The sequence below is a fragment of the Elephas maximus genome, chromosome 10 (genome assembly GCF_024166365.1).
Source record: "Elephas maximus indicus isolate mEleMax1 chromosome 10, mEleMax1 primary haplotype, whole genome shotgun sequence".
Taxonomy (NCBI): domain Eukaryota; kingdom Metazoa; phylum Chordata; class Mammalia; order Proboscidea; family Elephantidae; genus Elephas; species Elephas maximus.
The window spans coordinates 82,318,449-82,895,164 of NC_064828.1; the positions used below are offsets into that span (position 1 = coordinate 82,318,449).

The 576,716-nt window shown below is 43.1% G+C and overlaps 2 protein-coding genes and 1 pseudogene across 8 annotated transcripts; 1 reads left to right on the top strand and 2 right to left on the bottom strand.

The window, feature by feature from the left end:
- Nucleotides 1-62,438: 62,438 nt before the first annotated feature.
- SMOC1 (SPARC related modular calcium binding 1) lies at nucleotides 62,439-239,191 on the top strand. 7 transcript variants are annotated; one of them, XM_049898536.1, is made up of 14 exons: nucleotides 62,439-62,785; nucleotides 147,695-147,860; nucleotides 148,979-149,091; nucleotides 176,622-176,721; nucleotides 179,016-179,063; nucleotides 193,056-193,145; nucleotides 195,149-195,229; nucleotides 215,326-215,518; nucleotides 216,278-216,360; nucleotides 218,139-218,244; nucleotides 229,454-229,698; nucleotides 236,149-236,243; nucleotides 236,323-236,376; nucleotides 236,966-239,191. In XM_049898536.1, the coding sequence occupies exons 1-14, from the start codon at nucleotides 62,687-62,689 to the stop codon at nucleotides 237,167-237,169; spliced, it is 1,677 nt and encodes a 558-aa protein (XP_049754493.1). In that variant the 5' UTR covers nucleotides 62,439-62,686; the 3' UTR covers nucleotides 237,170-239,191. The 7 variants fall into 7 exon arrangements, with proteins under 7 accessions (XP_049754493.1, XP_049754494.1, XP_049754496.1 ...); XM_049898537.1 differs by having other exon boundaries at nucleotides 193,089-193,145; XM_049898539.1 differs by having other exon boundaries at nucleotides 236,963-237,041.
- Nucleotides 87,455-87,843, bottom strand: LOC126084210 (60S ribosomal protein L36a-like; annotated as a pseudogene).
- Nucleotides 239,192-255,248: 16,057 nt separating the features above from the next.
- Nucleotides 255,249-455,620, bottom strand: SLC8A3 (solute carrier family 8 member A3). The gene is made up of 8 exons (XM_049897952.1): nucleotides 455,540-455,620; nucleotides 411,420-413,265; nucleotides 276,824-276,930; nucleotides 269,379-269,396; nucleotides 265,284-265,408; nucleotides 264,626-264,725; nucleotides 257,955-258,230; nucleotides 255,249-255,637 (listed from the first exon to the last, which is right to left on the bottom strand). The coding sequence occupies exons 2-8, from the start codon at nucleotides 413,201-413,203 to the stop codon at nucleotides 255,261-255,263; spliced, it is 2,787 nt and encodes a 928-aa protein (XP_049753909.1). The 5' UTR covers nucleotides 413,204-413,265; nucleotides 455,540-455,620; the 3' UTR covers nucleotides 255,249-255,260.
- Between the last annotated feature and the right edge of the window lie 121,096 nt (nucleotides 455,621-576,716).

The following is a 576,716-nucleotide window of genomic DNA, read 5'->3' on the forward strand; positions in this document are numbered from 1 at the left end:
GCCTCCATATGGGACTGACTCAGGCTGCAAAGTTAGGGGCAGGCCTACTCTAGACCCTGGCTGCTTGTGTAACTGGTGGTAGATGTGGTCATAGGTCCCACATTTTTGACACATCAGCTTGAAGACCTTAGAATTCCCACATTTACAAACATAGAAAGGCTCTTAGGGATGCAGGCTTTCTCCTGAGTCACACCTTCTGTAGAGAAATTTTCACGGTATTTACTTCTTATGCGGTGGTCATTTCCCACAACAAGCAGTTATCGTTTTTCCCCTGGAAAAGCACAAATGAGTCAAACCAATAAAGGCATGTGGAGAAGCTGGGCTTGCCTAGGCTCCCTCAGCAGCTAAGGGACACTTTCCCACAACAGCCTCCTAGTGGGTATATTCAGTGCTGTTCAGGAGTTTGTGTTGGTTCTGGGTTCTACCAAACCAAACCAGACCAAACCAAGCCAAGCCAAGCCAAGCCAAGCCAAGCCAAACCAAACCAAACCTGTTGTCACTCAGTCAATTTGGACTCATAGTGACCCTATAGGACAGAGTAGAACTGCCCCATAGGGTTTCCAAGTCTGTAAATCTTTATGGGAGCAGACTGCCAGCAGTAGGTTTGAACCACTGACCCTTCGGTTAGCAGCCGAGTACTTAACCGCTGAACAACCAGGGGTCCTTGGTACTGGGTTAGGCATTGGATAATAAGAATATAGGCTTTGACTTGCAAACAAGTCCACAATAGAACATTAAGTTAAAAAAAAAAAAACCAGGTCATAGTATATAATATAATCATATACAGCATTCCTCACTTACTGACATGGTCAGGTTCCAAAGACCAGGTTGTTAGTACGACAACCAGAGTTACGTGAAAATGGAGGATGACTACATTAGACCACAAAATGGAGGATGACTATGTCATTATGTAAGTGCCAAATTACTTCATTGTGTAACTGCCAAACCACTGAGAATCATGGCCCAGCCAAGTTAACACATAACCTTTACCATCACAGTCAGCATTACTCACACCTTGCATCTTGCCATTTGTTACTGCCAAACGTATGTCATTAATGCGCAAAATCATTGGATAGTAGTTTTTTCATTACTGTCGTAAATGTGAGATGTTGGATTATGAGAGTTGATAATGAGGATTAAGTGCACATTGTTGTTGTTGCTGTTTGCTGTTGACTGGATCCCAACTGCTCCATAGCTTTTTTAAGGCTGTGGCCTTCCAGAAGCAGTTCTCCAGGCCTGTTTTCCAAGGTGTTTCTGGGTGAGTTCGCAATGCCAACCTTTCGGCTAGTACTCAAGTGCTTATCCCTTTGTGCCACATAGAGGCTCCATGTCATATACACACTAGCATATACCTGTTGTTGCTATTAGTTGCTGTTGAGTCGGCCCCCAGCTGATGGTGACCCCATGCACAACAGAATGTAACACTGTCTGGTCCTGCGCCATCCTCAGGACTAGTTGGAGCCCTGACTATTGTGATCCATAGGGTTTTCATTGTCTGATTTTTGGAAGTCGATTGCCAGATCTTTTCTTTCTAGTCCATCTTAGTCTGGAAGCTCCACTGAAACCTATTCAGCAGCACAGCAACATGCAAGTCTCCGCTGACAGAGGTGTGGTGGCTCTGCGTGAGGTACATTGGCCAAGGATCAAACCTCCGTCTCCTGCGTGAAAGGTGAGAATTCTACAAACCGAACCACCAATGTTTCACATCATGTATTTATATAAATGTAGTAGTAACCATTTACAGGATGATTGAATTTACTGTGCACCAAACTCTGGACTAAGCAATTAATTATACATGCTAATTTAATTTAATCCTCACATCTATGAGGTAGGTATTAATATTCTCTCCATTTTCCAAAAGACATAACTGAGACTTAGAAAGGGCAAGTAACATGGTGTATGTCACACACACAACCTGAAGCTGCAGAGTTGGGATCGACTCTAATTACAGAGCCCCAGATCTCAACCAATGTGGTTTACAGCTTTCCCAAGAATATATATACATGTGTAAGATGATAAAGTAAAACTGTTGAAAGAAGTTATCTGTGGTGCGTAGAACTATGGGCAAACGTCAAGAATTTCTCTATTTTCTGTATATTTAAGTGAAACATATAGTAAGTTTGTCAAGTTCTAGAAAAAAATTGCAATCTTTATTAAGAGCTATTGAGATTTAATTTATAGAACACTAGGGAGAATCGAAGAAACCCTGGTGGCGTGGTGGTTAAGTCCTATGGCTGCTAACCAAAGGGTCAGCAGTTTGAATCCGCCAGGTGCTCCTTGGAAACGCTGTGGGCCAGTTCTACTCTGTCCTATAGGGTCTCTATGAGTTGGAATCGACTCCACGGCACTGGGTTTGGTTTGGTGTTTTTTGGGGGGAGAGAATTGGAAACCCTGGTGGCATAGTGGTTAAGTGCTACGCTGGCTAACCAAAAGGTCAGCAGTTCGAATCCGCCAGGCACTCCTTGGAAATTCTATGGGGCAGTTCTACTCTGTCCTGTAGGGTCACTGTGAGTTGGAATCGAGTTGATGGCACTGGGTTTGGTTTTTTTTTTTTTTTTAATTTGTTTGGGGAGAATTACCATCTACATAATATTCTGAATTCCTATCTGGGAATATGGCAAATCTTCCCATATGTATTCAAGTTATTTCTGCTCTTAAGTGTGATAATTTGAAACACCTAGATCTTACACATTTCTTGTGAAGTTTAATCCTAGGTATTTCTACTTTAAAATGATCATTAAGTTAAAAAATCAAGTCGTAGTATATAATACAATCATATACACCACCCCCATCCAGTTACCTTTTCTAACTGGATATTACTGTTTTGTGTCATGGTAATTGATCTTGGCTGTTAATTTTCCATCTAGCTGCTACATTGAGCCGTCTTATTATTACTATTTTTAATTGAGGTGAAATTCACGTAATGTAAAATTAACCAGTTTGAAGTGAACAATTCGGTGGCATTTAGTACATGCACAGTGTTGTGAAATTACTACCTCTATCTTGTTCCAAAATATTTTCATCACCCCAGAATAAAACCCCATATGTCTTAAGCTGTTTTTCCCCATGAACGATGTCATTTTTTCAAGTGGTTTTTAGAAATGGGCTGTGAAGCCCATGGACATCATTGGGTCGTGTGAGGTTGCTGCTGGGTGGAGGTGGTTGTGTTAAGATGAGGCAGGCTCTAGGTCTCTTGTTTCCTAAATTGTGGGAAGCTCCACAGTTGTGAGCTTTTCCCATTATAATTCCCAACCTTTCAGTCTCACTCCTATTCCAATCTTCCTTCCTCGCAGGTAGCCCTTCCCTGTTCCAAGGTAAAACTGACCCACATCCTGGGCTCCTTGCTTCTTCTCCCTTTAGGAGCAGCTCTTTAAATTTCTCAGGGATTGCATGAAAGGGCCTGAACTTATGTTTTGGTATGAGCCAGGTAGGAAAATGAAATGGGCCTAAGGCTTCTCCAAGTCTTAGACACATCTCTACCCCCATCCTCAGTGTGTGTAGAAATAGTTTGAGAAATTCACACTGAAATGACCCTCAGACCTCCTTTGGCCAGTCACAAGCTTGGGTCTTGCTGCCAAGGGTAATTGGTGCTTCCGCACAGCTGGAGCTGAGCTACGTGCTGCCAGGGCTGGCCAAAAAGCCTTGGGGGCTTGGTGAAGGTGGAAGGGTGGGAGTGAAGGCAAAAAGCCTGGAAAGTCAGTCTTGTTTGCAATTGTCAACAAGCAGGGACTTGCATAATATCAGTATATTATTTGCACAAACAAAAATTTATTCTTAATTAATTTCACACATTCTTTAAAATTTTTATATTTAATTATATAAGTAATGCATGAAAACCTCAATGTTTTTACTGCTATTGTAAATCTGTCTTCTATTTTATTATTTTGTCTATCATTGGGTCCTGAGATGCTATTTGTGTGTGCATGTGTGTGTTGATCTGGGTGCCATGTGCTGAGTTAGGCACTAAAAGACAGTAAGACAGTGAAAACCTAGGCCTGAGTTTCAGTGAGCGCCCATTAGGGAGGGCTAGAAATCAGACTCTCTTGACTCCAAGCCATTAGCTCTCTAGCTCCACACCATTTGGCCTGTTTGCTCTCTTCCTTCATGTGTAACCATATCTGAGATTGTGCGACTGGATTGGGTAGCTTTAGCAGGGGCAAGGGTGGGGTAAATTTGAGTCATGAACGAAGAGTCCACTCCACTCCCAGTGGATCACTATGCCAGGAAACTTTCAACTTTTAGTGACTGTATCATAACCCTGTACCCTCTGAGTCCCTGCCTTGGACCTTGGTTGGGTCCCCTTAGTATCAAATGTTGATCTTCCAGGGGTGCCATGGACTTGGATCTAGGCAGCAGAGGGTTGGGGTTCCTCCTGAGTGGGGCAAGAGACTGAACCTGGAACATTTTTTGGATTATGCCTGGACTGGCTGGTTCAGTTCTCCTTTACATCCCCTTCCCTGAGCAACCTCATTAAGCTTGAAAAAATGGTTATATTCTAATTCTATCAATCTTTGTTGATTAGCTAAAGCAATTCTATAAAGAGAATTTCCCTTAATCAAGTAATTAGTTACCATAGGTACAAATGTAATAGGAAAGGTGGGACAAAAACTTTACTGTTTCCCTTTATTTTTTTGAAGATAATAAGTTGATTCTCTAGCATCTTCCAAAGGTCACCAATGATTTTTAATATCATTATGAATTAAATATGCTTCATGTGTTTCAATCCTACAGTTACTTTATTGATGGTCAAATTGTCCCATATTTGGCCAGTAGAAATTTATTCAGGTTGGCTCCTGAGTTTCTTTGACACAATCATAGTAGTCTTTGATGCTTTCCTTGCTATCTAGTATCAAAGATATTTCAGACTTATACATTTCCTGCCCCAGAACAGGTATTTCTCGAAAGAATTCTGAGTCCTTTTAATGGGAATGATATTTAGAGACCACAATCTGTGTGCTTGGGTGCCCATTACTATTGAGTTGGTCATTATTGCTAGGCCTTTTCAGTGGACAGAGCTAGAAAAGGTGAGTGTATATATGCATATATTAAAGATAAAATTAACTAAAGGTTCAAATTGATACTTCTAGTTCAAATTCAAGGTTGCAGATTTTTTCACACAATCTCATTAGTCTTACATCAATATCATCTTTTGTCCAGACCACAAATTTTGGTTTTCAGTGTCACCGATGAATTACTTATTTGATTTATTCCACATCTCTCTCTCTCTCTCACACACACATACAACAATCTCAAAATATGAATACCAAGACATATACCAACATCACGGTTAATGAAAACCGATTAAGAGAGTTTTTTGTTTTTGTTTTTATTTTTGCAGGGTGATTCTCCCACCATCTTGGGGTATATCCCACTAGGGATGTACAAATTTTTGTGTTTTACAATTCTCTGGCATAGTTCTTCTTTGTATGCTTATGCTACCAACTAAATACATAGTTGGGTTCAGTTGTTAACATTTTACTTTCAATTGCTAGGTACTGCTTTTTAAGTGCATTTTTTGTTTTATAATTACATAAGTAATTTACATAATTCCAAAGTCAAATAATATAAATTAAGGTACAGTCAAAGAAGTATTTCTTTTATCCCTGTAGTGCTCTAGCTTTGGGAATTGGAAGCTCTTTCACATACCCTGTTTGACATACTCCATTATTGTGCAGGTGTGTGTCGGGTTTTTTGTTTGCTTGTTTTGAGCACTTCCTTAATTTCTGGCACTACAAGATACTCCAGTCTAATCATGTATATTTCCCACTCCAGTCCTAGAATCAGTCATTTCCCCAAGTATCCCTGGTTCCTTTTACTGGAGAATGGTATTAGAAATCAAGGTCTTGGTGCTAGGTATGCTCTCACTCCCTTTTTACCTGTTCTTTGCTTCCTGGTGGCCTCTATTCCTGGCCCACCCCCCATTCTGTCAGTGTAGCAATTCTTTCCTACTTCTCCTTCTGCCTGGATCTCAGAGTCACGCATTTCAGATGCACCCTCTCCAGTGTCCTCAATCCTGCCATCCTGTGACCACCCAGTGCACTTGTCCTGTCAATTCACAGTCTTGGACCACTCTGACTTGCTCGGCCCCAAGGTTGCTGGGTGCTGAGAGGTCTGTTGAGCTCTCAATGTGACTAGGCAAACTTTTTCATTCTCTATGATGGCTGGTCCACACCACTACTAGGAGGAGGATTCTCTTTCCTCCCGTCTTTTCTAAAATTGTACTCCATCAAGGATCTAATTTTGTGTGTCTTTAAATGCTCCCTCACCACTAGCTTCTTCCTCTCTGCCTAAAAACATGCTTAAAGTGTCCTTTCTTTCTCTCTCTCTCACACACACCCTAATATTCTCACATGGCCACGTGTCTTCACTGTTTTATCATTTCTTCTTTCTCCACCACACTTTTTGAGAAAGCCAAATCTGATAACTGTATTTGCTGCTACCCCTTCCCTCTTCTACTCTCACAAGCTTATTTCTGCCTTCCCTGCCACATTTCTGAAATTATTCTCTTAAAGAATCACCAAATCCAGTGGTCTACTTCACCATTGTCCTATCTGACTTATCTCAGGATAGCATTTACCCTTTCGTCCTCTCTTGGTGTCCCCCTCCTCACTTTGGCTTCAAGGACAGATGCCCTTCTATCCTGGCTCCCCTTCTTCCTCTCTAACCACTCCTTCTTGTCCCCTTTCCTTGGCTCCACTTTCTTGGGCTTTCCCTGAACATCCTGTACTCCCCTCACTCTCTACTTCCTACGTGGGTGATATCATTTACTTGCAAGATTTAGCAAACACACATCAGTGATTCTCATCCCTGGCTGCACATCAGAATCACCTGTGGGGCTTTAAAAAAAATACCGACATCCAGGCCCTCCTTAGATCCATGAAATCAGATTCTCCATATGTGCAATCAAGTATCTCTATTTACAAAAGCCTCATAGGGGCTCTGGTGACCAGTTAGGATTGAGACCTCTTACCTCCATGTTAATGATGCCCAGAAGGATCTCTCTACCCTGGTTTCTCTACTGAGCTCTAAATGCATATTTCCATCTATCTTCTAAAGCTACACAGGAACCTCAGATCCACAGGTCTAAAATAAAACTCATTCCTCTCCCCGCCTCCTCTTTGCTGAATAATTTGCCCTTCTCTATTCCCCTCTCTAAGGCTATCACCCTCTGCCCACTCAGGCTTAATAGACAACCGCTCTCAGCTTTGACTGCCCCATCTTCCCCACTCCCATACCCAGTGCTGACTGTGCTGTTGACCCTGCCTCTGAAAAGTTCCTTTGCGTCCGGCCTGCCGCAGCTTTTGTTTAGGCGCTCTTCATCTGACATCTGAACTGCACAATTAGATACCTAATTGTTCTACTTGCCTTCCATTTCTCCCACTCCTTCAATTCAACCTTTCCGAATTGTCTTTCTAGAACGTAGAAAACAAACCAAATCATCTTCTTCCACTATGAAAATGTTAGGATGGCCTTCTAACACCTGGCAATGCTTCTCCAAGTTGGTTCCTCAGCCCAGTGCATTAGAATCACCAGTGTTAAAATGCAGATTCCTGGAATAACCCCACATCTACAAAATGCAGGCCCTGACACACAGTGATGTTTGAGAACTGTGGCTCCGGGATGAAGTTCAAGCCCTGCGGCTGGCATGTGAATCCTTTCACCCCTAGGCTGTGTTCCTGGACAGCTTGACCTGCATGGATCACCCCGGTCACCAGATTATCAAACCCAAGTGCCACTTAAAAAACACTAAGGAAGTAGACACCTGGTCTATTTCCTTTTCCCTGAAAACCCCTTGCCCTTCGCTGCCTGTTTCCTTGCTTATCCTGATTCCTCTGCCCAGCTCAGATAAATCAAGACTCAGGATGGTTAAACTTGAACAAGATCCCATAGTTAGAAAGTGGCAGAGTCAGGGATCAAACCCAGGTCTGTCTTTGGAGTCTGCACTCTAACCACTCTGCCATACTGATTATCCCAGAAAAAAAATTTTTTTTTTTTCTGGGATAACTGATTAATTTGGTAAATGCCCACATCCTCTTCTTTCCAGTTCTAGCACTGCATCCTCCTTCCAGAGCCTCTCTTACCAAGGGGTCACCATCCTCTAAAAATCCTCCATTGAAATGGAAGCCCTTCACTCTTCCTCCTGCCCAGAGGCCAGGCCATTTCCCCCTTTCCCACCTCCCCCCATCAAGTTGCAAAGAAACCCTGTGATGAATGGGAAGGGAAAGCGGAAGAGGAGGATGGGAGATGAAGAGGAGGAGGAGAAGGAGGAGGTAGCAGCAAGGTGCAGAGGGATGGAGTGTGAGCCAGAGCGCCAGAGCCACAAACCTTAATTTAATCACAGGGCCACATGCTCAATTTAACAGACACAAGGGCTCAGAATGGGGTCCCTCTGTGGTGGTGGGGCAATCAGCCCGCTGCAGTTCCTGGGAAAGCATTAATTGCGGATGACAATGTGTAAACAGTGGGATGAATGGAGTGTGCAGGTGTGAGCGGCTGGGGCCAGCCCAGGCCGTTTTCACACAAGCTGCGTGCCTCCTCCTCTGCTGCACTGGTCCCCAGAACAGGATTAGTGGCAGCAGTTGGGAAACCGTTGAGGGTGTTGGAGCTTGGCATAGAGTAAGTGGCTGAGGGCAGAGGGGCAATGGGAGGGACGGGAACGGGAGAGGACTGGGAGATGAATTGTGGGGTGTGTGTGTGTGTGTGCGTGTGTGTGCTGCCAGCTCCAGCCTAGCCTCCAGCCAAGCCTCTCTGGGAAACAAGGCTGGATTTACTTGTTATTTTTTATTGTCATAAAAATATCCACAAGAAAGCATACACCAGTTCAACAATTTCTACATGTATAATTCAGTGACATTGATTACATTCCTCAAGTTATGCAACCATTTTTGCTATCCTTTTCCAAATTATTCCACCATCATTAATATAAACTCACTGCCCCTAAGCAAAAGTTCCCCCTTTCCCCTTCCCTCCCACCCCTGGTAACCACTAATAATTTTTGGTTTCTATATATTTGCTTGGAAACCCTGGTGGTGTAGTGGTTAAGTGCTATGGCTGCTAACTCTATGGGGCAGTTCTACTCTGTCCTATAGGGTCGCTATGAGCTGGAATCGACTCAACGGCACTGGGTTTGGTTTTTGGTTGGTATGTATTTGCTTATTTCATATAAGTAAGGTCATACAGTATTTGTCCTTTCCAACTGACTTATTGTACTCAGCGTAATGTTTTCAAAGTTCATCCACGCTGTGGTATGCATCAAGATTTCATTTCTCTTTATGGTTGAGTAATATTCCATTACACGCATATACCACATTTTATTTATCCATTCATCTGTTGATGGACGTTTCGGTTATTTTTACCTTTTGGCTACCGTGAAAAGTGCTGCAGTGAACATTGGTGTACAGGTTTCTGTTTGTGTTCCTGCTTTTGCTTCTTCTGTGTTGTCTTAGACTAGGTTCTTTAAAGAAACAAACCAGTGACATTATATATATATAAATATATATATATAATAGAGAGAGAGAGATTTCTCAAGAAAGTGGTGGTTGTAGAGGCTGGCAAGTCCCAAGTCCATGAGCCAGGCTTCTGGCTGGAGGTTTCTCCTGACTCATGTAGCTACAGGGCCTGATGAACCCAAGATTGGCAGGTCAGATGGCAGGATGTCGGTTTATAGGCTGTGGTGGCTGATGAATCCCAAGACCAGCAGGTAAAATGGCAGACCACTGGCTCACAGGCTTCAGAGGCTGACAAATCCCGAGACCAGCAGGTAAGCTGCTAGCTCAAGTCCTAAAAACCAGAGGTCAAATGATGACAAGCCAGGTGTGGGATCCAGAGTGAGAGCTTTGCTGGAATATATACTGGAGGCAGGTCACACCCCCAAGGAAACTCCTTTTCAACTGATTTGCTGCTCATAGCAGATTTCATCACGGGGTTGATTATATCATTACATAACTGCCAAATGACATCATTATATAACTGCCAAACTATGTCATAACTGCCAGACCACTGACAATCGTGGCCCAGCCAAGTTGACACACAACCTTAACCATCACACGGGTATATACTTAGGACTGGGATTGCTGGGTCATGTGGTAGTCCATTCTATGTTCAACTTTTTGAGGAACCACCAAACTGTTTTCCACAGTGGCTGCACCATTTCACATTCCCACCAGCAGTGGATGAGGTTCCTATTTCTCCGCAATCTCACTAGCAAGACTGAATTTTAATAACAACTGAGGGTATCAAAGCCTGGGCAGCTCCGGGGCTGGGTGTGTGTCTGACTCCTGCCAAGCAAAGAAAGACAGATGGTAGGGAAGCTGGAGAGGGCCCCCAGAGGCCTTAACCTTCTCCCCTCTTCCAGCTGAGTCTGGAGATGTGCTTGGGGAAGGCCAGGTAGTGCTGAGGGTCCTGAGATGGCTGGGTCTTCCCTGAGCAAGCACAGAGGCATCCAGTGTCATGGAGTGGGAGAGATCCCAGGTTAGGGGGGTGGTGGTTGTGAGAAATTGGAATGTTGCTGAGAGACAAGCCCCTGGATACAGGAGAAATCTTCCATCTGAGGATCTCAAAGCTCCTTTCAAAAGATGTCTCCACTTGTTTTTATTGTTAGTTGCTGTTGAAAAGGCTCTAGCTCATCGTGACCTTATGCATAAGAGAAAGAAATGTCCTGTTTTGCACAATCTTCAGGATCTTTGCTATGTTTGAGCCCATTGTTTTGGCCACTGTGTCAATCCATCTCATCGAGGGCCTTCCTCGCCTTTGCTGACCCTCAACTTTACCAATCGTGAGGTCCTTTTCTAGTGATTGGTCTTTCCTGATAAGGTGTCCAAAGCAATCGAGCCGAAGTGTCACTATTCTAGCTTTTAAGGAGCATTCTGGTTGTATTTCTTCTAAGGCTTACCTTTTCTTTCTTCTGGCAGATCGTGGTATGTTCCATATTCTTTGCCAACACCATAATTCAAAGGCATCAATTCTTCATCATGGCATTTGAAAAGACCATGGCTTGGGTCAGGTGCACCGTAGTCATCAAAGTGACGTTTCTGGTTTTTAGAACTTTAAAGAGGTCTTTTGTAGCGAATTTGCCCAGTGCAATGTGTTGTTTGATTTTTTTTCTCTTTTTATTGTACTTTAAATGGTTTACAGAGCAAACTAGCTTCTCATTAAACAATTAATATACATATTGCTTTATGACATTGGTTACCAACCCCATGACATGTCAACACTCTCCCCTTCTTGACCTTAGGTTCCCCATTATCAGCTTTCCTGTCCCCTCCTGCCGTCTCGTCCTTGCCCCTGGGCTGGTGTGCCCGTTTAGTCTTATTTTGTTTTATGGGCCTGTATAGTCTTTGGCTGAAGGATGAACCTCAGGAGTGACTTCATTACTGAGCTAAAAGGTTGTCCAGGGGCCATGCCCTTGGGGTTTCTCCAGTCTCTGTCAGACTAGTGTGGCCTTTTTTTTTTGAGTTAGAATTTTGTTCTCTATTTTTCTCCAGCTCTGTCTGGGACCCTCTGTTATGATCTCTGTCAGAGCAGTCAATGGTGGTAGCCAGGTACCATCTAGCTGTGCTGGACTCAGTCTGGTAGAGGCTGTGGTAGTTGTGATCCATAGTCCTTTGGACTAATCTTTCCCTTGTGTCTTTGGTTTTCTTTATTCTCCCTTGCTCCAGACAGGGTGAGACAAGTGGAGAATCTTAGATTGCCACTCACAAGCTTTTTTTTTTTTTGAATTTTTTAAATTTATTGTGCTTAAGTGAAAGTTTACAAATCAAGTCTCATACAAAAGCTTATACACACCTTGCTACGTACTCCTAGCTGCTCTCCCCCAATAAGGCAGCACATCCCTCCTCTCTGCCCTGTATTCCCTGTGTCCATTCACCAAGCTCCTGTCCCCCTCTGCCTTCTCATCTTGCCTCCAAACAGGAGCTGCCCACGTAGTCTCATGTGTCTACTTGAGCCAAGAAGCTCACTCCTCACCAGTATCATTTTCTGTCTTATAAGCCAGTCCAATCCCTGTCTGAAGAGTTGGCTTTGGGAAAGGTTCCAGTCTTGGGCTAACAGAGGGTTCAAGGACCATGGAATCTGAGGTCCCTCAAGTCTCAGTCAGACCATTAAGTCTTGTATTTTTACAAGAATTTGAGGTCTGTATCCCACTGCTCTCCTGCTCCATCAGGGATTCTTTGTTGTGTTCCCTGTCAGGGCAGTCATTGATGGTAGCTGGGCATCATCTAGTACTTCCAGTCTCAGGCTGATGGTAGTTTCTGGTTTATGTGGCCCTTTCTGTCTCTTGGGCCCATATTTACCATATGCCTTTGGTGTTCTTCATTCTCCTTTGCTCCAGGTGGGTTGAGACCAATTGATGCATCTTAGATGCCCACTTGCTAGCATTTAAGACCCGATATGCCACTCACCAAAGTGGGATACAGAATGTTTTCTTAATACATTTTGTTTTGCCAGTTGACCTAGATGTTCCCTGAAACATGGTCCCCAGACTCCCATCTCTGCTACTCTGGCCTCAGAAGCATTCTGTTGTATTCAGGAACCTTCTTTGCTTTTGGTTTAGCCCAGTTGTGCTGACCTCTCCTGTATTCGCTCATAAGCTTTTAAGACCCCAGACGCTACTCACCAAAGTAGAGTGTAGAACATTTTCTTTGTTGTTGTTTGATGTTTTGACTGCTTAGCACACTTATCCAAAATAAACCCACTGCGATAGAGTTGACTCCAACTCATAGTGACTCTATAGGGCAGAGCAAAACTGCCCAATAAGGTTTCCAAGGCTGTAATCTTTATGGAAGCAGACTGCCACATCTTTCTTTCCTAGAGAGGCTGGTGGGTTCAAACTGCTGGCCTTTTGGTTAGCAGCCAAGTGCTTAACCACTGGGCCACCAGAGCTTCCCTAGCAAACTTAGCACATGTAAAAGCTGAGGCACAGAGTGCATAAGGATGGATCCTCTGCTAGGCCACAGTTGGCTCTTGGATTCTGCCTGACCCCCTTACAGCATGTCACACAATTTTGGCATATAATACCTTATACTAACGATAACGATTATTATTATTTCTATACTGTTGTTGTGTGCCATTGAGTTGATTCCAATTCATAGCGATCCTATAGGACAAAGTAAGTTTCCTAGGCTGTGAGTTTCCAGGAGCACTGGTGGTGTAGTGGTTAAGTGCACAGCTGCTATCCGCAAAGGTCAGTGGTTTGAACCCACCAGCCACTCCTCAGGAGAAAGATGTGGCAGTCTGCTTCCGTAAAGATTATAGCCTTGGAAACCCTATGGTGCAGTCTACTCTGTCCTATAGGGTTGCTATGAGCTGGAATCAATTCAACAGCAATGAGTTTGTTTTTTTAATTTTTACAGGAGCAGATTGTCAGGTCTTTCTCCCAGAGAGCTGCTGGGTGGGTTTGAACCGCAGACCTTTCATTTAACAGATGAGTGCTTAACTGTTGCACCACTAGGGCTCCTTATTACTATACCAGAACACACCTGTTGCCGTCAAGTCAATTCTGACTCACAGCACTTACCAAGTGCCAGGCACTCTGCTAAACATTGTACTGTCTTATCTAAACCTCTGGGTCTGCTTCATGTGTGGCTCTTGACTTCTGAGTTCCATTGTGATTCTCTGGAGCAAAGACAATGTTTCCTTTCCTCTCCTCTTTTCCTCAATCTCTGGAGCAGTGCTGAACTCTCAGGTGTTCTAGGAGTTCAGACTTTATCCCGTGGGCAGGAGGGGTCCGCGGACTGTTTTAGGTAGTCAACTGTCATTGTGTTTCAGAAAATAATACTTGCCACAAAACACCGGGGAGGTACCTTGGAGGTGAAAGGGTTCGAAGGAGTTGCAACAAACCAGGTGAGGAGAGAGGAAAGTCTGATCCTTTGGACTGCAGTGGAGTTGGAGAGGAGGAGACAGATTCGAGAGACTTAGAGGCAATGAATTCCTAGGACTCTGGGCCTGGTTGGCTATGGGGTGTGAATTCCCAGGTTTCTGGCTGGCTGGTGGCAGCAGCATCTGTGTTCCTGGCAGGGAGCACAGACTGAGGAGCAGGTTTATTAGAGAAGATAATGAGCTGGATTTGGAATGCCTTTCTCTCTGATGATTACTATGCACTCAAGGTTGTAATAGTGAGGAACTGAGGGCCAAAGAAGTGCCCCATGGGGATTTCTGGAAAGATGGTCAGAATGCTAGATCTTCTCGTCTACTTTCAGCTGGGCTGCTTGGCCGGGCTGAGTCTCCCAATGGGAAGTACTCCTGCCTGGCAATGCCAAGCTGACATGGCTTCTTTTCTAAATGTCTGCTGGGTGCTGGGCTCTGAGCTGGGGAGCAGTCAGGGGAAATTGGTTGTGCAAACTGGCCATAGGCTCAGAAAAGGAAAAAATCAAGTTGAGTTGAACTATCTCAGGCATAAGCCAAGAGATGAAAAATGAACTCGTAACTTTGAACCTGTAATTCCTACCTTGCTCAGCCCCCTCCCCCTGCTTGTTTTTATTTTCATTTTTAGGCAGAGATTTTTATTTTTCCTGCAAATTCTAGGCACCAGAAGTGAGGTAAAAAACTTGTGACTTTCCAATCAAAGGAGGGTAAGCAGTAACCAGGATTAAAAAACTGATTAAAATACAGGTAGTATCCAATATCAAGCTTCTCATCCTTGACATTGAATATTATCTGCGTTTTTCTGGGTAATTTTCCTATTTTAGTTTTTTTAAATTATGTTTTATTGCACTTAAGGTAAAAGTTTACACAGCTGATTTGGTTTCCATTCAACAATTTCTACACAAATTATTCAGTGATATTGGTTGCATTTTTCACCATATGTCATGCTTATTCATTCCATTCTGGTTGCATCATTTCTAGTTTCCCTGCCCCCTTATCTTCTCATCTTTGCTTTAATTTTTGACCATTTGGTCTGATACAGATGATTTTTTAAAGGAACTCATTACTCATGGATAATATTCTTCATTTTATGAGCCAATCTGTTATTTAGCTAAAAGATGACCTCAGGGATAATTTCCGTTTTAGTTTTTAAATAACAGTTTCCAGTGTAGTGGTTTTAGAGCCTGAGCCGAGGGTCAGATCCCAGTTCTATCACTTGCCAGCTTCATGACTTTCGGAAAATTTCCTTCAGCTCTCTTTGCCTCAGTTTCCCCACCTAAATATGAGGATATTAATACCATATAGCACTGGGAGTCCCTGGGTGGTACAAATGGTTCACACACTCAGCTGCTAACCAAATGGATGGAGGTTCGAGTCTCCCCAGAGAGATCTCGGAAAAAGGCCTGATGATCTGAAAAATCAGCCATGGAAAACCCTATGGAGCATAGTCCTACTGTGACACACACAGGGTCACCATGAGTCAGTAGACTCAACTGCGGCAACTGGTTTCTGGGATAGCACTACCATGAGGATCAGATGAGTTAATACATGCATGTGCTTAGGAGAGTGTCTGGCTCATAGTGAGAAAAACTAAATGTTATTATCAGAATTGGGGGTGTCTCAATCTTTCCTATTTCAGTTTTTGAAAACCTCTGGGTTTTCTGCTCCACTGGTATTGTATAGGCCAGGGGATCAGTTTCCTGAATCCTCAAGATGAAAGTTGAAGAAGTCAGAACGGTCAGTTAATTGTTCCCACTCTTCCATCTGAGATGCTTTAGCTCTGTGGACCAGGCTTGAACAGTAGTAGGGATTTCTTTTTTAAAATAGTATTTTACTGTGTTTTCAGTGAAAACTTGCACAGCAAATTAGGTTCCCATTTAACAAGTACTACACAAATTGTTCAGAGACATTGGTTATATTTTTCACAATGTTTTAACTTTCTCATTCCCTTCTGGATATTTCACTTTCAGTAACCTGGTTTCCCTGTCCCCTTACATCTTCATCTTTGCTTTAAAGTAATTGTTTACCATTTGGTTGCATATAGATGATTTTTTAAATGTGCACAGTACTTACGGGTAATATTCTTTATTTTATGAGCCAACGTGCTATTTAGCTAAAAGGTGCCCTCAGGGCCCTTTTGGTTCAAGGTTTATAGAGTACCTCAGGGCCATCTCTTGGGGAGTCCTCTAATCTCAACCGGTCCAGTAAGTCTGGACTTTTAAAGAATTTTAGCTGTTACACATTTTTTTCTCCTCTTCTATCAGGATCCATCTATTGTGGCTCTTGCCAGAATGGTTGTTAGTGGTAGCTGGGCACCATCTAGTTCTTCTGGTCTCAGGGTAGATGAGGCCATGGTTCATGTAGATTATTAGTCCTGTAGGCTAGTTTCTTCTCTGGGTCTTTGGTTTCCTTGTTTCTCTTTTGCTCTGGATGAGGTGAGACAGACAGTTGTATCTTAGATGGACAGTAGTAGGAATTTTTTCAATCAGTTTTAAAAAACTGATGGATGGATATGGAGTAGCTGACTATTTTCAGAAGGATGGAAGTCAAAGAAAGAATAATGATCATTATTTCATACAGGGACATTTTAGCACCAAAAATGGGGCATTAGGCATTGATTACTTTTGGCCACCAACTATCCATATCACTTGCTTCAGGTAACAGCCCCAGTTTCTTGAGGAGTGTCTATCGCTCCCGCTCAATCAGCCTCTGACTCAGAAATGAAGCATGTCACAGGTATAGGCCAATTGGGGCCTCTGGTTCCTCTATTCCTAGCACCTGAGCGTGTGGCTCACCAGAAGCTGTGAAACACGCAGAGAGTTACTGGGAGTGCTGGGAAGCAGCAGCTGCTCCTTTCTGCTGAACGCTAACCTGAGAAGATATAGTGGTGATAGATTATTATTAAATAAAGTCCATATTTTATTCAGGCTTCCTTGGTTTTTCCCTAATGTCTTTTTTCTATTCTAGGATCCCAACCAGGACACCCTATTATATTTAGTCGTCATGTCTCCTTGGCTTCTCTTGGCTGTGACAGTTTGTCAGACTTTCCTTGTTTTTCGTTACCATCATAGTTTTGAGGACTACTGGTCAGGTATTTTGTAGACTGTCCCTCAAGTGGGATTTTCCTGATGTTTTTCCCATGATTAGAGTGGGCTTTTTTAGTGAGGAAGTGCACAGAGGTAAAGTGCCATTCTCATCACATCATATCAAGGGTATATACTATCAACATGACTTATCACTGTTGATTTTAACCTTGATCACCCAGCTGAGGTAGTGTTGTCAGATTTCTCCACTTGTAAAGTTACTCTTTTTATCCTCTTTTCCTTACTGTAGTCTTTGGAAGGAAGTCACCATGCCCAGCCTACACTTAAGAGTACGGAGTTATGTTCCATCCCCTTGAGGGCAGAGTTATCTACATAAATTATCTGGAATTCTTCTGAATGGGATCTTTGTCTCTTCTCATTCATTTATCCCTTCCTTCCTCTATTCCTTCTTTCTTTTTTTTTTCTATTAGTATGGCCTCATTTATGTTATACCTTGGGTTATTACCTAATACCACCTCATTTATTTTGCTGCTCAAATTGTTCCAGCTTTGGGCATTGGGAGCACTTTCATTTGCTCCCTTGTCCCTTTAACGTACCACCATCATTTTTTGTTCCCCTGGACTTTTCAGTGGCATGCACCATGAAGGCACTCTTATTCTAAGTCCGTTTAAGTCAGGATTTCTGTTACTAGTAACCAAAAAATTCCTAATAAATACTGAACACAGCTTTAGAGTCTTTACATTGCATAGCTTACTGAAAATTTCATGTTGCCGTTATTTTCCTCATGTCCCTGCAGATGAATGACAATCTTGTACTGGAAAGCACAGATTCTCCCTTGGGTTGTGGTGACCACTTTATTGGGCACTATAGTAATACCAGGAGAGTCAGGAGATTGGGACTTTGTGTGGCTCAAGTTCCAGCCTTGTGATCTTAGACAAGTCACTTAACCTCCGAGCTGTAAAAGGGGCAAAGTGGTCACAGTGTCTGCACAGAGACAAGAGGGGATTAAGTGAAAGCTCATCATTGCAATGTGATCCAGAGGCCAAGACTGAGCCTCTCATCCGCTGCCCTGGCTGCTGGAGAACGAGAATGAAGTCCCCTAATGAGAGTTGTCAGAGAGAACACAGAATGCCCATTAACTTTGAATTTCAGATAAGCAATGAGTGATTTTTAGCATATGTCCCAAATATTGCATGGAGCACACTTATACTAAAACAATTACTCCTTGTTTACCTGAAATTCCAAGTTAACTGCACAGTCTGTAATTTTTCTTCAGGAACCCTAGCAACCCTCCCTCAAATGCCCTCCCACTTTTAGGTTCCTCAGGGCATACATACACTCCAGGCAAGATGACTCTGGAACTTCAACTTCACTGATAAAGAAACCCGGGCCAAGTGGTGTCCCGGAAAGAGCAGGTCTTTGTGGTCAGACTGTCTTCCATTTCTCACTCCACCACTTTGGGCAAGTTGTTCAACCGTTTTGAGCTCGGTTTCCATACTCTGTTGTGCAGTGGGGGTGATAATCCCCAGATGTCATTGTAACACTTTACAGGGTTTTGGTCTACAGTCTAGCGGGTACTCTGTCAATGGGGGTCACTACTGATATTACCCTTATCTGGACAAATGAGCAGAAAGCCCTGAGAAGGCAAGCGAGAGAGAAGGCAAGGCAAGAGGAGCTCACGGCAAGGCCGTGTCCTCTCTCTCACCCTAGCCCCTTCTCTGCACCAGCAGAAATGCCAAATCCCAGTAGCAGAGGCTGGAAGTGTGATGGTGGGTGTGGGGTGCTCTCTAAAGGTCTCTCTGGGCCTTGGGCTCTTTGCTGGAGCTCAGCACCTCATCCTGCTTTCTGTGGGCTTGGGATCCTTCAGTTGGAGTGTGCCAGAGGTTGAAAGAAACAAAAGAGAAAAATAGCTCTGGGGAAGGCTGACCTTGCCCCTCACAAGCAGGGTAAGGTAGACAATGACAGCTAAATTTATTAATCACCTAGTATGTGCCAGGCACTGTTTTATGTACATTTAATTATCATAGCTCCCCATTTTATAGGTTGAGAAACTAAGGCACAGAGGGGTTAGGAAACTTGCCCAAGGCCACACAGTAAATGGCAGAACCAGGAGGCTGTGTCTTACCCACCTGCTCCTCTATAGTGTGCAAGCTTTGAGAGCTCTGAGAAAGCCCCCTTCCCATATTCCCCTTATGCCCACAGCACAGCAGGGTGCCTGAAATTCATCTTGAAGATTGGGTTCAGTTAACAAGGAGGGCCTTTTAGGTGCCAGACATGGAGTGAAGCATGCTGCATATGTTTCATTTAATCCTCACAACAGCTCTCTGAGGTCCAGAGGATCGTATCTTCATTGTGCAGCGGAAGGCGCTGAGGTTTATAGAACTTGTTTAAGGCCATAATTTACAAAGGCCGTGATTCAAATTTGAATTCCCAGCTTGCAGGTGCCTGGAGGTGTCAGGCAGGGGAGGAGGGGGCGAAGGATGACCTTTCCCCTCCACGGCAGCCCTAAGAAGAGGTGGAAGTGGCTGCCTTGTGCTTCTGATTTATAGTGGGGCAGGGGGAACCTTCTTTTAGTCCCAGCAGTCAACTTAGGAAGTCGCTTGAGGATTTTATTTTGTTTTTTAAAATCACCTTATAATTTATAATAGTGAAAGAAAAGAAATCAAACAACCAGGCAAACAAGAAATAACCTAAGTGTCCCAGTTAAGTCAATTATGATACAAGCCCATGATAGGATATATTTTACAGCTGTTTAAAAATTTCACATTTTCTGTTGAAATGGAAAATGTTTTGTTACCTACATATTTACCACAATAAAAAAAATGAATAAAAATAAAAATGTAAAACATATCACATTTTCAAAGACTATTAACACAGGAGACTGTTCTAGATAGATGAAACCGCATGCATGACCTGATCCTGATTAAACAAAGATACCTTTATATATGACTTATAACTTTATATTAGACTGATTAAAAACCTGGAAGAAAATACGATGAGATGTTGATGTTGGTCATCTCTAGACTATGAAGTTTAAGGTAATTTAATTTTTCTTAATTATACTACAGGCAATCCCTGGGTTACCAGCCTCCCTCTTACTGACATCTGGTACTTAAGCACAGACTGCCATAAAGCCTATTCTATTAAAAATTTGAGTTAAATACAATGGCTTGTAATAACGATCACACATAATACGTCGTGATGCTCATGGAAACATTGCATGGTTTGGAAGGGTTTCTTAGGTGTTTTTTAAAAGTGTTTTATATGCATAGAAAAGTAAAATATATACTATATACTAAGACAAACAGTTGACTAACTGACGCTAAACAAAACAGTATGTACCTGTTCCAACTTACCTACAAATTCCACTCAAAGACAGATCTCCACGTAACCTGGGGACTGCCTTTATTTTGTATTTCCACATGTTTTATGAATCAGTTCCCTGACTTGCAGACCATTGAAGTTGAACGGCATCAAGGTGGCATCCAACCATGACGTTTTAAAGATGGGGGAACTGAGGCCCAGGCCTTTGAAGGTGGTTGACGATGGTCAGAAAGCTGGGCGTGTTTGCCCAGCTTGTCCTGGGTGCCAACCTCCCACCCTGCACGGAGTGGGTGGGATGCGCACGTCCCCAACATTCATGGGTGACCACAGGGGCAACGTGCAGCGCCCTTCCTAAACGGCACAACTAGAGCAAAGTGGGGAGAGGAGAGAAGTGGCGAGTGAAGGTGGGGTGGGGGATGGGTGGAAGCGAAGATTGGGGACCTTTCAGAAATGGAAACCAGATGAGCCGTTCAAAGGGGAGCAAATTCTCCACGGCGCGCTCCTTTGTTGCGAGCGTGTGAGGCGGCGGCAGCTGCGCTCCTCGCCCCCAGCCCACGGCCCGATGGGGCGGACACGGATAACTGCATTAGATGCACTCAGCTCTTTTCAATAAAACGTCCTTGTTGGAGGCACAATAGCGGGGACGGGGCAGCCACCCTAGGCCGGGCCGGGGGCGCCCTGCCCTGCCCCCGGAGAGCAGAGAGCGCACTCATTTTTCAGGGCTCAGCTAATTGACGTTTGGCTGCTGTGCGGTTCAAAAGAAAAGGCCGAGCTCCTCAAGTCCACTTCCACAGGAAATGAGGCCGCCCTCCCCACCCCTCCCGTGGTCGGTCTCTGGGGGCGCAGCCAGGGACCACAGCGCAGCTGGCCGCAGGCGGCAAGTGGCCACAGCCCCGCAGAATCCTCTCCTGTGTTGCTTTAACTCGCAATATTAAGGTGTCCTGAAGGTGTCTCCCGAGAGGGTCAGCGCCCAGCCCAGTAGTTTCTATGTGAGAACTGTACCTCGGGAAGGGAGCAGGTGACAGCTGTGAGTATAAAAGGAAATTTCAAGGCTGGAAGATTTAGCAGAGTAAATCGTTTTTATTTGTGATTGCCCGAGCGCTACATACTTTTAGTGATTCTAATAAAGGTAAGACAGAACACTTTTTTATACATTAAAACAAACAAACAAAAAAAGAGATGCAAGAATATTTCTTGAACTGCTACAATGAAGGTGCTTTATCTGTGAATGAGATATTTGCCATCCCTGTTTCACAGATGTGAAAACCAAGACTTAGAGAAGTCACTGCTTGCTAAAACCACACAGCCTGTAGGTGGTACAGCTGGAATTTGAACCCAGGTCTGTTTGACTTCAAAGGAGCGTTTCCCAACCTCAGCACTGTTGACATTTTGGCCTGATAATTGTTGTGAGGACCTGTCCTGTGTAGTGCAGGTTGTTTGGCAGCTTCCCTGGCCTCTACCCACTAGATGCCAGTAGCACTCTCCCTACCAATTGTGACAACCAAAAATGTCTCTAAACCAAGACAAACCGGTTGCTGGGGAGTCGATTCTCACTCCTGGCGATCCTACATGTGTCAGGGTCCGACTGTGCTCTCCAGAGTGTCCAGGGGCTGATTTCTGGGGAGTCGATTCTCACTCCTGGCGATCCTATGTGTGTCAGGGTCCGACTGTGCTCTCCGGGATGTCCAGGGGCTGATTTCTCTGATGTAGATCGCCAGGACCTTCTTCTGAGGCACCTCTGGGGGGACTCCAACATTTAACCTCTTGGTTAGCAGCTGAGTGCTTAACCATTTGCACCACCTAGGGACTCCAAAAATGTCTCTAGACATTGCCAAATGTCGCCTGGGGGCAAAACTGCCTCTGGTTGAGAACCCCTGTTTTAAAGCAACCCTGGCATGCTGTGGGTACTGGCATGCAAGTTTGCCTTGGGGTTAGTATTTTGTCTTTTGGGGAAACCAATTTGACTAGCCATGTGGGATTCACTGTCAGCCCTGTGGTTCGTGACTGAATTAGACAAGACCAGACTCTCTGGACACGAGAACCAGAAGGTATGTTGGGTGGTGGAGGCATTTTGAATTGAGTGTGTTGTCTGTCCACATTTCTCGGGCCCCATGGGATCAAGAGTGACCCCCCCCAGCCCCATTCAGCTGCTCTCCCAACTTCTCTATGCCAAGACTATTCCCCAAAGGGTGAGTACGCCTTCCTCCTCAAGTCACCGTGTGGAATATCAAGAGTAGCCTTGGCCACTGAAGAGCTAAAATGTTAGGAAAAGCAGCCAGCAAAGGCAGCCTGAAGGAAGAAGATGTCATCCATGCAAAATGGAGCCTGAACCTTAATGCGAGATATGTAGGGGGAGGACCTTCTTGCAGCCAGCCAGGCCCACCGGCCTGGGAAGGGGGTTTGTCTTAGTTTCCTAGTGCTGCTATAACAGAAATACCACGAGTGGGTGCCTTTAAAAAACAGAAATTTATATTCTCACAGTTCAGGAGGCTAGAAGTTGGAAAACAGGGTGTGACTCTAGGGAGAAGTCCTTGTCTATATCACCTACTGTTGTTTGTGTGCTGTCGAGTTGATTCCAACTCACAGCGACCTTATAGGGCAGAGTAGGACTGCCCCACAGGGTTTCTAGGCTGTAATCTTTTTTTTTTTTTTTTTTTATAATAACTTTTATTAAGCTTCAAATGAACGTTTACAAATCCAATCAGTCTGTCACATATAAGTTTACATACATCTCACTCCCTACTCCCACTTACTCTCCCCGTCTTGAGTCAGCCCTTTCAGTCTCTCCTTTCTTGACAATTTTGCCGGCTTCCCTCTCTCTCTATCCTCCCATCCCCCCTCCAGGCAAGAGTTGCCAACACAATCTCAAGTGTCCACCTGATATAATTAGCTCACTCTTCATTAGCATCTCTCTCCCACCCGCTGACCAGTCCCTTTCATTTCTGATGAGTTGTCTTCGGGGATGGTTCCTGTCCTGTGTCAGCTGAAGGTCTGGGGAGCATGGCCGCCGGGATTCCTCCAGTCTCAGTCAGACCATTAAGTTTGGTCTTGTTATGAGAATTTGGGGTCTGCATCCCACTGATCTCCTGCTCCCTCAGGGGTCCTCTGCTGAGCTCCCTGTCAGGGCAGTCATCGATTGTGGCCGGGCACCAACTAGTTCTTCTGGTCTCAGGATGATGTAGGTCTCTGGTTCATGTGGCCCTTTCTGTCTCTTGGGCTCTTAGTTGTCATGTGGGCTTGGTGTTCTTCATTTTCCTTTGCTCCAGGTGGGTTGAGACCAATTGCTGCATCTTAGATGGCTGCTTGTTAGCATTTAAGACCCCAGACGCCACATTTCGAAGTGGGATGCAGAATGATTTCATAATAGAATTATTTTGCCAATTGACTTAGAAGTCCCCGCAAACCATGTTCCCCAGACCCCCGCGCTTGCTCCGCTGACCTTTGAAGCATTCATTTTATCCCGGAAACTTCTTTGCTTTTGGTCCAGTCCAATTGAGCTGACCTTCCATGTATTGAGTGTTGTCTTTCCCTTCACCTAAAGCAGTTCTTATCTACTGATTAATCAATAAAAAACCCTCTCCCACCCTCCCTCCCTCCCCCCCTCGTAACCACAAAAGTATGTGTTCTTCTCAGGTTTACTATTTCTCAAGATCTTATAATAGTGGTCTTATACAATATTTGTCCTTTTGCCTCTGACTAATTTTGCTCAGCATAATGCCTTCCAGGTTCCTCCATGTTATGAAATGTTTCAGAGATTCGTCACTGTTCTTTATCGATGCGTAGTATTCCATTGTGTGAATATACCACAATTTATTTACCCATTCATCCGTTGATGGACACCTTGGTTGCTTCCAACTTTTTGCTATTGTAAACAGAGCTGCAATAAACATGGGTGTGCATATATCTGTTTGTATGAAGGCTCTTGTATCTCTAGGGTATATTCCTAGGAGTGGGATTTCTGGGTTGTATGGTAGTTCTATTTCTAACTGTTTAAGATAACGCCAGATAGATTTCCAAAGTGGTTGTACCATTTTACATTCCCACCAGCAGTGTATGAGAGTTCCAATCTCTCCGCAGCCTCTCCAACATTTATTATTTTGTGTTTTTTGGATTAATGCCAGCCTTGCTGGTGTGAGATGGAATCTCATCGTAGTTTTAATTTGCATTTCTCTAATGGCTAATGATCGAGAGCATTTTCTCATGTATCTGTTGGCTGCCTGAATATCTTCTTTAGTGAAATGTGTGTTCATATCCTTTGCCCACTTCTTGATTGGGTTGTTTGTCTTTTTGTGGTTGAGTTTTGACAGAATCATGTAGATTTTAGAGATCAGGCGCTGGTCGGAGATGTCATAGCTGAAAATTCTTTCCCAATCTGTAGGTGGTCTTTTTACTCTTTTGGTGAAGTCTTTAGATGAGCATAGGTGTTTGATTTTTAGGAGCTCCCAGTTATCGGGTTTCTCTTCATCATTTTTGGTAATGTTTTGTATTCTGTTTATACCTTGTATTAGGGCTCCTAGGGTTGTCCCAATTTTTTCTTCCATGATCTTTATCGTTTTAGTCTTTATGTTTAGGTCTTTGATCCACTTGGAGTTAGTTTTTGTGCATGGTGTGAGGTATGGGTCCTGTTTCATTTTTTTGCAAATGGATATCCAGTTATGCCAGCACCATTTGTTAAAAAGGCTATCTTTTCCCCAGTTAATTGACACTGGTCCTTTGTCAAATATCAGCTGCTCATACGTGGATGGATCTATGTCTGGGTTCTCAATTCTGTTCCATTGGTCTATGTGTCTGTTGTTGTACCAATACCAGGCTGTTTTGACTACTGTGGCTGTATAATAGTTTCTGAAGTCAGGTAAGGTGAGGCCTCCCACTTTCTTCTTCTTTTTCAGTAGTGCTTTGCTTATCCGGGGCTTCTTTCCCTTCCATATGAAATTGGTGATTTGTTTCTCTATCCCCTTAAAATATGACATTGGAATTTGGATCGGAAGTGCGTTAAATGTATAGATGGCTTTTGGTAGAATAGACATTTTTACTATGTTAAGTCTTCCTATCCATGAGCAAGGTATGTTTTTCCACTTAAGTATGTCCTTTTGAATTTCTTGTAGTAGAGCTTTGTAGTTTTCTTTGTATAGGTCTTTTACATCCTTGGTAAGATTTATTCCTAAGTATCTTATCTTCTTGGGGGCTATTGTGAATGGTATTGATTTGGTTATTTCCTCTTCGGTGTTCTTTTTGTTGATGTAGAGGAATCCAAGTGATTTTTGTATGTTTGTTTTATAACCTGAGACTCTGCCAAACTCTTCTATTAGTTTCAGTAGTTTTCTGGAGGATTCCTTAGGGTTTTCTGTGTATATAATCATGTCATCTGCAAATAGTGATAACTTTACTTCCTCCTTGCCAATCCGGATACCTTTTATTTCTTTGTCTAGCCTGATTGCCCTGGCTAAGACTTCCAACACGATGTTGAATAAGAGCGGTGATAAAGGGCATCCTTGTCTGGTTCCCGTTCTCAAGGGAAATGCTTTCAGGTTCTCTCCATTTAGAGTGACATTGGCTGTTGGCTTTGCATAGATGCCCTTTATTATGTTGAGGAATTTTCCTTCAATTCCTATTTTGGTAAGAGTTTTTATCATGAATGGGTGTTGGACTTTGTCAAATGCCTTTTCTGCATCAATTGATAAGATCATGTGGTTTTTGTCTTTTGTTTTATTTATGTGATGGATTACATTAATGGTTTTTCTGATATTAAACCAGCCTTGCATACCTGGTATAAATCCCACTTGATCAGGGTGAATTATTTTTTTGATGTGTTGTTGGATTCTATTGGCTAGAATTTTGTTGAGGATTTTTGCATCAATGTTCATGAGGGATATAGGTCTATAATTTTCTTTTTTTGTAATGTCTTTACCTGGTTTTGGTATCAGGGAGATGGTGGCTTCATAGAATGAGTTGGGTAGTATTCCGTCATTTTCTATGCTTTGGAATACCTTTAGTAGTAGTGGTGTTAACTCTTCTCTGAAAATTTGGTAGAACTCTGCAGTGAAGCCGTCCGGGCCGGGACTTTTTTTTGTTGGGAGTTTTTTGATTACCGTTTCAATCTCTTTTTTTGTTATGGGTCTATTTAGTTGTTCTGCTTCTGAATGTGTTAGTTTAGGTAGGTAGTGTTTTTCAAGGAATTCATCCATTTCTTCTAGGTTTTCAAATTTGTTAGAGTACAATTTTTCATAATAATCTGAAATGATTCTTTTAATTTCATTTGGTTCTGTTGTGATGTGGTCCTTCTCATTTCTTATTCGGGTTATTTGTTTCCTTTCCTGTATTTCTTTAGTCAGTCTAGCCAATGGTTTATCAATTTTGTTAATTTTTTCAAAGAACCAGCTTTTGGCTTTGTTAATTCTTTCAATTGTTTTTCTGTTCTCTAATTCATTTAGTTCAGCTCTAATTTTTATTATTTGTTTTCTTCTGGTGCCTGATGGATTCTTTTGTTGCTCACTTTCTATTTGTTCAAGTTGTAGGGACAGTTCTCTGATTTTGGCTCTTTCTTCTTTTTGTATGTGTGCATTTATTGATATAAATTGGCCTCTGAGCACTGCTTTTGCTGTGTCCCAGAGGTTTTGATAGGAAGTATTTTCATTCTCGTTGCTTTCTATGAATTTCCTTATTCCCTCCTTGATGTCTTCTATAACCCAGTCTTTTTTCAGGAGGGTATTGTTCATTTTCCAAGTATTTGATTTCTTTTCCCTCGTTTTTCTGTTATTGATCTCTAGTTTTATTGCCTTGTGATCTGAGAAGATGCTTTGTAATATTTCGATGTTTTGGACTCTGCAAAGGTTTGTTTTATGTCCTAATATGTGGTCTATTCTAGAGAATGTTCCATGTGTGCTGGAAAAAAAAGTATATTTTGCAGCAGTTGGGTGGAGAGTTCTGTATAAGTCAATGAGGTCAAGTTGGTTGATTGTTGTAATTAGATCTTCCGTGTCTCTGTTGAGCTTCTTGCTGGATGTCCTGTCCTTCTCCGAAAGTGGTGTGTTGAAGTCTCCTACTATAATTGTGGAGGTATCTATCTCGCTTTTCAGTTCTGTTAAAATTTGATTTATGTATCTTGCAGCCCTGTCATTGGGTGCGTAAATATTTAATATGGTTATGTCTTCCTGATCAATTGTCCCTTTTATCATTATATAGTGTCCTTCTTTATCCTTTGTGGTGGATTTAAGTCTAAAGTCTATTTTGTCAGAAATTAATATTGCTACTCCTCTTCTTTTTTGCTTATTGTTTGCTTGATATACTTTTTTCCATCCTTTGAGTTTTAGTTTATTTGAGTCTCTAAGTCTAAGGTGTGTCTCTTGTAGGCAGCATATAGATGGATCGTGTTTCTTTATCCAGTCTGTGACTCTCTGTCTCTTTATTGGTGCATTTAGTCCATTTACATTCAGGGTAATTATAGATAAATAAGTTTTTAGTGCTGTCATTTTGATGCCTTTTTATGTGTGTTGTTGACAATTTCATTTTTCCACATACTTTTTTGTGCTGAGGCGTTTTTCTTAGTAAATTGTGAGATCCTCATTTTCATAGTGTTTGACTTTATGTTAGTTGAGTCGTTACGTTTTTCTTGGTTTTTGTCTTGAGTTATAGAGTTGTTATACCTTTTTGTGGTTACCTCATTATATACCCCTATTTTTCTAAGTAAAAACCTAACTTGTATTGTTCTATATCGCCTTGTATCACTCTCCATATGGCAGTTCAATGCCTCCTGTATTTAGTCCCTCTTTTTGATTATTGTGATCTTTTACCTATTGACTTCCATGATTCCCTGTTATGTGTATTTTTTTTTTTTTTAATTAATCTTAATTTGTTTGTTTTTGTGATTTCCCTATTTGAGTTGATATCAGGACGTTCTGTTTTGTGACCTTGTGTTGTGCTGATATCTGATATTATTGGTTCTCTGACCAAACAATATCCTTTAGTATTTCTTGTAGCTTTGGTTTGGTTTTTGCAAATTCTCTAAACTTGTGTTTGTCTGTAAATATCTTAATTTCGCCTTCATATTTCAGAGAGAGTTTTGCTGGATATATGATCCTTGGCTGGCAGTTTTTCTCCTTCAGTGTTCTGTATATGTCGTCCCATTCCCTTCTTGCCTGCATGGTTTCTGCTGAGTAGTCAGAACATATTCTTATTGATTCTCCCTTGAAGGAAACCTTTCTTTTCTCCCTGGCTGCTTTTAAAATTTTCTGTTTATCTTTGGTTTTGGTGAGTTTGATGATAATATGTCTTGGTGTTTTTCTTTTTGGATCAATCTTAAATGGGGTTCGATGAGCATCTTGGATAGATATCCTTTCGTCTTTCATGATGTCAGGGAAGTTTTCTGTCAGAAGTTCTTCAACTATTTTCTCTGTGTTTTCTGTCCCTCCTCCCTGTTCTGGGACTCCAATCACCCGCAGGTTATCCTTCTTGATAGAGTCCCACATAATTCTTAGGGTTTCTTCATTTTTTTTAATTCTTTTATCTGATTTTTTTTCAGCTATGTTGGTGTTAATTCCCTGGTCCTCCAGATGTCCCAGTCTGCATTCTAATTGCTCGAGTCTGCTCCTCTGACTTCCTATTACGTTGTCTAATTCTGTTATTTTATTGTTAATCTTTTGGATTTCTACATGTTGTCTCTCTATGGATTCTTGCAACTTATTAATTTTTCCAGTATGTTCTTGAATAATCTTTTTGAGTTCTTCAACAGTTTTATCAGTGTGTTCCTTGGCTTTTTCTGCAGATATCCTAATTTCATTTGTGATATCATTAAGCATTCTGTAAATTAGTTTTTTATATTCTGTATCTGATAATTCCAAAATTGTATCTTCATTTGGGAAAGATTTTGATTCTTTTGTTTGGGGGGTTGGAGAAGCTGTCCCGGTCTGCTTCTTTAAGTGGTTTGATATGGATTGTTGTCTCCGAGCCATCACTGGGAAACTAGTTTTTCCAGAAAATCCGCTAAAAAAAAAACTGCAGTCAGATCCCTATCAGAGTTCTCCCTTTGGCTCAGGCTATTCAGATGTTAATGAAGCCGCCTGGGAAGGGTGGGGGAGGGAACAGAGAGATAGGAGAGTAACACCTCAGAATATAGCCAGAGTTGCTTGTCTTGCTTGGAATGACTGTTATATCTGAGATTCCCGCGGGCGCGTCGTCTATGTGTGCTGGCTGTGTGGAGATTGCCCCCGGGGGGTCTGGCCCGCTGGAGTCACGGTCAGATCCTCCGCTTCCAGCCCCACGCCCAGCGTCAAGGCTCCCCTACTGGGACGGTGCACTCTCAACTCCAAAATCAGTCGCTGCCTCCCGGGGACTTCTCGTCTCTCCAGCCGCGTGGCCGTGCCGCCCCCGTGAACTAGGTGGGCCCCCTCCCGGGGTTAGTTCAGATGGGTGGAGTAGCTCCCTGTGCTTGTGCCGCGACCGAGTGTCCTGGCTGGAACGCTGTTCTCCCCACTCCAATACCAGTCGCTGCCTCCCGGGGACTTCTCCTACCGGCTGCGTCCCACGCCACCCGCGCGACCCGGCTGGTCCCCTTCCCGGGGTTAGTTCAGGGGGTGGAGCAACTCTCCGTGTTTATGGCGTACCTGCGTGCAGTCCTAATCCCTGCGGGACGGTTCCCCGGCTCGGATGCTGCTCTTTCTGCTCCAAGATCAGTCACTGCCTCCCGGGGACTTCTCCTACCGGCTGCGTCCCACGCCGCCCGTGGAACCAGCTGGTCCCCCTCCCGGGGTTAGTTCAAGGGGGTGGAGCAGGTCTCTGTGCTTGTGCCGTACCTGACTGGTACGCTGGCTCCAGGCTCTGGAAACAATCGCTGCTTCCCCGTATTAGTTCGTTCTCCGTCTCTAAATCTGTGTTTGTTGTTCAGGGTTCGTAGATTGTTATGTATGTGATCGATTCACTTGTTTTTCCGTGTCTTTGTTGTAAGAGGGATCCGAGGTAGCGTCTGCCTAGTCCGCCATCTTGGCTCCGCCTCTAGGCTGTAATCTTTATGGGAGCAGACTGCCAGGTCTTTTCTCTGGCAGAGTTACTTGTGGGTTTGAGCCACCAGCCTTTCGGTTAGCAGCCAAATGCTTATTCGTTGTGCCACCAAGGCTCTTTCGGCTGCTAACCCATAACATAACATAACCCATTGCCATCAAGTTGATTCGACTCATAGCAACCCTATAGGACAGAGTAGAACTGCCCCATAGAGTTTCCAAGGAGTGCCTGGCAGATTCAAACTGCTGACCCTTTGGTTAACAGCTGTAGCACTTAACCACTACGCCACCAGGGTTTCCTTTGGCTATTAGCAGGCAATCCTTGGATTTCCTGGATTTGTAGACGCATCTGCCTTGGATGTCATCACAGTGTCTGGCTTCCCGGTATGTGCTCACTCAATCTGTGTCTACACTGCTGCTTACCACTCAGAGGTGACTAGGTTTGGGACAGGCCTACACTGACATGGTCTCATTAACCCAGCAAAGAAAACCCTATTTCCAAACAGGATTACTTCCACAGGTGTAGAGATTGGGATTCCAACACATATTTTGGGAGGACACAATTCAATCCATAACGGGGTTTAATCTGGTTTTCATAAGTGCCCACAACATTTTTAGTTGGAACTTGTGCATGACTGTTCCTCTACCTCCTCACTCCACTCTGGCCTGCTGCTGCTCCTGCAGCTTACTGAACAGCTCTACTTCCCAGTCCCCAAAGCTACTCAGGCCACCCAAAAGTCAACCCCACCTTCTGGGGCCACACTGACCTGAGAAGCCTGTTTCAGTACAACTGTCTCCTTCTCACTTAGTTATCTATGATGACGGGGCTCCATCATATTTGTTTTTCCAATTCCAGCCTTCCTGCTGCTGAAATGGCCTGTGTTGAATGTTTACTGGAAATGACATTTACAAAAGGCACCCCTGGGAAGAGTGTCAGGTGGACAGGGAAGTTAGAGGCATGGGGTCCACCAGGCTTCTATCTTGTCCCAGCACCCTCCAGGGCTATCACTTAATTGTGTTCGTGGATGGGAGGCTCAGAAGCTTGGGCGTGGGGGCTTTTTTGATTGAGCCTTATAGAGAGAGCATAGGGGATCAGGGCTCAACGAGTTCAAAGACAGGAACAGATACCAGGAAAGGAAGGAAATAGGACATTGGGATAGTAAAGAATGATCAACATTTCAGATAATGAAGATTTTGAACTTTTAACAATTGAGGTTGTCTTTTTTTTTTTTATATCTCCCTCTTCCTCTAGTCTACCCATATGCATTTTGTTGTTGTCGTTAGGTGCTGTTGAGTCAATTCCGACTCAAAGCCACCCCATGTGACAGAGTAGAACTGCCCAGTAGGGTTTTCTAGGCTGTAATCTTTATATGGGGGGACCCTGGTGGAGCAGTGGTTAAGCGTTTGGGGCTAACCAAAAGGTCAGCAATTGAAATCCGCCAGCTGCTCCTTGGAAACCCTATGGGGTAGTTCTACCCTGCCCTATACAGTCCCTATGAGTCGAAATCCACTAGAGGGCAATGAGTTTTTTGTTTGTTTTTTTTATGGTTTTAATCTTTATGAGAGCAGATAGCCGCCACCAGGTCATTCTCCTAAGGAGCTGCTGGATGAGCTCGAACCGCCAACCTCCCAGTTAGCAGCCAGTTAACCGTTAAGCCACCAGGGCTCTCTGTAATCACCTTAGGTAAATGTAAAAGCATATATATGCACAACACACAAACGTCCTTTAGTTTAGTTTGGTTTCGTATACACATGTCTTCTGTTTTCCTGCTTAGCTACCGATAATTTCTTATTTGGTGGCTACATCTCCCTTCTAAAAGGACTACTTTAAAAAAGGGAAGACATGAAAATAAGTGTGTGAGAATGTGTGTGTGTCTCCACCATATGTAACTGCTTTCTTTTCTTTGCTTGTCTCCCCCTCCTGAGTCCTGTGGGTGGGTTACACTTGCCCTCCTTTGCTGAGATAATTTGCACTCTCCAATTTCATTAGCTGCAACCCCCTCCTGCCCTGGAACAAAAAATAGGGCCAAAATGTTCAAAAGAACACATGGAGACCCCATTAATGTGGGCCCTAATTGTGCCAATTCAACCCCCTCAATAACTCTAATTAAAACCTGTCTTGTGTGGGGCGCTGAATGGCAACACAGCTGTCATTCCAAACAATCACATAACAGAACCAAGGGGAAAAAGGTCTCTATATGCAATTTTTGGTGATGGTTGTTATGGAGAGGGTCGATGGAAGAGGATTAAGACAGGGGTGCAGTCAGAATGGAGAACCTTGAAAGAGTCTTCGATGTCAGGTCACAGTTTGAAATCTGAAGACCTTTAGCTTTTTCCCTCTAGCTCCCCCTCCTTTTCCTGCCCCCAGGCAGGAACACCTGCAAACAGACTGGAAGGGGCCATGACCACCAGACACATGGATACCACAAGTTGTCTGAAACATCTGAAAGGGCGGGGGGCGGGGGAACCAACCAACAAAACCACACACCAAAAACTGAGAAAGATTTTTTTTCTCTGCTTCCAACCTTGTCTTTTAGGATCCAGCTGCACTTTGCTGGGCACCATAAATAACTCCGCAATTACATTAATTGGTTGCATATTTGTTGACACTGAAGGAGAAGCCCTTGAGGTTGGGGGAGGTGGATTTTAGCTGCAGTTTAACACTCTTCCTCTCTGCCATCCCTCCATATCTGACTTCCAACCACCCTGCTTAGTTTTTCTGGATGGGGGGAAGTGGTGGGTTGACTGGCCCATTTCTGAATAAGGTTTGACAGCCCCCAACTTGACTCAAGTCTGCTCTGTTGGTCATCCCTGGGCCTGTTGAGCTGCTGGATTTAGAAGTTATATCCCACCACAGGAAAGCTTCAGAGGCTGGTTCCTGGCAACTTGATTTGATGGAGTTTAATTCCCACTGGAGGCAGGGGGTATGATGGGCTTCTTGTCAGGCATATTGTTTGGATCAAAGGAGAACTTGCTAGACCTTTGCCAGAATCCCCCAGATCTTGGACTCTTCCAAAGGCTTGGCCCACCCTATGCAGTCTCTCAAATTCCCTTCCTTAGGAAGCAACAGTATCTTAGTTACCTTGTGCACTCTACCTCAGTCAGTGGGCAACACCTGGGGAGAGCTCAGCTTGAAAACTAGCTGTCAGCCAGGATGACTTCACAGAACAGGGTGGAGGGTAAGTGGGGAGGGGGTAGGGAGCAGAAACTGAGCCCTGGCTGGCAGCTCAGAGTTGGCTGCAGATCAGAGACTCAGGACTTGCTTTCCCTGTAGCGCTGAAGGGTGGGAGAGAGAGGGTGTGAAACACTGAAGACATGAGTCTTGGAATCTATACCCATACATGGCCCTGCTGAGTGGTGGGAGCGGTTCTTGACGGGAAGGGCTATGTTTATCTTGCCCATCACTACATTTTGGTAGTGCCCAGCAGGAAGGCTCTTACATAGAAGGTTCTCAGTTAATGTCTGGTCAGTGCATGGATGGATGGATGGATGGACGGACGGACGGACGGACGGACAGACGGACGGGTGGGTGGGTGGGTGGCTGGCTGGTTGGATGAAGACCTTAAGTTCTAGTTTCCAAGTGCTCTGAGCTCTTAAGAAGGAAAAGATTCTATCAGTCTGAGGTCATACAGTTCTCTCTAACATGGTATGGTGGAAAGAGCATAGGCTTTGAAGTCAGCCCCACCCCATTGCCATTGAGTTGATTCTAACTCATGGTGGCACTATAAGACAGAGTAGGACTGCCCTATAGGGTTTCCAAGAGCAGCTGGTGAATTTGAACTGCTGACCTTTTGGTTAGCAGTCAAACACTTAACCACTGCCTCTCCAGGGCTCCTTGGAGTCAGTAGACCATGACCTTAATATATCTACTTTTCAGAGCCTTTATAATGATAAATAGGAGTCCTGGTAGTGCAGTGGTTACGTGCTTGGCTACTACTAACTGAAAGGTTGGTGGTTCAAACCCACCAGCTGCTCCAAGGGAGAAAGATATGGCAGTCTGCTTCTGTGAATATTACAACCTTGAAACCCTATGGGGCAGTTCTACTCTGTCCTATAGGGTCATGACTTGTGGCAATGGCTTTTTTTTTTTTTTCAATAACAATGCATAAGCTCCTGCAAGTAAATACAACAAAAGTCACTTTCTTTTCCTTTGTCTGTGAAACCAGTGAGGAGGATAACTTTCTGAATCTAGGGTTCTGATTTCCTTGTTAAAAAATAAAGATTAGTCCTGTAAACTAGCAAACAGGAAAGCAGACTTGAGAACCTAAAGCTTAGGCAAAACTGGCCTCCTTGCTGTTACACAAGCATGCTAGGCCTGCTCTCAAGTTAGCTCTTTTATGTTTGTTGTTCCTTCTACCTGGAAGCTCTTCTCCCAGATATCTGCATGTCTCCCCCACTCATATCTTCCAAGTCCCTGCTCAAATGTCACCTTATCAGATTGCTCTTCCTTAACCACCGTATTCGAAATAGCAACTACCACCCCTCCACCCCCCATCACTCTCTATCTTCCTTACCTGCTTTATTTTTCTTTATGGTGCTTATTACACCCTGACATATTATGTACTAGTTGATTCATTTGTTGTCCATCTTCCCTTATTACATTATGAGTTTTTATGAGAACAGAGACTTGTTTCTTTTGTTCATTCCTATATCCATAGCACTACGTATCACATAGTAAATTTTACCCATTGCCATTGAGTTGATTCTGACTCATAATGACCCTACAGGACAGAGTAGAACTGCCCCAGAGGATTTCCAAGGAGCAGCTGGTGGATTCAAACTGCCGACCTTTTGGTTTGCAGCTGTAGCTCTTAACCACTGCACCACCAGGGCTCCAAGTAGTAAATACTCAACTAGTATTTGAAGTCCCTGGCTGGTGCAAATGGAAACCCTGGTGGCATAGTGGTTAAGAGCTACAAATGCTGACCCAAATGTCGGCAGTTCAAATTCACCAGGCCCTCGCTGGAAATTCTATGGGGCAGTTCTACTCTGTCTTATTAAAAAAAAAAAAAAAAAAAAAAAAACCCAGTGCTGCCAAGTCAATTCCAACTCATAGTGACCCTATAGGAAAGAGTAGAACTGCCTCATAGAGCTTCCAAGGAGCACCTGGCAGATTCGATCTGCCAACCCTTTGGTTAGCAGCCATAGTAGCACTTAACCACTATGCCACTAGGGTTTCCACTAGGGTCACTAAAAGTCAGAATTGACTCAACAGCAATGGGTTTGGTGTTTTGGTTTTTGGGTGGTGTAAACGGTGAACACGCTTGCCTGCTAACCCAAAAGTGGTTCAAGTCTACCCAGAGATGCCTCAAAAGAAAGGCCTGGTGGTCTACTGCCAAAAAATCAGTCTTTGAAAAACCCTATGGAGCACAGTTCTGCTCTGACATACACAGGGTCGCCATGAGTTGGAACTGACTCCACGGCAGCTGGTTTGGCTTATTTGTTGAAGGAATGGATGAGGGATTGTGATATTTTCTGATCACCTAACAGGAAGAGAATGCCTAGCCCTAAATAATTTTTGGGTCAAGTTGCTTCATGATGAACGTGTTGTAAGAAAAAAAAAAAGCCCTTATCTCCTTGGTTCCTAACCTGGGGGTCCTAGAGTAGTGGTTAAGAGGATGGCCTTTGGAGTCAGATAGATCTGGATTCAAATCTAGGCTCCACCCAGCAGTAGCAATGCAAATGTAGACCAATTACTGAGACTTTCTGAGCTTCGGTTTCTTTTTCTGAAGATAACAATAATTGCTACCTCATAGGACTGTTGTAAAGGAGCCCTGGTGGCTCAATGGTTAAGCACTTGGCTGCTAATCAAAAGGTTAGCAGTTTGAACGCACCAGCCACTTCATGGGAGAAAAGACCTGGCAATATGCTCCCATAAAGATTACAGCCTAGGAAACCCTATGGGGGCAGTTCTACTCTGTTCTATAGGGCCGCTATGAGTCGAAATGGACTCGACAGCATACAACAACAAGAAGGACTGTTGTGAGAATTGAGATAATGTTTGAAAAGTGTTTATGACAGTTCTTATCACAGGGCGTATATACAATGAATGCTAGATGCCATTGCCATTGTGGTCAGTCTCATCTCCATTATCTTGAGGTGGAGACCACCCCATAACTAACAGTGAGGTGGGTGTGAGGCCTGACAATGCTGTTGGTGGAGTGATAAAGGGCTTTTATTTTGAAATACTTTCCCTCAACTAATCATTCTTGAGGGGAGAGATAAGCTCTATTTTGCAGCTTCTTATTCCTCAGTTCTTTTTATTTTTAAAACTTGCACTTGGCTGCCAATCACATAGTCAAGTAGATATAGAAAGACCATAAATTCCTCGCTGAGTTTGTTCCTTTGAGCTTGGACAGCTGGTGGAGAAGTTCTCCAAATGAAATTTGGGTCATTGTCACCTTGACAAGGAGTCTGATTCCTCTTCAAACCAGGGCAGGATTCTGTCCAAGGCCAGAGTAGATGCCATACTGTCCAAGAGGCCAGACAGATGACTCAGGTGCAGAGACAAATCTGAGTCTTACTTTTCATTTTCACTAGGATGACATGAGTGGGCACACCCTCATTCTCTTACCAGCCTCCCAGCACTGGTCTTAGAGGTGGGCAATGGAGACTGCCTGTCCCAGGGATCCATGGGCCTGCCAGTCTAGGTTTGGACCTGTGGCTTTTCTAGGACATGTCAACCTTACCCTACCGTAGTTGTATATCTACTCATCCTTCCTGTATTCAACTACATTGTAAAATGTGTGTGTATAGTTCTGGGGCACGGAGCAGGCATCAGGCCTCAGATCTCTTAACTGCCTGTTCAGAACTTTTTAACTGCCCAAGATTTTGTTGTTGTTATTGTTAAGGATATAGCATATTCCATCCCCAAACCATTGACTGTGGACTATAGAAACAGTTTACAGTATTTTTTTCCCTCTGTATTTTAGCTATATCTATGGCAGTGCCACCGCCCAGATTGTTGTTGTTGTTAGGTGCCGTGGAGTCAGCTCCAACTCATAGCAACATGAGTGGCCCGGTCATGTGCCATTCTCATAGGAGCCCACTGTTGCAGCCACTGTGTCAATCCATCTCATTGAGAACTGTCTTGTTTATATAGGGCTGCTATAACAGAAGTACCACAAGTGGATGGCTTTAAAAAACAGAAATTTATTCTCTCATAGGGTAGGAGGCCAGAAGTCCAAATTCAGTGTGTCAACTCCAGGGGAAAGCTTTCTTTCTCTGTCAGTTCTGGGGGAAGGTCTTTGTCATCAATCTTAACCCTGGCCTAGTTGCTTCTCAGCACTGGGACCCTGGGTCCAAAGGATGTGCTCTGCTCCCAGCTCTTTTTTCTTGGTGGCATAAAGTCCCTCTCTCTCAGCTCACTTCTCCTTTTATGTTTTAAAAGATAAAAGGTGATGCAAGCCACACCCCAGGAAAACTCCCCTTACATTGAATCCGGGCTGTGGCCTGAGTGAGGAGGGTGTTTTATCTCTCTCTAATCCTCTTTAATATCACCTAATCTTGCCTCATTATCCATGGGCAGAGATTAACATTTACGACACACAAGAAAATTACATCAGATCACAAATGGAGGAAACTGCACAATACTAGCCCAATTGACACACATTTCTGGGGGATACAATTCAATCCCTAAAAAGGGTCTTCCTTCTTTTCCACTGGCCCTCTACTTTACAGCCCAGATTATGTCTGGGAAATGTTAGTCACTTCAAGAATGAGGGCTTGTATGGCAACATTTGCATGCTACTAACCAATATGCTCGTTGTTGTTAAGTGCCATCGAATCAGTTTTGACTCATAGCAACCTTATGGATGTTGCTGTGTGCCATTGAGTCAATTCTGACTCATACCAAATGTATAGGAAAGAGTAGTACTGCCCCATAGGGCTTCGTAGGCTGTAATCTTTATGGGAACAGATCACCAGAACTTTTCTACCGTGGGATGGCTGTTGGGTTAAAACCACTGACCTTTCGGTTAGCAGCTGAGTGCTTAACCATTGTGCCAGCAGGGCTCCTTGAACTTATGGATAACAAAATAAAGTGCTGCCTGGTCCTGCACCATCTTCATGATTGTTGCTATTTATGAATCCATCGCTTTGGCTGTTGTGTCAATCCATCTCATTGAGGATTTTCCTTGTTTTCACTGACCCCCTACTTTACCAACCACAATATCTTTTTCTGGTGATTGGTCTTGTCTGATGATGTACCCAAAGTAAGCAAGCTGAAGTCTTACCATTCTCGTCTCTGAGGAGTATTCTGGTTGTTTTTCTTCTAAAAGTGATTTCTTCATTCTTCTGGTATATTCGATATTCTTCACCAACATACCATTCAAATGTATCAACCAATATACTAATTATATTTAATTCATATCTGGTAAGTATTTTTAGAGCTATTATTTTGCAATTCTCTCAGTAGGTAATATATATTCTAGAACCAAATAAAACTGAATTTCTTTAGAAATATTCCATTCATCAGGTCTTTAAGAAATTGGACTGCTCTTCCTTCAATTAGGGAAGAAAGAGAAAATTTTTCTGAAGACCAGAAAATACTGGGAACAGAGAGGAGGAGGCTGCTGGGAGTGAGCAAGAAGGTAAGAAAGAGAGATACAGCTGGGAGAAGAGCATGGAGAGAGAAGGAAGGAAGTGGCAAAAAGAGAGTTAAACCTGGAAAAGGATCAAGTAGAGGAAAGGGTGTGTGGAAGTGGTGGGAGGGAGATCCCGGAGAGGAAGGGCTGTGGGCTCACTACACTCCCTGCTTTTATTAATCCAATTAAAGTGTTGAAAATCAGATCACATGTGAAACTTTTAACATGAATTTTTCATTACAGCATTGGGGAATGGGAGGATGGGAGATGGGGGGGGATGGTAGAGGGGTAGGAAAGAGTGGGGAAAGCATCAAATGGTCATGATGTGGAGAGAGAAAGACCTCTCAGTCTTACCAGGACAGACTTGCCCACGTGACCATTGGCTTAGGCCTGTTCTTCTGGGGCCCACCAGAATCTCTGACTTCGCCCTCCAGTGCCTTCTGCCTTATTTTTATGCCCTTTAACCCCTGACAATCCAATCTGTTGGTAGGGTCCTTGGCAGGTGGGGCTGGAAAGAGAGTTCCCTTGAAGATCCCTGCTGCAGCCTCAGAAAGGAACTCCATACCATGTCCCCCAGCCTCTCCCTCAGCATTGCTGATGAGGACACTGGGTTTCAAAGGCAAAGGAGAAGGGAGTAAGATAGTAAAGCCCAGTAACATACATTTAGCCTCCATGTACTTCAAAACGTGATGTAAGAAAAATAGCTGAGAAATCTCAAGCACTCAAAAATATCCCCTGTGATCTTGAGAACATGGGTGGCAGGGAAGGAAAAAGGTTTGCTTAGGTGGAAAGGTCTGCTCTCATGCTCAGCACTCCCTTTCTTCATCAGTACACCTTCTATACTCTATTCAGTCTGTTAAAAAATATTTGTGGAGCCCCAACTTGATGCTTGGCATTGTGCTAGCCACCGCAATTCTGGAAAATTGGGAAAACAGTTTGGGCTTTGGAATTATCTAGACCTCAACTCCAAATTCTGGCTTTGCCCCTGGGTCTTCAATGCTGAGTGACACAGCAGAAAAAAAAGTCCCTGACATTCTGATCTAGCAAGACGAATGATAAGCAAGTAAGCAAACACACAAGCTCACTTCAGACTGTATGAAGGAAAAAAACTCAGTCACACACCTTAGTTGGGGTTCAGAGCCTCCCTGGTGGAAAGTAAGGCCAAGCTGAGGCTCAGCAGAGTTGTCCAAGAATGCCCAATAAGTTGATGGAGCTGGGTTTGAAACCCACACTATGCCTCTTTTTTTTAGCTGCCTGGATTTCCCTCAAATTAAGTTTGTTATGTGATAAATAAATATAATTAAAAAAAATCAAAGATGTAGAAAGGGAAGGCATGTTTCACCACATCCAATTTGGTGGACTGCCCTTTTCTCTGTGGACTTGCCTTTGACCCTCCCTTGGGCTGACTGAAGAACAGGCAAGAGGTGGGGGACCAGGGTCAGCATGGAGGATTCTCTCCTTGAACTCCCCTCTCCCTGCTCAGTTCCTTTTCACATGGGGATTTCCTGGGCTGCCCACTCCCAGGAGGGAGGCCTCTGCTGCTGCCTGCCCACCAGGGTTTAATCTCCTCCAGGCACCACTGGGCCTGCTGGTGTGTGGTCTTTCACACTGATGTGCTTCAGCAGCTGGAAATAGTGAGAAGGAAAGGGGGGGACCTGGAGCATAAATCCCTGGCACTTCTCAAAACAAAGCTGAATGACTCCAGCTTTTAATCAGTTTCGGGCTGAGGCGGGAGAATCGTGTTTAGTTTTACATAGACAAAGCCCTCTTTAGGTCTCTGCTTTCAGGGCATTCCAGGACTGGCCTTTATGTAAATGGCGGCAGCAGCCTGGGCAGGAGGTACAGAGACTGTTCCACAGCTGGGGCCTGTGGGAAGAAGATGAGCCCTCTGGGCGCAGGATGGTGATTTCGTTTTTATCACCGAGACCCCTCTGTAGTGGACATTGGTATTGCTTACCCACCTCTTCGGCTCTTGGAAGCCAGAGTAACCACAGCTTTAGGGACTGCTGTCCGCCCTTCCTTAAGCTTTGACAGGCGGGCTCCTTCAAAAGTGGGTGTGCGAAGTTAAGTTTAAAAAATTCATTTCCACGTTAAGATTAAGAGAGCTTACTATTTATAAGACCTCAACTGTGAAAGAATACATTTGCAAAGCGAAGAATCCTGTTCTATCCGCTGCACTACCAACTGCTGCCCTGCCCAGATATGTAGGTATCAGGTTATTCTAGAATCAGTGACATCACAAAGAGATTTCTATAAAGGCGTGAAGTAGGAGCCACGTCTCTGACCTAAGGTTGCCAGAGTTAGCAAATAAAAATACAGGATTCCCAATTACATTCGAATTTCAGATAAACAACGAATACTTTTTAGTATAAGTATGTTCCATGCAATAGGCTATGCAATATGTGGGATGTACTGACACTAAAGAATTACTTATTGTATATCTGAAATGCAAACTTAACTGGATGTCCTGGCAACCCTACTCTACGTATCTGACAATGCTACACTGGCCCTCTTTTTTTACACGAGTCCTCCTTCAGGTCTTTTTCTCTCTTGGTCTTCCTAGGTCCCCCTCTCTTCTTCCTGGGGTACTTTTTGAACTTAGGTCTCCCTGGGTCCTGTCCTTCCTCTACCTTTCTGTCTAGTTATAACCCCCTCGCTTCTCAGTGTGGGGTGTCTCTACTCATCTGCTTTTCCTTTTCTCCTTCTTTAATCCTACTTAAAGGCCATGAGTGGATCAAGACTCACCCATTGCTGCTGAGGACTAAAGACAACAATGTGATATTAACTCAGTGACCCAGAGCTGTCGAGTCGATTCCGACTCATAGCGCGACCCTATAGGACAGAGTAGAACTGCCCCATAGAGTTTCCAAGGAGTGCCTTGCGGATCCAAACTGCTGATATTATCTACTATTTATTAAACCCCTACTATACGCCCTGATGGCCCACTGGTTAAGCACTCAACTGCTAACCAAAATGTCAGCGGTTCAAACCCAAACAAGTCTTGTCAGGGAAGAGACTTGTTGATCTACTCCCATGAAGATTACAGCCTAGGAAACCCTATGGGGCAGTTCTACCCTTACACGGGGCTGCTGTGAGTCAGAATTGTGCCAGGCAGAGTCCCTGGGTGCTGCAAATGGCTGGTGGTTCTAGCCCACTTAGAGATGCCTGGGAAGAAAGACCTGGTGATCTACTTTGGAAAAATCGGACATTGAGAATCCTGTGGAGCACAGTTCCACTCTGACCCACATGGGCTGGAATTAACTGGACAGCAACTGGTTGGTTTTTGGTATGTGCCAGGCACTGTTAGTTGCTTTACCAATGTTAATACATTTAACCCTCACAACAACACCATAGGGAATGTTTAATTCTCATTGGATAAATGAGAAAATTGAAGCTCTAAGAAGGGGAGTGACTTGCCCGTGGTCAACTAGCAAGTCACAGAGACGGAATTTGAACCAAACTCTGTTAACTTCCAAAATGGGACTCTTAACTATTATGTGCTTTTTTCCTGCCTCTATTACAAGCATCCAAATTCAAGTTTTTCTGTCTTTGGACCGATGTCTAATTGTGCAAGACGTCTGGTTAAGGCACAGATGTAGTAATGAAATATATCCAAGGAATTTTTTCCATGTTCTTATTGCAAATACACCTCTCACATGGGAAAACAGCAATAACAAATAATCTCTTCTTAATCTGCATTTCATCTTAGTCAATTTTAAGGTCACTTATTCAATTTGGCCACTTCAATATCCTTTACCTTGGTATCATCTGACTATTTTAGTTGCCTAGCTAAGGAGTGTGATCGAGCATGGGTTTTGATTTTATTGAGGACAGGAAGCCCAAATAGCAGATACAAGCTCCAACCTCCAGATGTTTGTGGTCTAACTGGCCAGAGAGGAGTGGCCCTGAGAGGCCAATAGCACGGACACAGCAGCAGCTGGCTGGGAGGATGACCGTGGAAGGGCTGAGGTCCAGGGGCATAAAGGAGTGATTGCAGTGCACCTGTGACCTGCCAGGGAGTGTTTCCTGGCTGAGGGCAAGGCTGCCTCCTTGGCTGGTTGCAAAGCCTGGAGTGGCTCCAAGCAGTGCATCCTGGAGAGTGGAAGTTGCAGATGGTGTTGCCCAGCCTTCCAGACTCCAGCTCCTTAGTAAGTGCTGCTGTGTCTGGAGGCCGTGACCCTTGGATTGCTCATGGAACTCATGGAAAAAAACCATTAGATTTACATTTATTTCTCCTGGTTGTTGAACAGTTTTACCCTTCATGTTCAACCTCTGTGGAAGGAGGTCAGTTGACCTGTTGAACAGGAGAGAAAGATAGTCTAGGTAAAGATGGAGGCTGAATCTTGCAAGGCCTTGCCCAGAGTAGGTGTTCACCAAATGTTTGAAGAATAAATAGAACACTTGGGATGGGGAGCTCCTGATGGGGAGCCATGGAGTCAGGGGTATGAAAATTTATGGTGAATGTGCAGTGGGTAGGCAGAGGGAGCAGGGTTTGACCTTTCCTTTTTATATTTTAAATAGCACTTTTCCTTTTATCACAAATATAATGCATGTTCCTTTAGAATAAGTAAAAAAACAACATAAAACCCAGATAACTAGAGATCCTTGAACAGAAGGATGATATGATGGCGATAGTATATGATGCCCTTTTCTCAGGAAATCCATTAGAACTTGGGGGAAACCCCTGACAGAGCGGGAGACCACAGAAATGGTGACTGCACATTTGAGGGAAAGTGGCAGGATTTGGAAGTAGGGTGGGGTGGGGGGGGCCTTGAACCTGGAGTACCAGCTGTCTGGAGGTGCTACGGGTAGTGGCCAAAGTGAGACTTTGGTGGTGGTGAGGAGGAGATCATGAGCTCTGTTTATGTGCAATCTGAAACAAAGGACGGACATACAAAAGGAGAAGTAGGGTTGAAGAGTAGATGAGGCATACGGCTGAAGGTATCAGTTTGAGAGTCACCAAAACACACATCATTACTGAGGCTGTGACAGCAAAAAAGACCCCATGACTGAAGCTAAAGGAGAAAGACAGGAAGTGAGTTAGAGGGGGAAATCAGGCGCAGGAGAGGGAGAGCTACACATACTGAACCCTGACCAGGTATCGTGTGAGGACCTTGCTAGGTCACTGAGTCTTCGTACAGTTTGGGGTATGGATGGCATGCTTGAGTCTGTGATGCACAAGCCCTCACCTGCTGAAGGTTCACCCCCTCCCCCCCATTATGCATCCAGGGATACCTTGGTGCTTGTGGCTTCCTGTGGGGGAGGGTCCTAATTGCCTCATGCTTTTTTTTTTTCTCCATGGCTATCAGTGATCAGCTGTGTCTGAAGTAGGGATGTAAGCAGCATCCTGGTCTCCTGAGGCACAGGTGGCTGCCAGGTGGTTAGTATTATCCGTGGTGAAGGGGATGACCTCATCGTCATGTTCTGGAATGCCACCTTGGAAGGTTGGGTGGGTCAACTGCCTGCCCATGGTTTGGACTGCAGAGCACCAGGTGGCACACAGATGAGGCAGTGGCTGAGTCTTTGGAAGCCACAGTGAGGGGACACACCAGCTAAGCTGTTGAAGGAATCCTCTGAGGTGAAAAGCAGAACTTGGGGTCAGACAGAAACTCCTCATCTTGTTTCTCCAGGAGGTATGGCATTGCTTCCTCAAGGAACCATGCCCTCCTCCCCTTTCATCCACACACGATCAAGAGGGCCTCCCTTAGACCTGAGCCCCAATGTTACTGCTCTCCACAGTCTGTCCTAGCACACCATTACCAGGAGGCAAGCAGCTCCATGAAGGCTTCAAGTCAGAAAGGCCCCTGCTGCCAGCGGATGCAACCAGAGTCCCTCTTCCTCCTTCAGTAACCAAGTTCCTGGAAAGGAGCTGGGCAGTTTTTAAAAACTGCTTACTATTTTTTTTTTTTACTACACAAAAGGCCTTGTGATACCCTTCTCCCAGGACTCTGAGACCTACCGCTCCTTCATTTGCATAACTAAAGCAGACCACTCAAGTGATTCTTCAAAAACAATGAAGAACTGCTTTGAGGTGATTTTCTGCCTCTGCCAACACTCCAAAGTCTCTGGCATATTATCTTGGTAAAGAAGATTAAAAACACAAATTTAATCTCTGACAGGGCATTCTACCAGAACACATTATTTCATTTATTACTCCCAACAACTTTGTGAAGAAGACATTATTACCCCTTTTGGTAGAAGAGGTAATTGAAGCCAGAGATACCCTGGGTTGGAATCCAAGTCCTCTATCTCCACACCCAGTGCCATTCCACTGCACCAGGCTGTTTCTTAAATAAGATCAGCCTGTTCTTTTTCCCTATCCTCAGGGCCCATTCCAACATTTTGTCAAATGGATAAGGCATTTTTAATGGTTTTAAATAGCTACATATTTATTTATTTTGGTGGTTGTTGGAACATACACCAGTTCAACAATTTCTACAGGTACAATTCAGTGATACTGATTACATCGTTGAAGTTAGGAGGCTGTTGGGAAACTCAGTGAGCTGAGGTGACATGGGTGAGGCATGAATAGTGTCTGCTTCAGGCCATGTCAGTGGTGCCAACCAAAACCAAACCAAACCCATTGACACTCACAGTGCCCCTACAGGACAGAGTAGAACTGCTCCATAGGGTTTCCAAGGACCAGCTGGTGAATTCCAACTGGGAACCTTTTGGTTAGCAGCCGAACTCTTAACCGATGCGCCACCAGGGCTCTGTCAGTGGTGCCACTGCTCCCAAATCCATTACATCTAGTACCATCAGGGCCCATCTGACTCAAGTTTAGTTGAAACATTTTTAGCACTTTTAACTATTTGTAAAGATTGATATTTCTTGGCTTTTATTCTTTCTTAGATGTCTTCCAAAGCAAAAAGATAAATTTTACTTAAAAATAGAATGAAGTCGGTCTATTTTGTAATTATGATATAGGGACATTGGACCCTTTTGTAAATGTAGATACATTATGAGATCTTAGTGATCTTAATTTTTCCTGTATCTTGAAATATTTTGCTATTTTGTCATCCTAGAAATTGTTTTATCATTGCTCATCAATCATTCCCAACTATGCTGAAAAAGACTAAAACAATAAGAAAACTGAAAAATGATGGGATAACCTAGAAAGATGATGCAATTGTGTAATAAATTTTATCAGTTCTGAGTTGGCATTGAATCAACAGCAGTGGGTTCAGTTTTCTTACTGAACTGCCTATAATATTACTTCATTCTTCAAGAAGATGTAAAAGATTGGAGATACCATTTTTGTTACCAGCTTTTAGCTTTCACTGAACACAGTTGAGAATTCTGAATTTTTCTTTTTCTGCCTATAATTATTACCCAAAGTGGGTCCTGCTCGGTCTGGCTTCTTGTCAACAAAGACACCTAGATGAGGAGGGAGGAAGAGTATTGATTGCAAGCACGAAGGCAAGGAGCACGGACGTAGCTACCTCAAATCAAGCTCCCCCAACAAAGGGAGGCAGAACTTTTTATACTGTCTTTCACAAGGAAGTACAAACAAACATTATGGACTACATAGGTTATCATGGTGCACAGGCACAACAAGACAAATTGCATTTTCTTTCGCACATAGGCTGGTAAACTGGGTTTGACTGGCTTGAGTCACACCCAGTGCTTTGAGGACAATGGACAGGAGGGGCTGGTTCTGCTTGGTTTGAGCAGCTCCCAGTTGGGCCACACCCAATGCTATCACTTAAGTCTTTGTCTGATAATGGCTAAGCAGCTCCTGGCTGGGTTGGCTATCATAACGGCAAAGAGAAGATTGAGAGAAGAGGTTTCATTAATTTTTCAATAACAGAAAATAAATGCCAAGAGACAGTAGCATGCTACAGTTTGGACAAATAATGATGACAAAATTGATTGTGTAAGACAAATCTTAGCCTATAAGTCTTCAGATGACAATATTCTACATTATTTTTCCTAGACTCAAAGAATCAATGAACTAAGAATGTATGTATTTTTTGTTTTAATAATTTTTATTGAGCTTTAAGTGAACGTTTACAAATCATAGTCAGTCTGTCACATATAAGCTTATATACACCTTACTCCATACTCCCACTTACTCTCCCCCTAATGAGTCAGCCCTTCCAGTCTCTCCTTTCGTGACAATTTTGCCAGTTTCTAACCCTCTCTACCCTCCTATCTCCCCTCCAGACAGGAGATGCCAAGAATATATTTTTAAGGTCAAAAAGGAAATATGGTGTTTTCATTCACTTAGTCACTCAGCGAGATGGACTTTATTACATAATATTTTACAACCAGAACGTGGACCTTCCTATTTTGCTAAAAGGACATGACAATATTCCTTCATTTTCTAGATTTTTGCATCAAAATTTACATGAAATGATTTATAAATGGACAAATGCTTAAGGCAGATGTGTACACTAGGAAACAGATAATGTAGAAATGAAAATACTAATTGAAGATTTTAAATTGTGTTTTTAAATCTAAATTAAAAATGTGTTTCAGTTACAAGCAAAGGAGGTAGATGGCCATTCTCTCTTCAACCAAATTATGAACCATTAAAGTTTTTAAAAGTGTTGTGTTTTAATGATGCAAGTGCAAACAGAAGAACCATAAGGAACGATAAGCTAGGACCAATTAGAAATACATCTAAAATCTGGAATCAGTATTTACAAGATGAATATATGCCAGGTTCATGACCGCTGATGAGCAGATGGTTTCAGTCAAAGGTTGTTGTCTATCAGGTATGTTCCTTTAAAACTAGGAAAATATGGAATAAACATTTGGGTTTATTATATTTACATTTGTGCCGCTAATTGCACTACTAAAGGGACAAGGTGGGCAAACCCCACATTTATCATTTCCTCCTTGCCAGCCACTTCCTTGGCACTCCCTCTCTCTGATCCTAACTACCCAGAGTTAGGTTGGACTTCTTCCCCGCCCCCTTTGAGTGAGCTCAAAACATTTGTAGTCACCCAGGGCCAACTGTAGGCTCAGGAGTCTGCACAATTCCATATACTTCACACCAGCCAGCCCCTCTCTCTAACTCCTCTGGGGCTTGGTCACAAGCTAAAAGGACTCTTCCCTTTGTCATCAGGTGCCTGGAGTGCATTGCCCTGACCACAAGTCACCTAAAGCTGGAATCTTCACAAATCGACTGCTAATTCTCTGAATTAGCCACCCTGAGTTAAGCCAGAGTCTTATTGCCCCTTGTGGGTTTGTTAGTTTCCTAGAATGGCTCACAAAATTCACCTATAGAGCCCTAGTGGCTAAGTCGTTAAGAGCTTGGCTGCTAGCCAAAACTTTGTCAGTTTGAACCCACCGGCTGCTTCCTGGAACCCTATAGGGCAGTTCTACTCTGTCCTGCAGGGTTGCTGGGAGTCGGAATCGACTTGACGACAACAGTTTTATTTTATTAAAATATTTACATTTATTATAACCAGAAAGAATAAAAGTGAACAGATGCATCAGGCAGGTCTGGGAGAGTTCACAGCAAAGAGACTTCCACTGTCCCCAGGGATGTGCCTTGCTCTACCATGCATAGATGTTCTCACCACTTCTAGAAGCCTAAAAAGAGGAAGCTCCAAGGTTCAGGGTTGCTTAGTCATTAGGGCCTAATGCATATGCATGACCTAGTGAATATGTATGATTGTATCATGCCCCCTTCCTTTCTAAGTTCTGTTGCCAGGGTGGGATTGGAGATTCAGAAACAAAGAGGCCAAATTAAGTTCTTTGTCCCGTACACAATCTTATTAACATTTCTAGTGAAGTTGTTTTTCACTCTCTGTGGTAGTCAGGCTCCAAAATGGCCCCTAATGATCCCAGCTTTCTAGTACTCATGCCTTTGTATAGTCTTCTCCAACATTGTACTGGGGTTGGTCTTTGTGATCAATAGAATATAGCAGAAGTGATGGTATGCCACTCATGAGATTAGGTTATAAAAGACCACAGCTTCCATCTTGGTCTCTCTGATCACTTACTATTGGGGTAAGCTGCTACCATGTTGTAAGGACCGATGCAGAGAGGAACGGAGGTACTGGCTAATAGCCATCCAGGACCCGAGGCCTACCAACAACCAAGTGAGTGACCTTGGACGTAGAACCCTCAGCTCCACATGATTGTAGCCCTGGCTGAGAGCTTGACTGCAACCAGGACTAGCTGTGGGGCCCAGTGAAATATTAAAACGTAAGACCTCTTGTTCAAAAATTATTAAGGATTTCAAGACCATGACAAAACCCTCCCAAAATAGTTGCCGTCGAGTTGATTCTGATTCATGTCACCTCATGTGTGTCAGAGTAGAACTGGTCTCCATAGGGTTTTCTTTTTTTCTTTATGTTTGTAGCAGCTTTATTCATAATTTCCAAAACTTGGAAGCAATCAAGATATCCTTCAATAGGTTAATGCTAAACAAACTGTTGTACATCCATAAAATGGGATATTATTGAGTGATAAAAAGAAATGAGCTATCGAGCTATGAAGAGACGTGGAAGAACTCTAAATGCATATTGCTAAGTGAAAGAAGTCAGTCTGAAAAGGCTACATGCTATATGATTTCAACTATATGACATTCTAGAAAAGGTAAAACTATAGCAACAATAAAACAAATCAGTAGTTTCCAGGATTCCAGGGGAGGGAGGAAAGGATGAATAGGTGGAGCACAGGGGATTTTTAGGTCAGTGAAACTATTTTGTATGACACTGTAATGGTGGACACATGACATTATACATTTGTTGAAACCCATAGAACTGTACAACAGGAAGAGGAGTCCTAATGCAATCTATGTTGCTGTTGTTAGGTGCCATCGAATCAGTTCCAACTCATAGTGACCCTATGTACCACAGAACAAAACACTGCCTGATCCTGCACCATCCTTACAATTGTTGCTATGCTTGAGCTCATTGTTGCAGTCACTGTGTCAATCCATCTCGTTGAGGGTCTTCCTCTTTTCCGCTGACCCTGTACTTTACCAAACATGATGTCCTTCTCCAGAGACTGATCCCTCCTGACAACATGTCCAAAGTAGGTAAGATGCAGTCTCACCATCCTTACTTCTAAGCACCATTTTGGTTGTACCTCTTCCAAGACAGGTTTGTTCGTTCTTTTGGTAAAAACCAAAATCCGCTGCCGTCAAGTTGACCCGACTCATGGCTTTTGGCAGTCCATGGTATATTCAATATTTTTTGCCAGCATCATAATTCAAAGGCGTCAATTCTTCTGTCTTCCTTATTCATTGTCCAGCTTTCACAAGCATATGATGCGATTGAAAATACCATGGTTTGGGTCAGGAGCACCTTAGTCTTCAAGGTGACAACTTTGGTCTTCAGCACTTTAAAGAGGTCCTTTGCAGCAGATTTGCCCAATGCAATAAGTCTTTTGATTTCTTGACTGCTGCTTCCATGGGTGTTGATTGTGGATCCAAGTAAAATGAAATCCTTGACAATTTCAATCTGTTCTCCATTTATCATGATGTCGCTTATTTGTCCAATTGTAAGGATTTTTGTTTTCTTTATGTTGAGGTGTAATCCATACTGAAGGCTGTGGTCTTAGATCTTCATCAGTAAGTGCTTCAAGGCCTCTGTTTGTCGTGCTGTGGGGCTTGCATGTTGCTGTGATGCTGGAATGTAAACTATAGATTTTAGTTTATAATAATCAATATTCTTTTATGAATTATGACAAATGTACCATACTAATACAAGATGTTTATAACAAGGAAAAAAAGGTACATGGGAGTTCTCTGTACTCCCTGCTCAATTTTTCTGTAAACCTAAAATTGCTCTAAAAAATAAAGTATATTAATTAAAAAATGCATAGAACAATGCTTAACACATAGTGTTAAAATATTCGATATTATTATTATTAACATTATCATAATTATTCTTATTACCTTCATCTGATTTTTTCAGCCTTGAATGACTTGACTCCTGAACTAACTATAATTTCTGAGAGACTAGCTTTCTTTTGTTACTTTTTCATATGCGGCAGCTTTAAGACCCCCTACTGCAGAGAAATAAAACTCAGGATCTTCAACTACTCTAGGGCTTCCCTAGCTCTTGCTGTTATGCCGCATGTACTTACTGTTTTCTCGGAACTTTCCTTTTTTTTTTGTTTTTATTATTTTTTAAAATAAAAAAAAATTTTTAAGTATATGTATATATACACAAAACTTTTGCCTTGTTGACATTTTTTACATGTATAATTCAGTGACATTAATTATGTTTATCATATTGCACAACCATCACCACTATATATTTTCAAATTTTATCACTAACAGAAACTCAGTGCCCCTTTATCCAATTTTTACAGATGGGCATTTAGGAGGTTTCCAATTTTTCGATATTTCAATATTACAATCCATGCTATTCTGAACATTATTACTCATGCCTACTTGGACACTTGTATATTTCACTAGGATGTGACTGAGATGGGGACCTGCTAAATGGTAGAGAAAACCAGTTGCTGTCAAGTCAATTCTGACTCATGATGACCCCATGTGTATCAGAAGAGAACTGTGTTCCACAGGGTTTTCTTTTTTTAAAAAAACATTTTATTTATTTTTGTTGTTTAGACCGTACACAGCAGAACATACGCCAATTCAACTATTTCTACATATATAATTCAGTGACATTGATTACATACTGATCTGTGCAACCATTCTTACCCTCCTTCTCTGAGTTGTTCCCCCCATTAGCATAAACCCACTGCCCCCATGGTTCCTATCTAATCTTTCAAGTTGTTGTCAGTTTGATCCCATATCCAAAAACCGAAAACCAAACCCCGTGCTGTTGAGTCGATTCCCACTCATAGCGACCCTATAGGACAGAGTAGAACTGCCCCATAGAGTTTCCCAGGAGCACCTGGCATATTTGAACTGCCATCTCTTTGGTTAGCAGCTGTAGCACTTAACCACTATGCTACCAGGGTTTCCCATATAGATAGACCTTAAAAAGAGCACAATGCTCAAGGCAGACATTCTTTATTAAACTACTGGCTGGTTTTAAGAAGACTTCAGGGGATATTTTTGTTTTAAGGTTTAAAGATTATCTCAGGTCAATAGTTTCAGGGGTTCATCCAACCTTCATGGCTCCAGAAAGTCTGGAATCCATGATAATTTTCAATTCTGCATTTTCCCCCCTTTGACCAGGATCCTTCTATAGAATCTTTGATCAAAATGTTCAGTAATGGTAGCTGGGCACCATCCAGTTGTTCTGGTCTCATGGCCAAGGAGGCAGTCGTTCTTGGAAGCAATTAGCCACACATTCCATATCCTCCTCCTATTCCTGACTCTCTTTCTTCCTGTGTTATTCCAGGGGAATAGAAACAAATTGGATGGCTGCTTGCAAACTTTTGAGACCCCAGGCACTATGCAATGAACTAGGAGTTAGAATAAAAAAAAAAAAAACGAGTTAGAATAGAAGTACTAAATATGTTATTAGGCCAATTAACTAGGCTGTCCCATGAAATCATGACCCTAAACCTCCAAACCAAGTGTTTTGGTCATCTAGGGCTGCCATAACAGAAACACCACAAGTAGGTGGCTTTAACAAAGAGAAATTTATTTTCTCACAGTCTAGTAGGTTACAAGTCCAAATTCAGAGCATCAGCTTCAGGAGAAGGCTTTCCTTCTCTGTGGGCTCTGGAGGGAGGTCCTTGTCCTCAATCCTCCCCTGGTCAAGGAGCTTCTCAGGCTCAGGGACCCTGTGTCCAGAGGATGTGCTCTGCTTCTGGTGCTGCTTTCTTGGTGGTATGAGGTCCCCCAACTTGCTGCTTTTATCTCTTGAGATAAAAGGTGGTGCAGGCCTCACCCCAGGGAAACTCCCTTTACCTTGGATCAAGGAGGAGACCTGGGTAAGGGTGGTATTACAATCCCACCCTAATCGTCTCAACATAAAATTACAATCACAAAATGGAGGACAACCACTCAATACTGGGAAGCATGGTCTAACCAAGTTGATACACACATTTTGGGGGGACATAGTTCAATCCATGACACCAAGAAACCAAATCTCATGAGGTTTTTGGTTGTACATAATCAGCTTCATCAGCCACTCCTTTTTTTTTTGTCATTGTAAATATATAGCTCACACATTTTTGCCAACTCAACTTTTTACAGGTTTACAACTTATTGACAGCAGTTACAATAATTGCCTGTGCAACCCTAACCTGAATCAATGTGGTTTTTGTATCACCATTAACCACCCCTTTCCCTCTCCCTCCCACCCCTGGTAACCACTAATAAACTTTCTCCTCTTTATATTTGTCTTGTCTGGTCCTTTTTATAAGTGAGGTCATACAATATTTGTCCTTTAGTGATTGACTTGTTTTACTCAGCATCATGTCTTCCAGCTCCCTCCATAATTTATTATATATCAAGACTTCCTTTCTCCTACAGGCTGAGTAGCGTTCCATTGTATGTATGTGTCTTAGGCTGGGTTCTCTAGAGATGCAAAACCAGTAAAGCCTCCCTCCGTCCCTCTGTCCCTCTGTCCATCCATCCATCTGTCCATCCATCCATCTAATCTATCTACGTATCTAAAGAGGTTATATCAAGGAAATGGCTCACGGGGTTTTAGAGGCTGGAATGTCCCAAGTCCGTGGAGCAGGATAGAGGGTTCTCCCGATTCATGTAGCCACAGGTGCTGGTGAACCCAAGATCAGCAGGTCAGAGAGCAGGGCTCTTGCTCACAGGCTGTGATGATCGAAGAATTCCAAGATCAGATCACAGGTAAGCTGCTAGCTCAAGTCCCAAGAACCGGAGGTCAGATGAACAGGAACCAGTTGCAGCATCCAGAATGAGCAAAAGCCCCCACGCCTTGCCAGAACGTCTGCTTATATTTGAACCCAGGCCACACACTGAAGGAAAGTCCCTTCAAGTGATTGGCTACTCACAGCAGATCCCATCATGGGGGTGATCACATATGAAATCTCAACAGGGAAGTGATTACAAAATTATACAACTACCAAAACACTGTGATCATGGCACAGATAAGGTGACATACAACCTTAACCATCATAGTGTAGATCACATTTTGTTTATCCATTCATCTGTTGATGGGCATTTAAACTGTTTTTACCTTTTGGCTACTGTGAATAGTGCTGCAATGAACATTGGTGTATAAGTCTGTTCGAGTTTTTGCTTTCAACTCTTCAGGGCATATACCTAGAAGTGGAATTGCTAGGTCATATAGGGTCGTTATGAGTAGGAATTGACTTGAAGGCAGTGGGATGGTAGTTCTATTTTAGTTTTTTTGAGGAACCATCACACTGTTTTCCACAACAGCTGTACCATTTTGCGTTCCCACCAGCAATGGGTAAGCATTTCAGTTTCCTCCCACATCTTTGCCAACATTTGTTGTTCTGTATTTTTTTTAGTCTTAGCCATTCGAGTGGGAATGAAGTGGTGTTTCATGGTAGTTTTGATTTGTATCTCTCTGATGGCTAATGATGCTGAGCATCTTTTCATGTGTTTGGTGGCCATTCGAATGTCCTCTTTGGTGAAAAGTCTATATAAGTCCTTTGCCCATATTATGATTATTTGTCTTTTTGTTGTTCAGTTGTCCATAGAGTTTTCAGTGACTGATTTTTTGGAAGTAGACCATCAGGCCTTTCTTCTGAAGTGCCTGTGTGTAGCCTCAAACCTCCAATCTTTCTGTTAGCAGCTGAGAGCATCAACTGTTTGCACCACCTAGAGGCTCCCCAAAGGACAATAGCAGAACATTAAACCAAGCATGGGGTCCTTCCTGATTGCACAGGTTACATGCCCATGAAGCTGGCCCTAACTGCAACCTCATGAGAGGCCCTGGTCAGAGTCACCCAGTTTAGTCACTCTCAGATTCCTGACTTACAGAAACTGCGACATAATAAACGTTTGTTATTTTAAGCTGCTAAATTTTATCAGTAATTTGTTGCATAGCAATAGATAACTAATTAACTATTCTTTTTGTTCTCTTGTAAATTATTTATAGAATGACTTAAAAATATAAAAACACAAAATACGTTCATTGGACCCAGATTATGGTAACAATTTTTTCTGGGCTACTGAAGGTTAGGAGGATAGGAGTGGTATAGTCACAATGTAGTTCTCTCTCACCTCAGTGCCTTTGCACATGCTGTTTTCTACACCCAGAATGCTCTTCCTCCCATGCGTTGTCCAGGTAACATCCACCCGTCTTTCAGGTCTCAACTTAATCATTATTTCCTCAGGAAAGCTGTCATTGATCCTCCCGACTGAGTTTCTCCCCTTTTTAATATGGTCCCAGGACACCCTGTACATCTTTGAAGTGCTGCGATCACTTGTAATTAGTGAATTAATTATTGATAATTGGTTGCTTAATGTCTGTATTCTTGCTAGATTGTAAGCTCCTTGAGGTCAGTCACCTCTTTTTGTTCAGTGGAGTCTTTAATCCCAGTCTGAATGAGGTCCTTGTAATAATGTTTTCTCTGGAGCCCCCAAGCTTGGACCTGGTTATAGGCCTGAAGACCTGGGAAAGGCCCTGTGCCTCTATATAAACAAATAAGCCAATAATGCAGACAAATGAAAAATAAAGCAGGTGAGTGGGAACATTTTATATAAATGGTTCTTACTTTCCTAGGGACATCATAACAAATTACCACAAAGTGGGTGACTTTAAAGTACAGGAATTTATTTTTTCATGGTTCTGGAAAGTAGAAGTCCAAATCAGGAGGTCGGTCATGTTGATTCTTTTTGGAGGCTTTGAGAGAGGAAATACTCCATGCCGCTCTCCTGGTTTCTGGTGGCTGCCAGCAATTCTTGGTGTTCCTTTGTTTCTTATGGACGCATTTGCTTCCGTTGTCACATGGAATCTGTCTTCCCCCTGTGTGTGTCTCTATTTCCATGTCTGTCCTTCTCTTTTATAAAATGCCACTCAGAAGGGACTGGGATTAGGGCCCACCCTACTCTGGTATGACTTCGTTTATTTAACAGATAACACCTGCAAAGAAAAACCCTATTTCCCCAAACAAGGTCACATTCCCTAGGTCAACATACCTTTTCTGGGAGACATAATTCAATCCATAGCACATTGTAAATAGGAGTAAACCTTTATTAATGCACAAATATAGCAACTTTCTGAGTCTTATGTATAGATTTAAGAGAATGCCAACAATTTGCATGCACATGCAAAATTTAAGGACTGTTCTTGTTAAGGTTAACGTCTGTGGTTAAGCCTCAGTTACTTATTTACAAAATGGCACCAATAACGCTGACCCCATAGATTGGCTCATAGGCTCATGGTAGCCTAAGGCAGATAAGGTTCAAGTTCCAATTCTGCTATTCCTTTTGGCTATGTGAATATTTAACCTCCCTAAGTCTCAGTTTCTTTGTTGGTGAAATGGGGAAAATAATGATACCTACATCAAGGTGCAGGGCAATGGATTTCTCTTTATATTTTGCCTTTTTGGCACTGGGTTTATCGTTCTGCCAAGGTGATTTGCTAGGCCACAATCTGGCAAAGGGTTGGGCAGTTTACTATGCAAATAAGATATGTAAAATCCTTGCAGGGATTGGTCAATTACAATGCAAGCAATTAAGAAGAAGAACCGGGACTAGAGTGTATCCTTTGGACCCAGGGTCACTGTGCTGAGAATCTCCTAGACCCGAGAGAGAGAGCTGTAACACTGGAGATGGCATGAGACAGTGCAAAATGACACGAGATGGCATAGGACAGCACGAGTGGGGAGACCCAGGAGACTGGCGCTAGATGGCTGTGGTGGACATCCTGGCCCACAGAGTGAGGTGGCTGTGGTGGGCTCACCAACCCATGGAACTAGATTGCTGAGTGCCTTTGGACAGGAGGCTTGCTGGTAGATGGGAGGTGGGGGGTGAGGGTGGGGAGTGCCTCTGGGCACTTGATGGCAGAGCCATAACACTTGCTGCAGCAGGGCTCAGAGGCAGAGTCCAGGCCCAAGTGGGGGCCAGTGGCTGAGGCCAGGCTGAGTGGCGCCAGGTGGCAGAGGCCCAAGTGTGGCCTGCTGGCTAGCATGGTCAAAAAGGAGCTGAGAGCTGTCTTGATTGGAAGCTGTCCTGATTGATGAACTGCCTCCTGAGTTGTTCCTGTTACTTCCAAGTTGATCCTGACCCTGAGTTGTAGCCTGTTACTTCCCTAATAAACCACATAATCCGCAGAATGGTCTGTGAGTTCTGTGTGGCCATTGCAACAAATTACTGAACCCAGCAGAGAAGTAGAGAGTGCCATGGGGAGGGTGGCTGGTGTCAGAAGTGGTTCAACAGGCTGGAGACTGAAGGTATGTTTGACCTCCACTTTGTAGGAATCAGCTTTGTGCTAATGATAGCGATTTTCATTCTCCTTTCTGAAGTTAGACGTGGTCTGACGCTACTACCACCAACAGCTTTCGATAAAGTAATGTGAGAGTGTGTATTAGGGTCTTTGTATTTGGTGTTTGCTAAGCACTTACCATACCAAACCCATTGCCATCAAGTCGATTCCAACTCATAGCAACCCTATAGGACAGAGTAGAACTGCCTCCTAGGGTTTCCAAGAGCGCCATGGTGGGCAGTGGTTAAAGGTCAGCAGTTCGAGCCTATCAGAAGCTCCAAGTGAGAAAGGTACAGCGATCTGCTTCTGTAAAGATTATAGCCTTGGAAGCCCTACGGTGCAGTTCTACTCTGTCCTATAGGGTCACTATGAGTCAGAATTGACTTGACAGCTGCAGGGGTTTTTTTGGTTTAAGTCTTTACGGAAGCGGACTGCCCCTTCTTTCTCCAGTGGAGCGTCTCGTGGGTTTGAACCACCAATCTTTCAGTTAGCAGCTGAGTGCTTTAACCACTGTGCCATCGGTTAACTATTATTATTACTTTTAAAACCAAGTCACAGAGAAGTAACCAGGTGAAAAAAGAGATTCAATTATAGGTGGAATACGGAAGGAAAGAAATAGAAGAATACAGATGGATTGCCGAGAATATTTTCACAAGGATGCATATTATTTGCAGTGATTATTGGCCACTGGTCTCTTAGGGGGGTTCTTTCTTGTGATTCTTGACACCAAATGGTTTGAGCTTCATCCCAGTATGTTCTCAAATCCTCCCACTTGAAGGTACCTAAGAGAGAGAAATAATAGAAGTAAATTTTTCTGGCATCAAGAATCTGGGTGTCTGGCCCTTAGGCCATTAATGTTTGTGAGCACAAATGAGCTGGACTTGCAGAGGTAGAGGGAAGCCACCACTGAACATTTGGACACCATTACCTTGTCCATGGTTCTTTCTTTTGGCAACTCAAGGCATGGTAATGACGGTAGCCTCTACTTTTAGTTGTCTCCCAATATTTTTTTATTCTTCCTTGGCAACATACACCCTGGACACATGTAGCCTCCTGGAGTTGAAACTACATTTTTTTTTTCAGCTTTCTTTGCAGCTGGATAGTGTCATATGATTAAGTTCTAGACAATGAGATAAAATGGAATGTGACTTCTTGGAGATGTCCTTAAAGAAAGGAAGTATACTCTTCTTTTCCCCTTCTTCACACCCACTGACTGGAAAACAGATGTGATGGCTAGAGCCTGAGCAGCCATCTTGGACCATGAAATGAAAGCTTCTTATAAGAATGGTAGAATGATAATAAAAGAAGCCTGGATTCTTGACAATTGTGGGGCTGCCCTGGACTTTCAATGAAGTTTGTGTACAAAAGAGAGAAATAAGCTTCTGAATTGTCACTGTAATTTTTTTTTTGGTCACATATATTTAAAATTTCAGGACTGATCTTGGTAAGGTTAACTTCTGTGGGTAAGCCTCAGTTACTCATCTGCATAATGGGACCTGTGCCAGACTAATGCTGTTACGGCTAGTTAGTTATAAATCCAGAAACAGTACGCAGGATTCTTGGTGTCCTGGGCTCAGTAGTGTATTTGAAAACGGTCCTGGACCTTTGATACAACTCACCATTCTCAGTTGGTAGCGGTTCTCATGAGTGAAAATCCAAAAACTAAACCTATTATCGTCAAGTCTCTTCTGACTTATAGCAACCTTATAGGACAGAGTTGAACTGACCCATAGGGTTTCCAAGGAGCGGCTGATGGATTCAAACTGCCAGCCTTTTGGTTAGCAACTGAGCTCTCAACCACTGTGAAGCAAACATAAATTGGAGTATGTTTATATTATAAAAGCGCTTTGCTTGAAAGTTCCATTTAAGGCCTACCTCCTTTATGAAGCCTTCACTGTCCATTAGGTCTATGGTGAGCCCCTGCTCTCTATGTCCCCAAAACATACTCCTAGATATGGTCTCCAGGTGTTTGTCTGTTCCGTGCCTTCAATTAGATTTTAATCTCTCAGAGGACAGCGTGTGTGCATTCTAAACATCCCTCATAATAGCGAGTATTGTGCTGGGCACAGAAAGGAAAGGCACGGAAAGTGCTTGTTAAAATGAACAGAGATGTTCTGTTCTGAATACACAACAAGGCGATAGAGACTCTCCTGGGTTTTACAGAAACACAGATATATTTGGAACTGGCGTTCCTTGCTAGTACTAAATATTTGAGGCCCTCAGTCCTCAAAATTTGATAGAAAGTATTCTTTTTACTTCTATTGATATACCCCCTTGCAAATAGGAGTCCCACAGGACAAGGAATATGGCCAAAACTGGACAGACCAGATGCCAGCATAGCTAGATTTATTTTTGGACCATAAGCCTGGCCTCCAGGGAAAGAAGGAACTTGTCAATTTCAGTTTTTGCTTGGATCAGAAGAGCGAGCCTGGCAGAGAGACGCTGTTTGGGACTAGGAATTCTCTGGAATGTCTAACCTTCTCTGGGCTTGGGAGGAATCAGGAGAAGAACATGCATAATTTGAATAATTTGAATAATGGCCATGGTTACGACAGGCCCCACATGCCAACCAGAGGGAAAGAAAACAGTAGCCAGTGAAGTAACTGGAAAGCAATTAAACTAAGCTACCTGGTTGCAATCCAGAATAATACACTTTTGGACCAGTGATCACTAGGAAATAAACTTTCTGGCTGGAAGGCAGCGTTTGGTATTACGGATGGAATGGACTAATGCAACGCTTTCTCCCTGGACGCTTTCTCCTGCCAGATACTGGGGGACCATCTCACATATTTACTTACTCCAACAGATTTTTCAAAACTTTCAGCAGCAGAAAGAAGTTGAGTAGCTTGATAGGGTTCGTGTGGCCAGGTGATAGAGTCAGGAAAAAGCTGTCAGGCTGCTGAGCCTGATGGTAAGGTTTTCGTCCTGCCAAGCCCCTGGTGGGTGACACTTAGCAAGCACGCGGAAATTGGTGTAAGTATTGCATTAGGCACAGTGCTGGACAAATGTCACAAGGCCAGCTGGGCAAATTCCCAGGATGCCAGATCACAAGGGCTGTTTCCAGGAAGGGCTGACCCTGGCTCTTTCTACCCTCTTCCCCCAAAGCTTAGAAGTCTCAGTTACCTTGTAGGCCACTGAAGTTCCCACTGAGCACACAGGAAACAGCTCACCCTACTGCATTTGAGGCTGGGTATTGAAGCTATCACACGACAGAGGCAGAATTAGACTCTGAAAACCTGGGCTTGGATATTGGCTCTGCCATTTTCCAGCCAAACATGGCCAGGCAAGTCACAATCTCATGGAGTATCCACTTACCTACCTGTAAAGTAGGGTTATATAGGTCCAAGAGCTCAAACGGTTTGAGCTCAACTACTAACTGAAAGGTTGGCAATTCAAACCCACCCAGCAGTGCCACAGAAGAAAGGTCTGGCTATCTGCTTCTGTAAAGGTTACAGCCAAGAAAACCTCATGGAGCAGTTCTACTGTGTAACACATGGGGTCACCATGAGTTGGAATCAACTTGACTGCCACAGGTAGAGTGGGGCTGTCTGACCCAGCTTCACAGGATCATTGTGAGGATAAAATGAGATGAGGCATTTGTCCTGCCCTCTTCAAATGCCAGAGAGTGATATTTCTAACTTATTTAACCATTCTAAGGGCTTTATATGCTCCATCTCCTTTAATTCTGACAATTCACCCGTGGATACTATTTTTGTCCACATTTACAGAGAGGGAAGGAAACTGGACCCCAGACAAGTCACTTGTTCAAGGTTATACCACTAGGTGGCAGACCCGGGGTTTGAACCCATGCTGCCCAGCTCCACAGAGTCTGCCTGACCGTTTCAGAATTTCCCAGTAGGGGAAAAGACAGACAGTTCTCCTAGAGAGGCTCTTCATTTTTGTCTGGACAACCACAAATATTTCACTATTATTCCAGGGAGAGGTTTGGGCTTTCTGGTCTGAGGGCTCTGGGGAGAGTTGAAGCGTTCTAAAACAGAGGTGGTGCATTCAGGTTTGCTTTTTAGGAGGATGACTGGGTGCAGTGTGGAGGCTGGAGAGGGCAGTCTGGGGAGTTGGCAGGTCTGAATGCAGGAGTATGGTGGGAAGCTTGTACGTTTAATCCTGGAGAGGAGCGGTAAGGGAGCAGAGCGAACCCATACACATGGGCTCTCAGGCCCAGGCCGGGAGGAGTTATTAAACCCTGGGTTGCTTAGAATCTGGTTGGAGAAAAGGAGGCTTTCCCCTGAAGTGGGTGGCCCATACCAGTCCTGAAGGAAGTAAACACAAAAGGGGTCCTGCTCTGCATAAGAAGACAAACCATGTGCTCTTGGGTTGAGTGCAGCCTACCGTGGTCCTTGGTTGAAGCAGCTGAAACCAGCTCCAAGGTGTTCCTGAGGAGACAGCCCTGGACAGAGCACTCCAATATCTGACTGGACGTTTTGCTGGGCTGTTGTCTCCAAGTGGTCAGGACACCCAGGGCTCCCAGGCCACAGAAGGACACCCTGTTGGCCATCCAGCTCCAGAGCCACCACGGGTTACGGGTGGGCACTACCTTTTACCCACGCCTAGCGCCTGCTCCCCCTTCTTCCTTTGTGACTTCTGCCTGGTCAGCCTCTGTAGGACTTAGGGTCTGTCACCCCTAGGGAGCTTCTTCGAAAGAAGTGAACATGCCCATCCCCACTCCTAAGGCTGATCATGGGCCACCCATTGCGGGGGTCGCCTAGCAAGTTCCCAGTTGTTCTCGGGCCTCTGCTCCCTAGCATCTTCACCTGAAAAGTGGGGCTAGGAGCATTTTCCCCCGCCTGCTTCACGGGGCTGTTGTGACAACGCATGTGGTTGTGCTATAACATGCTCAAACCCATTACAATCCTTTGTCGTCGAGTTGATTCCGACTCATAGCGACCTTACAGGACAGAGTAGAACTGCCCCTAGCGTTGCCAAGGAGAGGCTGATGGATTCAAGCTGCTGACCTTTTGGTTAGTAGCCGAGCCCATAACGACTGCACCGCCAGTGCTTAAAGCATTATTTATTGTTAGCCGGTCGATGTTCTAGTAGGTTAAGGCTGCAGGAGCTCTCTTAGGCTTCTTGTAACAGAAGGGCCAAGAGAAAGTTACTTTTCATCCCGGTTCCTCCGAGAATCCGCTACAGCGGAACAATCGGGGTTCGCTACTAGGTGGAGGTAGTGTGGGGGGGAAGGGTGGACCCCGAACCACCACTCTTTCCTCTCTCCCATTGGCTGTCACCTGCCAGAGGGTCAGCTGCTACAGGCCTGTCGGGGCGTCAATCACGCCCTCCTGGCTCCGCCCCGCCCCACCGGGGGTTTATAACGGGAATTCCCATGGCTCGGGCTCTGCGTCCAACCTGCTGCCGCCGCAGTCCGGCCGAGCGCAGTAGGCACCGCGCGCAGAGCACACGCTCGCGCTTCAGCTCTGCTTCTGGGCAGTTCATGACGGTGTCCTCTGACCGCAGCCTCCGCCAGCAGCCGCCGCAGGACCGCTGCCTGCTCCCTGACGCCGCCAGGGCCCGCGAGGGAAGGAAGAAAGGCAGGCAGGCGCTGGTGTGCTCCCCGCGGAGCCCGCGACTCCAGCCCGCTGCCCTGCCCGGCTGGCACCATGCTGCCCGCGCGCTGTGCCCGTCTGCTCATGCCCCACTTGCTGCTCGTGTTGGTGCAGCTGTCCCCGGCTCCCGGCCACCGCACCACCGGCCCCAGGGTAAGTGCGCCGGGAGCTGCGTGCCGGTGGATTCCCCAGAGCGGGGCGCGCGCCCTGCGTCCCCAGTTGCGCGTTCACCTGAGCAGGGAGACTGCGGCCGCTTTGCTCCTCACCCTCCCGGGCGGGGGAGGGAAGAGGGACGTGCCAGAACTTACTGTCCCCCACCTACTACCCAGTCCCTTGCGGGTTTCTTGGCGAAATTGCTGCAATGAATTTTTCTCCCATTGCCCCCTTTCCTTTCTTGCAGCACCGCCCCCGCCCCGACCCCGAACTGTCACGAGTGAGTTTTCTTTCCTAACCTCTCTCCCACGGCATTTTGCTCCAAGACCCTCAGAGGTGCCTCCTGCGTCCGAGAGAGCACGCTCTCCGCTCCAGTAGGGCTTCCCTGTGCTCTCCCGCTGCGCCCTGGCGGTCCCCGAGCGCTGGCGTTCTTGGGAGGCGGCGGGGGGGAAGCGCTGCTTGGGGAGTTTTAGATTACCCGCGAGCCACACAAGGACCTTGTGTTGTTGTTTTAAAAAGCGATCGCTGCTCATAAAACCCACAGCAGATAATTTTAATGCGCCCTTGTGCTGGGCACGGCCCTGAAGGAGGGGTAGAGGTGGGGGACTGTGGTGAGGTGGTGGAGAGGGAAGCGCTGTGCTGCCTGCGTTCAAGAGTCTCTTCTCCCGGGGTTCGGTGCTGGGAGGTTGAACTGCGTGTTGAACCTTGGTCTGACTGGCGTTTTTGAACGATCTGAAATGTGCCAATTCTGTGCACAGGACGGGCTGTCCAGGGCGTTGTAGACTCTCCTGGAACCGACAAGCATTGTGTTCATTTCGTTTCTCGATTACTGCTCCCTCTCCTTCCCCCAATTGATCTAAGAAAGAATTTCACTGCCTTAAAAAATGTACTTTTAAACCACCTAGTGGATCATTTGCCCAAACAGCAACCCTAATCTCTAGCCAAGAATCAGTTTATGTCAGAGCAGCCGTCCCTCAAGATAGCTGCTTGCCTCAGCAGGCAGTGTGCAAGACCCTGTGAAGGTAGCTAGGATTTTTGTGAAAAGAAGGTTGGCTCCTCTGCCAATTTGTGCTTTCCTGGATATTCTCCTGCCTTGCCCGATTACCACCTGTTAAGATGGCAGGTTCTTTCTTCAGAGCTTTTGCTCTCTGAGAGTCATCTTTATAGCAGTCGTGTGTGGAGGAAAAGCCTGGCGAAGCTTGCGGAGCCTTAATGACTGCCCAGATGCCGGGCTGATTACCCTCAAGCTCGGCTATCATTGTGAGATCAGTGTTGCAGCCACTTAGGAAAGAAAAGTGTTTGTCCCGTGTTGGGCTGGCTCTTGCTTTTATGACCAGATGTACAACAGCGGCAGTTCAAGTGTGGCAGATTAGATCCAGGGCGTGTCATAAATCCTCGACAGCAGGCATTCCCAAAGCTGGGGCAGGGAGGGCTCAGGGGAGTGACTTTTATGAATGCAGATGAGGATGCCTTTTAAACGAAGCTGCTTGGTTTGATATTAGGGCTCGCAGCTCTTAAACTCTGAGGTCAGGCGAGCCACGGTGTTCCCTCCAATAATTAGGAACAGTCAAGACAGAGACGCAGACCAGAGCGCCCCAACTGAAATCTGGATGTCCGCCCACATGAGGGTCGAAAGGAGAGAGGCCCGGAGACAAATGGTGGGGGGCTCATTTGCTGCTGGCCATGGCTAGTGTCTCAAGCCATATGGCTCTCTTGCCCTGCCTCCTGGACAAGAGGAAGTAGTGTTCGGGGCAAAGCTAGCGGCTCTCAGGAAAACCGAGACATTAGTTAGATTTCTCTCCAGCTTCTTTGAATTTATCAATTTGATAGAAGTGATGGGGCATAAACAGGAACTGTACATGGGCTTGTGTGTGGCCCAGCAGCTCGCGAACTCTCTCTTGCTTGCTCTCTCTTTCTCTGTCACGCACACACAGACACACAAGTGTGTTTAGAAAGTACCAAGGGGGAAGCTGCTGTCCTGAGCATGTGGTTACCTGGTTACATTTATAGGAGACAATTTATGAACATCTGGACTAGGCACTTTACATGATCTCTTCTGTTTCCAAGAACCGTGCAAGGTGGGTCATCCTGTCTTAGTGCCAGTTTGCTGATGAGGATGTGAGACTCAGAGGCCCAGCAACTTGCCTGAGTCACTTGTGGTGCATGTGTAGCTCTGGGATCCGGATTCCGGTTTGTCTGGATTTAAAGGCTGTGTGCTTTCCACACCACTGAGCAGCTGCAGGGAGTGCTCATCCAACCAGTGATACCGTCCCCGCTCTAAAGAAGAGATGGCTCCATGAGAAAATGCTGAACCCAGAGGAACCAGGCAAGTCTGCTTGGAAGAGAGCGTGATGAACAACACTTTTTGGCGTCTTGTCACTAAAAGGTGATGTGTTTGAGTTTCAGCATATCCCCGAAGACTCCAGTTTTCTTCTATGGTTTCTTGGTGGCCCCAGATGTGTGGCTCTGGGTTGTGAGTGGTGGTATCATAGGAGGAGCAGACACATCTGGCTGGTTTCAGAATTCCCTTTGGGCACCCCGAGGTCTCTTCTGTTAATCTTTTGAGTGACAGAGGCTTACGGATTGGCATCTTTTCCAGCTGGCTTCTAGGAAACTGAGAACATGCCCTTTTGGTTTAACTTTATCTGGCTCACTAATTGAGCTCCCCTGAGGCCTAGACCCCAATCCTTGCTCCCTTATTTGCTTCCGGCCTTCATAAAGTCCCTGACATTTGTTTGACTCTGGAAGCCAGCAGCTATCAGGTATCAGACTGGAGGCTATTATGTAGGAAGCACCTGATTTTTTTGGTCTCTCAGCTCTGAACGCTGTGCTACCTGGGATGCTGGTCAGGATTCTTTTAATTACGAAGGAGGCAGTCATTTCTTTAATCCTGCACAATTTACTGAAAATGTTTCAGGGGAGAATGGGATGGGGGAAGGGCTGTCCCAGGCTGAGAATCCGGCTGATGGTTAGGTCTTTGTTTAATCCCCCGTCTGCCCTTGGAGACAGGGAGCTGGGTGAGGGCAGGAACCGTGCTCACCTTGCCCAGTGGTGTATCCCCAGAGCTCAGCACAGTGTAGACTCCCAGTGGGGATTTACTTTGTTGGAGTTTGTGGGATGAGCAAATAAATAAATGTAGATAATGCGTGCATAACAGTGATTGAGAAGCTCCACTTTTCGGTGCTTGCTTTAGCATGGCTGGGGGTGAGGAGGGGCAGGAAAGAGATTGAAGAAGTTTGAGAATTAGGAGAAAATGGGAAGGTCAAGAAGTTAGAGTCAGAGATTTAATTCTTTTAAGTATATTCTTGATTTGTTTTCTCTCCTCCTTAGTCAATTCATCCTGCAAAACCCAGCTTCAACATCACTGTCCGGGGATTTTCCCCCAGAACACCCTTTTGCTTATAAGGGATCACTTCTCATCTTTGATAACTTCTGTGTCTGGTCCACTTGTGTTCTTAACTTTTACTTAATCCTGCCACCATGTGGACCTTGAGACCAAGCCAGCATCCTTATCTTAGCATTAACCTGCCACTCTGTCACCTATGCATGATCCTGTCTTGTTAAGTGAACAAACTTCAAGCCCCTTGAGGGCACGTGAGAGAGGTCTTATTCATCAGTGTGCTTGTCGCATTGTAAAGTACATGGTAAATAATTCATTGACCTGAACTGGACTGTTCAGTGATGTCCAGCTTGGACTCCTGCTTTCACTGAAATTTGTTAATTACAAACTGTTTCCCCTCTCCCATTTTTAGGCTTCTGCTTTTTTTTTTTTAATTAAAGATGTGTGTGCATGTGTGTGTGTGTAGGGTACAGGGGTGTGGGGTCTGGGGTATGGAGGTATGTGTGTGTGGAATATGGGGTGTGTGAGGGTGCATGTATGTGTGATGTGTGTGTGGGGTGTGGTGTGTGTGTGGGGTGTGGGGGTGTGGTATGTGGTATGGGTGTGAAGTGTGAGGTGTGGAGGTGTGCGTGTATAGGGTATGTAATGTGGGGTATGTAAGGGGTGCATGTGTGGGCTGTGGAGGCATGGTATGTGGGGTGTAGAGATGTGCGTGTGGGGGTGTGGAATATGGGGTGTGTGAGGGGTGCATGTGCGTGGTGTGTGTGTGGGATGTGAGGATGTGGGGGTGTGGTGTGTGTGTGGGGTGTGGGGGTGTGGTGTGTGGAGGTGTGTGTGTATGGGGTGTATAATGTGGGCTATGAGGGGGGGCTGCATGTATGGGGTGTGGGGGTGTGGTGTGTGTGGGGTTTGAGGATGTGATGCGTGTGTGGGGTGTGGTGTGTGTGTGGGTTGTGGGGGTGCGGTGTGTGTGGGGTGTGGGGGTGCAGTGTGTGTATGAGGTGTGGGGGTGTGGTGTGTGGGGGGTATGGGGTGTGGTGCGTGTGTATGTGGGTATGTGAAGTGGCGATGGGAGGCTTAGGGGAGAAGACACTGAACAAGGAAACTTGGACGGGGAATCTGTAGCTCTATTCTAATCCCTTTATATACTTTTCATATCTGTCAAATGTGAAATAGCTTCTAGACTGTCAGCTTGCATTTCACTAGCCTGCCTCAGTGTCTGCACCAGGGTGGGTGCTTGTGTCTGCATAGATGCCCTCCTTATGGTCTGTGTGCCTGACAAGATGCCCTTCTCTTCCATGTGGGTGATTTACCTGAGATGCTACTCAGGCATTAGGCTAAAAACCTGATTTAAACATTTTTATACAGTTGCTTTTATGCCTATTCCCAAGAAAGGTGATCCAACCCCGAATGTGGAAATTATAGAACAATACCATTAATATCACATGCAAGCAAAATTTTGCTGAAGATCATTCAAAAACGGCTGCAGCAGTATATCGACAGGGAACTGCCAGAAATTCAGGCTGGTTTCAGAAGAGGACATGCAACCAGGGATATCATTGCTGATGTCAGATGGATCCTGGCTGAAAGCAGAGAATACCAGAAGGATGTTTACCTGTGTTTTATTGATTATGCAAAGGCATCTGACTGTGTGGATCATAATAAACTATGGGTAACACTGGGAAGAATGGGAATTCCAGAACACTTAATTGTGCTGGTGAGGAACCTTTACATAGATCAAGAGGCAGTTGTTCAGACAGAACAAGGGGATACTGATTGGTTTAAAGTCAAGAAAGGTGTGCGTCAGGGTTGTATTCTTTCACCATACCTGTTTAATCTGTATGCTAAACAAATAATACGAGAAGCTAGACTCTATGAAGAAGAAGGGGGCATCAGGATTGTAGGAAGACTCATTAACAACCTGCATTATGCAGATGACAACCTTGCTTGCTGAAAGTGAAGAGGCCTTGAAGCACTTACTAATGAAGATCAAAGACCACAGCCTTCAGTATGGATTACACCTCAACATAAAGAAAACAAAAATCCTCACAACTGGACTAATGAGCAACACCATGATAAATGGAGAAAAGGTTGGAGTTGTCAAGGATTTCATTTTACTTGGATCCACAATCAACAGCCATGGAAGCAGCAGTCAAGAAATCAAAAGATGCATTGCATTGGGTAAATCTGCTGCAAAGGACCTCTTCAAAGTTTTGAAGAGCAAAGATGTCACCCTGAAGAATAAGGTGTGCCTGACCCAAGCCATGGTATTTTCAATCACATCATATGCATGTGAAAGCTGGACAATGAATAAGGAAGACCGAAGAAGAGTTGACACCTTTGAATTGTGGTGTTGATGAAGAATATTGAATATACCATGGACTGCCAAAAGAACAAACAAATCTGTCCTGTAAGAAGTGTGGCTAGAATGCTCCTTAGAGGCAAGGATGGCGAGACTGCATCTTACATACTTTGGACATGTTGTCAGGAGGGATCAGTCCTTTGGAGAGGGACATTATGCTTGGCAGAGTACAGGGTCAGCGGAAAAGAGGAAGACTCTCAACGAGGTGGATTGATACAGTGGCTGCATCAATGAGCTCAAGCATAACAACGATTGTAAGGATGGCTCAGGACTGGGCAGTGTTTCGTTCTGTTGTGCATAGGGTCGCTATGAGTCGGAACTGACTCGACGGCACCTAACAACAACAACAACATAGAGTTGCTATATCTCTGCGAACATGGGGTATGTTAAAAATAAAATTGAAGGGGACAGGAAGAGGAAACAACTATCTTAGAGACTCCAGGAAATGAAAGCAAAATGAAAAACATTTTGATATTATGTCCTAAATGTGAACATTCACATTTCGTATGACCCAGCAATTCCACTCCTGGGTTTATGTCCCTGGAGAAACTCATGTCTAGCAAGGAGACATGTGCAACTCTGTTCACAATACCACAGCCTGGAAAGAGCCCAGATGCCCACCAGTGGGAGGGTGATGAATAAACTGTGATGTATTCACACAGTTGGAAATTATACTCAGTCAAAACAAATGAACAACAATGACATGCAAGAACGCGAATGAATCTTAGCAATAAGGTATTAAGTAGAGGAAATGCATCTTTCTAAGCCAAAAATAATGAAAATTAAAAATTTAGAGACACATATGGCTGCAGCAAAACAGCATAAAAAGAAAAGCAAGGTAGTAATGGACCTAAGATTCAAGGCAATGGTTACCAGGGTAGGGCAAGGCAGGGGGTGGATTGGTGGGGAAACCAGATGGTTAGTGTAAGTTAGGGTCTATCTTAGCTTTTTTTTTGAGGGGGGAGGAGCAGATGGGATTAAAGGTATTCGCCCACTATTAAAGATCTAAGAAATGATTAAATGAAAAACAAAAGTGGGCCTTGCATGGACCAGTGTTGAGTGTATCCTGAAGCTAAGATGACTAATTCAGTCTTTGCACCTGAGGCCTTGCCTCCTTCTGTCTTCCCCTTTCCAGGTGTGCATGTGGCCCTATCTAAAACACCACACTGGGGAGTGAATATTGGCTTTTGTTTATTGGCAGGTTAGACCCAGAGCAGGCCTGAGGCCCTGGCGGAAATCTCCACATCGGCTGGCCAAAGGGATCATTTGTAAAGCCGAGCGGGCAGCGGGCAGCCCTCCCTCTCCCTTGCTCTGGAGGTTCCTCTCTGCACCTGAATGCTGAGCCCTGCGGAGTAGAAAAATTCACTGGCTGAAGGCTGGGTCAGAAGCCTTATTTGCCAGCAGGGGTGGGGTGGGTGTAGAGTGTGGGGAGGCCTGTTTTCTGATTTGATGCCTGTCTCTATTCCAACTTCTTCCCCTCACCGCCTTTGCAGGCCCTGGGGGAGGGGTAGCTTGGCCCTGTTAGCAGGTACAGGGCACCCTTTCTCTGCAGATCACATAGAGATTTATTGTTCAGGCAGCCAAGTTGCTGGCATTGCTGGTGGTTGGGGGGGGTGGTGTGTCAGTGCGGGGGGCCCCCTCCTTCCACGTTTGTCACTGCAGCGCTGTTTGGGAGAGGACAAGGGTTGAGTTGCTGATGAGAAATTGATTGGAGCTGCTTGTGAGGCCTGCCAAACAGGGTTAGCATTGTACAGTACGTGCTCTGCAAGGATCATGAGTCAACGAGGGGATAAGAGAATTGGATCTCAAGGAACACTCCCAGCCAGCCCATGAAGACCCCAAGGCAACATAAGCCATTATACCAATGAAATGGGCTTCCCTTTGCATCTGACATCATTCCAAACTCAGTTGTTAGATCTCAGAATAATCTTACCTTTGGCAGACATTAATCTTGTTAGGTGTGGAGCTCTGTGTACTTTCCAGATGTTGCCTCAGTCAATTTTAGCCTCCCTTTTTTTGAGCCAAAGTAGGGCAGCCTGCACAAAGCAGGTCTGGCCCGTGCGGGAGGCAGCACACAGTTGCTCTGTCTCAGTAGAGCCCATGCTACCAAGAGGAGGACCAGGATAGAGCACTCTGTGTAAGATGTGTTTCAGGCGCTTTGAAACCTGTCAAATACCCTGCAAGTATGAGCTAGTATACCACCACCCATTCTTTAAAAATCATTTTGAACTACAGCATTGATCTGATTCTATAATATAAGGCTTTACTGTTGTCGTTAGCTGCCACTGAGTCAGCCCCTGACTCATGATGACCCCATGCACCACGGAACAAAATTCTGCTCTGTCCTGCACTATCTCCATGAAAAAAAAATGGGTTGGGAATTGGACGCTTGCGATCCACAGGGTTTTCATTGGCTGATTTTTGAAAGAGGATTGCCAAACCTTTCTTCCTAGTCTGTTTTAGTCTGGAAGCTCCGCTGAAAACATGTTCAGCATCAAAGCAACACACAACTCCACTGACAGACAGTGGTAGCTATGCATGAAGTGCACTGGCTGGAAATTGGACTCAGGTCTCTCCCATGGAAGGTCAGAGTTCTACCACTTAACCGCAAGGGAGAGATGTGGCAGTCTGCTTCCGTAAAGATTTCCAGCCTTGGAAGCCCTATGGGGGCGCTCTACACCGTCCTAGAGGGTCTCTATGAGTTGATGGTAACAGGTTAAGCATTTCCAGGACAGTGCTGTGGAGTTTTAAATTATTTTTGTGATGCTTATTATGCATCTAAGGAGCCCTGGTGGAGCAGTGGTTCAGTGCATGGATGCTAACTAAAAGATTGGCGGTTCGAACCCACCAGCCACTCCATGGGAGAAAGATGTGGCAGTCTGCTTCTGTAAAGGTTGCAGCCTTGGAAACCCTATGGAGCAGTTCTACTCTGTCCTGTATGGTCAGTGTGAGTTGGAATTGACTCAATGGCAAGGTTTTTTTTTTTTTTTTTTTGGTATTGTGCACCTGTCATGGAAAAGTTCTGCAAAGCCCCTGGGGAGAGGAAACAAAAGTGGATAATACCTAAGGGGGTAGGGTGGGGAGTGTTGTAAAAGAACGTGAACCACTCCTTCAGGTACCTAGTGCCACTGCCCTGCTCAAAACTCCAGTGAATTCCCTTTATCTGCAGTGCTGTCCAATAGAACTTTTCACGATGATGGAAATGTTTATATCTGCATTGTCCAGTATGTTAGTCACTAAACACATGTGGCTGTTGAATGCTTGAAATGTGATCCATGTCACTGAGGAACTGAAGTTTTTATTTAATTTTAATTAATTTAAGTTTAAATATGAAGAACCATCTGTGGCTAGGGGCTATTGTATTGGACAGTGTCGGTCACTAACCAAGATGTCTAGCTTTACCTCTCATTAGATACTCCCACATGCCCAGGCTTCAAGGGCACTAAATCACTTTGCATTTCCTGACCCCTCTTCCTTTCTCTTCCCCTCCCTATCTCCGTCTGTGAGAATCCTACCCATCATTGGAAAGGCTCAAATGCTATTTCCACAGAGGCCCCCAGACTCACCCCAGGCAGTGTTTTCTCCACTGCTGTGTATTGCTTGCCCTGTGATGGCGTGTGTTCCTGTCTGCCCTGCATTCCACCTGACTGTAGGAAGTAGGGTAGTGGGGCGGCTACAACACAGGCTTTGGAGGCAGACAGACTCGAGTTTGTATGTGGCTCTGCCACTTGGAGTCTGGGCTAGTAATTTAACTTCTTAGATCCTTAGCTCCCCACTTTCTTCGTTATAACAGAAATACCACAAGTGGATGGCTTTAACAAAGAGAAGTTTATTTTTTCACAGTAAAGTAGGCTAAAAGTCCAAATTCAGGGTGTCAGCTCCAGGGGGAGGCTTTCTCTCTCCGTTGGCCTTCTCATCTATCTTCCCCCAGACTAGGAGCTTTTCGTGCAGGGACCCCGGGTGCAAAGGACACACTGCTTTCTTGGTGGTATGAGGTCTCCCTGTCTCTCTGCTCACTTCTTTCTTTTATATCTCAAGAGATTGCCTCAAGACACACTCCAGTCTTGTAGACTGAGTCCTGCCTCACTACCACAACTGCCGCCCATCCTCTCTCATTAACATCATAGAGGCAGGATTTACAATATATAGGAACAATCACAGGATACCAGGAATTATGGCCCAGCCAAACTGATACACACATTTTTGGGGGACATAATTCAATCCATGACATTCTACCCCTTGGCCCTCCACAAAATCACATCCTTGTGACATGCAAAACATTCACCTCATCATATCATAGGCAGAGCTTCGAACAGTGCAGCTCATTGTTCACTTTGCTTGGAAGGAGAAAATGGCCAGATGTGCAATTGTATACTGATTCATGGGCTGTGGCCAATGGTTTGGCTGGATGGTCAGGGACTTGGAAGGAACATGATTGGAAAATTGGAGACAAGGATTTATGGGGAAGAGGTACGTGGATAGACCTCTCTGCATGGGCCAAAGAAATGAAGATATTTGTGTCTCATGTGAGTGCTCACCAAAGGGTGATCTCAGCAGAGGATGATTTTAACAATCAAGTGGATAAGAAGACTCATTCTGTGGAAACCAGTCATCTTCTTTCCTCATCTACTCCCTCCCGAACAAAGTGGCCATGGTGGCAGGTATGGAGGTTATGCATGGGCCCAGCAACATGGAATTCTACTCACCAAGACTGACTTGACTACAGCCACTGCTGAGTGCCCAATCTGCCAGCAGCAGAGACCAGCATTGAGTCCCTGATATGGCACCATCCCTTGAGGTGATTACATTGGACCACTTCCATCATGGAAAAGGCAGCATTTTGTTCTTACTGGAATAGACACTTACTCAGGATATGGATTTGCCTTTCCTGCATGCCATGCTTCTGCCAGAACAACCATCTGTGGACTTAAAGAATCCCTTATCCCCCATCATGGTATCCACACAGCATTGCCTCTGATGAAGGGACTCACTTCACAGCAAATGAAGTGTGGCAGTGGGCCTATGCTCATGGAATTCGCTAGTCTTACCATGTTTCCCATCATCCTGAAGCAGCTGACTTGATAGAACAATGGAATGGCCTTTTAAAGACACAATTACAGTGCCAGCTAGGTGGCAGTACCTTGCAGAGTTGGGACAGTATTCTCTAGGAGGCTGTATATACTCTAAACCAGTGTTCAATATATGGTGCTGTTTCTCCCATAGCCAGGATTCATGGGTCCAGTAATCAAGGGATGAAGTAGGAGTGGCATCACTTGCAGGATTTTTGCTCCCTGTCCCTGAAACATTATGCTCTGCAGGCCTAGAGGTCTTAGTTCCAAAGGGAGGAATGCTCCCACCTGGAGACACATCACTGATTCCATTGAACTGGAAGCTACGAATGCCACCTGGCCACTTTGGGCTCTTTATGCCTCTGGATCAACAGACAAAGAAGGGAGTTACCATATTGGCTGGTTTGATTGATCTTGATTTCCAAGAGGAAATTGGACGTATATTACATAATGGAGGTAAAGTCTGGAATACAGGATATCCCTTAGGGCGTATCTTAGTACTACCATGTCCTGTGATTAAAGTCAGTGAAAAACTACAGCAACTCAATTCTGACAAGACTGCTAATGGCCCAGACCTTTCAGGAATGAAGGTTTGGGTCACCCCACCAGGCAAAGAACCATGACCAGCTGAGGTGCTTGCTGAGGGCAAAGGGAATATGGAATGGGTGGTGGAAGAAGGTAGTTCTAAATACCAGTTATGGCCAGGTGACTAGTTGCAGTAATGAGGACTGTAATTGTTATATTTCTGCTTTGTATATGTGCATCAGATATTTTTGTTTTCTTTGGCTTCTCACTTATAAAATATAAGATGTAAGTGGGGCTACTGTGTTTCTGGTTGTATATGTGTTAGTTGTATCATTGTTAGGCAAAAGTATGACTTCATAATTGTATTTATTCAGAGATTATGTATGGTTTGGAGAGATGGGTACAGATGCCAAGTTGACAAGGGGTGGACTGTGATGGTTAAGACTGTGTGTCAACTTGCCTGGGCCATGATTCTCAGTGTTTTGGCAGTTGTATAATGTTGTGATCACTTCTCTGTTGAAATTTGATATGTAATCACCCCCATGATGAAATCTGCTGAGTGGTACTGGTTGGGGTGGGGCCTGTGGTGGCTCACTGCCCCCTCAGCCTTCATCTCTCCACCTTCCACCACCTGCTTACTTCCTGCTTACCTTGCCAAGGTTGTTGGCTTGTTCTGGATCCAGCAGCTGTCTCTTGTCTGACCTCCGGTTCTTGGGACTTGAGCTAGCAGCTTATCCGTCGATCTTGGAATTGATCAATCTTCACAGCCTGCAAGAGTCCTGCTCCCCAACCTGCCGATCTTGTGTTTGCCAGCCCTTGCAGCTACGTGAATCAGGAGAAACCTTGCAGTCTTGCCTGCCAACCTAGGGAATTCCTCGACCTTCACAGCCTGTGAGCGGGTGACCTGCTCTCTGACCTGCTGAAGTTGGGTTCACCAGCTTCTGTGGCTCCGTCAATTGGGACAGGCCTCTATCCTGATCTGAGGACTTGGGTCGTCCCAACCTCTACAGTTGCGTGAGCTGTTTACTTGATATAAATCTCTAGCTATACATTTATAAGCTTTACTGGTTTTGCTTCTCTAGAGAACCCAGCCTAAGACACCCACTTTGTCCAATAGAGATCACAGCATCTATGTTGTGGGGTGTGGTGAGGAAGAAATGCAATATCGTTAATTGTATTAGTTTCCTATAGCTGATGTAACAAATTAGCAGAAATTTACTGCTTAAAACAACACACATTTATTATCATACAGTACCGGAGGTTAGAAATCTGACATGGAGCCCCCTGGGCTAAAACCAAGGTGTCAGCAGGGCTGTATTTCTTCCTGGAGATTCTAAAGGAGTATCCATTTTCTTGCCTTTTCCAGCTTCTGGAGGTTGCCTGCATTCCTTAGCTAATGGCCTTCTTCCATCTTCAAAGCCAGTAATGGCCGTTTGAGTCTTTCTAATAACACTGCCTCTCTGGTTCTAACTCTTCTGCTTCCTTCTTCCCCGTATAGGGTTGCTATGAGTCAAAATCGGCTTGATGGCAACGGGTTTGGTTTTTTTGGTTTGATGATTACATTGGAGCCACCTGGATAATCCAAGATAATCTCTTTATATTAAGGTTATTGATTAGCAAGCTTAACTCCATCAGTAGCCTTAATTCCCCCCTTGCCATGTAACATAACATGCAGGTTCTGGGGATTAGGGTCTAGGCATCTTTTGGGGGCCTTATTTTGCCTGCCACGTTCATTAAGGGTATCTACTACAGTACCAAGGAGCTGTGGTGATGCAGTGGTTAAATGCTCACTGCTAACTAAAAATCGGTGGCTGGAATTAACCAGCCACTTTGCAGGAGAAAGATGTGGCAGTCTGCTCCATCAAGTCTGAAAAACCAAAAGCCAAACCTGTCGGCTGTCGGGTTGATTCCTACTCAAAGAACTCTATAGGACAGAGTAGAACTGCAACAAAGGATTTCCGAGGAGCGGCTGGTGGATTTGAACTGCCAACCATTTGGTTAGCAGCTGAGCTCTTAACCACTGTGCCACCAGTGCTTCTCCATAAAGATTAAAAACCCACTTCCATAGAGATTATGGAGCAGAACTGCCCCACAGGTTTGCAACCTTGGAAATCCTGTGGGGCAGTTCTGCTCCATCCTATAGGGTTGCTATGAGTCAGAATTGACTCAATGGCATTTTTTTTTTTTTTAGTACAGAGCCTGGCATGTAGAAGGTGCCTGATAAATGGGGGCCATTATTATTACCTGTGTCTGTTAGTTTCTTTCCTTTGAAGTGTGAATCTTAATGGTGGAGTTGCTTAATTTTCTTTATGGAGTCTGTTCTACCCAAGAGCAGGTGCTTAGTAAACGTTTATTGAATAATTGAATTTTCAATAAAGATAGATCGTTTCTTTCCTTGTGAAGATTTATTGGACAGTAAAAAGAAGTAAAATGCAAACCAGAATGTATGGTCCCTTTGTGCAAAAAAAAAAAGTTGGTTTATGTATAGAAGAGTTGGGTGAATTATATGTCATGCTGTTAATGGCAGTTATCATGGGAATGTTCCCTTTCTGTGAGCTGCATATTAGTAATCAATAAAATAATTTTGTTTACAATGAGCATCTTTTAGTCTTAGAGGACAGTCATAAAGATTAGAACAGGCATGATTCAAAAACAACCCTGAAACCTGCCTCCTTCCAACCTGATACCAAGTCACCCTTGGATTCAGTTCACATCTGACACAGTCGGCCTCTCCTCATATTGGGGCGATTTTTGGGCTAGTAACTATTTGTACCAGGCCTTCTGCTCATTTCCGACATGGTTTGAACTGAGTCTGCTTTCAAAGGAGAGCTTTCAATTAACCTCAGCAGGACATAACTGTAAAAAATGTATTCTTTTTTTTTTTTGCTGCTGCTGGGAATATAAATTAGTACAATCACTTTGTAGAATTACAGTAGAAGTTGCACACATTCTTTGACCTTGGAATTCCACTTCAGTATATATCCTAGAGAAATGCACTTAACTTTTATACAAAGAGATGTGTTCAAGAATGTTCACAGCACCATTTTACGTGTTAGTAAAAAACTGAAAACTACCTAAATGTTCATCAACAAGAGAAGAGAAAAATAAATTTTGTTATATCCTAATAATGAACTCCCTCGGTGGCACTCCAATGTTTGCTGAAAAGTTGACAGCTTGAATCCACCCAGAGGTGCCTTGGAAGACAGGTCTGAAAATAAAGGCCACAACCTTGAAAACCCTATGGAGCAGTTTTACTGTGCACACATGGGATTGGCATGAGTTGGAACCAACTGGACAGCAACTAACAACAACACAACACTGAAAATGACTAATCTAGAGTCATACTCATTATCATGGATCAACTTCATAATCAAAATATTGAGTGAAAAAAGGCAAAGTGCAGAAGAATACATAAATTATGTTACTATTTATATAAAGGCTAAAAACATGCAAAAATGATATACAAGTATGCTTCGCTTAATGTCTGCCCATACATTCTGTAAAGTAGCATGTTATGTGATTTGGACATCGTGTGAACACCATATTATATTCAGAAGAGTGGTGCACAGGACGATCACTGAGCAGGCCCGAGACCCACACCACTGCTGCTGCACTGAGGGACTGCTCTGAAGGACTCTGGGAAAACTTTGGCTCCACTACCGCGACTGGGCCTGAGTAGTTGCCCTCAGGTCTCTGAGAGGTGCGGTGCGCCCACTGTGGCTCCCGGTCCAGCTGCCTCCAGGCATACCATTGGCTCCCTCCCCTTCCTTCCTCGCTGTCTACCTTCCCTGCCCCTTAGTGGGCTTTAAAGTCTTCCAGCCCTGCCCACTCCTCCTCTGCCTCCTCCCCAGCGGCCTTTCCTGCTCCTCCTCCCACCACCACCGCAGCCCTGACTGCTTGGCAGCCATCCGTGGACTTTGCATGATGCACAGGGCACCCTGGCTGAGTGGGGCAGCATCCAGTGGCATCTGCGTGGTCTCTGCCCGAGGTCAATGCTGTGGGACAGGCAGCCTTGGATAGGCACTGAGATCTTCTCCCCCTGCTGCCCCATGGGACCAGATGACTAGTGAGAGACAGGTACGGTCTACAGTACATCCGCTAAGTACATCTGCTACGTACTGTTCTTTGATCAGGATTTCTGGACTCTATTATAACCTTATGGCAGCATGGACTTATATGAGGTAGGACATTGCCCAAATGGACATGATGCAGCACATATCTGTACTGTTTAGGGGTGCATACATGTTTAAAATGTATGAAAAAATTAAGGGTAATGATAGATACAAAATTCAGGTTAGTGATTATCTAGGGTGTGGGGGCAAGGAGGGAGAGGAATGTGTTGGAGGGGGCACACAGAGGGCTTGGATTGAGATAGTAATGTTTTATGTTTTTTAAATTGGGTGGTGAGTACATGGATTTTTAAATTCCTTTTTGTACATATTAAAAAAAGTAATACATAATAAAGTTTTTGGAGCCCTGGTGGCGCAGTGGTTAATAGCTGTGGCTGCTAACCAAGAGGCTGGCAGTTTAAATACACCAGCTGCTCCTCAGAAACCCTGTGGGTCATTTCTACTCTGTCCTCCAGGGTGGCTATGGGTTGGAGTCGACTCGACGGTGATGGGTTTGTTTTTGGTTTTTCTAATAAGTTTTTATAAAAGATAAAAAATATATTTAAATAGATCACAAAATTTTAATAACAAATAATAAAAGCCATACTTCTTCAAGGGTTCCTCCCTACCTTTTGTATTTGCTGGCCGTCCTCCTCCTGTCCTCCTGAAAGCCTGAGATCATGCCTCCTTCCTGGAGGCCACACCTCTTCCCCTGTGGTGGTGCTTCTTCCCCCGAGGCCACACCTCCTCCTCCGAGGCCAAAACTTCTCTCCCAGAGGCACACCTCCTTCCCCAAGGACAAGCCTCTCCCCGAGGCCATGCCTCCAGGGGGTGGGGAAGGGGGCCCCCCCAGCCCAGGGCCAGCTGCAGGCCCTTCCTTCTTCCTTCTCTTTGCCTGTGCCTCACAGTGTTGGTGCTTCTCTCTGCTTGTCCTGGGTCTCTGCTCTTTCCATTGTACTTTTTCTCCCCAGATGATTGTGAATGAGGTTGATCATTTTCTCAGATTTCTTGGCTATTGGTTAAGGGTTGCCAGAATTGGCAAAGAAAAACACAGATGCCCAATTAAATTTGGATTTTAGATAAGGAACATATAATATTTTAGTATAATTATGTCTCAAATAAAAAAAAATTCGTTGTTCATCTGAGATTCAAATGTAACTTGGCATTTTGTATTTTATCTGGCAACCCTATGCTATGTGATTTGTGAATATCTCTCCAGATTTTAATGCCAATTTTTTTTGTACGGGTGCTAGTTTCTTTTTTTACTCACTGACTTGGAAGAGGTTTATATATATATATATATATATATATATATACTGTTTTTCTGTCATATATGGCAAATGCCTTCCTCAGTGTGTTATATAAGAAAAGGCAATGGCTTCAATCTACTAAAATTTTGCTCTTTACGTAGCTAAATCTTTCGTTATGGTTTGGTGTTGGGCTGAGAATGGTCTTTTCCTACTAAGATGATAGAAATTACAGTTAAGTTTCTAAAGACTTAGATTCCAGCAGCAGCAATAAATACATTACACATTTGTTATTAGCTGCTGTTGAGTCGATTCTGACTCATGGCGACCCCATGTGTGCAGAGTAGAATTGCTCCATAGGGTTTTCAAAGCTGTGACCTTTTGGAAATAGATTGTCGGGCTTGTATTCTGAGATGCCTCTGAGTGGGTTTGAACAGCCAACCTTTCGGGTAGTAGATGAGTGCTTAGCAATTTAAGCCACCCGGGAACTCCTATATTATGCATAGCCCATCCATTTAATATTTGATATGAGTTTATCTAGCATTTTTCTGTGAATTAAACTTCTTAATGTAGCCCTGTGGAAAGAGCACTTGTCCTGTGTTTCAGAAATTCCTAGTAACATTTGGAAAGAAAATGAGTCAACTGGAAGTATTCCATAAAGGTAATTACTTGGGGAAATTTATGTAAAAAGTGTCATTTTGGGTAAGCAGGCTATCCTGGAAATTACACTAGGACTTTGGCAAATAATTTAGACTCTTCTTTATCTTTGAGCTCTTTCCATCCATTAAAAAAAAAAAAAAAAAAAACCCAAAAACCCTATTATTATGAAACTTCCAAATATACACAAAAATAGAATAGTATAATGAGTTCCCATAGATCCCTCACCCAGCCTCAGCAATGAATAGCTTTTGGCCTCTCTTGTGCCATCCACCCATTCCCCTAGTCCCCTGCTCAGATTATTTTAAAGGAAATCGAGACATTATGTCTTATCTGTAAATATTTTCATATGTATCTCTAGAAGATAAGGATTTACTAAAAACATAACCACAATACCCTTATCACAACTAAAAATATTAATAATAATTCATATAAAAAATCCATACCCATTGCTGTTGAGTCATTCTGACTCATAGCAACCCTATAGGACAGAGTAGAACTGCCCTATAGGGTTTCCAAGGCTGTAATCTATGAAAGCAGACTGCCACGTCTTTGTCTTTCTCTCACAGAGCAGACGACCTTTCAATTAGCAGCTGAGCACTTAACCACTTAATCACTGTACCACCAGGGCTCCTTCCTTAATATAATACCAGCAAGTATTCTGCCAGTATTCAAATTTCCCTGATTATCTCTTAAATATATTTTGCTATTTATTTGACTCAAATGAATATATATATATATACACACACACACACCAGTTGTCGTTGAATCGACTTCAACTCATGGCGACCCCATCTGTGTGTCTGAGTAGAACTGTGCTCCATGTAGGGTTTTCAATGACTCATTTTTCTTGGAAGTAGATCTTCAGGCCTTTCTTCTGAGGCACCCTCTGAGTGGACTTGAACCTCCAATCTTTTGGTTAGTAATCGAGTGCGTTAACTATTTTCACCACCCAGGTAGATATATATGTATGTGCATATACATACATAGAGCCCCGTGGCACAGTGGTTAAGAGCTACGGTGAGTCACAGCTGCTAGCCAAAATGTTGGCAGTTTGAAACTACCAGCCGCTCCTTGGAAACCCTATGGAGCAATTCTACTCTGTCCTGTAGGGTCGGTATGATTCAGAATCGACTCGACAGCAATGGGTATGTATGTGTGTATATATGTATTCTCTATCTTTATTTATTTATTTATTCTCAGTTGGAAATTTAAGTAACAGATTACTATTGTGAACTGGCTTACACAATGAAGGGGATTCATTGACTCAAGTAATAGAAGGTAGAGATGTAAGGTGAGTTTCAAGATTGGTTTGATTCAGTGGCTCAGCAGTGTCATCAAACACTCAGTGCCTTTATGTCTCTCCCCTGCCTTTTGTGGTATCTGCTTTATCCCTAGCTTAGCTTTCCTCATGGTGGCAAAATGGCTGTAGCGTTTCCATGGTTTATATCTAAACATTACACATTTTGGAAAGAATAGATATTTGGGCTCTAGTAGCCCTCTCAAGAGGGAGAATTTTCATTCCTAGATGCCCTCAAAAAACATTGGCTCTTAGCTTATTCATCTAAAACCAGTAAAAATTCCATTCTTTAGCCCATCCATTTGGCCAGGAGAATGCCATGCTCTGAGTGACTTAGGCCAAGGCTCCTTGGCAGGGTAGGAGATAGAATTGCTGACTTCTGGAGCCATGAGCCAGGTGAATCCTCCCCTCCTCCTGAAACCCAGCTGTTAAGAATCTTAGTACATGACTGTTACACGAGATGAGGGAAAGGAAGGGATGTTGGGGCCACAAGCACAGTGTCCATTATGGGATCTGCAGCATTTTAGAACAGCAAAGTGGTGGGGTGGGGTAAGGGGTGAGAAGTGTGCTGGATACTGAAGGTCAGAGCCTAGAGAAGCAGGTCTCCTGTTATTATGGGACTAGCTCCTTCATCTATTAAAAGGAGATTAAATGATCTCCAAGATTACTTCCAGCACAGACATTCCAAGATTAGAAGGTGATAGGAGAGTTTGGAAACTTTCAGAGTAGATTAAAGAGGCCAAATGAAGGTGATTCTTCCTGGCCCCTGAAATGAGGAGAGCATGGTCGTATAACCCCACATTGGAAGAAATCTCAGAGACACCCTCATTTCCCACATGAGGTTACAGACTGCTGGCTGGTGGCAGAGCCAGGGTCACAATCTTTCCTTCCATTGCTCTGTCCATGACTTTCCCTTCAAAGATGCCGTGGAAAACTTGGAAAAGTGACAGAAATCCAGCTGAGGGGAGGGAATAACTTGAATTTTCATGGAGGATTGTGTTTCTGAGTTGCATCTGGTCAGTTCCCCAACTTACAGTGGTTGGACCATGTGAACAAAAACCCTAGATATATAGAATCATCACTGTCCTTGCCACCTGACTATTGGAATTGTTATAGCTTCTAGTTCACAGCATTCTCTTTTGAGTCCCTAAAAGGAGTGATTTCCTGGTTTTGCAAATGCTGAAGGTTTCAGTTAGGAAATGTAAAGTAGAACAGATAGAACAGGTAGCAAGTGATGTAGTTGGAAGAAGTAAAGGTGGATCTTGGTGTAAGACTCTTAATACTTGTTAATAGCATTTGAGATCAGTGCAGAGGTACCCCAAACCAAATGATCAAAAAGTCCTCACTGTCAGCATAACTTCCTGGAGGAATATCTCCAGATGAGTGCACTCTGTGCTGGGTTGTGGAAAACTGCCCCCCATTTACTGTTCAGGTGACTGTGCTTTGCAAAGGTTGTCAATGTGAAGGAAGGCCTTGGAAGAGAGGAGAAACGGCCAGCTGTGCCTCCTCCTAGAGCCAGCTGTGTGGGAGACAGCCATCTAAATACCTAGTCTTCATGGCTGAAGGTAGAGACCAGGTTCCATTTATTTTCCACACTGAAGCACCTAGTGAAGAACCTGGCACAGAATTGTTTTTTTCTACTATTCAAATCAACACATTTTATTGAGCACCTGCTATGTGCCAGACACTGTTCTAGGCACTAGAAGTGGTGGAACAAAACAGGGAACAGGAGAGATAGACCCTGCATGTGTGGTATATTACATGATAGCCAACACTTACACCTCTTACCCTGTGCCAGGCACTCTTCTAAGCATGTACACATGCAACCCATTTCAATCTCTGACAACCTTATAAGGAAGATATCATTCTTCCCATTTTATAAATGAGTAAACTGAGGCAAGAGAGGTTCATTGACCTGCCAAAGTTACTAACCTAGGCTGCCAGGCTCCAGATCCAGGCTCTTAACCACCATGTTGTAGGCCAGGTGAAGTGCTGGGCGCTAGGGATGCAATCAGGAGCAGGGCAGGATTCATGCGCTTGGCGAGAAAACCAGGCCCTTTTCAATGGCATGCAAGACTAATGATCTGACGTTTGCCTACTTCACCTACCTCACCTCTTGTCAGCTATGTACTGACTACACTTGACTCCCATCCATCTGTCTGTCCACCCATCCATCCATCCATCCAACAATCATTTTTACGGCAACTACTATGTGCCACCCCCACATGTCTGTCAGTTTGTCGTACTGTGGGGGCTTGTGCGGTGCTGTGATGTAGGAAGCTATGCCACCAGTATTCAGATACCAGCAGGGTCACTCATGACAGACAGGTTTCAGCTGAGCTTCCAGACTAAAACAGACTAGGAAGAAGGACCAGTCAGCCTACTTCTGAAAAGCATTAGCCAGTGAAATCCTTATGAAGAGCAGCAGAACATTGTCTGATATAGTGCCGGAAGATGAGCCCCTCAGGTTGGAAGGCACTCAAAAGATGACTGGGGAAGAGCTGCCTCCTCAAAATAGAGTCGACCTTAATAAAGTGGATGGAGTCAAGCTTTCGGGACCTTCATTTGCTGATGTGACGTGACTCAAAATGAGAAGAAACAGCTGCAAACATCCATTAATAGTAGGAACATGGAATCCATGAAGTATGAATCTGGGAAAATTGGAAATCATCAAAAACGAAATGGAACACGTAAACATCGATATCCTAGGCATTAGTGAACTAAAATGGACCGGTATTGGCCATTTTGAATGGGACAATCATATGGTCTACTATGCCAGGAATGAAGAGGAATGGCGTTGAATTCATCATCAAAAACGACATTTCAAGATCTTTCCTGAAGTACAGTGCTGTCAGTGATAGGAAAATATCCATATGCCTACAAGGAAGACCATTCAATACGACTATTACTCAGATTTACACACCAACTGCTAAAGCCAAAGATGAAGAAATTGAAGATTTTTATCAGCTTCTGCAGTCTGAAATTGATCAAATATGCAATCAGTATGCATTGATAATTACTGGTGGTTGAAATGTGAAAGTTGGAAACAAAGAAGGATCAGTAGTTGGAGAATATGGCCTTGATGATAGAAACGACGCTGGAGATCAAATGATAGAATTTTGCAAGACCAACGACTTCTTCATTGCAAATACCTTTTTTTTACCAACATGAGTGATGACTATACACACGGACCTCACCAGATGAGATGCATAGGTGTCAAATCGACTACATCTGTGGGAAGAGATGATGGAAAAGCTTAATATCATCAGTCAGAACAAGGCCAGGGTCTGACTGGGAATCATACCATCAATTGCTCATATGCAAGTTCAAGTCGAAACTGAAGAAAATTAGAACAAGTCCATGAAAGCCAAAGTATGACTTTGAGTATATCCCACCTGAATTTAGAGACCACCTCAGGAATAGATTTGACGCGTTGAACACTAATGACTGAAGACTAGATGAGTTATGGAATGACATCAAGGACATCATACATGAAGAAAGAAAAAGGTCATTAAAAAGACAAGAAAGTAAAGACCAAAATGCATGTCAGAAGAGATTCTGAAACTTGCTTTTGAACGTTGAGTAGCTAAAGCAAAAGGAAGAAATGATGAAGTAAAAGTATTTCAAAGGGTGGCTTGCAAAGACAAAGTAGAGTATTATAATGACATGTGCAAAGAACTGTGGATAGAAAACCAAAAGGGAAGAACATGCTCCGCATTTCTCAAGTTGAAAGAACTGAAGAGAAAATTCAAGCTTCGAGTTGCAGTATTGAAGGATTCTACAGGAAAAATATTAAACAACGCAGGAAGCATCAAAAGAAGATGGAAGAAATACACAGAGTCACCATACCAAAAAGAACTGGTCAACATTCAACCATTTCAGGAGGCAGCATATATATCATCAGGAACTGATGGTACCGAAGGAAGAGGTCCAAGCTGCCCCGAAGGCATTGGCGAGAAACGAGGCCCCAGGAATTGAGAAATTTCAACAAGTGGATGCAGTGCTGGAAGTGCTCACTTGTGTATGCCAAGAAATTTGGAAGACAGCTACCTGGCCAACTGACTGGAAGAGATCCATATTTATGCCTATTCACAAAAAAGGTGATACAACTGAATGTGGAAATCATTGAACAATATCATTAATATCACACGCAAGTATAATTTTGCTGAAGATCTTTCAAAAGCAACTGCTGCAGTATATTGATAGGGAACTGCCAGAAATTCAGGCTGGATTCAGAAGAGAACCTGGAACCAGGAATATCATTGCTGATGTCAGATGGATACTGGCTGAAAGCAGAGAATACTGGAAAGATGTTTACCTCTGTTTTATTGACTATGCAAAGGCACTCGACTGTGTGGATCGTAACAAATTATGGATAGCATTTCGAAGAATGGGAATTCCAGAACACTTAATTGTGCTCATGAGAAACCTGTAAATAGATCAAGGGGCAGTCATTGGAACAGAACAAGGAGATACTGTGTGGTTTAAAGTCAAGAAAGGTGTGCGTCACGGTTGTGTCATTCCACCATGCCTATTCAGTCTGTATGCTGAGCAAATAATCCAAGAAGCTGGAATCTATGAAGAAGAACAGGGCATCAAGGTTGGATGAAGACTCATTAACAACCTATGTTACGAAGATGACACAACCTTGTTTGCTGAAAGTGAGGAGGACTTGAAGCACTTACCAATGAAGATCAAAGACCACAGCATTCAGTATGGATTATATCTCAACATAAAGAAAACAAAAATCCTCACAACTGGACCAATAAGCAACATCATGATAAACGGAGAAAAGATTGAAGTTGCCAAGCATTTCATTTTACTTGGATCTGCAATCAACACCCATGGAAGCATCAGTCAAGAAATCAAAAGATGCATTGCATTGGACAAATCGGCTGCAAAAGACCTCTTTAAAGTGTTGAAAAGCAAGGATACCACCTTGAAGACTAAGGTGCGCCTGACCCAAGCCATGGTATTTTCAATTTCCTCATATGCATGTGAAAGCTGGACAATGAACAAGGAAGAATGAAGAAGAATTGACGCCTTCAAATTGTGGTGTTGGTGAAGAATATTGAATATGCCACGGACTGCCAAAAGAACGAACAAATCTGTCTTGGAAGAAGTACAACCAGAAGGGTACTTGGAAGCAAGGATGGCAAGACTATATCTTACATACTTTGGACATGTTGTCAGGAGGGATCGGTCCCTGGACAAGGGCATCATGCTTGGTAAAGTACAGGGTCAGCGAAAAAGAGGAAGATCCACAATGAGATGGATTGACACAGTGGCTGCAACAATGGGCTCAAGCATAACGATTATAAGCATGGCGTGGGACTGGTGGTGTTTTGTTCTGTAGTACATAGGGTTGCTATGAGTTGGAACCGACTTAAGGGCACCTGACAACAACAACTACACTAAGTGCCACGTACTGTTCAAAGTATTAGGGATGTGGCAGTGGTAAGATAAAGTTCCTGTCCTCGTGGAACTTACTATTCTAATGGAGAAACAGATGAAATGTGTGTGTGTATGTATGTGAGTACATGCAGATACACACAATTATACATATATTTGCCAATATGTGGAGCCCTGGTGGCAGAGTTGTTAAAAGCTCAGCGGCTAATCAAAAGATCGAATCTTACCAGCCGCTCCTCAGAAACCCTACGGGCAGTTCTACACTGTCTTGTAGGATCGCTAATGGGTTTGGGTTTTTTTGGGGTATGCCAATAGATAAAATTATATGTGAAAAACGTATGTGCAAGCACGTATATTAGCCACGTAGAGTTAAGTGCTATGAAGAAAAATAAAGCAGGGTAAAGGGCTGGACTTCTCTCTGTTCGTGAATAATGATGGGCTGTCCGCTCTGCCTAGAATGATCTCCTTGCAGCTCTTCAGGTGACGGGCCCCTTCTCATCCGCAGGTTTTCTCTTGTCTTCCCCTTTGATAGGATAGTTGGGGAAAACCTATCTAAGCAAGTGTGGCCCATCCCTCCCCAGTTCATCCTTTGTCACTCCATCCCAATTTCTGCTGTCAATAGCCTATCTCTACAACCAGGAATTACCTAGTTAGCTTGTTTTTTTTTTTTGAACATAACCTCCAGATTTTATTGTCTTGATGATAAAACAAGATGAAGTTTAGAACTGGATCACTTGGCCCTTTCTGTTCTTATCTCCTTCTAGTTCAAAACGTTTGCATCTTGTAAAAGCCAGCATTCTCTTAGACCTGCAGTTGAGCTGAACACATTCAAACTTCAACACTATCTTCTTTGTAGTTTTAGCCTTCCTCCAAAAAATCGCCTTAGTCTGCTCACCATATCCACTCTACTTCGTGTCATAACGCTAGTTTCCCTGGGCATATAGAGAATCTTTGCCCTTCTACTGTGTCACTTTGTGGGGTTGGTGCTAGCCACACTTCTTACAGAAAGTCTGGCAGGTTTTAGGACTGTTCACCATGTTTGCAGGAGCACTATCGGCACGAAAACCTAGTTAGCTTGTTTTCTTTTACTTGTCAGCCTCCCCCCTCTAGAATGGAACCTTGTCTGTCTCGCTCACCTCTCTATCTCCGCGCCTAGAACAAAGAAGGTATGGAATTCATATGTAATAGAATGAAAGAGACATTTACAGCGGTCTAAATAACAGACACGGAAACAAGCAGTTTTCAATTTATGAGACACATGCCCTGATGCAAGCATGTGCAAAGTGCTCTGGGATACAGTGTTGGCTGGAATCACCCTCCTTTGTTAGAAGATGCTATGGACAATGAATAATGACAGGGTAGGGTAGGAGTGTGTGTGTGTGTGTGTGTGTGTGTGTGTGTGTGTGTTCTCAGCTGCAGGAATGGATGTCTTCTCTCTGCATGTGCAGACTGGTTGGCCATTGACAATACAGCAGGCTAAGAGATGATGGGATCTTCAAAGCTCTTGCTGGATCCTGAATTGAGAAAAGACCCCAGATGGGGCTGATGGAGGAGCAAATCTGCCATTCCCAAATCTACTTGCCAAACCACAAATATGAACTTAAGGAAACAGAAAATAGCTCAGTATTGCAATAAACCTGAGATACTCATGTTGAGTAGCAGACTGTTTAGTCATAACTTAATTATCTGATGGAAGGTGTCAAGAAAACAAGCATGTTCTTGCCTATTTCCCATACACAAATGCTCTCCCCTTGTGTTAATTATGAAAAATCCAATAACCAGGTGCCCCTAGTGCTGAAGCACAGTAAGTTGTGTATCTCAGTGAAGACTGAGCCTCCGTCCCTGTGCCCACCACAGCTGATTGGGCTCATGACCATGTACCACCATGGCCTGGTACAGCCTATGGAATTTTTAGCTGTGCCAGCTTGTAACTGTATGTCATTAGCAAAATGTTGGCCTTTTTTATGAGGACCTGAAACCCAGCCATTAAGAATCTTATTACATTCTGTAGACCTTTATTTCTGCAGGAGTGCATTTCCTAAAGTACAGTCAGTCTGTAGCTCATCTCAGATGCTATAGGATTCAGGAATCTGTATTTCCAAAATGGACTTCTGGTTATTATTAAGCACACTCTAGATTGAGGACACTTCTTTAGGCTAAAGTTGTGGAAGAGAAAGATAATATGGACTGGAAGGACTGGAACCCATGGCCTATGCAACCTGTGTAAATTCTCCTTGCTTTTTCTAGTAGCTACTTACATATGACAAGACAAGCTCCTTTGGAAGGAAGAGAGACTCTTGAAGTCTCTGCCATCTGGCTATCTCAGGTATTACTCTTCATGTTTGAGGACAGAGGAGCATCTTGCTTATGGGTTAGAGCTGTTCCTACCGCTGATATGAAATTGGGAATCTTAGTCTGGCAGCTGCAGTTCTGAAAGGGTGATGTCCAATTCTGTGGACGACCAACTCTTAGGGCCACATGCAACTATTTTATTGTGTGATTAAATTTGAAGTGCGATTTCTTTTCTCAGGCCCTTGTCCCATACTCCGGATATGTCCTGGGACATGAAAAGAAGTGCTACAGTGTAAATTACTAACAGTCCTGGAAGTTCCAAAGAGATGGATTGGTTGGATTGCTGAGGTACATTTGCTTCACTGACCATCTTTGTCTCCTATACCTGAGGGCTTAGGACTTGAAACATGGCTCTTGTTAGGGAGGAGGATTTTGACTCATTTACTCATTCATTCATTCCTTCATTCATTCATTGATGGATGGATGGATTGATTCATTTATTGTTGAGGTTCTGCAGGTTCTGTAGTAAATATACTTAGAATGGAAATACCTGAGGTGGTTTGGGAAATATTAATTTACTAATGGCACAGATCTTCACTGTGGTCCCTAAACCTGCATGCAGTGTTGGCCCAGTTGTTTCCAAGACTTTATGAGTTGGCCTTTGATGGGGCTTGGGAGGCAAGGAGGAAGTTGTGTTTGCATCTGATCCAGAAAAACCACTGAGTTAAAAGACAAAGCATTCTGATTCCTATTGGATGGGGTGTCTTAGGGAACAATTTGACAAATGCCTGAGAAAGGACATTTTTCACCAGACTGAAGAATTGTGCAAGTGTGTGTTGCAAAAGGCTTTGTCCTGTGTCTTTGTTTTTTAAGCACACAACAAGCTACTCAATGGTGCACACACCACCCTGATGGGAAATTGGGACTTGACAACTGGCAAAGTTGCATCATACATTGGAAAAGAGAAGTTCAGTGCATTCTGTGGTGGCAGTGTGCCCTGTCACCACTTTAAGAAGCCTATTGTAGTAAACATCTGTTGTTTTGGTCTGCTTAGCATCCATTCTCTCTTTTCTGGTAAGGGCATTTCTACTTTTCTTTGGGGAACATTCTTCCTCCACTGTTAGTCCCCGTAATTTAAGTGGACTGATCCTACCTCACAGTTCCAGGGTGAGTGTGTGACCCAGGCTTGGTCAATCAGTGAATTCCGTCCTGTGGCTCAGAGATGGTTATGTGACTCAAGCCGCACCAATAGATTCAATTCTAGGACTTTTGGGGACAACTATTGGGAAAAAGAAGCTCAGGGGTAGGTATACTGTGAGGATGTAGGCCTGAGATGGTTGGTGGTTCTTTGATCACTATGAAGGAAAAGTTTGCCTGAGAATAAAGCCACACAGAGCAAAGCAAAGCAAAGCTGCGAGAGGAAAGAGACAGGTTTCTGATAATATATTTTAAGCACTTGGAGCCAGCTATGCTTAAAGCTCCCTTGTACCTACCATTTTTGTGATACATTCCTGTGGTAAATTCTTGTAAATGCTAGTAAATTCTTGTGATAGATTAAATGTGGCTACAGTTTCTTTGTAGTACCTTCCATTAAGAAGTGGAGTCTATTTTCCCATTTCTTGAATCTGAATTGGCCTGTGACTCGCTTTGACTCTGAATGTGGTGGAAGTAACATTGTGTGAGCTCTAGAGACTAGGCCTCAAGGGGCCTTGCAGCTTCTGCCTTCACCTTCTTAGAATACTGCCATGGGATCAAACCATGTAAGGAAGTCAGTCTAGCCTAGTTGAGGATGAGAAGTCATGTGGAGGAGAACTGAGGTGCCTCAGCCAACTGCCAGCACCAACTGCTGAACATGTCAATGAGGCTGTCTTAGACCTTCCAGCCTAATTTGACCCTCCAGCTGAATGTAGCTGCATGAGTGAGCTTAGGGAAAACCAGCAGATTAACTGCCTGGTTAACCCACAGAGTCATAAATTGTTTACTTCAATTCACTAAATTTGGGGGTGGTTGTTACACATCTAGAGAGAGCTGCCACACTTCTCTTTTTTGGCTTAAGTCAGTTTGAATTTGTTTTCAGTCATTAGCAACAGATAAGAGTTCTGACAGATACAGTTATGAGCCTTACCAGAAACATACTTTTGGAGAATTTCTTCCCATTTCTGAATGAAATCGCTGCCTTGATCTATACCTTCACTCGTGGAGTATCTGCATGGGCTTTCTTTAGTGGATCTAATTCTTGCTCATGGCCGTGTAACTTATCTGCACAATAGTGCTACTGTCTCCAAAAGATTGGGGTTTTCTAAGACATAGACTTGAGAGGAGATCATTCAGCAACTCTTTCTTTACTGGTTGTTTTTAGGTGCCATTGAGTCAGTTCCGACTCATAGCGACCCTATGTACAACAGAATGAAACACTGCCCAGTCCTGTGCCATTCTCACAATCATTGCTGTGTTTGAGCCCATTTTTACTGGTAATTTATACGAATTAAGAAAGACTTGATATTCCTCTATTTATTGGAGAAAGTTCCCATTAAGAAGACTGCTTAAAGGAGTTGGAAGCTCTCTTTTATCAACTTGTCTACATTTGCCTTTGGGGATTCTTAATCTGTCCTGAAAATGCCTAGGAGAAATGGAACGTCAGCTAACTAAAAAAAAAAAAAAAAAGGAAGGTAGAAGAGGCAATGAAAAAACATGGGCCCTGGAGTTAGACATAGGTGGGCTCAACAAATGGCTCTGCTGCCTGCTAGCTGAGGTCCTTGTGCACGTCACCTACCTGTTCGTGACTTGGTTTCCTCATATGTAAAATGTGAGATAATAATACCTACTTCTTGGGGTTGGTGTGACCATTAAATGAGATAATTCATAGGGAGGGTCTGGCTTGAACAGTTGGCAGCCTAGATTTAGCAGTGACCCTTCAACATTGTTCATCTTGTAGGAAGCAGAGCATCACAGAACATCATTTTTTCTCCCTTTATCTCATTTTTAACACTAGAAGAAATCATGCCTTGTTTGGTTTGGAATCAAGATTGTAATAGGTTACCTATGATGAAGGGAATCTTTTTTGATAGTACAAACTCATAGTCATGATGATCAGTATGGTGATAATAATTAAACAAGTTATAACATCTTGTGATAATGCTGTATGTCATATGATGGTGAGAAAGGGTGCTATGGCAAACATAAGACCCACCAACTGCTGTCAAGTTGATTCCTACTCATAGCGACCCTATAGGACAGAGTAGAACTGCCCCAAAGGATTTCCAAGCCTGTAAATCTTTATGGAAGCAGACCACCACATCTTTCTCCTATGGAGAGGCTGGTGGGTTTGAACTGTTGACTTTTTGGTTAGCAGCCAAGTGCTCGAAACACTGCTCCACTAGAGCTTCTTAAACGTAGGACAGCATGGCTAATATTCTTATTGGAGCAAAATCAAAGAAGCATCACCTGACCTAGGTACTTAACACTGAATAGGAGTTTCAAAGGCAGAAGTTAGACAGGAATTTCCAGGTAAAGGAAATAGCATGTGCAAAGGCATGGAAAAATGAAAGACAATGGTATGTTCTAGAGACTGTAAGAAGTTCAGTATAATGTGATGTAGGGTGACTGTGGGGAATAGAAGGAGTGAGGGGTGACCATCATGAGGGACCACACAACTACATGCTAAGGAGTTTGGACTTGGTGCTTTAATTAGGGGAGCATCATTGAAGAATTTTAGGCAGAAGAATGACATGATTAATGTTTTAGAAAGATCAGGCAGTGAGAGATTTGGAGAGGTCCAAGACTGGATGTTTGGGGACCAGTTAAGAACTAATTGTAAAAGTCCATCTAGAGATGATGATAAGCTAATTTAAAATAATTGCAATGATACTGGGGTTGGAGAGAAGTACTAAAAGTATTGAACAGGCAGCATTGCTAGGAGTTCGTGGCCATTTGGATGCGGAAGGATGAGGCCGAAATCAGTAACCAGTTGCTGTCGAATTCACGCTGACTTATGGAAACCCACGTGTATCAGAGTAAAACTGTGCTCCACAGGGTTTTCATTGGCTGATTGACATCATGCTTGGCAAAGTACAGAGTCAGTGGAAAAGAGGAAGATCCTCAATGAGGTGGATTGACACAGTGCCTGCAACAATGAACTCAAGCATAACAATGATTGTAATGATAGCTCAGGACTGGGCAGTGTTTCGTTCTGTTGTGCATAGGGTCGCTATGAGTCAGAACTAACTCGATGGCACCTAACAACAACAGCAATAACAACAACAACAACAATTTTTTGGAAGTAGATCATCTTCCTAGTTCATCTTACTGGAAGCTTGCTGAAACCTGTTCAGCATCATAGCAACATACAAGTCTCCACTGACAGACTCGTGGTGGCTGTGCTTGAGGTGCACTGGCCAGGAATTGAGCCTGGGTCTCCCACATGGGAGGCAAGAATTCTACCACTGGGAGTGGTAATATGTGGAGATGGTGAGACCAGCAGCTACTCAGATGTCCTAGGCAACTGGACTAGGGCTTTACATGTTGTTGGCAGGAGTAAACTGGCAGCAAACACAGTTCTTAGGCATTAATAATACTATTTCAGAAACTCAATGGAACAACCCCATTTTCTCTTGTAATTGACCATGGGTCAAGAGATCCTTCTCTCTTGGGTTAAGAGCCCAGATTTTGAGTTGACTCTGGTCTAAAGGCAGGATGCCTCTCATTTGGTGATATTCAGTGAAAATGGATTGGATAAGATGGAAAACAGAAGACAGGAGTTAAAACTGAACCATAAGTACAGTAGGTGAGTGATGGCATGGTCAGTAAAAATGGTATTGTGTTCTTGACGTGGTTAAGTTCACAGTGGATTCCATGTCAGAAAAAATAGGTTACAAGTAGGTTAGTATGTATGGTAGGGTCTCATTCTGTAAATACTAAATATGCATAGAAAAGGGGTGCATACCAAAATGTTAATAATTTCCTCTGGCTGGGAGGGTTATGGAAATTTTTATTTTCCTTGTTTAAAAGGAAGATGTGTTCCTTGTGTGTATCAATAAAATTAGCAAAAATGAAGCAGCCACCAAATCTGCTCATTTCAAACATGAAAGTTGCCCCATAAATATTGCACAGTTATCTATCAAGTAGGCAAGTCTGTGGCCAGCACCTTTTCCGAGGTTTCACACCCTTGGATGAGGCCATTTTGTGATGACTGCTGCTTTACAGGGTGGTGTGAACAAGGACAGGGCTTCACGGGATTTCAGCAGACTCTGGCCACTGGATAAGCTGTGCTTAAATGCAGTTAGACCCTGTGAAGCTGCTAGCCAGGATGAGGAGAGCCTGGGCCTCCGCATCCACTTTGCCTTCCTTCTCATTTGGCTTCTGTCCTGTTTTTGTGAAAAATATGTATATCTTGGACGCGTCTCTAATTCTGACCGTGCCTTGGGTTCTGCGGGTGCCATGCTGGCCTTCTGGTGCCCTCTGAGGTTCTTCCTGTTAGGAGGCTAGAAAAGGAGACCATGCTGGGTTATTGTGGTAACCTTCTCAGGTACAATTAGGACTTAAGGTGGTATGGGCTAGAAAAGGTGCCGGGAAGTTGTTTCTCTGTTTTATCTTTCCTTCTCCTTTTCTTTTAATGCTACAGTGTGCATATGTGTCTGTGCGTGCACGCATTTGTGCATATGCGCTTTGTATGGTGATGGATTGGGTTGCTCACTGTACAAGTTTATCTCTTTGTCTTCCTAGACTCTGGTCTCCCTGAGGGCGGGGACTCTCTATTACTAACTACCTCAAAAGAACTCAGAAGGCAGTGACCTGCCTTAAATCTCTATATTTCCAGGGCCCAGCACAGTATCACATACTGAATAATTATCTGTTGATAATGATACCCATCAGCATTTCATTATAAATATGTGAATTTTCTGTGTCCCTTAATCATTAAAGCACCATGATTCCAACTCATGGTGACTTCATGTGTGTCAGAATGGAACTGTGCTCCACAGGGTTTTTAACGGCTGTTTTTTCAGAAGTAGATTGCCAAGTCTTTCTTCCAAGGCACCTCTGGGTGGACTCAAACCTCAGCATTTCAGTTAGCAGCCAAGCACGTTAACCTGTTTGTACCATCCAGTGACTTCTCCTGAGTCATAGTGCATGTTTACTCTATCTACTCCTTAATTTTACTTTGACTTGTTTGTGAAATATTGCCTTATGGCCTGAGTATGCAACAAACTGTATCTGAGAGCAGGGGTTGGCTGAGCTCTTCCCTAGTAGTGGTAAACTTCTCTAACTAAATACATTCCCTCTGATGGACTTGACTTTGACTTTACAGAGTGATACACTGAATGCTGACTTAGGAAGTTCACACTGTAGTGCCTAGGTATTGGAAAACTTGGCCGGAAGGGAGACGGCTTTCAGTTTAGAGTGTAGCATTGGGAAAGTACGATTTCTGGCAAGGACTTATAAAAAGCTTTTCAAAACTCTGACTGTATCTTTAATGAATGTCTAGTCTCTTATTTTTTGAAGAGCTGTTTTCCATTGGAAAACAATCTTAGGTTTTAAGTTATCCTGTATAAAGTTTCCAGAAAGTGTCAGGTTATTTTCCAAGGGCACCCTAGGAGGGAGGAGCAATTAAAGCACTGAAAACACTTTTTAAAAATCTGTATTCTGATGGACATTGATCATTTCATTTGTTTTTCATCGATTCTTGGGCCCCAAAAGAATCTCAACTGGGTGTGAATGAAGACTGAGGGAATGAGAGAGCAGAGGTTATAAATCTAATGCTGCCTCTGAACAAGACTCCACTTGATCATTAGTCAAAGTGACACAACTGGAAACCAAATTTCTTTTTCTTTACTCATATCATTCACGCCTCTGAATCAGGCTTCCTAGCCTGGGAGCAGATGGTTTCTCCTGGCCTCTGGTCATTTGCCTGTGCTTCCTGTGTTGGCTTAGATTTTCAGATTTATGTGGGGTAATTCCAGATACTGGACATTACCTAGGGGAAAGAAAGGCTAGAATTTAAGCACATTTTATGAGTCAAGCCCTGTGTTAGGGTCTCTTACCTCTGTCCATAGATCTGCAAAGGGTACCAATTATTCCCCATTATAAATGAGCAAACTGAAGTATGCAGAATTTAAGAAATGTGTGTTCTTGGCCCCGGGAGAGTTTGGATTTGAATCTAAGTCTGTGTAGTGCCAAAGTCCTTGTGCTTGCCAATAAGCCACGCTGCCTTGATAGCACATTAGAGCAAGATTCAAGCCACCAGCCCAGGTGGGTGGAAATACACAGTTAGGAAGAAACATTTCTGTGGAGATTTTTGTTATATTTCGAGCATCTGGCGTGGAGTTTGCGATGGCCAAGAAGGAGGCTGGAAGCTGGCAGAGCCACTCTGGCACCTTCTGTCCACAAGACAGGCTCTGTTTATGTCATGCCAGCAAATGTGGAGGACAGCTCACATGATTTATGTTTAAAGAATTTTTTGGTTGACAAAAATGCCCCTATTGCAGTAAGCCTTAGATGCTCCATTTTTAATAAACCAAGCTGAGCAGCTGCATAAGGTCAAGAGAGACAGACTGTTTCTGCAAGAAGGTGTCAAGTCAAATGTACCCCTGGTCAGCATCACTCCTGAACAGATGGATTTTTCCCTGGCCCGAGCCTCAGGGATTAGCCCTGAACATTCAAAACCTTACAGTACGGTGACTTCTGGGAGGTCATCAAGGATAGCTGTTAGGAAGCCTGAAACTGGGGGCTTTGGTGGGAGTGGGCCAGTCGTCTGTATGATTACCAGAAAGTTTCCAAGGACTGAGACCGTTACGAGCTATAGATTTAAGACTGACACATTGAACTGTATCCAGACTCCATGTTACCCTGGGCAGATCCTCAAGCCCTGGGAGCTGGGCAGCTGCAAAGGCCAGTGGCAGGGAGTCACCATGGAACTTGTTGCTAATGTTTACGCAGTGGCCTGTATGGAGCTGCATACAATATGGCTATTGTTCCACATTTCAGGGGTGCCAGTTGGTGGCTGGTGTTAAATGTGTCCAGGCTCTGGGTGGAGAATCCTCTCTGCCCGCCATTGTACTATATTCTGGAGGGATGACCAGATAGTGCTCTGGGGGCTGGGGCAGGAATGGAATAGAGTAGGGGTGGATGCTGAAACTGGGTCCCAAGTGGACATCCCATGTGGCCCAGGCCTGTTTTCCTGAAGGGCCTTTCATATAAACTAAAAAAAAAAAAAAAGTTTTGTTTTTCTTCCCTTAAATTTATGTGTAGTAAATGAAACATTCACTCTTTTGGGTGTACAGTTCAACAGGCTTTGAGAAATTCACAGAGTTGTGTAACCAGCCCCACAATCAAGGTATGGAACAGTTCCGTCACCCCCACCCCCTATTCCCTCATGTTGCTCCTTTTAATTAACTCACCCCTGCTTAGCCCCTGGCATCCACCGATCTGCTCTCCATCGCTATGATTTTGCCTTTTCCAGAATGTCATATAAATGAAATTACGTAGTCTTTTGAGCCTGGTTTCTTTCAGGAAGAGTGATGCATTTGGGATTCGTCTGTTATTGCATTTATCAATTGTTTGTTCCTTTTTATTGCTGAGTAGTATTTCATGATATGATGTATCACAGTTTGTTTTTCCATTTGCTAACTGAAGACATTTGGGATGTTTGCAATTTTGGGCAGCTATGAATAAAGCTCCTATAAGCATTCATGTACAAGTTTTTGTATGAACATAAGTGTTATGGATCAAATTGTATCCCCCCAAAATGTGTGCCAACTTGGCTAGGCCATGATTCCCATCATTGTGTGGTTGTCCTCCATTTTGTGATCTGATAATTCTTTGTGTTGTAAATCCTAACCTTATGATGTTAATAAGACATGATACAGTCTACAGGATTAGGTTGTATCTTGAGTAGTGAATCTCTTTTGTACAACAGACAGAAGTGAGCAGAGAGGAGAGGGACCTCCTACCACCAAGAAAGAAGAGCCAGGAGCAGAGCACATCCTTTGGACCCAGGGTCCCCGTGCTGAGAAGCTCTTAGACCCAGGGGAAGATTGATGGCCAGGACCTTCCCCCAGAGCTGACAGAGAGAGAAAGCCTTCCTCTGGAGCTGGTGCCCTAAATTCAGACTTCTAGCCTCCCGGACTGTGAGAGAATAAATTTCTGTCCGTTAAAGCCATCCACTTGTGGAATTTCTATTGTAGCAGCACTAGAAAACTGAGACAGTAAGTTTTTGTTTCTCTTGGGTAAGTACCTAGGTGTGGGATTGCTAGGTGCATGTTTAACTCTGAAAAACTACCAAACTGTTTCCAGAGTGGCTGTACCATGTTGTATTCCTGCCAGCAATGTATGAGGGTTCTAGTTGCTCTGCATCCTCGCCAGTGCTTGGTATTGTCATTGGTTCTCATTTATTTATTTTTATATTTAGCAGACTAATGGGCATGTGGTATCTCATTGTGATTTTAATATGTATTTCCTTTTAAATATTTTGGATAGTGTTTCCAAATGAGGTTACATGTACAGTCACAATTTTCAAAATTGAAATAAATAGCAAATTACATTGAATTTATAGTTTTGTATGTTTGTATGTGTTTTTATGTGTAAAAGCATTCATTTGCCAAGTGTATATATTTAAAATTTACCACAGTTTTGGCAACTGTGTTTTGATGTTTCTTTATATTTCAATATACTCTGAGCCTGTATCATTTAGGAGTGGTGTCTGGCTGCTAGTAACAGTGGCTTAATTATATGTAGGTTTGTTCTTTTATATATAGGAATTCAGGAAGCAGGCTGTCCAGCGCTAGTATGATGGCTCCACAAATCATCAGAAATCTAGGCTCTTCCATATTTCTGTCCAACCATCCTTAGACTGTGGCTTCCTTTCTCAAGGTCACAAGGTGGCTTCTAGAAATCCGTCCATCACATTTGCTTTCCATGCAGGAGAGAGTGAGTGGGAAAGGCCTTTCAGCTTTGCATCTCTTCACCTCCTGGCCGTATCCCTGCTCATGCTCCAGTTTGTCTTATCCTTCAGTATATGTGACTGCTTTATGCCCAGAGAAATATCCAGGCTTTCACTCAGGGCCTGTTTATTCTCAGTTTAAACCCAATTTGAGTAGGTCCATTACTTTAAGTTCACTTGAAAATTGGAAGCATCACATTAGAAAGCTGGAGGAGGGATGGCTAAGGCTGCCATATAGAGACAGTGATCGTTGACATTTAGCCTGAGGCCATTAGTGCAGGGGCAAACAACTCCGAGTGGTTTCAAAGCCTTAATTATATCATTTCACCTGTGGGATTCATTTGCTGGGTATGAGGGTTAAGGTTGCGTGTCAACTAGGCTGAGCCATGATTCTCAGTGGTTTGGCAGTTATACAATTATGTAGTCACCTTGCACGATGTGATCTGACGTGATCAGCCAATCAGTTGTAAGGAGAATTTCCTCAGGGGTGTGGTCTGCATCCAGTACACACACACACACACATGCTCACACACATCCTGGCAAAGCTCACCTGCTTGCTCTGGATCCTGCATCTGGCTCATCATCATCTGACCACTCATTCTTGGGAGTTGAGCCAGCAGCCTGCCATATTGCCTACTGATCTTAGGATTTGTCAGTCTCCACAGCCTATGGGCCAGTAGCCTGCTGTCTGACCTGCCAGTCTTGAGTTCATCAGCCCCTGCAGCTCTGTGAATCAAGAAAGCCTCCAGCCTGATGCCTGACCCATGGACTTGGAACTTGCCAGTCTCTACAGCTGCATGAGCCATTTCCTTGAGATAAATCACTCTCTCTCTATGTATATGGTTCACTGGTTTCATTCCTCTAGAGAGAACCCAGCCTAAGACACTGGGTAACAATAATTTCTTCATCTCTTTCCTTACTATTAGGTTGTATCCTCCTGAGGACAGGAACATGGTGGATTTTCCACCTATGCTCTGTGTTCTGTGTACCTATACATGTGAGTTGTGTGTTCCTCACCAGCTTCCTAAGAAGACCAAGGAAGGTGAAATATGAGAAATGTGAGTGGATGCTTTGGAGGAACCTTAGAGTTAGGGCTGTCAGATAAAATACAGGATACTTAATAAATTTGAATTTCAGATAAAAAGTGACTTAAAAAATATATAAGCATATCTCAAATAGTGTATGGGACATGTTGTTCTTAGGGGCTGTGGAGTTGATTCTGACTTAAAGGGACCCCATGATAGAGCAGAACTGTCCCATAGGGTTTCCTAGGCTGTAATCTTTGCTGGAGCAGATTACCAGGTCTTTCAACAGCAGAGCTGCTGGGTGGGTTTGAACCGCCAACCTTTCGGTTAGCAGCGGAGCCCTTAATCATTGCACCACTAGTGCTCTTTACATGGGACATACTAATACTAAAAAAAGAAAGAGATTGTTTATCTGAAATTCAAACTAACTAGGCATTCTTATTTTTATTTGCTAAACCTGGCAAACCTACTTGGGGTTCATGAACATCAGAAGAAGGCCCTGGTTATGTTTCAGCCTGATGTAGCTAGCTAGCAGAGTAGGAGCAGTTTTAATGAAGCATCCTCAGCCTTGGCACCATGGTGGGACCATTTGTTGATCTGATTTTGCTCTGAGTGTGCTACTTCTGATGCTCTGCTCAAGCAAGGGAAAACAAGTTTCCCTTTTCCTAGCTGCTAATAAACTAACTCAGTATAGCAGTGCTTAGAGAAATCCTCTCGCTCTTTGTTTTAGGAGAAATCCTAAAGAGCCTGGGTTGTGCAGTAGTTAAGCGCTTGGCTGCTAACTGAAAAGTCAGTGGTTTGAACCCACTACCCGCTCTGTGGGAGAACGATGTGGCAGTGTACTTTTGTAAAGATTACAGCCTTGGAAACTCTATAGGGGCAGTCTACTCTGTCCTGTAGGGTCGCTATGAGCTGGAATCGACTTCACAGCAAAGTGTTAGAGAAAGTCTGGCTAGCATTTTGAGAGACCTGGGGACAACATCAGGTTTATGTTCCCTCAGCTCCTTGGCTCATCCTTTGCCTGTTTAGGGAACATTTTTTTTTTTTTTTTGAGTTGTATGTCTTTTTTTTTTTTATTTTTTATGTCTTATCCTTGAATATCTGTTTATGCATGTGGACCTAGAATTAGAACGGAAAAGCTCAAGTTCACTACAGAGTCATGAAAACGATTTTCACCATGTGAGCAAAACAGGCCAAAGTCACATATTAAGAACTTTCTCTAAGCCAGTGGTTCTTTATGTGTGGTCCTGGACCAGCAACATCAGCATCACCTGAGAACTTGGTAGAAATGTAAATTTGGGCTCTACCCTAGACCTAGTGAATCAAAACTGGTGGTGGGGCCCAGCAGCTTATTTTTAACAAACTAAAGTTTCAGAACCACTGCTAGATTAGAAATTAAGAATCCACAACCTTTTCTTGTACACAATCAGATAATAAATATTTTAGGCTTTGTAGGCAAAAAAAAAAAAAAAAAAAAATTTTTTTTTTTTTAGGCCATATGGTTTTTGTTGCATCTGCTCAACTCTGCCATTATAGTATGAAAGCACTCACAGACAATATGCATATGAATGGGTTTGACTGTGTTATAAAGTAAATACAATTTCATTTACAAACACAGCAGCTTGCCAGGTTTGGCTTGCCTGCATAGTTTGCTGACCCCTACAGCACTAGAGAGCCCTGGTGGTGCAGTAGTTAAGAGTTTGGCTGCTAACCAAAAGGTCAGCAGTTAATATCAACTAGCTTCTTCTTGGAAAATGTATGGGGCAGTTCTACTGTCTTATAGGGTTGCTATGAGTCAGAATCGACTTGATGGCAACAGGTTTGTTTGTTTGTTTTTTTGACACCACCAGAAGATACCTTCAAAGTAGTCAGACTTGCTTCTTACTTGGCTCTCTTATTCATTGATAGATGTGAAATGCTCCTAAACCATCAAACTATCAGAAGTGGGAGATACAAGAGGAAGAAGAAAACAGAGCTCCCTAGTCTGGCGAAGTAGCTGCTATTATCAGAGAAGGCAAATGGCCCATGACTAGATGTTTCTTTGTCCATCTGTATTACCCTATGTCCAACTCTAATGCTCGTTAATGAGACTGTTCTGACTGCTCTCACTGGTAATTAGCTCCCACTCACCTCAAGAGTGACTGGAAATCTCTTTCTGTTTCTTTAATGCATTCACTAGTTCACACATTCTTTTCTCTTCTCAAACATCCAACACTTCTTCCCCCCGCCACCTCAGTTGATGAACTTGCTTCCTCTTTCATTGAGAAAATATGGGCAATGAGAAGAGAATGTCTATGGGCTGCCATTAGCCCATTATGTACCCAGATATGTACACATGTCTGGACCCAAATGCTCCCTCTCCTTCTGTCAGTGCAGGTGAACTGCCATTGCATCTATCCAAGGCTGCTGCCTCCACTCATCCCCTATCACTATCCTCTTTCTCCTGGATAATTTATTCAATGTCAAACCTGCTGTAATTTCTCCCATATCACCTTTTTCCTATCACCCCATTTTTCTACTGCCTTTGACAGCAAAACTCTCTGGAAGAGTGGTCTATACATGCTCTTCCCAATTCCTTGCCTGCATCTTCTCTTGAACCCACACCAATCAAGCTTTCATCTCCACCCCTTCTCTGAAACAGCTTGTCAATGTCACCAGTGACCTCTAGGGTGATTAATTCAATGGTGAATGTTCAGTTCTCATCTTACTAGGCTGTCAGCAGCACTTGACACAGCTGATCACTCCCCTCTTCATGAGACACTCTCCTCAGTCTCCTACTTTCCTGGTTGCTCCCAGTCAGTCTCATTTCCTGGCTGCCCCTCATCAATCCCAACTCTAAATGTTGGAGTTTTTCAGGGCTCAGTCCTTGGGACTCTTCTCTATCTGTACTCATTTCTTTGGTGATCTCATCTAAGTTATGGTTTAAACAGGATTTTTTTTTTTATATGCAGAGGTATCAAATCCATGTAACTAGCCTGAATACACCCATGCTGAGATATTCAACTTCCCACTCAACATCTCTACTTGGATGTCTAATAAACCAAAAAAAGAACAACAACAACAAAAAACAAACTTGTTGCTGTCGAGTAGAATCTGATTCATAGTGACCCTATTGGACAGAGCAGAACTGCCCCATAGGGTTTCCAAGGAGCAGCTGGTGGATTCGAACTGTCAGCCTTTTTGGTTAGCAGGCAAGCTCTTAACCACTGTGCCGATAGCTATCTGAAACTAAAAATGACCAAAAACAAACTTCAGGTTTTGCCCACCAACCCCAGCAAACCCATTCACTCTGTAGTCTTCCCCAACTCAATAAATGGCAACTCAATCTTTACAATTGTGACAAAATCTTTGGGGTCGTCCTTGACCCCTCTCTTTCTCTCACATTCTGAGTCCTATTCATCAGCAAATCCTATTGGTTCTACCTTCAGAATGTATCCAGAATCCATCTACTTCTTGCCACCTGGTCCAAACCATTATTAGCTCTTATTGGGATTACTATAATAGCCACTACACTGGTCTCCTTCCTTCAGCCTTTGCCTCCCTACACTCTATTATCAACACAGCAGCCAGAGTAAGCCTTTCATAATGTAGGTCACATCAATCACTCTTCTGCTTCCCGTCTTAAAGTGACTTCCAAGACCCACATGAATTACTCCTCTCCTAACTCTCTTACCTGACCTCCTGGTCTCCTTGCTGTTCCCTGAGCATTCCAGGTAGATTTCCTCCTTAGGGCCTTTGCCCTTCATAAAAACAGCATGATGGTGGCATCTGACCTCCTCGTCTGACTTCACAAGGGGGAGGAGAGAGAATCAAGATCATCAGCCCAAGGCTGACTCCTATGAGGTCAAGGGCAGACATACCTCCACTCTCCAACCTTTTCAACAATCTGACACCAGCTGTCTCTCCCACAGCACTCTCTACTTCTCTGCCAGGTTTGATAATTCATTGCAATGACTACACAGATCTCACAGACATACTCACAGTTATGAGGTTTATTAGGGAAGTAACAGGTTACAAGTCAGGATCAGGAATGACTCAGGATACAGTTCATCAGTCAGGACAGCTTCTCAGCCCTGTCCACAGGCAGGCCTCTTTCTTGGCCCCTGGCTCCAGGGCCTGGCCTCTGCCCTGCTCAGGCAAGTGTTACAAAGCTCTTTAGCTCTGCCAACAAGTGCCATGAGGCACTCCACTCCACCAGTAAGCCTTGGCCCAGGGCGCTCAGCTCTCACTCCATGAGTCAGTGCATTAACTGTAACCTCCTTGCTCTGTGGGCCAGGAAGCCCGCTGCACCATCTCGAGCCCGTCTCCTGGTTCTGCTGCTGCTGTTTCTCTGCTGCTGCTTTTCACCATCTCTGGTGTTACAGTTCTCTCTATCTCTTGGCTCTAGCTGGTTCTCAGTGCAGGGACACTGTGTCCAAAGAACTCACTTTGCTCCTGGCTCTTCTTCTTATGGTAGTGAGGTACCCTTTGCTCTGGAATTGGCTCTCTTTTTAAGCCTAGTAGCATGGCACAATTGACCAATCCACTTGTTAGGGTTCCATATACCTTATTTGCATGATCCTACCCCCACAAGAGTTCCATGCACCTTATTTACATTGTTAGCAAGCTGTCTAATCCTCTTGGTGGACCACAAGCACCTTATTTGCATAGTCTCACCCAGTCATTACATGGGAACTACAAGACCATGCATTCTAAAAATGGCCATACTAAGTAATTCACTGCACTGCACCCTTGCTGTTCCCTCTCTATGGAGTGTTCTCTCCCCAGATAACTTCACGGCTCAAACTCCCTCACTTCCTTCAGGCCGCTGCTCAAATGTTGTCTTCGCAGAGGCTTTTCCTTGACTACGCTCTGGATAAGAACTGCCATCCACTAACCTCCTTACACCCTCTACCGCTCTTGTTTTGCTTTTCTCCGTAGCAGATATCACCTTCTGCTAGATTACATACTGACATGTTAATTGACTGTGTCCTTCTACTAGAATGAAAGCTCCATGAGGGCAGGGACCTAGTATATCGAGCAATGCCTAGAATATAGAACATGCTCCAAGCATGTTGAATGAGTGAATTCTCACTTCTCAGACTCACTTAAAGAGCATTTTAAGAGGGTCATGGATTTCAAACTTTTGAAAAGCAGAATAACTTTTTCCAAACAAATTTATAAGGAACTTCAGTTTATTGGACAGATACCAATGATATTCTGTCAGTTTGAATATATCTGATTTTTTATTTTGTTGCCTTTTTGTGAAGTGTCAAGAAAGCCCTGATTTACATTAACAAGTGGTTACAAGTACTAACAGCGCTCTTTGCAATAACAGCATTCTCTTCAATTAAGCTGAAGTTTGAAGGAAGGATAGTTAGAGAATTTCACTTAAAAATTGAATATTAACAGTATCTAATAACAATTCATAAATTATCATATATAGGAATCAGGCAGGAAGGACCCAAATTTACAGTAAGCTCTGAACTGGGCAGTAAGCTACGTATTTATGGGTTATTAAACAATTGATGGCAATGCTTGCTGGACATGTGTGCCTGTGGGGCACTCATACTATTGGAGTAAACTTTAGTTCTAGAATTTCACATGAACAGACGTGTGCAGACTGAATTAAAAAAAGAAAGTGTAGACCTACAGCTTCCCTATCAATGAATGATAGGTTTATAAAACATTTAAGTAAATACACAGAGAGGTGGCACAGCAGAAGTTTTGTTACTGAGTGTTTTGTAAAAACCTTGGGAACATGAGACAACATGTTGGCAATCTTCAGTGTGTTAAAATTTAGACTATAACACATCAAAAAACCAAAACCACTGCCGTCGAGTCAATTCGGACTTATGGCGACCCTACAGGAGAGAGTAGAACTGCCCCATAGAGTTTCCAAGGAGCGCCTGGCAGATTCAAACTGCCGACCTTTTTGGTTAGCAGCCGTAGCACTTAACCACTACGCCACCAGGGTTCCCGTAACGCATCAGTTGTTTGTTAAAAAACTGGTTTTAAAAACAGTTAACACTGTTCTGACTTATTCTCTTAACCCTCTTTTTAAAAATGGCAAACATTAGTTTCTGGGTTTCTATGGGAGCAAAGTCTACAGAGAAGTGAGGAGTAGGTCAGTGATCTTGGAGTCTTTTTCAAAGGGCCGTTAGGGATGATTCCAAAGGCAGCCTCTAGCCGTAAAACAGACATTCATCTAAGGAATGTTGGGCATCGAATGAACATAGCAGAGGCCAGCAAGGGGAGGCAACATGCAGTCTTCTCACCTCCCTTCCTGCCTGTAGTGATGGTTTTGGCCATAGACCCTGGAATCAACTGGCTGGATTCCATCCCTGGCCCCCTCATTTAACGCTGGTGACCTTGGTCAAGTAACAGAACTTCCCTGTGCCTCAGTCTCCTCTATTGTAAAATCTGTAAAAAGTACCTACCTTGCAGGACTGTCTTGAGGATTAAATAAATCAACATATTAAACACATAGAACAGTGCCTGATAACGAAAGCTGCTTGCTATTATTGTTGGTATTATTCTGAGAGGTAACACTTTTCATAGCTGCTCAGTCTGCAAAGGCCACAGGATACTGAGCTGGGAACAAAGCTTCTCTGTCCTTTTAGAATTGCAGCATTTTGAAGTTCTTCAGGTAATTCTCAGGGCATCAGACACACCCAGTCAAAGGATAGGGGCCTAAAGAAACGTTTTCTTTCTGTTAACGGGATCTCAAGGAGGTGATTACTGTGGGTGGTGGTTTCTGCTTCTCCAGAATTTAAGCTGTGTGTTTTCTTTGTTCTTGTCTCTGGGGGCATACATACTTGGGCTGGAGTGGGGGAGTGCTGACTTATGGTTATTTTTTATAGAAGGGGGTAGAATCTTCTTTCCCATTAGAAATCCCTCTTGTTACCTCGTATTGCCAGGTTGGACTATGGAAAGAGCTGAGCTAAACAACCTTGTCATGTACTGGGCTAGAGAGGATGCTCAGAAACTCAGATGTTCCCTATAAGAAAAAACCAAAATCCAAACCCAGTGCCGTCAAGTCAATTCTGACTCATAGCAACACTATAGGACAGAGTAGAACTGCCCCATAGAGTTTCCAAGGAGCACCTGGTGGATTTGAACTGCCTACCCTTTGGTTCACAGCCATAGCACTTAACCACTACGCCACTAGGGTTCCCTATAAGAGTGAAAAATAAAGCCCAGGCCCCTTGGCAAGCTCTCATGCCCCACCCACGATTTGGCCTCTAGGGCTCTGGTCCTGAGTCTCCCCCTTGTATTCCCTCCAAGGAGAAAGTTACTCTCCTCCCCAGACATACCTGAACTTTTTGCTTTCTGTGTATTAAAAAAAATAATGATCGTCGCTTTAACCACAACAATTATTATTTCTAATATTTAACGAGACCTAGCATGTTCTATAGGGTTGCTATAAGTCAGAATCGGTTCAGTGGCAGTGGGTTTGGTTTTTTGGTTTAGAGTGTTCTAGGCACATGTAATGTAATGTCACAACACACCTGTGATCATTTACATTTTGCAGACGTGCAGGAGACATGGGCATTAAACTTGACCTAAGCTGAAGATCACTTGGCTCTTGAATGTTAAGGCGAGCCTCAAGCTCTAACCAGTTTGACTCCAAAGCTCATTTTCTTACTTCACAGTTGTTAAAGTTACAGTGGGAGTGGGGTGGATCTGAAGACATACAGGGAATCATACTTGATTCTCTCTCCTGGCTTTGATGAAATCAGTGGAAATGTACCAGAAGTAGCCTTTTCAAAAAACTTCCTTTCTTAGTTATCTAGTGCTACTATAACAGAAATACCATAAGTGGATGGCTTTAACAAACAGAAATTTATTTTCTCACAGTTTAGGAGGCTAGAAGTCCGAATTCAGAGCCCAGGCTGTAGGTGGAGGCTTTCTCTCTCTGTTGGCTCTGGAGGAAGGTCCTTGTCTCTTCAGCTTTTGCTCCTGGGCAAACTTCATGTAGCTTGGCATCTCTCTTCCCCTATCTCTGCCCTGCTCGGTTGTTAAATCTCTTTTATATCTCAAAAGAGATTGACTCAAGATACGTCCTACACTAATCCTGCGTCAATAACATAACAAAGACAGCCCATTCCCAAATGGGCTTATAACCACAGGCATAGAGGTTAGGATTTGCGACACATATTTTGGGGGGGACACATTTCAATTCAAAACACATTTATTATAGAATTATTCAACTTGACGTAGGATTTGCGACACATATTTTGAGGGGACACAATTCAATTCAAAACACATTTATTATAGAATTATTCAACTTGACATAGGATTATCCAATATAGAATTAACATAACCATCTGAACTAAGTCATCCTATACACACACGCACACGTGTACACACACACACACACACCCGTTTGGACAGGGATACAGATACACACTGTACCTTAACCCTAGGTGGTTGTAATCCCTTAGTCTCCTGGCGGGGGGGGGGGGGTGGGGGGAGTGCGCGCCCTTCCTGGTGGCTGCCTAAGTTGTCACTGTGGTCAGATTCAGTTTAAGGGACCTCATCAGAGCGAGCTATAGAGCCTCTAGCCAGCACTCATCCTGCAGGGGAAGCTAGCCTGTGGCCCTGCAGTTGGCTCATGTGACAGTGAGCAGGGAGAGTTCGTACGGTGCCAGTTGCCCCTGATTGGTTCTGTGTGGCCGAGTCGACCTGTGCACTGTAGGGTTTTCAGTGACTGATTTTTTGGAAGTAAATCACCAGGACTTTCTTCCAAGGTACCTCTCGATGGACTTGAACCTCCAACCTTTCAGTTAGCAGCTGAGTGCATTAACGATTTGTGCCACCCAAGGACTCCTAGTGAAAGCCCAGGAACCCCTGTATTCTGAGGTGGGAATCTCCTGTGACTGGCTTCCTGAGGGCTATTGCTGTTTATCCGCTTGCTATGATTGACCTCTAATGTGTTGATCCTAGGTAGGATTAATACCCGTGCTGGCCCTGTTCCTGTGCCTACCTAGCTATAGGTTTTATGGATATGATGGTGCTTTGCTCCCCCAAGTGTTGTTCCTCTGCCTTCTCAACCCGATTCTAATGTTCATCCAGCACATTTGTACAGAGCTGCTGCTTTGTGCTGGACACAGCACCAGGGATGAGAGCACAGTGAGGAAACATGGTCAGACAACGCTGCTGCCATCATGGAGTTTATAGCCTAGTCAGGGAGGCAATGAAATCATCATGCAAATAAAATAGAACTTCAGTGGGGAGGAGCCTACGAAAGCCTTGCCTTGCCCTGGGGGCATTGACCAGAAGACAGGTGGGTGCTAGCTTCCCACAGGAGGTTGATTGAGGTGAGGTGTGGAGAAGGGGAGGGAGGAGCTCAAGGTAGACCGTACAGCTCAGGGAAACTGCCGGTTGAAAGTCAACCCCTGCTTTCCGCCAGTTCCCAGTCACCATTCAGATCCTCCTCAGCTGAAGCTCCCAGGCAGCCCTGCTCTGGGTGCCTAGCCCTGGATTTCTTAGGGTTAGTGTGTTTGACATCCTGGCTCCTATAAGACTAAGGACAAGGGCCCACACTTAGTCTTCCGGAATCTGCTGTCCTCCTGGGGGGTTCGAGGGATCTTACATTGCACCTGGGCCCTGAACTAGCCTCTTACACACCCACTTCCTGCGGCAGAACTGGCCAGATGCCTCCCGAACCAGCCTCCCTGCAAGTCATAACCGGGGAGCCGGAGCCGAGCTTGACTCTGCAGCCCCCAGCTCTGTGACCCCCACCTTGGCCATTACGTCATGGACAAGATCTTGCAGGCAGGGGAAGAGGAATGGCTGGCCTGACCAACCCCCCATGTCTCACTCTGTTTGCAAGGACATACCCAGCCTAGGCATCAGGTACAGGCCTTAGAGCCGGCACCGTTTTCACTTTCACCCTCTCACTGCAAAATTTAGAGGGCTGAGTCCTCTGTTCTCGGCCAAGGTTCCCAGGAGAGCAGAAGGGAACATCAATTCATTCAACAAACATGTATTGCATGCCCTTGATGTGTCAGGGGCCAAGTCCCCAGGCTCCAGGTCCCCTGTTCATAGGAAGTTCCCAACCTGTGGACACTGCCAGTCTTCTCCCCATCTCTGGACTAATCTGCACGAGGGGTGAATGGAACCCCACATCTGTACAGGGCTTTGTATTCTGGGGAGGGAGGAGGCTGATACAGCCCCAGGAGAATCTGAGTCTTCTGTTTCCAACAAAAGAACATTCCCGGGGGCTGGGCTGGGCTGGGGCCCTAACTTGGGTGGTCTCACTATACTATCCAGCTGGAAGACAATGGGATGCTTCCCTTGTGTTTCTCTCCTTTTGTAAAATGGTTCAGAGGGCTAGATCTTCAAGGTGGGAACCAGAAGCAGCAGGTTTGGAATCAAGAGGGGGAAGGAGTATGAGAGCCAGGCGGGGGCCCAAGAGAAGGAGCCCCCTCTCGGTCCCAGGGCTCCTGACGTGCTGGATGTGAATTTGGCAGGTTGGGGTCCTGGGATGCCAGACACAGGCACATTGCTCTGTCTGTTCTGATCTCCTCCCTCTCCTGACCCAGTGATCGGTGTAGAGCTAGGCGATGCCACAGCTTGGAGGGACTGGGCTTCATACTCCATTAGCTCATTGAAGAGGCAGCTTGGTTGTCATGGCACCAAGCATGGGCTTTAGAGTCCACCCGTCTGGGTCCTGCTGTGTAGTCCTGGTCTAGTAATGCAACCCCTGGAGCTTTGAGCTTTCTTGTTGGTAAAATATAAGTGCAAACACTGCAAGTAGTGAGGCTAGGCTGAAAAAATGTACATCATGTCCTTAGCCCCTAGCACAGTGCCTGGCATAAAGTCAACAAGCTCAATAAGTGGTGGTGGGTGGTGTTATCTTACTTTCCCCATCATGCTTCAGGCTGTGAAGACTTTCGGCATCATTATATGCCCAGGCCTGGTACCTGCTGCTGCTTGAAAGTGTTGGAAAGTGGCCCAGGGTTAGCTGAACCCTTCCTGCTACAGGGAACAGCTTTCCTAGGGAAAGTCATGGCTCAGGTTGACATCCTGCTGTTGCCCTTGACTATTGCTGTTAGGCGTTATATGCTCTCTACACCCTTAATGCGCAAAGTGTGTGCGCCCGCCACATTGACATCGCCTAGAAGCTTATTAGAAATGCAGCATTCCGGACCCCTGTGGATCCACTGAATTAAAACCTGCATGGTAACAAGATCCCCAGGTGATTCCTATGCACAAGAAAGTTTGAGAAACTGCTCAACCTTGTATCAGCTTATGGGGATAAAGCCTTCTCTCTCTCCTTTTTTTTTTTTGGTGTGGTGGGGAGAGGGTACGTATGGGAAGGGGTGGTGAGGACGGCGAACAGGTGAGATAACAGAAAATCAACAGAACTTGACCTGTGACTTGGTGTGTCCCTTCAGGGTCACCTGTTGACTCTGCCTCCTCTCCTAGGTGACCTCCTGGGCAGGGTCTGTGCCATCTGTACCAGGCATTTCCTCCACCGGCTTACTACCTGGCTTAGAGTTCTTGTTGTTAAGTGCTGTGGAGTCGATTTCGACTCATAGTGACCCTATATGAGAAAGTAGAACTGCCCCATACGGTTTCCTAGGCTGTAATATTTACGGGAGCAGGTCACCAGGTCTTTCTCCTGTAGAGTGGTTGGGTGGATTCAAACCGCTGACCTTAACCAAGTGCTTAACAATTGTGCCACCAGGACTCCTGTGGCTCAGAGTCAAAAAAACAAACAACAAACAAACCTGTTGCCATCGAGTTGATTCTGACTCATAGCAACCCTATAGGAGAGAGTAGAATTGCCCCATAGGGTTTCCAAGGAAGCGGCTGGTGGATTCGAACTGCTTGGTTAGCAGTGGAGCTGTTAACCACTGTGCCATCAGGGCTTCTGGTTCAGAGTAGGCTTCCATAAATGTTTGAATAAATGTAGGAAAATTATGAGTTCTCTCTTCTTGGTTCTGAAACCCAGGCTTGTATAGGGATTGGGATAGGGAAGTCCATGGGGAGATTTGGTGTGAGGTAGAAGCAGAGGCTTGCTTGGCTCTCCTGTGATCTCCCTGACTTCTCGTTCTCCTTTGCTGCCTCCTCCTGCTCTGCCCCTCTCAATGGGCCCATGGCTTGGTCCTGGGCCCTCCGTCTCTAGCTATACATCTTCCTCCAAGTGACTTCATCAAGTCCCATGGCTTTAAATCCATGTCCTGATGACTCACAAACTTATATCTGTAGCCCCTACCTCTAGATGCATGTGACCAGCTGCTTCCTTGACATATGCATTTAGGTGTTGTCTTATCGTGTTCCCTAGTTTCAGACAGAGCCTGAGGCAGGGGTTTGGGTGCATGAGGTTTATTGAGGGTGTGCTTTCAGGAGAAAGGAGGGGAGGGAGGCTGGATAGGTCAGGGAAAGAGGCTGAGCAAGGGTGTGGTGTCAGGTATGTCTGGCTTAGCCTCATCCACTGGGTCGGAGTGAGGGGAAGGCAGAGAGTACAAGCTGGTGGCTGCCTTCACCAAGGTAATTCTGTCCGGCAGATTCTCAGCTCTTGCAGCAGTTGGCAGTGGGTAGGTGGGATACTAATCAGAAAAGGGGTGGGATGGCAACAGCATCTACTACTGGTGTCCAGTAAACATCTAAAACTTCACATGCCTGTAACTGGTCATCCCTTGCAAACTTAGTCCTTCCACAGGCTTTCCTATTGCAGCAAATGGCATCACCATTCACCCGTTTGCTCAAGCCCAAAACTAGAGATCTCTCTTGGTCCATCAGCAAATCCTATTGAGCCTGCCTCCAAAATATATCCTGTCTGCATTCTGTCTTCTCTCCTTCCGCTTATGCCATGCTACTCTAAACCGTTTCATCATCTCTTGGGCCTGTATAACCTCACTGACCTCACTGTCAATCTTCCCTGCGTCTTCTCTTACTCTTCATTTAACATCTGGGGTGATCTTTTAAAAATGAAAAGCAGATCATGTCACCCCCTTGTTTAAAGTCCTCCAATGCCTTCTCATGGTGCTTAGGATGAAATTGGGTCCAACATAATCTGACTTCTGTCCCTCTCTCTCCCCAACCAGCCTCCCTCCAATCTCCTGTGTAACGAGGTAAGTGGAGTGTGACTCTCATGTTTCTGCATCTTTTCTTCTCTACTAAACTGGGAGCCTCTTGAGGAGAGGAGGCAGGATGTTGCCCAGATGGTGTAGTGAGCAGCACATTTGTGACGTTCAAGGCTGTGCTCAAATGTCATCCCTGCCCCAGGAATCCTTCCCCAAGCACACAATCTACAATAGCCCTCCCTACGTCAGTCACTCTGGGGGCAGTGGTTGTTCAGTGGTAGAATTTTCGCCTTTCATGCTTGAGACCCAGGTTTGATTCTTGCCCAGTGTACCTCATGTGCAGCCATCACCCCTCTGTCAGTGGAGGCCTGTGTGTTGCTGTGATGCTGAACAGGTTTCAGTGGAGCTTTCAGACTAAAATGGACTAGGAAGAAAGGCCTGGAGATCTACTTCTGAAAATTAACCAAGGAAAACCCTATGGGTTACAATGGTCTGCTCTGCAACACATCATGGGGATGGTGTGGGACTGGGCAGCATTTTGTTCTGTTGTGCATTGAGTTGTCACGAGTAGGGAGTCGACTCCACAGCACCTAACGGCAGCAACACATCTGTTCCCTCGCTGTGCCATCACCCTGTTTTATTTTCTTCAGAGAGTAAATTACTGCCTAAAATTCTTTTGCTCATTTATTTGTTTATTTGTCTGTTTTTCCCAAGCCCCCTAAGATATAAAGTCCGTGAGAGCAGGGACCTTGTGTATCTTGCTCACCACTGTATCCTCAGCACTAGGCACATAGTAGGTGTTCAAATATTTGTTAACCAAATGACTGAACACTGGGAGAGTGAATAAAGAGACAGGAAGGCTCTCTGGAATCTTGAAGGGCCCATTTAAGCTCTAGAAAGTTGTTCTTTTTCCAGCTTTTTTCTTATCAAAATGACGAGGGAAGTCACTGACACCCAGTTTCCTGCTCATACTTCAGACCACCAGGCAAGACAGATAAATCTGGACAAATCAGGCTGCACATTGAAGAGGAGTCCTGGCTCTTCCCCACTGAGAACTCACCTCCCTGGGGACTTGCTCAGCTCCCCATGAGAGGCTCCTCTCAGGAACCTTCTGGCGCCAAGGCCCAAGTAGCTGGTTAATATCACAAGCCTTTTTTTTTTTTTTTTTATCTCCTGAATTGGCTCCTGACTTGGTATTACCCAAACCCTGACAAAGTCTGGGAGGTGCATGTCCAGGGAATAAGCAGGAGTTAACTATGTTTTCCTGGGTGTCAGCTTTGTTTGAAGAAAAAGAAGTAGGATTTTCCTGGTAGGAGGTTCTTAGGGCAGTAATGAAGTGAAGCCGTTCAGGCCTCTGAAGGGAGGGGAGTGGTGGCAGGAGAAGGCTAAGCACCAGGACCAACCATCCCCCTGAAGACAGCGAGGTTGGATCTTTGTGTTTGATTTTGTATGAGGGAGGCAAGCGGGACTGAGACACCCTCTCTGCTTCAGGCTTCCAGTTAGGCCATGGGGCAGGTCAGAGTGCTGGGCCTGTTAACTTTCAGAGCAGGAAGAAAAAAGCGGAAATAAACAGGGCTTGAGGGGCCAGGCAGCAGACGTAGGAAGAATTGGATTTGTTCTCCTCGTATCTCTTTCTCATGGCCTTGAATCCCAGAGGCTCTCTAGAAGATTAGATGGCCAGGGGCAGCTGAGCCCTGCTTCTGTCCTGTGGCCAGCACCTCTGGCTGATCCTGTCAAGTTACTCAGAAACCAACTTCCTCTCCTCACACTTTCTGCCCCCACTGGGGCACAGAGAGCAACCATGCTTGCCTTGCTTACCATTGCAGCCCCTTGAACAGAATGGCACATTGTAGGTACCCAATAGCCATTCTTGAAAGTTCAATGGTGGAAAGTATGTTGGAGTCAGAAGACCTAACTGAAAGTCATGTTCTCATACTTCTTTACATGGTGACCTTGGGGAAGTTGCTTAATGTCTCTGAACCTCAGTTAATCTCTGCCTAGCATTGCTTATTTGGATTTGGTTGTTGTGAGAACCCAAACACGGTGATGATGATGGTGATGACAACAATGGCTACAGTTTATCGGTACTTAATCTGTGCCAGGCAAGATTCTAAACTCGTTACATGTCTTCACTTGCCCTTTACTTGACTTACAACACATACATGCAATGGGTCCATTATCATGTCCACTTTACAGATGTGGAAACTGAGGCACAGATAAGTTAAACAACATATCCAAGGCCAAAACCTAGAGCTAGGGATTGGGTCCATGGATTTTTTTCACATGACCAACTGTGTATCTCCATAATATATGCAGAACATGCCTTGTAAAGTGCTGACCAACTTCCAATTGTTCCAGTATTACACTCCCAAGTAGGATTGAAAAGGTCCAGGCTTTAGGTTTGGTTTTGGAAGTCATCACATCTGAGCATTCACTGTGTGTCTGTGCTTGGACCCATGAACACTGGACAGGAGGGCTTTGCAATTGGTTGAGAATGTGAGGGGACCGGCAGGATAGAGAGGTTTGCTCAATAAAACAGTAAGAGGAGACCACTTAGCCATGCCAGAAGGCCACAGAGGAGGTACAGGATAGCTTGGGGCTGAGGATACTCCTCTAGCAATCACTCTGGTCTTCTGATGGCAGGCTGAAAGGGCCTGGTCCTCCTTCCCTGTTCACATCTGAACCAAGTTCTTGGCAGGACTGAACATCCAGCAGGGACTTCCAAGCCACCTCAGCCAGGGGAAATGGAGCAGAGTTCCCTTCTGTCCCATAATGTGAGGCTAAGAGGGAGCCCTTGAGGAAACGAGGAGGGGAATAAACAGAAGGGGGTCAGTGTGGGGAAGCGAAGGCAGTGGGGAACTGGGCAAGGAGGGAAAGCGGGGATGCTGGCTTGATGCAGTGGGACTCCTGCCAAAGGAGAGGGATGCTGGGAATGAAATCCAGGAAGCTTCAAGACCGAGGCCCAGAAAGAAGGGACTTGCCCAAGGCTAGGTCTACAGGAGGGACTAGGGCTGTGTGAATGTTTGGGGCGGGCACCCAGGTGGCTGGTGCCGGTCCCTGGCTGCCAGGGTGGGAAGCAGGAGGTTGGGCTGATCTCAAGTCAGCCCTGCTCTTCCGGGAAGCGGGCAGGCTTCCTTGGCTGCGCTGAGTCTGTGTGCAGCTCTGATTTATTTCAAGATTTTTCTCGTCTGTATCAGAGATGGTTTTTCTTGGCAAATCTCAACTTTTTCAGAAAGCAAAAATGCAGTCTCCTCGTAGTCTGGGTCAGCGTAATCCCCTGTTTGTTTATGCAGGCTCAGCGTGTTTGAGGCCAGAGCCAGGGCCAGCCGGTGATGAGGGTCCGGCCTGGGCCAGACAGCTTTATAGCTGGATTTGCAAACTCCAGCGTGGCTCCAGCCCTGGATCAGTCTCTCGGTGTAGTGCGGCTGTGTGCCTTGGACTCCGCGTGTGCTCTACTTTTGAGGTGTTCCTCTGTGAGCCCCTTTTCTGCTTCGTAGGACTTTTACTTCAGAGTGCAAGTGAAATAAGAACCCTCCTCAAATAACAGTTTGGGAGACAACCTAGATTAATTCAGAATTCTTCCAACTCCATTAATCCCAATTAATGTGCCCATCTGGGTAGAGTTATTAATATCATGTATCTATGGAACCCAAAGTCTGGGCAGCATTTTGCTCCGTCGTGCATGGGGTCACGATGAGTCAGTGACAGACTCAAAAGCAACTAACGACATGGAGCTCAAATACTTAAATCATGTATATATATGCTTCTGCTGTTTATGTTTGTTTTTATGTTCCATCTTTATCATAAATGATCCAGATGAAGAAGCTGAGGTTCACTGAGGTTAAGTGACATGCCCAAGGTCACACAGCAAGTAAGTGGCAGAGCTGGGATTTGAAATCCTGTTCTGTCTAATTTTAAAGGCCGTGCTCTTAAATATCACGCTCCATTGGCCATGGAGATGCCTGAGAAACTGAGTGCTTTCCAGGATGTTGGGGGTGTGTGTGCAGGAGAAATTTTCTGGAAGCCGTGTGAAGTCAGGCCTGGGATACAGAGAAGCCAGAACATTGAATCTTGGAGGCTTCTTCAGGATCTGAGCCCCCAGGAAGGGAGGGACATGATTTCCAGGGGAGAAGTACAAGTCAATAAATAGCTTCTTGGGTCTGGATTAAATACAGGTAGAACTTCTTTTTGTAGTAACTGGGAGTTTGGCCAGACTCCAGGGGCTTGTTTCTTGGTGTGAACAAGGAAGGAGGCAGGTCCAGGGGAGCTGGTCTGACAAGGGAGGAGATAAGCTTTTTTTCTTTTTTATAACCTATTGTAAGTATGCAGGTACAGAGCATTTGCCATTTCTACAATCTTCACACGTGGAGTTCAATAACATTAATTATGTTCATCATGTTGTTCAACCATCACCATGAACTGTCCCCCAATTTTTCCATCACCCTTGACAGAAGCTCAGTGTCCCCTTCCCCCTTCCCTCCCACCCACCCCTGATGACCACTAATAAACTTTGGTCTCTGTACATTTGCCTATCCAGGTATTTCATATAAGTGGGATCATACAGTACAGTTCCTTTGCGACCGACTTATTTTACTTGGCATTATGTCTTCAAGGTTCATCCATGTTCTAGCATGTATCTAGACTTCATTTCTCTTTATGGCTGAGTAATATCCCATTGGAGAGAAGGCTTTTTAAAAGGAAAATCTCCCTGGTGTCTGGGCCAGGCTGGGGGCCAGTCTCTTTTCTGGATATTCACGCAGGGTCTGGTGCAAAGCACAACGTGGACCTACTGAGCAACACACTTATGGCAACCCTCCCCTGAGGAGGTAGAGGGGCTGGCCAGGGGGTGGCGTACCTTCTGCTAGAGCAGCCCCAAAGCCCAAATTCACCTAGGAGGCTGGGCTGCAAAATCCATACATGCCTCTGCTGCTTTGCTTCTGGATCATACCTGATTCTGTTCCATCCTCTGCCTCCCTCATCCCTTGGTGACTGTTTGCATGCTCATCCTCCGTGACAGGCATGACAGTGCCATCCCCACCTCTGCAAGTTCCAACCAGGCTTGCTGAGTGACCCACTGTTGACCCTGTGATTCAACCACTGGGTCACCCTATGTTGCAGGTCTGCATAGCACTTGCTTTGTGCCAAAGACATTTCTGGGGATGGAAGGATGTGCACTTAGGATAAGGGTGAGGGGATACCAAGTCCTCTTTTATGGAACAGTATGTTTAAATTGTATGAACCAAACTGTGGCTTTGGGGAAGGTCTCTTTCTCCCCCCCTGGCAGCGAACGGGGAATAATACCACCCAGTCACTTTCAGTCACCCAACATCAGCGGGTCCCTGGGCTGGACTTTTGAGGAAAAGAGGCCTGAGGAAGGGCCCCTGGGGGCACTAGAGAATGGGTTGGGGAGCTGTAGTTGCTGGTCCTATAGGCTTGTGCCTTGGGAAGGCTCTCAGTGAGACCTGGAGAGACCTACCCAAGAGGAGCCTGGCATCAGCCAGAGGGCAGTTTCTGAAGTTGCTCCCCCTGCTAGGACGCTCATTCTGTCTGGTGCCTGAGGCAGCTTGTGGCCTGGAGCAGGAATGCTGGACGTGACCTAATTACATCACTTACCGAAGTGGGCTGGAACCATAAGATGGTGACAACCATTTCCAGAACCTTCTTCTAAACCATCTCCTGTACTGACTCTTTCTTTCCATCTCCACTGCCACTGGGCTAGCCCAGGCCCTTTTCAACACCTCGTGTCTGAAATTCTGCCAGTGCCTTTGACCGTCCATGCCGCATTTATTCTCTTTCCTTCCAGTCAGTTCTACCCACTGTGGTCAGAGTACCCATCCAAACCCACTGCCGTCGAGTCGATTCCGACTCCTAATGACCCTGTAGGACAGAGTAGAATTGCCCCTTAGGGTTTCTTTACGGAAGCAGACTGCCACATCTTTCTTCCAGTGGTCAATCAGCTGAAAAAGCCAGTTTTTTATTGTGAGACTTTCCTACTCAAGCCTCCACAGGTTCTTCCTGGCCCACAGGCTGGGACCCTGTTTCCTGGAGGAGCCTGCCCCATCTTCACACAGAATCCCGCTGCAGCCACATTGGCTTCTTCTCTGCACTTTGTACCTGCACAGCCATTTCACACTCCCCTTCCCCATTACCCTTCTTCCTCGCAACCATGAGCATAAATCGTATGTATCCTTCAAGGTACATCCTGTGAAGTCAACTCACCCTTCTCCAGGAACCTACAACCCCTTTTGCTAAGCACCGCATTTGAAAATTAGATGATGAGGTAGACAGCTTATTTACTGGTCTTTTCTCCCCAACCAGAGTGTTGGCTTCTGGAAGGAAGGAGCCAGGTTGTGTTCTTTTGTAGCCCAGGGCAGGCCATGGGTTAGGTCTCTAAAGGAAAAAAAGGCAGTTGCTGCGTAGCCAGTTCCCACTCGTGGCCATCCCATGTGTGTCAGAGTAGAACTGTGCTCCATAGGATTTTCAATGGCTGATTTTTTGGAAGTAGATCGTCAAGGTTTCTGAGGTGTCTCTGGGTGGACTTGAACCGCCAATTTTTCAATTAGCAGCCGAGTGCCTTAGCCATTTGCACCACCCAGGGACTCTTAGGGCTCTGGTAGGTACTTAATAAACAATTACTAAGCTGACCAACAGAAAATAAGCTTACATTGCAGCATGAGGGATTTAGATTAAAGGAAGGATTTTTAGAGAGTGGTTAGATGTTTACAAAAGGATGGTCAAAGAAGGATATAGCCATTTATTTCTTGTAATGCTTATGAAATATATGAGAAAATTCTCTTGAGAAATGTTTTCAGGCTATGTGGTGGTAGTGGTGGCAGTGGTAAAGAGTTACATGGGGAAAGGTGGGGAAGGAGAGGAATGACCAAGTTTTAACGTCCAGGTTATAGGCTTCAGATTTTTGGCTGCAATCTGCCTTTTACTTCTTCTTTTTTCAGTTTAACCTCAAGGGAATTTTTTTTTCTCATACAAAAATTTATACACACATTGTTATACGACCCTAGTTGCTCTCCCTGTAATGCGACAGCACACTCCTCTTCCACCCCAGATTTCCTGTGTCCATTCAACCAGCTCCTGTCCCTTTCTGCCTTTTCATCTTGCCTCCGGACAGAAGTTGTCCATTTAATCTCATGTTTTTTTTTTATCTACTTGAGCTAAGAAGCACACTCTTCACGAGTGTCATTTTATGTCTTATAGTCCAGTCTAATACTTGTCTAAAGAGTTGGCTTCGGGAATGGTTTCAGTTTTGGGCTAACAGAGACTCTGGGGACCATGTCTTCCGGGGTCCCTCCAGTCTCAGTCAGACCATTAAGTCTGGTCTTTTTATTAGACGTTAAGTTCTGCACCCCACTTTTCTCCTGCTCCATCAGGGACTCTCCATTGTGTTCCCTGTCAGGGTGATCATTGGTGGTAGCCGTGTATCCTCTAGTTCTTTTGGTCTTGGGCTGATGGAGTCTCTGGTTTATGTGGCCCTTTGTATCTCTTGGGCTAATATTTTCCTTGTGTCTTTGGTGTTTTTCATTATCCTTTACTCCAGGTGAATTGGGACCAACTGATGCATCTTAGATGGCCTCTTGCTAGCTTTTAAGACCCCAGACGCCACTCACCAAAATGGGATGAAGAATATTTTCTTAATAAACTTTGTTATGCCAGTTGACCTAGATGTCCCCTGAAACGATGGTCCCCAGGCCCCTGCCCCTGCCCTTGTTTGGTTGTATTTAGGAAACTTCTTAGCTTGGTTTACCTTTTACTTCTCACCTTGTCATTGGCTTCACTTTTCCCTCCCTTTTTTTACCTAGCATGGAAACCCTGGTGGCACAGTGGTTAAGTGCTACAGCTGTTAACCAGGAGGTTGGCAGTTCAAATCCACCAGGAGCTCCTCGGAAACTCTCTGGGGCAGTTCTACTCTGTCCTATAGGGTCGCTATGAGTCGGAATCGACTCGATGGCAGTGGGTTTACCTAGCTTAAAGGGGCCCTGGTGGTGCAATGGTTAAGTGTTCTGCTGCTCACTGAAACGCTGGCTGTTTGAACTCACCCAGCACCTCCGCAAGAGAAAAGCCTGGCGATCTAAGCCCATAAAAATTACAGCCCTAGGACACCCCTATGGGGCAGTTCTACTCTGTTACATGGGGTTGCTATGAGTTGGAATCAACTTGACTGCACCCAAAAACAACAACAACAACAAGGTAGCTTAAGTCAGGTCATACGTAACAGAACTGGCTACAAGGGGTGGGAAGAGGAGAGGAGCAGGAGGCATGAAGGTAACTGAGGGGGCACCAACCTTGTTAGGGCCAAAGAGCTATTCACCTGGTCCGGAAGTCCCAAACCTAAGAGTGGCTATGCTATCCTGTTGTCTGAAACCATGAACTGTTCCTCAACCAGTAACCAGCTGTACCATTGGTTGTATGGTGCTGGCATGCTCAGAGGAAGGCGGTACCTTCTTCACCTCTATCACTGCATTTCTCAGAACACAAGTTTGCCAGCCAAGGGTATGCACGGGTTTACCTGGAGATGAGTGGAGCCACAGGGCCCATTTGGGAAGGAGATGGGGTGTTGGTTTTACATTAAACATGGGTATAGTTACATTAAACATGCCCTGCAGTGGGATGCATGAATGGGAAGCTTGAACACCAGCTGTAATATAGGTGATGACCTTCCTCTGCTGTTGTTGGTGCTTCAGTGGAGGATACTCCCAGACTTTGCTACAAAGCTTCCTCAGCCTTGCCTGCCTCCTGTCTCCCTGGGGGTGGGGATGCGCTGAGTGAAAGGAGAGGCGGAAGTGGGAGACAAAGGGCAACCACAAAGGAGCCTGGAGGGTTGGGGGCAGTGGGAGCCAGAGGGACCGTTGGGTGCCCGTTTGGGCTTCAGATGCAGCATTGTTCATACAGGTGCAGCCCTCTCCTCCCGGCTCTCAATGGCCGGATTAGGCACGTTCAGTCTTTGTTCTGACACCGCAGCCGGCCCTCTGCTCTATTCATTAAAAGGCGGCTTTGTGAGCCCGGGACGACCCTTGGGCTTTGGGAGCCCCTGTGTCGGAAGGTGGAGAGACACTGGCAGGGCAACAGTGGCCCTCTCCTAGTGGCCACTCGGGAGAGGCTCACAGGAGCTGTAACGGCATGAGGATGGGGGGCTGAGGAGCCAAGGCTGCTCTGTAGGAGCTGAAAGAATTTGGGGGTTGGTGGCAGCCTGTTCTTCTCTAGTCACACTCCCTCCGCCCCAGGAGTTCTGAGCAATTCTGAGATACAGAGTACAGGGCCAGGCCAGCCTAGGGCAGCAGTTTTCAAGTTTTTAAAGGCATTAGGTCAAACCATATTCTCAGCGGCTAGACGACTGGGCCTGTTTTAATGATTAGCGTGCATAGGGTGACATGCATTATTATGGTGTGCAAAGCAAAACTTCAAAACTGATATGGTTCGCTGAGTTTTACCCATAGGACAGCACAGTCAAAAAAGGTAGAGTTTTGCTGCAAAATAAATCTTTGAGAGAAAGTAAAAAAGTGTAAAAATTTACTCCTTTACTGCAAGCCAGTGATCTTTATTGGAAAAAATAGGGCCTGAAATAATAAGTGAATGTTTCAGGTATTATATTTACTTATTGTAAGGTTTAAGGTGGCAATTGTGGGGTTGCAGTAGCATTGTTCTTCCATTTACAGAATTCATTTTTGCTGTCTCTAGAAAACAAATAAAATACATGTTTGGCCATTGTTAACTAAGAGTTGTACTATTTTTAATACAATGTTTTTGAAATTAAAATATTTTTCAATTGTTTTTCCCATGGTTCTTGATGACCCTGCTGTGGGTTAAAGATCACTTTGACATGAAATTAGAAAGAAATGCACTCACACAAATAAATGTAAAATGCAGAGAAAGTTAGCAATTTCACAAAAAAGCCAAAGTTTAACTTCATTTGCAAACCAATCCCTAGAATATTTACTAGTTTCAGTGAGAACTATGGAACACAGCTTGACAAACCCTAATTTAGTTGATAGTAGAAGTAATAATAACATAACACCTAAGATTTATCAAGCACTTTTTATGTGCCGACCTACTCTTCTATTCTCAGAACAACCTTTAATACTAGAAGTATGATATTTCCTGCCTTAACAGATGAGGAGCTCAAGGTTCACAGAGGTAAATATCTTGACCAAGGTCCACAGTTCAAGGACTGGATCTCAGGCCTGTCTGCTCCAAGTCCATGCTTCTAACGCCCGCCCTGCATTTTTTGCCCAGAACAGAGGACCTTCCTAAGCCCCACATTCTTTGCTGTGCTCTGTCGAAGACGCAGATCTGGTTTCTGTTAAAAACAACACAGCTGATTGACAGTTGGGGTATTGAGTTAGTCTGGCATTCATCACCCCCCTTTCCCGCCTTGTAAATGAGGACAGTCCTTTTCCTTGCATCAGAAATAGAATGGCATTGAGTCTGAATTTTGTCCTTTGTCCTTTCACCCATGAACAGCTCCACAGAGAGAGGTAGAAGGACTCCCAATCCAGCCAGGTGGTCACCAGGGGTGGGCAGTATGGTGTTTCAGGCAAAATACTGCTGGAGTCCAAATGCTGTGGCCCCTGAAGGATCCAGAATCTTTGTTTACTCCTACTCTTCCTCCCGTCTCATCTGCTTTAAGGGGATGGTGGGTAGAGATTTGAAGTCTTTAACATTTCTTAATTCAGTTGTGCAAGAACATAACCACGTCAGACTGAATGTTTTTAAATTGCTGAACTTTTATGTAGTCCAAGGCTGGGCCGGGGTTTAACCCCTTAGGTTCTTCACACAGCTCTGTGGTCCTTGTTGGCTGTGATATAATGGAGTCCTAGGTCTGGGTTTGATTTCTGACTTTGTGGCCTTGAGCAATTGCTTAACTTTTCTGAGCCTCAGTTTTCTCATATGTAAAATGGGATGAAAATACCGCCTCTTGGGTTGTTGTCAGGATCAAGTAAAACACCCAGAATAGAGCCTGGCACATAGAAGCCATGTAATATATGGGAATTCCCCAGAAAAGTTATTTCTGCTATGGTCTTTTCACCTCCAACTCTCTCTTAGAATGCTTCGAAATTTTAGCTGTGCGATTAGGTGTTTTATAGTGTAAGTTAGATAGATCCAGTCTCCTTTCTTGAAATTTCTGCACTGAAGCATAGTGTTTTAAGGCAGTTTTCTGGTGGTCTCTGGTGTTTAGAGACTCCAACACATTTCAATCCTAATGGAGAATCTATATTTTAAAGCCAATGCTTCTATTTTAAGCATCTTCTTCAGAGATTCTTTAAAACACATCAGTACTTGGGAAAATACACTCTATCAAGATAAAAAAGGGTGATTTTAAAATCGTCTTTTTCTGCTTTCCCTAGAAGAATTAATTTCTTAGACCAGACCAAGTGCTCCAGCTTATTACCTTTAGCCCCATCCCCTCGGAGGCCAGGCTGGGAGGCCCTCAACCCCGTGTCTTGACGTGGCCTGAGAACTCTGTTCAGCTTCAACAACTTCTGGAGTTGGTCTTGAGCCTCCTGAGCCCCTCTTCCAGCTAGTTGTCTGGGCTCTCTTTAGAATCAACCTGTTCCTCTGGATTAGTTCAGGAAGAGTTGTCTTCTGTGGGGGCACCTGTGCTGTACCCTCCTCAGGGAGTTTGCTCCATGTGAGTGGGCCCTCCTGCCCTGGTTCATCCCCACTCTAAGGTCTATGCCTGGCACCAAACTCTGTAGCTTGATGGTACCAAAGATCAGGAATGGCATCATCTGTATCTGAAATATGAACAGTGGGTTTGGTGGAGACAAATACAGCACCGTGAGGGAAGGGACTATGCCAGCATATGCCTCTCTGTACACCCATGGCCCTGCACAGTGCCTGGCCCCATAAAAAAAAAATTTTTATTTTGGGGTTTAATACATGTTTTTTGAATGAGTGAAGGTAGCAAGTTATGGAGCTAGGATACAGAACTACCTTGCAGGTGGTAGATAGTCAAGTTTAGTTTTGAATTATTATGTAAGGAAGTAAATGCAAGAACATTTCTGTTCTAAAGGCATCTTTCAGGAATGATGGGAGAACAGCTGGCCCTCTGCTGCCCTCCTGTACCTGAAGGTCTTGCTTTTAGCCACGTGATTTTGACTCCTCCCCACCCCCCCAGCTGACAACATATTCGCCACCCATCACCCATTAGCCTCTATTCTGATGGCCAATACAAGGTGCATGACTGCCTTTGAAAGGCTGCTGAATGCTGCTGGCAAACCCTATCACAACACTGCTTTTGACCGAGAGATTGGATTTCCTTGTGTTTGGTGCAATTCCTTCTGTAGAGAAGACAAGAGATTGCCTGGCTGTGCCACCAGAACAGAACAGGGAGACTGAGTGATGGTGACAAGGCTGCTACCTGCATATGCTGCCCGAGAGATCATTGGGTCCAGTGAAGCTAATGACAGCGTGTAAAAAGGATGCTAAATTGTGCTTTGCCTATCTTATGAGGTGTGTGTGTGTGCGTGTGTGTGATGCAGAAGAACAGGAAACCGTGTCAGATGCCAGGAGATGAACCAGTCAAGAAGAAGGCATCTTTCCCCTCCCACTTCAATCTAGGGTAAGCTTCTTCCAGTTTCCAGCCTTGGGTGGGCCATGGGCCCTCAGACTTTGATGTACCTGAGGGACACCAGGGACTGGGTAGAGCTCTAGATACAACTGTGCTTAAGAGGCAGGTCTGGGCCAATCTATTTGGAGCTTTGTGTGTGCTTCACCCTCATCCTCTTTAAAACACGCCTATTTTAGTTAACTTGGAAAATAAAGAAAACTGTAAAGACAAAAACAAAAACCCAAACCCATCTGTATTTCTATCACTTAGAGATAACAACTGTTAACATTTTGGTGTATTTCCTTCTGTTTTTTTGTCTTCTCTCTTTCAGTGTCTATTTCTCTATCTCTTTCTTTCTGTATTTATTTGTGGGATAGAAGGAAGATATACATGTGTGTATATATATATATAAAATATATATAAAGGAGTCCTGGTGTAACAGTGGTTAAGTGCTCGGCTGCTAACTCAAAGGTCAGCAGTTTAAATCCACCAGCTGCTCCATGGGAGAAAGATTGGCAGTCTGCATAAAGACACAGCCTTGGAAACCCTATGGGGCAGTTCTGCTCTGTCCTACACGGTTGCTTTGAGTCGGAATTGACTTGATGGCAGTGGGTTTGGTTTTTGATTTTATGTATATGTATGTGTGTGTGTGTATGTGAGTGTATGTGTATATATATTTGGCATCCTGCTTTGTTTTTAATCTAACTTTATATTATGAGCATTCCCCTCTTGAGGACCCCTTTGGAGGCTGGGTTGAAAGCCTTCAGTACTGAGTTTTTGTGGTTACATACCTCGTGTCAGAAAGCCTGATAAGTCCCCATTCCTTGGAGTGAGCACGCTTGCTTGGAGTGCCCCGCAGGCTCTCTTGAGCGGGTTCAGTGCGTCGCTTGCAACCTCGTTTTCATAGGATTGCTTAACAGACAGGCTCTGCCGAGTGCAAAGGTAATGTCGTCTCAACCAGCTTGGCTAGCCCATGTCTGAGGGAAAGCGGGACTTTAGGTTTATAAATTTATGGACTAAAAGAAAAAGATCCTCAAAAGTCGAATACGGGGCTTTAACCTTAAAAGCAAGGCTTTCTTTTTGCTCAGGAACAAAAAGAGTGAGCAAACGGAAGAGTCATTCTTTCTCTCTCTCAGGAGTGGGTTTGCTTTGGTTTTCCACTAATCTCCCATTCCTGCCTGTAGAATTTGACATGGTTTTATTTACTTTTCCATGGCCCAGTTTGGGTCAACAGGATTTCTGCCCTACTCAGAACAGCCTCACACTTGTGTGAAGTAAGATGTGAGCCTGCGCCCTGGACAGCGGTCATCAATCCTTGTCTGAGTGATGCAGCAGGGATTTTCAGCTTGAGAGGGTCTCACAGCCCCAGGTCTTACGTGGCATGTGGCAGTTGCACGTGGGCCAAGTGATTTCTTCTTGTCTTTTGTAGGTGTGTGCATGTGCATGCCTGTGTTGTATGTGCGTACATGTGTGTGAGTGCGTGTGTGCATTGTGCGTGGATGCCTGTGTACGTGTGCATGCATGTGTGTGCACACGTGTGTGCATGTGTGTGTATGTGCACTTGTGTTTCTGTGCTAGCATGTGTGCATGTATATGCTTGTGTGTTTGGTGATCTGAAGCTCAGCACCAGTACAGTAGCATCTCAAGATGACAGTGTAAGTAACAATCAAAGGAAACACACCATTTAAACCACACACAGCACCAGCATAATTTGATGAGATAGCAAGACTTGGGATTTCCTCTTCTGTTTGTTTTAGCCTGCACTTGCTCAGCTTTCATCCCCAAAGCTTAGTGCTGTAAAAGAGTGGATTTCCTCAAGTGCTATGGATAAAGCATTTCTTCTTCTGCTGCCTCCTTTGCCAATGTAAATTGCTCCATGGTGTAGGTGGGTATGAAGATGAGCCTATATGGATGCCATAGTATCTTGCCCAAATGAAATGGGCATTAAAATGACATTTTCCTTTCTTATAATCCCACAACATTGCAAGTAGACCCTGCTTCTCTTTTTAATTATTATGGAGCCATGAAATAATTCCCAGGGGCCAGGAGGGTGTAATATTTCTGCCTCCCACTCTGTTTAGACTCTGAAGTGTTTTATCGTGAGTGGGGTGTGGAGAGGCTGTTTTGAGCCCTTTTCTGTTGATAAGGGGAACAGTAGAAACCCTGGTGGCGTAGTGGTTAAGTGCTATGGCTGCTAACCAAGAGTTCAACAGTTTGAATCTGCCAGGCGCTCCTTGGAAACTCTATGGGGCAGTTCTACTCTGTTCTATAGGGTCACTATGAGTCGGAATCGATTCTACGGCAGTGGGTTTGGTTTTGGTTTTTAAGGGGAACAGTAACGGTAAAAGCAGGAGGACTCACTGCAAAATACATGAGTGGACAAATAGTTTCTAAGGTCGGAAAACTAAAACGAGCAACACCAAGAACCCCAAACTGTGTATGTGAGAGGGCTAAAGGCAGCCCTCTAGCAGGATGAGAAAGGAGATTTGGCAACGATGAGAATCTGTTTTTCAGGTTAAGCAGCTCAGTCCTGAAGGGGGTTTTGGACCCCTCTACCACTCAGAATAGGAGTTCCTGGGTGATGCAAACAGTTAATGAACTCAGCTGCTACTAAAAGGTTGGCAGTTCTGATCCGCCGAGAGGTGCCTTGGAAGAAAGACCTGGTGGCCTACTGAAAAATCAGCCATTGGAAACCCCGAGGAACACAGTTTTACTCTGACACACATGGGGTTGCCATGAGGTGGGGATGACTCAAAGGTACCTGGTTAGACCACCCAGGATGTTGTTGGGCTGTTGGTGTGCTGGGGGTGGGGGGCAGGAAACACCTTGGGTGGGGACTCACTTGACACACCTGGCTTATTGTAGGAGGGACTAGGAGGGTCTGTTCATGACTCATGTGGGTGGCGTGAGTGTTCACTAAACAGTCTCCATTCACTGCCTTTGGGGAAATATTGGGGTGCCGAAGGGCACATATCTCATAGGTCAGCACAGATCCATGAGGAGAGAATAACAAAGACTTTCAGGGCTTTTGTTTTTTGCAAGTGAATGAGCTAGCAGTTGTCTCCTTCAACATTCTTGCTCTTGGATTCTTGAACAAACCAAACCCGTAACCGGTGAGTTGATTTCTACTCATAGTGACATAGGAGAGAGTAGAACTGCCCCATAAGGTTTCCAAGGAGCGGCTGGTGGATTTGAACTGCGACCTTTTGGTTAGCAGCGGAGCTCTTAACCACTGAGCAACCCAGGCTCCTCAGTAATTCTTTGCTGAATGGATGCCTCTTTTTCCTTTCCTTTCCTTTCCTTCCTTCCCTTTTCTTCTTGTCCCTTCCTTTCCTTTTTTTTTTGGGGGGGGGGAGTTAGCTGTGCCCACCTCACATCTTGGACTTCCTCAGCATCCCATTTTCAATTATTCTCTCCTTTTGTCTCTTCCTCCAAGAGAGGACTTCCTCAGTGCTCTTCTGAGTCTGTGTGTGTGCGTGTGTGCATCTATGTCTGGGTGTCCGTATCATGGACACACACTTGTTTCGGGTAGTGAATAGGGTCAGCTGATCAGTCCTTTTATTTTGGGTGCCAAGTCCCACCCTCTCAGACTCTCCATCCTGCTCAGGGCCAAGAGTTATTAGCTTTATTTCGGCCTCATTAGGGGTTACTGACTCAGCCTGGGAGTCTGACAACCATTTCCAGCATAGCCTTTACGGAAAATAGGTCTCTGCATCCACAACTGGCCTTTGGAAATTCTTCCTAAGAATTTGGGGCTGCCTCTTCTGCCAGCCACCGCCTGCTAAGGGAACCTGCACTGCCATTAGTGTCTGTTCTTGTAACTGGTATCCCCAGGCCTCTCCTGCTCGTGATTACGAAATGGCCACACATTGACATTTTCTCCCAAATGTCAAAGCCTCCACGCCTCTTGTCTACTTAAACAGTAACTCCCCTTAGTCCCTACTTTGGGGTGCTTTAAGTATTTCCATAAACTAGTTGTAATTTTCCCCTTTGCCCAAAGGAACCTCATTGCTGGCAGTGTCCATCATGAGAACACGCAAGTCTGTGCCAGTGGAACTATCTCCAGCTGCTGCCAAGGCTGTCTACTCTGTTGCCAGAGCAGGGCTGGGATCCATGCTGAGGTGGGGAAAAGGACCTGCCTCGTTTCTGTGTCTCTTTGTCTCCCAGGCCCTGAAATAGCCCTGCGTGTGGCCAGAATCTCTCAAAGTGTTCTCGATCCCTTAAACACTCCTTTCAGCTTCTGCACCTCTCACCTTGCTCAGAATCTCACCAAGTCCCCCGTGAAAACAATTCTGTCTGTTTCAGGATCTTGGCCTTCCAACCAGAGGGACTCAGTCCCTGCCCAGCACCCAGCTGGATTGGGGCTAACCCCAGGTCGTCCCCTCTATAGTCTTAATCCTACCCCCAGTGTGGCTCCTCCCTCATCCCCCTGTTGTAAAACACATGTCACAGATCACTGGTCACAAAATGCTGCTAGTGATGGTGGGACTGGTTATGGCAGAATGGGGCAGGCTCTGTGGAGTAGTGTCTGGGCCCAGTGCAGCTGGCCAAGAGGCTCAATGACGTGTTTGGTATTTCTGTTCTTAGTAATGCCCAGTGAAAACCTTGAGCGTGTTGGAGTGCTCAGGATAACCTTGTAAGGAGCCACTAGCCTTGCTTGAGAAAATTGCTCCTGGCAGGTGGAGCTATCGTGTTAAGTTAACAAGCCCCTGCTCCCAGACCTGTGTGTCACGGTGGTGAAGGGAAGGGAACTTAGAACAAAACAGACTGGTGACTAAAGGAGATCCCCCCGTTCTCTTTGTCCTTGCTACCCCCACGAGTCTGTGCCCTCTTTTGTAAACACAGTCCCTTGGATGCACCCGAGTACAAGACCACTTCCTTGCACCCTGTTAATACAATCAATCTAACCTTTATTTTGTCCCAGTGTTAGTGAGCTGAGAGGATGGAAAACTCTGGGTCCTGGAGTGGGCTCTGTTTATTTGACTTGGAGCAAGAGAAGTTTTTATTTACACTGGTGGCAGAGTTTGAGGGATGAGGAGTGGTGAGATGAGCAAGTGGCTTGTCCAAGCCCTTGCTTCGGGAGTTCTCTTTAGCTAGTATTTAGTGAGTAGGGGGTGCCAAGCAAGAAACAAAAATAAATGCCTTCCTCTTAGGGTGGAAAGTCTTGATTCCCTATAGGTGATCAAGGGGGAAAAACCTACTGGGTATTTAAGCTGAAGGACTCCAGTCATTCAGAGAAACAGCTATGTCTCCTCTTGCCCTCATTTCTTCTTACCCTCCAAGATGCATGCTCATGGCACCCCACCTTCCTCTTCCTATCCTTGTGGAAGTTCTATAGGGCTGTGATGGAGTGGAAGTTCTATAGGGCTGTGATGGAGTGCATGGGTCATCTTCCATGAGCATCAGTCCCAGTTCCTACACCCAGCTGTTTGATTCTTGGTGCTCCTATTACATCCAGTTGCCTACAATTCTACCTGGTGCGTTTGCTTTTCTGCCTGGGATACCCAGCTCCTAGGGAGAAGGCAGGAGTCCCTGGGTGGTACAAATGTTTAATGTTCTTGGTTGGTAACCAAAAAGTTGGAGGTTCAAGTCCACCCAGAGGCACCTTGGAAGAAAGGCCTGGCAATCTACTGCCAAAAAAACCAGACATTGAAAACTCTATGGAGCACAGTTCTACCCTGACACACATGAGGTCACCATGAGTCAGAGTCAACTGGATGGCAATTGGTTTGGTTTTTTGGAGGAAGAAGGCAAAGTTGAGATGTCTAGTGCTGGGCTCGGAAGCTCAAGACTGAGCCTCTTGTCATCACTAGCCTCTGCTAAGGCTGCAGTTCTTGGGGGCTGCTAATGGGTTTGCTTGCTAATAAGCTCATCCACTACAATGTGGCCAAGCGGATCACCCAGGACACCCAACCACTGCCTTGGCTCAGATATGCCCTTTTAGTTCCATTCCCCCTGCTGCTACATTCCAGTATAGCAGCCTCCTAGTTGGTCTCTCTGTTGTCTTTCATATTCCTGCCAGAGATTTCTAAAGCTCTGTTCTGATCTTGTCTTTTACATTCTTCCTTAGCTTCCAATTCTTAAAAAAAAAAAAAAGACAGCTGGGTGTTTTCAAGACCCTCCATGATCTTGCCCCCAACCTGGCCCTAGAGCCTTATTTCTCCCATAAGTTGTCATTTTTCTAAAACTCTGCTTTGAAATAAGTTTGCTTCTCTACTTGTATACCTGTTGCTGTTTCTTAGCATGCTCTTTAGACATCCCTTCCTGCTTGTTCAAACTCTTTATGACCCAGTTTATGGCCCCTTTTCTGAAAAATTCTCCCAGATCTTTCTAGTCAGAATTAATTGTGGTGTAGTGGTTAAGAGCTATGGGTGCTAACCAAAAGGTCTGCAGTTCGAATCCACCAGGCACTCCTTGGAAACTCTATGGGGCCAGTTCTACTCTGTCAAGTTGCTATGAGTTGGAATCGACGACAGCAGTGGGTCCTGACCCCTCAGAGCCCTGGTGGTTGTAGTGGTTAAGAGCTCAGCTGCTAACCCAAAAGTTCGGCAATTCTAATCCACCAGCCACTCCTTGGAAACCCTGTGAGGCAGTCCTGCTCTGTCCCATAGGGTCACTATGAATCGGAATCAACTCGATGGCAATAGGTTTTTTTTTCCTGACCCCACAGAACATGGGGCATACAATGCTGAGTTGCCTCTCACAGCTCCGGTTCATCTGCTCTGGCCCCAGCAGCCAGCGTAGCCCTGGGACATAATAAACCCAACCCAACCCAACACCACCCAAGACAACCCAAGCCAACCCAACCCAAGCCAACCCAACCCAACCCAAGCCAATCCAACCCAAGCCAACCCAACCCAACCCAAGCCAACCCAACCCAACCCAACCCAACCCAACCCAACCCAACCCATTGCCATCAAGTCAATTCTGACTCATAGCGACCCTATAGGACAGGGTAGAACTGCCCCATAGAGTTTCCAAGGAGTGCTTGGTGGATTCAAACTGCCAACCTTTTGGTCAGCAGCCATAGCTCTTAACCACGATGCCACCAGGGTTTCAAAAAATAGGTGCTCAGTAATTTTTTGCTGAGTGGATGGCTCTTTTTCCTTCCCTTCCCTTCCCTTCCCATTTGTGTTTTTTTAAGAGTTACCTGTGGCCATCTCACACCTTGGACTTACCCTAGCATCCGATTTTCAAGTACGCTCTCCTTTTGTCTGCTTGTGACTTCGGCTTTGCTTCCTGGTTGCTGGTTCCGAAAATGCAATTCCTATGGAATTAGCTGTACGCATGCCAGTCTTTGCAACTAGCTCAGCTTTTGGGGGCAGGGCCTGTGTTCTTGTTTATTTTTATAACCCCCAATGTACCTAATACAATGTCTGGTCATTGAAGGGAGCAGGCAGAGAAATCTCCAGAAATCTAAGTGTCTGAAGTGTTCTTCAAAGTAGACAGTCTTTGGAGTTATTTTTTTTTTAGGTTTGAATTTTATGTTTTTCTCCTGCATATGGAAGTATACTTTATATGAGGCATAATTCACCCTTTTTAGAGTGCATACTTTCATGAATTTTAGCAAATTTATACAACTTTGTAACCACCGCTGCAACCAAGATACAGATTATTTCTGTCACCACCACAAAGTCTTCTCATGCTGTGTCTCCTCCTACCCCCAGTCTCTGGCAACCATTGATCTGATTTCCATCCCTATAGCTTTGCCTTTTCCAGACCATCATGTAAACAGAACCATACAGTGTGCAGTTTTTGGAATCTGGCTTCTTTCACTCAGCATAATGGTTCAATTTTTGGAAATTTGATTACCTGGGCCCTGTCCCACGTTTGAGCTGCGTGGACCACCATGGGACATGGATTTGCGGGTGTGATTGGGCCGTTTGTGAGTTGGAAGCACCCAAGTAAACTCTACCTTTGCATCCCTGTTAGGGCCTTCTTAGACCCAGGGTCCAGCTGCTTTGCCAAACCCACTGACCCTCCCCCGCTCCCCACAGTGGCACCTGGTATAAGACAACCTTCTCCCCTGGGTCTTGACTGGTCATCCATATGGCCGTGGGGGGCACAGTGGAGGGGGGACGGGTAAATGGGGTGGAGTGACCACTGAATTCCTCCCCTGGGGAGGGGGTGGGAGTGGGGTGATGAAGGTCAGGCCTCTCCTGGCTAAAACAACAGAAGTGGTTCCAGCTGCCGAACAGCTGGAGGGAGGCGTCTGCTTTCCCTCATCGGCGTGAAAAGCCCTTTAATCGGCGCATGCCGTTGTCAGGCCCCACAGTGGAGGTGTGCAGAAGAAGAGCAGACGCCGCTATGTGGCAAACCTTCCCTTCCCTTTGACCCTTCTTATCTCCCCTCCTCCGTCTTCCCAGTCCCACTCCGAAGCGGCAGGATGGGCCCTCCTTTGCACCTGTGTAAATGCAGTGGTCCTGGGGTCAGGGAAGGGTGAGAGCAAGCTGGCTGAAAAGGGGATGTGGATTTTCAGTGCAGATGACGGATTAGATAGTGGGTGGGTGAGTGATGTTTTAATGTGATCACTCCTCATCTCCAAAGATGTTGGCTCCCAAGAGAAGGCCAAAGTCCAGGTTTGCAGATGGGAAAGCTAGTGGTGACGGGAGGCTGGTCCCTGGGTTAGAGTGTTAAGAGGTTGAGCTGCAGCTAGACATCTGGAATGCCATTCCCTGCTTCTTGTTCCAGGCGTTGGGTCCAGGCATGGCTTTTTTCACCCTTTCAATAGCAGATTTACCTCCCAGAAGTGCTTTTTAGTGCTTGAGTTCTAAAAACTTGGGCTGGACTTTGACTTACAAACATGACAGGAAAAACTATCCCCCCTTAGAGAAGCTCTTTTTGCCTCTGGAGCCCTTCTCTTCTGTCCACCAGAGGGGCCACTGCCAGAGGACTACCCCCACCAGCTCCCACCATTGCTTCCAGAGCTAACCACAGTGGAGCCCCCTCTGCCCCTTGACCAGGAGCTGGGAGCTGAAAACTTAATATCCTTACATTGAAACAGATAGTGTGATGTAGTAGAAAGAATATGGATCTTTAAGTCAGACTTAAAAGAGGACACATTGGTGGTTGAGTGGCAGAATTCTCCCCTTCCATGCAGGAGGCCAGGTTCCAGTCCTGGCCAATGCACCTCACGCATAGCCACCACCTGTCTGTCAGTGGAGGCTTGTGTGTTGCTATGATGCTGACCAGGTTTCAGTGGAGATTCCAGGCTCAGGATAACTAGGAAGAAAGACCTGGTGATCTGCTTCTGAAAATCAGCCTATAGATCACAATGGTCCAATTCACAACTGACCATGGAGATGGCGCAGGGCCAGTTGTACATAGGTTGACACCTAAGGCAGCTCACCACAGCTACCACTTGCTAGCTTAACCTTGTTGGGCCTCAGTTTCCTCATCCTTAAATCAGTAAATATTTATTGAGTACCTGCTTTGGACAAGGCTCAATGTTGGGCATGGGGATCTAGCAGTGTTTCACCCAGATCTCGTCTTGACTGCAGGGAACTTACAGTCTAGTGGAGGAAGATGGGCAAGAAACAGATAATTAAAGAATTGGTTATTCAATTATAATTGTGACACAGGCCCCAGCGGAGAAGTAGTGGGTATTATGGAGGTTCATCAAAAGGGTCTCTATCTACTTTGGAATCAAATGCCCCAAGGAAGTGGCATTTACACTGAGATGGAAGGATAAACCTGAGTTTCTGAGGCCCATTCTAAGGGGAGGGGCTACGACATGCAAAGTCCTGAGGTGGGAAGGAGCATCAGAACAGGGCTAACAATTTCTTTCTGGCTGGGGCCTGGGCATTAAGGGCCTTCAGTGTGACTGTTACCTGCCTAGCAGGCACACAGGTAGGAAGCATTCCCTTCCTTTCCTGCTAAGTAGGCATTTACATGTTGGGCTGGAAAACTCAACATTATTTATAATATTAATTCTATGGAAAAATGATTTCAGGGTGCCAAAGAAGAACTTATAAAGGAATCCATTTTATATCTGGCTGTTGTTCTTACGTAAGTGTATGCATATGGTAGCTGCTGGAAAGACTAGCGGGCTAATCACATTGACTGTTAACTTGTCAAGAGTTTTCTGCCTTGACATACATTTATTTCAGGCTCAGCAACCCAAGATGTCTCAGATTACTGACTGACTTATGGGTAAGATGACTTATCTCCAAGCTGGCGGAAAGGCTTTCTGGGGGGCTGTGTGAGGAGAATTCTGAGGCTAAGGCCAGGTTCATTGGGAAGGAATTCCATGAACAATTAGTGATATCTGCCCTGGGCATGTGGATACTGTCTTAGCCATTCTGGTATATCTCTTCAACAACTTAGGGATTTTTTCCCTTTAATTAAAGGAAAAACCAAAACCAAAAACCAAACCCAGTGCTGTCGAGTCGATTCCGAGTCATAGTGACCCTAAAAGACAGAGTAAAACTGCCCCATAGAGTTTCCAAGGAGTGCCTGGCAGATTCGAACTGCCAACCCTTTGGTTAGCAGCCGTAGCACTTAACCACTATGCCACCAGGGTTTCCAAATACTGTGCTTAATGTATAACTTTACTTATCTAGTAGATGCTCCTTAAAAAAAAAGGAACAAACAACTTCTATTACTGTGCACATTTGAGAGCTTTAAGCTTTCGGTAGTTGTTGGACAAAGTCACAGTGATAGAAAAAGGAGGGTCTTATCCTGAATGTATGATTTATTTTAGGTAAGGCTTGATACGCATCCACTCGTTCCTCAAAGATTTTTTGAACAAATGCTTTGGGACAGGCACTGCGTTAGGCCCTGTGTATTAAAAAAAACCTGTTGCCGTCAATATATAAAAAGGAATAAAATACAGTCATTTATAGACATGTAAGCAGATAAATGATAATACAATGTATTGAGTATTTTGATAGAAGTATGAACAAAATGCAGTAGGAACTTCAAGAAAGATAATGATGGTGTTTAAAACATGAAAACATTTGCTTTTTAGGCTAATAAAACTCAGTGCAGTGTGAAACTTGAACTTGAATGGGGGGAAAGGTTGGTGGTGAAGAGTCAAACAAGAGATGATAAAGGACTGAACGAAGTCAGTGCCCATAAGGGAGGGAAGTGTTTTGGAGAGAGAGGCCCAGCTAGCCTCGAACCATTGCAGCTACCCCAACTGAGGCACCAGTGAATGAAGCCAGACTGGATGCTCAGCCCTAGCCAAGTTCCCAGCTGAATGCAGGCAAATGTGATAGATACCTCAGTTGACACCGCATGGAGCAGAGGAACCTCCCAGCTGAGCCTAGCCAATCCACAGAATTGTAAGAAAAGATGAATTGTTGTTTGAAGCCACTGAGTTTGGGGTGGTGTGTTTTGCAGCCATAGATAAATGAAACAAAAATGTTAAAAGTGAGTGCCTGACATTTGGATCAAAGATTCTGTAGAAGAATCCTGATCAAAAGGGGGAAAATGTAGAACCGAATTTCAAATTCTCATAGACTACAGACTTCCTAGAGCCATGAAGTTTGGGTGAACCCCCGAAACTATTGCCCTGAGATAATCTTTAAACCTTAAACCAAAAATATCCCCTGAAGTCTTTTTAGAACCAAACTATAGTTTAGCTTAACTAGTAAAAAATGTCTGCCTTGACCATTATGCTCTTTTAAGAACTATCTATATGGGATCAAAGTGATAACAGCAACTTGAAAGATTAGATAGGAACCTTAGGGGCAGTGAGTTTATGTTAATGGGGGAGAAACAACTCAGAAAAGAAGGGTGAGAATGGTTGTACAACTCAAAGAATGTAATCAGTGTCACTAAATGGTACATGTAGAAACTGTAGAATTGGTGTATGTTTTGCTGTGTATATTCTCAACAATAACAACAAAATTAAAAAAAAAGAAAAAGTGAGTGCCTGAGTTGTGCGTATTAGATTCCTAGGGCTGCTGTAACAAAATACTACAAACTGGGTGGCTTAAAAGAGCAGAAATTTATTGTCTCACAGTTCTGGAGGCTAGAAGTTCAAATCAGGCTATCAGCCACATTGATTCCTTCTGAACACTCTGAGAGAGAAACCATACCATGCCTTTCTCCCAGCTTCTAGTGGTTCCTGGCCATCCTTGGTGTTCCTTGTCTTGCTGTTGTACCTGCCTCTGTTGTCACATGGCTATCCTTCCTTTGTCTCTCTATCTCTGTGTATCTATCTCCTCTTTTGCAAGAGCACCAATCATCACAGGACACCATTGTATACACAGGGCCTAACACAGTGCCCAACCCAAAGAAGTTGTTCAGTAAATGTTTGAGGAATGAATGAGTGAATATCCAGCCTTACCTAAAATGTATCGTCACCACCCTACTCTAGTATGATCTTACATTAACTGATAATATCTTCAAAGACCAAACAAGGTCAGTTTCAGAGGTATAGGACTTCAACACATCTTTTTGGGGGACAAATTTGATCCATAACACTGTGTCATATGTAAATTTATTCAAGAAAATCCTCAAATTAGTTTGAGGTTGGTCTGTGACTTTTTAGTAGGATATCATAAAGGGGAATGCCACTTCCTGCTCCAAATTGTGAACTCCACTCTCCCAAGTCCAATAGGTGGGTCACTGACCTGATTGTGTCATATGACTCTTGCCCCTAGTTTATACCTGGGGAAGATATAGAGATACGCATGTTGCTAGAAAAGCCTGTTCAGACTTTTAGATGCTGGTTATATAGGCATGGTACTAGCAGGTGGGGGTTAAGACGGAGACCATCTCCATATTATAAAGAATTGAACTCTTCTTCTGTATAGAACTTAGGCTACTTACATTGTGCATACGTTGTCACGGAAACTTGGCAGCCAGTCAAACCTAACATAGCTTGTTGTATTGGGGTGGTCTCCCTGAGCAAGGGCTGCAGCAGGGTTTCCATTCGACTCTGATGGAGGCTGAAGGGCAAGGATCAGCCTGTGTGCATTTCAGATAGAAGGGATTGTTGGTCTAACATTGATTTCATCTACCCCAATAAAAGGAGCCCTGGCGGTGCAACGGTTAAGTGCTCAGCTGCTAACTGAAAGGTTGGCAGTTTGAACTACCAGCGGCTCTGAGAGAGAAAAGATCTGGCGATCTGCCGCTGTAAAGATTACAGCTTAGGAAAAACCCTATGGGAAGTTCTTCTCCACCCGACAGGGTTACTATGAGTCGGAATCTACTTGACAGCACCGACCCTCCATGGCAAAAGCAGCCGATCAGTCCCTTACATTTCCAACAGGAAAGACGGATTGTTTATACGTATATCAAGTGCCTGCTCTACTTTACAAATGTGAGCAGCACACACAATATTGTGTGTTTTCTTTGGAGTCATTCACTCCCGAAGGAGGGAGGGTGGCAGTGGGGGAACAATTGCAGATGCACAATTGTCCTAGTCCCTTTTGTTTGGCTTCCATGTTAAACAGTCATATTTAACATTATTATTTTGTTTTCGTGGTCTTTTGCTTAGGAAAAAGGAAGGAACTCTATATGAGGATTTTTATAAAAATACAATTTCCCCCCTAGAGGGAAAGGGCTCAGTGTTTGGCTGGATAGAGGGAGAGACAGTGTGCCTTTGCCCAACACCAAAAATTTCCACCAACCGTGGCTGTTCTTGAGGCCACAACAGACTTCTGTGACCTGGGGTTCATGTCTCTGCAGGATGACTCAGATTCTTTGACTTTTGTTTGTGTGCTGAGTCAAGCAACACAGGCCACAGGCTGGGGCTGGGGATTTCTAGCCTGTACCTTCTGTCCCTTGCAACAAGAGAGGAAAAGCTGCCTTCGTTAGTTCAAACAAACTATGATGCACTCCTGGGATATCCTGGCTGTTGACATCATAAGTAATGAACTGATATCATGTCCAGCGTCAAAATGTGGAATTATTCTCACAGTCCAATTCAGTATTAGCCTGGCTCAACTAGGGAAACACTTGATTGAGGCCCATCCTTCCTCCCCTGACCTCTTGGTATGTTGTCTCTATAGCTGTGCTATGGAATACCAGAGCCACTAGCTATGTGTGGATATTAAAATCAGTTAAAATTGTTGTTGTTGGTAGTTGCCTCTGACTCATGGCGACCTCATGTACACCAGAATGAAATGTTGCCTGGTCCTGTGTCATCTTTACGATTGTTGATATGCTCCAGGCCATCGTTCTAGTCACTCTGTATTTTGTGTCGTTCCAACTTGGGGGCTCATCTTTCAGCACTACAGTGGATAATATTCTGTTGTGATCCATAGGGTTTTCATTGGCTAATTTTCTAAAGTAGATCAACAGGCCTTTCTTCTTAGTCTCTCTTAGTCTGGAAGCTCTACTGAAACCTGTTCACCATTGGTGACCCTGCTGGTATTTGAAATACCGACAACACAGCTTCCAGCATCATAGCAACATGCAAGCCACCACCATATGACAAAGTGGCAGATGAGTGGTGGGAATTAAAACTAAACACCACTAGAAATTTAGTTCCTCACTTGCATTAGCTACATTTCAGTGCTTAATAGCCACATATGGCTTGTGGCTATTGGATTAGAACATTTCCAGCATTGCAGAAAATTCTCCTGGACTGTGTGGCTCTGTGGCATTCTAGAGTCCCTAGCATTAAGTCCTCTCTTGGTCCTGTGGTATCCTGTTCACCTGCTGTATGGGAATTGCCTGCTTGCCTGTTGTCCCCACCCTAGAGTGTCAGATCAATGAGGGCAGGGACAATGTTGGTCGTGTTTGGTTTCCTATGCTGGGCGCAGTGCCAGGCTCATCATCCACGCTGGCTTGTTGAGTCCATGAGCAGATGAACAGATGAACCTGCAAGCTGGAGGAGTACCTCATCCTCGGTGTTTGTGGACCTGAAGTAATCTCTGTAGCTTCACTAGGATTGGTGTCACCCGCTGTGGTAACTCATGGTGTCACCCCCCCCCCATGCTAATGACCACGATATCGTAGCTAAAACACCAGAAGATTTGACGAAATCAGTGAGCACAGAAACACTGGCAGCAACGAAAACCACAGCGGGTGCTCGTAGTGCATGCAGACGAAACCACGTGATTTGAAGCGTCATTGTAACTGGGCAATAATGACAGCTCTGGCGGGAGTACATTAGAAGGTTCAAAAGTGAATTACATAAAGTTTTCACCTTGAAGGTATATTGATACATGTAAGCTGGGCTTTGGAAAAAAAAATTTTGTTGTTATGACTGACTACAGGGTTATTTTTATAGAAAATAAGAAATTTCTGCTGCAACACTGTACAAACATTTTATAGACAGCCATTTTTGGTGTCACTTCCCCTGACAGTGTCACCTGGTGTGGTCTGAAACACTGCCCACCCAGCGATGCGACTGAATAATCCCCTGGGGCCCTGGAGGTTTGGGTGATCCTATTCATCCTGTTAAATCTCCGTTTTATGGAACCCATTGCCTTTTTTGAAAACCATCAGAAACACACACCCTTTGTAAACCAGATGAGGATGCAACACCAAAGACAATTAAAGGCTTTATAATTTGGACTTCAGCAATGGCCCCGTGCTGTCTCTGAATTTTTTACGTTGCCTCAGGGATCAGTAATTTCTGGACAGGAATCTTTGGGGAGCTGTTCTGAAGCCAGGAAAGGGTCTTGGTGCGTGCAGACAGCACTCTCCCCTTGTAATTAAGCTGCTGTCTGGCACAAGCTGCTGTGCGCTGCTGTTGGTGCAGAGGAAGCCAGTTCCAAACTGAATTTATGGCCCGTAGTTCAACTGTGGAGCTCTGGTGGTACAGTGGTTAAGCACTGGGCTGTTAACCAAAAGGTCGGCTGGTCTAACCCACCAGCAGCTCCTCGGGAGAAAGATGTGGCAGTCTGTTTCCATAAAGATGACAGCCTTGGAAACACTAAGGGTGCAGTTCTATTCTGTACTATAGGGTCGCTATGAGTTGGAACTGACTAGGCGGCAACGGGTTTAGTTCAACCCCACGGTGACACCGCAGCCTTCCTCTCGTGAGCTGCAGAGCGAGCAGACAACACGGCAACCTCCCTGAGTTTGACAAGCAACTTTGTCTTTCTCTCACCTTCATTTTTGGTATGTTCTTAAAATTTTTTTTTTTCCCCTGCAGTGATAAAAGAGTATTGGAATATTGTATGGGGCGGGAATGTCTGCTTTGATTTTAATTCCAAAGAAAGAAGGTGAACAAAAACTATTGTCAGAGCATCTCTCACTTTCTGCTCAAAGTGCCTGGAGGGCAGGACTGTTGTATTTGGATTTTAAATCTTTAGCATTTAGGGGTCTGGTACGATGGTGCAAATGCTTACAAGCTTGGCCACTAACGAAAAGGTTGGCAGTTCGATGGGGCTTTCTTCCAAGGTGCCTCTGGGTGGGTTCAAACTGCCAACCTTTTGGCTAGTAGTGGAGTGCTTGAACATTTACACCACCCAGGGACTCCTCCATAACTTCTGTTACTTACTAATCTGTCCTCTATTTCTATGACTTTGTCTTTTCAAGACTGTCTTAGGATAAAATGTTAAGTATAAAAAACAAAACAAAACAAAAAGTTGGCAGTTCAAGACCACCCAGAGACACTTCAGAAGAAAGGCCTGGTAATCTACTTCCAAAAAAATCAGCCATTGAAAACCTTATGGAGCACAGTTCTACTCTGACACACATGGGGTCGCCACGAGTGGGAATCGACTTGATGGCAACTGGGTTTGGAACTGGACACAGTAGGCTTTTAGTAAACGGTTTTTGACTTTGTGAGTCTATTTTTGCCACTAGGTCAGTGTGTCTGTTTGCAGTGTTCCTCTGTAACAATGAAAGGCAGTACAGTGTAGTGGTTAGAAGCATAGCCCTGGAGCTAGGCCATCTAGGTAAGCCTGCCAGATACTTACATGTTGTTTAATCTAGGGCAAGTTGCCTAACTTCTCTGTGCTTTGGTTTCCTCATTTGTAAAATACCCTGCCTCATAGGGTTATTGTGAAGATTAAATTAGTTAATATATCGCAAATGATATGTAATTATCGGCTGTCCCTGGTGGTGCAGTGGTGTGGGGCTTGCCTGCTAATCAAAAGGTCAGCGATTTGAAACCACAAGCCACTCTGCAGCGGAAAGATGTGGTAGTCTGCTCCCGTAAAGATTACAGCTTTGGAAACCCTATGGGGCAGTTCTACTCTGTCCTATAGGGTGGCTGTGAGTCAGAATCAACTCAATGGCAATGGGCTTATTATTATTATTCTACAAAGTAATTGTTGTTATTGGGTGCCATCAAGTCAATTCTGATTCATGGTGACCCTGTGTGACAGAAAAGAATTGCCCCACAGGGTTTCTTGGCTTTAAGTTTTACGGAAGCAGATCCCAAGGACTTTCTCCCTCGGAGCTGCTGGGCGGGTTCAAATTGCCAGCTTTTCTGTTAGCAGCCGAGCGTTTAACCGTTGCTCCACCAGGGCTCCTTACAGAATAATTACTCTGTTATTATTACACGACAGAATCCCTCTGAGAGCAGGGACAAGTTCTTTGGTTTTCCCAGAAGTTAGAAGGTGCAGATATTTCTGACACTGTCTGATCATGAGAATAAAGAACATGCTGCTCCTGAGGTCCTACCGATCCACATGGCAAAGGAACCGATTAAAGTAGGTGATAAAAGGGCTTACTTCATGCAGGGAGCACAGATGTCCACTCCCAACGAGAGCATAGCCTTAGCACAGCAGTGCCTTGACTTGCTCTTGGACAGCCTTGAGGCCGCTGGTTGGCCCAGAAGCCAGGGTGCAAGGGCACCAGTGCTGCCCCCTGGCCTGGCATCTGCTGCTCACCAGGGAGAAATACAGATCCAGGCTTCAGCTGCACATCCAGGCTGCAGACGGATCAGGAGGAGATCTGAGGAAACTATACATAGGGCAGAAGAGAGACTTTGAGGCTAGCTTTGCAACCAGCAACCTGAGTCCTGCCCCATCCAGGAACCTGGGGCCAGGACTTCCCAAGCCTGTGTTATTCAGTTCAACATTTGGCTTCCAAATTTTCTGTAGTGCACAGAGGGTCATGGGCTAGGCAAGGTATAGTAACAGGGTAACAGAGGGACTCAGGGTGAGAGAGAGGAGAGCCCCACCTCAGCTTCAGAGCTGACTTAAGTTCTGAGGTGGAGCTAGGACAGTAAGCTGCGGACCACCTATACCCACAGTGTAATGTCCGTATGGAGGGTGAAGGGAAGAACACGGCTTGAGAAAGGGAAAGGCCAGAGCATGGGGGTGGGGAGAGTGGCCCCAGGGATCCTCTTGGGTGACAGGAGCCTGGGGAACCAGGCCTATCACGTCATGCCAGCTGGTTTTGAGCTAATTCTGTGTGGGAAATGCCACTACAGGGATGCATCCATCCAGCAAGTAATCAAGTGCCCTGATATATGCTGGGTATGTGTTCACAGGCAAAATAGACATTATCCTTGTCTAGAGTTGGGTATTCCTTTAGTATTCAAATCATACAAATAAATTCATCATCACAACACATGTCAAGAACCCTGAAGGGCAAGTGAGGTGTCAGGGGGACCCGCCCTCATCTGTGAGAGTTCGGGAATGCTGCCTGGAAGCAATGACGTGAGCCGAGATCAGAAGTAGGGGTGGGAGGGAAGGAAGAAGGAACAGCGTGTACAAAGGCCTGGAGGTAGGACAAAATGCAGCTCATGAAAAGTGGAAACAGGCCAAAAGGCCTGACCAGGAATGAGCAAGGGGGAGAACAGGGCAGTAGGGGCTGAGGCCAGAGTGGGGCTTGGGGTTAAATTCTGCCAGGCCTGGGAGACTACATGAAGCAAGTTGTGTTTTTCCTGATGGGCAGAGGCACACCACTCAAGGATTTTGAGCAGGGGAGCTGCCCTGTGCAGGGTTTGGGTTGTGGATGACACTACCTCCTCCTGCTGCCCTGGTCAGCTCATCCGCCCACAGTGTGGCAGGCTGGCAGGGGGTGGGCATCCCCAATGTGACTTTGTGTATTATTTTATCCTGAACACTGCACTCAGGAGACACATTCAGGTCACTTCCCTTTGGCTTTGGCCAGGTCTCAGGTTTAATGTATGAATGTGGGAGCCCAGGAATCTGAAGAGAGGGCCAAGTTAACCGTTCATCTTGAAAAGGCCCAGGTAGTGGTTTCAGTCCTCTGCTGTACCGTCCCTGTGCTGACCAGCCAGCACCCAGACAGGAGGTCAAGGTAGCAGAAGGGACAGGCATTATACCTGAGATGTGATCTGTGTATTAATGGACAGGTGTGGACTCTCTTAGAATCTGGCCAATGTACAGTGTGTATTTCCAATGCTCCCTTGCTGTTCTGGAAAAAGGTGAGCCATTTCTCATCTGTTTGCTTCACAAAAAAAGGCCCTCAAATGCATCTGAAACAGAGGAACATGTTTGCTGAGGTTGTAGTCGCACTTTCCCTAAGTCTCTATGAGCTTGGTGTGAGGGTTCAGTCAACTCTAGCATTACCAGCTGCCTGATGTTTGCTTATGCCATTGCTGTGTATCATTACTGTGGGATATTCATGTCCTCAACCAAACAGTATAGATGAAGAGCCTTCAGTGTGCCCAGGGCTCTCCTGTAAGGAGGTAGATAAGAGTAGACCCAATTCTCAAGGCCCATGCAGTCTAATCATGGGTTATTAAACAGAAGCTCATGGATCATATGTCCCAATTATTATTTTCCAAAGGCATTCGACTGTGTGGATCATAACAAACTATGGATAACACTGTGAAGAATGGGAATTCCAGAACACCTAATTGTGCTCATGAGGAACCTTCACATAGACCAAGAGGCAGTTGTTCAGACAGAACAAGGGGATACTGACTGGTTTAAAGTCAGGAAAGGTGTGTGGCAGGGTTGTATTCTTTCACCATACCTATTTAATCTGTATGCTGAACAAATAATACGAGAAGCTGGACTATATGAAGAAGAACGGGGCCTCAGGATTGGAGGAAGACTCATTAACAACCTGCGTTAAGCAGATGACACAACCTTGCTTGCTGGAAGTGAAGAGGTCTTGAAGCGCTTACTCATGAAGATCAAAGACCAGAGCCTTCAGTATGGATTACACCTCAACATAAAGAAAACAAAAATCCTCACAACTGGACCAATGAGCAACATCATGATAAACGGAGAAAAGATTGAAGTTGTCAAGGATTTCATTTTACTTGGATCCACAATCAACAGCCATGGAAGCAGCAGTCAAGAAATCAAATGATGCATTGCAGTGGGCAAATCTGCTGCAAAGGACCTCTTCAAAGTGTTGAAGAGCAAAGATGTCACCCTGAAGACTAAGGCGTGCCTGACCCAAGCCATGGTATTTTCAATGGCATCATATGCATGTGAAAGCTGGAAAATGAATAAGGAAGACCGAAGAAGAGTTGACGCCTTTGAATTGTGGTGTTGGCGAAGAATATTGAAATATACCATGGATTGCCAAAAGAATGAACAAATCTGTCTTAGAAGAAGTACAACCAGAATACTCTTTAAAAGCAAGGATGGCGAGACTGGGTCTTACATACTTTGGACATGTTGTCAGGAGGGATCAGTCCCTGGAGAAGGACATCATGCTTGGCAGAGTACAGGGTCAGCGGAAAAGAGGAAGACCTTCAACGAGGTGGATTGACACGGTGGCTGCAATGATGGGCTCAAACATAACAACGATTGTGAGGATGGTGCAGGACCGGGCAGTGTTTCGTTCTGTTGTGCATAGGGTCACTATGAGTTGGAACCGACTCGACGGCACCTAACAATAACAACTGCATTCTATAGTTGTTACCAGCAGTTCATTGATAAAGGGGTTCATGTCAAATAAATTTGAAGATGCTTCATAGTATATGCCTCTTGATCTGGTTATCTATAGCTGTGTAACAAACTACCACAAAAGTCAGTGGCTTAAAACAACAGTTTATTATTATATCTCACAGTTTTGTGCGTTGATTGGGCTCAGTTGACTGGTTCTCACTTGGGGTCTGTCACACAGTTATTGACTTTCATCATGGTAAGCTGCAGTCAGGTGGCAGTTGGACTCATCTGAAGGCTTCTTCCTTCACATGTCTTTGTGCCTGGGTTGGTTGAACATTTCTCCCTCCACATGGTTTCTCCAAATGGCTAGCTTGGGCTTCCTCATAGCATGGTGGTTTCAGAGTTGTTAGGCTTCCTACATGGTGGCTGGATTCCCCCAGAGTGAGTGTTGCAAGGTCTCAGAGGAAGCTACAGGGCTTCTTATGACTTAGCTCAGAAGCCCCAGAACATCACTTCAATAACGTGTTTATTGGTCAAGCAAGTTACTGAGACCGGTGGAGATTCACGAGGAGGGAATTAGACCTCCCTGCTCAATGGGAGAAGTAGTGCATAATTTGCTAGACCTCTCATAGATTCACAGTGCCTATGAATGTATCAAAAGTGTCTGAGAAGTCCTGCAGTAAAGAAACTTGTATAACCCAGCATTTCCCAAGCTGGTTATTACTGGTTTGGTTTTATTTAAATCATTAAATCCCTTTTTCCCAGAAAATCCCATCCCTAGTATTCTGCCAGAGAGCAGTGACTGGAAATTGCATAGGCATAGATTTGGGCTCAATACTACTTTTAAACAAATAAGTCTTCCCCCAAATAGAATTTGATATTGATAGTGAGTTCTTAATCTGGGGAAATACCCAAATAGGGCTCCCATAGACAAAGAGGCAGAATGCCTGAGTGATTAAGGCTCTGAGTTTTACCTCCAACAAATCTAGGTTTAAATCCAGCCTCCACTTATTTAGTAGCTATGTAACAATGAGCAAGTTACCTCTCCATGTGTTTCAGTTTCCTTGTCTACAAGATTGTTTCTGTTTCATAGGGTTGATGTGAGCACTAGTGAGATCCTGCATGTGAATTACTTAGCACAGCGAATTAGCATGTTCAGTCAATGTCAGACACCATTATTGTTCTTACGGTGCGGAGAGGATGCCCTCTTTGGTTAGACTTTGTGGTCGTTCAATTCCTTTCCACGTCTAGATTCTTATACCTTTGGGTCTATTCAGGACTTGCTTTCTGGGAGCAAGCCAGCATTGTCAGTCATGGACTCACCCTCAACGTTTCTTGCAAAAGTAACCTTTATCCCTTTCATTTTTTTCTAACCTAGTTCCTAATAAGTGACCGTGACCCTCAGTGCAACCTCCACTGCTCCCGGACTCAACCCAAACCCATCTGTGCCTCCGATGGCAGGTCCTACGAGTCCATGTGTGAGTACCAGCGAGCCAAGTGCCGAGACTCGACCCTGGGTGTGGTCCATCGGGGTAGATGCAAAGGTGAGTGCAGGTACTTTCGTCCCAACTAGAAGAGGCTCCTGGGCACCCAGCTCCCTGCTCTGTGCATTTCCCGTGGGCCCTCAGAATGAGTTTCTCCATTTGGTTTGCTACCTTATCCCCTGACCCTTTCCATCAGGGAACAAGGAAAGGAAGATTGGTCTGCCTGAAGGAGTGAGCACTTTGAACCACTGCCATCAAGCTACGGCTTAGAGACATGTGCTGCTATCTGGCTAGTGACTTTTGGGTGGCAAGGCGCTGTTGCTGGCTCCTGTATAGCGATCCCAAATTGTCGACCCACAGATGTGTTTTGTTTGGTCTGCTCACATGTTTAAAAACATTAAAAATAATTGAGGCAACACTTAGAAATTGGGAGATTAAATATAAAAATCTTTTTTTTGTGTGTGCTTCTCTTGAAAAATGGGAAGTTCTGGTAATGTTAGGCCTGTGTTGCTGAAAGGCAACAAATGGCGAGAGCTGAGTAGCAGGCACCTGCTTTGGCAGGAAATGTATTCTTTAGTTTGCCACAGTCCTCACCACTCCCTAAGGTCTCTCAGAACCAGGTTCCATTCTTCCCATACCCAGCCCACTTCTCTAATGTGTAGTACCTTCCTGAGCCCTGCAGATGTTTGAGTTTGTGACACTGGACTGCTTAGGAATTATGGGATGCTTAGTAGGCTGCCTGCGCTAGGGTGTTTGATTTCTCAAAGAAAATACTTGCAATTATTGAACTATAAAACATCTGTGGGATCTCATGGGCTTACTAGTTTTTTTTTTGTTGTTGTTGTTGTTTTTAATAAGTCCAGTGAAAAATTCTGGAAGTGGAATTTTTTTCCCCCTGGTTGGGGGGTGGGAGTACTTGGTAGAAAAAATAGGCAAAGCCTGGTATAAATATGAACCCCCCCACATACAGACTTTTCTAACATTGGAAGGGATATGACACTGAGCATCAGTCACGAGCCAATGCCCCTTTATAGTTAGAAAGGCCCGTGGATTGCCTGTGGGCTCACCACAGGTGGAGTGGTTTCTCTCAGCATTCCTAGAACTGGACAACCATTTTGTCACATGGCTCCAGTGTGGAATCCAAGTGAAAAATGAAATATGCTCCTCTCCCCTTTTAGATGCTGGCCAGAGCAAGTGTCGCCTGGAGCGGGCTCAAGCCCTAGAGCAAGCCAAGAAGCCCCAGGAGGCCGTGTTTGTGCCAGAGTGTGGTGAGGACGGCTCCTTTACCCAGGTGAGGCCTTGGCCAGTCCCCTCAGGGTTGGTTCCTGGATTGAGGTGGGAGGAGAAGGGAGGATGTCCTGAGGGCGTGAGGGCTGCTTCACATTCTGGGAAACAGCTAAGTCAGTGGCTCTTCGGCTCCCCTCTGTGCTAACTTCTAGTGCCTGCCTCCCTCCTTCCTGGTCCTCCACGCAATCCCTTGCCAACTGGCAGTGTATCCTGCAAAGATGCGTGGAACTCTGAGCCAGGAAACTGGCATGGCTTGTCCCCATCCTCCCTGCTGGCTGTCTCCTCCAAGGGCCAGGCCTGCGCTTTTCTCTTCTGTTAAATGCGGGCTGATTATTTTTTCGTATCCCTGCCAGTTTCCATGGGCAACCTCGTTATTCCCTTCACTGTTTATGGCTACCCCTCTGTACTTCTCTCCTTCCTACCCCCAGTCCTTAATGAAGCAATGTCGTTTTTGAGTACAACTTGCACCATTATTCTTGCAGTGTGCATATTTGTGTGTGTGTGTCCGTGTGTGTACACATTTATATGTGTGCATGTGTGTATACATACATGTACATATGTGTATGTGAGCATGTGCTTGTGCATGCACACGCATGTGTATGCGAGCTCTCGGATTTTAAAATTTCTTTTCAGGCATTCCCATCTTTCTTCCTCCATGGCCTTCTGGTTGGTTAGTGCTTTGTGTAAAAATAAGGCCGATGACGTTGATGTTGGCACAGATTATTTCTAAAACACAGGCAGCAGTGGGACAATAAGGTGCTCCTTGTAACAGGTTGCTTCCTCCTACACCAGTCATGTGTGCCTGCAGGTGGAGGTGTAGCCTGGGAGGTGGGAGCCTTCCTCCAGAGCCAGGACTTTGTGCTGGCTGGATGGAGGCTCTGTCTTGATGCAAGTGGGGAAGGTCACTAGACAAGAATGAGCTTAGCCAAGCGGTTGGGGATAGTCCTGGTGCCAACAACTCCCTTTGTGAGTTGGATAGAGTGGTATTTGAGGGAATCCCACCATCTCAGAGCCAGAGGTAGAGCTTCAAGGTTTTAAAGCTTCCTTGTAAGTCAGAATCAATGGGGCAAAGGGTATAGGCTGGTCTTCGTCTGACAGGTTTCAGGTTTCATTCTGTGCTGGGCCAAGGAGATTGTTGATTTCCAGCTGAATGCCTGTTGGGGCAGAAATGTGGAAGGGTGGTAGGGTAGGGATTGGGTGTCCGTATTTTTAAAAGTTTCACTGCTGATTAAAATATGAAATAAGAATTGAGATCCACTGGGTTAAACTAACCTTGGTGCTGACTCTACAAGAGGTGCTTTTTATTCATTTTCTCACTGAAACCTCACTATAAGCCTGGAAGGTAGGTGTTACTATCCTCATTTTATAGATAATGGGACAATAGTGGGGCACTGACTGACAAAGGTGGGATTCAAGCCTAGATCCCTCTAACTACAAAGCCCTCCAAAACCCTCCATATTCTGCCACTCTCTGAACCCGTGGGTTTAAAGGAGGCTTTGAAGTGTGGTCTAAAAGAAGGCAGTGTAGTGCCATGGTCAACGTGCAGATCCTGGAGCCAACTGCTTGGGCGTGAATCCCAGCCTCATCACCTTCAGCAAGTCACTGGACTTCTCTGGATCTCATTTTCCTTATCTGAAAAGTGGAGGTAACAGTAGCTGGCCTCATAAGGTTGGGATGAGGATTAAATGAATTGAAACATTGGAAACACTTAGGACAGTGCCTGATTCAAATAAATGCTGTATAAATATTGTCATTATCATGATCATTACTCCTGTCTCTACTGTGATTCTACAACTCAGATCTTTCCAAGATTTTATGGATGATGTCCCTTAAGGAAAAAAAAAATGTCTTTTTCTTTTTGTTATTTGTATTGTTGTAAAACATATATATAACACAGCATTTGCCAAGTCAACATTTTTCACTTGTGCAATTTAATGATATCAATTACATTAATCATGCTGCGCAATGGAAAAGCTCTTTGTTGAAACTTCCGAAGTTTGAAGATTGATGAGCTCTCTCAGTTTATTATTTATTCTAGTCAAAAGAGCGCGGGTGATCTTTGCACACCTACTTGAACCCGCACTTTTGAGAATTCCCGGATGCAAGAAGAAAATAAGACCTCTCTTGGCTTAGTCTGGGGCTGAGACGGGGTAAAGGTAATAGAGAGGAGGGCAGAGTCTCTGGCAGTCATTTTTTCCTTTCTTGAGGCTTGTGTAATCCTGAGTGTGTTGCTTATGAAAATGGTTGACCCCTGCCCTCCCAATTCTGAAGCGTCTGCTGCCTCGTGACACACAGCTTTTGTTTTGGCCAGGCAAGGGTGGCCAGGTGTTATTTGCTGGGGGAAAGGAACTTCCAAATTAGTCCAGGCTGAATTGCTAAATGAGGGGGGCCTTCAAAGTTCAGCAAAGGTTGTATAGACAGTCAAGGACTGCCTGGTTTGTTTGACATCCTAAGCACTGCCATGTGTCTGCAGGCTTGATGCAGGCTCACCCCAGTGGGCAGCCAGAAGCCAGAGCCTTAGCCCATCTCGATGAAAATGATTGAAATGGATGTGCCTTTTTCCTTGATCAAAGACACTGCAATAACTTCACAAAACGAGGCTGCCTCTTTGAGTGTGCTTCAGTCCCACTGACAGGCTGCCAAAACGCCAGGAGACAAATGCTCTTTCCCTTTCCTAGCTGCCACCGTCACTTAGCTGGGCCTTTTTTTTTTTAAAGACCAAAACCCAGAGAGAAGCTAGGTTGCTTTACCATTCTTTAGAATATCCACATACACACAATAGTATATTTTAGCCCTGTGAATTATTTCCCAGGAACCCGCTCTTGAAGTTTATGGAGGGAGTGATGGGATCTTAATGGGGTTGGATTTGTCTGGGATGAGACACAGCTTGGGACCACATGACTGAGTTGCCTTTAATGGGGTTCATGTGGGACTCAATGGTGTCTGTTCTTTTCCTTTGTCCTCTTCCCTCCCAACCCCATCATTTATGGATGATGCTACTTAAAGGAAAAAAATGCTCTTTGTTGAAACTCCCCATGTTTGACAATTGATGAGCACTCTCAGTTTATTAGTTTTTCTAGTAAAAAGAATACAGGCCATCTTTGTGTATGTATATATATACATATATATATGTATTTGAAACTGTACTTTGAGGATTCATGTATGGGGGAAGAAAATAAGGCCTAGTGGCTCAGTGGCTAAGTGATCGGGTGCCACCCAAAAGGCTGGCAGTTTGAACACATCCAGTGACTCTGTGGGAGACAGACCTGGTGATCTGTTTCTGTAAAGATTACAGCCTGGAGAACCCTAGGAGACAATTCTACTCTGTCACATGGGTTACTATGAGCTGGCAACTACTCGATGGCATGCAACAACAACAAAAACTTAGCTTAGGTTGAGGTTGAGACAGGGGTAAAAGTAATAAGGGGGAGGGCAAAGTCTGTGGCAACCCCACCCCAGCTCACACAGGAGCGTGACTTCTTCCTGGTAAAGCAGTGATTCTAAACCTGTGCATTAGATTTCATCAGATTTTTAAAAGCCTTGATACCTAGGCCACCTCCCAGACTATTTAATCAAATTCCGGGAGTGGGACCAGACATCTTATATGTTAAGGCTCCCAGGTGATTCTAATGTTTGGTCAAAGTTGCGAACCATTTATAAGGGCTTCATCATTCTTGTTTCTCGATTATATCACTGGAATGTGGAGTTGAGGCTCTTTGGTAATCTGTTGAGGAAGATCAGGCACCATGGGTTTTCACCTTTGCAGTGGCTTTATCTGTTTTTCCTTCTGGGTATCAGGAACATACATGGCGACATCTGTTCCAACAAGTCCTCTGCCATGCGGTTGTCTAGTGCCCAGGCTGGTTAACTGAAATCTCAGCCACAGTGGCAGGATGTTGGATGCCACCACCAGGAAATGGTGGCTGGAACTTGTCAAGGCATATGCATTGCTGAATAATGATGGGCACTCTTTACTGTTTACACCTCAACATAAAGAAAAAAGAAAAAATCCTTACAGCTGGACCAATAAGCAACATCATGATAAATGGAGAAAAGATCAAAGTTGCCAAAGATTTCATTTTACTTGTGTCCATGATCAACACCCATGGAAGCAGCAGTCAAGAAATCAAACGATGTATTGAATTGGGCAAATCTGCTGCAAAAGACTTATTTAAAGTGTTAAAGAGTGAAGACGTCACTTTGAGGACTAAAGTGTGCCTGATACAAGCCATAGTATTTTCAGTCGCCTCATATGCATGGGAAAGCTGGACAATGAATAAGGAAGACTGAAGAAGAATTGATGCCTTGGAATTATGGTGTTGGCCAAGAATATTGAATATACTGTGGTGTGCCTGAAGAACAAACAAATCTGTCTTGGAAGAAGTACAGCCAGAAGTTCTAAGTACCTTAGAAGTGAGAATGGCAAAACTTTGTCTCATGAAATTTGGACATATTGTCATGAGAGACCAGTCCCTGAAGAAGGACATCATGCTTGGTAGAGGGTCAACAAAAAAGAGGAAGACCCTCAATGAGATGGATTGACACAGGGGCTGCAACAGTGGGCTCAAACATAGCAACGGATGTGAGGATGGTGCAGGACCAGGTGGTGTTTCCTTCTGTTGTACATAGGGTCACTATGAGTCTGAATTGACTTGACAGCACCTAACAACAACAACAGCCCTTTACTGAGGACTCCCTAGGTGCCAGGCGCTAAGTTTTACATCCATTAATCTTCACTATAGCCTTTTCAGGAAACCCTGGTGGTGTAGTGGTTAAGTGCTACAGCTGCTAAATGAAGGGCTGGCAATTTAAATCCACCAGGCACTCCTTGGAAACTCTATGGGGCTGTTCTACTCTGTCCTATAGGAATTGACTTGACCACAATGGGTTTTTTACAGCCTTTTGAGTAGTTACTATAAATATTAGTAAATATTCCTTATTTACAAAGGAAAACTGAGTTTCAGAGGGGTTCATTAACTGGTTCAAGGTCACTCAGCTAGAGAGAATTTGTACCAGGCCTGCCTAATTTCAAAGCCTGAGCTGGCAACCTTTTTGCTCTACAAAAGTGGCCTTGATGCATGTGTAATTAATTTAGTCAGCATTGTTTTTCTGGAAATCCCCTCTCTCGGCTGGTGACCAATCAATCAAACAAACATTGGGGAGGGGGGAAGTCCTTTTTATTATGGAAATTTTCAAATACACAAAAAAGTAGAAATAATAGCATAATGAGCTCCATGTACCCATCACCCAGCTTCAGCAATGATTAACATGTGGCCAATTCTATTTCATCTTTTCTCCTTTTCATCTCCCATCTCCAACTGGGTTACTCTATAGCAAATCCCAAACACAATATCTTTTTATCCCAAGGAAATATTTTTGAGTCCCACTATGTTCTGGGCTATGTGCTGATTGTTCTAGGGAGCCGAGAAATACTGTGACTTCTTCCTCAGGGAGCTTATATGTAGAAAAGGTACTGAAACATGTGATAAAGTAACTAGAATGCAAGTCCATACATGTACAACCGATTATACTTCAAAAGGGCATTTACAAGTCTGCTATTTGGAATTCTGAATGCATTTCACCATAGAGAAAAATGCATACAAATTCAAAGTTTCTGAACATAAAGACACCTAAAAAATCAAAAGGCAGATAACACACTTTAGCCCGAATGACAAAGGGCTATTTACTTAATATAGAAAGACACTTTACAAATCAGTAAGAAAAAGATCCTAGTAGAAAGGTGGCCAAGAGATGTCAACAAACAGGTCACACAGTAACATTAGTCAATAAGCGAATATGGATGATGGTGCTCTACATTCATAATTAAAGAAACACAAATTAAAACAATGATGTACCATTTTGCTTACCAAATTGGTAAAAACTGGAAAAAGAGAATAATATTCAGGGTTGGGTGAGGGAAAAGGCTACCCCTACGTGGCAGTTGGGAGAGTAAATTGGCACCGACTTTTTAATGGGATAATTTTGCAATATGGGTCAAAAGGTCTTTCATTGTGTCCACATTTTGAGCCTGCAACCACACTTCTAGGAATTTATTCTAAGGAAATAATTAAAAATGTGTGAAAATATTTAGCCACAAGGATTTCCACCTAAGTTCTGTATGTAATAGCAAAAATTTGGAAACAACCTAAATATTTAACAAATAGAGAATTGCTGAAACAAATTATGACATAGCCGTATTATGCAGCTAGTAAAATGGTGTTGAAGAGACTTATTTTATGTATGTGTGTGTGTATGTTAGGGACTTAATTAATCAAATAGTTAAAATAGAAAAGTTACGCACACTCTGTTAAAAAAAAAATATTCTGACAATACAGAACCATGTAAGGATGAAAGTGCAAGTCACTCAGTGATTTCACCACCCCATAATAGTGACAATTAAGCCTATAGCCATCTAGGTTTTTTTTTCTTCATGTACATTTATTATCATTATTTAAGACAAAAATGGTATAATGTTTTATACTATTTTATAACATTATTCTTGATCTAATTATACCAAAACCAAACCCATTGCTGTTGAGTCAATTCTGACTCATAGCGACCCTATAGGACAGAGTAGAACTGCCCTGTAGGGTTTCCGAGGAGCACCTGGTGGATTCAAACTGCTGACCTTTTGGTTAGCAGCCATAGCACTTAACCGCTATGCCACCAGGGTTTCCAATCTAATTATATTGTGGACTTATTCCCAGGTTAATTACATATAACTCCACCTTTCTCTCTTGTTTTTAAATGGCTACACAGCATTCCATTGTATGGATGTTGTCACGGATTGAATTATGTCCCCCGCCCCAAATATATGTCAACTTGGTTAGGCCATGGTTCCCGGTATTCTGTGGGTGTCCTCCATTTTGTGATTGTAATTTTATGTTAAAAAGAATTAGGGCGGGGTCGTAACACCACCCTTACCCAGGTCACATCCCTGATCCAAAGTAAAGGGAGTTTCCCTGGGGTGTGGCCTGCACCACCTTTTATCTCAAGAGATAAAAGGAAAGGGAAGCAAGCAGAGAGTTGGGGACCTCATACCACCAAGAAAGCGATACCAAGAGCAGAGCGCGTCCTTTGGACACTGGGTCCCTGCGCCTGAGAAGCTCCTTGACCAGGGGAAGATTGAGGACAAGGACCTTCCTCCAGAGGCGACAAAGAGAGAAAGCCTTCCCCTGGAGCTGATGCCCTGAATTTGGACTTGTAACCTACTAGACTGTGAGAAAATAAATTTCTCTTTGTTAAAGCAATCCACTTGTGGTATTTCTGTTTGGGCAGCACTAGATGACTAAAAGAGATGTATTGTGAATTCTGGCAATTTGGGGGTTAAATTTTCAGAAGTTGAATATTGGGTCAGAAAGACATGTACTTTTTAAAGGCATTTGATGCTGACTGCCAAATTGCTCTCCGTAAGTGCTGAGCAACAAACAAGGTGGTTGATTAGTGGTTGTTATCAGACACATTTCCAAGCCATTTTAATTTTTTTGTGTGTAGATGAATTGCAGTACTAATGGTACTGTAGAACACAAAATATCATTCATAATGCTACCTCTATGTGAAAAATGTATTGTGTTTCCCGTCTTTCAGCTGCACATGCCAGGAACAACAATCTTTCTTGATATAGCTCTGTCTGGCACTAACGCCTTTCTCATTTTCACTTGTTCTAATCTCTGTTCCCCAACCAATGCACACATATACATACTTTTAAAAGATTTCCTGAGGTAATCTTCTTGCATATAAAAACTCTAATGCCTTTTTGATTATGTTTTATTCTGAAATTGGAAGCCCCCCCCCCAAAAAAACTTTGTGACTTTTTGGCAAAGACAGTGGGAACTCTTGTCAACGTTTCTACAGTTCTTATTTCTGTATTTCCTCATTTCCTAAGTGCCTGGGGTTGAACTATGAGTCAGGTCTTGATGTTCCTTTTTAGTAATTCCTCTCCCCTCTGTCTCCAGCCTTCTCAGTATAGAGTTGCTTTTTCCTGAAGCCACCTCTGTAGGCTGGAGTTGTGTGACTAACTTGCCTTGGGAACACCTTGGCTTATTGTCTGTACTCCCTCTTCAGAATCTCAGCAGGTTCCTGAAGGTATCAATGCTTTGCATGGACTGTGAGCCTTTGTTGACCTGGGCTGATTAAACGCTGGTGGGCTGGAGAGCTGCACATTCTCACAGGGCGGAAAGGATTTGTTTCATACTTGATGAGTCTAGACATCTAAAAAGAGTCCAGGGCTATGGTCCTTCTTGTCTTAATGTGGAGAAATCTTACTTGGAGCAACAGGTAACAGGTAGAGCAACTGGCTGAGGACTCTGTGGGTAAACTACTGAGACCCTGGGTATATCGCAAACTGGAGTGTTCCTGAGCTTCTCCAGCCTAGATGGTCCCTTTGGATGCCCCCAAACAAAGTCAGCTCTGTACCAGTCAGTGGATGATGCCGCTGCTTTAGGCCCCCTCAGCCTTCTGTGGCATGGATAATGCCAACTTTTTTTTTTTTTTAAAGCAGTCACACTGTTAAAAATTCAAGCCCATCCTTTATGTATAGACAGCATGAACAAATGGTAAATGGATCCACTGTTGGTCAAGTTGTTACTCCCCCCCCCTTTTTTTTAAAGTGCTAAATAAATTTGGTTAGGTCCTGGTGGCACAGTGGTTAAGTATTTGGCTGCTAACCAAAAGGTTGGCAGTTAGAATCTAGCAGCCGCTCAGTTCTACTCTGTCCTGTAGGGTCGCTTTCTGCTGTGTCCAGAGTATCTTACTAAGTGCCTTACACATGTTTTTCATTGAATTGCTTTTGTTCCAGACAACTAGATATTGCTCGTGATAATTTATAATAATACCCACTATTTAGAACATAGTTGCAGCTTAGCAAATGCTAGTTTTCTTTCTTTTTAGGTCTCAATTTGCTTAACTGTAAAATGGGAGAGTTGAACTAGTTCAGGGGTCAGGAAACTATGGCCTGTGGGCCAGCCATATGTTTTTATATATTTTTTAACAGCTTTATTGAGATATAATTTATATAGCATAAAATTCACCCATTTAAAGTATACAGTTCAGTGATTTTTAATATATTCTCAACATGCAATCATCATTGCTATCTAATTTCAGAACATTTTCATCACCCCAAAAAGAAACCCTATGTAGTTGGCTCTCCATATCCACGGATTCCACATCAATGGATTCAACCAAAACATGTGTTAAAAAAAAAAAAAAAGCTCCAAAAAGCAAAACTTGAATTTGCCATGCTAGCACTAAGCTGAATCCACATGAATGAAGTGATGTGTAGGCACCCCCTGCTATAGCCTCCCGCCATTTTACAGGTCCTCAGTCTCTCTCCAGTGCTCGTTGTATGAGCATTGTTTGCCTTTCATCTCGTTCATTCGCTACTTGAGTTGCGTGCACTCTTTGTTTCTCTGAAAAAATGGCTCCTAAAAAGCAATCCCTCAAAGGCTAAGTGTGAGGGAGTCGAGGAAAGCGAGGGGAAGGACTTTAAGGGGAGTAAGGAATGGCTGGAGCCCTGGTAGCACAGTGGTTAAGAACTATGGCTGCTAACCAAAACGTTGGCAGTTCGAATCCACCAGACGCTCCTTGGAAACCCTGTGGGGCAGTTCTACTCTGTCCTTAGAGTTACTGTACCACTACAGCCTCAAGAACTTCAAGAGCACAGGAGAATCGGCATCAGCTCCAGAAGAAAGAGGTCCGGAAACTCATAGAAGACAAAGACTACATTCCAGAGCAAGTCTTCAATTGTATATAACATTTACATTGTATTAGGTATGATAGGCAATCTAGAGATGATTTAAAGTGTATGGAAGATGTGTGTAGGTTATATGCAAAAATGATGCCATTTTATATATGGGACTTGAACATTCGGGGGTTTTGGTATCCGTATTCATTAGTTTGAGTCGGAATCCACTCGATGGCAGTGCGTTTGGTTTTTGGTGGGGTATTCATTAGTTGAGAGACATTTGAGTTATTTTCTTTTTTTGCTATTATGAATAATATGAACACTTATGAACAAGTTTTTGCGTGGATATATGGTTTCAACTCTCTCCGTGTATAGCTGGAGTGGAATTACTGGTTCATATGGTAACTATAAATTTAACCTTACGAGGAACTGCTGAACCGTTTTCTACAGTGGCTGTAGAACAATGTGCAATGTACACGTGTCCCAGTTTCTCCAGATCCTCACCAGTACTTATCATTGTCTGTCTTTTTCGTCCTAGCTGTCCTAGTGGATGTGATATAGCAGTATCTCATTGTGCTTTTGATTTGCACTTCCCAGTGGCTAATGATGTTGGACATCTTTTCATGTGCTTCTTAGCCATTTGTATACCTTCTTTGGAGAAATGTCTATTCAGATTCTTTGCCCATTTTTAAATTCAGTTGTTTTTATATTCTTGAGTTGTGGGAGTTCTTTATGTATTCTAGATTAAAGTCCCTTATCAAATATGATTTAAAAATGTTTTCCCCCATTCTGTGGATTGTTTTTCCACTTTCTTATGGTGTCTTTTGAAGGAAAAACATTTTTTAATTTTGATGAAGTCCAGTTTATCTATTTTTTCTTTTGTTGCTTGTGCTTTTAGTGTCATATCTGAGAAATCACTCCTGAATCCAAGGTATCAAAAATTTAATGTATGTTTTCTTCTGAGAGTTTTATGGCTTTAGCTCTTACATTTAGGGCGATGATCCATTTCGTGTTGATTTTTGGGCATAGTGTGATCCAACTGATACCTGGGCTTCAGTGTCCTTGGTTTGCTATTTGCAAAGGAAAGGAAAAGAAGGGTGGAGAGAGAAAGAGCGCAAAGTAAAAACCGAAACCAAACTCATTGCCATTGAGTTGATTCCGACTCACGGCAACCCCATCTGTAACAGAGTAGAACTGAGCTCCGTAGGGCTTTCTTGGCTGTAATGTTTATGGAAGTCTTTCTTCCACTGTGCCGCTGCGTGGCTTCAAATTGCCAATCTTTAGGTTAGCGGTCAAGCACAAGTCATTGGCACCGCCCAGGGACTGGACCCTTTTAGAATGCAAATTAGGGGTGGGAAACTCTCTAATCACCAAAGGTGAGGCTTATATATGCTTGAAAGCTCTCAATCTTTGGCAAGCTAAAACATCTTTGCATCTGCAACCAGATAAGAAATTTCTTTAACAAATTAGAAACTGTAGGTTTTGAGCATGCTGGAGCCTCCAAGGAGTCGTGTTGCCGACTGTCTGAGTCAGGCATTTTGCTTGTGCTTGCTCCTCTCCCCACACTGACGTATCCACTGTGGTCACTGAAGTTTTCAGCACATCAAGTTCTGGGAAGATGCAGAAGATGGAGACCTGGTAAGCAGCAGCCAGCAGCCGGCTTCCAGAGGGGGCTCCACTTCATGCCTTCCTTTGGATGGTCTAGGTGGCATATAATTTGTAATGAGTAAGCATTTTGCAGCCATGAAAGTAAATTTATCAATGATGGCAGGGGCGGAGCTTGACCCATTCATGTGCAGGAAGGACTTGTCTAACAAGTAACTTGTCTAATTGCTCATCCATGGTGGGACCCACCACTCGCATCTTTTCAGTGGGAGAACAGATGGCCTGTGGGTCACCCATCAGGTGCAGGGAAGTGCAGTAAGATGAGGGAGTATGGAGCATACTTTGTGCTCAGAACACTGTATCCGTTGTGTTGTTTGGGATCTGACTACCCCAACCACTTCTCTGTCTGACTCTTCAGTGGCTTTTCTCCAGCCGAAGGGCCACTGGGCATCCTCTCCTGGATTGGCTGGCATCATCTGCTGCGGAGCAAGCACACAGGGTCTGGGTGCTTCCAGCTGGGCGTCAGAGCTCCCTGCAGCCCTTGCGATTCTGTCCCTACATTTTGTCTATTGTGGAAATGAAAGGAGTGAGCACTGGGTGGTATCTGCAGCTGCTCTTCTGTAAGGGAGTGTGGATGGGGGTGGGGGGAGGTGGAAGACCTACTTCTGTGGTCTTCCTGCTGCCTTTGGCAAAGGAGAGGCTCAGTCATGGGAGGCTTCACCCAGTGTCTCTGCTATTCTTTTGTTTGCTGGAGAATATAATAATAACAGCAGCAGCAGCTAATCCTTAAATAGCACTTTCTATGTGCCAGGCTGTTTATAAGTGCCTAGAAACAAACAAACAGAAAAGCAAAACAAAACCCATTGCCGTCGATTCTGACTCGTAGCGACCCTATAGGACAGAATAGAACTGCCCCATAGGGTTTCCAAGGAATGGCTGGTCCTTCATAGGAACTTTTATTCCCATTTTATAGATGAGAAAACTGAACCACAGAGAAGCTGAGTCACTTGCCCAGGGCCCTGTGGCTTGCAAGTGGTAGAGTCAGGATTCAAACCCAAGAAGCCTGGCTCCAGAGTTCTGGCTCTAACCACTACTCTACATTGCCTCCCTAAAGACATGTGCTTTCATTTAAAGGGACACTGCCAAACTAGAGCATATCCAGGAGAATGACTCAGATGGAGTAAGGTCTGAAAATTATGTCACATGAAGAGTATTTAAAGGAGCCAAAGAAGTTTGGTTTGGAGATAAGAGCCAAAGGATGTAGGAAAAAGAGATGACCAAAGGGGTTCAGGAGAGCCTCCTCGACTTTTTGTCAGTGGTTGATGATAGCTTTTTACTGTGTAGTCCTACAGAGCTGACCCGGGGCAGTGAGTAAAATACATACTCCGATTTTGACTCGAAGTACGAAAGAACTTTTGACAAGTAGAGCAATTCACGGATGAACTGTCTGACTCAGAGAAGACTTAGTTCCCCATCCCAGCAAGTGGGCCAGCAGGGGCTCAATGGCCATCCTGCACCTGGCACCTGGCAGGGCTGGTTTTGCATTGGGAAGGAGGTAGAATGGTTGTCCCCCGAGGAGGTAACTTCCGTGCTGTTTAGGATTTTATGAGACAGTAGCTAACCTTCAGTCGGTGACTCAGCACACAGCAGGCCCAAACCAAACTGTTATCCAGGAAACTTCCAGGCAGAGTCATTAAGACACATACATTTAACACTATTGCCACTCCATTGTGGGTGCATATAACATGCCAGGAGATGACCCTGCAGGTCTGCCAACTAAACTATTCTATAAAATTAAAGGGATCAGATCCACCCCGTCCCCCCCCTCCACCCCACCCATGTCAGAGTAGGAACACAGGAAGAGGTATGAAGACAGAAAAGTTTAATTGAAAGCGAACTCAGACATGGAAAGTGAGAAGAAGTTACCCCTTCTGCAGACCAAGTATGTCCCTCCACCAGTCAGGCTTTCACAGTTCTGATCTGCACAAAGCTCCTACACACGAGGGACGTTCTTACTGTGCGTTTTTTAAACAAAATTTCATACTTGTTCTCCCCCCCCCACAGAGGATCCCTGGGTGGTGCAAATGGCTAAGAGCTGGACTTATAGCCAAAAGGTTGGCTGTTGGAACCCACCCAGAGGCTCCTTGGAAGAAAGGCCTGGTGACCTGCATCTGAAAAGTCACAGCCTTGAAAACACTCTGAAGCACATGGGGTCGTCATGAGTCAGAACTGACACAACTAACAACAACAGCAGCCCTTCTCCCCCAAGATGGAAATAAAAGGAAATGGAGAAGAAGAGCCATATTTGCTGTTAGACAAGCCCCAACCATTTTAGGCAGTGAACAGAGGGGCAGGAGGCAAGAAAATTACGATTTGGGCCCCTGGCAGGTCTACCGAAGCCCTAATACTGAGGTTTTAAAAATATAATTTTGTATGTGTTGGGGGGGCGGGGAAGGGGTGTTCAAATTTTTTGGAAGATACAAGAAAATGTCCTTCATCGTATGTCTAGAATAGTGGTCTTAACACTGATAATGAGGTACTAGTTTATAAATTGCCACCTTAGTCCTAAGCAACAAGCATTCAACTTAGAAGAGGGTCGTGGAATCACAGGCCTTCATGGGTTGAAAAGGGGATTATAGAGGTTTCTGACTCATCTCCTCCTTCTTCTTACCATACTCCAATCCAGTGCTTAGTTTCTACTTACAATCCCTCACCATGTAGTCATCCACCTTCTGCTTGATTGCCACTAAAGACAGGAAGCTTACTCCTGTCAATGACAACATACGTAATATATTCTGGGACAACTTAGTTGGAAAGTCATTCTTTACATTGACTTGAGAGCTGTCTCTCTGTAGTTTCCTACAGATGACACTGCTTCTATCCATGGGGTTTACAGAATTCACAGAAATCCTACTTTCCTTTCGAGATGAGGACAGACACCTCTAAAGACAGACACTATTATTTCCTTGTGAAATCCCCTCTTTTAGTCAACAAAAATTTCTGTTTGCCCTGGCAAAAATCCTTAGTTCTACCACTCATGCCGATATCATAGAGATTTATGCCTTTCCAACACCCTGGCCTCTTTCCTATCATCTGAATCCAATTTGCCAAGGCCACTCTAATAAAAGGAAAATTCTTTATTTCCCCAACAGACAATCCTTCCTAGACCTGGCATAGAGTAGCAGACAATGTCTACAGCCAGCAAGAATAGCAGCACTTTGAAGCTCCGGCCTACATCCTCCCTGCAAAAGGGAAAGGAGATAAGGACAAACCCAGCACACGCTGAGCACATAGTCTATGCCAGACACTGCTTTAGACGCTTTACATATCTTGTTTCACTTTGTCTTCGCAATAACCTTTAAGGTGGGTACCATTAGCCCTATTTCACAGATAGGCTCAGAGAGGTTAAGTGACTTTACGAAAGTCACATAGCTAGTGGTGATGAAGATGGTATTTAAATCCAGGCTTTTTTGGCTCCAAAGCTGTGTTTTCCCTGCTACATCTTGTTGACTCTCAGCCAAACCTGACTCAAGATGAGGGGGCAATTTGTGGGAAAACCTTTTCCAAACCTGGGAAAGAACAGCTCATGCTAGACAAACCATAAGGATTTCACCATCCGTTCCTTCTTCTCTTTCCCATGGCTGCTGAACTCTCATCTGTGTATGAAATCACCCAGAAAATTTAAGTCTGCAATTATTAGATTCAGGGATAAAAAGGCTACACATCATCAAAACAACTGGAATACAAAACCTTGGAAAGAAGTATGGTCACAAGGTCCCTTGTCCGCAGTTTCCCACCTAGAAAAGTACTTGTTTCTTGAGTGTTTATTTCATAGTCAGTGTTAGAAAGGGTAGAGTGAGTGGGGAGTTCCCTTTAAAATAAACCAAAACCACTTGTCATGAGTCAATTCTGACTCATGGCGATCCCATGTGTGTCAGAGTAGAACTGTGCTCCATAGGGTTTTTAATGGCTGGTTTTTGGGAAGTATATTTCCAGGCCTTTCTTCCAAGGCGCTTCTGGTTGGACTGGAGTCTCCAACTTTTTGGTCAGTAGCAGAGTATGTTAACCACTTGTACTACCTAGGGACTCCTCCTTTAGAACAGTCCTCTCAAAGTGTGATCCCCAGACCAGCAGGGACAACATCACCTGGGAACTTGTTAGAGATGCAAAGTCACCACCTGACCTCAGAGGACTGAATCCAGAAACTCTTCGGGTGAGGCCCAGCGATCTGCTTTAATAAGCCATATAGGTCAGTCTGAGGAGCCCTGGTGGCCCAGTGGTTAAGAGTTCGGTTGCTAACCAAAAGATCAGCAGTTCGAATCCACCAGCCACTCCTCGAAAACCCTACAGGGCAGTTCTACTCTGTCTTATAGGCTCACTATGAGTTGGAATTGACTCGATGGCAGCAGGTTCGGTTGGTTTTTGGTTAGGTGGGTCCAATGCACGCTCCAGTTTGAGAATCACTGCTTGAAACCCAAGAGGCAATGTTCTCCTGCAGCTTCTGGTGGAGAGAGATGTTCTGAGAAACAAGCAGCTACCTCAGACGTCCTGGAGACTCAGTCTCCCTGCCAGGGCCCATGCCACCGATGGAAAAAGACAAATTTTCAGAAGTCCCATAGGGACTTCAAGGAGCCCTGGCGGTGCAATGTTTATGTGTTCGATTGCTAACCAAAAGGTTGGCAGTTTGAAGCCATTCAGCGTCTCCACAGGAGAAAGACCTGGTAATGGCTTCCATTAAGATTACAACCTAGGAAACCCTCTGGAGAAGTTCTATTCTGCCACATAAGGTTGCTGTGAGTCAGAATGGACTTGATGGCACTTAACAACAACAACCACAACATGGGAAATGCAGCCCAAAGGAAAACGGACAGCTGAAAATACCGCCCTGAAAAAAAGTCATCAGTAGGGCCAATAGGAAGATCTTTACCTTCACTATGCATGCGCTTAATCCAAAGAACCTGCTAAGTGATTTGGAGCAACTGGCAGGTTTAAAAAAAAGTCTCATACTCCCACTTCCAATAGAGAATTAGAAAAATATCTCCACGTCTCTGCCTTTAGTTTAATTTGTTCCCGCTAGGAAACACTCATGCGCGTGACAGTAGTCATTTCATTACAAGCTTGGTAGTTGCTACTAAGCATGCCGAATCAGGCCTGTCGCTCTGCATCTGGTTCACGTTTTAAAAAAGAGGCACAGAGAACTAGATGGAAGGAAATTAAGCCATGGGACGGGAAGGTGCTGCACCTTGGAGGGAATCCCAGTTGTCACTGAAGACTTGTGGCAATTCAAGACGGACTTCCTAGAACGTATGCAGCTAGAGAAAGCATTAAAAAAGGGAAGGAGCGTTGCTGGAGGGAAATGATTTCAAGCATAGGGAACTAAAATGAGAGCCTGATACCTGCACTGGGTGGAGCAAAGGAACAGGGCAATGCCCTGCAGTTCATTCTTGTTGTTAGCTGCAGTCAAGCTGGCTCCGACTTATGGTGTCCCATGCACAATAGAGTGTGATGGTGCTGATCCTGTGCCATCCCCATGAGCAGTTGCAGACTGGGTGGTTGTGATCCCTAGGGCTTTTCATTGGTTGATTTTCAGAAGTAGATCCCCAGGCCTTTCTTCCTAGTTCATTTTAATCTGGAAATTCTGCTTAAACCTGCCCAGCATCATAGCAACACACAAGCCACCACAGGCAGACTGAGGGTGGCTGCACGTGAGGTACATTGGGCTAGGAATCAAACCCGTCTCCCACGTGGAAGGTAGGAGTTCTACCGTTGAACCACCAATGTCTCATGCAGTTCATTGTACTGCCTACTTTACAAAGCGTGCTTCAGAGAACACTAGTACCATGAAATGCTCCCCTCCCCGCTAAAAAAAAAAATTAAGAGAGGGTCCCACAGTTAAATGTGCTTAGGCTATGCTGCAAATGCTATCTTCCTCTTAGCGTGAAATCATTAATTGATTGAAGGCTCTGAAGTTCTACAGTAAAGAAATCTTTTTAACTTTATTTAACCCAGTATTTCCAAAGCTATTTTCCCAAAGCTATATATCGCCCTCGCCCCCATAATTCCTGCTGACATCCTATAGAATGCTGGCTGTATTCATCACTCTATTAATATGGCAGAAGAAGTAAAGGCGGTGAGAGCAGCAGCTTCGCCTTCCTGGAGAAAAGAGAAGAAAGTGGGCACACACAGAGGAGCTTAGTGTCCCCACTGGTATCCCAGGGAAGCACGGGGTGCCTTGTAGGAAGGAGAGCAAAAGTCCAGCAATGAGGAAGCTAGTCTGGGAGAGGCAGGTCTGCCCCTCTCCTAGGAGCCCCTAAAGAATAGACGAAAGAAGGAGCACAGGCAAGCAAGCAGGCAGGCAGGCAGGCAAGGAGTTGGCGTGTGGTAGTTGCCCTAATGGCCTCTTGCTTAAAGAGGATTAAGAGACTTTCCAGCTGCCTCCTTGATTAGAATATTTGTACTCTCCTCCCTCCCCCCCAAAAAAGAGTTCCATGTATCAGAGAATTACAAGGCACAAAAAGACCCAGTCAGTTCCCTCAGACACCAGCACTTGTAAGCACTTCCTTTCTTTGTCTGCCTTCTCCTTCTGAGGGATTTCCATCTGCCAGGACTAGGCAAAAGGAACCAGCTACCTGCCTGTCTCTAGAACTCAGTCCTTCATTTGTAAAACGTTTGGGTTAAACTGGAGCTTACTAAAGTGTTTTCCAGCTCTGTGAATTCTGTCATTTTATGAGAGTTTGGAGACCGGGATTCTAGTTTCTGTGCTGTTATTAACCAGCTGTGACATTTGCACAAATACCCCATGCTGTCTGTGGCTCTCCTGTAAACGACTTGCACGCAGGGTAACTCTGAGACTCAAATGATCATGGAAGGTGACTGAAAAGTCAATATAAAAGCATAAGGTGGTGTGTTGGTCATCTCGGGCTGCTACAACAGAAATACCCCAAGTGGATGGCTTTAACAAAGAGAAGTTTATTCCCTCACAGTCCACTAGGCTACAAGTCCGAATTCAGGACATCAGCTCCAGGGGAAGGCTTTCTCTCTCTATCGGCCCTGGAGGAAGATCCTTGTCATCAGTCTTCTCTTGGTCTGGGAGCATCTCGGCGCAGGAACCTCAGGTCCAAAGGACGCGCTCTATCTACTCCTGGCACTGCTTTCTTGGTGGTGTGAAGTCCTCGTGTCTCTCTGCTCGCTTCTCTCTTTTATATCTCAAAGAGATTGACTTAAGACACTATCTAATCTTATAAAAGACCTCATTAATATAAAATAATATAACTGCCACTAATTCGTCTTATTACATCATAGTGATGGGATTTACAACATTTAGGGAAATCACATCAGATGATAAAATGTTGGACAATCATATAATCATACAAGGGAATCATGACCTAGCCAAGTTGACAGATATTTTGGGGGGACACAATTCAATCCATGACAGGTGGTGTCTTCCATTTTGGGCACACTTGGGTGATAGCTGTCTATACAATAGCCCATTTGTCTCCTCATTTTCTCGGTGCCCTCCTCTGCTTTTCCCTGGGATCTAGTGTTTTCTGTGCTCATCACTCAGCGTTTGTTGCAAGTGCCATCCTCCCACATTCTTCCCGGTGTCTAGTTGGGCTGTGTTGGAGATAATTTCAAATTTGTCTTAATTTGGACTGAAGTTGACCTGAAATATACCTCTGGGCTGTTTATGCAAAGGGCTTCTTGCCAAAAATATTAATGTTGGTGAGTCAGAAAGGAATTTTTTTTTTTTTTTGGTACTTTAGAGGAAGGTTTACAGAACAAACTAGCTTCTCATTAAACAATTAGTACACATATTGTTTTGTGACATTGGTTGCCAGCCCCACAACACGTCAATACTTTTTCCCCTTCTCAACCTTGGGTTCCCTACTACCAGCTTTCCTTTCTCCTCTTGCCTTCTCGTCCTTGCCCTCAGGGTAGTGTGCCTATTTAGTCTTGTTTTGTTTTATGGGCCCGTCTAGTCTTTGGCTGAGGGGTGAACCTCAGGAGTGACTTCATTACTGAGCTAAAAGTGTGTCTGGGGGCTATACTCTTGGGGTTTTTTCAGTCTCTGTCAGGCCAGTAAGTCTGGTCTTTTTTTTTTTTTTGAGTTAGAATTTTGTTCTCCATTTTTCTCCAGCTCTGTTCGGGAACCTCTATTGTGATCCCTGTCAGAGCAGTCAGTGGCGGTAGCCAGGCACCATCTAGTTGTGCTGGACTCAGTCTGATGGAGGCTGTGGTAGTTGTTGTCCATTAGTCCTTTGGACTAATCATTTCCTTGTGTCTTTGGTTTTCTTCATTCCCCCTTGCTCCAGACAGGTGAGACCAGTGGAATATCTTAGATGGCCACTCACAAGCTTTTAAGACCCCAGATGCTGCTCACCAGAGTAGAATGTAGAACATTTTCTTCATAAACTATGTCATGCCAGTTGAGCTAGATGCTCCCTGAGACCATGGTCCGCACAGCCCTCAGCCCAGAAGTTCAGTCCCTCAGGGAGTTTGGATGTATCTATGGAGCGTCCCTGACCTTGCTTGGACAAATCGTGCTGGCTTCCCCAGTATTGTGCCCTGTTTTACCTTTCACTAAAGTTACTACTTATCTATTGTCAGAAATGAATTTTACTTTAAAAAAAAAAAATTTTTTTTTTTTTTAAGAACACATCATCTTAAAGTACCTTTAGGGATACCAGTTATATCCAAACAATGTAATTACAATATAAACAGAGTATAACCTTACTATACGGAAACCCTGGTGGCGTAGTGGTTAAGTGATATAGCTGCTAACCAAAAGGTCGGCAGTTTGAATCTGCCAGGCGCTCCTTACTTGGGTTGGCTTACAAAGGTTTTTTTTCTCTCTTAAGGAAGACCCATCAGTTGACAACTTCAGCCTTGCTAGGATGCTCCATAGCAGAATAGGAGCAAATTCCATGGTTTGTAACCGTACCTTTGGGACTAGAACAACCCTGAGTTTTGAGAATTGCACAGCAGATTATCAGAAATGCCAAGTGACTTTCCAGTTCCTCTTGATCTAGGGTTTTCTCTTAGATTAAATCTCATAGATTAAATTCGAGAGTTTGTTGATTTGAAGCAAGTCATAGTTTATCAATGTTTGCTCTTTCTGGGAAATAAGGGGGATTACTTACTAAGTTAAAAGAGCAAGTAAGTTTATAAGGGAGAATACTAAACTAGCTGGGATTTGCATCTTGATCATTCATACTACGAAGCATAAATTCTATAGAATTACATCCTGATTGCTTTTCTGCAAGAAGCCTTACTCCTCTTACTTTGAGGGTAATATTACCATTTCTGTATGAAAACAAAGAGTCCCTGGATGGCTCAAACCCAGTCCCTGGGTTAAGTGCTTGACTACTAGCCAAAACGTTGGCAGTTAAAACACACCCAGAGGTGCATCAGAAGAAGACGGTCACAGCCATAAAAAACTCTATGGAGCACAGTTCTACTCAGCAACACATGGGGCCGCCATGAGTCAGAATCGACACAGTGACAACTGGTTTTTTGTTTATATGAAAAGAAACTTCCCCTTCCTCCACCCAAACTTTTAAAAGCTTTTGCTGATTTCAAACTGCATGTCACCTGCCCCTAGGCTGTTCAGAATTGGATGTTCTTTGGTACCCATCAAAAAAGTCTGGCTCTGCCGTTTTGGAGTGTACACATAGTTGCTAAAAACCAACGCACTCATAATAAAAATAAATAAGGTTATCTGTGCACTTACCACGTGCCAGGCACTGAACTGAGTGCTTTACTTGCATTATCTAATGTAATCCTCCTGACAACTCTGTGAGGTCGGTATTATTACTATCTGCCCTTTTTAAGTAGACGTGAGAGATCTGAGGCTTGGCTTAAGAACTTTTCCAAGACAGCAGAGTACGTTAAGCGACGGAACTGTGATACTTGTGAAGGTGGGCTGCAACCTTACCTCGTGGCCACTATTTTATGTCTTGATGTAACTTCTTTTTTTTTTTTTTTTTGCAAGAAGACGTCTTGAAAACTCCCCAAGACAGCTTAAAAACAATCTCTCGATTTAGTGTCATAAACTGATTCACTCAGGGCTCCTTCCACAAAGGGAATTGATTTTGCCTGGCTACTTCCCTCAGTTCCTGACATCTGAGACCTTGCTGGGGTCCTCTACACCTTCTTTTGCTCACAACTTCACCCCAACCCCCAGCACACCTGGGACCAGGGTACCTATTCCTGTGCACCCCAGCCCTGAGAAGAACATGGCAAGCAATTCCTCTTTCAATTTCAGTTTTATAGGACTTGGAAGCGGCTCCCAGCCCGAGGATTCTGTAATCTGGAGTCTGCTCCTTGGAGCCTGGTCTGAGGAAAATGCTGAGGGCCCTGGAGAGAAAGGAGCTGTGTTTGGACCTATGGGCTTGGCTGGAGGCTGGGAGGCATTGTACCTGTGCCCATGGGGATACAATGGCACGCTCAGTGCGAATGTGGCTCTTGGGATAGGCTGAGCCCAGAGGTCAGATTGTATCCCCTGAAAAAAGCTTTGGGTTTAGCATCTGACTTACGTGTGTAGTTCTGTCCCCAGTACCCTGGGCTGGGACTCTGTGCATATCTGGGAGGAGGGGGCTGCAATTCAGCCTGCTCATTCTGTGGTCTGCTTGACCTGAGCGCTGGCTCTAGCAGAGCAGCCGTGAGGCAGAGGCACAGTCTCGGGCCTGGGCTTAGTGAGCACAGTCCTCATGCGGAGGAATGCCCACCTTGGCTGTGGAGTGCCTGGGGTTATGTTAGTGCAGCTGCCCAGCCCCTGGGGCAGGTTTCTCCAGAGGTGATTGTTGGCTAAGAAGGAGAAAGCAGCCAGCCATCGTTGAGGAATTGTTGTCTAGGATGTATTCTCTATAGGGCTGACAGAATCCAAAGCTGTCAGCTCCAAGTTTCCAGCAGCGTTTCCCACCCAAGCTTCTGGAGGTTACTAGAGGAGCTCTGGCCAACGGGGAGACAGCTGGCCAGGTGTGTCTTACACAGCTGAGAGCAATCATTCCAGCAGCCAGCAGGTATGCAGCCCTCACCACGGCCAGGCACTAGGCTCACGTCTGTTTTCCTCACGACAGCCCTCCAGGTTTAGCACTGCTGTCCCTATTTTATAGACAGGGCTCAAAGAAGCTGAGAAAGTGCCTCATTTATAACAGGCTGGACCAGGGTTCAAGCCCAGGTCTGCCTGGGTTCTTTCTGTTCCACCATTAGGCCTCCTCAGAAGGTAGCTCTGACTCAGTCTTCCAGGTCCCTGGGGCTCTGAGTTCAGTTGGGAATGTTGGGGCTCTTCTTTGAAGCTGCTATTTGGTATTAGAAGAATTGTATTAGCCAGAAGGATTATGTTCTTATCCTGACTGAGCCACGTGTTTCCAATGTTCCCTTGTTCGGGGCCTCAGTCTTCTCCTCTTGTCATCTGTGACTCCATCGTCCCATGAAGAACCCTGGAAGTATTCGAGATATTTATCTTGGGTGAGCATCCAGAGTAGCAAGCATAGCCATGGGGTATATAGATTGTCTCCATGAGATAAGATGGGAGTGGAATATAGTCCTGGGGCAAAGACGTAGTATTAGAATGAATGTGATTCCCTTGCATAGACAGTAGAGGTGAACGTGTCATTGGCACAGCAGTCATCATACTGGTGAGAACGGATGCCCTCCATCTTGTTCTTATCCTGATTTCTGTGAGTAGGTCTGTAGTGAAACAACTTGTGTTGTGTGTTTCATACCCACACCAGAGCAGAAGCCTTTCTGTAGCCTGTCTGCCTTACTGATTGATCACTTCTGGATTTCACCCAGGCTGCCAGATCACTGTTTGACTGTGTACCCCTCTATATCTCACCTCTTGTATGCTGTTACTGCCCCTCCTCAATTCCACTGTGCTCTTTTTTTATTTTTAAATAATTTTTATTGTGCTTTAAGTGAAAGTTTACAAATCAAATCAGTCTGTCACACATAAGCCTATATACACCTTACTACATACTCCCATTTACTCTCCCTCTAATGTGTCAGCCCGCTCCCTCCCTCCAGTCTCTCCTTTTGTGACCATTTTGCCAGTTTCTAGCCCTCTCTACCCTCCCATCTCCCCTCCAGACAGGAGATGCCAACACAGTCTCAAGTGTCCACCTGATACAAGTAGCTCACTCTTCCTCAGCATCTCTTTCCAACGCATTGTCCAGTCCCTTCCATGTCTGATGAGTTATCTTCGGGAATGGTTCCTGTCCTGGGCCAACAGAAGGTTTGGGGACCATGACCGCCGGGATTCTTCTAGTCTCAGTCAGACCGTTAAGTCTGGTCTTTTTATAAGAATTTGGGGTCTGCATCCCACTGTTCTCCTGTTCCCTCAGGGGTTCTCTGTTGTGCTCCCTGTCAGGGCAGTCATCGGTTGTGGCACCATCTAGTTCTTCTGGTCTCAGGATGATGTAAGTCTCTAGTTCATGTGGCCCTTTCTATCTCTTGGGCTCATAGTTATTATGTGACCTTGGTATTCTTCATTCTCCTTTGCTCCAGATGGGTTGAGACCAATTGATGCATCTTAGATGGCCGCTTGTTAGCATTTAAGACCCCAGACGCCACATTTCAAAGTGGGATGCAGAATGTTTTCATAATAGAATTATTTTGCCAATTGACTTAGAAGTCCCTTCAAACCATGGTCCCCAGACCTCCGCCCTTGCTCCGCTGACCTTTGAAGCATTCATTTTATCCCGGAAACTTCTTTGCTTTTGGTCCAGTCCAACTGAGCTGACCTTCCATGTATTGAGTGTTGTCTTTCCCTTCACCTAAAGCAGTTCTTATCTATTGATTAATCAATAAAAAACCCTCTCCCTCCCTCCCCCTTCGTAACCACAAAAGTATGTGTTCTTCTCAGTTTTTACTATTTCTCAAGATCTTATAATAGTGGTCTTATACAATATTTGTCCTTTTGCCTCTGACTCATTTCGCTCAGCATAATGCCTTCCAGGTTCCTCCATGTTATGAAATGTTTCACAGATTCGTCACTGTTCTTTATCGATGCGTAGTATTCCATTGTGTGAATATACCACAATTTATTTGCCCATTCATCCGTTGATGGACACCTTGGTTGCTTCCAGCTTTTTGCTATTGTGAACAGAGCTGCAATAAACATGGGTGTGCATATATCTGTTTGTGTGAAGGCTCTTGTATCTCTAGGGTATATTCCCAGGAGTGGGATTTCAGGGCTGTATGGTAGTTCTATTTCTAACTGTTTAAGATAACGCCAGATAGATTTCCAAAGTGGTTGTACTATTTTACATTCCCACCAGCAGTGTATAAGAGTTCCAATCTCTCCACAGCCTCTCCAACATTTATTATTTTGTGTTTTTTGGATTAATGCCAGCCTCGTTGGTGTGAGATGGAATCTCATCGTAGTTTTAATTTGCATCTCTCTAATGGCTAATGATTGAGAGCATTTTCTCATGTATCTGTTGGCTGCCTGAATATCTTTAGTGAAATGTGTGTTCATATCCTTTGCCCACTTCTTGATTGGGTTGTTTGTCTTTTTGTGGTTGAGTTTTGACAGAATCATGTAGATTTTAGAGATCAGGCGCTGGTCGGAGATGTCATAGCTGAAAATTCTTTCCCAGTCTGTAGGTGGTCTTTTTACTCTTTTGGTGAAGTCTTTAGATGAGCATAGGTGTTTGATTTTTAGGAGCTCCCAGTTATCTGGTTTTTCTCCGTGATTTTTAGTAATGTTTTGTATTCTGTTTATGCCTTGTATTAGGGCTCCTAAGGTTGTCCCTATTTTTTCTTCCATGATCTTTATCATTTTAGTCTTTATGTTTAGGTCTTTGATCCACTTGGAGTTAGTTTTTGTGCATGGTGTGAGGTATGGGTCCTGTTTCATTTTTTTGCAAATGGATATCCAGTTATGCCAGCACCATTTGTTAAAAAGACTATCTTTTCCCCAATTAACTGTCACTGGACCTTTGTCAAATATCAGCTGCTCATATGTGTATGGATTTATATCTGGGTTCTCAATTCTGTTCCATTGGTCTATGTGCCTGTTGTTGTACCAGTACCAGGCTGTTTTGACTACTGTGGCTGTATAATATGTTCTACAATCAGGTAGAGTGAGGCCTCCCACTTTCTTCTTCTTTTTCAGTAATGCTTTACTTATCCGGGGCTTCTTTCCCTTCCATATGAAATTGGTGATTTGTTTCTCCATCACATTAAAAAATGTCATTGGATTTTGGATTGGAAGTGCGTTATATGTGTAGATGGCTTTTGGTAGAATAGACATTTTTACCATGTTAAGTCTTCCTATCCATGAGCAAGGTATGTTTTTCCACTTATGTAGGTCCCTTTTAGTTTCTTGCGGTAGTACTTTGTAGTTTTCTTTGTATAGGTCTTTTACATCTTTGGTAAGATTTATCCACTGTGTTCTTGATTCATAAAGGCACATTTTTTTCACACTTTAATATCTTTATAATTGACAAATATCTTGTAATTGAGGTCTACATTTAATGTGGTGGGGCTGTTTACATTGATATTGCCTTTTAGAATTGATGGAGGCCACGAAATGAAGAAATATTATAATTCATACATTTGTTCAATCCATCAATTGCCTACAGTAAACATCAGCCATTATGTTAGATGCTGGTAATACAGAAATAATTAGTGTGCAGTCCTTTCTTTGGGGAGGTCACAGCCTAGAGGGGGGAGATGGACTAGAAAAATCAACAGTTATAGCTCCCTGTGATAAGGGCTTTGAGACTGGGCTGGATTCACATATGAACAGTGGAGAAAACTAGGGCCTGGACAAGGAAACATTGGAGACTTGAGTGGAGGGTCAGAGACAGGAGGTAGTTGGGGCAGGGAGGCTGGGACTACCTTAAAGAAAAGGTATATCACAAAGGAGAGTGGGAATACAAGAGATGAGGAATGGATTGGGGGTGGGTTGGAGAATATTATTCCAGACAAATTGAATAGTAGGAGCAAACAAAGATTCAAAATTATAAGAACCTAAGGTTAACGCACTCAGCTGCTAACTGAAAGGTTGGAAGTTCAAGTCCACCCAGCAGTGCCTTGGAAGAAAGGCTTTGCAATCTACTTCTGAAAAATCAGCCCTTGAGAACCCTATGAAGTGCAGTTCCTCTCTAACATACGTGGGGTAGCCATGAGTTGGAATCACCCCTATGACAACTGGTTAAAAAAAAAAAAAGGGTGTGTCTGGGAGTTTCAAATAGCTCGCTGTGGCTGGAGTGGAGGGTGTGTGTGGAGACAAGGGTATAAAATGAGGCTGTGAGAATAGACAGGCTTCCGATAACGGGAGGCATCACACATCATGCAAATGAGTTAAACACTATCCTGAACCTGATGGTGAATCACTGAGGGATTTTAAGAGAGGTGTAATGCCCTGATTTGTGTTTAGGAACTCTATGTAACCACAGGGTAGAGGGCAGATTGGCAGAGGATGGTGGAGTGAAGTGGGAAAGGGCAGGGTGACAGCATTGGAAGAAGAAGAAAGAGTTACCTTGAATGATGCAGAAAGTCTCATTTTCACTAATGTTCCTCGGCACGGAGGACCTGATCAGGGAGGCATTGGTTTGAGGAAGATCACACCGTGGTGCAGTGGGGTGTCTGGAAATAGAATCTACAGGAGCAAGTGACCTTGCCCTTCCTTGCCTTGACCCCATCTTGTGTGCCCTTGTCTCAGGAGAGCCATGAGGTCAATAGGCATCCTGACTATATGAATGGATGCTGGGAAAAGCTAGAAAAAAAGAAAATATTATCACTTTTCTCTACTTGTTAAAAAATTCATTGATGATATAATACTTTTTGTGTGACAAGGTCATATCCACCTACGATGGTGCAATTGTAGTTTGTACTTGCCAAATTAGTTAAGCAATCAGAACTATTTACAATTGGTAAAAACTGCTTGCCAGTGTATGCCAGTGCTTGGGAAAAAATGTGCTGGTATTGGTGAGAACCATCACAGAGTAAATATACAGTGGATGCGTCTAAGTAAGATATAAGATATTAAGTGTTAAGAGTCTCAAGAAAGAAGCAAATAAATTGCTATGGTTGTTTACAGGAGTCGCCCAGCAAACAAGTAATAAGTGTTGTTGGCTGGCCCACCTGCAGGAGGTTCTCTGAAGACAGATGCTGGGGTGAGAGGTGGAAGGAGCTCTTCCACCACATTGGTGATGCTTTGAAATGGGTGGGAAATGGCTCTTAATATTGTGACTCAAGACTTACAGTTCTCTTCCCCTTCCTGCTTCCCTGAACAGGTGCAGTGCCATACTTACACAGGGTACTGCTGGTGTGTCACCCCCGATGGGAAACCAATCAGTGGCTCTTCTGTGCAGAATAAAACTCCTGTGTGTTCAGGTACCGTAAAGAATAGTGGGAAGAATGAAAAGGATTTGTGAGAGACCCCTTGGCTGGTCTCCTGCATCTTGTGGTGGTGGTGGTGGGGGGTGGGGGGAACCTTTAAAAGGCTTGTGGGAGTTGTGAGCCCTTTTCCAGGTCAGAAAGGATTCCACTCAAGCACACTTGCTCTGCAATGGACTGGGGGTGAGCGTCAGGATATGCCTAGGTATATATATTTACTTATTTTGGGTTTAGGTTTCTGGTTACATGCTGTTTTCCCAAGCACTGGCAACAACCCTGAGAGCAGGGATAGAATACAGATTTTTAGCTTATGTGCTGATTCTGATTGCTAGTGGCCCTTGGAGTGTTTTATTGAGATAGGTTTAAAGACGTCATCGGAGTTAAGCGTCAAAGGCTGTGGTGATCAATTAGTGATGGCTATCATGGCCACAGGAGAGGAGAATGGTGGCATATGTGCCATGTATTTGCCATCCCTGGGCAATGTAGTACAGGGTAACAGAAACTTTTTATAAAAGTGGCCCTTATATATGACTAATTATTAGCAGTTTCTGGGGAACGAAAAAGAACCTAAATGTTGAGGCTCCCCTTCCCCACTCTGTGTATTCTGATCTAGTAGGTCTGGAGTGAGAGATGTGGAGTGCCTGTTTTTATAAGGGTGGTTCTGATGATTAAACAAGTTAAGAAACCACTGCTTTATGGTGATCCATTGGGTTGGTCCAGAGCAAAAATTAAGTCCTTTCTATTCCCAGGAGCCCTGGTGGTGCAGTGGTTAAGAGCTATGGCTGCTAACCAAAAGGTTGGCAGTTCGAATTCATCAGCGGCTCCTTGGAAACTCTATGGGGCAGCTATGCTCTGTCCTGTAGGGTTTCTATGCCAGAATTGGCTCAACGGCAATGGGTTTCTGTTCCTAACTTTACAAGCACTGAGAAATTTTGCTCTTGGGTCAGTTTTATGAGATTGTGGATTATTGATTTACACAAGCCCCACACTTTTCAAGTCCTTTCAGATGGTAAGGCACTCATGAATAACTCCCTTAATTCACCATGTGGCTCAGCCTTTATTCAAAAAAAGATTATCCCACCCATCAGCTGCTTCATATTTCTCTATATTGGTGTGTATGATTTTTATTTATTTACTTATTTTTAATTTTTAAGTGCAAAATGTAAAATAATGTGCTAAAGCCTATGGGAAATTCCAAAGACAGGTAATCTTGCTATGCTAACTTTTTCTTTCTTTTTACAAAATTTATTCATTTCCCTACTGGCCCTGGTATATAAAGGGAAAAGTCAGTGGAGAGGACCGTAGGTATCTGCGTTAGGAAACCAAGATTTACAGGCCAAAAGGAAAGTTTACTTCATTTGTGGTTTACATGAAAACTAGAAACCTTAATTGAGGTTAGGGTGGGGAGGGGAAGGAATCAGCCCTCCTTGCAAATGACCTGGGAAGTTTCATTTAAAGCAAATAAATACATGAGAAACAAGTCACATAGGGCAATATAATTGAGTTTTTACAAAAGTAGTATGTGGAGAAGGAGTGTGACATGGACTAGGAAAATATGGATTCTTTCTTTTGTTGGTGGGCCCTGCACAGATGACCTTATGTAGATGCGGTGCGAAGCCCTGCACACTGGGGGTTGGCTTCATGGAGAATACAGGTGCCACAGAGTCAGGACTGTAGGGCGGGGTGCCCATGGCATCCCAGCATATGCAAGGAGAGCGTTTGGCCAAACACACACGATACCCCTCCTGGAGGAACAGGCTGTGCCTAGAAAATTGTTTCCAGGCCTCAGATGATTTTGGCCCATTCAGTTCAATTGGGCCAATGATTTTCTACTTAATGCAGATGGAAAATCGCCCATTTCCTGCCCTCACCAGCAAGGGATGTCAGTCATTGTATTTGCAGCAAGAGGTGGTTTCTGCTCAGCTGGCCCTGTTGACTGGGATGTGGCGCACAACATGTAGTTGGTGGGAAGTGGGGAAGATGGGGGAGTGGAGGCAAGGGGCAGGTATTGGAATGCGGAATTTTGTAACAATTTGGTCAAGACCATTGCCAGGGAACCTGGAAACTGTGGTTCATTTCAACAGTGCTGGGATATCAGTGACATTGATGTTAAGCAAACCCCGCTCAACATGCATGTATGTACTAACTTTGTATATAATGTCCCTAGATGTGTATACAATGCATATATACATAACCATATGCTCATAACATCAGGCTTTGCCAACTCTTTGAAAGAAACCAACCATAATGCACTCTGAATGTCTATGTTTTTGTTTCCTCTCTCGCCCAAGGTTCTGTCACTGACAAGCCTTCGAGCCAGGGTAACTCAGGAAGGAAAGGTGAGTAGAGTTCTATGCTTTATCTAAATGTTTGCTTCTAGGGCCCATCCAAGCAGGAGTTCTTAGACAAAATAGAAGGAGCAAGGGTGAAAGGTAAAAGTGCCCCACAGAAAGGCTTCTCCATTCTTATTCTACGTTTCCTCCCAGAAGCCCTGGAGATACGTATGTCTCCTATAGTGGTGGGACCAAGCTCTCAGAATTCCTGAGAACAGGGAGCGTGTGCAGTGGTCACAGCTGGCAGGGACCTTTAAGGTATGAACCTTGAGAATCGTGATACCTTGGGAATTTCAGTTAATCAACTACCAGTGTTGCCAGCATTGAACCAAAACAATGATGAAAGTAGGAAATCATGTCCAAGTCTGCCTCTGGCTCACTTGATTTGGAAACCCATTTGAGCTTTTTATTTTCCCACTTATTCTCCTTTATACATGTCCCAGCACATCTAGACTGTCTTCACTAAGGCTGAGTCAGCTTCATGGGTGGGCAACCTGTGCTGTCACAAAGGGCCCCACACTCAGAAGGGCCCTGTGCTTGGTTTAATGCTCTGCTGTCCCTATCTTGTACTTCTTAATAATTTTGTCTTGAACTTGCATTTTGTAAGTTAAGTCTGGTGGGACAATGGAGCACCTAGGTGAGCAGAAGTGTTGCCAATGCTTGTCGCACCATTCACATGTAGTGTTTTGATGTCTGCGACACGACTTCCATAACACACTTAAAATTTTAATTTTTCTTTATGTAGTGGTGTAGTGGTTAAGTGCTACGGCTGCTAACCAAGAGGTTGGCAGTTCAAATCCGCCAGGCGCTCCTTGGAAACTCTATGGGGCAGTTCTACTCTGTCCTGTAGGGTCACTATGAGTTGGAATCGACTCGACGGCAGTGGGTTTGGTTTCTTTTTGGTTTAGTGCAATATTAAAGAGCAACGAAAAAACACCATGACAAGTCAAGAGATAGAGACCATGGAAGAAAGGAAAAATCTTTGTATTTTAGTGATTTTAATGGTACTTTTTCCTGCTTTTTGAACAAGGGCCTCACATTTTCATTTTACCCTGGGCACCACAAATGTAGCTGGCCCTGTCTAAGTGCTGTTTAGCAGGGAAGTCAACATGTGGAATAGGTCCCTGGCTTCTGCTGACCATAATTTTCAGTGTGGAAGACAGTTTGAGGCCTAAGATTCACCACTTAGATTCACCACTATTTACCTCCAGGCCACCATACATACAGAGAACTAGTAGTTGAATGAAAAATAAGTACCAATTCCATTGCACTGAACAAGCACTCTAAAACAGTACAGGACACAGGGGACCGTGGCTGAGTCTAAGGCTTTCCACCTGAATCTAGGCCTTGAAAACTGCATGTGCACAAGGGTCCAAGTGAGGAATTGAGCCTCCTGAGGGTCAGCATGAAGTTCACAGGCTTGTCCTACACACCCCGTCACCTGGCCCCTGCCCCAGGTGCCTATTGCATAGGAACAGGAGGCAGAGGCAAAGTCATTAAGCAGTAGATAGAGTCCAGGACCTCCTGCCCCTACTGCCAGTGCTCCAAGAAGACAAGGAATTAGAATGTGCTGATACCATTGCCCACTAGAAAACATGGACCATTGGGCCAGATGGGCACCCTGTCTTTCTGCAGGCAGGAGTGTGTTAAGTGGGTGAAAAGAAGGGAGTAATTGCCTTTCCAGATCATTCCCAAAACAGTGAGAGACAGCTAAGTATTGGTGGTTCTTTCCCGGGTGAGAAAGTGGGGAGAGGGTCGTAAAAGTCTCCTGCAAAGACCTGAGGTCCTCAACACTGTGAATGGAGTATGTCTGTGTACAATATATTTGTTCTGCTTGCTGCAGCTGAAGTCTTCAGGACCATCCCCTTTGTTCCTGGTTATGACGTCCCGGTGGTGAAAAAAAAACAAATCAGAAATCATGCAAAACTTGGTCACCTGAATTTTTCTCACCAAAGGGGACTGAGTGCATGATGCTAAAAAAACCCACACTCACAAAGGCCTTCCACAGGATTTTCGTTCTTACACTGGACAATGAGTTAATTTCCAGGATGATGTGGCCTTGTGCCTGCTTGTGGGGAACAATGAGAGAAATGTGGTCATCTTGGTCGCTCATTGATCCAGCTGGAAGAAGGTAGGTGGGCTGTGGAAGCCAGTTTACAATAAATGGGAATGACTACTCTTTGCTCCTATTCAGCTCCAGAGTCAAATTCCAGAGTCCAAGGAGGGTGGAGAGAGGCTGATTCCTCCAGGGGTGATAGAGGGAACAGGGGGTGAAGGGGGCATGGGGAGCTAGAATCTGAAGCCTTATCTCAGGGGGATAAATTGTTGTCAGTTCCCAGCAATTTGTTGCCCTACCCTGGATGGGTTCCTCTTTTCCAGATGATTCTGTGGAGGCTTTGTCTTTGATGCAAAGGTCAGGACAAGGCCTGGGTGGGGGGATGTTAGGGCTCACTCTGCCCTGGAAACTGACTTCTGCCCATTGGTCTCTGATTTTCTTTACTCTGGAGGATCAAGGCAGGCACTACAACCTCTTTTCTTTGTCACCTTGGGCAATGGCAGCAAAGAGCAGGCTCAGGCCACCTGTAGGAAGGACCACCTGAAGCCACACCTGTCCAGGAAGCTGGGGTTTGAATGGAGATAGCATGCGAAAGGGCATTTGTAATATCCTGTATCCACTTGCCGAGGTTCCTCTTTCAGCTGCCACTTAAGAATGGAATGTGTTCTGGAGGGCAGCAGGTGGGGAAGACACAAAAGGCCCTTGTCTGAGTTTGCGCCTACATGTGGGGTCTCCTAGAAGGCATCTCCTGTGAGCGGGAGCTCAGCCCTTTAGCCTGCCACAGAGCCACAGAGAGATGCTGGACCTGCCCCTTGTGAAGGGTATGGCCAGAGGGAGGTGAGGCCAGAGGTCTGTGTGTGTGAGGGGTAAAGGTGGCAGGGGGAGAACTGGATCCAGTCTTTTCTTTCCCTTTTTGAGTATGCTCTACTGATAGGGCTGGGAGGGATCAGTTCACTTTGCCTGGAGGGAATGAAAAGGCGTATTGTGCTGTAGAGAGAGTGATTGCCAGCCAGGAATTAGTTCTCTGAAGGAAAGGAGAAGGAAGACAGAAAGGAGTCTGGGGGAGGAGCCCTGGCGAGATAGCAGGAGGAAGAATGGAGGGAGAGAGACAAGGCAGTGGCAGGTCATAGCTGCTTTGCACAGGACAGGAGGCCTGGGCTGCTGTGGCTCCTGGGTCCCCAGGTGTGGGGCCTGAGGGAAGAAGTGGGGGAAGGAGGGAGGGAGGCCCTGTTATCTTACCCAGATGCACGTGCTATAGAGGGGAGGAGGGTCAGAACTTCAGACTATTTACTTAATCCCTTGAAATGGCCTTTCCTCGCTCTGTTCTTTGGGTCCCTTGTGTTTAGCCCACTCCTTTATGGGCACATGTGTGGTAATTAACACGTGCGATGGAGGGCCAGGGCCATGTGTTTGAGTTTCAAATATCCATTGATCTGGAGCAATCCCGTCCTGGCTGGCCCCTCCCCTTCTTCTCCTTTTGCCCTGGCCCTTGAAGAAAGATGTAAGGCTTTGTGCACGCGCATGTGTGTGTTGCTCATGGATTTATATGTGTTTCATTGATGCTACAGAGGAGATTCTGAATAGAGGAAAGTGGGTCCAAGTAGTCCCTTCTGCTCTGACAATCTGCAGCTGAAGCCATTGTAGGCTGCAGAAGGGGAAAGATACAGATTCCCTTCTGGTTTTAACTGAAGTTGTCACAATGGAAGTGGGTCCCAAGGTAAATATATTTAGAGATCATGAATTGACACTGACCAGCTTTTTCTGGCTGTGCCACGGCCTGTGAGTTTTTCTGAGGGGCCCCTTTTTGGGGTCTTGATGCTAATTAATGTGGGTGATTGGGGGAGCTTCCAGGATAACTGACCACAAAGTCGTGGGCTAGGCTTGGGCATTGTTGCTTTTGAGGTGCAGGAGGGAAGTACCAAAGCCTCCGGTGGAATGATGGTTGAGGAAAAATGTTTCAGTAAAAGACTATGGGAGAGCATCTGAGAGGTGATCTGCGAGCTCATTTTCTGAGTGACCAGGACGTCAGAGGCTTGGTGGTGATGCTGTGTGTGATAAATGGCAAGTGAAAGTGAAGGGCCCTTAGTTTTCTCCAGTTTGTTTTGGTCTGGGAGTAAGTGGTAAGGAAAGTCAGCAAAAAATAAAGACATTAGCAAGTTGTGCTTAAATTTTTTTTTTTTTTTTTTGGGCATGGGCATCTCTATTTGACAAGCCAGTCTTGGAGAAGAGCTAACCTTCCAAAACTCAACTCACCTTTAATTTAAGGAGACATTTTTATTCCCCCCACTGGCTACTCCATAAGTATGTGCTCCAAGTGGAGAGTGAGCCACGTTCATTTCCCCAAGGTCTCGTTCCTTGTCTCTTTCTGGTGCTTTGAGCCTCCCTGGCCAAGCCTGGCAGGTGCCTGTACCTGCTTTGCAGAGATCAGTTCTGGGAGCATGGTTCATGAGTGTGTTTGTGTGCTCATGGGTACACAGTGCCTCCCCAGTTTCCTACTTCCCCAGCCTGGCTTCATCCCACTCACCCCTGCCCTCTGTCTTGGCCCATATTCTGGGATCTCAGAAGAGAAGTTTATGCCTAAAGAGTATTCGATTAAGAGTTTGAATCCCTGCCACATCTCTACCTCCAAGGATTGGGAAGGAAATGGGGTCTAGGAATCTGGAAAAGCCTCTAAGTCATAGCTTCTTTTGAGCCCCTGGTAGTATTAGTAAGGAGCCCTGGGGGTGCAGTGGTTAAATACTTGGCAGTTAACCAAAGGGTTAGCAGTTCTAACCCACCAGCCACTCCACGGGATAAAGATGTGGCAATCTGCTTCTGTAAAGATTACAGCCTTGGAAACCCTATGGGGGCAGTTCTGCTCTGTCCTATAGGATCACCTATGGGTCAGAATCGACTCAACAGCAGTGAGTTTGGTATGGTTTTTGACAGTATTAATAGCCTGAGGTATTTAATACTTGATTCTTTTAGTCAACAAATGTAATTTGAAAACTTACTGAGTACCAGACATTTTATGGTCATTGAGGATCCAGTGATGAATAAAACCATAAGAGCCCTGGCCTCCTGGAGCTCACATTAGAATGGTTCTTAGCCTCTTATTATGGAGGTTATCTTCAGGTGGACATAAAGCCTCCCAAGGAAGCAACAGGCTTCTAGATGCTCAGAAGCTGTCACCTCTGCAGGGAGTTGTGGGGAGGATGGTGGCTCCTCTATGAACAGCCCTGCCTGGTAGCTTCCATGTCCAGAGCAAAGATCCCTTGAAAGGGCTGCCAGGGATAAACATGGCCCACCGGCAAGTTCTTGAATCCTCTGCCTGATACCTTTTGTGAGGTCACTAAAGTCCAGGTGAGGGAGCTCTGAGCTGGTCAGGCCAATGAAAATATGTTCATTTACTCATTGCTCCCTGTCTGAGTTCAGTTCCAGGTGCGGCAAATCAAGTTGGAGGGAGGCAGGATATCAGCGTGTGGGTGGAAGGGTCTCAGGGTTAATTCTGAGCCCTTCGTCCCCAACTCCGAGGTCTATGTGGCTCTTGACGTAGAGGCTGAGGAATTGTCAGTCTCAGGACCTTTTGCACAGATTCTGTGACTGCTGAAAGAAAGCTTTGAGATTCAAGGGCTGCTTATTCTCAAATTTATGTGGAGAGGCAGCAGAATTAGAATAGCTAAAACAGCTTTTGAAAAGAAAAAATAAAATGAGAGGAATCACTCTATCTGATTTTTAAGAGTTTATTATATAGCTACGGAAATCAAGACAGGGTGATATTGATTTATAAACATATAAATCAATGGACTAGAATAGTGAACCCAGAAATAGCCCACACAAATATGGACAACTGAATTTTGATAAAGATGCGAAGCAATTAAGTGGAAGAAGGACAGTTTTTTCAACAAATGGTGCTGGAGCAGTTGGACATCCATGGGTTGGGGGAAAGAACCTTTACCCAAACCTCTCATCTTATAAAAAAATTAATTCAAAATGGACTTTGGAATTAAATGTAAAACTGTAAAACTTTTAGAAGAAAATCTTTGGAACCTAGTACAAGGTGAACCTAGAGTTTTGGTGTCTTAGCACACCAGAAGCAGACCTGTAAAAAAAAAAAATTGGTAACTTTGACTTGGTGAAAATTAAACACTTGCTCTATGAAAGGCCCTGTTAAGAGAATGAAAAGAACTATAGACTGGAAGAAAATAATTTGCAAACTACGTATCTGACAAAAGACTTGTATTTAGAATATATGAAGAACTCTCAAAACTTAACAGTAAAAAGGCAATTCAGTTAGAAAATGGGCAAAAAGACATGAGGCATTTCACTAAAGAGGGACACACAGATAGTAAGTAAGCACGTGAAAAGATGCTCAACATCATTAGCTATACCCAGTCATTAGCTATAGGAAATGCAAATTAAGACCATGATGAGATATCATTACATGCCTATTAGAATAGCTAGAAGAAAAACAGTGGCAATACGAAATGTTGATGAGGATGCAGAGAAACTGGATCTCTCACACCTTCTTGGTGGTAAAGTAAAATGGTCCAGCCACTCTGGAGAACAGCTTGGAACTTTCTTTAAAAACTAAACATATACTTACTACATGATGCAGCAATCACACTCTGAGCATTTATTCCAGAGAAATGAAAACTTATGTCGCATAAAAACATGTACACAGATGTTCATAGCAGCTTTCTTTGTAATAGCCAAAAATGTAAACAACGCAAATGTTCTTCAGTGGGCGAATGGTTAAACAAGCTGTGGTATATCCATACCTTGGAGCATTACTCACCAATAAAAAGGAACAAACTGTTGCTACACAACAACTTGAGTGGGTATAATGCAGAGTGAAAAAAAAAATAAAAAAAGTCACAGACTTCATGACTCCATGATTCGAGAACAAAATTGTAGAGATAGAAAACAAATTAGTGGTTGCCAGGTGTGAGGGATGGGTCAGGAAGAGGGAGGTGGCCTGATTACAAAGGGATGGCATGAGGGAGATATTTGTGGTGATGGAAAAGTTCAGTATCTTGATTATAGTGCTGGTTACCTGAGTCTATTCATGGTATAACGTCACATGAACTATGCACACACACAAATGCACTCAGAAATGAGTGCATGTAAAGCTGGTGGATTCTGAATAAGGTCTGTGAATTACATCAATGTCAGTTTCCTGACTTTGATATTGCACTGCAATTATGTCAGATGCTACCATGGGGGGAAACTGGGCAAAGGGTACATGGGAACTCTCTTGACCATTTTTTGCAACTTCCTATGAATCAATAATCATTTCAAAATAAAAAGCTAAAAATAAATTAACACAGTCTTCTGTGTGAACACAGCCCTGAACTGCCTTGCTGTTGCAGGTGTCTCCTCCTTCTTCTCCATCCCTGATCTGTTTTTCACTAGCTTTGTGTTTTTGCTCTTATTCAGGGCATTGCAGACCTTGAGGATGTGGGAACTGCTTGCAAAAAGACAGCTTTAAGCTTACTTTCACTCTTTTTGGGAGGGAGTGTGCAGGTGGGTATGTACAGAATGTACAAAATCGATCTCTTGCTCCGGAAAAGACCTCAAGTACCCAGATTTTTGCTGTCAGTGGTCAGAGTCAGGACAGCTCACTCTACATTTCTGGGTCTTGTTGGTCATGGGCTATCCACCCCAGGAAACGTTGAGGTTGACCAACATTCCATCCTCCTCCTGGTATGATGCAGGCCAGGCTCTTAAGGGGCTGTTGCAAATAGGCACAGTTGTCTCCCTATGATGGCCAGAATAAGTCATCTTGATTTCCACACTGGGCCCATGAGTCAGATGCTGAGTCTAGCGTAAAAGTGGTCCCTTCAAAGACAAGAACCTTCCAGCACTTCTGCCAGGCTAAAGTTTACCTCCATGTCTTTTAAAAGATAGGCGATGGCAGCCTTAATGAAAACAAGAGGGAGGGTGACCAGTGATGGATATATCTTGGGAAGAGCCCAGGACTTGAAGGGGACTTGGAATCTCTGAGAGACCTTCTGAATCTCAGGATGGGGGTGGTGGTTTCTTTTTTTCCTCATTCTCCAAGGCTCAGCCTCAGAGACCCCAAGAGATGCCATCAATACAGATTCCTACTCTGGCCCCTTTGACACATTTGCTTTTGAAGGACCTGGAAGAGAAAGCTCTTTGTAAGTGGTCAGAATAAACTCTTTGTACACCCAAACAATTAACTTCTCAATGGACTTGCCAGTCCCTTGAAAGGCCCAGCCCTGCTTCCCTGGACCTCTTGGGCTCTATTCAGTTCCTTAAGCACACCAATGTTTTTTGGGTTTTGTTTTGTTTTGTTTGTTATTCTAAAAAGTCTTTCTCTGAGAATAGTCCGAGCGGATCAACATTGTCCTCAGCCTGGCATTTATCTCCACTTGCCAGTGAGTGTCAATCAGGAATCAAAAAGCCAAACAGAGGAGGCTTTGAATGATGTCATCGGGGGTCGCAATGACTTCCAGCTGTCTGTGAGTGGGCCAGGCCTTCTTGCAGGTCAAGGAATTGTGCTGTCACACAAACTCACTGTCTGTAGAGGCTCACTGAGCCTGTGTGGGGGCTGTGGCTTTCTGGGGCTGCACCTGCAAAGACCATGCAGGTTTGGGGGTTGGGCAGTCTTAGAAGGCCCCATGCCATGACTCTGAGCCTGGGCAGTTTCCAAAGCTGCTCACTGCCTCTGGGACCTTGAGCAAATCAGTTGCTTGCTCTGCCTGGTTTATTAGTTGCTTTATCTGCCTGGTGGCTTCCTCTGCCCTGGGTGGTGGTGAAAATAGGTGAAGAAAACCATCTGCCAGAAATAGTTTTGAGTGTTGCTAAACATGGCAATAGTATTATTATGGTTGTACTTGACATTGTCCTTGAGAAATCCTTATTTATTACCTTTTTCATTTATTTTTTAATGTTTCCAAATTTTTCTCCCTGTTAGAAAAATGATAGTCTTTGTATTGCCATTTTTCAGTGTTCCATTCTCTTCTCTTTGATCTGGAGGAGTATTGTGGTATTAAAGAGAAATAAAGTCTTCCTGTTTGAGGTTCAAAAGACTAAGAATAAGCATGAGGGGTCAAATCATCACGTGCTTATACGTAAATTGAGATGAAGATGGAGTCCCGGGTGGTACAAATGGGGAATACCCTAGGCTGCTAACTGAAAGCTTGGAGGTTCATGTCCACCCAGAGTCACCTTGGAAGAAAGACCTGGCAATCTACTTCTGAAAAACCAGCCACTGAAAACTCTATGGAGTACAGGTCTACTCTGACACACATGGGATCGCCATGAGTTGGAATGGACTCTGTGGCAACTCGTGGTGGTGTTGAAATTCAGATATATTTTTCTTTAAAACCTATGGAAGTGCCCCTCCCCAACCCCAGTTAAGGATGGCTCAAATAATCTAGCTGCTACTGCCTGATGATTTATCTGTGATGACTTGAGCACTTTCCCCCTTTTGTTTTAAGAGCTTTGTTGAGGTATAATTTACATACCATAAAATTCATCCATTGTAAGTGTACAATTCAATGAGTGTAATAAACTTCCAGAGTTGTGTAACCATTACCAGAATTCAATTTTAACACATTTCCATCATCCCCCAAAAGAGACCTTGTGCCCATTTACGGTTAAACCCGACTTCTATCCCAAGCCCCAGAAAACCACAAATAATCTTGCTATCTTTGTAGATTCACCTTTTCTAGACATCTGGCTTCTTTCACTTAACACAATGTTTTTTGAGGTTCATCTGTGTTGACACATGTATTAGTAATTCATTCATTTAAATTGCTGAATTGTATTCCATTATATGGATATACCACTATTTGTTTATCCATTCATCAGTGGACTGGCATTTGCATTGTTTCCAGTTCGGGGCTATTATGCATAATGCTGCTGTTGTTATACATATATATGTCTTTGTGTGGATATGTTTTCATTTCTCTTGAGTAGATTCCTAGGAGTGGAATTTCTGGGTTGGATGGTAAGTTTATGTTTATTTTTTTTAAAGAAACTGCCAAACTAATTTCCAAAGTGGCTGCACAATCTTACGTTCCCATTAGCAATTCATGAATGTTTCTGTTTCTCCATGTCTTTGCCAACACTTGGTTTTGTCTGTCTTTTTGATTTTAGCCATTCTTTTGGGTCTGTAGCGGCCTCTCATTGTGGTTTTAATTTGCATTTTCCCAATGAGCTTCTTCTCATGCATTTATTTGCCATTCATATATCTTTGGTAAAATATCTTTTAAAATACTGTGCCCATTTTTTAACTGGATTGTTTGTCTACTTATTGAGTTGTAAAGTTCACCTTATTTTAAAAAAAATTGATAGGATTTTAATTTTGCAAATCCAATTTTAAAAGTAAACAATTGGATGAGATGATTTAACACTTGGGTATTATAACTCCTTTCATAGACCTTGAAAGTTTTTTCCATCTATGCAGGGTCCTGAGGCTGTCTCCCAAGCAGGTGTCTCTCATTTTAGAAGAGGGCATTGCTGCCCAGAGAAGTAAAGTTAGGAGTTCAGGTCACCCCACTTGTTGGATATAGAGCCTACATCTGAACTGTGACCCCAACTTGAAACTGGGTGGCCAGGGACTTTTGTATATGCTTTATTCTCTCCCCAGGGCCCAGTGTGGGGCCTGGTGTCGCGCCAAGGCTGGCACAGAAGCAGAATTGATGTGGACGTTGGACCCAAGCCTTGGACCTCTGCTTGGTAGAAGGGTGCGCTTATTTGCCGGGTCAGAAACCAGGTGCCCAGGTGCCCGGAGATGATGGTCAGAGGGTACTGTTGGCTTTGGCTTGCCTTCCCAGCCTTTGGGCATGCTAGGTCTTGCAGGTGGCTCTCCTGGCAGCAGGCGCCTTGTCTTTTCTCACTTCATAAAGATTCTCAGCTGGAGCCTCCCTCATGGAAGTGCAGCTGTATCTCCTCACCCTCAGTGACCCTACCCTGCAGGGAGAATCACTATCTGTACTTGGCTTCATGCTCTGTGCTGGCATCTGGGCAATCCATGGAGGTCCACGATCTGCAGACGTGCAAAACTTCCACACCCTCCTGCTCTCCTTGAGCCTAGACCTTCTTTACTGATCGCTGGACCAGATGGGCAGTTGGACTCTCATCTGGATGACAGGAGAAAGAAACAGAATGTTTTCAGTTATCCTGCTCCAGAGAGAGAGATACAGCACTTATAAAATGGGAGGGCTTTAATGTATACAATGAATATTAAAATATTACTTAAGCCATTTTGTACTTGGATTCTCACCTTTGTCACTCTGGGAATGCTTGATTTCTCACTTTCCCTTTGTTAGTACATAAGGCTCCTAAAATGAAGCTACCCTGGGTGGAGGGACTGAGTACACAGTGCTGGGCTATTTAGACTGTGAACCCTGCATCTGGCAGGAGCAACCAAATGTGCATAGCAGCTGCCAAAAGACTTCATTCAGTGGCTCGCTGAATTCAATGGAAAGAGGTGTTAATAGGGTCAGGGGAAGTGATGCTATTTAAAAAAATGACATTGTGTGCCTCTGTTCTGTGTTTATACTTCCTCAATGACTTCCAGATCAAACTTACACAGTTTGGCATCCAACGATTCCTGTTTTGGACTCCAGTTTGAGGCAAATAAGATATCCAGCATAGCTGCTCATCTCTTCCTGCTGGATGTCACTCCTCAGCATTCGGTGTCTGCCTATTGTGAAATGGCTCGGGATTGCTGTGGCCCCTGTGGGAGTTTGGTCTTGGTGTTGCAATGAGGATAATAACAGGGTCAGGTGTCACACAACTGTCAGGTTGCTGGCTTCAGCCTACAGCAAGTGTTTAAGGTCTACATAGCCCTTCAATCTTAAGATCCCAGGGCTGGGATGTTGGTGTAAGAGAGGAATTGGGAACCTGTATTCTTTCTCCCTCCACCATAAGAAGTTGGCCAACGATAGTGGGAGCTCCAAACGGTGGAGTGTTATTATTGGTGACGATCCGACAGTCATCTAAGAGACTATCTGAGAACTTGGGTTCCCTATAAACAATGACTGCTTGGAGAATGTAGTGTTCAGTTCTGACAGACCTCTGGAGTCTGGGGAAGAGAGGGAAGGTGTAATCATCAAAACATCTGAACCATTATGCTTCCTTCCCCTACCTGACCCGAGGGAGAGAACAGAGAGAAATCTCTAACCACGCATTTTCAGTGCAGATGAAGAGACCTGCTTCCAGCTTTCACCAAGTGGGCGAAAATAAGTCTTTTTACATATAGAGCAAGATAATAAATACAGTAAGTACATAAACATATACAGTCTGTGTTATTAAAGTTTCATTAGCCTTTCAAAAAGGCTTTTTAGGGGACAATTGGAAAAAAGCTGAGGGACGCTGATTGAAGCTAAGGTTTTGGGAGCTTTGATGAAAATAACTCAGAGTCCTGGCAGGTAGATAAACAAAGCCTGCACTAACTCCTGACCTTTGCAGGTTCTCGCTGTACAGAGAGAGCTGCCAGCGCCACTAGAATGATAAGCATTAGGACTACGTTACTGGGAACTCTGTTCCCATCACCTGTGTTAGAGGTTTCCAAGCAAATCCAGGGTGATTTCTGCAGTTTCCCATGTCCCCTCCAATTTTGTTTACCGCCACCTCTTACTGGGAGCTGGGTGCATGCTATTTCACAGTTAAAAATATTGTAAGGATTTCCTAATTCTTTTGATTTCAGTGTGGTGGTAAATGTATAATTTCTTTTATAAGGATCAGCACAGAGCTGGTTCTTATGAGGCAGAGGTTAAAGATATCCCAAATGTCTAACTTTTCCAAGCCACTGTACCACTCCATCATCTCTAACATCAGCTACTCCCCCAACCCTCAGTACTCTTCCTCCAGTCTTTAGGTTCCGTAATTTGCTGCAACGTCTCACAAATTCATGAACTGTACTTACAGTTAAGTGGTTTATTAGGGAAGTAACAGGGTAGAACTCGGAATCAGGAACTACTCAGAAGTAACAGGAACAACTCAGGATATAGTTCTTGATCAGGACACCTCCTTCTCCCCTCTGTCGCTAGGCCCTGCTTGGGGCCTTCTCAGGCAAGTGTTACAGCTCCTAGCTCCATGGGACCCACTGCAGCCCTCTGGCGCTGGTCTCCTGGTTCCTGCTGTCTCATGCCACTATCCCTTTTGCTATTGCAGCACTGCTGTCTCTCTCTGTCTTTGTGTTAGAGCTCCTCCTTCTCTCTCTGTGTGTCTCCCTTTAAGCCGAGCAGGATGGCAAAACTGACCAATCCCTTTGTTAGGGTTCCATACACCTTATTTGCATTAGCAACAAGTTGTCCAATGCCCTTGATGGGCCATGAGCACTTTATTTGCATTGTCCCACCCAATCATTGTACGTGAGTCACAGACTCTGGCTAGAAGGGCCATGTTAAGTAATTCACTGCACTGCAGCTGGAGAGAAAATGTTCCTTCCTGCTGCCTTCTCATCCCCCTTCAATGAGGATGAAGAAATAACTAAGAGTTTGGAAGGGAATAGTGCCAAGGTCTCTTGTTCTCTTCAAGCTTTTAACTCAGGACCTCTGAGATAGGTTCTGAGCTAGTGCCTGTCAGAAGAGGCCAGGAAGAATCAGAGAATACCAGAACTAGATGCCATAAGGTGTGCTGTCTTTGCCCTATCATGCCTGGCCAAATGCAGGGCTGCTCAGGAAGGTAGCTGCCCAGCTTTGCTATGGGAGGAACAGGGATGGCAGCGCCATGTGTCATACTCAGATTCACAAGAAAGAGTCCCTGCCTGGGGATGGCCAGCACACACCTGGATGTGTCTCCCTATTGCTGTCTCTCTGAGGGCATCCTTTCCTTCTTGTGCGTGGTTTTGTTTTTTTTTTTTCTTCTTCCTTTTTTTTTTTTTTCTTTGCTCTCTTCATTGGGACTTGGCCGGGCCATGTGCAAACCCCAACCATTCAACAGTGCTGGAGAGTAGATAGTATTTACCTCAATAATGGTAGTCTCTTTTCGATTCTTTCTAACCCTCAATTCAGATGATGGATCTAAGCCGACACCCACAATGGAAACTCAGCCGGTCTTCGATGGAGATGGTAAGCTCTTGGGTTACTCCTGACTCTTATTCTCCCACCCATTTTCAGATTTGGAAAAGGTCTTTCCTTTGGATGTTTGTTTAAGCTTTCTTATTTTTTCTTTTTTAATTTCAATTTTTCCCAGTTTCAGCTGGGTTGTTTTAACTTTTTTTCTTTAATAAAAAGCAAATCCTCCAAGGAACTGGTACACTCTCCACTTCTGGAAAGGTCTTCTGTTCTCCCCAGGCTTCCTGGTGTCCAACAATAACATAGGTCTTCTGTTCTCCCCTGTCTCCTGATGTCCAATAATAACATAGCCTGGACAGATACTTTGAGTTGACAAGACCAAGGAGTCATGGCTGAGAGAGGAAGTCAGGCAAGCAGTGTCCCTGCAGCAAATACGTCAGCACTTCTGAGTACCTTCTTGGTGGCTAGCAGTATGCTGGGGGATGACAGAAATAGAAGAAATGTAAGCCTTTGCGCTCAAGACAGATGCAACTATTAGAGAGCTTTATGGGTTAAATTATGTGGTCTCAATTTTTAGTATAATGGACATTTATGGAAGAAAGGTGTCAGAGTGGTCTGGGAAAAGATTGTGTGAAGAGATGGCACTGCACTGGATCTTGAAAGTGGAGGGGTAGAATCAGGGTGTTCCAGGTAGAGCAACTAGTGTGACCGAAGGAGGGAAGGTGGTGGGTATGTGATACAGTTAGGAAAGTAGCAAGGAAAGAGATTGGCCGGTGGGGCTGGTTTGGCTAGGTTACAGGGACCTGGAGAGTTGAGTCAAGACATTTGGGAGAGGTGAAATTCCAGGCCAAGAGAAGTAAAGTGGTCTGGTGGCAAGACAGAATCTGTATGTCCATGTCCGGCGAGGTATGGGGAGCAGAGAGGAGGAGCATGGTGTGTAGAAGTTGGCCTCCATTCCATGTGTGAGCTACTCAGGCCCTATATTCCTCAGTGTACTTTGCTGAGTACTGCAGGCTCCTGTGAGGAGGAGAAGGAAGCTTAGCACAGCACAGTTTCTAGAAAGTCTGAGAATGAGATTCAGTTCTCAGTGCAACATGCAAGAAAAGTTTAGCAGCTGTCAGCTGAGTATATACAGGCCTGGCCCATCTCCTGGACAGTGAGACAGAGGAATTAAAAGGGATCACACCATTGGTTGGCACTGTGGCTAGGGATGTCTCTAGCATGGGCTCAGCTCTGGAAGAAGGATTTAAATGTGGCTCGTTTGGTGGAACGTATGTGTGTTTATGCATAGGCGTTCAAATGTTTCCATGATTCTTAAAGGTCCTGGATTGATGGCAAGTCCAGGGCCCTGGGAATCATGTGGGGAGTCAAATGGGGCCTTCCTAGCACCCCCATTGAAGATCTTGTCATTTTACGGTGTATTCAGGGTAATCTGGGATTCCCACACTACTTGTCCACTGAGTGAGCCACACCTTGGAGAGACCTGGAGGCTCCCTGGAGCTCTCTGGATGGAAGAGTTCAGCCTTTGTTCAATGAGGAACCATTAGAAAGGGAAACAAACAATGGATTAGACCCATTACTTTTTTTCTCTTGTGGAGCAGAGTCTCAGTGAGCTGAAATCTGCTGTGGCTCAGCCATTTCCTTTAAAATGGTCTCTGTGGTTTGTTTGGCGCTCGTTTGTTGATTTATCCCCTTTAAATCTTCTCCCAGGGAAGCAGCTGAGAGAGACTTGGCATGGTCCGTGTTCCTCACCTCCTGGGATAATATTTTTATTCCTGGATGGAGTGGCTCAGTGCCTCTGGACTCTGACCACTCGGCATCCTGGCCTAGGAGGAGCTAGTTGGCTCCTATGAGTTGAAACGGAAAGGAGCTTCCATTGTAAGGAAGGGAGAGGATGTTGGGACAAGGTGGGTATGGAATGAGGGAGGAAGCTGAATTCTCAGGATTTAGATGCCCCAGGCTTTTAGAAAAGCTATTAAAAAAAGACCTAGAGGTTACACTCCAAGTCGCGTCCTCTCTTTGCCCAGACTTTATTTTCTCTTTCTTTTTCTCTTCAGAAATCACAGCCCCAACTCTCTGGATTAAGCACTTGGTAATCAAGGACTCTAAGCTGAACAACACCAATGTAAGAAGTTCAGGTAAATAATCTTCCTTGGATTATATACGTACCTGATCCATCCATGGCTGCTCTAGGGTTGCTCCAGGACTCCCCCTGTCTGGGCTGGGGCAAGTCATGTGATGTATCTGGTTCTCAATTTCTACAGCTGCAAAAAGAAGTTATGTGAATTAATCCCTTCCACCTTTAATTTTCTTGAATTGTTATCTTAGGGATCATATTTCATGAGTAGTTGATCCTTTTAGCTAACAATATTTTTGACGGTATGTTTTAATATTTTAATTTACTTTCTACATGCCACGTAGAAGAATTTAAAAGAATGAATGGCATAGAGAAATTGGACTTCAGACTTGATGAGACTTTGTTCTATGTGCTTTAAAAGCTGTAAATAAGTGCTTGGTTATGTTTTTTTCCTGCTCTGTTTTTTTGGAGGCTACTAACTAAAATGTTGAAGGTTCGAGTCCTTTCAGAGGCACTTGGAAAAAAGGCCTGCCAATCTATTTCTGAAAAATCAACCATTGAAAACCGTATGGAGCATGCACAGTTTTATTCTGACACTCAGGGGGTTGCAATGAATCAGAATTGACTCATAGGCAACTGGTTTTGGTTGTGAGTGGTCAGGTTTTGGCATTGGCTGAATCCATTGTAGAAATGGGATAATTTTTGAAGGGTGATCAGATTTGTAGGATTTATTTGTAGAGTTCATTTATCATTAGTAAGACCAAAGTTCATGTCCATCAACAGGAAAATGTTTTACAAACTCAATCTGTATCTCTATCCGGAAGGATCATCCTTCTTTCAGCATAAGACTTTATTGTGAGAAGAGTTACTCTGTATAATTTATGCCTGGTTGTTGAATTTAGCCGTATCTTTCCTTTATAGGTAAAAAGGGCTATAAAAAAAGGTACATGGTCATTAATTGATGAATGTGCTATACTCGGACCTCTTTATATTTATCTGTATGGTAATACTGTCCTAAAGGTGGTAGTATGGGGCTAGAGTACACAGAGTGATTTATACCAAGAGGTGACTCCATCCAGCATCTGTTGAGTTTCTCTGTGGCTTGGGCTGGTCAGTACCTCTCCGTGTGTTTTGGTTCCCTGTTTGATAAAAGCTGAAAGTATGGGATGGTGAGGTGGAAAGGAGACCATATGAACTCCCTTGTGCCAGAGCTTTGATGGCACAGTGCAATGGTTAAAGCACACACTTTAGAATTAGAGAAATCTGGGTTCACATCTTGGCTCCTACAATTAGTAAGTGACCCTAATCAAGTTGAACAATCTCCCTGAGCTTCAATTCTCATTTGTAAAATGGGATCGTGAACTCTCCCTCAAAGGGTTGTGATTTAAAGGTTAACTGATTTAATGTCTGCATGGCACTTAATCAATGCCTGGCTAATGATAAATAGTAAATGCATGATAAGTTGTAAGTACATGTGTTTATTATTGGTAGAAACAATAGAAATATTAATTATACTGCTTATAGTGAGAATTCTTCAATTAGGAAAGAATTTATGATTGTCACCATAAGCAAAAACATCAATTGGGCAAGATTTCTCTTAGGACCTCCCCTCACTGGTAGACAAACATGATAACTAGTTTTGGTACCTGTAGCACTGGCGCTGGAAGTGACATCTGGAAATAGTCTCCCTATTCCTTGAGTTCCTGGCAGGTCTGCAAGGTCCCAATGAAAGGGTTAATTCTCATTCTGTGCCCAAGTGGTAGGTGTGAGGTAATCTTTCTCTGAAATTCTACAGTACCTTTTGTCTAAATTGGCATTTAGCATTTACTTCCTTGAATTTCTTTTTCGCCTACCAGTGCCTAATTTCTCTACCTAGATTATAAATTCTGTGAGGGTGAAGGCGTTATTGCTAGTCTTTTACTGCAGGGGCATTATAGCTCAATGTGATTGATTGTTTTGGGGAAGGAAGAGAAGTCATCATCATCACCATCATCATTGTCATAGATTGAATTGTGTCCCCCCAGAATATCTGTCAACTTGGCTAGGTTATGATTCCCAGTATTGTATGCTGGTCTACCATTTTGTCATCTGGTGTGATTTCACTGTGTGTTGTAAATCCCATCATATGATGTAATGAGGTGGATTAGTGGCAGCTATATTGGTGAGATCTACAAGATTAGATAGTGTCTTAAGCCAATCTCTTTTGAGATATAAAAGAGAAAAGTGAGCAGAGAGACATGGGAACCTCATACTACCAAGAAATCAGTGCTGGGTGCAGAGCATGTCCTTTGGACCTGAGGTTCCTGCTCAGAGAAGCTTCTAGACCAAAGGAAGACTGATGACATGGATCTTCCTCTAGAGCTGACAGAGAAAGCCTTCCGCTGGAGCTGATGCCCTGAATTTGGACTTGTAGCCAGCTAGACTGTGAGAGAATTAATTTCTCTTTGTTAAAGCCATCTACTTGTGGTATTTCTGTTAGAGCAGTACTAGATGACTAAGACAGAATTTGGTACCAGGAGTGGGGTGCTGCTCTAAAAGTTACCTAAAATGTGGAAACAGTTTTGAAACTGTGAAGGATAAAGGACTCAGAAGGAAATGAAGAAACCTGTTATGCTGGAGATGACACAGATGGTGAGAAGCAGCAGCAGAGGTTCAATAATGACAGAGAACCAGAAGTGGCAGAGAAATGGCAGTGGCAGAACCAAGAGACCAGCACGAGACAGCATTGGAGCCGACCCATGGAGTGAGAGAGCTGAGTGCCTGTGTGCAGGAGGCTTCCTGGTAGAGTGGGGTACCTCTGAGTACTTATCGGTAGAGCTAGGCTTGCTAACCCATGGAGCAAGAGAGCTGAGTGTCTCCCAGTTGAAGTTTACTGGCAGAGTATGGTGCCTGATGGCACTTATCGGTGGAGCTACAGAGCTTTGAAACACTTGCCCCAGCAGGGTAAATGTGGGCAGTGAAGCCTGAGAGGCCGAGAGGCCAAGGAACCAGGAAGCAGACACTGAACAGACAAGGAACACAGGAAGCTGAGCTGCCTCAGTCTCAAAAGGTATGGTCATGACCTCTGGGGTTTGAAAGGGTGGAGCCATGGCCTCCGGTGTTTCTAAGGGTGGAGTCGCCACTCGGATGGACTAGGAAAATGGTGCATCTAAAGCCAAGGACTAAGACAATCATCATTATCAGAAGTAAAATAAGAATTATCATTGTCATAACAGCTAGTCTGTGTCAGGTCCTGTACATGTGTTATCTCATTTCAAATTTATCAGAACCCTATGGGATAAGTATTATCATTAGTGTCCCATCCTACAGATGAAGAAAGCAAGACATACAGAGAGGACATAACGTGTCCTGGGTTGTACAGCTAGTAAGTGGCGGGGCTGGAGAAAACCAGTTATCCTTGAGGGTAGAATGCCTGTCTTTTGGGGCTATAATCTGTGAGTGTAATAGAGAGCTGATGTCAAGTCAGGTGATGGCCTTTGCTTCCACTCTAGTTCTTCTGCTTTCCCTTCCCACTTTTCTTATATGGTTTCTAATAGAATGAGTATAGGATCATGTTGAGAAATGGTTTCTGGCAGGTCCAACCACCTTCCTTTAGTTGGAGTGACCAAGATACCTTTATTCTGCTGTGGTTGGCCCCAGTCATGTCTGTAAAGTTAGTGTATAGGACAGGATAGTTAGGGGAGAGCTAAAGGATCCCTTAGAGAAACTGAGGCCTGGGATAATGGTCAGGAATTGGCACCTTAGGAATTTCCTTATGAACTAGGACTTTCTCTATCAGGATCTACCAATAATTCTGGCAGAGTGTCTATTAATCTTCTTGGTGGTTATGTGTTGAGGACACAGTGCCACAAAAACGTATAACAGGGTTGACAAATTATGACTCACCAGCCAAATCTGGCCAGCCACCTGCTTTTGTAAATAAAGCTTTATTGGAACACAGCCATCCCATTCATTTACGTATGACCAATGGATGCTTCCACACGACACTAGTAGAGTTGAATAGCTATGACAGAGACCATCTAGCCTGCAAAGCCTAAGTTATCTGGCCAGGAAAATACCTAGTCTACGAGAGGGTCAAAAAACATGAGCAACAATTGGACTAAACCAAAGGCAAAGAAGTTTCCTGAATAAACTGAATGCTTCGAAGGCCAGTGTAGCAGGGGTAGGGGTCTGGGGACCATGGTTTCAGGGGACATCTAAGTCAACTGGCATAATAAAATCTATTAACAAAACATTCTGCATCCCACTTTGAAGAGTGGCGCCTGGGGTCTTAAACGCTAGCAAGCGTCCATCTAAGATGAATCAATTGGTCTCAGCCCACCTGGATCAAAGAATGAAGAACACCAAGGACACAAGGCAATTATGAGCCCAAGAGACAGAAAGGGCCACACGAACCAGAGTCTACATCATCCTGAGACCAGAAGAACTAGATGGTGCCAGGCTACAACCGATGACTGCCCTGACAGGGAACACAACAGAGAACCCCTGAGGGAGCAGGAGAGCAGTGGGATGCAGACCCCAAATTCTCATAAGACCAGACTTAATGGTCTGACTGAGACTAGAAGGACCCCAGTGGTCATGGCCCCCAGACCTTCTGTTGGCCCAGAACAGGAACCATTCCCGAAGCTAACTCTTCAGACATGGATTGGACTGGATAATGGGTTGGAGAGGGATGCTGGTGAGGAGTGAGCTTCTTGGATCAGGTGGACACTTGAGACTATGTTGGCATCTCCTGCCTGGAGGGGAGATGAGTAGTGGAGGGGGTTAGAAGCTGGCGAAAAGGACGCGAAAAGAGAGAGTGGAGGGAGAGAGCAGGCTGTCTCATTAGGGGGAGAGTAATTGGGAGTGTGTAGCAAGGTGTATATGGGTTTTTGTGTGAGAGACTGACTTGATTTGTAAACTTTCACTTAAAGCACAATAAAAATTATATATAAAAAAAAAACATGAGCAAGACCCCCCCCCCCCCCCCACTACAACAGTGCAATCTGCAGCCAATTATGGGGATAGTACAGAACTGGGCAGTGTTTCATTCCATTGTACATGGGGTTACCATGAGATGGGGCCAACTCCATAGCAGCTAACAACTCCTCATAGTCCAAGCAGAAACAGGGGCTGTGCCTCCTGAGATGTTTTGTGACGTGCCCAGGTAAGTCTGCATCAGTCTAAGAAGTCTTTAGGCAGCCTCACATAGTTCTTCATCATTTCACATGAACACAGTACTTTGCCCACCTTTAATGTCCTGTTCTAGTGCTTACTTTTTAAATGGGTTGCAAAGGAAGCATCCTGAGATTTGGCTTTCATAGGCAGAAAGATAAGGAATCTTTTGGATAAAGAAAACATAAACCATGTAATAGCAAAAGCATGAGTTTTGGTATCGGACAAGCTCATAGAACTAGCTTCCAATGTTAGCTTCTCACTGAGAGGCTGGATGACCTTTAGAAAGTTATTTAGCTTCCTTATTATTATTGGTGTCTTGCATGATTTTTGTGAGGATTCAACGATGTATATAAAATGTCACCTGCTATGTACCTTAAACGATTGCAAAACAATGACTACCTTTTTTTTCTTTTCATCACTTTTTTTTTATTTCTTGTACTTTAGATGAAAGTTTACAGAATAAACTATTTTCTCACTACACAGTATACATATTGTTTTATATCATTGGTCAGCAACCCCACAACATATCAACACCTCCCTTCCCAACCTCGGATTCCCTTTTACCAGCTTTGTTGTCTCCTCCTGCCATCTAGTTCTTGCCCCTGGGCTGGTGTGCCCCTTTAGTCTTGTTTTGTTTTATGGGCCTGTCTAATCTTTGGCTGAAGGGTGAACCTCAGGAATGGCTTCATTACTGAGCTAAGAGGGTGTCTGGGGGCCATATTCTAAGGGTTTCTCCAGTCTCTGTCAGGCCAGCAAATCTGGTCTTTTTTTTGTGAGTTAGAATTTTGTTCTACATTTTCCTCCAGCCCTGTCTGGGACCCTCTATTGTGATCCCTGAACAATGGCTACTCTTTTTTTTATTATTATTTCTTTTTAAAAATAATTTTTATTGTGCTTTAAGTGAAAGTTTACAAATCAAGTCAGTGTCTCACACAAAAACCCATATGCACCTTGCTACACACTCCCAATTACTCTCCCCCTAATGAGACAGCCTGCTCTCTCCCTCCACTCTGTCTTTCCGTGTCCATTTCGCCAGCTTCTAACCCCCTCCACCCTCATACTCCCCTCCAGGCAGGAGATGCCAACCTAGTCTCAAGTGTCCACCTGATCCAAGAAGCTCACTCCTCACCAGCATCCCTCTCCAACCCATTGTCCAGCCCAATCCAACAATGGCTACTCTTGATGGACTATCTTCATGTATTGTGCTAGGCACTTGTATGAGGCACTTATCACATGTCATCTCCTTTGCTGTAATGAGAAGTCAAACTTTAATGATAACTGAGGTCTGTGCAGCTCGCTCTGGTACCGGTAGGCCCCTCTGTGTCAAGCACCTGGGATAGTTTCCCATTAGAGTTTGACTAGAGATCCTGGGCTCAGGTGAGGTTCAGGCCACATCTCTGGAAAGGCTGAAGTGGACTCTGAGAAGCTTTTCTGGGTGAGAGGTCTTCTTCTCAGCTGTCTCTGAGAGAGGCTGAAATCCCGTCCCAGTTTCTTTTACACCCCAAACATCCTTCTTTCACACTCAGACCCTGTGACGCCAGGTTTGTTTTCTGGCCTGGGGACTGTTGTTGTTGGAAAGGTTCCACTGGGCAGCTGAAGTTTTGCAATAACATGACACATATGCCTGCAGACTTATCCTGTCTCCTACTCTCCTCCTGGAGGGTCTGTTCCTTGTTTTTAAGGCTTTGTCATGTGTTCACCATAGTCAGTGTTGCCTTTGAGTACGTGGCAGGTTCAGCATCGACAGGCTTGCTTTTTTGGTCTTCTCTTTGATTCTCTGCTTCATTACACCTGGTTGGGTGGAGGGATTCTTTTTACATTCTGGCAGATGGTGTACCTGGCCAGCTAACACCCTAGAGCTTGAGAGCAGACATCTTCTCATAGATGAGTGTTGACCAGAGACTCTGTTCTGCTTTTATAAGGAACTGGGAACTCTTGCTGAGCATTTTGTATCAGGGACTAACTACCAAGACATTTCTTAACATTTCCTAGAGTTAATTTTTTTTTAATCATCTACATTTTCTAGAAGAGGAAAGTAGAGGGTAAAGAGATTAAATAAAGACAAGAATTCAGCTTCATCTACTCTGTCCCATTCCATCACAAACAAAAGAAACCAAACCCGTTGCCATCGAGTTGATTCCGACTCATAGCGACCCTATAGGCTTGAGTAGAACTGCTCCACAGGGTTTCTAAGGAGCGGTTGGTAAATTTGAACTGTCGACCTTTAGGTTAGTAGCCGAACTCTTAACCACTGCACCACCAGGGCTCCCCCATTCCCCTATTCCCTTAGGACTTCTAAATTTAGTGTATAGAGACTTTTTCTACACCTGTGATTTCTAAAAGTCTTTTTTTGTTTTCTGTATGACAAAATTCTGTGCTTTCTTTATGGGGAAACACTATCTCTCAGGAAAGATGGTCTAGGGAGCCTTAACTCTTTTCTAATACTCCCAAGGTCCAAAGCCCCGTTTTCTTCTGCTTCAGGGTGGCTAAGTTAACTCTAGTAGCCTTTTGTGGAGTAGTTTGACTTCCCTTCCTTCTCCATCTCCTTCTTTCTTTTATCTTCATTTTTTCTAGTTAACTTCTTTCATAATCTGATCAGGGACTTCAAGAAGGCTCTAGAACCAGGCCCTGTGGGTTCAGTCTAGAAGGATCTTGCCTTTGCTCCTTTGCCTCTTTGACCGGCACCAATGATGGAGCAATCCCTGAGTAACTCTGATCCACTGTAGATAGAGCTACCAGCATGGACATAAGTGGAAATGCATTTCTTATAAGTTTTACCATGAAAACGCCCCCGTCTCTTTGTGCATGAGGGTGCTTGTTTGCCCAAGTCACTGTACTTGTCAGAGGTAACTGTTCAAAGCATCCTTACCCAACCTTACCTGCCAGTGTCAGAGTGTTGCTCTTCCAGGCCTACTTTGGACCCCTTGGCTGCATTTTGGATTGCTCCTGACTCATCTGGTAATTCCTGTTGGGGATAGCTGCTGCAGTTGAGATTTGGGGTCACTGAGGTAACAGTACCTCTTGGTTGGGTCCCCTGTCCCCCAAACCAGCACTCTTGGCCTGCCTAGAAACCACGGGGTGATGTAATGACCTGAGGCCTGGAAAAATAAACAGCTCTCAGGGAAACCAGCGGTAGCCGTTGTAAGCAAATACTCCACAGCCACCTGGAACCTCGCACATGACGCGATTGGAAGGAAGAATGAGTAATCCACTAACGTTAGCAGCGGAGGATGGGTCTGGGCTTCTGTGCGTTTAAAATATCTATATAAAAATAAACACTCGATGTTTATTTCTATAACTGGCCTTCTGGGTGACTTTCCGTCTGTCATATGCAGGTGCCATGGTCAGTCATGGCCAGTGAGAAGAGAGAGCTGGGGACGGGGATTGGTGGTCAGCTCAATGGCTTTCTCCATAGTGACAAAGGCCTTGCTCTTTGTCAAGTTTTCTCTTTGATGAAAGGAGCAGTAAACACTCTTGGAGGCACCAGAGAGCCTAGCCCAACAGTCCATTTTTACCTCGCTTTAAAAATAGCCTTCCTGGTTAATCTGCTCCTTCATCCCACGTAGTCTGCTTGGAAGACGGAGGGCTGGTGGTGGTGTGGGGGGTGTGGCTGTATGATCCAGCCTCTGGGACTTGCAAGACTTGCTAGACCAGCAAAGGTTTTGTTTTTCTAGGTGAGTTTATATGCTTTTTGTTGTTTGATGACAAAACCTAGTGTCCTAATATTTTCCTTTAGGCCCATGCTGCTAAAAAACTGAAATCAAATGCCCTGCCAAGGTCTTGTAATTGGCTCATCCCAATTTGCTGGAAGTTAGGTATGGCCTCTGTTTGCACTGAAGGTCCTCACTCTGTGTTTATTTGTAAAGTGACTTTGGAAGTAGGCAGGGCCTACAGCTTATAAACACACTCAAACATGCGGTATTAGGCTTTGCTGGGAGAAAGAGTGAGGTCCTGATATTTTATTTTGACAAATTTTAAAACATGTCTTCCACATTCCTCCCTTGCCTGTGCCCTATCTCTCATCTTTCCTGAATTTTGATTTACTAGCTTTTGCTCTTTAAGGTCCAAAGTCTGTCAGATCAAGGTCAACAAATTTACTGAGAAAAAGGAGAAAAGAGGTAGCTTATCACCTCTCAATATTTGTCCCTGCAAAAATAGTGTGAAACATTTCATATTCTTTTTGGTGGGAGGGTTGTATCAGCTCATTTAACAGCATGAGTCAATTGAGATGGGACCTTTTCTAAAATCTGAGTGGATGTGAGTCAGTGATACTTTGGGGAAAAAGTTTTTAAAAAGCGCCCACATGCTATATTGAGACAATCCATCATAGAAGAAATGTCCTCTGTAGAATTTATATCTTGTTCTCCTCCACCCTGTTGGAACTGGGTCCATTTGTCTGTGTGAGACAGGACGTGGTCACCACTGCAGACCATGGTGAACCATGAATGGTCATTTTAGGTTCTGCAGAGGGAAGCTATTTAGGAAGGCTGCTTGGTTTGTCATTTTCCCTTACACCTCCTCACTGTGACACTTCATTCCAGCAACATGTCCTATTTACAGGCCTCTTGAAAACATTCCTGGGAGTCGCTGCTGTCAGCCAGTGTCAAGGGTGTGGGATAGGCATCGGCAGTTTTGCAGTGAAGATGAGGCCTCTGAGACATGGCAGGCTGGGTGTGACTCACAGGCCATACAGCAGCACCGTGGAATGTCAGAAGGGAGAACCTGGAAGCATGAGCAGCCTTGCCTTTGGCTTTGCCCCTTCCGGGGTGCCTGGGTTCGGGTCAGGCCTCTGAGCTGGGGAGTGGACCTGAGCCTGTCTACCTGTAAGATGGTGGCCTGTCAGAAGGGAAGAATGGGAGATCATCCAGTACCACCTTTCATTTTAAATGACAAAACAGAAGGACCGGGTAGTTAAGGGCCTGTCCAGGGTCACAGGCCCATTAACAACTATTATGTGCTAAGATCTCTACTTGGTGCTACGGGGGCCAAGGGAAGATGTACCAGGAAAATCTAAGGAAGTAGCTGATTGGCAGTGTTGTACCAAAGAGAGGGGGCAGTGGGTGTGATCGGCCCCAATAGGGTGGACTATTTCAGCACCAACGTTGTTTTCAATTATTGGTATGGTGATCATAAAAAGCTGGCTGACTCTTATGATATTATCTCTTAATTTAAACCCTTGTCTCCTATATTGAGGGCAGACTGTTTCCGTTACCCTGCCTTTGGGCAGCCACTGCAGTCCAGCTGAGGAGATTAGTCATTCACGGGGATAGGTCAGGGAGACCATATTTACTCCATGTTTGTGGAAGACACTTGACCTTAGACTAAAAAAAAAAAAAAAAAAAACTAGTGCCATCGAGTCGTTTCAATAATAATAGCAGTTACCATTGACCAAACCCTTACTATAGGCCAGGCACTGCATTAAACTCTTTACATATACTATTGCATTTAATTGTCATAATGACTCTATGAAGTATGCACTATTGTTAATCCTATGTCTTAATCTCTTAGTGCTGCTGTAGCAGAAATACCACAAGTGGGTGGTTTTAATGAACGTAAACGTATTTTCTCACAGTTCAAGAGGCTAGAAGTCCAAATCCAGGGTACTGGCTTTAGGAGAAACCCTTTTCTCTCTGTCAGCTCTGGGGGAAGATCCTTGTCTCTTTTCAGCTTTTGTTATTTGGTTCCTTGGCAGCCTTCATGTGGCATAGCATCTATCTTCCCTTATCTGTGTTTCCTTGCATGTGTACTTAATCTGATCTTTTCTATATCTCAAAAGTGATTGCCTTAAGATACACCCTACACTGATAATGTCCTCATTAACGTAACAAAGAAAACTCTATTCTTAAATCGGATTATATCCACAGGCAAAGGGGTCAGTATTTACAACACATATTTTGGGGGGACACAATTCAATGCATAGCACCCTACTTTCACAGGTAAGGAACCTGGGGCTTAGAGAGCTTAAGTAAACTTCCCAAGGTCACAGAGCTAAATCTTGGTAGAGCCTGATCCATCTGACTCCAAAGCCCGCGTTCCTGATCACCGTGCTCTACTGTTTCCAACTATTGTTGACTTCCATGAGACTAATGGCTAGAATGTACAGGAGCACGAGTGATAGATGCTTACTGTCACCTTCAGCCTTCCCAAGGAAGCCCAGGTATCCCTATCCTTCCACCCCCCCCACCACCATCCATCCTCCACTCCAGTTCCTGGGACATCTTCCTTCTGACTGCCCTAAACTCCTGGGATTTGGGAACAGCCATCCAACTGAGCTTTTATACCATTCTTACTCTGTCTGGGACTGGAAATAAGGAGCAACATTTTCTCTCAGTCAGTTGGTAATCAGAGAGGTGCCCCCCTCCAGAGAAGTGGACCAAGGTAGTCAGTCCCCTTGCAGGTTAAGATTGGTTGATGATGTATCTTTTTCCACTTCATGTTGATGCCTATTCTGTGGAGGCAAGGGGGAATCCCATTCCAATGGAAGAGGTGATCAATTTAAAATTGTGTAAATTCTGCTTCTATTCTTCCCACCCCACCTCTAACCAGGTATACACCTGAGCACAATTTCAGGGGTTGAATTTGTTCTATTTGGCAGTGAGTTTTGTTTCTTCCCCACCCTGGAAGGGCTTTTCCTCTGGTATTCCTCTTTTCTGGGCCTGTTGTCTGCCATCTGTTCTTAAAGGAACCCTGAGTCCTGGTTCTGTGGGTTCCTCTCCTCTTCAGGTGTCCTTGGAGCCCTTGGATGGCTTTCAGTCACATGGATGTTGAGATTTGGGAACTGCCAATGGGCAAATGGCAGCTCAATGATGGGCATGATGGGCAGAGTCAGCTCAGCAAATGGTGCTTGGAAAATGATCCTCTAGGGGCCACTTAGCCCCTCCTGTGAAAAAGTGCAAAGTACACAAGGAAGAAAAATAATCTATTCACATAGCTGGCTTGAAACCATAGGTGCTAAGACCCCATGTGGCTAAATAAACAAAAAGGGCCTGCTCGGTGATATACCATAAATCACTCCTTAAGACTCTGGTCTCCAGCAGAACCCCGTCCCCTGCAGCTCCACATCTCCAGGCCTCGTGCTGGGCCTTCACAAACACTAAAGTCAGTTACTTAAAACTTGGTCCTACCTTTCCTCACTTTTGCTTCTGCAGCTCTTTCCCCGGCCAGATTCCCAGCCACCCAGGCGTTCTGGAACCATCCTGATACCACACGCTCACACTGACCCAGCCAACACTGAGATGGGAGCCATGCGATTTCTTACGCCTCTGGAATTTCATGTTGTGATTTAGAAAGGTTGTTTTTAACACATGCTTTGTTGTTTTGGGTTATCTTTTAGCGTTTCATTCATTTTTGATAAGGGGCTAGGTGGGTGTGAGGTATCTGAAGGGGTTTCAGTGTGATTATAGGTGACACAGTGTGAGTATTTTCCTTAATATTCTTGGCTCAGAGGGATGATTCCTTTGCAGTGGAACATAAATAAACTCCTCCTTTTTCAGGCTGAGTAACTTTTTATTGATTTTCCCCTAAGAAAATCCAATGCTTGATAGTCTGAGGGTTGAGTGTAGCTCTTTCCCAGGACGAGTCAAGGGAACAGATCTTTTTTCGGCCTCTGTGGTCTCATATCCTCAGTGTGGCATTTACTCAGCTGTGGGCAGCCCCATCTCTGGAGTGTCAGGCTTCAACGGCACGAGGTGGTGTGTGAGGATTCAAGCAATAGAGAGGTTTTTGAACTAGTTACTCTTTGTTGTTGTTAGCTGCCATTGAGTTGGCCCCCAACTTCTGGTGACCTCATGCACAACAGAACAAAAACTGCCCAGTCCTGTGCCACCTCCATAAATGGTGGCAAATTAGACCACTGTGATCCATGGAGGTTTCATTGGCTGATTTTTGGTAGTAGATCAGGCATTTCTTTCTAGTCTGTCTTAGTCTGGAAGCTCTGCTGAAAACCACTGAGCATCATAGCAACACGCAAGCCTCCACTGACAGATAGATGGGCAGTGGCTATACATGAGGTGCATTGGCTAGGAATTGAACCTCGGTCTCCCATGTGGGAGGTGAGAATTCTACCACTGAACTACCAATACCCACTTAAATGCTCTTTATGGATCCCTTAAACTTGAGATTCTATGGCTCTCCTATGAATAAGGAGCTAGGGGCCAGGGATGAGTGTGGTGAAGGATCAGAAAGAATATGACAAAGTCCTTGTTCTCAAGGAGCTTAAGTTAGAGTACCAAGCGGTCCATAAGGGGAACAGATACCGAGTTTTAGATTCAGCAGAGCAACACTTCACTGTGGGTTGGAGCCCCCAGGGAAAGCTTCGGGGGTTGAGAAAGGGCTTCAATGAGAGCAGGTTCATATCTCGTTGCTAGTTTGTCCTGCTTGCTACATCTCAGAACTTTTTTGGCCTCTCCAGTGCCTGACACGGTGCTAGCACACAGCACCCAGTCAGGAACAGTCTGTGCAAGAGCTGGGTCCATAAAAGTTCTTGACCTTCTTTGCATCCTCTTCGTGAATCCTAACATCATGTGTTATTCCTGTTCCTTCTTCAGGTGCAACTCTCCAGGAACACCCTCCACTCTCAGAATATTGTTCTTAGCCTTGCTGGCTCCCACTCCCTTGTTCTGTAGTATAAGAAACTGTCAGAACGTCCTGAGTAAAAAAAGAGTAGCTGCCCTTAATTACCAGCTGAGCCCCCACTAGAGAGCTTCTGGTTTCTTCTCTGGGGAGGTTGTGTCATTCATTGAGGCATATTCCCAATACACATTGTTTTTGACCAGTGACTCTTCTCAGTTCTTCTGTGTGTTCTTCTCTGTTAGACTGGGCTTTTTTCGTGATTCACTTTTCATATGGCCCTTCTCTGACTGCTGCTTCTCTCCCTCATATCCCCTCCTGCCTCCACAACTGTGAGGTTCCCATGCTCTTTCTCCAGAAAGTTCATGGCATGTCTGGCCCATTGGTACCTCCTGACAACGTTTTCAGAAGGTGCTTAGGTGTTAGGTTATCCAGGGTTTTTGCTTTTCTATTTGTTCCTTCCTTAGTAGTTTTTCCTCTGGAAGTCTGCAACCACAAAGAAAACCCAGCCCAAGGAGCTGAAACTCAAATCTTCTAATGTTTATGTTTTTTGGCCATTTTTGTTAAAAAAGAAGAAAGAAAAAGATGATGGAGAAGTAAAGGTTGGCAGGATAAAAGGATAAACTCTGGGCTAAAATCAAGATTGGGGATTAGCTGAGAATTTAAGTTATCCATGGTCTCCTTTGCTCCTAGTTACCACAAGTAACTGAGATGGAAGGAGGCATGGGTTAGTCATAGCAGACAGAGCTGCTCTCCACGCTGTGCCTGTCTTGGCTGAATGCATAAGAACCCGTGCCCTGGGCCTGAAGACAGCTTATGTTTGTCTGGTTCTGCCTAGTCTTTCTCCTGTCTCCCTTCCTGCCCTCTCCCAAGTTCACGTCAGTCATGCTTTGCTCTGGGACTACAGGAATTTGGTGGTAGAGAGGGCTGTGTGTTTCCTGGTGGCAAGGGATGGACTGTGGTCTCATTTCTTCCAGATGGCACTTTTTTGTTTTGTTTCTTAGTCAGTTAGAGCATTGTGAGTGAAACTTAAACTATTCATTGCCCAGTAGGGAGTGGCCTGGCTCTCACTTCTCTGTACCATCCAGTGCTAGGACTATAGGCTGTGGGTATGCATGAGTGTGTAAGTATGTGTGGTTATTTGTTCACACACCCCCTTGGACAGCCCTGGTTATTCCTTCTTCCCTGCTGTTTACAGATGGTCCTGGCCCATTCTCATAGTTATCAGGCCAAACCTTCTAATCTTGCCGTTCTTCCCTGAACTTTCCTAAGCAGAGATTGAGTGTTTTACAACAGTGAGTGCCCACTTCTGGTGAGCTCCCTCTTTGAGCTCATGGCCGCAGAAAGGCCCTTAAAATAGACCACCCACCCCGTCTTACATTCTGGAAGGCGACTTCTTGGTACCTGGGAAAACTGGTAGCCAAGTATTTTAGAATTCATTTGAGGGGTGACCAAAAAGGGGAGTGACAATGGTCCCAAGGATGGGGCTGACTTTTGGATCCTCAGATACACAATGAGCTTATGCCCCCGGACTCAAACATACCAATGATCGTGAAGATGGTACAAGACCAGACAAGGTTTCGTTCTGTTGTACGTAAGGTCACCATGAGTTGGAGCCAACTTGATGGCAACCAGTAACAGCAACACTTACTGATTAGCATTTGCCTGACGTCTGGAGAAGCACTGCAGGAGTAGCAATTGATTGATTGAAGGGTTTGAGAGGGCAACAAAAACAATTATGGGGTAAATTGTTAAACACAGTTGAACCAGTCTAGATGTTTCACCTCTCTACTGCTGTGTAACAAGCCAGACCAAAACTATTATGTCTCATGTTTCTGTGGGTTGACTGGGTGGTTCCTGACTGGTTTTACCTGAACACGCTTCTGGACTTAACCAGCTAGAGGGTCAGCTGGGCTGGAATGTCCAAAATGATCTTACTCACAGGTCTGGCTGTTGTGCTGGCTATGGGCTGAGGCTCCTGGGTTTCCCTCTAAGTGACCGCTTATCCTTCAGTAGGCTGACCTGGCTTCCTTATGTGGTGGTCTCAGGGTGATTTTCCAAAAAAGTGAAAGAAGAAGCTTCTAGGCCTTTGCCTGTGAAGTCAGGTTCATCGTCACGCTGCCCCTGGGCAGAGGTGTAGCTAGGGTAAAGAGCACCCAGGAGTAATCTCTAAGTTTGCAGCCACGACTGGAGGGATGTGTGAATCGCTGGCAGGCCTCATCTGGCGCCCCCTTGGACTTCTGCCTGGGGGCAAATGGACTGCTGTAACTCCCCCTTGCTATGCCTCTGTCCCTGGGGAAAGTTCCTCCTTCCACCCTTTGTGTCTCATTTGCAGCCTGATTTATGGCTTTAGAATGTTAGCCTTGGAGAGTCTTCATTTAAAGCCTCTGTCAGAGGTTGGTCAAAGCAAGTTAGGATCACTGTGGAGGGATCTACACAATGCACGCGTACAAGGAGGCATACTTTGCTAGGCCCCATTTTGTAATGATCTGCTACACTGAGTAAAAGAACAGTATAGGTTAGAGTAAAAATCCATAACCTATGGCAGCGAGAAGGTTCCTGGGTGACACAAACAGTTTGCATTCCACTACTAACTGAAAAAGGTTTTTACTATGGAAGGTTACATAAGATTACAGCCGTTGAAGCCCTATGAAGCAGTTCTACTCTGACACACGTGGGGTCCCCATGAATCAGAATCCACTCGATGGCAATGAGTTTTTTTATGGCAATGAGAGACAATATTGCAAAGAGGTGAAGGGAGCAGACTGCCTGGGCTGGAATCCCATCTCAGCTGCTTCCTTGTTGTATGACCTTCAGCAAATTACTCTACTTGTCTGTTTCTGTGTCCCCAACTTGTAATAAGTTAGAAGTGAGTTATTGCAAGTAAAGCATCTAGTACAGAGCCTGGCACATGGTAAGCACACAGATGTTCACTGTTGTTAATTGTTTTACAGTTCTGTCGTAGTGGGTGAGTTACAAATTTAGCTTTAAGTTTCCCGGCTCAGAGGTGAAGGGAGGATAATGCTGAGGTACAAGACTTGTGGTGCGCTTAGGTTCAGAAGAAGCTGTGCTGTGTTGAACAGGCAAGCATGTTTTTTAACCCACTTGGTTTTGAATGCAGCAGATTTGGAGTGGTTTGCAAAGCACCTGACCTGGAAGAACTTCACATTAGAAAAATTAATTAATTTTTCCCCAAGAGCAAATAGAGGCAGTAATGTCTAGGGGTTAGCAAAGTCAGGCTTGACTGTTAGAAGCTCTTGACTGAAGTCCCAGCTCTCTTCTCGCACCGTTGAGTGAACTTGGGAAATGCATGAGTCTCTCCGAACTTCAAGATCCACATCTGCAAAATGGGTATAATAATAGTGTTTGCCTCACAGGGGCAAAAAGATTAGGAAGTAAAGCCCTTAGTATAGTGCCTGACACACATTACTCAATGAATACTTATTTTATTATTATTTGTGTAAAGATGATTTTAAGGGAGATTTCCTTTTTTTGAGAAAACAAGCTGTCTGTGTACTCTTTGCAAATGGTTAATGTTGTTATTACAAACCCTGTCTTTCTTTGAGGGGCCCTTGGACTTGTAAGAACTGTGTGCATTTAGCCTTCACTCTAATTTCCTGCCTGACCCTTCTCCTATTTTTCCCAACTTTATCATTTATATGAGTTTATTCCCCATAGAACTTCACACAGCCCCTATGGAAGCTGACTTGAAAGCATTTCAGAACAGCCTTCAAGGGTTTCCAGAAACTCATCAGCCAGGTCTAATCCAGGGGTCTTCCCCTATCCTTCGGTGGCTCCTCCCACATTCTGCAGATTTCAGGATCCCCAGTGGTGTGAAGTCAGGTCCGTCATTGCTCTGCTCCTGGGGAATTTCCTCCTCCTGCCCTTTGTGCCTTGCTTCCAGTCTGATTTATAGCATGAGAATGTTAGCCTGCAGAGTCTTAATTTAAAGCCTCTGTCAGAGGTTGTTACATCAGTGTGGTGCCAGTAAAAAGCTGTTTTCCTTTGGTTTGCTCCTCTGTCTCCTTTTTCATGGCGTGAAATATGAGGTAGGAAAATAAGGCTCCCAAGCTGGGGTTGGGGGAGCTACTGGAAAACTCGTGCGTAATCTCCTTGAAGTTACCGTGTTACAACTCCAAGCAGGGGCTGAAGTAAAAAATCTGGTCTTCAAGCCAGGTCTCACCAAGGCCTGCCTCTGCCCCTTCAGTTTATGTCCCTTTCCCACAGTGCCTCTAGATGCTGTTCTGGTGGTAGTTAACCACTGGGTTCAGAATGTCTAGTCTGATGTTGGTCAACTGTTCTCAACTCCTGTGGCTTCAGCCAGGAATCCCTGGTGGTGCAAGCAGTTAATGTGCTTGGCTGCTAACTGAAAAGCTGGCAGTTCGATTCTACCCAGTGGTCCTCGGAAGAAATGCCGGGCAATCTACTTCCAAAAAATCAGCCGTTAAAAACCCTACAGAGCACAGTTCTACTCTGACACTCTGAGTCAGAATCAAGTTTCTGGCAACTGGATGCTATACATACCTGCCTCCTGGTCCTCAGATATTTTTATTCCCTTAGGGAATATTCCTGGGCTATTGTTGATCATTTTTCCTAGGAGCGAGACAAACTAAGAATTATTTTCCCATCATTTGACTTCTCTGGAAGACAGGGGTTGAGCTACGTAGTGTCTCTGTGTACACTTACATCTGGTTTAAACATAAATACTTGATATATGTATTTGCAAAACTGTTATTTCAGAGTTTGGCTCCTTGAGAGCAGAGCTGTTTCTGTTAGCTGGATCATTTTTACTGTCATTCAGTGAGCAGCATGTTCTCCCTGCTGCTGATAGCAACTTCCGGCTCTAAGAATGATATTTTTTATGACACGCTGTGAAAATTTCATGGGATGCCCATGACTGTATTCCTGTCAGCATCTCCAAGAGGAAAGTTGTGGAATAACGTTACAGTAAATGATACAGTGAATGAAAAGAATCATGATACAGTATAAGTTTATGGTATGATTTTTTTGTTGTTTATTTTTTTGTTAAAAAAAAGGAGTGTGTTCATATATTTTTGCATGTGATTACGTGTATAATGGAAGTCCCTCAGTCCACCCAGAGGCACCTCAGAAGAAAGGCCTGGCGATCTACTTCTGAACAATCGGCCACTGAAAATCCTATGGAGCACAGTTCTACTCTGACACTCATGGGGTCAGCATGGGTCAGAACTGACCTGTCGGCAACTGGTAACGGGTGGTATGTGTATAACAAAAGGTCTGGGGAAAATATAATATATAACTTTAGTGGGCTTTTGGGTTTTTCTCCTTTTTCTCTTGACTGAAGTCCCAGCTCTCTCACCATTGAGTGAACTTGGGAAATGCATGAATCTCTCCAAACTTCAGCATCCACATCTGCAAAATGGGTATAATAATAGTGTCTGCCTCACATGGGCAAAAAGATTAGGAAGTAAAGCCCTTAGTATAGTGCCTGACACACATTACTCAATACTTATTTTATTATTATTTGTGTAAAGATGATTTTAAGGGAGATTTCCTTTTTTTTTTTTTTTTTTGAGAAGACAAGCTGTCTGTGTACTCTGTAATAAGAAAGGAGCCCTAAAGAAAGCCAGTGCTATTTATTTTGAATAATTAAAAAAAAGAAAGGCAGGCTGACTGGTTGACTGGTAGAACTTTCAGGTAAGGCATGGGGGAGGATTGAGGCCCTCCTGAGCTGGCCTTGCATTGGCACAGGGCACCATGCACTGTCCCAGCCTGGGCCTGGCTCCTGGGAAGCCCGGCTTGGCTGTTCAGACACATTCACATGTGAGTCCGCCGAGTGCAGACACAGTCCTGCTGGGCCCATTTCTCCCTCCCATCGAATGGAAGCAGTGTGTGTAATCAGCTCCAGTCCATGTCTACTTTGTTCAGCGTGCTGGAGGAGGGAAAGGATCCTGGGTGGACCTGGTTTTTGCTCCTCTTGGGCAGTGAGCACCGCTCCACCTGAGGCTGGCTGCTCGTGGCTCTGTCCCCCTGTGTCTGGGCTTAAGGGGAGTATCCACAGAGACAGATGTTCCTGAGTCAGCTCACAGGGCAGCTAGACTCCCAGTCCAGCCTCTCCAAGAGCCAGTAGCCACCACATCAGCTGGAACTACTCTGAAAACAGTCAGAAAACCCCGGGGCGAACGGGGGCTCTGATAAGGAGCAGGCCTGGAGTCCCTGGTCGGGAACTTATTTGGTGTGAATGCTGATGAACCCTAGTGGTGGAGTCGGCCACGGGACCTTCAGTCTTCCTCCCCCGCACTGCTCTGGGCTAGTGGGAGACACAGCTCTGGTGGCAATTCATCGGTGAAGCCATCAGTGAAGCCATCGATTCCTTGGGGCCAGGCCTGGCCTGCACTCCAGGCACAGAAGACAAGAGTGATAAGTCACCGCAGGCTGTATCTTCTCTTACAGACAAAGTCCACTCGTGTGACCAGGAGAGGCAGAGCGCCCTGGAAGAGGCCCAACAGAATCCCCGTGAGGGCATTGTCATCCCCGAGTGTGCCCCTGGGGGCCTCTATAAACCAGTGCAGTGCCACCAATCTACGGGCTATTGCTGGTGTGTGCTGGTGGACACGGGGCGCCCGCTGCCCGGGACCTCCACACGGTAAGGCCACCCACAGCCTGCCATGCACCTTGGGCTGGACATGGGGGCTTGAGGACCAGCTTCCTGTTATGTTGGCATCTCCTGGCCTTAGGCCCTGATTTGGTGCCAGTCAATCACTAGGAGAACAACCTTTCCATTTATGAGCAGACGATGCAGTTTTTGTAGACAGACCCTGGGATTTGGACTCTGGTCACAGGCCTGTCTTTTCCTAGCTGAGCAACCTCCGTAAAGTACGTAACCTCAGTTTTGGATGAGAATATTATCACCCTGCCTGAGTCACCAGGTTCTACGGATCAGACATTTCCTGTGTGTAGATAAATAGGGTAACATCATTATCATGCTTGAGTGATTAAAACAACATGTCTGAGTATGTCTGAATGGGGTCATGTATTCTGGGATTTCCTTGTGGCTGCTGGACAGTGCAAGTGATACCTTGCTGCCAGCCCAGGAGCTCCTAGGCTTGGTGACAACATAGGTAATTGTTGGGCAGTAGTGGCTGAAGTAGGAGTCCCCGAGTGGTGCAAATGGTTTACACACTTGGCTGCTAACCAAAAGGTTGGAGGTCTGAGCCTACCCAGAGGCACCTCAGAAGAAAGGCCTGACAATCTACTTCCAAATAATCAGCAATTAAAAACCCGATGGGGCACAGTTTTACTCTGACATGCATTGGGTCACCATGAGTCAGAATTGCCTTGACAGCGACGGGTAGTGGCTGAAGTAGGCTCGGCCTCTCTCCAGCCCTGATCCCTCTCTTCCCAGCTATGTGATGCCCAGCTGTGAGAGCGACGCCAGGGCCAAGAGTGCGGAGGTGGAGGACCCCTTCAAGGACAGAGAGCTGCCAGGTGGGAGATGATGCTTTCCCTTGCTGACTCCTTTCTCTTTCTGACCCTCCATCTCCTCGTTATCCAGAAGCAGCTCCTTGTTCTGGGTCTGTCTCGCCATTTGTAGGATGGACTACAGGTGCTGGGCAGGGACATCACAGGCGTGGGTGCCAGGAACCCTTGGATCTGCATTCCAGGCTGGGGTTTGTCCCTAATTAGCCCTGCATCCTATCACATTGCTTCTCTCCTTTCTTTTTTATCTTTGTCTTAAAATGTAGTCCCTGGGATAAAATCCTATACCTAAAATTCTATAGTTCTTTCTCTATCCTGAGGAGATTGGGACAATGCTTTGGGATCACCCCTTTCTTCCAGGGCTGCAAAGACAAGAAGACTTGCAGCAGGGCTCTCTGTCAGCCTGCCTTGCAGAGCGCCCTCGCGATGATCCCTGGTGGCACAGGATGGTGTCACACACTGAGGGTGTGACACCAGACACACAGGCAGAGGCACCAGGACCCATTTTTATAGTCATCTCTGTCTGCAAGTTACAATAAGATTACTAAATGCCTGTGATTTAGAGCACTGAAGAAAATAGTCATTACTCAACATAAATTCCATCAGTCCCATTACCCATCAGGACTCCAAAGTGAGAACTGAAAGCAGAGGGCCCTGAAAGTCAGGGGGTTTCCATGTGAGGCTTTTAGAAGTCATTCAGTCACAAGGATAGAGTTGTGAAGACCAAGGTACCCCCTTTTAGCCATCCCCTCCACAAGTGTGAATTGAGCCTCTACTATATACCAGGGACTGGGCCAGGCAGTGTGTATAATTTAGTGATTGAAACTGACATGAACGTTTCATAGTGGGGGAGACAAATAATGTACAATAAATGGATACATACATGCCATGTAGATACTCTGATGGAAAAAAGCAAGGTGCCATGAGAATGACAGGGAGAACGGACGGTGGATTTGATGGTGTCTCTGGGTGATAATGTTTAACCTGAGACCTGGGGGATTTGGGGAGAAAACAGAATGAAATAGTTGTTGGAGAAAGGAGCATTATGGGTAATGTTGAGGGCCCACTGGTGTTGGTGATCATGACTTTGTCGGGACACCCATTTCTCCATTGTGTGGTGTTTTTTCCCCTAAATACTCAGCTCCATAGAGGTAGACATGGAAAAGTCATATCTATGAGAATGTTCATTATGTTTGGGGTTTTGCTGGAATACTACAGTGGAGGAAAAGAGGAACAAAGGGCTTGAGGGCATTTATGACGGCGATTCTATAATTATAATCTAAGCTGCATGAGGAAAAGAGTCAAAAGAGGAGGAGGTTCTTGAACAGATAAAGTGGTAGGTCTACTTGAAGTCTGCTGATCATTCGGGTTCTCTCCCTCCCCTGTGCTCCATAGCACCTTGTCCTTACCCCGAGAGTAGCACTTTTTACACTGTAGTATGGCCACCTGGCCGTTAGCTTGAGTTCCCCAGTATACTGTGGACTTCACAAGGATGAGGACCTTATATATATTTCACTGTTGTACCCCTAGCATTTAATATGGTGCCCGAGTTGGTACTCAGTGAAAGTTTGAGGAATGGAGGAAAATTGCACGTTTATTAGCCATTTGGTCTATTACCCATTGATCCCTTGCGGGCTGAGGGTAGAGGTTTATGAGAATCATCTGAGCAGTAAACAAATCCCAAAAGTGAATTTGGCTGGACAAGAAAGAGGTTTGGGAAAAGGTGGTCGTTGAAGAAGTGGTTTATTTATCTGGCATCTGCCTTCAAGTCTCACTTTATCTTTCAGGCTGCCCAGAAGGAAAGAAAATGGAATTTATCACCAGCTTACTGGATGCTCTCACCACTGACATGGTTGAGGCCATTAATTCAGCAGCGCCCACTGGAGGTGGGAGGTGAGAATGTGAGCAGGATTCTGGCCCAATAGGGAATGTGGGGCTCTTGGCTTTTCAGGGAGCCCTTGGGTGGTACAAATGGTTAACACACTTGGCTGCTAACAGAAAGGTTGGAGGTTCAAGTCCACTCAGAGGAGCCTCAGAAGAAAGGCCTGGTGACCTACTTCCAAAATATCCACCGATGAAAACCCTGTGGAGCTCAGGTCTACTCCGATACACGTGGGGTTACCAGGAGCCAGAGTCAGCTCAACAGCAGCTGGGTTTTGACTTTTCTGGTGCTGAAGGAGGCCGGGAGAGCGGAGAGGATCTGGGCAAGGCAAAGGCTGGAAACTGGTCTTTTTCCTGGAACCATGTAGCCATGGCCCTGTCCCCCCTTCCATCACACATCTTCCTGCCCCTCTACACCCTGCTCCCCGTTCTTTGGAAGCTGCTTGTCTCTCGCTTTTAGGTTCCTGATTTGCAGGCAGCTCTAGTGCATCTGGAGACTTCCAGCTCTGTAATCGCAGAAGGGAATGCCTTGGAGTGAGAGTCCTGAATGGCAGGAAGGAGTCCTGGATGTGCCAGGGATAGGGGGAGGAACAAAGAACTTTGTGAGTTCCTGCTCTTCTGAGGAGGCAGGGGCCAGGTACCAAGGAGCTTGGCATGGTGGGATCGGACACTCCCATAGCTAAATCTGACTTAGTTCAGGAGTTGGTAGAGTAGCTGAGGCAGTACTGACATGAGGCTGAAATGCAAGCTCTCCTGGTGACCAACATCACTAGTGCTCACTAGTTAGGGCTGACTAGCTCAGTGGATTGGAGCAGGCATCCACCATCAATTTACTCCATACTTACCGAGCACGTAGGAGGTACCAAGCACTGGGCTAAGGACTAGTTATTCTGGATAACCAGTGAATATCTGAATATTCTGATATCTAAATGTGATATGAGACACATTCTTGCCCTCAAAGAATGCAAGCTAGTGGTGGGTACTAGACTGTAGACAGACAATTACAAACTAGGTGGCAAATGCGGGGACAGGGGTAGAAGAGAGAAGGGTTATCTAACTAAGTCTGGAGGAGTCAGAGAAGGCTTTCTGGAGGAGGTGATATCTGAGCTGAATTTTGAAGGATAGGTAGGACTTAGCCAGCCGAAGAAGGGAGAAAGCCATTCCACATGGAAGAAAAGAACATCATGACTCCAAGCAAGTGCACGTACACAGCTCAGTATGACTGGCTGGGGTGGATGAGGTGAGGAGGAGGAGGTAGGAGTGGTAATAGGTGAGGCAGACAGGTACCCCAAGGACCTGCATCATGCTAAGTAAGCCAGAGGGGAAATGTCTTAGTTTCTTACTGCTGCTGTAACAGAAATACAGGCGGGTAGCTTTAAAGAACATAAAGTTATTTTCTCACAGTTTAGGAGGCTAAAAGTCCAAATCAGGGTCTCTGGCTGTGTCGATTCCTTCCTTGTTAGTAGCCTGGGCGTTCCTTGGTGATCTTCGCATGGCATCTGTCTCTCCCAGTTTGTGCTCTCTTCTGTGTCTATTCTTCTCTTTTTATAACTCAGAACTGATTAAGTTTGGGACACACCCTACACTGATATGGCCTCATCATCATGATAAAGAAAACCCTGTTTCCAAAGGGGATTACATCCATAGGCGTAGGGGTTAAGATTCCAACATATAGTCTTGGAGGGCACAATTCAATCATAACAAGGCTGCAGAGCAGGGCCCAGGGAGAGGCCTGTTCAGGTTCCTTCCACAAGGCAAGGAGTGCCCCTCCAAAGACAGGCCCAGGCCCCCAGGCTCCTAGAAGGGCCCAAGCCTGGCCATCTCAGTGGGGATCAGCAGGACCACATAACCAGGGCAGGAGACAGGGCTCCAAGCATAGCTGTCAGTGGTTCTGCATCCTGAGGCAGACGAAGGCAACAGTCTTGAAAACCCAGTTTTAAGTCTCATGAAAGTGAGTGCAGTGGTTTTCTTGTGTGCTATCACTTTTTTTTTTTTTTTTTTTTAATCACTTTTGAAGACTGCTTGTCTGGGATCTTGCTCTCAGTACCCCTGTGGTCCTATGAGCTCTGGGGCTGGTTTTTGGCCGTGGTGGTTTCCTCTCACCCAGGGGGTGGGGGCAGGCCTCCCTCCAGGAGGAGAACAGCACCAAGTCTCCTGAGAAAGACAAGACAGGGTCTGACCGGCCGGCCACAGGGAACTGCTCAGTATCTAAAATAGAGAGGGCTATGTCAGTGTCTCCAAGAGGAAGGGAGCAGGTGGGGTTTGAAAAGACACATTCGGCATTATATGTCTTTATGTTATTTATGGAGCCCACAGGCAGTGCAAACTCTGCTCGGCTGCTAACTGAAAGGTTAGAGGTTTGAGTCCACCTAGAGGCACCTTGGAGAAAGGCCTGCAATCTATTTCCGAAAAAAGCAGCCATTAAAAACTCTATGGAGCACGGTTCTGCTCTGATATACATGGGGTCACCGTGAGTCAGAATTGACCCGATGGCTACTGGTTTTTATGCTATTTATGTTTAGAATATGAAAAAAGAAAAAAAAAAACCCAAAACCCTGTTGTTTCACGGAAAACCGGGTGTGAGATATCTATGTATATTAGATGAATGGAAAAAGAAGAAAAAGAGAAAGCATGAGTTTAAAAATCCTGGTCTGGATGCTTCGCCAGCATAATCCCCCGAGGCTGCTGGCCCTGACCACCAGGTGAGGTGTCCTGAGGGAGCCTGCCCAGTGGTTATGCCTTTGTCCTAAGGGAATAAGACTCAAGCTCCACCCTCTTTGCTCCCACTGGAGCCACAGCCCTGAAGCACTGTGTGGCCTTGGCTCCCCTGAGGATGCAGGGAAAGGGCACAGCTCACTGAGCCCTGGGACATCAGGTAGGGGGCCGCAGGGGTCGGGAATCCTGATCTGCCTGAGGCCAGGAGGAGTTTTAGGAGAGATGCTATGCCCTTGAATCACAGGCTGAAAGGGTTTTACAGAAAATTAAAAATTAAAAAGTTTATGAATTTTTTAATATCAGTGTGTCCTTAGGTGGATTTGAACTGCCAACATTTTGGTTAGCAGTTGTAGCTCTTAACCACTATGCCACCAGGGTTTCCCCATAAAGATTATGGCCTTGGAAACCCTATGGGCAGCTCTACTTTGTCCTGTAGTGTCACTATGATTTGGAATCGACTCGACAGCAGTGGGTTTTACCTAAGCTGGTCCAGCAAGATGACTGACCTGGCCTATCGCCCATATCTCCTATTCCTCTCCTTCTCACCCTTTTGCTCCAGCTAGCCAACCCTCCTGGGTCCTCAAACAGACCAAGCACTTGCTGGCCCCGAGGCCTCCATGTTGACTGCTCCTTCAGCCTGGATGCTGTCCTCCATCTCCCCATGACTAGCTCCTCCTTGTCTGTGTAAATGTCACATGCTCAGAGAGGCTGTCCACAGTCACCCAACATAAAGGAGCCACCCAGCCAACCTCTACTGCAACAGTGCCCCTTTTGATTCTTGACCTAGCACTTATCACTATCTGATATTTTGCTGGTTTACTTGTTTATTGTCTGCCTCACCCCACCCAGCAGGAATTTAAGTTCTGTAAGAGAAGGGGCACTTTCTATCTTCTTCTCCACTGTAGTCCAGAGCTTAGAATAGTGCCTGGCACACAGTGGGTGCTCAATAAGCATTCGTTAGGTGAATAGAAAGCTGAAAGGATGGATTGGTAGATGGACCTGGTCTGACATAGACAGGCATGTCTTGATAAGTCTTCTTTATCTTGGCGATGTCAAAGGGGCCCGCTGACTACTGCAGGACTAAGTATGAGGGTGACCCAGCTGTCAGGCTTGCAGTGGGGCTTCTTTGTGTTCAGGGCCCTGAAGCACCCTGGCTGGGCCCAGGGACTTAGGGCACTGTGGGGACAGGTCCTGGTGGGTCACTCCTACTGACAGAGGAGCTGAGGCCTGGGTAGCACATCTGGAACAGGGCTGATGTAGGGAATTAGGAAATCCAGGCTTCCTGGGGTTTGGCCTTGGCCCTAGAATTCAGGCGGAGTTGAAGTTGCAGGCATGAGGTAGAGAAGCCACATCCGGTCCCTCCGGCATCCTCTCAGGGTCTGGCAGCTAGAGCTGGGCATCAGCTGAGGCCACTGGGAAACAGTCCCACTCAGGGACAGTGGGAAGTAGCGTGAGGGAGAGTGCTTGGGCAGTGCAGAGAAGAGAGTGTCTTCCCCTCTGACCTACCTACCATCCGTCAGGCAGGGGGCTGTCAGCTTCACACAAACCCTTACTCCTGTGGGAAAGGACTCAGTCCCTAGCCTGGAGGAGCAATGGTCTGATTGGGAGGAGAGAACAGCCACATGATGACACCACAAAGTCAGAGTGATAGTAAACCAAAAAAAACCCATTGCCTTCAAGCCGATTCCGACTCGTAGTGGCCTTGTAGGTCAAAGTAGAACTGCCCCCATAGAGTTTCCAAGGAGTGCCTGGTGGATTCGAACTGTCAACTTTTTGGTTAACAGCTGTAGCACTTAAGCACTACACCACCAGGATTTCCAGAATGATAATAGGGGTGGATAAAAGTGCTGCAGGCACTCCATGGAGGGAAAGAGTGTCAAGGAAGGCTCTACATAGGAGGCAACGTTTGAGCTGCATCTTTGCTTGTAAACGGGAAAATGTCTCAATTTAGGAACCCTGATGGTGTGGTGGTTAAGAGTTCAGCTGCTGACCAAAAGGTTGGCAGTCGGAATCCACCACACGCTCCTGGGAAACCCTCTAGGGGGCAGTTCTACTTTGACTGACAGGGTCACTATGAGTCTACTCTGTCCTATAGGGTCACTATGAATTGGAATCGACTCCATGGCAATGTGTTTGGTTTGTTTTGGTTAGTGGGATCAGGGATATGGACATCCTAGCAGAGGGAGCCATGGGGTAGTGAGGGCTGAACGATGGATGGAATGTGAAAGGAACTGAACAAAGTAGTTTGGGGGCATAATACAGACAGGCAGAAGACGAAGCTGTGGGAATGGACAGGGCCCATGAGTTATACCAAAGAGCATGGATCTGACCTGGGGCAGCAGGAGCCATGTGATCACGTGATTGGACAGGCTTGTTTGAAGAATCGTCATAATGGCAGTATGGAAGCCAATTGTAGGGGGCAAGACAGGAGTTGGGAAGGTTACAGTGTTGTCAATTCATAGTGACCCTATAGGACAGAGTAGACTCATAGTGACCCTGTCAGTCAAAGTAGAACTGCCCCCTAGAGGGTTTCCCAGGAGCGTGTGGTGGATTCAGACTGCCAACCTTTTGGTCAGCAGCTGAACTCTTAACCACCACACCATCAGGGTTCCTAAATTGAGACATTTTCCCGTTTACAAGCAAAGATGCAGAGGTGATGAGCTCATGAGCTAAAGCTGTGGGGGAAGGGGTGATTTACTGAAACCTTAATAATGAAATCAGTAGGATTTGAAGGCTTGTTACATGTAGGGAATGGAAGAGAGGGAAATGCCTACTCCCTTTTTCTGGCCTTCTAGCCTGATTGGGAGTCTCTGGGTGGTGCAAACAGCTAAGCGCTTGGCTAGTAACTGAAGGGTTGGTAGTTCAAATGTACCCAGAGGTGCCTCGGAAGAAAGGGCTCATGATTTGCTTCTGAAAGGTCACAGCCTTGAAAACCCTATGGAGCACAGTTCTACTCTCACACACGGTTGGGGTTGACATGAATCAGAATTGACTTGATGGCAACTGAATTGTTTTTTTTAAGCCTGATTTAGTGGCAAAAAGCAGTGCTGCCCATCTAACTAAGTGAAGTAGAATGCGGGTGCCCATGGCAACATCTGAGCCTGGATTCATGAGAGGGCTGTCCTGCAGATATAACTGAATGACAGTCATTCTCAATGAACATTGTTGGGTGATGGCACTTTCCCCTGGGGCCTTCCCCCCAGAGCTCCAGGAGATAGCACTCACCCTTAGATCAGCCCTCCCATGGCACCTGTTAGCTTTGGTCAGTACTTTATCAATCCCAAAGGAAGGTTTCTGTGATCCTAGCTTGCAGGGCCTTCTAGAGAACCCTCTTCTCTTCCTAACCTACTTTCGGGAAAGTCAGCTTGGAGGGGAGACCTGTGGTCAGTGTGGTGGAAGGAGGTAGGATGAGCTGTGTGAGCCTCGTGGTCACTTATGTGGTCCCCCCTACCTCTCCCCCACCGACAGAATTGTGGCTTCATCCTTCCTGCCCAGTGTGGTTGCCCCTTGATAGCTTTGCAAGGAAAAACCTGGAATGTGGCTGACTTGGCGTTTCCTAGCACCCACCTCCCCCCCGCCCAACTATGGGGTCTCTGCCATACAGCTGGTGAGGCCTGGACCTGGCTCCAGACGGGGCTTGGTTGGTCTGCTTGTCTTGGCTAGTGCATCCAGGTCAGCTTGCCTCCCCTTCTCTAAAACTGCTTGGGACAGCAGAACTGGGCCCAAGATCTTGGCCAGAGCAGGTTTCCTTGTGGTAAATGGGGCTGGCTCTCCAGCTGTGCGTCGCAGCCAAGGCCTGGTGGGCTGAGGCTTCAGAAGCAAAACTGAAAGTGCTGGAGGAGAAGGGCAGCACCTGCCACCTCTGAATCTGGGAGAAGGCCTAGTGGAGCCAGTTCAGGTAGGGGCCTGGCTCTCTAGGGCTTCCTCATCCCTGGAGCCGGAAGGCAGCAGGGCAGCCACCAAAAAGGCCCAGAGGCAGGGCAGACACCAGGATTTTACTAAACCTCAATCTTCCAAAATCTGAAATTTGGTATCATTTGAGTGTGTCTTTGTTGTTAGATGCCGTCGAGTCAATTCAGACTCATAGTGACCCCATAGGACAGAGAACTGACCCACATGGAGTTTCTAAGGAGTGCCTGGTGGATTCGAACTGCTGACATTTTGGGTGTGTCTTTAGGAGTCCCTATAGGGTCACTATGAGTTGGAATCGACTCAATGGCAATGGGTTTTTGGTTTTGGGTGTCCTTGGGTGGTGCAAGTGGTTAAGAGCTCAACTACTAACCAAAAGGTGCTTCAAACCCACCCAGAGATACTTTGGAAGACAGTCCTGGTGATCTGCTTCCAAAAGCCTTGAAAACCATATGGAGCAGTTCTACTCTGTACTTGTGGGGATGCCATGAGTCAGAATTGACTTGATGGCAACTGGTTTGGTTTTGGTCTGGTTTCTACACTCTATGTAAGGAAACCTGAATTTTCTACATGGCCAGTGAGCCCTTTTAGTAAGAGTGGAGCTTCAGCTGTAGGGAGGCCCGTCATATAGACCAGTGAATGCTATAATTGTGATCTTAGGGAGCAATTGCGCCCTCTAACTTAGGGTCCCTGATGAGCAGCTTTAGATATCAGCAGTCCTGATCTCCAACTGGTGTGTATGTGTGCATGTGATAGAGAAAGGTGGGAGTCTGATGCCAGTGTAAGCCTTGAGCTGGGAGTGCAAGTTGTGGATATTTTCCAAGGATGCTTCCAGGAAGGTGCAAGAGCTGGAAGGATCCATGGGGTATGGCTTGGAGGGCAGGTAAGTGGTGGGGAGTCTAACTATGATGGGAAGCACTCCAGCAAAATTACCTCAGAGATTTCTGGAAGACTGGGGAGGCCTTCCTGCCTTGCCCCTATTCAGCATTTCCTGGGAAAATCTCAGCTTCTCTTTATTTAACAGAGGTTCTCTTGTGTGTTTTTTTGCACATGCCCACTGCTGGTCTGGTCTGAGAGTGCTGTACTAGGACTCCCGATAGATCCCACTTTTGACCAGATCTTTTGTAAAGCGTCGTAGAAACCCTGCTATCAAGCCCTTGGTCTGGGACTCAAGGCTGTTGCCAAGCCAGAAATCTGATTTACAGAGTTTTCAACCAATACCTTTAGGAGCTTTCTTTTTTCTTGTTTATATTTTGTTGGAGAATAGAAACTAACCCAAAACTTCTGCCAGCTGCTGTCTTGTCTTAACTTCTTCAAGAAGCTTCATGCTTAAATGTTCTTCTGGCACCATCACTGCAATCTCCTTCCTTCTAGGTCAAGGATTCTTTACCTGAGTCCCTGGGCCTTGGATTGAACTTAGGGAGGCCATTAACCCTCTAAAATCTGCAGTCTTCTGTGTATATGTGTGTTTTTCTAAAGAGAGGGACTGTAGCTTTGTTTAGGTTCTCAGAAGGGTTCATGATCCCCTAAAGCTAAGAAATTCTTGCTTTAAATGTACCTGTAACTTGGGTTAGCAAAAGTGTTGAGTTCCAAAGCAGGAGCCTAGTCCTCACCAGGTTCACCTGTTACTTGGAGAGGCTTTCTTGAGGCCACGGGAGTCCACACTGCCTGGAAGGGGAAATGGGAGATAGGGCCCTCAGCCTCCACTTGCTCAGGAGCCTGGCCCAGCCCTAGAGCAGACTGTCAGTTTTGGAGGTGTCCAAAGGGAGCCCAGAGGCACTGCTTGGAGAGGACTCAGACATGTTCTCTGAAAATCTCAGCCCAGGATGCTCAATCTAGGGGCTGGGTCAGGAGGCAGGACATGCAGGCCAGAAGTTAGAAGTAGTGGCTGCTCAGTGCTGGGGTCCTGATGGGGGCGAGGAGGGGAGCAACATAGTCCTCTTACAAGGGAGACCGGACAGGAAGGGAGAGGTGGAATAAAAGGAGGGAAAAGGGAGCAGGAGCCAAATGATGATTGGTCGCTGGCATGAAGGAAACTTTTAGTGGTTGTAAAGTGGGGAGAAGAACTGCCTCTTGCTGAGAAATAGCCCAGAGGAAGGTGGGGAGAGCTCTAGGCACAGAGCTGCTGAAAGCTGGACAGGCGGCAGCAGGAACACATGTTGGAGGGAGCGTGCCTCCCCTGGCAGGGCGTCCGGGAGGGATGACCTCATCCCTTCCGTCTGACTAAGGCTTTATTATTCCAGGCTCTAGGTAGACATTACGCTATGCTGAGCCTAAAGGTGAAAGGAAGAGCTGCTTTCTTGTGCCTCGGGGTTCTCGTGGCCCCCTGGCGGGAGAGGCAGGCTGCTGATCGCCTGCCCAGTTGCCTGCCTTAGAAATGCTCCAGTGGGCGCAATGGGAGATGCCTTCCTTGGGACTCCTGCCTCTTCTCCACAGCCAGTACCCTCCTCACGTTGAGGGGAAGGCAGAGGCAGGCAGGGCGCTCGGAGAGGGGACTGGCCACTCCCCGACTGTGCGGCCAACGTCCTGTTAGGGCAGCTTTCTGCCCGCCCACCTGGCGTACACTGCAGGGCAGGCTGTGAGAGTGGGTAATGCAGGTGAAAGAAACCGCCCAAACCAGCTGCAGTCAAGTTGATGCTGGCTCATAGCGACTCCCTGAGGAGGACTGTGCTCCACAGTGTCTTCAACCAGGTCTTTCTTTCAAGGTGGCTCTGGGTGAACTCAAACCTACAAACTCTTGGTTAACAGCCAGACATGTTAACCATTTGCACCACCCAGGGACTATAGAAGAAAATAAAAAACACCAAATACCATGCACTGGTGGAGAAAAATCTGAGCTCCACATCAAAAAATGTCATGCCTGTTTCAGAGAGCCCTAAGCCCTGTTCCCATGACAGATGAAACAGATTCCCAAAGAGCCAGAAGCAGACAGCAGACCCCACAGACCCTCCCTCACATCTTCCCTCAGGTCTTCCCTGGGCTGAGCTTGTCAGGATGGGGTCCCACTGGCAGATGCAATAATTGCACCTCCCTTGGAATCAGTTCAGGATACTGATGGGAACATGCCCAAGGCTGAAATCCATGTAATAGGGATGCCTGGCCTTTTTTTTTTTTTTTTTTTAATATAACGAAACTTCTTTTCCCCTAAACTTTGAGACCATATGGGGATAAAGAGGGGGTGGGGGAGCTTGCTGGCTCCTTCATAGGGGAGACTTCAGAGGTGGTAGCTTCCCTGATAGGAAACAGCAAACATTGGAGAAAAGAAGGTGGCATTGGCAAGTGCCTTGAATATTCTTCTTACCAGATTCAGCATCGGAGTATACGGACAGGCCCTGAAACCCTGGTTTGGGACCCCTGTGTGACAGTGAGACCATCCTTCCCCCAATCCCTGCTTTATCTGTGGTGGTCCACATATACACCAGTGCTCTGCAGACCAAGCATTTGAATGCATGAGACTCCCGACCTCAACCTATTCCCCTTCCCCAGGGAAACTTGCCCAGGAACTTTAGCACAAGTGTCTCAACCATGTTTACTCAGTGCCAAGCCCTGGGGCCCTGGGGTTCATGGGACTCTGTCCTTCCGGTCAGAGGCCGCAGTCATCTGTCTGAAATAGACCCATCATTGGATTTTAAGTTTTCAAATGTCAGTTATCACCCTGAACCCTTTGGGGACAAGTTGGGGGATAAATAAGAAAATAAAATGGAGGTCAGGCCATTGTGTACAGTTGTAGATGTGGACATTGATCTTGGAACCTCTGGTTACCACATGTGTGTGGTTGTGTTAAACATGGCCACTGCTATGCAGCTGTAGACTGGGAAGCTTTCCTGGTTACTTGAGTCCAGTGTTTCTCAGCAGAAACACCCCAGCCCTCCTGAGTTAAAACCTCTGGGTGGGCAGACTTACCCTCCATAGGTCTGAGGCTTTCTAGTTTTTGAACCTTTGTGTGCATCCCAATTGCTTCCTTCTCTCAATTCCTATTGCATTTGGTACCCAACAGTGATAGACCATGGGCACTTCACAATTTATATTTGTCACTGCCTGTTTTCACGTGTTTTGGCTCTGCCTCATGGAGATATTGAACATCATGAGGACAGGGGCTACTCCTGCTTTAGAAGCCCTCCCAGGACCTTTCCTCGCACTGGGTATGTGTGGAGGGTATGGGAAAGGGCTTCTACATGTGTTCCTACAATGCTCTGCATGGAGCACACTTTCCCATATTCATGTGCATTATGTTCATATATGAAGAGCAGCTTGCCTAGAAATGGACAGTAGACCAGGAGAAGGACAATTTGGATTCCAGCTACGGTTTTCTCAGGTGAATTAAGTCCAGCCAATATGTCTTGAGCACCTATCTTATGGTTGAGGATAAGGCAGTTTCATGTAATAAAGGGTCACCCACTTTGGGACCCTCAAGAAATGGATCATCCAGTCTTAAAACTCAAGTTGGAGAGGGTGGCTTGACTCTGTCACACACTGAACAGACCTGGGAGAACTTTGACATGCATACCCTGGCATCTGTTTTGGGGGAGAATCATGGTAGGTTCCTGCAAGATCCTAAGCCGCATTCTCTGGGATGGGGTGCCTATCTGTGGGCCAGGTTCACTGAGCCAGACCCCAGCCACACCCTGGAGGAGCGCGTGGTGCACTGGTACTTCAGCCAGCTGGACAGCAACAGCAGCAATGACATTAATAAGAGGGAGATGAAGCCCTTCAAGCGCTACGTGAAGAAGAAAGCCAAGCCCAAGAAATGCGCACGGCGTTTCACTGACTACTGTGACCTAAACAAGGACAAGGTCATCTCTCTGCCTGAGCTGAAGGGCTGTCTGGGTGTTAGCAAGGAAGGTGAGTACTCTCTCCTATGCTCCTGACCCCACCCAGACACAGGGACCAAGGGCTCCCCCAATAAATGAGGTCCCAGATACTCATTTCTTCAGCTATTTCCTGGGGATGTGTTATGGTTTATGCTAGATGCCTGATGCAATGGTGAAATTGACTGATAAGTTCCCTATCCTTACCCAGTCTACTGAGGAGACAGATATTAAGCAAGTAACTACATTAATTGTGATAAGTGTTATTAGAATGTATTAGTTAGAGTAGGCCAGGCTGCCATAACAAATAGACCCACACATGTAATGGGTCAACACAGTCGAAATTTTCTGTCTTGTCCATATTATAGTTAAGTGTGGTTCCAGGTTATGGTATTTTTTTTAGGCCAGGCTGCCATAACAAATAGACCCACACATGTAATGGGTCAACACAGTCGAAATTTTCTGTCTTGTCCATATTATAGTTAAGTGTGGTTCCACGTTATGGTATGTGTGTGGGGAAGGGGTGGGCCGTAGGAGTGGGGATTACTCCACGTAGTCACTCAGGGATCCAGGCTGACAGTGGCTCTGCCATCTTCATTGTGTGGCTTCCAATGCCACCTTGGAGATCATCTTCATTCCCAGTCAGCCAGAAGGAGCAAAGCACAGGGAAGTGCATGTGGGAGAGTTCCATGGGTCAGTCCTGGAAGTGACACACAGTACCTCTCATATTCTCTTCCTGGACCTTGGTCACTAGACCACACCCAACAGTAAGGAGCCTAGCAGGAGGAGAACATGGATTTTGGTGAATACCTAATAAACTCTGCTACAGTAGAACAAATGCAGAGTATTGTAGGAACACATGTAAAAAAAAAAAAAATTTTTTTTTTTTTTTTTTTAGAAACCCTTAAATCAGCTAAGAGGGCAGGCAGTCTTGGAAAACTTTGTGAAGGAAGTGATGTATAAACCGGCGGTCAGCAAACCACAGCCTGCAGGCCCAACCTAGTCCATAGCCTGTTTTTATATGGTCAATTAGCTAGGCATAGTTTTTGCATTTTTAAAGGGTTGTAGTTAAAAGAAGAAGAAGAATGTACAACAGGGACCATATGACCCACAAAGCCTAAAATATTTACTATCTAGTCCTTTATAGAAAAAGTTTGCCAACACCTGGTCTCAACTAACACCTGAGGAATAAGTAGGAGTTGGCCAAGCAGAGAGGTTAGAGGAGGGAAGAGGGCTCTAAGCTGAGGCAAGTGAGGTGTGAAGGTCTACAGGTGAGAAAACAGATTTTTAGAAGAACTTGAAAGATATTAATGTGACTGAAATGCATATTTGAGGGGAGGAGGCAGGAGACAAGGTGAGGTTGGAAAGCTTTTTAATCCTTGTGAAAAAGCTTAGACTTTGTAAGGGCAGTGACACGTGTAGAAGGAATTCAACCAGAGAAATAGTAGGATCAGTTTTGCTTAAATTATGCTGGCTACAGTGTGAAAGTGGATTGGAGATGATCAAAGCAGGGTCATCAAATAGGACTGTGGCATAGTCCAGGCAAGGGGTGATGGTGGCCTAAGTTATGAAAAAGAAAGTGAGGAATGAAGGGAAGTGAGTCGAGTGAAGAGACATGTAGAAAGTACAACTGCAGGGCTTGGTGACTGAGTGGATTTAGGGACTGAGGATTGGTTTGGGCAGGCGAAGGGTGGATCCAGCTACTGAGGTGGGCAACATGGAGGGAAGAGTAGAGTAGGTGTAGAAGGATGAGGAAACGTAGAGTGCAGTTTAGACGTGTTGAGTTGGATGCACCCAGAGAATAAGTGGGTCTGCAGCACAGGTGAAGGGTCTGGTCTGAAGATGAAAATTTGGGTGACACTGGCTTATTTGAGATGGACGCTTTAGAAGATGCTGAGATTGCCTAGGGAAGGAGTTTAGTATAAAAGACAGAAAGGATTTTCCTTCTTCTAACCCTTAGTTGTCAGTGTAAATCCAAAGAGAAGCATGGAAGGTAGATGAGTTATCACAGGTACCCAGCCTTAGGACCTGTCCTCTTCCATAGCTGGGCTCTGGCCCTGGTTTGATGCTAACTGGCATGTGACCAGGGCGAGTTACTTCATCACTCTGGGCTCCCTATCAGATGAGCATGCCTGACCTTACTTTTAAGTTAATGAACATTTATGGAGAAAGATTCCAGTCTACTTCAAAATATTTATTTAATAGATAGGCTTCTGGGCATGGTCATTCTTCTGACAAATGAGAGATTCTGAAATCCCATAGTACTGAGTCACCAGGACACAGTGCCATGTCATAGTTCAAGCCCAGGCTGTGCCACTGGCTAGCTCTTTCACCATATGTAAATTACTTAACCGTTCTGTGTTTCAGTTTTTTTTATCTGTGAAATGGGAATAACAATAGTACCTACCTCATAGGGAGGTTGTGTTGATGAAGTGGAACAACGAATTAAGTTAAACATTTATCATAGTGCTTGTGACATTGAACGACTTCAATAGAAGTTCGCTATTGCCATTATTATCCCTGCCAGTAGCACTTATCACACTGTATTGCACTTTACTTTCCTAATTTCCACTTGAAGCCACGAACCATATCTTGTCTTTTCAATTTCTAAAGTCGAGCACAGTACACTCCACCTAGTAACAGCTCATTAAATTCTTGTCAAATGAGTGAATGAAGGGGTTGCCCCTGGTGGCAACATCATGCTTTGACACACTTGACTCTGTGTTCATTTAGCAGAGCACAGGCAGAGGGCCAACACTGGGAGAGACCATTCGGTGTTAGTGAGACCCCAGCCCTAACCAGGGCACTTCTTGGCTGAGTGGGGACGGGATCACAGAGGGCTGCCCTGACCCTGACCTCAGCACCCCTTCCTTTGGTGGTAGTTCTGGTCTGCACAGCTCACAGATGCCAAGGGAAGGCTGAGTGTGATGGCCTCAGGGCCACAGAGCCCAGGGAGGCCTACAAGCCTTCATCTGAAGCCTTGCCAGGCACAGAGCCTGAAGGGGGCATCGGGAAAACTATGAACTGGAATGCAGTATTTAGGGAGCACTGCTTGTCCAGACATTCCTGCTCAGCTCAGTTCAGCTGGGGAAAGGTTTTAGTTCCAGGTCACCATGACAGCTTTGCCAAGAGAGATCCCTTGGTGCTTCAGAATGCAATTGTCATCTTTCTTGGCCAATGCCTTCAACCTACCATTCTGACCTCCTCTGCCCCAAAGATGGGACTGGAGGAACCAGAGAGCTTTGGGACCAGTGTTGACCCCTGAAAGAAAAGTATCACTAGGGTGCATGGTTAAAAAGTATGGCTAGGGTATATGTGTTGGGGTATTTGTGTATGTGCGCAAATGTGTGTACGTGTGTGTGTGCACATGTCTGTATGTGTATCTGTGTGTGCACATGTCTGTGACTGTCTCTGTGAGCACTGTGTGTGCATGTGTCTGTGCACATGTCTGAGTGTGCAACTGTGTATGCGTCTGTATGTATGCTCATGTGTGCATAATCTGCACATGTGTGCGTGCGTGTGTGAATGTGTCTGTGTGTGATGGGCTGAGAGAGTGAAGCATCGAGGTAAGGGGAAGAAGGGTGTGTAGGATTAAACACCCGGGAGATGGGAGGAGACCACACAGATCGAAGGTCTATGGAGGAGAGCAGAGTTAGTCTCTTTCCACTCCCTGTTTCCATATATACCACAGGATACACTGCTTTAGGCCCCTAGAATCTTAGAGATGGAAGGTTCCTTAGATCCTCTAGTCCATTTTGCAGTTGAGGAGACTAGGCTAGGCTACAGAGGGGTAGCAGGGTCACACATGAGGTAGCATCATTGCTGGTGCTTGGAGCCAGTCTTAGGATTCCTAGGCCAGACTGCCATCCCGTCCATGAGGAAGACTTGAGAGTGTTGGAAGATGGTCCCTTGTGTGAGCAGGTCAGTCTTGTTTGCTTGAGGAAGACCAAGGGAGACCAGGACCAGCGGTGACTCCCGAGAGGCAGACCGGCCTTGGGGTGGTGTGAGCAGGTAACTTGGAACTAAAAGCTTTCCCCAGCTGAACTGAGCTGAGGAGGAACATCTGGATGAGCACTGCTCCCTAAATACCACATTCCAGTTTGTAGAAGCTGCTGGGAGGAGGGAGTCACTAGCAGCCAGAGTGGGGAAGCCCAGGTTTCCAGACAGGTGGTGCCTGCAGGAGAATGGACTGCTACTGGAGGCACAGCAGAGGTAAAGGCAGGGAACCCATGATCTGTCTTCCTCTAGGCACAGAGGGGACTGTAGGTAAGAGCAGAGGTCCTCAACTCAAACTAGCCTAGCTTTTAATCTCAGCTCTGCCACTTACTAGCTCTAAAATCTTTGGGAAGCTCCCTAAACTCTCTGAGCCTCAGTTTCCTCATCTGCAAAATAGAGATGATAGTATCTACCTCATAGATTGGATGTGAAGATTTAACAAGGTAATGCACGTGAAGAATTTAGCACCCGGCTCATGTGAAATGCACAAAAGAAATTACCATTAGCGGAGAAACACACCCATGGGCCGAAGACATGACTGGAAACTTCCCTCGGCCCTCGCTCTGGGGAGGAGCAGAAAAACCACTTGAATAGATGCTTTGTAGCAGCCCAAGGAATGGAACCATGTGTTGGTCATCTGGTATCATGCGGTGCCCTCTGGTGGGCTGAGAGGGGCTTGCACACTGGGGGGGGGGGGCAGGACAGAGTGGAGAGGGGGCAGGGAGCTTGGGGACGAGTGTAGCTTGGGTTTCAGACCCTGAATTTCTGAAAATGCTGCATGAGCACAGCTGCTTTTACCAGTGGGCTCCTCGCTGGGGAGCTGAATTCCCTGCGTGGCATGAAAAGAGCAGACACTCTGAGGGCTGGGGCTTCTCCTGAGTGAAGGAAGAGTCTCTTTCTTAACTGGTCGCAGTTCCCCCATGTTTGAGAAGTGCCGACTCTTTAAATTGCCCCAGGCTGCCACTTGCCCTGGGGGTGGCTTTTTCTCACCCTACACTCCCAGGTGCTGAAGACCAGGTGTTCCGGAGGCAGATAGTCTAGTTCTAAATTTGTTTCACCACATAATAACTATGCCATCTGGGCAAGTTACTTAACATCTCCAAGCCTCAGTTTCATCGTTAAAAAAGGGCATAATTGTATAACTGTCATATGAAGTTGCTATAAGGATGAGGGAAACGGTGGTGGTGTAGTGGTTAAGCGCTACGGCTGCCAACCCCAAAGTCGGCAGTTTGAATCCACCAGGCGCTCCTTGGAAACTATGAGGCAGTTCTACTCTGTTCTATAGGGTGGCTATGAGTCAGAATCGACTCAATGGCAATGGGTTTTTTGGCTTAAGGCTGAAGCTACGTGATACAGGTAAGGGAATTCGCATAGTGAAACTTCTCAGATGAGAGCTGGGTACTTGGCTGCGCATTTTGTCTCTGAAGTCTCAGCTTGGTGGCGGGGGCTGCTGTGGGCCTTCTCTTTACAGACGTAGATCTTTCTGCCCGCTGCTCAGAGAAGCAGCTGCTGGGAAGAGCAGAAGAAAGACGGGATTTGGAGCCAAGCAATCAGGCAACCTGGCCTAGCCACTGCCCAGCTGCCTGGCCTTTGACCTGCCACTCTCCCTTTCCAAGTTGTTTCCTCATCTGTAGAACTGGATATAGCGGTTTAACGATGTGATCCATAGCTGATGGTGGAGATGGTGCAGGACCAGGCAGTGTCTCCTTCCTCTGCGCATGGGATTGCCATGAGTCGGGGACTGACTCAACGGCACCTAACAGCAATATCTCCCTGCCAACCATGCTCTGCTTCTCTCTTTCTCAAGTTTAAAGGAATGTTGGCATGACTGGGTGGCTAGGGGGGAGACTTTGGACCTTGAGCTGTGGATTTCCATGATCCCTGGATGGGCTTCGGTCTCACAGCCCTTTATACTCCCTCAGAGCCTTTTCTCCACCTCTGTGAATCCAGTCGATCCTCACAGCACTCCTGTGAGGGAGGCAGAGCAAAATCAGCATAGCCATGGTCTTAATTCTCCTTCTGTAGATGGACCAGAGAGGTTAAGGGGCATGCATAAGTCACACAGCCTTCGAGGGCTCCATGGTGCAGGCCCAGCCCTTGCCTCCCCAGCACCCTGTTCCACCTGCAGGACACCCCAGCTCTGCAGGAGCTGGCACAGCCAGTCTACAGGACAGCTCAGTACCCTCTGGGGAGGGATAGGTGTTAGCAACAGGCCTTGGACCTTATGCAGGTAAGTTGACTGCTCTGGGCCTCTGTTTCTGGATCTGTAAAGTGAAGGGGCTGGACCAGCTGATTGCCAAGATTTCTTCCAGCTCTGACCCTCTGCGACTCGGGATACAGGACCCAAGAAGGTTATGCAAATGTCCATCAGCACCAAAGCCCTTTGTAGCTAATAGCTGAGAATCCCAAAGGGGAATCCCAGCAGGAATCTGGCATTAAGGAAAGAGGACTTTGTTTAAAGATGTTGGCTAACAATGGGCTCTCCCAGGTGGACCAGGACCACGAACACTCATAGGACAGGAAGCATGGCCACAAGCTTCTGACTCTTTCCCAAGTCCAGTCTTCACTCCAGGGGCCGGAGAGGTAGGAACCCTGGTAAAGAAAAAGCTCTATCAGCTCTCTGGGTCAAGGCCACCCAAGTAACATCTGTTCTTTGTCGCAGGTGGTAGCCTTGGCAGCGTCCCTCAGGGAAAACGAGCAGGCACAAACACATTCAGTAAGTTGCCTTCTTTCTCAGGCTCTCACCTTCCTCTGCAGAGCCCTAAAGTAGCTTTGTTAGTGCAGCGGGGCAGGAGTGGGGGTGAAGAGGGTGTGGGGAGCTGGCCAAATTACTTAGACTCTTGTTTCCATTCTGCGCTAAGGATGCAAGAGAAAAGTTAGGTTAGTGCTAAGAGAACCCTGCTGTCCTCACCTATAAACAAGCCCCTGCCATTTCTGCCCCTGGTTGAAAAGCTAACATCTCAGTGTGTATGATTAATACAAAGTGCACAGTGCCCAGCCTGTGCTGACTGGGCAAAGCCTAGTTCTCCAGAATGCCCAGCTTATTTCCGTTGCCATTGTGATGCATCAGGGTGACAAAGGACAGGCCGGTGAAATGTGGGTTTATTCGTAAGTCACAGAGAAAAAAAAAAAAATTTTTTTTCTCTAGGCCACTTGTTCTCCACCCCAGCCCTTATCTAACAGCAGGTAGGAAAGGTTGCTGTTATGGGGAAATGGATGTATATAGCTCGATTTCTCATGAACCCAGTTCTAACTTCTTATCTACACCCCCCCTTCTTTCTGCACCCTCCTCCCCCTCTCAGTAGGACGCCTTGTCTGAGGAGCAGAAGACCAATGGCAGGTGGAGAGTCCAGGGAGACAGCATGGGTCATCAGAAACCTAACCTTGGACGTTGCTCATGGCCCAGCTGCATCCCATGTAACATAAGTGGTGCCCACCATGTTCGCACTTTTAATAACTCTCGTTTGCGTGTTTTATTTTTGGCTTCATTTTTAAACACCATTATCTAATGCCGCAGTGGGAAAAAGGAAAGGAAGAAAGACTGTGTAGTCTCTTATTTTACGTTTTTTGGATCTGCTACTGACAACTTTAGTTTATTGGTGTGGGGGAGCATGGTTGGGATTGAGAAGAAAGAGATTTATATGCTGTATATAAATATATATGTAAATTGTATAGTTCTTTTGTACAGGCATTGGCAATTGCTGTTTGGTTATTCCCATCCCTCTCCCTGCTATGGGTGGTAGGGGCTCTGGACACATGTTCCAGCTTTCTAAAACCCAAGACTCTATCCCCAGCCCACCTGTATTCTTCTTAGAGACTGACATTCGTGTTCATGCAGATGTGGGCCCTGCAGTTATACTGCAGATTCCATTGGTTCTTTCCAGGTGGAGGGAGAGTACCACCCCAGGCCATTAGCTGTCAAAGCTGGCAGGTCACGTGGTATTTGGCCTTCTCCAAGGGAGGCTGGCCTGGGGAGAAGTAGGACTTGCCGCCAGAAGGGAAGGCATTCCAGATCCTAAGAGTAGCCAGCACGGGTACGAGTACTCCCACACCCTGTGCATTCCTGCTTTCCAGACCCCCAGGTGGCCTGGAATCAGTGGGCACACAGTATCTTAGTGACCCACTGAGCAAATTATCCTCAAACAATTTATAGTAGATCAATTTAAAGATTTTCATCCATATTTACCATCTACTCTGTATAAAGCATCCTGGTAGGCATTAGAGGGAAGGCAAAGACGAAAAGGACACACAGAAGGGCCTTTAATTTAGTAGATGTTTAATAATTAGGCAGCAGGGGAAGAGGACAGAAAGCTTACATTGGTGTGTGCAGTGTCAACAGGACAGCAGATGAGCTGAGCAAACTTCTCACTTCCCTGCAAGTCTACAAATGAGACTTCACAACTGGGGCCAGACTGGGTTTTACCTCTTACTCTTCTGTATCCCCCACTGCCACCCTCAGTAGTCATTACAAGCCTGAGGGAACCGTTGGGTCAGCCAGCTGTTGGTAACTCAACAGTTATTTTTTTTAAAACCCAATACTGAGGTTCTTGCTGCTCCTCGAATTTCCTCATGGGTGCCCAAGCTATAGGCCAACTCCAGAAGTAAAACTGATCTTGAGCCTCCCTACTTTTGCCACCCCTAGAAGTACAAGGATAATAACCCAGCTATGGGGAAATCCGGAGCCCTGGTGGCACAGTGGTTAAGAACTCAGCTGCTAACCAAAAGATTGGCAGTTCAAATCTACCAGCCCTTCCTTGGAAGCCTGTGGGGCAGTTCTATTCTGTCCTATAGGGTCGCTATGAGTCGGAATCGACTGAACGGCTTTGTTTTTTGTTTTTAATGGGGAAATCCAGGCCTAGCTTTGCACAGATGTTTTATGAGGCACCAGGGTAGGCTGCCCAGCTTTTTGGTTAGCTGTACATCTTCCTCTGCCCAGGTGATGGGTGCCCCTTTAGACAGCGTTCAGACTGAGGGCAATAAGTGATACTAGTGCCTCTTCCTATGAGCAGCCATGGGTGGCGAGGGAGGTCTGGTAGCCCAGGAACGGTGCCCTCACAGGATTGCTCTCAGAACCTGGCCTCATCTTGTATTCCATTTCAGTGTTCCCATAAGGGCATCCACCTTGGGTGACTGTTTATCATGTTGGGGATCTGGAAAGGCTTTGGCACTGCAAGCACCGGCCCAGTCAATGTCCCAGTGGACCTGATGGGACCTCAGGTTAGAGAAGGTTCTGGCTGTCCTGGTGAAAGCCCTAGAGGTTTCTCAGGGGTGACTGGTGGCCCCATCTGACATGATAAGGTGAAAAGGGCACCCTCGCCTGTTAGCTGGACCAGAAAACTTAGCATGCTGACCTGAATGGGCCTTGCAAGAAACCTGGCCTGGTCTTCTGGCCCGGAGGCTCCTCCTTGCAGAATTTCAGAATCTTCCCCAGGCATTTTCTCTCTCACACATGTGTGTGTACGTTGTTTTGTGGTTTTCCTTTGTGAGGGAGGGAGGAAAAACCATTTGTAGCTTGTTTTATAAAAAATAAAGGTGGGTAAACCTGGGTGGCTCTTGCCTCTTTCTTCGGGTGGCTTCCTCTAATCGAAGGACTTTATTTCCTAGAAGGTTTAGTCATTTTCTCTGGCCTGGACACCCTCCGCTCTGACCCTAGGAAGTCAGAGTTGCTGTTAATGATGTACCTAGAAGGGAACCTAGAGTCCTGGTGGCATAGTGGATAAGAGTTCAGCTGCTAGCCAAAATGTCAGCAGTTCAAATCCACCAGCTGCTCTTTGGAAACCCTATGGGGCAATTCTACTCTGTGGTACAGGGTTGACTATGAGTCAGAACTGACTCAACAGCAGTGGGTTTGGTTTCTAGGTGGAAACCCATAAGTGGCCACAAGGTGGCACTGAACTTTGCCGTGAGGACACTGATCCTCTAGGCTCTCTCCCAGTGTTTGTGCACTGGCTGTAAATCCTCCTCTTACCACCACCCTTACAGCTGCCCCAGAGGATCCCCTCCCTGAATTCCACATCACTGGAATGTAGGGAATATTGCTGGCAGCACTTTGGGGGCAAGACTGCAGGGTAGCCCATTCCATGGCTACTGGTTGGTGGGACAGGTTGGCCATAATCCAAATTACAAAACCCTAGGCTGGGATATAGCCATGGGCAGGGTGCAGACTCCCACTGGGGCTCCTGAAACCTGTGGCCCACTTTTGTAGGTAACATACTCAGGCTGAGGCTGCTGGTCTCCTTTGGATAGCTAGAGGACTTGAGGGTGGGGATTGGCAGCACGGGTGGGGGATCTCAATTTTCTCCAGTGTTCCTGGAATCTTTTCTGCTTGCTCTCTCTGCGTAAAATGTCCCCGGAAGTGGTCACACTCAACTACTCCCTTCAGAACCCCCTCCAGCTTCCTTTTGCCACACTCTGTTCCCCTGCCCTTTCCAGGTAAACAGAAGATAATTCCTCTTGAGAAATTCTCCCTCAGCCGTTTTTCCACCTAAGCTTTCCCGGGAAAGGGGGCTAGGGCCTGGAATGTGGTCACACAGGTCCCTCGTCGTCCAGGCTCTCTTTAGCCTCAGAATATTGTCTGATATAGTGCTGGAAGATGAGGCCCCTTGGTTGGAAGGCACTCGAAATACATAAAGGCTGTAACAATGGACTCCATCATACCAGTGATCATGATGATGGCTCAGGACCAGGCAACATAACATGGGGTCGCCAAGAGTTGGCGCTGACTTGACAACAACTAACAACACCACCGTTTTCAGGAATTTGGGGTAGAGAAATCAGGAGGGCAGTTGCCCCTACCAGACCTTACTGGGAGACCTGGGATGAACCTAGTCTCCAGCAGAGCCCAGCCTGGTATAGGAAATGGCAGATCTCAGCTCACATTTCACTGCAGGCTAGTCCTTCCTCTGCTTTCTCCGATGATAGCAAGACTAAGAGTCAAGGAGAAGTGGAGGTAGATCCATCCTATTTCTTCCTTTGCCAAGAAGCTCCTGAGCCATGCAGGCTGTGGACATTTTCTGTCGGATGTTAGGGATGACAGCTACTGGGGCCAGGGTTCTTTTCAGAGCCCCTGTGATGCTGAAGGAAGAGGGCCCCCTAGTAGTCTAGTAGTCATTCCTGAGGCTCAAGGGGAACTACGGGTATGGGAAGCTGGCAACACCAGTCCCCTTGTAGAAAAAGCTTCCTGAGATAGCCAGGCTGGTTGTCTGGCCATTTACTCCCAAGTTCCTGAATGACCACAAGGCTACAGGTGTGCCCACCAAGGAGGTCAAAGACTTTCCCAGGCACCCTGGGTCTTCTGGCTGTGGCACTTGGTTTTTTTTGTTGTTGTACATGTGGATACAGGTGAAACTAGCCCTTTTTCATTCAATCTTCCAGAATCAGGCTTTCATACCCAGGGCCTGGAGCACTAGTATCCTTGTGTGACCTTCATAGATTGATAAAGAGAAGGGCCATGACCTTGGTTATATGTCTGCCTACAAAATACGTTTGGCACAGGTATCTCTTATCATTTCTTGACCAATTCTGGGTAGAGCACTCTGACCAACTGCTTGTACTCTTCAATGTCACCCTCAGCCAGCACCTGCACCACCCTTTTTTTTCCTCTAACATAGTACACTCTTATAAGGACCCCTTTGTCTGGTGTCTTCCTAGTCATAGCTTCAGAGCTAGCTAATAGTCCACTATCCTGTATGTGGCACCTACAGCCAGGGCTCTACAAGTCCAGGGCAATCCTGATATCTAATGGTGGAGGGGAGCTTGATGGTGGAGGGGAGCACGGGATACTTGGACATAGTTGCTCCACAAGATGACAGGCACATCACTCAACTACTCATACGTATCAGTCAAGAGACTAGAAAAGGCTGTGGTAACACCCTACCCCCCAAGCCTCAGTGACTTAAAACACAAGGGTTGTCTTCTCACTCCTGCAGCATATCCATTACTGGTCAGCTAGGGGGCTTCTCTATGTTGTCCTCACTTAGGGACCAAGCTGAGGGACCAAGCTCCCTCTCCAGGCTTCCTTGATTGTGGAGGCAGGAAAATGGAGCCTGGTGAATCCCACACTAGTTCTTCAAGCTTCTGTCTGGAAGGGGCATATATCATTTTGTGCCCCATACATTTCAATGGCTAAAACAAATCACAAGGCCCCACCTAACTTGAATTTAACTGGCAACTATCTGGAGAAGAACTAGAAATTTTGGTGAACAACCTTGATGACAATTGCAGCATAGATTACCTTTGTGTTTTCTATCTAGATAAAATAATTGCAATTTCTACATTGTCTTAAAACAAAGAGACTTGCTTTTCACAGTTTTCACAGTGCATTTCATGTATACTACTCTGGCTTGTCTATCATTTTTCTGATAATTACCCTTTCCCTCCTGCCCCTGGGGGCAGTGGTGGTTCAGTGGTAGTATTGTTACCTTCCGTGTGGGAGACCCAAGTTTGATTTCTGGCCGATGCATTTCATGTACAGCCATCTCCAGTCAGTCAGTGGAGGCTTATGCATTGCTATGTATGATGCTAAACAGGTTTCAATGGAATTTCCAGGCTCAGATAGACTAGAAAGAAAGGCCTGGTGGTCTACTTCCAAAAATCAGCCAAAGAAAACCCTATTGAATATAGCAATATATGACTGTGGGAATCATGGGGATGGTGCAGGGCCAGACAGCATTTCCTTCTGCTGTGCATGGAATCGCCATGAGTTGGGGGTGACTCACAGCTACAACAATGACACTGACAGTTGCATCGCATTCTGTTAATCACCCTTCCCCCTCAGTAAAGTGGGAGAGACTGCTCCTTCCCTCCTACGAATTCCCTGCCCCCACCAGGAAGCTGCATCTCTGCTGAGGCTCTGCAGCAATTCTGCCATCCCACCAGTGCTGGAGAGCTTGGGGAGAGGCAGGGAGGCCCCCGTAACTCTGGATGAAAATGGTTGAGGACTCATAATGTCCTAGGGTAGAAATGTGGAACTTTTGTTGCCACTGAGGGCATTACTTCCGGCTGTGCTCTGTTGAATCTTCCTTCCACTGTCATTAGTGGATCCTTTAATGACAACTTGGATAGTTCCCATATCATCCTGGTCACTTTGGTTATTTACAAACTAAGCTCTGGCCAATTACAAAACTTCAGCCTCCAACTTGATTTAAATCTTCCCCCCAGCCTTGCCCTGCACAACCCTGAGCTGGATCCTTGACTGCTTGAGGAGAGCAGGGTTGCTGTGGTCAGACTCTGAGACAAGGCCTCCTCCACTTTATCAGGACTGAGCACTGCTGCTCTGATGGAGAAAGGAGGTGGGAAAAGAAGAGCATGAGGGTCTCTTAACAGGCAACAGACACTTCTCCAGTCCTTGTGGCAGCTTCTCGGATTCCCACTGGCTTGCCCACTGTATGGCAGGTCTCCAAACACTCTCCCATATGGGGCACATTTAGGGTTCTAGGGTGAACCTCCACAATGCACTGACTCGACCTCTTCCAGACTTCCCTGCACAAATACACCCTGTACCAATACAACTTTGTTCTCAGGACTCTGCCTTGGGTTTTGCACCTATAACATGGCACCAGTGTGGCTCCTGTCTAGGAAGTCCATTCATACATGGAATAACTCAGACATACTTGCCATACCAAATGGTGGGAGTGAAGGTTGATCTTCAACTGCTTCCTTTCTTGGCTTTGCCCTTTCTCTCCACTTATACTCTCCCTTCCTTACATGGATTGAGAAGGCAGATTAGCAGGTCTGCATAAGCAGATGTCCAATTGGGAAATGAGATGCCAGGCTTGCAGTCAACCTTAATCTCTAGGAGGAATTCTCTGGGTTTCTCCCCACTTTTTAGGTCTTATGGCAGAGGGGAGGAAACAATCTAGTGATTCTTGGCTTTCTCCCTCCTCTCTCTTCCCCAACCTTCTTTTATAAATTGGGTTTTGGGGGTGGGGGGCATGGCTAGTTGCAGAGCTAGTTCAATATCATGTTAGTAATCCTTAGGGAGGGTGTCAGGCCTCAATTGTTGCTGTGTAGAATATGAGGTGATTTAACACCCCACTTACATGGTTTTGGGCACTAGTTACCAATTCTGGGGAAACAAAATGTCCTGCTGAAAGTCTTGTTATGGTAGGTTTAGTGATAGGAGCATGATAGTTGATCTCAGAAAGAATCTCTCCACCTATCACGGAGGATGAAAGACACCAGTGTGGGAGGAAGGGTCACTGTCTTTGGCCAACCTTCTCTGACCTACTGGAGTCCCTGGGTGGTGCAAATGGTTAAGAGCTTGACAACTAGTTGAAAGGTTGGCAGTTTGAACCCACCCAGAGGTACCTCAGAAGACAGGCCTAGCAATTTACTCCCAAAAGGTCAGAGCCTTGAAAACTCTTCAGAGCAATTCTCAGCTCTACTGTATACACATGGGGTTGCCATAAGTAGGGACTAGACTTGAATGCAACTAACAACAACTCTTGCCTATTGGTCTACTTGCTCTGCATTGGAAGTGCAGACCTTTCTGAAGTTGGCCTGCATTGGTTCAGCCGCAGTGTCCAGCGGTGCCCCAAAGCTTCCTCTCCCCTGAGGCAGGGCAGGTACAGAGCACCCCTGGGTTCTGAGCATATAGAACTTCATATGCTCACTATATGCCAGGCACTTTGCTAAGCCTGTTGACTCATTAAATCATTGTAATGACTTTATATGGTGTGTTGGAATCTTCTACTTGCCTCTTTAAATCCATTCTTCACCCTTCTCAACCTGCTGCCTGCTCTGCCATGGGAAGCCGGCTTGTATAAACTGCATTAATGGAGCTCCTGGGTCTTCTGAATAATGAGGATCCCAACAGGAGATGGGGGCAGGGGAGGAGAGGGAAGACAGGGAATTTATTCCCCTGGTTCTTTACTGTGAGGTTGTCTTGGCCTGGCTGTGTGTTTCAGCTGAAATTTATTTCTTCTCTCTAGGAGGCCTATCTACAGGACTCTCTCTCCTTCAGTTTCCACTAACTTCATCTCTCCTGCAACTCTGGCCTAGTGGTGGTAACAGCTCCACTGCTGCTATCCTTGGATTTCCAATACTTTGTCCCATACCTTTGGAAATCCTTAATTTGATTGTACCATTTGTTTCTATTGGGATTCTGACTAATTCAGAACTGATGCTAAAAGTGACCCCAGGAAATAAACTATTAAAATGGGACTTTGGGTTTGGGTTTGTTGTTTATTTAAGCAGCCCAAAGATAACTTTCTTAATGAGGTAAATGGAGCACTGGGAGCCCATGGTAGACAGTGTCATTGCAATTCCTCAAATTGTCACTGAAGGTAGCATGGGATAAAGTGGAGAGCAAGGTGTTGGACGATCACGTGGTTCCTAGCACTCAGGGCGAAGACAGTGATTATTGTGGAGACACCTGGATTCTTCATATGACCTTAGAGATCATACATGGAGAAAAACTAAAAATTAAAAGCTGTGAATATGCAAAAGAAGACTCATAAGTCTTCCTAGGAAACTTCAAAGGAGTCCCTCCCTTCCTGAGAGACAGGGCTATAGACCAAGCCCAGGTTGCAACACCAATTAAATTCTCAGCCTCATTAGGCCTCTTAAGGACACTGGTGGGAAGGGTTGAAAGGATGAGACCTAAATCACCCATGTAAATCTGGGTGCCTTACCCAACAAACAATAAAATTGGATTTTCACAGCAGCATTCTATTATACAATGTGAGTGGCATATATGGGACCCAGCTAAATCAGATCTAGAAGGCATCAGTAAGCTGCTGAACAGGTAGCTTAGACTCCCATGGTGACTGTCCCTACAGCGTTGCTGCCTTTTTCTCAACCACATATATGGCTTCACAGGAACTCCCTATGACAATTGGTGAATAAGGGAAAAGTATGAATCTAATTGAGGGATAGGTCTGTACAGTATGCCAGCATCAGTCAGAAGCAGATAGCACCACAGTATAGCCCCACTTGGGTGTTCCTGAAAGACTGTGGTAGATAGAAATCTCCCAGTGGGCAGAACTTCAGGCAGTACATCTGATTGTCCATTTTGGTCTAGGTTATGAGTCTATATTGACTCATATACAGTGGATAATGGGTGAGTGGCTGATTGAAGACTTGAGGGAAGCTAACTGGAGACAGGGAAGTTTGGGGAAGATAGATATGTGAGTGGCATACATGGCCTCTTGAATGAGGCCCAATGTGTGAAGAAATTTGTGCCTCACATAAATGCTTGCCAGAAGGCAACCATAGTGGTGGAGGCTCTCAATAATAAGATGGACAAGATGACTTCTTGTGGATATTAGTTGGCATATCTTTAGCCACCTGATACTTGCTTAATGGGTCCATGTATGAAATGGCCATGGTAACAGGGATGGTGGCTGTGCTTGGGCTCAACAACAGGGATGTCCCCTCACCAAGGCTCATCTGGCTACTGCCACTGATATGTTTACAACCTGCTAACAGCAGAGGCAACTGATGAGCTCCTTAATATGGAAATATCTCCCAGGAAGACCAGCTGGTTACATTGTGTTAGATGGATTACACTGGACTATTTCCATCAAGGAGGAGGTAGCAATTAGTCTTCCTGGGGAGAGACACACATTCTGAGCATGGATTTGCTTTATCGACCATAGTGTTTCTGCTAGCATCTCCATTCATGGACTTCAGAGTGTCTTATCCATTGCCATGGTATCTTACACAAGATTGCCTCTGACCAGGGGACACTGGTCTTACCACATAATGGTGGAATGGCCTGATGCAGACTCAATGAGAGCACCAGCTAAGAGATAAAACCTTATGAGGTTGGGATGCTATCCTATTAAATCCAGCATATGCTTTAAATTAGGGACCAATATATAGTGCTGTCTGCCCTTGACAGAATGCATAGATCTGTGGATGAAACGGTGGAAGTGGAGTGGTCCTTCTCATTATTATGCCTTATAATTCTTACAACTCTGGGCTCCATAAGTTTAAATGTCCTAGTTCTCAAGGGGGAAATGTTTCAATCAAGGGACACGGTTATGGTTCTAATGATTAGAAGCTGAGCCTACCCCCTAGTCATTTGGGCTCTTTATGACAATAGGCAGAGGATGAGACCACGGAACTGGGTGGGGTGATTAACATATTTAGGGAAAATTGGGTTGGTGTTATACAATGAGAGTAAGAAGGATTGTGCTTGGAACCTAGGGATTCATTGGGGTGTTTTTTGCACTCCCTTGCCTGAAAGTACTGGTCAATGAAAATCTGTAGCAACACACCAAGAATTCAAATTCTGTGGGAATGAAGGCTTGGCTTAACCTACCAGGTGAAGAACCTCATTCAGCTGAGGTTCTGGCTAAGAGTAAGGGGCCCATGGAATGGTAGATTCATGATATCTGGGTTGAAGTATAGAGTCTACCACTTACTAGCTATGTAAGATCGTCACAATATTTAAGGGTGCCCAACCATCCTGGTTTGCCTAGGACTGAGTGGTTTCCTGGAACATGGGGCTTTCAGTGCTAAAACCAGCACCATCCTGGGCAAACTAGGATGAATCATACTATTTATGATCTTCAGTTTCCTCATCAATACTATCAAAGTAAATAATGCCTGTCTTATATAACCAACAGGTGCATACAAGGATAATAAACAGTTACTTTGGAATATGATAGACCTAGGTTTTAGGTCCAGCCCTCTCAGTCACTTGTGAGTGATCATGAGCATGTTACTTAACTTCTCCCAACTTCTTAAAGCCCACTAGCTGTTTCTGCCCACCATCACCCACCTTACTTATTATCATGGAAGACCCTATCTAGCCTGCTGTCCAACATATGGAGGGGTGTCAAGTTGGATGTGTTGGCCTGAGGTCATCGGTCTCCCCTGCTTAGTGCTGCTGGGCTTTCTGGAACATTTCAGAGCCTGACAGCATGAGTGTAGTAGCTATTCTAGGAGATTTTAACACATGCCATTTTTGTGGAAAGAAAGGAAACGAACATGTTCAGGGTGCATGCTAGGTGCTGAGCACTGTGATAATTGCTTTTAAAAGCGGTCAATTTAACTTTGCAGCAACTGTATTTTTAGGTTTGGGGAAACTGAGGCTCGGGGAAGTAGAATTCCTTGTTTAAAATCACACGACAAGTAAAAATGGTAGAACTGAGATTCAGGCTCCACAGAGTGCTTGGCACCAGCATGTGAAAGGCCAAAATGCAATACTTTGAGCCTTTACGCCTTAGCAGATGGCACACACACAGATGTCTACAGGGGCCAGGCAGGTCATGTGAATGAGATAGGTGGCCAGGTAGGGACTCTGGTGAACTGAGAACTTAAATCCTAGTAACCACACTGGGCAGCCATTTATCAGCTCCATTGGGTTGTTACCATATGGGTATGCCCACCCTGTGTGCCCAGAGATGCCCAAATCCAGATTTTTACACAGTTTTGAAATGCTGACAACTATTTTTTGAAAAGTGTTTACATGAATTTAATATGCTATACCCGTCACCAGGTTTGAACCTGTGACCAGAGAAAGAGAAATTGATTGAATAAGGATCAATCCAGAGGTGCTGATGATCATAGTAAAAGAATGAATAGTTATTGTGCATGATAGAAACAACCCCATTCATGTAATATACAGTTGTAATAAAGACAACTGTGAGAGCAACAAGAGTGCCACCAGCTTCTATTGTGTCTCCACTGTGGCTGAAGTGAAAAGGACTGGAGATACCTTAGAAAGGACAGATTAGAAATCAGAACCTAAGGATTTTGAGGCAATAGCATATTTTACCTTGGGTCTCCTCTGTTCCATATTTTTAAGAAAGAATGATGAATTCCCTTCAAGTTATGAGTAAAGGCTAATCACATTTCTTCTAAAGCCAGGTTGATTCCCCACACCCTGAAGATTTCATAAATGCCAAATGGCATACCTACCATGGAAGTTTCCCAGGAGTCTCTTTTTGACACCTATCAAGGATTGAATTTTGTCCTCCCAAAAATATGTGTCAACTTGGTTAGGCCATGATTCCCAGTACTGTGTGGTTGTCCTCCATTTTGTAACTGTAATTTTATGTTGAGAGGATTCGGGTGGGATTGTAACACCACCCTTACTCAAGTCACCTCCCTGATCCAAGGTAAAGGGAGTTTCCCTGGGGTGTGGCCTGTACCACCTTTTATCTCTCAAGAGATAAAAGGAAAGGGAAGTAAGCAGAGAGTTGGGGGCCTCATACCACCAGGAAAGCAGCACCAGGAGCAGAGCACGTCCTTTGGACCTGGGGTCCCTGTGCCTGAGAAGCTCCTCTACCAGGGAAAAATTGAAGACAAGGACCTTCCTCCACAGCGGACAGGGAGAGAAAGCCTTCCCCTGGAGCCTAGGCCCTGAATTTAGGCTTATAATCTACTAGACTATGAGAAAATAAATTTCACTTTGTTAAAGTCATCCACTTGTGGTATTTTTGTTATGACAGCACTAGATAACTAAGGCAGTACTCTTTCCCAAGAAAATGGCTTTTGAGTCACCTGTCCTGGAGCCAGGTAGCTCCATTGTTAATTGTCGGTAATAAGGTCTTCAACCCAAATCACGTTATGGGAATCTCACCGTGAGATTTCCCTTTAAGGAATGTCTATCAGCCTGCCCTTGGCTCTTCCCTGGAACATCAGTCCACTCAGCTGCCCCTGGGGGAAGCTCCCTGCTCAATAAGGAAGGCGGTAAAGGAGAGGAGAAGGGGATTAAAGGAAGAAGAGAGAGCCAGCTACCAGCTGGTTTCTCCCACCTGCCCTCCCTGGGCCCTGGCTGACGACGCTCTGTAGAGCCATTTCACTGGATAGAGAGATCCCAGCTTCCCGTAAGTCTGATTTTTTTGTGCTGGTGTTTGCCAAGGGAGGCTATGATATTCTGGGTAGATTTTGGATTTGGAATCAGAAAGCCTATGCTTGAGCCTTGCCTCTTACTATCTGTATGCTCCCAGACAACAGTCTAACATCTTGGAATTTCACTGATAAAATGAATATAATAATATCTACCTTTTGTGGTTCTTATCAGATTCAAATTAAATAAGCATATATAAAAGCTTTTTTGTAAACCATAAAACTCTGTGTAGACATAAGGCTTGCGTATGTCAGTGTGAGACTAGAAATTGCTCTTGGCCATTGATAATAAAATGTATCTATCTTTTATCACAGAGGCTTGTGAAAGAGACAGCTAACTTTCATCAAAATTTCATACTTCTGTAGTATAGCATTGTCTTTGGGATATGGCTGCTCAGCCAAGGATGATATTTCCCAGTCTTTTTTGCATTTGGATTTGTTAAAGTTTTTATTAATGGAATAAGAGCAAAAATGATGAGTACCACTTCGAAGTCAAGGTGGAAGAAGAGTGTGTGCCTTCTCTAATTTTCTTCTCATCTGCCAGCTGGATGAAGAGGACTCCAAGCCCCAGGGGATGGCAGAGTTACAACATGCAGGAAAGCAGAGTCCCTGAAACGCCAAGAGGGAGAAAATCACCTGCTGACCAGGAGCCTCCTCACTGGGCAAACAACCCCATGTGAGTGAGAAATGAACTTTGAATTTTCCAAGCCACCAAAATAATGGGTTTTATTTATTACAGCAGCTAGCATGACCCTGTCCCAGGGTGGTACAAAAGTTAGTGTATTCTGCTGCTAACTGAAAAGCTGGAGGTTGGAGTCTACCCAGAGCCACCTCAGAAGCAAGGCATAGTGATCTACTTCCTAAAAATTAGCTATTGAAAACCTTGTGGAGCATGGTTTCACTCTAACACACATGAGGCTGCCTTGAGTCGGGATTGACTCGACAGCAATTGAAAAAAAAAAAAAATCCACATTGCCTAAGTAAATAAATGAGTCAGGTGATGGGTATGCTGTGTCTCGGTCAATATAAAGCACTGAGAATGGTGCACAATGGCTGGTGATGCCGTTTCACAATGACTGACATACAGGCAACAGGGCCAAGGCATTGGTTTCTATTCTTAGCTGCTGCAGTATGCTGAGCACACCCCAAACTCCTTCTCCTTTTTCATCATCTGTGACACAAGGATAATCATGATTCTCCTTGCCCCTCTCACGAGATTTTTATTGCAATAATATTTGTAAATCACTTTGGATTCTTCAATAAAAGAAAATTCTGACCAATGTTTCCTTGAAGAAGAAAGAGAGATGGCATCTTAAAAGTCAGTGAGGCTGCCAGGGCTCATTCTTATCAGCTATTATAAAGATGTGTTACCACTGGTGGACAAAGATCAGTCACTAAAGTGGCTCAGAAAGGCTGATGCTCTAAATGAGTGGATATCCCTGAACATGATGCAGGAAAGTGCAGGCTGCCACAGAACCTGGGGGCTTGGCAACGTGTTATAGAGCATGCTGTGAGCTTTGGGAGCTTACACAAGTCAGGCGAAACTACTCAGAATTTCTTATTGAATCATTAGATTGATAGATTAGGAGACTTGTAAATTTTTAGTAATCTCACGATATTACCGTGGACAAAAACGTGACTGGATCAGAGTCCAGCTTTCAAACATATTTAAAACCAATTAAGGATTTCGGCATCTTAAGCTGATCAAGGGGCTTTATGAATTGCAAAGGGTGGTGTAAACGCTAAGTAAGACAAAGTTGACACACAACTATACACACTACTTTTGTACATACTCTAGAATCCCAATGTTAAAGCTAGAAGCAATGGACTTCAGAGGCCATCTATTAAAACCTCACTTGTTGTTCAGGAAACTCGGATCCAGAGAGGAGAAGTGGCTGGCTCAAGACCCCAGAACTAATTGATGGTGGCATCCAGACTAATACCCCAGTCTTCAGATTCCCAGTCTGCTCTCCTCAACCGTCCTCCCCATTCTCTATAGTTTATCCCAGCTTCTCTCTTGGCAAAGCCTAACATCTGGATAACCCAGATACGACTCATAGAAGGGGAAAGATGGGCCCAAATGGCTTTCAAGATTTTGCATCTACCATTTAATCAGCTAAAGGGCATTTTTTCTTTTGCAGCTTAGTAGCTGACAAAACATGGACCAACCCTTCTAGCTAAGCGCTTCACCCAGCCTGCTTTTTCCAGTCATTTTGTTTTTACCTACAAATCTTATTGCTATCCAGTTGTCATCTTCCATAGCAGGACTTGTATTCCTGATGCTGCTTTCTCAGCCCCATTGTTTGCCTAAAGTTTAGGCCCAGGAAAGGGCTGAAAACCAACATTCCAGAAAGAGAGAAAGGAGAAACAAGCCTTCAATGTGATCTGATAACATCACTCCATAGCCTAAAGCTTTCTTAAGAGCCCACTGCAGAGAGTTTTGAATCCTCAGCAAAGCACACAAGGGGGGCTACAGTTATGATCTGCCGACCTCTATCATAACCTACTTGAACTTTATAGTTGGCCGTTACCAACTACCACCACTCCATGACTTTGCCATTTCCTGCGCTCCCCTGGGCCTTTGAGTGTACTGTTCCTTTTGCCTATCCTGTGCTCAACTCCTCCATCAAGGCAAATCACTATTTACCCTTCCTTCAACATCCTACTTAAATGTTACATTCTCTGTGAAGTCTGTCTGGACTCTTCCAGGCTGAGTCAGTGTTTCTTCCCCTTGTCTTCCCTCCGTACTCTCTTTATGCTTCTGTTAGAGCACTCCTGACACAGAACTGTAATTTTTATTTGCACCTCGGTGGTTGATATGCTTCATAGGCTGCTTCTCATCACTTAGCTTTTGGAAAGGACAATAACACATACAATGTGATTGCCACCCCCCTCTCTTTACCTGAGTTATTTGGACCAGAAAAGGACACCTGACACAAAACCAAAAGGTTCTCCCTGTATCTGATCCTCTCCCCACTTCTCCAGGCACCACAGCAACCATAACACAGCCTTTTAGAAAGCATTCTCCTTTTGTGAATTGGCCCTTTGGGAATGGGGAATTGGCCATATTCTCTCGATTGGGAATTTGAACTTAGTTGCGGGGAGTGGAGCAGTGAAGTCATTCTATAGGTCACGGCTGGTGGCTGTGCTGGGTTGGGTGTAAGATAAGCAAAGCAGAGGAAGTGGAGAGGCCTAGCAGCAGAAAGCAGCAATGATGAGAGAGCCTATGTGATTTTGGGGAAGTGGACAGAGTGGCCTTGGTTCCTGAGGGCCTTCAGGTTCCTGTGGCCTGTCTGTACTTTCTGACTAGGGTTCCACAAGATTCTTCCCACCAGATCATCACAGTATCACCCCCTTCATTTCTTTGAACTAGTTTAATGGGTTTCTGTTTCTTATAAACCAAAGAGCATTGATTAAAACAGTGTTTATCCCCCACTTTAGACTGTAAGTTTCTTGAGGTTGGTGACTATTGGCTCTTATCTGTATCACCAGCATGTTGTTCAATGCATATAAGGCACTTAAAATATGCTTGTTGAGTGAATGATGGAGTCCCTGGGTGCAAAGGGTTAAGCACTTGACTAAAACATAAAGGTTGGCAGTTCGAACCCACTCAGAGGGACCTTGGAAGAAAAACCTGGAAATCTGCTTCTGAAAGGTCACAGCCTTGAAAACCCTATAGAATATAGCTCTAGTCTGCAACACATGGGGTTGCAAGTAGTTGGGTACTTTGTTCTATTGTAATAAATACAGGGTGATGCTTTCCTAGCTTGAATCCTCCCTCACTGTGCCTTTCTAAGACAAACACTCCTTCCCTTTTAATCATCACAACCCCACTACCCACGTCCTCCATTTTCTTAAAGTCCAGGTTTTGACAGGTGGCATGTCCCTGGAAGTGATGAAGTATTTTTGCTTAAAAATAAAACAAAAAACCAGGTTTGGCACACTGGCATCTGAGTGTAATAAGTGACGACACCTTCATCTCAATCACATTTGCTCAAGAAGAAATCAAGGGTGGCCTTCTGGACCTTTCACTGAAGAGACATGGGGAGAAGCAAGCTTTATATTTAGAGAGATATAAGTATAGCTTTTATTTTTTTTTTAAACCAACCCAACATTTCCACTGGCAACTGTCAACATAACTTATGACATGAGCACTGTTTCTTTTTTAGTTATTTTTTTTCTTAAAAAAATGTGTTTAAAATTAAACAGGTTCCCCCCCCCCCCCTTAAAAAATGTATTCATGTCAATGCATAAAGCCTAAAGACCTGTGGGCAGTTCTGTGGTAATTTTGATTCTGTATCTGTGTTTATTTGTGTGTGTGTGTGTGTTTTAAAGCCAGGTCCTCTCAAAATTCATTGACAAAAGGTCTGTAGGGCATGGGAATCCTTTTCCTGTAAACCTGGGCTCCATGTTATTATGGCAACCAACACTCCTCTTACTGGGTCAAGAAAAACCCCACAGGCTGGAAAACAAGCTTCAGGAGATTTAAAAACCAGCAGGAACGTGGGCAAAATGAGGAATTCCAGTTCCTATCCTGTGAAAACGCTTTTCAAAATGACCTGAGGGTTCAAGAGAGATGGAAGAGCCCCTTGTTTTCTCCTAAGCTTTTAAGTTTTTGAATTACTTCAAGAAATGTAGTCAGCCCTCTCAATACAAAGCATTATTAGGAAGTGAGGGAGTAGTGAAGCTGACATTTCTCTGAAGCACTGACATTTTAAATATAATCTTTCCCCTTAAAGAACTTATTAGTCAGACACCTCTTCTCTTTTGCCTCAGACACAAAGCCAAAAATACTCAAGAAGGCATAGATCCCCGTTGTTCTCCCAGCTGCCCTTGATCATCACATACCATCCCTATTTCTGCCCCACATTTTCCACTTGCTGGGTCTTCCTACAGATAAACATAGAGTACATGGACACAATGAGGCACACAGAATTTGCAATGCTTGGGCAGAGAAGAGAACAACACTTTGTGTTTGTTGACTTGATTTCAGCATAGGCATATAAAGCTCTCCTGCTCCCGCCATTCTTCATGGCTGTGCAAACTTCCTTCCACCCAAATGTCATCAGTCCTCCAAGGGAGTCAGAGAAAAGAGGACCTGGGAGCAGGACCTTAATGGAGTCGAGAGACAGCTGTTACCCAGTGAGAGTGAGAGGGTGTGTGTCTGAAACTTCCTGCCTCTATCTGTCAGCTCAGATCTTACCTTTCTCCATGCCACCTTTGTCATTAACTTCAGAAAGAAAAGACAAGACAGGTGAAAACAAAGCAAAACAAAATGGCAATAAACAAGACTTGCTGGAAGCAGCCACAATAATGATTATAAAACAAACAGAACCCCAAGCCAGCCACGTGGCCATGCCTCGTTTCCACACCTTGCCAGGTGAGTGACAGAAGGGTGGTGTAATGAATTGGACGGACAGGAGAAACCCTGTACCCAAGGAAACTAGAAGCAAAGGAAGAACCAGAATAAAGTGGAATAGAAGGTGGTGAAAGGGCCTGACCTTTGCTATGGGCTGGGGACATGGGTGGGAAGGTAGGGTGGGGGTGGATTTGTTGTATTGTTGGTTTGTACTTCATTAAATACTTTGTAAAGTGGGTGTTTCCTCCACTCCATTTGCTTAATTAAGACTTTGCCCTTTCAGTTCACTGCCAGGGCCTAGGTCGGGTGAAGCTCCGGGGCACAGGTCCTGATGCTGCCTCTCCAGGGTGCTCGCCCTGAAGAGGTCACTGATGGGAAGGTGCCCTTCTCTTAGGAGAAGTCCTAGGCCTACCCTGCTCAAGGCCTTGTTCTGTGGCTCAGAACCCCTTGATGTAGCAATAGGCCTCCAGCGTGGCAAAGAGTATATAGAGGAGCCACAGGCTCACAAAGAGCCAAGTTGTGGCCAGCTTGCAGCTGCGAGGGCCACCCAGCTCCCCGCCCAGGTGGGGCCGCCGCCGGTACAAGAGCACGCTGATGCAGACAAACGCAAAGATGGTGAAGAGGGTAACAGAGAAGGCCAGTGTGCCTGCTGACACGTGGAACTCCTGTCCCTGCAGGGCCCAGTAGATGGCAGCCACAGACCAGGCCAGGCCAATGCCCAGGAAGACGTTGACTGCGTTGCTGCCTGTGACGTTGCCAATGGAGGCATCTGCATACACGTCCTGGATGGCGGCTGCTTTGCTAGCAAATGTATCTGGAAAAGGGCAGAGACAAATGGGAGCTGGTGAGAGGGTGAGAGGTGGGCCACGCCCAGGGAGGGCCCATCCTTGAGTATGCTCGAGAAGCAGCTTGGGCCAGTGGGTAGGGACCAGGAATGAGGGGCAGGGGCTTCGGGGTCAGTGGCCTTAGGCAAGTCACTTCACTGCTCTGGGCTTCCCATTTCTTATCTGCAGGAGACTAGAAGATTCCTAAGGGCTCTTCCAGTTCTGATAGTTACCCTAGTAGGCTTATCATTATCCTTTGACTGTTATTTTAGTAAGGGAGTTTGCGAACCCATAATATCTCCCCTGGGAGCCTTGACCCCCTGGGAAGATGCCTGATGGTGACTGCCATATGGGGCGTTCACTCATGTAACACTGATGGTGATTGAGCAATGCTGTGCTAGGTGCTGAATTTATGGGGACAGAGGACATGCTGGGGAGCCCAGGATTTCTGCTAGGGTGGACTATGCACTGAAGGAAGGTGGGGCTCTGCCTTTGCAGTTCTTGTATGGATCGCAGGGCCTTGTAGGATGTTTGACTCTAGATGTTGGCACAAATTTAAGGTAAAGACTATAATGGCCAAAGAATATACCCAAGGTCACATAGGAAGTTAACCAGAGACTTGGCCCTACAATCTCATGTAAAGGCCCTTTCCATACCATTAGCCTATACCCAAAGAGCTTTATTCCAAGCCTCTAAACCAGTTGAGTGGACCACAGCACAACCTTCCTACTGCTGTCAGCTGTTCTCTGGACCAAGTGCAAGGACTTGGAAGTGCCCCAAGTTATCTCGCTGCCGGGCTTGTCCTGGCTTTCCTCATTGTTGCCAATTTTCTTAGCTCTCCCAGAGAAAACCTCTCCCCTTCTTGCAATGACTTCTTTGCCTCTGATCCTCTGCTGTTTCTCCCCGTGTCAGCTCCTTTTTCCCAATCCACTCGTTCCCCTCTTCTAGTTCAATTCCCTCAAAGCCTAGAGAGCAGAGATCACAGGCATCAACTCTGCAAAGCCTTCCCCGATTCACCCATCTAATATCCTCCCACCCAATACATTTCTGTGATAGACAAACCGCTTGCATCACTGGTATACAAATAATCTCACTGATTTGTGATGGGGTTTTAGAAGGAAGTTTTCCTAGAGTGTGATGTAGATTGTTACTCTCCAGAGGAGATGTTTTCTTGGTACAGCACGGGTTCCCCTTGGTCCAGGCTATGTGAGCCTTGTCTGATGAGATTCAGCCTAATCTCCCTGTGAGGATGCCCTTTTATTCTTTCTAGGGCAATTGGGATGTCAGTTCCCTGGCAAGAACTCAAAGTGCAGAGACCCTGAGTGAGTTAAGCAAGTGCCTGAGGTCATGCAGCTCCTCTTCACCTGCTAACTCCTACTCATCTTCAGGCCCAACTTAAAGGTATCTTTCCTTGGAAGCCATTCCTGGCCCCAGACTAGCCCATGCCCCTCTGTGTTATATTTGCCCAGCACCTGCAATTTTTCCTTCAGAGATTTATCGAGATAATTTTAACTACAATGGTTGTGTGTAGTCTCCTCCACTAGATTACGAACTCTGTGTGGAGAGGGAAGCATGTCTGTCTGTCTCCCATTACGTCCCCAGCAGCTAGCACAATACTGTATCGGGCATAAGAGGTACTTAATCAATATACGTCTAATGAATGAATAAATGAATGCTTACTCCTATTTGTCTCTCGGTGTTTATAAGAAAAAAGAAAAGAGTATGTAATCCATCATATGGAAGGACAAGGGCTCGCTAAGCTTCCTTTGTTCTGCTAGGAGACACTTTGTACTTAGAGGTGTCCTTCCAAACAGAGGAGGCCAAGAATCCTTTTGGGCACTTCTATTGTGATATCTTCAGCCTAGTCTTCAGTCTCTCAGAGACTGACTGCCAGGGGAAAAGGAGGGAGAATGACATGTATGTTCTTTGAATTCCATTATTTCTGGCCTATTCCCATAATGTAGAGGTTATCAAAGTGGGCCACTTCTGTGAGTCTCAGTTTCCCCATATGTCAAATGGGGACAACAATTATCCATATTTAATAGGGTTTTGGTGAGAATTTAAATGGGATAAAACATGTAAATTGCTTAGCATACATAGTGCCTGGCACATAGAAAATAATCAGCAAGTGCTGGTTATTATTATTAGCATTATCATTAACCTTTTTGATAGACTGTTGTGCACCTTAAAGGCAGAGGCTTTGTTAAGCTCAGATCTGAGATGGTGAGGAAGATAATGAGGCAGAGTGTAGGGATCATTTGAACCAGGTAATATCCTCTTTACAAACCCAACTCCCCTCACTCTCACCTGGCACAGAGGTGCCAAATGCCACAAAAACAACAGCCGTGACGGAATCCTTGAGGCCAATGGTGCAGCCAAAGTGAGAGGCCAGGTCCCCGATTATGGCGGTGAGCATGCCGATGATGAGGATGGAGACAACAAAGCAGGCCCAGCCGTGGCAGTACTCTGTGGGAGGCACACAGGCAAACAGCACCTTCCAGAAGACCGTCAAGAAGTGCATGACATAGTCAAAGCACGACGGCAGTCTCTCTTCGCCTGACTCATCCTCATCTTCGTCCCCTGCTGGAGGCAAGACAAATAGGCCCAGGACAGGGCATCGAGGTCAGATCTGAGAGTAGTCATGTCCAACCTACACCACAGGCATCATCAGATGGAAGGGTACTTCAGCTTTCTTTTGGACAGTTGGTGAGGCCCAGGGTGTGAGCACCAGAAAATAGATGGGAAATGGGAATGAATTGGGTTGGCCTTCTTGGTCAGTTTGAATTCAGGGCACTGATGGAGAACGGGAGAGAAAGGATAGACAGAATAAGGAAGGAAAGAGATTAAGAGAGTGGGAAAGAACTCCTACAACTTAACAACAAAAAGTTAAACAACCCAATTAAAATATGAGCAGAGGACTTGAATAAACATTTCTCCAAAAAAGATACACAAATGGTCAATAAGCACATTAAGAGATGCTCAAGGTCAGTCATTAGTCATCAGACCACAACGAGATACCACTTCACACCCACTAGGATGGTTATTACTAAAAAAAAGGAAGATACCAAGTATTGGTGAGGATACGGAGAAATTGGAACTCTCACCCATTGTTGGTGGGAATGCAAAATGGTACAACCACTGTAGGAAACAGTTCCATAGTTCCTCAAAAAAGTTAAACATAGAATTACCATACCTGTTATATACACCCATTGCTGTCAAGTCGACTTCGACTTATAGCGACCCTATAGGACAGAGTAGAAGTGCCCCTTAGGGCTTCCAAGGAGCAGCTGGTGGATTTGAACTGCTGACATTTTGGTTAGCAGCTGAACACTTAACTACTGTGCCACCAGGGCTCTAAAAACCAAACCCATTGCTGTTGAGTCAATTCTGACTCATAGAGACCCTATAGGACAGAGTAGAACTGCCCCATAGGGTTTCCAAGGAGCGGCTGGTGGATTCAAATTGCTGGCTTTTTGGTTAGCAGCCATAGTTCTTAACCACTGTGCCACGAGGGCTCCCTAGAATTACCCTATGACCCAGCAATTCCACTCCTAAGTTTATACCCCAAAGCTTTGAAAGCAGGGACTCAAACAGATACATGTACACCAATGTTCATTGTAGCATTATTCATGATAGCTGAAAGGTAGAGACCCTCCAAGTGTCCATCAGCAGGTGGATGTATAAACAAAACGTGGTATACACATACAATGGAATATCATTCAGTCACAAAGGGAAAGGAAGTTCGTATACATGCTACGATCTGGATGAACTTTGAAAACATTATAATAAGTAAAATAAGTCAGACACGAAAAGACAAATATCGTATCATCCCATTTATACGAAACACCTTAACCCCTAAAAAATTCACTGCTGCTGAGCTGATTCCAACTCATAACGACCCAATAGGAGAGAGGAGAACTGCCTCATAGGGTTTCCATGACTGTCATCTTTACAAAAGCAGACTGCCACACCTTTCTTCTGGTGGGTTCGAACTGCCGAGCTTTCGGTTAGCAGCCGAGCACTTAAACACTGCACCACCAGAAATTCTGTATGAAACATCTGAAGAGAAAGGCTTATTAGTGGTTACCCAGGGCTAGAGAAAAGGGGAATAGGGAGTTATTGCTGAAGGGGTACTGCGTTTCTCTTTGGGGTGATGAAAATTTGGGGAAATAGATAGTGGTGATGGTTGCACAACATGATGAATGTAATTAATACCATTGAATTGTATATTTAAAAATGGCTAAAATGACAAATTTTATGCTATATATATTTTACCACAATAAAATTAAAAAGAAATAGGGTGGGAAAGTTTAGAGGGACAGGGAGTGGTGAAGAAAGGAAGTGGGAGCAGGTAGCACCTGGTTGCCTAGGTAAAGGAAAGCACAACCAGCTCTGCATGCTCACTCTTCCCTGGGCACCAACCGGGCTTTTCTCTGGTTTTCCAGCCTGACTGCTGCAGTATCCACCTTGGTTCTGGTGGATTCTCCATCCCCAGAGGGACAGCTGTCACTCAGATCATGCAGGCACACCAGGGAGACAGTGTCATCCCCCAAATATCCCATGGGACAGAGCGGGAATAGTCCCTGGTAGCCCTTGCCAGGAAATTTGGGCAGAGTTGCCTGGTCAGAAGTCCAGGGGGAGGCCTGCTGTGCTGAGGCCTGCTGGTGCGTTGTCAAGGGCAACCTCTGTAATATTTGGGCATCATCGGTGGAAGCTGGGTTTCCAAAGAGCAGGAGTCAGGACACTTGGGTTCTAACTCCAGCTTTGCCATGAAGAAAATCTGTACCCTGGAGTAAATTACGTCTTGTTTCTGAACCTCAGTTCCCTCTTTTGTAAAAGGAGGGGGTAGATTATCTGGCCTACATTCCATTTACTGTGTCTTTAGGGGCAAAGTAAGGTTATCAGAGGGAAAAGCTGTGAGGATCCAAAGCAAACAACGTGAAAAGTGGGGCATTAGCAGGAGCAGCAGCTGCAAACCTCTCTTCCTGGCTGTACCTTGGCTCTGGCTCCAGTGCCTCAGGGATATGACCCTGTGGGTTGCTATGACAACAAAGTCTTATGCAAAAGACAAAGCCAGTAGCACTCTCTGTTTGCCCTTTGCTGAGGCAGGACAAGGTGGGTTGGTAGTGCAGAAAGGCAATACTGGTGGTGGGAGACACTTTCCATCCCCATTCCTACACATCTGTAGGCCTCAGGGGCTCCCGGCTGTGCTGTGGGTCACCACAGAGGGGACCTATCACATGCCAAAGGAGAGGTTTGGAATCATCCAGGGAAGGGTTTCTCAGAGAGTCAGCTCCAAGCATTTTAGAAATTCCTGATCCCTACAGCTCTAAATCAGCATTGCCCTCATTTTACAGAACAGGGGGAATAAATTAAGGAGAGAAAGGAGTGATGGAAACCAAAATTTACTGAGTATTTATTTGGTACCTGTTATGGATTGAATTCCACCACACATGTCTGTCAGTTTATGGTACTGTGGTGGCTTGTGTGTTGCTGTGAAGCTGAAAGCTATGCCACCAGTATTTCAAATACCCGCAGGTCACCCATGGAGGACAGGCTTCAGCAGAGCTTCCAGACTAAGACAGCCTAGAAGAAGGACCTGGAGATCTACTTCTAAAAATTTGTACAGTGAAAACCTTATGAATAGCAGTGGAACATTGTCTGATATAATGCTGGAAAATGAGGCCCTCAAGTTGGAAGGCATTCAAAGTAGAGTTGACCTTAATTACAAGGATGGAGTAAAGTTTTTGGGACCTTCATTTGCTGATGTGGAATGACTCAAAATGAGAAGAAACAGCTGCAAACATCCATCAATAATCAGAACATGGAATGTATGATGTATGAATCTAGGGAAATTGTCAAAAATGAAATGGAACGCTTGAAGATCGATATCCTAGGCATTAAAAAAAAAGTGAGCTGAAATGGATTGCTTTGGTCATTGTGAATCGGACAATCATATGGTATACTCTGCTGGGAGTGACAAATTGAAAAGGAACAGCGTCACATTCATTGTCAAAAAGAAAATTCCAAGATCTATCCTGAAGTGCAACACTGTCAGTGATAGGATAATATCCATATGCCTACAAAGAAGACCAGTTAATACAACTAGTATTCAAATTTATGCACCAACCACTAATGCTAAAGATGAATAAATCGATTTTTAACAACTTCTGCAGTCTGAAATTGATCAAACATGCAATCAAGAAGCATTGAAAATTGCTGGTGATTGGAATGCAAAAGTAGGAAACAAAGAAGGATCAGATATGGCCTTGGTAATAGAAACGACAGCAGAGACTGCATAATAGAATTTTTCAAGACCACAGATATATTAATTGGAAATACCTTTTTTCAACAACATAAGTGGCGACTATACACATCGCCCTCGCCAGATGCAATACACAGGAATCAAATCAACCACATCTGTGGAAAGAGACAACAGAGAAGCTCAATATCATCAATCAGAACAAGGCCAGGGGCTGACTGCGGAACAGTCCATCAACTCCTCGCATGCAAGTTCAAGTTGAAGCTGAAGAAAATTAAAACAAGTTCACAAGAGCTGAATAATGACCTTGAGTATATCCCACCTGAATTCAGAGACCATCTCAAGAATACATTTGATGCATTGAACACTAATGACTGAAGATCAGACGAGTTGTGGAACATCATCAAGGACATCATACATGAAGAAAGCAAAAGGTCATTAAAAAGAGAAGAAAGAAAAGACCAAAATGGATGTCAGAAGAGACTCTGAAACTTGCTCTTTAACATCCAGCAGTTAAAGCAAATGAAAGTAATGATGAAGTAAAAGAGCTGAACAGAATTTTTCAAAGGGTAGCTTGAGAAGACAAAGTAAAGTATTATAATGAAATGGGCAAACACCTGGAGATAGAAAACCAAAAGGGAAGAACATGCTTGGCATTTCCGAAGCTGGAAAAATTGAAGAAAAAAATTCAAGCCTGAAGTTGCAATACTGAAGGATTGTATGTGCAAAATATTGAATGACACAGGAATCATCAAAAGAAGACAGAAGGAATACACAGAATCACTGCACCAAAAACAACTGGTTGGTGTTCAACCACTTCGGAAGGTAGCATATGATCAAAAACTGATGGTATTGAAGGAAGAAGTCCAAGCTGCACAGAAAGCATTGGCAAAAAACAAGGCTCCAAGAATTGACAGAATACCAGTTGAGATGTTTCAACAAACAGATGCAGTGCTGGAAGTACTCACTTGTCTATGCCAAGAAATTTGGAAGGCAGCTACCTGGCCAATTGCGGTGTTGGTGAAGAATATTGAATATACCATAGACTGCTAAAAGAATGAACAAATCCGTCCTGGAAGAAGCACAACCAGAATGCTCCTTAGAATCAAGAATGGCGAGACTATGTCTCACATACTTTGGACATGTTATCAGGAGGGACCAGTCCCTGGAGAAGGACTTCAAGTTCGGTAAAACAGAAGGCCAATGAAAAAGAGAAAGACCTTCAAGGAGATAGACTGACACAGTGGCTGCAACAATGGGCTCTAGCATGACAAGGATTGTGAGGATGGTGTAGGACCAGGTAGTCTTTTGTTGTGTTGTACATAAGGTCGCTATGAATTGGAATTGACTCCACAGCACCTAAAAACAACAACAATCCATGCCCATGGAAGCACCAGACAAGAAATCAATCAACATATTGCACTGGGCAAATCTGCTGCAAGAGACCTCTTTAACGTGTTAAAAAGCAAAGATGTCACTTTGAGGACTAAGTGACCCAAGCCATGGTATTTTCAATTGTCTCAACTGAATGCAAAAGCTGGACAATGAATAAGGAAGGCCGAAGAATTGATGCCTTTAAAATACGGTGTTGGTGAAGAATATTGAATATACCATGAACTGCCAGAAGAACAAACGAATCTGTCTTGGAAGAAGTACAGTCAGAATGCTCCTTAGAGGCAAGGGTGGCAAAACTTCGTCTTATGTACTTTGGACCTGTTGTCAGGAGGGACCAGTTCCTGGAGAAGGATATCATGTTTGGTAAAGCAGAGGGCAAATGAAAAAGAAGAAGAACCTCAAAGAGGTGGATTGACACAGTGGCTGCAAATGGGCTCAAACATAGCAACAATTGTGAGGTTAGTGCAGGACCAGGCAGTGTTTCATTTTGTTGTACATAGGGTAGCTATGAGTCGGAACTGACTTGATGATACCTAACAACAACAACATGGAATGAATTGTGTCCCCTCGAAATATGTGTTGGAATCCTAACCCCTATGCCTATGGATATAATCCCATTTGGGAACAGGGCTTTCTTTGTTATGTTAATGACAGTGCAGGGTGTGTCTTAAACCTAATAACTTTTGAGATATAAAAAGAGCATATTAGACACAGAGTGAAGAAAACACAAATGGGGCAAGATAGATGCCACATGGAGACCAATAATGAACAGAAGAACGCCAGGGTTATAGAAGCTGAGATTCTTCCCCTAGAGCCCACAGAGAGCCTTCCCCTAGAGCGGATGCCCCGAATTTGGACTGCTAGCCTCCTGAACTATGAGAATATTAACTTCTATTCTCTAAAACTACCCACCGTGGCACTTCTTTTATAGCAGGATTAAGAAACCAAGACAGTACCAGATTCTGTTTAACATAATACCTTTCTGAGAAGAGTAGTAATAGTCCACTTTTTGGTTGAAGAAATTGAGACTCGGGGATGTTAAATAACTTTTACAAGTTCACATGAAAGAACCAGAATTTGAAACCAGAGATAGACATCAACTCTAAAATCCACACTCTTTTAGTTATACCATGATTCTTTTCCAAGGTGACCCAGTGAAAGAGGTAAACATCTAGGACTAGACCTAGGAAGACTGTATACATAGGCCTTCCCCAAAACTGCACTTCGCTATTTTTTTTATTGATGTGGGCTGTACTCTTCCTTCTCAGGTGTTGCCTGCTTCTCTCAGCAAAGTCTGTACTCATCTTGAGACCTTTCTTACCTGCACTGACAGTGATGGCTTCCATGAACTGGTCCCTCCAGGAATGGGTTCCCACAACCAAAGCTAGATTTGTCTTCTTAATCAGTTTGTCCACCGTACACTGCGAGGGAGAGAAAACTTGGAACAATGAGGTTAGAATGTTCAAAACCATTGAGGAATGTTGTGCTTCATGGGAATAAACGACACCCTGCATTCCAGAGGCTCCACATGGGTTCTGCACAGAATGATCTTGGGTAATATTTTATGAGACAATATTTCTATTTCACTTTTCTTTGGTTTTAATTTTTCACATTGTATTATTTGGAGTAATACAATAGAGAATAACAATAATGATGTCAATAAATCTTGCTCTCTAGTAGTGGGTTTTAGTATCTTTGTTTTTAAAATATATCTAAACAATAGTGATGATACAGCTAGGGGTTTTAGAGCCCATTTGTTCCATATTCTATATTATGTTTCCTTCCAACATTCCTAGTAGGCACCAATAGCCAGTGCTATTCATTCCATGTTACAAACGAGAAACTGAGGCCCAGGGTAGGTAAGTGGTTTGTTCAGTTTCAAATTCACATATTCAGTAGTGAAAATGGAACAAAACCCCAGGTCATCTGCCTCTCTCCCATTACTCTACTCTTCAATTAGATTTCACTGATGGCCTGACCTTGAACTCATAAGACTCTTCAATGATGACCTCTAGTTTGGGGTGTTCACCCAATATTGGCTTTCCCATCTCTGCTATTCTCTTGGCCTCCTCTTCATCCACAGTCAGCTTCCTGTCTGTCACCTCTGCAACAAAACAAAATCAGACTATCTTTAGTATACTCTCCATTCCCTAGAAGTCTATAGCTCAAAGTATTGAGTGTGGGCAGTAGGTACAAAGTAAATAGCACTTGGGAATGGAAAATTTGTGTATTTTTTAGTGCATCTTTCCATGAACTGCTGAGACCTTTATAACTATCAAACCGTAAGAGGGTTCCTTATAGGTCTGGGATAAGCATTCCTCTTTCTGTTTTATAATTAGGTGGGCAACTTGACTCAAAGGTCTTTCAATAAATAGTAACAAATGAAGTCCCCAAGTCATTTGGTGTGATGTTGGGGAAGTTGGAGACAAGAGTAAAATATCTTTGCCTTCCACTATTTTGAACCATTGGGCTTGTCTGTCTGTTCAACTACTTAATGTAACAGTTCTTGGTAGGAAGTAGAGAAGCACATTTAATCCAAACAGAATATTTACTGATTCTTATTAACATCTGTTTCCAACACTGTTGGCACAATCCCATCTATGAAGGAGAAAGAGAAGGGATGTTTCCAGAAATATCTACATTTCATACATGTGAGTATTATCCTCACAATGAGAAACTTGGAAAGATTCCCAAAAAACTTCATGGTTCTCCAGCGAAAGATCCACAGAATTTATAAAGGAATCAGGCACATTTCCTCTGGAAGACAAATACTTGTTCAAAAACAAAGCAGAATAAAGTTCTTCTTTTACTTTCTTTTGAGATATTCTCTGTGTCCCTCAGCATCTTGATTCATTTACCAGTGGTGCCTTCTCATATTGAATAGTTACAGAAATGTTCTACTTCAGCTGGTGAGTCCATTTTAAGCCACTTCACCATGAAGACATGTTTTCCGGATTAGAATGAAATAGAGATTGAATCTTTTTATTCCCCTTTGATTAGAAAATTGCTTTTGGCAGCCTGTTTCTTTCAGAGCTCATTTAAATGTCTTTCCATCCAAGTCCACATTCTCACATGCAATTAATTCTTTTATTCAGCTCCTTAATTGCTTTCATTCCACACAGTGAATCTCTCAGGGGATTCCTCTATTCCTTGGATAATCTCAAGGACAAAATGGATCAGAGCTTGGGAATTGGCAAGGCAAGAGGAGGGGTGAGACTTGGGTACTTGAAGTTGCAAGGGAAAGAATTCACTGAAAAGACTAAGCCAAGGGTTTAAGCTGCCAATCAGAGTACCTTATATTTAACATAAGAATTTTCTCAGTTGGTATGAATGAAGATGGTAAGACAGTGGGTGGAGGAATGCCAAGCTGGCTGTTTTACTCAGTGTTTCTAGCACCAAACAGAAAAAAGGCAATTCAAAAATTCTTGGGAGCTGTCCATGGTGCTGTCCTCCCTTTAGTGCTGGCAACCACTTTCCAGAAATAATACCTTCTTTCTCAAGGATCTATGTCCTTTCTCAAGGATCTATGTCCTTCTGTATATTTCCAAGTCAGAAGACACACTCTATCAGCCTGAATTCACTTCATGGAATCTGAGTGTCTGATTAGTTAATTATGAAGATAAGTCCGGATGTAGCCAGGGTTTGGCTATGACACCAGGTATCCTAGAAGCCAGGCTGTAAGCCACTCTGAGAAAAAGCATTTGGGAATAACATACATGTTCCTTAAAAGCATGAGAACTCTTGTCCTCTCATTGCAGGTTTGGCATCATCTCACAATGCCTATCCTCACAGTGACAGTATTGTTCCATTTCTCCCTCATTAATTCCCCCATGTGATACTTTACATGTGCCACAAGAACCTTATATCACCATAATGTGCTCTCCAGTGACATATAAATGTACCTGTCTAACCCCTTGTATAGCTATCAATCTAGCACTATATCCATCTGGCAAGACATTGATCTACTTATTGACCTGTCCACCTCTGTGTCGACAGTCAGTTTTTCCAACTTTCTGCAAAAATCTCTTAGACAAATAGCCAACCCTATATTTTTAGACCTCCCACAGCCCCACAGAGGTACTCCATATGTATTCATTAATTGATTCATTCACATGCCTTTAAAGCAACTCTGATTTAGTGTCTTGGTTTGGGAATAATTTCTTCCTCTTTTCTATTTTTGTAGTGATCATTCCTTTAAATTCAAATTTAGTTTGTTGAGAGAATGACAAGTGTCAAGCCCATAAAGACAATAGTGATACTTATCACTAGTTTAGGTGACTCTTCAGAATTTCCAGTAAAGAGGATAAATGACAGATCTCAGGTGATTTAGATAGTCAGATTGATGTCGGACAGCACTAAGCAAGCTCTCAGATAAAGGAATAAGGGGAGGAGAGAGAGAAAGAAGAAATTCAGAATATAAACTAATTAATAGGATGGCAGATTGAACAAATGTTGGAAGAACAAAGAGCTTGCTAGGCCAGACTAGAACAGGTTGTCATGAATGCTCCACAGATGTCCTCAGAGAGAAGCTGTATGACGCAGCCAGTGTCCTCATTCCAAAGCCCCTGAGCTTGGTAGTGTAGCTTGTAATGAACATATTTACTCTCCACCTCTTACTGCCAGGCATTGTTCATCATGTTTGCTTGTCCACCCAGGAAAATTAGAACAAGGCTCTGAGATGTCCAATGGATTTAAAGCCTAATCAAGGTCTTCTAAATTAAAGGATTAAGATTGAAAGATCTAGGAAAACATACGCTCTTATCTCATTTTAGTTTACACTGGTATTTGTGCAAATATTAAAAGTATAAACAAGCTTAAATTAAATCAGAATCTTTGTTTCAGGTGTATGTGTGTGGTTGGTGGAGGACAGAGGTAAGAATTGGAACAAAGAAGCCTAAATGCTTTCTCAGGCAAGAAGATGGCTCAAGTGCAGAGGGAAGACTCAATACTATTAAAGCAAGACACTAGGGGAATCATGGAATACATGGGGTTGCAGGTAGCCCTTATCCCATTGGTTTAAAAGGGAAGCAAGGGGCCAAGGAAGCTGGAGTAATTTTTTTTTTTCCAAAAAGGGAAATGTAAGGTTACCTACATTTTTTAAAATTTAAGGCTGTAAGGAGGCAAGTGTACTTACTACGTACCCTGCCCCTCCCTAAACCCAGGATGTAATCTGTAGGTGACTTTGAATACCAATGAACTCTGTAAGATGTTTGGCCTCTTAAATGTCCTTGATATTTTTCTATTTTCAAAGAATATTGAAATATAAGACATTATTTTAAAATGTATTGAAAAGCCTTGGACAGTCCACTCTGCTATAGTTATAGTATTGCTGGACATGCTGGCAATAATTTCCTTTCTGGTCACAAAGTTGGATGTTGTTTATGATTGGACTCAACTCATGCAAGTGCACTCCCAAAGTAGGTGCATGCCCTACACAGGATCTAGATTATGCATAAGGATTTATTTAAAATAAATTCCCTAGAATTTCTATTTCCAGTCAGAACACTGTCTCTCCCAACATAACATCCCAATTCTTCTTACTGTTCATGGCACAAGTGGCTTCAAAGGTCAATGATAAATGAACCAAAACTCTAGCAATTTAGCTTTTAGCTGCCGTAAGATGGAAGATCTCTGGGATCAGTAAAATTCCAAATTCTTTGAAAATTGCTTTTCAAGTTCTCACGGCAGCTCTTTGATCTCTTGGGATCAAAGTATTTTCTTCCAGATCCCAGCACAATCCTATTAGGAGATTCTGGCTCTCTCATCCTCTTTTCCTCCACAACATTAGATGATGGATGAATACTTTCTCCATCAGGAGAAGTCTGTGATCACCATCTCTTTGATAAATTTAATTTTTCTTCCGTTTCCCAGAGAGAACCAGCTATGCCTTTACCACTTCTATTGACAGAAACAGTGTTCAAGGAATCGTCTACTTCTCACGATTACTTAAAAGTGGGGAAATCGTCAGGTTTACTTCAGCCTGCAGTCCCTATTAAATCAGTCAAAGGACATTGGTCTTAAACCAAATAATGGCACTGGCAAGAAGTGGAAAAGAGGGACAAGACACCTCTTACCTGGAGACAACAGGAGCGCTGTTTGCAAATGGATACCAGGCAAGGGGAAGAAAGAAAAGGAAAGAGCATTAAGGTCCCATCTTAAAAGTGTCCCCAGGTGTTGTGGTTGCTGGCAACATAAAGAAAGCAGTGAGCTTAGTAGTTGAGAGCTCTGCAGCCGCATGCAAAAGGCAGCATTCGGAGCATTCACAGCAGCAGCAGCAAGAAGTGCAAATTGCTGAAGAGGCTGCCATGCACCAGGGCCCTGCAATTATAAGAGTTTTCTCCATGCTCTCCCTGTGATCCTAGGTTTAGGGATGGAGGACTGAGGATAGGGGAATCAAGTGGGTAGGGACTTTGTGATCTTCTAGGGGATCAGGTCAACACATCTATTCTGTAAAGAAGTAGTGAAAACCCAGTTACCATGACAACTGTATAGGTTGCCATCCTGCCATAGTAGCTAGCTTGTCAGCTTGACCTTGGGGCTTGAACGGAACTCATAGCACTGGGTGGTCATGTGCAAGAGTGGAACAGTGCCCAGTTTCATGTCTTCTATTTCTAAACTCATAGTCAGATCATGTCAGCTACGCAGTGCCCATAAGGTTTCCATGGCCACAACTGGCTTCCAAGCTACCATGTTGGCCAGAACTTCTATTTCCTCTAAAAAAATGACCTAGTGAAAAGGTAACCCCTATAGAATTTTTTCCATGAATGGTTTATCTTTTTATAGATATATCCTGGAGTTTAGGAACCATGGATTCATACAATTTTGTATCACCAATGTTTAACAAAGTGCCTGCACTTAGCAGGTGTTCAATAAAGATATGTTGTTTGTTGTCTATTTTGGCAATTGTCTTTTCCATACATCTTATGATGCTGCATCTCTGAATGGTAGTCTTTTTGTTCCAAAAAGGGCAGAATAAATCAAAGTCCAGAGAGACTGTCATACTGAAAGCTATACATAGATGGGAGATGACAAATGCAAGATCCCTATATGGACTGGGAAGTTGAGTTAAAGAAGTACCTGGCACATTTTTCCCCTAACTCCTGCATTTGTACTTACAATAAACTCTTTTAGACTTCATGATCCAAAAATTAAAATTTCTTGTGACATATCACATTATCACTTTGATGGTGGCTTATATAGCCCCTCACTTCTTGGCTCATATCAGACAAAGGTCTGAGAACATGCTGTCATACGCTACTGGTGCAGCTGGTGACTGACAGAGATTGCTGAGGAAGGCGGGGTGTGTGTGAATGGCTTCTTCTAAGATTCTCTAGGAATGCAATTCAGGTCTGTGAATATGGCCCATAGCCTCATATTCACAGCCACTGAAGATACATGTGGATCTAGCATTTGTGTAGTTTATAAGCAGGGTGAACAGAGGGTTGGCTTTTTCTGGTATCTCCCATCTAGATTTCCAAGGGGGGTAATGGAGCAATGGATCTCCTTACCTCACTGAGACAGATAGATAGTGAGAAAGAGAGCTTGTTCATTCTGCTCCTTCTTTAAGTCTACATGGAAGAGCTTCCCTGGCCCCCAAGGTCCAGAGATCCCAACATATCAGTGTGCCCAGGTAGGCCACACAGGGCAGCTCTTCCCCCAAAGGTCCCTGCTGCTGCCCTGTTTTTACACTCAGAACACCCAGCTCATTCCTAGTGCAGAGAGAGGGCTTGTAGTCAGATGCAATTGCATAATGCTGTGGTTGTCATCTCCATGAATCCAAGACTTTCTACTCAGCAGTTAAAGATGGGTCAGCAAGATCCAGGTAGGCCAACTTTGAGTGACACAGTACCTCAAGGGTGTGTTTTCTGCTGCTGCTGCTGAGAGAAGCTGGAGCTGAACTTTCCCTTGTATTGATTGCCAGGGTCAGGTGGGAGTCATTTATCCCTGCTCAGGCATACCAGGGACAAGTAGGAAATCGCAGAGGCTCTGAAAGTAATTGGAAGCTTGTCAGGGTGAGCCTGTGCATGTGGAAATAGGAGCAACACACAGGTCTCTCCTGGGAGAGAGAGTTTGCCTTTCCCACCTGAGGCTTCCAACGCCCCAGCCCAGGTTCCAACAGCCCTAACTCTGCTGCTCAGTGTTGGTCTCAGAAGTTCACTTCTAGACTCTAGGGCTCTTTTCACTCCAGGGCAACTGTCTTTCCTATTTCATCCTCCTTTTCCCCTCCCTGTGCCTGTCCAGGGCTTTTAACAACTTTGAAGTCTGTTTTGTTTGCCAAGTCTAGAATCTTCTATTCCAAATTCATTTTTTTTTCTTTAATGCAATTGCCATTTTGACTGTGCAGAGACTGTGCCATTCTGAAAGCCTGAGACTTTCCCATGCAGCAGTGATAATGAAAAGCAATTTCCACTGCACTGTCTCTCACTCTGAGAACAGCAGGGAACTCTGGAAATCAGAATGGGTTTCCATTTGATTCTGAGTCTAGACAATCAGGCTGTATGTTCTTTCACCTTATGGTCTAATGCCAGAATATAGGAAGAAGTAAAGAAACTGGAAATTGACCCCACAGATAATAGAACAGGGGCCAGGAAACTGACAAATTCTTGTTGGTACCTTCTACCTTGGTCGCTGAGCAGATCTGACGCCCTGTCACACAGACAGTTTGCTGAAATCCTTGTCTGCTCACTCACTCCCTCCTCCAGGTCTAGATTCTACCAAGGCTTTGATGACACCTCCTTGGACAAGAATACAATGCAGAAATAATTGTGTCCTCAAGTGGGAAGCAGCCATAGATATTTGCTTCTGGCCAGGTATCTTGAAGAGCACAAGGCTTATTTTAGGCCACTCTCTGTCCTGCTGTTGGTAGGGGTTTGTTGATCAGGCAGAAAAGAAGAGCTCCCTTATTGGTGGAATAAAGGCATAGATGGACCCCCAATCCTTTTCTTTTGGTCTGGAGCCACCGTCTTCCTTTCAGATACCCTACATGATTCTCTGTGCTGCTTTTATTTGCACCTAAGTATCTAGGACAGTGGAAATTGACAAAGCTGGCTTATAATGGCCTTGGGTGTCTGTGGCATTCAACCAATCATGAAGACACTGAGTAAATGCACAGGGGAGGTGGGAATGAGACAATTCTGAGACTACTCTTGGTGACAGGAACAAGAGAATTGGCAGGAATACAATATGGGAAGCAATGGAATCAGGGGCTTTCTCTTTCTTCCAGTACTCCTTGGCAGTCAGGTTGATGGCACGTTCTATAAGGTGACCATGGAGATGAGCAATGGAAGATGGAGAGGGCTTCTGCTTTCACTGCACCAAGATGTCCAAACCAGTGAGGACCCAGAACTGGTCAGCTCTGCAGAAAATCCTCAGCAGCCAAGGATATCTGATCAATCATCTGGGATAGAGCAGAAAACCCGTAGATGAACCTTTGGGAGTATAGTTTATGAATCTCTTAGATCTACCCTCAAGAAAAAGGCTTTATGCTGCTCCTTGTTATATGAGCATCAAGTAGTTGCAGAGTAATCATCCCTTGTAGACAAACAGGTGGGTTTCACTGCTCCATTTTCCATGATGTTCTGAAGGAGAGTATGAGTGCCCTCCTTTGGTATTTCCCAGGAGCACCCTTTCCCATTCCCACATCTATTCTTCCCACACTTCCCAAGTAGTAGCTTTCTACCATTTTCTTCAGGGGAAGAAACTCTTTCCTACATTTACCCTGATTGCAACACAATCAGCCCCTTAGAGATGAAGCCCTGGCAGGTCTTCCAAGATGCATGTCCTGGGAAAGGAGGCGATGTGGTCACTTCTTTGGTGTGGGATGAGAATTATCTTGGGATCTGGGCAATATGCTCACTTGCAGATGCCAACACAGGCAGGCTTCAGTGAGCCATTCAACATCTGTGTCTCTCAGGGAATAGCACCAACTAGACTGTTTAGAGGCCCTTCTCCTGTTGGAAAACCCACAAATAAAACTCTGGGCCTTCCCAATGTCAGTCCTTTTCCACAGCCCATTGGCTAAGGAAATATCCATACCTGGAATACTTCCTTCCTTCTGCAAACTCTCAATTTTCTGATTTAGAGGTTGTATTATCCCAAAGTAGCCTGAGTAAGGTACCACACCTTGGAGGCTCAAACAAGGGTAAAATGGGATGTGGTGAAACGCCAGGGGGTGGCAGAATAGCTCATTATTCCAAATTGCATGTTTATCTCAGAAGTCAGTTCTTTCCATGGCCTCTGACAACTGGTATACCTTCCCATGCCATGGTCTACCCAGTCATGAAATAACCAGATAATACACTTACCTCCATAAAGGGCAGAGAGGCCTGTAAGCCACTCTGCAAGTGAATAACCTGCCAAGCGCTCAGCGGAGGTTGGGGAACACAGCAGAAAACTGTCAAAGCATCATTGCAACATGGGCTCCAACTCCCAGCCCAGACCCACCCACATTGAATCCAGGCTAGAGAGTGAGGGGCTGGGAAGGGAAGAAGGCAGAGAAGGTGCACAGGCATGCATCGCATCACATTCCTTTCTTTTTCTTCTTCTCCCCACCCACCGAGGAGTTTTCATATTTATAGGTTACAGTATGTGTGGGAGGAGTGCAGGGGACAATGGTAATTAGATAATTGGAGCAAAACACGGGAAGTAACTCATTAGGGTAATGAGGAGTTGAGGCTGCAATGCTGCCCAGAAAGTGGGAAAGGAGGACTGGAAATAAGCTAAGGCTAAGAAGGCAGAGATGATACCGAAACAGGGTGAGAGCGAGAATACAGGAGGGAAAAGAATAAAAAAAAGTATGTTGGTCAAAAGGAGAAAGGAGGAGAAGGGAGAAAAAGGGGGCAGAAAAAATGTAGTTGCTTTTTCTTTTTTGTTGTTTTCCAGTTTGTTTAACTTTTTTCTTTCTTAATATTATTTTTTTTTTTTAAAGAATCTCACACCTGATATTCCACGTTCCATCCATTTCGGTTCACCAAGGGCAATGAAGAAATTCTCTTGCCTTTCGTATTCCTCCTCATCTACTATTTTAACCCTTACGGTTTTCCTGTAGGGACAACAAGAGAAAGAGTGTGTCGACTGAGTCGGTTGGTTGGTTGGTCACCTGGAGCACAGCCTTTAAAACCATTCCCCATCACTCTTGGCACATGCACTCCAGTCCCGCTGTGGTGGCTTTTCACAGGACTATGGTGGATTGTGTTGTTCTTACATAAAAAATGGTCTTAGCTGTTCTCATCTCCTTGGTAATAGTTGTTCTTATGACCAGGAAAGGGAGCCAGGAGGCAAGGAAAGGTGCGCAAAGGAAGGGAGCCAGGAAGACAGGAAGGGAATGGGCAGGAAGGAAGAAGGGGGTAGGTGAAAGTGGGAAGGAGTCGTTTTAGATCCTGTTGATGGTTAGTAGGAAATGGATCGGGCAGCACATTCCATTTGGTGTCACATGGTAGCAGTGGCATTTCTTTGGGCAGTGGGTAAACTACTGGTCCACTGGGAAGTACCCGGGAGCCTTCCACAGCAGAAAATATGGCCAACAGAACCTACGGTCTGTTTCCCTTCCTTGTGTCTATATCCCCTTCTCACATGAATCTCATGAAAAAATTTTAAAAGTATTTATGATGAAGGGAAACCAGAGAGAGGGAGAGAGAAAAGGAGGCAGAATTCTATTATCTTTCTCTTCCTTTATCTCATAGGGTATCAGTGGTGGGAACTAAAATAAATACGTAAAAACCACAATATGATATAGGTGTCCTTTAATATTTGCAGCTGATGCACACCTGGAAAAATGTGAAGCAAATGATGGAAATCAAATTCAAAATCTCTTTTTGACTTTTATGAAATAGGTGCATTGTGTCCCAAGGCTGGCTTCTTTAAATGCTGATTATTATGGGTCTGAGGGACAAGGTGATGGAGGTTTCTGTTTATCATTGGGAGCCTTCACAAAGCATAGTGTCTTTTAAAACCAAATCATGCAGGGAAGCAAAGTTTCCTTGAAAATCACTTTTCTCCAAAGGCTAGCATGTAGCTGGCTCAGGTCATCACCACGTGGAAAAGCTGCTATCTGGACCTGACTCTCTCTGTGTGGCTTCTCCTGATACTTCACAGCACATAATGATGGTCAGCGGGTCCCACCAGTGAGCTGTGATTGTATTTCAGGCATGCTTTTTTGGCTTCAGAGCTAACTGGGCAAAGAGGTGCTAACAGGTGATAGCCTAGAATATCTGCTCAGATTCTATGATCTTCCTCTTACGTTCTGAAGGTGTGCTTGGCTTTGCTATCTGTAAAGTGGTAGATTGATCTGAGATGATTCACTGGGCACAGGACTTGCTGTGCACATGGTGTGTGTGTGAGTGTGTGCATGTGATGTGTGTGTGTATTTTACAACTACAGTTTTTGTTACTTTTTGGCCCCTTCTTCCTATTTTTTTTTTTGGTTGTCTTTTCATGCTTTACTCAGCGGACAAAAGACAAAATTCACTGACTGTCAAGAAGCATATTCCAGGATTTTTTTCTCTAGGACCTGAACATGGCACTGTGGGACTATGTAGGAGATGTGAGCCTGGACTATTTTCCTGTTGCAAGGACAGTGGGATGGGAATGGGGTGCCTGTGACTATGGCAATGGCCTAAAGGAGCATGACTGATAGGTAGGACAGGGAAAGAATGCTGCCCCTCCCACAGTATGGCCTGTCCTGAAGTAGAGTTCTTTGACTTGCCATTTAGTTGAAGGTAAAAGCTCTGTCTACTCTTAGAATTCCCAAGGACTTCTTGGGGAAGCTCCTACCCAGTTCAGAGTTCTTTTTCCCACTAGTCTTACTTTCTGCCTCCATACCTAGGTGTTCTTAGTGTGAAGGGGGGGAGGGGGACAAGGCAGGTAAGTCTTTACCTAGTCTTGGAACTCATACCTGTGTTTTCAACTCCATAATGTTCGGAGGAGGATTGTGCCTTGTTAATAGGTATATGACAGATGAAATGGCTCCCGAGGCCTGTTTTGGGGAGTGGGATGAACCATAAATAGAGCCAAAACCCGAATACATTGATTCTCAACTTCCAAGAACTATAAATTAGCCCTGAGTATAACTGCCTCTGGAAATCTGTGCTAGAGCCGGGGTCAGTTTCCCAGTACCGTCCTTCTCCCTGGTTCTGTGCTATCTGTCTTTTTTCTTTCCTGAATACTAAGCCATTCAGGAGACACAGAGAGCCTCATATGTGATACTCTCAGGGCTCTGGCTGGCCTCTCTCTCTCTCTCTATATATACCCATTTCTTCATCCCATAAAATTTACCATTGACTCTTGAGCATCTCTCTTATTGGTACCATGTGACAGGCTGGTGGGTGTTAGGATAGATCAGGGAGCAGAGAGAGGAAAGGGAGAGATGAAAAAAGAGAAAGAGAATAAGAGAGGAAACAAGAGAAAGGGAACGAGAGAGGTGGAAGAAAAGAGGAAGAGTCGGAGTAAACAGATGGGAGAAAGAAAGAAACAGAAGAGCAGAGAAGAAGGTTAACGTTAATGTGGAGGACAGGGTACTACACCTTTCTGAAAACTCATATCCACCATGCGGGGGCCCATCATCTCAATGAAGTAATTCTTGTTTTTCTCATACGCCTCATCATCAATTACCTTGATGTGAATTGTTTTGCTGTGAATGGAAAAATAAGTATCATAAGCACAGAGCAGACTGAGGGCAAGCCAGCCAGGTGAAGACACAGGAAAAGAAGGAAACAGTGAAAAGATCCAAAAAGGTCAAAGTTTGCCACACCACACGGGCACGGAGGGGCATGGCTGCCCCAACCTCCCTCCAGCCTCAATGGGCTCCTCTGGGGCTGTGTGTGGTTTCATGGTGTGATCTTACTCAAAAACATGGGAAGAGCTCAGCTTTGCAGTCAAAGGCTCTGGATTCTAATCCTCAATCTTCTGTGTGACCTTGGAGAAATAATTGAACTGATATACAAAAGGGACAAATAATGCTTACACCATCACAGGACGGTTATGAGAGCCATGAAATAATACACATATAAAGGGTCAGGCATTATGGTTTCTCACGTTTGTTTCTTTATCCTTCTTGTTTTGAGGGCAAGGGAGAATTTTTTGACTTTTGAAATCAGCTGATGTTGATCTGGAAGGTTTATTTTATAGACAGGGCAGAAGGGTAGGGGGGCTGCAAGCCGGCCTGTGGGAAATAGAACTTCCCTTCTCCATGGCAGTGACTATCACAGGGGAGCCAGGAGGCCATTTGGCTCAAGTCACACATTCAGGTAGCTCACAGTAGGCCTCTGAAACTACTGAGGATGCACCCTCCAATCTAGTGTCTGCAATCCCAGGGATATAATTGACTGGACCACATTAATTCTAGGAAGCTCTGAATTATGGTTAGCTTATAAGTCATACAATTATCTTGCAAATAGCACAATTATATTTTTTGTAATTAAAAAGTGTTATTTTGTTAATGTAAACATTTAAAATATAAAATCATTTTAGTAACCCTGTTTTGCATTTCTCTCCCTCTCTTTTAATATTACGAAGAGTTTTAAAAACAGAAGTGGGCCTGGGTGTCTCCCAACCCCAGGCCATAACAAAGGAGACATTTTGGACCAGATGCTCAGGTCTTTCCTGGGAGGCTGTGAGACACTGCTCAGGGGGTGGATGTGGGGATGTTTCCCCTGGCATTAAGAAAGAAGGAGCCTATGCTGGTGTCCTGTTCAGCTGCCATGGGCATGTATCCTTTCCAACCCTGGTGTCTTAATGTCTCCCCTTTGCTGAGGAGATCGAGGCCTTCAGATCCTCCCTTTATTCTTTTTTCTAAAGTAGGGATATCTTTACATTCTGACGTGATACAATCTCTCTGCTTTCCTGAGCTTTCTGAGGTCAGCTTCTGCAGAGCTTCCATGGTCCACACTGTCGCTCCTGTAGTATCAGATGTAGGCCCACTGTTCCTGAAGTGAATGCCATAGCAGTTACTAATAAACCCCTGCCCCTGCCACCCCACCACCTACAAAAACAAAGACTTCAAACCTTCATCACTTGCTACACCCTCCCCAGCTGCAGAAAAGCCTGGCGAGCCACCATAGAAAGCCTGATTGTTCAACCTGTGAAAGGGCCATAATCCTTGGATCTTCCTTCTTCCACAGCAGAGGCATTGGCAGAGTGGGTGCACTGGTGATGGAGACTGATGACCTGGGTTCAAATCCCACCTCCACTGCTCACTAGCTGTGTGAACTTGGGCAACTTGCTAAAGCTCTCCAAGTCTCAATTAAAAAATGGAATTAATAATGTCTATATCCTTTTTTTTTTTTATATTCTAGTGTTCTTGAATGAGATAATGCATGTAAAGCATTTGGCAGGGTACATGTCGCCTAGTCAGTGTTTAATAAACAGCAATTTTCTTACTTACATTAATGTAAAGGAGCCCTGGTTAGAGCTTGGCTGCTAAACAAAAGGTTGGTGGTTCAAACCCACTCAGCGGCTCTGTGGGAGAAAGACTTAGTGATCTGCTTCGGTAAAGATTACAGCCAAGAAAATGCTATGGGGCAGTTCTACGCTGTCACATGGGGTTGCTGTGAGTCAGCATCAACGTGACAGCACCCGAAAACAACAACAACATAATAATGTAAGTAAGTAATAACAATCCGAGCTTGGTAGTTTGAGAGTAAAATACATATGGAAATCTTATCATCTACAGTCACTTAGTCAGAAAATAAGAGAAACTCAACAAAAAGAGCTGGTGACCCAAGAGATGATACCGACTGGAAATAGAAGTCAGGGCAGGAAAGGTTTAGAGAAAACAGGATGATAGATTCCAAGAGGGGCTTGGAATGTTAAGGGGTAACATGGAGAACAACTCTCAAATTCTCTAAAAATCTGGTCTTGTGCCCCCATCAGCAACAAGCTCTAGGCTCTGTATGAGACCTTGTATCTCATACAACATGGCATTGCTTGTGCTCAATACATTTAACGAAGAGATAAACAGAAAAAGAGAAGCCACCGACATCTTTGGCAGAGAAATGAGGACAGACATGAAGTAGCAGCAAGAAAAACTTAGATTTGCCAGCTGGAACAACAGTTGGAGGGTGGAATGAGTGGAGATGGTGGGTTGTAGGCTTCCTCCACTGAGACCTTTTATGTGGAAGGCATAGAGAGCATCTGTTTGGATTTAGGTGCTTCCTTGCCTAGAGGCTAGAGAAATCCCTTCCAGCTCTTGAAAACTGAAGAAGTTCTCACTACCACTCAAGCCACAAATGAGGCCACAAGAACATTTAACTTTAGTAGGAGGCACCCAGCCAGGTCTTAAATTCTGTTTCTAAACCTGTTCTTCTCCATCTCAGTCAATGGTGCCATCATCTAACAAATTGCCCCAAACCTGGAATCAACCTTTATTCCTTTCTTTTCTTCACACTCCTTCTTACCTGAACCCCCCCACCCTGTACCACATCTAATCCACCACCACCTTTCCCAGTCCTATCAAGACCTTGGTCAAAACACCACAACCTCTTCTTTGGACTTTGCAATAGTCTCCTAATTGGTTTTCCTGATGCTGCCTTTGCCCTCCTTCTCCAATACCTTCCTCATATAATAGCTGGAGTTAAAAGTTACCTATTAAAAATGCAATTCAGGTCCTATTAAAACCCCCATAACTGGAATAGATTTGACTCATTGAACATTAATGATTGAAGACCAGATGAGTTGTGGGATTTCATCAAGGACAGCATACATGAAGAAAGCAAAAGGCCATTAAAAAGAAAGAAAAGACCAAAATGGATGTCAGAAAAAGGCTCTGACACTTGCTCTTGAACTTACAGTAGCTAAATGATGAAGTAAAAGAGATGAACAGACTATTTCAAAGGGTAGCTCGAGAAGACAAAGTAACGTATTATAACGAAATGTGCAAACACCTGGAGGTAGAAAACCAAAAGGGAAGAACATTTCTGAAGCTGAAAAAACTGAAGAAAAAATTCAAGCCTCAAGTTGCAATATTGAAAGATTGTATGAGCAAAATATTGAATGACACAGAAAATATCAAAAGAAGATGGAAGGAATACACACAGTCACTGTACCAAAAAGAATTGTTTGACATTCAACCACTTCAGAAGGCAGCATATTATCAAGCATTGATGGTATTAAAGGAAGAAGTCTAAGCTTCCCTGAAGGCACTGGCAAATAACAAGGTTCCAGGAATTGACAGAATACCAATTGAGATGTTTCAACAAAAGGATGTAGCACCAGAGGTGCTCATTCATCTATGCCAAGAAATTTGGAAGACAGCTACCTGGTCAACCAACTTGAAGAGATCTACATTTGTGCCCATTCCAAAGAAAGGTGACCCAACTGAATGTGGAAACTATCAAGAAATATCATTAATATCACACACAACTAAAATTTTGTTGAAGATAATTCAAAAATGGTTGAAACAATATATCAATACAGGGAACTTCCAGAAATTCAAGCCAGATTCACAAGATGACACGGAATGGGGGATATCATTGCTAATGTCGGATGGATCTTGGCTGAAAGCACAGAATACCAGAAGGGTCCTTACTTGTTGTTTCATTGACTGTGGAAAGGCATTCGATCATGTGGATCCTAACAAATTATGGATAACATTGTGAAAATGGGAATTCCAGAACATTTAATTGTGCTTGTGTGGAACCTGTACATAGACAAAGAGGCAGTTGTTTGAACAAAACAAGGGGATACTGCATGGTTTAAAACCAGGAAAGGTGTGTGTCAGTATTTTATCCTTTCACTGTACTTGTTTGGTGCCAACTAGTCAGTTCCGACTCATAGTACTCTTATGTACAACAGAATGAAACTCTGGCCGGTCCTGCACCATCCTCACAATCATTGCTATGTTTAAGCCCATTGTTGCAGTCACTGTGTCAGTCCATCTAGTTGAGGGTCTTCCTCTCTTTCCCTGACCTTCCACCCTACCAAGCATGATGTCCTTCTCCAGGGACTGGTCCCTCCTGATAACATATGCAAACTACATGAGATGAAGTCTCGCCAACCTCACTTCCAAGGAGCGTCCTGGCTGTACCTCTTCCAAAACAGACTCGTTCATTCTTCTGGTAGTCCATGGTGAAAATGGTATATTCAATATTCTTTGTCAACATCATAATTCAAAAGCATCAATTTGTCTTCTGTCTTCCTTATTCATTGTACAGCTTTCTCATGCATATGAGGCGATTGAAAACACCATGGCTTGGGTCAGGCACAGCTTATTTCTCAAAGAGACATCTTTGCTTTTAACACTTTAAAGAAATCTCTTTGCAGCAGATTTGCCCAATGCAATACAGCATTTGATTTCTTTACTGCTGCTTCCATGGGCACCGATTGTGGATCCAAGTAAAATGAAATCCTTGACATCAATATTTTCTCCATCTATCATGATGCTACTTATTGGTCCAGTTGTGAGGATTTTTGTCTTCTTTATGTTAAGGGGAAACCCTGGTGGCATAGTGGTTAAGTGCTACAGCTGCTAACCAAAGGGTCAGCAGTTCGAATCCTCCAGGCACTCCTTGGAAACTCTTTGGGGCAGTTCTACTCTGTTCCATAGGGTAACTATGAGTTGGAATCGACTCTACGGTGCTGGGTTTGGTTTTTGGTTTGGTTTTATGTTAAAGTGTAATTTATATGCTGAGTAAGTAATCCAAGAAGTTGGACTACAAGGAGAATGCAGCATCAGGACTGGAGGAAGTCTTATTAACAACCTGCAAAATGCAGGTGACACAACCTTGCTTGCTGAAAGCAATGAGGACTTGAATCACTTACTGATGAAGATCAAAGACTACAGCCTTCAGTATGGATGACACTGCAGCATAAAGGAAACAAAAATTCTCACAACTGTACTGATAAGTAACATCACGACAAGCCAAAACCAAAAAATATCAAACTCGTTGCTGGTGAGTTGATTCTGACTCATACCGATCATATAGGACAGAGTAGAACTGCCCCATATAGGGTTTCCAAGGAGCAGTTGGTGGTTTTGAACTACTGACCTTTTGTTTAGCAGTAAAGCTCTTAACCACTGCAGCATCAGGGCTCCAACATCATGATAAATGTAGAAAATATTGAAATTGTCAAGGATTTCGTTTTACTTGTATCCACAATCAATGCCCATGGAAGTAGCAGTCAAGAAATTAAAGAACGTATTGCATTGGGCAAATCTGCTGCACAGGACCTCTTCGAAGTGTTAAAAAGCAAAGATATTACACTGAGGGCTAAGGTGTGCTTGACCCAAGCCATGATATTTTCAATCGCCTCATATACATGCGAAAGCTGTATGAATGAAGAAGACCGAAGAAGAATTGATGCATTTGAATCACAGTGTTGGTGAAGAATAAGGACTATACCATGGACTGCCAGAAGAATGAACAAATCTGTCTTGGAAGAGGTACGGCCAGAATGCTCCTTAGAAAGGAGGATGATGAGACTTCGTCTCAGGTAGTTTGGGCATGTTATCAGGAGGGACCAGTCGCTGGAGAAGGACATCATGTTCGGTAAAGTAGAGGGTCAGTAAAAGAGAGGAAGGCCCTCAACGAGATAGATTGACATATTGGCTGCAACAACAGACTCAAACATAGCAACAATTGTGAGGATGGTGCAGAACTGGGCGGCATTTCATTTTGTTGTACATAGGGTTGGTATGAGTCAGATCTGACTGGACCACACCTAATAACAACAACAACATAATTTTTTTTTTATTAACTTTTATTGAGCTTCAAGTGAACGTTTACAAATCAAGTCAGACTGTCACATATAAGTTTATATACACCTTACTCCGTACTCCCACTTGCTCTCCCCCTAATGAGTCAGCCCTTCCAGTCTCTCATTTCGTGACAATTTTGCCAGCTTCCAACTCACTCTATCCTCCCATCCCCCCTCCAGACAGGAAATGCCAACACAGTCTCAAGTGTCCACCTGATATAATTAGCTCACTCTTCATCAGCATCTCTCTCCTACCCACTGTCCGGTCCCTTTCATGTCTGATGAGTTGTCTTCGGGAATGGTTCCTGTCCTGTGCCAACAGAAGGTTTGGGGACCATGACCGCCGGGATTCCTCTAGTCTCAGTCAGACCATTAAGTATGGTCTTTTTAACAACAACATAATTTGAATAAATACAAAGTCTTTACCATGCCTAGAGGATCCTACATGAGTCAGTTCCTGTCAGTCTCTCTGGCCTCATTCAGAATGTCCTCCCCTTGCTGGTGAGTTCCAGATACACTGGTCTTTCTATTCCTCAACTCAAGTCCTTTCTGACTTGGTGTATCATCCTTGCTCTTCCCTTTTCCTCTGCCTGGGATGCTCTTCACCCAGGTCTTTGCTTGTCCTTATCCAGTGGGTCTAGGTATAAACACCACTTCCTTATACAGGCCTTCCTTGGCCACCCTACCAAAAGGGACTCCTCCCACCACTGGGATTTTCCATGAGGGTACTCTGCTCATTTGCTTCAGTGCACATCACAGCCTGAAATCAGCTTGTTTATTCATTTCCTTGTTTGTAGTCTGTTCACAGTAGAATGTAAGCTCCATAAATACAGGGAACTCATCTTCTACTTCCTGCTGTTGTCCCAGTGACTGGCATGGAGATAACCCTCAATCAGGATTTGCTGAGTGACTAAAAGTGAATTTCTAACACGTCATAATGAGCCTGGGGTTTTAAGGCATGAATCTACTCTGTCTTTTGCAGTAAAAATATAACTCATCAGGAACAAAAAAAAAATGGTTTTGAAGGCTACTTTGATGAAATGACTAAGAATTCTCAGTGGACAGAGAGAGCAGAAGCCCAATATAAATAAGTCCTCTGCTTACTTAAACCACTGCATTTGTCCAGGAGCCCTGTTGGTGCAATGGTTAAAGAGCTTGGCTGCTAACTGAAAGGTTGGTGGTTAGAACCCGCCCACTGTTCTATGGCAGAAAGATGTCACAGTCTGCTTCTGTAAGGATTTATAGGCTTGGAAATCCTATGGGGGCAGTTCTACTCTGTCCTGTTGGGTCACTATGGGTTGGAATTGATTCAGTGGCAGTGGGTGTATTTGTCCAATCTAAAGGAGATCTCTCCAACAACCCGAATCTAAGTCCTTGGTTTGTGTTAGGCCTTTGAATGTCTCCCCTATTCCCAATTCCTCCTTCTGTCTCAGTGGGAGTTACTGAAAGGTCCTAGGGTCAGATAGTCCAAGCAGCTGCTCCTAGAACCAATAATGCTCTCAGAGGCTCCAGAACCTGCACCTACTCTCCTCTGAGCCCTCCGCAGAGGGAGATGCCAAAGGGCACAGGGTTTCAAGCCACTACCCAAAGGAGATGCTCCCAGGAGGCCTCCCACCAACAACTCAGAAGGGATTAGGAAACATACATTTTTGGGTTTCCTGGCTGGCTCCTCAGAACATTTGTTTGCATTAAAGACACCCAATTCCAGGTCATGCCACTTGTCCTCAGGGTGCTGCAAAAGGAAGCATACTCTTTCACCATTGATCTCCTTAAGGGTGAAAGGGTGAGGAAACAGCAGTTATTTGCTGAATGGATGAATACTACATTGGAGAAGAACCCTATGAATTTCACTTTATACAAGGAAGGGAGAAATCTAAGATAATATATACTTTTATTTTGTGTCCAACACCAGGAGAAAAACTCTCTTATTTCATTCTTACTTGAGTTGTGAAACACAGATATTATTACTTCCATTTTAAAGGTGAAAAGAACTGATGCTCAGAAGGTTTAAGTAACTTGTGCAGGGTCACACAGCTAGTAAGCAGCAGATCTGGGACTTTAGTAAATGTCCTTTATTACTCCTATAGCTTCTTTCCTACAAGCAGGTGGATAAGTTCTCAGTGCCATTCCCAAGATGCAACCACAGAGGGGAACCACAGATTTCTCCCCTTTAAATTCAGGTAGCACAAGCAGGTAATAAGTAGATCTGTCTTCTGCATCATGTTGTGAGTAGGTGGTTTCTTAACCCTTTGGCCCTTTCACGTTAGAAATAATCTCTAAGTAACAGGCTGGGCTTCTAACTTAGTGACCTCCTTCCTCTTCTTTCCTACTAAATGGCTCTTCACTATATCACAAAGGGTTCCCTTTCATCACTTCTAAATGTATCCTCATTGCTCCAGGCCAACTAATACTCACAAAGCTTCTTTGACATGGAGCCTCAGGAGCCTTTTCCTGGGGGCTTTCTGAAGTCTCACATCTGTGTGAGGCTTCTTTTAGTCCCTTTTATCTTCCTAGTTGGATGCCAGAAGCCCTTATCTCTTTCCCTGCTAGGTTTTGGGCTCTATGAGCCTGGGCAGAAAAGCTCCACAAAACCACATCCTGACTCACGCTTGTCCCCACCCCTCCCCACCCAAGATCTGATGGAAAAATGTCCTTGTCTCTTGAGAAGGCTTAGGAGGCTTGAATTGATTTTTCTCTTGAAAGTATTTTTTTTTTAGGGGCCCTAACAGCAGTGCTTCTCAAACTTTAACGTGCATAGGAATCACCTGTAGAGCTTGTTAAAGTGTGGGTTCTGATTCAGGAGGCCTGAGGTTCTGCATTTCCAACAAGCTCCCATGGGATGCCAATGCTACTGGCACATTGACCACACTTTGAGTAGCAGGACCCAAGACTCCATGGAGCAGTCCCTCTGACTCTATTAAATACTTACAGCAGACTCTTGCCTGGTTTACTATGCCACATAAATGCCTGCTGAATCAACAGAAATATGGGACAGGCTGAGGCAAAGAGATGGATTTCACTGAAGACTTTTTTGCAATTTGGGGGAATGGTCAGGTGAATGGGAATATAAGCAGGTAGGGAGGTATAAAGTGGGAGAAAAGGGTGTTTGGGTGTATATGTGTGTGGGAGGACCATACATAGGATCCTTGCGGTTTTGGTGTCTATATTGGACCCGTCTGATGAGCCTTCTGTTGATAGCAGCTTCTCCATTCTTATGACTAGCTGAGCTGATCAGACAAAACCCATGTGGATATGGCTTCCTTTAGGCAAAACGTAGGATCATTTTGTCTCCACTGACAATTAAGATCTGACTGTTGGGCATACCCATGGGTGCACACCCACGTTTGAGGACTTGGTGTACTCATTGTGTTCATTCTGGAATGGCTGGGCTCATAACTGGGTGCTGCAGCTCATGATCAACTCCATTGCTCCTCCAAATCTCCACTTTCCCAGTGCTTGAAGAGCTTCTTACCTGCAGCTAAAGGGAAAGGGCAACTGGAGATAACTGCATGATTATGGACCTAGGCTTCAGGATACAGGCAGAGGCAAGGTGGTGACAAAAACCTGAGCAGGGCCACTCATTCTGTTTCCCAAAGTTCAGGAGAAAGTGGGGGAATTTCCTATTTCTAGAAAAGCAGTCTTCTAAAGTAGGCACTCTTCCTTTTCAAGGCTGTCATACCTTGCAGGACAACTCTATAGAATAGAAGAGAATTTTAAATTGCAAAATTTTAGCCTCTCCACCTTTTCTTAGAGAATAAAGACTAAGCCCTTCATCACAGGAATTGGAAGTTCTCTTTAATGTCTGCCCATCCATCTCCACAACCTTACCTTTTCAATTGCCCACATGAACTTTGCACTTCAACTCTCCTCATTATGCCCAAAACATGCCATACCTCTGCTCATCCTAGGCAGGAATCCTCCTTTCTTTCTTTCCATCCATCCATCCATCCAGCTATTTTCAAAGGGGAATTAAATTTCCAATTCCCACAGTGTTGGGCCTGTACATATTTTAGAACCTATACATGACTAGTTGGTCCCTAGTTGGGCCCAAGTTTGCCCTGCCTCACTTCAAGGGAGGAGGGGAGAGGAAGATTCACAGATCAAATTCTCTCTCCTCTCCATTTTCTATATCAAGAGGGGAAGTAAAAAACATCAATAATCTGGGAATAAATTGTTGCTGTGCCCTGAAGGGTCGCTATGAGTTGGAATCAACTCAATGGCACTGGGTGGGTGCCCTGAAGTTGATAAATCCCCTTGCAGATCTATAAGATCATTTTATTTAACAGCGTGTCTGCTCCAAGCACTGAAAAGAACAAGTGGCTAGTTATCTGATTCATGGCTTTGGAGAGGTTCTGTCTCTCTGTCTTGCTTTGTCTCTCTGCTGGGGACCTCAGTTTTTAAGAATGATTTTAATCCAAGCAGAAAGAAGAGAGATTTGTATTGTGGACATGAAACCTCAAGTCCAAGAAAAACCTTCTAATGACTAAGAAGAGAGGGACTGGTTTCTAAGGATCTGAGTTATACGCAGGCAAAGCTACTTGCATTCCATCTAATTCCCCACCCGATAAAACACTTACTAAGCCCACTCCTATTTCTGGTGGATAATTTTTAAAGATCCCAGTGAACAGCAAACCCAGGAAAGCTGTGCTGTACCTTGGCTGGGTAGAGAAAATCCTTCATTTAGAGACGTAACTCTATGGAAGATTAGATGACTGTATACATATTTTCTTGATTGAATCAATCAGGGACTGAACTAAAGCAGAGCTGCAACACTGCAACAACTGAGTGAGTTCCATTCACACGCAAGTCAATAGGAATGCTGACTCCTGGAGTTGCGTGATGCAGCGGCCCTGGAAAAGAGAACAGAATGCTGGCTGTGTGTCAGCTATTGTGACTGGCACCGCTTTGGATGTGGTGTGTTGTGAGTCACAAGCGTTGTCAGAAATTTCTGCCTATGAGATTTTTAAATGGCTTGTTTTCTACTTCAGGGTTCTTCCCTTCTGCCAGCCAAATGGTAAATTCTTGTTTTGCACCACCTAGAGACAAAGTCTCATAGGGTTGCTATCAGTTGGAGTGGACTTGACGGCAACAGGCTTTTTTGTTTTTAGAGACAAAGTCCACTGTATCTCGTACTGTGGTGGCTTGTGTGTTGCTGTGATGCCGGAAGCTATGCTATCAGTATTTCAAACACCAGAAGGGTCACCCATGGTGGACAGGATTCAGTGGAGCTTCCGGACTAACACAATTAGGAAGAAAGACCTGGTGTTCTACTTTTGAGAAAATTAGCCAAAGAAAACCCTATGGATCACAATAGAATATTGTCCTATCAAGGACTGGGAAACATGGGGTTGCTATGAATTGGAGCCAACTCGACAGCAACTAATAACAATAACAACAGCAGAGACAAAATGGGGCCCAAGCTGTCAAAGAGCTGGAGCCAGGCGGCCAAGTCCTAGTCTCAGCTCAGCTGCAGGACTTCAATGAGGCGTATGTTTTGCTCTAATGTGAGAATCTAGCCTATTGCTAGTTTCACAGAGCTTGGAGATTTTAGGAAGAACACAGTATGCAAACTTATTAAGAATTAAAAAAAAAAAAAAAAACCCGTTGCCATTGAGTCGATTCCAACTCATGGCAAACCTTTAGGATACAGTAGAACTGCCTCACAGAGTTTCCAGGGAGTGCCTGGGGGATTCAAACTGCCAACATTTTGGTTAGCAGCCACAGCACTTAACTACTACGTCGCCAGTGTTTCCTCTTGAGAAGTGGAGTCTAAAAAGCAGAAGCCAAGAATTTCATAAAGGTGTTGTTGTTGTTAGGTGCCATTCAGTCGGTTCTGATCTGTAGCGACCCTACGCACAACAGAACGAAACACTGCCCAGTCCTGCGCCATCCTTACAATCGTTGTTATGCTTGAGCTCATTGTTGCAGCCACTGTGTCAATCCACCTCGTTGAGGATCTTCCTCTTTTCTGCTGATCCTGTACTCTGCCAAGCATGATGTCCTTCTCCAGGGACTAATCCCTCCTGACGACATGCCCAAAGTATGTAAGATGCAGTCTCACCATCCTTGCCTCTCAGGAGCATTCTGGCCATACTTCTTCCAAGACAGATTTGTTCGTTCTTCTGGCGGTTCATGGTATGTTCAATATCCTTCGCCAACACCACAATTCAAAGCCGTCAATTCTTCTTCGGTCTTCCTTATTCATTTTCCAGCTTTCACATGCATATGATGTGATTGAAAATACCATGGCTTGAGCCAGGCCCACCTTAGTCTTCAGGGTGACATCTTTGCTCTTCGACACATTGAAGAGGTCCTTTGCAGCAGATTTACCCTATGCAACGCGTCTTTTGATTTCTTGACTGCTGCTTCCATGGCTGTTGATTGTGGATCCAAGTAATATGAAATCCTTGACAACTTCAATCTTTTCTCCGTTTATCATGATGTTGCTCATTGGTCCGGTTGTGAGGATTTTTGCTTTCTTTATGTTGATATGCAGCCCATACTGAAGGCTATGTCTTTGATCTTCATTAGTAAGTGCTTCAAATCCTCTTCACTTTCAGCAAGCAAGGTTGTGTCATCTGCATAACACAGGTTGTTAATGAGTCTTCCTCCAATCCTGAGGCCCCGTTCTTCTTCATATAGTCCAGCTTCTCGTATTATTTGCTCAGCATACAGATTAAATAGGTATGGTGAAAGAGTACAACTCTGACGCACACCTTTCTTGACTTTAAACCAATCAGTATCCCCTTGTTCTGTCAGAACAACTGCCTCTTGATCTATGTAAAGGGTCCTCATGAGCACAATTAAGTGTTCTGGAATTCCCATTCTTCCCAATGTTATCCACAGTTTGTTATGATCCACACAGTCGAATGCCTTTGCATAGTCAATAAAACACAGGTAAACATCCTTATCGTACTCTCTGCTTTCAGCCAGGATCCATCTGACATCAGCAATGATATCCCTGGTTCCACGTCCTCTTCTGAAACCGGCCTGAATTTCTGGCAGTTTCCTGTTGATATACTGCTGCAGCCGTTTTTGAATGATCTTCAGCAAAATTATACTTGCGTGTGATATTAATGATATTGTTCTATAATTTCCACATTAGGTTGGATCACCTTTCTTGGGAATAGGCATAAATATGGATCTCTTCCAGTCAGTTGGCCAGGAAGCTGTCTTCTATATTTCTTGGCATAGAAGAGTGAGCACCTCCAGCACTGCATCTGTTTGTTGAAACATCTCAATTGATATTGCATCAATTCCTGGAGTCTTGTTTTTCACCAATGCCCTCAGAGCAGCTTGGACTTCTTCCTTCAGCACCATCGGTTCCTGATCATATGCCACCTCTTGAAATGGTTGAACATCGGCTAACTCTTTTTGGTATAATGACTCTGTGTATTCCTTCCATCTTCTTTTGATGCTTCCTGCGTCATTTAATATTTTCCCTGTAGAATCCTTCACTATTGCAACTTGAGGCTTGAATTTTTTCTTTAGTTCTTTCAGCTTTAGAAATACGGAGTGTGTTCTTCCTTTTGGTTTTTCATCTCCAGCTCTTTGCACATGTCATTATAATACTTTATTTTGTCTTCTCGAGCCACCCTTTGAAATCTTCTGTTCAGTTCTTTTACTTCATCAATTCTTCCTTTTGCCTTAGCTGCTCGATGCTCAACAGCAAGTTTCAGAGTCTCCTCTGACATCCATCTTGGTCTTTTTTTCTTTCCTGTCTTTTCAGTGACCTCTTACTTTCTTCATGGATGATGTCCTTGATGTCATTCCACAACTCTTCTGGTCTTCAGTCACTAGTGTTTGATGCATCAAATCTATTCTTGTGATGGTCTCTAAATTCAGGTGGGATATACTCAAGGTCCTATTTTGGCTCTCATGGACTTGCTCTGATTTTCTTCAGTTTCAGCTTGAACTTGCATATGAGCAATTGATGGTGTGTTCCACGGTCAGCCCCTGGCTTTGTTCTGACTGATGATATTGAGCTTTTCCATCGTCTCTTTCCACAGATGTAGTCAATTTGATTTCTGTGTGTTCCATCTGGCGAGATCCATGTATATAGTTGCCGTTTATGTTGGTGATAGAAGGTATTTGCAATGAAGAAGTCGTTGGTCTTGCAAAATTCTATCATTCGATCTCCGGCATTGTTTCTATCACCAAGGCCATATTTTCCAACTACTGATCCTTCTTCTTTGTTTCCAACTTTTGCATTCCAATCGCCAGTAATTATCAATGCATCTTGATTGCATGTTCAATCAATTTCAGACTGCAGCAGCTGATAAAAAATCTTCTATTTCTTCATCTTTAGCCCTAGTGGTTGGTGCATAAATTTGAATAATAGTCGTATTAACTGGTCTTCCTTGTAGGGGTATGGATATTATCCTATCACTGACAGCGTTGTACTTCAGGATAGATCTTGGAACGTTCTTTTTGACAATGAATGCAACACCATTCCTCTTTGAGTTGTCATTCCCAGCATAGTAGACTATATGATTGTCTGATTCAAAATGGCCAATACCAGTCCATTTCAGCTCACTAATGCCTAGGATATTGATGTTTATGCATTCCATTTCATTTTTGACGATTTCCAATTTTCCTAGATTCATACTTCGTACATTCCAGGTTCCAATTATTAATGGATGTTTGCAGCTGTTTCTTCTCATTTTGAGTCATGCCACATCAGCAAATGAAGGTCCCGAAAGCTTTCCTCCATCCATGTCATTAAGGTCGACTCTACTTTGAGGAGGCAGTTTTTCCCCAGTCATCTTTTGAGTGCCTTCCAACCTGGGAGACTCACCTTCCAGCACTGTACCAGACAATGTTCTGCTGCTATTCATAAGGTTTTCACTGGCTAATGCTTCTCAGAAGTAGACTCCCAGGTCCTTCTTCCTAGTCTGTCTTAGTCTGGAAGCTCAGCTGAAACCTGTGCTTCATGGGAGACCCTGCTGGTATCTGAATACCAGTGGAATAGCTTTCAGCATCACAGCAACACGCAAGCCCCCACAGTACTACAAACTGACAGACACGCGGGGGTTCATAAAGGTAGGAATGGAAATTCTATTTCCTTTGTGTTTAGATATCTGAAGTTCTTCTGACAGTGAAAGAAAGAGGCTGATGTAGAATAGAGTAATAGATCCAGTGCCAGGATTAGGGTGAGGTGAGCAAGGCACAGATGAGAAATTTAAGGGTACACCAAAAAACTCAGCAAGCAAGGTAAATAATACTTTAATACAACATTTTTAAAAATCAGAATTAATACAAAAAATTCATGATGAATGAAACAATATTTTAAATAAAGACATGATCCAACTCTACACTTTCATGACTCACCTCACTTGCCTCACCCTAAACCTGGGTGTAGTTAGAGCACTTCAGTGGTCATTTGATGCCTTGTGGTATAATGGAGAGAATCTTAGACTAGGAGGCAAAAGACCTGAGTGTGAGTTTCACTGCTGCTACTTACTGTGTTCTCCTAAACCCCTGACCCTCTCTGAGCCTATAGAAGGAGGACAAAAGCCCTATTTATATCTTGGGATTTTTGTGGGTAATTATATGAGTAAAAAAAATCACAACCCCTGTTGTTGAGCTGCAGGCCTGATTCAATGGTGTGTGTATGTGTGAGTGTGTGCGTGTGTAATGTAAATATGGTTTCTAGTTCACCTTCCAGAGCTAATGTCTTAGGCCTTTCAGGAAGCCAGTCAACTTTCTCAGCCTTTCAGAGTCCATCCCTTCATCACTGCCCCTCACTCTTTACCTGCTCCTCTTCTTCCCCAGGATACTTGGCTCTGGTGTGTCTGCCCAGCATTTGCCACAGGCAGGGTCTCCACAGTGCTCCCTATTTTTAGACAGGTGAGATGGGGGGAGGATGGAATGACTTTTCTGAGGACATTGCCTTTGAACTGCACTGTGGACGATGGAGGCCAGTTCTCTGGGGTCTTAGCTTCTATTTCCCTTGCCTCTGTCAGGCTTGTGTGTGCTGAGCACACCTGAATCCTCTACATGGAATCTCCTTGATTGTCTCGAAAGGCCACAGCTGTGTGCTCTCCAAGGAGCAGGGTCATGGCCTCTTCCCAGGCAGTGCACCCATGTGGACACAGTCTTATATAGACCCTCACAAGTACCAGGCTGCACTTCCGTTCACCATGTACACATGGTAGCATTCCACACATGTAGCAGGCAGGGGTGGGAGGAGGTAGGGCTGGGATAGGACCAGGAAGAAGACAGGAATTATACAGCTACTTGCTGTGGAGTTGATTCCAACTCATGGCGACCCCATGTGCATCAGAGTACAACTGTGCTCCATAAGATTTTCAATGGCAGATGTTTCAGAAGTAGACACCAGGCCTTTCTTCCAAGGTACCTTTGAGTGGACTCAAACCTCCAACCTTTTGGTTGGCAGCCGAGCACATTAACTGCTTGTACCACCAAGGGACTGCAGACAGGAAGCAGCAGAGAGGAAAAGCAAAGGATGGAAGAAACCCCATGAGTTACCAGCCCTGTGTTTTTTTTCCCCTGCACATTTCTTTCCCTTCACACACAATGCAGAAACCACGTACAGTACTACCATTCAGTATTTCAACTAATCCTCACCATTTCCCTACAAGGTAGGCATCATTATCCACATTTTACAGATGAGGAAACAGAAACATTGAGGGGTTAAAAGACTTTCCCAAGAGCACACAATCCAGCCATAGCTCCCGCTAACTCAATCTCCAAAACATTTCTTCAGCCAGTTCACTTCTCCTATCTGTACACACCACCCTACTCAAACCATTGCCATCTCTTGCCTGATTTTCTGCAGCGGTCATCCAATTTGTCCCCTTGTTTCTACTCCTCTTGTCTGGTTACAGACCATTTTCCTCTCGGCCAACGGTTTTTTTATTTAAAAGATACTCACGACATGTTATTCCCCTATTTAAACCTTCCAGTAGGTTCCTTCTGCACCTAGAATATAATTAAAACAGCATAGTCTAGCCTGTGGTTGCTGTTCGGCGCCTTTGAGTTGATTTCGACCCATAGTGACCCCATGTGACAGCGTAGAACTGCCCCATAGGGTTTTCTTGGCTATAATACTCAGAATCATCCGGGGGGTGGGGTGGGGTGGTGGTTGATAAAACACAGAATGTTGGGCCCCACCCCTAGATTCCAAATGTCTGGGGTGTAGCATTTCTATCTAGAATTTGCATTTCTAACAAGTTCCCATATCCTGCTCCTGGTGGTTCTAGGACCACACTGAGAACCACTGATCATGCTGACAAAGCTCGACCTTGTTTACCCCTAACTCACCTTCTACCACTCTTATCCTCATCCACTCTGCCCCAGCCATATTTGCTTTCCTTCTGTTTTCTCAAAAGCAGCAACCTTGTTCCTGCCTCAGGGCCTTTGCACCAGATGTTTCCTTTCCTGGAACTTTCCTCCTCCAGATAGTCTCATGAATCAGTCCTTTTAAATATCTCAACTTAAATGTTACTTCCTTGTTAACCCAATCTGATTGGTCCTCTAGCTGTTGTTGTTTTTGTTAGGTGCCATCAAGTCAGTTCTGACTCATAGCAAACCAATGTACAACAGAATGAAACAATGCCCAGTCCTGTGCCATCCTCACAATCATTGCTATGTGGGAGCCCATTGTCGCAGCCACTGTGTAAGTCCATATCATTGAGAGTCTTCCTCTTTTTCACTGACCATCTAGTTTACCAAGTATGATGTTCTTCTCCAAGGACTGGTTCCTCCTAATAAGATGCCTAAAGTATGTGAGACCAAGTCTCACCATCCTCACTTCTAAGGAGCATCTGGTTGCACTTCTTCCGAGACAGATTTGTTCATTCTCCTGGCAGTCCATGGCATATTCAACATTCTTTTAACACCATAATTCAAATGCGTCAATTCTGCTTTGATCTTCCTTATTCATTGTCCACTTTTCACATGCATATGAGAAGACTGAAAATAACATGGCTTGGGTCAGGCACGATTTTGTCCTCAAAGTGACATCTTTGCTTTTTAACACTTTAAAGAAGTCTTCTGCAGCAGATTTGCCCAATGCAGCACGGCATTTGATTTCTTGACTGCTGGTTCCATGAGCATTGATTGTGGATCCAAGTAAAATGAAATCTTTGACAACTTCAATCTTTTCTGTTCATCACAATGTTGCGTATTAGTCGAGTAGTGAGGTTTTTTTGTTCTCTTTTTGTTGAGGTGTAATCCATACAGAAGGCTGTAGTCTTTGATATTCATCTGGAAATGCTTCAACTCCTCTTCTTTCAGCCAGCAAGGTTGTGTCATCTGCATATGACAGGTTTTTAATGAGGCTTCCTCCATCCTGATACCCCATTCTTTTTCATATAGTCAAGGATACAACCCTGAAGCACACCGTTCCTGACTTTAGACCACGTAGTATCTCCTTGTTCTGTTCGAAGGACTGCCTCTTGGTCTAAGTACAGGTTCCACATGAGCACAATTAAGTGTTCTGGAATTCTCATTCTTTGCAATGTTATTCATAATTTGTTATGATCCACACAGTTGAATGCTTTTGCATACTAAATAAAACACAGGTAAAGATCTTCCTGGTATTCTCTGCTTTCAGCCAAGATCCATCTGATGTCAGGAATGATATCCCTTCTTTCACATCCTCTTCTGAATTCAGCTTGAATTTCTGGTAGTTCCCATTGATGTACTGCTGAAACCATTTTTTGAATTATCTTCAGCAAAATTTTACTTGTGTGTGATATTAATAATGTTGTCTAATAATTTCTGCATTCTGTTGGATCACTTTTCTTTGGAATGGGCACAAATAGGGATCTCTTCCAGTTGGTTGGCTAGCTAGCTGTCTTCCAAATTTCTTGGCATAGATGAGTGAGCACCTCCAGTGCTGCATCTGTTTGTTGAAACATCTCAATCGGGATTCTGTCAATTCCTGGAGGCTTATATTTTGACAATGCCTTCAGCGCGGCTTGGGCTTCTTCCTTAAGTACCATGGGTTCTTCGTCATCTGCTACCTACTGAAATGGCTGAAGGTCAACCAATTCTATTTGGTACTGGGACTCTGTGTATTCCTTCCATCTTCTTTTGATGCTTCCTGCGTTATTTTCCAGCTACTCTCCATCAATCACCCTGTTTTGTTTCTTTCTTGTTTATTTATTTATTTGTGTACAATCTTTTTCCCTCACCAGATTATAAGTCTCATGAGAGCAGGAACCTTGTCTGTCTCATTCACTAGCACCTGGAACAGTCTCCGGCATATATTCAGTACCCAATAAATGTTTGTTGAGCAAATGAATGATCAATGAATACTAGTAAATGGTGGAGCCAGAATTTGAGCTCAAGGCTGTCTGACTCCAGAGCCTATGCTTAGCATATGGTGATTATACTGAAAGAGATATGTGAGATTCTTGGCTAGATTCCCTGATCCATTCTTGCTCATACTACTTCCTTCTCAATGCTGTTATTGGGCTACTCTTACAAAAGGGTCACTTTAATGACTCTCCTCTTCCTCCCCAAGCAACTCTAAGCATGGTCTTCAAAAACTTCTCAACATGCATGAATGGAGTCACCTTGATTAGCATCCTGCGTCTGCTGCCACTAGCTGAGCCTCAGTTTCCCAATCTGTAAACCCTCATAGGATTGTTCTGAGAGCAAAATGGACCAGTGAATATGAAATTATTGACCTAGTGCTTGGCACAAGTCAGGTTTGGAGCCAATGTGAACTCCCTGCCTCTCCTATCTTGCTTACATGCCCTCTCCACTTCCCTCTGCTATTCTGCCTGGTCTACTTCTGTGTGTGCCATTGGCAAACCTGTTTGATGTCTGAGTGATGCTGTTCCATGTCTGATTCATGCTGTTCCCTTAACTTGGAATGCTTATCCTTCTGGATAAGGGCTGTGAGCTTGTCTCATGTCTCCTAGTATTGCCAGAGTCTGACACGGGGCAGACTCAGAGTAGTTCCCAGATAAAGAATGAAGTCTCAACCACAATCCCTCCTCGTCTAAGAAGTTGTCTGGTATTGTGCTCACTCCAGTGCCCACTCTGATGACTTCAGTGCCCATTGAGCACCCCTTCCCAGGGGTTGTGTTTATCACAACCTGTCCCTGTTATTCCCTAATTGTTTCACGTGTGTTCATAATGACACCATATTTAAGAGTGAGCTCCCTATGGAGAAAAATCCTGGCTTAGCCTGGTTCTCCTCTCCAGTAGTGGATGCTGGGCACAGAAGTCAAGCTTCACATCCCTGTTGACAGTGATGGGAGAAAAACTGAAGAAAAGCTGGGGTTGAGGAGCAGAAGCTGCCATATAACACTGTATCTCAGTGTGTTCAGATCATATCTGATTTTGAGATATTTTGCTAGAGGGGCCTCCCAAGCCCCCACATGGGTGTGATGTAGAGGAAAAAAGAAAAAGGTCTACCTCTTGTCAGATATCGGAACTTGGGCAAGTTTCTTAACCTTGAGCTCCAGTTTCTTTATTAAATGGTGACCACAATACCTATCTCACTGGGTTTCTGTGAGGGTTAAGTGAAACAATACATAACAAAGCTAGTGTGGTGCCTGATACATCACGTATTCCAGTTGCATCATCTGTATGATGGGTATCTATAATATCTCTCTCAGCACTAATATTCTGTGATTTTATAATCCCTGGCAAATACATGCCACCGTTTCCTCCTCCTGTAGCCACGGCAGACATGACACTTTCCTGCTAAGCTCAGGTACAACCTCAAAATCTTTCTCAAAACAGTGCTCTAGCTAGTCCCTATTAAGGGAATTGGATTTGGAACTCAGTATGGCAAGTACGTATTTGCCATGTAGTCATTCACTCAAATATTCATTTATTCTTTCTTTCTGCACTTGCAGGGCCATTTGTAATCCCTACTGCACAAAATGTTAGTTGCATGGCCTTTCTGAGAAGTTTTCCAGTTGCTGTTGAATCAACACCAACTTGTGGCACCCCATGTGTGTCAAAATAGAATTGTGATTCATAGAGTTTTCAGTGGCTGGTTTTTTGGAAGTAGAACACCAGGCCTATCTTCTGAGGTGCCTCTAGGTGGACTCCAACCACCAAACTTTTTGTTAGCAGCCAAGCACATTAACTATTTGCACCACCCGGTGACTCCATCAGAGGGGCCAAACCAAACCAAACCCATTGTGGTTGAGTCGATTCCAACTCATATCGACACTATAGGACAAAGCAGAGCTGCCCCATAGGGTTTCCAAGGAGCGGCTGACACATTTGAACGGCCAACTTTTTGGATAGCAGCCGTAGCACTTAACCACTGTGCCACAACACCACACTGTTCTTCCTTCCCTCCTAGGCACGAACTCACAAGGTGATTGCAAAGGCCATTTACTTGCAAACTTTAATCCTATTGGTTCAAGACAGACAGGTCTTCAGGGTTCCATTCTAAGCTTTATGCCCTTCAGGGTACATGTGGAAGAACCAGTGGCACCAATTTATTCTACTGAAGGCTCCTCATTTGACAATCCTGGGTTAGAAGTTCTCCATGAAAAGTCAACTGGATAGGGGCAGCAACTGAACTCACTTCCTTCTAGCCTGATCCTGATCCTGGCTGCTCTTGCTGACATATTAGCCTTTTTTAAATTTTTTAATTAATCTTTTTTCTTTTCCCAGAGATGCAAGAATCTGATTTTGGAGTCCCAGTGCCAATTTCTCAAGCTCCTTTTCTGCCGTGCCTCCACTTTAACAAATTCTCATTTCTGCTCCCTTACTCTTTTGGCCACGTTGGATGAGGTGTTGGAAGAGAGATTTGATTCCCTTTCAGAACACACCTGCCCTTCCTGCAATTTCCATCTCTCAGCTTTGACCAGGGGCAGGTTTGCAGTCAATACTCATTCCAAGTAGTATATTTGCATATTCCTGTCCTATTGGTGGAAATAAAACCAGTTTGGGGAAGCCTAGGTTCATAGAGTGACTAGGACCAGCTGACAGGAGCCAGACCAGAAAGTCTCTGGGTCCCTCAGTTAAAAACATGTTTATACTGCAGTTCTGTGAGTTGTTGCCTTTCCCTTGACATTCAGGCCATGGAACAGTCAGCCAGAGTCACTCACCTGAAACCAAAGGTGGTGACACTCCAGGGTGATAAAAGAAAGTGTAATGACAGTAACAGTAGTACAGTACACTTAAAATCCACATTTGCCTAAAAACCCAGTGCCGTTGAGTCGATTCCGACTCATAGTGACCCTATAGGACAGAGTAGAACTGCCCCATTGAGCTTCCAAGGAGCACCTGGTGGATTCGAACTGGTGGCCCTTTGGTTAGCAGCCGTAGCACTTACCCACTACGCCACCAGGGTTTCCTACATTTGTTTTTTTTTTTTTTTTTAAAAAAATTTGCCTAGAGGGTCTTTAATCAAGGATTTCAAAGCACTTTCCCCAGATCTTACCCATTCATTTTTTTCACATCTCTGGGAAATTTAGCTGGCAAGTAGGTAGCAGAGCACTATAAATAGAGTACTGTATCATTATCTTTGATGCGAACAGTAGGTATTTAGACAGCATTTTCTCTGAAGAGCTAAAGGGCTCCACACACATTATATTATCTAATTCTAATTCATTCATACAACATCCCCCATATTTGCTGCCTTGCAGGTAAGTTTTGAAGAGCTTTGGATCTGCAGAAATTCACAACTTTAATGCTTACCCCCTCCCTCCCACCTCTGCCTAATTCACAGGCACTTCCCAGGGCTGCTGTTGCTCACCTTAAGTAGTCAGTGCCACAGCTTGACTCACCTTGTCTAGACATCACTAGGACACACTACCCCTCAGCACACACACTCAGTTTTATGTCAGTAATGCTGAGGGCTGTAGGAAGAAGACATAGTAAGTTTTCCTACTGTCAGATTTCATTTGGGTCTAGTTTGTTGGTTTTTTTAAAGCCTCATTTGCACAGCTTAGTGGTTCCAGCAAAATCTCTCACTGTAGCTGTGTATGTGATATGGTGGTAAAAACACATAAATACAGGAGTCACAGAGACTTGAGTTAAAATCTCAGCTCTGATGCTTACAGCCGTGTGACCTTGGCCAAGTTCCTAACCTCTTTGAGCTTCTGTTTCTTCAGCAGTAGCATGGAAATAGTGACATCCACATCCGGTGGTTGTGGGGTTAAATAAGAAAACACAAGCAGCAGGCTCAGTAAATGACTGTTCCCTTCCCCTCTCTTCTATCCTTGACCCTGTCCTTTGACTTATCCTCCTGCCTACTGGTTATCCTTTGGATGCTTCTAGCTGTCACCCCTAGGATTTAGGCTCCATGCTAGAAGTGTTCAGACTCATACTATATTTAGATGCCTTAGTGCTTTTATTTTTCTTACACCACTGTGTTGCTATGGTGATGGTAAAGAGGGAGGGGGAAGACACCTTGAAAGGAGGGATGAAGCTCAGCCATGAAGCTGGTGGCTCTGGCTGCAGACTATTCCTAGTGAGCCGGTGTTTTCTGATGACCCTTACCTCCATATTCCATCAGGAGATGTTGCAAGGAGATAGAAGATGGCACTGCCTGGCAAAGGTCCTTAAGAAAGGGGAAGATAAGAGCACTGACCACTGAAAACTGGTTACCCCACTGACCCAGACATATCTTAACTCCTGGAGCCTTCCCAAATGACTTCTTTATCAGTCAAGAGAGATAACAAATGCGGTTGGGTGAAGGAAGGACATTAGTGAGGTAGGAGTTTGGAAGACTCTCTGACCAGGCCCTTCCCAGGAATATAGTCGCCTAGGATTTCTTCTTGCTGAAACTGAGGGAATCTCTTGCCCCAGTCAGAGGTGAGGGGTTGGGGGAAGAAACTGCTAAGCACAATAGTGCCATTCAATGGCCTGGGTTTATAATGGATTCAGGCCACCAGGGAAACCAGAGTTGCAGAAGGGTAGAGAGGAACAAAAGGCTCCCGTTATTCATGTATAGAACTCCATACACTGGATTTGACATGGGCATAGCAGGCTCCAAGTTGATGATAAAAACTCACATTGTAGAATTATCAAATATTCCTAAAGCCATTACTCAACATATCATTTCATTTGATCCTCAAAATGGCCTGGTGAAATATCATTACCTTTGTGTGAAGAAATGGCACAGAGAGACGTTGGCAACTTGCACAAGGTCACACAACTGGTAAGTGGAAGAGCAGAGATTTGAACCCAGGCCACCCAAACTCCAAATCTAATGTTTTTTACAGTCTACCAATGGCTACCAAAAACATTTTTTTAAAGCTGAAGAATATTTTTGTGAACAAAAACATTTATATTTAGGTATAACCAAACAGATAAAAATAAAATGGCTTCGGTTGAAGTGGAGGGTCTCTCTTGGACAGTCACTCCTTCCAAACATGTCTTCAGGAAGAGGGAATTCTAGACAGCATTTCTCAGAGTACTGTCATTGAAGCAACCACAATAGAAACACCTGGGGTAACTATAAAAGTGCTGAGTCCCAGGTCCCAGTCTCAGTCTAGGGCAAGGCCTAAGAAATTGAATTTGGACAAGTACTCCAGTAGAGTCTAATAAATATTAGTTTAATTGGAGGTAAACTAGCAGCCCTTGAGTTGGAAAAATGGGAGATGGGACATAATTGAATCGCCTGTCTCTTTTTTCCTATCTGATTCCTCCATCTCGTTTTCAGTAGCCTGAAGTCAAGAATCTCAAAGTATTAAGGATGGCTTGTTTGGTGACGTTTTCCAGCTCCCCTCTGGGCCTCAGTTAGTTGATGAGCTCTGAGCTCTAGCCTATGAACTGGTCAGTAAAAAAAAAAAAAAAAAAAAATCAGTAGGTCTTGGTAAAATGACTGCCATTGTCTGACCTTGGTGGGGTCATCTCTGTGCCTAACAGAGCAGGATGTCCAACCAGGGAGGCTCTGAGTAGGAGGTAGGGAGGAAGGGATTTGTACTCAAGATTATAGGAGGGATATTATCAATGAGCTTTCTGCCAGGTAAAAAGGCCCAAAGGAGCATGTGAGATTTGCACTGAAAATGTATTTCTTGGCCAAGCACAATGACTGAAAAATCACTCAGGGAAATGAATGCTTGATTTCTCACTCATCGAAGAGTTGAAAGAACCACGGGACAAGGGAAGGAGGTCCTGGTGGTTCTGTTGAAGGAGAAGGTCAGGGCTGGATTAAGACCTAAAGTTCCCTAAACTATGAAGACCTTATGATGACGTCCTTCCCCATAAACAATAGCTTGCTATGAGTGAGACGCCATGCTTCACACAAATATCTCATTTACTCTTCCCCAGAACTCTATGAAGTACTATTAGCATGCATATTTTGTAGGTAAGGAAACTGCAACTGTGAGTGGTTAAGTAACTTTACCCAAGGTCACCCAGGTAGTATGTGATAGAACCACGATTTGATCCTAGTAGTCTGATTCCAAGGCCCATGCATGCTGTTACCCCAAATTAACCCTTACAATTAAGTTCCCATGGTAAGTTTCTTTAAATATCAAATTATTGCATTTTTTTCCTCTTTTTTTGAGTGGGGGAGACTACCCTACTTAGCTGAGGTTTTGGGGTAATCCAGCACTGGGCAGGTGGAGGAATGTCTCCAGGAGAGATATTTTCCTAATTTTCTCCCTTACTGCTTCCTGCTTTTTCAGTGGTTTGCATTTTTGTCTTTACCAAAATTCCTTTTTTTTTTTTTTTTAAACAACAAAGAATTGTAATACACTAATTATATAAGTTCTGCCTTCAAGGCAGAACCCAGGTCCCCTCTCCTCCAGAGAACCACCCCAGTGACTGGGGCCCACAGACTCTCTCCTTTCTCAAATTCTGGTCCTTTTTCCAATCTATAACCATCATTTGGCACTTGTATCTTCTCTCACACTCATTGTCCTGTGTGTCCCATGGAGGCATGGCCATGTCATAAACCTCTGTTTCTCCAGGACTTGGATGCTTAAGCCATTGAGCATTCTATACAGGAACAGAAATTTCAATCACAGGGAAAATGAAATTGAAGGAGGCAGAGGGATTGAGGGTCACAAAGGGAGGTCGGAATGGGTAGCTCAAAATCCCAGCGTGCTGTTTCAATCTTGGTATGGGTGGAAATGCTCTTGAATGCATTTCTTTATTTCCCGCTTGTACTGATTCTCTTGGATCATAATCTGCTCTACTTCCATATTCCAGCACTCTTTGTTCTGTGGATCAAGAAGGGTTAAGTGGGGGGGGGGAGAGAGGACAGGGATGGGAAGGAGGCATGACCTTACCACAACTTGTGATCCAAACTCATGGCCCAAAGAAAATTGGCTGATTCTGGTTCTAAAGCCTTCCTAAATTCAATTTCTACATGATTAGTTTATACTGTTCCATTTTGGAGAATGATCTGGTTCATCTCCCCAGCATTTTCCTCAGATACTGGCCACATATGTAAAGTGCTCAGTTCTCCAAGAAACATTCCTCATGCATGGAGCCCTTTGACTGAGATCTCTTCTCTCTGGAGAGCCTTTTACAGTTTATGAAATGCTCTCTTATGCATGATGTCCCAAGAGCTTCCCAATTACTATGTGGAGTGGGCAGGTCAGATATCAGGGACCTCACTTCGTTTATTGATAAAAATAAAATCATGGAGTTAGTTTTTGGACATCTTGGTCTATTTTCCTCTGTCTCAAAGGGAAAATAAAATCTTGTTGGAGAAGAAGTTGGCAAATGTCTTAAGACCTGGAGTAGGGTGAGAAAAAGAGAATGCCTTTTTCCACAATGCCAAAATTAACTGTGGCACTAATCAGCAGACAATGGACTACTTTTGTTGTTCCCAGTTGCCTAGTATCAACTTCTAATACCTAAAGGTAGAAAGGAGTGTCAATAGTCCTTTGCATTTACATCGGGCATTTCTTTTCATAGAGTTATGGCATTTCATCCTGACCCAGTGAGGTCGTGCTGTTACTATCACTCCCATTTGACTGTGTAACATTTGAGACCTAGAGATGTTATGTGATCTACTCAAGGTCACACAGCTGGTAAGTGGTAAAATCTGGATTAGGCTCACATCTTCATATAACTGGGCATCTTTTCAATCCTCTAATCTTCCTTCCTGCCTACAACAAGCTTTACTGAATTTATACCTAGGCATTCTGAAGGCAACAGAAGAAGTGTACAAAGATGGTCCTTTTCAATCTGCACTGATCTAGAAGCCCCTGGTGTTTACCAATATAGGAGAAAGGTTAAGAGCAGAGACCTTGCAGTCAGACTGGCCTATGCTTGAGTCATGGTTCTGTCACATATATCAGATAACACTGGATAAATCCCCTCTTTAAGTCTCAGTTTTCTCATTTGTAAAATGGGGATAACAAAAGTGTTAAGTGAGACACCCTCCAGAAAATTGCTAGCACAAATTACTCAATATATGCTAGCTGCTTATTGTGATTGTTGGCAACAATACAATAACTGAACCCATTTTAATTAAGGATCCTGAATAAGAGTGTATCATCTTGGTTATTTTCTAATCACTGGTAAAGATGGCAGTTGTATCCCACATGCTTAGGCATCTTCTCTATTTCACCAATTTTCCTACTCTGTTTATTAAAAGTGGCTGTAAAAGTAGTTTCAATGCTTGTTGTTGTCAACCTTCTGGGGCTTGCGGATAAAAATCCTGTGGGTGGGTGGTTATCTTATCTTTTCACCCTGCAGGTCATTATTCAGCCAAGCTTAACACATTTCTGTCTTTTCATTTTTCCTCACACTGTGTCTAGTCAAGTCTCTAAAGAAGAAAACTTGTCATCGAAGCGATCAGACAGAACACTTAGCATTTTTCTCACATGCGTACACTTTCAAAGTACTTTTCCATCTCCCTCCAGTGTTCACTCTCTAGAGGAAATATATTGTCCAGGAGTTTGGTATTAAGAGAGGGGAAAATGGAATGTTTTTTGGAATTGCTATATGCATAATGGGTGGTCAGAAAATATTCACTGAGGAAGAGGAGAAATGGAGTTGGGGAGAGAAATTAAGGACCTGTCTCAGGTCAGAGATCCAAATTGCAGAGTTTGAGAAGCTGTACATCTCCAAATCTCTAGAATTCTGCTTTCCAGATGCAACTTGCAATTTTTGACATGCAAGACAAAGAGTGGTGGGGGTGGCAAGAACCATGATGGAGGAGGAAGATGCTTGGGGAATGTTTATACGCTATTTATAAGATAGATGAGGAAAGAGAAGACATGGCTGGACAAACTGTGTATTAGGGGAAGGATGGGAAAAGGTGAAGGCCTTGCTGGGTTTCAGAAATTCAATTCCATTTATAAATGGTTATTGAGCTTTTTTGGTCAAAGAATGTGATATATGTCAGGGCTGATGGAGTTACAAAGATGAGTAAGACATTGTCCTTTATTTCAAGGAGGTTGGCATGACCTGGTGTTATGGATTGAACTGTGTCCCACTAAACAAATGCGTTGAAATCCTAATCCCTGAACCTATAAATATGACCCTGTTTGGAAATAGGATTTGTCTTTCGTTATGCTCATGAGGCCATACTAGTGTAGGGTGGATACTAAACCTAATCACTTCCGAGTTACAAAAAGACTAGAATAACATAGAGATGCACACAGGGAAAGACAGATGCTAAAGAACACCAAGGAACTCCAAGGTACTCCAAGGAACACCTGGGACTAATGACAAGGAAAAATCCTTTGTTAAAGCTGATGCCCTGAATTTGGACTTCTAGCCTCCTGAACTGTAAGGAAATAAATTTCTGTTCTTGAAAGCCACCCACTTGTGGTGTTTCTGTTATGGCAACACTAGGTAACTAAGACACATATGTTACAAATGTTGAGAAATAGTGATCTAGAACTCCTCATGTCCAAATTCATAGCCTACAAACCCCTATCTGTGGCATTTTCTCCTGAGCTCTAGTCTTGGCAATGGTAGTAGATTGGCACCCCATTTCCCATACACACCAAAACAAAACACAGAAACATACACATAAAACCATACAATAGTAAGAACAACAGCACATATAAGAAGATTGTCATTTTCTCTTCCCTCCCACACATCTTCCTCAGGCTCTTTTGGTGCTGACACTGAAGGTGAAATGTTAACCTGATTTATCCTGGATAACACTGTTTGTAGTTTGTGTCAGTAACTATTTAGTGTGATGCTCCTCAGTCCCTTCTCTTGCCTTTAACCTGACCTACGTCCTCACCTGCATTGACCCACACTGATTGAATCTCTACAATATGTCTAGTACCTTTTGGTATCAAGTAAATGTTAGGTACAGTAGTTGGACACCATGCTGCACAAAGGTGAATAAGACATTTTCCTCTTCCTCAAGAATTCACAGAATGGGGAAGGTAAACATGTAAGCAGATAATTACAGTGTAAATTCAGTCTGATCTATGACACTTGAGAAGGACCTCAAGAACTTTGAAGTTTCTGTACTTCCTAAGACACACATCATTTAATAATAATAACAGCTAATACCTGTATATCATTTAATATGTTCCAGGCACTGTTACAAGTGCTTTACATGTATTAACTCATCAAATTTCCATGACTCAAAGGGCAGAAACTATAATAATAATAATTAGCTAATAACGTACAGATAATTTGAACTGAGGTGGCCTAGCTCCATAGTTCATGCCCTTAACCATCATACTATACTGCCTTTCAAACAAGTTAATAAAGAAATTGATTTTCAATGAAATAGAAGGGAGGTTGTGGCCTTTGTCATCCACTGTCACCTTTGTATCTCCCTGGTTTCTTTGCCAGCATTTATTACACGTTCCTTAAAAAAAAAAAAATTTTTTTTTTAAGTGCCAGACACTGTGCTAAATACTTTAAACACATCTCATTTAACCCTCATTATGACCTGATAAGTCAATAAGGCAACTACTAACATGACCCCTTTTACAGATTAGGGGAACTGAGAATCAAAGATTCTGTAAATTGTGCCAAGTCACACAGAGAAATAAGATGAAGCCAAGATTTCAGCCCAGCTTTTTCAGACTCCAAACCCAGAGTCCTTTCTTTCATCTGCATTTCTTCTTCCTGTGTAACGGGTTATTTTAGCTGAAGTTTTGAGAACAGTAAGACAAATTTTTCTGATTCTCTTAGTTTAAGACCAGACACGCCAAACCCTTTGCACTGGGATGTGTTCGCATCCTCCTCTTCCTGATACTGGATCAGATCCCATAAGCCATATCCCCCACTCCAACAGGCCAGTGTTGAAGTAGGGGTGCCTATGGGAAGAGGATGGGAACAACAGTAGAAGAGACCCCTTGCAGTTCCAAGGGCCCTGACTGACTGGCCTGGGGCCACTGATGATGTCACCTTCCACAGGTACCACTATCCAAAGCACAAGAGGTCTCAATGTCTTTGACAATCACTCAAGAAAACAGAAGAAGCCGTGGTGGCACAATGGTTAAACACTCAGCTGCTAACCAAAAAGTGGGTGCTTCAAACCCATGAGAGGCTCCACAGGGGAAAAGATTTGGTGATTTGCTCCCATAATAATGACAATCTAGGAAACCCTAAGAGGGCAGTTCTGCTCTGTCATATGGGGTCATTATGACTGAACAGCACATGACAACAACAACTAGCCATCTAAGACAATTTAAAAATTGCCTCAATTTCCCCAAGGGAAAAATAATTCAGGATCATTTCTATCTCCGGATGTCCTGGCCAAAGTTCAGGCTAGAGGGTCCTTAGGACAACCATCATAAAAGTGAGAAAAGGAAGACAGTTTAATGTGAAGAATAAAGAATAGGCAGACAGGCAGATGGTGCTCTGAGAAGGAGCGTTGCCTTCCTCAGGAGGGTCTTGGTTGGTTGTGCAATTTCCATACATCTCCTTAAACTTCCTGGAACGTTGGCTGCTGACACATATTATCTAAATATGGATTGGCCCAGCCGTCATATAAACATTGTCCATCACTGGCTACAGGATCTTGTATTCAACAGATGCAGACAAGTGTTACTCGATCTCATTTATCATCATTTTTTTTTATTGCTCTACTATAAAAAAAATCTCGAGAGCTACAATCTCCTCTTCTGCTTGTCTTAAGCAGTTACTCTATCAAATACTCAATTCCATTTTCTAAATGTAAAGAAAAATTACTTGAGCTGCCACTCACAATTTCAGCTTTTAAGCAAATCAAACAAATTGAGAACAATTGTTATAAGAGCTGAAAGAAAAAATTCAAGGCCATTCCTCACATGCTTTTTCATTATAAAATTTGAGCTCCACATACGGTCTGTCATTCTTACTTTATGAAAGAAACATGGACCAGAACTTTGCAGCTTATGTCAAGTAGGAAGTTAACTAACCAGTCTTCCAGATGTTCATGGTGCATCTACAGTCTGCAAGGAAATGTGCTAGAAACTGACAAAGTATTAATCAGATTCTGTCCATGGAAAGATTGCAATATATATGCATATAAAGCAAAACCAGTTGTCATCAAGTCAATTCTTACTCAAGGCGACCTCATCTGTGTCAGAGTAGAACTGCGTGCAATAGGGTTTTCAATCGTTGATTTTTCAGAAGTAGTTTTTTAGATCTCCAGGCCTTTCTTCTGAGGCTCTTCTGAGTGGACTCAAACCTCCTTCATTTGGTTAGCAGTACAGCATTTGAATCGCCCAGGGACTCCATGTGCATAATAGGTAGTACTTATTATTATTATTTTTTAATAGCTATATAATAAGTGCTACAGAAAGTACATGATGACTAAGGTGCACCTGACCTAAGCCATGGTCTTTTCAATCACCTCATATGCATGCAAAAGCTGGACAATGAGAAAGGAAGACAGGAGAATTGATGCATTGGAATTGTGGTGTTGGCAAAGAATATTTACTATTCTGTGGACTGCCAGAAGAACAAACAAATCAGTCTCAGAAGAAGTACAACGAGATTGTTCCTTAGAAGTGGGGATGGTGAGACTTCAGCTCGCTTACTTTGGACACATGATCGGGAAAGACCAATCCCTAGAAAAGGACATCACAGTTGGTAAAGTAGAGGGTAGCAAAAATGAGGGAAACCTCCAAAGGACTCAAACATACCAAGGAGGCAGTGTTTTGTTCTGTTGTATTTAAGGTTTCCATGGGTCAGAGCAGCCTCGATGGCACCTGACAATAACAACACTGGCAGTGTGTAGTCAGTGGAGGGAATGATCACTAGGTAGGTATTAAAGCGTTCCTAGAAGAGCTAGGGTGGAGCTGATCATTAAGAACACTTAAGGTTCAGGTAGATGAGATGAAGAGTAAGGGAGAAGTCTACAAATAGCAAGGTGTTGAGGCAGAAAATGCAAAGTGCATTCAGCAGACAATGGATATGCCCACGTGACCAGAGCAAAAGAGTTGTAGGGGCTAGTAATGAGATTGGCATCTGGTTGGTGATGTTCTGTGAACTAACAAAACTCTTAATCTGGATAGGAAACCCTTGGGAATAGAAGCCATCTAGGCAGGTTATCTGAGGAGCCAGTGCCCACTTACATCCTATGGATACTGCTGTTTCTTTCCTAAGGATTGCCTTAGACGCACAATCGTTCAGAGCTGGGGCAGCTGGCAATAATTCTGCCCTCCATTTTAATATATGAGCAGCCCATGCTGTAACGCACTTCCTCTTATCTGACACAAACTCCCATGCTTTCTTTCCCTCCAAACTTCCTTGGTATACCTTCTGGAATCTTGTTACAGGAGAAACAAACTTCCTTCAGTCCTGAATGTCTTCACAGACCACTTTTACCTTCTCTACTCTCCAGTGCTCTTTTGGAGAGATTACTCATTCTCTCTCACCTTGGTCTCCACTGCAGCTTCCACACTCCTCCACCCTCAGGCAATGGCTCCTTTTCTGTCTGGCTACAATCCCTTCCCCGCTCCTTTCTGTCGCTGTCTTCTGATATCTGAGTCACTTGCCTCAACATTAAAAGAATTTGGGACCTGGCTCAGAGTCTTCCTTTCTACCCCTAATTCTGCCAGCATCCTGGGTGATAGCCCACCCCAGACCCAATGCTGACTCATAGCGGTGTCGTCAAAATGATTAATTCAAACCCTTTTTGCTCCTCAGTCCTTTCCTATCATTTAATGACCTTCGCTTCCACTTCAGCAATCTACTCTGAAGTCCACAACCTGAGCCTCATCATGACCCAGAACTTCTCCACTTCTGAGATGTCAAATTCAAGCATCCCAAAGCTGCCCTTATTTTCTTTACCTAAACTGCTTCTTTTCCCTTTTATCCCCATGCCACTGGATCATACCACTAACCATTCATTCCTGCACGCTGCTCCCTCTCCAGTCAATCCCTACTGCCAATCAGGCACCAGATTCTGTTATACCCACCTACATACATCTTATGAATATATTTTCTCCTTTCCATTCCACCTAAAACTCTTATTCATTTTCCACCATGTCCTTGGGCCTGGTTTCTGGCAATAGTCTCCTAACTCATCTTCCTGACTCAATTCGTGCCTACCCAAATTCAGTCTCCCCACAGGCTTGTAGTTAATCAGTGCAAGATGCAAATCTCAGTCTGTCCCTCCGTTCTTCCAAAGTTTTTCATGATTTTCCAAACTTCTTAGCATGCCATAACAGGCTTTTTTTCTAGATTGCCCTTTCCTGTCCTCTTTTTTTCCCCAGTTCCCATACATCCTCTAGATCTTAGATACCACCTTCTCTGGGAAGCTCTTCACAGCTTTGCTGGACTGGTATGGTAAGCCTCCTGTGTCCTCTGAAGTGTCCTGTGCTTACCTCTGGGATGGCACACAGCGGGAGTTCGTAAACATTCATTTCCAAAGGGGCTTCCAGAGGGAGAGGAGCTGGATGAAAATGATAATTCTAATTTGGGCACGCTGACCAGGAGATAACAGCTAAATGTGAGGAAACATTGCTCGGGAGACACAGATTTGGGCCTTATACACAAGGAGCATATCTTTGAAGTCATTTGCATTGAAGATGTCTTCAACGCAGAATTTATAGAAAGAAGGGTAAAGAACTGAGGCTCCTACATGTAGAAAGCTTTATCAGTTATCTAGATAGTAATTCAGATCCAAGTGAGATTTTTTTCTTTAATTTTCTGAATAACTGTCTCCACTGTTAATTTTGAAGATCTGCTGGTTTTTTTGTTTGTTTGTTTGTTTGTTTTTTAATTGTGCTTTAGGTAAAAGTTTACAGCTCAAGTTAATTTCTCATTCAAAAATTTATACATATATTGTTTTGTGACATTAGTTGCAATCCCCACAGTATGACAGGACACTTCCCCTTTCTACCTCAGATTCCCTGCATCCATTTGACGAGTTCCTGTCCCTTCCTGCCTTCTCATCCTGGTTTTGGACAGGACATGCCAACTCGGTCTCGTATATCTGATTGTCCTGAGAAGCACATTCCTCAGGTGTATTATTTTTTATTTTATGTTGTTGTTTGGTGCCATCAAGCCGGTTCCAACTCATAGCGACCCTATGTACAACAGAATGAAAGACTATCCTGTCTAATCTTTGTCTGAAGAGTGGGCTTTGGGAACGGTTTTAGTTCTGCATTAACTGGATTAATGTGTCTGGGGGCCATAGTTTCCAGAGTTCCTCCAGTCTCTATCAGACCACTAAGGCTGGTCTTTTTACATGAATTTGAGTTCTGTTCTCCATTTTTCTTTTTGCTCTGTCCAGGACTCTCTGTTGTGTTCCCTGTCAGGGCAGTCATTGGTGGTAGCTGTCCACCCTCTAGTTCTGGTCTCGGGCTGGTGGAGTCTCTGGCTCATGTGGTCCTTTAGTCCTATTTTCCTTGTATCTTTGGTTTCTTCATTCTCCTTTGCTCCAAGTGGGATGGAACTAATTGATGCATCTTAGAAGGTGACTCACAAGCTTTTAAGACCCCAGACACCACTCACCAAAGTGGGAGGTAGAACATTTTCTTAATAATCTTAGCTATGCCAATTGACCTGGATGTCCCTTGAAACTATGGTCCCCAGGCCCCAGCCTCAGTTACTCTGTTCCGCAAAGTGTTTGAATGTGTTCAGGAAACTTCTTAATTTTTGCTTTAGTCCAGTTGTGCTGACTTCCCCTGTATTGTGCATTGTCCTTCTCTTCACTGAAGTTGATCCTGTCTACTACCTAGTTAGTGGTTTCCCCTCCCTACCCTCGTAACCATCAAAGAAGGTTTTTCTGTGTTTAAACTTTTTCTAGAGTTCTTATACTAGTGGTCTCCTACAATATTTGTCATTTTGTGATTGACTACTTTCACTCAGTGTAATGCCCTCCAGATTTATCCATGTTGTGAGATGTGTTGTGGATTCATCTTTGTTCTTTATCATTACGTAGTACTGCATTGTGTGTATGTACCATAATTTGTTTATCCATTCATCTGTTGATGGGCATTTAGGTTGTTTCCATCTTTTTGCTATTGTGAATAGTGCTAACAAATATTCACTTGGAAGGGAGGAGAAGAAAATTTACAATATAGAATTTCTCAGGGAAAATCAACTTAGAGGAGGCAGCAGGGGGAGAGAGAATAAGAACATTTCTGGTAAAACATGGATGAATCAATAGCCAGCCAAAATCAAAGAAAATATTTTTTTTTTGGAAAACAGTAGAGGCCAATTGAAAAATAAGTATCATGCTGCATAAAAACTGCAATCAGAATTCAAAATGGCCTGATTGTCTGAAGAGGTAATTAACAGCTGGAGTTAGCAAAATATGCTCAAAAAAAGAGAGTAGTTAGGGGAAGAAAAAAGCTACAAAACCAGCAGATCTACCAAAGAAGACATTCAAGTGGCTAACAGACACATGAGAAGACGCTCATGACCTTTAGCCATTAGAGAAATGTAAATCAAAACGACAATGAGATAACATCTCACCCCAACAAGGCTGTCACTAATCCAAAAAACACAAAATAATAAATGTTAGAGAGGTTGTGGAGAGATTGGAACTCCTATGCACTGCTGGTGGGAATGTAAAATGGTACAACCATTTTGGAAATCAATTTGGCACTGCCTTAAAAAGCTAGAAATAGAAATACCATACAACCCAGCAATCCCATTCCAAGTGAATATTTGTCAGTCCTTAAACATATCGCATAATATGTGCACATCCTCTGCCTACCTGTCAATTTTGAAAGCTCAGTGTCCGTTAGTAACTTAAAACGCAGTACATTGGGACTTCATAATATATTTTACCCCTAGGAGCCAAAATCAGCCAATATCATCCTATTCGAGATATAAACGTTGTCTTTAGATAAATCAGTTATCCTTCAGGATTGAAATATAAACACAAAGGCACTTCATGGATCTGATGGTGTTCTTCTAGTCTTAGAGAATTACTACAATATGTGCTTGATGAGTCTGTAGAGCTGGAAGTAGACCTGCTGTTGAAGTGTGAAACTTCATCCCAGTTGTGTGAGCTACCCTGGTCAAATCTGGAAACCTCTGTTGTGAGATGCCGTCAAGTTGGTCCCAACTAATAGTGACCCTATGTACAACAGAATGAAACACTACCCAGTCTTGCACCATCCTCACAATTGTTGCTATGTTTAAGCCCCTTGTTGCAGCCACTGGGTCAACCCATCCCATTGAGAGTGCTCTTCTTTTTTGCAACCCTCTACTTTAGCAAGTATGATGTCCTCCAGGAACTGGTCCCCCCGATAACATGCCCAAAGTACATAAGACAAAGTCTCACCATCCTTGTTTCTAAGGAGCATTCTGGCTGTACTTCTTCCAAGACAGATTTGTTCGTTCTTCTGGCAGTTCATGGTATATTCAATACTCTTCACCACCACCATAATTCAAAGGCATCAATTCTTTTTAGGTCTTCCTTATTTGTTGTCCAGTTTTCACATGCATATAAGGTGACTAAAAATACTATGGCTTGGGTCAGGTGCAATTTAGTCCTCGAAGTGACATCTTTGTTTTTTTTAACACTTTAAAGAAGTCTTTTGCAGCTGATTTGCCTAATGCAATACGGCATTTGATTTTTTGGCTGCTGTTTCCATGGACATTGACTGTGGATCCAAGTAAAATGGAATTTTTTACAACTTCAATATTTTCTCCATTTATCATGATTTTGCTTATTGATCCAGTTGTGAGGATTTTTGTTTTTTTTTTTATGTTGAGGTATAAACTATACTGGAGGGTGTAGTATTTGATCTTCCTCAGTAACTGTTTCAATTCCTCTTTGCTTTCAGCAAGCAAGGTTTTGTCATCTGCATATCACAAGTTGTTAACGAGACTTCCTCCAATCCTCGTTTGGCATTCTTCATGCAGTCCACCTTCAGCATATTGATTACTTGAGTAAGTGTGGTGAAAAGATACAAACCTGACGCACACTTTTCCTGATTTTAAACCACAGTATCCTCTTGTTCTGTTTGAAAAAATGCCCCTTGGACTATGTACAGGTTCTACATGAGCACAATTAAGTGTCCTGGAATCCCATTCTTTGCAGTGTTAGCCATAATGTGTCATGATTCACAAAGTCAAATGCTTTTGCATAGACAATAATACACAGGTAAACATCTTTCTTTCTGGTATCCTCTGCTTTCAGCCAAGATCCATCTGACATCAGCAATGATATCCCCCATTCCACATCCTCTTCTGAATCCAGCTTGAACTCCTGGCTGTTCCCTGTCGATGTACTGCTGCAATTGTTTTTTTTGAGTTATTTTCAGCAAAATTTTGCTTGTGTGTAATATTAATGATATTGTTGAATAATTTCTGCATTCTGTTGGATCACCTTTCTTTGGAATGGGCACAAATATGTATCTCTTCCAGTTGGTTGGCAGGTAGCTGTCTTCCAAATTTCTTGGCACAGATGAGTGAGCACCTCCAGTGCTGTATCCATTTGTTGAAACATCTCAAAGCCTTTTTTTTCAGCAATGCCTTCAGTGCAGCTTGAACTTCTTCCTTTAATACTATTGGTGGCTGACCATACAGTACCTCCTGAAATGTTTGAACCTCAACCAATTCTTTTTGGCACAGTGACTCTGTGTATTCTTTCCATCTTATTTTGAAGCTTCTTTGTGTCATTCAATATTTTGCCCATAGAATTCTTCCATATTGCAACTATGGCTTGAATTTTTTCTTCAGCTTGAGAAATGCCAAACATGTTCTTTCCTTTTGGTTTTATATCTCCAGGTGTTTGCACATTTCATTATAATACTTTGTCTTCTTGAGCTGCCCTTTGAAATATTCTGTTCCGCTCTTTTACTTCATCATTTCTTCCATTTGCTTTAGCTACTCTAAGTTTAAGAGCAAGATTCAGAGTCCCTTCTGATAGCCACTTTTTTTTTTCTGTCTCTCCTGTCTTCTTAATGGCCTTTTGCTTTCTTCATGTATGATGTCCTTGATGACAACGCGCAACTGGTCTGATCTTCGCTCATTAGTGTTCAATGTGTCAAATCTATTCTTGAGATGGTCTCTAAATTCAGGTGGAATATTCTCAAGGAAATCTCTAGGTGTAGCAAAACCCCTTTTGTTCTAGGGAGTGGTTCTTAGCCTTTTTTAGGGGTCATGAACTGCTTTGATAATTCAGGTTCCACTTACCCAAAAAATGCACACACTCACAGGTGATATTTTGTATATGATTTCGGGGGGGGCCAGAGGACCTATCCACCACCTGCCTGTCTGTTTGTTGTACTGTGGTGGCTTATATGTTGCTGTGATGCTAAAGCTATACCACTGGTATGTCAAATACCATTAGGGTCACCCATGCTGAACAGGTTTCAGTGGAGATTACAGAGTGAGACATACTAGGAAGAAAGGCCTGGTGATCTACTTTTGATAATTAGCCAAGGAAAACCTTATGGATTATAACAGAACACTGCCTGACTCACTTGCTTTGGACAAATCATCAAGAGGAACCAATCACTGGAGAAGGACATCATGTTGGTAAAGTAGAGGGCCAACGAGGGTGTGAAAGACCCTCAGTGACACAGATTGGCACAATAGTCCCAAGAATAGACTCACACATGCTGGGTATGGTGAGGATGATATGGGGCCAGGCAACATTTTGTTCTGTTGTACACATATTCACCATGAGTCAAAGTCAACTCAACGGCAGGTAATGACAACAACACATGCCCTATGAAAACTCAGGTATGGATTCTTTAAAGGTTCATGGAACCCAGGTTAAGAACCCCTGGACTAAGGGCTAAAGATCAGTTGTCAACGGGTGAGAGATTTCACTAACCTCAGAATGTGTAGAAAACAGCTGCAATGAAAATGTGAACCGCTGGGCAGTAGCTACAGCTCCCAGCAGGAGATGCCTAGCTCATGTGCAATCATGCCCAGCATGGTGCTGAACAGGCTGCCATCTTTCTTTCTGCAGGATATCAAGTTTTCTACTCATTCTATTACGAGGTTTTATTTTATGGCAGCAGAGCTCTGATTTTATGATGGAAATCAGAACAAAATAGCTCAATTCTTTTTTTTAAAACAAAAATTTGCCCTACAACTATTTCAGCTAAAATGGACAAATATTTTTAGCAGAGAAAGGGGGTAGGAGGAGGAGTCTCTTGTGTTAAAAGGACTTCTCTTTTTGCTTCTCCTCCCTTCCTTCCCACAAAACCCCAGGTCTTCACTTTCTCTAATATCTAATAGTCCCTTGACTCCTAGTGTCCTCTGTTGGGTCTCACTTCATTTTCTTGAAGCTGTTGCCTGAAAATTCTGTATCAGTTCCAATCTTTTGAATGTCGGGCATTTATCTCATGCCATATTGCTTTGCACATATCTGATTTCTGAGTTGCATACCATTCCCTTGAATCCTAACAGGCAGCTTGGTACTTTTGATCACCATCTCCTATGTTCTTTTTTAACTTGAGTCACCATCTCCTATGTTCTTTTTTAACTTGAGGCAACATAATCTCCCTTCTTCAATACTCTTTTCAAGTTTAACTGACCTTTGATTTTTCAAAGTCATGTTTAAAAGCTTGACCTAAGAACAAGCCAACTTAGTAACTATTAATTACAAACTGCACCGTGATCTCTTTTGCCTATCTCATCATCATAACTCATAGCAATATTTATTAAGATTTTATCTGTACAGGGAAACTCATTAGCCTTTGGGAGTTTCTGGCACAATGTGAGATTTTTCCTTCCCTTTACAAAGAAAAATCCTCTAAAGCATCCTCATATTATAGACACATAATTTTCAAGCCAACATTTCTCATCATGTTACTTGATATCCAAGGATTTCACAGTCCTTACACTTTGTGCTTTGTGCAGATTTTTCTTTGATTCTATTCTAAACAAATCTTTTCAGGGGTCCTGAAATCTTCACTCCACAAATATTTTCAAAGGCTTTATTTTTCTGTCCTTAACATCAAGGCCTTATCACTCTCCCTTTTGTACCTTGGCCTTCAACAATACTGAGCTACTTGCCTTTCCCAGGAGTTCACACTCTTCTATATCTTTGCTAATGTGATCCTTTCTGTCTGGAATGCTCTTCCTTCCTTGTACCAGCAGATAAGTCCCAACCACCCTTTGGGATTATCTTTGAGTGCCACTTGCCTCCCCTTTAATGCTGCCCTGATGCTCCCTCACTCCAATCCAGCCCCACGTGGATACCTCTCCTCTGGGCACTCAGGGCTCTTGCGTTATAGAGCCCATGACAATGTATTACTGCTGTTGATTTACTTGTCTGCCCCCACATCCCCTACTAAACTGAAAGCTCCTTAAAGTCAGCAACTGGGTATCATTTGTCACCTAGAACATCAGCCTCCTTCCTTTACCCCCTTGCTTTGGGAATGCTCATTCCTCTAACCCTAACCATGTGGTTCAAATGAGAGCTGCCATATTCTTACTTATTCTACCTCCTTGGCAGAGTGGATGGGCATCTGACTGGAAGTGGTCCCTGGCAGAAGACAATTGCTTTCCAGTGTTTAAGCTGAAGATGTGGGCCTGATGTCCGCTTGCAGCTATGTTTTCAACTCTGTGGAGGGCGCCAGTCTGACAGAGGAAAGCTGACGTGAAAGCAGAAAGAAAGACAGACTCCTGAAACATCTGAATCTGGTTTTGGTCATCCCTGAGACTGGCCTTCTCATGCTTGCTTATGCAAGCCAATGGCTCCACCTTTCTCCAATGTAAATTCAACTTGAGTTTCTGCCCCTTGCCCACCAAAGAATCCTCTTAAGATATATTGACTGTCTTATTCTTGTCTTATACCTCCAGCTGCTGACTCAGGGTTTGACACTCAATAACCAGTTGCTATCGAGTCATGTGTGTCATAGTAGAACTGTGCTCTAGAGGGTTTTCAGTGGCTGATTTTTCAAAACTAGATCACCAGGCTTTTCTTCTGAGGTGCCTCTGGGTAGATTTAAGTCTTCAACCTTTCAGTTAGCAGTGAGTGTGTTAAGCATTTGCACCACACAGGGACTCACACATTTATCTGTGTTTAGTTCAAAAGTTGAAATTTTGTTTGCTGTGTGCAGAATCAGGGATCGAAGTAATGAATGGACACATGCCATACTGTGATAGACGTATGTGGGTCACACCTTAGAACTGTACAGTGAAATGGTGACTACACACACATTCTGAACATCTACCTGATTCTGAATTTGTTCTATTGGAATTTGGTCAACCATCCTGCAGCAGTGCTGGCTAACTATTTCTTGTCTAACCATGAATGATTAGCTCTTAAAGGGTATAGCTCTGAAGGACAGTGAGCGAGACCATAGCACTCATACTTGAGGGGGGCTGTTGGGCTGCCTGGTTGTCTTCCTTTCTGCATGGTGCACAGAGCACTGAATGTGGGAGAGGGGACAGCTGGCATGGTTACTGTTTGTCAACTGTGTGGCCCTGGAAAAGCATCTTAACTTCTATGGGCCCCTCTTTCCTCTATTGCTAACTGGGAAGAGTAACACCTGCCCCACATACTCACAAGACAATTGAGAAGACGGGGTGAGACCACAGATGGTAGCACTTTGTTTTTGTTGTCAAATCCTTTCTCAAGGAGTCACGTTAGGCCCTTCTCTAAACACAGAGGCCACTGCAGGTCTGACAGGTCTGCCTTGATGAGCTTGTGGCCTAAGGCAGGTCCATTGATTCAAGAGATGGCCAGATGTACCTTTGTCAAGGAGCTGAGGTGAGCTCTCCCAATCCAACATGAGCTTTATTCTTCTCTCTCCTCCTGGCTCAATTGTCAAACACAATGTCTGGACCCTTCCCACTCAGTCACTGCTCAGACAGCCTCTCAGTTCAGCCTTTGGCCAGGAAAATGGATCCTGAGTCTCCCACGTACCTGTTCCATCCCTTGTGACATGTCCCCCCTTCCACCCCCCTGTCCACCCTGGGTTCCTGCCCTAGCTAACTACTTAGGCGGAACCTCAGTAAAACTTGTCTGTTCCTTCATAGGCTCCTGCCAGCTTGTGCAGCATCTAGGATGCCTCTGCAGAACATAGCCAGCCCTGTACAAGACCCAGTGGTGACAGCTGCCAGACAGTGTGGGCAGCATGGTCAAGTTACCTGGGGGCCCTTCCAGTTCGGGTTGTCTGCTTCTTTCCTTGCTAGCCTTTGCATAGGTAGCTTCCAGCAGCTTCCCAGTCTCCTTGACAGGAAAGGGATACCTCTGACACCCATTCCATGGCCTCTCCTCTCCAATGGAAGGCAGTGGTAGAAAGAATGGAGGCTTTGGAGACCTGGGTTCAAATCCCAGCCCTGCCACCACCTAGCTGTGGGAACTCACACATGGAGCACAATCTTGCTGGGCCAGATTTCCAGTCTGCGAAATGGGGATCATAAAGCCCACTTTACATGGCAAGAATGACCAACAATCACGTGGCTGCCCAGTATACAGTAGGTGCTCAATAAATGTCAGTTTCTTTTTCCATCCCTTAATTATAAAACAAACCATCACCATCACTGGGATATTTTATATCTCTGGCAGAAACTTGTACACAAACCTGAATCTACTAATAAAAAATATTTCAAAAAAAGAAACGGTGGTAGAAAAAATTCCATGTCCTTATTTCCCCAACCAGCGGAGACCCAAATTCTGGGCTCTGTGTTCCCCTGACAACAAGGGAGGACACAGCAGGTCCTACCCTCCTTCCTCGGCATGTAAGGAGTGGTAGGAGAGCAATGGGGCTCAGTTTGTCAGCCCAGCTCAGGAGGAAGGCAGACTGGCCCCCCCGCTGAGGGTGGGGAGGAGGAGTCTCTAGAGCTTGGAGCTGGTATAGCTGTGCAAAACCCTGGGGGCTGGCAGGGTGTGACAGCAACAAAAATAATTCCTATCTGCAGGGGCTGCTCATGTTTACAAAGTACTTTCTCCTCTTTTATCTGTCTTCCCCCTGTAATATCCATGTGAGATGGTATTATCATTCCTATCTGACAGCTGAGGAAATTAAGCAGAGAGCGGGTGGTTAAAGAATGAGCTTTTAGGACTCAGACAGAACTGTGTTCACTTCTGGGCTCAGCTGTGTGACCTCAAGCAAGCTGCTTATCCTCTGAGCCCCAATTTGCTCGCCTGTAACATGGATCTGAAAGCATCACCCTTATAGGGTTGTTGTAAGATTTGCATGAGGGCTCTGGCCAGTGTTTGTCATGATGTGGTGAGCCCGCACCAGATGTTTGCACGGGGAGCTGCCATACAACTAAGGAAGGGCCAGCCCAGGGTCCAGATGTCCTTATTCCAGAGCCTGAGCTCTCTCTAGAACTTCATTTTGGATGCTCTTTTCCTAAGACTCTTGACCTGAATCTTTCCTGAGAGGTTCCCAAGGCCTCCTGGGCAGTGAATAGAGCCAAGGGTGCCTGGTAGCGTGTGGGCCCATGCTCTGTGGGGGGCTGGGGACATAGCAGAGAAACCACCCTTCCTGTGGGGATCAGACACCATGCCAATGAACCTAGCACTGATGTAAAGGCCAGAGATTGGATCCCCAGTCAGGCTCTTTCCATGCCTCAGTTTCTCCATCTGTCCTTTAAACTGTTCCATGGACCATGACAACAGCTTCCTGGCCAACCTCATTGCTGTCTATGGAGCCAGCAGCCACATCTTTTCTCTGTTTCTCTTGTCCTTGGGTAGGGCCCCTTACTTAAGCTTTCTCCCTGAAATTTGAAATTTTAAAGATATTATGGCTGCCTGAAATGAGGATATGTAAACTTGAGGGTGTTGGTGCAAATTTTTCCACGTGCATGACAAGGCAATAAAAGACAGTCTGAAGAGAGAGAGAAAGAAAAAAATAACAATGAGGTAGCCATGCAGACAGCAGATGAGAAACCACGTGGTTCCAGGGATAAAGACAGGAGACACTGGCAACTTCCCAGTTCCTGTTTTCAGCACCTCCTAAGGCTTGTTTGCTCTTCCCTGAATACTGCAAGATACTTAGTGTGTTATACAGTTCAACTTTTTTTTTTCTTCCAGATACAAGCTAGCCTTAGTAGGTTCCTGCTTCTTGTAACCAAAAGAGAGTGATGAGGATAGTATATACGTGCTCCTCCTTCCCTGCCCTTGGGTGGACTACATTGTTGATGAAATCACAGTCATCTGTTGTTCCCGTTGGTGCCCAGTTATTACAGCACCCAGACAGATTCTTGGACTTCAGACGCTATTGCTGAACACAAGCAATCAAGGACAATGAACAATAAGGCCAGTGTACCTCCAAGGTAGTTGGCCTCTGTTTTACTGTGCAGGAAGACTACAGTTGATATACCTAAAACTCTTCCTTGGGTGCCTTCAAGTGGGAGGCAATATAGTGCTGATTGAGGGCACAGATCCTGGAGTCAGACTGCCCACTATTACTGTGCAAGAAGGTAGCAGTCGATGTACCTAAAACAGTTCCAATCTCTTACTACCTGTGTGACCTTGAGAAAGTTATTTGGTGTCTCTGTGCTTCAGCTTACTCATCTTTAAAATGGCAGTGGTTTTGGTATTTAGCTCATAGCAATACTGTAAAGATTAGAGTATATAGGATAGTAAGCATATAGTAAATCCTCTATGTGTCCTCTATGATTTTCATGTCTACACAGGACAGAGAAAGCATTTAGAGGAGAGATTGTGGCTGATGGGGCTGGTTTCATCTTTTCCACTAAGGCTTCTAGGGGGGTGAGTAGGAGAGCTGGTAACTTCAGAGAAAGTAAAGCTTTAAAGAGGGGCAGATTGAAAACAAGATAATCAAAGGGATTGAATGGCAAAGAAGAGAAGCTGCCTGCCAAGCTCAAGTAAGGCACCTATTGCTAGCCCTTGGGGAAGTAGCCAGACAGAAATGTGGGAAATGGAAAGACCCTAGTCCTGACCAAGGAGTAGCAGGGATGTGGGCACGGAGGACACTGCCTGAGAATATGAAGGTAAGACATAGTCCCGCTAGTAACGTTGGAGAGGCAACAGGGACTCAAGAAGGAGATGAAACAATAAAAGCCACTTGGAAAGGTGGAAGGGTGACAATGCAGGAGTATCCGAATGAAGCTCATGGAAATCTTCTTGATTGTAAAGATTTTTATGAATTTGGATACCGCCCTCAGGAAAAAAAAAAAAAAAGTACTTCTTTGAGGATGAATGAAATCCCAGCAGCTCATCTGCAAACTACTTTCAGCTCATCAATACGAAGTTACTATAAATGGTTCTGTGCACAGAAAATTGTTTAAAATGTATGACAGGCCAATGATATGTTAAGATCTAGAACTGCAGATGCTCAAGTCAGGTTGCTTGGGTACAAAACCTGACTCCACTACTGATTAGCCGGGTGACCTTGAGTACATTTCTCAACTTCTCTGTGCCTCAGTTTCCTTGTCTGTAGAATGGGAAGAATGTTTAGTCCATAGAATTATGGAAAGAAAAAATGAGTTAACACATAAAACACTTTGTGGACATTGTAAGGGCTCAGTAAATGTTAGCTGTTTGGTAAACCAAAGGGTCAGCAAAAATGAGGGAAACCCTCAATGAGACGGATTGACACAATAGCAGCAACAATAGACTCAGACATACCAACGGTCATGACGATGGTGCAGGGCTGGGGAAATGCTTTTTTCTGTTATACGTAAGGTCACCACGAATCAGAGCCAACTAACAACAACAATTATCTCTGCCTGTGGTTCTTATCTATTTCTGTGTTGTTATATATGTGGACACAAACATATACTCCAACAACTAGAGTGTTAACAACTACCCAGCTATCAAGAGCCCTCTAAAGTGCAGGGGCAGGGTGAAGGCATTTTCTGGCTGAATAGCAGGAGGGACAATTCTAAAAATCTAAGCAGCCAAAGGATGGACTTGACGTTAGGTTTCAGCACCTGTCGCACTGTATGCCCTTTCTGACACCCCAACTCTTATCTTGGGGCATCACCTTCCAACTCTGCTATAACTCTGCCACCATTACACACTGAAGATCCAAGAGTACCAGCTATATATCTGCCATTTCCTAATAGCCCTGCACTCTGCCACCGCTCCTTCCCCGTTCCCTGAGCCCCTGAGAGGGGAAACCCATAAGGATCATCATCAAACTCCCTGGCTTAAGTGACACCCTGGCTGGGGCTGACTGAGATCATGGAAAAGGAGATCAGAGGTTCCCCTGACATGTGACCAGGACAGTTGTCATGGCAAGCATCCACGGGCTTCCAGTAGGACAGAACTAGCCAGAGGGCTGCTCCATTCTTTCCCTCCTTTCATGGAACTCTCTCCTCCTGAGGTTCTCCTTCCCTTCCTCCCTCCCTCCTCTCCCTCTTTTAATCTTTCTCTCCGTCCACACTGCACCTGCCCCCAATCCCTATCTCATTATGCAACTGCATGGGCTAAAAATACTTCTGGCAGCTGTGATCAAACCCAAACTGAGCAAGATGCAGATTTAATGAGGCTTCCATGGAAACAAGACTCCTTTTGCCAGGCAGAAGAATGTGTTTATACCAGGGAAAGGGAGAGGGCAGAGAAGCATATGGAGAGGAGACCAAGGTGTTGGTTAGATGTGGGCAGTGGGAAATCACAGGCAAATTCTTGGCCCATCAGCCTTTTCTGTAAGGGGTTCAGTCTGCAGCTGGGGACAGTCACCACTTCTGGTCACCAGTATTCCAAGTGCCACACTATGTGAGTGCGGCAAAGGGAACTACAGTCTCTTCCAGGCTGGAGATAAATATTTACCACTTGAGTCCCTTAAACAGTTAAAACACTTGGCAGTTGGAAAGAAAAAAAAATAAAATATATTTTTAAAAGCTGCTGACTCTAGGGTTCCTGGTAGAGCTTTGATTATAACCAAGGAAGTGCAGAGGAGAAAAGTTGAGACGGTCAGGCAAATGTGAAGATGATTTCTGCCCTGAAGGTTTCATACTTCCATGAGGAGGCATTCCCCTCCAGCCCTCGGCCCTGTGGCTAGCTGGGCTGCTGGATCCACGAAGTTCCTCAACAGATCGCAAAGGGAAAGCTGAATCCTTCCACCACACAGCTGCTAGGGGGTTAAATGACTCTTGGTTTCATCTCGGAGTCCTCAGGGAGTGCAAATGGTTAGTGTGCTCACCTCTAACTGAAAGGTTGAAGGTTTGAGTGCCCCCAAAGGCACCTTGGAAGAAAGGCCTGGTGATCCACTTTGAAAAATTTGGTCACTGAAACCCCTATGGTGCACAGTTCTACTCTGACACACATGGGGTTGCCATGAGCTGGTAATGACTTGACAGCAACTGGTTTGGTTTTTTGGTTTTGGTATCTCCTCAGAGCAGGGACGGCACTTACTGTAATCCTGCTACCCCTCCCAGGGTCTTACTACTTTCTTGCCATTTTCCACTGGAAACACATTCTTTCATGTCCTGAGTACTGTGTGTACTGGTTAAAAGCAGGGGTCAACGAACTATGGCCTTTGGGCCGAATCCAAACAAAACTTGGTCCATGGCCTGTTCTCGTACAGCCTATGTGCTAAATCTAGTTTTTACAGTTATAAAGGGCTGTAAAAGGAAAGAAGAATACATGACAGAGACTCTAAATTGCCCCCAAATACTAACACAGTCACTATCTGCCCTTTAGGGAAAAAGTTTTCTGGTCCCTAGTTAAGAGCATAGACTGTAGAGTCAAGTAAACAGATTTAGGTTCAAATCCCAGCTCCTCTATGGACTAGCTCAATGATCATGGATTTACTTAATCTCTTAGAGTCCCAGTTTTCCCAGTTGTGAAAGTAGGCTAATAGTACTTACCTCATAGTGAATGAAGGTTAACAACTTAGCACGGCATTGGTAGCATAAAAACTCTCTTAATGGTAGTTAGCACTACCATTGAGAAGGATGGGAAAGTAGATTTGAAGTATTGCAGGAAAGTGACCTGGGTTTTTTTCCAGGATTACCCCATTTGTAAATATTCTGTCCCATGGTTCGGGCTAAGTGTCAGATGTGGGTCCTCATGACTGTTTCAGAAATTAGAATTCCCAGAACTCTAAGTCCACAATGTATTCAATGGGTACAGGGATTCTGGGCCATAAGGAGTTTGATATCAGCTCTGCTGGTAAATACCTAAAAGGCAGAATCAGCTGCTCACTCAAATTACCACCTTACAGCACTGTGTTCTAAGCCTGGTCCCTTAGTGCACAAGACTTACTAAAACCAAACATTATTACATTAAAAGCACTGTGCTGACTTATTGATGGTCTTTGGAATTGTGCAAAAGCAGAAAAGTGTCAAAGAACGTGCAGTTATAAACCAGATACCCTTTGACTCTACAACACTGTATGGCGTACCTTTTTCTCCTCTTCGCCTTTTATAAATGACTGAACTAGATACATAAGTGCGTTAAAAAGTCTGAAAGATACACTAACACTGCATTCTATCATTCCCTGGAAAAAAAGCTGGATCACTGAGCCAAAGTGGTAGTGAGAAGGTAGTCCTGATGAGGTCGAGTTTAAACCTGGATCAGCCACTCAGCTTTGTGTGGCCAAATATTCACATAGTGCTCCCAGCCTATGCCAGTTGCCCTGTGAATATGCATGCTGGTCACAGAAAGGAGCTAGATGTACAGTGTGGAGCTTAGCACATTCACTTCTACTAAGGGCAATAGCACACAAATAGCTGCAGGTCATTCTGGACTGACAGCTAATTTTTTGGTACAGTCTTTATTGACTTAAGAAAAGACAGGGATAGAAATATTAGGATGTCTGAGATACATTTTTGCAAGAAAAAAGCCCAAATGACCTTTAGAGAAAATTTTAAATTGCAGTAGGGTGGCAAAGAGCTCCCAAGGCCAAGGATGAATATGGGGAAACTCTGCCCAGTGTCTGAATTAATAGGAGCAAAATGATTGTAAATCCACACATCAGAGTTTCCTCTGTGCTCACTGATATTTTTTAAGGGCCCAAAAAGCCAATATGATCCCAACCTGAAAAACTAAAAAGGATTATACTGACAAATTTTTCCATATAAAGTGAAAGTAGAAAGATCCCAAGACAATGTGAGACCAAGGGTCTTCTGGAAAGAACTCTTGATTAGATGCCAGGACACTGTCTTAGCCATGTTTCTGCCTCTGTTATTATGAGCTTTGGCAAATCATCTGGCTTTTTTGTGTCTCAAAATCTTTATCTGATAATATTCACAAACATTCCTTGCAGGGTTTTTGAGGCTTAGAGGAGCTATGCAAGAAATTCCTCTTTCAAAAGTAAAAGGGACTATACAAATGTAAAGTATACATTTATTATCAATGATAAAATGAGTTTAGAAGATCCAAACTCAGAAGTGGATTCATTTGTTCAACAAATAGATATTCAATACCTACTGAATGCCAGCCGTAATTGGGGGTATAGTTATAAAAGAGAAAGGATCTTTGTTCTTCTCAGTTGTGCATTCTAGAAGACATCAAACAAATAATCAAACAATTGCAATTTTAATAGGTGTTTTGAAGGAAAAATACAGGATGAAACAAGAGTGTGTAACAGGGGGAGGTAATCTAGATTGGCTGGGTCAGGGATGACCATATTCAGAAAATGGCATTTCAGTTGAAACCTGAGTATGAGTAGGTGTGAACTATACACTTATACAGTGAACTACACAATTCAACAGCAAAGTGTTTTTAAGGCAGAAGGAACAACATGTGAAAAGACCCTGTGGGAAGGAAAGAGAGAAAACCAATATTGCTGGAATGTAGTGTGTGAGGAAAAGGGTGATACGATAAGAAACTGGAGAAGTAGGCAGGGTTCATGCCATGCAGGGCTTTGCAGACCATATTATAGATCACACCATATTAAGATCACAAACTTACCCTAAGAACAATGGAAAGCTACTTAAGGGTTTTGGGCAGAAAGTACCATGATCTGATTTGTATTTTTTAAAAGATCCAATTTGGATTTCTTCTTCTGGCCATGACAGAGTAACTGATACAAGAATTAACCTCCAACTGAGAATCACTATAGAACTGAAGAAAAACATTTGAGGACATTGTTTTGGGTATTGAACAATAAGTTATGCATAACTATGATCCTTGAGAGAAAGGAAACACATGAAGCAAGTTCCACAGTCATGCCACAATTGCCCAACCTTTCTTCATGGAGATGATTTCCTGCTTTGGAGTGGGAAGATGGAGCCCAAATAGAGTAATAGTTCAGCTGAGTTGGTGAGGCAGAGATCAGGGTTCTGTGTTGCTGAAGTGGCTAAAATTTCCAAGGTATCTGAAAAGAGGAAGCTATATAAAAGGGGAAGGCTCAGAAGTCTGCAAGTGGGTTCCCTGAAGGTCTGTGGCTGAGGGCTCAGCTACTCAACTGTAGGCAAGATTCCACAAGGCCCAAAAGAGATCTACTCCTGCAGGCCTGAGAGTTGAAATGATAAAACCAGAGGTCAGACAAAGCTGGAAAACTTTGCATTTTTAGCCCAGGCCAGAGTGGTGAGACCTCAGTGAGCATCTGCAGCAATAGGAATAAGTGTGGCAGAAGTAAGGACTATACTAAGGAGTAAGGGCTATGCCCTATGCCTAAGTTTAAAACTGAAACAGACCCAGCTAGACAGAAATAAAAAAAGATGCACCAGTAATTTAACTACATGCCAGAATAAAACTCAACACCTTCTCAAGGAAGATGACATAATTGAGACCCTTTAGAATACTTATCTCAATATCTAACATGCAATATATAATTACTAGATATGTTAAGAAACAGGGAAATGTGACCAACAGACAAGAGAAAAATCACTCAATAGAAAATGGCCCCAAAATGAACCATACGTTGGAATTGGCTATGAAAATTTTATAACAGCAATTATAAATATGCTCAAAAGCTTAAAGGAAAAAATGTGGTCATAACAAATGAACAGATGGAGAATCTTAGCAAGGAAATAGAATCTATAAAGAGAACCTAAAGGAAATTCTGGATGGGCTTAACAGCAGATCAGAAATAGCATGGGAAAGGATAAGTGAACTTAAACTTTAAACCAAAAATATCCCCTGAAGTCTTCATTAAACCAAACAACCGTTTCGTTTAATTAGAAAACAATGTGTGTCTTGAGGATTGTGCTTTTTTAAGGAACTATGTATATGGAATCAAATTGACAGCCACAACTTGAAAGGTTAGACAGGAAGCTTAGGGAGCAGTGAGTTTGTCAATGGGGGAGCAACAATTCAGAAAAGGAGGGTGAGAGTGGCTGCACAACTGGAAGAATGTAATCAACATAACTGAATTGTACATGTAGAAACTGTTAAATTGGTGTATGTTTTGCTGTGTATATTTTCAACAACAATAAAAAAAAAGATAGACCAAGAGAAATTGTGCAATCTGAAGAACAGAGAGAAAAAATGAAAAAACAAAATGAACAGAGCTCAGAGACCTGTGGGACAACATCAAGCACTCCAACCTATGTATAAGTGGAGGCTCAGGAAGAGAATAAAGAGAATGAGGAAGGAAAAAAAAATGGTTTAAAATTTATCAAATTTGCTGAAAAAATTAACTTAGTCAATAGGCTCAGGGAACATGAAGTAGGATGAATATAAACACTGCCACCACCACTTAGCATATCATATTCAAAGTATTGATAATCACAGAAAAAGAGAAAAATATTGAAAGTAGCCAAAGAAAAATGACACATTGCATGCACAATGGCTGACTTCTCTTCATAAACAACAGGGGCCAAAAGAAAGTGGAAACCAAGAGAAAAAAACCAGAACAAAATGAAAATGTTAAACTAGACTTCTATATTCAGTAAGAATACATGTCAAAAATGAAGGTAAAATAAGACATTTTAAGATAAACAAAAACAGAGATTATGATTTCAGCAGTCCTGTCCTTTTTTTTTTGCTTTGTCCTAGAAACATTAATGGAAGTTTTTCAGACTGAAAGGAAATGACCACAGATGGAAACTCAGATCTACAGGTAAAGATAAAAAACATTAGAAATGGTAGACACGTGGGTAAAAGCAAAATACTACATTTTTTTCTACTCCTGAAACTTATAAAACTCACATGAGGGTTTAAAACAAAAACCATAACATTCTATTGTGGGTTTTATAATGCATGTAGCTGTAATATATATAACAAAAATAGTACAAAGGACTGGACAAGGAGTGGAAAGGGATATAGACTGTTACAAGGTTCTTATATTTTATGTGAAGTAGTATAATATTAGCTCTAAACTGATTATGATAAGTTAAGAACAAATATTGTTATCCCTAGAGTGACAAATAGAAATAATGTAAAAAGGTTTATAAAGCCAACAGAAGAATTAAAATGGAATACTGAACAACATTTAATTAACCCAAAAGAAGGCAAGAAATCAACAAAAGATTGGAGATGGAACAAGTAGAAAACAAATGGCAAAATTGTAGACTTCAATGCAGCTATATTAATAAGTATATCAAATTCAAAGTCAGAAGTTGTCAGATGGGAATAAAAATAATCAGCACATAGTGGAAAAATATATACTATGCAAACAGCATAAGAAAGATACAGTGGCCATAATAACATCAGAAAAAAATAGTCTTCAAGACAAAGAATATTACCAGAGGTAAAGACGGATGTTTCATAAATAATAGAAGAGTCAATTCATCTAGAAGATACACCAATGGTAAATGAATGTGTTTAATAAGAGGGTTTTAAATTACATGAAGCAAAAGATGACAAAACTAAAGTGAGAAATGGACAATTCCACAATCATAGTTGTGGATTTTTAAGTGTCTCTCAGTAATACCTGGAATAATTTACAAAATTCAGTAAAGTTATAATGATCTATACAACACTGTCAACTACTTTTACCTAATGGTCTTTTATATAATCTCACAACCAGCAACTACAGAATATACTTTCTTTTGAAGTACACTTGGAATGTTCACCTAGAAAAACCATCTACGAAGTCAGAAAACAATTCTTAGTAAGTTTCAAAAGGCCAAAAACTTAAAGTAAGCCTGTATTCTGTCTGCAACAGAATTAAATTAGCCATCAGTAACAATAAAAAAAAACAATAAGATGTCTATAAAAGTCCCAAATAGTTGGAAACTAACCTTTAAGTAGCCCATGAGTCAATAAGAAATCACAGAAAATTAGAATATTTTCAACTTAATGAAAACTCAACATTAAGATTTACGAGATAACAGCTAAAGCAGTGTTTAAAGAAAATTTTATAAGTTTAAATGTATGTTTAGAAAAGACAAGCTCAAGATCAATGATCTAAGCTTGCACTTCAAGAAGTTAGAAAAAGACAAACCCAAAGTAGAAGGAAGAAAATAATAATGATAAAAACAGAAATTAGTGTAATGGAAAATAAACAAACAATAGAGAAAATAAACAGAGCCAAAAGGTAGTTCTTTGAATAGATCAATAAAATTGATAAATCTCTAGGAAGACTTCACCAAAAAAGAAAGAAGAGAAAAGAAAATCAGAGAGGGGACATTCTCCTAGATCCTGCAAACATTCAAAAGATAATATAGGAAAATCATGAACAACTTTATGCCAATAAATTCAACAACTTAGATGACATGGACAAATTCCTTGAAAAACACGACTTACCAAAACTGTCACAAGATGATATAGAAAATATAAATAATACGTATTAAAGAAATTAAATTCTTTATCAATAACTTTTCCTCAAGGAAACTCTAGGTCCAAATAGTTTCATTGGTATAGCCTATCAGCCATCTAAGGAAAAAATAATTTCAATGTTAGGCAAACTGTTTCAGAAAATAAAGGGGAGAATACTCCCTGACTCATTTTATGAGGCCTGCATAACCTTGATATCTCAAGCCCTTGCAAAGACTTTACAAGAAAGTAACACTATAGGGCAACACCCTTCATGAAAACAACACAAAAACAAAACAGTATCAGATTGAATCCAGCAGCATTTAAGAGGGATAATATATCAATGACCAAGTAAGGTTTATCCCAGGAATGTAAGGTTGGTTTATATTTGAAAAATTGATTAGTACAATTACTGTGTTTTTAGGCAAATAACTCTTGCTTTTTTTTTTTCTATGCTTGTTTGCCAACCACACCCTTCCCTCCCCAACCCCCAGATATTTTGTAAGTGTGCTATGGTAATTTTTTTTCTTTTTTTTACAGCAACATGTGAAAAAAATTGACTTGGCAGAGTTTACAAAAAATAACTCAGGGGTAGGGAGCAGTTGGCAAACAAACGTACAAAGCATGTGGTATTTTTCTAAAAATACAGTAAACCATATTAACATAAAAACTAACACTATATCATCATCTCAATGTATACAGAAAAAACATTTGATAAAATTCAACACCCATTCATAATTTTAAAAGTTATCAGAAAACAGGAACAGAGAGGAACTTCTTTAATCTAATAAAGGGTATCTATGAAAAACTTACAGCAAACATCACACTAAGACTGGAAACAAGGTAAGGATGTCTGTTCTCACCACTTATATTCACCATTGTACTGGAGGTCCTACACAGGTCAATAAAGCAAGAAAAAAGAAATAAAAAGCATATAGGTAGGAAAGAAAGACGTGAAACAATTTTATTCACAGGCAACATGATTGTTTACATAGGACATCCTTAGGAAAATATAAAGCAACTACTAGAACCGATAAGAAAGTTTAACAAGGTCACAAGATACAAGGCCAATAAACCAAGCTCAACTGTATTGCTATATACTAATAAAAAAAAAAAAAATAGTAGGCATTAAAATAAAACTTTTCATTTAACATGGTATCAAAAAGATAAAATATTCTGAAATAAGTTTAACAAAATATGTGCAAGGAGACCTGGTGAAGTAGTAGTTAAGTGCTATGGCTGCTAACCAAAAGGTCAGCAATTTAAATCCACCAGGCACTCCTTGAAAACTCTATGGGGGCAGTTCTACTCTGTCCTGTAGGATCACTATGAGTCAGAATTGACTTGACAGCAATGGGTTTGGTTTTTTTTTTTAATAGGAAGCCTCAATACTGTTAAGATTTCAATTCTCCCCAAATTGACCTATATATTCAACAACACATTCCCAATCATAATCATAACTGATTTTTTAAATAAAAACTGACATTATGATTCTAAAATGTATACAGACATAAAAAGGACCTAGAAGAAGTAGAAGAAGGGGACACTATTTTTTAAAAAGCCAAGTAACCAGGCCAGTGAGTTTTGTCTTTACTTATGAGATTATACCTAAAATTTTTCTAAGAAAATTAGATCACCCAGTGTGCAAGAGGAAATCCTGGTGGCATAGTGGTTAAGTTCTACAGCTACTGAGAAAAAGGTTGCTGTTCAAAACCACGAGGCACTCCTTGAAAGCTCTGTGGGGCAGTTCTACTCTGTCCTGTAGGATCACTATGAGTCGGAATTGACTTGATGGCAATGGGTTTGGTTTTTTTTGAAGGGGGGAAAAAAAACCTCTAATAGGACATGTGAACAGTTGGTATTTTGTGCAATAATTGTGACCCTTAATACTACAAAGAACAGGAACATTGACTATAGGTATATATATCGATGCTATGAATATGACAATGGCCGTCACTGTGTCCTTCTGTAATGCATCTGCACATTATTTCACACCTGACTAAATAAAATTTATACCCTCATACCCTCACATGCATTTAAAAAACAGACTATACTGAAGTTCTGTACATTGAATCCAAGTTTTACATATCAGGGATTCTTAGTACTAAAGATGCCTTTAGAAAATGAAGAATCATCTTTATAATATGAACACTCATTCCGTACATGATTGATTTGGAAAGTTCACACATTGTTAACTCTATTTTACTTGCTTCAGGATGATGACAGTTGTAATGGGAATGGTGAGAACATTTATTTAAATAGGAAGGATGGTAATGTGTCTAGAAGGGGATCGTGATGTTGCTAGAGCAAACTGGGACCTTCATAGTGATGTAAGATCTCAGAGTTGAGATCCATGTTTGATTTTATTTTATTCAAGTCTATTCTTCATTTCACATCTCTTTTTATGCGTCTGTTGCAGGAAGTCACACATGGATTATTTACTTGTGTCTACCCCTCTACTAGACTGTAAGAAATTTGAGGACATAGTATGTTACTTGCTTTTCTGTCCCCAGGTACAGAATCTGACCTATGGGAACCCAGAAGAAAGAAACTTTTCAGAAGAGCAGGAAGAATTTACCCAAGCATTGAGATTTCAACTGGGTCACAAAGGACGAGAGGAAACTTTAGTGTTGGAGAAGGACATTCCCGGTAGAAGGAACAGTCTGAGCAAAGGTGACAAGTCCAGCATCCAATAAGTGGTCTGGAGGAACAAGAGTAAAAAATAGGTAGTAGCTGAGGCTGGAAAGGAAGGTTGGGGCTAGATTGTGGGCCCTTTGGTTCTGATAACAGCACTGTTTTATATCTCTTCCTATGGAAGACAAAATAAACATACCCTGAGAAGGAACAGTATTTGGCAAGCAGCTTCCTGCTTGCTCCCCAGGCTAAAGGTAGTATAGAAATAGGAAACCAGATAACTCTAGTCAGTCTCAGCGAGACAAGGTTCCTTATACATCTACTGTGGCTGATAAATCTTATCAGAATCCTTGAACTGAAAGCACATTTCATAGTTGGGTTGTAATAAGTGTTGCCAGCAGCCAGTGTGTGCTTGTAGATGTGTATCTATATGTCTGATCTTATCGGCAAGGGCACTCAAGGCATTTTCAGTAGGAAGACTTTGGCTTTCTCTGTGCAGAAATTCTTGGGACACTTCCAGTAGAAGCCAGCCTCTTGATTTATAGAGATGCTGCAGCAGATTAATTCAAGCCAATAGCATCCAAGCCCCCCAAAACCAAACTCATTGCCATTGTGTTGATTTTGACTCACAGAGACCCTGTAGGACAGAGTAGAACTGCCCCATAGGGTTTCCTAGGCTGTATCTTTGCAGAAGCAAACTGCCATAGCTTTCCCTGTGGAGCAGCTGGTGAGTTCAAACTGTCAACATTTCAGTTAGCAACTGCACTCTTTAATGACTGTGCTACCAGGGCACCTATCCAGTGGGGTCCAAACACAATCTCAGCAGCTCAAGGACCACAGCACATCTTTCCCCAAAGCGATCTTTCTACAATAGAGACGGGGAAGTCTGCAACTCAGTACAGAAGTCTTCATTTTCACATATTCACTTACGCCAGAAATGACTCCAGCAGAAGCTCCCCGCAATCTTTTCAAATTTGGGGCTGGGGTGGGAAAGAATTGGAGAGAGAGTAATAGCAGATGAATATTGCCACCTGGGTAATTTCCTTGTCCTTTCTCTCTATTTTCCTTTCCAAAAAACCTCCTTTCATCATTCAGGTCAGGTCTTAAAACTCCTCTTTCCCTTGTCTCTGATAGATGTTTGGCATCAATTGATGTGTTTGCCTTTACCTTTTCTTCTCTTGGATGTATTTGCAATGATTTCCTATCAGGGTTGCTTTCTACCCCCTCATGACCACTGCCATGTAAGCTCCATGATGGCAAGGGCTTTGCCTGTCTGGTTCACTGACATATCCCCAGTGCCTGGTAAAACCTGGCACACAGTGGAGGCTCAACAAATATTCACTGAATGACTGGATGAGCAGCCCAAGTTATTTCTGGGATTTTTTTCCTAAGTTCTCTCCAGCCACTGAGATAGTGAAGACACAGGCTCCTCTGTGTAACCCCTCTGAAGATTGTAAATTAGGGAGAAGAGCTCAGCACCCCCTTTTGTCTTTTCATCCTTACAATCTCACTATCCTACCAGGCTGACTTCTCTTGTTCCTTGTCTCTTCCTAGACCAAAGTACTTCTCCAGACAGAACACTGGAGTCCTCCCAGAGAAAATGCGCCTTGATGAATCGAGCTCTGTACCGCTCAGAGTTTGGCAGGAGGGCCCATTCTAAATTAGAGCAGCTGCTGCTTACGGTGGTACGGTCCAAACACACAAGAGTTTATTTAAGAAGCTTCCATGCTTAAACAAATTAGCTTTTAAATAGTAATCCTATTATTTTAGAATGCAAAACTACCTTACAATCTCCCATGGCTTCCTATTGCAATGAGAAGAAAGTCTAAACTACTGACTGTGGCCTAGAAGGCCTTGCATGGTGTGGGCCCTGCTACCTCTCCACCTGTACCATCATCCTGCCATCGTGGCCTTCCTTCATTTCCATTTTTTCACCAGGCTCTGGACCACTTAGGGGCCTTTGCTTTCAATGTTCCTTCTGCCTGTATTTCCCTTTCCTCAGTACCTGCCCATTTAACTTCGACTACTCCTGCTCCTGCGGGTTTTTACCTTAAATGTTGCTTTCTCAAGAGGTCATCCCAATCTGAAGTACATTCATTATTTTCTACCTCAACACCCTTTTATTTTCTTTATATAGCACTTTTCACAAATTGTAATTGATGTATTTATTTATTATTTAAACCGGTTTCCCCACTAGGCTAAAAATTCCTCAAGGGGAGGGACTTTGTTTTTATTACTATTGTACACTGTATGCTCACTACCCAGAACAGTTACTAACACATTTTAAAAAAAACAAAACCGTTGCTGCCGAGTCATTTCTGACTCATAGAACTGCCCCATATGGTTTCCAAGGAGTGCCTGGTGGATTCGAACTGCAGACCTTTTGGTTAGCAGCCGTAGCTCTTAACAACTATGCCACCAGGGTTTCCAATTACTAACACATAGAAGGTTCTTAATGAATTTTTTTAAATAAAGAAATAAATAATGAATGTATCCTACCTGCTCACCCTCCCCCCCCACTCCTCCTCAATGCGGAAATGACCTCAATAACATCCCTGACACCGAAATAAAGAGTTCACTACGTCTTGAGCCAGTTCTAGTGTTAGGCTGTTCTAAGTGTTATAAAATTCTTTTTACAGGAAGTCCACAATTCCCTTACTCTGAAGTCCACTCACTAGTTTCCTAGTTTTACAACATGGAGACACATAGACTGAGTCTACTCTCGCTCTTCCATTTGTCATATTTTCAAGTACTATATTTTCAAGCTGCCATGACAGCCCATAAATACTGCGTTCATCCTGTGGGTGAGTCCCTGTTCCAATTGTAACAAGAAAATTCAGTCCAAGTAAGATGGCAGGGGTGGTTCAGTGGTAGAACTCTTGCCTTCCACGTGGGAGACCCAGGTGTGATTCTAAGCCAATGCACCTCGTGCGTGGCCACCCCCTGTTTGTCAGTGGAGGCTTGTGTGTTGTTATGATGCTGAACAGATTTCAGCAGAGCTCCTGGGCTAAGATGGACTAGGAGGAAATGCCTGCCTATATACTTCTGAAAATCAGCCTATGAGAACCCTATGGATGTTAAAATGGGATGTTTTTGTTGTTAAGTGCCATCGAGTTGATTCCAACTCAGGAATTTGGAAACCCTATAGGACAGAGTAGAACTGCCCCATAGGGTTTCCAAAGAGCAGCTGGTGGATTTGAACTGCTGACCTTTCAGTTAGCAGCCAAGATCTTAACCACTATCCCACCAGGGCTCCCCAAAAATGGGATAGTCACCATTAACTGATGAATATTTTGAGAATTATGGACTATATTTAATTTGACAGCATTCTGTAAACCATTAAGCACTACAAATGTAAACGATTATTACTGTCACTATCATAAATAAGGCACAATACAGAAGGAAAGATAGGACCAGTATAAAACTAATCATAACAGAAAGCAGAATATGATGGGAGACAACAGAAATACGAAGACGAATCCAAAGGCAGTGACATTACTGTTTGTGAAATACTGGCCAGCCATTTATGTTTTCTGATCTCAGTATCCACATTTGTCAAATGATTAATAATAGTTGCCCTTCCCAGTTTATAAGGTTTTTGTGAGGCTCAATTGAGAAAGTCAATGTGAAAACATTTTGAAAACTGTGAAACACTGTTCAAACGTAAGATGAGGTTACAGTGTCAATGACAACAATGATGATTTCGGGTAAATCTTAAAGTATGTACTGAATTTTAACAAGTAGTGCTAAATGGTGGGGGCCGGGAGAGAGGGGCAGAGCATCATGTGGAGAGGGTGGCTAGAGCCAAGGAACAAAAGCTGAAAAGCAGCAGGAATATCAGGGAATCCTGAACAAGAGAGTAAGCCCAGGACAGCAGTGGGAGATAGAACTCAGATCGTGGATACATAGAGGGCTTCTGAGGTGGGGAGAAAAGTTACGAGTGCTTTCACCAGGTGTTTCAGATTAAATCATCTATTGGTGAGCCAGAAGGGGTAGGGTTTGGGGCATGAGAAAGGTGAGAAAGTTTTGGAATAGGTATGAGGGGATGGGCTAGGAAGTCAACAAGGGAAGAGTGAAAGATGGTCTGGTGGGACTAGGGACCAGGGCTCACAGCACAGACAATCATAGGTTCATAACTTTTTGTCGTTTCAAAGCCAGAATGAGAGGATGAAGAAAATGGGCCATGGGCAAGCCAAGCTGGGAGTTTCCAGCTCTTTCAGTTTGTTCTCATGTGGCTCCCAGATGCCTCTCCATCCTGTTTTTCGTGCCCAGAGGAGACTCAAGCATGGGAATAGTCTTGAAATATAATGTCCAGACTGGACACAATGCCACAACTGGCCTGACCAGGGCACAACAGAGAAAGCTTATGATGTTTGCCAACTGTAGTAGAGCTAAGAACTCTTCCTACTTCTTTCTTTGAGCTTCCTTTACTTATAAAGTCATTTGTATTCTAGAAAGGACTGTTATTTAGCCATTCTTATCTCATTGTTAATCCCTTAACACAGAGAAAATGATCCTGCTAAAATAAAGGGAGATTAAAAATGAGGAGAATTACACAAAATTGTTAACACTATAACCACAGGCTAAATCAACATCCATAGACAGAGCCCAAATTGCTTAAAATTGGGTCAGAAACAGCGCCTGATCTCTAAAATCTACATGATTCTGTCAAAACTCAACCACAAAAAGACAAACAACCCAATCAAGAAGTGGGCAAAGGATACGAACACACATTTCACTAAAGAAGATATTCAGGCAGCCAACAGATACATGAGAAAATGCTCTCGATCATGAGCCATTAGAGAAAAGCAAGTTAAAACTACGATGAGATTCCATCTCACACCAACAAGGCTGGCATTAATCCAAAAAACACAAAATAATAAATGTTGGAGAGGCTGCGGAGAGATTGGAACTCTCATACACTGCTGGTGGGAATGTAAAATGGTACAACCACTTTGGAAATCTATCTGGCGTTGTCTTAAACAGTTAGAAATAGAACTACCATACAACCCAGAAATCCCACTCCTGGGAATATACCCTAGAGATACAAGAGCCTTCACACAGATATATGCACACCCATGTTTATTGCAGCTCTGTTTACAATAGCAAAAAGCTGGAAGCAACCAAGGTGTCCATCAACAGATGAATGGGCAAATAAATCGTGGTATATTCACACAATGGAATACTACACATTGATAAAGAACAGTGACGAATCTGTGAAACATTTCATAACATGGAGGAACCTGGAAGGCATTATGCTGAGCGAAATTAGTCAGAGGCAAAAGGACAAATATTGTATAAGACCACTATTATAAGATCTTGAGAAATAGTAAAAACTGAGAAGAACACATACTTCTGTGGTTACGAAGGGGGGAGGGAGGGAGGGAGGGAGAGGGTTTTTTATTGATTAATCAGTAGATAAGAACTGCTTTGGGTGAAGGGAAAGACAACACTCAATACATGGAAGGTCAGCTCAATTGGACTGGACCAAAAGCAAAGAAGTTTCCGGGATAAAACGAATACTTCAAAGGTCAGCGGAGCAGGGGCGGGGGTCTGGGGAACATAGTTTGAGGGGACTTCTAAGTCAATTGGCAAAATAATTCTATTATGAAAACATTCTGCATCCCACTTGGAAATGTGGTGTCTGGGGTCTTAAATGCTAACAAGCGGCCATCTAAGATGCATCAATTGGTCTCAACCCACCTGGATCAAAGGAAAATGAAGAACACCAAGGTCACACGACAACTAAGAGCAAAAGAGACAGAAAGGGCCACATGAACCAGAGACCTACATCATCCTGAGACCAGAAGAACTAGTTGGTGCCTGGCCACAATCGATGACTGCCCAGACAGGGAGCACAACAGAGAACCCCTGAGGGAACAGGAGATCAGTGGGATGCAGACCCCAAATTCTCATAAAAAGACCATACTTAATGGTCTGACTGAGACTAGAGGAATTCCGGCAGCCATCCTCCCCAGACCTTCTGTCGGCACAGGACAGGAACCATCCCCGAAGACAACTCATCAGACATGAAAGGGACCGGACAGTGGGTAGGAGAGAGATGCTGATGAAGAGTGAGCTAATTATATCAGGTGGACACTTGAGACTGTGTTGGCAGCTCTTGTCTGGAGGGGGGATGGGAGGATAGAGAGAGAGGGAAGCTGGCAAAATTGTCACGAAATGAGAGACTGGAAGGGCTGACTCAATAGGGGAAGAGCAAGTGGGAGTACGGAGAAAGATGTATGTAAACTTATATGTGACAGACTGATTGGATTTGTAAACGTTCACTTGAAGCTTAATAAAAGTTAATAAACAAAAAAATTGGGTCAGAAAGCTAGCTCTGTGTGGAAGGAAGCAACACGTTTGAAAGCATTTCATTAGTTCACTTGTCTATTTTGCCCTGTTATAGCAAGTTCAAGGTCAAATCAGAATTCAGCACCCTAACCTGATCAGCAGCCAGAGGATACTTTTTTTTTTCTTTCTGTTGTTGCCAGGTGTTGGTGGAATTCTATTCTCTGAAGATCTGAGATTAAGACTCACGAACTTTCAGCACTAGGAATAACTCAAACCACGTCTTTTCAGAAGGTAGTTGCATTTTACCTTCTTCTCCAAGAAAGTATGTAAAATAAAGACCTAGTTTCTTTGACATTTAGAAGGACAGGCAAGGCTGTATCAACAAAAGTAACTGAGAAGTCTTGGGTGCTAGAAGGAATTTAAACAGGCAAAGCCTAACCCTTTGTGGATCACATGACACTTCACAGTTCTGGAGCTTTAGCACTGTTGACATCTGAGGATCATGCAGGATTTTGGAGAGGGAAAGGGCATTGGGGTCATTTGGTTCACCCTTGTCACTTTACAGTGGAAGAAACTGAGAGGGGAAATCACTTGCTAATGGACACACTAAGGGCTTTTAGCTGAGCTGGGAATGGACTCAGGCCTCTTGACTCTCAGCCCTGTCATCTTCTTGCTATTTGAAGCAGCATCCAAAAGAAAAACATAGGTGCAGGACTGTGAAGCCAGCTCTCACATCTACCTTCTAAAATTTAATTGGAATTCTCTAATCTCCCCCAGAAAATTCAGGTTCAGAAATGCAAAGGCTAAAATATTTCTTTCCTCCCTGCCCCCATCCCTACTACCCTTTGGCAATTCCATTAAAACTAGCTTTGACTTGAAACTGGCCTGAGGATCATCATCAACTCTGCAGTCATATAAGCCCTCAATGGAATGCATTATCATACCAAGCAAAACCCAAATGACTAAGTATGTTGGGGCTGTGCTGCCTGAGAGAAGAGCCAGATCCTTGCTGGGAGGCTGCAGATGCTGGGAGGAGAGCTCTGACTCCAAAGAATTCCTCACCTGAACTGGACTGTAGGGGGTGAAGGAGTCCCTGTGTGGTGCAAACAGTTAATGCACTCGGCTGCTAACCAAAAGATTGGAAGTTTGAGTCCACCCAGAGGCACCGGGGGAAAAAGGCCTGGTGATCTACTTCTAAAAAATCAGCCATTGAAAACTCTGTGGAGCACACTTCTACTCTAACACACAAAAGAGTTGACTCAATGGCAACTGGGTTTTACTAATCAGGTTGGGGGAGAATGTCAAGGATGCTCCAAAGAGTCCAAGAGGCAGTGCTTCCTTGTCTCAGCCTCTCCCTGTGCGTGGCCAGGCAAGGCAAATATGAATGGACTTTGCGGCTCCTAGGCGGGACTGATGGATGAATGTCTGAGTCCTGTAAGATATACCCGGGAAATCCCTGCACAGAGATGACTTGAAGGATATAGAATCATAGATTCTGAGAATGCTTCTGCTCTAAGGACACTTAAAGATCATCTTGTCTGTAGCCCTCCCTCAGCACCTCCCTTTTTTTTTCCTCAGGTGAAGAACCTGGGGGCCCCTGAGGAAAAGTGTTATATAGGAGACAGTAAGACAGCAAAAGAGCCTGACTAAACACCAGAGGTCTTAACTCTGAGTCCAACGTGTTTGCCTTACACCAAGCTTCAGGTTAAGTCATCTCTTTTTCCCCCTCCAAAATTTGAGAAAAGGGCTCCTTCCTCTGATAGGGTGCAAAGAAGAATCCAGATACCGCTATTTTCATTGCTAGCTACTTGCCCAGGGAAGTGTGCTACTTAAAAACAAGGATTCCTTTGGTTCGAATGCAGTCCTTGGTGTTCCCTTTGGCAAAATGGGTTTCCTTCTTTATAAAGTTTTCATAAGGAATAAATGAATTAATTCATGTGAAGCACTTAACATAGCTCCTGGCACAGTAAGTATGATCGAAATAAAACTAAACCAAACCCACTGCTGTCGAGTTGATTCTGACTCATAGGGACCCTATAGGACAGAGTAGAACTGCCCCAATAGGGTTTCCAAGGAACAGCTGATGGATTCGAACTGCCAACCTTAAGTGGCTATTATTATTACTAAGTTTGTATGTGAGGAAAAGGGAGATTGGAGAGCAGCAGTTAGGAACTCCAGCAGGAGTGGAAGGGCACTATAAAGGATATAAAAATGAAAGAGGGATGGGGGGTGGGGGCCAAGATGGCGGACTAGGTGGACGCTCCCGCGGATCCCTCTTGCAACAAAGACTCGGAAAAACAAGGGAATCGATCACATACATAACAATCTACGAACTCTGAACAACAAGCACAGACTTAGAGACGGAGGACGAACAAATACGGGCAGACAGCAACTGTTTTCAGAACTAGGAGCCAGCGCACCAGGCAGGTGACCTTCGGAGCTCGATCTGGGGCAGAGCCCAGGGGGGCAGATGGCACAGAAAGGGGGCCCACCCCTTCCCCCCCGAACCCATCCCGGGAGGAAGCCTAGCAGGTTGGCGCGGGTGGCGTAGGGGCACAGCCGGAGGGAGAAGCACCCGGGAGGCAGTGACTGATCTGGGAGGGGGGAGAACAGCGTCCCAGCTGGGGTGCCGTCCCGCCGGGAGTTAGGCGAGAAGCCGACGGGGCGCGAGCGGGGGGGGGGTCAGCTGTGTTTCCCTGGAGTGACCCCAGGGCGGGGCCCACGCGTTCGTGCGGGAGGACGCGCACCCAGTCCGCGCGTGTGGCACGGCACACCAGAGGGAGAAATCCCCGGAGGTGTCTGGTCTCAAAACAGGGAAAGCAGCATCCCAGACGGGGAGCCATTCCGCTGGGATCTGGGCACGCGCGCGGGCGGGGCATGAGCGCGGGGTCCATTTTTATTACCCTGAATTGACCCGGGGGCGGGACCACCTGGTCGTGCGAGTGACGCCCTCCCAGTTTGCGCGAGAGGTGTGGCACACCAGAAGGAGAAGTCCCCGGGAGGAACTGATTGGTCCCGAAGCGCAGAAAGTAGCGTCCCAGACAGGGTGCCGTCTTGCCGGGGCTTGGGCGCGCGCACGAGCGGGGCGTGAGCGCGGAGTCCATTTTTATTGCCCTGAATTGACCCAGGGGGCGGGCCCACCTGGCCGTGCAGAGGAACTGATTGGTCCCGAAGCGCAGAAAGTAGCGTCCCAGACAGGGTGCCGTCCTGCCGGGGCTTGGGCGCGTGCACGAGCGGGGCGTGAGCGCGGAGTCCATTTTTATTGCCCTGAATTGACCCAGGGGGCGGGCCCACCTGGCCGTGCAGAGGAACTGATTGGTCCCGAAGCGCAGAAAGTAGCGTCCCAGACGGGGTGCCGTCCTGCCGGGGCTTGGGCGCGCGCACGAACGGGGAGTGAGCACGGAGTCCATTTTTATTGCCCTGAATTGACCCAGGGGGCGGGCCCACCTGGCCGTGCAGGTGACGCCAAACCAGTTCGCGCGAGAGGTGTGGCGCTCCGGAAGGAGAAGTCCCGGGGAGGAAGTGACTGGTTCCCGAACAGGGAAAGCAGCGTCTCAACCCGGAAGTCATCCCGCTGGGATTTGGGCGCGCGCACAGGCGGGGCGTGACCGCGGGACCTAATTATAATCGCCTGAATAGACCCTGGGGGCGGGCCCACCCGTTCGTGCGGGAAACGCCCACCCAGTGCCCACGAGCGGTGCCGCGCACCGGAGGAAGTCCCCAGGAGGAAGTGACTGGTTTCCGAGCAAGGAAAGCAGTGTCCTAGCCAGGGACCCGTCCAGCCCGGATTTTGGCGAACAGGGGCAGAGCGTGAACGTGGTGTTCAGCTCTATATTCTGTGGTGCTACACTCCTAGCTCTCAGATCCCTACCCCACCCTCCCCAGGCGACCCCATTAACATCCGAATACCCGGAGCCAGAGAGAGAATTCAGATAGGGATCTGACTGCATTTTTTTTTAGCTGACTATTTGGAAAATCTAGTTTCCCAGTGATGGCTTGGAGACAGCAGTCCATATCAAACCACATAAAGAAACAGACCATGACAGCTTCTCCAACCCCCCAAACAAAAGAATCAAAATCTTTCCCAAATGAAGATACAATCCTGGAATTATCAGATACAGAATATAAAAAACTAATTTACAGAATGCTTAAAGATATCACAAATGAAATTAGGATAAATGCAGAAAAAGCCAAGGAACACACTGATAAAACTGTTGAAGAACTCAAAAAGATTATTCAAGAACATAGTGGAAAAATTAACAAGTTGCAAGAATCCATAGAGAGACAGCATGTAGAAATCCAAAAGATTAACAATAAAATTACAGAATTTGACAACGCAATAGAAAGTCAGAGGAGCAGACTTGAGCAATTAGAATGTAGACTGGGACTTCTGGAGGACCAGGGAAACAACACCAACATAGCTGAAAAAAAATCAGATAAAAGAATTAAAAAAAATGAAGAAACCCTAAGAATCATGTGGGACTCTATCAAGAAGGATAACTTACGAGTAATTGGAGTCCCAGAACAGGGAGGGGGGACAGAAAACACAGAGAAAATAGTTGAAGAACTCCTGACACAAAACTTCCCTGACATCATGAAAGAAGAAAGGATATCTATCCAAGATGCTCATCGAACCCCATTTAAGATTGATCCAAAAAGAAAAACACCAAGACATATCATCATCAAACTTGCCAAAACCAAAGACAAACAGAAAATTTTAAAAGCAGCCAGGGAGAAAAGAAAGGTTTCCTTCAAGGGAGAATCAATAAGAATAAGTTCAGACTACTCAGCAGAAACCATGCAGGCAAGGAGGGAATGGGACGACATATACAGAGCACTAAACGAGAAAAACTGCCAACCAAGGATCCTATATCCAGCAAAACTCTCTCTGAAATATGAAGGAGAAATTAAGATATTTACAGATAAACACAAGTTTAGAGAATTTGCAAAAACTAAACCAAGACTGCAAGAAATGCTAAAGGAGATTGTTTGGCCGGATGACCAATAATATCAGGTACCAGCACAATACAAGGTCACAAAACAGAACGTCCTGATATCAACGCAACTCAAACAGGGAAAGCACAAAAACAAACAAATTAAGACTAATTCTAAAAAATAAATAAATAAACAAAATAATACACACAACAGGAAATCATGGAAATCAATAGATAAACGATCAAAATAATCAAAAAGAGGGACTAAATATAGGAGGCATTGAACTGCCAGATGGAGAGTGATACAAGGCGAAATAGAAGGATACAAGTTAGGTTTTTACTTAGAAAAATAGGGGTAAATAAAAAGGTAACCACAAAAAGGAATATCAATTCCATAACTCAAGAAAAAAGCCAAGAAAAACGTAACGACTCAATAAACACAAAGTTAAACATTATGAAAATGAGGATCTCACAAGCTACTAAGAAAAACGTCTCAGCACAAAAAAGCATGTGGAAAAATGAAATGGCCAACAACACACATGAAAAGGCATCAAAATGACAGCACTAAAAACTTACTTATCTATAATTACGCTGAATGTAAATGGACTAAATGCACCAATAAAGAGACAGAGAGTCACGGACTGGATAAAAAAACACGATCCATCTATATGCTGCCTACAAGAGACACACCTTAGACTTAGAGACACAAACAAACTAAAACTCAAAGGATGGAAAAAAATATATCAAGCAAACAATAAGCAAAAAAGAAGAGGAGTAGCAATATTAATTTCTGACAAAATAGACTTTAGACTTAAATCCGCCACAAAGGATAAAGAAGGACACTATATAATGATAAAAGGGACAATTGATCAGGAAGACATAACCATATTAAATATTCACGCACCTAATGACAGAGCTGCAAGATACATAAATCAAATTTTAACAGAATTGAAAAGCGAGATAGACACCTCCACATATATAGTAGGAGACTTCAACACACCACTTTCGGAGAAGGACAGGACATCCAGTAAGAAGCTCAATAGAGACACGGAAGACCTACTTACAACAATCAACCAACTTGACCTCATTGACTTATACAGAACTCTCCACCCAACTGCTGCAAAATATACTTTTTTTTCTAGCGCACATGGAACATTCTCTAGAATAGACCACATATTAGGGCATAAAACAAATCTTTGCAGAATCCAAAACATCGAAATATTACAAAGCATCTTCTCAGACCACAAGGCAATGAAGCTAGAAATCAATAACAGAAAAACTAGGGAAAAGAAATCAAATACTTGGAAAATGAACAATACCCTCCTGAAAAAAGACTGGGTTATAGAAGACATCAAGGAGGGAATAAGGAAATTCTTAGAAAGCAACGAGAATGAAAATACTTCCTATCAAAACCTCTGGGACACAGCAAAAGCAGTGCTCAGAGGCCAATTTATATCGATAAATGCACACATACAAAAAGAAGAAAGAGCCAAAATCAGAGAACTGTCCCGACAACTTGAGCAAATAGAAAGTGAGCAACAAAAGAATCCATCAGGCACCCGAAGAAAACAAATAATAAAAATTAGAGCTGAACTAAATGAATTAGAGAACAGAAAAACAATTGAAAGAATTAACAAAGCCAAAAGCTGGTTCTTTGAAAAAATTAACAAAATTGATAAACCATTGGCTAGACTGACTAAAGAAAAACAGGAAAGGAAACAAATAACCCGAATAAGAAACGAGAAGGACCACATCACAACAGAACCAAATGAAATCAAAAGAATCATATCAGATTACTACATAAAATTGTACTCTAACAAATTTGAAAACCTAGAAGAAATGGATAAATTCTTGGAACAATACTACTTACCTAAACTAACACATTCAGAAGTAGAACAACTAAATAGACCCATAACAAAAAAAGAGATTGAAATGGTAATCAAAAAACTCCCAACAAAAAAAAGTCCTGGCCCAGATGGCTTCACTGCAGAGTTCTACCAAACCTTCAGAGAAGACTTAACACCATTACTATTGAAGGTATTTCAAAGTATAGAAAAAGACGGAATACTACCCAACTCATTCTATGAAGCTACCATCTCCCTGATACCAAAACCAGGTAAAGACATTACAAAAAAAGAAAATTTTAGACCTATATCCCTCATGAACATAGATGCAAAAATCCTTAATAAAATTCTAGCCAATAGAATCCAACAACACATCAAAAAAATAATTCACCCTGATCAAGTGGGATTTATACCAGGTATGCAAGGCTGGTTTAATATCAGAAAAACCATTAATGTAATCCATCACATAAATAAAACAAAAGACAAAAACCACATGATCTTATCAATTGATGCAGAAAAGGCATTTGACAAAGTCCAACACCCATTTATGATAAAAACTCTCACCAAAATAGGAATTGAAGGAAAATTCCTCAACATAATAAAGGGCATATATGCAAAGCCAACGGCCAATATCACTCTAAATGGAGAGAACCTGAAAGCATTTCCCTTGAGAACGGGAACCAGACAAGGATGCCCTTTATCACCGCTCTTATTCAACATCGTACTTGAAGTCCTAGCCAGGGCAATTAGGCTAGACAAAGAAATAAAGGGTATCCAGATTGGTAAGGAGGAAGTAAAGCTATCACTATTTGCAGATGACATGATCGTATACATGGAAAACCCTAAGAAATCCTCCAGAAAACTACTGAAACTAATAGAAGAGTTTGGAAGAGTCTCAGGATATAAAATAAACATACAAAAATCACTTGGATTCCTCTACATCAACAAAAAGAACACCGAAGAGGAAATAACCAAATCAATACCATTCACAGTAGCCCCCAAGAAGATAAAATACTTAGGAATAAATCTTACCAAGGATGTAAAAGACCTATACAAAGAAAACTATAAAACTCTGCTACAAGAAATTCAAAAGGACACACTTAAATGGAAAAACATACCCTGCTCATGGATAGGAAGACTTAACATAGTAAAAATGTCTATTCTACCAAAAGCCATTTATACATACAACGCACTTCCAATCCAGATACCAATGTCATACTTTAAGGGAATAGAGGAACAAATCACTAATTTCATATGGAAAGGAAAGAACCCCCGGATAAGCAAAACATTACTGAAAAAGAAGAAGAAAGTGGGAGGCCTCACCCTACCTGATTTCAGAACCTATTATATAGCTACAGTAGTCAAAACAGCCTGGTACTGGTACAACAACAGGCACATAGACCAATGGAACAGAATTGAGAATCCAGATATAAATCCATCCACGTATGAGCAGCTGATATTTGACAAAGGACCAGTGTCAGTCAATTGGGGAAATAATAGTCTTTTTAACAAATGGTGCTGGCATACCTGGATATCCATTTGCAAAAGAATGAAACAGGACCCATACCTCACACCATGCACAAAAACTAACTCCAAGTGGATCAAAGACCTAAACAAAAAGACTAAAACGATAAAAATCATGGAAGAAAAAATAGGATCTACCCTAGGAGCCCTAATACAGGGCATAAACAGAATACAAAACATTACCAAAAATGATGAAGAGAAACCAGATAACTGGGAGCTCCTAAAAATCAAACACCTATGCTCATCTAAAGACTTCACCAAAAGAGTAAAAAGACCACCTACAGACTGGGAAAGAATATTCAGCTATGACATCTCAGACCAATGCCTGATCTCTAAAATCTACATGATTCTGTCAAAACTCAACCACAAAAAGACAAACAACCCAATCAAGAAGTGGGCAAAGGATATGAACACACATTTCACTAAGGAAGATATTCAGGCAGCCAACAGATACATGAGAAAATGCTCTCGATCATTAGTCATTAGAGAAATGCAAATTAAAACTACGATGAGATTCCATCTGACACCAACTAGACTGGCATTAATTCAAAAATCACAAAATAATAAATGTTGGAGAGGCTGCGGAGAGACTGGAACTCTCATACACTGCTGGTGGGATTGTAAAATGGTACAACCACTTTGGAAATCCATCTGGCGTTATCTTAAACAGTTAGAAATAGAACTACCATACAACCCAGAAATCCCACTCCTCGGAATATACCCTAAAAATACAAGACCCTTCACACAAACAGATATATGCACACCCATGTTTATTGCAGCTCTGTTTACAATAGCAAAAAGCTGGAAGCAACCAAGATGTCCATCAACGGACGAATGGGTAAATAAATTGTGGTATATTCACACAATGGAATACTACGCATCGATAAAGAACAGTGACGAATCTCTGAAACATTTCATAACATGGAGGAATCTGGAAGGCATTATGCTGAGCGAAATGAGTCAGTTGCAAAAGGACAAATATTGTATAAGACCACTATTATAAGATCTTGAGAAATAGAAAAAACGGAAAAGAACACATACTTTTGTGGTTACAAAGGGGGGAGGGAGGGAGGGAGGGAGGGAGAGGGCTTTTTATTGATCAATCTGTAGATGGGAACTGCTTTGGGTGAAGGGAAAGACAACACTCAAAACAAGGAAGGTCAGCCTAATTGGACAGGATTAAAAGTAAAGAGGTTTCCGAGATAAAATGAAAGCTTCAAAGGATAGCGAAGCAGGGGCTGGGGTCTGGGGAACTTGGTTTGAGAGGACTTCTAAGTCAATGGGCAAAACAATTCTATTATGAAAACACTCTGCATCCCACTTTGAATTGTGGCACCTGGGGTCCTAAATGCCAACAAGCAGCCATCTAAAATACATTAATTGGTCTCAACCCACCGGGAGCAAAGGCAAAGGAAGAACACCAAGGTCACACGACAACTAAGAACCCAAGAGACAGAAAGGGCCACTTGAACCAGAGACCTACAATATCCTGAGACCAGAAGAACTAGTTGGTGCCCGGCCACAATCGATGTCTGCCCTGTCAGGGAACACAACAGACAACTCCTGAGGGAGCGGGAGACCAATGGGATGCAGACCCCAAATTCTCATTAAAAGACCACACCTAATGGTATGATTGCGACTAGAGGAATCCCAGAGACAATGCTCCCCAGAACTTCTGATGGCACAGGACAGGAACCATCCCCGAAGACAAATCATCAGGCATGAAAAGGACTGGTCAGTGGGGGGGAGAGAGATACTGATGAAGAGTGAGCTAATTAAATCAGGTAGACACGGGAGAGTGTGTTGGCAACTCTTGACTGGAGGGGGGATGGGAACATAGAGAGAGAGGGAAGAAGGTAAAATTGGCACGAAACAAGAGACTGTAAGGGCTGACTCAATAGGGGGAGAGCAAGTGGGAGAAGCGAGTAAGATGTATGTAAACCTACATGTGACAGACTGATTGGAATGGTAAATGTTCACTTGAAGCTTAATAAAAATTTAAAAAAAAAAATGAAAGAGGTAAGCGTGACTCAATTGCTGAGCACAAGGCTGATCATCAAAAGGGCTTGGGTATTTTACTCCTGGCTCTTTCATTTAGCAACTCTGTGAACTGGGAAAGTCACCTAACCTCTCTGGGCCTCAGCTCTGCAGAATGAGGAGGGTAAACCAGGCGACACCTAAGCACATTCCAAGCCTAAATTGTGGGATCCTACAAAGATCTCCCTTCCCACGGTTAAAAGGGAAAGAGAGGAAGATCTATGCCACCTGAAGAAGCAGTTCCCAGGCCCTTTGGCCCTCCACCCATTTAACGAAGTACATGTCTGAGGCTTTCAGCATCAGGCCAAAGCTTCTCAAAAGAATGTCTAGGTTTATGTTTATTTTACAGAAGGGGATGTCGAGAGAAAAGGAAGGTAGGAAGACAGCCTGGGTGGTGGGAGCTTAGGGATTATAAACATGGTACTTGGGTCTTCTGGGCCCTCCTCTAACCTTCCAAAAGGGATTTGCTGAGAGGCCAGGAGTGGAACCTGATGAAACACAGCATTTGGTCCATACTTGATAGTGAGCATTTCCGTGTGTGTGTGTGTGTGTGTGTATGTGTGAGCACGCTAACACGTGGGTGTGTGTGAGTGTGTGTGCGTGCATGAGTGTGAGTGTGTATGTGAGTGTGTATGTGAGTGTGTGTGTGTGTGAAAGCGAGCAACAGTGTGTGAGTGTGCATATGTGTGTGTGAGAGACAGAGCATGCGTGTGCGTGCACGTGCATGTGTACGGGAATGGTGGAATGGGAGGGATCCGTGGAGCTCAGCAAGAAGGACAGGGTGAGAACTTCGACTCTAGGAAGCGTAGCGCTTCTCAGATCCAGTGGAAACTCATTAGGAGCTAGGCTGTGGGTCACCTTTCTATGAAGACCAGCTGACCCAGGTCTTTGCCGGTGGACAGACACATCTCCTACTTCCTCCCTGATTCTCAGGTACCCAGGTAAGGCTGTAATTTATAGGGGCTGGAAGGCAAAGAAAATCACACTGTGCCTTTATCTGTGACTCTTGAAACAAATCATTTCCACAAGGTTTCATCCCCTCAGAAAAGGGGAAACTCCAGTCATCCTTTCTGGCAGGGCTGGTCCTCTCCACTTTAAAGAGGAAGGTAACGCTTTCATACAAGATCAAGAAGGAGCACCAGGTGAACCTCTGCCTTAAAAGCAAATCCAAGAGAAAGAAAATGCCTTTTGATTGGATTCTCCTCATGCAATTTTTAGTGACCGTACTACTGTATCACAAGCATATCAACAGATAAGTTTTATCTAAACAGAATCATGAACAAAATTAAATACAATTCTCAGAGTTCTCAACACAAATAAGCCAATTTGGTCTGGTGAATTTTCCTTAGCAGCAAATTGGGATGTCTCAACACATAGGTTCAGCCACACAGCTTGATAAGGAAGTGGCCCTTGTCCTCTAAGGGCTCCTGGCCCAACAGCCCTTAGCCTATTTCTGAGACTGATTCGCTGCCCCAACTCTAGTGAATGCTGAGGTGTACCATCCAGATCCCCCTCAGGACTGAAGCACTTGTTCCTCCAGCAGCTGAAGGTGTTGGCAACCAACACAACTGAGTCTTCCCCTCTTGAGAGTGCTCTTGTCTAAAGCGAGTTAAGGTCACACCCCCTCCTGAACTGGGGTAGGGGAGCCTGCCTTCAGTGACTGATCTGGCCCCTTGCACAATTTGGGGCATCACTGAAGGGCCCTCGATGCTCCAGGAATCCCCGTGGACCAGGATCTGCATGGGCCTTTGTGTGACTGGCATCGCAGTCCAACTTCTCCTCTGCTTCCCTTGTTTCCTCCACAGGCATGGAGCTTTACAGCTGTCCCCATCAAACTCCCTTCACACGCATCTCATCTCAGGGTCTGATTTCTGAGGAATCTGACCTGTAACACCAACTATCAGCTCCCTTAGGCTGTTCTTAACTACAGAAAAAGTAGGCCTTTGCAGGTATTAAAAAGAAGCTTCTCCAAGCCAAGAAAATGTCTGAGTCCCTACACATATCCTGCTCTTTAAGATGGAGTCCCTGGGTAGTACAAAGGGTTAAGCAATTGGCTACTAACCAAAAGGTTGGCAATCAGAATCCACCCAAAGGTGCCTCATAAAAAATTTCTGGTGATCTACGGAAAGATTACAGCCACTGAAAACTCTGTGAAGCACAGCTCTACTCTGAGCGCACATGGGAGTTGCTCTGAGTCAGCATCAACTCGCTGGCAACCAGCTTGTTTGTCTGCTTTTTAAAGATGGAATAGCCATGGGAAGACATCGGTGTTAGCATTCCCTTGCAGGCTGCTAGATGCTCTCCAGACTGGGCTACAACAGGCAGGTTCTAAAAACTTCATACTTCCTACCCTGTTCCCACTCACCCTGTGATTCCTCACATCGTATCTTATTCTGGAAAAAGCATGAACAAGAATAGTTTACCCCCAAAAAGCTCTGGGTCTTCTGAAGCTATTCTCAAATTTCTGTCTAGGATTTGGTCTTCTTAGCTCTGGCCACGTGGTAGGTCTAAGCCCAAGTATTTATTTCCCCTCCCTAGCTTCTTGGAGGAATATTCTGCTTCTATAGGGGTCATTCATTCCCTAGAAGGGATGCCTTTGCTAATGTGTAATATAAAAAAAAAAAAACCCAAAAAACAACCCATTGCTGTCAAGTCAATTCTGACTCATAGTGATCCTATAGTGTATGTATGTCCGCACATAAGAGATCTTTTCAGTCATGTTCGCTTTGTTTTTCTTAACCACCTGTCCAACTTGTCACAATATAAATAAAGCTTCCAAATCACATTAATGATAAGAGGCCTTTGGAGATTCTCCTGCTCCTATGTTTGGGAATCTCAAGAGGAACCAGTGTTGGGGCTTGCAGATGTTGTGGGTGGAGGCATCAGGAGGACATAGGTGGAAAGGATACACACACACACAGACACACACACAACTAATCTCCTCTGTGCACCATGAAATACAATTTTAATAGAAAGGTCATTTGAGGATTGTCCTTTCGTTAAAGATTTGGACCTAGGATGGCTCATTTGAAGTTCACTATGCTGCAACCTGAAATCTCTGAGGAGAAGCAATGCTGGGAATTTACATGTCTTAGGGCCTTAAGGGCATGTCAACGCAGGGATCTGGAGACCTACTGCTCATTAAAGCCCTGTGATCTGCTCTTTCATTTAAATGCCAGCATTTTTGTTGGTGATGTTGGGAAGAGTTTATTTCTGTTTGACAGCCTTTTCTTTCAGGAAACCAGCATTTTGGCAGCAGAAGTGTGTGTCCCTGCTCATCCTCCTCCCTACCCCCAACTAGACAGAGAGTCCTGTTTCCAGAGCTATTCCAACTCACTCTGAGGCCTCGGGGGGCAAAACACACACACACATACATATATATATTTCTTTTTTAGGCAAATGGAGCTAATTTGACCTTTTTTTGCCCTACATAGACACTGTGAGACTTCCTATTTCTATAGGACATTATAAAATCTTTGGTAGGCCTTGCTGTGGTCAAGCACCCCCCTGGGGACCTCAACCCATCTGATCTGTTCACTCTGAGAATCATAGGATGTCCCAGCTAGAAGGTTACCTCGTATCTCACCCAGTTTAACACCCACATTTTACAAAGGATGAAACCAAGGTCCAGAGGGGAAGAGTAAATTTCTGAAGACCACACAGGCTACTTAGGGCTGATGTAATTTCTCAGGCCAGAAGCTTAAAACAGTAGAATGTAGCAGTTAAAAGCCTAGGCTCTGGAGTTATGGCTTGAATTTGGGACTTACCACTCATGCAACCTGGAGTTAGTTACTTTATCTCTCTATCATCAGTTTTCTCATCTGTAAATTGGGAATGATAATAACCTCCTGGGGTAGTTGTGATGATTAAATGAAATAATAATTCTCACATTGCCTGGCAAGTAATAAAATAGAACAAAACAAAAACAACAAACCCACTGTCATTGAGTCAATTCCAACTCATAGCGACCCTATAAGACAGAGTCAAACTGCCCTATAGAGTTTCCAAGGAGCCGCTGGTAGATTCAAACTGTCAACCTTATGGTTAGCAGCCATAGCTCTTAACCGCTGTACCACCAGGGCTCTGGCAAATAATAAGTGTTGTATAAATTCTAGCTGTTTGTAGGGGAGATCAGTAAAGATTCAGGCTCCCCTCCATAGCACAGAGTTGTTGCTGCGAGGTGGCTGGCCAGCCAGGGACTACATTTCCCAGGCTCCCTTCCATCTAGGTCGGACCACGTGACTCAGTTATCACCAGAGGAGTAGAAGTAGAAGTGATGTATGTTATTTGTTGGGCCAGGTGGTTCAATGACAGGTGCACTGTCTTCCCTCATTATTACCTGGATTATGCTGGCACAACTCTACAGCTTCAAAATGGTGAAGCCACAAGATAGAAGCAGCCTGCAGCCCTGAGTTATGACTCAGAGGAGAACTGCCTAACCAGGGCATCAGCTTTTGCATCATTAAAATAAGGCATTTGCCAAGAAAATGAAAGGAAAAATTGGGGTGTTTACCCAGTATGACTCTTGGCTACAAATTCTGGGTTTGGAGGTAAGGAAAGTGGTGCATTTGCACTAGCCCTAAACCAAAAACACCATTGCCGTTGAGTCGATTCAAACTCAAAGCAACCTTACAGGACAGAGTAGTACTGCCCCACAGGGTTTCCAAGGCCATAATCTTTACGGAAGCCGACTGCTCCATCTCTCTCACAGAGCAGCCTGTGGGTTTGAACCAACAACCTTTCAGTTAGCAGCTGAACATTTAACCACTGTGTCACCAGTGTTCCTTGTACCACTCCTAGTTACATGAATTCTCAGCCCTGAAGGCCTACATTCTCCTGCTATTAAACAGCAGAGGACAAAGAGGTAGAGTCCAGGCTAGCTCTGTCCTCCCCAGGGGCTGACAGAGCTTTCTTGAGGATTCTAAATGATTTCAGTCCTGGCAGTGCGCACCTATAAAATCCCTCTGGAGAATGGTGAAGAAATTAGAAAATGCAGGAAGGGTGGCAGCAGGGGGAGTTGAGACTGCAGAGCCCTCGTCCTCCTTCTGCCTTTAGCTTGCTGTATGACCTTTGCTGAGCCATGCAATGTCTTAATCCTTTCTGCATCTGTAAAGTGAGGGAATAGAGGATCTTCAAGGATCCTTTCGGCTCTAATGATTTGGGACTTTTATGGGTTCATTCATTCAACATTTATTGAGCACTGTGTTGGGTGCTGGAGGTACAAAGATCATTAAAATATGGTCTCTGGCCTCAAGATGCTGCCGTTATAAATGGGATTTGCCTGCCTTGGAGTCAGGCATGATGGAGGTGGTCTTTGTGTGGTGTTCTCTGCCTATCATTAACCTTGATGTAAAATAGAGGAGGAAGGGAGGAAGGGTTACTTCTTAAGGCCAAGTACTCTAAAAAAGCTGTTCATTCTGAAACAGCGCAGACTGCAACCTGGCAACATTTCAGAAAAGTCTATTTGTTTTCCCCTAGCAACTCAAAAACACTGTAGTTTTAGACCTGAAAAGGAGTCTATTATCTCATACTCTCTCATTTTACAAGCAAAACTACAGCCCAGAGAGAATTAACTAGCTCATCCAACATCACTCACTTGGAGATGAGATCAGATCCTGCTTCTCTATGCCAGTCATTCTGAGACATGGCCTTAGAACGGAAGGGAACTCTGAAAAAGCATCCGTAATCTAGGAGTCCCTGACTGGTGCAAAGGTTAACTTGCTGAGCTGATAACTAAAAGGCTGGAGGTTCAAGTCCACCCAGAGGTACCTCGAAAGAAAGGCCTGGCAATCTATTTCTGAAAAATCAGCCATTGAAGGCTTTATGGAGCACAGGTCTAGTCTGACATACACAGGGTCATCGTGAGTAGAAACTGACTTGACGCTATCTGTGTTCCGTGGAGGGGCCAGGTGAATGTTTCCCACGGCGACATCACCCTGACTTCTGACTTCAAAAGTGTCTGGACTTCTTCTGTAGACATTATTGAGGTGGAAGCCTCTAGATGCTCCCCCTACAGATTCTGATGAGTCTTGTTCTAATCAAGTCTAACCTCTACAACTCTGACATGTTGTTGCTGAGAAACCTCTGGATCAGTTGTCTCCTTACCTTAAGTCTCAGTTTAGTTAACCTTCACTTCTGCCTCAGTTTCCATATATTATACTTGTTTTATTTGTGTTTAAAAACCCATAACTGCAAAATTGGCCGTGAAGTGAGGTAAGGGGGGCGGGTGGAGTGTGGGTTGTAGGGAAGAGCCAACCTTCTGGGTGAAAGGATTCAACCTTCTGAGAAAAACAAAAAGCCCCTTACTCTGTTGCCATGGGGACAACTAAGCGAGGCTGCGGATGCTCTGCAGGAGGCTGCCTAGGAGCAGAGCTGGAAAGAAGGCTTTCTTTCCAATAAGGCAGAAAGGCTGTTTGTGGAAAAGCAACCCCATTAGCTCTCCTGATTCCTGCAGGAGCTGGGAGCATTCCCTCAACCTCTGACCCTAGGGCTTTTTTTTTTTTTTTTTTCATAGCTTTGCCCAGCTGTCAAGAAAAGGGGCCATGGCCCAAGTCTCACTCCGAATGATTATGGAATAGGGTTCTCTGTTTGAGGACTCAAACTCACTGAGGAGGGAAAGTTTCCTCATCTCCACTAATTCAGCTAATCCCTGTCCCACCAGGGCAAGACAACTGGGTACTCCTTGCCTGAAGAAGGCAGAGATATAACCAGAAAGAGGGCTATGTCAGAGAAGATTTGGGGGGATGAGTGGTTGGAGACAGTGGGCAGCCACAAGTCTCTTCTATGTGATTTTGAAAGTCTTCATCGCCCCACTCTTGCACACATACACACAAAGATTGACAATGATTTTTTTTATTGACAATGATTATTGTCTCATGACCCATTTTTTTCTCTTACTCTGTTTCAAAAAAGACTCAATTCTCAGCCTACTCCCAGCTGTTTCTGACTCAGACACACCCCCGGGGGCCACATCCCCACACGTCCCTTGTGAAGAGCTCCAGCTTTACTGTGCCAAGGAAAGTGGGGAGGGCTCAGGTGGCACTTATTTAATCTGCGATATGACAATATCATAATCCCCATTTTACAGATGGGACAACTGAGAAAAATTAAAAGGTTTGCCTATTCCATTTCCATTTTAGCCAGTACATAAAAAAGTAGAACTAGGACTTGAACCCAGGTATGCAGATGCTGGAGTCCCTGGATGGCACAAATGGTTAAGTGATCGACTACTAAATGAAAGGTTGGAGGTTCAAACCTCCTTGGTGCCTTGGAAGAAAGGCCTGGCAATCTACTTCTGAAAGGTCACAGTCATTGAAAACCCTATGGAGCACAGTTCTACTCTAATACACATGGGGGTCATCATGAGTTGGAATTGACATGACAACAACTTTTTGTTCTGTTTTGTTTATGCTGATGCCACTTCAGAAAAGGTTTCCCCAAGGTTAAAATATCTGGACACTGAAACTCATCTCTCCACTAAGTCTAGTTGCTTCCCGTGCCTCTCTCTTTTCAGCCATGGCATCACCAAGTCCTCACTCACCAAGTCCCAAAGGCTGGTAGTCATCAACTTCTGTTATTTCTTTCTCCACCACTTTACACAATCAATCATGAAGTCCAGGCAATTCCTCTTTCAATATCTCTCAAATTCACCCTTTTCCTCCATTCTCACTGTGGTCCCTAATGTTCAGGCCCTTGCGGCTTCATATCCTGATGACTCAACTATGCAACAGCCTTCCAACTGGTCTCATTAATTCTGATAGCTTTGTCCTTCACAGTAACCAGGTTCATCTGATTTATAGTCTCTTGTGCAAAAATTGCAATGACTCTTGCTTGCCATTTAAATAAAGTTCAAAATCATGGCCTGAGAGACAAGACCCTCCTCTACCTCCTGCCAACCTATCTTTCTTGCTTTAACTCTTATTGGTCCTCTGCTCAGTCGTTCAACTCCAGCCTTATACAGTCTGTTCAAGAACAGCAAATGGATTCCTTCTCAGACCAAGGGATCAGAAGATGATGTCTGCCTAGAGACCCGGTTGAAGGCTTATGAGACCATGTTTGGAATCAGAGGGAAAGGGTGCCAAAATCAGTTAGCAATATCTGCTGTTGGCAAAAGGATGGAGGCAGGGTGGCAGAAGCTGGCATTCCTTTCTTATCCTTTGTTGTTGTTGTTGTTAGGTGCCATCAAGTCGGCTCTGACTCATAGTGGCCCTATGTACAACGGAACCAAACACTGCCTGGTCCTGCACCATCCTCACAGTTGTTGCTATGTTTGAGCCTGTTGTTGCAGCCACCGTGCCAATCCATTGTGTTGAGGGTCTTCCTCTTTTTCACTGACCCTCTACTTTACCAAGCATGATGTCCTTCTCCAGGGACTGGTCCCTGCTGATAACATGTCCAAAGTATATGAGATGAAGTCTCATCATCCTCGCTTCTAAAAAGCATTCTGACCGTACTTCTTCTGAGACAGATCTGTTCATTCTTTTGGTAGTCCATGGTATATTCAATATTCTTCGCCAACACCTCAACTCAAAAATGTCAATTTTTTTTTTCCTGTCTTCCTTATTCATTATCCAGCTTTCGCATGCATATGAGGCAATTGAAAACACCATGGCTTGGGTTAGGGACACCTTGGTCCTCAAAGCACTAAGTTTTAATAAAGTTTCTATTAATTTGAAAGCTCATCTAATCCATGACCTTGCCTTTTTTTCCGCAATTAATTTCCCTACAGCCACTTAACACAGTGCCTTGCACACAGTAGATACTTGGTAAATATTTTTAAATTGATCCATAAATTTTTCTAAGCTTATTTTGAGCTTAATAAAAGAGACCCGATAGGACAGAGCAGTCATTCTCAACCCCAGGGAGCTTTTAAAAAATACTGATGTCTGGGCCTCATCTCCATAGGTTTTGAATTAATTAGTCTGGAATGGATCCAGCACTAACAGTTTTTTAAAAGCTCCCTAAGGTCGAGAACCAGTGGTTTAAGGAAAGGGCGGTAGATCTCAAAAGTCCTGGTTTTACTGAGTCACTTTGTGATCATGAGCAAATCACTTTACTTCTCTGGGTCTCCGTTTCACCTTTTCGAAAAGCAAGTGGTTCTATTATATTACTTCTAATATGTATTCAAGCTCTAACAATTTTCTTTTCCATTTCCTAATGAGTTTCTATACCAGCAAAGTCCGGCTCTTAGGTTGAGGGATTTAAAGGCTTTCATGAGATACTCCCAGAATTAGAAAAAATGGAAAGCCTGATGTCTGTTCTCCTTCCCTCCGCCCCAGCCTGCTCTAGCCATTGAAAACACTGCTTCTCAAAACAATCAGTCAATCAGTTGATCAACTGATGGTAACAAGGGGTAGCTTGAGGTACCATTAAGCCCTCCATTCTTAGATATTATCTCATATTTTCAAAACGTGGTTTAAGACAAGTCCCTAAACTGCCCTTCTTCCAACCAGATTGTTGCCTCTAAGGTTCCTCTTACGTAGAAAATTTGGAGCTTCCTGAAAGAAAAGACTTATTGAAACCCTATTAGTGCTTAGAACTATGCAAGGGGATGTGTGGAGAACACAAAAAACACAAAATCTTGTCCTGAGGAGCTTAAAATCTAACTGAGAAAATTAAATTAATACAAAGAAAACAACTTAGAACTAAATACAGAATCCTGGAGTGCCCAGGTAGTACCATGGTGCAATGGTGGAAGGATTCATATTCCACCACCATTTTCAGATAGGCCTCTCTGACCTTAGACTGCTGCTATCACCCCAAGTCCACTATCAATTTTATTCACACCATGACCAATTCCTGGTCACTGGGAGGGGCTTCCAGGATGCTTCCTAATTGCTGAGCACAGATGGAAGTAGCAAGAAACATTCCACCTTTCCCATCATGTCTGCCTTCCATTCCCCCAGTAATGGCTCCCAAATTCATTCCCAAGTAATTTAAATACAAATTAAACTAGAAACAGAAAGGATTGGGGTGTAAGAGTAGGAGAAGGTAAGTTGTATCCCAGATACCTCCAATTGTGGACCAAATGTTCTGTTCCTTGCAGAGTCTGGGTGACCCAGAGACTAGACCCATAGAGGATGTGCTAAGGGTAAAAGGTAAAAGTCAGATATCTGGGTCTGTGTGCTGAGCAGGCAGGCTTTTCACACCTCCCCAGGCATCTGACTTAGTACCTTATTGAAAGCCTTATAGACCAGTGTTCTTTGGCCATGTCCAAAGGGTTAACTCACAATTTTAATTATTTTTCTGAGCATGATCAGTAGTAGCTGAAGGCTAAGTGATAGTGATGGTGATGGGTTAAGCTGAGTCCTGCCTACTTGGAAATGGCACCAGAAACTGCCCTCCCTGTGCTAGGCTTTCTTTGCTTAGTTCTGCTTTAGAAGGTCCTCTCCTGATAGAAGCTAGTTTGGTACATTCTTTCCAAACATAGTTCCACAGTATATGCCCACCCCCTGATTTTACAAATGAGGAAACCAGGGCCTTCTAGAGAAGGGACTTTCCCGTGGTTACACACTAGGTGGTATTAGCGTTATAAGGTGATGATGGTTTGTGCCCACGTCTGGAGGGCACAGGTTCAACTTTTACCCTCCTTTCTTTTCTCTGAATTCTCTCTTATTGGTGGTCTTGCCTACCCCCATGTCTCCAATATCCCCTCCATTCTGGTGACCCTCAAATCTGTCTCCCTTGCCCTTATCCTATCCTGGCTCCAGATCCATATTTACAATTGCCTAGAAACATTTTCACATGGATGTCCCATTGTTGTTTCAAAGCAATATGTCCCAAGTGGAATTCATCATTGATGCCAAATACCTCACAAACTTGCTCCCCACTTGGATTCTTCATCTTACTTACTAGAAATCCTATCCATTCTGTCACGATGGATTGAAATCAGGCAGTCATCTTTGAGTTTTCATTCTTATTTCCCTTCCATTTGGTCATTCAGTCTCTAAAGCATGCAATGCCTTCTTATCCATTTCCTGTCCATTTCAATGGACACAACCCAGCCTCCATCATTCTTCACCTCGATTACTGTGACAGTTCCCTAATTGATGGCCCTCTTTTTGGATCCTTCCGACACACCCACCATCCATCCTTTGTATTAGAAAAAATAACCTTTCTAAAACACAGACATGCCGTGTCATTCTCTTGCTCAATAACTTCTGTTGTCGCTTTATTGCCTATAGAGTAACGTCCAAACAGTTAGCCCGCAAGTCAAGGATCTCTATAATTCGGTTATACTCTGCTCCAGCCACATTTTACCTCTCACTCCTTCCTCAACAGGCCCCACACTTCCTTCTCTTGCCCAGAAATGTCTTCCTTTCCATTTCACCTTGACAAAGTCCTAATTTTTCTTCAACATCCACTTCTTCATGAAGCCTTCTCCCTATCATGCATATTCTCCTAAAGAGGTGCCTTTTTTTTTTTACATTTTAAAATTAATTTGATGTCATGATGGTTATTAAAACTATGATAAGAAGAAGTTAGAAGAAGTACAAAAGCGAAACCATGAAAAACCATGAAAAGGTGATTATAGGGTGGACACTTTTAATATGTTTTCTTTCCATCAGTCAAAAGGCCAGATCACAGGATGTTAAAACCCTTCTATTTTTTCATTGTACTTTATACCTCCATTTTAGCTCTTACTGTCTGCCTTCCATGATAGGTGTGGGTATAAAAGTTTTCTTTCCTTACAAGACTAAAAGCGCCTACAGAACACAACAGGTGTTTGAACCTAGGATGCCTTGATAATTGTTGTCAAACTGTCAATGTCCAAATGCCAACAAAAGACATGAATTACACACAGTCAGTCCATGGAACAATGCTTTACTCACACAGAGAAGAGAGAGAACAAGGTCAGCTTCACTAGCAGATGCTGGTCCCCCATGGGCAGTGACTTGCTCCCTGTAGCCGATGCACAGATGTTCTGTGCACACTCCTCTTGTGCTGCAGGTGAAGGACTCCATTCCCTCCCCACTGGAACAGATATAGAAATGGTGTCGGCCAGGTGCCATATGGCACCCGCGCATTAGCAGAACAGAGAAAGTCACTGTGTATCCAGAATAGGAAGGGAGGCTTCCATGGTAAGAAAAAAAGTGGGAAATAGAATCTTACTTCCCAGCCTCCACTATTGGAGATTGTTCCAGGCTCAAGGCTTCTGATTAGGCTGCCTGGATTGGGAGGCACAGGAGCCATGGCAGACCATCCTTCCAACAATTGCCAATGTTATCACCATGTTCATTAGCCTTTCTTGCAGTCATGGACATGGAAGTTGTCATGGTGATAGTAGGACTGCATGTATGAAGGGGTCTCATTATTAGCTTGAGCTCTGGGCATAAATACTAATGTATAACTCCTTTATACTAGGGCAGGCAGACCTTGGCTCATTTTCCTATGTAGGGTAGGCCTAAATATAATTTTCTTCTACACTTAACCCCATCTCAGGTCACATCCTTCTCAAGCCTGGAAAAGCCACACTCATTGTATGTTGGACCCCTCACGGCTCAGTGGTTAAGAGCTTGCCTGTAAGCCAAAAGGTGAGCAGTTCGAATCCATCAGCCCCCAGAGCATGGGGTGAACGAGAATAACTTTGTTTACACTCCTAAGGGAGCACTCAGAGAAAACATGCTATTCTGGAATCTGACCATTCTGACCTGGACTCCTGGATGTAGAGTAAAGGAGGGGTAAATAATGTGGGGAAAACTTCGCCTAGAGGCTACCATTACAGTAGTAGCTGCTACCGCTGTAAGCAAGTGCTTGTGCTAACAACTTTATATACATTATCTCACTTAATCCTTATGACTAAGCCTATGTGGACATTATCATTATCCTTATTTTACACAGAAGACAACATTTAGAGAACCTTGGGTTTTGTGACTCACAAAGCAGAGCACTTAGTAAGCTTTATTAATGCTTCAGTAGATTTATCGAGCATTTTACACCAGGCACTGTGCTAGTCACTTGGAGACATTACAAGGATAAGTCAGACATGCTCCCTAACTCCAGAAATTCACAGGCCAGTGGGGGAGACACTTAAGTAAATCAGATTTTGTTAAGGAGAGGGAAAGGTTGGCAGTGACTCCTGGCCTTACTTAGAAGAAAGGATTTGGGCCAATGGCCTTCCAAGAGAAGTCAGAGGTCAAAAGGCAGAGATAGAAGGGCATTATGTTTGCTGTGAAACTAAACTGTAAACTCTTTAAGGGCAGAATCACATCTTTTATGTACAGTTCAGTTCAAGAGATGTTTATCAAGCACCTTTTACATACCCATGCTGGGTCATCTGCATGCTAGAAGAAAACCCATTTCCATCAAGTTGATTCTGACCCATAGCGACCCTATACGGAGTGTGCTAGAAGAGGGGTGGGATATAAAGATAAATAAGCCAAAGCTTTTGCCCTCAGGCCACAAGGCAAAATTCTTCCTTATTCACTAGGAGTATTTCCTGCTCTAGGAAATATCTCTGGCTCTCCTTCCCTCAACGAATACTTGACTGGCTTGTTTATGTTACTACACTCTGCTTCCTCTGGGTCAGATAACCCAGGACAGCTCAAGGTGCTAGAATTCTGAGATCTGAAAGATTATGAGAAAAGTCTTCACACCCTTAAAACATGTGAATGCCACTTACTGAGCCTGTATGTACATACTTCAGAAGAGATTTAATAACCCTCCTTAATGATTCTCACCTGAAGTTCACCTGCTAATCTACATTTACCCATCAGTAACAGAGATGCAACAATGCTGATGGCTGGGAAGGCAGAGACAATGGGTTCTCACTGTGTTTGTATATATCAGCTCGTGTGTGTGTGTGCGTGCGTGCGTGCGTGCGTGTGTGTGTGTGACAGCACATGCAGCCACAAGTAATACTTCTCAGGATCACAAATTTTCAGCATCCACACTGGGGAAACCCTGGAATCCTCTGTAAAGGCAATGCCAACAGCGAGAAAACCACCCTCAAGCAGGGCTAATTGACCTGAAAGGCAAGGCACCTCTGCTGGGAATCCCCAGGGGCTGTGTCTGAGAGGAGCCATGAACATTCATAATACAAAGGCAGAAGAAATAACAACAGTCCATCTTGGCGCCCTGGCTGTAAATGGCTCATTTACTCTGGCAAGAGGAATAGAGTTTTAACGACAAATTGTAATGCTGCACAGCAGGTTTGGTTGTGTGCTGTAAATTATTTTGAAAAGAGGCACTATGCCGTAATAAAAAGAGGGCTGCTCTCTGCTGCAGAGTCTAGACTTAGCTGCAGAGTGGGGGCCACTGGAGTCTCTTCATTCTCTTTTCCACCCCCTTTCAAAGGTGTCCCATTCCAACTTCAGGCCTCTCCTTTCTGCCTCTTGGTCAGTGAAAAGATGACTAGGTGGGTTTGTGGCAGTGTATTTTCTCCCCTGGGAGGGCAAAGGGATAAAGTTGAGTTTCACAAATTCCAGGGCCAGAGAACACAGAGTTCAAACAAAGGCATCTGTTAACTTGCCCTGATGAAAACTTCCTCGTCTCTCCTTTATATAGAATTCACCATCAAAGAGGGGGAGGGAGCTATGAGGACTACGTCAACAAGATTTGGAGGGGTGCCATGAGGAGATCTCTAAGCTCACTCTGTCAACATCTTTTAACAAAGCAATATACATGAATAGACATTCCTTTTGGTGAGAGGTGGATGCCACTGAAGCACTAAGGCAGAGATGCTGCTCCCTGAATATCCATGCCCTCTGCTAAATTTCCCAGCCTCCCTTGCAGCTGGATGAGCCATGTGACCAGTTTTGGCCAATGGACTATAAATGAAGTGAGATGTGTCATTTCAAGGTCAAGGCAGTTAAGAGTCTGTGTGGCTCCTCTATCTCTCTCTACCTCATCCGTGGTGATCTTGGAGGCCATAAGTTCCAGGTGGTGCGCCATGAGATGAAGGAGGACAATGTAACCTATATGGGGCTTCTTATGAACAAGAAATAAACCTTTATGGCATTAAGCCAGTGAGATTTCAGGGTTTATTTGTTGCTGCAGTACAATCAGGCCTATCCTGGCCTATAGAATCACCATCTCTAGGCCTTGTACTTAGAATTGCGTTTCCTGGTACTAGGTAGCACGTTCCCTGTCCTGTTTCCAGGCATTAGCCCTCTTTGCCTTGAGACCTGACTGTGTGGAACAATGACAATGCAATCAGACAGACCCGCATTACCATTTACTACGCAATCTCGGACAGGTTACCTAGCCTCATTGTCTTCATCTGTAAAAGAATAGCTATTTTGTCAGGCTGTTTTGACAATTAAATAATGCAATCTTTGCAAAACATATAAGGTAGTTCTTGATACCTAATATATACTAAAAAAAATACCAACTCTGCTCTTTCCCTTCCTTCCCTCTCAAGATTCAATGTGTTTCTGAATGAGAACCCAGCCTGCAGAGCTAATCTCTTCAGCACTTTATGCTGTCTAAATATTTGACTATCTATGCATGCCACTTACTGATTATGTTTCTTTGGACCCCTTACATAAAGTTTCTGTGCCTCAGTTTCCTCATCTGTAAAATGGGGGAGTAAAAGGACCTCACTTCTTGTGTTGTTCTAGGGATTAAACATGTTAATATATGTAAAACACTTATAACAGTACCTGGCACATAGTAATCACTAAATACAAAGGTTATCTATTGGGTTTTGGATTATTATTATTACAGGAGTATAGTGGTAGTTCAGGAATCCTGGTGGCCCAGTGGTTAAGTGCTTGGCTGCTAACTGAAAAATCAGTGGTTCAAACCCACCAGGTGCTCCATGGCAGAAAGATGTGGCAGTCTGCTTCCACAAAGATTGCAGCCTTGGAAACCCCATGGGGCGGTTCTACTCTGTCCTAAAGAGTTGCTATGAGTCGGAATTGACTTGATGGCAACGGGAGTGGTGGTTCAGTGGTAGAATTCTCGCTTTCCATGAGAAGACCTGAGTTCAATTCCCGGCCAATGCACCTCAGCATAGTTACCATCTGTCTGTCAGTGGAGGTTTGCATGTTGCTATGATGCTGAGCAGGCTTCAGTGGAGCTTCCAGACTAAGACAGACTGGGCAGAAAGGCCTGAAGATCTACTTCCAAAAAATTAGCCAAAGAAAACTCTGTGGATCACAACAATCTGATCCCATTGTACATGAGGTCATTATGAGTCAGAGGCCAACTCGATGGCAGCTAAAAACAATGCTACCACATGTAGTTAACACAGAGCCCGGATCCCTTGGATCTTTCCATGGCATCTGTTTTATTGAAATGAATTAAAAATGAAATAAATAGCTTGTCCTCCTTTGGTGAGTTTCCCTGTTGGTGATCACTTCTTGCTGGATTGAAATAGGAGAGGAAACCAAACTGAGAAATGAAAACATCATCAGAGAAAGCAGCAAAGTTGGGAAATGCTGCAGGCTTCACTGTAATATTTGGGGGCCCACCCCATGCACTATATAGTAGTTGAGTTTATTACTGAGAATCCTAGTACATTAGTGGCAAAAGAAAGTTATAGAACAGCCCACTCATTTTACCGATGAAGAGATCAATCTGCCAAGCACACAGGGGATGTGAGGCCAAGCAGGGGGTGAGAACTGAGGTGTTCTGACTGCCAGCTACACGAATATTATTGTGTGTATGCAGTGTGGGCACCCAGGCAGGCACGGCTGCTTTCTCTTGCTGCTCTAAGTAGCTCAGAAGGCAAACATGGAGGAGAGAGAAAACCCTTTGTCCTGTTCTCCAACTGCATGTCAGAGCAGTCCTTTGGGACAAGGACCCTGGCAAGCTGGTGTTCGAAGAGGGATATCTAGATTAACCGAATAAATCCAGCTCTTTGTTTTGTGAGCAAATGTGTGTTGTTTGTCAGTCCCAAGGGATGTGAGGCAACACAGTGGATGCAGGAGCTCACGTAATCACAGCCCACCCTCAGGCATCTGGGGATTCACTAAGCGACAGAATAAGACCTTCAAATGCCCAAGGGGGAGGGGGGCAGCCAGCAATTCACCCCTCTCTGCTGCCTGCCCCTGGCAACACCCTCTGTCTCTCTGCTTATCGCTGACTATTGTCTTCCAATTCTAATTTACAGCCAGGTTTGACACTCAATAAAAGCCAAGAAAACTTTTGTTAGAAAACCTTTCCTTCCTCCACCTACAGCCCCCTCTTGCAATCTCCCAAACTAAAATGATGTCTCTTGAAGTTATACACAGGAAAGAGTAGCTTCCTTCCCCCTAGTGTAGCAATGAGACCAAGGCAAGGTTGGCTTAGAACCGTTAATACAATGGCATCTACTGTTTGTTCAAGCCCATAATGGGGCCTTGGAGGAAAAAAGAAGAGAAGCAATAAAATAGGATGCAAATGTTCCTTAAAGATCTCTGATGCTCCCAGCAAAGGCAGAATAACCTCCACTCAGCAGACTGGACGACTGGTTCTAATGCCAGCCAGAATCAAAGGTGGTCTGTCCAAAATGGTAGACCACTGTGGCCACTCCTTCCTTCACTAAGCCAGTCTGAAGAAGCTACAAGAGAGCTGAGGATAACTTCTGTCACTGGCAAATGCCCTACACTCTTGGGTGGTGATATTCTATTCAGAACAAGGTGCATTGAGGCTGGAGGGGAGATGATACTAGGCATGTATTTTGGTAAAGTCCATGTATGGGAAGGAGAACCCAGAATGGGGCAACAGCACATCAACATGGTGTAAAGAGACCAGCGGGGTCACACCATACCAGTACTAAAGCCAGGTGCCGTTCTTGATGGTTACCATCTCAAATGCCCAAATTCAGCTGATATGACAGAAATTCAAACACCCAAAAAAGGGGAGCGTGGCAATGGAGATACAAGTTGATGGGGATGCTGTGATGAAAACTCAGTTCTGTGATGAAAATTCTGGGGCTTGAAAGAGCTCTTAACACTTTTCTCATCTTCACTGCTACCACTTTAGTTCATGCTATCATCAAAGAAGGAAACCCTGGTGGCGTAGTAGTTAAGTGCTACAGCTGTTAACCAAGAGGTCAGCAGTTCGAATCCGCCAGGTGCTCCTTGGAAATTCTACAGGGCAGTTCTACTCTATCCTATAGGGTCACTATAAGTCGGAAACAACTCGACAGCAGTGGATGGGTTATCATCAAAGATAGGGTATCAGAGATGATCAAATCAACTTGTACGTCAACGTTCATTGCAACATTATTCATGATAGCCAGAAGGTGGAAGGAACCCCAGTGTCCATCAAGAGATAAATAGCTAAGCAAAATGTGGTATATACAAATACGGCTCTCCACCCCAAAATACCCATTGCCATTGAGTCGATTCCAACTCATAGCGACCCTATAGGACAGAGTAGAACTGCCCCATAGAGTTTCCAAAGAGCACCTGGTGGATTCGAACTGCCGACCTTTTGGTTAGCAACTGTAGCTCTTAACCACTAGGCCATCAGGGTTTCCTGTACACATACAGTGGAATATTATTCAGCCATAAAGAGAAATGAAATTATGATACATGCTGTGACAGGGATAAACCTTGAAAACATTATACTAAGGGAAAGAAGTCAGACAAAAGGGCAAATACTATGTTTTCCCAGTTACATGAAATATCTAGAATAGGCAAAAGCATAGAGACCAAAGTTTATTAGTGGTTACAAGGGGTAGCTCGTAGGAGGAAATGGGGAGTTATTGCCTAAGGGGTGCTGAGTTTCTGTTTGGGGTGATGAGACACTTTTGGAAATAGGTAGTGGTGGTGGTTGTACAACATGGTGAAATGTAAATAATGTCACTAAATTGCATGCTTAAAAATGGTTAAAATGGCAATTTTTTTGTTGCATATATTTTACCACAATAGAATTAAAAAAAAAAAAAAAAAAGATCCTGTCAAGAAAAAGCCATGGTGATGGTGGGTCAAGTTCAAGGAGCTTTTTCCTGTTCAAAATCTCAGCTTTTAGCCCATGTTTTACTCCAAGCCTGGTACATCAGTTTTAAGTGCTTCTCTCACATTCCCAAGAGTTTCTCAGTCTTACTTTCCTCTGATCCCTATAAGGAGGAGCTTGTTACCCTCTAATCCCATTAGGCTGGCATTTTTTGGCTATTTGCTTTTGGGCTGGGTTCTGCTCCAGCATGGAAATGAAATAAAATTAAGCACATATACCCACAGCCAGCCTAAGGGAAAACTGTGAAGTCAGGAAACTTTACCTTGGACCTTCATTGCTGGCTCTTTTCTGAGTGTATTTTCTCTGGGGTCTTGTTTGCTGCCTTGTCTCGTCTCCCAGTCAATAGTCGCTTTGGGGAAAGGTGTTTACATGCACCTGGCTCTGACTGTGTTTCCTCTCCCAGAGATGTTTGCATTTTTTAACAGGGGATTAAGCTTTCTACAAAAGGAATTTTACATATCTACAGATAGATAGATAGATAGATAGATAGATAGATAGATAGATAGATAGATAGATAGATAGATAGATAGATAGATAGATAGATAGATAGATAGATAGATAGATAGATAGATAGATAGATGATAGATAGATATTTCTATAGATATGTGTTTATATACTTTTTTTTTTTTAACTTATGATGCTTCAGACAAAAGCAAGATGGTGGTGACTTGGCATGGGAGGTCTTTCTGGTTTTTACCCCTGCCTTTTTCCCATTCCTTGATTCCTTAGCCATACTACTCCCAGCCCTAAACCTGGTCCTCTTCAGGTTTCTCCCAACAAGGTAAATGGCACAATCATCCTCCCACGTTAAAGTAAAAAACCTAGATGCCATCCCTGAGTCCTTCCTTTGTGTGTCATGTCTTTCTTCCTATAAAATCAAACTAAACTGCATCAACTTTTCTCATCTCCATCGCTGCCACTTTAGTCCATGCCTTTGTCTCTTACCCAGCCCATCACTAATCATTTACTAGTCACCAACATCCATCCTCACCACCCTAAGTCCAGCCTCACACAGCAGCCAGTGTGAGACTTTAAAACGTAAACCACGTCATGCTTAAGACCATTCAGGACTTGTAGTTAGAAAAAAGTTTGCACTTCTTACCATTGCTTCTAAGTGCCTGTGGCGTGAGGTTCTTGCCCAGCTCATCGAGTTCCTTTTATGCCTTCTCACCCTTACCCTAGCCACACTGACTTTTTCTTCAGGTCCTGTAACACAAGCTTATATCCCCTTTGGGGCTTTTTCTTTTCTATAGGACATTGTTCTTCCATCTCATGTAATTGGCATTCTCTTATCCTTTTGGTTTTGCTTTAAATGTCACCACCTCTGAGAGACCTTTCCAGACCATTCTGCCTATATAGGTTCAAATCTCCTTGTTTAGTTCCTCAAAACAACCATCTCAATCTAAAATTATTTAATTTTTAGCTATGTGTTTACTCTTCCACCAGAATATCATTTGCACAAGAGCACAGACCACTAAATGGGATTGTTCTAAGCCAAGCTCATAGTCATTGTCCTGATTTGTTCACCAATGGGTCTTTGGTACTTCACATAGTACCTGGTATACAGAAAGAACTCAATAAATATGTTTTGAATGAGTGAATGAATGAATGCTATGTTTAAGGTATATCCTGGACCAGAGCCCTTTATTGAAGGAAAGAAGCTAACAGTTTTGAAGCATCTACTATGTGCAAGGAGTACCTGGGTGGTATAAATAGTTAAGTGCTTGGCTGCTAATAGAAAGGTTGGAAGTTCAAGTCCATCCAGAGATGTCTTGGAAGAAAGGCCTGGTGATCTATTTTCAGAAAAATCAGCCACTGAGAGCCCTGGTGAGCACAGTTCTACCCTGACACACATGGAGTCACCATGAGTCTGAATCAACTTGACAGCAACTAGTTTAGTTTACTATGTGTGAGCTTCATAACTTGCATTTAAAAGATGAAGCACAAAAGGGCTAATTGATGTAAGTAATAGCACAGCTTGTTGGAATCAGAGTTAGAATTTGAAACCAGGTCTGCAAGACTTAAATTTCATGCAGTCCCTGCAGGGGATATCATGAAAATTTGTTTATATATCAAGATTTTATAAATCAAGGCATATTTTAAAAAGTACTGGGGGAGCTGGCCACTTAAAAGGAATCCTGAGGTAAACCAATTTGCAAAATGAGCAACAATTTCCTAACTCATAATTTGTGAAAATTCAGCTTTGTAGTTATTGAGGTAGTTGCTATTGAGGCATAACTATGATTTCTAGTTCTGTAAACACAAAGATGCTTATTTGTACCACCAGCTGGAGGTGATGAATTTTCAATATAAACTGTGCCACACTTGCTATTCAGGTTAGATGCCAAATACAATGATCCGCTCCAAAAAACAACCCACCAGTCTGTCTAATTTGAGAGCTGGTGGTGACTTTTTTTTTTTTGCCAATTTGGAAATCTCCCAGCACCTTGTTCATTTGACTCACTAGGAAAAAGGGATCTTCAGCTCACCTTTGCAGGGGAGACAATGGATGACTGAACCTGGCCTGTCCTTCAAGCGAGCCTCATCCTTCTCCATGTTGGACAATGATTCACTCCCAGCGCCCCAAGCCATCACTCCTCTCGGTCCCCTCCACACATCTTTCTTGTCACTGCTGAAGGAGGGGAAATGGATGGCAGCTCTTCCCTGAGACCTTGCTTTCAGGAAGGGGAGGTCCTGTTCCTGCTGCCGGCACCCACAGCTCCTGGCCTTGAGGGAATGGGCAACTGGTAGTATCTTGTTGGCTTGTGTGATTCTGTGGTGTCTCATATAAAAGAGCGCATCCACTGAGAAAGTGACTTCCAATCACTAGAATGTAAGCTCCCTGGGACAGGAATTTTATCTGCTTTGTTCACTGTTGCAGGATTCCCTGGGTGATGCAAATGTTTAAATGCTGGGCTACCAACCAAAAGGTTGGCAATTCAGGTCTATCCAGAGGCACCTTGGAAGAAGGGCCTGGAGATCCACCTCTGAAAGATCACAGCCATTGTAAACCCTGTGGTGTTCTGCTCTGAGACACATGGGCGCACCATGAGTCACAGTCAACTCCACGGCAATGGGTTTGGCTTGGTTTTGGTTCACATCTTCAGTACCTAGAATAGTACCTGGCACACAGTAGGGACGATGACTAAGAGAAAGAATGAATGAATGATCATACATGTGTCCAGTCAGGCACTCAAAGCAGTTAGATCTGATGGCTCCTTCTTTGAACCAGTGGTTCTGTCCTACTCTGAGCTCTCCCAACTGCACCACCTACCTGCATCAAGCAGACCGAAGCCTGGTTCAAATCTCTCCCATCACTGCATGACTGTAAGCTCCAGGAGGGTGATGACTAGGAGCTGTGTTTAAAACAACCATTATTTTCCTTGGTCCCTGAACTTAAAGTTATCCAATCACCTGCCCTGATCTAAGTTGAGAAAAGATGGTCTCCATGGCCTGGGAGAGTCTTTGCATAGAGCAGGGTTCAATAAACATTTGTGTAATGACTGCATCTAGGTTTTGGCTTCCAGACACTGGGTGGAATAAGGACATGGAGCAGAGTCTCACAGTCTCAGGACTCTGTTTATCTTGCTGTGTTGGGACAAACAAATGGTCTTAGCTTCCTCAGAGGTTAAGCAAAGAGGAAAATAATATAGTAGGCCTCCTACTGGCTACCCCTTAGAAAAACCTACCAAGTGCCAGGCACTGTGCTAAGCATATTCCACAGGATGTTGAATGGAACTTTTCCTGCTATACCAATATTGGCAATTGGAATTCAGGGCTGAGGCAAGGAGGCCTTAAGTCTTCCCATACTCAAAACAGCAGCCAACAGTTGAAGCCAGACACCTCCCTCAGGACTTATAAATAAAAGGCAGCAGAACTGGCTCTGCCACCCCTGACCATCACTCCAGCGACCCCCTTCCCAGCCTATAAAATAGAACTGGGAAGCAGGGGAGTGTTGCCTGAGCAGTTGACTAGTGGGGGGCTCTCTGGCTTCTTCCTTTCCTTTCATGAACGAGAAGAGAGGAGTGTTTCCTCTCACTGCTGCCAAGCCAAGTGAGGGGATGCCAGGAAAATTATTCAGAAACATTAGTGGGGCCTCCAAGAAGGGGACACTGACGACTCACTCCCAGTTGGGAACTGGCATGCCCTCTTTGGTGCTGACTTCAAACTGAGCAGAGCAGAGTTTTGAGAACGTTCTTAAAAGAGCTGGTGTGTGATCCCAAGCATTGAGGGGCATATGGGAGCATGGCGATTTGTGCCTGCTGCTTCTTGCCCAGCTGGAGACTTGCTGCAGTGGTCAAGTCAGCCAGGTGAGGAGGAACAGTACCATAATGTACCTGCAGAGAAGGGATGAAGACCTTTCCCTTCCCCCCATTATCTCTGGATCACAAAGATGAAATGGGAAGCCAGGGGTTCCCATGGCTCCACAAAGCAGAGCATAAAGGTGAGAAGGTGAATAGGAGACTTGAACCTGCCCAGGTAGCCGCTGGATCTAGCAAGGTGATAGCCCATGGGAGAGGGTTGGAGGAATGGTCTGGCCTGAAAGAAGTACGGTAGTCCCTCTCTGAGAAGGTCCACAGGGACTGAAGGGCTGTGGTGGAGCTGAACCAAACCCACTGCCGAGTCTATCTCATTGTGACCCCATGTGTTACAGAGGAGAACTGCTCTATAGGGTTTTCTTGGCTGTAATCTTTATGGAAGCAGACCCCCAGGGCTTTCTTCCATGATGTCTTTAAGTGGGTTCAAACTCCAACCTTTAGGTTAGCAGTCAAGCACAAGCTGTTTGCACTACCCAAAGACTTTGTTGTTGTTAAGTGCCAACTCATAGCGACCTTAGGTACAACAGAATGAAACATTGCCTGGTCCTGTGCTTCCTCACAATCATTGCTATGCTCGAGCTCATTGCTGCAGCCATGGTGTCAGTCCATTTCATTGAGGGGCTTCCTCTTTTTCACTGACCCTCTACTTTACCAAGCATGATGTCCTTCTCCAGGAATTGATCCCTCCTGATAACACGCCCAAAGTATGTGAGACATAGTCTCGCCATCTTTGCTTCTAAGCAGCATTCTGCTCGTACTTCTTCCAAGACAGATTTGTTCGTTCTTTTGGCAGTCCATGGTATGTTCAATATTCTTCACCAACACCACAATTCAAAGGTGTCAATTCTTCTACAGTCTTCCTTATTCACCATCCAGCTTTCGCATGCCTATGAGGCGATTGAAAACACCATGGCTTGGGTCAGGTGGACCTTAGTCTTCAAGATGATATCTTTACTTTTCAACACTTTAAAGAGGCCTTTTGCAGCAGACTTTAGGTGAAGTTGAACACCATTTCCAAATAACCAACATGTCTTAGAAGGTGGAAGCCAGAGTGAGTGACAATCCAGGCATTTCTCTTACTCCTTCTCCCTGATGCAAAATGCCAGAGGTGTTAGAGCCTAGAAGGGGGTCAGGTGGATGTGTTCCAGAGGCAGACCATGCATCCCCAATGCTGCTCCAAGGACTGGGGTGCAGGGGAGGAGGAACAAAGCAGTAGAACATGCTAGAAGTCCCCTTTCCAACTTCAAGTCCCTTGAGTCATGAACCTGGCTAACACTGGAGAAGAGAGGTCCGGATTAGATTTCAGATTGGTGCTTTAAACTAGATGGATGGAATAATTTTAATAACCAAAAGTTGCTAGGATATTGTGGATTCTGCCCAAGGTGCTGTTAAGGTATTAGCTACCTGGAGAGGGAGGGCAATTCGAAATAAGACTTTGGAGACAGGGAGTGGAAAAAAAATAAAACTGCTCTGTGTCACACCTTCTGTGCTCAGACTTTCTCATGAACCAATTACATATACACTGTATCACTGAAAACTTACAACAGCCCTATAAAGTGTGTATATATAATCTTCATTGAACAGATGAGGAAACTGAGGGTTAAGGAGGTAAAATACCTTGCGAAAAGCCACACAGGAGTAGGTAGGTATCAGTGCTCTTAACTTCTACAGAACACTGCCTTCCCCAATCATTTCTATGTACTGAACTCCAGATGTGTTCACAAGCAGATGTTATGGGGGATTTAGAGCATGGATTAGGGGCAAGGCAACAATGGATCTGTGTCCTGGCTCCACCTCACAACTGGGATCCTCGATAAATTATTTAACGTTTCTGAGCCTCACTCTCTTCCCCTATAAAATGGGAATAACACCTATGGACAAGGTGTCATGAGGATTAGATGAAAACACTTGTGCATAGGGCCTGCAGGTAATGTACATCTGGTTGTTGTTGCTAGTTGCTTTTGAGTTAGCTCCAACTCATGGTGATCCCACACATAATAGAAGGAAATGTTGCCTGGTCCTGCACCATCTCCATAATCATTGATACGCTTGCGTCCATTGTTGCAGCCACTGTGTATTTTGAGTGCCTTCCAATCTAGGGAGCTCATATTCCAGCACTACATAAAAAAATATTCTGTTGTGATCCATAGGGTTTTCATCAGCTAATTTTTGGAAATATATCACTTTGCCTTTCTTCCTAGTCTGTCTTAGTCCAGAAGTTCTGCTGAAACCTGTCCATCATGGGTGACCCTGCTGGTATTTGAAATACCTTTGGCATAGCTTCCAACATCATAGCAACATGGAAGCCAATTCAATGCAACAGACAGATGGATGGTATGCATATCTAGTAGGTATTCATTAATTACTAATTCTTAATGACTTCTTCAAACCCTAGCTTAAGACCCACCCTTCTCTTTTGATCTCCTATAGCATTAGTAAGATCTTCTCTTTATCTGTTGTGCTCACCTGGCACTTACCACTGACTGTTTTGTATATTGTTCATTTCCCTTCCATCTGCTTACAACTCCCCAATTAGACTATAAGCTACTAAAGAGGGAGGCCAAATTCACCCTTCTCTGTATGCTCTATAGCATCTAACCAAACACACACTTGGGGTTCAGTTAAGTCAATCCTTCTATTGAAACGATGCTCTGTTAAACAGCTTGGATAACACACTTGGCTGCTAAGTGAAAGACTGGACATTCAAGGCTACCTAGAGGCACCTCAGAAAAAAGACCTGGTGATCTACTTCCAAAAAAGCCGGCCATTGAAAACCCTGTGGAGCACAGTTCTACTCTGACACATGTAGGGTTACCATGAGTCAGAATCAATTTGATAGCAACTAGAACGAAGGAGAAAGAGGGTGATAATAATGATACTGACAGCAACAAAAACTAACATTTGCTGAGCACTTACTCTGTCAGGCATGGTGCTATTACATGTTTTACATACATTCTCTCATGGTCTCCTTCCATAATCCCTGGTTAAGTGGTTGTTTGTTGATCGGTTAGTTGGATGGTTTTAACAAACATTTATCAAGACTTTGCCATGCACACAGACACTGTTCAAAATGTATTCAACAGGTATTATCTCATTTAGACCTTACCGAAAAGCTATGTGGTAGATACTAATACCCCCAAAAGAGAAACAGAGGCATAAAGAGTTAAATAGATTACCCAGCATCACAAATCCTAGCAATTTGTCTCCAAAGCACAGGTCTTAGCCCCTGTGCTCTAGTGCTAACAGATTAAGTAACTTGCCAAGGTGTACACAGCTAATAAATGACAGTTTGGAGCTAAGAACCCCATGGTTCCAGAGCTGTCAGTTCCAATGAGTGGTAGCAGAGGTAGGACCCTAAAAACAGCAGTTAATACATGTAGTGTTTGCTTCAGACTGTGGGCCTCTTCAACACCTGCTGTGTTGACATCTTAGGGTCCCTCTTCTAAACCCTCATACTTATCAACCAAACAAGCTCTCCCTACACTTAGTGGGAAGAGTGGTGAGGCTTTGGATGAGACCCCAAAGAAATACTTTCTACTTTCAATGCATACCACAAATCAATTCATATATACCACCAGAAATTAAAAATACTCCCGAGTTTCAGTGCATATCATAAATCAATTAATGTACACTGCCCTGCCGGTGGTTAAGTACTAGGCTGCTAATTGTAAGGTTGGCTGTTTGAACTCACCCAGCAGATTTGCAGGAGAAAGACCTGACAATCTGCTTTGATAAAGATTACAGCCAAGAAAACCCCATGGAGCAGTTCTACTCTGTCACATGGGGTCACTATGAGTCAGAATCAACTCGATGGTATAGAACAACAAAAATGAGAAATTAAATGCTATCATTTAAGAATATTACCATTCAAAGAGGCCCCAGATAAGTAAAGCATTACTGAAGAAGAACAAAGTGGGAGGCCTCACACTACCAGATTTTAGAACCTATTATACCGTCGCAGTAGTCAAAATAGCCTTGTACTGGTACAACAACAGATACATAGGCCAATGGAAGAGAATTGAGAATCCAGATGTAAATTCATCCACCTACGAGCAACTGATATTTGACAAAGGCCCAGAGTCCATCAAATCGGGAAAAGACAGTCTTTTTAACAAATAGAGATGGCACAACTGGATATCCATCCACAAAAAAATGAAACAAGACCCATATCTCACACCATGTACAAAAACTGACTCAAAATAGGTCAAAGACCTAAAATAGGGATAATGCTAGGAGCCCTAATACATGGCATGAACAGAATACAAAACATAACAAACAATTCACAAACACCAGAATAGAAATTAGATGATCAAACACTTACGCTCATCACAAGGCTTCACAAAAAGAATTAAAAGACAACCTACTGACTGGGAAAAAATTTTTGGCTACAACATATCCAGTTGGGGTCTAATCTCTAAAATCTACAAGATGCTACAAAACCTCAACAACAAAAAGATAAATAATCTAATTAAAAAATGGGCAAAGGATATGAATAGGCACTTCACCAAAGAAGACATTCAGACAGCTAACATACACAAGAGGAAATGCTCACAATCATTAGCCATTAGAGAAATGCAAATCAAAACTACAATGAGATACCATTTCACCCTACAAGGCTAGCATTAATCCAAAAAACACAAAATAATAAATGTTGGAGAAGTTGTGGAGAGATGGGAACACTTATACACCGCTGGTGAGAATGTAAAATGGTACAACCACTTTGGAAATTGATTTGGTGATTTCTTAAAAAGCTAGAACTAGAAGTAGCATATGCTCCAGCAATCCCACTCCCTGAAATATGTCCTAGAGAAATAAGAGCCATCACACAAGTAGATATACACACATGCATGTTCACTGCAGCATTGTTCTCAACGGCAAAAGATGGAAATAACTTAGGTACCCATTAACAGACAAATGGATAAACCAATTATGGTGTAGTCACACAACGGAATACTATGCAATGATAAAGAACAGTGATGAATCTGTGAAAAACTTCTCATAACATGGAGGTATCTGGGAAGGCATTATGCTGAGTGAAATCGATCAGTTGCAAAAGAACACATATAGTATGAGACCACTATTATAAGAACTCAAGAAAAGGTTTAAACACAGAAGAAAATATTCTTTGATGGTTATAAGGGTGGGGAAGAAGAGAGAGGAATTCACAAACTAGGTAGTAGACAAGAATCATCTTAGGTGAAGGAAATAACAACACACAATACAGGGAAGTCAGCAAACCAAAAGCTAAGAAGTTTCCTGAACACAATCAAACACTACTGAAACAGGCTTCTCAGCCCTATCTTGAACAGTACCTGAGCCAATTTTTTTTCCTTCTTCTTTCTTCTTTCTCTCCCCTACCCCATCCCTGCCTCCAAGTAAGATCCTGATGTTATCTCCCCAAATGGTTAAGTGTTAACCAATGTTTCCCTCTAAGACTGTGGAAAACAAGTGATATTAATCTAAGCCTGTCAAATAAGATGAAGGATGGTGCCAGCTACTTCCTGAGCTGATGGGATAATGGCAGGAAAAGATCAACATGTTTGAGATACAACCACCAAAACCAAACAGAAGAAAGAGAGCACACATTCCACAAGTCCCTAAAACTTATGGCCCCTTTTCCCTTAAAAACCTGAACCTATCGGTAGTCTGGTGAGATGGACGATTTTAGGAGGAGATCATTCCCCTCTGTCTCCATATACCGGTATATCTAATAAAGCTCTTGCTACCCACCTCACCCCTGTCTCAAGAATTGGCTATTTGTGGCAGGTGGCTCTAGCTCGCGAAATTGCAGTAACACTACCAGGGACAGAGTAGCAGGGACGGGGTTCTGGGGGCCATGGCTTTGAGGGACATCTAGGTCAATTGGCATAATAAAGTTTATTAGGGAATTGTTCTGTATCCCACTTTGGTGAGTGGTGTCTTGGGTCTTAAAAGCTTGCGAGTGGCTATCTAAGATGCATCAATTGGTCCCAACTCACCTGGAGCAAATGAGAATGAAGAACACCAAAGACACAAGGAAAATATTAGCCCGAGAGGCAAAAGGGTCACATAAACCAGAGACTTCATCAGCCTGAGACCAGAAGAACTAGATGGTGCCCAGCTACCACCGATGACCACTCTGACAGGGAACATAACAGGAGCAGGAGAAAAGTGTGGTGTAGAACTCAAATTCGTGTAAAAAGCCTAGACTTAATGGTCTGACTGAGCCTAGAGGAACCCCAAAAGACATGGCCCCCAGACTCTCTGTTAATTGAGAACCGAGGCCATTCCAAAGCCAACTCTTCAGACAAAGATTAGACTGGACTATAAAACATAAAATAATACTCCTAAGGACTGTGCTTCTAGTTCAAGTAGATACATGAGACTAAATGAGTGACTCCTGTCTGGAGGTAGGATAGGAGTGCAGAAAGGGTTAGGAGCTGGTTCAGTAGATATGGGAAACCTAGGGTGGAAAGGGGGAGTGTGCTGTCACATTGTGGAGGTTGCAACTAGGGTCACATAAAAATGTGTGTACAAATTTTTGTATGAGAAATTAACTTGAGCTGTAAACTTTCACCTAAAGCACAATTAAAAACAACAAAAAACGGACTATTACCATTCTAGAGACAACAGGTCCATGATACCCTTCTTTTACCAGGGCCAGTTTAAGTGATGCGAGGGCCCTAAACATTGATAATCTGTGGTGTCCCCTCCTCTGCTTACACACGTATTTGAACAGGATATGTGAGTTATATATATACATGTATATATGTGTGTGTGTGTGTCTTAGTTATCCATGATGCAACTTCTTTTTAAGTGTGACTTTTTTTTTTTATAATATTAGTGATTGAATGCAAAAGTGGTTTATACCATGTTAGCTGAATGAGATGAACTGGATTATAAAAGTTTTAGTGGAGGCAGGGTGCTAAGATTTTTACTGTATACCACATTTTCAACAAAAAGAACATTTCACATATTCTATGACAAAGAAAATTAGTCAATGAGCTTAGTTGTTCCAACATTCAGTGTAAAATTCTATTGATCTCCCACGACAAAAAACTGACTTTCGCCAATTTTGCTTTAGATGGCTCATACTTCAATTTTCATGCTTGTTTCATAATAAATGCTATAATTGTAAATGAAGAAATGAAAAGATGTCATAAAAGAAAATTTAATTATCAGAAAACAAATATTACAAAAAATATTTTATTTTTAGACATATCTTTCATCTCTAACATGTTATTATTAAAAACATTTCTTTCTGTTCTTTCCTCTTACAAATTCTTCAATGACTTCATCACAATTAAGCTGCCCAACAATATCTACTTTCATACCTAATAAGGATAATGAATCAAGTCTTTCTTGAGCCCCTGTTGTACAATGAGGGTTTTGAGTCTCTTTAGGGATGAAAACGAGCATTCTGTTGTGCAGTTTGTGATCATTAAAGTTAGGAATATGCCTAAAGCAACTTCAACATTGGGAAACACACACTGTATTTTATCGTCTATGCCTATATGAGTAAAATTTGTCTTTCCTGAATCTGTAAACTTAATTCTCATGTAAGAATGAAATTATTGCATTTCTCCATTAAGGTTTGTGTTTAAGTCATCGGGAGAAGCCTCACTAATTTCTTGGATGGCTTCATGCATTCTTCATCAAGTATATCCACATTGTTTAAAAAGGAAAATCTATTGAAAGAACTTTATACACTTTTGCCCTTCTTTTCGTGGAAGATTCAAGTGTGGCAAGGATGCTGTAGTATGTGGTTACGTGAAATTGGCACTCAGTGATACTTCTGCAGCACATCCATCATTTACTTGCTTCTTTCTAATACTTCTGCAATGGTGAACTGCTTGATAATCAGTATTCAGCAGTATTTGTTTTGTTGAGTTTTCAAAATCTCTTAAATTATGTAAATACACACTGTTAATGACTAGTAGAGATCTGTGCATGCCTTTAAATTTACTTCTAAATCTTGGAGAGCCTGACTTGTCTGATGAAAATGCTGCAGTGTATTAAACCACATAACCAACATAAATCATATCCTAGTGTTTGCATTTTGCTGGTGATGTCTTCAGCTTCTTTTTTGGTTTCTCCTTTTGTGTCTGGTCTTCAGCAATATTTTCTAAGGCATCTGGAATCCGAGCATATGATTTCAGGACTGCACTCACTGTCACAGCATGCACGTCCCACATATATTAGAAAGATATTTTAATACTTGATCATTCACTAAATACATTTTAAAAACTGCCCATCAGTGAGTAGAAGTAGCAAAAAACATATAGAGTAACTGAACAGCAGAAAAAATGTCAACGGCTTCCAGACAACAATCTACTGTGCTACATCCAACAAGTCCATGAGAGCCAAAGTATGAACTTGAGTATATCCCACTTGAATCTAAAGACCATCTCAAGAACAGATCTGACACATTGAACACTGAGGACCAAAGACCAGACAAGTTGTAGGAAGTCATCAGGGACACCATACATGAAGAAAGCAAAAAGATGAGAAAGAAAGGAAAGACCAAAATGCATGTCAGGAGAGACCCTGAAACTTGCTCTTGAACAAAGAGTACCTAAAGCGAATGGAAGAAATGTTGAAGTAAAAGAGCTGAACAGAAGATTTCAAAGGGCAACTCAAGAAGACAAAGGAAAGTATTGCAATGAAATGTGCAAAGACCTGGAGTTAGAAAACCAAAAGGGAAGAACACCCTTGGCATTTCTCAAGCTGCAAGAACTGAAGAAAAAGTTCAGTCCTCGAGTTGCAATATTGAAGGATTCTATGGGCAAAATATTGAATGACACAGGGAGCTTCAAAAGAAGATGGAAGGAATACACAGAGTCATTGTACCAGAAAGAATTGGTCAACATTCAACCATTTCAGGAGGTAGCATATGATCAAGAACCAATGGTATTTAAAGAAGAAGTCCAAGCTGCACTGAAGGCACTGGTGAAAAACAAGGCTCCAGGTATTGACAGATTACTAGTTGAGATGTTTCAACAAACGGATGCAATGCTGGAAGCTACCCTTGTCTATGTCAAGAAATTTGGAAGACAGCTATTTGGCCAACCAAGTAGAAGAGATCCATATTTGTGCCCATTCCAAGGAAAGTTGATCCAACAGAATGTAGAAATTATCGAACAACATCATTAATATAAATAAATTTAATTAATTATAAATAATATAATAAATATAGTATGATATAAATAATAATTATAAAGACTTAATATACATTAAATTAATATAAGTAAAATTTTGTTGTAGATGATTCAAAAACAGCTGCACTAGTACATTGACAGGGAACCACCAGAAATTCAAGGCACATTCAGAAGATGATCTGGAACCAGGGATATCGTTGCTGATGTCAGATGGATCCTGGCTGAAAGCAGAGAATATCAGAAGGATGTTTACCTGTGTTTTATTGACTATGCAAAAGCATTTGACTGTGTGGGTCATGAAAATTGTGGATAACATTGAGAAGAATAGGAATTCCAGAACTCTTAATTGTGTTCATGCGGAGCCTGTACACAGACCTAGAGGCAGATGTGCAAACAAAATAAGGGGATACTGCATGGTTTAAAATCAGGAAAGGTGTCTGTCAGGGTTGTATCCTTTCACAGCATACTTATTCAATCGGTATGCTGAGAAAATAATCTAAGAAGCTGGACTATATGAAGAAAAACAGGGCATCAGGATTGGAGGAAGACTCATTAACAACCTATGTTATCCAAATGACACAACCTTGCTTGCTGAAAGTGAAGAGGACTTGAAGTACTTACTGATGAAGATCAAAGACCACAGCCTTCAGTATGGATTATACCTCAACATGAAGAAAACAAAAATCCTCACAACTGGACCAATAAGCAACATCATGATAAATGGAGAAAAGATTGAAGTTGTCATGGATTTCATTTTACTTGGATCCACTATCAATACCCATGGAAGCAGCAGTCAAGAAATCAAAAGACAGATTGCATTGGGCAAATCTACTGCAAAAGACCTCTTTAAAGTGTTAAAAAGCAAAGATGTCACTTTGAGGACTAAAGTGAACCTGACCCAAGCCATGGTGTTTTCATTCACCTCAATAAAGCACAGTCAGAATGCTCCTTAGAACCGAGGACAGCAAGACCTCCCCTCACATACTTTGGACATGTTATCAGGAGGGACAGGTCCCTGGAGAAGGACATCATGCTTGGTAAATTAAAGGGTAAGCGAAAGAGAGGGAGACCCTCAATGAGATCAATTGACACAGTGGCTGCAACAATGGGTTCAAACATACCAATGATTGTGAGAATAACGCAGGACCAAGTAGTGTTCTGTTCTGTTGTACGCATTGTTGGTATGAGTCAGAACCGACTTAGTATCACCTAACAACAACAACAACACGAACTACAAGATAGTGAATGCAAAGCACGTGGTATGCAAATGGCATATTCATCATGTTCTAAAATTTTCTGTTGCATGCCTTTATAATGCTGTGACATATTGGCAGCATTGTCATAGGACTGACATCTGCGCTTAGAAAAATCAATTTTCCAAACTTCACATAAATAATGAAGTATTTGATTTGCAATTTCTTCACCGGTATGACTTTTTCAGCTAGTAAATGTGATAAATCGCTTGACAGGTTTTCCATGTGTTGGAGATACGTATCTTAAAACAATACTTGGCTGATCTGTGTGAGAAAACAGGAGTGGGATCTACAGACAAAGTGAAATATCAAGATATACTTATTTCACTGAAAATATTTGATGGAACTTTTTCACTTATTAAGTTTATTAATTCTTCTCACGTTGTTTTAGACATATACAACAGGCTGCTCCTTCCCGTGTTACCATATTTTGAGACACGGCATGTTATAAAAATGGATCAAACTGAGCAACAAGTTCAAGTAAACCTAAAATATTTCCATTTTGGGGGGACCCAAACACTTCATTTCTTCCTCGAAAAGACAGTACACATTCTCCGATTGCTATGACAGCAACCACGCATTGCAAAATGGCTTTCCAACACTGAACCTCTTCATTAATTTGTGTTTCCAGTTCATGAGCTAATTAAGCCAAAACCATGTCTTTGGTTTAAATATGACAACATACGATCTCTGCGAACTGAACTGTTTTCATGTTTATCAATCATATTTGAGTTATGCCAATCACTAAATCCATCCATAGCAAATTGAGAATTAAAGGATTTAGGACTGAATAGTTTGCAAACAAAACAATATACAGAGCTAACTGATGGAGAATTCAGTAGCCACTCTCTCTTATAATTTTTACCATTAGCTTTGCACCGTAGAAGTATATTTTGGCTACAGAACCTTGTTTGTTTGTTATACAGAAATTTTCGACATGAATTTTCAAATGGTCCACTTTGATGCTGACAATCACTTGGCCCTCTTTCCATCCAATGATTTACATCATTAGAAGAAAATTATTCCACAAAGCAGGATCTGTAGTTCTGTTATTTATGGGGTCTGCAGATGTGGCAATTTCAGATTCTAAAATTGTTTCCCTTTTTACTACAGCAATGACTAGATGCAGAATTTGTAACAAATTCTGTTATACTCGTGTTGTTATTGGTAATTGCAGCACTAGTGGTACTAGTACAGTGACTTGCACACATTAAACCCGACAGGGTGAGAGTGATCACAAAGAACATGACATAAATACAACGGTATGCTCAGTCTGAAGCACATTTTGGTTTGCTTTGTGCACAACCAGATACATCACGAATCACGTGATTATAGTGCCACTGGTGCGTTCCTATGTGGTTAGCAAGAGAGAACTGAATGTGAGGTTGTGCCCAATTGGTCCAAAATGAAAAGGAAACTGTAATTATCACACACAAAATTTATAAAATGGTATCAATTTCTTTTGGTGCTCTGCCAGTTTCCTTCCACTGTGGCACTCACTTTTCCTTGTGTCTTGTCTGCTTGGCATCTATAAGTCTTTGCTTTTGACAGCTGGTGCCCCTGTTTTGTTGATGCCCTAAGCATGTGCTTACCTTGCTTATTGGGTGATCCTTTCCTGCCTCTTACACCCCTAGGGACTCGGCACCTTTTTCGGATCAGCTCTCTTTCTGCTGACCTCACGGTGAGACTTTCATTCATCATATAATCTTATTTTCCCCTCTAAAAATGGTACCTACCCAGCTGCTATCCCAGGGATTTGCATCTCCATCCCAGTGGCCTTAATGGCCTCCTTCTCATCAGTGACAAAAGTCCTGCCATCAGAACCTAGCTGCACAAAGCCCAGTCCAATCACCTAATGGCCAGCGCAGCCTGGCATGAGGCAGGAGAGAGAAATCGTTAGAGACAGTAACTAGAGTTTGGTTGACTCAGAAGCACCATGGGAGAAGCAGAACTGGTGTGTAGGGTGAGATTTTAACAGACTCACATTACTGCCATGATTAGACAGGTTTTCAATCTCTCCTGGACAATCGATCTGGGGCTCTCTTGGGGATGCTGTACCTTTTCCTCGCAGGGCTCAGAAAAGGAGCTCCATGCCTTACAGAAACCCAGACTAAGGTTATTGAGATTCATGTAAAAGTGGGGTGGGGTGGTGAAGGAGATCTGTCAGGTGATCGTTAGTTTATTTGAAGGATTATTCATTTGACCATTGGGCTCCCTGAAATGTGATTTAACTTCCTTACAACTATTTGCAAATTTATGTAAAATAAAGCATTCAAGTAATTCTTTGCTAAAATTTGTTTTAGGCTGCATTTGTTAGCTGCCATTGAGTTGGGTCCAGTTCTGCATCATCCCCATGATTGGGTGCAGATCAAACTACTGTGACCCATAGCATTTTCATTGGCCGATTTTTCAAAAGTAAATCACCAAGCCTTTCTTCTTGATCCATTTTAGTCTGAAACTTCTTCAGCATCATAGCAACACATAAGCGTCAAGTGACAGGTGATGACTGCACATCGAACTGGGGCTCCCTCATGGAAGGTGAGCATTCTACCACTGAACCACCACTTCCCTCATACTAACCCTGATAAAACTCATTGCTGTCGAGTCAATTCCATAGCACTTAACCACTGTGTCAGCAGGGCTCCTCTAACCCTGGTACCAAAAACCAAACCAAACTGGTTGCCATGAAGTCAATTCCAACTCACAGCAACCCTATAGGGCAAGAGTAGAACTGCCCTGTGGAGTTTCCAAGGAGCACCTGGTAGATTTGAACTGCCAACCTTTTGGTTAGCAGCCATCACACTTAACAACTACACCACCAGAGTTTCCCTAACCCTGGCAGGGGAACCAAAATGTGTCTAATTCAACCCTAGGCTGGTTGATTTCTCTCAAAGGCAAACAGAAATGACATTGAATCTTCTCTTGGGAAGTCCATGTACTACCTTCTGGTGATTGGACTAGAAAGAAATCTATTCATTTACGAGGGAAACCTACTTTCCAGGAGACTTAACATTCAGGTATCTGAATGTTAGCATTTTGGTGAAGGGCTCATGTGTTGACTTAGACCAAATATAATGTAGAGCCTTCTGCTGCCTTAAAAAAGAAGTCATAGTTCTAAAGTTTCCTTAAGGGATGCAGAATTAATTCATCGTCTTTGCCTCACCAACCAAGCTCTGGACTAGAGGTTGTACTTGTTTCATTATGTTATTATTGGGCACAGATATGACCGATATTCATGTTTTTCTGGGCTTCATTCTGTTCCCAGCTACCCCCAGGGAACCCCACGGTGCGCATCTTCTCTCTGTAGCTCGCAGGTCCCCTATATGAGAATTTTTGAAGACAGGTGTTTACTTCTGAGCAGTGATCACAGACTTTTGACTAACCCGCTGCTGTTGAGTTGATTCTGACTCATAGCGACCCTATGACTCACAGTGTCCCTATAGGACAGAGTAGAACTGCCCCACAGGGTTTCCAAGGCTGTAAATCTTTACAGAAGCAAACTGCCACATCTTTCTCCCATGGAGCAGCTGGTGGGTTCAAATTGCAGATCTTTTGATCAGTAGCCAAGTGCTTTAATCACTGCACCACAAGGGCTCCTTTTAACCCTGATACCAAAAACCAAAACTCGTTGCCATCAAGTCAATTCCGACTCATAATGGCCCTACAGGACAGAGTAGAACTTCCCCATGGGGTTTCCAAGAAATGGCTGATGGATTTGAACTGCCGACCTTTTGGTTAGCAGCCGAATGCTTAACCACTATGCCACCAGGGCTCGTATTTTTGACTGGGAGGCATAAAATTCTTTATTTCTGGTCTATTTAGTTCTCTGTGGTTTGAAACATTCCATTTGAGTGCTTAGCCCACGGAACTTGTGTGTTTATTATGAGCTGGTATTATTCCAGGTAAACCTCACAATAATCCTATGAGGAAGTGCTATGATTGCCCCCAATTTACCAATGAAGGATCTGAAGTTGAAACAGGTTAATAACTTGTCCAAGGCCACAGATACTAAGCAGTGGCATCAGGTCTTAAGCTCAGGTGAAGTTGGTTCCAAAGCCTGGCACAGAATTCTTGCCATTTACCGCTGCAAGAAGCCTATCCATTCACAAACGGATGGGCCTGAAAGTGCCTCTGGAATGCACATAGGTAATCTAGAGCCACCCTAATCTGGAGTCAACCCTGGTTACATATTAAACTCACCTGGGATACTTTTAAAAATACTAATTGCTGGTTACCTCCTCAGCTTAATTAAATCAGAACCTCTTGAGGTGGGACCCAGGCGTCAGAATTTTTTTAAGCTAATGAATGGCCAGACTAAGAATCACTCATCTACAGGAAAGAACTGAAAAGGCCCCCTTGGGCGGCGTTCAGGTTCTACATCTCAGAGCTGATCTGACCTGTAACAGCTCCAATTGCTTACTGGTTTCATTGTTGCTGTTCTAGTATCCCACATCTCCCTCTGCCTCCGGAGAACCTGGGCTAGAATTTCTTCCCTTCTATCTGGAAACATAACATGGCTTTTAGATGTATACACATTTCAAAGCATCTAGTTGCTTACTGGAGTCCCCGGGTGGCACAAATTGTTAAGTGTTTGGCTGCTAACCAAAAGGTTGGCAGTTCAAGCCCACCCAGAGATGCTTTAGGAGAAAGGCTGTGATCTGCTTCCAAAAGGTCATAAACATGAAAACCCTGTGGAGCACAGTTCTACTCTAACACACATGGAGTCGCCATGAGTCAGAATCGACTCCATGGCAACTCGTTAGTTGCTTACTTATCCTCTGTGGATCCTTCCCTGCACACATACCCCCTCTTACTTCCCTCCTCCATGGTTAGTCGTTCCCGCTTGTGAGCGCCCACGACACCATGATCCTCGGCCTAGAATAGTACTTCACACTGTACTGCCATTAGCTGCTTACCCATCTGTCTCCCCTACTGGGCTGTGAGCTGCACAGGGATGGGGGATGTGTCTGCATCACCTCCTATCCCCACTATGTGGCAGATCTCTGGGCACATAGGACAGACTCAAAAAACGTCAGCTGAAAAAATGAATACAGGCCTGAAGAGCTGGATTTTGAGATCCAATACTCTTCAGAGGAATCTTTCTCTGTCTGTTGCTACGGCCTGTCCTTCCATTCACCTGACACACAGACTTTTATAGGAAGTCAAACACAAAAGGAATTCACCCTTCAAAATTTGGCTTGAAACCCACCTCCAAAAGGAAGACTCTTGGATTCCCCACTTCCCCCTCCCTCACCCCGCCCCCCGGCTGATAGTGATCTCTTTTCATGCTTTTGTAAAATAATTACAGTCTGTATAATTCAGTTTTCAGCTGCATTCTTCTGGAACTGTCTTCGATTTTTTTTTTTTAATGCTTATAGGCTTATATGTTATCCTCCTAATACAACTATAAACTCCTTGAATTTAGGGACTGTCTAAGATGGTAGCATCATTTTGTTGACTCACTTGTTTGATCTCTCCTAACAGTAAGCTGTTTGAGGCCCGACACTCTCTTATATTAATCTTCGTATGCCAGCACCAGGCACAGCACTAGCACAAGGTAGGTGCTCAGCTGGACTTTGTTAAATAAAGGCGTTTGGTAACGCCTTCAGCTCAGCCCCCTGAACTTACTAAAAAAAAAAAAATACTAGGTCCTGACAAATCATATTTGCTGATGTGGTATGAAATGAGAAAGCATAATTCGTATTACAAGATGTGGTTCATAGGAGGCATGGAAATTCTCAGATTAAACCCTATTTCAATTTCTTTCTCACTTTTTATAAATGCTTGATAATTTGACTCCAAAAATGAATGAGGGGAAGTATTGAGGGAAAAAAGGCCCAAAATTAAAGAATCTCTCATCCACTCCCAAATGCTTTACATATCAGTTTTACACAAAGCCCCTAAACCTTCATTTCATATCACTCTAGATTTCACACACCCCTATTATTAAGTCCAATATGTCACCGCAGAGAATAGACAGTGGTGCCTGCCTGGGTTTGGTGAGTGCCTGCATACCCACATTTGCACCGATGTGTGATTTCCAAATATAGGCTCAGATCTACTATTTAATTTTTTAATGAAGGAAAGAGATGCACCAGCCCCCTCACTAGAGAAGCTGCTCTGTATCCGCTACAAAAACACAGGGTTCTGCTGTTTCGCTGACTGATTATACAGGAGGGTTCCCTACAGATGGCAGGCTTGGTACCCAAAGATAGCCACATTGACAAATAGATCATTATTTTCTGTTTTCCTTTGGTGCAGTAAAAGTGGGGGGTTGGAGGGCACTAAAAGAAGCAAATGAACTCACCTACCCTAGAATACCATTCCAGCACCCAGTCCCTTAACACAAATCCCCAGCGCCATTGTTGGCCCCACAGCTGCACCTTCCCAGCACACGCAGCTGTTGCCCTTGAGTTCTAATGAGCTGCAGTTAGCAGGGTTGGAAGAAGGGATGGATTCCGATGTCACTAATGAGGAGGCGCAAAGACAGGAGCTCAAGGAAGCTGGTTTTAAAGCAGATGAGTGGAAGGAAGGAAGGCTAGCAGAGCCGGAAGACCTCTTGTCCCAAACTGTCAGAATTAGAGGCTCAGTATAAGATGTCCTTTGGAACACTGTTTGTGTGTGTTTCAAAGCCACCCCAGCTGGGAGGGACTAGCTGGAATCCTTCACCACAGACAGAGGAGAGTGAGGGAAAGGCATCTTGCTCACCATACCCACACCAAACTAAAAAAAAAAAAATTGCTGTCGAGTTGATTCTAACTCATAGTGACCCTATTAGGGCAGAGTAGAGCTGCCCTGTAGGTTTTCCAAGGAAGGGCTTGTGGATTTGAACTGCAGACCTTTTGGTTAACAGCCAAGCTCTTAATTACTGCTGCACCAGGACTCCCCACCAAACCCTATTCACTTGTGAATTACCTATTCAGCGTGTCTACTAAATAGAATGACTGCTGTAGGTGTCTTCCCACTAAGGGCAGTAAGAGGTCTATGATATCAACAATTCCATGACAAGGAAGTTTAAGCCAAACTGCCTTTGGATCTTGAAGCCCTTCAAGAGCACTGAGTGACAGGCACACTTGAGCTTTTTATCAGCAATGACTTAATTTCCCTCTTTTAACAGTGCCTAGATTTTTTTAGAAGAATTGTCACAGCCAAGCTCTTAAGCACTGCACCACCAGGGCTCGAAGAAGAGTTGTAGGGAGTGGTGGTAGTTCAGTGGCGGAATTCTCGCCTTCCATGAGGGAGGCCCGGCTTTGATTCCTGGCCAATACACCTCATGCTTAGCCACCATTCATCTGTCAGTGGAGGCTTGTATGTTGCTGTGATGTTGAACAGGTTTCAGCAGAACTTCCACACTAAGATGGACTCGGAAGAAAGGGCTGGTGATCTACTTCTAAAAATCAGCCAATGGAACACAATAGTTCATTCACAAGCAATCATGGGGATGGCATAGGACCAGGAAGTATTTCATTCTGTTGTGCATGGGGTCACCATGAGTCGGAAGCCTACTTTACAGCAGTGAACGACAACAACAAAAGAGTTGTAAAATATATTGAGGGGATGCATGTTCTTCCAGCAAGGAAAAGGGGGTAAGGGCCCTTGCTTCTGACCTTTGCTCTAGCTTATCTATCTAGTCATTGAACAAGTGCTAAAAAAGATTCAGGGAAAAAAATAACCTACTTGCTTTCTCAGGGCCCCAAAGAGTTCAGAGGCCCTAACTCACACAATTAGAGGTGAACAGGAAGGGAAACCAGACTCCCTGATGGGTTGACTGACCTAGGTTGATGTACAGCATGGTCTGAAAACTACGGCCCTCAGGCCAAATCTAGCCTACCACCTGTTCTTGTGCAACCTGAGTGCTAAAAATGTTTTTTACATTCTTAAATGGTTAGGAAAAAAATCAATAGAATAACATTTAGTAACATGTAAAAATTAAACAGAATTCAAACTTCAGCGACCACAAAAAAAGGTTTATTGGAACACAGCCCTGCTCATTTTTTACAAATGGTCCATCGCTGCTTTCACCCTACAATAAGAGACTTGAGAAGTTATAGCAACAGCCATATGGCCCTCAGTTTTAAAAAAATTTACACTCTGGCCCTTTTCAGAAAAATCCTGCAGACTCCTGGTTTAGAGCATTGTTCTCAAAGTGTGGCCTATGGTCTAGCCACATCAGCATCACCTGAAACTTTTTGGAAATGCAGAATCTCAGCTCTTACCCCAAAAAACCCAAGCTCGTTGCCGTTGAGTTGATTCCGAGTCATAGCGACTCTGTAGGACAGAGAAGAACTGCTCCACAGGGCTTCCAAGGAGCACCTGGTGGATTTGAACTGCCAACCTTTTGGTTAGCAGCCGTAGCACTTAACCACTACACCACCAGGGTTTCCTACATGCGATAGTGCACAAAAAAAAATTTCTGCAATCATAGGCTGCTAGGAAATTGTTATATACTTTGACTGCTATCCTCTAGGCTTTATCAACATATGATACCTCAGTTAGTCTTTGTAATAACCCTATACGTATGGCCCATTTTATCCAGGAAGGAAATTGAGCTTTGAAGAGACTAGGTAACTTACCTGAGGTCACATAGCAGGGTAGGTAGAATTCTAATGTGGCCCTAAGATTAGTGCCCCTGCCCCACGTACACTCTCTGTATAATCCCCTCCCTTGGCAGTGAGTGGGACCTGGGCATATAATATGTCACAATTATGCTACATGGAAAGGTAAAGAGGTTTTGTAGATCTAATTAAGGTCCCTAATTAGTTGATACTATTGTCAGTTCTATTTGACTTCAACTCATAGTGACCCCATGCGACAGAGTAGAACTTCCTCATAGGGTTTTCTAGGCTGTAATCTTTACAGGAGTAGATCACCTGGTCTTTGTCTTGTGGAGCTGCTGGGTGGGTTCAAACCAACAACCTTTCAGTTAGCAGCCGAGCACTTAACCATTGCTCCACCAGGGCTCCCTTAATAAGCTAATCAAAAAGATTATCCTTGGTGGGGCCGACCTACTCAGATGAGCCCTTTAAAAGAGGTAATAGATTCTTTTTCCTGCTGGCCTTGAAGAAGCAAGTCTTGAGTGCCACAGCTACAAGGAAATTAATTCTGTCAACAAGTACCTAAGTTCGGACAACGATGCTGAGCCTCAGATGAAACTGCCATCCCAACTGACACGTTGACAGCAGCTAAGCTCTGCCTAGGCCCTTAGTATATAGAAATGTTGTTTGTGGTAATTAGTTACACAGCAAATAAAGAGCACAGTTAAGGCAAGGGAGAGCCAAGGTTCAAACAGAGGTCCACCTGCCTCTAAAGCTGAAGCTCTTTCCCTGTTGGCCACGTAACAACGACATTTTGTTTGACGGTTTTTTTGTTTGCTTGCTTGCTTGCGTTCTTGACATGGAGAAGGGGTAGTGGGAGAGGTAGTGGGAGGGGTTCCCCCCCCCCGCCCAGGAAGAATATATGGAAGACATTTAGATATAATGGTTAAGGTCTTAGCCCTGACACAAACGGAATCTCTTAAGCCTTGTGTGGTGGCAGTAACTGTGACTAGCAAAAAACCAGGGTGCCTCTCAATGTTGGGAGACGAGGGATGAGGGTGGGCAAGCACTGTATCTCCTCTTCCTCAGGAAGTAGATAGGTGGCAATGTGGAGGCAGCAGCATTCACATAGGGACGAGATAAGATCACTGGGTCCCTAGTGTTGGATGAACCATATGAAATTGCCAATATGTGGTTGTTTCTGACCTACACAAATGGCAACTCCATGTGATTCAGCCAGTCTTTGTGAAGAGAGGCTTAATTGGTGGTTAGGCGAGGCCCAGGTCAACGGCCAGAAGCAGGGCAGAAGCCAAGGATTCTGTATGGGATAATATCTTGAGTGGGACGAGATGTGAACGGGAACACTGGCAAGGCAGATGTCCAGAGGCAGGAGGAACAGTGTCAGTGATCACATTCATGCCCCAACCATGGGAAATGTTAGTGAAGTGCTCTGCACAACTGTGGGAAGGAGAAACCAAGGCTAATCTTCACATTTCTGAGTTTGGCTTAGTGACAATCTATGTCGTGAAAAGGGACCCACAGGGCAGAGTGGTCAGAGGGCCTGTAATAAGGGAGCACAGAGAAGTCAGAGTTGGGATGCAGGAGTACTGTGAAGATCATAAATAATATACATCACGTACCTGATATAGTACCTGGCACATGGTAAGAGCTAAATAAATGACAATGTTATTGTTATTTGGCACTTTATTTAAAAAAAAAATCTTTGCCATCGAGTCACCTCTGACTCACAGTAATTCCATGTGTGTCAGAGTAGAACTATACTCCACAGGGTTTTCAGTGGCTGATTTTTCAGAACTATTTCACCAGCCATTTCTTCCAAAGATCTTCTGGGTGGATTTGAATCTCCAAACTTTCAGTTAGCAGCCCAGTGCTTAACCATTTGCAACACCGAAGAACTGACACTTTATTAAAAAAGAAAAACCAAACCTGTTGCCATTGAGTCAGTTTCGACTCATCATAACCCTGCAGCACAGAGCACAACTATCCCACAGGATTTCCAAGGCTGTAATCTTTATGGAAGCCCGCTGCCACATCTTTTCCCCACAGAGACACTCTATTCGATGGCATAAAACTGCCTTGCATAGGTAAAATGCAAGCAAGGGTGAGTCATCTCCAAATAAAAGAATAAAAAAGAAACATATAAGTACCTGATTGAGAAAACAAGAATCAGGCTGGAAAATATTTAATTCTTTAGTCACTGAACACCTCTTTGGGGGTGGGGGGGGTGGAGGTGTGGGGGTGTGAGGGGATGGGCAGCACCTTCAAAAGAGAACTGTGGAGGAGTTGTCTTACTTGGGAGCACTTGGCCATCAAGAGTAGAGCTCTCCATCTGAAGGGGTCTGCGCCCACCAGGCTTGTGGTTTTTACGACATGAGCTCAATATGACTCCACTCTGAAACCATAATCATTCTGTTAAGGCTTTCTGATCAGCAACAGGCCCAGGGTGAATGGAGTACCAGGGGCTGGAGACAGGTTGAGTGAGAGAGGCCTCAACACTGCCTACATGCTGCTCAGAGATATGCCCGAGAGCTTTCTGGAGTCTCTACTGTTGTTACTATAGTTGTTCCCGTCTTAGAGTCCCACTGGCAATGATTTCACATGTAATTATCCTCAAAACAAAGACTTTGCCCATCCTCCTTCCTCCCTCTCCTTTTATTCTCCTTCTTTCTATACTTCCCTCCTTTCTTTCCCTCCATTTTCCAAACACATCCCACGGAGTCCACATTAGGATGCAGAAGAGCCATTCCCAAGGTCACGTTCTACTCTGGCCTGGGGCTGCTCTCTCTGCAGCCTGTCATGTTCCTTGACATCATCAAAGAAAGCACAGATAAAGATATTTCCCTCCACCTTCCTCCAGACAATGCTCTTTAACTTTCTATCTTTAGATCAACTCTCTTCCTAAAAGCTCACCTTGGGCACAGGGAAGGAATATAATTACTGGGGGAGAAACTAAGCAAAATGCTGGTCCAGATTGGTCAGAATTGTTATGTCCTGGTCAAGATTCTACTCGTTATCTAACTAATAACTAGCACATAATACACGCGCTGAGTAATTTGCACAAGGTGCTATGCTAAGGATTTTATATTGCATTTTCACATTTAATCTTCACAGCAATCTTATGAGGTAGATATTATTGTTATCTCCATTTTATTGAGGAGAAAGTGAAGGTTAGGTAATTTTCCCTAGATCACATTACCAATAAGTAGCCAAGCTGGAACTCTAACTCAGTCTGTCTTACACCAGGTCCACACATTTAATCTTGATGCTATATTGCCTGCCTGTATGTATATGTTATTCATAAGGTTTTCACTGGCTAATTTTTTCAGAAGTAGGCTGCCAGGCCCTTCTTCCTAGTCTGTCTTAGTCTGGAAGCTCAGCTGAAACCTGTCCACCATGAGTGACCATGCTGGTATATGAAATACTGGTAGCATAGTTTCCAACATCATATCAACACGCAAGACACCACAGGACAAACTAACAGATGCATGCAGTTGTAGCAGTATATCAATAGGGAACTGCCAGAAATTCAAGTCGGATTCTGTGGAATGAGGGATATTATTGCTGATGTCAGATGGATGTTAGCTGAAAGCAGAGACTACCAGAAAGGCATTTACCTATGTTGTATTGACTACGCAAAGGCATTCAAGTGTGGATCATAACCAATTATGGATAACATTGTGAAGAATGGGAATTCCAGAATATTTAATTGTAATCACAAGGAACCTGTACACAGACAAAGAGGCAGTCTTCTGAACAGAAGAAGGGGATACTACATAGTTTAAAATCAGGAAAGGTGTGTGTCAGGTTTGTATCCTTTCACCATACTTATTCAATCTGTATGCTGAGCAAATAATCGGAGAAGTTGGACTATATGAAGAAGGACGGGGCATGAGGATTTGAGGAAGACTCATTAACAACCTGCAATATGCAGATGATACAATCTTGCTTGCTGAAAGCGAAGAGGACCTGAAGCACTTACTGATGAAAATCACAGACTACAGCCTTCAGTATGGCTTATATCTCAACATAAAGAGAACAAAAATCTTCACAACTGAACCGATAAGGAACATCACGATAAACAGAGAAAATACTGAAGTTGTCAAGGATTTCATTTTACTTGGGTCCACAAGCAACACCCATGGAAGCAGCAGTCAAGAAATCAAATGACACATTGCATTGGACAAATTTGCTGCAAAAGACCTTTTCAAAGTATTAAAAAGCAAAGATGTCACTTTAAGGACTAAGGTGCACCTGACCCATGCCATGGTGTTTTCAATTGCCTCATATGCACGTGAAAGCTGGACCATGAATAAGGAAGACCTAAGAAGAATTGCTGCCTTTGAATTATGGTATTGGTGAAGAATACTGAACATACCATGAACTGCCAAACAAATCTGTTTTGGAAGAAGTACAGCCAGAATGCTCCTTAGAAGTGAGGATGGAGAGACTTCATCTCAGGTACTTTGGACATGTTATCAGCTAGAGAAGGACATCATGCTTGGTAAAATAGAGGATCAGTAAAAAAGAGGAAGACCCTCAGGGAGATGGATTGATACAGTGGCTGCAACAATGGGCTCAAGCATAACAATGACTGTGAGGATGCTGCAGGACTGGGCAGTGCTTTGTTCTGCTGTACATAGGGTCGTTATGAGTTGGAACCAACTCAACAACATCTAACAACAACAACATATGTATATGAACTTCTACCCACACAGTTGCTCTTACATTTCTGTTATTGGCAATTTCATTGTGGCTGTGACAAAGTAAAATTCTTTCTCTCAGTTCCCCGACCTTCATGCAGTGCTCCCTACCCACCCATCAGGGCTATCCTTTAATCACAGACATTCATGGCCTTGGTTGCCTAGCTTCCTATGGCATTTTCAGCTGTGCCCCAGCCAGGCGTGCCACCCTTTGCAGAAGAAACCAGGTAACATACCTGCATTTCAAGACACCAGGGAACTCTAAAGGGAGAGAGGATTTGGACAATAGACCTTTCTTTGCTTTCCCACTCACAAGATGAAACACCCTTAACTATACAGCAGGCATTGTTATCAATGGCCAAGAGTTTAGCCACTGGCAGAGTAGAAAAGGAGAAACAGGCATACACATTACATGGAACATCAGCTGGAGCCTCTGGGCAATTGTTTAAGAACTCTCAAGGGACGCGGGCTAAGGAAATTGGAAGGTGGAGGAGGAGGCTGTTATAACAGCTGTAATAAAGTAAGTGAACTGACTTGGGTATGTGGCCTAGAGAAAGTGGTCATGTTTGTTTTCTACATCTCATCCACTGGATCTAAAATGGCCTTTATTATGTAGACCCCCATATACTTCCAAACAATGAGCCCTGATGGCACGACAGTTATGCGCTCATCTGGGCGTTTGGAATCCACGTAGCAGCTTCATGGGAGAAAGACCTGGTGGTCTGGTTCCATAAAGATTACAGCCTAGAAAACCCTGTGGGGCAGTTCCACTCTGTCCAATGGGATCACTGTGAGTCAAAATCGACTTGACGGCATCTAACAACAACATACTTCAAACAGGAATTGAGGAGCTTTACAATAAGAGCCCAAATAAAATAAATAAATAAATAAAAGAAAGAAGGCTGTAAATGAGCCATGGCCTTCTCCTCCTGGGAGCTGTGTGCCGTCTTCCCATGGGACATTGAACCCCACAGGCAGGGCTATTCTCTGACCACAGGAAGGTGGTTCCTAATTCACTGCAGTCTGGAGCAGGCTTTGTGTAGGGCTTGCCCTTCCTTGCATTTGGGGCAGATTCCATGTAACAGCAACGTAAGGATTTGAGTTCCTCAGACAGAGGGCTCAATTAAGCTTTGATGCCAGCTGGGGCTACTGGTTCCCTTGTAGGGGAAAGGGTCACTCTGAGTGGTGTCCAGGTCAGACTGAAGAACCGCCCCATGCAGCAAACATGTTTCAAAGAAACCAAGCCAAATGGAGCAAAGTGAAGCAGAGAAGTAAGGCAACTTTACCCACAGCTCAAGACAGAACAAGCCCTTTCCCCCGTCCAAACAGTCAGCATTTGAATTATCGAAGAAAAATGTCCAAGGTAACTCAGACAATCAACAACCCTCCAAGCACACGCGCATGTGCGCGCGTACACACACACACACACGGAAAACAAGCAAATGCCGCCAATCTTCTTTCACCTTCCTTCCAACACCTAGGGGTGCTGCTCATGAGAAGAGGATAGTCCTCTCAGGCCTTCCAGGCATTCAAGAACAGTCCTGGGGGGCTCATGGCAAAGAGCAGGGCTGGCCAGGGTGACCCCCAGGTTCCCCTGAGGCAGGCCTGTCCTCTCCCCTCACCCCAGGCAGCCCTGACCTGCCAGCTAGGACTCATTCTGAGGCATTCGGGGAAGTGCTGCACAGAACTGCGACCATCTGGGCTAAGCAGATTAGTTCCCTCCCAGGGAAAGGTTCTGGGCAGCTGAGCAGGGCACCTCCCTGTGCAATGGCAGGGGGCTGTCATTACAAAGCCCAGATAGGAAGTAATTACACGCTCCCTGGAGGGGACTTCTAATTGAATTACAGGGTGTCTCCTGCGTATCAAAGGCAGCGCATGCCCCAAGGTGGCTGAGAAACACAGGAGCACACTCTGAGCAGTGGATGCTGGCGGGGGGAGGGGTTAGGCTGGGGGGCAGGCAGCGGTGCTTAGGGTGCCAGTGCCCAGAGGGCTCTGCGGATCTCACTGAAAAAGAGAGGAGCAGAGGAAGGGATGGAAAGCAGGCAATCGTGGCTTTTCCTGGTCCTCATGCCTCAGAGGCATGTTCCCATCCCATGTCTCCCTGGGCTGCTGCAGACTACAAGTGGTCAGAACTGCAGAATGCCAGATCTTTGTTCATTTGTTCCTTCCTTCATTCAGCAGACACTTACTGTGTACCTCCAATGTGTGAGACACTCTGCTAGTCATGAGAGAAGAACCAGGTACTACCCTGGTCTGCGAACAAGAGATCATTTACTCCTGAGGCAGACTTAGTCATCATATCGGTGTGTGCCCCATAAGCCAAAATCATATCTTCTTAACAACACCAAAAAAAAACCATGCCATCCAGTTGATTCTGACTCATGGCAACCCCATGTGTTACAGAATAGAACTCCCAGAATAGAACTGCCCCATCGAGTTTTCTTGGCTGTCATCTTTAAGAAAGCAGGTCATCAGGCCTTTCTTCTGAGCTGCTGCTGGGTAGTTTTGAAAGGCCAACCTTTAGGTTAGTAGCCGAGAGCAAACCATTTGTGCCACCCAGGGATCTTGTTTTAACAAAGTGCTTCCGAATTTTCTAGTAACCTTGATTAGAGGAGGCAGCGGGGGTGTAAAAGCCGCCTTGAATGCCCCAATCCAAATCCTGACCAAAAGCAGGAAGGAGTGCCCCTGTGTGGCCACAGCCTCTGCTATAGCATATCTTCTTTCCCACCAGGCTGTGAGCTCCCTGAGGACAGGGGCTATGTCTTTTCTCCTGTGCTCAGCCCACAGTATGAGCTGATATACACTGGGTGACTGACGCCCTCTCACCACTGCCACTGTCCCGTTGCTTCTGGCTTCGTTGATTTGGGGGCTATCAAAGGCTCTGTGGGGACTGCAGTGAGACCCACCTGCTCTCCCTTACCATCCAATTCCTCTAATCCTTGGTCTTGGCTGCTATTGGACACCATAGACACAAGATCAAAGGAAGCCCCTGGACCTGGGCCAGCACTGCCCAGACAGCAGGCCAAAGCATCATCTGTCAGTAGTCTCTAATGGCGAAGTGACACAAAGAAGACTCCTTTGTGGACCAGCTTGGACAAGGATAGGTCTGAGCCAGCAGTCCAGGGTGATGAATCCAGACTTCTTAGCTGGGCATTAAAGGCATTTACTTGGCCCTGGGCTGCAGGCAGGCCCAGCTGCCCCTAAATTGATAGGAAAGAAACAAACTCATGCTGTTAAGAGGTGTGGGCTATACTCTTAGATCCTCCGTATGAGAAGAAGGCCTGTGCTTCAGCCTTATGACCTTACTCTGATGCTAAAATACATAATATAGTAAAAAAAAAAAAAAAAAAAAAAGAACAGTTGCCATTGAGTCAGTTCATGTCAGAGTAGAACTGTATAGGATTTTTAATGGCTGATTTTTCAGAAACAGATCTCCAGGCCTTTCTTCCAAGGTGCCTCCAGGTGGGCTCAAACCTCCAACATTTTGGCTGGTAGCAAAGCGCGTTAAACATTTGCACTACCCAGGGACTCCATCGTAGTAAAAAGAATATGTAGTTTAAAATAAGAAGATCTAGCTTTTGATTCATTCACTTAGAACCTCCATGATCTTGGGTAAATTATGTAGTAATTCTTGGGTTCAATTAACTAATCTAAGCAAAAGTGATAATATTAACCCTAAAGGCATGATAAAATCTTTAGGCCTTTAAAAGTGGAATTTCATGTTTTCATACAAATATTAGAAGCTTTATTACATAAGAAAAATAACAACAATAATAGTAATGTTCCCTCAAGGTTTGAACCACAAAGTTAAAGCCCAGGCAACCAATAATTTGCCCATCCTCTCCAGAACAGTCTGATCTCCCCGCTGAGTTACCCCATCAAAACAACTTTAAACAATTAGTGCCTAATATTTCCAAAGCATTTTACATCAGTTAGTGCCTTTGACAGTCAGCTCTATTCCACTCTCATCCAAAATAGAAAGGATATACTATATTCTTCCAACAGTCTTCACAGGTTAATTAAAATGTCACACTGTCTGCTTTGGCTAGAATTTATCAAATCAGTGTAGTAACATTAGTTACCTTTTGCTATCTTTTATGAAAAAAAAAAAAAGAAACCTAAGTAATTATTGTCTAAAAGTCTTCTAAAACATGGGTTCCATGAGGAAAGGCAGATAATTAAAATGCCTGTGGTGGGTTGCTGGTTGGAAAGCACTAGTCTGGTTCATGAAATCCATCAGGCTAGCAGGGGTTCTGGAAGATTCTGGTCTGATAGGGAAATTATCCACTTCAAACGCACAATGGGAATTTCTGTCCCTTTGAATTTATCCAGGAAATAGAAGAAGGTTCTGTGTTACTTAAGATAAAGAAGAGAGTGATTCAGGTAGGATTCACTAGGATTGGCCCAGACTTGGAGAGAGAGTGGAAACGCCACACTAACCTCAGTGAAATGGAGACTCCTAGTTTGCTTATTCCATGAGGTGCTTTCCATCTCCAGCCCCAAGACTAGGGTTGGCAGATATTTGGCACTGTCCTCCCACATCCACAGCTGAGCTTAGATACAGCTTCAAAAATCCTTTCCAAAATGGCTCCCTGAACAGACAGCCACAACTAAGTGACTAGTGCTGACATAAAACGACAGTCTACTTTTTCACCCTAGTCCTGTGTCCTGGGATCTGTGCACCTAACAGAGTCACACACTGTGCCACCTACAGATGAGGATACTCTCGCTTCCGGGGAGTTCCTGAAAAGGCATCAAGTTACAGCTCCTAGAATAAAGAAGAGGTGCCTACTGGCTCCAGCTAAGTCCAGTTGACCAGCTGGCAAAAGGGGAGGGAGTGGCTCAAGGAGAGCTGTCATTCTATCCCTGGTAGGCATGACTGGTAGGGAAGCTTTCTGTCCTGCTCTGGAAATCCAAGCTCAGGAAGAAGCTTTGAAAATGACTCACTACCCAAATAGTGCACCCAAAAATGACAGCAGATTATCTTCTGACACTAGTCTCCTGGAGAGGACAGACCAGAAAAGGGTAAAGGGGGAGAAATGGTCCTGTAGCCTTGGAATTTGTGCCACAAAGCATCACCTACCAGGAATGTTTTCTGTTGATCTGGGAAGAGGCCAGTTTAATCTTGGCTGCTGAGTTGATGGTCAGCTTGATGCATGTAATAGAGCTGGGGGCATCAGAGGTGGCTATTTCTCCCATTCTCCAGCCTACTGCCCCAGCACAGACCACTGTAAAATCAGTGCTCTCTCTGAGGCACTGCAAACCTTACATCCTGTGCCAGTTCTGAGGTAACAGGTGACTGTCTCACCTGGGACTCCTTTCTAAGTGACACTGCCCACCACCTATAGACCCAACTCTTTAGGGAGCCATGCTATTACCATGGGATCTCCACAACAACTTCATTTTCCCACACCACCACCCAGTTATAGCAGATTCACTGGGGGGAGGGGAATGCTTGGCACAGAATAACCAACACATTACCTGGCCAAGTTGGAAACAAAGAAGAAAGAAAGAAGGGGCCAAGCAGACTCCCTCTCTTGACAATTTGAGTTAGGAGCCTAGCAAGAGCTTGTCAGGTAGGAGCTGAAAATGTATATGGTGAGAGGAACCATTGGGTAGACCTGTCAGTCTGTGAAGAATCATTCCAAGCTGGCAGTCATGGGAAGAAGGCCACCGAGAGAAATAGAGATTCCAGGGGGTAGAGACCATGCAGCCCACGAGGGAGAGCATCAGAAAGAGAGGTTGGTCCCCAGAGCCACCTCAGTCTCTGATGGCTTTCTGATTCTCGCCTCAGTTTACTCTGTATCCTTACAATTAAACCTGCTTCTCCTAACATACAGCCAGGAGAACACTTTATGGTGAAGGGAAAAAGAGCATCACAGTGAGTAGTTTGTTTCCTGGGAAATATCTGTCTTCTTGGTGCTATTGTGAAACTAGCTCTTCTGTCCAAGGCTTTCTTAAGGGATACTTTCATGGACCCTTCCTGATCATGGAAAGAAAGCATAGATCAGACAGTAGACAGAAGGTAATCCAAGTATACATGCCAACAGTGTGAAGGAAGGGAATGTAGGGCATAAGATAGGATTCAAAAGAAGATAGGGCAAAGGGAATTTGAGGAGGAAGTCACTGGGTACAAAGAAGAGCAGAAACCACACTAGTGGTGTCTGCAGTACCTGGAGCAGAAACAGAGAAAGGAAGGATGCAGCAGAGAATGACTAGAAGAGAGAGCTGTTGTTGTTGCTGGTTGCCGCTGAGCAGATTCCGACTCGTGGCAGCCCTATATGTGCAAGGTAGAACTGAGCTCCATAGGATTTTCAAGGCTATGACCTTTCAGAAGCAGATGGCCAGGCCTTACTTCTGAGGTGTCTCTGGGTAGGTTTGAACACCAACCTTTCCATTAGTAATCAAGTGTTGAACCATTTGGGTCACCCAGGGACTCCAGAAGAGAGAGCAAGTGTAATAAAATAGTATAAAAACAGAAAGGAAGGCAGAAACAGGGAAAGAAGTGGACATATATGAGGATTTACAGCCAGGGCCATGGTTCGGCCTAGTAATGGTATACCCTGCATCACCATGACTCAGAAAGAGATGGTCAGAGACAGTAGTGGGGTCAGTGAAGATCATGTGGGATACACAAGAAGAAAGCCAAAAGGTTACAAATCAAGATCAAAAGGACTGGAAAAAGATGGACTACTAGAAAGAGAAGGCAGCATTTATCATCCATAAACTATAATTTTGTGGCCATATTCTGTCATATTCTTCTTATTAAATTACTACCATTATCGTATGTCACTTATTTTGCATCAAAGAACCTACTACAAGGTGTTGACTGGGTCATAAATAAATGGTTCTTCATGAACCTTACCCATCAGATGGTAACTGAACTGGGCTCAGGCAGGGACGGGCTAAGCTAGATTGTGTCTATGCATGCAGACCCTTAGGCAGAGAGGGCAGGAATGGTGCAAAATGAACAGCTAACATTAAATATATATATATGTACCTAGTGGTCACTAATGGAGCCCTTCTAGCACAACGGTTAAGTGCTCGACAGCAAACTGAAAAGTTGGCAGTTTGAACTCACCCAGTAGTTCTGCTGAAGAAAGATCTGGCAGTCTGGTCCTGTAAAGGTTACAGCTTAGAAAATCCTATGGGGTACACCTTCCTGTCACTTATCAACTATCTCGTTATCTGATATTTCACATTTACGACAATAGTAAAAATTCTACTGGCCAACTATTTTGCACATTAACAACATACATCTGTCAGTGACGAACACCGAGGTGCAAGGTGAGAGTAACACTGGCTTCGATAGCTAAGGTTATATGTCACCTTGGCTGGGCCATGATTTTCGGTGGTTTGGCAGTTATGTAATGATGCAATCTGGCCATTATGTAATATTGTAGTCATCCTCCATTTTGTGATCTGATGTAGTCATCTTCCATTTTTGCATAACACAATTTTATATAACAACCTGGTCTTTGGAACCTAACCATGTTGATAAGTGAGGAGAAGGTGTAGTTCTACTCTGTCACATGGGGTCGCAATGAGTTGAAACTGACTTGATGGCACATAACAACCAGTGGTCACTAAAGAGTCCCTGGGTGGTGCAAAGGATAATGTGCTTGGGTGCTAACTGAAAGCTTGGCAGTTCAGGTTCATCTAGAGATTTCTCAGAAGAAGAAACCTACTTCCAAAAAATCAGCCATGGAAAACCCTGCTGAACATGGTTCTACTTTGTCACACATGGGGTTGCCAGGAGTTGGAATTGACTCAATGGCAACTGGTTAGTGATCACTAACTTTTCACAAAAACAAATTTTCCTGTAATAAATAAGTTTCACTTTCAACCTCAACAACTTCTCTACTTATTCAAATAATTTCCCACTTGGGTACCTGGTAGATGAGAGAGGTGGGGATATAGTTCTTATAGCTGATAACTATATTACCACCTGAAAATATTTACCTAGTGATTTCCTTCCTGGTCATTTAACAAAATCCTCAAAGTATCTGCTTCCTGCTGAATGCTTCTGGCTGTTCAGAATATAAATGTGGGGACTTTGCTCTGTTTGGAGATTAAGGAGTTCTCTCTTCCAACTATCAATTATATGCTATTTGCCCTATGCCATGACCCCAAGTTGGGTTCTAAAAACATAGCTCAGTTTCTCTTTAAAAACAAGAAGAAGAAGTAAACAATCCTGAACAAGCTAAAGACCACGGCTCTGATGGCTACTGTCTTCCTCAAGGCGCTGCTGAGGGCAGAGCCAAACGGTGGGAAAGGAATGGGTCACCGTGCACCATCTAAATACACCTGGGAACTTGAAGGATTTTACACGAGAAAGAGTCCTCCTCCTCACCCTCTCACTTTGCCCAAATATCCATTGCCTTCATTCTTGTGAGTGAATGAGGAAACTTTGACCTTAAGAGCTGGAAAAGTCAGGACAAAACAAGCAAGGCCCATGGCAGGATCCCCACCTGCATTCCTTTATTATTGCCTGAAGCCCCAACTAACTCCCCTCTTTGCAGTGCACAGGAGAGCCTGCTTTGAGCATGAGATGATCCGTTTTCTGATGGGCCAGTCATGTGATCATCTCCAACCACAGTGTATCTTTCTCCTCAACCTGACATCCCAACCTGACATTCCCCCTGGTGGAGTCTCCAACCCTATGCCCCTGAGTTTTCTCACACCAGAGGACAGACTCATGTGAGCAGACCAAGGATGAGCACAATGGACACTATGCTCCCTGTGACACTTGAGGAAGCCAGAAAGTGAGGGTGTTGCCTGCTCTTATCTTGCCAAGGGACACTTCCCTCTTAGGCCCTAAAGCAAATTAGTCGGGAAGACTTTGCACTTCCTGTAATTTTTGCAAACGCATGAGGTTCTTAGATGACTTGGGATGCTTTATGGGCTACAGAGTTGAAATAGGTCATTTTTTAAGATCTTTGAAGGTCTAAGTCACTAGGAAAGTAAACAAGAAAGAATTAAAAAAGAAAAATATATATATGTATATCAGGACCTAGGGCCCTTCTGCTAAAATATCCATGTAGCCTTTAATCACTCCTTCAGCCCAGAAGGGGTGAATGATGTTTAAACAATCCTACCTGAAATACTCCCCTGTACTGCTAAGTATCCCATCCGGTAACTGGCTTAGATATGGATTCCCTTCTTCAGGACAAATCAGGCCAAGCACATAGCTCCACAGTGGGTTCCATGAAGTCATGACTGTCTACCTAAACCTGGAGGGATCTTGTTACTGGAAGTCAGGCACTGAAGACAAAAGAAAAGAAAAAGGGAGGGATATGAGCTAAGAGGAGAACTACCACCACCTCCATCTCACTCCCCCTCACCAAGTTTATAGCTTGTAACTCTCCTCCAGTACAGAAAAGGCATTCTAGGAGAAAATAATCTCCCCTTGTGGCTGGAAGGAGACTATCCTAACACCTTGCTGAGCCAAAGAAAAAGAAAAAAGCCTACTGTATTGTCATCAAATTGTAGACTATGCAAACTGTGTCATGGAGTACTGCAGATTCTAAAAGGTTTTGATGAAAAGATTCCTTTGGGGGTAAAACTTTATAGAGAAAGCACCCCAGGAAGAGAATGGCCTATATCACTTTAGAAAAATTTCATTATTTCATGGAACAGGATCTAGTCTGCAGTTCAATAGGACTGCCCAGAAGATGACCCAACTACGCTTGCCACCTATTCTCAATAAGAAATCACTAGGCTAGGGAAGAATTTCCCCTACCCCATGAGCTCAATATTTCTCCTCCTGAATAGTTTCAGGATGAACTCAATTCTAATTTTCTATCATATCTAGCCATGTGACCTTGGGCAAGTTACTTTCCCTCACTGAATCTCAGTTTCCTAGCTTGTAAAAGCAGGAGGTCAGTTAGGTTCCAGCTTTGACATTCTGGTTCAGGTGGGAAATGTAACGCACAGCCAGAACTCTGTTCTTCCTTAGAGGCAGGCCCTGTGCTATTTAATTATAGTTTTAGTACTTGACATTTGCATATTTGACTTTCGCACCTTTGACTATTCCCAGAGACCTCAGAGGTCCATGAGCTGCAATAATCTGTTATTTTGCAGAGGCGTGCTGTGAGCCTGGGATGTAGGAGTCTGCCACTTGTTTAGTGAGGGAGCCTACTGTCAGGAGCCTTATCTCAATGAGGTTTTGTTATTGTAACCAGTAGGCAAAGCCATAATTATCATGCAATACTGTAAGGCTAGTCACAAAGGTAGGGATTCTTCTGGATACCTCAAGAGTATCCCTCTCAAATGTAAAGGGTTTATTGTAATGCGGGTGTAAACCAATCATGTACCCACTTCCTCCCCAGGACTGTCACTACTGCATCCTTAGTGAAGGTTACTTTAAAAAGTTTAATGGTGTGACACACAGAGGAGGGAACTGTAACTCTTCTTGTGTTGAACCTATCTCAACCATAGCACTTTTCCCCTGTGTTTTGACTCTACGTCTCATATGCCTCTCCACTGAAGGGTAAGATCCTTGAGAGCAGAAATGCCAGCTTGTCCTATCCATTTATTTATCCCCAGCATCTAGGAATGTACCTAGTACACAGCAGATATTTAATCAATGTTTGTTGAATGAGCAGGCACCTTCTATGAGCAGCCACTGCGTTCCAGGTATATTTTCTTCATATTGGTATTTAGTGCTTATCAGTATAGATATTATTCTTATCTTTCCAAAAAAAAAAAAAAAAAAACTGGGACTCAGGCATATGAAGTGACTTGTCCAAAGCTACAGCCAGCGAGAGATGGATTCACATCTGTTCGTCAGGCCCCAAAGTTCATGATTTTCCATCCTGCCATGCTGCTGCAGGCACCCTTAAAGAAGTAAAGCATAAGAACCAACTCGTGGGCCCTAAAATGTTGATACGGCATAGGCCCCATCTCAACCTGATTAAATTTAGAGGAGTGTGGTGATGGCAAAACTGACAGTGCTACCGTCTTGGTAGGCAAACAAAGCCACTCAAAGATGAGGGGATTAGAAAACTGAATTGTTCAGACATCACACAGCTCCAAGGACCTGGAAGGTTTCAGTTCCAGTTTCTAAATTGGTATTGCAATAACAGGGCTTTAAGGAAGGAGTTCATTTAGGACTATACAGCTTCAGAAGATGGGTTCTAGCTAAGCTGGGGTTGAAACTTGAAATTGAAAAGCAAGCATTCATGATTCAACTAAACAAGTCACTTGAAAAGCTACTTTCCTTTCGGGGTCTTGTGGTTTGGTCAAGAGCTTTTGGAGTCTTTCTACTCTAAGTCTGGATCAGCAGCATCAGGAGCTTGTTAGAAATGCAGAATCTCAAGCACTATGCTAGACCTATAGAATCATATTCTGCATTTTACCGAGACCCCTGGGTGATTCATATGCACATTAAACTTGAGAAGCTCTGCTCTAATAGTCTAAGGCCCTTTCTGGCTCTAATATTTTGTATTTAGGTTAGGACCCTTCACAGTAACAAAACAAAAACTAGTATTTTCATTACTTAGGGTCAAATAGAGATCTCTCTTTTCAATGTAAATAAGATGATCGCTTTGGAAGAATATTGTTAATTCATCAATATTACTATTAAAGGCTGTCATTTACTGAGCACATACCATGTATCAGGTACTAGCACACAGTATTTCAAATCATCGTAACAGCCCATCAAGAGAGAGATTATTATCCCCAATTTACTGATGAGGAAGTGATCTCATAGGTTAAGAAATTTTCCCCAAATCACAGGGCTAGATCAGCAGTAGAGCTAGAATTTTAACCCAGTGTGTTTAGAGCCCCTGGTTTTTCTGCTAGATCATTCTGCCTCTAGTTGTAAAGCTACAGTTTAAAATATCAAGGGTAGGACTGCTATCTCAGGATAGACCAGCATGTTTTGGACTCACTATTCTGCAATGATGAAGACCAAAAATGTAGATCTATACTGAAGTCTCTGAAAATAACACAAAGGAAGAGAAGGGAACTTAGACTTGTTCTTCAAGGTCCTAGATACCTTAGAATCTCAAATTTCTGGAGACTGACATCCATTTAGAACCAGTATCACCCAGGAGTGATCATTCCTGAAGCTCATTTACATCAAGATATTATGCCAGCTGAAAACACGAATGAGTTTGAGAAAGGGTTAGTCATATTCAGAGATTATAGGTGCACAATTGATTATTAATGGGATGAAAAATTCAGGAGCCAAGCCTCTGATTTCTCAAAAACCACCCTTCCATGCCATTGGTTGATAGGACACTGGACTGGAGAAACCACCAAAATAAAAATCCAAACCTTGCCCTTTGAGCCAATTCCAACTCATAGGGACCCTATAGGACAGAGTAGAATTGCTCCATAACGTTTCCAAGGAATGGCTGGTGGATTCAAACTGCCGACCTTTCGGTTAGCAGCCAAGTTCTTAACCACTGTACCAGCAAGGCTCTGGAGGAACCACAAGTCTGTCCAATTATGGCTAATGCTGTAGTCTTGATGCCATTTAATAACTGACAATAACCTCTTATATACTGACATGTGTGAAATTTCCCAGAGCTTGTGTTCCCAGCCAGGGCCTTTTCTTCATTTGTACGTATAAATACTCTACCCAGAGCACATATATTCTCTGGAAGGCACAGGTTTTTACTTATGCTAACAAATTATTATCCTTCCCAGCAAAATGACTAAACATAGTCTTAATAAATCAATTTGTCAATGGGTATTTCACTTTCTGGAGATAATGTCCCTTGTTCCATTTTTGGCTAGTACAATTATAGCTTACACTGAGCTCCTGCATCTGTGGTTCAGAAAATCTTTGAGCTAGAAGGAACTACCAAAGATCTGACCCTGCCTCCAAGCAAGAAAAGTACTTTTAGTCCCACTTTGCAGATGAGACAGTTTAGTCCCAGAGGCACAAAATGACTTGCCCAAGGTCACATTATTAGGAAGAAACTGAGTGAGGACAAGAGCAGAGGACCCTGGGTCACTTATCTCTGCTGCCAACAGAACCCAACCTTCTTTGAGTTTTGTCCCACAGCTGGACATGATAAGAAGTACTTCTGTGACATGTCTTCCTAGATTCTGGGCCTCCCTTCTCCATGTGTTCCTTCCCTCACACTTCTAGTAGTGGTACATTTTCATTTCTCACTGAAAAAAATGTTATTAGCAGATTCTTAGAATAGTTTGACATCACCTCTTCTACATTATAAAAACAAAACAAAACCATTGCCATTGAGTCAATTCCAACTCATGGTGACCCCATGTGTTACAAAGCAGAACTGCCCCATAGGGTTTTCTTGTCTGTTATCTTTACAGAAGCAGTTCACCAGGCCTTTCTTCTGAGACACTACTGGGTGGGTTCTAACTGCCAACCTTTAGGTTAGTAGTCAAGTGCAAACCGTCTGTGCCACCCAGGGACCTTTCCTCCTTCACATCTTCTCCTGTAACTGCTTATTGCTTGTGGACATGAGCAAGGAATTCAGAGGCAAGGTTCCTCTTTCTCATCTCTGTCCTTTTTGGCCACCCCAGTAGAGCCTTATAACTCCCTTCATAAACTGTAAATCATGGAGAAAGTCACTCTGCTTTTTTCTCCAAAGCTATCCATCTGGGAAAAGAACAGAGCACCCAATTAGCAAGGAGATTCAATGGCGAGAGGCCTTAAGGAGATAGAGGCAATAGAAGTGTAATATGCACAGTTTCTGAAGGACTAAATGGGGCAGTGACCTGAGAAGAAGTATTTCAGGAGAATCCTGGACTGTGAAAAAAGATGACCACACAGAGACACATGCTATCCCACAATTCCTAAGAGGCTTCTCCTTCACTGCTTAGTCAGATCTGGGAGTTTAAACAGTGACTAAACACAGGTGGCAACTGTCCTGGGAGCTCTGCTTCTCCAAGATACTTCTAGGACCCAAGTTGTATTGACTCATCTCACCTAAGCTGGGCAAGTTTCATGCCATAAAATAGCCTATGGACATTTAAAGAGATTGCCAAGTTTTAACCAATTTTGCAATTTCCAAATTGAAGGAGTTGTACCTGAAATCTGGTTATACAATACAACTGCAGTACAGTACCAGGGGGAAAAAAGGCCAGTGCCATTTGCTTTCTTGAGGATGACCTGATTGGACCAGAATGGTAAGGGTTGACTTCAAAGCTCATGTAAGCCCTTGGCATGAGGACAGAAGGAAGGAGAGCCCCAAGCAGTCTCCTATTTTGTGCTTAGTCACAAGTATTCCCCAAAACCTGATATCATATAACTTCTGTCACCCCCCACCACCCACCTCCATCAGCCATCATTTTGGGTTTCAGTGGACAAAATGTTCTGTCTCCTTAGATCCTGCCACAGAATTCCTTGCCCAGAAACAATTTAACATGAGGAAACTGAAGGAAAGTTTGCAAGCAGAACCTGCCCAGTAATGTCTGCTGATCCTGCATACCTGTGATGGAACCAAAATTTAACATAAACACAAACACAAGGAAGACTTTTAAAGAGTGATATAGGATGATAGAAGGAAATGGCAAGGGATGCGGAGGGGGCGGTTAGAATAAGGAAAAGTTACTTACACAGTTTCATCATTCTTGAATTCCAACTCTCCATATGTGTCTTCGAAGTCCTCACCACCACCCTTGGCTGTCCCTTCTACTGTCCTAAAGGGGACGATGACTGTGCCCCGGGCACCTGATGTCCGCAGAACCTTGACCTCCATGACACCAATACTCTCACTGACATGAATAGTATCACATTCAAAAGTGAAGATGCCTGCATGGTCATCATCCAAGATGGTGACTGTGGCCACACAAGGGGATGCTAGGACAGCCCGAGGCAAGGGAAGACTGTTGAATATTGCTGGAGGCATGCCCTCCTCCTGCTGATCTTCCTCCATGCGTACATTGCTCAGCCTCACAAAGAAGTGTTCATCCTCCTCAAAGATGTCATCATCTATGATACCAACAGAGAACTCCTTCTGGGTCTCTCCTGGCTTCAGAACGACAGTGCCCTCTGTGAACTCATAGTCAGCCCCTGCATTAGCAGAACCATCTTCTGTTTTGTAGTCCACATACATGGTCTTGGACGTGTCCCCGCCTTTCCTTACCACTGTCAGGAGTACAGCCCCACAGTTCTCCAGGCACTGGTAGGAACATGGATCAAAGAAGACCTTGGAGACAAAGTCCTCAGGCTCATCGGTATGCACCTCACTCATGCTGGAGGTCTTCTTGGCTTGTTCTGCTGCATGTTTCTTTAGGATATTACCTGCACCAGTCATCATACGAGTGGCTTGGATCCGGTAGAAGGCGCGGCTCTTCTGTTGGTGGGAAAGGGCATAGTAATTGGCCATCTCCACCAGCTGATCTAAGTCCTTCTCTGGGTGTTTTTGCTTCAGATCCTTGAGAATCCGGATCATCTCCCTACGGGACTCATCAACTTCCTTCCCTTCCAGGGCCACCAGGTTTCCATCTAGAAAGTGGGAATTCATCATTTTGCCATCCATCTCAATTCCCTTGGGGTGTTCACCTTCTGTCTCTATGATTATTCCTCGGTGTTTATCTGTACGGTACTTTTTATGCATGTATTTGTAGAAGAGCATTCGCCTATCTGCCACCCAGGCTAGAAGGACACACACTGGAAAGAAAAAGAGAGTGAGGAGGCCTTCCCAAACCTGGACCACACCAGGAGAAAAGACTGCCAGGATCATATAGAGCCAGATGTAGGCAAAGATGCTCCAAGCGGCAGTAACAAAGAAGACTCGTAGGTGCTTGATCTTTCGAGTCTCTCCATCAGGGATCACATAGACACAGATGCCAATGATGATGAACATGTTGAAGGCTGCACTGCCTACGATGGTTGAAGGTCCCAGATCACCAGCAATGAACCCATGACCACATACCTCAATTAAAGAGAGGAGGATCTCAGGAGCAGAGGAGCCCAATGCCATAAGGGTCAGGTTAGAGACAGTTTCATTCCAGACCCGAATCGTGGTTGTGCTGGTCTCTCCATTGGGCTTTTTGATAGTCACCTCCCTTTCTTGAGAGGTAATGACTTCAATAGATGCCATGAAGCGATCAGCAATGATGGACACTCCAAGGAACATGTATATCAGGGCCACAAAATAGACAATGACCCTGGCGATCTTGTCCCCAAGGGAAGGGTTCTCCGGGTACCAGATTGGTAAGATGACACCCTCCTTGCACTCCGATGACCCTGAACAGGACTCATTGTTCTGCCCTGTGCTGGGCACATCCCCTGAGCCACCAGCCTCTGCACGGAGACCATTCAGGAAGAGCACAAAAGTAACCAGCCCAAAATGGAGGAAGGCAGAGGTGAGAGGCTGCAACCGTAACCACGCCATACACGAGACTTAGCCACTGGCTTCCACCGCAGCACCAATGGTCCTCCTGACAGGCCAGAGACCTGGAAAAGACCAGAGAGGCAGTAAAAGGCACGAGGCAGGAAGAGAGCAAACAGGAGGTTCCCACCCATACAAACTGATGCTCCACCTCAAGCAACGTATTGTATTAACATATGGGGCAGTCTCTTCACTTGGGAAAATAGATGTCAATGGGAGGCACAAATAGCTGCTCTGTCCTTAGGACCATCTGGTGGAGACTGAGTTGAAGAATGGCTTAAAATAGTTGGGAATACTGGTAAGGAAACATAAGCAATACCCTTCTAGTCCTGTCTCCTAACTCCACTGTTAACCGGGAGTTCTCAAGAATAACCTTAAAATTGGCTGAATATGACCTGAATTTTTGTCTCCACTTATACATTTTCCAGGGTTTTCAGCCTTCCTTACCGTACTGTCATCATATTCAAGAATCTAGCATAACATAGAAGTTCAAGAATGCATATTGAATGAAATTGTATCATGGGCTAGTCCTCTAGATAGAACATGCTGCTCTGTGTGTAACTGAAACCCACTTGGGAAAAACCTCTTCCCCAAACCTGAAACTTCTAGGGGCAATCTATACTTCTGAGATTGCTTGGGAAGTAAAGTGAATTGATTCCATGGTGAATGCTACCTGCACTGCACCTAAATTGAGGCCCAGTAAGCTGTGCCCAACACTCAGTCCATAGCCCTCAATCCTCCTGTTGAATATATTTATGAAACAATTTAGGCAGCCAGTTACAGAAAGATAATCAATCAGCCACTCAAATTCCAAATCTCAACAATGAAAGGGCCAAGTGTAGAAATCACTGCTAATAAAACATGCAAGCGGCTGTACAAATTAGTTTCTTTTTAATTGTGCTTTAAGTGAAAGTTTACAATTCAAGTCAATTTCTCATACAAAAAATTATACATACCTTGCTATGTAACCCTAGCTGTTCTCCCCCTCTCCTCCTGCATACTCCTCCTCTCCACCCTGTATTCCCCGGGTCCATTCAACCAGCTCCTGCCCCTTTCTGCCTTCTCATCTTGCCTCCAGACAGAAGCTACCCACATAGTCTCACATGTCTACTTGAGCTAAGAAGCACAGTCCTCACAAGCATCATTTTGTGTCTTATAGTTCAGTCTAATCTTTGTCTGAAGAGTTGGCTTCGGGAATGGTTTTAGTTTTGGGCTAACAGAGAATCCGAGGGCCATGACCTCTGGGGTCCCTGCAGGCTCAGTCAGACCATTAAGTCTGGTCTTTTTCCTAGACTTTGAGGTCTGTATCTCACTTTTCCCCTGCTCCATCAGGGATTATCTGTAGTGTTCCCTGTCAGGGAAGTCATTGGTGGTAGCTGGGCACCATCTAGTTCGTCCAGTCTCAGGCTGATGGAGTTTCTGGTTTATGTGGCCCTTTTTTTCTCTTGGGTTACTATTTCCTTGTGTCTTTGGTGTTCTTCATTCTCCTTTACTCTAAGTGAGTTGAGACCAATTGATGCATCCTAGATGGCCACTTGCCAACCTTTAAGACCCCAGATGCCACTCACCAAAGTGGGATGTAGAACGTTTTCTTAATAAACTTTGTTATGACAGTTGACCTAGATGTCTCTCCAAAACATGGTCCCCAGACCCCTGTCCCTACTGCTCTGTTCCTCGAAGTGTTTTGTAGTATTCAGGAAACGTCTTAGCTTTTGGATTAGTTCAGTTGTGCCGACTTCCCCCGTATTGTGTGTTGTCCTTCCCTGCACCTAAAATAATTCTTGTCTACTATTTAATTAGTGAATATCCCTCTCCCTCCCCCCACACCCTCATAACCATCAAAGAATGTTTTCCTCTTTGTTCGAACCTTTTCTTGAGTTCTTGTGATAGTGGTCTCATACAATATTTGCCCTTTTGCCACTGACTAATTTCACTCAGCATAATGCCCTCCAGATTCCTCCATGTTATGAGATGTTTCACAGATCCATCCTTGTTCTTATTCCATTGTGTGATTATACCATAATTTGTTTAGCCATTTGTATGTATTAGTTTTTTGTTTTTTAACTGTTGACATGATTTCAGATGAAATGTGGTCTTGTCTCCTGGTCTCAAACCACAAAAAGGTCAGCATGAGTTCAAAAGAATAGGAAGCAACTCAACTGAAACTACAGACTCATCTTTAGATAGGTGGAAGAGGAATGCAGATAACCATGCAATAGCTAAAGAAATGCAACTTGCCCATTTTTCCCTCTCTGATTCAACCATATGGGGTACTTTTAGTAATACAGAAATTCTGATTGGTATTTGTATAGCACTTTAGAGGATTCACTATGAGTCGGAATCGACTCGACGGCAGTGGGCTTGGTTTAGTTTTTTAGAGGAGTCAGTCCTTGTCCTCCATACCTGGTCCTCCTTCTCCACTGTTTCCCACCTCAGAAAGTATCACCTCCATCCAACCAGTTACTCATGCTAGAAAATGGGTGTTAATCTGCAAGCTTCCCTCTCCCTGCTGCCCCTTAACTGATCAGCACTAAATCCTACAAACTCTACCTCCATCTTACCACTACCCACTACCCTCACAGTCCAAGCCTACACTATGCCTCACTTGATAAATCTATTGCAGTAGCCTCCTATCTGAACTCATCGCTCCAACTCTTGTCACGCTCAACTCCGCTTTCTTCATACAGGCACCAAAAAAATAAATAAATAACAAACCCATTCCGACTTATGACCACCCAATGTATTAGAGTAGAACTGCTCCATAGGGTTTTCTTGGCTGTAATCATTATGGGAGCAGATCACCAGGCCCCTCTTACGAAGCACTGCTGGGTGCGTTCAAACCACCAATCTTTAGGTTAGCAGTCTAACATAAACCCAGTCATCTTTTAAAAAATCAAACCTAAATATATCACTTTCCTATTTGAAGCCCTTCAGTAGTTTCCCTTGCTCGTAACATAAAGACCAGATTTCTCGACATGACCAACAAAAACTTGCAAGAGTTACTCACTGCATTTTTTATCATTCTCCCTCTTACTACACTTTAGTAACACTGGTCTTCATTTCAGCTCCTGCTTTACACCAAGTTATTTTCTGCCCCAGGATCTTTGCACATGCCATTATCTATATCTGAAATGGCTGTTTTTTCTTTGCACCCTACTCTTATAAATGCTTTAGTTCTCAGCTTAAGTGTCGCTGTCTCAGAAAAGCTTTTCCTCATCCCTAAAAATGTCCCTTTGTTATATTCTCTCATCACACCTTTAGTTTTCATTCATGGTATTTATGAAATTTTGAAATTACATGTTGTCTTGGAATTATGTCCCCCCCAAAATATGTGCATCAATTTGGCTGGGCCATGATTCCCAGTATTGTGTGGTTGTTCTCCATTTTGTGATTATAATTTTATGTTAAAGAGGATTAGGGTGGGATTATAACACCCTTACTAAGGTCACATCCCTGATCCAATGCAAAGGGAGTTTCCTTAGGGTGTGGCCTGCACTACTTTTTATCTTACAAGAGATAAAAGGAAAGGGAAGCAAGCAGAGAGATGGGGGACCTCATATCACCAAGAAAGCAGTGCTGGGAGCAGAGTGCATCCTTTGGACCTGGGATCCCTGCTTGGAGAAGCTCCTTGACCATGGGAAGACTGAGGACAAGGACCTTCCTCCAGAGCTGACAGAGAGAAAGCCTTCCCCCAGAGCTAACACTCTGAATCTGGGCTTTTAGCTTACTTTACTGTGAAGAAATAAATTTCTCTTTGTTAAAGCCATCCACTTGTGGTACTTCTGTTATAGCAGCACTAGATGAGTAAGTCACAAGTTTTTTGTGGGGTGATATGATCAATATCTAGATCATCCATTAAACTATAAATGACCTATTCTGTTTGCTGTGGTATCCCAAGTAGTTCATAGTAGGTGCTCAGTAATTGTAAGTTTTTGAGTGAATAAATGTAGCCACAAAGGAAGCATCCTCAGACACCAGTCTTCTTAAAGCCATTTTATGGTCTGAATTATAATAATTTATTTTGAAAAAATATAGAGCTCTCATAGACAAATATTGACTTGATTTTAGAGGCTGTGTTAAAAACTCATTGCCGTTAAGTTGATTCCAACTCATGGTGACCTCATGTGTTACACGTTAGAACTGTGTTCCATAGGGCTTTCTTTGCTGCAAATTTTTTTTTTAATTGTACTTTAGATGAAGGTTTACAGATCAAGTTAGTTTCTCATTAAATAGTTAATACACATATGCACGTCAACACTCCCCTCTTCTCAACTTTGGGATCCTATTACTAGCTTTCCTCTCCCCTCCTGCCCTCTCATCCTTGCCTCTGAGCTGGTGTGCCCATTTAGTCTCATTTTGTTTTGTTTTATGGGCCTGCCTAGCCTTCGGCTGAAGGGTGAAGGTCAGGAGTGACTTCAGTCCTGAGTTAAAAGGGTGTCCAGGGTCCATAATCTTGGGGTTTCTCCAGTCTCTCAGACCAGTAAGTCTGGTCAGATGTAATCTTTATGGGAGCAAATCAACAGACCTTTCTACTGTGGCACTGCTGGGTGGGCTCGAACCACCAAACTTTAGGTAAGCAGTTGAGTTCAAACCATGTGCTCCACTTAGGGACTTTAGAGGCTATGTAGGACCCTTTTATGAGGGCAGTGGTGGTTCAGTGGTAGAATTCTCACCTTCTATGCAGGAGACCAGGGTTGATTCCCTGCCAATGCGCATCATGTGCAGCCACCACCCGTCTATCAATAGTGTCTTTGTGTGTTGCCATGATGCTGAACAGGTTTCAGCAGCTATCATTTTTTTATCAGACTAAGATAGACTAGGAAGAAAAGCCTAATGATCTACTTCCAAAAATCAGCCAGTGAAAACCCTATGTCAAAAGAGTAAAAAGAAACCCTGACCTCTGGGAAAAAAAATTTTGGTTACAACATATTCGACAAGGGTCTAATCTCTAAAATTTATAAAATACTTCAACACCTCAACACTGAAAAAGACAAATAATCCAATTTAAAAAATGGGCAAAGGATTTGAACAGACATCTCACCAAACAAGACATTCAGGTGGCTAACATACACATGAATACTCACAATCATTAGCCATTAGAAAAATGCAAATTAAAACTACAATGAGATACCATCTGTCTTAGGCTGGGTTTTCTAGAGGAGCAAAACCAGTGAAGTGTATATATACATATATATGTACATATATGTAGAGAGAGAGATTTATTTCAAGGAAATGGCTCACACCATTGTAGAAGCTGGCAAGTCCCAAGTCTGTGGGTCAGGCATCAGGCTGGAGGCTTCTCCTGATTCACGTAGCTGCAGGGGCTGACAAACCCAAGATCAGAAGGTCAGATAGCAGGCCACTGGCTCACAGGCTGCAGAGACTGAAGAATCTCGAGATCAGCAGGTAAGCTGCTAGCTCAAGTCCCAAGAACCAGAGGTCAGATGATGATGAGCTGGATGCAGGATCCAGAACAACAGCCTTGAGTTAGGCCACATCTCCAAGGAAACTCCCTTTCAACTGACTGGCTGCTCATAGTAGATCTCATCATGAAATCGATTACATCATAACATAACTGACAATTTACATCATTAAATAACTGGCAAGCCACTAAGAATCATGGCCCAGCCAAGTTGATACCATAACCATCACACTCCACCCATTGTCAATGCAGCATCTGCACACATCTCCTTGAACCATTCATATCTCTACATCAGTACATTTATAGTCATATTTGCACCTAACAGGATACAACGAACACTGAAAACATACTAGCCCCATTTATATCTTAATATTTTATTAGTGAAGAAAACAAAAATATTTTATGTATGTATATAAGGAAAAAATACTCATAACAACTACTGTCTTTGTATCTGCAACTGATCACGTGGTCATAGCTGGTATTTAAAACTATCTTCTTCCACCACCCATTCTGTGTTTCCTTTACCCTCAGTAAGCACTTCTGCTGGTTGTGGTCTTTTGCCTAGTAAAAAAAAAAAAAAAAAAAAAGTTTTTTTTTTTTAGTAGAGGGACCCAAATCATCATTCCTGAAGGATCTGGGCCATTAGTAGTTATGTCAGACTTGGGTGGCTGTAGATTTCCATTGAGTTTTATCACAGGGCAGGGTAGTACTAAGAGATACCCTAAGGGATCTCCTGTATTCCAGACATACTCTTCTTTACCTCCATTAGGCAATATCAATCTGATTTCCCCTTGATAATCAGGATCAATCACACCAGCCAGTATGGTAACTCCCTTCTTTGCCTGTTGATCCAGAGGCATGAGGAATCCAAGGTGGCTGGGTGGCATTCTTAACTTCCATTTCACTGGAATCACTGTTCTGTCTCCAGGTGGGAGTATTCTTCCCTTTGGAACTAAGACTTCTAGACCCTCAGAGCACAGGGTCACAGGGACAGGGAGTGAAAATTTTGTGAGTGGTTCACTAGGAGTAATAGTGAGTGCTGCCACTCCCATTTCTACCCCTTGATTCCTGGACCCATGAATCCTGGCTATAGGAAAAATGGCACCATATATAGGATGCTGGTTTAGAGCATATACAGCCTCCTAGAGAACACTGTCCCAACCCTGCAAGGTATTGCCACCTAGCTGGTGCTGTAATTGTGTCTTTAAAAGGCCATTCCATTGTTCTATCAAGCCAGCTGCTTCAGGATGGTAAGACCAGTGAATTCCATGAGCATGGGCCCATTGCCTCATTTCATTTGCTGTAAAGTGAGACCCTTGATCCAAGGCGATGCTGTGTGGGATACCATAATGGTGGATAAGGCATTCTATAAGTCCACAGATGGTAGTTTCGGCAGAAGGACTGCATGCAGGGAAGATAAATCCGTATCCAGAGTGTCTGTTCTAGTCAGAACAAAACACTGCCCTTTCCATGATGGAAGTGGTCCAATATAACCAACCAGTATTAATTTGTTCAAGCAATGAAACCACATCTGGAATAGCAGCTGCAAGTGGAGTCATCACCTGGTTAAGTTTTTGATAATCTTCTGTCATTCTCCAAGGTCTACCTGTTTTTTGCACAGGCCAAATAGGCAAGTTGAATGGGGATGTGGTGGGAATCAACACCCCTGCATCCTTAAAGTCCTTGATGTTGGCAGTAATCTCTGCCATCCCTCCAGGAATGTAATATTGCTTTGGGTTTACTATTTTCCTAAGTAGGGGCAGTGCTAATGACTTCCATTTAGTCTTTCCTACCATAATAGCCCTTAATCCACTTGTCAGAATTTAATGTGGGGGCTCTGCCAAGTATGTGTATTCCAATTATGCATTCTGGAACTGAGGGAATCACTACAGGATGGGTTTGGGGCCCCGCTGGACCCACTGTAACACAGACATGAGTTAAGACTTGATAAATAACCTGACTTCCATATGCCCCCACTCTGACTGGTGGGCCACAGTGACATTTTGGGTCTCCTGGAATTACTGTTACTATGGAGCCAGTGCCCAGTAATTCCTAAAAAGTCTGATTATTTCCTTTTCTCCAGTGAACAGTCACTCTTTTAAAAAGCCATACATACCTTTGGGGAAGGCTGGGAGAGAGATTAACAGTATAAATTTTTGGCAGCATATTGGAGTCCTTTCTCATGGTGACCTCACCTCCCCTTCATTCAAAGGGTTGTGGGTATTAAAACTCACTCAATCTGGGAATTGATTGAGGGGCTGTGACTCTCTATTCTGGCAATTCGAGTTAGACTGCTATTTAGCTGACCTAAAATTCATCTGTTTGTACAGATCAAGCAAATATTTAGTAGATTTCCTACCTGTTTTACTCCTAGGGACACCACGACTAAGTAGCCAATGCCATAAATCCATATGAGTCAGACTATTCTAGTTACTGCTTTGACTCTGCTATTACAGTAACCATGCCCGTCTTTCCCCACATGTCTGTCAGTTTCTTGTACTATGGGGGCTTGCGCGTTGCTGTGATGCTGGAAGCTATGCCACAGGTATTCCGATACCAGCAGGCTCACCCACAGAGGACAGGATTCAGGTGAGCTTCCACATTAAGACAGACTAGGAAGAAGGACCTGGCAATCTACTTCTGAAAAGCATTAGCCAGTGAAAACCTTATGAATAGCAGCGGAACATTATCTGATATAGTACTGGAAGATGAGCCCCCCAGGTCAGAAGGCGCTCAAAAGATGACCGGGGAAGAGCTGCCTCCTCAAAGTGAGTCGACCTTAATGACGTGGATGGAGTAAAGCTTCCGGGACCTTCATTTGCTGATATGGCACGAATCAAAATGAGAAGAAACAGCTGCAAACATCCATTAGTAATCGGAAGCTGGAATCTACGACGTATGACTCTAGGAAAATTGGAAATCATCAAAAATGAAATGGAACACATAAACATCAATATCCTAGGCATTAGTGAGCTGAAATGGACTGGTATTGGCCATTTTGAATCAGACAATCATATAGTCTACTATGCTGGAAATGACAACTTGAAGAGGAATGGTGTTGCATTCATCTTCAAAAAGAACGTTTCAAGATCTATCCTGAAGTACAACGCTGTCAGTGATAGGATAATATCCATACGCCTACAAGGAAGACCAGTTAATACGAGTATTATTCAAATTTACGCACCAACCACTAGGGCCAAAGATGAAGAAATAGAAGATTTTTATCAGCTGCTGCAGTCTGAAACTGATCGAACATGCAATCAAGATGCATTGATAATTACTGGTGATTGGAATGCGAAAGTTGGAAACAAAGAAGAAGGATCAGTAGTAGGAAAATATGGCCTTGGTGATAGAATCAATGCCAAATATCAAATGATAGAATTTTGCAAGACCAACGACTTCATTGCAAATACCTTCTTTCACCAACATACACGGCGACTATACACATGAACCTCACCAGATGGAACACACAGAAATCAAATTGACTACATCTGTGGAAAGAGACAATGGAAAAGCTCAATATCATCAGTCAGGACAAGGTCAGGGGCTGACTGTGGAACACACCATCAATTGCTCATATGCAAGTTCAAGCTGAAACTGAAGAAAATCAGAGCAAGTCCACAAGAGCCAAAATATGACCTTGAGTATTACCACCTGAATTTTGAGACCATCTCAAGAATAGATTCGGTGCATTGAACTCTAGTGACCAAACACCAGACGAGTTGTGGAATGACATCAAGGACATCATCTATGAAGAAAGCAAGAGGTCACTGAAAAGAAAGAAAAGACCAAGACGGGTGTCAGAGGAGACTCTGAAGCTTGCTCTTAAGTGTCGAGCAGCTAAAGCAAAAGGAAGAATTGATGAAGTAAAAGAACTGAACAGAGATTTCAAAGGGCCTCTCGAGAAGACAAAGCAAATTATTATACTGACATGTGAAAAGAGCTGGAGATGGAAAACCAAAAGGGAAGAACACGCTCAGCATTTCTCAAGCTGAAAGAACTGAAGAAAAAATTCAGGCCTTGAGTTGCAATAGTGAAGGATTCCATGGGGAAAATATTAAACGATGTAGGAAGCATCAGAAGAAGATGGAAGGAATACACAGAGTCATTATACCAAAAAGAGTTAGCCAATGTTCAACCATTTCAAGAGGTGGCATATGATCAGGAACCGATGGTGCTGAAGGAAGAAGTCCAAGCTGCTCTGAAGGCATTGGCGAAAAACAAGGCTCCAGGAATTGATGGAATATCAATTGAGATGTTTCAACAAACAGATGCAGTGCTGGAGGTGCTCACTTGTCTATGCCAAGAAATATGGAACATTGAAAGCTGGAAAATGAATAAGGAAGACTGAGGAAGAATTGACGCCTTTGAATTGTGGTGTTGGCGAAGAATATTGAATATACCGTGGACTGCCAAAAGAATGAATAAATCTGTCTTGGAAGAAGTACAACCAGAATGCTCCTTAGGAGCAAGGAAGGCGAGACTGTGTCTTACATACTTTGGACATGTTGTCAGGAGGGATCAGTCCCTGGAGAAGGATATCATGTTGGCAGAGTACAGGGTCAGTGGAAAAGAAGAAGACCCTCAACGAGGTGGATTGACACGGTAGCTGCAACAATGAGCCCAAGCACGTTATGACTGTAAGGATGGCTCAGGACCGGGCAGTGTTTCGTTCTGTTGTGCATAGGGTTGCTATGAGTCGGAACCGACTCAACGGCACCTAACAACAACAACATGCCCATCTTGTCTTTGTCAATTGAGTGCCACCACTTGGCCCCTACTACCACAGGCTCCAAACAGCCCTGTTATAGTTACCCATTGTGTCTTAATTCAGTTAGGGCAATTCCCACGGTCAGATCTGACTTACATAAAATAGCAATCACAGCAGTCTTCAGGGAGGCTGAAGTTCCCTTCACAAATTTGTTCCTCACAGTTATGGTAAAAGGTATGTCCTCTGGGCACTCCATGTATGGGTCTGTTGGTCTAACCTGATAAATCCACTTTAGCATGCCAATTTCCCTAAACCTTTGGATACCTTCTTCTATAGTATACCAAGGCAGGTCTGGTACTTCAACTTGATTTAGTGTAGGCCACCACATAATCCATGCTTCAGTGAACCAGCCAAATGAACTATTAGATTCTTTCCTAACCTCTTGCAGTTCTTTTGGAGTGTATCATACCTCCTCCTGGCTCATACTTTGTACTTCATCTTTTGGGGCTCACTGGGACTTAAGACTAGTTACACATCTTGAAAGAAAAATAAGTGGTGGGTATGTGTTCCGAGAACATTCGGCAATATCCTCTAAGGCATCTGCCTCAGGTGATGCTCCAGGCAATGACTCAGATGCTTCCCCTGGGGATGGCTCAGACAAAGCCTCTTCAGACACAGCTGGGTTAATCTCATCAGATAGGGTGAAGGGGCTAATGGTTTTACTGGCAAGGGTTACCTGGCAAACAAAGATGGAGTAATCTCTTCAGAAGGGAGTGAGAGGGCTGGTTCTGTTGGTCGGAGTGATTCAATGGAATTTAGGGGCTCAGGGTCCCCAGCTTCCTGATTATCTTCTCATATGTCTCCATTCCAAGTTTCAGGTCCCATTTCTTTTCAATCAATGCCCTCACTTTAACCTCAGATACCATCGGAAGTTGGGAATTCAACTGACCTTGTAATTCAGCCATTCTTATGATAAGACTCTGGGTTTGGTTTTTGGCAATATCAGCTGTTACTACAAGAAATAAGGGCACGAGTTGCAACTTTCGGGTCATTTATGCAGCACTTGAGCTGTAACTCTGAAGCCCTGAGCTCATCTCTTTCTTTCACCACTTTGTCTAGCAAAAGTAGGACCAACCAAACAGCTTCCTTATACTTCTCATTCTGAAAAAGTTGTAGAAAAGTATCAAACATGCAATCACCCAGAGCCTTGCCTCTCACCAGTACTTGATTTATTGGTGGTGATGATATTTTGTGTACTTCTGTTGCCACCTCAAGCCATGGATTAGCAGTGCCCTCTTTACTGCTGGAAGCAGAATATCAACATCTTTAAGACTAATTAGGCTTGAGAACCAATTTAGAAAACTCATCCTTACAATTTTCTTTCTCTAGAACCACAGTTGGTAGCAAATGTCTTAGTCTAGGTTCTCTAGAGAAGCAAAACCAGTGAAGCGTGTATATATCTAGAGAGAGAGAGATTTATCTCAAGGAAATGTCTCATGCAGTTGTAGAGGCTGGCAAGTTTCAAGTCCATGGGTAAAGCATCAGGCTGGAAGCTTCTGTGTCAGATAGCTCCACGGGCTGACAAATTCAAGATCAGAAGGTGAGATGGTGGGCCGCTGGCTCACAGGCTGCAGAGATTGACGAATTCCAAGAATGGCAGGTGAGCTGCTAGCTCAAGTCCCAAGAGCCAGAAATCAGATGATCAAGAGCTGGATGTAGGATCCAGAGTGAGAGCCTTGCTGAAACATCCATTTATATACTGGAGACAGACCACACCCCCAAGGAAGCTCCCTTTCAACTGTTCAGCTGCTCATAACAGATCTCATCATGGAGTTGGTTACATCATAACATAACAGACAAATTACATCACTGTGTAACTGCCAAACTATATCACAACTGCCAAACCACTGAGAATCACAGCCCAGATAAGTTGACACACAGCCTCAACCATCAGACCATCTCATCTCGACAACATTGGCACTAATCCATAAAATACAAAATAGCAAATGTTGGAGAGGTTTTGGGGAGATTGGAACTCTTAGGCATGGCTGGTGGGAATGCAAGATGCTACATCCACTATGGAAAATGATATGACGCTTCCTCAAAAAACTAGAAATAGAAATACTGTATGATCCAGCAATCCCACTCCTAGTAATATATCCTAGAAAAATAAGAGCTGTCACACAAACAGACATGCACACCAACGTTCATTGCAACATTATTCACAACAACAAGACAGAAACAACCTAAGTGGCCATCAACGGCTGAATGGATAAGCAATTTATGCTGCATACGTACAATGGCTGTGTCATCTGCATAACGCAGGTTGTTAATGAGTCTTCCTCCAATCCTGATGCCTAGTTCTTCTTCATATAGTCCAGCTTCTCATATTATTTGTTCAGCATACAGATTAAATAGGTATGGTGAAAGAATACAACCCTGACGCACACCTTTCATGACTTTAAACCAATCAGTATCCCCTCGTTCTCTCTAAACAACTGCCTCTTGATCTATGTGAAGGTTCCTCATGAGCACAATTAAGTGTTCTGGAATTCCCATTCTTCGCAATGTTGTCCATAGTTTGTTATGATCCACACAGTCGAATGCCTTTGCATAGTCAATAAAACACAGGTAAACATCCTTCTGGTATTCTCTGCTTTCAGCCAGGATCCATCTGACATCAGCAATGATATCCCTGGTTCCACATCCTCTTCTGAAACCAGCCTGAATTTCTGGCAGTTTCCTGTTGATATACTGCTGCAGCCCTTTTTGAATGATGATCTTCAGCAAAATTTTGCTTGCATTTAATATTAGTATATTGTTCTACAATTTCCACGTTCGGTTGGATCACCTTTCTTGGGAATAGGCATAAATATGGATCTCTTCCAGTCAGTTGGCCAGGAAGCTGTCTTCCATATTTCTTGGCATAGACAAGTGAGCACCTCCAGCGCTGCATCTGTTTGTTGAAACATCTCAATTGATATTCCATCAATTCCTGGAGCCTTGTTTTTCACCAATGTCTCCAGGGCAGCTTAGACTTTCTCCTTCAGTACCATCAGTTCCTGATCATATGCCACCTCTTGAAATGGTTGAACATCGGCTAATTCTTTTTGGTATAATGACTCTGTGTATTCCTTCCATCTTCTTCTGATGCTTCCTACATCGTTTAATATTTTCCCCATGGAATCCTTCACTATTGCAACTCGAGGCTTGAATTTTTTCTTCAGTTCTTTCAGCTTGAGAAATGCCGAGCATGTTCTTCCCCTTTGGTTTTCCATCTCCAGCTCTTTTCACATGTCAGTATAATAATTTGCTTTGTCTTCTCGAGAGGCCCTTTGAAATCTCTGTTCAGTTCTTTTACTTCATCAATTCTTCCTTTTGCTTTAGCTGCTCGACGCTTAAGAGCAAGCTTCAGAGTCTCCTCTGACATCCATCTTGGTCTTTTCTTTCTTTCCTGTCTTTTCAGTGACCTCTTGCTTTCTTCATGGATGATGTCCTTGATGTCATTCCACAGCTCGTCTGGTGTTCGGTCACTAGCATTCAATGCACCAAATCTGTTCTTGAGATGGTCTCAAAATTCAGGTGGTAATACTCAAGGTCATATTTTGGCTCTTGTGGACTTGCTCTGATTTTCTTCAGTTTCAGCTTGAACTTGCATATGAGCAATTGATGGTGTGTTCCACAGTCAGCCCCTGACCTTGTCCTGACTGATGATATTGAGCTTTTCCATTGTCTCTTTCCACAGATGTAGTCAATTTGATTTCTGTGTGTTCCATCTGGCGAGGTCCATGTGTGTAGTCCCTGTTTACATTGGTGAAAGAAGGTATTTGCAATGAAGTCGTTGGTCTTGCAAAATTCTATCAATCGATCTCCGGCATTGATTCTATCACCAAGGCCATATTTTCCTACTACTGATCCTTCTTCTTTGTTTCCAACTTTCGCATTCCAATCACCAGTAATTATCAATGCATTTTGATTGCATGTTCGATCAGTTTCAGACTGCAGCAGCTGATAAAAATCTTCTATTTCTTCATCTTTGGCCCTAGCGGTTGGTGCATAAATTTGAATAATAGTCATATTAACTGGTCTTCCTTGTAGGCGTATGGATATTATCCTATCACTGACAGCGTTGTACTTCAGGATAGATCTGGAAACATTCTTTTTGACAATGAATGCAACACTATTCCTCTTCAAGTTGTCATTCCCAGCGTAGTAGACAATATGATTGTCTGATTCAAAATGGCCAATACCAGTCCATTTCAGCTCACTAATGCCTAGGATATCGATGTTTATGTGTTCCATTTCACTTCATTAACAACCTGCATTACGCAGATGACACAACATTCCTTGCTGAAAGTGAAGAGGCCTTGAAGCACTTACTAATTCAAAGACCACAGCCTTCAGTATGGATTACACCTCAACATAAAGAAAACAATAATCCTCACAACTGGACCAATGAGCAACACCATGATAAAAGGAGAAAAGATTGAAGTTGTCAAGAATTTCATTTTACTTGGATCCACAATCAACAGCCATGGAAGCAGGAGTCAAGAAATCAAAAGATGCATTGCATTGGGTAAATCTGCTGCAAAGGACCTCTTCAGAGTGTTGAAGAGCAAAGATGTCACCTTGAAGACTAAGGCGTGCCTGACCCAAGCCAAGGGATTTTCAATCCAATCATACGCATGTGAAAGCTGGAAAATGAATAAGGAAGACTGAAGAAGAATTGACACCTTTGAATTGTGGTGTTGGCGAAGAATATTGAATATACCATGGACTCGCAAAAGAATGAACAAATCTATCTTGGAAGAAGTGTGGCCAGGATGCTCCTTAGAGGCAAGGATGACGAGACTGCATCTTACATACTTTGGACATGTTGTCAGGAGGGATCAGTCCCTGGAGAAGGATATGCTTGGCAGAGTACAGGGTCAGCAGAAAAGAGGAAGACCCTCAACAAGGTGGATTGACACAGTGGCTGCAACAATGAGTTCAAGCATTAACAACGATTGTAAAGATAGCACAGGACTGGGCAGTGTTTCGTTCTGTTGTGCATAGGGTCACTATGAGTCAGAACTGGCTCAACTGCACCTAACAACAACAACAACACATACAATGGAAAACTATGCAATGATAAAGAATAATGATGAATCCATGAAACACACTGCAACATGGATGAACCTGGAGGGCATTATGCTGAGTGAAATAAGTCAATAAAAAAGGACAAATATTGTATTAGGCCTCTATCATAAAAATTCAAGGAAAGGTTTATAAATGGAAGAAAAAAAGCTTCGATGGAGGGAGGGGAGAGATGGGAAGGGGGAAATCGCTAGGTAGTAGATAAGTGTTAACTTTGGTGAAGGGAACAACACACAATATAGAGGAAGTGCGTACAACTTGATGGAGGCAATGTCACAGAAGCTTCTTAGACACAGCCACACACCTTGAGAGATCGAGTCAATGGGGCTGCAGGCTAGGGGCCATGGTCTTGGGGGACATCTAGGTCAACTGGCATAACATGGTTCATAAAAAAAAAGGTTCTACATCCTACTTTGGTGTGAGTAGCTAGTGTCTGGGGTCTTAAAAGCTTGAGAGCAGCCATCTAAGATACATCTATTGGTCTTATCCCATCCAGAGCAAAGGAGAATGAAAAAAAGACACAAGGAAAATATTAGCCCAAAGGACTAACGGACCACATAACCACAACTTCTATCACCTGAGCTCAGAAGAACTAGATGGTGCCTGGCTACCTCAACTGACCGCTCTGACAGGGATCACGATAGAGGGTCTCGGACAGAGTGGGGAAAAAAAATGTAGAACAAAACTCAAATTCATTTTTAAAAAAAGACCAAACTTACTGACAGAGACTGGAGGAACCTCCAAGACAGTGGCCCCTGGACACCTTGCTAACTCAGAACTGAAGCCACTCCAGAACTCCAAAGATTAGACAAGCCTATAAAACAAACAATAACACATGTGAGGAATGTGGTTCTTAGTTCAATCAAGTATACAAGACCAAATGGGCAACACCTGCCCAAAGCAAAGACAAGAAGGCAGGAAGGGACAGGAAAACTGCAAATGGATATGGGGAACCTGGGGTGGAGAGAGTGCTGCCACATTGCGGGGATTGCAATCAATGTCACAAAAAAAATTTGTGTATAAATTTTTGAATAAGAAACCAATTTGTCTTGCAAATTTTCACCTAAAGCAGAATAAAATAAAAAAACAAAATCCTGTGGATCACAAAGGTCTGATCCACAACCAATCATGGATGGTACAGGACTGGTCAGCATTTGGATCCATTGTGTATGGAGTCACATCAAGCTGGGGGTAGACTCGATGGCAGCTATCTACAACAACAACAATATCAGGACCCCTTTAAATTCCCAAGGCTTGTACCCAAAGAGACATTCCCTTCAGGACACAGTATGCCAGGATGCATCCTGTAACATGAAGGCCATCCTCCCAAAGGGCCCTGTGGATTAACTAGGTTTCGCATTCCCCAGAATGGCAGCCAAATGCTGAGGCTCACATTCCCCACCAGTCCAGGCACTGGGGTCCCCACAACAGGTGCTTGGGGCCTCTGGCTTTGACCTCACTCAGAGGACAAGAGGTTATAAGGATGACAATGAAGATCAGGGTTGTTGAAGACTCCCAGCATCCACATTCAGAGGCTCAGAACACTGTCATAATCCGTAATGTGCACAGAGATGCTCTTCACAGGCTTGCCACACACCCACCCTGGAGAAATGTGGATAGAGAAGGATCTTGGTTCCTTGCCTTGGCCTCTGAAAATGCTGACACTCTGTGGATTCTGACAAGCCTCACGCAGGAGGAGACAGAAGGTGGGCACAGCTGGGGCAGCTCTTTAATCAAGAGCCAACATGGTGAGACAGGAGGTGGCAGCTGCATGGGCCAGCAAACCACAAGGGGCTGAGATGTCTACAGAGTTTGAGGAGAGGGCTGGCCTTCTGCAGTAAAAGAACATGGAACACTGAGGTGGTAGAGTTACCCTGATGAGTGGAGCACAATGACTCCCATTTATCTTTCCTGCCGGGAGAATTAAGGAGGGTCAGGGTCTTTGTTCTTCTTCCATCCTGCAGAAACCATGCTGTGACAGGTTTTTATGAGAAGCATGCTATCATCATGTGGCCAAAATCAGAGGCCAGTTTAGAAAGAATGTACCCTGAAAAAACAAATGAACTAAAAGAAAGGATCAAAAAAAACAAGGCAAGAAGGCGCCTGTACTAAGTTTCTGGAGTTAAAGGTGAAAAATGGCCTGTGATTTCTCAGTTATTCTTTCCAGTCCCGCCAGGAAATGCTTTCTGGATGAAGTGTTAGAAGAAACGGGAATACCGCTAATGATCAAGTCAATGGTTTTTGTTTTTGTTTTTTTTCCCATCATCCCAGACCCAGACATCAATTGGGATAGATCCCAGTCTCCTGGGGTCTAACCCAGGCTCTTAGAGACCCAAATGATCTTTGTGGTTCCAGAAGGCTCTTAATCAGCCCCAATACGTACTCAGAAAAATGACTCAGTTTAAGAACCCCAGAACCACCCAATACAGATATTAATAATAGTTTACACTTACAAGTGCTTATTGCATACATAGGATTCCCTGGGTGGTGCAAATGTTTAACATGCTCGGCTACTATCCAAAAGGTTAGAGGTTGGAGTCCACCCAGAGGCACCTCAGAAGAAAGGTCTGGTAATCTACTTCTGAAAAATCAAGCACTGAAAACCCTAGGGAGGGTTTTCTGACACACATGGGGTCTCCATGAGTCTGAATCAACATGATGGCAACTAGTTTGGTATTGTGTGTCTAATGCCAAGCACTTTCTCATTTAATCTTCTCAGCAACCCAATGAAATATGCAGTATTATCTCTATATTACATTTTGAGAAACTAAGAGTTAAGTCATTTATTCAAAGTATTAGGCAAAGAAGTAGCAGAGCCAAATGGGATAAAATTTACAGTTTTATCCACTCCATTTTACTAAAAGGTCCCACTTTGTTATAGAGCCTTCACAGTCCCTAATCAGCCCCCAGTCTGATCTGGTCTTAGGAGCAATGTGACTGCCCCACTCATCCCCATTGGAGAGATTAGCCATTTGGTAAAGCTGCCTAGTCCCCAGGTTTACCAGGGTGTCCTGGATGCCTGCTGCGGTCTCCCACTTGAATATTCTCCTTTCTATCAGTTCAGTTTGACAAACATTAACAATAGTTTGTGATTTGCCAGGCCTGGTACTAGATGCTGCTGGGTAAAATGAAAAATAAGATACAAGGTTTGCCCTCAAAGGTATGATCTAGCAGGGTAGACAGATGCACAAACAGACAATTTGACCATAATAAGTGGAGGCAAGGGCAGAATGCCATGGTCACATGAAGAGGGCAGAGAGCCAGCCTGGGGATTCAGGAGGGCGTTCTGAAGGAGGTGATCTCTGAAATGAGTCTTCAAGCCCAAGTGAGCTTTGTTCAAAAGAAGAAAAGTGGGAAGGGCATTCAAGTCAAAGAGAACAGCCCAAGCAAAGCCATGAAGACATGAAAAAGCCTGGTGTGTGGATAGGATTACAAGGAATTCAGTGTGAAGCAGGAGGGTTAGCATATGAGGCTACAGACACAGGGAGGACTCGATTCATGGGGAGTCTTATATGCCAGGCTGAGAAGATGGGATTTTATCCTAGGGGCAGTGAAAAGCCAATGATAAGATTTTAAACTGGAGAATGACACGGTCAGATTCTATTTCAGAAAAGCCTGTTTGGCTAAAGGGTTTAGGATGGCTGCAAGGGGAACAAGACTGGAGCAGGCAGATCAGTGACAAATCGACTGGAAACAGAGCAGATAAAGATAATGTGGAGGGCTAGGGTATATTCGAGGAGCCCTGGTGGCACAGTGGTTAAACACTCAGCTGCTAACTGAAAGGTCAGTGGTTCAAACCCACCAGTGGCTCTGTGAAAGAAAAGACCTGGCAATCTGCTCCAGTAAAGATTACAGCCTAGGAAACTTTATGGGGCAGTTTGACTCTGTCCTATAGGATCACCATGAGCTGAAACTGACTCGACAGCACACAACAGGGTATGTTCTGCAGACAATGGCCCTCCTCCCCCATGTCACACTCCTCTCCCTAGTGAAACGGATGCCCTGGCTCAGCCTCTGGCCTCTCATTCCTTTCCCAGCTTATTTTCCTAACGCCCCCAGGGCCATCTGCAAGGTGTCTGTGTCCTCAGCAGTGGCTCCTGACATCTTTTAATATCACTGGCAAATTTAATTAAAGTCACTGTTCCTCTGCTCTTCCAGAACATTAATAAAACAGTGCCACCAGGCCAGACCAAGCAAAGTCTCCCTCCGCTACACCCTCCACTTTCTCCAATGGGAACACTCCTCCGGGCCTGTCACCAGCTTGGGTAGAGTCGTCCTGCTCTGCTTCTAAATCTGGGCCCCTGCACAGGCGTCACAGCCAATTTACATTAAAATTTTAGGTGCAGACAGGCAAGGCGCTGGCTCTAGTATGTCACCCGAGTCCAAGTGCATTGCATCTCCGCCTGTGCCTCTTCTGCCTATAAGCGGTGAAAGTCAGTGTGAGTCCTTCTCTCCATGGCAATGCTCCCCCTGAAACACGGGAGCTAAACTCCCCACTCTGTCAAGAGTAGGCAAGATGTGACCTCTGCTGCTTAGGCAGTTTGACTGTCCCAAGTGGAACTCGGGTCCAAGGAGGAAAACACGATGCTAAATGCTTTTCATCCTTCATGACCTCTTTAAATCTTCACAGTGAAGGAGGTACTATTATCATCATACCCATTTTGCAGATGGGAAATTAAGGGTCAGAGAGGTTAAGTAATTCTCCCAAGATCACAGCCAGTAAGTAGAAATGTAAGGATTTGAACTCTGGAAGTCTAATTTCAGAGTACTGTGTGTTAACCACTGTGTTTGGTAAGTGCCCTGGGGTTTGGGGACCCTGTTGAGCAAGAGCCCAGGGAGAGCAGGGGGTGTCTTTCTGGATGTGAAGGCCTCATTACAAGTTTGGAGGCTCTACATGACATATTGCACTGGGCAAATCTGCTGCAAAAGACTTCTTTAAAGTGTTAAAAAGCAAAGATGTCACTCTGAGGACTAAGGTGTTCCTGACCCAAGCCATGGTATTTTCAATCACCTCATATGCATGCAAAATCTGGACAGAGAATAAAGAAAACCAAAGAATTGATGCCTTTGAATTATGGTGTTGGTGAAGAATATTGAATATACCATAGACTTCCAGAAGAATGAACAAATCTGTCTTAGAAGAAGTGTAGCAAGGATGCACCTTAGAAACGAGGATGGCAAGACTTCATCTCAGGTACTTTGGACATTTTTCAGGAGGGACCAGTCCTTGGAGAAGGACATCATGCTAGTATAGTTGAGGGTCAGCGAAAAAGAGGAAGACCCTCAATGAGATGGACTAACACAGCAGCTGCAACAACGGGCTCAAACATAGCAATGTCTGTGATGGTTGCACAGGGTTGGACAGTGTTTCATTTTGTTGTGCCCAGGGTCACTATGAGTCAGAACTGACTTGATGGCACCTAACAACAAAAACAATACACTCCAAGTGGTAGAACCCCAAATTTGAAAGCAGGAGGCAGGACTTTCTTCCTGGCTCTGCCTCCAGGAGCTACAAGACCTTGGAGAGTCAGCAAACCTCTCAGGGTATCAGCTTCCTCACCCATAAAATTCTGGTTGGATTAGACAATCTCTGTAGTTCCTTCAAGTTAAAGAAGCTTTGATTGTAGACAGGCCCATCCCTCAAAAATCAGAGAAGTGAAGGGACCCATTGGAGTTTATGTTGGCCCAGAGCAGTGTAACAGCCGGGCATGAACTTTAGTCTCCCAGAGATATCAGTACCTGTCATGAAAAGGTAACTGAGGGACGACAGTGGCGAAGGGTATCCAAGAAGTAGTTGAGGAGAGCCTGCATTCTGCACCATAAAATTTGACCCAAGATGCATTCTGCATCTTGGATCAAATTCATTTTTTAAACAACTTCCTTTTCAGTGGGAGTCCTTGGTTGGCATAAACAGTTAAGCACTAGCCTACTAACCTTAAAGGTTAGCAGTTCAAACTTACTCAAAGGTGACTCAGAACAAAGGCCTGGCAATCTGCTCCTGAAAGACCACAGCCGTGAAAACCTTATGGACTGCAGTTTTACTTTGCAACGTACGGGGTTGCCATGAATTGGAATTGACGCAACAGCAACTGGTATTTTTGTTTCTGGCCCTTCAAATAACCATTCTGGGTCAAGTACTGTGATTGAAACTTGTTCCATGAACAAGCTCCACCACCTCCCCAGCCTTAAAGACTTTATAGTAAAAGGAATAATTGATTACAATTATGTCCTGGGAAGTAATATCTTTTTCTTTGTTTGCTTTAAACTATCAGGTTGGTCTCTGTACAGCTGCCTCAAGCCGTGTAGGCAGTGGCCGCAATGCAGCACGGTTTTATGAATCTTGCAGTCGTACGTGATAAGATACAATATTGCTCTTGCTTCTCTGATCCCATGCAATTGTCATATTTTGTCTTCCCTGAAACCCCTCAAACCCTTAATGACATCCAAATCACATGATAGCTTCACAGAACCCTGCTGACATTCTCCCAGCCACCACCACACAAGGAGAGAAAGCCTCCTAAGAGTACAGGGCTCCAGCAGGCATCAGTATCTTCATACTTTATATAAATCAAAACCAAAAAACCAAACCAAACCCAGCGCTGTCGAGTCGATTCCGACTCATAGCGACCCTGTAGGACAGAGTAGAACTGCCCCATAGAGTTTCCAAGGAGCACCTGGAGGATTTGAACTGCCGACTCTTTGGTTAGCAGCCGTAACACTTAACCACTACGCCACCAGGGTTTCCATATAAACCAAAGCTTTTAAAAAATAACAAGAACAACAATAATCATACCTATTCATTGAGTACCTACTTGATGGCTGTCACTTCACTAGGAACTTTTATATCTGCTATTTGATACCTCACAATCCCACAATAAGACAGGATTTTGAATTAAGAGTCTGAGACTCAAAGATTAACAATTTACCCATGATCTACCATCTGAGCAAGTGACACAGCTGGGCTGTGAAACTTGATATGTCGAATGCTAAACTAGGGATCTGCAGCTGTTTGGTCAAGAACCTATGGCTCCAGAAAGTTGAAAGTCTTCTGGGAAGCTTTCCTAGACAACAGGGCCAGATTACCCAATAAGCAAGGTAAGCATAGTCTTACTTGTGCTTACTTGCTAATCTGTAGTGAACAATTTCACAAGGGTTTCACCACATCTTTGGATGGTGAAAAACATGTGAAATTATTCACTACAGATTAGTAAGTAAGCACAAGTAAGTGCCTGCTTATTATGCTTTACTGTGTCATCCACTCCTGTCAGGGGTTGTAAATTTGAAGAGGCTTTGATACTGTAGGAAGGTGCTGTGGGATTGTGGGAGAGACAGATGCCAGTCATAGCTAGAAGCAGAATATTTAATGTGAAAAATCTGAAATCGTTCGCTACAGATGATCTGGTAAGCAAGGTAAGCAACATGTTTACCTTGCCTATTGGATAATTCCCCCCTCCCCCCCCACCCCCACCTGACAATGTCCTCTTCCTCCAAATCCTTCAAAATAAATCATTTACACCTCTGGTTTCCTCTAACACTTCTTCTGTATCACTAGTGAAGCACTTGTCACACTGTACTGAGCTTATCTGTTTACATGTCTGTCTTCCACACTTTTGTGGAAGCTCCATAAGGTTTCAATTAAATACGGGAAAGTTTTGTTGTTGTTGTTGTTTTTGTAACAGAGTTTGTTACACTTGGTGGAACTCTATTGATATAGACGAGGTTAAGCCTGACCTCTGATATCTTTTCTGCCTCTAAAATTCTATGATTCATAGATTCCTACAGCTTACCAGACTCTGTGGAAGCCAAAAGTCTTTGCCCTCTGCAAGCCCTTGACAAGACTGAGAAGTCACAAACACAAAATAGGTGGGAAAGGTAAGAAGAGGAAGGACTTTAGCCAGCTTAATGTAAGCTCCTTTTCTCCCAATGCTGGATCTACATTGCCATTTTAAGTCTTTCCCAAGTTGGAGCCGGTGATGGAACAAGGACCACATTCTAGAGATGGTTGTGCATCTGGATTCTGTCGCAGATGTCAGTTTTGGAATATCTGGGAGTGAAGCTGAGATATCTAGATTTTTAAGAAGCTCCCCAACTGATTTTAAGGTACAATCAAGGTTGAGAACCCTGAGAGAAAAGACAAGGAACACAGCCTGACTGTGACACCTGGACCTCCAGAATTTCAGCCACTGGGGGCACTCTCTCGACCAGGAGAAAGACTCTTCGTGCACCATGAGTTGACTCACAAATGGGTAACACATGGCCTTTCTATACACTGGACAAACATCCCATTCTTTTGGACTCTAACTGACTTTGCCAAGGATCCCCAACCCACTGCCGTCGAGTGGATTCTGACTCATAGCAACCATATAGGACAGAGTAGAATTGCTCCATATGGTTTCCAAGGCTGTAATGTTTAAGTTCAAAATCATCAGTTGGAACAAGGTCAGGGATCAACTGCAGAACAGACCATCAATTGCTCATATGCAAGTTCAAGTTGAAGCTGAAGAAAATTAAAACAATGTCCATAAGAACCAAAATATGACCTTGAGTATATCACACCTGAATTTGGAGACCATCTCAAGAACAGATTTGACACACTAAACACTAATGACTGAAGACTAGACAAGCTGTGGAATGACATCATGGACATCATACATGAACAAAGAAAAATCTCATTTAAAAAAGTCAGGAAAGAAAGAAAAGACCAAAATGGATGTCGAAAGAGACTCTGAAACTTGCTGTTGTACGTAGAGTAACTTTTAAAGCTAATGGAAGAAATGGTGAAGTAAAACAGTTGAACAGAAGATTTCAAAAGGCGGCTCTAGAAGATAAAAGAAAGTATTATAATGAAATGTGCAAAGACCTGGACATAGAAAACCAAAAGAGAAGAACACACTTAGCATTTCTCAAACAGAAAAAACCTGTCTTAGGGTGGGTTCTCTAGAGGAGCAAAACCAGTAAAGCGTATAAAAATATAGAGAGAGGCATTTAAAAAAAAAATTTTTTTTTATTGTACTTTAGATGGAGGTTTACAGAACAAACTAGTTTTTCATTAAACAGTACACATATTGTTTTGCGACATTGGTTACCAACACCACGATGTGTCAACACTCTCCCTTCTCGACCTTGGGTTCCTTATTACCAGCTTTCCTGTTCCCTCCTGCCTTCTAGTCTTTGCCCCTGGGCTGGTGTGCCCTTTTAGTCTTGTTTTGTTTTATGGGCCTATCTGATCTTTGGCTGAAGGGTGAACCTTGGGAGTGACTTCATTACTGAGCTAAAAGGGTGTCTGGGGGCCGTACTCTCAGGTTTTCTCTAGTCTCTGTCAGGCCAGTAAGCCTGGTTTTTTTTTATGAGTTAGAATTTTGTTCTACATTTTTCTCCAGCTCTGCCTGGGACCCTCTATCATGATCCCTATAGAGCAATCATTGGCGGTACCCAGGCACCATCAAATTGTACTGGACTCAGTCTGGTGGAGGCCATGGTAGATGTGGTCCATTAGTCCTTTGGGCTAACCTTTCCCTTGTATCTTTAGTTTTCTTCATTTTCCCTTGCTCCTGAAGGGGTGAGACCAGTGGAGTATATAGAGAGAGATGTATATCAAGGAAACAGCTCACACTATTATAAAGACTGGAACATCCCAAGTCCATGGATCAGGATAGAGGCTTCTCCTGATTCACGTAGCTGTAGGGGCTGGCGAACCCAAGATTGGCAGGTTGGAGAGCAGAGCTCTTGCTCACAGGATGTGAAGATTGATGAATCCTAAGACTGGCAGGCAAGTCTGCAAAGCTTCTCCTGATTCACATAGCTACAGAGGCTGGTGAACCCTAGATCAGCAGGTTGGAGAGCAGGACTCTTGCTCATAGGCTGTGAAGATCAACAAATCCCAAGACTGGCAGGTAAGCTTCTAGCTCAAGTCCCAAGAATAGGAGGTCAGATGAACAAGAGGCAGCTGCAGGATCCAGTGCAGGCAAATACCAGAACATCCACTTATATTCAGATGCAGGCTACACGCCCAAGGAAACTCTCTTTCAACTGATTGCCAACTCACATCATGGGGGTGGTCACCTGGGGGTGATCACATATAAACACTGATAATCATGACCCAGCCAAGTTGACAATCTTACCCATCACAGCCCAACTCCTGTCAATTTGGCACCTGTACACATCTCCCAAAACATACATAATCTCTGAATGAAGACAATTACAAAGTCATACTTACATCCAACATGATACAACTAAAACATGCCCAAATGAAAATGGGGCACTAGCTCCGTTTACATCTTATATTTTATAAGTGAAGAAAACAAAAACATTTGGTGCACACATACAAAGCAGAAATACTCAGAACATTTATAGTCCTTGTTTCTGCAACTGGTCATATGGCCGTAACTGGTATTTAGAACTACCTCCTTCCACCACCCATTCCATATTCCCTTTGCCCTCAGAAAGCACCTCAGCCAGTCGTGGTTCTTTACCTGGTGGGGTGACCCAAACTTTTATTCCCAAAGGGTCTGGGCCATTACTAGTCATGTTGGAATTGGGTTGCTATAGTTTTCCATTGACTTTATTCGCAGGGCATGATAGTACTAGAGGACGCCCTAAGGGATCTCCTGCACTCCAGACATGCTTTTCTTTACCTCCGTTATATAATATCAATCTGATTTCCTCTTGGTAATCAGGATCAATCACACCAGCCAGTATGGTAACTCCCTTCTTTGCCTGTTGATTTGGAGGCATAAGAAGCCCAACATGGCCAGAGGGCATTCTTAGCTTCCACTTCAGTGGAATCAGTGTTGTGTCTCCAGGTGGGAGCATTCCTCCCTTTGGAACTAAGACCTCTAGACCTGCAGAGCATAAGGACTCGGGGACAGGGAGCAAAAATCTTGCGAATGACTCACTAGGGGTAATAATGAGTGCTGCCACTCCTATTTCCACCCGTTGATTCCTGGAGCCATGAATTCTGGCTATGGGAGAAATGGCATCATATATTGGATGCTGGTTTAGAGCATATACAGCCTCCTGGGAAACACTTCCCCAACCCTGAAAGATATCGCCAACTAGCTGGTGCCTCAACTGTGTATTTAGGAGGCAATTCCATCATTCTATCAAGTCAGCTGTTTCAGGATGAATGGAAACACGGTTAGACCAGTGGATTCCATGAGCATGGGCCTACTGCCACACTTCATTTGCTGTGCAGTAAGTCTCTTAATCAGAGGTAATGCTGTGAGGGATACCATGATGGTTGGTAAGACTTTCTTTAAATCCACAGATGGTAGTTTTGGCAGAAGCATTGAGTGAAGGGAAGGCAAATCCATATCCAGAGTAACTGTCTATTCCAGTAAGGACAAAATGCTGCCCTTTTCATGATAGAAGTGGGCCAATATAATCAACTTGCCATCTGGTTGTTGGTTGATCACCTCGCGGGATGGTGCCACATTGGAAGCTCAGTGTTGGTCTCTGTGGCTGGCAGATTGGGCAGTGAGCAATGGCTGTAGCCAATTCAGCCCTGGTGTGTGGAACTCCGTGTTGCAGGGCCCATGCATAACCTCCATCCCTACCACCATGGCCACTTTGTTCATGAGCCCATTGAGCAATGACAGAAGTAGCTGGGGAAAGAGGATGACTTGTTTCCACAAAACTTGTCATCGTATCCACTTGATTGTTAAAATCATACTCTGCTGAGGTCACACTTTGGTGAACATTCACATGAAACACAAATATCTTCACTTCTTTGGCCTATTCAGAGAGGTTTATCCACATATCTCTTCCCCATACATCCTTGTCTCCAATTTTCCGATCATGTTCCTTCCAAATCCCTGACCATCCAGCCAAACCATTGGCCACAGCCCATGAGTCAGTATACAACCATACATTTGGCCACTTGTCCTTTTAAGCAAAGTGAACAACCAGGTGCATTGCTCAAAGTTCTGCCCACTGGGAAGATTTCCCTTCACCACAGTCCTTCAGAAAGTTTCCAGAAAGGGGCTGTAGTGCTGCTGCTGTCCACTTTCAAGTGGTACCTGCATATTAGGTAGAACCATCTGTAAACCAGGTGGGATTTTTCTCTCCTTCTGTCAACTGATCATAAGGAACTCCCCGTGAGGCCATACGTACAGACTGGGAGATGGAAGGAAATGTGACAGGAGTGGAGACCATGGGCATTTGGGCCACTTCCTCATGCAACTTACTTGTGCTTTGAGGTCCTGCTGGGACCTGGTCTTGTATATACCACTTCCATTTAATGATGGAGTGCTGCTGTGCAAATCCAACTTTATGACTTTATGACTGTTGGTCAGACAACACCCAGTTCACGATGGGCAGTTCAGGCTGCATGGTGACTTGGTGGCCCATGGTTCAGCATTCAGTCTTTACTAAGGCCCAGTAACAAGCCAAAAGCTCTCTCTCAAAAGGAATGTAGTTATTTGCAGAGGATGGCAGGGCTTTGCTCCAAAATCCTACGGGTCTGCACTGTGATTCACCAATAGGGGCCTGCCAAAGACTCCAAACAGCATCTCTATCTGCCATGGACACTTGAAGCCCCATTGGATCAGGTGGATCATATGGCCCAAGTGGCAGAGTGACTTGCACAGCAGCCTGAACCTGTTGCAGAGCCTTCTCTTGTTCTGGGCCCCACTCAAAACTTGAAGCTTTTCGAGTCACTTGGTAAATAAGCCAGAGTTGTACACCCAAATGAGGAATATGTTGCCTCCAAAATCCAGAGAGGCCCACTAGTGCCTCCTTTTTAGTTACCTGTGGGAGCAGCCAGATGCAATAACTTATCCTTCACTTTAGAAGGAATATCTCAACATGCCCACGTCACTAGACCCCTAGAAATTTCACTGAGGTGGAAGGTGCCTGAATTTTTGTGGATTAATTTCCCACACTCCAGACACAAATCGTAAACCCTGGTGGCGTAGTGGTTAAGTGCTACAGCTGCTAACCAAAGGGTTGGTAGTTTGAATCCACCAGGCGCTCCTTGGAAACTCTATGGGGCAGTTCTACTCTGTCCTATAGGGTCACTAGGAGTCGGAATCAACTCTATCGCACTGGGTTTGGTTTTTTTTGGTTTAGACACAAATATTTTACCAATAAGTCCAGAGTCATTGACACTTCTTCCTTACTAGGTTCAATCAGCATAATGTCATCAATGTAATGGAACAGTGTGATGTCTTGTGGAAAGGAAGGACAATCAAGGGTCCTGTAGACTAAATTATGACATATGGCTGGAGAGTTCATGTAGCCCGGCAACTGTAGGTGTATTACTGGCCTTGCTAGCTGAAGGGAAACTCCTTCTGGTGTTCCTTTGAAACAGGAATGGAGAAATAGGCTTTAGCCAGATCAATAGTGTCATATCAGGTACCAGGAGAAGTATTAATTTGCTCAAGCAATGAAAGTACATCTGGAACAGCAGCTGCAAGTGGAGTCACCACCTGGTTAAGTTTTTGATAATCCACTGTCATTCTCCAAGATTCATCAGTTTTTTGCACAGGCCAAACAGGCGAGTTCAATGTGGATGTGATGGGAATCATTACTCCTGCATCCTTCAAGTCCTCGATTGTGGCAGTAATCTGTGCAATCCCTCCAGGAATGTAGTATTGGTTTTGGTTTACTATTTTTCTAGGTAGAGGCAGTTCTAATGGCTTCCACTTGGCTTTTTTTACCATAATAACTTTTACTCCATTTGTCAGGGATCCATTGTGAGGGTTCTGCCAGTTGCTGAGTGTACCTATTCAAATTATGCATTCTGGAACTGGGAAAATCACTACAGGATGGGTTCGGGGACCCGCTGAACCTTGTATGAGATGGACATCAGCCAGAACTCCATTAATAACCTCCATAATGACCTCCTTATGCCACCACTCTGACTGGTGGGCCACGGTGACATTTTGGGTCTCCTGGAATTAGTGTCAGTTTAGAGCTAGTATCCAGTAATTCCCAAAAAGTCGATTATTTCCTTATGAACAGTCACTCTCACTCCTTTGGGGAAGGCTGCCAGAGAGATTAACCATATAAATTTCTGGTAGTGTATTGGAGTCTTTTCTCAAAGAGACCTGGCCTCCCCTTCATTCAAGGGGTTGTGGGTCTTTAAGCTCGCTCAAGTCTGAGAATTGGTTGAGAGACCATGACTCTCTATTCTAGCAATTCGAGTTAGACTGCTGTTCACCTGACCTAGAATTCAATCATTTGTACAGATCAAGTAAATATTTAGTAGATTTCCTATCTTTCACTCCTCGGGACACCATGCATGACTAAGTAGCCAATGCCATAAGTCCATATGAGTCAGACTATTCTGATTACTGCATTGACTCCGCTGTTCATTATGGTAACTAATGCTTAGCATGTCTTTGTTGACTGAGTGCTGCCTCTTGGCCTCTACTACCACAGGCTCTGGTCAGCCACATTATAGTTAGGTGTCTAAATTCATTTAGGGCAATTCCCACTCTCAAATCTGATTTACATAAAATAGTTATCACAGCAGTCTTCAAGGATGCTGGAGCTCCCTTCACAAATTTGTTCCTCACCGCTGTGGTAAAAGGTGTGTCCTCTGGGCATTCTGTGTATGGGTTCGTGAGTCTAGCTTGATAAACCCACTCTAGCATGCCAATTTCCCTAAGCCTTTGGATATCTTCTTCTACAGTATACCAAGGCAAGTCTGGCACTTCAACTTGACTTACTGTAGGCCACCACATAATCCATGCTCCAGCAACCCAACCAAATAAACTATTAGATCCTTTCCTAACTTCTCAAGCTGAAACATTGAATGAAGAATCTGTGCTTAGTGGACCCATATCAATAAACTCAGATTGATCCATCTTTATGTTCCTTGCACCATTATCCCACACTCTTAATAACTATTCCCACACATATTCTCCAGTTTTCTGTTTGTACATATTAGAAAAGTCAAGCAGTTCTTTTGAAGTGTAGTATACCTCCTCTGGGTCACAGTTTGTACTTAGCCTTTTGGGGCTTGCTGGGACTTAAGTCTACTTATCGGTCTAGAATCCAGAGTCGGTAGGGTGGAATTGTTTTGAGAACATCCAACATCATCTTGTAAAGCATCTGCCTCAGTGATGCCCCAGGCAATGACTCAGGCAAGGGCTCTTTAGAGGCAGCTGGGCTGGGGCTAATCTGGTTAGATGGGAGTGGAGGGGCTAATGGTTTTTCTGGGCAGGGTGGTGTAGCAGACAAACATAAGTAATCTCTTCAGATCGGAGTGGTTCTCTTGGCAGGAGTGATTGAATGGAATTTAGGGGCTCAGTGTCTCCAGCTTCCTGATTAACTGCCCATATGTCCCCTTCCCAAGTTTCAGGGTCCCATTTCTTCCCAAACAATGCCCTCACTTTAATTTCAGACACCTCTCGAGGTTGGCAATTGAGCTGGCATTGTAATTCAGCCACTCTTACAATAAGACTCTGGGTTTGGTTTTCAGCAATATCAGCTCTGTTACTACAAACAATAAGGCTTTCTTTCAAAGCACAAGTGGAGACCTTTTGAGGTCATTTATGTGGCACTTGAGCTTTGACTCTGAAGCCCTGGGCACATCCCTTTCTTTCACCAGTTTGTCTAGCAAAAGTAGGACCAACCAACCAGCTTCCTTATACTTCTCATTCTGACAAAACTGTAGAAAGATATGATACATGTATTCACCTAGAGCCTTGCCTGTTGGCAATACCTGATCTATTGGTAGTAATATTTTGCATTTTTGTATTGCCACCTCATGCCATGGATTAGCAGTGCCCCCTTTACTGCTGGAAGCAGAGTCATCAACATTTTAAGACTAACCAGACTTGAGAACCAATTTAGGAAACTCATTCTTACAATTTTGTTTCTCTAGAATCACTTTTAGTATCAAATGTCTTAGGTTGGGTTCTCTAGAGAAGCAAAACCAGTAAAGTGTATAAATATATAGAGAAATTTATATCAAGGAGATGGCTTATGCAACTGTAGAGGCTAGAATGCCCCAAGTCTGTGGATCAGGATAGACGCTTTCCCTTATTCATGTAGCTGTGGGAGCTGGTGAACCCAAGATCGGCAAGTCAGAGAGCATGGCTCTTGCTCATAGGCTGTGAAGATCAACAAATTCCAAGATGAGCAAATAAGCTGATAGCTCAAGTCCCAAGAACCAGGGCTTAAATGAACAGAAGGCTGCTGCGGGATCCAGAGCAGGCAACAGGCAAACGTCCACATATTTGGATGCAGGCTACGTGCCCAAGAAAACTCCCTTTCAACTGATTGGCTACTCACAGCAGATCCCATCATGGGGGTGATCACGTATAAACACTGAGAATTATGGCCCAGCCAAGTTGACATACAATCTTAACCATCACACCTCATATGCATGCAAAAGCTGGACAATGAATAAGGAAGACTGAAGAAAAATTGATGCCTTTGAATCATGAATATTTAATATTCCATGGACTGCTAGAATAACAAACAAGTTTGTCTTGAAAGAAATATAGCCAGAGTGCCCTTGAAAGTGGGGATGGTGAGCCTTCGCCTCATGTACTTTGGACATGTTATCAGGAGGGACCAGTCCCTGGAGAAGGGCATCAGGTAAGACGGAGGGTCAGCAAAAAAGAGGAAGATTCTCAATGAGATGGATTGATGCAGTGGCTGCAACAATGGGCTTAAACAAAGCAATGATTGTGAGGATGGCAGAGGACCAGGCAGCGTTTTGTTTTGTTTTACATAGGGTCTCTATGACGGCACGTAACAACAACTACAATAATCTTTAAGGAAGCTCACTGCCACATTTTTCTTCCACAGAGCAGCCAATGGGTTTGAATTGCTGACCTTTCAGTTAGCAGCCAAGTACTTTAGCCACTGCACCACCAGGGGTCCTTCTTGTAAAGGATAGTCAGCATCAACTCCCTCCCCACCTAAGCAGATTTTCTCCTTGTCAGTTCCTAAACTTGCTATCTGTTTGGTTTATACCTTTTCTGAGGAAATAAATAAGTTCCAAAGTTCCCACATCTTCATTGAAAATAATACTACCCATCGATTTTTACCAAAACATTTTTAGTTTTCCTTTCAGTGATGATAACTTAGGTTGATTTATCCATACTTGTTCATTCATTCATTCGTTTGTTTGTTCATCCATTCATTGTGCATTTGTATAAATCCAGCCAATGTGTCACAAGTTAACTTTCACTGAATTTTGTTGAGAAGACTACTCTGATTTGCATCCAATTCATTTTTTTCACACACTCAAAAAAAAAAGACAAGTTCCCAGAAGGCAGGAATTTTTGTCTGTTATTTCTGCATCCCCGGTGCCTAAATCAGTGCCTGGTACCTGTAGATGCTCAGTAAATATGTACTGAATGAATGGATACATCGAATGAATGTGCAATAATAGAAGGGATAATATTCAGTGATTTCTCCCACCCTTGGCAGTGTTCCAATGGAGGTTGAGGAACCATCTGTCAGTGATGCTATGAGTGAGGTTTTCCAGATTTGAGTGATGTGAACAAAATATAAGCCCCCTTGAGGAGCACCCAGTTCACTGGAGAGCAGTGACAGAAACCCAAATACTTACAGTACAACCACACAAATGCTACATTTGGAAGCATATGCAATGTGTCAAGCAAGAAAGCACAGAGGAAGAAGGGTCTAATGTTGCATAGGATTGCCAGGGCCAGATTCATGAACCAGGCAACACCGAAGATTTGAAATATGAATAGGATATAACTGAATGGAAGCCAGTGCATTTCAAACAAAGGAAATAGAATGGCCTTGCTAAAGAAAAAAGGCATGAACAAGCACTGTACATTTAGGGGAGAGTGAGCAGTATGGCTGAAGGGCAGAGCACCTGAAAGTGAATGTGGATATTAAGTTAGAAACAGTTGGTAAAAAGGCCTTGGGTGCCACGCTAAGAAATTTGGGCATTGTTTTGGAGACAGTAAGGAACTAGTGAAAAAAAATTTTTTTTTTTTTATCATAGGCAGAATAAGATCAACTTTTTCCTTTTTGACAGAAGGACTAGAGAGATGACCATGGAAACTGGCTCAGCAAATAAATGTAGGGCAAGACTGGAGGCAGGAAGACAAGTTCATGGATGATCACAATATTTGAGTGAGAGGCAATGAGTGCAGTGATGCAGAAGGTGTATTTGGAAACTATCTCAAAAGTAGAATTAATACAAACTGGAGACAACCTGAAAACAGAAGATGATGGCCAAAGAAGAATTAAGAGGTATAGCAAGGACCAAACCATACCAGGCACTTTCTTCATCTCACTGGCCCTGAAAAGTTCCCCCTGATTCAGAAATCTCCAGGCAGCCAGGATCCAAAGAAACAGAAGCTGAAGGAAATCAGCCAACTTAGACACCTGATCACCTTGGGGACCTTCCTATAACTGTGAGACCAATGGACCAGTGAGCATTCTGGGCTCTTCAGGAGGAGAGCAAGAAGCCCCTGTAATTCAACCAAGGCATCACAGTGCTCCTCATTCTAATCAGGTAAAAATCATTTGTTGATTCAATAGTTCATGCTGCAATACATTCTGGGGATGCATTGATGAAGTTCCCTGCAGGAGCTCACAGAAAAGTACACAAGATTAGTACATAAAAAGGGTTTGGAAAATTATGAGCACTGGCTGAAAGCACCATGGAGGCCTTAGAGTTGGACATCTCAAGTCTATTTCAAATAAGAATACAGTTTCACACGAAAGTAAATGAACTCAAGGAACTCGTTACTCCCAAGAAAGAGTGCTAGCTGGAAAATAAAAATTATTTTCAAAAGATCCAAAATATTGAGATGAATGCAAAGCCCAGAGTGACTATAAGGAAGCCTGATTCTGCTCATTGATTCATGAAAAAAAAAAAAAAAAAAACCTGTCAAACACTCACTATTGTGCCAATCAGAGTTGTTGGTTCTTTGAAAATAACTTCTGCATGGATATGTTCTCAAAATTTATTGAGTGCCAAATATGTGTCATGCTCTGTTCTAGCTATTGGCAATTCAATATTATATCTCTTGCCTGGACTATTGCAATAGCTGCCAATCTTACCCTACCCCTTACAGTCTACTCTCCACAAAACAGCTGTAAATATCTTTTTAAAATGTAAGTCAGATTGATTATGTCATTCTTTGCACCCCTTCTCTTCCTGCACATACACTGCCCCCCCTCCACATATATCCTCTACTGGCTTCCCTTCTAACTTACTGATCTTACCTCCTACTACTTTGTTTTGCTCCCTCTACACTCCACTCCAAGGAGCCCAGGTAGCACAAATAATTAAGCTTTCAGCTGCTAACTGAAAGGCTGGTGGTTTGAACCTACCCACTGGCTCCACAGGAGAAAGACCTGGTGATCTGCTACTACAAAGATTACAGCCGAGAAAACCCTATGGGACAGTTCTACTCTGTTACATGGAGCCACTATGAGTCGGAATCAACTCAACAGCACCAAACAACAACACACTCCATTCCAGCTAAGGTGGACTTTCTGGAGTCCCTGGAATTTACCAACCATCAGACTGCCCCAGGGCCTTTGCATTCCCTGTTCCCTCTACTTGGAATGCCCTCACCCAAAATATCCACATTGCTCACTTTTTCATTTCATTGAAGTCTCAGATGCCACCTTCTCAAAGAGGCTTTCCCCACCCACTTTATATAAACGTGATCCCACCCACACCCTCAGCACTTTCTGTCTCATCACTTTTCATTTTCTTTATAGTACATGTCACTTGCTGAAATCACCATTGTTTTTGTTTTGTTTGCTTACTGGTTTGCTCTATGTTCCCCCTTATAGAATATAAAATCCACAGTGGCAGGACACTTGTCGTTTTTGTTGCCGACAGTATTCTCAGTGCTTAACTGGAGTCTGGCATAGTGAGTGTTCAGGAAATACGTGTTGAATGAATGAATGTTAACCTTGCAGTATTGAGTGATTTTACAAAGGTCCACCTGTGGAAGGAGATTTCAAACTTCCTGCAAAGCCTTAGGGTGGAGAGGTAAATGGCTTAAGCCTTGACCTCAGAGAGCAGGTAGTTTTGTTCATTCACAAGAATCAACAGGGCCATATAGTGCCTGGACAGCAGTTGTGAGCCTCTCTCTAAACACAATTCCTTCTCTGCACATACCCTTCTTATCTACCCCTTATGTTCCCTCTACTGTGTATGGAATAATGATAACCAGAAGTTACAGTGCATCATTCATTCAACAAACATAAGTGACATTATGTGCCCACAATTTACAAAGCCCTGTTCTCTCGTATGATTTCATTTAATCCTTCTTGTGAGGATGCTTACACAGATGAAGAAACTGAGGCTCAGTGCATTGCCAAGAGTTTCTATGCCAATAAATATAGAGCCAGAGCCAAACCGTGGTCCTCTGGCTGCTAGGAGGTCTCTTTCCACCAGGTCTGAAGGAATGTGTCATGCCAAGAAGGATCAAGAGAAAATATCCCCAGCCACTGGAAGGAACTCAGGCCTGGGGTAAGGGGAGTGAGAAATCCAGGGCAGCCTGAGAGAGACACTGTCCCTGCTCCACAATGAGGAAGGGCTGACATCCCTCTGCCCTGTTGCCTACCTCTCAGGAGAAAGCTGGTGATCAGCTTGCCTTTTGGTGCATTTTTCTCAGATCATCCCCTAGAAGGAGCCTGAGTTATTTTAATGCCATTTATTTTCTCTTAATTTTTTCAAGTGTTGAAATATGAAATTAAGTCATATCACTGCTGAATTAAAAACCAGTGGAATCTGGTAAGCAAAGTCATCTCTCTGAGACAGTGCTAGGGATTCTCTTGCACAATCAACTGTAGAGGTGCTCTGGACCCTCCTTTCACTAACAGGTGCTGGGGAGTTCCACAACTACCAGCCGCTTTGAGTCAGCTTCAATTCATGACAACCCCACATGTGTCAGAGTAGAACTGTGCTCCACAGAGTTTTCAATGGCCCATGTTTCAGAAGTAGATCATTAGGCCTTTCTCCCAAGGTGCCTCTGGGTAGACTCAAACTTTCAGTTAGCAGCCGAGCTTGTTAACCATTTGCACTAGGAAGGAACTCCTGGGGAGCTCTAGCTACTGTCTTTGCAGCTGTGCCCTCTCCCCATTCCCCTAACTCCCCTTTAAGTTGATTCTGCCATGAGTTCCTTTGAGGGGATGAAAAAGAACAGACTAAAGAAAAGCCTACTTGTCTTTCTGGACAGGAAGACAGTGAGTGGTATGTTAGGAGGCGAGTAGAGTGGTTTCAAATAGATTCTCAATAGAAAGTGTAAAAAACCAAACTCCATGTAAGGCAGTTGGTCTAGTAGCGAAGGTAGGCCACATGCAAAAAACATAAAATCTGCATTTCAAAAAGTATAAGGGCTCCACAAAAAACTGAAAACTCAGAGGTGGAAGGGACTACTCCTCCATCAAGCTTTCCCATCAGGAAGAGGCAGTTGAATTGAACCTTGAAGGACAATTAGGAGTCTTAGTGGAAGGTAAACCATGAAGAAAGGTCCAGAAGAGGAAAGGGAAAGTTTACTCAGGTGCCTACATGGGAACTGTAAAAAATGAGACTAGACACAGAGTTGGGAACCAGGACACAGGGGGCTTTGAATACAAGGAGTTGGACTGCTGTAAAAAAAAAAGGGGGGGTACTTCAAGATTTTTTGTGTAGGAAAATGATAAGCCTAGTAGGGTATTTTGGGAAGTGAATCTCGCAGCAGTAGTTGAAATGAATTGAAGGTGGGAAATGTTGAAGCTGGGAAGATGTTAAAAAGCTATTTTTTATAGGGTAATAATTACTACTACATACAGTTAGTAAGGACTGAATGGGAAAATCAGCATAAAATATTTTGCAACAGAGTGGGTAATAGGTGATAAACGCTCATATGTTGGCTGCTATGATAATAATCATTATTGTGCAGCAGGTTATAAAAATCTGCACTTCGTGGTAGTAGGAATGGAGAAGTGGGGAATGGGCTCAAAAGACAAAAGCAATACTTGGGAACAAGAGGGATAAGTCAAAGATAAATTTAGGGGGTTTGAGCCAGAGTGGCTGGAAGTTTGTTGGTGCCATCAAAAGAAAGTGGGAAGTCAGGAGCTCCTAGGATCAATGATGATGTCAATTTAGTAAAAAATCCAATTTGAGGAGCTGATGGGACATCCTTTGGAGATATTTTGCAAGTGGCTGGAAATGAAACCCCGGCTTAGAGAGTTAGAGATACAGACTATGTCACTAGCCACACTGGAATATTAACAGAAGCCATAGAGGGAGACTGCTAAGAGATAATGGAGAAAGGGAAAACAGGGAGGAAGGAGAGAATCTTGGAAGGAAAGTGGAAGAGGGACCATCTAGAGAATTAGTGGACCCTGGAGGGTTGGTGTGACAGAAGCCAAGAAAGGAAGGTTTTAAGAAACTAATCGTCAATGTTATCTGGGTTGAAGTGAGAGAAAAGAGAGGAAGAGATCATTATATCTTGAGGAATGGGAAGTCCTTGGTTGATGAGAGTTAAACAGAGGGGAATAGTGGGAACACAAAAGGCTAAAAGAGTGATGAGGAAATACAGACAGATGGTTAGCCTAAAGTTTTAAGGATTTATTGAAGGCAAGAAGGAGAGAGAGAGAGTGATGGGGAAGAGGAATTAGCCAGAGGATTGTTGAACACATTTAAAATTGGAGGAAGAGGAGTCAGTGTAGAAGGAGAAAGACTTCAGACAAGATAAAGAGCCTGTGGGACAAATTCCTGGAGGTGGACAGGAGTGGCTCCTGGGCACCATGCAGGAGGGGAAGAGGGATTTTTTTTTTTACTGTAAGATTAGTGTCAGAAAAGAATGAGGAATGAAGCAGAGAGATCAGGGTATAAAGGATGAATGTTGACCAAGCTCACACTGGCTTCATTCTCAAGGACCACACACAGCAGTGCACAGTTTTGAAGTCCTCTCTCCGAAGTGATTTGGAAATTATCACATGGGAGCCAGGGCATGATCATAGTTTCCAGTCTCACTTCCGGATCCAGTCCCCACATGACCTAGCATTCCTGCACACAACCAGGAAAGCCCTATTTGTCATTTCAAATATCAAGGCAGTAAATGCTACTTGTCTCATTCCAAATTATAGCCAGGATTAAGTACTGCTTTATTCTTAGTAGATGTGACTCTGTACACCGCATCTGAGTACACTCGATTCTTTAGTCAGTCTCCATACACAAGTGATTCTTCCTATCCAGATGCCTTACTCTATAGTTTCTATGGATCTAAATCCTTCTTACTCTTCCAGAACCCTTCCTGGGGCCTTCCCCCGCCCCTAGAGATCTCTCTGTCTCAGATCTTTGAGAGTGTGCCTTGCTCTGCAAGCTCCGTGGGTCACAAAATGTGTCCTACACCTTCTCGAGCCTCTTTTTCTTTCCTCTAAGGCGCCCTTGCCCAGAGTGCATACTCAAAACACAAATGAACAAGCGAACATAATTCAATCTCATGAAAGAAAAATCAGGGGAACTTCTTCCTAGAAAAGTAGCTCTGGTTTGGACACTAAAACACAAAGAGGAAGCCCCACCTTCACAGGCTGCTAGAATCATACACTTAGGTTTCTACAACAACCTCCTAACTCTCTGCCTCCCACTCTCTCCGCACCTCCCAGTTTCAACATACTATATAAAGTGCAAATCTGACCACACGCTTCAATACTTCAAACCTTCCTGACCCCTACACTGGAAATTCAGGTTAAAGTGGAAATCCTTAGCATGGAGTACAAGCCCTTCAAGATTTGCATCCTATGGCTTTTCCAAACTCATCGCCCCCTGCATTTTCTCATCTGTCTCCAGCCACTTAGAAGAACTCTTACCCACTTTAGGTCTTTGTGTACTGATTTCTTCATTCGTAACACTTTCTCTCCCACCTCTTCCCTCCCTGCTTCATTCTCTTTCACCGACCTATATCCTTCCTTTCTGGGCTTAGCTGCCTTGAAAGTCCTCCTTAACCCCTATGAGGAGGCATTCTTCCTGTATGCTGCCATTGCCATTGCACCTGGGACTTAACTTCCGCTGGCAGGAATCATTTTATATGGTAACTGCCTGCTTACTATTTGGTTACCCCTACTGGAATGAGGGACTCCTGATGGTGCAGTGATTAAAAGCTCGGCTGCTAACCAAAAGATCAGCAGTTCAAATCCACCAAAAGCTCCGTGAAAACCAAATGGGGCAGTTCTACTCTGTCCTGTAAGGATGCTATGAGTCAGAATCGACTCCATGACAACAGGTTTGGTTCTTTTTATTACTGGAATGAGAGTTTATGAGGGAAGTCATCATGTCTATTTTATTTGTCTTTGTACTTAGCGCATGCCTGGCAGAATAGGCTGTTGGTGAATACTTGTTGAATAAATGACCGACTGCTTTCTCTTTTGGGGTACAATATGTTTCTGAACCTCACCAAATATTTAAACCTGTAGGTAAAGCAACCAGGCTTGAGTGAAGGGGGAGTGATTCTTCTCCTCCTATCCAAACTTGGTGGCTTGAAGAGAAGCCAAGATGTCTGACACATTCCCAAAATTCATTGTCCAGATTCTGGCAATGACCGGATCATGCAGGCTGGGGAACAATGCCCACAATCACTACCCATGGACAATACAAACAACTGTGCCCAGAGACTGTACAAGGAACTGCCTTGCACAGGCACAAGGCAGGGTTGGGGCAAGAGGACATGTGATCAGCTCCAGGCCCCAGTCCAGGACAGCACAGGGGAAAGGAATAATTGTACAGGGTTAGTTTGATAACCCTATTCCTCTTTCTCTGACCAGGAGGCTAGAGGGCAGCATAAGAGATGCCAAAGTAGAGGTCAGAGGAGCCAGAGCAGAGAGGGGATGATACGTAACTTGTCCCTCTAAGGGCATACATTCATCCAGTAATTACTGAGTGCCTAATCTATGACAGGCAAAGTGCTAGGACCTGGGGACACTATGTGAATAAACACCTGCCACCTTTCCTGCCTTCATGGCACTCACTGTCTAGAGGTATGACAGGCATTAATTACCCAATCACATCAATAAATATAATTTGCATCTTTAAATTACTTCAGAATGACAGGTTCAGGCGATAGGTGTATAAGATAAGGAGTCCCAGCCTAGTCAAGGAAGGTACAGAAGGCTTCCCTGAGGAAGTAACAAATGAGCTGAGAGCCAAAGGGTGAATAGGAGTAGATTAGGCAAGGATGGGGTGGAAATTTAGAGGTGAGGGAAGAACAATAAAGCACTCCAGGTTCAGGAAACTGCATAAACAATGGTCTTCCCATCTTCATTAAGTTAAAGAAAGAATCACTTCAGCCAAGTTCAGTTCCATAGGTTCCATTCATTTCTTCCCAACCCAATACCTGTATTTTATTTAAAGAAAAAGGAACTATGGAGTGGGCCTGTGGGGGGGGGGGGTACTGCTGATGGGAACTATGTATGGATTTGGACAGCTCCACCTATTATGAGAGGTCAGAGGTGATGGTCTGGTCCCTAGTCACCCTGAGCTCTGACTGTTAACCATGCTCATTTGGAGAACCGCAAGGCATGAAGGGGCAGTTTCCTCTCAAACTTGGATTCAGTGAAGCTGACAAAAAGAAGCGCCAGCCGGAGGGCAAGCTGGCATACACGGTGAACTGATTCCTCTATTTCAGGAAGAGCATGGCGCAGCAGCTATATTTGAAAACCGAGATAAACAAGAGCTCAGCTCAAGTGGATGGGGCACAACAGCTGCGGAAGATTAATCACAAGCGGCTGCAAGTCACTCGGCTGCCAGAGGCCCTGAGACTTCCCTCTTGGTGCCCCACCAGAAGGCCGGATGTATTTGTATCACGTACCCACAACCCCCTCCGCTTCGGGTGTTTCTTGACCACCCAGGAGCTCCGCATCTTGCTTCCAGCTGCAGTCTGCGTTTCCGAGAAATTGCGTCCCGTCAATTCCAATGCTTCTGAGCTAGAGACCGAACCATCAACCGTTTAGGGTTTTTTTTTTTGTTTTTTGTTTAATTCTCCAGAAGACAGTGTGTGTGTGTGTGTGTGTGTGTGTGTGTGTGTGTGTGTGTGTGTGTGTGTGTGTGTGTGTTTCCTAGGGAGGGGGAAGATGGGCAGCGAGCGGATAAATTTATGGCACTGCATTACCAGCGTTTGTTCTATTTAACCACCATCACCACCACCCCCCGTTTAAAAATAAAACACTAGGTATAAAGGCAAAAAAACTGCTTTTTCCACTCCCGGAGCAAACCGCTTTCTTCACCTGCCCGGATAGCTCGGGTCCTCTAGGCAGGTCAGGCAGGGCGGCCTGCAGGAGGAGCGCTAGCCTCTGAAGGAGGGCCTGTGGCTGTGTGTGTGCGTGTGTGTGTGTGTGTGTGTGTGTGTCTTTGTGTCTATGTGCGTGTGTGTGTGTGTGTGTGGCTCTGTGTGTGTTTGTGTGTGACAGTGGTGGTGGCGGAGCGGGGTGGGGGGGTGCTGAGTTGTATACAGTACTTCGCTTCTCAGCACCCGGCCTGGGACCGCCCAGACCACCGCGGTCTGGAGAGCGCAGGACTCCAGAACCCTCCTTCTCCCCGCCCCTTGGCCCGCCGGCGGCCGGTGCGCTGAGGCTGCAGCTCCCAACCCGCGCGGCGTCCGAGTCCAGAGGTTGGGGTGCGCGCGTGCGTGTGTGCATGCGGACGCGCGCCGAGTGTGGAACGCGCCCTCCTCAGAGCCCCCCAAACCCGGCAGGCACTTACAGCCCAGGAGCACAACACACCCTGGCACCGCCAGCACACACATGCACACATGCATCCACGCACCACAGCATTCAGCCCTCTCAATGCGCACCCGTCACTAAGCCAACAACCCCACAACCCGACTGCACACATATTCCCAGGCGCCCCCCTGCACCCTCCCATAGACACACTACCAGACACCACCCCCCCCCCGCCCCCAGCACTGCATACACGATATACACTTTCTGGGGCACCCTCCCCCCACTTTTTCTGGCACTAAGCCCACAGGAAGGCAGCTCATTGGAATGATATTGAGAAATAACTTAATATCATTATTCACAACCAGGGACCCTCCGGGGGTCATCCCAAGCCCCCCACCCTCTGCCTCCCCTGCCTCAGCAGCTGGCTGAGGGGGCAGGGCAGGAGACTCACCCCCTTACTCACCGTTTCCTCTCGGCCTTCCAAGCTGAGTGGGAAGCGAGGGGAGTAAGGTGCGCGATGCCCCGCCGCCGGGCCTCCTCACCGGCCGCAGCGGCTCATCGCCCCCGCGGGCTGCCCGCCGGCCGGAGCCGCGTCCGGGGCATGTCAGGCCGCCGCCGCCGCCCGCCCGCTGGGGCTCGCTGGCTCGTAGCAGTCAGGGAGCTGCGGGGCAGCGCATCTGGAGCGCGAGGTCCCGGCTTGAGGGGGACTAGGTCCAGGGCGAGGGGGCCTGGGGAGGGCTACCTCCGCGCCGCTTGAAGGAATAAGGAAAACCCCACCACCGACCCCTAGGAAACCTCGCCCCGGGGCTCTGGCTCAGAAGACGCCGGGAGAGGACGGGAGTCCCGGCCACGGGCAGCGGGGGGATCCCTCCCGGAAGGAGGAGCAAAGCTAGGAGCCCGGCGCGCCCCGGTGGCTCTGAGGGACCCCGGCTTGCAGCCGCTGCGCCGGGGCTTTCCCGGGGCTGGGAGCGTGCGGGCTCTCCGCCTCGCGCGCCGTCACCGCGAGAGACGTCTGGGCTTCGCAGCGAGCGAAGGGGACGCGCGGAGGGGCTGGTTTCTGGGCGAGCCGAGAGCTTTGCCCATTAAGCTGCAGGAGAAAGCCAAATCAAAAAGCCAATCTCCAAGCCTCCAAATCGCACGTCACCCTATCAGCTGGGCGACAGCGCTGCACGGAATGACAAGCCGCGCATATTTATCCTCCGGAGCCGAGGGGGATTTTCAGATAGCTTCCCGACCCGCCGCGGGGAAGCCGAGCCTGCCCTTGCGAACGGAGAGCCCCCCACGAGCGAATTCAGACAGAACACCTAGCCTGTGGCCACCCACCCACTCACTGGAGCCTGGCAGCCGGCACTTCGTGGCCGGCGGCAGCTCCGAGACGGCGGCGCGTCCTGACCTGGATTCTGCAGTTCTTCGGGGCTCCGGGCGGCAGGCGGGAAGGGCGAGCAGGCGGGCGCGGCACCGGCTTTCCCCTTGTCCTCAGGAGTCGCCGCCTGCAATTCCGAAATTAAGTCTCCACGAAACACATCTGTGGTTTTTAAATATAGCAGAGCACGATTACCCAGGCAGGGTCCACCCAGGACTAGGGGAGGAGTTGAGAGGGATGGGGGATAGCAATGGAGGGAAAATAAAACTCCTTTTTTTTCTTCTCTTTTTGGTGCAGAACCCAGCCTGTCATTTTCTCAACCCAAATCAAACAACAGCCTGTGAGAGACGCTTGGGTGAGCGCTGGTATGTTGGCTTTTGGGATTTTAAGGCTAAAAATAAGAGGGGGTTGCCTCCCAAATTGCTGCTTACTCTGGGCCTGGAGCCTGGAAGAGAGATGGTCCTTTGATGCAGCAGCAGAACTCGGGTTTGGGGCTTGGCTCTGGCGAAGTGTACACATGTAGCCTTAAATCAGATGCCTGTAATTTCTGCTATATTTGTCAGGCGTGGTCCTGGGGGCATGAGAGGTAGGTAGGCCTCTCCTAGGAATGGGGTTTCATGTCCCTAGTTCATCAGTAGCATTAGGCAGATCCCAAAGGAACATGGTGGCTGGCTGCTGGCAGAGACTCCATTGCGGATGCCAGGACAAAAGTTGTTGCTCTTAGGCCTCTGCTCCCTGAAGCCAAGTATGAGGGGGCCAGCAGACAAAAACGTTAGTAATCTTTAACAAGTATCAAGCACCTCCTTAGGGCCAGGCATGGTGCTGATGAATTTGGTTGCATTATCTATGTCGTCCTCATAAAACTCTACGAGATAGGTAAGATTATTAACTCTATTTCTCTCTTACGGAAAATGAGCTTTAGAATGGTTAAATAACCATCCATATGCAGCTGAACCAAGTATTGGTGTAAGGTGGAACCAACTCCAAAGTCATCCTGATAACCGCAACAGTATGTGCAATCTCTGGGACCCCTGGGTTCCCTGCAGGCCTGCTCTGGAGCAAGGCTTGGTCCAAAGAGATTAAGTGGCCATAGGGATTAGAGCATCTGAACCTGGAGTGATGTGAGTTCTTTCCTGGCCCCTTGACTCAGTGCTCCTTTAACAAGTCACGTGGCAATTTCAGCCCTGAATTTGGGTCCTGGGTGTGCTCCTAACTGAGCCTGTGCTCTTAGGCACGAACCTTATGGACCTGTAATTCAGTAATGTTAGGGTCAGTATACCTACTGACCCTAGGATTTCGATGACTCCAAAAGTGAAGGATCTTCAAAAATTTGAAATGGTGAGATTTACCTGGTGTCTTTTTTCCATGGAGAGCCACAATGCCAGTGAGTCTACTGTCAAGACCAAAGATGTCCTCGGAAGCACTGTCAGACATGCCGATGTATATATAAAATGGTATAGATTTTAGGGAGGGCAATGTTAAAAGATATTCAAGTTCCTTTAAAAATGTGAACACTTTTTAGTAGTAGAAATTTATTCTATGGCAGTAATTAAGGATGTGCTTAAATACTTCATTTCAAGGATACTCATGGAGATGTTTATAATAGTGAAAAATTAGAAAATCTTGATTTTTCAGCAGAAAGAATGGGTTGAGTAAATCATGTTACGTTTACATAATGGTGTATTCTAGCCCCATAAAAATGCTGTTGACATGGAAAGGTTTTCATGATATTTTATTAAGAAAGAAGTGGGCAGTACGATACAGTTTTTGTTTTATATATATACATATATATATATTTCCATAGAAAAAGTCCTGACAATATAAAAACACCAAAATGGTAATAGTGGCTATTTCTGAGTGGTGGGATTACTGAATTTTTTTTAGATCAACTTTATTGAGGTATAATTTACATACAATAAAATTTACCTGTTTTAAATGTACAGGTCAAAGAGGTTTTTTTTTTTTTAAGCTTATTGTTGTAAAAATATAGATAAAACATTTGTTGATTCAACATTTTTCATGTATGCAATTCAGTGAGATCAGTGACATCAGTCATGTTGCGCAACCATCACCAATATCCTTTGTCAAATTTTCCATTCCCCAGGTTAATAAGGGAAACCCTGGTGGTGTAGCTGTTAAGTGCTACGGCTGCTAACCAATAGGTGAGCGGTTCGAATCCACCAGGCACTCCTTGGAAACTCTATGGGGCAGTTCTACCCTGTCCTGTAGGGTCGCTATGAGTAGGAATCAGCTCGACGGCAGCAGGGTTTTTTTTTTTTTTTTTTTTTAGGTTATTGAGTTTTGATAAACTACATACAAGTATAATGACAACAGAAATCAAGATATGGAACATTTTCATCTCCCCTCCCCTCGAGCAACCCCTGATCTGCTTTCTGTCACTACAGATAATTTTGCTTATTCTAGAATTTTCTTCTCTTTGCTTATTTATATCTTTTGATTTTTCTTCAGTGAACATTACCCATTCACTAAAACAACAATAGCAACAAGAAGAAGAACAGAATTGGACTTGGCATTTTTTAAAAGAACTACCAAAAAAAAAAAAAAAAACCAGGAGCCTCATCTTCCTCTTCTTCCTTGTAGGAGGGCATTGCTGGGGAGGTGAGACAGGTGCCAAAGCATGTTCAATCATTGCTATAGGCAGAGTTTACCTATGTGGGTTCTGAGTTCCAGATACACGAAATAATAAAGCCCAACTCTGCATTTGGGGCCTCACTGTGCTCACCTGTAAAGAGGAAATAACACTAATAATAATAACAATGCCCACCTCATGGGGTTGTTATGAGAACTCAATAAGACTATAGTTTCTGGTACAGAGCAATTCCCAAATATGTCTCTTCCTTTCTCCCCAGCTCCTTTCTTCTCTCCACCCCTGCTTTTCTCTCACTGTAAGTTCTACAATCAACTTTCATGTCCCCTTTTAACTCTGCACAGTCTCACTTTTCTCTCTCTCTGCTACATGCATAAAATCAAACTAAACCAGTTCCTGTCAAGTCAATTCTGACTCATGGCAACCCCAATTGTTGCAGAGTAAGTAGAACTGGTTTCCATTGAGTTTTCAAGGCTGTGACTTTTTGGAAGCAGGCTTTTTTTCCGAGGTGACTCTGGGTGGATTTGAACTGCCAGTTGTTTGGTTAGTAGTCAAGCACTTATCCTTTTGCATCATGTTGTGCAACCATCACCAATATCCTTTGTCAAAGAGGTTTCCAGAGCAGCAAATGCCAAGGCCCTGGGATAGGAGTGTATTAGACCTGTTAAGGAAAAAAAAAAAAAAAAAAGTTTCATTTAGACCTCACTTCCACATTGAGGTTCTTGGGTAGTGCAAATGGTTAAAGTGTTCAGCTCTTAACTGAAAGATTGGCAGTTTGGGTCCACCCAGAGGTGCCTTAGAAAAGATGGCTGGCAATCTACTGCTGAAAAATCAGCCACTGAAAACCCTAGAGGACAGTTACACTCTGACACTTGTGGGGTCACTGTGAGTTGGAATCAACTCTATGTCAGCTGGTTTGGTACACATTGAGAGGTAATACTATCCTTTATCTATAGAAGAAGAAATCTCAAATAGGTGGAGTGGCCCCCACTAAGGTAACTCAGACAGAAAGAGGTAACACCATTATTTCTCCAGAGGCTGGGCAGCACAAGGGGGCTGATGGATGGATTGTGGGAAAAGGCCAACAAGGCTTCCCAGTGATGCCTCATTATTAACCATTTTGTCCCAGGGCTCCCTCTATGAGTCAATGCCTCGCCAAATGTGGGGCTTTAGGGACTTGCCAAGGAGCAGACCCACCAGCCCTTGCTGCTACTAGATCATAGTGCTGCTTCTCACATCCTCTGCTGTGCCCAGGAGCAGCATTCCATGGGCCCTTGGACTGTACAATCTGACAGCAGCTAAGAAGGGTCAGGAGCAGACAGTCAAGTTGAAGCTTAAAGGAAGTTCAGGAGCAGCTCTACAAGTGAGGTAAAAGTTTAATAAACACTGCTTGATAATAGAGAAGCTTAAAAAAATCTTCCCTATGGGTTATAGATATATATATAGTTTTTACCTTGTTCTAACTTGCATCTCAAAAAGTCACTTAATTATTTTTTCTATCTTTTTTCCTTTAATAATATTGTTTAGTGAAGCAGACAACATACACACAGAAAAGTACACAAATCATAAGTGTAAGTTCAAAGAATTTTCATGAAGTAAATGCATTTCATTTAATTACCACCCAAAACAATGAATAGTACCAGCACTCAGATGCTCCTCTCTGGCTCCCTCCCAGTCATACTTCCTCTCCAAGGTAATGACTGCTCTCCTGACCTCTAGAACTTCTTGGATGGTCAGCTTTTCATCCTTCATGATATTAGGGACATTTTCTTTAAGCAAATCTTCAATGATCCTCTCTGTGTTTTCTTTGTCTCCCCCTGTTCTGGAACTCCAGTCACAAGCAAGTTTTTGCTTTTAATTGTATCCCACATCGTTCTCAGAGTTTCTTCATTTTCCATTGTTCTTTTCCCTGATTTTTCCTCAAAGTGATAGCCAAGGATTTGCCTTCAATTTTGCTGATTCTGTCTTCCATTGTTTCAGATTTGCTCCTAAAACCTTGTATGGCACTATCCATTTCTGAAATCTTCTTTATCTTTTGGATTTCTAATTGCTCTTTTTTACGATTTTTAGTTGTTTGGGTTTTTTTTTTTTTTTTTGACATTTTGTTCCTGTATTATTTTCCTGAATTCTTCCTTTGTTTTGTCTGTCTTTTCCATGATTACGTCTATTTTTTCCTTATTTTTGTCTGCATTTTCCTTCATCTCTTGAAGAGCCCTGAATATTAGAGTTTTGAATTCCCTATCAGGTAGTTCCAGTGCCTTTTCTTCCGCCAGAAGGGCATCGGGCATTTTATTCTGGACACTTTCTGGAACCATTCTGTCCTGTTTTTTCATATGTTTTGACATTTTCTGCTGTCTTCAGAACATTCAGGAGCTATTTTCTTCACTAATTGAATATAGATTTGCTTGTTTCATCCAGCTTTTTTGTTTTATTTGGTTATATCTGGGAGGTCAAGTTGGGTGTGCTTTGTTGCTTGCTTGTCTGTGGGCATGATGATTCTCACTACCTTGTTCAGGTAAGTAGGGCTGGCTGCTCAGCTATGAGGCAGCAAGACTGGTCCAGCAGGGGGGAGGGGCAGGGCTGGTTTGTTTGTGGAACATACTGGGGCTGTCAGTGCAGGGCCAGGGGGCAGTGCAGGGTGGGGTCCAGTGGCCCAAGCCATGCTGCTTGGGGGTGTGGTGCTTGGTGTGCAGTGCAGATAGACAGGAGAGAAGGGATAGTATGTGATGTATGGAGCTAAGTAGGTGACAGAAAGAAGAGAGAGAAACAGAAGCAAAAAAAGTAAAATGAGTGCAGTAGGATTCAGTGAGTGGGGGCGAGCAGATGCAGCAATGTCCTGTGCCAGTAAGTCTGTAGCTGAGCCCTCAATTTGGCCTTTTGAGAAGCAGCATGGGCAGGGCACTGGGCTAGGTGAGCAGGAAGAACAAAAGGAAAGAAAAGAAAGAGAGAGAAGAAAAAACGAAAATCAAACAAATGAAACAAAAAACAATAACAACAAAAATATGATGCTGGGGGAGCTGGCCATTGAAGGTGGGACAGAATTGGCTGCAAGCTGATGTCTCTTTTGCCAGGCAGTGCTGCATGGCCCATCAGAAAGGGCTGGAGGCAGCATAGGGCCTAGACGGAAGGGAGAAGGGGAAAGGTAAAGAAAAATTAAAAAAAAAAAAAATAAGGCTCTGATGGAGCTGGCCTGTGGAGGCGGTGCAACCCCGGTGAGGCCATGTGCTAGAGGCTGTCTAGCTGAGAGGTACAGCACAGCCCTTCAAGAAGGGGGGTGTGGCACACGGGGCTAGGTGGGTGGGAGAAAGGAAAGGAAAAGAAAGAGAAGAAACAACAATAGCAACAAAAATAAAAATAAAAAACAAACAAAATTGGCACTGACGGAGCTTCCCAGTAGGGGCGACATGGATCCAGGAAGGCTGTGTGCTGGTGGCTCTATAGCCAAGAAGTATGGCACAGCCCATCAAGAAAGGGTAGGGATGACACATGGTGCTAGCTGGGCAGAATAAAGGAAAGGAAGGGAGCAAGAGAGAAGAAACCAAGAAAGAAAAAATATGGCTTTGAGGGAGCCTGTCAGTGGGGTGGTACAGAACTGGGGAGGCTGAGTACTGATGACTTTCTAGCTGAGCAGTGTGGCACAGCCTGTCAAGAAGGGGTAGGGATGACACATGGTGCTAACTGGGCTGGAGAAAGGAAAAGAAGGAAGGGAGAGAGAAAGAAAGAAAGCAAGAAAAATGATGCTGACAGAGCCTTCCAAAGGAGGTGCCAAAGGACTCTGGGAGGCTGTGTGCCAGTGGTCCTCTAGCTGAGAGGTGTGGCACAGCCGATTGAGAAAGGGCAGGGAGGCAGATGGGTCTAGCTGGACAGAAGAAAGGAAAGGAAGGGAGAGAGAAGAAACTGAAAAAAAAGAAGAAAATGGTGCTGAGGGAGCCTGCAGGTGGGGTGAGGTGGACCCAGGGAGACCATATGCCAGCAGCTCTCTAGCCAAGCTGTGTGTCACAGCCCATCAAGAAGGGGCAGGGATGGCACACAGGGCTAGGTGGGCTAGAGAAAGGAAAGAAAGGAAGGGAGAGACAGATAAAAATGGGGGGGGAGGGAACAATAACAAAAAAATGGTGCTGAAAGAGCAGGCTGGTGGGGGTGGAGCAGACCCAAGCAGCAGTGAGCTGGTGTCTCTCTGGGTGAGCGACCATGGCCCATTGGAAAACAGCAGGGGCTGCACAGAAGGAAGAAGTGGTGGGTGGGGAAAATGTGTATCCCTGGTTATCAGATGTTCTCTCTCCTGTTGGGAGCTCTGTGAAGTTGCCTTCCTGTACTCCCTGTCACCATTCTTGGCCACTTGGTCCAAGATGGCGAATCCATGCCTCATTAGCTGGTAGGGGACTGCTACTCCATAGCTCTCCTTATTCTCTGTTCCCTGTCAATTTCTTATTCCATTGGTGCTTGATCGAGTTTTTTATCCCTTCACTTGATGCATAGGGCTCCAGGATTGGCATTTGTATCTGTTTTACTTAATTTTTCAGGTCTTTCCTTTAGAGGGATGACATGGTGCTTCTGTCTATAGCACCATGTTGTTTTTTCAGTTTTAATATTAGAGGATTGCTTTCCTAGGAAGATCAAGAAACTCTACCTTAGGTGTCAGGTTCTTCACGTAAAGAAATGATATAATAGTATCTGCCTTATAGTAACATTGTAAATATTAAATGAGTTAATACATGTAAAACACCTGGAAGAGTGCCTAGGACATTGTTAATTCATCATAATCAGTAGAAATTATTATTATTAAAGGAATTTTATAAGATAACTGGATACAAAATTCATATGCAAAAATTAATTGTTTTAATTTTAATAAGCAGAAATCTTAATGGTGGAAGAGAAATTCCATTTTAATAAAGACTAAAACTATAAAATACATAGAAATAAAATTCACAAGAAAAGTAAAAGACCTAAATAAGTAAAACTTTAAAATTTTATTAAAATATGAAAAGAAGAAAAAAAAAAACCTAAATGGATAGTCAAGTTTCTTGGATGAAGTGACGTAGTAGTATAAAAATATCTACTCTTTCCAAATTAATTTATATGTTTTTTAATGCAATTCCAACTAGAATTCCAGTTTGGAGTTTTTTAAAATTGGGTATAATGATTTTGAAAATCTTTGCAGGAATGGCTGAGAATAGTTGAGTAAATTTTTACAGAGGATGAAAAGATGATAACTTGAGAGAACTATCCTATAGAGTTTCCAAAGTGGTAAATATTTACGGAAGCAGACTGTCACATCTTTCCTCACGAAGCAGCTGGAGGCTTGTAGCCTCCAACCTTTTGGTTGGAAGCCAAGTGCTTAACCACTGTGCCACCAGGGTTCCTTCTTGACTTACTATATATTACAATTTACTTCAAATTTAATGTAATAAAAATATAGACTTGTCACAAAAATAGATAAATAGATCAATGAAACAGTCCAAAACTGATTCAAGTAGATATAAATCTTAACATTTGACAAGGTGGGAATGGATGGTTTAATCAGTAAATTATGCTGACAGAATTGGCATCTGGAGAAACACAGGTTAGACCCCTTCATCATAACATGTACAAAAGAATTATAGATAAGTTAACAATCTAAATATAAAATAATAGAAGCAATTTTAGGAAAACATTTATATAAGCTTGAAGTGGAAAAGACCTTAAACGAAACAGAAAAATCCAGAATCATAACGGAAAAAAATGGACATTTTCCCTTGTAAAAAATAAAATTTAAATATGAAAAATGATACCCAAATAACATTTTAAAAAGAAAAATTGACTTGGAGAAAGTATTTGCAACACATGTGGAAATATATGAAGAATTGTACATATATATGAATTATATTAAGAACTCCCACAAACTGATAAGATTAGAAATAGTACAAAAATAGACAAAGGATATAAAAAAGGATTTTCAAAGGAATATATGCAAATGGCCAATAAGCATATGAAAAAAATGCTTTCAATATTTTGAAGTAAAATTAGATACCATTTTCACCTGTAAGATTGGCAAAAATTGAGAAGTAGTAAAATACTACAGTATTTATGTAGTTTTAAAAAAGGAGCACTTAAAGAAAACAATTAAACACAAAATTCTGTTTAAAAAATGCAAATACCATTTACTTAGCATTACAAAAGCCAAATACCTAGGACTAAATCTAATGAAATAAATGTAATGAAAAAGTTTTATATCATTGGGAAAAATTAAGGAAGATCTAAATAGATAGATATCCCATGCTCATGGAATAGAAGACTCAACATTGTAACGATGTCAACTCTCTCCAAATTTATCTAGAAATTCAGTTCAATCTTAAAATCCTAGTAAGCATTTTTATGGAAAAAGACAAGATGATTCTACAATATATATGGAATTGGAAAGGACCAAGAATAACCAATCTACTCATGAAGAAGAACAAAGCAGAAACACTCACTCTGCTAGATATCAAGACTTTTTATAAGCTACAGTAATTAAGACCGTATGATTTTGATACAAGATTAGAAAAAATACATCAGTAAAATAGATTGTCCACAAACAGATCTATACATATATGAATGCTTGATTTATATCAAAGGTGACCTTGCAGGTCAGAGGGGCAAATAATGTCTTTTCAATAAATGGTACTGAGTCAGTTGTATATTCATATGGAAAAAATGAGATTCGACCCTTAGTTCACACTAAATACAAAATACAATCCCAGGAAAGTTATAGATCTAAAGTTGAAAGACAAAATAAAGGTATCTGCCTGCCCAGACATAACCAAATAAAACAAAAAAGCAAGATGAAACAAAAAGACCTACAATTAATACATGAAGAAAATAATTCCTGAATGTCCTGGGGACAGCAAACAATATCAAAACATTAAAAAAAAAAAAAAAAAGGAGGCGGGGCCAAGATGGCTGACTAGGTTTAGAAGCTACCACAGATCCCTCTTGCAACAAAGACTCAGAAAAACAAGTGAATCGATCACATACATGATAATCTACGAACCCTGACCATCAAACACAGAACTAAAGAGTTGACCTGAGTGACAGAGGAGTGAAAAGCCGCACCCTGAAGCAGTGACCGCTTCTGGAACCGGTGTCCTGAGCCACAGCCTTGAGCCCTCATGGTTCCCTGGTGCCAGAGAGATGGGGCTGACTGCGGCTTACTGAGACAGGGCAAGGACGGGACACAGCCCTAACCCATAACCCCCTGGAGTAACCTCGGTACAGACTCAGCCAGTGCAAGCAGGCTGCACACCGACGTGGCTGACAAGAGAACAAGCAACCACGGGGAAGCAGCAACAGTTTTAGGAGCCTGGAGCCAGCGTCCCCGTCAGAAAACCTTGGCGCCGGGCTTTAAATTAAGTGCAGAGGAGCTGAGCACGGCTCCCTGAGACGGCATAAGCACGGGTGCAGCCCTAGCCCCCTGAAGTAACCTTGGGGGAAACCCAGCCAGAGCACGCAGGCTGCACAAAGATGCAGCTGACAGGAGGAGAAATCACCAGGAAGCAGCCACTGAATTTGGAGCCTGGAGTGCAGCATCCTAGCCAGAAAACCTTGGTGCTGGGATTTGGACTAGGAGCAGAGGAGCTGATCACGGCTTCCTGAGATGATGCAAGCACGAGTCGCAGGCCTGACCCTCAGGGGCAATCTCGACCCAGCCAGTGCACACGGGCTACTCGCCTGTCTATATTGCCGCGCTACTCTCTCCTATCTATCTGATCCCTCCCCTCCCTGCCCAAGGCGACATTGTTAACATTGGAATTTCCTGGGCCAGGGAGTGAAGCGCTTTGCAGGGTTTTGTTTTTTCCTCTAACCCATTCTCCTGGCCTGAGAGATGCAGCAACTAACAACCCAGGGGGAAAAAACCCTTCCCTGACTTCCCTAAACTGGAATAAAAATACAGAACCAGCTCCAGCCAAGCATATGAGATCCACAGTCTTTGGCTTTCATCCCTACAGGGAACAAAAAGGGATGAAGCTCCACCCAAACCACCTAGCCACCTGCTAAAGGGGTCTGAGGATAGTGACACCTACCAATCTTTAGAGGTACAAGCATTGGGTGACTAAGGTACAGCTGCAGAGCCCACCCACCAAAGTGCTCTAGGAATAGAGACACTCTTACCTTACTGACACATGGGGGAAGGCTGTCAGCATCCTACCCTCCTTGGAGTGTGATCCCTGCCACTACTAGAATCTGGTGCACACAACTGTCACCACTACTCCTCTAAGTTACTAGGTGACAGTCTACATCACACAGTTGGTGACCCAAAATCAGAACACTTAAGCAGATTCTATTCAAGAAGAGTGAATAGACTCTTAGGCTTATATATCTAGTAACAGCTCAAACCAGCTGGTAATAGGACATAAGTGATTCAAAGGCTACAACAATCAAGACAGTGCGATCTAGTAGCCCTTCTGGGTATATTGAAACAAAACAAAACAAGAAGACTCAGTGAGCAAATATAAAATAAATCATTAAAATATCTTTAGATGGCTCGGAGACAACAGTCAATATCAAATCACATAAAGAAGCAGACCATGATTGCTTCTACAAATCCCCAAATTAAAGAATCAAAATCTTTCCCAAATGAAGATACAATCCTGGAATTGCCAGATGCAGAATATAAAAAACTAATATACAGAATGCTTCAAGACATCAGGGATGACCTCAGAAATGAAATAAGACAATCAACAAAAAAAGCCAAGGAACACACTGATAAAGCATTTGAAGAAATCAAAAAGATTGTTCAAGAACATAGTGGAAAAATTAATAAGCTGCAAGAATCCATAGAGAGACAGCATTCAGAAATCCAAAAGAGTAACAGTAAAATTACAGAATTGGACAACTCAATAGGAAGTCAGAGGAGCAGAATCAAGGAATTGGAATGCAGAGTGGGGGAGTTGGAGGACAAGGCAACTGACACCAACAGAGTTGTGAAAATAAAAGAAAAATCAGGTAAATGAATTAAAAAAAATGAAGAAACCCTAAGAATCATGTGGGACTCTATCAAGAAGAATAACTTGTGTGTGACTGGAGTTCCAGACAGGGAGAGATAACAGAAAATACAGAGAGAACAGTTGAAGATCTGTTGGCAGAAAACTTCCCTGGCATCGTGAAAGATGAAAGGATATCTATCCAAGATGCTCATTGAACCCCATACAAGATTGATCCAAAAAGAAAATCACCCAGGCATATTATCATCAAACTTACCAAAACCAAATATGAGAAGAAAATTTTAAAAGCAGCCAGAGATAAAAGAAAAGTCACCTACAAAGGAGAATTAATCAGTTCATACTACTCAGCAGAAACCCTGCAGGCAAGAAGGCAATGGAATATGGAACACTGAAGGAGAAAAACTGCCAGCCAAGAATCATTTATCCAGCAAAACTCTCTCTCAAATATGAAGGTGAAATTAAAACATTTATAGATAAACACAAGCTTAGAGAATTTGCAAAAACCAAACCAAATCTACAAGAATTACTAAAGGAAATTCTTTGGTCAGAAAATCAATAATATCAGATACCAACACAACACAAGGTAACAGAACAGAACATCCTGATATCAACTCAAATAGGGAAATCACAAAAACAAAATAAGATTGATTTTAGAAAGAAAAAATGCTCAAAACAGGGAATCATTGAAGCCATTATGTAAAAGATTACAATAATCAAAAAAGAGGGACTAAATACAGGAGGCATAGATCTTCCATAAGGAGAGGAAAGCAAGGCGATACAGGACAATACAAGTTAGGTTTTTACTTAGAAAAATAGGGGTAAATATTAAGGTAACCACAAAGAGGTCTGACAATTCCATACTTCCAAATAAAAACCAAGAAAAACATAATGACTCAGCAAAAATAAATTCAACTACTATGAAAATGAGGAACACACAGTTTACAAAGAAAAACTTCTCAGCACAAAAAAGTAAGTGGAAAAATGAAATAGTCAACAACACACAAAAAAAGGCATCAAAAAGACAGCACTAAACTCATACTTGTCTATAATTAGACGCTGAATGTAAATGGACTAAATGCACCAATAAAGAGACAGAGAGTCTCAAACTGGATAAAAAAACACGATCCATCTATGTGCTGCCAACAAGAGACACACCTTAGACTTATAGACACAAACAAACTAAAATTCAAAGGAGAAAAAAATATATATCAAGCAAACAACAATCAAAAAAGAGCAGGAGTAGCAATATTAATTTCTGACAAAATAGACTTCAATGTTAAATCCGCCACAAAGGATAAAGAAGGACACTACATAATGATCAAAGGGACAATTTACCAGGAAGATATAACCATATTAACTATTTATGCACCCAATGACAGGGCCGCAAGATACATAAAACAAATGTTAACAGAATTGAAAAGTGAGGTAGACACCTCCACAATTTTACTAGGAGACTTCAACACACTACTTTCAGAAAAGGATAGGACTTCCAGTAAGAAGCTCAATAGAGACACGGAAGATCTAATTGCTACAGTCAACCAACTTGACCTCATAGACTTATACAGAACACTCCACCCAACAGCTGCAAAGTGTACTTTTTTTTCTAGTGCACATGGAACATTCTCTGGAATAGATCACATATTAGGCCATAAAACAAAACTTTGCAGAATCTAAAACATCAAAATTATTACAAAGCATCTTCTCCGACCATAAGGCCATAAAAGTAGAAATCAATAACAGAAAAATCAAGGAACAGAAATCAAATACTTGGAAACTGAACAATATCCTGATCAAAAAAACAGGGTTATAGAAGACATTAAGGAGGGAATAAAGAAATTCATAGAATGCAACAAGAATGAAAACACTTCCTTTCAAAACCTCTGGGACACAGCAAAAGCAGTGCTCAGAGGCCAATTTATATCGATAAATGCACACATACATAAAGAAGAAAGAGCCAAAATTAGAGAACTGGCCCTACAACTTGAACAAATAGAAAGCAAGCAACAAAAGAATCTGTCAGTCACCAAAAGAAAACAAATGACAAAATTAGAGCAGAATTAAATGAATTAGAGAACAGAAAAACAATTGAAAGAATTAACAAAGCCAAAAGCTGGTTCTTTGAAAAAATTAACAAAATTAATAAACCTTTGCCCAGACTGACCAAAGAAATACAGGAAAGGAAACAAATAACCCAAATAAGAAGTGAGATGGGCCATATCACAACAGAACCAACTGAAATTAAAAGAATCATATCAGATTACTATGAAAAATTGTACTCTAACAAATTTGAACACCTGGAAGAAATGGATGAATTCCTAGAAACACACTACCTACCTAAACTAACACAAACAGACGTAGAACAACTAAATAGGTCTGTAACAAAAGAAGAGATTGAAAAGGTAATCAAAAAACTCCCAGCAACAACAACAACAAAAACCCTGGCTCGGACAACTTCACCTCAGAGTTCTACCAAACTTTCAGAGAAGAGTTAACACCACTACTACCAAAGGTATTTCAAAGCATAGAAAATGGTGGAATACTACCTAACTTGTTCTATGAAGCCAGCATTTACCTGATACCAAAACCAGGTAAAGACACCACAAAAAAAAAAAAGAAAATTACAGACCTATATCTCTCATGAATGTAGATTCAAAAATCCTCAACAAAATTCTAGCCAATAGAATTCAACAACATATCAAAAAATAATCCACCACGACCAAGTGGGATTTATACCAGGTATGCAAGGTTGGTTCAATATTAGAAAAACCATTAATGTAATCTACCATATAAATAAAACAAAAGACAAAAACCACATGATCTTATCAATTGATGCAGAAAAGGCATTTGACAAAGTCCAACACCCATTCATGATAAAAAAAAAAACTCTACACAAAATAGGAATAGAAGGAAAATTCCTCAACATAATAAAGGGCATTTATACAAAGCCAACAGCCAACATCATCCTAAATGGAGAGAGCCTGAAAGCATTTCCCTTGAGAACGGGAACCAGACAAGGATGCCCTTTATCACTGCTCTTATTCAACATTGTGCTGGAGGTCCTAGCCACAGAATTAGGCTAGACAAAGAAATAAAGGCATCCAGATTGGCAAGGAAGAAGTAAAATTATCTCTATTTGTAGGCAACATGATCTTATACACAGAAAACCCTAAGGAGTCCTCAAGAAAATTGCTGAAACTAGTAGAAGAGTTCAGCAGAGTTTCAGGTTACAAGATAAACAAACAAAAATCACTTGGATTCCTCTACATCAACAAAAAGAACATCGAAGAGGAAATCACCAAATCAATACCATTCACGGTAGCCCCCAAGAAGATAAAATACTTAGGAATAAATCTTACTAAAGACGTAAAAGACCTATACAAAGAAAACTACAAAGTACTACTGCAAGAAACTAAAAGGGACCTACATAAGTGGAAAAACATACCTTGCTCATGGATAGGAAGACTTAACATAGTAAAAATATCTATTCTACCAAAAGCCATCTATATATACAATGCACTTCCGATCCAAATTCCAACGACATTTTTTAATGTAATGGAGAAACAAATCACCAGCTTCATATGGAAGCGAAAGAAGCCCTGGATAAGTAAAGCATTACTGAAAAAAGAAGAACAAAGTGGAAGGCCTCACTCTGCCTGATTTTAGAACACATTATACAGCCACAGTAGTCAAAACAGCCTGGTACTTGTACAACAGGCACATAGGCCAATGGAACAGAATTGAGAATCCAGATATAAACCCATCCACATATGAGCAGCTGATACTTAACAAAGGCCCAATGTCAATTAACTGGGGATAAGATAGTCTTTTTAACAAATGGTGCTGGCATAACTGGATATCCATCTGCAAAAAAATGAAACAGGACCCATACCTCACACCATGCACAAAAACTAACTCCAAATGCATCAAAGACCTAAACATAAAGACTAAAATGATAAAGATCATGGAAGAAAAAATCGGGACAAAGTTAGGAGCCCTAATGGATGGCATAAACAGTATACATAACATTATAAAGAATGTAGAAGAAAAACTAGATAACTGGGAGCGCCTAAAAATCAAACACCTATGCTCATCTGATGACTTCACCAAAAGAGTAAAAAGACCACCTACAGACTGGGAAAAAATTTTCAGCTATGACATCTCCGACCAGCGCCTGATCTCTAAAATCTATATGATTCTGTTAAAACTCAACCACAAAAAGACAAACAACCCAAGTAAAAATTGGGCAAAGGATATGAACACGCACGTCACTAAAGAAGATATTCAGGCAGCTAACAGATACATGAGGAAATGCTCTCGATCATTAGCCATTAGAGAAATGCAAATTAAAACTATGATGAGATTCAATCTCACTCAAACAAGGCTGGCATTAATCCAAAAAACACAAAATAATAAATGTTGGAGAGGCTGTGGAGAGATTGGAACACTTATACACTGCTGTTGGGAATGTAAAATGGTACAACCACTTTGGAAATTGATCTGGCATTTCCTTAAAAAGCTAGAAGTAGAACTACCATATGACCCAGAAATCCCACTTCTCGAAAAATATTCTAGAGAAATAAGAGCCTTTACACGAACAGATATGTGCACACCCAAGTTTATTGCAGCACTGTTTACAATAGTAAAAAGCTGGAAGCAACCAAGGTGTCCATCAACGGATGAATGGATAAATAAATTATGGTATATTCACACAATGGAATACTAGACATCAATAGAGAACAATGATGAATCTGTGAAACATTTCATAACATGGAGGAACCTGGAAGGCATTATGCTGAGTGACATTAGTCAGAGGCAAAGGGACAAATATTGTATAAGACCACTATTATAAGATCTTGAGAAATAATTTAAACCGAGAAGAACACATTCTTTTGTGTTTATGAGAAGGGGGAGGGAGGGAGGGAGGGTGGGAGAGGGTTATTTAATGATTAGATAGTAGATAAGAACTACTTTAGGTGAAGAGGACAGCACTCAATACAGGGGAGGTCAGCACAACTGGACTGGACCAAAAGCAAAGAAGTTTCCTGAATAAACTGAATACTTCGAAGGTCAGTGGAGCAAAGGCAGGGGTTTGGGGACTATGGCTTCAGGGGACATCTAAATCAATTGGGAAAATAAATTCTATTAAGAAAACATTCTGCATCCCACATTGAAGTGTGGTGTCTGGGGTCTTAAACGCTAGCAAGCAGCCATCTAAGATGCATCAATGAGTCTCAACCCACCTGGATCAAAGGAGAATGAAGAACACCAAGGTCGCAAGGTAATTATGAGCCCAAGAGACAGAGAGGGCCACATGAACGAGAGACTACATCATCCTGAGACCAGAAGAACTAGATGGTGCCTGGCCACAACCGAGGACTGCCCTGACAGGGAACACAACAGAGAACCCCTGAGGGAGCAGGAGATCAGTGGGATGCAGACCCCAAAATCTCATAAAAAGACCAGACTTAATGCTCTGACTAAGACTAGAAGAATCCTGACAGTCATGGTCCCCAAACCTTCTGTTGGCCCAGAACAGGAACCATTTCTGAAGCCAACTCAGCAGACATGGATTGGACTGGATAATGGGTTGGAGAGAGATGCTGATGAGGAGTGAGCTACTTGCATCAGGTGGACACTTGAGACTATGTTGGCATCTCCTGTCGAAGGGGAGATGGGAGGGTAGAGAGGGTTAGAAACTTGCAAAATGGTCATGAAAGAGACTGGAAGGAGGGAGTGGGCTGACTCATTAGGGGGAGTATAAGTGGGAATATGTAGTAAGGTGTATATAAGTTTAAATGTGAGAGACTGACTTGATTTGTAAACTTTCACTTAAAGCACAATAAAAATTATTAACAACAACAACAAAAGGACAGGATGGTTCCAGAAAGTGTCCATAATAAAATGCCAGAAAACCTTCCAGTAGAAGAAAAGGCACTGGAACTACCTGATAGGGAATTCAAAACTCTAACCTTCAAGCCTCTCCAAGAGACGAAGGAAAATGCAGACAAATTTAAGGAAAAAATAGACATAATCGTGGAAAAGACAGGCAAAACAAAGGAATAATTCAGGAAAATAATACAGAAAAAAAAGTTTAAAAAAAGCTAGAAATCATAAAAAAGAGGAATTAGAAATCCAAAAGTCAAAGAAGATTTCAGAAATGGATAGTGCCATACAAGGTTTTAGGAAACGGAAGACAGAATCAGCAAAATTGAAGACAAATCCTTGGATATCACTTTGATGAAAAACCAGAGAAAAGAACAAGGAAAATGAAGAAATCCTGAGAACGACGTGGGATACAATTAAAACCCAAAACCTGCGTGTGATTGGAGTTCCAGAACAGGGGAAGACAACAGAAAACACAGAAAGGATCACTGAAGATTCGCTTAAGGAAAACATCCCTAATATCATGAAAGATGAAAAGCTGACCATCCAAGAAGTTCAATAAACCCCATATAGGATAGACTCCAAAAGAAAATCACCAAGATATATCAAAATCACACTCAATAAAACCCAAGATGAAAAAAGAATTCCGAGAGCAGCTCAAGAAAAATGAAAAGTCACATATAAAAGGGAAACAATAAAACTAAATTCTGGTTACTCAGCGGAAACCATGCAGGCAAAAAGGAGATGAGATGACACATATAAAACCTTGAAGGAAAAAAATTGCCAACCAAGAATAATATATCCTGCAAAACTCTTGCTCAAATATGATGGCAAAATTAGGACATTTCCAGATAAACAGAAATTAAGAGAATTTGTAAAGACCAAACCGAACTTATAAGAACTACTAAAAGGAATCCTTCAGTTACTGAATCAACAGCATCAGATGACAAACTGAATCTAGGACACAGGACAACATCAGCCGGATATCAACCTAGGTAATAAACTGTCAAGGATAAAACAAAACTAAAACTTTTACAACAAGGAACCAGAGAGTTCAATCTGTAAATGACAACACTTCAGAACAATAAAAGGGGGAAAAAACAGTGTAGGTATTCAATTTTCAAATGGGGAGGAAGTCAAGGCAATACCAAGTAATAAAACACTGGTTTAACCTTAGGAAGATGGGGTAAATTTAAGCATAAAATCTAAAATTTTCTTTGTAACCACAAAGAAAGTTAAAAAAAAACTACTCATCAAAATAAAGAATAATATAAACTCTCAGTAAACACAAAATCTACAAAAATGAAAGAAACAAACAACAACAAAAAACCTGCAAACAAAAGGAATTCAGCACAGGAGAGTAAGAGGAACGAACAAAACATCAGCACCACACAAAAAAAAGCACTACAAAATAACACCAATAAACTCATACCTATCAATAATCACACTGAACATAAACTGCTTAAATGCACCCATAGAGACAGAGGGTGACAGAATGGATAAAAAAACAGGACCCATCAATATACTTTCTACAAGAGACACACCTTGGAAAAAAGACACAAATATACTAAAAATCAAAGGATGGAAAAAAATATATCAAGCAGACAGCAACAAAAAAGAGCAGAAGTTTTCTCAAAGAAAACAGGTTTTAAAACAAAATCAATCTACCATAAAAGACAAGGAAGGATACTATATAATCCAGCATGAAGACATAACCATAATAAATATCTACGTACACAATTACAGGCTTTCAAAATACATAAGGCAAACTCTAACAGCACTGAAAAGAGAACTTGACAGTTTCGCAATAATAGTAGATTTCAACACACCATTCTTGGCAAAGGACAGAATATCTAGAAAGAAACTCAACAAAGTTACAGTACATCTAAAGGCCACAACAACCAATGTGACCTCACAGACATATAGAGAACATGCCACCCAACAGCAGCAAAGTACACATTCTTTTCCAATGCACTTGGAACATTCTCCAGAATAAACCACATCTTAGGCCACAGAGCAACCCTCAACAAAATCCAAAACATTGAGGTAATACAAAGTGTCTTCTCTGATCACAAAACATGAAAGTAGAAATTAACAGGAAAAGCAAGGAAAAAAATAAATACATGGAAACTGAATAACACCTTGCTTTAAAAATACTGGGTAATAGAAGAAATCAAAGGTGGAATAGAAAAATTTCTACAATCAAATGAGAATGAAAACACATCATACCAAAACCTATGGGACAACTAAGGCAGTGCTCAGAAGTCAATTTATAACAATAGGCACACACATCAAAAAAGAATGACAAAATCAAAACATTAAGCATACAACTCAAACAAATAGAGAACAGCAAAAGAAGCCTACAGTTACCAGAAGAAAGGAAATACTGAAGATCAGAGCAGAAATATATGAAACTGAGAATAGAAAAACAATAGAAAGAAGCAACGAAAAAATAAGTCGCTTCTTTGAAACAATCAACAAAATTTGACAAACCACTGGCCAAACTGACAAAAGAAAATCAGGAGAGGATGCAAATAACCCAAATAAGAAATGAAATGGGGGACGTTACAACAAATCCAACTGACATTAAAAGGGTCATAAGAGAGTACTATGAAAAAATGTATTCCAACAAATTTGAAAACCTAGAGGAAATGGACAGATTTCAAGAAACACACTACCTATGTAAACTAACACAAATTGAGTTAGGAAAGCTGAACAGGGCCATAACAAGAAAAGAGATTGAAAAAGTAATTTAAGAAAAGCTCCCAACAACAAAAAAAAGCCCTGGCACAGATGGGTTCACTGGGGAATTCTACAAAACATTCAGAAAAGAGCTTGCACCAGTACTATTTGAACTATTTTAGAAATAGAAAAGGAGGACCACTTCCATGTTCATTCTATGATGCCAGCATAACCGTGATACCAAAGCCAGCCAAAGACACCATAAAAAAAGGAAATTACAGACCAATATCTCCCATGAATATAGATGAAAACTTCTCAACAAAATTCTAGCCAATAGAATTTAGCATCATATCAAAAAGTAATATACCACAACCAAGTGGGATTCATACCAGGTATGCAGGGATGGTTCAACATAAGAAAAACAGTCACTGTAACCCACCACAAAAGTAAAACAAAAGAACCACATGATCATCTCAGTCAACACAGAAAAGGTATTTGATAAAGCCCAACACCCATTCCTGATAAAAACTCTCAATAAGATAGGAACAGAAGGGAAGTTCCTCAACATAATAAAGGGCATCTATACAAAACCAACAGCCAGCATCATTTTCAATGGCGAGAGCCTGAAAACATTCCCCCTGAGAACAGTAACAAGACAATGATGCCCTTTATCAACATTCCTACTTAACATTGTGCTGGAAGTCCTAGCTAGGGCAATAAATTAAGAAAAAGAAATAAAGGCATCCAAATTGGTAAGGAAGAAGTAAAACAATCCCTATTTGTGGGTGATATGATACTATACATACAGGACCCAAAGGACTCCACAAGAAAACTACTGGAACTAATAAAAAGATTCAGCAGAGCAGCAGGATACAAGACAAACATATAAAATCAATTGGATTCCTATACACCAATAAAGAGAACTATGAAAAGGAAATCAGGAAAGCAATATCATTTATAATAGCACCTAAAGAAATGAAACACTTAGGGATAAACCTAACCAGGGATGTAAAAGATCTATACAAAGAAAATTACAAAATATTGCTGCAAGAAACCAAAAGAGACCTACATAAATGGAAAAACATACCATGCTCATGGATAGGTAGACGCAACATTGTGAAAATGTCAATTCTACCCAAAGCAATCCACAAATACAATGCAATCCCGATCCAAATACCAACGGTATTCTTCAGAGCCTACTATACAACTATGGTAGTCAGAACACCTGGTACTGCTGCAATGACAATCACATTGACCAATGGAATAGAATCAAGTACCCAGATATAAATTCGTCCATCTATGGTCACCTGATCTTTGACAAACACCCAAAGTCCATTAAATGGTGACAGTCTTTTTGAACAAATGGTGCAGACAAAACTTGATGTCCATCTGTAAAATAATCAAACAGGACCCATACCTCACACCATACACAAAAACTAACTCAAAATGGGTCAAAGACCTAAATATAAAACCAAAAATCATAAAGATCATAGAAGAAAAAATAAGGTCAACACTAGAGGCCCCAATACATGGCATAAATAAGATACAAACCATAACTAACAATACACAAACACCAGAAAATAAGCTAGATAACTGCAATCTCCTAAAAATTAAATACTTATGCTCATCGTAAGACTTCACCAAAAGAGTAAAAAGAGAATCTACAGACTGGGAAAAATTATTTGGCTATGACAAACCAAACAAAGATCTAACCTCTAAAATCTATAGGAAGATCCAACACCTCTACATCAAAAAGACAAATAATTCAATTAAAAAATAGACAAAGAATATGAACAGACACTTCTCCAAAGAAGACATTTGGGTGGTTAACAGGCACGTGAGGAAATGCTCATTATCACTAGCCATTACCCACCATTAGAGGAATGCAAATCAAAACTACAGTGAGATACCATGTCATCCCAACATTACTGACACAAATCAAAAAACAGAAAATAACAAATGTTGGAGAGAATGCAGGGAAATTGGAACTCTTATGCACTGCTGGTGGGAATGCAAAATGGTACAACCACTTTTAGAAAACCATATGGTGCTTCCTTAAAAAGCTAGAAATAGAAATACCGTAGGTTCCAGCTATCCCACTCCTAGGAATACATACTAGAGAAATAAGAACCTTCACAGGAATGGACATACACACACCCGTGTTCACTGCAGCATTATTCACAATAGCAAAAAGATGGAAACAACCTAAGTGCCCATCAATAGATGAATGGTGTCTTAGTCAGCTAGTGCTGCTATAACAGAAATACCACAAGTGAATGGCTTTAACAAAGAGAAATTTATTCTCTCACTCTCTAGTAGGCTACAAATCCAAATTCAGGGCATCGGCTCCAGGGGAAGGCTTTCTCTCTCTATCGGCTTTGGAGGAAAGTCCTTGTTATCAGACTTCCCTTGGTCTGGGAGCATCTCAGTGCAGGAACCTCAGGTCCAAAGGATGCGCTGTGACCCAGTGCTGCTTTCTTGGTGGTATGAGTTTCCCATGTCTCTCTGCTTGCTTCTCTCTTTTATATCTCAAAAGAGATTGGCTTAAGACACTACCTAATCTTGTAGACCTCGTCAATATAACCACCACTATTCCATCTTATTACATTACAGTGATAGGATTTACAACATACAGGGGAATCACACCAGAAGATAAAATGGTAGACAATCATACAATCACACAAGGGAATCATGACCTAGCCAAGTTGACAGATATTTTGGGGTGACACAATTCAATCCATGACAAATGGATAAACAAACTATGGTACATACACAAACGGAATACTACACAATGATAAAGAACAATGATGAATCTGGGAAACATCTCACAATATGGATGAATCTGGAGGGCACTGTGCTGAGTGAAATAAGTTAATCACAAAAGGACAAATACTGTATGAGACCACTATTATAAAAACTCAAGAAAAGGTTTAAAAACAGAAAGAAACAATCTTTAATCATTATGAGGAAGCGGAGGGGTGGGGAGGGAAAAACACTAACTAGACAGTATGTTGTTGAAAATATGTACAATAAATTGTTGGTCTTGCAGAATTCTATCACGCAATCTTTGGCATAATTTCTATCACCAAGCCCATATTTCCCAACTACTGATCCTTCTTTGTTTCCAGCTTTCACATTCCAATCACCGGTAATTATCAGTGCGCCTTGATTGCATGTTTGATCAATTTCAGACTGCAGAAGTTGGCAAAAGTCTTCAATTTTTTCATCTTTAGTATTGGTGCTCGGTGTGTAAATTTGAATAATAGTTTTATTAACAGATCTTCCTTGTAGGCGTATGGTTATTATCCTATTACTGACATCACTGTACTTCAGGATAGATCTTGACATTTTTTTTTTTTGACAGTGAGTATTGTCTTAGTTATCTAGTGCTGCTGTAACAGAAATACCACAAGTGGGTGGCTTTAACAAGCAGAAATTTGCTCTTTCACAGGGTGCCAGCTCCAGGGGAAGGCTTTCTTTCTCTGTTGGCTCTACGGGAAGGTCCTTGTCATCGACCTTCCTCTGATGCAAAAGCTTCTCAGTTGCAGGGATCCCAGGTCCAAAGGCAATGCTCTGCTCCTGGCTCTTCTTGCTTAGTGGTAATGAGGTCTCTCTCGTCTCTGCTTGTTTCTCTCTTTCATATCTCAAAAGAAACTGACTCAAGATACAACCTAATCCTGTAGATTGTGCTCTGCCTCATTAACATAGCTGCCTCTAATCCTGCCTCATTAACATGATAGAGGTTGGTATTTACAACACATAGGATAATTACATCAAATCACAAAATGAAGGACAACAACACAATACTGGGTATAATGGCCTAGCCAAATTGACAAACATTTTGGGGGCACACAATTCAATCATAACATTCTACAATTTGGTCACCAAAAATTCATGTCCTTGCCAAGTGTAAAATACATTCACCCCATAATATTATCCCAAAAGTCTTAAATCAGCTCCAAGTCCAAAATAACATCTTCTGAAAAATTCCTCTTCATCTGGGAAATCTGCAATACAAGTTATCTGCTTCCGAAGTATAATGGTGAAACAGACACAAGGTAGACATTTCCATTACCAATGGGAGAAATTGAAGGAAAAAGAGGCAACAAACAAGTCCAAAACACAGCAGAACATATTACATTAGCTCTCAAGACTTGAAAATAATCCTCTCTCCTCTGAGACTATTTAGGCAATGGCCCTGCTCTCTAGATGTTGGGTGTTTGACTTGCACAACCCCCAGTTTGTATCACTGACAAGTGGACTAAGGGATCTTATGGTAGGAGAAGCCAAGTGAAAGCCATTAGAACTGCCCCTACCTAGGAAGATGGTAAACCAATAGTATACCACATTCCTGAATGGATTGCAGAGATTACTGCCAACATCAAGGACTTGAAGGATGCAGGGGTGGTAATTCCTACCACATCCCCACTCAACGCACATATTCGGCCTGTCCAAAAGAATGGTTGGATCTTGGAGAACGACAGTGGATTACTGAACAATTATCCAGGTAGTGGCTCCAACTGCAGCTGCTGTTCAAGATGTGGTTACATTGCTTGAGCAAATTAATACATCTCCTGGAACCTGGTATGCATCTACTGATCTGACTAATGCCTTTTTCTCCATACCTGTTTCGAAGGACAACCAGAAGCAGTTTGCCTTCAGCTGGCAAGGTCAGCAAGACACTTTCACTGTTCTACCTCAGGGGTATATCAACTCTCCAGCCCTATGTCATAATTTAGGCCAGAAGGATCTTAATCACCTTTCCTTTCCACAAGACATCACGACTGGTCCATTACATTGATGACATTACACTGGTTGAACCTACTAAGGAAAAAGTGTCAACGACTCGACTTAGTGGTAAAACATTTGCATGCTAAAAACAAAACAAAACAACATTGCCATCGAGTCGATTCTGACTCATAGTGAACCTATAGGAGAGAGTAGAACTGTCCCATACAGTTTCCAAGGAGTACCTGGTGAATTCAACCTGCAGATGTTTTGGTTAGTGGCCATAGCACTTAAACACTATGCCACGGGGTTTCCACTTGCCTGCTAGAGGGTGGGAAATTAATCCCACAAAAATTTGCCTTACACCTCAGTGAAATTTCTAGGGGTCCAGTGGTGTGGGGTATGTAGAGAAATTGTTTCTGAATTAAAGGATAAGTTATTGCATCTGGACCTTCCCACAACTAAAAAGGAGGCGCAGCACCAGGTGGGCCTCTTCAGATTTTGGAGGCAACAAATCCCTCATTTGGGTGTACTACTCTGGGAAATATGGCCTTGGTGATAGAAACAATGCAGGAGATTGCATGACAGAATTTGCAAGACCAATGACTTCTTCATTACAAATACCTTTTTTCAACAACATAAATGGTGAATAGACACGTGGACTTCTCCAGATGGAATACACAGGAATCAAATCAACTACCTCTGTGGAAAGAGACAACAGGAAACTCGATATCATCAGTCGGAACAAGGCCAGGGGCTAACTGTGGAACAGAACATCTATTGCTCATATGCAAGTTCAAAATGAAGCTGAAGAAAATTAGAATAAACTGGAATAAATCCATTAGAGCCAAAATCCAACCTTGAATATTTTCCAGCTGAATTTACAGACCATCTCAAGAATAGATTTGACGCACTGGACAGCAATGACCAAGACCAGAAGAGTTGTAGAATGACACGAAAGAGAGAAAAGACCCAAATGGATGTCAGAAGAGACTCTGAAACTTGCTCTTGAACATAGAGTAGCTAAACGAAAGGAACAAAATGATGAAGTAAAACAATTGAACAGGAGATTTCAAAGGGCAATTCGAGAAGACAAAGTAAAGTATCATAAAGAAATATGCAAAGACCTTGAGTTAGAAAACCAAAAGAGAAGAACATGCTCAGCATTTCTCAAGCTGAAAGAACTGAAGAAATAATTCAGGCCTTGAGTTGCAATATTGAAGGGTTCTGCAGGGAAAATACTGAACAACCAAAGAAGTATCAAAAGAAGATGAAAGGAATGCACATAGTCACTTTATTAAAAAGAATTGGTTGACGTTAAACCATTCAGGAAGTAGCATATGACCAAGAACCAATGGTACTTGAAGGAAGAGGTTCGAGTTGCAATGAAAGGAATGGTGAAACACAAACCTCCAGGAAACACAGGGTATGAATTGAGATGGTTCAACAAACTGATGCAGTGCTAGAGGTGCTCACTTCTCTACGGCAAGAAACTTGGAAGACGGTTTCCAGGCCAGCCAACTGGAAGAGATACATATTTGTGCCCATTTCCAAGAAAGGTGATCCAACAGAATGTAGAAGTTATTGAGCAATATCATTAATATCAAACACAAGTAAAATTTTGCTGAAGATCATTCAAAAGCAGTTGCACCAGTACATCAATAGTTCAAGCCAGATTCAGAAGAGGATGTGGAAGGAGGGATATCATTGCTGATGTCAGATGGATCATGGCTGAAAGCAGAGAATACCAGAAAGATGTTTACCTGTGTTTTAATGACTATGCAAAGGCATTTGACTGTGTCGATCATGATAAATTATGGATAACATTTCAAAGATTGGGAATTCCAGAATACTTAATTGGGCTCATAAGGGAACTGTGCATAGACTAGGAAGCAGTTGCTCAAACAGAACAAGGGGTTACTGCGTGGTTCAAAGTTAGGAAAAGTGTGTATCAGGATTGTATACTTTCACCATACTTATTCAATCTGTATAATGAGCAAATAAGAATGCAGCATCAGGATTGGAGAGCGACTCATTTACAACCCAAGTTATGCAGATGGCCCAACCTTGCTTGCTGAAAGTGAAGAGGACTTGAAGCATTTACTGATGAAGGTCAAAGACTACAACCTTAAGTAGGAATTGCACCTCAACATAAAGAAAGTAAAAATTCTCACAACTGAGCCAATAAGCAACATCATGATAAATGGAGAAAATATTGAAGTTGTCAATGATTTCATTTTCCTTGGATCCACAGTCAATGCCTGTCTTAGACATCTAATACTGCTAGAAGAGAAATACCACAAGTGGATAACTTTAACAAAGAGAAATTTATTCTCTCACAGTCTAGTAGGCTAGAAGTCCAAATTCAGGGCATCAGCTCTAGGAGAGGCTTTCTCTCTCTGTTGGGTCTGAAGGAAGGTCCTTGTCATAAATGTTCCCTTGGACTGGGAAATTCTCCAAGCAGGAACCCCAAGTCCAAAGGATGTGCTCTGCTCCAGTGTTGCTTTCTTGGTGGTATGAGGTCCCCTTGTCTCTCTGCTTGCTTCTCTCTTTTATATCTCAAAAGAGATTGGCTTAAATTGTAAATTAATCTTGTAGACTGAGTCTACATAACTGCCTCTAATCCCATCTCATGAACATCATAGAGGTAGGATTTACAACACATAGGAAAATCACATCAGATGACAAAATGATGGACAATCACATAATACTGGGAATCATGACCTAGCCAAGTTGACAGATATTTCTGCGGGACACAATTCAGTCCATGACAACATCCATGGGGGAAGCAGTAGGCAAATAAAACAAACTGTTGCATTGAGCAGATGTGCTGCAAAAGATCTCTTTAAAGTGTTGAAAAGCAAAGATGTCCCTTTGAGGAGTACGATGCACCTGACCCAAGCCACAATATTTTCAAATTGCCTCACATGCATGCAAAAGATGAACAATTAATAAGTAAGGCTGAAGAAGAATTGACATCTTTGAATTATGATGTCAATGAAGAATTGCCATGGACTGGCAAAAGATTGAACAAGTCTGTCTTGGAAGAAGTACTATCAGAATGCTCCTTAGAAGCAAGAATGGCAAAACTTCCTCTTGCAAACTTTAGATTTGTTGTGAGGAGGAACCAGCACCTGGAGAAGGATGCTCGGTAAAATACAGGGTCCTCCAAAAAGAGGAAGACCCTCAGTGAGATAGATTGACACAGTGGCTGCAACAATGGGCTCAAACGTAAGAACGATTGTGATGATGGCGCAGTGTTTCATTCTGCTGTATATAGGGTTGATATGAGTCAGAACCAACTCAACAGCACCAAACAACAATTAAAATTCCTGCCTATTTATCAAGTGACTTAAAAAGCTGCTGGTTTTGTGTGGGGCCCAGAACAAGAGAAGGCTCTACAACAGGTACGGGCTTCCTTGCAAGCCACTCTGCTATTTGGGTTATGTGAGCCATCTGATCCAACGGTGCTTGAAGTGTCAGCTGCAGATAGAGCTGCTGTTTGGAGTCTTTGGCAGGCCCCTGTTGGTGAATCACTGCGCAGAACCTTAGGATTTTGGAGCAAAGCCCTGCCATCCTCTGCAGATAACTACTCTCCTTTTGAGAAACAGCTTTTGGTTTGTTACTGGGCCTTAGTAGAGACTGAACGCTAAACCATGGGCTACCAAGTCAGCATGCAGCCTGAGCTGCCCATCATGAACTAGGTGTTGTTGACCCACAGGGTTATAAAGTCAGAAGCGCACAGTAGCACTCTATCATTGTATGGAAGTGGTATATACGAATTCAGGCCCAAATAGGACTTGAAGGCTCAAGTAAGTTGCATGAGGAAGTGGCCCAATGCCTATGGTCTCCACTCTTGTCACATTACCTTCCCTCTCCCAGTCTGCACCTACGGCCTCATGGGGAGCTTCTTATGATTAGTTGACTGAGGAAGAGAAAACTCGTGCCTTGTTTACAGATAGGTTCTTCGTAATATGCAGGCACCACTTGAAAGTGGACAGCAACAGCACTACAGCCCCTTTCTGGGACCTCCTTGGATGACAGTGGTGAAGGGATATCCTCCCAGTGGGCAAAGCTTTGAGCACTGCACTTGGTTGTTCATTTTGCTCGGAAGGAGAAATGGCCAGATGTGCAATTGTATACTGATTTGTGGGCTGTAGCCAATGGTTTGGCTGGATGGTCAGGGACTTGGAAGGAACATGATTGGAAAATTGGAGACAAGGATTTATGGGGAAGAGGTATGTGGATAGATCTCCCTGAATGGTGCCAAGAAGTGAAGATGTAGAACACTGCATTGCCAAGTGTTGCTTGAAGCTGTTGGTGTTTCTCTTTGATGAATTATGTGCAGGATATTTGGATCTGAGAATCTGAGAACTGCAGGAAGGACGTGAAGACAAGTTCTTCCCTTCAGAGTAAAGACTATAATAAGGGATTGAACTGGCCATGGTTTAGCTAAATGCAGGGTGGATGATTGATGTCCCTGTGTGGAATTACCTAGGATTGAATAAGCCAGAAGACACAATTGCTGGACTCTTGTGAGTTGATCTAATTGTCCAGCTGGTGCAAGGAGTAAGGAAAAGGGAAAGGGGCTGAAGTTTTCTCTACAGTCAGGGATGTGGTCTGAAGTGCCTACAAGGTGACAGTAAGTAATTGTAATAATAGGAAGTGTCAAGTTGTGTTCTAAGGGTTTTACTGAAATTATTACTCTAAATCCTAAGCAACCCTATGAACTAGATAATATTATTAGCCCAATTTTACAAGATGAAGAAACCCATACGCCCAAAAACCCTAAAAAACCCACTGCCGTCGAGTTGATTCCGACTCATAGCGACCCTGTAGGACAGAGTAGAACTGCCCCATAGAGTTTCCAAGGAGCGTGTGTTGGATTCGAACTGCGGACCTCTTGGTTAGCAGCTGTAGTACTTAACCACTATGCCACCAGGGTTTCCACCCACACACAGAGAGGTTAAATAATTTGTCCAGGGCTATAGAGCCTGTAGGTGGCAGATCTGGGGTTTGAACCCCAGTCTGGGTCAAGAGCCAGGATCATAGCCACCATGGTATATTACCTCTTTAAAGTAATTGTAATGCCCATTAGTGAAGCTGGCAGGATGTAAGTGAAAAGGAGAAGGGAGAACTGTGGCAAACTGGAGAGTGAGCATCCTGAATAAAAAGATAGCTACTACCCTACCCAGCAACTGCTATGGAGGCATGTGAGCTCAATGTCGCTTATTGAGTTTTCAAGAGAAAACAGAAGTCCGGATTTTTTTATGTGAAAAGTCCCAATTTTAAAAACAGTGCTGGCCAACACACACACACGCGTTCACACCACCATAGACAACTAATTTCTGAACCCTGTGTTAAAGAGAATGGATATTCCCATGTCTAACCATCTTAAGGAAACCCTGGTGGCATAGTGGTTATAGTGCTACGGCTTCTAACCAAAAGCTCGGCAGTTCAAATCCACCAGGCACTCCTTGAAAACTCTATGGGGCAATCCCACTCTGTCCTATAGGATCACTATGGGTTGGAATCGACTCAATGGCAACAGGTTAGGATTTTTGAATTATCCTTAAAAAAGGAGATGATAACTGATGACAGATGAATCTTAGATGGGGGGGTGAGGGAAAGAATCACCACCATTATTAGCTTGTGATGGTAGCAAATTACCTAATATCTCAGAGTCTCAGTTTCCTCATCTATAATTTGGGGGAATACTAGTAATATCTACCTCATAGAGTTTATGTGGGGATTAAATCGGGTGGACAGCTTATTAAAATGCCAACCTGGACACAACCATACCAGGTTAAAAAAATAATAATAATATAATAATCATACACATGTCTTTTATTACTTTAACATAAAAATATGAAAAAATGTGTGTTTATCTGAAATTATATATCATCCTGCATTATTTACTCTTCTGTTACATAAATACTATTATTTAAACAAAACAACAATAGGACTAGTTGATAGTGGCAATTAGTAGTAATTAACAGTAGAACTAATTAAATAAATCAATGTATAAGAAAAATATAGCGAAGTTTTTGTAAAGTTTCTCTCTGTCCTCTGATACAAGCAATTTATTTTAATTTTTAAAAAACTTTTTATTGGATATTTTAATTTTGTAGGTTATGTTATTGTGTAGTCTTAGGATACATAAATGTTAAGATTTTTTAAGAGGAGAAAGTAAATACAACAGGACTAAACAGATTTTACTTATATTTAGCAAAAATAGCAATAGCTGTTTTTTTTTCTGGCCCATATATTTACTCTTTCTGTTTCTCTTTCTGTCAATACTTCTCTGAACTTCCTGGAGCCTTTAGGACTCCCTTCTTTTCTTTTATTTAATGGTAAAACTCGACAGTGAAACATAAAATTTACTTTGACTCACAGCTCTGCTCTTATCAAGCCCACCTTATACTGAACCTGGGTAACAGTCCAATGTGATGACATCAAACTAAATATACTCCCACATAAGCATTTGAGCATGGAGTACTTAGGATTTTACTTCCTACCAACAGCAGGCATTTAGACTTGTAGGAATTAGTTTCCAGCTTTCAAAAAATGTTTATCTACTTTGTATCCACAGGATTGTTTCATAGCTACAGCTTGATGGGTAGACCAGCTGTTTTTGTCAATTAGGCCCTTTGCTTCTACAAATTCATTGCATATGCTACCCATGCCTAAAATGTCCTTCCTTTTTAAACACTCTGAGATATATTAGATGCTGTCCTAAGTTGAACTTCTCTTTATCAGTGAAAATGGTTTTGAAGCACAGAGGTAATTTGAACTTGCGAAATCAAAGTTTGATTTTAAGTAATTTACTGGGTAGTAAAGAAACTGAGAACTCCGTTTAACTTGACTGTCTTTTTCTGGTAACTTCTTTTTTTTTTTTTTTAAGTTCTGAAGCAGTCTTATTTCCCAAAAAATGAGTTATTTTTTGCTGTGTGAGCTTTTATCACAACGTGCAAATAACACTGTACGACCCAGGTAGCATTCAGTTCATCCTTCTGTAGACGCCTTACAGCCTCTTCAAAGATTATCAAACAATTAGGGAGAAATAGCATGTAAATTTTTGTTTTACTCTGATCCTTTCTCTGTTTTCATCTGAATGTATTTTCAAATTAGAGAAGGATATTCTTCTTGTCCCACACTTGGAAAATGTGATTTTTTTAAAATTGTGATTTAGGTGAAAGTTTACGAGTGAATTAGTTTTTCATTACAGTTAATACACAAGTTGTTTTGTGACATTGGTGGTGAACTCCTCCATGTGTCAACATTCTCCCCTTCTCCACCGCAGGTTCCTCATTTCCATCTGTCCAGTTTTCCAGTCCCTTCCTGCCTTCTCATCTTTGCTTTGGGGCTGGTGTGCCCATTAATCTTGTATGCATGATTGAACTATAAATCACATCCCTCATGTGTGTTATTGTTGGCCCTATAGACCTGTCTAATCTTTGGCTTGAAGGGTGGACCTCAAGAGTGACTTCAGTATGGAATTAAAAGGGTGTCCAGGGGCCATATCCTTGGGGCTTCTCCAGTCTCTGTCGGACCAGCAAGCTTGGTCTTTTGTGTGTGTCTGAATTTGAATTTTGTTCTACATTTTTCTCTTCCTCTATCCAGGACCCTCTATTGTAATCCCTCCCAGAGCAGCCAGTGCTGGTAACCGGGCACCATCTGCTTGTATTGGGCTCAGTCCGGTGGACGTTGTGGTAGTTGTGGTGCATTAGTCCTTTGGAATAATCTTTCCCTCGTGTCTTTGGTCTTCTTCATTCTCCATTGCTCCAGATAGGATGGGACCAGTACATGCATTTTATATGGCCACTTGCAGGAATTTAAGACCCCAGTCGCTACACACTGATGTTGCATTCATCTTTATAGACTATGTTTTGCCAGCTGAGCTAGATGTCCCCCGAGACCATGGTCCCCAGCCCTCAGCCTAGCAGCTCAGTCTCTCAGGGCATTGGGTTTGCCTGTGAAGCTTCCATGGCTTTGCCCTGGTCAAGTTGTGCTGACTTCCCCAGTATTGTGTACTGTCTTACCCTTCACAAAAGTTACCACTTATCTACTCTCTAATTAGTGTTTTTCCCTTCCCACCCCTCCTCTCCCATGTAGCCACCAAAGATTATCTCTTTCTGTGTGAAAACCTTTTGAGTTTTTGTAACAGTGGTCTCATGTGGTATTTGTCCTTTTGCGATTGACTTATTTCACTCAGCATAAAGCCCACCAGATTCATCCATGTTGTGAGATGTTTCACAGACTCATCATTGTTCTTCATCGTTGTGTAGTATTGAATTGTGTGTATGTACCATAGTTTGTTTATCCATTCATCTGATGATGGGCACTTAGGTTGTTTCTATATTTTTGCTATTGTGAATAATGCTGCAGTGAACACGGGTGTGCATGTGTCTATTCATGTGACAACTCTCCTTTCTCTAGGAAACATTCCTAGGAGTGGGATTGCTGCATCATATGGTATTTGTATTTCTAGCTTTTTAAGAAAGTGCCATATGGTTGTCCAAAATGGTTGCACCATTTTATACTCCCACCAGCAGTGCCTAAGATTTCCAGTCTCCTCACAACCTCTCCAACATTTGTTATTTTCTGTTTTTTTTTTTTTCTTTTTTTATTCCTGCCAGTAACATTGGGGTGAGATGGTATCTCACTGTAGTTTTGATTTGAATTTCTCTAATGGCTAGTGATCACGAGTGTTTCCTCATGTGTCTGTTAGCCAACGAATATCTTTGTAGGTGAAGTGTCTGTTCATGTTCTTCACCCACTTTTTTAATTGGATCATTTCTCTTTTTACTGTAGAGGTGTTGGATTTTCCTATAGATTTTAGAGATTAGGCCTTTGTAAGATGTAAGACACTTCACCTACAAAGATATTCAGTCGGCTAATAGACACATGAGGAAACACTTGTGATCACTAGCCATTAGAGAAATGCAAATCAAAACTACAATGAGATACCATCTCACCCCAACATTACTGGCAGGAATCAAAAAAAAAAACAGAAAATAACAAATGTTGGAGTGGTTGTGGGGAGACTGGAACTCTTAGGCACTGCTGGTCTTATGTCATAGCAAAAAAATTTTTCCCAGTCCATAGGTTCTCTTTTTAATTTTTGATGAGAATAAGTGTTTAATTTTTAGAATATCCTAATTATCTAGCTTATCTTCTGGGTGTCTGTGTATTGTTAATTAAGGTTTGTATCCTGTTTATGCCATATATTAGGGTCCCTATAGGGTTTTTTTTTTTTTTTAATGAGTCAAAATCCACTCGATGGCAACAGGTTTGGTTTTTTAGTGTTGACTCTGTTTTTTGTTCCATTAGTTTCTGGATTTATATTTAGATCTTTGATCTATTTTGAAGTAGTTTTTGTGTGAGGTATGGGTCCTGTTTCATTTTTTTTACAGATGGATATCAAGTTTTGCCACCCACAGTTTATTCATAAAACTGTCTTTGGCCCATTTAATGGACTTTGAGTGTTTGTCAAAGATCAGGTGATCATAAGTGGATGGACTTACATCTGGGTTCTTGATTCTATTCCATGGGTCAATGTGCTGTACCAGTATCAAGCTCTTTTTACTACTGTAACTGTATAGTAGGTTCTGAGGTCAGGTAGTGTGAGGACTCCTTCCTTTTTTATTTTTCTTCAGTAACATTTTACTTATCCGGGGCCTCTTTACTTTCCACATAAAGTTAGTGATTAGCTTATCCATCTTGTTAAAGAATGCTGTTTGTGTTTGGATTGGGATTGCATTGTATCTGTAGATCGCTTTGGGTAGAATCGACATTTTTGCAATGTTGAGTCTACCTATCCATGAGCATGGTATGTTTTTCCATTTATGTAGGTCTCTTTTGGTTTCTTGCAGCAATATTTTGTAGTTTTCTTTATATAGATCTTTTACATCCTTGGTTAGCTTTATCCCTAAGTATTTTATTTCTTTAGATGCTATTATAAATGATATTGCTTTCCTGATTTCCTTTTCATAGTTCTCTTTATTGGTATATAGGAATCCAACTGATTTTGTATGTTTGTCTTGTATCCTGCTGCTCTGCTGAATCTTTCTATTAGTCCCAGTAGTTTTCTTGTGGAGTCCTTTGGGTCCTGTACGTATAGTATCAATATCATCCACAAATAGGGATAGTTTTACTTCTTCCTTACCAATTTGGATGCCCTTTATTTCTTCTTCTTGCCTTATTGCTCTAGCTAGGACTTCCAGCACAATGTTAAGTAGGAGTGTTGATAAAGAGCATCATTGACTTGTTACTGTGCTCAGCGGGAATGTTTTCAGGCTCTCTCTGCTGAGAATGATGTTGGCTATTGGTTTTGTATAGATGCCCTTCATTATGTTGAGGAATTTCCTTTCTGTTCCTATCTATTGAGGGTTTTTATTAGGAAAGGGTGTCGGACTTTACCGAAAGCCTTTTCTGCTTCCATTAAGGTGATCATGTGATTCTTTTCTTTTATTTACGTGGTAGATTAAGTTGATTGACTTTCTAGTGTGGACCATCCTTGCATACCTGGTATGAATCCCACTGGTCATGGTGCATTGTTTTTTTGATATGATGCTGAATTCTATCAGCTAGAATTTTGTTGAGAAGTTTTACATCTGTATTCATGAGAGATATTGGTCTGTAATTTTCTTTTTTTGTTGTGTCCTTGCCTGGCTTTGTTATCACGGTTACACTGGCTTCATAGACTGAATTCAGAAGTATCCATTCCTTTTCTATGTTGTGAAATATTTTGAGTAGTACTGGTGCAAGCTCTTCTCTGAATGTTTGGTAGAATTCTCCAGTGAAGCCATCTGGGCCAGGGCTTTTTTCTGTTATTGGGAGTTTTGTTTTTTTTTTGTTACCTTTTCAATCTCTTCTCGTGTTATGGGCCTTTTCAGCTTTTCTAACTCAATTTGTGTTAGTTTAGGTAGGTAGTGTGTTTCTAGAAATTTGTCCATTTTCTCTAGGTTTTAAAATTTGTTGGAAATAATTTTTCACAGTACTCTGTTATGACTCTTTATTTCATTTGAGTCCATGGTAATGTCCCCCATTTCATTTCTTATTTGGGTTATTTGTGTCCTCTCCTGTTTTTCTTTTGTTATTTTGGCCAGTGGTTTGTTGATTTTGTTGATCCTTTCAAACAACCACGTTATAATTTTGTTGATTCTTTCTATTGTTTTTCTATTCTCTATTTCATTTATTTCTGCTCTGATTTTTATTATTGCCTTCCTTCTGGTGGCTGTGGGCTTCTTTTGCTGTTCTCTTTCTATTTGTTCAAGTTGTATACTTAACCTTTTGATTTTGTCCCTTTCTTCTTTTTGGATGTGTGTGCCTGTTGATCTAAATTGACTTCTGAGCACTGCCTTGGTTGTGTCCCATAGGTTTTGGTATGATGTGTTTTCATTCTCATTTGATTGTAGAAATCTTTCTATTCCATCTTTGCTTTCTTCTATTACCCAGTGTTTTTTAAGCAAGGTATTATTCAGTTTCCATGTATTTATTTTTTTCCTTGCTTTTCCTGTTATTAATTTCTACTTTCATGTTTTGTGATCAGAGAAGATGCTTTGTATTATCTCAATGTTTTGGATTTTGTTGAGGGTTGCTTTGTGGCCTAAGATGTGGTCTATTCTGGAGAATGTTCCATGTGCATTGGAAAAGAATGTGTACTTTGCTGCCGTTGGGTGGAGTGTTCTATATGTGTCTACGAGGCCAAGATGGTTGATTGTGGCCTTAAGATCTTCTGTATCTGTGCTGAGTTTCTTTCCAGATGATCGGTCCTTCACTGAGAGTGGTGTGCTGAAGTCTCCTGCTATTATTGTGGAACTGTCAATTTCTCTTTTCAGTGCCGTTACAGTTTGTTTTATGAGTATTTATTATGGTTACATCATCATGGTGGACTGTCCCTTTAATCATTATATAATGTCCTTCCTTGTCTTTTATGGTGGATTTTGCCTTAAAGTCTATTTTATCTGAGATTAGTGTTGCCACTTCTGCTCTATTTTGGTTGCTGTTTGCTTGATTTTTTTTTCCGTCCTTTAATTTTTTTTTTAATTAACTTTTATTGAGGTTCAAGTGAACGTTTACAAATCAAGTCAGACTGTCACATATAAGTTTATATACACCTTACTCCGTACTCCCACTTGCTCTCCCCCTAATGAGTCAGCCCTTCCAGTCTCTCCTTTCATGACAATTTTGCCAGCTTCCAACTCTCTCTATCCTCCCATCCCCCCTCCAGACAGGAGATGCCAACAGAGTCTCAAGTGACCACTTGTTATAATTAGCTCACTCTTCATCAGCATCTCTCACCTACCCACTGTCCAGTCCCTTTCATGTCTGATGAGTTGTCTTCGGGGATGGTTCCTGTCCTGTGCCAACAGAAGGTTTGGGGACCATGACCGCTGGGATTCCTCTAGCCTCAGTCAGACCATTAAGTATGGTCTTTTTATGAGAATTTGGGGTCTGCATCCCACTGATCTCCTGCTCCCTCAGGGGTTCTCTGTTGCGCTCCCTGTGAGGGCAGTCATCGATTGTGGCCGGGCACCAACTAGTTCTTCTGGTCTCAGGATGATGTAGGTCTCTGGTTCATGTGGCCCTTTCTGTCTCTTGGGCTCTTAGTTGTCGTGTGACCTTGGTGTTCTTCATTCTCCTTTGCTCCAGGTGGGTTGAGACCAATTGATGCATCTTAGATGGCTGCTTGTTAGCATTTAAGACCCCAGACGCCACATTTCAAAGTGGGATGCAGAATGTTTTCATAATAGAATTATTTTGCCAATTGACTTAGAAGTCCCCTCAAACCATGGTCCCAAAACCCCCGCCCTTGCTCCGCTGACCTTTGAAGTATTCATTTTATCCCAGACGTCCTTTAATTTTTAATACGTTTATGATTTTGTGTCTAAAGTGTGTGTCTTGTAGAGAGCATATTGATGAATCACGTTTTTTTTTTAATCCATTCTGTCACTCTTAGTCTCTTTACAGGTGCATGTATGCCATTTACACTCAGTGTGATTATCAATAAGTGTGAGTTTACTGCTGTCATTTTGTAGTGCTTTTTTTTTGTGGTGCTGACGTTTTCTTTATTCCTTTTCCTCTCCTGTGCTGCTTCTTTCGGTTGTTAAATTTTCTTTTGTTTCTTTTGTTGTTGTAGATTTTGTGTTTACCGGTACTTTACATTTTTGTTCTTTATTTTGATGAGTACGTTTGTTAATTTTCTTTGTGGTTACCTTGAAAATTACCCTTATATTCCTAAGTTTGAGCCAGTCTTTTTATTATGTGATATCATCTTGATTTTCTCTCCATTTAAAAGTTCTATATTTACACCATGTATTTCCCCTTCTATTCTGATGTTGTTGTCATTTACAGAATGACATCTCTAGTTTCCTGTCTTAAATCTTTTATTTTTGTTTTATCCTTGAGAGTTCATTACCTAGGTCAGTATCTGGCTGATACTGCCCTGTTTCCTAGATTCAGGTTGTTATCTGATGTTACTCGCTTCTAACCAAAGAACTCCCTTTAATAAATCTTCTAAGTTTGTTCTGGTGTTTACAAATTCCCTTAATTTCTGTTCATCTGGAAATGTCTTCATTTCACCATCATATTTGAGAGACAGTTTTGCAGGATATATTATTCTTGACTGGTAATTCTTTTCTTTCAAGCTTTTATATATGTCATCCCATTGTCTTCTTGCCTGCATGGTTTCTGCTGAGTAATCAGAGCTTAGTCTTATTGTTTCTCCTTTGTATGTGATTTTGCATTTTTCTCAATCTGCTTTCAGGATTCTTTGTCTTTGGTTTTGGGGAGTGTGATTATGATATGTCTTGGTGATTTTCTTTTGGGGTCTATCCTATACAGGGTTCATTGAGCTTCTTGGGTGGTCAGCTTTTCATCTTTCATGATATCGGGGAAGTTTTCTATCAGCAAATCTTCAATGATCCTCTCTGTGTTTTCCATTTTCTCCCCCTCTTCTGGAACTCTGATTACACACAAATTTTTGCTCTTGATTGTATACCATACAGCTTTTAGGTTTTCTTCTTTCTTCTTCATTCTTTTCTCTGATTTTTCCTCAAACAAAATGGCATCCATGGATTTGTCTTCAATTTCACTGATTCTGTCTTCTATCCTTTCAATTTTACTCCTAAAACCTTTTATTGTGTTGTCCATTTCTAAATTTTGTTGTTTATCTTTTGGATTTCTAATTGCTGTTTTTATATGATTTCTAATTGTTATTTTGACATTTTGTTCTTGTATTATTTTCCTGAATTCTCCTATTGCTTTGTGTATTCCTTGATTTTGGCTATGTTTCTGATGGTTTTGTCTGTGTTTTCCATGATTTTGTCTGCATTTTCCTTGATCTCTTGGAGAGCTCTGAATATTAGATTTTTTAATTCCCTACCAGGTAGTTCCAGTCCTTTTTCCTCTGCTGGAACATCAACTGGTGCTTTATTCTGGTTGCTTACTGAAGCCATCTTGTCCTTTTTTTATGTTTCGGTATTGTCTCTTGTCTCTGAGACATTCAGGTATTATTTTCTTTATTTACTGATTGTAGGTTTGTTTGTTTCATCTTGCTTTTTTGTTTTGTTTGGTTATGTCTGGGCAGGTGGGCTGGGCATGCTTTATTGTTTGCTCACATAATTCTCACCACCTTGTCCTAGTGTGCAGGGCCAGTCGCTCAGCTGTGGTGGAGCAGAGCAGGTCTGGCAGGAAGGGAAGGGGCAGAGATGGGTGGTTTGTCTACAGCATGAACCAGGTTAGAGGCTGTGGCAGTGTTACTGCAATCTGTGGGGGGTCCTAAGCCAGTGGGGAAGAGGCTGGGGTCCAGGCTGGGTCCTCTTAGGGCTGCAAGCGTGTGGCAGGAAGGGTCTGGAGCCAGTGGGAAAAGGGCCTGAAGTCTGGGCCTGGTCCCTTTGGGGCTGCAACCTGTGGCAAGAGGAGTCCAGAGTTGGCAGGAATGTGCCTGGGGTCCAGGCTAGATCTCCTGGGTGCCATGGTGGGTGGCAAGAGGGCTACAGAGCCAGCAGGAAGGGGCCTGGGGCCCAGGCTGTGTCCCCTGGGTGCCACAGTGGGTGGCAGGAGGGGTCTGTAGCTAGTGGGAGGGGTCTGGAGCCAGCGGGGAGGGGGCTGGGGCCCAGGCCAGGTTCCCTGGGTGTGGTGACAGATGGCAGGAGGGTTCTAGAGCCAGCAGGAAGGGGCCTGGGGTCCAGGCCAGGTGTCCTCAGGACCTCAGGCAGTGGAGCAGAAGAGTGATGTAGGAGGGGGGCAAAGGGAGGGGCAGAGGGGGATAGATGGAGGAGGGCAGTAAGGTGTGTTGGTATTCTGCTTCCCAGCAGTTGAGGTTGTTGCAATGGGGTGGTTATAGCCGCTGTTCACCAGAGGGGTGGGTGTCATAGGAGCATGCTCATGTGGTTACTGGGTGAGAGAGTCTGGGCTTCTTGAGTTTCATCCAGCAAATGTGGTCTTACTTAGTCCTGTGTGTGTCCACACTGTACCTCTATCTCCTCTTGGGACTTCTGTGGAGATGTCTTTCTATATGTGGGGTTGTTGGCTTTATTCCAAGATGGCAATGCTGAGTCATGCCATTTGGTCAGGAACCTCCACTCTGTACCTCTATTCCTTCCCCATTTTCTATCAGTTTCTTCTTAGTGACTTCCAATCTAACACTTTATCCTTTCGTTTAACATTCAGGGTTCCAGGATTAACGTCTGTATCTGTTTTACTTGGTTTTTTGGGTCTTTGTTGCAGCGGGCTAGCTTAGTGTGTCTAACTAGTTTGCCATCTTAGCCCTCCCTCATGAAAATGTGGTTTTTATGGTGTCTTAGTCATTAGTGCTGCTACAACAGAAATACCACAGGTGGTTGACTTTAACAAAGAGAAATTTATTCTCTCACTGTCTAGTAGGCTAAAAGTCCAAATTCAGAGCATCAGTTCCAAGGAAAGACTTTTTCACTCTGTTGGCTCTGGAGCAAGGTCCTTGTCATCAATCTTTCCCTGGTCAAGGAGCTTCTGTGCATGGGAATCTTGGGTCCTAAGGATGTGCTCTCCTCCTGGCACTGCTTTCTTGGTAGTATGATGTTCCCACATCTCTCTGCTCACTTCTCATTTTTGTATCTCAAAAGAGACTGGATTAAGACACTATCCAATCTTGTAGATCTCATCAATATAACTGCCACTAATCCATCTCATTACATCATAGTGATAAGACTTACAACACATAGGGAAATCATAACAGATGACGAAATGGTAGACAATTATACAATACTGGGAAACGTGACCTAGCCAAGTTGACAGATATTTTGGGGGGATGCAATTCAATCCATGGCATATGGCAAGTCACATTTTAACAACTTTTCTATGGCCAGCAGCAATGTTACCATCTTGTCACATGTACAAAGAGGCTAGCTCTTTCTGTAAAGTTAAAAATCTCATTAAGTGATTGCATACATTTTAAGGAAATCTGCTGTTATACATAGAAAACCTAAATAAACCCATAACAAAAGAAGAAATTGAAGATGTCATCAAAAGAATTTTTAAAACTCCCAGTAACAAAAAAAAAAAAAATCCTTGGCCCAGATGGCTTCACTGGAGAGTTCTAGCAAACACTCAGAGAAGGGTTGATGCCAATTCTACTCAAACTATTCCAGAATGTAGAAAAGGAAGAGATGTTCCCTAATTCATTCTATATAGCCAGCATAACCCTGATACCAAAGCCAGGCAAAGATACCGTAAAAAAGAAAAGAAAATTACAGACCAATATCCTTCATGAATAGAGAAAGAAAAATTCTCAAAAAATTCTAGCCAACACAATACAACATCATATTAAAAAAAAAAAAGCAATAATAATAATACATCGCAATCACATGGGATTTATACCAGGGATGCAAAGGTGGTTCAACATTAGAAAAACAAAATGAATTCACCACATAAATAAAACAAAGAGAAAGAATCACATAATCACTTTAAATGATGCAGAAAAGACATTTCATAAAACCCAACACAGTTTCCTGATAAAAATGCTAAGCAAAATAGGAATACAAGGGAAATTCCTGAACATAATTAAAGGCATAGATACAAAACCAATAGCCAACATTTTTCTCAATGGAGAGAGATGGAAAGCATTCCTCTTGAGAATGAGAACTAGACAGGGATGCCTTTTACCATCACTCCTCTTCAGTATTGTACTGGGAGTCCTAGTAAGAGAGATAAGGCAAGAAAGGGAAATTAAGGGCATCCAAATTGGTAAAGAAGGAGTAAAACTATCCCTATTCACAGGTGACATGATCCTATACATAGAAAATTCCAGAGACTCCACAAGGAAGTTACCAGAACTAATAGAATGGTTCAGCGAAGTGGCAGGGTACAAGATCATCATACAAAAATCAATTGGGTTCCTCTTCACTACCAAGGAGAATTCCAAAATGGAAATCAAGAAAACAATACCTCTTACAATAGCCCTCCAAAAGATAAAATACCTAGGAATAAATCTAACCAAGAATGTAAAAGACTTATACAAAGAAAACTACAAAACACTACTGCAAGAAACCAAAGGAGACCTAAATAAATGGAAAAATATACCATGTTCATGGACTGGAAGGCTTAACATTGTGTATATGTCAATACTACCCAAAGTGATCTATAGATATAATGCAATCTTGATTCAAATCCCAACAATATTCTTTAGCATGATGGAAAAACTAATCTCCAACTTTATATGGAAAAGAAAGAGGCCCTGAATAACCAAAGCATTATTGAAGAAAAAGAACAAAGTGGGAGGCCTCACACTTCCCCATCTCAGAACTTACAATACAGCCATAGTAGTCAAAAGAGCCTGTTCCTGGTACAATGACAGACACATAGACAAATACAACAGAATTGAGAACCCAGAAGTAAACTCATCCAGCTGTGGACAGCTGATCTTCAACAAAGGGTGGAAGCCCATTCAATGGGGAAAAAATAGTCTCTTTAATGAACAGTCCTGCAAAACTGGACACCCATTTGCAGAAAAATGAAACAAGATCCATACCTCACCCTATACACAAAAACTAGCTCAAAATGGATCAAAGACCTAAATGTTAAACCCAGAACTATAAAGTTCCTGGAAGATACCATAGGAACAAAGTTAGGAACCCTAATTTATGGCATAAACAGACTGTGAAACATAATTAAAAATGCACAAACAACAGAAGATAAACTAGATAACTGGAATCTCCGAAACTTAAATACATATGCTCTTCAAAAGACTCTACCAAAACAGTAAAAACAGGGCCTCCAGGCTGGGAAAAAATTTTTGGCGACAACATATCTGGTAAGGGTTTAATCTCTAAAATATATAGAAAACTTCAACACATCAACAACAAAAAGACAGAAAATTTAATCAAAAAATGGGCAAAGGACATGAACAGACACTTCACCAAAGAGGACATTCAGGCACCTAACACAAGAAGAAATGCTCACAATCATAGCCATTAGACAGATGCAAATCAAAACTGTAATGAGATACCATTTCACCCCTGCAAAAATGGCACTGATCAAAAAAACAGAAAACAAATGCTGGCAAGGTTGTGGGGTGAACTGGAAGTCTTATACACTGCCGGTGGAATTGTAAAATGGTACAACTACTATGGAAAATGATATGGTGCTTCCTGAAAAAGCTAGAAATAGAAATACTATATGATCCAGAAATCCCACTATTAGGTGTATATCCTAGCGAAATAAGAGCAGTGGCATGAAATGTACTCATGTGTTCACTGCAGCATTATTCACAGCAGCAAAAAGATGGAAACAACTTAAGTGTCCGTTAATGGTTGAATGGGTAAACTCTGGTACATACATACAATGGAATACTGGGCAAAGATAAAGAATAACAACAAGTCCATGAAACATCTTATAACATGCATGAATCTGGAGGGCATTATGCTGAGTGAAATAAGTCAATCACAAAAGGACAAATACTGTACGATACCACTTTTATAAAAAGTTAAGAATAGGTTTACACACAGAAAGCAACATTCTTTGATGGTTACCTGGGATAGGAGGAGAAAGGAGGGAGAATCACTCACTATATATTCTGGTGAAGGGAAAGGCAATGGTCAATATGGGGGAAGTTAGCACAATGTGACCTAGGCAAATGACAACACTGAAAGGTACATGAGAATAAAGGACAACTGCAGTAACTACTATACCATATACAATTCTGCAACAACAGTAATAACCAAAAATTTGTGAGTGGTTACATAGGTAGACATGTATACTGTACAGATGGGGGAAGGTGCATGGGAGGGCATGTGAGTGCATACATGAGTATAGAAGAAAAAAACTGATTGCCATCGAGTCGATTCCAATTCATAGTGACCCTATAGGACAGAATAGACCTGCCTCATAGAGTTTCCAAGGAGCAGCTGGTAAATTCAAGCTGCTGACATTTTGGTTAGCAGCTGAAATCTTAACCACTGCGCCACCAGGGCTCCATATATGGGTGTAGTTGTGGGTACACGTATATACACATTTGTGTGTGCTGCATATATATTCACATAGAGAAAGACAGAGCACAGAGGTAACACAGCTATGGAAACTTCTTAGACATATCAAAACATCTTGTGGAACCGTTACTGGATTTGAAGGTTAAATACCATAGTCTTGGGGAACATCTAGGTCAATTGGTGTAACAGAGGTCATAAAGACATTGTTCTACATCCTAGTATGGTGAGTAGTTTGTGGGCTCTTAAACGCTTGTGAGCAGCCATCTAAGATACATCTATTGGTCTCTTCCCATCTGGAGCAAAGGAGGGTGAAGGAAACCAAAGACTCAAGAAAGCAATTAGTCCAAAAGACTAATGACCCACATGAACCACAGCACCTCTAGACTGAAACCAGAAGAAGCAGATGGTGCCCAGCCACTACTATGACCACTCTGACCAGGGACACTATAGAAGGTCCTGGTTAGAATGGGAGAAAAATGTAGAACAAAACTCAAATTCATTAAAAAAAAAAAAAAAGGCCAGACTTAATAAATGATAGAGACTGGAGGAACCCCCGAGACTATGGCTGTAAGGCATCCTTTTAACCTGAAACTGAAGCCACTCCAGGAGTTCACCTTTCAGCCAAATAATAGATTGGCCTATAAAATAAATGGTAACACCTGCGAAAAATGTGTTCCTTAGAACAATCAACTACACCAGACCAAATGAGCAACATTTGCCCAAAAGCAAAGATGAGAAGGCAAAGATGGGCAGGGAAACTAAAAGAAGGGGTGGAAATAGGGAAAGTGCTGACATATTTCAGGGACAGCAATCAGTGTCATGGAACAATCTGTGTATAAATTGTTAAATAGGAAACTAACTTGCTGTGTAAACTTCCACCTAAAGCACAACAAAAAAAAATTTTAAGTCTGCTGTCATTGAAGTTAGTGCTCCGTTATAGATAATGCGTCATTTCTGTCTAGCTGTTCTCAAGATTTTTTTTTCTTTGTCTTTGTTTTTCAGAAGTTTAATTATAATGTGTGTTGGGGTACGCTTCTTAAGCTCAGCTTCTTAAATCTGTAGGTTTGTGTCTTGTGCTAAATTTGAGGGTTTTTAATCTATTATTTCTTTGAATACACTTTCAGCCCAACTCTTTCTCTTATCCTCCTGGAACTCTGATAATATGAATGTTGGATCTTTTCTATTCTCCCATATATAGTTCCCTGAGGCTCTGTTCATTTTATTTTTTGTTCCTATTGGGTAAATTCTATTGATTTGTCCTCAAGTTCACTGATTCTCTCTCCTATCATCTCCTCTCTACTATTGAACTTTTTAGAATTCTATTATTTTATGTTTCAGTTCTATACTTTTGATTTGGTTTGTCTTTATAACTTTTACTTCTTTGCTAAGATTTTCTGTTTTTACTTTGGTTTTAAGAGAATGTAAAATTGTTAAAGCATTTTATGATGGCATCTTTAAAAACTCTTGTTAGATAATTCCAACATTTAATTGATTTTCGTGTTCGTGTCAGATCGTTGTCTTTTCTCATTCAAGTTGATTTTCTTTGTGCTTAGTATGATGGGTGATTTTCAATTGTATCCTGGACATTTTATCTATTATGTTAAGAGACTCTGGGTTCTATTTAAATACTTTATTTTAGCAGAACCTTAGACTGTTTATGTTTGGCGTGCAAGTCCTGGCCTACTTTTGTGGGCTGTGTTTCCAAAGACAGTTTGATTTTTCAGAGCTTTTGTGTATTACTTTGGTTTGCCTGGTTTATCTGGTGCTACCGGTACTCCCACTGGGTCCTGCAGTGCTGCCTGAGGAAGCAGACAAGGTTTCTATAGGGGAGAGGGGTTTTAGGTCTGCAGAGATAAATATACTTCTTGCCCTCCCCTCTCTGCTTCTCTCCAGCCGCCCCACTGTTTCTGAGTAGGAAAGAGTGGCTCATGTTGCTTGGCCATCCCAATGACTCTCAGTAGGAGAGGGAAATCTCAGGCCTGGAAGGACGAAGAGGCTTCCCTGCCTAAGACCCTTGTTGTGGGGGGGTCCCTTTTTCCAATGCCACCCAGCTATCCTAGTATCTCTCAGATGGGGATGTGAATCTCAGGCCCAGTGAGGAAGGAAAGTGTTTTCCCTGGCCACTTATTGTTAGCAGAGCTCCTTGTCAGTGTTGCCAGGCTTGCCTGGTGGTGTTTTCCTGTTTGATCAGGGACTGAGAGTGGGGAGTGGGTAATGAGCCTACCTGGGTTGCCTTCTGTTTCTAGATTGGAGGTTGAGAAATGCCTTCTATTTTGGGGGTGGTTGGCAGGGGGGCGTAAGATTTCCTGCTGCTGCATTATTCCTCCAGTCCTAGGGTCCCAAAGCAGATTGTTGTCTTCTTGCCATTTTTTAATTTTCCTTTGGTTGTCTCTTGTGTCATTTCCAGGGTGTATAGTTGTACTTAGTGGGGAAAAGCAGGTAGAAACAAGTTAACACCATCCTATATGAGCTGAAAGTTACCTATTCATTCCGATTTATTGCCATTTATAGGACTTTTTTATAGGACTACTCAGGTGTTTTTTTTATTCTTCAGTCAGGTTTAGTAAATCAAATTTTCTAGAAATTTATTAATTTCATATAAGTTTTCAAATTTGCTGTTAAAAATTTGTCCCTTTTATCTTTTTAATCACCATAGTATGAGCCTTTCATTTCTTATTTTGCTTTTGTAATTTTTTTTCCTTGATAATCTTTGCTATGGAAACCCAGTGGAGGGTCAGCAGTTCAAATCAGCCAGGCACTCCTTGGAAACTCTATGGGGGCAGTTCTACTCTGTCCTCTAGGGTCGCTATGAGTTGGAATTGACTCGATGGCACTGGGTTTGGTTTTTGGTTTAATCTTCACTACAGAGTTGCCTATTTTATCATCTTTTTTAAAAACTAGCTTTTACCTTTGATAAGTCCCTCAATTGTATATCTGTCTGTCTGTCTGTCTGTCTATCTATCTATCATCTATCTATCTATCATCTATCTATCATCTGTCTGTCTGTCTGTCTATCTATATGTGTATCTATCTATATTTCTCTCTATCTCTTAATTTTCTTCACTCTCCCTTCTTTAAGATTGTTCTGCAATTTTTTTCTAACTTCTTAAATTGGATACTTAGCTGACTAATTTTCAGCATTTCTTCTTTTCCAATATGTGTATTAAGACTATGAATTTCCCTCTAAGCCCCAGCAGTACTTAGATAAAAAGTTTTGTTATTATAATATTGTGGTCCCCCACAGAGGAGGGATGCAACTCCCACTTAAAATTTCGTTTGGTTATTGAGACTGATGATACCACACATGCACCAAAAGGGTGTGGAAAGTTTTATTACTTACATAATAACACTTTCTTGATAGAGTTGGGCAAGCTCCAAAGCAACTCCAAAAATGGAGGTAACTGGCTTGGAATTTTATGGTGGATAGAGGGTGGGACTGGGGTAAGAGTTCATTCAGGCAAGCTGGAGCTTGCATGGTTTGAACTTCTCAGTAGTGTCAAAGGAGGGAGAGACTGGGTTTTCTTATAAGCTTGCCTGGATAAGAGATACAAGGGAAAAGGGGAGGGGTGAAGCTTGAAAACTATCAGCAAACAACAAAAAATGGAATCAGACTTTATTACACATAATACTCCCATTATAGTTTATTTCTAAAGATTTTTATTTCCATTGTGCTGTCTTCTTTGACTTATTAGTTCTTTAGTAGTAATGTGTATATTGCTACCACCTAAATATATGGATTTTCCCCCATATTTTTTAATTTTCTAAGTTGTAATGTAGCTAGAAAATGTGATCAGTATGGCAAATTTTTATGAAAGTTCCACATGCACTTGAAAGGAATTTGAATTCTCCAAATTTAGGCTACAGTGTTAGATATATGTCCATGAGTTCAACTATGTTATTTGTGTTGCTTCTCCCTGCTTGCTTTTAACAATTATGTCTTTTTCTTTGTTGTCTACAATTACCATGACTTGTTTAGTGTCTTAGGCTGGGTTCTCCGGAGAAGCAAAATGAGTAAAGAGTATAAATATATGTAGAGAGAGATTTATATCAAGGAAACGGCTCACACTATTGTAGAGGCTGGGACGTCCCAAGTTCATGGATCAGGATAGAGGCTTTTCCTGATTCATTTAACCACAGCAGCTGGCAAGCCCAAGATTGGCAGGTCAGTGAGCAGAGCTCTGTTCACAGGCTGTGAAGATTGATGAATCCCAAGATCAGCAGGCAAGACCGCAAGGCTTCTCCTGATTCATGTAGCTACAGGGGCTAGGGAACCCAAGATTGGCAAGTTGGAGAGCAGGGTTTTTGCTCACAGGCTGTGAAGATAGGCAAATGCCAAGACTGGCAGATAAGCTGCTAACTCAAGCCCCAGGAAATGGAGGTAAGATGAACAGATGACAGGATCCAGAGCAAGCAAAAGCCAGAATGTCCACTTATATTCAGATGCAGGCCACATGCCCAGTGAAACTCCCTTTCAACTGACTGGATACTCACAGCAGATCCCATTATGGGGGTGATCACATAATAAACACTGAGAATCATGGTCCAGCCAAGCTGACACACAATCTTAACCATCACATCCAGGCATAAATTTTCTTATGTTTATTCTGCTTGTGATGCATGGAGCTTTGCGTTTTTCATAAAATCTGAAAAATTCTCAGTCATCGTATCTTGGAATATAGCGTCTTGCTTGTTTTCCCTGTTACTTCTGTATTCGACTTTGAATAGATGTATATCTTCTCACTCTATCCTCTTGTCTCTCAATATTTCTTTAATTTTTCCATTTAATGTTCCTTTGGATGATTTGCATTCTGAATTTATTTGTATATATCCTTCAGTTCACTAATGCTCTCTCAACTGTTCTAACTTGCTTCATTGAGTTCTCAGGACTATTATACTTATCATTTCTAGAAGTTCTAGTTTGTTGTTCTCCAAATCTTAATGGTTACTCTTCAAAGTCTTTGCCCTTGGAACATATTTTTAAGCTTTTAAAAGTTTCTTTAAATATATTAAGTATGTTTATTTTATAATCTGTGCCTGATAATTTTAATACTTCAAGTCTTTTTGTGTCTGATACTTCTGTTGTTTCTGCCAGTTCTCACTCATGGTGCCTTATTTCTGTTTTATAATTTGTTTTTCCTGGAGCTGTTTATTTTATTTGGAACCTTTGGGAATGCTTTGGGACTTGGTTGAAGTTGAATCCCTGTAAAGGAGAATTATTTTTGCTTCCACTAGTTGCCTAGGGATACTACCAACCTAGATTACCTTAAGTTAAATTGTCCATTGAAAGTTTTTAGAAATTTCTGGGGTCACATAGAGTGTATAACTTCTCATAGGAGATTTTCTTTTTTTCCCCTGTACTCCGTGCCAAGTTTGAGACAGGTAATTTTCCTCACTCCCCTTTTTGTAGCAGGTTTGTTTCTCATTTTCTCTGTGGGATTCCAGCTTTATGGGGAGGTCTCCTGTTTTTTTTTTTTTTTTTTTTCCTGAGGCCCAAGACTTTATCTGTTGTTTTTCCTACTTCATATAAACAAAGCTCAAACTTTCCAGGGATCCGCAGAAGTCAGTTTGGTGAAAGCAGACCTTGATGCTCTCTTACTTCATGGAGTTCATGCTGTAGCATTGTGTTTGGCCTCTGTGGATCCTTCCATTTATCTCAATTCATTTTTTTTAAAGGCTCAAAGAAACAAACTGTAACGTTGTTATTTTTTTACTACTGTGATAGGGCAATATGAAGGTATAATTTTTTTTTCAACAAAAATACATGTTAGTGTAATTATAAAGTATTAATCTATTATTTTTTTCCTGCTGTACCATACTTCTTTACTTCTTTTTTTTTTATCTTTTCCAGTGGTATAATTAAACATGCAAAGTTAAGTGAAAGAAAAATTTTGTTTTCGTTTCCTATTTTTTTTGAAATGGAACTTTAAAATTTATTTTTTATTTTTTACTAGCATGTTTATATTATGAGTTTCAATAAAAGAAAATTTCACTATTCACATTTTTTTCTGGCCACTATTGTTTGATTTCATAATTATTCCTGAAAATAACTTTGTCATAGAAGGAGAAATGTTTTAAAAAAAAAATCCACTCCAGCTGTCAAACATACTAGGTAGAACACTGGTTTAGTCCAAAAAGAAGTAGAGTCTACTTCCAAGGCAGTCCAACCAGTTTCTTTTCCTCTAGCATCATGGTTCCTCTATCATCACTTCCTCCTCCACTCCTTTCTGCTCACTCTTCCCCTCCTCTTCACTGTCCCGCCCAACTGCCAAGTACCATTTTAATATGATGGGTCCACTGATAGTGAAAGTGACTCTGAGGTGAATTCATCAAAACAGACTACACAGGAAACTGAATGAAAGACTGTGCATCAGAGACTAGGGGATGGGGAAAGGCCAGGAAAGGATGATTTACCAGGCAGTCATCTTTTGGCAGCACAGTGCTGGATTCAATTTCCTGTTGTGAGGAATCTGAATGGGGCTGATCTAGATGTTTCCACAAACTCTTTATAGGGGCAGACATTCAAGGGGGAAAGTGAAGACAGAGTCATGGGAGGAAAGGCAAGCTTAAACAAAATGCACCACAAGAACAGATATGCTTTTCCTAAAACATGATGATATAAATTCCTCTTTCATTCATGTCGTCTTACCCTATGGGTGACAAGGATACTACCTATCCAAACTGTACCAACCTGACTCAGAAAAAGTGTCTCTGGATCAAGGGAACTAATAGAAAACTCAAAAAAGAAATAGAGACAAGCAATAAATATGTGAATAAAATATTCAGCCTCATTATGATTTCATATATATGAATAAAAGAAGAATCAAATTGACATAGATTTTAAAATAATCACCAAGAGTTGGCATAGTCCACCATTACCAGTTGTTATTGAGTTGATTCTGACTAATGAGACCCCCATGGGTGACAGAGTAGAATTGTGCTCCATAGAGTTTTCAATGGCTGATTTTTTAGAAGTAGATCACCAGGCCTTCTTTCTGAGGTGCTTCTAGGTAGATTAGAACCTCTGTTAGCAGTGAGCTTGCTAACTGCACCACCCAGGGGCTCCATTGGAACGGTAAAGATATAGAAATAAGCAACTAATATGTTGTTTGTGGAAATATAAATTGGTGCACATTTTTTGGAGGGGAATTTGGCAATATATATCCTTTAAAAATATATATTTAACTCAGCATTTCCACTTATAGCAATTTATCCACAGGAAATAACCATGGTTTTGGTGAAGATCTAACCCTAGGTAAGTTAATTACAACACTATTTATAACATAGAAAATCCATAAATACCGCAACTACCCAAAAATAGTGGCTTGATTAGAGTGGAAATTTATACTGTGATTAAAACTTATGCACTAACCAGTTAAAACAACAACAACAAGGACCAGACTTACTGGTTTGACAGAGACTGGAGGAACCCCCAAGACTACGGCCCCTGGACACCTTGCTAACTCAGAACTGAAGCCACCCCCGAAGTCCACCTTTCAGCCAAAGATTAGACAGGTCTATAAAACAAACAATAACACACGTGAGGAACGTACTTCTTAGTTCTGTCATGTAAATGAGATCAAATGGGCAAAAGACAAGAGGGTAGGAAGGGACAGAAAAACTGGATGAATGTACACGGGGAAGCCGGGATGAAAGGGAAAGAGGGGGAGTGCTAACACAATGCAGGGATTGCAACCAATGTCACAAAACAACTCGTCTATAAATTTTTGGATGAGAAAAAAAATCAGTATGAGACCAAAAGGTCAACAATTTCTTAAAAGCAAAAGATAAGCAGATAAGGGGGCAGGGAAACTAGAGTACTGGGAAGGTAACAAACAGAACACAACTAGAATGTTGACACACTGTGATAAATGTAACTAAGGCCACTGAATAACTTGTGTGGAAATTGGCAAATTGGAACCTAACTTTCACCAAAAACTTAATAAAATATTATTTAAAAAAAAATTGTGTGTTACCAAATATTGAAGACATAAAAAATATACACTTAAGTGAAAAAAAGCGAGTTACTAAAGATTACATTATTATTCCCCATGCTTAGAAAAATGACTGGAAACCCTAGTGGCGTAGTAGTTAAGAGCTACAGCTGTTAACCAAAATGTCAGCAGTTTGAATTCACCAGGTGCTCCTTGGAAACCCTATAGGCAGTTCTACTGTGTCCTATAGTGTCGTTATGAGTTAGAATTGACTCGACGGCAACAGGTATAATGGGTATGCTTAGAAAAATGACTGGAAAGGTGTATATTAAAATAGAGAGAAAATCTTTATTCCCCTCTCTCTCTTTGCTTTCTCCTAATCTCAAGAAGTTAATAATGTCTTATCAAATTCTGGGATACTGATGGGCAGCCACTGTGTATTAAAAGATTATGTGTGTGAACTACCTTTATCTCATCCTTCCTATTGTTCCCATGTACTAGGCTTGGTAAGTTCAACAAAGGCTGACTTGGGCTAATCAACTTGCTGGTTCACCTAGTCTGTCTTCTTTGCTCTTATTGCTTAGGCTTCTTGTACCTTGTGGTGAACCAGAGAATGCCAAGATTCAAAGGAAAGGAATTGGGCTTGGGAGAGGTGGAAACTCTGCTAGACTTACAAGGAACAACTGTCATGGCTATGCTTCAGGTACCTAAGGTCCAGGCTGTCTAAACCAAGAAGTGAGGAGCAAAACCCAAATAGTTATTTAAAGACATAGGAAAAGAAAACTCAGTTTAAAAAATCCAGACTTACTGGACCCACTGGGACAGGAGGAATCCCTGAGACTCTTGCCCTGAGATATTCTTTAAACCTTGAACCAAAACTATCCCTTCAAGTCGCTTTTTAGCTAAATAGCAGGTTAGCTCATACAGTAATAAATATAACCCTTGAGTACTGTGCTCTTTTAGAAAATTATTTATAGGCGACCAGATTGTCAGCAAATACTCTGAAGCATAGGTGAGAAGGTTGGGGTGCCTGAGACTTAGTTAGTGGGAATAGAGCAACTAGAACGAGAAAGTGAGAATGATGACACAATGTGAAGGATGTAACCAATGTCACTGAACAGTATGTGTAGAAGTTGTAAAATGAGAACCTGTTTTTCTGTGTACACTTCCACCAAAATTACAATAAAATATTACTTTCTAAAAAGAGAAAAGAAAAATAAAAAAAGCTCAAGAAATGAAGGCTTCTCGAGTGAGCAGACATTTTCTGCTAAATTCTTTTGGAGACAGTCTTTGTAAAAAGGGTGGTGAGAAATGGTAGTAAACATCTGTTTTTGTTTGCTCTGCACCTGTTTTTTCTTATTCTGCCATTAGCACCACGGCTTTTTCCATTCAGGGTTTTGACTTGCATGGAGCTAAAACCTTTCCTGATTTTCAGAGTTGTTACCTTGCATAATCCTAGCCAATAAGAGCTTTGCATTTCTCTGTCCATGGTACTTTATTCAGAGATGAAAATGTGCACATGAAAGGAAAGGAATTTGCCTGAAACTACAGGAATGAGGCACCATGTTTCAAGCACTGGAAAAAACTGTAATTCTAAAGCCTGGAAAATCTGTGTGAGTAAAAATAACCTATGAAGAAGCCATCTAGGAGGAGGACTAGAGAACACTTGTTAATATTATTTCAATAGACCAAGAGCTGGTACCTAATAAGAGCTGCCATAACACTAATGTCAACACTGGTAATAGTGGAGCACATAGGTTCTTACCTTAAAATGTATACTGGAGCTTTGAACACCATAATTTGATAACTGTCTCCCAAAGTCCATTAAGTAGGAAAAAGACAACCTTTTTAACAAATGGTGCTGGCAAAACTGAGTATCCATATGTAAAAAAATGAAAAATGACCCATACATCACACCATACACAAAAACTAATTCAAAGTGGATCAAAGACCTAAATGTAAAAGCACAAACTATAAAAGTCAGGGAAGAAAAAATAGGGTCAACACTACCCATACCTGTTGCCATCGAGTTGATTCCGACTCATAGTGACCCTATAAGACAGGGTAGAACTGCTTCATAGGGTTTCCAAGGAGCAGCTGATGTATTTGAACTGTTGACCTGACCTTTTGGTTAGCAGCTGAATGCTTAACCAGTACAACATTAACCCACTGCCCCACTGTACAACATTAGGGGCCCTAATATATGGCATAAACAGGATACAAACCACAGTTAACAATACAAAAACACTGAAGATAAGCTAGATAAATGGGATCTTCAAAAATTAAACACTTATCCTCATCAAAAGACTTCACCAAAAAAGTAAAAAGAGAAACTACAGACTGGGCAAATATTTTTGGCTATGACATATTTGACAAAGATCTAATCTCTAAAATCTATAGGAAAATCTATACCTCTTCAATAAAAAGACAAATAATCCAATTAAAAATGGGCAAAGGACATGAACAGACACTTCACCAAAGAACACATTCAGGCGGCTAACAGACACAAGAGGAAATGCTTAAGATCACTAGCCATTAGAGAAATGCAAATCAAAGCTAAAATGAGATATCTTCTCACCCCAGCACTACTGGCATGAATCAAACAAACAGAAAATAACAAATGTTGGAGAGGCTGTGGGAGATTGGAATTCTTATGCAGTGCTGGTGGGGATGTAAAATGGTACAAACATTTTGGAAAAAGATATGGCACCTCTTTAAAAACCTAGAAATAGAAATACCATACGATGCAGCAATCCCACTCCTAGGAATATATCCTAGAGAAATAAGAGTAGTCACATGAATAGACATTTTTTTGTTCATTGCACCATTATTTACAATAGCAAAAAAAAAAACAGATGCAACGTAATGCCCATCAACAGATGAATGGATAAACAAGCTATGGTACATACACACAATGCAATACTATACAATAACGAAGAATGATGAATCTGAGAAACATCTCACAACATGGATGAATCTGGTGGGCATTATGCTGAGTGAAATAAGTCATTCACAAAAGGACAATTACCGCATGAGACCGCTGTTATAAAAACCCAAGAAAAGGTTTGCACATGGAAAGAAACAATCTTTGATGGTTATGAGGGAGGGGAGTGGCGGAGAGGTAAAAACACTAACTAGATAGTAGATAAATGGTAACTTTTGTGAAGGGTAAGACAGTACACAGTACTGGGGAAGTCAGCATAACTTGACCAGGGCCAAGTCAAAGAAGCTTCACAGACAAACCCAAAAGCCCTGAGAGATTGAGCTACTGGGCTGAAGGCTGGGGACCATGGTCTTGGGGGACATCTAGCTCAATTGGCATAACACCATCTATAAAGAAATTGTTCTACATCCGACTGTGGTGAGTAGCGTCTGGTGTCTTAAAAACCTGCGAGCGGCCATCTAAGATACATCCACTGGTCCTATCCCAGCTAGAACAAAGGAGAATGACAAAGACACAAGGGAAAAATTAGTCCAAAGGACTAAGGAACCACAACTACCATAACTGCCACCAGCTTGAGCCCAGAACAACTAGATGGTGCCCAATTACCACCAACAACCACTCTGGCAGGGATCACAATAAGGGTCCCAGGCAGAGTGGGATAAAAGTGTAGAATAAAATTCAAATTCACACACACCAAAAAAGATCAGGTTTGCTGGTCCGACAGAGACTGGAGAGTATGGCCCCCAGGCACCCTTTTAACTCCATGCCGAAGTCATTCTTGAGCCAAGGATTAGACAGGTATAGTGTTAGTTCAGAGCCAGTATCCAGTAATCCCTGAAAAGTCTGATCATTTCCTTTTCCCCAAGGAACAGTCACTCTCCTAAAAGGCAATAGATCCCTTGGGGAAGGCTGGCAAAGAGATTAACAGTATAAGTTTTGGGTAGAGTACTGGAGTCCTTCCTCGAGGGGACAGAGTTGTGGGTCTGTAAACTCGTAAGAATTTGGGAATTGATTGAAGGGCCATGACTCTCTATTCTGGTGTTAGACTGCTGTTCACTTGACCTAGAATTCACCTGCTTATACAGATCAAGTAAATATTTAGTAGATTTCCTATCTCTTTCACTCCTAGGGACACCATGACTAATTAGCCAACACCATAAATCCATATGAGTCAGACTATTCTGATTAGTGCTTTGACTCTGCTGTCCATTACGGTAACCACACCCATCTTGTCTTTGTTGATTGAGTGTGACCACTTGGCCCCTATTACCATGGGCTCCAATCAGCCCCATTGTAATTAGGTGTCTTAATTCACTTAGAGCAGCTCCCACTCTCAAATCTGACTTACATAAAAAAGCAATCACAGCAGTCTTCAAAGATGCTGGGGCTCCCTTCACAAATTTGTTCCTTACAGTTGTGGTAAAACATGTGTTCTCTGGGTACTCCATGTGTGGGTCTGTGGATCTAACCTGATAAATCCAATCTAGCATGCCAATTTCCTTAAGCCTTTGGATAACTTCTTCTACAGTATACCAAGGCAGGTCTGGTACTTCAACTTGATTTAGTTTAGGCCACTGTGTAATCCATGTTTCAGCAACCCAACCAAATAAGCAATTAGATCCTTTCCTAACTTCTTGAGCTGAAACATTGAATGAAAAATCTTTGTTTAGTGAGCCTGTATCAGTAAACTCAGACCGATCCACCTTTATGTTCCTTGCACCATTATCCCACACCCTTAATAACCACTCCCAATTAATGCCCTCACTTTAACTTCGGATACCTCTCAAGGTTGACAGTTGTGTTGGCATTGTAATTTAACCACTCTTACAGTAAGACTCTGGGTTTGGTTTTCAGCAATATCAGCTCTGTTACTACAAGAAATAAGGTTTTCTTTCAAGGCACAAGTAGAAACTTTGAGGCCATTTATGCAGTGCTTGAGCTTTGACTCTGAAGCCCTGAGCTCATCTCTTTCCTTCACCAGTTTGTCTAGTGAAAGTAGGACCAACATACCAGCTTGCTTATATTTCTCTTATGACAAAACTGTAGAAAAGTATCATACATGCAATCACCCAGAGCCTCATCTTTCACCAATACCTGATCTATCGGTGGTGATATTTTGCATATTTGAATTGCCACCCCACTCCATGGATTAGCAATGTCCTCTTTACTACTGGAAGCAGAGTCATCAACATCTTTAAGACTAACGAGACTTGAGAACCAATTTAGAAAATTCATTTTCTTTCAGTTTTGTTTCTCTAGAACCTCTATCGGTACCAAATGTCTTAGGCTGGGTTCTCTAGAGAAGTAGAGCCAAGAAAGTGTATATATATATCTATATATATATATATAAAGATTTATATCAAGGAAATGGTTCACACAGTTGTAGAGGCTGGATCTTTCAAAGTCCATGGGTTGGGATAGAGGCTTCTCCTGATTCATATAGCCACAGGGGCTGGTGAACCCAAGATTGGTAGGTTGGAGGGCAGGGCTGTTTCTCACAAGTTGTGAAGATTGACAAATGCCAAGATCAGCTGGCAAGACTTCAGGTAAGCTTCTAGCTCAAGTCCCAAGAACTAGAGTTCAGACGAACAGGAGCCAGCTACAGGATCCAGAACCGAGCCCTGCCAGAACATCCACCCACATTCAATGCAGGCCACACACCCAAGGGAACTCCCTTTCAACTGACTGGCTACTTACATCAGATCCCATCATAAGGGTGATCACATATCAAATCTCAACAGGGAAGTGATCACAACATTATTCAACTGCCAAAACACTGAGAATCATGGCCCAGCCAAGTTGACACATAACCTTAACTGTCATAAGAATCACAGGAGAAAAACAAAATGAATGAAAAGAAATTCCACCCTGCAAAAGGGAATAACAAGGAAACTTGCCTCTTTTACCTTTGATGACTACAGAAGGGTGAACAAATACCAATACACAAGCTGGCCCTGTGAATTTGAGGAAATAAATTCACATTACCTGACTGGCACTAAAAACTTAAGCAATAGTTTATTTTGAAGGGATATTGAGTTGTGATGTCTCCAAGGGCATGGAAGAAAAAGTCTTCCCTGGAGAAATGTACTTTCAACTTGTTGTGGTTAGTTGTCATGAAGTTGGCTCCAACTCAAACATGATGGCTTTTTCTATCAGGTATTTCCTGATGACATGTCCAAGATAAGTAAGTTGAAGTCTCACCATTTTTGCTTCTAAGGAGCATCCTCTGTGTATTTCTTCTAAGACCGATTTGTTTGCTCGTTTGGCAGTGCATGCTATATTCAGTATTCTTCACCGGCACCACAGTTCAAATACATCAATTCTTCTGTCTTCCTTTTTCATTATCCAACTTCCATATGCTTATGAGGTGACTGAAAAGACAATGGCTTGGGTCAGAGGCATCTTAGTCATCAAAGTGACATCTTTGTTTTTTAGACCTTTAAAGAGGTCTTTTGCGGCAGATTTGCCTAAAGCAACATGTCATTTGATTTCTCGACTGCTACTTCCATGGGCATTGATTATTGACTCAAGAAGAAAGAAGTCCTTGACAACTTCAGTTTCCTCACCATTTATCATGATTTTCACGTTTAGGTGTAACCCAAACTGAAGGCTGTACTCTTTGTAGCCTTCATCAACAGTGCTTCAAGTTGTCTTCTCTTTTTGCAAGCAAGGTTGTGTCATCTACATATTGCAGGTTGTTAATGAGTCTTCCTCCAATCCAGATGCCACATTCTTCTTCATATAGTTTTGTTTCTTAGATTATTTGTTCATCATACGGACTGAATGAGTAAGGTGAAAGGATACAACCTGCTGCATGCCTTTTCCAATTTTGAACCATGCGTATCCCCTTGCTCTGTTTGAATAACTGCCTCTTGATCCATTTACAGGTTTTAAGTGAGCACAATGAAGTGTTCTGAGATTTCCATTCTTCATAATCCATAATTGTTATGATCCACACAGTAAAATGCCTTCATGCTGTTGAAAAAAATACAGCTAAACATCTAGTATTCTCTGTTTTCTGCCAATTCTACCAAGCTTTCAGAGAAAAGCTAACACCAATACTACTCAAGCTATTTCAGATCATAGGAAAGAAGGAATACTCCCGAACTCATTCTATGAAGCCAGCATAACATTGATACAAAAGCCTGGCAAAGACACCACAAAAAAGGAAAACTACAGATCAACATCCCTCAAGAACATAGATGAAAAAATTCTCAACAAAATACTAGCCAAGAGAATTCAACAGCATTAAAAAAAAAAAAAAAATACATCATGACCAAGTGGGATTCATACCAGTTATGTAGGGATAGTTCAAGATTAGAAAGTCAATCAATGTAATCCACCACATAAATAAAACAAAATGAAAGGGCCACATGATCTTATCAATTAACACAAAAAAGGCATTTGACAAAGTCCAAGACAGTCCCCATAAAAACTCTCAGCAAAATAGAAATAGATGGGAAATTCCTCGACATAATAAAGGGCATTTATATAAAGCCAACAGCCAACATCATTCTAAATGGATAGAGACTGAAAGCATTACCCTCAAGAATGCAAACTACACAAGGATGCTGTCATGGATTGAATTGTGTCCCTCAAAAATGTGTGTCAACTTGGCTAAGCCATGATTCCCAGTATTGTTTGGTTGTCCTCCGTTTTGTGATTGATGTGATTTCCCTGTGTTATAAATCCTAATCTCTGCTTGTGGTTAATGAGGCAAGATTAGATTACGTTAAAGAAGATTAGGGTGGAATTGTAACACCTTTACTAAGGTCACACCCATGATCCAATGTAGAGTTTCCCTGGGGTGTTGTCTGCACCACCTTTTATCTTACAAGACATAAAAGGAAAGGGAAGTGGGCAGAGAGGGGGAAACCCCACACCACCAAGAAAGCAGCATTGGAAGCAGAGTGTGTCCTTTGGACCTGAGGTTTCTGCACCGAGATTCTCCTAGACCAAGGGAAGACTGATGAGAAGGACTTTTCTCCAGAGCCAACAGAAAGAGAGAGAAAGCCTTCCCCTGGAACTGACATCCTGAATTTGGACTTCTGGCCTATGAGACTGTAAGAAAATAAATTTCTCTTTGTTAAACCATCCACTTGTGGTATTTCTGCTACACAAGCACCACATGACTAAGTTGCACTTTATCACCACTCTCATCCAGTATTGTGTGCTGGAAGTCCTAGCTAGAGTAATAAGGCAAGAAAAAAAAAAAAAATAAAGGATGTCTGAATTGGTAAGGAAGAGGTAAAACTATCCCTATTCATAGATGATATGATCTTATACAATCAGAAACTCCAAAGAATCCACAAGAAAACTACTGGAACTAATAGAAGATTTTAGCAAAGTGGCAGGATACAAGATAAACATACAAAAATCAGTTGGATTCCTTTACACTAACAAAGAGAACTTAGAAAAGGAAATCACCAAATCAATACAATTTACAGTAGCCCTCAAAAGGATGAAATACCTAGGAATAAATCTAATGAGGGATGTAAAAGATTTATACAAAGAAAACCACAAAGCACTACTGCAAGAAGCCAAAGGAGACCTACATAAATGGAAAAACATACTATGCTTGTGGATTAGAAGACTTAACATTGTGCAACTGTCAATACTACCCAAAGTGATCTATAGATGTAATGCAATCTTGATCCAAATTCCAACAACACTTTTTAAAGGAATGTAAAAACTAATCCCCAACTTCATGTGGAAAAGAAAGAGGCCCTGAACAGCTTAATTATTATTGAAGAAAAAGAATAAAGTAGGAGGCCTCACACCTCCAGATCTCAGAACTTCCTATACAGCCATGGAAATCAAGACAGCCAGGTACCAGTACAACGACAGACACGTAGACCAATGGAACAGAACCCAGACACAAATCCATGCATCTATAAGCAGCTGATATTTGACAAAGGGTCAAATTTTGTTAAAAGGGCAAAAGACTGTCTCTTTACCAAATGGAGCTGGCATAACAGGATGTCCATCTGTAAAAAAAAGAAACAAGACCCACATCTCACACCGTACACAGAAACTTAACTCAAAGAGGATTAAAGACCTAAAAAGATAAAGATCATGGAAGAAAAAATAGGGACAATGCTAGGTGCCCTAATATACAGCATAAATAGGATACAAACCATAACTAACAATGCAAAAACACCAGAAGAGAAACTAGATAACTACGAGCTCCTAAGAATTAAACACCTATGCTCATCAAAAGACTTCACCAAAAGAGTAAAAAGAGAACCAATGATCTGGGAAAAAATTTTTGGCTACGACATATCTGATAAGGGTCTAATCTCTAAAATCTACAAGATACTACAACACCTCAACAACAAAAAGACAAATAATCCAATTAAAAAATTAGCAAAGTACAGGAACAGACACTTCACCAAAGAAGACATTCAGGCAGTTAACAGACACATGAGGAAATGTTCACAGTCATTAGCCATTAGAGAAATGCAAATCAAAACTACAATGAGATACCATCTCACCCCAACAATACTGGCACTAATCCAAAAACCACAAAATAGCAAATGTTGGAAAGGTTGTGGGGAGACTGTAACACTTACGCACTGCTGGTTTGAATGTAAAATGGTAAAACCACTTTGAAAAATGATACAGTGCTTCCTTAAAAACCTAGAAATACCATACGATCCACCAATCCTACTGTCACACGAGTAGACGCATGCACACCCATGTTCACTGAAGCACTATTCACAATAGCAAAAAGATGGAAACAACTTAGATGCCCATCAACAAATGAATGGGTAAACAAATTATAGTACATACACACAATGAAATACTATGAAACATTAAAGAACAATGATGAATCTGCAAAACACATCACAACATGAAGGAATCTGGAGGGCATTATGCTGAATGAAACAAGTCAGTCACAAAAGGACAAACATTGTTTGAGACCTCTATTATAAGAATTCAAGAAAAGGTTTACATGTACAAAAAAAGCGTTCTTTGTTGCAGGGTTAGGGAGGGAGGGGAAGGGGGGATCACTAACTAGATAGCAGACAAGTGTCAACTTTGGTGAAGAGAAGAACAACACACAATATAAGGAAGTCAACACAACTGGACCAAAGCACAAGCATGGAAGTTTCCTAGACATCCAAACATTTTGAGGACCAGAGGGACAGAGGAGCTGGAGCTGGAGCTGGGACCCACAGTCTTGGGGAACATCTAGTTCAATTGGCACAACAACAATTCATAAAGAAAATGTTCTACATCTGACTTTAGTGAGTAGCAGCTGGGTTCTTAAATTCTTGCAAGCAGCCATCTAAGATATATCTATTGATCCCATCCCATCCAAAGCAAAGGAGAATGAAGAAAACCAAAGACACAAGGGAAATATTAACCCGAAGGACTAAAAGGCCACATGAACCAGAAACTCCACCAGCCTGAGACCGGAAGAACTAGATGGTGCCCAGCTACCACCAGTGACTGTTCTGACATGGATCACAACAGAGAGTCCTGGACAGAGAGGAAGAAAAATGTAGAACAGAGTTCAAATTCACAGGAAAAAACCAGGCTTTCTGGTCTGACAGAGACTGAAGGAATCCCGAAACTGTGGGCCCTGGATGCTCAGCCAACTCAGAACTGAAACCATTCCCAAAGCCCACTTTTCAGACAAAGATTAGACAGGCTTATAAAACAAAAAATAACACATGTGAGGAACATGCTTCTTAGTTCAATCAACTATACGAGACCAAATGGGCAACTTCTGTCCAAAAGCAAGACGAGAAGGCAGGAAGGGACAGTAACTGGAAGAATGGGCGCAGGGAACCCAAAGGAGGAGCATGCTGTCACTTTGTGGGGACTGCAGCCAACATCATAAAACAATACGTGCATAAAGTTTTGAATGAGAAATCAACTTGAGCTGTAAAATTTCACCTAAGGCAAAAAAAAAAAGCTTTCTGATAGCTTATAAAACAAGCCTCAATAAATTTCAAAGGACACTTACCTGACAACCATAAAATTATTTTAAAAATCAGTTAACAAAGAGATAAGTAGAAATACTACCATGTGTTTGGAAGTTTTAAAATGCTCTTATAGGTTATTTGTGGGCCAAGAAAAATCATAATGTAAATTGGAAAATTCTTAGATTGAACAATAAACAATGTCATGTTCAATACTTTTGAGAAGCTTAAAGTCTCACTTTGAGGAAAATAGATAATTGTATGTTACTATATAAGCAAAAAAGATAGGTTCAAAATTAATGAACTACACATTCCAACTATAGACATTAGGTGAGAACTACATAATAAACTTGACAAAAGCAGGACAGAAATAATCGAGTGTTTTATTACAGGAGTGCTATATGATAAATCTGTAAGGGAATGAGGGAAACAGAAGAGGCCAAGGAAAGAAGTTAAACAAGAATGCGGTTTCAGCTGAAGTCTAGCATCAGCCTGATTCCTCCAGGAGCTCTGATGTTGATGTTGCACCACTGGCTCTTTCCCACCCTATAAGGGAGTGAGGCTTTCGAGTTTCCATGTCAAGGTACCAGACAGTCATTGTTGACATAATGTTACAGGGATGAAGAGTGCAAAACTTCCAGTCACCTCCTGGTGATGTCAGCAGCATTACCTGCAGCTAGGGGATGGGCACTTCGAACTAGTTAAAGGGATCCCTGGGGAACTGGATGAGACATCATCAGCGTCTGCTACAATGACCAAACTGTGCTTATTCCAGGAATGGAGGATTAGGTTAACATCAGGAAATTAATGTATGTAATTCATCTATATTTAAAACATTTTAAAGGAGAAATATAGGATAGTCCCTTCAATAGATTTTTTAAAAATTAGATAATTCAAAATCCATCATGGTAACAATTGAGGGAAAACTAGAGGAAGTAGGTGAAAGCAAAAAGACATGTGATGTGAGTATATAAGACAGTTTTTTTGGGGGGGATGGGTGACGTAATATTTCAGCAAGATAAGGCCCTATTCCTCCACTTTTCTCATAATCCAATGCAGAGGTGAGTAGAAACCAGAGCTCTGCTGGATGGAGTTGTGCCTCTGCTCTGGGACTGGGGAGGGTGTGTACACTGCAGCCTTACTACAGGGCTTGTTAGGGTATAAAAATGAGAGTAGCCTTGAGTGCAGGAAATACAGTTAGGACTTGGGCAGCAAGCAGCCTGGGTAGATACTAGCTGTTCAATGATTTGTTTGCAATGAACCTCTGTCCCTTTGCTACTCTACCTTTCATGCAAGCACCAGAGAAGACTGGCATGTACAGAATAATCAGTCAGGACCTAGAAATCAAGAGATCTAGGTTTAGGTGCTGTCCGTCACTTCACCTAAGATGATTCTTTCCTGCTCTCTAGTTGGTGAATTCCCCTCTCCCTCCCTCCCTCCCCTTGTAATCATCAAAGAATGTTTTCTTCTGTGTTTAAACCTTTTCTTGAGTTCTTATAATAGTGGTCTCATACAATATCTGTCCTTTCGTGACTTATTTCACTCAGCATGATGCCCTCCGGATTCATCCATGTTGTGAGATATTTTGCGGATTCATCATTGTTCTTTATCATTGTGCATGTACCATAATTTATCTGTTCGTCTGTTGATGGGCACCTAGGTTGTTTCCATCTTTTTGCTACTGTGAACAGTGCTGCGATGAACATGGGTGTGCATATATCTATTCATGTGAAGGCTCTTATTTCTCTAGGATATATTCCAAGGAGTGGGATTGCTGGATTATCTGATAGTTCTGTTTCTAGCTTTTTAAGGATAAGGAAGCTCCAAATTGATTTCCAAAGTGGTTGTACCATTCATTTTACATTCCCACCAGCAGTGTATAAGTGTTCCAATCTCTCCACAGCCTCTCCAACATTTATTGTTTTGTGTTTTTTGGATTAATGCCAGCCTTGTTGGAGTGAAATGAAATCTCATTGTGGTTTTGATTTGCATTTCTCTAATGGCTAATGATCATGAGCATTTCCTCCTGTATCTGTTAGCCACCTGAATGTCTTCTTTGGTGAAGTGCCTGTTCATATCCTTTACCCATTTTTTTAAATTGGGTTATTTGCCTTTTTGTTGTTGAGGTATGCCAGTATCTTGTGGATTTCAGACATTAGACGTTTATTGGGTATGTTGTGGCCAATTTTTTCCCCCAGCCTTTAGGTGCTTTTTTCACTCTTTTGGTGAAGCATTTTGATGAGCATAAGTGTTTGATTTTTAGGAGAACCCAGTTATCTAGTTTCTCTTCTGGTATTTTTGCATCATTAGTTATGGTTTGTATTCTGTTTATGCCATGTATTAGGGCTTCTAGCATTGTCCCTATTTTTTCTTCCATGATCATTATCATTTTAGATTTTATATTTAGGTCTTTGATCCATTTTGACTTAGTTTTTCTGCATGGTGTGAGATATGGGTCTTGTTTCAATTTTTTGCAGATGAATATTCACTTACGCCTGCACCATTTGTTAAAGGGACTGTCTTTTCCCCCATTTAATGGGCTTTGGGCGTTTATCAAATATCGGCTGCTCATAGTTGCATGAATTCACATCTGGATTCTCAGTTCTATTCCATTGGTCTATGTATCTGTTGTCGTACCAGCACCAGGCTGTTTTGACTACCATGATGGTATAATAGGTTCTAAGATCAGGTAGTGTGAGGCTTCCCACTTGGTTCTTCTTCAATAACACTTTACTTACCCAGGGACTCTTCTCTTTCCACATGAAGTTGGTGATTTGTTTCTGCATCTCATTAAAAAAATGCCGTTGGAATTTGGATCAGGATTGCATTGTATCTGTAGATTGCTTTGGGTAGAATTGACATTTTCACAATGTTGAGTCTTCCTGTCCATAAGCATGGTATGTTTTCCACTTATTTAGGTCTCTTTTGGTTTCTTGCAATAGTGTCTTCTAGTTTTCTTTGTATAGGTCTTTTACGTCCTGGTTAGATTTACTTCTAAGTATTTTAGTTTCTTGGGGGGCTATTACAAATGGTGTTGATTTGGTGATTTCCTTTTCAAAGTTCCCTTTGTTAATGTAAAGGAATCCAACTGATTTTTGTATGTTTATGTTGTGTCCTGCAGCGTTGCTGAAATCTTCTATTAGTTCCAGTAGTTTTCTTGTGGATTCTTTGGGGTTTTCTGTGTATAAGATTGTATCATCTGCCAATAGGGATACTGTTACTTCTTCCTTACCAATTTGGATGCCCTTTATTTCTTTTTCTTGTCTTATTGCTCTGGCTAGACCCTCCAGCACAATGTTGAGTATGAGTGGTGAAAAAGCCATCCTTGTCTAGTTCCTGTTCTCAAGGGGAATGCTTTCAGACTCTCTCCATTGAGGATGATGTTGGCTGTTGGCTTTGTATGAATGCCCTTTATCAGGCCAAGGAATTTCCCTTCTATTCCTATTTTGTTGAGTTTTTATCAGGAATGGGTGTTGAACTTTGTCAAATGCCTTTTGTGCATTGAGATAAGGTCATGTGGTTCTTATTTTTTCTTTATGTGATTGATTACATTGTTTTCTAATGTTGAACCCTCCCTGCATACCTGGTATGAATTCCATTTGGTTATATGAATTGTTTTTTTGATATGTTGTTGAATTCTATTGGCTAGAATTTTGTTGAGGATTTTTGTGTCTGTGTTCATGACGGATATTGGACTATAATTTTCTTTTTTTGTGGTGTCTTTACCTGGTTTTGGTATCAGGGTTATGATGGCTTCATACAATGTGTTTGGGAGTATTCCATCCTTTTCTATGCTCTGAAATACTTTTAGTAGTACTGGGGTTAACACTTCTCTGAAAGTTTGATAGAGTTCTCCAGTGAAGCCGTCAGGGCCAGGGCTTTTTTTTTTTTTTTTAATTGGCAGGTTTTTAATTACTTCTTCAATGTCTTCTTTTGTTATAGGTTTATTCAGTTTTTTTGTTTGTTTTTACCTCTGCTTGTGTTAGGTTAGGCAGGCAGTATGTTTCTAGAAATTTGTCTATTTCCTCTAGATTTCCAAATTTGTTGGAGTACAATTTTTCATAATATTGTTATGATTCTTTTCATTTCAGTTGGGTCTGTTGTGATATCGTCCATTTCATTTCTTATTTGGGTTATTCGTTTCCTCTCCTGGTTTTCTTTTGTCAGTTTGGCCAATGGTTTATTAATGTCAATCTTTTCGAAGAACCAACTTTTGGTTTTGTTGACTCTTTGTTTTTTCTATTCTCTATTTCATATATTTCTGCTCTAAATTTTATTATTTCCTTTCCCCTGGTGCCTGAGTGCTTCTTTTGCTGCTCTCTTTTTATTTGTTAAAGTTGTAGGGTTAATGCCTTGATTTTGGCCCTTTTTTCCTTTCAGATGTGTGCATTTATTGCTATAAACTGACCTCTAAGCACTGCTTTTGCTGTGTCCCAAAGGTTCTGGTAAGATGTGTTTTCACTCTTATCTGATTCTATGAGTTTCTTTATTCCATTCTTGATTTCTTCTGTAACCCAGTGGTTTTTGAGAAAGGTGTTGATCAGTTTCCATGTGTTTGATTTTTTTTCCCTTGCTTTTTCTGTTATTGATTTCTACTTTTATGGCTTTACAGTCAGAAAAGATGCTTTGAAATATTTCAGTGTTTTGCATTTTGTTAAGGCTTGTTTTGTGGCCTAATATGTGGTCTATTCTGTAGAATGTTCCATGTGCTTTGGAAAAGAAAGCATACTTGGCTGCTGTTGGGTGGAGTGTTCTGTATATGTCTCTGAAGTCAACTTGGTTGATTGTGGCCTTTAGATCTTCTGTGTCTTTATTTAGCTTCTTTCTAGATGTTCTGTCCTTCACCAAAAGTGGTGTGTTGAAGTCTCCTACTATTATTGTGGAACTATTTCTCTTTTCAATGCTGTTTATGTATTTCGGAGGCCCGTCATTGGGTGCATTTATATTTATTATGGTTATGTCCTCCTGGTGTAGTGTCCTTCCTTATCCTTTGTAGTGGATTTTACTTTGAAGTCTATTTTGCCAGAAATTAATATTGCCATTCCTGTTTTTTGGTTGTTGTTTGCTTGATTTTTTTTTTTCCATCATTTGAGTTTTACTTTGTCTGTGTCTTTGAATCAAAGGTGTGCTCTTATAGGCAGCGTAGAGACAGATTGTGGGGTTTTTAAAAAATCTATTCTGCCACTCTGTCTCTTTTTTGGTGCATTTAGTCCATTTACATTCAGTGTAATTATTGATAAGTATGAGTTTAGTGCTGTCTTTTTGATTAGTTTTTTTTTTTTTTTTTTGGTGTTGGCAGTTTCTTTGTTCCACTTAATTTTCTTTGCTGAGTTGTTTTTCTTTATGTATTTTCTTTTCATATTTTTCATTGTTGTTGATTTTGTATTTGCTAAGTCTTTATGTTTTTCATCTTTTTTATTTTGATATGTAGATTTATTAGTTTCCTTTATGGTTACCTTAAAATTTACCTCTATTTTTTAAGTTTAAACCAACCTTTTATTTCTTGATATCGTCTTAGCTTCCTCTCCATATGAAAGTTCTGTGACTACACTATTTGGTCCATTTTTTGGTTTTAATGTTGTCATCTTTTACACATTGATGTCTATGTTTCCCTATTCTCAGTGTTTTAGGTTTGACTTATTTTTGTGACTTCCCTATCTGGATTGATATCTGGTTGTTCTGTCCTATGTTCTTTTCTTGGGTTTTTATCTGATGTTATCGATTCTCTAGCAGAGGACTCTCTTTAGTATTTCTTCTAATTTTTGTTTGATTTTTACAAATTCTCTTAACTTCTGTTTATCTGGAAGTTCCCTAATTTTTCTTTCATATTTGAGGGACAGTTTTGCTGAATATATAATTCTTGATTGGCAATTTTTTTCCTTCAAAGCTTTATGTATGTCATCCCATTGCCTTCTTGACTACATAGTTTCTGTTGAGTAGTCAGAGTTTAGTCTTATTGACTCTCCTTTCTACATGACTTTTCATTTCTCCCTAACCAAAAAAACCAAACCCAAACCGTTTCTCCCTAGCTGCTCTTAAAATTCTCTCTTTATCTCTGGTTTTGGCATATTTGATTATAATATGTCTCGGTGACTTTCTTTTGGGATCTACCCTGTGTGGGGTTTGATGAGCTTCTTGGATAGATATCTTTTCATCTTTCACAGTATCAGGGAAGTTTTCTGCCAGCAAATCTTCAACAATTCTCTATTTTCTGTTATCCCCCCTGTTCCAGTACTCCAATTACTCATAGGTTATTTCTCTTGATAGAGTCCCACATAATTCTTAGGGTTTTTTCATTTTTTAAAATTCTTTTCTCTGATTTCTCCTCAGATAAATTGGTGTCAAGTACCTTATCTTCAATCTCACTAATTCTGACTTCCATTGCCTCATTTCTGCTCCTATGACTTTCTATTGAGTTGTCTAATTCTGAAATTTTATTGTTAATCTTTTGGATTTCTATTTAATGCCTATCTACGGATTCTAGCAGCCTATTAAATTTATCACTTTGTTCTTGTATAGCTTTCCTAAATTCCTCTATTGCTTTGTCTGTATATTCCTTGGCTTGGTCTGAGTTTTGCCTGATCTCCTTCCTGATCTCTTGAAGAGCACTGTAAATTAATGTTTTGAATTCTACCTCTGGTAATCCCAAAGCATCTTCCTCCAGGAGGTTTCCTGGATTTTTGCTTTGGTTGCTTGCTGGAGCCATCATGGTCTGTCTCTTTATTTGATTTGATACTGACTATCATCTCTGAGTCATCAATAGGTTATTATATTTATTTACTGTATGTTTGCTTACTGTGTCCTAGCTTCTTGTTTTGTTTTGATATGCCCAAATAGGCTGGGTGTGTGAGCTACTTTGATTATTGCCATTTTTGAAGCTCTCACGTCCTGTCACCAGGTAGTTAGAGCTGCTACTAGTATGTTACTTTTCAGCTCAGCTGACCAGGTTGTTGGTCACTGAGTGTGTGGTGCAGGGTCTCACCTATAGTCCTAGACAACCAGGGCTATGTAGAGGTGACTGAAACAGGCACAGGTATCTGGCTGCAGTAGGTGGTTATGTGCTGAGCAAGACAGGGGGCTGACGGCTGCCCCTGAGTCCCTACATAGAGGTGTGTCCCTGTCCCCTATAGTGTGCAGGTCGGTGGGTTTTGCAGCTGGACTTTGGGCACCAAGTGCTGTTGGCTGTAAGGACTGGGAGGCATCACTTATTCTCAGACCCATGTCTCAGGTGGCTAGGTGGGATGGGTGAAGTTAACAGTCATGAATCTGCCACTCCCCTTTAGCTGTTGCAGTTGAAAATAGGCTTCAGCTATATACCCTGTCGTACCACGTTAATGAGGGTGTATGCTCTTGAATGGGCCCACACAGGTCTAGGCATGGGTGAAAGGCATTTGACGTCTGTGGACCCCTTATGCCTGTCCCTAGGCAAAGGGCAGCGACTGCCATAAGTTCTGGCTAAGAGGACATGGTGATTTTTTAAAGCCATGAGACTGGTTTGGGCGTGGCCAATCCCAAACTCTCAGTTTAGGGGAGCTGGAGGTTTCTTTTGTTGTTCATTTGTTTATTTGTCCCCCCCCCCCAACACACACAAAGCCAGGAGACTGGCTTGGGCACGATGGGTCCCACTTCCAGCCTAGGGGGCACGGCAACTGCTGAACACTGCCAGATTGACAATGGAGCAGATTGGGCAAGTAAGGGGAAGAGAGGCACTGTTACAGAAGTCCCAAAGGGGAAAGGGTCATTCTGATCCCACACAGCAGGTTAGATGCTTACACTTAATTTTCGTAGATCCAGCACCACCTCCCCCTGGCTCTGGAGGCTTGTGCAGACTCCCCACCGCTTGGTTTCTCCCAACATGGCAAAACGCGTCCCAAGCACTACCATTTGCCTCAGCCCACATGCGCAGAATGATCCAGCCTGTGGTGCTGGCTAGGTCAGATCTGGCACTTCTTCACTGCTTCTGAACTGTCTTTCCCTCCCCCTGCTGCTCAGCCCAACCCCTCAACTTTGTCTTTGATGTTCAGGGCTCCTACATTGTTATATATAATCGATTCACTTGTTTTATCAGGTCTTTGTTGTAAGAGGGACTGCAGGAAGCTTCTGACTATTCCGTCATCTCGTCCCGCCTCCTCAATGAGTTTTAGTATATTTAGAGTTGTATAACCATCACCACAAACTAATTTTAGAACATTTTCATCACCCTGAAAAGAAACCTCATGTTTATTCAGAGTCCACTCCCATACCTATCCCCAGAACTAAAAACCGAAAACCCATTGCTGTTGAGTTGATTCCAACTCATAGCAACCCTAAAGGACAGAGTAGAACTGCCCCATAGGGTTTCCAGTGAGCGCTTGGTGGATTCGAACTGCTGACATTTTGCTTAGCAGCTGTAGCTCTTAACCCCAGACCTAGACAACCATTAATTTACTTTCTGTCTCTGTATATTTACGTTGTTTTTTTGTTTTTCTTTTTTTACGTTAATATAAATGGGTTCATATGTGTCCTTTTGTGACTGGCTTCTTGGTTTTGAGGTTCATCCATGTTGCAGCATGTATCATTACTTCACTTCTTTTTACTGCCTAATAATATTCCATTGTATGTATATACCACATTTTGTTTATCCACTTACCAACTGATAGACATTTAGGTTGCTTCTACTTTTGGCTATTGTGAATAATGCTACTATGAACATTTGTGTTCAAGTGTTTGTGTGGTCATGTTTTAATTTTTCTAGTGATCTTGGGGAAATTGGATTTAGACACCTCAAGGAAAGGAAGCCTCCAGTCCAATGTGAAGCTGGGTTCAGGCTTAGCCCTTCCTGCTGGGGTAAAGGAAAGGCAGTGTTCTCAGTCCCCACTAGTTCATAATTAGACAAACAAGGAGCACTCCCAGGATCACCTTCAGCCAGTATCGGGCATCTACAAGAAGTCTACACTTAACTTCACAGTTAATGGCAAAAACCTCTTTTACAATCAGGAGCAAGACATTTCTGTACAACATTGTATTAAAGGTTCTAGCCAGTACAGTAAAAGGCAAGAAGAACAATGAAAAGTTACAAGTAGTAGAAAAGAATCAGAACTCATTATTCAGATACAGAGAAAACTAAAATATAACTTATAGATAAATTATTAGAATCTATTAGAGTGTTGCAAGGTTACTATATTTGGAATCAAAACCTAGATATAAAATCTGTTTCATTTCTATACACTGTCAACATGCAAAAAATTTTTTTCCTTTTTTAATTATTGTACTTTAGATGAAGGTTTACAGAACAAATTAGCTTCTCATTAAACAATTAGTACACGTATTGTTTTGTGACATTGGTTACCAACCCCACAACATGTCAAAACTCTCCCTTCTTGATCTTGGGTTCCCACTCAACTGGCTTTCCTGTTCCCTCCTGCCTTCTAGTCCTTGTCCCTGGGCTGGTGTACCCCTTTTGTCTCATTTTGTTTTACAGATCTGTCTAATCTTTGGCTGAAGTGTGAACCTCAGGAATGACTTCATTACTGAGCTAAAAGAGTTGCCGAAGGCCACACTCAAGGTTTCTCCAGTCTCTGTCAGGCCAGTAAGTCTGGTCTTTTTGTGTGTGTTAGAATTTTGTTCTACATTTTTCTCCAGCTCTGTCCAGGACCCTCCAACAACGTATGACAAATTTTAAATATAAAACTTAGTTTAGAAAAAAATGTTGCATTTACAAGTGCATGTAAGAATAAGGTTAACCAGGAATAAATCTATTAAAACATGTGCAAACCCTTCCTTGAAAACTATAATACTTTACTGAAGGGCATTGAAGAAGACTTCTATGAATGGGGAGTTATACCATATTTATACATAACCAGTTGCTGTCAAGTCAATTCTGACTCATGGCAACCGCATGTGTGTCACAGTAGAACTGTGCTACATAGAGCTTTCAGTGGCTGATTTTATTTTGGAAGTAGATCGCCAAGCCTTTCTTCTGAGGCATGTCAGGGTGGACTTCAATCACCAACTTTTCGGTTAGTAGCCAAGTGTGTTAGCTCTTTGCACCACCCAGGAACTCCTATGATTATATCAAGGTGTACTCGATACTGCAAAGAAGTCAATTATCCTTAAATTGATCTACAGATTCCATTCAATCCCAATCAAAAGGCTAACAAGTTTTTTTGCATGTGTGGGTGGTTCAAGAAGTTATTTCTAAAATTTCCAAAATTTCTGTGGAAGAACAAAGGGCCAAGAATAACTAGGATGCTCCTGAAGAAAAAGAGTAAAGTGGAGTTTTGCTCTATTAGCTATCAGGGATTATAGCTGTATTATGTTCATAAGCCAGCATGATACTGGTACAGAGACAGATAAAAACAGACTGATAAATAGATCCAAATAGAGAACTCAGAAGTAGATCATGTGTGTATGCAAACTTGATGTATGATAGAGGTGCCACTGAAGATCAGTGGATCATGCACCTTTCAAGAAACGGTGCTAATTGTTTATCCAAATGCTTAGATATGAAATTGGAATATAAATTTTTACAGCCTCTTTGGAAACGAATTTGTCATCATCAGAGTTAAAACCGCGCATATGGTATATGATCCAGCAATTCCACTCCTCAGCACATATACTGGAGAAACCCTTGTGTATTTTCACCAGAGCTCATGTACAAGAATGTTTGTAGCAATATTATATGTAAGATCAAAAGACAGAAGACATTCATATACAATATGTTCATACAACATATAATAGTGAAGAAATAAATGAATGCAGCTACATGAATCAATATGAATAAAAGTTTCAAACATAAAGTTAATAAAAAGTCCCCAAATAGCAAATACTATATGATTTCATTTATACTGAGTTTATAAATATGCAAAACAACATATTATCTAGGACTACTTAAAACTGTGGTTAAATTATTTAAAAAAAAATAAGGGGCATGATAAACAAGAAATTAAAAATCCAAGGTAGTAATATCCCTGATAAGTTGAGGCAGGGAATTGTTTTAAGAGAGTAGAGCATAAAAGTAAGGAGAAGCACTTCAAATGTATCAGTAATGTTTTATTTCCTAGGCTAGGTGATGTGGTTGTTGTTAGGTGCCATCAAGTCAGTTCCGATTTATAGAGACCCTATGTACAACAGAATGAAACACTGCCCATTCCTGCATCATCCTCACAATCATTATACTTGAGCCCATTGTTGCAGTCACTCTGTCAATCCATCTCATTGAGGGTCTTCCTCTTTCTCACTGACTCCCTACCAAGTATGATGCCCTTCTCCAGGGACTGATCCCTCCTGACAACATGTCCAAAGTATGTGAGATGAAGTCTCTTCATCCTTGCTTCTAAGGAGCAGTCTAGTTGTACTTCTTCCAAAACAGATTTGTTTCTTTTGGCTGTCCATGGTATATTCAATATTCTCCACCAATACCATAATTCAAAGACAGCAATTCTTCTTCAGTCTTCATTATTTATTGTCCAGCTTTCACATGCATATGAGGTGACTGAAAACACCATGGCTTGGGTCAGGCACACCTTAGTCTTCAAGGTGACATATTTGCTAGGTAATAGGTCTTTTTTTTTTTTTTTTTTTAGGTCTAGAGTTGTTGTTGTTGTTTTTGCTTATTTTATAGTTTAAACATATTTATAAATATTCCTTTGCATGCATTAAATATTTAATAAAATTATTGTAGTAACAGGATGGACTTCCACCCCCAATTTGGTATAGAAGTCCAGACTGATGACACCGTACTCACACACATACACACACACGCACCAGGAAGGTATGAAATATTTATTACTCACATAATCAGGTTTTCTAGGGAGAGCAGGGCAGCTCCCATGCAGGCCAGAAAATGGCTTGAGAGAGCAAGGAAAGAAGATCGGCTTGGGGTTTTTATGGTGGTTAGAATGGGATAAACATTCCTGCATGTGGTTTGAACTTCCTGCGGGCATCAAAGAAGAATACACCCAGACTTTCTTATCAGCTTGCCTGTATGTGGGGCAGAAAGGCAAGAGGAAGAGATGAGGTTTAAAAGGTGTCACAGTCAAACATCAAAAAGATAGAATCAGGCTCTTTATTACGAATGTATTTTAAACAAATGTATAGGAAACAAAGGGGACATCTGCCATTTTGGAAACAGAATGCCTGCAGAGAAAAAAAGTGTCACCTCTCCCTTTCAAAAACTTCTTCCATTTTTTCTTTTCCCAGGAATACCACACTAAAGGAACAACTCTAGTTATTCTAGTCATCAAATTGCTAAATTTGGTGGGAAATTGAAATTATTTACTACTTCACAGAAGAAAAAGAATGTCAGGGGGATTATTATAATAACGTAAAGTTAGATATTAAGACCTGTGGAGTGAAAAGAATGAGAATTACTTGTGATGTTTAAGAGTTCCTGAGTTCATGGGTGGAAGAGACATTATTCGGGACACTTTGGTATTTGCTTCACCACCCCCATAGTGAAGGAATTCTGCAACTTTGTGCCCACTAACTGCAAATGAATGCCAGGCTCAAAGGCTTCTCCCAGGAGAAGGTATCTGATTCCTGTTGAAAAGATACAGACAATGAATTACAAGTACACATCAATTTTTGAGCCACCTACTGAGTATTGTGGGGGATATAAAGATGAAAAACATTCAACACCTGCTCTTTAGGGATTCCCAGTCTCTTGTACTACTTTTGCAGCTTGAGGTGTGAAAATATGGGTTTACAAAAGCACTGCAGCCAGACTGATGGCTCAAATGACAAAATAATACATCAGATTGCTTTCAACATATTTCACTGTTAAAGAATTCCTGAGAATCATTAGGAACTGTGTCTACTGCATGATATATGATTATAGAAAGGAATATCTGTGCTTAAGAGAATTCTTAATAGATAGATTATGTGGGTGTTTATGAAACCCCAAGGGCATAAGTCAGTGGAACTAAAGGTGAAGAAAGAGATATCTAAATTACTCTATATTCAGGAAGATTAGAATGTGGGATGATTGGAGAGAAGGCGAAAACAGTGAAGTTCAAATTGGAAATCTCTTAGGGACTTTTAGGAACAGAATAACATGCTCTGAAGTTCTAAGTTGTTGTCACAACTGAAATGCTAATTCCTCCATCTTCCCAATTTTTTGTCTTCTACATACACACACACAAAACGCCTTTTGTGAATGGGGCTATTTTGGGAGGAAAGAAGAAAACAGGCTGAACTCATCATCTGGTCTGATGCACAATAATCAGGACAGCATAATAATAATAATGTAAAAACACTTATTATGTGACAGGTAGTGCTCTAAGCTCTTTACACACACTAACATGTTTAAGTGCTTTACAGTCATTCATTGTTAGGTGCTGTTGTTCCTGTTAGGTGCTGTTGAGTCGGTTCCAACTCATAGCAACCCTATATACCACAGAATGAAACACTGCCTGGTCCTGTGCCATGCTCATAATCGTTATGCTTGAGCCCATTGTTGCAACCACTGTGTCAATCCACCTCTTTGAGGGTCTTCCTCTTTTTGGCTGACCTCGTACTTTACCAAGCTTTATGTCCTTCTCCAGGGAGTGATCCCCCCGACACATCCAAAGTATGTAAGACACAGTCTTGCCATACTCGGTTCTAAGGAGCATTCTGGCTGTACTCCTTCCAAGACAGGTTTGTTCGTTCTTTTGGCAGTCCATATAGTCAATATTCTTCACCAACACCACAATTCAAAGACGTCAATTCTTCAGTCTTCCTTATTCATTGTCCAGCTTTCCCATGCATATGAAGAGATTGAAAATACCATGGCTCCAGTCAGGCGAACCTTAGTCTTCAAGGTGACATCTTTGCTTTTCAACACTTTAAAGAGGTCCTTTCCAGCAGATTTGCCCAATGCAATGCATTGATTTGTTGATTGCTGGTTCCATGGGTGTTGATTGTGGATCAAAGTAAAATGACACCCTTGACAACTTCAACCTTTTCTCCATTTACATGATGTTGTTTATTCGTCCAGTTGTGAGGATTTTTTGCTTTTCTCTTTGTTGAGGTGTAATCCATACTGAAGGCTGTGGTCTTTGATCTTCATTAGTAAGTGCTTCAAGTTCACTTTCAGCAAGCAAGGTTGTGTCTTCTGCATAACACAGGTTGTTAATGAGTCTTCCTCCAATCCTGAGGCCCCGTTTTTCTTCATATAGTCCAGCTTCTCAGATTATTTGCTCAGCATACAGATTAACTAGGTATGGTGAAAGGATATAACCCTGACACACACCTTTCCCGACTTTAAACAACACAGTGTCTTCTTCTTCTGTCTGAACAACTGCCTCTTGATCTATGTACAGGTTCTTCATGAGCACAATTAAGTGTTTTGGAATTCTCATTCTTCTCAACATTATCTGTAATTTGTTATGATCCACCAGTTGAATGCCTTTGCATAGTCAATAAAACACAGGTAAAAATCTTTCTGGTATTCTCTGCTTTCAGTCAGGGTCCATCTGACATCAGCAGTGATAACCCTCGTTCCACATCCTCTTCTGAATCCGGCCTGAATTTCTGGCAGTTCCCTGTCCATGTACTGCTGCAATCGTTTTTGAATAATCTTCAGTAAAATTTTACTTGTGTGTAATATTAATGATATTGTTTGATAATTTCTGCTTTCCATTGGATCACCTTTCTTGGGATTAGGCATAAATACGGATCTCTTCCAGTCAGTTGGCCAGGTAGATGCCTTCCAAATTTCTTGGCATAGACAAGATGAGCACTTCCAGCGCTGCATCTGTTTGTTCAAGTATCTCAACTGATATTCCGTCAATTCCAAAGCCTTGTTTTTCACCAATGCCTTCAGTGCAACTTGGACTTCTTTCTTCAGTGCCATCAGTTCCTGATCATATGCTACTTCTTGAAAGGGTTGAACATAGACCAGTTCTTTTTGGTATAGTGACTCTGTGTATTCCCTCCATCTTCTTTTGATGCTTCCTGCATCATTTAATATTTTCCACTTAGAATCCTTCAGTATTGCAACTTGAGGATTGTATTTTTCTTCAGTTCTTTCAGAGTGAGAAATGCCAAGCGTGTTCTTCCTTTTTGGTTTTCTATCTCCAGCTCTTTCCACATGTCATGATAATACTTTACTCTGTTTTCTTGAGCCGCCCTTTGAAATCTGCTGTTCAGTTCCTTTACTGCATCATTTCTTCCTTTTGCTTTACCTGCTCTATGTTCAAGAGCAAGTTTCAAAGCCTCTTTTGCCATCTATTTTGGTCTTTTCTTTCTTTCCTGTCTTTTTAAAAATCTCTTGCTTTCTTCATGTATGATGTCCTTGGTGTCATTACACAACTTGTCTGATCTTCGGTCATTAGTGTTCAGTGCGTCAAATCTATTCTTTTTTTTTTTTTTTTTTATTGTGCTTTAAGTGAAAGTTTACAAATCAGGTCAGTGTCTCACACAAAAACTTGCATACACCTTGCTACATACCCCCAAATGCTCTCCCCCTAATGAGACAGCCCACTCCCTCCCTCCACTCTCTCTTTTCATGTCCATTTTGCCAGCTTCTAACCCCCTCTACCCTCTCATATGCCCTCCAGGGAGGAGACGCCAACATAGTCTCAAATGTCCACCTGATCCAAGAAGCTCACTCCTCACCAGCATCCCTCTCCAACCCATTGTCCAGTCCAATCCCTGTCTGAAGAGTTGGCCTTGGGAATGTTTCCTGCCCTGGGCCAACAGAAGGTCTAGGAGCTATGACCACTCGGGTCCTTCTAGTCTTAGGCCATTAAGTCTGGTCTTTTTACGAGAATTTGGGATCTGCATCCCACTGCTCTCCTGCTCCCTCAGGGGTTCTCTGTTGTGTTCCCTGTCAGGGCAGTCATTGGTTGTAGCCGGGCACCATCTAGCTCTTCTGGTCTCAGGATGATGTAATCTCTGGTTCACTTGGCCCTTTCTGTCTCTTGGGCTCATAATCGCCTTGTGTCCTTGGTGTTCTTCATTCTGCTTTGCTCCAGGTGGGTTGAGACCAATTATGAATCTTAGATGGCTGCTTGCTAGCGTTTAAGACCCCGGATGCTTCACTCCAAGGTGGGATGCAGGATGTTTTCTTAATAGATTTTATTATGCCAATTGACTTAGATGTCCCCTGAAACCACGGTCCCCAGACCCCTGTCCCTGCTACACTGGCCTTCAAAGCATTCAGTTTATTCCAGAAACGTCTGCTTTTAGTTTAGTCCAGTTGAGCTAACCTCCCCTGTATTGTGTGTTGTCTTTCCCTTCACCTGAAGTAGTTCTTATCTACTATCTAATTAGTGAATACTCCTCTCCCAACCTCCCTCCCCCCCATAACCATCAAAGAATATTTTCTTCTCTGTTTAAACTATTTCTTGAGTTCTTATAATTGTGGTCTTATACAATATTTGTCCTTTTGCAACTAATTTCACTCAGCATAATGCCTTCCAGATTCCTCCATGTTATGAAATAATTCCCAGATTCATCACAGTTCTTCACCAATGTGTAGTATTCCATTGTGTGAATATACCATTATTTATCCATTCATCCAGTGATGGGCACCTTGGTTGCTTCCACCTTTTTGCTATTGTAAACAGTGCTACAATGAACATGGGTGTGCATATATCTGTTCATGTAAAGGCTCTTATTTCTCTAGGATATGTTCCAAGGAATGGGATTGCTGGATCATGTGGTAGTTCTGTTTCTAGCTTTTTAAGGAAGTGCCAAATCGATTTCCAAAGTGCTTGTACATTTTACATTCCCACCAGCAGTGTATAAGTGTTCCAATCTCTCCACAGCCACTGCAACATTTATTGTTTTATGTTTTTTTGGATTAATGCCAGCCTTGTTGGAGTGAGATGAAATCTTATTGTAGTTCTGATTTGCATTTCTCTAATGGCTAATGATCGTGAATATTTCCTCATGTATTCCTTAGCTACCTGAATGTCTTCTTTAGTGAAGTGTCTGTTCATACCTCTTGCCCATTTTTTAATTCGGTTATTTGTCTTTTTGCAGTTGAGTTTTTGCAGTATCATGTAGATTTTAGAGATCAGGTTCTGATTGGAAATGTCATAGCTAAAAACTTTTTCCCAGTCTGTACGTAAACTTGTGACTCTTTTGGTGAAGTCTTTGGATGAGCATAGGTGTTTGATTTTTAGGAGCTCCCAGTTATCTGGTTTGTCTTCTGCATCGTTAGTAATGTTTTGTATACTGTTTATGCCGTGTGTTAGGGCTCCTAACATTGTCTCTATTTTTTCTTCCATGATCTTTATCGTTTTAGATTTTATATTTAGCTCTTTGATCCATTATGAGCTCGTTTTTGTGCATGGAGTAAGGTATGGGTATTGTTTCATTTTTTGCAGATGGATTTCCAGTTATGCCAGCACCATTTATTAAAAAGACTGTCTTTTCCCCATTTAACTGTTTTGGGGCCTTTGTCAAATATCAAATGCTCATATGTGGATGGATTTATGTCTGGATTCTCAATTCTGTTCCATTGGTCTATGTAACTGTTGTTGTACCAGTATCAGGCTGTTTTGACTACTGTGGCAGTATAATACGTTCTAAAATCAGGTAAAGTAAGGCCTTCCACTTTGCTCTCCTTTTTCACTAATACTTTACTTATCCGGGGCCTCTTTCCCTTCCATATGAAGTTGGTCATTTATTTCTCCATCTCATTAAAGAATGTCCTTGGGACTTGGATCGGAATTGCATTAAATGTATAGATCGCTTTTGGTAGAAGAGACATTTTTATAATGTTAAGTCTTCCCATCCATGAGCAAGGAATGTTTTTCCACTTATGTAGGTCTCTTTTGCTTTCTTGCAGAAGTGTATTGCAGTTTTCTTTGTATAAGTCTTTTACATTTCTGCTAAGATTTATTCCTAAGTATTTTATCTTCTTGGGGGCTACTGTAAATGGCATTCATTTGGAAATTTCCTCTTCGATGTTCTTTTTGTTGGTGTAGAGGAATCCAACTGATTTGTGTATGTTTATCTTGTATCCCGATACTCTGCTAAACTCTTCTATTAGTTTCAGTATTTTTCTGGAGGATTCCTTAGGGTTTTCTGTGTAAAAGATCATGTCATCTGCAAATAGAGATACTTTTACTTCTTCTTTGCCAATCTGGATGCCCTTTTATTTCTTTATCTAGCCTAATTGCTCTGGCTAGGACCTCCAGCACAATGTTGAATAAGAGTGGTGATAAAGGGCATACTTGACTGGTTCCCGATCTCAGTGGGAATGCTTTCAGGTTCTCTCCATTTAGGATGATGTTGGCTGTTGGCTTTACATAAATGCCCTTTATTATGTTGAGGAATTTTCCTTCTATTCCTATTTTGCTGAGAGTTTATATCATGAACACGTGTTGAACTTTGTCAAATGCCTTTTCTGCATCAATCGGTAAGATCACGTGATTCTTATCTTTTGTTTTATTTATGTGGTGGATTACATTAATTGTTTTTCTAATGTTGAACCATCCCTGCATACCTGGTTTGAATCCCACTTGGTCATGGCGAATTATTTTTTTGATACGTTGTTGAATTCTATTGGCTAGAATTTTGTTGAGGATTTTTGCATCTACGTTCATGAGGGGTCTATAATTTTCTTTATTTGTGGTGTCTTTACCTGGTTTTGGTATCAGGGATATGGTGGCTTCATAGAATGAGTTTGGCAGTATTCTGTCCTTTTCTATGCTCTGAAATACTTCTAGTAGTAGTGATGTTAACACTTCTCTGAAAGTTTGGTAGAACTCTGCAGTGAAGCCGCATGAACCAGGGCTCTTTTTTTGTTGGGAGTTTTTTAACTACCTTTTCAATCTCTTCTTTTGTTGTGGGTCTATTTAGTTGTTCTACCTCTGTTTGTGTTAGTTTAGGTAGGTAGTGTGTTTCTAGGAATTCATCCATTTCTTCTAGGTTTTCAAATTTGTTTGAGTACAATTTTTCATAGTAATCTGATATGATTCTGTTAATTTCAGTTGGGTCTGTTGTAATACCGTCCATCTAATTTCTTATTCGGGCTATTTGCTTCCTCTCCTGTTTTTCTTTTGTCAGTTTGGCCAGTGGTTTATCAATGTTGTTGATTTTTTCAAAGAGCCAGCTTTTGGTCTTGTTGATTCTTTCAATTGTTTTTCTGTTTTCTATTTCATTGAGTTCAGCTCTAATTTTTATTATTTGTTTTCTTCTGGTGCCTGTGGGTTTCTTTTGTTGCTCTCTTTCTATTTGTTCAAGTTGTAGGGACACTTCTTTGATTTTGGCCCTTTCTTCTTATTGGATGTATGCATTTATGGATGTAATCCAATCTTTTTTGAGCACAGGGTATTGTTCAGTTTCCAAGTGTTTGATTTCTTTTCCCTGCTTTTCCTGTTATTGATTTCCACTTTTATGGCCTTATGGTCAGAGAAGATGCTTTGTAATATTTCAATGTTTTGGTTTCTGCTAAGGCTTGCTTTATGACCTAATATGTGGTCTATTCTAGAGAATGTTCCATGTGCACTAGAAAAGAAAGTATACTTGGTTGCTGTTGGGTGGAGTGTTCTGTATATGTCTACGAGGTCAAGTTGGTAGATTGTGGCATTTAGATCTTCCGTGTCTTTATTGAGCTTCTTTCTGGATGTCCAGTCCTTCACCGAAAGTGGTGTGTTGAAAAGTCTCCTACTATTATTGCGGAGCTGTCTATCTCACTTTTCAATGCTGATAGAGTTTGTTTTATGTATCTTGCAGCCCTGTCATTGGGTGCATAAATATCTAATATGGTTATATCTTCTTGGTGTATTGTCCCTTTAATCATTATATGGTGTCCTTCCTTATCGTTTCTGATGGATTTAACTTTAAAGTCTATTTTGTCAGAAATTAATATTGCCACTCCTGCTCTTTTTTGATTGTTGTTTGCTTGATCTATTTTTTTCCATCCTTTAGGTTTTAGTTTGTTTGTGTCTCTAAGTCCAAGGTGTATCTCTTGGTGGCAGCATATAGACTGATCTTGGTTTTTAATCCATTCTGCCACTGTCTGTCTCTTTATTGGTGCATTTAGTCCATTTACATTCAGGGTAATTATGGATAGGTATGAATTTAGTGCTATCATTTGGATGTCCTTTTTTGTGTGTTGTTGACAGTTTCTTTTTCCCACTTAATTTTATGTGGTGAGTAGATTTTCTTTATACATTGTCCTTTCCTCATATTTGTTGTTGTTGATTTTGTTTCTGCTGAGTCTCTATTTTTTTCTTGTATTTTATTTTGATGGGTAGGATAGTTCGTCTCCTTTCGGTAATCTTATTATTTACCACTATTTTTCTAAATTTAAAACTAACTTTTATTTCTTTGTATCGCCGTATTTTCCTCTCCATATGGAAGGTGTATGATTACATTTCTTAGTCCCTCTTTATTATTTTAATGTTGTCTTCTTTTATATAATAACATCACTGTTACCCTGTTTTGAGCTTTTTTATTATATATATATAATCTTGCTTTGTTTTTTTGGACTTCCCTGTCTGGGTTGACTTCTGGTTCCCTGCCCAATGTTCTAGTCTTGTGTTGATACCTGATATTATTGATTTTCTAACCAAAGAACTTCCTTTAGTATTTCTTGTAGTTTTGGTTTGGTTTTTACGAATTCCCTAAACTTCTGCTTATCTGGAAATGTCTTAATTTCACCTTCATATTTAAGAGACAGTTTTGCTGGATATATGATTCTTAGCAGGCATTTTTTTTCCTTCAATTCTTTAAATATGTTATCCCATTGCCTTCTTGCCTACATGGTTTCTGCCGAGTAGTCCGAGCTTATTCTCATTGGCTCTCCTTTTTAGTTGACGTTGCATTTATCCCTCTCTGCTCTTATAATTCTCTCTTTATCTTTGGTTTTGGCAAGTTAGATTATAATACGTCTTGGTGCCTTTCTTTTAACATCTACCTTATGTGCAGTTCGACGAGCGTCTTGGATAGATATCTTCTCATCTTTCACCATATCAGGAAAATTTTCTGCCAATACATCTTCAACAATTTTCTCTGTATTTTCTGTTATCCCTCCCTGTTCTGATACTCCAATCACTCGTAGGTTATTTCTCTTGATAGAGTCCCACATGATTCTTTAGGTTTCTTCATTTTTTTCAATTCTTTTATCTGGTTTTTCTTCATATATATTAGTGCCAAGTGATTTATCTTCGAGTCCAGAAATTCTAGCTTCTTCTTACTCAATTCTGCTCCTCTGACTTCCTATTGATTTGTCTAATTCTGTAATTTTATTGCTAATCTTCTGAACTTCTGATTGCTGTCTGTCTATGGATTTTTCCAGCTTATTAAACTTTTCATTATGTTCCTGAATAATCTTTCTAATCTCTTCAATTTCTTTATCTGTGTATTCCTTGGCTTGTTTTGTATATTGCCTCATTTCCTTCCTGATGTCTTGAAGGGTTCTGTGTATTAAACTTTTGTATTCTGCTCTGTTAATCCCAGGAATGCACTTTCATCTAGAAGATCCCTGGATTCTCTGTTTCGAGAGCCTGTTGAGGTGATTATGGTCTGTTTCTTTACGTGACTTGATATTGACTGGTGTCTCCAAGCCATCTATAAGTTATTGTATTAGTTTATGCTTGCCTACTGTGTTGTAGCTTCTTGCTTTGGTTTTGTTTTGGTATACTCCTATGGGTTGCTTGAATGAGCTAGCTTGATTATTTTCCCCTTTGGAGCTCTGATGTCCTATCCCCAGCTTGCTAGAGGTTTTATCAGGTATATCAGTCTAGGAGCCCATTCACTTTTCTTGTATGAATTCAGCTCAGGTTTCCAGGTAGCTGATTATCAAGTGTGTGGTACAGGCTCTGTCCTACAGTCTTAGAGGGGCGGGGGTGATTGGTATATATACCAGTATCTGATTGCTGCAGAGGGACACGCTCTGAACAAGGCAGGGGCCTGAGAACCGACCCACAAGTGTCTCTGTGGAAAGCACGTCCCTGTTCCCTAGAGCATGCAGATGGGTGGGCTCTGCAGATGGATCATGGGCACCCAAAGTTTTTGATTGTAAGGACTGGGAGGTACCAGTTATCTTTGGACCCCTGTCATGGGTGGCTGGGTGGCCTGAGTGGAGCTACCAGTCCTTAGGTCCCTGATGTGGTTAGGTGGGGACCTTGTTTAATAGGCAAAGCAATGTCAAACGTCAAACACCCACCTCTCCACCACACAGCTGAAATGGTTGGAGTTTGCCAACAAGAGCCTATTCTCCCGAAATAGGCCCACACAGGTCCATGCAGAAGGGAAAGGTGCTCAAAGTCCAAGGACAGTTTATGCCTGGACAGGAGCTGCTTCTGTCCTGAGCTCCCCCAGTTAGTGGAGCTAGCAAATTATCTTTTCCCCCAAAAGCAAATTTTTTCCTTCCCCAAGGCAGGGAGGATGGCTCTAGGTACTCAACAGTGCCTATGTCAGGCCCAGGAAATTCAGCTGCTGAAGCCAGTTCGCAAGTGGGGGGACACGTTAAAATATACGCAAGTACTTAGCTTTTCCTAGAGCACTGTTCTCCTCGGGTTCCAGAGGTGTGAGTAGGCTGTGTGGCTGGCTGCTTCTCCCTGAGGAAACTGCAGCTGAACGCTAGTACCAGCCCACCGCCACCACTGCTCCAGGAATTTTGCCTGAGAGTTCCCTGCGATTCAGGTCCGGTAACTCCTCTCCACTTCTGAATGGTCTCTTCCTCCCCTTCCCCTCAGTTCTTTTTCTAAGCTTGCCTTTGAAGCTCAGGCTCCCAGCTTGTCAGGAATATACTCATTTCACTTGTTTTTTTGGGTCTGTGTTGTAAAGAGGGCTCGCCAGAAGCGTCTGTCTATTCCACCATCTTGGCTCCGCCTCCTCTGAAATCTATTCTTGAGGTGCTCTCTAAATTCAGGTGGAAGATACTCAAGATCATACTTTGGCTTTCATGGACTTGCTCTAATTTTCTTCAGTTTCAACTTGAACTCACATGTGAGCAATTGGCAGTCTGTTGCACAGTCAGCCCCTCGCCTTGTTCTAACTGATGATATTGAGCTTTTCTGTTGTCTCTTTCCACAGATGTAGTTGGTTTCATTCCTGTGTACTCCATCTGGTTCGGTTCATGTGTACAGTCACGGTTTATGTTGGTGAATAAAGGTATTTGCAATGAAGAAATTGTTGGTCTTGCAAAATTCTATCATGAGATCTCTGGTATCATTTCTATCACCAAGGCCATATTTTCCAACTACCAATACTTCTTTTTTTCCATCTTTCACATTCCAATCACCAGTAATTATCAATGCATCCTGATTGCATGTTCAATCAATTTCAGACAGTAGAAGTTATTAAAAATCTTCAATTTCTTCATCTTTGGCCTTAGTGGCTGGTGTGTAAATTTGAATAGTAGTCATATCAACTGGTCTTCCTTGTAGGCTTATGGATATTACCCTACCATTGACAGCATTGCACTTCAGGATAGATCTTGAAATGTTCTTTTTTGACAATGAATGCAACACCATTTCTCTTCAATTTGTCATTCTTGACATAGTAGACCACATGATTGTCCATTCAAAATGGCCTATACCAGTCCATTTCAGCTCACTAATGCCTAGGATATTGATCTTTATGCATTCTATATCATTTTTGACAATTTTCAATTTTCCTGGATTCATACTTTCTACATTCCATGTTCCAATTATTAATGGATGTTTGCAGCTGTTTTTTCTCATTTTGAGTAGTGCCACATCAGCAAATGAAGGTCCCAAAAGCTTGACTCCATCCACATCATTAAGGTCGACTCTACTTTGAGGAGGCAGCTCTTCCCCAGTCATCTTTTGAGTGCCTTCCAACCTGGGGGCTCATCTTCTGGCAAGATATTAGACAATGTTCCACTGCTATTCATAAGGTTTTCAGTGGCTAATAATTTTCAGAAGTTGACTGCTGGGTCCTTCTTCCTAGTCTGTCTTAGACTGGAAGCTCAGATGAAACCTGTCTACCATGGGCGACCCTGCTGGTATCTGAATACCAGTGGAATAGCTTCCAGCATCACAGCAACATGCAAGTGCCCATAGCATGACAAAGTGACAGACATATATACACACGTACATACCTCCCATATCATCTTCACCAGATGAGAAAAATGAGACACATAGGGATTAAGTAACTGGCCAAAGGTAGTGGACAAAAATGTCAAGTTAGAGGAGACTTCCTTGACAAAGCGACCTTTCACTAACATTGAATGGATGATGATACTCAACACAGGCCTAACTACATTCTCAGCTTCAGGTGTAGCTCAGAGGCCTATGGGAGATAACTTTATTGGGGTTTACGCTTGGGATTGGGATATATCCATACATACTCAATTGTGCAGGAGACAAGTATAGAGAAAGTAGGTCCCTGTAAGTGATGAAGAAACTAGGCATTCTGTGTTGGAGTCTGCAGTGATTCCTGAGTGGCAGTGGCAGTGGCAGTGGCAGCTACAGTGGGTCATATGCCATGTGAGTCTGCCCTTGAACTTACCATCACCCAGCAACCTCCAACACTTTAATAAGCATCTATTGCCCAGGGGAAGTATGGGCTCTGGGAAACATTAAAGTGCTGTGCCACCAGGGCCTAAGCAACCTTCTTTCCAAAAGAACTCATTACAAAAGAGTTTCCTTATAAACAAAGAGTTGATTCAGTGCTGAATAGCTCCAGGTGGCAGCAATGGGGAAAGCAGGTACCCAAATCCTAGCCAGCATCAGAGGCTGACAGCAAGCCAGCACCACAACAAAGGCAGTCCAGGTAGAATGTCGGAAGAGTTAGCTGACCCAGGACTGTAGATGTGCAGAGGAGACAGTGACAGCTGACAGACTCAAGATGACCATAGAACAGAACTGCAGAGCAGAAGCCCCAGAAGCCCAGCAATCCAATCTGATGTCCTCCAGAGCAGAGGGCAGGTTCTGATACTGTGTAACTTGGCCCTGCCCCTTTGGGAAAGCCTAAGAGATAACAAAAAAAAACCAAACCCACTGCTTCAAGTGGATTCCGACTCATACAGTGGGGAAAGCCTAAATTCCTGCCATTTACCAGGTGGGGGTTGTTGAAGGTCAAGGAACAAACTGCTCGGATTATCTTATTGAAGATCCCAGTGTCCTTAGGCACACTTATGTTCTGAACACATGAATATATAAATTTACGCGTCTGCATTTAACATAATTTACTTCCACATAAGCATATGCTTTAACCTCTTTCTCCTTCAGTGACTCATTTTTCTTTTCTGTAAAACAAAGAGATTATACCGATTACTTTCAGCTCTATGGTTTTGACTCAAAGCAAGTGATTCTTAAATCCCCCACCCCCACCTACTTCACTGTAAGGGAAACAGAGTCCTTTCAAATACATGATTCACTGTAAAAAGAAGTTGAGAAGTTAGGCAGACTCAGAAGCCAGAGGGGAATGAATCCCTTAGGAAGTCTCTTATCTCTGCCTGGTACACTGATGTTCCCAGAGCAGCGCTAAAAGAGACCAAATCAAATTAATGGCGATACATAAAACAGCCTTAGAGCTGAAGGAGTTGCTTCTGGGTTTTGCTGTGAATAATGATACCCCATGGAATATTAATTTCACATTTACTGAATGATTACAAGCTGTTCCATTACATCTCAAAGTTAGAAGGAGGAAACTTTTTGACATTTGAGAACTGCCACTTCAGAATGTACACTCTCCTAAGAAGAAAGCTGATATGGAAGAGAAAACCTTTCAGCAAAGATCAGTACAGTATTTTTCTCTCATGGCCTTCATTTCTATTTGTTAATTTCCAACCTGGTGGCCTCCACTCAGGTGCATACCGTTTGTCATGGATTGAACTGTGTTCCCCAAAAATATCTGTCAACTTGGCTAGGTCACAATTCCCAGTATTGTATGGTATTCTACCATTTTTCAATTTGATGTGATTTCCCTATGTGTTGTAAATGCTATCACTATGATGTAATGAGATGGATTAGTGTTTTTTTTTTATATTGATGAGATCTACAGGATTAGATAGCATCTTAAGCCAATCTTTTTTGAGATATAAAAGAGAGAAGCCAGCAGAGAGATATGGGGACCCTATGCTCTCAAGCAAGCAGCACATTCCTTTGAACCAGAGGTTACTGTGCTGAGATGCTCCCAGACCAAGGGAAGACTGATGACAAGGACCTTCCTCTAAAGCCGACAGAAAGCTTTCCCCTGGAGCCGGCGCCCTGATTTCAGACTTGTAGTGTACTACACTGTGAGAGAATAAACTTCTCTTTGTTAAAGCTATCCACTTGTGGTATTTCTGTTACAGCAGCACTAGATGACTAAGACACGCTTATTCCCTTATTCCTAGGCTACTGTTCTATCTGCTCATAGCTCTCTCAATTTCATCCTGTCCTTCAAGTTATTCGTGCCACATTCCTCTTTTCAGTGAATTTTCTGATTCTGAAATCTTCAAGGGTTCCCATTGCTGACATGAATAATTATAACTATGCTATAAAAAAAAAAAATTTTTTTTTATAACTCTAGCCGACTTAGTTTTCTCCCTCCCACTTCAACTCCATTTCCCTATATTTCTATTTTTCCTATTTTTTACTTTCCATTTTCTCTTCAGTATACTCCAATTAGGCTTTATCCCTACCCACTCCTCTGAAATGATTCTCGTAAAGGTCCCCGATAACCTCCATGATGCTAAACTTAATGATCAGTTCTCTATTCTCTTCTCATATAGAGGAGTGTTTATCATAGCAGGTCACTCGCCTTCTTGAAAAACTTTCTTCCTTAACTTGCATGTATGACGTGATTCCATGATTAAAAACCTGTTTGTGTGTTTTGTTTTATTTTTCTTTTTGATTTTATCCTTTTTAGGATTTCTGTTCCTGGATCTCTTTTGTATCATATACTCATTTGTCTTATATCTCCTTCAAATTGTCACCTTCTGAAGAATAGACATTGTATTGAATTTTTGCCTTATTTCTCAACGCAATCAGCTCTTTACTAATAAAAAAACCCAAAACCAACCCCAGTGCTGTCGAGTCGATAATAGACCCATGCAAATACCTAGGTCCCAGTAAAGTTTTTACCAACGTAACATTGTTTTGGACTCTGTAGCTTGGCCCATGCTGTTTCTTTTCCTGGGTATCTGCTCAACTGTCCTTCTAAAAAACAAAAACAATACACTACTCTTTTCAAAGACTGAATCCCAGGAAAACTAACCATATGCCATGTCTTTATGGATCTCAAAGTCCCACAGCCCTTCATTTCACTCATTGACTTATATATTTGCTTCTACCTGCAAAATTGCAAGTTAAAGGCTTGGAATGTGTCTGATTCTTTGTGGTTCTGACACCTGCCCCAATGCCCAGCACTTAGTAGCCATCCAATTAATGCATGGAAAATACAAAAGTGAAGGGTTGAATGAATCAGGCCAGGAGGAGCAATAAGAGAAGCTGACACTGGTTGCTGAAGGAGTCAACCATGGAATGGAAGAGGAATCAACCATGCAATGGAAGAGTTGGCCAGTGGGCATTCCCTGCTAACCACCCCACAGAGCCCCTCTCAGGAGTCAGGCTCTGGCTTGGCTACAGTGAACACAAACAAGCTTACTCTAGTGTTTTACTTTGAATCTCTGGCTGTTGCTAGTACCTCTGGGGTCGGAAATGTGCTCCTCTGAGGCCTCACACACATCACATCTCTTCACTTACCATGGGAATGTTTCTTTTTTTGTTTTCTCCTGTTTTTTTTTAATTGTCCTTTAAGTGAAACTTTACAGAACAAATGTTTTTCATTCAACAATTTGTACACAAATTGTTTTGTGACATTGGTTGCAATCCCTGCGATGTGTCCACACTGTCCCTCTACCATGGGCTCCCTGTTTCCATTTGTCCCATTTTCCTGTCCCTTCCTGACTTCTGTCTTTGTTTTGGGGCAGGAATTTCCCATTTGGTCTCATTTACATGATAGAACTAAAAAGCACTTTCCTCAAGTGTGTTACTGTTTGTTTTACAGACCTGTGTAATCTTTGGCTGAAGGGTGAACTTTGGGAATGACTTCAGTTCTAAGTTACACGAGTGTCCAGAGGCCATAGACCTGGGGTTCCTCCAGTCTCTGTCAGACCAGTAAGTCTGTTTTGTGTGTGTGTGTGTGTGTGTGTGCGCGCGTGTGAATTTGAATTTTGTTCTACAATTTTTTCCCACTCTGTCCAGAACCCTCTTTTGTGATCTTTGTCAGGGAGGTAGGTGGTGGTAGCCAGGCACCATCTAGTTGTTCTGGGTTTAGACTGGTGGAGGCTGTGGTACTTATGGTCCATTAGTCCTTTGGACTAGCATTTCCCTTGTGTCTTTGGTTTTCTTCATTCTCCTTTGCTCTGGATAAGATAGGATCAGTAGATGTATCTTAAATGGCTGCTTGCAAGATTTTAAGAACCCAGATGCTACTCACTAAAGTCGGATGTAGAACATTTTCTTTATGACAATTATGTCAATTGACCTAGACATCTCCCAAGCCATGGTCCCAGCCATCAGCCCAGCAACTCAGTCCCTCAGGGTGTTTGGATGTATCGATGAAGCTTTTATGACCTTGCCTTGGTCCATTGTGTTGACTTACCCTGTAATGTGTATTGTCTTTCTCTACACCAAAGTTACCACTTATCTACTATCTAGTTAGTGATTTCTCCTCCTTATCCCTCCCCTTCCTCGTAATCATCAACGATTGTTTCTTTCTGTGTGTAAACCTTTTCTTTAGTTTTTATAATAGTGGTCTCATGCAGTATTTGTCCTTTTGTGATTGACTTATTTCACTCAGCATAATGCCCTACAGATTCATCCCCATGTTGTGGGTGCTTCACAGATTCATTATTGTTCGTTATCATTTCATAGTACTACTTCTGTGTATGTACCATAATTTGTTTATCCATTCACCTGTTGGTGGGCACCTAGGTTGTTTCCACTTTTTTGCTATTTTTAATAATGCCGCAGTGAATCTGGGTGTGTATAGATCTATTTGTGTGACAGCTTTTATTTCTCTAGGATATATTCCTAGGAGTAGGATTGCTGGATCATATGGTATTTCCATTTCTAGCTTTTTAATGAAGCGCCATATCATTTTCCATTGTGGTTGTATCATTTTACATCCCCACCAGCAGTGCATAAGAGCTCCAATCTCCCCATATTTGTTTTCTTTTTTTTTTTTTGATTAGCGCCAGTATTGTCGGGGCGAGATGGTATCTCATTGTAGTTTTGGTTTGAATTTCTCTAATGGCTGTCAGCCAAAATGTCAGCAGATTGAATCCACCAGCAGCTCCCTGGAAACCCTATGGAGGCAGTTCTACTCTGTCCTATAGAGTCTCTATGAGCCAGAATTGACTTGATGGCAACAGGCAACCAGCAACAGCTAATGATCGTTAAGCATTTCCTCATGTGTCTGTTAGGTGCCTGAATGTCTTCTACAGTCAAGTGTCTGTTCATATTCTTTGCCCATTTTTTAAAAATTTTACTGTTGTGGTGTTACAGTATCGTACGGATTTTAGAGATCAGAACCTTGACATATAAAATATAGAGAGAAGTGCACAAATCAAAACTATAAAGCTTAATGAACAATCACAAAGAAAACGCTCATGCAACCAACACTCAGAGCAAAGGTTGGCAAATTTTTCTGTAAAGGGTCAGACAGTAAATGTTTTAAGCTTTGCACCCATATTGACTCTATCATAACCTCTTCACCTCTATCATAGCAAAAACAGTGATAGATAATAGTAAACAAAAGGGTGTGAATACATTTCAATTAAACTATATTGACAAAAACAGGGGGCAGGTCTGATCTGGCTTATGAGCTACATCAGTTCCCCCATGCCGCTATTCTGACACTAATGTTACGTAATTGCTACTTTATAATTTTACCATTTAAGCATGCATCCCCAAACACAGCAGTATAGTTTCCTATTTTTGATATTTATATAAATGGCACCATATGTATTCTTTGAATTTGGCTTCTTTCACTCAATATTACATTTGTGAGATTCATCTATGTTGTTGCATTATCTTCAGTTTGTTGATTTTCATCGTTGCATTTCATTGTATGAATTTATATTTTTCATTTTACTGATAACAAACATTTTGGTTATTTTTAGTTTTTTTCACTACCATGAATTATGCTATTATGTTGCTATGAACAAACTTACAGTAGATGTGCATAGGTACAGGTTTCTCTTTCCAACCTGATTGTACCAATTTATACTCCCACCGACAGTATGTGAGAATTATAGTTGCTCCACATCCTTGTAAATTCCTGGGTTTTTTTTAGCCATTCTGCTGTATGTGTAGTGTCATCTCATTGTGGTTTTAATTTGCATTTCCTTTTCTAATGAATAAGTTTGAGTACGTTTTCACATGTGTATTGGCCATTTAGATATCCTCTTTTGTGAAAGTCTTTTATTATTATTAAGTTCATTTTTTTATTCTGGACACAAGCCCTTTACTGGGTTTATGTGTGACAAAAATTTTCTCCCAGTTTAAAGCTTCTTTTTTTTTTTTTAACGGTATTTTTTGATGAACAAGAGCCTTGATGGTGCGGTGATTAAGAGCTACAGTTGCTAACCAAAAGGTCGGCAGTTCAAATCCACCAGCCGCTCCTTGGAAACCCTATGGGGCAATGGTACTCTGTCCCATAGGGTCGCTATGAGTTGGAATCAACTCATTGGCAATGGGCTTGTTCTGGGTTTTGGTTTTTGATGAACAGAAGTTCTTAATTTTAATATCATACAATTTAACAATATTTTCCTTTATAGTTAATAATTTTTATGTCCTGCATAAGAATTATTTTCCTGCTCTGAATTCAAAAACCTTTTCTCTTATGTCATTGTCTAAATAAATTTTATCTTTTACATGTCAATGTACAACCAATGGATTATAGATTCTTTTATGTGGAGTCGGATAGGAGTCAAGATTTTTATTTTGCTATATGACCGTTCATTTGTACCAGCTCCATATAGTAAATAGATTTTCCTTTACCTAGTACTCCATAACATCTCTTTTTAAAATCAGGTATCTGTGTGTATGAATCTCTTTTCTGGAATCTCTATTATTTTCAATTCTGAATATATGTCTATCCTTGCATGTATACCTTAATTACTGACTTGGAAAATCTTGGTCCTTTGAATTTCCAACGTAAATTTTAGAATCATCTTCTCACATTTTACAAAACACTTGTTGGGATTTTGTTACATTTATAGATCATTCTGTAGCAAAATGCTATCTTTATAATTTTGAATTCTCCAATTCTCGAATATGGCACATCATCATTTTTATTATACGTTATTTTTCTGTGAGGAGTTTTTAAATACATTTTATTCAAAATATATTTGATACTTTATGCTATTATGAATGGTATCTTTTCTAAAATTAACTTTCAATTTTCTTATACTGGTATATAAAAATACAATAGATTTTTGTCTATTGGCCTTGTATCTAGCAAGCTTGCTAAATATTCATCTGTGGAGCCTTTTATATTTTTCACATATACAATCATATTCAAATAATGAGCTTTTTAAAAAATAATTTTTATTGTGCTTTAAGTGAAAGTTTACAAATCAAGTCAGTCAATCACACAAAAACTTATATACACCTTGTTACATACTCTCAATTACTCTCCCCCTAATGAGACTCTCCCTCCACTCTCTCTTTTCATGTCCATTTCGCCAACTTCTAACCCTCTCTACACTCTCATCTCCCCTCCAGGGAGGAGATGCCAAGATAGTCTCAAGTGTCCACCTGATCCAAGAAGCTTACTCCTCACCAGCATCCCTCTCCAACCCATTGTCCAGACCAATCCATGTCTGAAGAGTTGGCTTCAGGAATGGTTCCTGTCCTGGGCCAACAGAAGGTCTGGGGGCCATGACCACCCGGGTCCTTCTAGTCTCAGTCAGACCATTAAGTCTGGTCTTTTCATGAGAATTTGGGGTCTGCGTCCCACTGCTCTCCTGCTCCATCAGGGGTTCTCTGTTGTGTTCCCTGTCAGGGCAGTCATCGGTTGTAGCCGGGCACCATCTAGTTCTTCTGGTCTCAGGATGATGTCGTCTCTGGTTCACGTGGCCCTTTCTGTCTCTTGGGCTCATAATTACCTTGTGTCCTTGATGTTCTTCATTCTCCTTTGATCCACGTGGGTTGAGACCAATTGATGAATCTTAGATGGCCACTTGCCAGTGTTTAAGATCCCAGGCGCCACTCTCCAAAGTAGAATACAGAATGTTTTCTTAATAGATTTTATTATGCCAATTGACTTAGATGTCCCCTGAAACCATGGTCCCCAAATCCCTGCCCCTGCTATGCTTTGTTTCGAGCATTCAGTTTATTCAGGAAACTTCTTTCCTTTTGGTTTTGTCCAGTTTAACTGACCTCACCAGTATTGTGCATTGTCTTTCCCGTCACCTAAAGTAGTACTTATCTGCTATCTAATTAGTGAATTCCCCTCTTCCACCCTCCCTCCCTCCACCCTCTCATAACCATCAAAGAATATTTTCCTCTCTGTTTAAACTAATAAAGAGCTTTTTAACATTTTCATTCCAATCTTTTACCAATTCTTTTCTTTGTCTTGCCTTACTAGATTGGCTACAACTGCCAGGACATTGTTGAACAGAAATGATGAGAGTGGGAATCCTGTGGGAATCTTTGGGTCACACCTGATCTCAAAGGGAATTATTCTGACACTGCACCATGAAGGCTGATGTTTGTTGTTGTTTTTAATATATTAGTTTCCTGGGGGTGCCATAACAACATACCACAATGTGGGTGGCCTTGAAGAACAGAAATGTATTGTCTCATAGTTTTGGAGGCTGGGAGTTTGAGATCAGGGTGTTGTCTGTGTTGATTCCTTCTGAGGCTTTAAGGGGGCGTTCCATGTCTCTCTCCTAGCTTCTGGTGGTTCTTGGCATTCCTTGGCTTGAAGCTGCTGGGTTGCATGGTGTCCTTCCTCTGTCTCTTTGTCTCTGTCTTGTCACTTCTTTTATAAGGATACGAGTCAGAGAATTAGGACCTACCCGATTCTAATACGACCTCATGTTAATCTAACAAAGGTCTTATTTCCAAACATGGTAATACAGGAACAAGGGTTAGAAGTTCCAACTACCTTTTTTTTTTTTTTGGAGGGGGATACAATTAAATACATAATAATAACAATAGTCTATATCAGAATAAGAAATTTCTACTTTTAGTACATTACACCACCTTATCCCCATAAGCCTGTTGGATTATTGTACTGTGGGGCCTTGCATGTTGCTGTGATGCTGAAAGCTATGTCACTGATATTCAAATACCAGCAGGGTCATCCATGGTGGACTGGCTTCAGCTGAGTTTCCAGACCAAGAAAGACTAGGAAGAAGGACCTGGCAATGTACTTCTGAAAAGAATCAGCCAGTGAAAACTTATGATTAGCAGCAGAACATTGTCTGCTTTAGTGTTGGAGGATGAGCCCCTCAGGTTGGAAGGCACTCAAAAGATGACTGGGGAAAAGCTGCCTCCTCAAATTAGAGTCAACCTTAACGACATGAATGGAGTCAAGCTTTTGGGACCTTCATTTGCTGATGTGGCCCAAATGAAAATAAAAAGAAACAGTTGCAAACATCCATGAATAACCTGAACGTGGAATATACGAAATATGAATCTAGGAAAATTGGAAAACATCAAAAATGAAATGAAATGCATAAATATCGACATGTTAGGCATTAGTGAGCTTAAATGGACTCGTACTGGCCATTTTGAATGAGACAATCGTATAGTCTACTATGCTGGAAATGACAAATTGAAGAGGAATGGTGTTGCATTCATCATCGAAAAGAACATTTCAAGATCTATCTTGAAGTATAATGCTGTCAGTGGTAGGATAATATCCATATGCCTACAAGGAAGACCAGTTAACACGACTCATTCAAATGTGCACACGAACCACTAAGGTAAAAATGAAGACACTGAAGATTTTAACCAACTTCTGCAGTCTGAAATTGATCACACATGCAATCAGGATGCATTGATAATTGCTGGTGATTGGAATGCCAAAATTGGAAACAAAGAAGAAAGATCAGTAGTTGGAAAATATGACCTTGGTGATAGAAACAATGCCAGACACCACATGATATAATTTTGCAAGACCAATGGCTTATGCATTGCAAATATCTTTTTCAACAACATAAACAGCGACTATACACGTGGACCTCACTAGATGGAATACACAGGAATCAAATCAACTACATTTGTGGAAACAAATGATGAAAAAGCCAATATCATCAGTCAGAACAAGGCCAGGGGCCAACTGTGGAACAGACCATCAGTTACTCATATGCAAGTTCAAGCTGAAACTGAAGAAAATTAGAACAAGTTTGGGAGAGCAAAAGTACGACCTTGAGTATATCCCACCCAAATTTAGAACAGATTTGATGCGTTGAACACTAATGACCAAAGATCAGACGAGCTGTGGAATGACATCAAGGACATCGTACATGAAGAAAGCAAGAGGTCATTAGAAAGACAGTAAAGAAAGAAAAGACCTAAATGGATGTCAGAAGAGACTCTGAAACTTGCTCTTGAAAGTCCAGTAGCTAAAGCAAATGGAAGAAATGATGAATTAAAAGAGCTGAATAGAAGATTTCAAAGGGCAGGTCCAGAAGACAAAGTATTATAATGACATGTTCAAAGACCTGGAGTCAGAAAAACCAAAAGGGAAGAACATGCTTGACATTTCTCAAGCTGAAAGAACTGAAGAAAAAATTCAATCCTCGAGTTGCGATACTAAAGGATTCTATGGGAGGAATATTAAACGGCATAGGAAGCATCCAAAAAAGATGGAAGGAATACACAGTCACTATGCCAAAAAGAACTGGTCAGTGTTCAACTATTTCAGGAGGCAGCATATCATCAGGAAGCAATGATACTGAAGGAAGAGATCCAAGCTGCACGAAGGCACTGGTGAAAAACAAGGCTTCAGGAATTGATGGAATACCGATGGAGAGATTTCAACAAATGGCTGCAGCACTGGAAGGGTTCACCTAACTATGTCAAGAAATTTGGAAGACAGCTACCTGGCCAACCAACTGGAAGAGATCCATATTTGTCCCTATTCCAAAGAAAGGCAATCCAATAGAATGCGGAAATTATTGAACAATATCATTAATATCACGTGCAAGTAAGGTTTTGCTGAAGATCATCCAAAAGCAGCTGCAGCTGTACATCAACAGAGAACTGTCAGAAATTCAAGCCACAGAATTCAGAATAGGACGTAGAACAAGGGGTACATTGCTGATGTCAGATGGATCTTGGCTGAAAGCAGAGAATACCAGAAAGATGTTTACCTGTGTTTTATTGACCACGCAAAGGCATTCAGCTGTGTGGATCATAACCAATTATGGATAATATTGGGTAGAATAGGAATTCCAGACACTTTATTGTGCTCATGAGGAGCGTAAACATAGATCAAGAAGCAGTCGTTCAAACAGAACAAGGAAATAGTTTGTGGCTTAAAGTCAGGAAAGGTGTGTGTCAGTGTTGTATCCTTTCACCGTACTTATACAACCTGTATGCTGAGCAAATAATATGAGAAGCTGGATTATATGAAAAAGAATGGGGCATCAAGATTGGAGGACGACTCATTAACAACCTGTGATATGCAGATGACACAACCTTGCTTCCTAAAAATGAAGAGGACTTGAAGAACTTACAGATGAAGATCAAAGACTACAGTCTTCAGTATGGATTATACCTCGACGTAAAGAACAATAAACATCCTCACGACTGGACCAACATGCAACATCATGATAAATGGAGAGCAGGTTGAAGTTGTCAAGGATTTCATTTTACTTGGATCCACAATCAATGTCTATGGAACTGCCAGTCAAGAAATCAAACAATGCAATGCATTGAGCAAATCTGCTGCAAAAGACCTCTTTAAAGTGTTAAAAAACAAAGATGTCACCTTGAAGACTAATGTGCACCTGACCCAAGCCATGGTGTTTTCAATAGCTTCACCTGCATGCGAAAGCTGGACAATGAATAAGGAAGACCAAAGAATAGATGCCTGTGAATTATGATGTTGGAGAAGAATATCGAATATACCATAGACTCCTGAAAGAATGAACAATTTTGTTTTGGAAGAAGTACAGCCAGAATGCTCATTAGAAGCAAGGATGGCAAGACTTTGTCTTACATACTTTGGACATCTTATTAGGAGGGACCAGTCTCTAGAGGAGGCCATCATGCTTGGTAAAGTACAGGGTTGGTGAAAAAGAGGGAGACCCTCAATGACATGGATTGACACGGTGGCTGCAACAATAGGCTCAAGCATAATGATTGTGAGGATGGCGCAGGACTGGGCAGTGTTCCGTTCTGTTGTACATAGGGTGGTAACTGACTCAATGTCACCTAACAACAGCAACAACAAGACCATCTAAAATTTTATTCCTGGCTACTTTTATGATTATTCCTCCATCTTTGGTTTTTAGCAACTTTTCTATAATGTTCATTTGTGGTTATTAAAATTATCGTTATTATCATGCATGTAGTTTGTAACACTTCTGGAGTTTGTAGCTTGATATCTTTCATGAGATTTGGCAAATTCTCAACCTTTTTTTTAAATGTTGTTTCTGTCACATTCATTCTGTACTTGCTTTCTAGAACTCCAATCATACATATGTATGTAGATCTTCTCACAGTATTCTCTGTATTTTACCCTCTTGTTACTATTTTTTATCCTTTTGTGTTCCCATGTTTTATTCTGGGTATTTTCTTTGGACCTTTCCAGTCAGTCATTCTCTGTTCACACCTGCTTACTTTCCTATTAATCGTGTATGTTGAGTTTTGAACATAGATTATATTTTTCATATCAGAATCTCTTATTTGGTTCTTTTTCAGATTTTCTATGTCTTTTACAAGTTCCAGTTCTTTGCCAAAATTAATAATCTTGTCTTTCATTGCCTTAAACCTATTAGGCATAGTTATTCTAAATCTCTGCCTGACAACTCCAATTGCTAGAGACCCTGTGGATCTAGTATTTGTAGTTTCTGCTGATTCGTATTTATGTTGTCTCTTCTTGTGCGTGTTTTTTGTTAGTTTGTGTTTTAATTTTGGTTGGACACTGTATTCTCAAAATTATTTTGGGAAATTATGTGTGGCCTAAGATGATATTTTCATTCTCCAGGGAGAATTTCACTTTTTCTTTCTGCCAGTGCCTGAAGGCAACAGCAATCCAGAATCCTCTTGCTACAGATTCAGGAATTGAGATCATGGGATTTCTAAAAAACAGCTTTTTTGAGATATAATTTATACATAATAAAGTTCACCCATTTATCGAGTAAAATTCAAATGTTTAGTATATTTACAGAGTTGTGTAACACTTACCACAATCTAATTTTAGAACATTTTCATCATTCCAAAAGGAAACTCTATACCCATTAGTTGTCATTCTCCATTCTCCCACCTCACCCCCAGCCCTAGACAACCACTGATCTATTTACGTCTCTTTATAGATTTGCCTTTTTTTGGATGTTTCATATAAATACAATCATACAATATGTGGTCTTTTATGACTAGATTCTTTCACTTAGCGTAATGTTTTCGGAGTTCATCCATGTTGTAGCATACTTCAGTACTTCACTCCTTTTTAATCTCCCAATATAATATTCCACTGTATGGATATTACAGTCACTTCTCATTCCCCTACTCCCAGTCCTAGACAACCACTAATCTACTTTCTGTCTGTATAGATTTGCCTTTGCTGGACATTTAATATAAATGAAATCATACAATATGTGTTCTTTTGTGTGTTTTGTTTTGAGTTTCATTCTTGTAGCACGTATCAGTGCTCCGTTCCTTTTAATTGCTGGATGTTATTCCATTGTGTGGCTATATCACGTTTTGTTCATCCATTCACTAGGTGGACATTTTGGTTGTTTCCACTTTTTGCTTATTGTAATAATGCTGTTATGAACATTCACATACACGTCTTTGTGTGGGATAGGACATTTTTCAAAGTGCTTGCCTACTCCTTTCTTTAAAAATGTGTATTTAAATTTCCTTTCAGATGTATATTCTACCTTTTAGACTTTGATTTTCTCTTATTTTCAAATATATATGTGAGCCTCTTTTTAAATTTTTTTTGTTGATTTTATTATTTTTACTCCCTGTTTTCCAATTACATCTTTGAATCATTTCTCAAACATTGTCTAAGTTTTTTTGTTTTGCTTTTTTTTTTTTACTTAGGGGTACAAGGATTTCTCTTTCTTGTGGAACCCAAAGCAATTTTAGGCTAGGGTGGGGAATCTTGGGTGGTACTTGTGTGTAAAAGGGTAACCATAAAACTGAGTTAACAACTGAGATGAAGTAATCACCTCACTTCTGGTTAATGGAAATTTCCTCATATCTAATTGTACATGCAGACTGTTTGCTAAATAGCAAAAGTCATATTAAAAAAAATCCTTAGGGACAAATGGCAAAATCAGATCATCCCAGGACTCTACAGAGTATCTCCTTAGTTTTGGAGTTGGTGCACTTGTGAGCAAGATGGTTAAAAATCAGATTATAGTTCATGGGGAGTCCCTTTGTCTTAGTTATCTAGTGCTGCTATAACAGAAATACCACAAGTGGATGGCTTTTACAAACAGACAGAAATTTAGTCTCTCACTCTTTAGGAGGCTAGAAGCCTGAATTCAGGGTGCCAGCTCTAGTAGAAGGCTTTCTCTTTCAGCTCTGGCGGAAGGTCCTGGTGTCCTTTCAACATCTGTGGGCCAGCTTTCCTTGGAAATCTTCATGTGTCTTGGCATCAATCTTCCCCTGGGTCTAGGAGGTACTCAGCACAGGGACCCTGGGTCCAAAGAACACGCTGCTCTCCTGGCTCTTCTTTCTTGATGGTAGCCTAGCCCCTCTCTCTCTGTTCAATTCTCTCTTTTATCTCTTGTAAAATAAAAGGTGATGCAGGCTACACCCCAGGGAGATTCCCCTTACATCAGATCAGGGTTGTACGTCACCCTAATCCTCTTCTAACTGATTGGCTGATCACATTAGATCACATCATGGGGGAATGATGATATCATTACACAAATGCCAAACCACTGAGAATCATGGCCCAGCCAAGCTGACACTTATGGGGGGGGGGCACAATTCAACCCACAACATCCCTGATTGAGTAGAAAACGTTCTTAACATAAAAACCATATCTGTGTATGTGGGTAAGAAATATAATCACTTCTACCAACAAGTATCTAGTTACACTTATAAGACATTGACAAAGAGATTGGTAGGACACAGCAACTAGTGAGAAATATTTTTATTTTTTATTTTTGAAAAGCAATGGGATTTGAATGGCCCAGAGGATGATGACACAGAAGGAATATGGAGATTTCAGAGAAGAAAATATGTAGGATAGATCAGGATCCTCTCAAGCAAGGAATGCCAGGGCAAAGAAAGAAGGAGTCACAGTGGACACTGTCTTCCTGGATCATTTTATTCACTTGTTCGTCTACTTAATCCTTAGAAATATAACGCTTCACCTTACAATGACTCTGTGAATCAAGAGATCCAGTTTCTAGTTCTGAAAGATTTCTACTTGAATTTTTGAAATATTGAAAATAGACTGAATTTCCTTATCAACTCCTTCGTGGAACCAGCCTTCTCCTAAACTTACCACAGCTTTGTTTCAGCCCCCCATTTCCATTTATTTTCCTGTTTGTTCTCTTATTTAGCAGCAGCACTACCTTTGCCTTGCCTAGGAGCAGATCTACCATCAGTGCCCAGGATCTAGTGTTGATGGTATTTGTAATGTAAGCTTCAGTGTCCGGGCCTATCAGCAGCAGTGGCCACATCTGCACTGGACCATCTCTGGAACTAGATTTGCTCCTGGCTACACAGTCACCATGGATAGCTTTCTGGCCCCAAAAGAGTTTCTGTGAGCAGCTTAACCACACAGAATCAGTTCCATAGTTGAAAACAAGATCCTACACTGATATGAACATTTGTAAAGCAACTATTATGTAACAGGATCTGGTGCTACAAAATAGAACAGGACACAGTCCTTTCCCTCAAGAAGTTCACAATGGATGTGAGGAAACTGACAACTAGAGAAATAACACAGGGCTTTCACTATCAATAGAGATACACAAGATAATTCAGATCAGACTTCCAGCCAACATGGCACCATAGACAGAAGCACCACACCGTCTCTCCACAGAAAAGACCTGAAAAACTAAGTAAAACAGAGACAAACATCATTCCTGGAACCCAAAGTGTTAAATGAAGAGATAATGAACTCAGCCAAACACCAAACGGAATAAGAAACTGACAGAGAAAGACAGTGAGGAGAGAGATGTGCAGAGGTCCCCTATCAGCTAATGCAGCATGGATTCGCCATCTTGGACTACTGTTGGAGATCGGCAGACAGGGAGCACGGGAAAGCAGCTTCACGGAGCTCCCAGCAGGAGACAGAGCACCAAGTAACCAGCAATTCATGCTTTCTCACCCCCATCCTCTCCCTGCTGCTCTACCTCCACACTTCCTGGCTGGCTGCAGTGGCTCAGCCAGCTGATAAGTGCAGCATCTGTGCTGCTTGGATTCACCCTGCCCATGTCAGAGACTGGCAGACAGAGAGTACGGGAGAGCAGCTTCACAAAGTTCCCACCAGGAGACAGAGCATCCGGTAACCAGCGATTTATGCTTTCCTGACCCCTACCCTTCCCCCCCTCCACCTTTGGCCTCCTCTGCTTCCATCAGCCGCAGTCTCTTGGCCGGAAGGCAACTGCTTCGGCCCTGGGCTGCTTGGATTCTGTTGCTGGTGTTGCTTTTTTTCCACTTCTTTTGCTTTCTTCCACGCCTCCCACCACCCCGCTGCCTTTCCTTTCTCTCGAACACCTGGCTCTGTGTGCCATCTTTGCTTCTTCTTGAAAGATTGGAACCACTCTCTCGGCCCATGACACGGTGCTGGTGGGATCCCTGGGACTTTTTTTTTCTATGTTTTGCTTTGTTCTGTTTTGGTTTGTTTGTTTTCTTTTTCTGTTCATGGCTTGGGAGCCCCTTCTAGCTGGGCTCCACTGCATAGCTTAGGACCCACTTCCCTAGTCGGCACAGCTCTTGGGGGCATTTCTTTTTTCTTACTTATTTTTTTTCTTTTCTCTCTTGTTTCCTTCCTGTCTTTCTCCATTTCTCAGTTCCCATCTCTATACTTACCTTCTTTTCCTGTCTCCTGATTACCTGGAGCTGGGTGACATCTATACACCCTCTAGCCAGGCTATACTGTGAAGCCTGGGAACCTCTTCCCCAATCTTTGCAGCCACACCAGTGGGACTCCTGGGGGCTTTTATCTTTTTTTTTTCCCCCAAATTTTTATCTAGTTTTTTTTCCTTTCTTTTTCCTTTTTTTTTCTTTTTCTCCATTTCTCAGTTTCTTATCTCTCCACTTCGATGGCAAGCTCCCTTAGCACTCTTTTTTTGTTTGTTTGTTTTTGGGCTCCTGTTTCTCTCTCCTCTTTTCCATACCCATATTAGCTCCACACATCACAACCTACCCCCTCGTTCCTGCCTACTTGCACTGTACACTGAACATCACACCCCAAGCAGCACAGGCATGGCCTACCAGAACCTGTCCAGCACTGATTCCCAGCCTGCCCTGTTGACCCTAGTATGTGCCACAAACAACCCATTCCAGCCCCTCCCCTTCAGCGGGACCTGCCCTGCTGCACCATAGCTGAGTGCTGGCACTGCCCATTGGACAAGGAGGTGAAAAAATCATGACCACAGATGAGCAAACAATAAAGATTGCACAGCCCACCTGCTCAGACATAACCAAATTTTTAAAAAGCAGGACAAAACAAACAGATCTACAATCAATAAACAAAGAAAATAACTACTGAATGTCCTGCAGATAGCAGGCAATATCAAAACATAAAAAAAAAAGGACAGGATGGTTTCAGTAGGCACCCAAAATAAAACACCAGATGACTTTCCAGTAAAAGAAAAGGCACTAGAGCTACCTGATAGGAAGTTCAAATCTCTAATATTCAGAGCTATCCAAGAGTTGAAGCAAAAAGCAGAGAAAAATGAGGAAAAAATAGACAAATTTTTGGAAAAGGCAAACAAATTCATGGGAAATCCCAGCAGTGGGCTGACATCATGGGAAATACAAACCAAAAAATGGAATAATTCAGGAAAATAATACAGGAATAAAATGCCAAAATAAATTCACAACTAGAAATCATACAAAAACAACAGTTAGAAATCCAAAAGATAAACAATAAGATTTCAGAAATGGACAGTGTCATACAAGGGCTGAGGAGCAGGTTTGAAATGATGAAAGACAGGATTGGAGAAATGGAAGACAAACACTTGGATACAACTCTGTTTGAGGAAAAATCAGAAAAAAGAACAAAGGAAAATGAAGAAAGCTTGAGGATTATGTGGGATATAATCAAAAGCTAAAATTTTTGAGTGATCAGAGTTTCAGAACAGGGAGAGAAAACAGAAAATACAGAGAGCATCGTTGAAGAATTGCTGACAGCAAACTCCCTTAATATCATGACAGATGAAAACCTGACCATCCAAAAAGCTCAACAAATCACATACAGAATAGACTTCAAAAGAAAATCATGAACGCATACCATAATCACACTCGCTAAAACCAAAGACAAAGAAAAAAATCCTGAAAGCAGCTCAAGAAAAACAAAAAGTCATACACAGAGGAGAAACAATAAGACTAAGCTCTGATTATCTGGCAGAAACCATGCAGGCAAAAAGGCAATGGGATGACATATATAAAACCTTGGAAGAAAAAAATTGCCAACCAAAATAATATATCCTGCAAAACTCTCATTCAAATATGATGGTGAAATAAGGACATTTCCAGATACACAGAAATTAAGGGACTATGTAAAAACCAAACCAAACTTACAAGAATTATTAAAGTGAGTCCTTCAGTCTGAGAACAAACATCAGACCACAGCTTGAATCTAGGATGCAAGATTGTCCCAGCCAGGTACCAACCTAGGAAGTGAACTCTCAAGGACTATCCAAAACCAAAAGAATTGCAACAGGGAACCAGAGAGCTTAATCTGTAAATGACAACAATGTCAGAACAATATAAGAGGAAATAAACAGCGTAGGTATAGAACTTTCTAATGGAAAGGAAGACAAGGTGATATCAAGTAACAACAGACTGGTTCAAACCTAGGAAGATAAGGGTAAATTTCAAGGTAACCACAAAGCAAGTTAACAAACCTGCTCATCAAAATAAAGAAGAAAAACATAAAGTATCAGTAAAAGAAAAAAATCTACAAAAACAAAAGAAATGAAATGAAAAAGAAATCCACAAACAAAAGGAATTCAGGACAGGACAGTAAGAGGAACAAAGAAAATGTTAGCTCCCAAAAAAAAAAAAAAAAAACCTACAAAATGACAGCAATAAACTGTCACTTATCAATAATTACGCTGAATGTAAATGGCCTAAATGCACCCATAAAAAGACAGAGAGTGACAAAATGGATTAAAAAAAAAAAAACAGGATCCATCAATATGCTGTCTACAAGAGACACACCTTAGAAACAAAGACATAAATCCATTAAAAATCAAAGGATGGAAAAAATATATATCAACCAAATAACTACCAAAAAAGAGCAGGAGTGGTGATACTAATCTCAGATAAAACAGACTTTAAAACAAAATCCACCAAAGAAGACAAAGAAGGGCAGTATATAACAATTAAAGGGACAAACCATCATGAAGACTTAACCATAATAAACATCTATGCACCCAATGACAGGGGTCTAAAATACATAAAACAAACCCTAACACCACTGAAAAGAGAAATTGACAGTTCCACAATAACAGCAGGAGACTTCAACACACCACTCTCGAAGGATAGAATATCTAGAAAGAAACTCAACACAGACACAGAAGAGCTAAAGGGCACAAGTAACCAACCTGACCTCATAGACATATATAGAACACTCCACCCAACAGTTGCAAAGTACACATTCTTTTCCAACACACAGGGAACGTTCTCCAGAATAGATCACATCTTAGGCCACAGAGCTACCCTCAACAAAATACAAAACACTGAGATAACACTAAGTATCGCTTCTGACCACAATGCCATCAAAGTAGAAATTAAAAACAGGAAGAGCAAGGAAGAAAAATCAATTACATGGAAACTGAATAACGCCCTGCTTAAAAACCACTGAGCGATAGGAGAAATCAGAGATGGAATCAAAAAATTCCTAGAATCAAATGAGAATGAAAACACATCATACCAAAATCTTTGGGACACAGCAAATGCAGTCCTCCGAGGTCAATTTATAGCAATAGAGGCACACGTCAAAAAAGAAGGGACAAAATAAAAACATTAGCTACACAATTTGAACAAATAGAAACAGAACAGCAAAAGAAGCCCACAGCCACCAGAAGAAAGGAAATAATAAAGATCAGAGCAGAAACAAATGAAATAGAGAATAGAAAAACAATAGAATCAACAAAACCAGAAGTTGGTTCCCTGAAAGGATCAACAAAATCAACAAACCACTGGCCAAACTGACAAAAGAAAAACAGGAGAGGATGCAAATAACCCAAATAAGAAATGAAATGGGGACATTACAACAGACCCAACTGAAATAAAAAGGATCATAACACAGTATTATGAAAAACTATACCCGAACAAATTTGAAAATCTAGAGGAAATGGACAAATTTCTAGAAACACACTACCTACCCAAACTAACACCAAATGATGTTGAAAATCTGAACAAACCTATAACAAGAGAAGAGATTGAAAGGGTACTAAAAAAAAAAAAACTCCCAACAAAAAAAAGCCCTGGGCTAGATGGCTTCAATGGAGAATTCTATCAAACATTCAGAGAAGAGCTTACACCAGTACTACTCAAACTATTTGAGAACACAGAAAAGGAAGTGATACTTCTGAATTCATTCTGTGAAGCTGACATAATCCTGATACCAAAACCAGGTAAAGACACCACAAAAAAAGAAAATCTCTCATGAATATAGATGCAAAAATTCTCAACAAAATTCTAGCCAATAGAAATATACCACAGCCAAGTAGGATTCATACCAGGTACACAAGAATGGTCCAACATTAAAAAATAATCAACGTAATCCCCACATAAATAAAAGGAAAAAAAAAAAAAAGAATCACATGATCATCTCAATCCACAGAGAAAAGGTATTCAACAAAGTCCAACACCAATTCCTGATAAAAACTCTCAATAAAATAGGTAGAGAAGGGAAATTTCTCAGCATAATAAAGTGCATCTATGCAAAAGCAACGGCCAACATTATTCTTAATGGAGACAGGCTGAAAACATTCCCCTTGACAATAGGAACAAGACAAGGATGCCCCTTATCACCACTCCTACTTAACATTGTGCTGGAAGTCCTAGCTAGAGCAGTAAGGCAAAAAAAAAAAAAAAGGCATCTAAATTGGTAGTGAAGAAGTTAAACTGTCCGTATTTGCAGATGATATGATACTATACATAGGAGACCCAAAAGACTCCACAAGAAATCTACTGGAACTAATAGAAAGATTCAGCAAAGTAGCAGGATACAAGATAAGCGTAAAAAATCAGTTGGATTCCTATACACCAATAAAGACAATGATGAAAAGAAAATCAGGAAAACAATACCATTTATCATACTCCCTAAAAAAATAACATACTTAGGAATAAATCTAACCAGGGATGTAAAAGACCTATACAAAGAAAACTGCAAAACATCTCTGCAAGAAACCAAAAGAGATCTACATAAATGGAAAAACATACCACGCTCATGGATAGGTAGACTCAACATTGTGAAAATGACAATCTACCCAAAGTGATTTACAAATATAATGCAATCCTGATCCAAATACCAGCAACAGTCTTTAAAGAGATGGAAAAACTTATCATCAACTTTTTATGGAAAGGGAAGTAAAGCACTATTGAAGAAGAAGAATAAAGTAGGAGGACTCACACTACCTGACTTCAGAACCTACTGTACAGCTGTGGTAGTCAAAACAGCCTGGTACTGTTACAACAACAGATACATTGACCAATGGAACAGAATTGAGAACCCATATGTAAATCTATCCACTTACGGTCACCTGATCTTCAGCAAGGGCCCAAAGTCCATCGAATGGGAAAAAGACAATCTTTTTAACAAATGGTGCTGGCAAAACTGGATGTCATCTGCCAAAAAATGAAACAGCACCCATACCTCACACCATACACAAAAACTAATTCAAAATGGATCAAAGACCTAAATATAAAGCCAAAAACTATGAAGTTCATAGAAGAAAAAACAGGGTCAATGCTAGAGGTTCTAATATGCAGCATTAACAGGATACAAACCACACCCAACAATACACAAACTCCAGAAGATAAGCTAGATAACTGGGATCTTCTAAAAATTAAACACTTATGCTCATCAAAAGACTTCACCAAAAGAGCAAAAAGAGAACCTACAGACTGGGAAAATTTTTTGGTTATTACAAATCAGACAAAGGTCTAATCTAACCTTTTAGTTAAATATGGGCAAAGGAAATGAACAGACACTTCACCAAAGAAGACATTCAAGGGGTCAACAGACACGTGAGGAAATGCTCTCAATCACTAGCCATTAAACCAAAAAAAAAAAAAAAAAAATCCAAACCCAGTGCCGTCGAGCCATTAGAGAAATGCAAATCAAAACCACAATGAGATACCATCTGTCCCTGGCATTACTGGCACGAATCAAAAAAAAAAAAAAATAACAAATAACAAATATTGGAGAGGCTTCAGGGAGATTAGAACTCTTATACATTGCTGGTGGGAATGCAAAATAATACAACCATTTTGGAAAACGATATGGCACTTTCTTAGAAAGCTAGAAATAGAAATACCATATGATCCAGCAATCCGACTCCTAGGAATACATTCTAGAAGAGTCATAGCATTTATAGACATATGCACACTCAAGCTCCCTGCAGCATTGTTCACAATAGCAAAAAGATAGAAACAACCTAGACGTCCATCAACAGATAAATGGATAAACAAATTGTGGCATATACACACGATGGAGTATCACACAACGATAAAGAATCTTAGAAGCATCTCATAACATGGATGAATCTGGAGGGCATTATGCTGACTGAAATAAGTCAATCACAAAAGGACAAATATTGTATGAGACCACTACTGTAAAAACTCATGAAAAAGTTTACACACAAAAAGAAACAATCTTTGATGGTTATGAGGGAGGGAAGGGTGGGGATGGAAAAACACTAAATAAACAATAGATAAGTGGTAACTTTGGTGAAGGGTAAGACAGTACACAATACTGGGGAAGCTAGCACAACTTGCACAAGGCAAGGTCATGGAAGCTCCATAGACACATCCAAACTCCCTGAGGGACCAAACTGCTGGGCTGAGGGCTGTGGGGACCATGGTCTTCGGGAACATTTACCTCAATTGGCATAAAGAAAATGTTCTACACTCTACTTTGGTGAGTAGCATCTGGGGTCTTAAAAGCCTGTGAGCAGCCATTCAGGATACTCCACTGGTCTCACCCTTTCAGGCGCAAGGAAGGATGAAAAAAATTAAAGATACAAGGGAAAGATTAGTCCAAATGACTAATGGATCACATCTACCACAGCCTCCACCAGACTGAGTCCAGTACAAACTAGATGGTACCCAGCTACCACCACTGACTGCTCTGACAGGGATCACAATAGAGGGTCCCAGACAAAGCTGGATAAAAATGTAGAACAAAATTCTAACTCACAAAAAAAGACCAGACTTATTGGCCTGACAGAGACTGCAGAAACCCTGAGAGTATGGCCCCCGGACACCCCCTTTAGCTCAGTAATGAAGTCACTCCTGAGGTTCATCCTTCAGCCAAAGATTAGCCAGACTCATAAAACAAAACGAGGCTAAAGGGGCACACCAGCGCAGGAGCAAGGACTGGAAGACAGGAGGGGACAGGAAAGCTGGTAATAGGGAACTCAAGGTTGAGAAGGAAGAGTGTTGACATGTCGTGGGGTTGTTAACCACTGTCATAAAACAATGTGTGTACTAACTGTTTAATGAGAAACTGGTTTGTTCTGTAAACCTTCATCTAAACTACAATAAAAAAAAAAAAAGAAAGAAAGAAAATTCAGATAAAACACCCCCCTGAAAACAACTAGAAAAGCTAGGTAAATTTTATATTTAAAAATGTACTTGAAAGCATAAAAGATGTAACAAGATAGAGGGTAATTATCAGGTTGAGAATAGAGAGAAGAAATTAATCCAGAGTTGAGTGTGGAATTTGGTGTTTTTTTTTTTCCCCCGAGTGTGTTTCCAATTTTGGAAGAGGTAGCTGAGATACTGGGAGACTGAACAGCAATTTTTTTTCTTTCTGCAACCCGGGGTCCTGGCTGGTAGCAGTGGGCTGAAGGGATCAATATCTATGGAGTAACTGTAATTTATTTGGGCAAATTCTATTCTCTAACAGAGAGAAGAGACAGTGAGCATGCTCTTGAAATTGAGGGTACCTTAAAAAAAAAAAAAAAAAAAGCCCTCTGCTCTGGAGTTAATCCCCACTCATAGCAACCCTATAGGACAGAGTAGAACTGCCCCATAGGGTTTCCAAGGCTGTAATCTTTAAGGAAGCAGAACACCACACCTTTCTCTCACCTAGCCACTGGCCGACCTTTCAGTTAGCAAGCCAGGGTTTTAACCACACACACACACACAAAACCAAACCCACTGCCCCTCGAGTCAACTCCGACTCATAGCTACCCTATAGGACAGGGTAGAACTGCCCCATATGGTTTCCAAGGAGCAGCTGGTAGATTTGAACTGCTTACCTGCCGGTTAGTGGCTTGCAGCCGAACGCTTAACCACTACACCACCAGGGATCCTTAACTACAAAGAGCTGCAGAAATATAAACCATAACATAGCCACTACCTCAGGAGCCCCTGCCACTTGGCAGACATTCTGCTAAACACTTCATATATCCTTACGACAACTATGTAAGAACTAGGTCTATTTCACAAACTAGAAAACTGATGCAGGTAGATGCCCAAAATTTTATAGTTATTAAGTAACTACGCTTAATTTCAGTGATCCCGAGAAGCGTCATGCCGTAATAAGTAGAAAGCAGGGTTTGTAATCACCCAGGCTTGGGTTAAAATCTGCCTCTGATATCGATTAATTGTGAGTCTTCCTGCTAGTCTCTCACCATTCAGATGAAAAAAAGGGAGGGGGGTAACCGTTGCCTTCTAATAGATTCCGACTCATAGCAACCCTCTAGGACAGAGTAGAACTGCCCCATGGGGCTTCCGAGGAGCAGCTGGTGGATTACAACTGCCCACGTTTTGGTTAGTAGCCAAGCCCTTAACCACTGCGCCACTAGGGTTCACTCCCCATCTATCCGCCGCCCCTTAGGTGCCAAAGTCTCTCCCTGGCTTCAAAGATTCAAGATTCCACTCAGTCTAGACCCCGCCGAGTGGAAGGCCCCACCCCTTCTGGATGCCGCCTCCATATATCCTCAAGCCTCCCTGCTCTCACCTCTTCAACTCCTCTCATCATTACCAGGAAGACAAAGCGAAGGGTCTCTTTATTTATTTTTTTTTTTTTTTTTGCGGAAGGGACGCCTCACCGCTGGCGCAAACTTGACTGAACGCTCCGTTCTGTCTGGCTCCCCGCTGAGCGGGAAGAGGGACTTGAATCTGTTTCGCGGTCACGTAAAACTGAAACGGAAACCGGTACCTCCAGGTTCTGGGTCTTGGCCAATGTTTTCTTAATACACTCCCGGCACAGAGCCTCTCGATAAAATCAGCTAAGAAAAAAAAATTAGTTTAGAGTTGGTACTCTAGCCTCTATGGCCACTTGTAGGATGGGGAATTTATTATCTTAATACAGATTTTAAAAAATAAATAAATTGCTAGGAAAGATAGTGGTGGGCTGCTAACGGAAGGGCTGGCGGCTGGAACCCACCAGCTTCTCTGCAGAAGAAAGAGGTGGCAGTTTGCTTTGTAAAGATTACAGCCTTGGAAAGTATGGGGCAATTCTACTCTGCCCTATAGGGTTGCCATGATTCAGAAATGACTCCATGGCAACTGGTCTAGAAAAGTTTTGGTTAAATGGTAATCAGCTTACTGTCTTGCTATCACTGAACTTGTACAGCTAATACTTACACTGAGAACTAGGCTCTAATCTTCAATTATTTTTGATAGTTTCTTTTCCGCTCACTCAACAACCATCCAACACACTTCTTTTTCATGTCATTGAAGATTTCATGTCATGGGAAGATGCAGATGAAAAGATAACAATCCTTGTCTTAAGTTAACAATCTAATGGGCACACTAATGAATGTCTAAAGCACATTGGTAGCTTAGGAAACAGAGCCCCCACATTTGCTAGGGTGATTCAGAGACTGTCTCACTTACCAAGTACTACTTGAGGTGACAGGGTAAGTAACCACCACATGTCTGTCAACATGTCCTACTGTGGTGGCTAGTTTGTTGCTGTGATAGAGAACCTTTGCCACTGGTATTTCAAATACCAGCAGGGTCACCCTGGGTGGACAGGCTGCAGCTCAGCTTCCAGACTAAGACAGGCTAGGAAAAAGGACCTGGCGGTCTACTTCTAAAAATGAATGAAAATCTTATGAGTAACAGCACAGAACATTGTCTGATACAGTGCTGGAAGATGAGCTCCTCAGGTTGGAAGGCACTCAAAATAAGACTGGGAAAGAGCTGCCTCCTCAAAATACAGTTGACCTTAATGACATGGTTGGAGTCAAGCTTTTGGGGCCTTCCTTTGCTGATGTGGCACAACTGAAAATGAGAAGAAACAGCTGCAAACATCCACGAATAATCAGAACATGGAATGTATGAAGTATGAATCCAGGAAAATTGGAAATGGTCAAAAATGGGAACACATAACATCAATGTGCTAGGCAGTAGTGAGCTGAAATGGACTAGTATTAGCCATTTTGAATCAGATCATCATATGGTCTACTATGCTGGGAATGACAAATTAAAAAGGAATGGCATCGCGTTCATTCTCAAAATGCACATTTCAAACTCTATTTTGAAGTACAACACTGTCAATGATAGGATAATATCCACACGCCTACAAGGAAGACCAGTTAATTCGACTGTTATTCAAATTTACACACCAACCACTAAGACCAAAGATGAAAAATTGAAGATTTTTACCAACTTCTGCAGTCTGAAATTGATCAAACATGAAATCAGAATGCATTGACAATTACTGGTGATTAGAATGTGAGAGTTGGAAACAAAAAAAAAGTATTTGGTAGTTGGAAAATATGGCCTTGGTGATAGAAAGGACACCAGAGACGGCATGATAGAATTTTACAAGACCAACTACTTGTACATTGTAAATGCCTTTTTTCAACAACATAAACAGTGACTATTTTTTTTTTTTTTTTATTCACATGGACCTTACCAGACAGAATACACAGGAATCAAATAGACTACATCTGTGGAGACAATATCTTCAGTCAGAACAAGGCCAGGGGCCAACTGTGAAACAGACCATCAATTGCTCATACGCAAGTTGAAGATGACTGAAGAAAATTAGAACAAGTCCACAAAATCCAATGTATGACCTTGAGTACTCTTGTTGTTAGGTGCCGTCGAGTCAGTTCCGACTCATACTGACCCCATGTACAACAGAACGAAACACTGCCCGTTCCTGCACCAGTCTCGTAATCATTGTTATGCTTGAACCCATTGTTTTAGCCACTGTGTCAATCCATCTCGTTGAGGGTCTTCCTCTTTTTGATGACCTTCCACTTTACCAAGCTAGATATACTTCTCCAGGGATTGATCCCTCTTGATAACATGCCCAAAGTATGAGACATAGTATCACCGTCCTTGCTTCTAAGGAGCATTCTGGTTGCTTTTCTTCCAAGACAGATTTGTTCGTTCTTTTGGCACGCCATGGTATATTCAGTATTCTTCGCCAACACCACAATTCAAAGGCATCGATTCTTCTTGGGTCTTCCTTTTTCACTGTCCAGCTTTCCCATGCTTATGAGACCATTGGAAACGCCATGGCTTGGGTCAGGCACACCTTAGTCTTCAAAGTGACATCTTTGCTTTTCAATCTATTTTTTTGCAGCAGGTTTCCAGTGCAGTGTGTTTTGATTTCTTGACTGCTGCTTCCACGGGCATTGATTGTAGATCCAAGTAAAATGAAATCCTTGACAACTTCAATCTTTTCTCCATTTATCATGATATTGCTTACTGGTCCGGTTGTAAGGATTTTTGTTTTCTTTGTGTTGAGGTGTAATCCATACTAAAGGCTTTGATCTTCATCAGTAAGTGCTTCAAGTCCTCTTCACTTTCTGCAGGCAAGGTTGTGTCATCTGCATATCTCAGGTCTTCTTCCAAATCTGATGTCCCATTCTTATAGTCCAGCTTCTCAGATTATTTGCTCAGCATGCAGATTGAATACGTACGGTGAAAAGATACAACCCTGACACACACTGTTCCTGACTTTAAACCATGCAGTATCCTCTTGTTATATTCAAAAGACTGCCTCTTCATCTATGTGCACCTTCCTTAAGAGCACAATTAAGTGTTCTGGAATTCCCTTTCCTCCCAGTATTATCCGTAATTGGTTATGATGCACACAGTCAAATGCTTTTACATAGTCAATAAAACACAGGTAAACATCTTTCTGGTATTCTCTGCTTTCAGCCAGGATCTATGTGACATCAGCTATGATATCCCTTGTTCCACATCCTCTTCTGCACCCGGCTTTCATTTCTGGCAGTTCCCTGTCCATGTACTGCTGCAACCACTTTTGAATGATCTTCACCAAAATTTTACTTGCATGCGCTATTGATAGTATCGCTCGACCATTTCCACATTTGTTTGGATCATCTTTCTTGGGATTGGGCATAAATATGGATCTCTTCCAGTGAGTTGGCCAGGTAGCTCTCTTCCAAATTTCTTGGCATAGTCAAGTATGCACTTCCAGTGCTGCATCCGTTTATTGAAACTTCTCAGTTGGTATTCCTTCAATTTCTGGAGCCTTGTTTTTCGCCAGTGCCTTCAGCGTAGCTTGCACCTCTTCCTTCGGCACCATCAGTCCCTGATGATATGCTGCCTTCTGAAATGGTTGAATGGCTACCAATTCTTTTCGGTAATAGTGACTCTGTGTATTTCTTCCATCTTCTTTTGATACTTCCTGTGTTGTTTAATAATTTCCCTGTAGAATCCTTCAATACTGCAACTCGAAGGTTGAATTTTCTCTTCAGTTCTTTCAGCTTGAGAAGCGCCAAGGGTATTCTTTCCTTTTGGCTTTCTACCTCCAGATCTTTGCACATGTCATTACAATACTTTACTTTGTCTTCTCGAGCTGCCCTTTGAAATCTTCTGTTCAGTTCTTTTACTTCATCATTTCTTCCTTTTGCCTTAGGTGTTTGACGTTCAAGAGCAAGTCTCAGAGTCTCTTTAGACATCCATTTTGGTCTTTTCTTTCTTTCCTGTCTTTTTAATGACACCTTGCTTCTTCATGTATGATGTCCTTGATGTCATCCCACAACTCATCTGGTCTTTCCTTATTAGTGTTCAGTGCATCAAATCTATTCTTGAGATGGTTTCTAAATTCAGGCGAGACTCAAGGTTGTACTTTGGTTCTTGTGGACTTGTTCTAGTTTTCTTCAGTTTCGACTTGAACTTGCATATGAGCAATTGATGGTCTGTTCCACGGTCAGCTTCTGGCCTTGTTTTGACTGAAGATATTGAATTTTTCCATTGTCTCTTTCCACACATGTAGTCAATTTGATTCCTGTGTAGTCCATCCAGCAAGGTCCATGTGTATAGTCACCATGGGTTGTTGAAAAAAAGGTACTTCCAATGAATAAGTCATTGGTCTTGCAAAATTCTATCATGTGATCTCCAGTATCATTTCTATAACCAAGACCATATTTTCCAACTACCAACCCTTCTTTGTTTCTACCTTTTGCATTCCAATCACCAATAATTATCAATGCATCATGATTTCACATTTGATCAATTTCAGACTGCAGAAGTTGGTAGAAACATTCAATTTCTTCATCTTAGGCCTTAGTGGTTGGTGCGTAAATTTGAATGATAGGCTGGTCTTCCTTGTAGGCTTATGGATATTATCCTATCACTAACAGTATTGTACTTCAGAATTAGTCTTGAAAAGTCCTTTTTGATGACAAATGCAACGCCATTCTTCTTCAATTTGTCATTCCCAGCATAGTAGACCATATGAGTGTCTGATTCAAAATGCTCAATACCATTCATTTTAGCTCACTAATGCCTAGAATACCTGTTTATGCCTCCCATTTCATTTTTGATGAGTTCCAATTTTCCTAGATTCATATTTCATACATTCCACACTCTGATTATTAATGAATGTTTGCAGCTGTTTCTTGTCATTTTGAGCTGTGCCACCTCGGCAAATGAAGGTCCAGAAGGCTTAACTCCATCCATGTCATTAAGGCCGACACTACTTTAGGGAGGCAGCTCTTCACCAGTCATATTTTGAATGCCTTCCAACCTGAGGGACTCATCTTCCAGCACTATATCAGACAATGTTCTACTGCTGTTCATAAGGTTTTCATTGCTAATCCTTTTCAGAAGTAGACCACCAGGTCTTTCTTCCTAGTCATAGGACTATCCCACCTGAATTTAGAAACCATCTCAAGAATAGATTTGATGCATTGAAGGCTCATGACTGAAGACCAAATGAGTTGTGGGATAACATCAAGGACATTATACATTAAGAAAGTAAGAGGTCATTTAAAAGACAAGAAAGAAAGAAAAGACCAAGATGGATGTCAGAAGAGACTCTCAAACTTGCTCTTGAATGTACAGTAGCTAAAGTGGACATAAGAAATGATGAAGTAAATGAGCTGAACAGAAAATTTCAATGGATGGCTCCAGAAGACAAAGTAAAATATTATAAAGACATGTGCAAAGATCTGGAGACAGAAAACCAAAAGGCAAGAACACACACGGCATTTCTCAAGCTGAAAGAACTGAAGAAAAAATTCAAGACTTGAATTGCAATAGTGAAGAATTCTTTGGGGGAAAATATTAAATGACACAGGAAGCATCAAAAGAAGATGGAAGGAATACACAGAGTAACTGTACCAAAAAGAAATGGTCAACATTCAACCATTTCAGGAGGTAGTATATGACCAAGAACTGATGGTACTGAAGGAAGAGGTGCAAGCTGCACTGAAGATATTGGTGAAAAACAAGGCTCCAGGAATTGATGGAATACCAGTTGAGGCATTTCAACAAATGAACACAGGGCTGGAAATGCTTAGTTGTCTATGACAAAAAATTTGGAATGCAGTTGCCTAGCCTACCGACTGGAAGAGATCCATATTTCTTCCCACTCCAAGGAAAGGTGATCTAACAGAATGTAGAAATTATTGAATAATGTCATTAATATCACATGCAAGTAAAATTTTGCTGAAGATCAAAAGCAGTTGCAGCAGTACATCAAGAGAGAACTGACAGAAATTCTAGCTGGATTCGGAACAGGATATGGAAGAAGAATATCATGGCTGATGTGAGATGGATCATGGTTGAAAGCAGTGAATAGCAGAAAGATATTTACCTATGTTTTATTGACTATGCAAAAGCATTTGACTATGTGGGTCATAACAAATTATGGATAACATTGTAAATAATGGGAATTCCAGAACACTTAATTGTACTCACGAGGAATCTGTACGTAGACCAAGAGGCAGTTGCTCGGAACAAACAAGGGAATACTGAGTGGTTTAAAGTCAGGAAAAATGTGTATCAGGCTCATATCCTTTCACCATAATTATTCCGTCAGTATGCTAAGGAAATAATCCAAGAAGCTGGACTATAGGAAAAGGAACGAAGCATCAGGATTGGAGAAAGACTCATCAACAACCTGTGATATACAGACGACACAACCTAGCTTGCTGAAAGTGAAGAGGACTTGAAGCACTTACTGATAAAGATCAAAGACCACAGCCTTCAGTATGGATTACACCTCAACATAAAGAAAACAAAAACCCTGAGACTTCTTCAGAGGCGGAGGCAAGCTGGCGGAATAGACAGATGCTTCCAGCGAGCCCTCTTTACAACAAAGACCGGAAAAAACAAGTGAAATGAGTGTATTTGTGACAAGCTGGGAGCCCTGAGCATCAAAGGCAAGCTTAGACAACGAACTGAGAGGCAGGGGGAGGAAGAGACCATTCAGAAGTGGAGAGGAGTTACCGGACCTGAATCTTGGGGAGCCCTCAGGCACCATTCCCGGAGCGGCGGTGGTGGCGGCTGATGCTAGGCCCCAGTTTCCTCCGGGAGAAGCAGCCAGCCACACAGCCTACTTACAGCTCCAGAACCTGAGAAGAACGGTGCTCTCAGCAATAGCTAAGTACTCACGTATATTTTAATGCATCCCCCCACTCCCAAGCGGCTTCAGCGGCTAAATCCCTGGGACTGAGATAGGCCCTGTTGAGCACCCAGAGCCATCCCCCCGGCCTTGGGGAAGGAATAAATTGGCAACTAGGGGGAAAAGATAATTTGCTAGCTCCAATAACTGGGGAAGCTCAGGACAGAAGCGGCTGCTGTCCAGGCGTAAACCGTCCTTGGACTTTGAGCACCTTTCCCTTCTGCATGGACCTGTGTGGGCCTATTTTGGGAGAATAGGCCCTTGTTGGCAAACTCCAACCTTTTCAGCTGTGCAGCGGAGAGGTGGGTGTTTGATGTTTGGCATTGCTTTGTCTATTAAACAAGGTCCTCACCTACCCACATCAGGGACCTAAGGACTGGTAGCTCCACTCAGGTCACCCAGCCACCCGTGATAGGGGTCCAAAGATAACTGGTACCTCCCAGTCCTTACAATCAAAACTTTGGGTGCCCATGGTCCATCTGCAGAACCCACCACCTGCACGCTCTAGGGAACAGGGATGTGCTTTCCTCAGAGACACTCAGGGATCGGTTCTCAGCCCTCTGCCTTGTTCAGAGTGTGACCCCCTGCTGCAATCAGATACTGGTATATATGCTAATCACTCCTGTATGGTAGAGCCTGTACCACACACTTGATGATCAGCTACCTGGAAACCCGAGCTGAATTTATATAAGAAAAGTGAATAGACTCCTAGACTGATATACCTGATAACACTTCTAGCCATCTGGGGACAGGATATCAGAGCTCCAAAGGTGAAGATAATCAAGCTAGCTCACTCAAGCAACCCATAGGGGTATACCAAAACAAAACAAAGCAAGCAGCTACCAC

Excerpts from the sequence above, each read along its gene's own strand:
- SLC8A3 (XM_049897952.1), bottom strand. The coding sequence starts at position 413,203 with ATGGCGTGGTTACGGTTGCAGCCTCTCACCTCTGCCTTCCTCCATTTT. Across the intron at positions 264,726-265,283 it reads AAGAGTCTTATGAGTTCAAG|TGTACGGTGGACAAACTGAT; the intron begins GTCAGGCCATCA and ends TCTCCCTCGCAG. Across the intron at positions 258,231-264,625 it reads AGCCATCACTGTCAGTGCAG|CAGGGGACGAAGATGAGGAT; the intron begins GTAAGAAAGGTC and ends TCTTGCCTCCAG.
- SMOC1 (XM_049898536.1), top strand. The coding sequence starts at position 62,687 with ATGCTGCCCGCGCGCTGTGCCCGTCTGCTCATGCCCCACTTGCTGCTC. Across the intron at positions 179,064-193,055 it reads GGGTAACTCAGGAAGGAAAG|TCTCTTTTCGATTCTTTCTA; the intron begins GTGAGTAGAGTT and ends CAATAATGGTAG. Across the intron at positions 229,699-236,148 it reads TCTGGGTGTTAGCAAGGAAG|GTGGACCAGGACCACGAACA; the intron begins GTGAGTACTCTC and ends GGGCTCTCCCAG.